The 576716-nt window shown below is 38.4% G+C and overlaps 1 protein-coding gene across 2 annotated transcripts; it reads left to right on the top strand.

Moving 5' to 3' along the window:
* The first annotated feature begins 174967 nt into the window (after positions 1–174967).
* On the top strand, positions 174968–574265 carry MGAT5 (alpha-1,6-mannosylglycoprotein 6-beta-N-acetylglucosaminyltransferase). 2 transcript variants are annotated; one of them, XM_043993187.1, is made up of 18 exons: positions 174968–175404; positions 235936–236090; positions 333860–334242; positions 355471–355641; positions 413528–413604; positions 414557–414646; positions 434586–434657; positions 435621–435782; positions 437667–437836; positions 439135–439269; positions 447103–447236; positions 469145–469278; positions 515811–515960; positions 531364–531510; positions 539457–539573; positions 543391–543465; positions 550781–550938; positions 567105–574265. In XM_043993187.1, exons 3-18 carry the CDS (start codon positions 334002–334004, stop codon positions 567301–567303), a joined length of 2232 nt encoding a protein of 743 aa, XP_043849122.1. In that variant the 5' UTR covers positions 174968–175404; positions 235936–236090; positions 333860–334001; the 3' UTR covers positions 567304–574265. The 2 variants fall into 2 exon arrangements, with proteins under 2 accessions (XP_043849122.1, XP_043849123.1); XM_043993188.1 differs by lacking the exon at positions 235936–236090.
* The last annotated feature ends 2451 nt before the right edge of the window (positions 574266–576716 follow it).

The following is a 576716-nucleotide window of genomic DNA, read 5'->3' as shown; positions in this document are numbered from 1 at the left end:
ATGAGAGAAATCCAAGTTTCATCTTTGTTACTCCAGACCAAAGTGGGCCATGATCAAAGCGAAGATGGGAAAAATCATCCCCATGTCACACAAAGATGCACAACCCCGAATAATTCCCCATGAAGAGTAGATGTGTCCTGTGGCCAAGGTAAGAGAGCTGGTGAACATTCTCCTAGTCTCCTTCCATCCCTTTTAAAAGTTTTGCCCTAGGAGGCGTCTAGGTGGCGGCTAGGTGGCACAGTGGATAAAGCACCGGCCCTGGATTCAGGAGTACCTGAGTTCAAATCCGGCCTCAGACACTTACTAGCTGTGTGACCCTCGGCAAGTCACTTAACCCCCATTGCCCCGCAAAAAAAAAAAAAGTTTTGCCCTACATACATGTAGTGTGTGCATAAGAGCTGAAAACAAACAACAAGGTGCCTGATTTTAGGGGACAACTTTCTTGAACAACATGGGAACAATCTAGAGAAATAGATATTACTGAACCTAAGCATAGGCAGAAAAGCTGGCCACCTCCCCAGTATAATAGTATAATCTGCCACCATGCTCAAGCTTTCTATCACTGGAGTAACTTCTTCTTTTTTTTTTTTTTTTTGTATTTTTGGTGAGGCGATTGGTGTCAAGTGACTTGCCCAGGGTCACACAGCTAGTAAGCCTTAGGTGTCTGAAGCTAGATTTGAACCTAGGTCCTCCTGACTCCAGGGCCAGTGCTCTATCCACTGCTCCACCTAGCTGCCTCTGGAGTAACTTCTTAAAGGACTCCTGAACACATTTTAACTGAGGTGAAATATCATATTATTTTATTTGTTTGAAATTTGTTTTTGTTTTGTTGTTGTTTTAAGAGAGGGAATTATAGTTGCTAACCCATGACCAGGATTGAATTTCTCTGATGAAACACAGTTCAGAGGTCAATACCAATTGGGAGAGGTGGTAAAGGAGAGAGGGAAATATACACCACACATAAATCTTCCTTACTTCCCAACTTTATCCAGGGTTCACCCTATGTGGAGGTGAAAGAATGAATTTTGCTCCGTAGGGATATTACATCCCTCTACATCAGGGAAGAACTCTTGTAGCCATAACCTTCTTTATTTTTTTTATTTTTTTGGCAGGGTGATGGGGGTTAAGTGACTTGCCCAGGGTCACACAGCTAGTAAGTGTCAAGTGTCTAAGGCCAGATTTGAACTCTGGTCCTCCTGAATCCAGGGCCAGTGCTTTATCCATTGTGCCACCTAGCTGCCCCCATAACCTTCTTTAAATGCAATTCTCTCATGTAGATATAGTATTGATGACTCAGAGTGAGTGTAAATAGCAACTCTTTCTGTTCTGGCCAGAAAATCTGAGGGTCTTCCCCTCCCAGACGGATTCTTTTATGAAGAACAGGAATTGCCTCAAACTGAGTCCTGGGAAATAGCTTAAAAAGGCTAAGGTCTCCCACTGCATTTGTAGCCATCACCAGTCACCTTGCCCTATGTCCTGCCATTGGACTCAGATGACCCTGGAGGAGAGAGTGAAGCTCATGACTTTACACAGCCCTACCTCATTTAAATCTAATTCACTTGAATGTCAAGATATTACCCTCCTGGGGCAGCTAGGTAGCACAGTGTATAGAACGCCGGCCCTGGATTCAGGAGGACCTGAGTTCAAATCCAACCTCAGACACTTAACACTTACTAGCTGTGTGACCCTGGGCAAGTTACTTAATCCCAATTGCCTCACCAAAAAAAAAAAAAAAAAGAGAGATATTATCTTCCTGATGTCATTAGTCCTCTTGGAGAATGAAGGACAAACAGCAATTGTGTATATGAACAATGTGGAGAATAGGTTTGGCAGGAGGAAGTAGCTTCCAAATTCCACAATGTTACTGGCCTTAAAGTTTTATTGACTTGGGGGGGGGGGGACTTGAACGATGATTTCATTAGCGATAGGAACTCCCAATAAGGATATTTGTTCTACTAATGTTGATTAGCATCTGCTTTGAAATTTATAGTTTTAGAGAATTGCTTGGGCCACCTAGAGGTTTAAGTGGCTCACTCAGTTGTGTGACACAGCTAGTATGCATCAGAGGTCCACCTCTTCCAGTCTCTGAGGCTAGTTCTTTATCCACTATCTGCTTCTCAGTCTGAAGGCTGTTAAGATGTAATATCTGAAAAATACACATTGCCTGAACTAGGTAGTTAGAAGGCAGCATACTCAGTCCATAAATATTTATACTTTGGACAGATGTAGCCCAAGAATAATGAGCTGGTCTCAGAAATGAATGAAAGATGCTGGGAATTAGGGGGAAGGGAGTCCAATCCCTTCATTTTATGGATTGAGAAACTTAAACCCAGCAAAGTTAAGTGACTTGTCTAAGGCCATATAAGGAGTGAGCATGAGAGGTAGGATTTGAACCAAAGATCTGACTCTCAAACCAATATTCTTTTCCCTGTGATATACTATATCATTAAAAAATGGTACATGCAACCATTCTTGCCTTCTTGGGTCAGGGAGAAGATAAGGAAGGAAGTTTTTTTATTCCCTCAATTGTAGTACTGTAGAAAGAGAACTGGGGGCAACTAGGTGGCTCAGTGGATAAAGCACTGGCCCTGGAGTCAGGAGTACCTGAGTTCCAAATCCGGCCTAAGACACTTAACACTTACTAGCTGTGTGGTCCTGGGCAAGTCACTTAACCACCGTTGCCTCACTAAAAAAAAAAAAGAAAAGAAAAGAAAGAAAGAGAACTGGACTTAAAATCAGGAGATCCTTGCATTAATATGCCAGATGGTGTCCAATCACTAAGAACATTAGTCTTCAAGCCTAATTCAAAGGTCTGAGGCCATATCAAAAATAAGGTTCTAGAATGAAATGTTACTCATGCCATTAACCATAAAATCCAGAAACAAGGAGGAACCCCCCCCTATAAAATGGGTGCAAATAATATCTATAGAAACTTCCTTTCAGGGTTGTTGTCAGGATCAAATGATATAATGCATTAAAGTACTTTGTAAATCGCAAAGAGTATGTATATGTGTATGTATAAAGTATACTTAAGTTTATATAATCTAGATTATACTTTAGATGTACATATAAAGTATTTATAATCTACATTATTATTATTATTAATTATTTTTCAAGAGTGAATTTCAATTAAATTATTTGTTTATTTTGGCTCTTATTATTACTTGTGAAGGTAATGCTCTCAGAAATCTGCCTTTTGCCCCTAAGTGTCTTCCTCCATTTTAAACCTGTGTAATCCCACTGGAACATTTTAGTGACATCTCCCAGAGCATGTCTCTTTCTCATAGGGAGAGCAGAATAATAAAGTGAAGGCAGTTTCTCAAACAACTCAGGTGACCTGGAAACAGGCAAAGAATGGGCAGGGGACAATGACAGAAACTCTCATAACCAGAAGTCACCTGGCTTTTGGTGACCCATCAGTTGTGAAGAAATTGCTCCAGAACTTCAATTATCTCTTTTTCTTCTAGCTCACAAAGAAGCTACCAAGAGACACGAATTCATAATACAATGTTTGGAGCTCTACAGCCCCCAAAGGAAAGAAAACTCTACAATTGCTATCTGACTGCTTTGCTGGGCTGGGGCCCAAGAACTTGTGCTAATTCTAGGCTCTTTCACCACACTCTGAGATTCTCTCAACACTGAAGAGCAGAACTCTTAGTTTCTGTGTTAGGAAAATCTCTTTTCTAAAGAATGGTGTGGGCTAGCTCAATCTGCTCGGTAACCCCTACTGATTTGCCAAAACCTTTCTGGTCACCATTGGTAAAAATGTGCTGAAAAGAGTTCACTGGATTCTTATTTTTAACTACTAAGGAAAATCTGAGACTCACAGTAGTATCATAGCTTTAAAGGAGAAAGGGTGTTATACAATCACATTAAATCATAAAACCATTATAATTTTTATGGACATTGGAAACCAATGACATGTTGTTTTTTGTGTTTGTTTTCTTACCACAGTATTCACTTCCCAATCAACATCCAAACAAACTTATAACGTGCATTTTCATTCAAATAATTGTTTGTCTTCATAATATTTTTTGTTGAATAGACTGTTAAAGGAAGGAGGGAAGGAAAAGATGGAGGGAGGAAGGAAGGGAGGGGGGGAGGAAGGAAGAAAGGAAAAAAGAAAGAAAAGGTGTTATAGGCTAGTCCAATTCCCTGATTTTACAGATGAGGAAAGTTAGGATAACTTATTTGCCCAAGGCCAAATAGCTAACAAGGTATTAGATTTGAACCCAGGTCTTGATGACTCCAAGTCCAGCACTGTATCCAATGTGGCACACAGAGACGTAATCATCAACAATCCATCAAAAGCATTTATTAAGTATTTGCTATGCAACAGACATTGCTAAATTCTGGGGTTACCAAAAAAAAAAAGAAAAAGAAAAAAATAGTGCCTGGCCTCAAGGTGCTGGTATAAATAGGATGTAACAACTGATGCTTTTCCCCAGATTGGGGGCTTCCAAACTTGGAATTCTGGCACCGCACGCAATCCTTTCTTATTCTAGGCTTAGCTTCTCCGCCTCCAGCTCCCAAGCAGCAACCTTGGGCTAGTTTCCCAGGGTCTCTGTCTCAGTAGGGTATTATACCCTACATGTCCCTCTGCCTTCAACTAAAGGCACTTTCCATGTTGCTTGCCTTTCCTGGGAAGAAGTGGTCCCAACAGGTTTATTGCGTTTACAGGCAAATATTTCTAGGTATAACTTTGCTTAATGATAAAGTATAGTCCAGTGTATGCTTTCAGGTGTTAGTTCCACAGTTCACTGGATTTGATTAAACCAATTTAAAGGTATACATGAATGATAACTTGCCTTAATACATTGAGCCACATTGTATTGTAAACGAGTGACCTTGCTAACATTGTAGACCACTAGCTCTCCAGCAGTCTGGGTCAATGACTATCTAATGCTAGAATTCCATCATGGATATTTTGGAGAGGAGAAGACTTTACTGCCCGCCTCGGTTTTGCCCTGCCTATAGTTCTGAGTGAAACATTCTTTCCCATCCTTTAGCTGACTCAGTTCCTGGGGAGAAAAAAACAACTCTGCCTCACCAAAGAGGAAATTGCCTCCGGATTCTGTGCTGTGTGCACACCAATGCACAAAGATTTAAGAGGCCTGGGCCATGGGTATTTCATGTTATTTTCCACTGAAAAAATAGCACTTTGCTCAGTCAAAACTTCATCAAAGTTTAAAAGAGGAAATGTTTCTGGTTTGAGCGAAGTTCCATGGAGATATTATAGGGAGGGATCAGTGTCAAGGAAGGAACCCTCCCTATTCCCCATTTACTCTTGCAATTTCCTTTAACAAAGTCACGGTTCATAATAATACATAATAATGGGGGCAGCTAGGTAGTGCAGTGGATAAAGCACCAGCCCTGGACTCAGAAGGACCTGAGTTCAAATCTGGCCTCAGACACTTGACACTTACTAGCTGTGTGACTCTGGGCAAGTCACTTAACCCTCATTGCCCTGCAAAAAAATATAATAATAATAAAATAATACCTAATAATAATAAAAAACAGATGAGGTGGCCGAGTGGTTAAGGCAATGGACTGCTAATCCATTGTGCTATGCATGCCTGGGTTTGAATTCCATCCTCCTTGCATTCTCTTGCTTACTAAAGCCATGCCTTTGGGGCAGCTAGGTGGCTCAGTGGATAAAGCACTGGCCCTGGATTCAGGAGGACCTGAATTCAAATCTGGCCTCAGACACTTGGCACTTATTAGCTTTGTGACCCTGGGCAAGTCACTTAACCCTCATTGCCCTGCAAAAAAAATAATAATAATAATAATAGCTAACATTTATATAGCACTTAAAACTATGTGCCAGTCACTGTGCTAAGCACTTTACAATTATTATCTTATTTAATTCTCAAAACAACCCTGGGAGGTAAAGTGGCTTGCCCAGAATCACACGGCTAATAATGTTTGAGGTCTTATTTGACCTCAGGTCTTTGCAGTTTCCAGTTCCTCTATCCAACTGCACCACCTAGCTATCCCTAAAGTCACATTTAAAGTTGGATGGAACCTTAAAAACTAATCTAACATTTACTACTATGAAAAGCACAAATAATGAGTGCTCACATTTCTGTTTCATTTGAAGGTTTGCAAAGTACTTTACATGCATTATTTCATTTGATTCTCATGACAACTGTATGAGGATTTAGCCACTCTTATTATCCCCATTTTCCAGCTAAGCAAGCTGAGGCTCAGAAATATTTCTTGCTTGGGTTTATATAGCTGAAGTATCTATACTTTAAATCAGTTTCTTAAACTGTGGGTTGTGACCCCATGAGGGGCTGTGTAGCTGAATGAGGGGATTGTGAAAAATTTGGCAATAAATGTTTGATTTGTATACCTATTTTTATACCTATAAACCTGGAGCCACATAAAAATTTCTTGGGCAAAAAGGGTTTGTGAGTGGAAAAAGTTTCAGAAGCTCTGCTTTGGGGAAGTATCTAAATTAGATTTGAACTCCAGTATTTCTATGAATCCAAGGGCAGAATTCTATCAGATAAGGAAGCTGAGACCCTAAGCCAGGAAGGAAAATGGCCTTGGTTGTGCTGATAAGAAATAGCCAAGCCAAGATTCAAACACACATTTGGTGTCATATCTATCACTCTGCTACCTCCCCCATTGCCCATGAGAACTTCAGTTTTGCTGCTAGGTTATGGGCACGATACATTGAGCAATGACAAGGCCTTTTTCTTTGAAAGGTAACATGATAATTGTTGGTGATCTGAAAATAAATCAATGAGCCATGGATATTCAGATAGAGTGGGCACTGTGGTACATGGGAAAAGAAGAAGAATCCAAGTTTGTGAAAATAAGATCCAGTCCAACTAATTCACTATGCAACTTTGAGCAAATCATTTACCCTCTCCAGGGCAGTCTTCATCTGGACAATAAGGATTCCTGCTCTCTACTTCACAATTTTTTGTTTGGTTAATTTTGGATTTGGGAAGAGGTTGGGGGACCCAGACCAGCACTGATATATGGAAAACTCTCTATCCATGCAAATTGGCCCCTATTCTGCAACTTAAGTCTTAGATTGTTGCCAGAAACTCAGATATTAAGTAGCCCCCTGTCCAGGAACACACAGCCAGTATGTGTCAGAGGCCAGTCTTGAACCACGGGGTTTTTTTTGTTTTTGTTTTTTACTCCCTTTCTATTAGGTAATACTGCCTCTCTGTTATAAATTTCAAATGAAGGAAAAAGAAAGAAAATAAAAAGAAATTTCAAATGAACTAATGGATGTAAAAAAATTAGAAAGTGTACCATCAATTCAAGAGATGATTGTCCTTCTTTATCTCTGGCCTGGCCTGCTCTGAGATGTTGTAGCCTGTAGATATTAGGCTATGGTTTAGTTCCAGGCCTGCCTAGAGACAAGAGAAGCATTGCCTCACTCTAGGATTCTTGCTCACCAGGAAAAAAAATAATTCCACATTTTCTGCAGAATTACTCTAAAAGAAACTTTCTGTGTGTCTTGTTTTTATTTTTTCTACCCATCCTATAGCACCATTAACCTGCATATCCATCTGTACCGCCTCCTTTCCCAGGAGCGTTCACAAATCACTGCCAGCAGTGATCAGGGAAGTCATTCTTCTGGGTGGCTGAGCACAGCACAGTGAAGACCAGGACTGGGAAGACATGCAGCTTGGTAAAAGAGCCCCAACCCAACCCGCTGCCCTTGGATGCCCCTATAGTGCTGACTCTCTGCCTGCTGACCAGGAACAGCCTGCATCCCTCACCTGTCATGTGAAAGGGGCTGGAAAATGCAATCCTGCCAGCAAAGCGGAGGGAGAAGCAGAAGAGATGACAGGTCATTCAATCAACTCATCAGTCAAACCTCCCAGGAATCTCAGAAAACAAATTGAGGCATTGAAGAATACGACTCAAATGCAATCTTCCCTTCCTCCACAATTCCTCCCCCACTGGCAAATGGAAGCCATTTAATGCTTTAATCTTTAATGAGCATGTAGCAGTTTTTGATTTTCAGAATTATTCGTCGATTTAAAATACCCAACAAGCATTTTTTCTCTGTCAGCCCTCAAGAGCAAATGCATTACTTTCCACAGAGTGATTATTTTAATACTGAAAGCAACCTGTACTCATCCATTTAACAAGAATCCATTGAACACCTACTGCAATACTGGCCCTAAGCAAAACTATGAATAAGTCAAAAGTTTCTCCTTGAGGCCTCCCACCTCCCTTCCTGTGCCCTTGTCCCCCATTTCAGGTGTCCCGTGTTGTCCTCATCTCTTTTCCTGCTTTATCAAAATCAGCTTCCAGAAAAAGATTTGAAAATATCCCCCATACAGTATAAATGGCTGAAAATAGCCCCTCATGAGTAATTGCATTTTAACAAGGATCAAAGTCTTAAGCTAAAGGAACAATGTCCTAAAGTTGGAATATGGGGCATCAGCCAGCAGGGTGAGATGGTTAAGGGCAGTGATCTTTCCTGGACCTCCTTGAAATCATACCAATAGTTGTAATGGGCAGACTCATCCTTCCAGCCTTAGCGCCGTACCCAGCTTTTATAATTTAACAAGAAAAATATACAGAGCAATCCTTGTCCCAGACATGCTTACAAGCCATGTGGGAGATAGAAGATAGACATTTAAAATACTTAAATAATCACATAAAACTAGAAGTGGGTAGAATGCTACCCTGCAATCAGTAAGATGTGGGTTCAAATCCCACCTCAGACACTGAATAGCTAGGTCACTCTAGGCAAGTCCCTTAAACTTCTCCAGGCTTGAATTCCCATATCTATGAAGTGAGGAATTTGTACTAATGCCAATAAATCTATTATCAAACAATCAATCAGAATGTATTTATTAAGTACCTACTATGTGCTAGGCACTGGAAATACAAATACAAAGAAGGAAACAATACCTAGATATGTATGTATGTATGTGTATATCAGGCAGCTAGAAGGCACATTCAATAGAGCACCAGGCCTGGAGTCAGGAAGACCTGAGTTCAAATTGAGCCTCAGATACCTAATAGCTGTGTGACCCTGGACAAGTCACTTAACCCTATTTGACTCAGTTTCCTCATCTGTAAAATGATCTCGAGAAGGAAATAACAAATGACTCCAGTGTCTTTGCCAAGAAAACTCCAAATGGAGTCCCAAAGAGTCAGACATGACTGAAAAACAACATGTACGTTAAAATACTATATAACTCATTTTTATTATGAGAAGCCAAGTGCTATGGTATATAGAGAATGGTGTTTAGAGAATGGGCCTCAGATAAATCAAGACCATGGGTTCAAGTATTATCTTTGCTCCTTATATTGCTATGTGACCCTGAAAAAGTCACTTACCCCTTGGTGCCCCAGGCAACTCTATAAGACTTCATTAAAAAAGGAACCACTTCACTGAGAGCTCCTTGGACAAATGAAATCCTAAGTACAGTCTATATATTTCATAATGAGTAAAAGGTGGTATGATACAATGGAAAGAGCACTGGCTTTATGTAAAAGGACATGGGTTCAAATCCTACCTCTGGCACTTAATATCTCTATGGTCTTGGGCAAAACATAACCTTCCTGGACCTCAGTAGCTTCATCTGTAAAATGAGGTGGTTTGATTAGATAGCTTCTGAATCCCTTATGATTCTAGGTCTATGACTTTCAAGGCTATGGGACATCAGTCTCCCACTGTTTAAGAATCCTAGTTGGAGTGTCACTTAATAGAAATAACAGGGGCTGCACCTCCTCCAAACCACCCACCACTACTCCCTTTTCCTATTGGAGGGAGACTCTATAACCTTTGCACAAGACAGTACTGAAATTAATAGTTGGTGACCTGAGAAATGAAATGTCACAAAAGCATCTCTGAGGCAGAGCTGCCCCCATTAAACACACACCAGTGAGTCTTCTTGAGAAACCAACCCTGCTTGAATTTACAGAAAGGAATTGACACGCAAGGAACAGTGCATCCTCTGTGGCTGAAACCCTGTAAAGATACCCCACCTTTCCTTTGTCCTGCCTGTGCAGCAGATTATATTGTTTGTGGTCCCAAGGAAAGCTTTTTAGTAGTTGCTTTTTGACTAGAGAATTCTGACAGATGTGCAGGGAGGTGCGCAACATACCTGGAAGCAGCAACCATCTTCCAAGCTCCAACACTCCCCCTGGCCCTGCCATTTGCCCTCCCCTCAGAAAAGGCTGCAGATTCTCCCTTTACATGGAAGAATTCTATGAGAAGAGCAGAAGCTATTCTAGAGGCTGTGACCACTGGGTCAGGGCTGCTGGGTGCCAGGGAAAAGATGCCCTTCCTATCTGAGCCTTCCTGAATCAAATGGACAATATCTGCCTATCCATTTGGGCCCACTGGGGGCCTGATATTTAACACTAACAAGCACATATATCCAGTGGTTCTGGCTCTTTTTTCAAGCTAAAAAAATATCATGCTCATCAACAAGTGCTGGGCTTCCCAGGAGAATATTACCTAGTCCTTAGCTAGAAAGAATGAAAGGGTATGGTTGTGAAATTGATTCCTTAGGGGGCAATCCAACCAGGACTCCTCAAGAGTAGGGCTGAGGCTGGCTTCCCATACCCCTTTATATCGGGTTTAAACTCTCTACCACATTGCCACAGTTTATCTCAATATCATGTCCCAAGCTATTCCCTTGGTTTCTTCCAATCACTCTCCACCCTCTTCATGTTTTCATCCCACTCTTGCTTTTCTTCCTCAAGATAGCATGTTAAAGGGGCAGCTAGGTGGCGCAGTGGATTGAGCACTGGCCCTAGAGTCAGGAGTACCTGAGTTCAAATCCGGCTTCAGGCACTTAACACTTACTAGCTGTGTGACCCTGAGCAAGTCACTGAACCCCAAATTGTCTCACTAAAAAAAAAAAAAAGAAAGAAAAAAAAAGATAGCATGTTAAGCTAGGATTACTGCTTTTATGCCACCCATCTACCAAGTCAGTTCTCTAATATCAATAAAACCGCTCCTGAAATCCCACCTTCTCCCAAAGCTTTTCTAGGTTGATTCAGAAAGGTTAAGAGATTTCCTCAATAGCTAGCCAAGGGGGCAGCTAGATGGCGCAGTGGATAAAGCAGTGGCCTTGGATTCAGGAGGACCTGGGTTCAAATCCAGCCTCAGACACTTGACATTTAACTAGCTGTGTGACCCTGGGCAAGTCACTTAACCCTCATTGCCCTACAAAAAAAAAAAAAAACAGATAGCCAAATAAATAATCCCAGACAGTGAGTGCAGCCAACACATCAATATCAGAGCCACATAAGTTTGAATAAATAAAACAAAGCAAGCCTCAGCTCCAATGGGTCCAAACAGTGAGTCAGTCAAGCGTAGTTATTTCTGTCTGGGTATTGTATTGCGCTAAGTGTGCATCCTTGAACAGAATTTGTGTCAAATTAAGGGTGTGTTTTAGGCCAGGGTTTATTAAACTTTTTCTAACCGTGACCCCTTTTCACCTGAGAAATTTGTATGTGACCCTGCATATATAGGTATATTAAATAGGTGCGCATAACCTTTTACTGTTGCCAAATTTTTTGTGACTACCACATGCAGTTCTCGACCCACAGGTTAAGAAGCTGGGTTTAAGTCATCTTCAGGACAGATACCTCCAAAAAGGAAGGATCCTAATGGTCTGGTTTCAATCACCATTGATTGACCCTTGTAAAGTTCCAGCTTCCAGTGAGATTTGTTCTCAAACTATATAGCTAAGTAAGCATTTCTGAAGTCTTTTAGCCTTAGTAGGAAACAGGAGAATGCTCAAGAAGCAACCAAGGAACCTAGAGTAGTGGGCAGTATTTATGGCCTGACATCAGGATGGCTAGATCCCTAAAAGATAATCTCCTTATCCTATCCCCCCCATCCCACCCCCACACACACACTCCATTAGAATGTAAATTCCTTGAGGGCAGGGACTATCCTGCTTGCTTGAATGTGTATCCTCAGTAAATGGCATGTTGCCCAACATATTATAAGAACTTAATAATGCTCCATCTTCTATCTGGGCACCTAGGTGATGAAGTAGATAGAGTGTTGGGCCTGGAATCAGAAAGACTCATCTTCATGAATTCGAATCTGGCCTCAGACACTTACTAGGTGTGTGACCCTGGGCAAGTCACTTAACCCTCTTTGCTTCAGTTCCTCATCTATAAAATGAGCTTGAGAAGGAAAAGGCAAACCACTTCAACATTTTTGCCAAGAAAACCCTAAAACTGGGGTCACAGAGAGTTGGACACAACTGAAATGACTGACCAACAAAAATCTTCAATCTACAGGGACTATGATCCTATATCAAAACTTTGTAGATGCCACAGCTGTCCTCAATGAATCACTTTCCTGCATTCATTCCATTCACTCAACACACTCTTTCTCACTACCCTTTATAAGCTGGTTTGATACAAGATACACCAGCCCCTTCTCATTGTCCATCTCTCCTGGCCTCCCTAGAAGAAGGTCCAATGCAGTCACCTGCTACTTGATTTCATTGCAGTTCCCAGCAACTCAGCTCTGGCACCAGAGGGTACCACATATGACCTATTCCCCCTTTGGGCCCTTCAGGACTCCATTGCCTTTACAATACTGCAGTGCAAAATGGTTTGTATTGCCCAGTGCGGGGGTGGGGGGAAGCCTACTGGGATTAACTCAGAGCCATATTACCAAGGCAGGGCTTTCTAGTCATTGGTTGCTGGAGTTGTAGATCTTACTCTTTGTCTCAGAAATATTACCCAGAAGTAGAGAGCCTCTGAAGAGTGAATAATCTGTTTGGAGCTTTGAAAATAATTCTGTAGGTTAGAGGAGTCAGCAAGCTCTTTATTTGATTTCTTCTTCAGTCGTGTGCCCTGGAAATTCCCATGTGCCTCATTGTAATGGTGAAAGCACCTGCTGGGCTGTGTATATGGAAGCATTATTCTTCCTAATGCCTTAAAAATTATTATCCTGGGGTATTTTCCTAGCAATTCGGCTATTTCTTTGGTGTGCAAGATTATAACATTTATTCCTCATCCTTATCAGGGGCCTCATCTGGCATTTGGCCCATAAATGTTTGACAAGTAGCTAGCCTCTGAGGTTTCTTAATCGTGTGGCTGTGTCTATATGTGCCTGCGTTCTGTTAGAGACGTCTTCCAAGGCTCCTCATTTATTATTATAGAACTAAACGGAATTTGAGCTAGAAGAGACCTTAGCTATCACGCAGGCCATCTCCCACATTACATAGAAGAGGAAATGAAGATTCAGAGATGAAGGAATCTGTGCAAGGTCATACACACAGACTGTTAGTAATATATATGCTTACTTATTATGGACAGACATAGGTAAACCATGTGTTTGATGCCAAGGAAATACTGTGTGTTGGGACTTCTTTGGGACTAAGTGTACAGAACCACAGACAAAGCCTCTTAGAGGACAAAATAGACAACAATAAAGCAATATCGATGTAGGTTTATACACACGAATTAATATCAGAAAACCTCGTCTCAGCAATGCTCTACAAATCTCAACTACATCTTAACTGTTTAGCTAAGCATTATAAAAACCCAGGAGGCACCCCCTTTTTTTTTTCAGAAACAGCAGCTGCTAATTCTTTTTCGGTGACTTTTGACACTATGATCAGTTATCTGAAGGTCACAGTAGATAAATATCAGAATTCTATTTTGCTAATGTATCCAATTGCTATAAGCACGAGGGGGTTGGCCAGTAAGCAGAAGTAGAGAGGACAAATCCCTTTGGACTATTTTAAGCTATTTGAGTTATAATGGGATTGAACTCACTGGTTCAGTCTCATCTGCTCCGGATTTTCTTTACTTTCAGGAGTGAAAAGACAATTCAATAAGCATTTATTAAGTGTTTATTATGTGCCAAAAAAAAAAAAAAGAAGATAGAACCAAACCTCAAGAATCTTACATCCCCATGGGTCAATACAACACATAAAAGGAAATTGAGGAGTAGGGAGAACAATGTGAGTGGGAGCATGGTGTAGAAACAAGTCTAAAGAACCAGAAGCAGAACACAGAGAAGAATCAAAGCAGGAAACATCACTGGCCTGGGTACGGTCTTTGCAATGGCGACTTTGGAAGGATCTGACCAATCAGAGGAAAGGGCTGAAGGAAAAGAAGGATATTGCAAGGAGAAAAAGTTGCTAGGGGTAGAGTGATCTTCCAGGTTAAGGAGGCTACTGGATCATGGTAAAGAAAGAAATATGGATAGTCAGGAACAGAGCCCAGAGAGGAATGAAGGCATGAAAAGAGCTGCCTCAACACTTGCCTGAATTTGGAGGTTCTGGGAGGAAATGATCAATCAGATAAAGGGCCTACTGAGGCAAAGCAATCTTCCAGGTGAGAAGGTTGCTAGTCATGGTGGAGAATGAAGTCTGAGGAGCTGGGAGCAGATTCCAGGGAGGAATAAGAGAGAATCCAAAAGAATATTTTGACAAGTCTCAGCCAAGGGATAAACCAACGCTTGAAGAAATTTCCCAAGATCTACTGTTATTGCTCTAGCAAGCAGCTGAGGGAAGGATTCTTTTTATGGAAGTTTCCTAATTATTTATCTTGCTATGCTATCAAATCAAATGCCTTCTAATAGAAGTGACTATGTCCTCTGGTTGATCTGGTGAAAGCAAACATTGGTTGGGACTCTTGAACTGTGATTTTGAATAAATACTTGGCCAAAGTACACCTAGGATCTTGGGTAGCTTTCAAATGAGAACGTTTCTCTAAATGAGTCCCATGCCATCCTTGCAACTATCTCTGTGGTATCTTCCAGCCAGAACTCAGAGGGTTCCTCATGTTGTGAATGGGGAATCCCCCACCTCGCACACAGAAAAAGGAGCAGATTTCCATGTTGATTCTCCTAGAACATGGTTGATAGCCTAGTATCCTGTCTCTTACTATCAAAACTGCATCTAGAATGGTCAAAGGATATGAACAGGCAGTTTTTTGATGAAGAAACCAAAGCTATCTATTCCCATATGAAAAAAATGCTCTAAATCTCTAATGATTAGAGAAATGCAAATTGAAACAACTCTGAGGTACCACCTGACACCTATCAGATTGGCTAAAATGACAAAAAAGGAAAATAATAAATGTTGGAGAAGCTGTGGGAAAATTGGAACACTAATTCATTGTTGGTGGAACTGTGAACTGATCTAACCATTCTGGAGAGCAATTTGGAATTATGCCCAAAGGGCGATAAAGCTGTGCATACCCTTTGACCCAGCAATACCACTTTTAGGTCTTTTTCCCAAAGAAATCATGGAAAGGGGAAAGGGACCCACATGTACAAAAATATTTATAGCTGCTTTTTACGTGGTAGCAAGGAATTGGAAGTTGAGGGGGTGCCCATCAATTGGGGAATGGCTGGACAAGTTGTGGTATATGAATACAATGGAATACTATTGTGCTGTAAGAAATGATGAGCAGGAAGAGTTCAGAGAAACCTGGAGGGTCTTGCATGAGCTGATGATGAATGAGATGAGCAGAACCAGAAGAACATTGTACAGAGTATCATCAACATTGAGTGTTGATCTACTGTGATGGACTATATTCTTCTCACCAATGCAATGGCACAGAAGAGTTCCAGGGAGCTCATGATAGAAGAGGATCTCCAAATCCAAGGAAAAAAAAAAGAACTGAGGAGTATAGATGCTGAATGATCCATACTATTTCTTTTGTTTTTGATGCTGTTGTTTTTTTCTATTTTGAGGTTTTTCATCATTGCTCTGATTTTTTCTTACAACATGACATGCAGAAATAGGATTAATGTTATTATGTGTGTATAGATAGATAGATAGATATAACCTATATCAGATTACCTGCTGTCTAGGGGAGGGGGGAGGGAGGGGAGGGAGGGAGAAAAATCTGAAATTGTAAAGCTTGTATAAATAAAAGTTGAGAACTATCTTTACATGTAACAGAAAAAATAAAATACCTTATGTGTAAAAAAAAAAACTGCATCTAGGGGGCAGCTAGGTGGCGCAGTGGATAAAGCACGGGCCCTGGATTCAGGAGTACTTGAGTTCAAATCCGGCCTCAGACACTTGACACTTACTAGCTATGTGACCCTAGGTAAATCACTTAACCCCCATTGCCCTGCAAAAAAGAAACAAACAAACAAAAAAACTGCATCTAGAGCTATTTGGGATCACTTTATTACTTCTCCATGATCTGCTGAAGAGATATAAACCATTCCAGGTGATGATCTGCCCATTGGCATGCTTCTTGTCACTCCTTTCACCAGGAAAACTTCAAAATGTCTCACTACTTCCTGGTCATCATCATTATAAGGGAAGAAGCATTTATTAAACACCAACTATGTTCTAGGCAGCGTGCTAAGTGCTTTACAAATATTATTTTATTGGATCCTCCCAATAATCCTGTAAGGCAGATTCTGTAATCATCCCATTTTTCAGAAACTGAGACAAACGGATTAAGTAATTTACCCAGGATCACAGGGTCACCCAACTAGGGCATATCTGAGGTCAGATTTGAATCGGGGTCTTTTCTGATTCCAGGCCCAGTGCTCTATCTACTATATAACCTACATGACTAAGTACCATTAATAGTCATCTCTGAAAATGTTAGATCATATCATTGTTTTAGGCAGTATATACAATAGTTAGAGTTCTTCCAGTCCTTTATTTCCTGAACAGTATTTTATATCCTTTAAATGTGTCTTAAACATGTTGTCAAGCCCATTCAATAAAATTATCAGCATAGGTAAGAGGCATTTCCACACCCAATAATTTTTAAGGTAGGTCAAGAAATTAAATGCCTGAGTACCAATCTTCAAAAAAGGGCTGCTAGGTGGCCCAGTGCATAGAGTGTCAGGCCTGGAATCAGGGAGACTCATCTTCCTGAGTTCAAATCTGGCCTCAGACACTTCTTAGCTATGTGACCCTGGGCAAGTCATTTAACACTGTTTGCCTCAGTTTCCTCATCTATAAAATGAGCTGGAGAAGGAAAGGGCAAACCACTCCAGTATCTTTGCCAGGAAAACCCCAAATGGAATCACAAATCATTAGACATAACTGAATGAACTAAACAACAACCACCAGCCTTCCAACTCCTGAATAGCTTCATTAAACCTGATGCACAATCAAAACACCCTATGATCATTCAACAATGTTAATAAATAACAAGAAATCACCATGTCCAATATTCCAACAATTACAGGAAAATCATTGGTATGATTTGTAAAAGTCATATCAGGAAAAAAAAGTTATGCAATTACAGCCTAGAAAAAAATTATAAAATTATAATAAACTTTTTAAAAAGGAAACTCTTCAGGAGATGCCTACAATTCTAGAACATTTTTTTTAAAAAAACTGAAATCCTGAATGAGCCTCTAAAATATAACTCGTGCCCTTCTTCCAATATGGGCCTCCTGAAAGCTACCTCAAGGTCAAGATACACTTTTGGTTAACATGAATTTAAAATAATAGGTCATGAGCACTACCTAATTGGTTTTACCAAACCAATAAGACAATACATTAATTCAAAATAAAATTTACTTAAATAATATAGTAAGACAAATAGCAAGAACAATCCCCACCCCCCTCTATAAACTCAGTCTTAGATTCTTACACCATCAGTGGGAGAAGAAATATATGAGCATAGCATATAGGAGGAAGAGGGAACAGATGGAGGGAATGCATGTGACCAGGGAACATGCATGGAAAGTATAGTGAAATAAAGTGGGGCAATAGCAGAAGCAGTTGTCAGGGCTACTGCCAGACCTATCTGAGGAGCTAGAGCAGACTGAGTGGCTGCAGACAGAACAATAGGTGCAAAATTGCTAAGGACACTGTGCTGGTGAGACTATCTGTGCCCTTGGGAGCTGCCACCGCGGGAATATGAGAACTAAGATGAGATAATTGTGGATACCCCACATGGATTGATTGCTACCAACTGGCTAAGACAACTTGGGGAGGTGCTTTGTTGCTACCAATCTATGCCAGTGCAAACATATGGGACGAGTGCTAGAATGTTTGGGATGCCCCACCGAGCTGGAGATGGCCTGCTCTACCATGGCCTACAAGGAGCTGCTGGTTTTAGCCCCCTTAGTGCTATGAAAATGCCCTGATCCAAAAAACAACCACTCTGGGAGGCACAGAGCAAGGCACTCCCCCCCAAATAACCTCAACTAGACTTGGTTAAGGAAACCACTAGAGCACAAAACTTCATCAAATGCTGGGCTTGTTATGACCCTCCCAGAGTTCAGAGGAACCAGGTTCTAAATCAGGCCAACCCCAGAATATGTCCACCAGGAAGTGCAGGACACTCATGTCACAATAACAAAGAAACTAGAAGAACAAATTGAAAATGTAGCACAAACACTGGGAAAGTTAATGGTAATGGACCATAGACTAGCCTTCAACTACCTATTAGCCAGTCTGGGACGACTTTGCAAGTATCTTTATGCTTCTTGTAGGTAAAGCTCTCTGGGGAACTATCCACCATCATCTCACGCATGAGGGAATGAGCCACCAAACTGGGCACTATCATTGAGAAGGGGAAGCCATAAAAGCAGGCCACATCACAGATTTATTCTTTTTCTTCCCAGATGCCCAGTCAGGAGTATTGAAAGCTATATTTGAAGTAGGTTTTATTGTAGTCATAGGAATCATAGTCATTAAGATAATGTTAAAGCATACTGAGACATAGTCATGATTGGTCATAGAACTAGGCTGTGGATTGTAGTGAAATTATGTAGTAGAGTAAAGGTCCCATGACCACACTGCAAATTGGAAAGTGGATTAGAATATAAGAATGTAGGCAGAGATGTGTTGAAGTGAAATGTAAAAAAATTAATAAATTAAAAAAATTTTTTAATTAAAAAAAGTGTAAGTGATTCTAATTTATTCAATTTATTCCCAACCTGTTCCCCTAGGTTGATTGCTCTACAGCTTGAACAGAAATAATAACAATAAATTGTTCTCTTAAAAAAAAAAAGAATGTATTATAATGATGTATGGGCACAGTGACAGGCAAGGTGAGCCAGCATTCCAGCACCAGTGCATGCCCCCCTAAAAGATATCCCACTAGATTAACATTGATTTAAATCCTCAGAAGAGACAGCCTTCCAGATTGGTTGAAGCCTTTAGGCCTGGCAGCTGGCTACCCTAAGGCTGTTGCATGTATGTCCTGGGGAATATGCAAATGAGACAGCCCTAAGTGGTTAACAATAACTGATGCACCAATCCTAGCACTGACCCCTAGCACTTACCCCAAGGCAAAATAATATGTGTAAAAGCTTATGCTGGTATTCTAGAGCACTGAGCACCATCCAGCTTTAAACCTCCGTACCCTGCCATTTATTACCCAGTGCTTCCACCAGCAACCAGAACAGAAATAATTTGTGATTTTGCTGTTGTCAAATCCAATAAAGCATAAGAGCAATACAACTCTGTCATATCTGTCTGTTGGGGGGCCTTCCCTACAAAGATATAAAAGAACTGGGGGAATCATGGGCCCTTCACCCCGACAAGGTCCTTTAAGGCCCTTCTTTTAATTTGTGAGCCAGATATCCTGGCTGGGACTAGAAAGCAGAAGCTGCATTGGAGTACAGAGCTAAGAACCCATTGGCAGAAAGAAAGGGACATGATCAACCCCTACCCTACCGCTTCCCCTCTGAACAGAGACACCATTGTAGTTGAGTGCATAGTAGAAAAGAGAAAACTTGTAGAAACCGCACATATCTAGAGCAACTCATGATCACACCTCATTAGTGGGGGCCCTGCCCTCTGTAAAGGATGGGACTCAGTTCTTTTAATCTTATTTTAGCTCTTTTGTGAATCAAACCCACAGTCACAACAGCCATCCAGCAAGTGCCATCAGGATGAAGTTAAGGATGCCTTTTGATAACTTTCATTTCCTTCTATTCTGCTGCTCTCTAAGTTCAGTTTGCAATTTGACTTAGGGTGAGTCCATTCCTTTTCATTTTCACCATATCCCTGTCTTCTGGTACCTGCAGAAATGTTATTGAATTTGATTGTCAACAACTGTGACTTTTACTAGAGGAATGTTCAATGGTGGTTTGGGCTGGGGCATGGGGGAGGTATAGCAATTCAGTCCTGCTAAAAGGATAAGAATATATCAACAACACCTAGGGAATACTGATTGAGTTGAGTTGAATTTTAAAGTCCTTCATAATCTAGGTCACCTCCACACATTCTACAGTCCAGAGACACTATCTTTCTTGTCCCTGGCACAGAAACCATCTACTGACTCCACATTTTGTTTTTTGGTTTTTTGGTTTTTTTGGTGAGGCAATTGGGGTTATGTGACTTGCCTAGGGTCACACAGCTAGTAAGTGTTAAGTGTCTGAGGCTGGATTTGAACTCAGGTCCTCCTGACTCCAGGGCCAGTGCTCTAACCACTATGGCACCTAGCTGCCCTGACTCCACATCTTTTTACTGGCTGTCTCCAATGCCCAGAATGCTTAGCTCCTCTTGTCTTCCCTGACTTTTTTCAAGACTCGGCTTAGATACCATCTTCTAGAAGAAGCCTTTTAGAGTGCCCCCATTGCTTCTGCCTTCCTTCTAAGATCACTTCCCATTTACCTGTATGTGCCCTCTTTGTACATAGTCATTTGGATAGTGTCTCCCTAGTTAGAATGTGATCTCTGGAGGGCTGACGCTGTGTTGTTGCCTCTCTTTATATCCCCAGTGCTTGACATGGTGCCTCCTATAAGTAAACTTTACTAACTAGTTGTTGATGGACTGACTGGATTGAATTAAATCTCAGCATACACCTGATCTCTCATACTAGATCAACTACAGACTCCAGTTTGACATTTACATCTCTCCTCAACCTGCCCCATTCCTACATTGCTAGGTTTCTTTTACTTTACTACCCGCCATTTTCTCTACATTCCAGCGGCACCAGCCCATTTGAGGTTCTCTCCCATCTCTCTGCCTTCACACTCTCTGGCCCCCATGACTATGATGCGTTCCCTCCTTCCTTGTAATTTTTAGAATCCATGGCTTCCTTCCATGTTTAGCTCAAGTCCCACCTTCTGTAAGAGGTATTTCCTGGTTGCCCAACTGTTAATGCCTTCCCCTCTTATATTTCCTCACTACCTTCCATCTACTTGGTTCATATCTTGGGTAGGCCTAGTTATTAGCAAGTTGTTTCACCCTTTACAATATAAGTTCTTTGGGAATGAGAACTCTATTTGCCTCCTTTGTATCCCTAAAACAACACAGGGCTGGCACATAGTAAGTCCTTGGTAATTGCTTGTTGACTGGCCAATGGATTAGTTAAGAGAAACTGTTTCTCCTCTCCTTTCTGCCAGTCCTTTGATTGAAAAACCAGTTACTGTCCTTTCAATGGTCAGTGAAAATCTTAAGAGTGCTCATGAATGAGAAAGAAAATAAGCTAGAGAGTATGTGCTCCCAAGCTCTTAGAAATCATTACAATTTGTTTCCATGGAGTGAATCTCTCTTCCTTTATCTATTAGCCATGTTGGGCCTAATTTATGCAGTCTTTGTTGGGATAATCATTCACTTCCAAAAGATACATGCTGCAATCAATCTAGCATTAAGTTTCTAGTATAAGCCAGGTACTCAGCTAGGCACTATGGATACCAAGAAAAAGTGATATAGCTCCTACCCTCAAGGAATTTACATTCTAAATGGGAAGACAACAGGTAAATTATACTATACAAAACACCCATATAAGTATATAGGGAATCATCCTGAACCTGCAATTTCTTTTTCTTTTTTTTTTATTTTTGCAGGGCAATGGGGGTTAAGTGACTTGCCCAGGGTCACACAGCTAGTAAGTGTCAAGTGTCTGAGGCCGGATTTGAATTCAGTTCCTCCTGAATCCAGGACCAGTGCTTTATCCATTGTGTCACCTAGCTGCCCCCTAAACCTGCCATTTCATTAGTATAGGGAATGTCCAAGTGAAAAACATTCTCTGTAATTTAGTCTTGGAAAGTTTCTTAAATTGCTGATTAGTTAGGTGACATGGACAGGGTTACCTAGAATGTCTGAATTAAAGGAAAGACTTAAACTGAGTTCGTTCTGGCTTCAAGGGCATCTCTCTGTCCACTATGCCTCATAGATATCCATATCTATAGCTATATCAGAAATATATAGGGGGGGCAGCTAGGTGGCGCAGTGGATAAAGCACTGGCCTTGGATTCAGGAGGACCTGAGTTCAAATCCAGCCTCAGACACTTGTCACTTACTAACTGTGTGACCCTGGGCAAGTCACTTAACCCTCATTGCCCTGAAAAAAATAGAAAGATATTAGACATGAGGTCATCTTAGCGGGAAATGTACTAGCATCTGGAGAGATGAGGAAAGGTCTCATGCAGAAGGAGAAACTAACACAAAATTAGTGTGATAATCAAAAATATGAGACATAGTTTCTGTGTAGCTTACTCATTTTATTAATAAGATCATTTTATTAATAAAAGTATGGTTATTGGAAGTCTCTCTGACCAGAGACCAAAAAGACTGTGGGCTCACAGCTTATATGCCCTTCCAAACAGTAAATGGTCCATTAAACAGCAAGCAAATCTAATTGATTAGCTTAATTTTGTTGGTAGGCTATATTAAAATAAAGGGCTATGCCAGACCACCCCCAGTCTTGGGCTATCAGTTCAAAGAATGCATATGTTTTCTATGGGAAGGCTTGAGTGATCCCTCCCTGAACAGAGAGGTCTTTCTATCTAGACAAAAAGATCTGTCTCCATCCAAGCTGGAGTAGAGCACAATGAGCTTCTCCACCCTAGATTAAATCCCTTATAAAGCTGGATGGTCAGGTGACCAAGATGAAGAGATTTAATGTAATCTTATTTTCAAGGAGAACTGGGCCTTGGAGTGGGGAGTGGGGTGAGAGAAAAGACCTTGAAAGAAGGGGAGAGTACTGAGTATCTTGGAGATATCAGTAATTAATAATTATTTCTCACATTAGTATACCTCCTCCATGAAGTCTTCCCTGATTCCTGCCCCCCCCAATCTATAACAACCTTCCCCCTCAGACCTCACATAATATTTTATTTTTTAGTACTCTGGTACACTTCCCATATAATAAGTTATATGTATATACATCAGCTTCCTACTAAACTGTAAGTTTCATGAAGGCAGGAATTGGTTGAATGCCAACTTTTTCTCTCTCCCAAGATCTGGTGTAGTTCTCTTCATGAACAGAGTAAGATCTTGATATATACAGAATGAATGGACAGACAGGTGGATATGTATAAAACATGAATGAATAAATGAATGAATGAATGAATGAGAAAGCATTCATTAAGCAATTAACAAATTGCTAAGTACTGGAAATACAAATTGCAAAAAGGAAAATAAAGGAAAGCCTGTGCCACTGAGGCAGAGGACAAGAGTCCTTACAAAGATGGAAACAGACACATAAAGGTCAAATAGAAAGAACAGGATAGAAGTGAATGAGAGTTTAAAAAAAAAGATAGAGAAGGAAAAGACTTTCTTGTCTCAATCGAGTGGTTTCTTCTCTTCTCTAAACTTACTTCATAGAGACTATTCAATAGCTAATCACGAACCCCAAAGTGCCCCCTTTGATCTGCTTCTGACTTTGAAAATAACTCTTGGCAGCAAACAGGAACTATACACGTGTATCTGAGGGAAGAAGGCCAGCTCCCCACCTCCACTGCAGGATGCAGCTCCTCTTGTTTCAATGGAAAGAGAATCCCATATGGAAACAGATGACCCCCTTCTCTTCCTGCTGAGACAACTACAGAGCAACCATACTATGACAGTAGAAAACAGCTGAAGCCATTTCAAATCTTAAATTAGGAGCATCTTTTGAAGGATCTGATGGTAAGTTAAAATTGAGTCTTGCCAGTCAAAAGGAATATAAGGGGTGAACAATGATGTTGTGAATTTGCATAATGTAAACAACTCAACCTGTCCCTTCATTTTCTTTTATAGAATTTGTGTCTTGATTAACCAGATGATTTTCCAATTCTCCACTTCACCACAGATGTAGCAGAGGGAGGAATAATTTAGATCCAGGTTTGTTTGTTTGTTTGTTTGTTTAAAAGAGGCTGATAATTTTGACTCAAGCAAAGACTAGAGTGATGACTAGGAATTTTGGCACCTGGAACAAATTCGGAGCTGGGAGGAGAGAGGAGGTGGGGGTGTAGTAGTATAAAAAAAAAATCTACAGCATTAAATATAATAATTTAATGCCTGGGAAGAGGCAAAGGGAATGGGGGAGCAGAGAGAAAAGAACACCCTTTTTCTGAAATTTTACAGGGTCATAGTGTCAGAGGCTATAGATATAGGCTAGATCATAGGCTATTGAGTTAGAAGGGATCTCAGAGGTCATCTAGCCCAATCATTTTGCAAGTAAGGAAAATGAGGTAAGTGATATTAAGTGACTTGCTCAGGGTCACCTAGGTATAAGTGACAGAGCCAGTATTCAAATCCATGCGCTCTGACGCCAATCCCAGCCCTCTTGCTGTGAAATCCCCAGGTGATGGTGGTGGATAGGGAAGAATATAGTGTGGCACAGTCAGGTGAAATTGAGCACTCGATGGGGCCACACAGAAGGTAATTTGTACTATCTAAATATAGACTGGCTGGACAACCCCCAAGAGGATGGGAGGTGGAGGAGGCAGGACCCTCATGATGCATTCAAACCAGGCAATGCCCAGGGAGAAGGTGAAAGGAAAAGAAGGGACTGAGAGCATGCAGAGGACAATACTCCCTGGTAAGGTGCAGTATGCTGCAGTGTATTACTTATTCTCAGGAGGAGGTTTCAAGGAGATGAGAGGGTAAGCACAGAGAGAGAGAGAGAGAGAAGCAGCAGTGGAGAGGGAGGGAGGAGGTCCTCATGAAAGAAAGGGACCTCTGGAGAAGAAAATATATATACACATATACATATATATATACACACATATATGCATACATACACATATACATGTGTGTGTGTGTGTGTGTGTGTGTGTATGCCAGGGAAAGACCAAGAGGCACTGGGATCAGGACTGGAGAGAAATCACATTCCCTGTGGCCAATCAGCACAATGACTTAAGAGTTCATTGTTTCTGAAGCCAATAGTAAAAACCAACCAAATAGTCAAACATGGGGTCAATTCACTCTGTGGTCCTTTCCAGACACAGGCTGTACTGCTAACCCTGAGCAACTATGAGACAGAAGAGAAACCACATGAAGGAGGAAGGAGTGTTAATAACCATCAACAATCCAACCCCACTATTGGAAAAATGACTCACAATGTGTGACTTTGAGGGATAGCATAACATAGTAGAGAGTACTAACCTTGTATTTATGAGGCCCCTGAACTCTCAATTCTATGATCTATGTGGCTTTAGGGAAGTTACCACCTCTCTGGGTATCCATTACCTCTTTTTGAATCAGCTAGCTGTTAAGACTTAGACTTTTTCTACTCATGACCCCTTTTCACCCAATAAAGTTTTATGCAACCCTGAGTTTATAGGTATATAAAATAGGTATACATAAACTTTTGCTGTTGCCAAATTTTTCATGACCCCCACATTCAGTTATGACCCACAGTTTAAGAATCTAGGGTCTAGATGAAAGCTTCTTAAACTGTAGATTGTGACCCCACATGGGGTTGCATAACTGAATATGGGAGTAGCAAACATTTTGGCAGTAAATGTTTGGTTTGTATGCCTATTGTCATGGAGGGGGTGGGGAATTGGCACGGGGGAGTGGGGGTGCTTAGGTATTCCTTTTTAAAGAATTACACCCTCTCACACACAAATCCAATTAGAATAAAATAATCTTTTATTTAGGTGCTATAGAAAGGAACCAAGAAAGATAGACTCTTGAGGGAAGAAAACAGTTTGCAGACATGATTCTCTGAAACACATTTCTCCTCAAACAGAAGAAAGGCAAAAGCTTTTATAGATGGTAGATGGGGTGACCAGATGGGGTGACCACCTGACAATGGAAAGTTCCCTTTGGGGTTGGGGAAAGCTTGAGTGAGAGGTGGTGGTCCGGACTTCTGGAGTAATCTCTGTCCCCTGTCATCCATCAGGCCAGCCACACCTAATAGGCTTATCTTCCTTGCTTCTCAAGGTGTCTGTCCTTTAGTTTAGCTGGCCAGTTTAAACTTTAATAGTCCCAAATTCCTTGATACGTCCCAACCCCATAACACTATTTTATATACCTTGTCAAATTTTGTTTCTGTACCTGTCATCCTATGGGGGGGAAAAACAGATCAGAGAACTGCTAGGGAAAAACATAGTACCAGTTTATTTGTTCCAAGAACAAGCAGGCATGAATCATGCAGAGACCCCTTCCAAAGAAGGAGCTCAAAGACTCCCTCTTTCTGAGGGTATATAAGGTTTCTTTGCTCACTGGTTACAAGGTGATACCAGTTTCATTAGCATGATACAAATCAACCTAAAAGGAAATACTATAACAAAGATGTATGCAAATCAGCTTAACAATTTCAGTTACAACAAGAATGTAGGAAATACAAATCACTTTGATAGTTTGACTTAAAGAAAACACTATGATAAGTTTATATGATTCTAAAAAGGGGGGTTTAGCAAGGACAAGGATGCCCAGATGTTTTTAGAAGATAGGGACTTACTATCCTGGGGAAAGAAGTCAGCAGATAGGCACTTATCTGCTAGTTATCTGGGTTCAGTTTGGAGTTCATTTGGAGGGCATTTTGCTCCTGTTAATCCATGGTTTCATAAAATCCTTTTGAATAATAAGGCAAGGCCATCAAATCCAGGTGGTCCATACATTCATCATAACAACCTATATACCCAGGGTCAAATAAAAATTTCTCAAGTGAAAAGGAGTTGCAAAGTGGAAAAAGTTTAAGAAGCCCTAGTCTAGATGAGGGGTTCTTAACCTTTTGGGGTCATGGGCCCCTTTGGCAGTGTAGTGCAGCCTACACTTCTCAGAATTATTTTAAATCTATAAAATAAAATATATGTAGGACTACAAAGGAAACTAATTATATTGAAATTGTTATATTTTAAAAACAAGTTCATGGAGGGAGGGAGGGGAGAGAGACGACAGAGACAGAGAGAAGTATTCATGAAGTTCTTACAATAAGCTAGGTGGCACACTAGATAAAGGGGTTGGGCCTGGAATCAGGAACACTCCTCTTCCTGGGTTCAAATGTGACCTCAGACACTTACTAGCTGTGTAACCCTGGGCAAGTCACTTAACCCTGTTTGCCTCGATTTCCTCATCTGTAAAATGAGCTGGAGAAGGAAATGGCAAACCACTGCAGTATCTTTGCCAAGAACACACACACACACACACACACACACACACACACATAACTGAACATATTCCAGCCATTGTATTATGTGACAGGTAAAACTAAATGTGTGTGGTTACCCTACCTGTCCCCTTTTGAGGAAAGTTAATTAGGACAACAATTTAGGTATTAAACATTTATTAAAAATATATTAGACGTTAACAAAGAGGGAACAAGTATGTCTGAAAGAATAGGAAAACCGTAACTATCTCAACCACTCCTGGTTCAGCTGCCAACCCCATGAGGTTCCCACCACCAACTCCCCAGACCAACTGCCTCCTACACTGCTTCAAGGTGATTGGTTGAGGGTGGTCTCATGTTGATGTGAGGTAACTTCGGGACACTGAACCTTAGAGAAATCAACCCATGTTCTCACATCAGGGGGCCTCTGGTAATAATAATGTTCTCACAATTAAGAATTCAAAAGCAATAAAGATAATCCCTGACCCTCAAGTAGTTTACATTCTAAAGGGAAGGACAATACATAAGGGAAAGCCAGAAAGTGGGAAGCTTGGCCTCAATGCTTGGGCCTGAGCAAAAAAAAAAAAAAAGACAAAAGGTGATCTATCAGAGTTGAGACCTCAGAGATTGGAATCAAGATTACCAGTGGTGAGGAAGTAGAGCAGACTGGGAAGTGTCCACTTCCCTAATCTCTCTGGGTCTTAGTTTTCTCATTTGTAAAAGTAAAATAATGATGCCTGAGGTTGATAATATTAAATAGTGTTATGGGGTTAGGACTATTAAAATTTAAACTGGCCAGTTGACGCAGGTCTTCTCCTTGAGAAGACAGGCATACCTGGAAGAAAGAGAGATAAGCCCATTAGGTGTAGCTGCTGCCTGAGTGATGCCAGTTGGGTGGAGATGGGAGCTGCTTCTCCACCCAGCTGGCATCACTCAGGCAGCAGCTTTCTATAAAAGTATTTGCCATTCTCCTGCTACACGAGATTGGTATCTTGGAGAACTTTCTCCCCATGAGAGAAACATGACTTCTCTCTTGGTTTCCTTTCTCTCATGCCTAAATATAATATTATTTTATTCTAATTGGATTTGTGTGCAAGAGGGTGTAATTCTTTAAAGAGGAATTCCTAAGGACCCCACACCAACAATTTCCACCATAACAACAGGATAATATCTGTGAGGGCACTTTGATAAAGCTTAAAGTTCCTTTTGGACCCTATAAATGAAGATGTTTTAGAATCAAGGAGATGAAATTATTTTCCCATGGTTACACAAACACTAAGTTTGAACTCATGTCTGTCTTACTCCAGAGTCAGTGTTTGGTCCACTATTGATTCCTTGTGCTTTGAAGAATTATCCTTTTAAAAAACAAAACAAAACAAAGATATAGATATAGTTTTCCCAGCTCCCTAGAAGTCTTCCTGTATCTGCCAGATGATCATTTCTAAAATTGGTCCTTCGACCTGCCTCAAATATCCTTTGGCATGAATTATACAGAATCACAAATAATAACAGAGCTGACTGTGTAAATTAGGTCCCAATTTTGAATGCTAAGTAAAAGTCACATTGAGAAAGCGAACTAAGCCTTGTGCATTTGTCAACACAGAAAATGCTATCAAATCCCAGTGAGATAGAAAGAAATCTCTGCAAGTAATTGATGTGCCATCAAAACAAAATTACTAGGAATGAGGGGGATATTCCTGTTTTCCTGAGTTGCCCACAGTTCCCTGGCATTCAGTGCAGCAGTGGGAGCAGCCTGGGGGCAAGCCCCATAAAGGACAGACACTCAACTAATTCCTGGCCAGGATTTCCCTAAAGCCTCTCCCTCCCATAAACTTCAACAATTCTCTACTTATTCTAGGATCAGATATAATCTTGTCTGTTTGGCATTTAAAGCTCTTCACCACCTGACCCCTTCCTATCTTTCCAGTCTTTTCATATTACTCCCCTTCACACACTCTTCACATGCTGACCTACTTAATGTTCCTCACACAGAAGTCTCCATCTTCCTTCTTTGTACTAGGGCTAGTGTCTTTCCTTCTAAAGTTATCTTCCACCTACTAAGTATTTATCTTGTATGTGCCAATTGGCACATACATACACCCCCAACCATTATATTGTAAATTCTTTGCCTGCTGGCATGATTTTGCTTTTTCTTTGTATTCTCAATGCTTGATATGTAAGCACTTTATTTTAAAATTTCTTTTATTTTTAATTTATGGAAGAAGTATTTCCATAGCAATACAATAAAAAAGATGATTGCACATAAAATTTCAAATCTACTATGTACAACTTGCTAATCCTTTCAAATCCACAAAAAAATTCCTTAATTTTCTTTTTCTTTCCTTTTATTCTTCTCTACCCCACCCCCTGCCCCAGAGATGGCTACCATTAGACATAAAAAAGTATGTGTGTGTATATGTGTATATGTATATACATATGTGTGTATATATGCATATATGTAAAATTATTCTATACATATTTCTATTCATCAGCTCTTTCTCTGGATACAGATAGTATCTTTCAACATATGTCCTTTATAGTTAATTTGAGTATTTATAATATTCAAAATATCTTATTCACTCAAAGCTGTTCTTAAAGCAATATTGTTGTTACTATATACAGTATACTCTTGGTTCTGCTCATTGTCACTTTTCATTATTTCATGCAAGTCTTTCCATGTTTTTCTAAGATCATTGAGCTCATCCTTTCTTATAGCACATTAGTATTCAATCACAATCATGTACAATAACTTGTTCAACCATTCCTCAATTAATGGGCATCCCTGCAATTTCCAATTCTTTGCAACCAAAAAAAAGAGCTGCTATAAATATTGTAGAAGATCTAAGCTCTTTTCCTTTTTTCCCTAATCATCTTTGGTAGGGCAGCTAAGTGGTGCAGCAGGATAGAGCACTGGCTCTGAAGCTGAGAGGACCTGAATTCATATCTGACCTCAAACACTTACTAGCTGTGTGACCCTGGGCAAGTCACTTAAACCCAATCACCTAAAACATCCAGGTCCATCTCCAGGCATCCTGATCTATATCTCGCCACTGGACCCAGATGACTCCAGATGGAGAGAGTGAAGTTAGTGACTTTGCAGAGCCCTGCCTAAGTTAAATCCAATTCAAGTCATGACATCACCCTGTCATGGTCCTCTTCAAGAAAGAAGGAAAAACAACAGCTACTATTTTTTGAAATAGACCTAGTAGTGGTATTGCTGGGTCGAAGAGTATAGAACTTTAAAAATGCTCTTTGAATTGATATGTTTGACGCGTAAAATTGGGTGAGGATCTAAGGTATTTTTCATATGAAAAAATACTGATAATTCAGAGCCCACCAGGCAAGTGTCCAATTACCCATATAATCAAAAATTTGGAACTAGAAAGGACCTTGGAGATCAACAATTTTACAGCTGAGAAAACTACAACCCAGAAAAGTTATGTGACTCATAAGTCACAAATCTCCTGCATAAGCCCCTTCTCTTTTCTGACACTGCCTGGTGCAGGCATCACTTCATTCCTGGACTACTGCAATGACCAGCTGGTTAGGCTCCTGCCCCCTTCGGTGCAGCCTTTACTCAGCTAAAAAACTGATCTTCCTAAAGAGGTCTGGCTGCTAACTAAGTATGGGACTCTGAGTAAATCCCTTTCTAAGTATGGCCATTAAAAAACTGCAGAGGGGGCAGCTAGGTGGCACAGTGGAAAGAGCACTGGCCCTGGATTCAAGAGGACCTGAGTTCAAATCCAGCCTCAGATACTTGACACTTAACTAGCTGTGTGACCCTGGGCAAGTCACTTAACTCCAATTGTCTCACCAAAAACCAACAACAACAACAACAACAAAAACTGCAGAGAGGGCCAGCTAGGTAGCACAGTGGATAAAGCACCAACCCTGGATTCTGGAGGACCTGAGTTCAAATGTGACCCCAAATACTGGACACTTACTAGCTGTGTAACCCTGGGCAAGTCACTTAACCCTCATTGCCTCACCAAAAAAAAACCCAAAACAAAACAAAACAAATAAACAAACAAACAAAAAAAAAAAAACCCCTGCAGAATCCCTGCCTGAAAAGGGAAAAGTTGAAGTTCCTTCTTTTCTCCTTTTCCCTTCCTATTCCACCTCCCTGACCAAAATGTAAATAAATAAAAATAAAATTTTTTTAAATCTTGAAGGGAAAATGAAAGTTAGCTGCTAAATAATCAGCGGTCAGCCCTGCTGTACATGGAACCAACTTTCATCCATTATATCAAATCCCTGAAGGATGCATTTTTCTGTTTGTTCCCAGTGATCCATGAACTCCAAGCCTTTCACCATGACACATTCAAGTCATGTAGAACTTCCCACACTCCAGCTCTCTTCCAAGAAAGAACCATGAGCTATTATTCTTAGTCCTTACTGCTATTCTTAGTCTCAAACCTTAACAATCTTCCCTACCTGAGCTATGCATGACCTCTCTCAGGAAAGGCAATAGCATTGTTTCAAACCTTTAATCATTTTGATTATTTCTAATGATTTCCCAGTCCCAATGCTATTTGTTCTGGTGAGATCCAAAAAAGGAGATGAAGAGATTAAATTTGTACTTCCTTAAGGGCTGTAGGTGGGAAAAAAAACAAAACTAAAACTGGGCACCCCATTAGCACTCCATATTTGCACCAGGTTGAATGATGACCAAAGTAGATTTTCAGTGAAGCTCCTCATTTATCATTTCTGCATCTCTGAATTTGCAGCTCTTCTCCTGTCATCAGAGAATAAAATCATGCTGTCCTTCATTTATAAAGATGACTCACTACCAGTAGGGCATTTGCATTGAGCTGCTTTCCAGAAGTGTGGTAAGGATTTGAACTGAATCATCCACACTATCACCTTATATGGCTAGTGGCAGAGATTTATGAGATAGCTAACCAGGGCTAAGAGCAGAGCAGGGGGCCAAGGAACACAGGGAAGCTAAATGGTTGCTATGGAGATTGAACTCATGACCTTGGCCTTATTAGGATGAGAGGTTGGACCAGGGCGTGGCTAGGCATGGGTTCCATGTTTTCTTTGGAACTATATTGCCTAGAAGTCTGTGCATAAATTTTCAGCAGGAAGAGCCTCAAGTTTTGAAAAAAAATAGGGGAAGGCTCATGAAGGGTGAGACTCAGTCACAGAGTGTGAACTCAGGGGAACAAAAGAGAGGGACTGGGTAGAAATTCCCCTTGTGCTTTTCATAAGACTATTTCCTTTTTTTAAAATCTCTAATATTTCAAAGCTCCTCATGCTACAGGCTCATAGATGGACTTCTGTAGGATGGAGATCTTGGGGCCATGACCAGATGCATTCCCTTCAAAATACAATCTGTTGGGGCAGCTAGGTGGCGCAGTGGATAAAGCACTGGCCCTGGATTCAGGAGGACCTGAATTCCAATCTGACCTCAGACACTTGACACTTGCTAGCTGTGTGACCCTGCTCAAGTCACTTAACCCTCTTTGCCCCACAAAACAAACAAACAAACAAACAAACAAAAAAACCCAATCTGTTAACCTACTAAGACTCGAACTTTAGAATTTTAAAATGAAAGCAAAATGAAGAGGAGTTGACATATGGTTCATCAGGGACATGGCTGGTCAGATCAATTCTACTATTTTAAAATGGTAGTTTTATAATAGGTGCTCAATTTTCTCTTCTTCATTAAAGTCTTGTCCAATTACAAGTAATCTTTCTGTGTTCTGCACTTAAAACATTCAGTGTCTCTTCTTGTCCAAAATATTCCTCCCTGGTCCCTATGTATGTTCTCTTTCCCCATTAGAGTATAAGTTCCTTGAGGCAGGAATTGTCTATCTTGCTTGTATTGAAAGCCATGAGCACTTATCATGGAACCTGGCGCTTAGCAAGTTGTTTTTCATTTATTTTCCTTTGTCAAAGTAAGGAGGGAACTCTGCCAAGGGAAATTATCAAACATTCCTGGTCAATTGATTCCCTTTCCTTAGACATAATTAAATATGTGTGTGTATATCCACATATAAGTATGTGGATATAATCAAAGAAAGTAAGTGGCAGGATAACAGAGACCAGGTGAGGTTGAGGTTTTAAACAAAGTATAAGGGGCAGCTAGGTAGCACAGTGGATAAAAGACAAAATAGGGGGCAGCTAAGTGGTGTAGTGGATAAAGCACCAGCCCTGGATTCAGGAGGACCTGAGTTCGAATCCAGCCTCAGACACTTGAAACTACCTGTGTGACCCTGGACAAGTCACTTAACCCTCATTGCCCTGAAAAAAAAAAAGTATAAAAAAGGGTTAATATTTTTGGTTAGCTCTTTGTGAAATGTGAAGTATTGGAACAAGCTTGACAAAAAACAACTTATCATTGGCTAACCAAGAATCTTTGGCACCCTGGGAGCCTTTAGAAATCTAATATGGGGGTGGCTCAGTGGATAAAGCACCAGCCCTGGATTCAGGAGTACGTGAGTTCAAATCCGGCCTCAAACACTTGACACTTACTAGCTATATGACCCTGGACAAGTCACTTAACCCTCATTGCCCTGAAAAAAAAAAGTATAAAGAAGGGTTAATATTTTTGGTTAGCTCTTTGTGAAATGTGGAGAAGTATTGGAACAAGCTTGACAAAAAAAAACAACTTATCATTGGCTAACCAAGAATCTTTGGCACCCTGGGAGCCTTTAGAAATCTAATATGGGGGCGGCTAGTTGGCTCAGTGGATAAAGCACCAGCCCTGGATTCAGGAGTATGTGAGTTCAAATCCAGCCTCAAACACTTGACACTTACTAGCTATATGACCCTGGGCAAGTCACTAACCCCTATTGCCCCGCAAAAAAAAAAAAAAAGAAAGAAAGAAAAGAAAAGAAAAGAAAAGAAAAGAAAAGAAAAGAAAAGAAAAGAAAAGAAAAGAAAAGAAAAGAAAAGAAAAGAAAAGAAAAGAAAAGAAAAGAAAAGAAAAGAAAAGAAAAGAAAAGAAAAAGAAATCTAATATGCTAGTTTGGGAGACATAGCAAAAATAGGAAATCTTTCTGGAGTATGACCCCTGGCAGCAGAGAAGAGAGCCTGCTATGTAGGAAAAACCTGGTTCTTTGCCTTTCTGCCTTGAGTCTTTACTGGATGGAAGCACATAGTCTTCTCCTACTATAATGTAAGCTCCTTGAGGACAGCAACTGTCTTACTTGCTAGTGTTTGGATCCCCAGCACTTAACTCAGTACTTGGTACATAGTTAGTACTTAGCAGGTTTTTTTCATTTATTTATTCCTTTTTATACTATCACAAGAGGGTTATTCTTTCCTCTTATCCCCTTCCAATAGCTAGGTAATTAAGTCATTTGAAAACTATTAAACTAGTAACAACAATTCACATTTATATAGCAATTACTATGTTCTAGGTACTGTACTAAGCACTTATAACATTATAACATCATTTTATATATAACAATTATTATATCGTTTGTGCTATTATATCACAACCACCCTGGAAGGTAGGTACTATCATGATCCCCACTTTCCTGAGGAGGAAACTGAGGCAAACAGAGATTTAATTGACTTGCCCAGGGTCACATAGCTAGAAAGTATGAAGCCTATATTTGAACTCAGGTCTTCCTGATTTTAGGCCTGGGGCTCTAGTAACTGTACCACCTAGCTGCCCACACTTGGTAGGGAGCAGAGAAAGTGGGTGAAACTCTAAAGAGTGTGACCCTTGGCAGCAGAAAGAATGCCAGCTACGGATTCAAAAGAGAATTATTCCTCCCAATCAGTAATTGAGCTGAAGAGAGGAGCATGGCCACAGAGCTCAGCTGAGCAACCTGCTGAGCAGATATACTTAGCCTAGAAGAACACAGCATGAGGACCATGAGAAGGAGGATATCAGCATCCTGAAGTACTGAAGGGATGAGTTGCCTGGTTCCACATGTTCCCTACCAGTGTGCTGATTCACTGCCAGCATCCTCCATGTATGTAACTGCTCTTCCTGTTGACACTGCTTGTATTTGTGAGAGAGTGTGCCCTAGGTTTTATGGGAATGGTGCTTTGTAGTTACTCTTCTTCCCATGCTATCTTAGTAAATACCTTTGCTTTGTGATAATTGTGTCTTCTGGCTGATAATTAAAGGTAAGAATGTTAGTGAAGGGATCATGAACTGTTTAGTTTTAGGAGTGTCAACTCACAGAGATAACAACCACTCTCTGGGAAATCCAACCAGTAGTGTGAATACGGTGCTGGGGAGTACTATATTGTTATTTGTAAACAGGTATTTTTCCATTGTATTGTTTTTTTTTCCTTAAAATTTTTTTTAATTCATTTTAAACTTAAATACAAAAGAAAAAAAGAACATTTCCATGTATACAGCAGAACATGAGGATTCAATAAAAAACAAATTTCCTTTCCAAGAAAACCTATATAATAAATAATACACATTGCTTTCAAAGCTACCCAACTTTTCTTTACTTCAATATAGGTTTTCTCTCCCCCCCACTTAAACATGGATATAAATATATAGAGATAGATAATGTATATATACATATACACATATGTAAGACTCTACTATGCATGTTTCCACTTGTCATCTCTTTCTCTAAAGATGGATAGCATCTTCTTTCATAGGTCCAAGTCTTTCCATCTTTTTCTAAATCAACCAGCTCATCATTTCCTACATCATAGCAGGATTTCAATAAAATTCCAACCTGAGAGATTGTCTATGATAAAGTTTTCCCCCAATTTTCTGCATTGCTTAACTACATTGGCTTTATTTACACGAGAAAATTTGATTTAAAAAATCAAAATTATCCATTTTACATTTCAACAATGCTCTCTCCTTATAAAATAAAATAGTTTAAAATCTGATACTGCCCCGCTATTGGATTAGAAACTCTGTCTTCCCTCCTTGCTTTAGATACAGCAGATATTAGTTTGTTAAACTGAGTTATCTCAACCACTTGTCTGATGATTAATCACATTACCCAGTCCTCTGATAATGTTTATATTATTGTTGTTTTTTTCTTAATTTAACTGTTGCCTTGTCTCTCTGACTCTTTAAAGACAGACCCTGTGTCTCATGCCTCTTGGCAGTCTCCTTTACATATAAAAGATACTCAGCAGATATAATTTGATTTGAAAAAAAACAATTGATTAAAGATGGCAGGAGGAAAATGAATTTCAAAAACTTTGTCTGCACTGTTGGTCCTCCAGATACCCAACTTACTCCAAATAATTAGTTGAGCCAAACTGCTTTCTCTTCACTGAAAATTTTTGTTGCCTTGATCTTTTTGGTTCTCAGGCCAGACTCAAAATCAATTCTTTGGCTGCTTCTACAGCTAGAACTTTGGTCTCTACAATGAGTCTTTCTCAAAGACTCATTCAATATTGTTGAAGGACACATGGTTCTTGGCACAGGTAGATTTGGGAGTTTCAAAAGCGATATAATTTAAAGACCACCAAAAGACCACTTCCTATGCTAGTTGCCAGTGACTTCCCCCTCCAAAATCACTTTGTATTGATTTTCATATATTTTGTTTTTAATTTTTCTTACCCCTCTCCCTCCCCATCCCTAATAGAATCTGGGCTCCTTAAAGACAATTTCTCTTTCTTTCTCCTTTCCTCCCTTTCATTCTTTCTTCTTTTTCTTTCTTCCTTTTTTTCCTTTCTCTCTTGTCTTTGTAACCTCAGCACTGATAGTAGTACCTGGCATATAGTATGCACTTAATAAATGTTTGTTGTATAAATTAATAAAATGCTCATTGAATGAAGGAAGGAAGGAACCAATTAGATATTGGGAATGCTCCCAAACATATGCCTTAATTACTTGTCACAGTGACTGAAATTGAATTTTAAAAAAATTTGATCCAAGATACTGAATGATTGCTAATACGCAACTCTTACCTGGAAGTGGGGGAGAATGGTAGTATATTGAGCCAACTATTGACTCCCAAATAGAAAAAAATTACCAGATTAACCACTGGAAAGGGAAAGTTTAATGGTGGTGAGAAGTTAAAAAAGTTCCTGAACTTGGAGTTTTGCCCAGGAAGGAAGGACAAAGTGGGCCACAGCAGAGGGGATGGAGATCCTTAGCAGTCAGAGAGCTGTAAAAGAGAATTAGGCCATAGCATTAAGGGAGGGGGGGGAGGTATGAAAGAAGAATAGATATAAGGCACAAGCCGAAGCAGGAAGAAGGATGCTGAAACCAAATTAACCTATTTCACAATATTGTCAATAATCAGCTGTTCTTGGGCCCCTGGGAAATAAGACTGCCTCCAAAGCATCACAATGACCAGAAAATTCAGTAGGAAAACCTACATTTTTTAAATATCAGAGAAGCAAAACCTCCAGATGAGTACCTGATTTGCTTTGCTTTGTTTTTTTGTTTTTCACTTTTCAGTTACTTGTTTCCAAGACGTTAAAACACAGCCCTTAAAGGTTACTGAAGACAGAGTCCTCTTTATATAACTAACTCTTCAGATTTCAATACCTTTTCCAACAAAGATTCACTACATTTTACACGTTTTTCAAAATAAATTCTCATAGTAACTTCCCATTGATGCGATAGGCATTCATGTTTTCTTTACTGTCTTTTTCCCATACTGATACAAGATTTTCTTACAGGAGAAATTTTCTCACAGATGTTCCCATAGTTGTTTCCCTGTGGAGGAAGTTAAGAAGCAACACTTGGAACTGATCCAGGCTGGAAACTAGCCCCATTATCCACTGGGGGCCACCAACAGTCCTGGAAGCAATTAAGGGTCACAAAACAATGCTACAGTTAATATTTAATACTCTGCTACCGATAACATATTATAAGCAGTCATTAATTAACTTTCTCCCTATTCATTTTTTTTTCTTATCTAATCCTTTAAGCATTCCTCAATTCCCCAGTTGGGGAAAAAAAAATTAAAAAGTGTTCTTTCCTTTGGCAAGATACCCTGTCTTTACTTAAATTCTTTTATGCTTCATGCTCTGGTAGAATGTGAATTCCCTGGGGTCAAAGTTGAGCTTGTTTTTGTCTTTGAATCCCAAGGCCTTACCTAATACCTTTCACATAGTGGGCTATTCATTTGAATTGATTATCCATGGATTGAGTGCTACTGTAGGTGTCTTACATCAGTAACCCTGCTCTTTTTCCTATGTTCATAAACCCAAGCCTTGGTTCACTCTTGCCCACTTCAGGTTACTAGGAGCTACCACTCTCCCTAAATTTTCAGGATTCCCAAAACCTTAGGTAAAATTAAATGGTATCCCATTCTATTTTCCTAATATTTCCATAAATTGCAAACTAACCTCATAAATGTCTTTTTTTTGTTTGTTTGGTTTTGGTTTTTGGTTTTTGTTGGTTTTTTGCAGGGCAATGAGAGTTAAGTGACTTGCCCAGGGTCACACAGCTAGTAAGTGTCATGTGTCTGAGGCTGGATTTGAACTCAGGTCCTCCTGAATCCAGAGCCAGTGCTTTATCCACTACACCACCTAACTGTCCCTCATAAATGTCTTAATACAGTTATCCCTTCCACATCCTGACCTTCCCCATTGTGGTTTTGATAAATTATAGGTCAGCATAAGAAATTTAATGGGAGTTTTGGGGGAGTTTTGAGGAAGCCGCAGACAACACAGAGCCTATGACCAAATACTTAACCCAAATTTTACAATAAGGTACCACAAACACCCCATAAAAGAAAAAGAAAATTCAGACTTCTTTTCTCTATGAAGAAAAGGCCAAAAAATTTTACATGGATTTTCCAGATCACTGAGCAAAGGGGGGAGGGTCACCATACCTCTAACCCACCCTGCACCCCTGAGATCTGAAAGGGATAACTATGCTTGTATAGCTTACTTTAAGGGCCAACTAAAATCCAATGACTCTGGAGGAAAGAATAAGACCAATGACTTTGCACAGTCCTGCCTTCCTCAGGCTTGTACACAATTGAGGGGGAAAAAAGTATTCCCCATTCATCCAGAACACATTCTTCCCATACTCAATTATTGTATACAGCTAAGGGCTTAGGTCCACCCCTACCATAGCCTGGTAAAGGGGCTCCTGTTACCTTTAAACCATCAGCAAGGAATGATTTTTTTTCTCTCTCTAGGCCTCAAAACTAGTTCTCCCCCAGATTTCAGGCCTCCCCTCCCGTCTGTGCTTCTGACTCTCTGGACTTCAGCATCAGGACTCAGCTAGTCTCCTACAGTCTCACCTGGATTCCTCATCCCAGTGAGTTTCTTCTGAGGCTGCTGTTTTGTGGAAGAGCCCAGACCAGACGACCTTGATACTCCTCAAGGCTATGCTTCTGACTTTCCAGACTTCAACCCTGTGGTCCCTACTGCCCCCTTTTCAGTTCTTTTTTGTACTGCCTTCCCGATTAGAATGTAAACTCCTCCAGGGAAAGAATTGTCTTTCTGTTTGTAGTTCTATCCTGTGCCTGGCACATTTGTTCCTTAGTTTCATTGGTGGGGTTTGCTTGACAAAGATACTGGGGTAGTTTGCCATTTCTTTCTCTAGCTCATTTTCATTTTACAACTGAGGAAACTGAGGCAAACAGGGTTAAGTGATTTGACCAGGGTCATCCAGCTAGTAAGTGTCTGAGGCCAAATTTGAACTCAGGAAGTGCTTCCTGAGCCAGGCCTGGCACTCTGTCCACTGTACCACCTAGCTGCCCCTGCGCATTTAATTAACACTTGTTGCCTCATGTATAACCTATATCAGACTGCTTTGCCCTCTTGGGGAGGGAGAAAGAGAAGAGGAATGAGGGAGAAAATTTTGGAACTCAAAATCTTGTTAAAAAATGAACGTTGAAAACTATCTTTACATGGAATTGGAAAAAATACTATTAAAATAAATAAATAAATAAAATACTTGTTGCCTACTTGCTTGCTTTCTGGGTACTTTCTTTATTCTTTCCCTGGAAGTGCCCATGCACTGATACCTGAAAACTCCTGCTCTCTCATCTTGCTCATTTTTCTTTTCATCCTGGTTCCCTGAAGCAAATGATTTTCTTGTAAATGCTACACATTTTTAATATCATTTTATGTCACAGTCATGCCACTTCTCATTGGAGACAGAAAACATTATGTTCATTTTTTTAAAAAAAAAGAGGCTAAAACAGAGAAACTGAACAACTTTTCAAATGATACATAGTGATTGAGTGGCAAAAATCAGGAAAAAAACCTAAATGTGCACCTCAGCACTTTATCCTTAGTCCTGTTTTTCCCTATTCATAAGAAGAGAAGAACCTAGGAGTGATACTGGGGCATAGCCAATGTTTTGTCATTTGCTGAAATATTAATGTTGCTGAACCAGCTAAAGCTACCATATATGGATCTAATTTAATATATAATGTCCTTGACTTAAAGCAGTGCTATGGCACATTCTAATCTTGGGCATTGTTCATGCACAGCTATGACCAAAAGTACTATCAGATTGGTAAATAATAGGAAGAGTAGTGGAAAGTGTAAGAACCCTTATTTTCTCAGCCACAGTTACTTTAACCCACGTGATTGTGAAATTGCAATGTCTTCAAGCCCTTTGGGGAATACCCGCTGCCAATAAAGCTGAATCAGAAGAACTATAAATAGTTGAGAACAACACACATACACTCACAAAAACATGTAAATCAGATTGTTTCAAAGGTCACGTCAAGGTTAATAAAGGAATGAGACACCGATACCACAAGCAAATAACTACTCACCTATTTATAGTTCACTTATTCTGCCTTTTTTGTTCCAAACTGTACTTTTTATAGTAAAATTAAAATACAAAGATCCAAATGTCACTAACATATATATAGACACACATATGGATGTATATGTATATATGTATATATACATAAATCAATAAAACATCAGAGAGAAAGAGATGTGTCCATGATCACTGATTCATTCCCCACTCATTTTAAGGAGCTGACAAATCTACCCCTTGGGAAGGGATAAGAGGAAGAAGAAATTCATTGATTCATTCATTCAAAGAGCATTTGTTAAGTGTTTACTCTGTCCCAGGCATGGCGGCTCTACAAAGACAACAGGTCCTGAATCAGCCTCAGTTGCAGTTTAGAACACCAGCTTTTCTAACAAAAAAGAGAATGGAGGTTACCCTGTGAATGCAGTTTCTAGTGGTCTTCCTCTCCTCTGTTCCACCTCTTTGCAAAGATGAGTCAACATCACAGAAACAACACAGGCCATATAGAGCTGAGTTTTCATCATCCTGAAAATAGTGGGAATCGTGATGGATTTGGAGTCAAAGACCTGTGTTTGAATTCTGACTCTGAGGCCCTGTCCTGTGTCATCCATTCCCAAGGGGCCTTGAATTCATTTAAGCAGTCCAATAATTCCCATAGTCAGGCAAGCTGATAAAAACTTATACTATATCCAGTGACCCTGATACTAAGCTCATACCACAAGAAGGTCAAAGACAAAAAGAAAGATCCCCATATATAACAAAATAAGTGTATCTTCACTTTTTATGATAGGGTGAAAAAACCTGGATGTTCATATGCGGCATGTGAATTAATTAAATATTATTATACTATGTCATAAAAATTATAAAGAATTCAGAGAAGCTTTAAAAGACTTGTATAAATTGATACAGAAGGAAGAAAGAATCAGGAGGACAATATACATGAACACAATTGTGAAACTGAAAACAATCCTAAAAAGCAGCCAAAATCTAATTATAGTGATCAGTCTTGTGCACTGAGAAATAATGAAACATACTTCTTGCTTCTTAGTACTGAAGTGTAGGAAAAGGGCACAGAATATGGGATATGTTATCAGGGATAAGTGATATGTCAGCTGGTTTTACAGAATTGTTTTTCCTTGTTTCAAAGGAGTGACCAATGAGTGTGGAAAAGGTATATATCAGGAAATGACTACTGTGGTAGAAAAATGAAAGACATTAATAAAACATTTTTTATTCCTTAAAATGCACTTTGGTCAATTCTTTTAATTTTATTTTTTAGGTGATGATGTTAGCCTTCCTAGGGTCATTCATATTTTAATTTGGGAACCTGAAAACAAAAAGCCTTCTTGATCAAGGTTTGATCTTGCAAAAATAACTTACTGACACTTTCTTATCTGTAAAATGAGGCAGTTGAATGAAATGTGTATTTGTTTTTTAAAGAACCTTAACAGATAAAACAGACTTTGAATCGGCCTGTAAGTAATACATTTTAGCAGTGTTAAGGGCTAAAATTCTAGCTAAACTGTCTAAAATATCTAATGAGTGGTTGCCAATAAATTATAAGCTTTAGCAAGTGTTAGACTTTTAAGCATTTATTAAGGAGAATAAGAATTTGGTAAAGAGAAAGGCCTAGATTCCTACTATTAAAGGGAGAACACATTTCTAGCGCTGCTCTCCACCAGAGTCCAAAGGCAAGCGTGTGAGACTGAGCTCCAGTCTCTTCCTTCCTCCTCTCACTAGCCGGCATCACTTCCTGATGCCAAAGAAAAGACTCCTGGTCTTGCCCTCAAAGACCTTCGCTTCATGGGCAGAACTCTTCTACAGTAAGTCTCCAGCAGGTGGCATCATTCCAATCATTACAGCAGCATCACAGGAAGGAGAGAGTAATACTTGGGGGCTAGTGATGGGCCTTGTGCCTCACCATGCCAGTGCACAGATGATAGTGCTAGTGTGCCCCAAAACAAGGCCTTTCCTGGGATTATGCAATCAAACCACTCCCCTCAAATGCATTTAAGGCCTGAAGATACTCCCACCAGGATTCTTTTCCATCCCCACAGATAATTGATAAGATTAGAGCTTGGAAAATTTATCTCCATGAGATGACTTTTTGGGCAATTTAACAGATTTGGGGGGAAACACAGACCTTTGACCCTGGCCTTAGGAAGTTCTAAATATTTCTTGGAAACCCAATCTAGAGACTAGTAAAGAACACACAGCCGACAATGCTGGAATAAACTAGATAGACAAAAAAAGAACTGAGAAGCTTAGAAAAACTAATAATCAAAGAAGGAATTCCCAAATTAAAGTACTTTAGCAGACTTTGCAACCAAAAGTGAAGGGGACAACAGACCAGTTGGTCAGTTTTCTGGACCCCAAAGCACTATTCATTTGAAAGCTCTCTATGGGGACTCAAGGCTGCAGAAAAGCTATGCCTGCCCTCGCCTTGTCTGAATCTCCTCACTATAAGATTTCATAATCACACACCATGGAAACCTTGATTTATTGCTCTGTCTGGTCTTCATGGCTTAAAGAATCAGTGTGCTATTGCAGCCCAAAATTCAGCTTCTTCCTTGCCCCCACCCCAAGAACTGTCTTCTAAGAGAGTTTTAGAGGAGTAGGGTACCCAAAATAGTACTCATATTCTGATGCACAAGGGTCTTTATGCATCCCCAAATCTGACTCCCAGGCTGGATCTACTCAGACTCTATTGGGAAAATAGGCATTTGATGGTCATAGGATCCTGCCCTTGGACCTGGAGGAGATCTTATATCACCAAAATGAGATTGTATTAGAGGGACAAAGAATGTGTTAGCAGCATGAGATTTCTATTGTCAATAGTTTTCCTTTGAATATCCATCACATTTTATACTTTGTTATACTTCATTCAATATTTACAAAATCTCTGTGCAGTAAATAAAGCAGTTATAATTCCATCACCTCCTATAAAATGGAAAGAACAATACTTTGCCTGAAAATAATGGATTGGACCAAATGACCTCTTAGACTCACCTTCAAATAAAGGATTCCTACTGCTTTGAGTTTATAACTTCTATTATCTACAAATAGAGAAACTGAGGGAAAGTCATGGAGCCAAGACTAGAACTCTTGCCTCCTTTCCATTATGACTGCTACCTATTGAGTGAAAGGAATTGCCCAATGGCTTCCTACACTGAATATTCCTAATCTTCATCCCCACTGGTTATATGACCCTGGGTAAGTCACTTAAACTCCATTTCCTCATCTATAAAATGGAAATAATAGCACCTACCTCCCAGGGTTTTTGTGAGGATGAGATATTTATAATGTGCTTTGAAAACCTTAAATCCTTATATAAATGCTAACTAGTATTATTGTTGTTGTGTCTCCTCCTATCTCTGATCCCACCACTGGCTCTTTTCTGCCTCATATTCACTTTTCATTTCCTGAGAATGGAATCATTTTGTAGCTGATCTCCACCATGGTTAGTCTTCAAATCAACACTACCACGTCAATATTTCCTATAGTAATTCCACTAAGGTCAGTCTAAGAGCAAAGCAGGTTATCATCAATTGAAACCAATTCGAGTACTCCATACAAGAGCTCAGACAAAAGAAAAAGTCATATCAGTTTTGCTATCCTAAATTTACAAGATATTAGAGTTGTAGGGGACTTTAAAAGCCATTTTACTCCAACCTCCTCATGTAGATGAGGAAACTGAGGCCCACAGAGGTCGTGATTCACCCAAAGTCACACAGGTAGGAAATGGCATAGGATTTAAACTAAAGTCCTATTATTACAAATTCAACAGTTTAGCTAATCTACAATTGGCTTTCTTTCTTTCCTTCTTTCTTTCTTTCCTTTTCTCTCTTTCTTTCTTTCTTTCTTTCTTTCTTTCATTCTTTGTTTTTTGGCATTTAGTATTTTTTCCCCCACAATTGCATGTAAAAACAGTTCTTATCATTTGTTCTTAAAACTTTAAGTTCCCAATTCTCTCCCATTCTCCTTCACCACCCCCCTCATTCAGAAGGTAAGCAATTTGATATAGGTTATACATGCCATAGGTTTTCAATGTAAGGTATAAGAGGTGGAAATCAAATCAGGAAATTTGGTCAAATCTTGCACTGTTCAATTAGATATCTTCAGAACTACCAAGCAAAAACCCATCTTGTTCACCCTCTAACTGGGTTTGGCCATAGGTAGACATAGCCTTCATCTTATCTACATTGGCTCACACAATATAAGCCATCTTGGAACAAGTCGTATGAAGTTTCAGACAATAATAAGTATTTAATAAATGTTAAAATTTCATCTTAATTAAAACTGCTTATTCTGTCCTTCAAAGGCTGAACATTTCATGATGCTAGTGGCAAGTCATCCATTAAAAATTCCTCCTTGCCACAATTGTTTATCTTTGCTCAGAGGCAGCAGGATATAGTAGAAAGAGGAATGGATCTGCTTTCATGTGTTGAATCTGTTGCTTTATTGTATAGCTATGGACAAGTCACATAACCTCTCTGAGCTTCAGGCTTCCTCATCTGTAAAGGAAGTAGTATTAGATGTACTGCTAAGCTCATAGATTTGTTGTGAGGAAGATACTGTATGAAAATATGAGATATTGCTATTGTGCTCCCACAATGGAAGGACCTGCGTCTCTAAATCAAAGCATGTGCATGTATTTTGTAGATTGTTCCCTGCCCACTTCTGCATGATGAAGAAGGACTTTTTGGATGGCTGCTGAACTACAACTGTTGGTATATTTAAAAGGATCCAATGGAAAAACTCTTTTTATTCTTTCCTGCTGGCTACAAAATATAAGGATGACTCCCTGAGCTCCAAAAACCAGTGGGACAGTGGGAAGGGATGCTCTGCCCTACTCACCCAATCCCATAAGACTGGCTAGTGAGTGAATGACCTCATAAGTAAGCCTGGGTCTAAAATGAGAACTGTCTCCTGTGTGTATCTTCTTTCTTTCCAAATAGCAGGCAATTAATAAAGGTTTTATTCACTCATATAGGACTTTGTGAGATCTCAAAAGTCAGCAACTGAAGTCCATAGAAAAAGCTGTCATCATCAAATTCACAGCCCTGAGGAGATACCTACAAAGACCCAGTGCTACAGCGGGTTAAGGGCAAGCAAGACTGTGTCCTTCAAGCAACAAGTGGCTTCATTCACTGGCTATGCCATATTCCTAAGTGACTTTGACAACCACTCAATTTGTTATTAAGGTGATAATCACTTGGTCAATTGATATAGGAGAGATACTAAGTATAACTGGTAAGTAATATTGGAGGAACACACCAGAATGAATACTCAAGCTGACAGCATTAGAAAGACATTCCATGGGTACAACCAATAACTCTAGAACCCTAAGAGAGAGAGAGATGCCCTCTGTGGACTCAACTTTCCAGTGAGACTAGGAGTTGGGATAAATATTTACAGAGTCTATGTGGTTAATTCCAGAGGTATCATGGCCTGCTGGATCAACACTCCTCCATACCCAAACCAGATTAAAATATAGTTGAAGCAACATTGTGTGATGAACAACGGTGATAGACTTGGCTCATCTCAGAAGTGCAATGATCCAAAACAGTTTCAAAGAACTCATGATAGAAAATGTTCTCAACATCCAGAAAAAAGAACTGTGAATTATGAATGCAGATTGAACCATACTGTTTCTACTTTTGGACTGGTTTTTTTTTTTCCTTCTTTTTTGAGATTTTCCCCTTGTGTTCTGATTCTTCTTTCACAAGATGACTAATGTAGAAATATATTTAATGTGATTGTACATTTACAATCTATATCAGACTGCTTTCTATCTTGGGGAGGAGGTAGGGAAGAGAGGGTGGGAAAAAAATTTGGAACTAAAAATACTGTGAAAACAAATGTTGAAAACTATCCTTATATGTAACTGGAAAATAATAAAATACTTTTTAAAAAATAAAATGTAATATAGTTGAGAAATGTTTAACAAAATAAATAAAACTACAATAAACATAAATAATGTTAGACTGTGGTTTTCTAAGTCAATATATGATTGACAGATCCATTTCTATTTGAGCTGAATGCCAATGGGCTACACTATTCACCTCTTCTCCCTTCTCAGCACTTTCCCCTGATACAAGCAGGACCTGAGCCTTACACAAATACATCTGACTTGGAAGGGAAGATTATTTTCTATTTTCTCTTCACTGGTTTCCAAGGTGCTCAGCATTTTCTCCTCATCATTTCTGATGCTGATTGAATCTAGTTGACCTCTGTGACTGAGGTCACTCAGTATGGATAGAAGTAAATTTGTTTCAGTTGTTCTTGGGACCATTGTGACTCTTTTCTGCACTATTGAATAAAAGTCCAGATCTTCTGTATTCTCATTTACCTAATGTTTGTTTTCTCACCATAAATTGTGGTGTAGGAGAGCAGTGTCAAACTTAATAGAAATGGGAGCCACTGACTGTACTATATAAGGATCACTGAGGGCAGCATATTGACTTAGAAAACCAGAAACTAATAATATCTATGCTGTGTTGCATTTTTATTTATTTTGTTAAATATTTCTCAATTACATTTTAATCTGGTTGGGGGGATGCTGCTCTCAGTTAGCATGTATAGTGCGCAGGACAATGTCATGAAAATTTGAGTTCCATTCTTTTCTCAGACAGTAGCTGTGTGACCCTGAGCAAGTTACTTAATTGATGAATTCCTCAGTTTCCTCATCTGTAGAATGGGCCTAATAATAACATCTACCTCCTAGGGGTGCTGTGGGAATCAAATGAGAAAAGATACGGAAATTATTTTGCCAATCTTAAAGCACTATATAAATGATAGCTTATTATGATGACCAAAGTATGGCCAGCCTATCAGAGCAATAAGGATGCATTGCATTTTACTAGACAGAACACAAATGATCATCTTGAAAAAATATTTAAAATCTGCTTCTTAGGGCTTTGTATTCAATTTTATGTTTTAACCATGTATTTTGTTATTTACACCATAGTAACTCCCCAGTAATGTCTCCCAGGTGGTACTCTCTCTTATAATGAGGGAAAGTTCAGCAAAATTGTTCTCTAAAATAAACACAGAGTATGAAACTGTAATGGGGGAAATGGGGTATGGGTTTGGTTAGGGGTTGGGGTTCTTAGGAATTCCTCTTTAAAGAATTACACCCTCTTGCACTCAAAAGTAGTTAGAATAACGTAGTAGTTTATTTAGGAGCAAGGGAAGGGAAGGGTGGGGGGAGGGAAACCATGACAGGAAACCTTGGACTTCTCATGGGGAGATAGGCACCAAGCACGTGGCTCAGAGGTACCAATCTCCTCGAACAGGAGACTGGAAGTTACTTTTATAGAGGACTGATGGGGGTGGACCATCTGCCTGTGGAAAGTTCCTTTAGTGAGGGTGGACCATCCCCCACTGGTGGTAGCTGGGGGAATTGGGTGAAGAGTGGAGGACCATCCCCCACTGGTAGTGACTAGAGGAATCAGGACACAAAGGCCGCAGCTACACCCAAGGGAGACCAGAATGAAGGGTGGGAATCTGAAGCTAGTTCAGTCCGATTTGGTTCCACTTATCTCTCTAGGCATTATCTGTCCTCTGGTTTAGTTTCTCAAGGAGAAGATTCCTTGATGTGCCCCAGAGAACTTCTGGGGTTCTCTGCACCCCATGACAAAACCTTTCACAACTGAGCCAACTCTTGGTCTACTAAAATGAAGGAAGGACTTTGTATTCTATTGTTTTTATTTTTTAATGTTTTTATTCATGTGCTTTATTTTTCTATCACTATCATTTCTGTTTATAACCCCTCTTCTTTCCCTCCTTCATCCCCATGAGGACAGACGGGAAGCCTTCCTTTACACTTAAGAAAAACTGGTAAGAAATACCATGTGACAAGGCCACCAGTTCTGTCAACATATGCAACATTCATAGGAGGTTGTATTTTTCTTTTTTGTTTGTTTTGTTTTTTGCGGGGCAATGGGGGTTAAGTGACTTGCCCAGGGTCACACAGCTAGTAAGTGTTAAGTGTCTGAGGCTGGATTTGAACTCAGATACTCCTGAATCCAGGGCCAGCGCTTTAACCACTGCGCCATCTAGCTGCCCCCCAAGGAGGTTGTATTTTTCAAGCAACAAAGGCAGGTTAGAAAGAGGAAAGGGTTACCTAGTCACCTTGTTTCTTTTATTCCTTCTAAGGAAAATGGCAATCACACTCTGGTTTCACAACTCAGCGGGACTGAAAGAAACTAGGATGTACTGTGGATTCCATACACAGTATGCTAATTGCCTGACTCCAACTAAAATAATAGTAATAATTGGTTATTCTCTGGTTTCCCCCAATTACCACCATTTTGAGTTTGATGAACTGGGCAAGGAGGTTTCAACTGCTTAGCAAGCTAACTCTTTCCCAGTAGGCAGAGTAACCACCATATTAGAGTCACCGACTAATCCTGATCCCCCACCCCAATCCTTACCCAGTACTATCCTCAGGCTTAAACATGACATTCAGATCCTAGGTCTAACTCCCTGGTTCTGGTCTACTGCTTAGATTTCTTATTCCTCATCCTATATGACTTGGGACAACTTTCACTAAGCTAGGCTAGCTATGACTTTGGTAACGCCATTACTAAATAAATGAACAGTGGCTCTCTGACTCATAAAATATTAGGATTATTGATTAAGAGTATGAGAAAATAATTATTAATGGATTTCTTGGAGGACCCAGGGATCAGTTTCTCAGACTTTCTCCCCACCACCACCACCACCTCTCCAGAAAGTCCAGTTCTTAAAAAACTTCAGATCTCATCTGTGACAAACCCAAGGGAACAAAAGAAATGGAGATGGACTCTTTTGTCTGACTCAGGGAAGGACTGATGGGATCAAACCACACTTAGATAATGGACTTTGCCTTAAGCAATTTGAGGGGGTCTTTTCCCAATGTCATCTGTAGAGTTCATTCTAATTTAGATCACCTTCAAATCATGTCAACCAATAGAACTGAAAGTTGCTAACCAACTAGCTTTGATCAATGTATCATTATACATGAATATGATTGATATATGATTATACCTGTGTTTACCTGGAAATTAAGTAAACAATCAACATAGGAGAAATACAGTCTTTAATTGGGGCAGAGGAACTATAGCTCATGGAATACCCAAAGATGGGAACTGAGGACAGGGTTTTTATTGGGTAACAGAACAAAAGGAAACCAAAAGACTGCTCCAGAGTCCAGTACAACTACTTAATGTAAATGAATCTTTGAAAAAAGACACTATAGAACAGCTCCTGAGTTAAGTATAGGTGCCACTTAACTCTAAATATTTAATGTAGGTGGACCCTTTTACATAATAACAAAGTCCAGGTGGGGAATCATTGGGAGGGGATAGTTTTCTTGGGGGAGATCCATAAGTCAATCAAGAGTCTGGAATTGACAAAAAATTGGTTAGCCCCAGGCAATTCTTTTGCCTGGGAAGGGGGAGTGGATGGGGATCAGTTCTCAGTAAATTTTGTAGTTATCACCCACCTCTATCAAAAGAGGATGAAAATCCTGGCAAGAGGCCAGGACCTCTCTTGGCTCTCTGACTTGTAGGTCTTCTGAACTCTCTTGGGTCATCTTGAGACCACATGCTATCTCTTTGGTAGACAGCATGGGTCTTCTGGGGCTTTTCTCCTGCTTGGGTTAACTACCATGTTGAAGGTCTTTCCCTGCTTTCTCTACCATGGCCTGAGATGATGAGAAGTTAGGGAGACACATGGTCAATCCTTTATTGATATTATATTAACAAATTAATATATGCTTACCCCAAACTGATATAGCAATAGTAATTATTTTTAAAAAACAGTTTTGGCCAACCATGTTAAGGATATTCAAAACCTGAAACTTCTGATTTTGATCTTCAATCAGTCTTCTGAGTAAGAATTTCTGTGTCTGTATGCCTGCCCCTATTTTGGGCATTTTGATTTTTGCCTGTTTCTGTCTAAGTTTATGCCTGTTTCTGTCTAAGTATTTGGGGAATTTCACTCTCAAACTATTGGATTTAGCCTCTTAAGTGAAGACATGGAGGCAAGGGAAAGGGTCTTCTAAGAGATTTAGTGCTTTTTGTTTTAACAAGTCAGGCCCAAATCCTTTTACAGAATGAGTTCATTAGAAGATTCTGTCAGGTTATCTGTGTAAAAAAGTAATTTCTAATTATATACATATAATGGTGGTCAAACACAGTAAGAAGTATGTACCTCAAGGAACTCCCTTAGAAAAAAATTCTTATAGAATGGAATAAAGGTTCTTTACCAGTTAAACCAAGAATGAAAAAGAAGCAGTTTATTAAACCTTATTACACCATGTATAAAACTTATTTTAACTTATCAAGGGAACTTTTGTGCCCTAAATATGGTTCTTTTGATTGTCAAATACTGAAGGATTTAAAATTAGTCATAGGGAATAGAGCTCCCAATGAATTGGTATATAAATGAAACTGAGGGTTACCAGATGGACAGCCAGTATGTCTATCCAATATCCATGAAATAATAAAAGAACTCAAGCCATATACTTAGCAGAGTGCCTGGAACATTTTATAGTTGTGTCATTTCAGGCATGTCCAAATCTTTCTGACCCTATTTGGGATTTTCTTGGCAAAGATCAGAAGTGGAAAGCCATTTCCTTTTCTAGCTATTTTTTTTTTAACAGAAGATTAACAGGGTTAATCAACTGTCCTAGGGTCAAGTAATTGTCTAAGGCTGGATTTGAACTCATGAAGATGAATCTTCCTGATTCCAAGCCCATTGCTCTATCCACTATGTCCTTTTGTAAATACATTGTAGATGATCATAGTAATAGAGGAGGATAAAAGGGTTAAAATAACCCATTAATAGTAGCTATCAATATTACCTAAAAGGGTTAACAGAGAAACTAAGGTTTGTATTCTTACTGTAACCAAGAGGGTTTGTACCTATCAACCCTCACCATCAACAGACAGTAACCAGGGACCATTAACAATTAATAGTCATTAATATTCCTAGATAACAGGACACCTAGAAACCAGATCTTAAGTAAAGAGATACCATCAATACAGAGACCCTCTGAGATTGACAAATTTAAGCATGTCCTTGGGAACATGCCCCAAAAAGGTCAAATTTGTCCTTAAGTTCATCTTACAATGTGCAAACCCCAAAAAACACATCTCCAAGGAAAAAGGTACCCATCTTGGGGGTTGGATTAAGCCCCCAGGATCTCCAAATTAGGATAGTCCCTCCCCTGGATCCCCCTAAAGTGGAGATTAGGATGAGGAGATAATCAATTTTTTTCTTACTATAAATATAACCATTTTCTTCTCCCAATTCAAGACACCTCTCTCCTTGGGTGATTCTCCCTGTGGTCAGCACAGTCTTTCAATAAAACTTGGGAAACTGAGTCACTGAGTCCTGTAATTCTTTGGGATGCCTCATGATCAATTTGATTAATTAAACCCACCCACATCAATAGAAGTTAAGAATAGCACTGCATGGGTTGCAAGCTGCACCTGAGGAAGAAATGCTTTTACCAGTAAATTTATATTTTATGTATTGAATTAAGTATGATTCATAACAATTGGGGCAGCTAGGTGGCACAGTGGATAGAGCACTGGCCCTGGAGTCAGGAGTATCTGAGTTCAAATCTGGCCTCAGACACTTAACACTTACTAGCTGTGTGACCCTGGGCAAGTCACTTAACGCCAATTGCCTCACACACACAAAAAAAGTATGTTCATAACAAAAAAAGTAGTGAAAGCTGAACTATGTTTATCTCATGAATGCAACTTAAGGGAACAGTTGTAATAAGCAATTAAAAGTATTTCTTTATAAATATGAATATGATGAATAAATGTCAGGATTAGAGAGGGCAAGTATTCATTCATTAAAATATATGCATTATTAAAAAAATAAATTGCGTTTTACAAATACCAAACATTGGGCCTCCTGGTTCTAGGAGTTTTATGATATCACCAAAGCCCCAGTTGCTTTTATTTCACAACTTTTGCTAAGTGAGGGGCAGTGCTGGCATATTTAAGATAGTTAAAGGTTGAAATATCTGTAGGGTGGAGGTAGATATTCAGAACTGGGATCTACATCAACTACACTATAGGCCAGATGACACAGCAGAGAGTCTATCACTTAAGAGATAGGTGTGTTCAGCTAGGTAACAGGAATTAAGGGAAAGGGAAAAAAAAAAAAGAAATGCTCACCTACCACCTGTCAAATGTGCTAACTAGTATTGTAATTCTTTGTGCACATGTCCTAGATTTCCTTATTGTTGTTCTTAATGTTATTGTTATTGTTGTTGAGTCATGTCCAATTCTTAGTGACCTCATTTGGGGTTTTCTTGGCAAAGATACTAGAGTGGTTCACCTCCTTCTCCAGCTCATTTTACAGATGACAAAACTAAGGCAAATAGGGTTAAATGACCTACCTAGCATCACACAGCTACTAAGTGTCTGAAGCCAGATTTGAACTCAGGAAAGTGAGTCTTCCTGATTTCAGGACCAGCACTCTATCCACTGTCTCATCTATCTGCCTAGCCTAGATTTCTTACTAGACGGGAAATACTCTTATGACAGGAACCATGTTATGTTTAAATTCTATCATCTGGAGTACTTCAAACATATAGCAATATTGTTGCTTAATAAACATTCATTAAAATAATTGAATGAAGTAGGAACACTGTGGCTACTAAATAGCTTTCCCTTTATCCACATTATTGCTTCTCGTTCCCTCTCTTCTTTATTTAAATTTCATAGATTTTTATAAGAACTAAAAGGTACCTAAGAGATGATCTAGTAAATCCTACATTCTACAGAAAAAGGAAATTGAAGTTCAAAGGATAAAGTGACTTAGATAAGTTGCTCCCAGAAAAAATGGAAATTGCTAGAAGCACTAATGGCTAGCCAATATTAGTGGAAGTGATAAACAACCAATACTACATCTGATTCACTTTGTCCTTGTCCCTTTACCCCATAGGCTTCATAGAACAAAGATTTGATCAAAAGGAGCCAAGTAAGTGGAGGCAGACCTTTGGCAGTTTTTTGTGTGGGAAAAGGGAAGAGTTGACTCTTCCCTTTCTGTGGACAAATCAAGGCAAGCCAAGGAGAGGCCCAGTTGTCAATACAGAACAAACTTTTTTTAAAGGTAGCATAGCCTTATAGATAGAATATTAGACCTGACTCAAGAAGACCTTGACATTTACAGTATTAGCTATGTAACCTTGGGGAAGTCAATTAAGACTTGCCCTTAAATAATGCCTTAAAGCAAATAAACCTCAATTTCCTCATCTGTAAAATGGAAATAATAGCACCTACACAAGTTTATTGTGACTAGATGACGTAAGTCATAGAAAGTGCTTTGCAAACATCAATATAACTTTATATAAATGTAACAGGGTGTGGCACATGCTCAGAGTATCTCTGAAGAGCATCCTCACATGATGAGGGTGGAGAATCTTCTTCTAGAAGAGTAGAAATTATGGGTAATGGAAGTGACCTGGAGAATATGGAATATGAGTAGAGAGTCTGTAACTGTTTCTGATCTGCTAACCATGTTGTGAGAAGGAGCTTCACTGATTAGCTGCAAAGATGGAAATGGGGATGCCCCCAAAAGGCCTTAGTCAAACTTGGCCATTCTCTTTAACTACTCTCTTCCTTTGATTCCTTCGTTGATGATGTCCAAAATATGAAATGGGCCTTGGTTTTTTTTTTTCTCCATGTTTTTTTTTCCTTTTTAGCAGATGAAACTGGAGACTCTGACCTTGTAAGTTTCAAAAAGTCAGGAGAATTAGCCTCCCCAGATTCAAATATCCTAGTGTCCAGATTTTGCAACCATCTTACCATCGATTGATACCCTGAGGAATAAGCAGTGCCTTTTGTGACCCAGTCCAGAAGTAGCTGAGACAAAGACTCAACCAGTAGCAATGCCAAATTTAGATCTGAACTTGGTAGTATCAGTGCTAAGAAGTAACTGAGCCAAATCTAATCCCACTTTCCCTAAAGACCAAGGCGAGATAAGAGACAACATACCCCTGAAAGGTTGATGAAAATGTCCTTTTATTATAACTATCTTTTTAAAGTAAATATCCCTTTGTAAAAATTAATTAAGGTTAAAGGAGTAAATAGAACTGGGAAGCAAGGATGTTAGAAAGCCCAGAAGCTAGTTACCCTGACCTTTCCACACTCACTTAAAATTGAAATGAACAAATAAAAAGGAAGAGGACCAGGCCCTATTTCATGGGATTCCATGCCAGCCTTAGAGGGGAGAAGGCCCTCAAACCCTACTTCTTACAGCACTGTCTCTCACCATACACCATCACTGGAGCTAAATCAAGAGAAAGTAGATGAAGACAGGGGCCAAGTCTGACGATGGCTACTCCCAGTGACATAGCCAATGAAATAAGCTCCTCCTCACCACGTACTTAGCAGACCAGAAGCAGTTACAAAATATGCACTCTTCTCCAGGCTCTCCAAGTCCCTCCCATTACACATCACCTCTACTGTCCTGGAAACAGAGTCCCAGCCTCTTTACTTAGGTAGATCCTGTAAGAGGGGCTCTGAGGATGTGGCAGTGCCTGTTACATAAATATGTGTTAATATTTAAGATGCATCCCCACCTGTATTTATGGTACCAAGAAGCTAAGTGGCATAATGAATACAAATTCTGCCTCAGACACTTCATTGGTAAGTCATTTAGCCTCAGTTTCTTTTTCTGAAAAATGGGAGTAATAATAGAACCTACCTAACATGGTTGTTATGGGATCAAATGAGGTCACATATATGCAAAGCTTGAAATAAAATATAAATGGTAGTGATTAGTACTATTTGATAAATACTGAATTCCTACTATTCTTATGGCATTAATTTCTGTATGATAAATAAGAAAGGTTGTAAAAAAAAAAGGCCTTTCTTTCTAGTAACATCAGATTGGGAGGCAGAATATACACACATGGAACAAGAAGATACCTCCAAAAACTATATGATTAAGATTAGCAGGGGGCAGCTAGATGGCGCAGTGGATAGAGCACTGGCCCTGGAGTCAGGAGGACCTGAGTTCAAATCCGGCCTCGGACACTTGACACTTACTAGCTGTGTGACCTTGGGTAAGTCACTTAACCCCAACTGCCTCACCAAAAAAAAAAAAAAAAAGATTAGCTCAAGTGAATAACATAGAAAACAAATGATCTAGAAAATTCCATAAAGGAGAGATCAGAGAAGACTAGAACAACTTTGGAAAACTTGATGGAGGAGATGGGACAAGCTGAGTCTTGAAGTTCCAGCTTCCCTCTCCATGGCTAAAGGGTCCACAGCTCAAGTAATAAGTCTCTCCTGCCCATGAAGTTCCATGAGGAATGATGTGGGAGTGAAGTGTTTTCTCCTTACCACACCCAGTACTAAGCCTCCAAGAAGGAGAAGACAGTCTGATTCTTTGCACGTTCAATTTTCCTTGGGTACCAATGTACCAATGCCCCTAAACTAACATTTCATATAGTTAATTTTTAAAAAAAATTTTTTGGGGGGTGAGGCAATTGGCATTAAGTGACTTGCCCAGGGTCACACAGCTAGTAAATGTTAAGTGTCTGAGGCCAGATCTGAACTCAGGTCCTCCTGAATCCAGGGCTGGTGCTCTACCTACTGCGCCACCTAGTTGCCCCATTTCATATAGTTATATTGATAGGATAGGGAGAATTTATCTTTAGGCTCCTCAATACCAAAGCAGACACAACAAGAAGACTGAATACAGTAGGAAAGAGGAGTCACTGAAGTATTTTGAACTGGAAAGTCGCAGCAGGAAAATGATGTTTAAACTCCCTTAAACACGTTGGGGTTTGGGGTTTTGTTTTCTAAATGTATTTGACTGTACCTTTAAAGGGAGAAAAAACACATAGAGGAGAGAGGCAGAAACTGAGATCTATGCCAGATAAGGATCTCATTTCCACAAAGGAGAGTTTCAGGCAGGACAGATGCCAACACAAGGCAAGAAGGATGCTTTCCAAAGCCCCACCCCTGCACTGGATCTTGTAAAAAAAAAAAAAAGTAATAATAATAAATTGGAGGATGGGGAAAACAGCTTTTCCTGATCATCTGTGTGGTTTAGGCATCATGATCTTCAGCTCCAGAGCTATTTTCCTATGAGCTTCCAAACTAGCCTATTTATCTTCTCCCAAGAAATGCCCCGTCTTCTTTTTGAGGGTAGTTTTTCTGCAAGAAAAGAGAGAAACAGCAAGCCCCGGATACACTGCTGAATTGCTATACTGCTGCACTGATCTGAAAGTAGGTCATTTGAGTTCTCATGTCAAATAACCGTGCAGGAGCGCCTGGTTGGCAGAGCAGACCACAGCCAGCAGGCTTCTACTTGGTTTGTCATAATTCACTCCTCTGGCAGTTCTTGCTGTCCTAGAGGCAAAAAGCATGGAGCCCCTCCAGTTAGAAACTGGTCTCTTGCCCTGAAGGTAATAACAAAAGACTTCCTCTTCTGCTTGCCTTACATTGTAAAATCCAACGTAATTTTTCTGAATGTAGTTCCTCTTTTTAGGGGATACTGACCTTCCAGATCACCAGATAGAACCTTTGGAATTTAGGGAACTAGAAAAGGATTAGAAATCAAAACATGATAAAAAAATTTTTTTTAAAGAAATTAAAACATGTCTAACAAAGCCTGGCACTATGAAACTCAGCAGAGGACCCAGCTTCTTTTCTTCCAATAGACCAGTCCAATCCTGCTCTCACCTGAGATTTCTCTACCTACTACATACATAAGCAGCATAGTTGGCCACCTATCTGGTATAATGTGAAAGGTTCACCAAAATCTCCACCTGTTTTAAGACATATCTCTCATTGACCTGCCCCTGAGGCTGCCTTTTTTTCATTAGTGTTAATCCTTAATGGTGTCGTGGAGACTGGATTTTAACTGAGTACTGAGAATAATAAAATAATGACCTTTTATCTGATTGACCCAAGGGTTCTTCAACTTTCTTATGTCATGAACCTTTTGACAGTGTGGTAAATGGTGCTGTGAATAAAGTGCTGAACCTGGAGTCAGGAAGACTCATCTTCCTAACTTTATATCTGACCTTACTAGCTATGTGACCCTGGGAAATTCATTTTACCTTGTTGGCCTCCATATTCTCATCTGGAAAATGAGCTGGATAAGGAAATGGCAAGCCACCTTAGTATCTTTGCCAAAAAAAAACCCAAATAGGGTCATGAAGAGTTGGACATAGCTAAAAAAACAACAACAACAAACAAACAACTGAATACCAATAGCAAAAGTTTGTAAACTCTTCAAAAAAACTTTTGAAATTCATAAAATATTTTGTGGTTGTTTTTGTTCAGTCATTTCAGTTTACTTCATTGCATAAACCTGGGCAAGTCACTTTACCTCTATCTGCCTCAGTTTCTTCAAACTGTAAAATGAGACAATAATAGCAGCTACTTGCAGGGTCCTGTGAGGATAAGTGAGATATTTGTTGAGTCACTTGTCCAAAGGAAAATAATAAATGTTGGAGAAGCTGTGGAAAAATTGGAACACTAATGCATTGTTGGTGGAGCTGTGAACTGATCCAACCATTCTGGAGAGCAATTTGGAATTTTGCCCAAAGGGCTATAAAGCTGTGCATACCCTTTGACCCAGCAATACCACTTTTGGGTTTTTTTTTCCCAAAGAGATCATAAAAAATGGAAAAGGACCCACATGTACAAAAATATTTATAGCTGCTCTTTTTGTGGTGGCAAGGAATTGGAAACTGAAGGAATGTCCATCAACTGGGGAATGGCTGAACAAGTTGTGTTATGTGAATGTAATGGAATTCTATTGTGCTGTAAGAAATGATGAGCAGGAGAAGTTCAGGGAAACCTGGAAGGACTTGCATGAACTGATGATGAGTGAGATGAGCAGAACCAGAAGAACATTATACACAGTATCATCAACATTATGTGTTGATCAACTGTGAAAGACTAGATTCTTCTCACCAATCCAATGGTACAAGAAAGTTCCAAAGGACTCATGATGGAAAAGGATCTCCAAATCCAGGGAAAAAAAAAAAGGAACTGTGGAATATGGATGCTGATTGGACCATACTATTTCTTTTGTTTTTGGTGCTGTTGGTTTTCTGTTTTGAGGTTTTTCCTTTTTGTTCTGATTCTTCTCTTATAACATGACTAATGCAGAAATATGTTTAATGTTATTATGTATATATACTATCTAGGGGAGGGGGGAGGGAGGGGAGGAAGGGAGAAAAATTGGAAATTGGAAATCTTATATAAACAAATGTTGAAAACTATTTCTATGTGTAACTGGAAAATAATAAATATAATTTTATTTTTTTAAAAAAGAGTCACTTTTCCAGTGCCTGCCACATGCTGGGCATGATATAAATGCTTATTTCCTTCCCTGCCCCCACTAGATATTTTAAAGAGTGCCCACAAAAATGTAGTAGGAGGAAAAAAGAACAAAAGGGTCCTGAAGATAAATTTTGTCATGTGGTATAATAGAATGAGCCCTGTAAGGTAATACTCCCAGTTCTGGCATTCATTGGCACTTAAACTTTACCAATTCACTTCACTCCTTTGGGCCTCAATTTCCTCATTGGGATAATCAAATGACTGGATGAGGTTATCTTTTCCAGTTCTTTGATGCTATACAAGTTTGCCAGTGTCTGACTCTTCCACAGCATTTGCATGGGACCCTCCAAATTGCATTGTAATTCTCTTAGCAATTCCTGCCTGGCTTCCTCAGTGCAGCAGATCTGCACAGGGCTTGGCAGGCTGCCTTCTCTTGACAACGCCAAATGGCCAATGCAGGTGGCAATTGCACATTTCACACACAATTAAGCTTTAAATGCAGTTCAACCACTTGCAAGAAAATGCAGACTAGCCTTTAGCCTTGGAACTTTGGGTTTTCTAACAGCTCAGATTGTACTAGATGGGAGGTGGGGTCCAATCCATGACCCTGACTCATAATGAAAATGATATGATCCTCGAATGTACTTTCAAAAGTAAGTTCTTGGCTCTCAAGAAGACCTTGGTTGCCTCTTCTGTTCTCCAGGCTTATAAAAATAGCTCAAGTATGGATTTTTCAAATCCTGCTTAGGCAACAGCTAAGGCTTTATAGACTTGGCCATTTTTAGAAGGATAGAGAGATTGGTACGTGGAAGGCCTTAAATATCAACTTATGCTTGGGCACAACCTGATCATTCAAATTCCTACTCAAGAGGCAGCTAGGTGGCGCAGTGGATAAAGCACTGGCCCTGGATTCAGGAGGACCTGAGTTCAAATATGACCTTGGACACTTGACATTTAACTAGCTGTGTGACACTGGGCAAGTCACTTAACCCTCATTGCCTCGCTCCCCCCCCCCAAAAAAAAATTCCTACTCAAGAAGGAAGATATTTAGGGGCAACTAGGTGGTGCAATAGATAGAACACCAGTCCTGTATTCAGGAGGACCTGAGTTCAAATCTGAGCTCAGACACGTGACACTAGCTGTGTGACCCTGGGCAAGTCACTTAACCCCAAATGCCTTACTAAAAAAAAAAAGAAGGAAGATATTTAATCCATCAACAAACATTTATTAAACCCCTGCTATGGATGTTGACTTAGACTCAGGTGATACAAAAGCAAAAGAAATAGTCCCTGCCTTCAAGAAGCTTAAATTAGAACATAAAAACATTATATATACTTCTAAATAAATATATGTTTACATATATATATATATACATATACACACAAATAAAAAGTAAGGAAAAGTTGGGGAGAAGAGGCAGCTGGGGAGAGTAGGAAAGGCTCCACGTTGAAGGTAGCGAGCTGAACTTCGAAGATAACAAGGGATGTAATTGGTAGAGATGAGGGCATACATTCCATTCACAGATATTGTTGTTTGTCCTTAGTTCTTGAAGAAGACCATGACATCAGGGTGATGTCATGACTTACAGTGAATTGGAGTTAAGTGAGGGAGGGCTGTGCAAGGTTGCCAGTCTCACTCTCTCCTCCAGAGCCATCTGGGTCCAGTGGCAAGATACACATCAGTTTGACTAGATGTAGCTCTAGATGTTTAAGGAAATTGGAGTTAAGTGACTTGCCCAGGGTCACACCACTAGTAAGTGTCTGAGATGAGATTTTAACTCAGGTCCTCCTAAATTCAGGGCCAGTGTTCTATCCACTGTGCCACCTAGCTGTCCCCATATGAAGATGGTAGTTTGTGTGAAGGTATAAAGATAGAAGATAGAATATTATATATGCCCACTACTCCAACCTTTACTAATCCAACTCTGTTCTGAAAGTCAGGTCACCATTTGGGGGATGTTTTAGAGGAGACTGATGCATCTGGCAAATTGAGAGTCATAAAAGCTTAGATATAAAGCTAGAAGGCACTTCAGAGGTCATCTAGTGATCCAAACCCATGAGTCAATTGAGGTCCTGAAAGATTATATCATGACACTTGCAGCTTTATAACCAGAAGTGACCTCGTGGGCTACCTGCTGAACTGGGGAGAAACTAAAGCTAATAGGGGTTAAGTGACTTCCTAAGACCACACAGGTAAGAAGTGGCATGGCTAAGGTTTTAAGCCAGATCCTCTGTCTCTAGATCCAACACTCTTGGCATTGTACCAAGTGTCAACAGTTATATTAGATGGCCTTGTGGGTCCTTTACAAGTCTTCTTTTCTATAATTCTAGGAATTACTTCATTACTTTTTCTTGTTAATATTGTTTCCCCCTATTAAACTGAATATTTCTGCCCCACCTAGTGCTAAAATAAATGACTAATTGATTAATACACCCATTAGATTGTGAGCTCCTCAGGGGCAAGGGCTGTCTTTCACCTTTCTTCATATCCATAATACTTAGCAGTTCTTGGCACATAGTAGGCACTTAATAAATACTTATTAACTAAGATGCTGCTGACTGATATATTCATATAGTACTTTTCTCAGGACATTTGCATTTTAATAGGAAATAATTCCTTTAAACTCTCTGTAGAGGGTAGAGCCAAGATGGGAGAATGACTAGCTTTTTTTTTTCCTTAGCTCTTCCATAAACTCCTCCACAACAACCTAGAAAGCATGTCATCACTGTAACGTGAGAATAAGGAGAATGGAGAATAAGATCTCCAGAGCTTAGCAAAGTTCCTGGCCCATAGCAGAGGGTCTTCAAAAATGCTTTTGAATAGTTAGCACCATTCTCTTTAAATAAGAGTGAATGACCATGAAAATACTCATAGCTCAAGCAGAAGATTGTTTAAAGTAGCCAAGGAATGAATTGCTTACAATGGGAAGAACTTAGGTAAGGATCTTTCCAGGTCCTTCAATGTATATAAAGCCATTGAGAATTAGGAGAAGGGAAGGTAGAGTGGGGAGATGCAAGGGAGAAGAATTTTTCCAAGTTGGTGTTGGATTATAAATGCCTGGAGGAATCCACGTATAACCTAAAATGAGGAAGTTAAGGGCTTACAAAGCAATGAGTAGAGAAGATAGGATGGAAGAGTACTCAGATGAATTGAAATAGAGTGATTACATTGGAAACAAGGACCATGATCTGCTATTGTGGAGAAAGTGGAATTTGACCCATCTTCCCACCATTTGATTTGTTGATCACATATACCTTTAAGTCAAGCCACTGTCCTTTAGGGTTATGCCATGCTACCCTAGTAGAACCCAGACTGTTTTGAAGACAACTCATTTAGAGTAGGAAAACAACACTTCTGTTTACTGTAAAACCAGTCTTTTCAGGCAAATAGTCAGTGTCACACACAGTAAGCTCCAAAACACACCTATAGGCCATACTTACAGATGGGCACCTGTACTGCATAGATGCCACAGTAACAGACATCAACCTACTTCCAGTTTCCTGACTATAACATGGATCTTCTTCTACAGTATGTAACCCCAAATTTATAGGGTCAGAAAGTGAGGATCATCAGCCATGATTAATAGTAGCATTCTTCATAATCTGATGTTTATAGAATCAGATGTTCATGTGGCCTTTCCATCATGGCATTCTTAAGATTTTAAAATTACTGGGATTGATTCTTCTCTTTTTACCCAGAGACACAAGCTAAGATACCCTTCTAGAGGCAGAGATGGGGTAAAGTATCCTCAGCCATCCTCTCAAATTTTCCATTTGTCTCCATCAGCAACACTGCTAACAGGACACACCGTACTCTGAGTCAATTGGCCAACAAATTGTTGTTGTTGAGTTTCAACTGGGTGGAGAGCTCTGAACTAAGAAGCCATTGTGAGAACAGAAGGACTCGGAATAAAGAGAACTAACATAACACAATTCTCTTGAAATGGTATCCTTTCCCAAATTTTCCAAGGATGATCTTAAATATCAGTCATTGTGGTCACTGTATAAGTAAACTACATGAGTAATTATGTAACTTACAGATAGGTCTTCCAGTCAGCCAAATGGGAGAATTCTGGTACAAGACTTCTGACTTCCTTTTCTGTCTGTGTGTCTATGTGCTATTCTCACATCTGTAATACCCAACCTTTTTCTCCCCATGTAAGTCCTGTACATGCTACAAGGTCCATTTCAAATCTAAGGAACTCCTAATGAAGATTGAGAATCACAGCATCCCGGAAAAAATCTTCAGGTTTCCCTAACCTGAAATGACCTTTCCCCCCTTTTAAATCCTCGTGCATATGTTGTTTATACTGTGCTCATTTGGCACTTACTATTTCTTGCCTGATATAGCCTTTTTTTTTTCATGTCTCTCCAGTTTGATCATAAGCTCCTCTAGGACAAACTGTCTCATATATATATACATGTGTGTGTGTGTGTGTCTGTGTGTGTGTGTATGTATATATTTATTAAATATATATGTATATGTGTGTGTACACACACACACACACACACACACACACACACACACACATAGGGTTATGCCACGGTACCCTAGTAGAACCCAGACTGTTTTGAAGACAACTGATTTAGAATAGGAAAACAGCTTTTTGCTATAAAAGCAGCCTTTTCAGGCAAATAGCCAGTGTTACACATAGTAAGCTCCAAAACACACCTATAGGCCACACTTACAGATGGGCACCTGTACTGCATAGATGCCACAGTAATAAACATCAACCTATTTCCATTTTCCTGACAATAACATGGATCTTCTTCTACAGTATATAACCTCAAATTTATAGGGGTTTTACACACACACACACACACACACACACACACACACACACACACACATATCTTTGCCTTCCCCATGTGCCTTGTACCCAAATGTTTCTCAATAAGTGTTGGTCAGTTGGTTGATTTTCAGAATTCACTGGTGTGATCATGAAATGTGATCACCAGGAAATGCTTTGTTAACCTTCTCCAGAAAGGCTTTCTTATTACCCCACCTCCTATCCACCTACATCCCAGATCTTGGGAACAGAGCTCCTAACTTTGCTTAGCTGTAGAAAAGCTTTGCTGTTAAAATTCCTCAATAAATTAAGATTTATTAAATACCTACTATATGCCAAGAACTGGAGATCCAAAAGCCAAAAATAAAACAATTCCTGCCCTCAAGGTGCTTACATTTTTCCAAGGGAAATGTATATGAATATAAATTGATATAAAATATATGCAATCTATGAAAAATAAGTACCCAAAGAAATTTGGGGAGGATGGAGGCATTATCACTTAGAAGGATAAGAAAAGGCCTCATGTGGAGGGAGATTCTTCAGCTGAGCTTTGAAGGAAATTAGGAATTAAAGTAGCTGAGAAGAAGAGGAAGCATATTCCAAACAAGGGCTACAAAGTCACAGAGATGGAAAATAGAATGCTTTGTGTGAGTGGCAAATGGCAAGTAGACCAGTTTGAGAGAACCATAGAGTACAAGGGGAGAAATATGTAGTAAGTCTAGAAAGTAAGGGGCAGATAGATTGTGAAAGACTTTTCATGTCAAAGGCAGGAGTTTGCATTTCATCCTAGAAGCAATAGGTTACCAGTGGAACCTCTTTAGCTGGGGAGTGGCATGGTTAAACTCCGATATCACGCTAATAGCTGTATGAAGTTTGAACTGGAGAACTACCTAAAAGAAATCATTCTAGTGCCAATGCAATCCCCCCTTTCAACTACATAGGAAAAAACAATCATTCATCCCATTAATAGAAGACTCACCCTGGGTTCTGTTAAGGCTATTTTCTAATCACTCATCATTGCCAAGGTTTTTAGGTGAATTTACGGTATATTCTGGAATCATGGAGCTGGGCTGACTCTTGTTAAATATAAGTAACTATTTTCCACCTGATATAGGTACTGAATATTTAGAAATAGCCATGATTTCTTTCCTTCCTTACAATCTGGTCTCTTTTCTAATGATAGTTGTACTTTTTCTCAATGACAGTGTATAAAAAGAATTAGAGGTAAGCTATGATTACAGTGGGTGTGCTTTAAAAATTTATTTGTGAGTCCATTGCTTAGAACTCAGAATACATTTTCTCATAAGAAAAAAATGGTCACATTTCTTATTTTCAGACCACAAGTCTGTTTAACATGGATTTACTTAATGTCATTAGTTAATTCAGTAAAAATACGACTTTAGGTAAAATAACCATATAAAGGGCATTCAGTTTTAACTCTAAGTTATAAATTGCTCAACCAAACTATTTTTTTTTAATTTATAATCTGCATCTTGACTAAAACAGCATTCTAATTAATTTTACAGAGGTTTTCCAATAATAGGTAGGTCAGTGGATACTTGTTGAATGAATATTGAATGGTTGTTTGAAGAAAAAAATAGATTTGCTGACAAATGCCATATGGTGACAAAAGTCTACTACCATGACACAGAAATCTTTGAGTTCTAATCTTGGTTCTGCCACTTATCCACTGATCTTGAGCAAGTCACTTAATTTCACTTACTTTCCAACTCTTCACCTGAAAAAATGTAGCGATTGAACTGAGTGATTTCTATAGTCCCTGGGGCTAAAGAGGATGAGATGAGAACAAGAAGATATTTATTTATTTATTGGGGGGGGGGGGGGACGAGGCAGTTGGAGTTAAATGACTTTCCCAGGGTCACTCAGCTAGTGTCATGACTTGAGGTGAGATTTGAACTCAGCTCCTTCTGACTCCAGGGTCAGTGTTCTATCCACCTTGCCACCTAGCTGCCCCAACATGAACACGTTTAAAGAAGGAGCTAAGGAGGCTGATGTTGGGGAGTGAGCAGATTTGGTAGAAGCCTAAGTAACTCCCCTGGAAGACAGGAAGGTTTCAGTATCCCAACTACATATGCAAAAGCTTTTACCTTCTTTTTGCCACAGATTCTTCTTAATCCACAAAAGTTTCTCCTAAAGGCCTTCTGTTTTATAGTTGCCATGTGTTTTCTCCCGATGTCAGCTGTGCTTTCAACTCCAAGGAACAAGATGCTTCTCCTAGGATAAGCTCATCACCTCTAAACTCACTACCATGCTGCTAACTCAAGCCTTGATTTACACCACCTCCTTCACTCTCCCCTCTCCTCCATTTTGAGGTCTGGATCCGGGAGTATCAAACTCCCCCCAAATTCCTTCCTTTATAGAGGGCAGGGACTAGACTTTTTGGCTCACTCAACTTTGCACTTGCTTCTCTGTCTGGTTTCAATTTTCCTCTGGCACTGTCCCCTTCCTGACTCATTTTGTGTGTAGTCTTTCCCTTTTAACTGTAATCTCCTGGAGGGCAGAAAATATATATATTTTTAAATTAGTTGTATCTCTAGCATCTAACACAGTGCCTGACACTAAATAAGTGTTTAATGGATTGTTTCTAGATTTCAGGTTTATCTTAAACTGTTTCTACATCTGCCGTTCTCCACTCAGCTCTTATCATCATCATCACTGTGGTTGTCTCTGGAATTATCTTTTAACCCATCCATATCTTTCACACCAACACTCTCAGTCTCGCACATATATAAACTCATAGGAAGTTAGATTTAGAGTTGTAAGGGACCTTAGAGATTATCTTGTTGTTGTTGATCTTCTGTTTTCAGAGGACCAAGTGATGTCATTGTTAAGGGCTAAAATTCTAGCTAGTCTGTCTAAAATATCCAATGAGTGGTCGCCAATAAATTATAAGCTTTAGCAAGAGTTAGACTTTTAAGCATTTATTAAGGAGAATAAGAATTTGGTAAAGAGAGAGAAAGGCCTAGATTCCTATCTATTAAAGGGAGAGCACATTTCTAGCTCCGCTCTCCACCAGAGTCCAAAGGAAAGAGTGTGAGACCGAGCCGCCAGTCTCTTCCTTCTTCCTCCCACTAGCCCGCGTCACTTCCTGATGCCAAAGAAAAGATTCCTGGTCTTGCCCTCAAAGACCTTCGCTTCATGGGCAGAACTCTTCTACAGTAAGTCTCCAGCAGGTGGCGTCATTCCAATCGTTACATCATGACTTGCATGTGAATTGGATTTAAGCAAGAAAGAGTTAAGCAAGGTCATCAGACTCATTCTCTCTTGCTGAGTCATCAGAGTTCAGTGGCAGGACAAAAGTCAGGGTGACTGGCAATAGTTCAGGATGTGATGCAGTGGATGAGCTTGGCACCTTTGATGCCTGACCAAGCTCTAAGCACTCCACAGTGCTAGAGTTCATCTACTCTAACCCCTATCATTTAGAGGTAAGGAAATACATTTCATCTTCTACAATTAATCTCTAGCCCTAAATTTTAAAATTAAGGGGCAACTAGGTGGCAGAGTGGATAAAGCACCGACCCTGGATTCAGGAGGACCTGAGTTCAAATCTGACCTCACACACTTGACACTTACTAGCTGTGTGACCTTGGGAAAGTCACTTAACCCTTAATGACCTGTAGTAGTAATAATAATAATAATAATAATAATAATAATAATAATAATAATTTCTAGTCCTAAATCTTTGTACCTGTGAAGTCAATAAAAAGGTATTTATTAAACATATACTATGTTGAAGGCACTATGTACATGATATGGTAATACAAAGACAAAATATTAAAAAAAAACACAGTTCCTACTTTTGAGGAGTTTATAATCTCAGGTTAACATGGAGCACACATAATCACCATAGCTAAACTGAATTCTAGGAAGCTGTGACTTGACTTTATTTGAATAATTTAAAGAAAAATGCCCCAGGTTATATTACTTTCCAGGAACATGCTGATCAAAGATAATGAAACAACCAATTTGTCTCACTCTCCCAGGTGCGATTTTTAGCTGTTGGGAGGCACTTAGGACATCGGCTTTCAAATTGCACACCCATTAGGGGACAAAACCTTAATTCCCATTTCAATGTATATATTACTCATAACTTTAAATTAAACAAACTATTTTAATTCATCTCACTTCAACATGTGTTTATTGAGGATATGCCCATCCCAGCATTAAGACATTTGAGGGAATACAAAGAAATAAAAGGCAGGCCCTGACCTCAAGAAGCTTAGTATCTAGTTGAGTAGCTTAGAATGAAACAAAATGCAGTAGGAAGACAAAGACAAACCGATTACAGAAGCAAATATTTGATTTGATGGTATACATTAGAAACTTTCTACATTCTATTGTTTCAGAGCAAGAGGAGAATAATATGGGGTGGAATAATTAGGGAAGGCTTAATACAGAAGGTAGAACTGGAGTTAGGCTTTGAAGGAAACTTATTTTGTTTTTTTGTTTGTTTTTTTTTTAGTGAGGCAATTGGGGTTAAGTGACTTGCCCAGGGTCACACAGCTAGTAAGTGTTAAGTGTCTGAGGCCAGATTTGAACTCAGGTACTCCTGACTCCAGGGCCGGTGCTTTATCCACTGTGCCACCTAGCTGCCCCAGGAAACGTATTTTAATGAGAAGGGCAGTTAAGTGACTGAGTGGATAGAACCCTGGCCCTGGAGTCAGGAGGATGAAAGTTCAAATCCAGCCTCAGACACTTGACACTTACTAGCTGTGTGACCCTGGGCAGGTCACTTAACCCAGATTACCTCAAACATCTGAGGCCATCTCCAGTTGTCCTGAGGTGTGCCTTGCCACTGGACCCCGATGGCTCTGGAGGAGAGAATGAGGCTTGTGACTTTGTACAGCCCTTCCTTACTTAAATTCAATTCACTGAAAGTCATGACATCTGTCATGTTTCTCTTTGAGAATGAAAAACAAGCATTTTAATAAGAAAGCTCTGTATTACCACTTAGGAAATCACAAGTCATCTAATTTAGAGTTTATTCAGAATTAACTGATGCAAACTTGGGAGTCAACAGTGGAAAGAGTATTTGCCCATCATTTAGGGAATGGTTGAACAATTTGTGGTATATGAATGTGAAAGAATATTATTACACTATAAGAAATGATCAAGATGAGGAATGCTTGACAAGACTAGTGTGAACTGATGCAGAACAGAACAAGCAGAATCAAGAGAGCAATGTACATAATGATTACAGTAATATAAATAAAAAGAAAAGTGAAAAGGAGTTGAACCTTTAATTGTAATAACCAATCTTGGTCCTGGAGAGGAACCAAGAGCAGAACCTCCATCCTTCCAGGAGAGAGAGGGGAGACTACTTGTGTAGAATGTTGTACATGTTGTCATATGTGATGACTGTGTCAGTTGGCTTTTCTTAACTGTTTTTCTTTGTCACAAGAGAGGAATCCATGAAGAATGTGAGTGGGATGTTTGGAAATGACTGATATAAAAGCAAAAAGCATCATTTAAAAATATTTAAGAGCTCTGGATTTGAAGTCACAAGACTTGATGTCCAAGTCTTTGCCATTTTCTATTTTGCACTTGGCCTTGAGCAAATCATTTTAGTTCTATGGGCCTTGGTTTCCTTATTTATAAAATGAGAAAAATGGATTAAATGACCTGTAAGGTCACTTGTAGGTACAACATTTAATGATTCTGGTTCTTTGATTTGTGGATCAGTTAAATTCTTTGGGCATCAGCTTTCTGATTTCTAAGGTACAGTTCTAGCACTATATTGTTTTATGAATGGAATTGAGTTTTAATCATGCATAGTTTCGCTTAAAAGACAGATGAACAAAAGGTTTCACTTGATAATAATGACAACACATGTTTACAGGACCTTAATATTTTTGAAACATTTTCATTCCATCAACCCCGAGAGGGAAGTCCCACAAAATAGTGTTATTCCCATTTTACCAATGAGGAAACTAAAACTTAGAGAAGTTAGCTAGTCTGCGTTGGAGCTAGAATTCTAACTCAGGACTTTGAATTCTAAGACTAAAGCTCCTCAATTTACACTATGCTACTTAAATTTATTAATTGAGGGGCAGCTAGGTGGTACAGTGGATAGAGCACCAGCCCTGGATTCAGGAGGACCTGAGTTCAAAGCCAGGCTCAGACCCTTGACACTTACTAGCTGTGTGACCCTGGGGCAAGTCACTTAACCCCAATTGCCTCACCCCCAAAAAAATAAATAAATAATTAAAAAATAATAATAAAATAATTTATTAATTGACAGAATTCCACAGGGTGAGAAATTTAGAAGTTGCTGACAATACCTTTCTATAGGAACACTTCCTCCCTGGTCCAATTCTCCCAGTAGCAATAGCGGTGTGAGTCTTCCTCTCTACTAACCCCACCATTAGCCTGATTCACCAGAACCCTTCTTCTGGCCAACTCTAGCCTTGGTAGCAGATATTTCCCCTAAGTAGCATTTTCATCCGAGTAGAAACCTCCAGATATTCCAGGGTAGACTTTCCCTGGCTTCTCACTCTTCCTTCCATACCCTTGCCATACGCCAGTGAGTACGCCCTTTGCCTTAATTGAGATTTTTACTAGTGATAGGTTTTGTTCTTTGAATGTCCAATCCACTATATTGAGCAGAGCCCCCTAATAGGTACAATGGGGAGACACTACAGAAATAGAAGACATAGTCCCTGCTCTTAAAGGATCTTAAAATCTAATAGGAAAGACTGAAAAAAAAATACAAGGAAGCAACATCAGAGTATCTATGTGGAGAACACAGGACAAGTGCAAAGGAATGGCGCATACTAAGGGCCTCACGTACAGCTGAAAAGATGTGGAAAACAAAAGTCACAAGAGTTGAGTTCTACTTGTTTGGAAGGGTCATTGCTTAATCAAGGTAAACTTCGGCTCAATGAGGAGCCTAAAATGACAAGCACGTGACCTGAAATCCAGAAAATTCATCAAATCCTCTGAGAATAACTCTCACCATGGATGAGAAGCTTTCAGAGATAAGTAGGGCTGGTGGGCCCAGAAGGCCTGGCGTTGGGTCTCTACCAGTTGGCTAACTCCTTCAAAGGCAGCACTGAATAAGTGGGTGTGGAATTCCATTCTACTGAGTTCTCCTTCCTGCTAAGTGAGTGATGGCTGAAACCAGCACCCTGAGGGGGAAATTCAGCCTTTTCAAACCTTTCCTCATCCCACTCTTTATGTACTTTTGACTTCAGCCAGCCAGTACTACTACACTGTTCTCTCTGTCCTATACTTTCTCACCTAGTGCCTTTGGCTATTTTGTTACCTATATCTGGAATGTCCTTTCTGTTGAATTGTTACCCAGTCTTTAAAGATTAGGGCAGTGCATAGAGAGAGCTGATCTTAGAAACACTGTGGGTTCAAACAGCACCTCAAGACCTGTCCCTGACACAGTTATGTGACTCTGGGGGAATGACAACTTCTTAGTGCTTTAAGCTACTGTCCAGGACTTTCAGAAAAGATGTTGACCTAAATTGGTAGAGGGCCTCACTTTGGAATTCCCTATACTTATGAAACCACAAGCGCAGTGCCCTATTTCTTCTTTTTAACTTCACTGGTGCACCCAAGGCATTCAGGGTCATAACCTCACCTAGGGTTTCCTGCCTCTATTGCTGAATTTCCTTTAAGTATATTCAATATTCATCTTACACTCAGGCTCTTCCTCCTTCCTTTTTAAAGGAACTATAGTATTGTGTAAAGATTGTTAGATGTAGATCAGGGGACCACAACTCAAATCCCAACTGCCAAGTGTTGGCCATGGACAAGTCACTTCATTTATCTGGGCCTCAATTTTCTCATCTGTAAAATGAGTGTTTGACGAGATGCCTTCTAAGGCCCCTTGCAGTTCTACACATATGATTTTAAGAACCTGTTATCCTAAAGATACTCATCAATTCCTAAGTTAATTTGTTTTAAAAAGCCCAACCCATTCAGAGTCAGAAGCCCTCCTTGTACCCTGGTTCTTGTACTGTAGGAGCCTAATTCCCATAACACAGTCACCTGGAAATGCCTCAAACAGTTTCATAAAGCAAGATCCTAGTAGAGGATACAGAAATGAGACCCTGTTTAAGGAAAGCCTTTAAGTTAGAATAGATAACTGCATCAAGGGTACAGTTAGAAAGAGGAGGAATTTCCTCACTGCAACCCACCCTTCACCCTTGGCCAAAAATTCAGAATCTCAAAACTTCATTCATAGAACCTTAGATCTAAAGAGACTTTAGATATCAGCCTGTCTGTCCTCTTCATTTTGTATATAAGGAAACTGAGGCTCCCAAGAGTTAAGTGGAAAAAAGAAGTAACACACACACACAAAACCACTACACTTAAGAGTCAGGGGACCCAGATTTAAATCTTAGCTTTGAAACTAGCAAAGTGACCATGAGTTAATCACTTAATCTCTCTGAGCCTCTCAGTTCCGTCATCCAACTTTATTGTCATCTCATGCTCTCAGGATCAAAATTCACTAGGCAGGCAGTACATGCAAAAGCAGGCCTTCCTTCACTCAGTATGAGTAGAATTTTATTCTTTCAATTGAGAGGGGAAGCACAGGCATATAAACTTTACTCACCCTCTTTGCCAAGTTAAATACTTAGAAGAAATCAAATAAGAAGACAACAGGTTGGGCAGGGCATAGTGAATATTGTTATTCAGTTGTTTCCATAGTATTGGACTCTTTGTGACTCCATTTCAGATTTTTTTTTTAATTTTTTTTTTAAGTGAGGCAATTTGGGTCAAGTAACTTGCCCAGGGTCACACAGCTAGTAAGTGTCAAGTGTCCAAGGCCGGACTTGAACTCAGATCCTCCTGACTCCAGGGCCAGTGCTCTATCCATTGTGCCACTTAGCTGCCCCATTTTGGATTTTCTTAAGCAAATACATTGCCGTGGCATCTCCAGCTCATTTTACAGATAAAGAACTAAGGCAAACAGGTTTAAGTGACTTGCCCAGGGTCAATTCCCTGGGCAACTAATTCCCTCTCTTGCCTATCTTGTTTAGTTTCTGTTGAAGACAGTGGGTTCTCCTCTTAAGTTTCCATCTTCTTTCACTTAAACTTATCAGTTTTCCAAATCTCAGCCACATCTGATTTGTCAGATATTTTTATAGATTAAGTAGTAATGGGCTTAGATAAGCCACTTGGTGGCTGCTTAAGACTGGTAGAACTAGATCAGACTGGGTGAGAGGGAAAAGGAAGAAGACAATAAGTATTTATTAATCACATACCACATGGCAGGTACTGTGCTAAGCATTTTACAGATATCATTTCATTTGATCCTCACAACAGCTTTGGGAAATAGGTAATATTATAATCATCCCCATTTTACAATTGAGAAAACTGAGGCATAGGTTAAGTGACTTTTCCAGAGTCACATAGCTAGTAAGTTTCTGAGGCCATATTTGAACTCAGGTCTTCCTGACTGCAGGCCCAGCTCTCAATTTACTTCTCCACCTAGCTTCTACAGGGGGTGTCAGTCTCCTGTGTCATTTTAAGCAAAACAATTTCCCTGAGTCTCAGTTTCTTTCTGGGTGTAATGGATATGAGAATGCTAGCAGTCTTGCTATTGTAAGGATCAAATGAGAAGATATATTTGCTTCAGGCACCCTAAATCCCTGTGCAAATGCAAGAGAAGAGTCTTAGAAACAGCCTGTTAGCAACTATCCATAAAGGGAACTAGAATGGCATGCGATATGAGGGAGCCAAATTCCCATAACACAATCACCTGTAAATGCCTCTAACAGTGTCATAAAGCATGACCAAAAACAGTGAAGCATTTGGCCATTGAAACTGAAATCCAAACAGAAAGACAATTCAATCTAGTATTCAAGGTGTTCTACTACTGATCACTAACTCCCTAAGTATCTCCCACAGATCCCCAATAATGTACTGCTTCTACTTTTAGTCTGCCGTTTGTGCCCTCAATAAAACACGCTAATTCCCCACTTCCAAATGTTTGTTCATTTTTGTGGCACTGACAGTGCCTTCTCCCTCTTTTCTCTCACCTGGAATAGGCTGCACCCCTTCAATACCTTTCCAAATCCAGTCCGTGCTTCAATGCCTAGCTCTTTCACTGCTACTGTGGTACCTCCAACTGGATTTCCAGAAGCCATACCCTGAAGGAGTTTTGCAACTCCTGCCCTGGGGCCAGACCGCAGATTTGTGAACCACATAACTTCCAGTCAGCCCCCAAATCCACCATCCCCAGAATCTATCATGCTATGCTCTAAGCGCTACTTCTCTAGCAGTTAACCCACACTTTCCTCCCCCATTTCAATCTCTCTATATATACAGACTTCTCACCTTCTGTCTACAAATATGCCCACATCTCCCCATTCATAAAAAAAGACTCACTTGATCCAAACCATCCTTGTTAGCTATTAACCTATATCTCTCCTTCCCCTTCTTAGCTAAACTCCTTGAGAAGCCATTTGCACTTAGGTACCTCCACCACAGCTCCTCCCATTCTCTTTGTAAACCCTCTGAAATCTGGTTTCCTACCTCATCATTTAACCAAAACTTCTCTCTCCAAAGTAACCAACAATCTGAATTGCCAAATCAAATGGCCTTTCAATCTTCATCCTTCTTGACCTCTTTATGGCCCCCTGAACTTGTCAAACACCCTTTTCTTTGAAATTCTCTTCTCTCTAGGTTTTCAGGAAACCTCCCTCTTATCTGATCATTTTTCTCAAACTTCTTTGCTAGGTCTTCACACAAGTTCTACCCTCTTACCATTGGATGTCCCCCAAGACTCTGTCTTGGATCCTTTGGTTTCTCCCATACTATTTCTTTCACTTGGTGATCTCATCAGCCCTCATGGGCTCAAATATTATTAGGCAGGAGGCCCTTCCTGGCCCCATCCTTTCTCACCCCCATTCTCTTGTTTGTTTGTTTGTTTGTTTTTGTGGGGCAATGAGGATTAAGTGACTTGCCCAGGGTCACACAGCTAGTAAGTGACAAGTATCTGAGGCCGGATTTGAACTCAAGTCCTTCTGAATCCAGGGCTGGTGCTTTACCCACTGCACCACCTAGCTGCCCCCATTCTCTTGTATGTACATAGTTACTTATGACTATTGCGTTCCCTGTTTGAATGGGAACTATTTGAGATCCAGGACAGTGTTTTTACCTTTCTTTATATTCGAAGATTTTACCCCTTGTTGATTACTATGTCAACTTGGCCATTTTTCAAGCTATGGGTATGTACATGTGTACCCTCCCCCCTCCCATACTCCCATACAAAGCCACATAAACAAAAGGCATGCCAACTTACTGTACTATTGTTTCACTCACCAACCGCAGACCGGAACTTTCCGGTTCACCACCCTGGGATACAGGGTTACCTTGCCTAGGGCAGGGATTGATTTAACTTTGTATTTGAATTCCAAGGGATTAGTATAATACCTGGCATAGAACAAAAGTTTAAATGTTGTTTTCATTCATTTGTTCAACACTCCTCTAAGTCTCCTCTCCAAGTAATTCCTGCCTATTTCATAGGACCATAGATCTTGAACTCAAAGGAACATTAATAACTAGCTAGTCCCAAAACCCCTTTTTTTTCAGATGAGGAAACAAAGACCTAGAGAGGTCAAATGACTTGCCTGAGTTCCATGCTTTTTAAAAATCAAATATTATCTTTTAATTAACAAATATTTTTCTTATCTTCTACCAATCTCTCCCCTTCAAAAGAAAAACAAAATCATATTAACAAATAGGCAAAGTCAGGCAAAACAAATTCCCACTTCCAAAAGTGTATGTTTTGCATTCCTTATAACTCAATCCTCCTTTCTGTCAGGAGGTGGATAAGATTTTCTAATGAGTCCTCTGATGTCTTGGTTGGTTATTGCATTGATCAGAATTCAAAAATCTTTCAAAGTCATTTGACTTTACATTCTTGTTCTTATATGTCAGGGAAAACAATCTTCTCAATAATTCTCAGGAACTCAGCAGCAATGTGACAAAGGCTCTTTTATTTCCTTCTCCTGAGAAGAAGGCACCCTAGTGTGCAGCCAGTGGATGCAAAGAAAGGGGGCTCACAGGCCCTGTTTTATACTCTAGTCCCTAATGTGAATGGACCCTCCCCTTTTTCATCATTGGCCCAATACTCAAAGGTTACAATCTACGCACAAAAACTAGCTAATTGGAACTCCATATTCCCATCCCTAATCAGTTCTTCCTTGTATGGGCATAACTCAGGAGTGGACCTTATTCTTCCTTACATGTACACAACTCGGGAGGGGACCTTATTGAGACCAGGGCTCCTTGAACCATGTGATTTTGTTAGCTAGAGGGGGAGGAGGGGATCTGAGACCTTTGTCCTAAAAACTGGTCAGAAGGAGTATAATTGACTGTTATATCCTCATTGAGAGGAGACAGCTACCCATTTTCTCACATTATATAAATTATTCTCCTGCTTTCACTCACTTCATTTTGCATTGGATCATACAAGTCTTTCCAACTTTCTCTGTAACTATCCCATTCATTGATTTTTACCCCATAATGGTGGAGCTGGTATGCCCAGGTCCATGTCTCTCTTCAAGTCCAGCCTCTGAGATATCACCCTCAAGGACCCAGAAGGACATATTGAGGGTTTGGCAGGGGTATTTCTTCTCTAATGACATTCGCTGGTCAGTACCTAGCCCCTAGTTCCACTTAATGATAACTACATCAATTACAAAGGGATATTGACTCCAAAGATATGGCAAGGACAAATGTATAAGTGATTCCTCAATGTCTCCATATTATTCTCCCCCAAACTACCTCAGTCTCTGGGGAAACAGGCTGAGAACAGCTCAGTTGCTACATAACATTCCTCTCCTGTTGGGCTGGGAGCCTGGTGGTCTTTTCTAAAGATTACTACTTGCTCCTTCAGGCCTCCATGATGTTATGGCTACAAAATCCAGCTCAGATTCTAGTTCTCTGATATCTGTGGCTCACTCTCCCAAGCAAGAGCAGAGACTACATTTCCTTTACCTAAAATAGGAAACAGAATAAAAAGGCCAAGTGCTGAGCCCATTAGGAAGTTGGGGGAGGGAGGGAAGTGCTACAAAACTTCAGAAGGGAGAAGACCCACACATCTTTCTTTTTATAACATTATTTCTCACTAGATGTTGTAAGTAAAGGATTCACCAAATGAAGGTTCATGGATTACCCAGGGTAAGACCATGCCTCTGAAACCTATCAAAGAGTCTCCAATTCACCATGTAGTTATTCAATCAGAACCAGTTAGAGAGTATCTACACATGCTCCATTAATCAATCCAAGGCTCTTTCCTTATACTTCACCATGATTCTATTAGAAGCATGCTCCCCATCTTCCTCTTTATAGAGGTTTCATCAGACCTGCAAGCAGATAGGAGTTATTTATCTGCCAGTCCCCAATTAAAATAATATGTATCCCTTTATATTTGTATAGTACAGGTCTATCCTTTTTGAGTCTCTCTCTCTCTCTTTCTCTCTCTCCCCAGAATTGGAAAATGCCTCAGAAACTGGCCCATGTACACAGAAGAACAGTTAGAAAATGAACCAGGCCTGATTTTTCACATGGGTAGTCAATGCAATCTCTTCCAAAAAAAAAAAAAGCAGAATTAGAGGTGTCAAAACTCAGAGCTACAGCTGCAGCTGCCCTGGCTATAGGATATGCTCCCCAGCAAGGTGATATCCCCTGGCTCCACAGAAGGGCCCTTACATGAGTGCTGCCTTGAGGTCCTGACATTGCTGTCCTGGACCTTCCTGGTGTTTTGGTTTTACCTCCCTTAAGTATGTTTGTTTTGCCTTAATTAGTGAAATTTTCTTGCTCTAAGAATGACATAAACCTAAGCCAGAGGAGGTTTTATTACTAGGCCAGGACCTCTTTACCAGTATAAGAGGGAGAAACTGCCAAGTTACTGTTAGCAGGTAGCCAGGAGTGTTGAGTCACTGGGGGAAGGCAAGGGTTGCTGTGGGCCAAATCACTCCTCTGCTTCATTGGACCAGGTGCTTACATATGGCCACTATAATCCACAAGAAGTTTTCATTAAGGACCTAATTGTGCATGGCAGGCTTTGCTAAGTCTTTACTTGTTGATTAAAAAACAAAAAACAACATTCCACGCAGATCCCAGGACCAAATCAGCATTTCATAATTATTTCAACCCCAGCTCTCCGACCTCTGTTCCAAGTAGGTCTACCTGGCAGGGTGGATAAGGAAACTGAGTTTTATATAGTGACACAACAGATGTTTCTGCAGCCCCAATATGTGGGGCACCATGCCAGGCCACCAATGGCCTCCACCCTAAGTGCTAAAGTAATCGTTCCTATTTCTCCCCACCCCAGCCATCTGTGGTAAGATATTTCAATATAGGAGGCGGGAAGAAGAAGAAATATGCACCAGTGTGTTTGCTTTAGGGGTGGAGATAGGAAGAGGTGATGGGATAGCAGTGGCTGCTGAATGCTTCCTTTTATCCATTCATCCCACTCTTGTTGACAAATCTTCCTTCAGCTGTTCCCTATGCAGGCAATGACCCCACAAACACCCCTTCTTTCACCTAAGTTGCCACTAACATCCCACCTCTCCCAAAAAAAGTTCCCTTATAATGATCAAGAATGGTGATTACTTGTAGCATTTTGTACCTAGGGATTCACCATGTTCCTTCCACAGGAGTCAGGAAGACCCAAGTTCAAATTCACCTCAGACATTTACTAATTGTATGACCCTGGCTAAGTCACTTAACCCCTATTTGTCTCAATTTCCTCATCTATAAAATGGGGATAGTAGTAGTACCTTCCACCCAAGGTTGTTGTGAGGATCAAATGAAATAATAATTGTTAAATGCTTAGCACAGTACCTGACACATAGAAAGCACTATATAAATGTTGTTGTTCAGTCATATCCCACTCTTCATGACCCTGAGGACCATACTGTTCATGGATTTTTCTTGACAAAGGTAATGAAATGGCTTGCCATTTCCTTCTCCAATAGATTAAGGCAAACAGAGGTTTGCCTCAATAATAAATTAATACTAAGCTAGCTGTTATTATTGTATTATTGTTATGGGGGGGGGACCCAATTTGTGTAGGACCCAGTTAGACTATAAACTATATGAGATGTCACGGCTTTTTATTTTTGTAATTCCCTCCCCACCCCACCCCCATCACAGTTTCTTCATCTAATCATTCAATTACTATTAATTGAGTTGTATAAATAAATGCTTTAAGAGTTCTGGGGAGTGAAAGATCTCCTTGGGTTAAACTGATTAGGGAAGGCTTTTTGGAAGAGGGAGTATTTGAGCTGAGTAGAACTTTAACAGACCAAGATGGGGCACATCTATCTCTCTTCTGATTACTGATTATAATGGTTACTACATAGTGCTTTAAAGTCTGGCAGGTACTTTATACACTATCTCATTTGAACTTGTAACAACTATATGAAGTAGTTACCAATAAATTCATTTTATAGGGGAGGAAAGTGAGTTTCAATAACTTTGCCTGTGGTCACATAGTTAAGTGTCAAAATCAGGATCCGAATAAGGTCTTCCTGAAGCCACATCCGATGCCATTCACTATCCTACACAGACTTTCAACATGGAAGTGGTGAAAGTTTATCTGTCTTGTTTCCATTCCCACCACACATTTGTAATTCCCTGAAGAGCAGAAACTCCATCCTTTTTAAATCTGTATAACCTCTCTTGTCATGCATTGAGCATATACTCAACAAGCCATACCTTTATGGTCCTGTGAAGTAAGCACAGTTATGGGCAGATGTGATGTAGTGAACAAAAACAGAAACAAGAAAATTCTGGACATGATAAATGGAAGGAGATAGTGCATTTTGAGTAGAAGGTAGGACACATAAAGATGAGTGGGATAAAACTGAAAAGTTAGGAAGACATAGAGTTGTAGAGAGCCTTAATTATCAGGCTAAGTTTAGACTTTGTCAAAATTTGATATGGAGGTTGAGATGGGAGGAATATCGCCTGGCATACAGTAGGTGCTAAATAAATGTTTGTTGACTTAACGTAGAATCAGAGAATAGGAGCTAGAAGGGACCTTGAAGATCATCTACTTCAGCCTATTTAATTTTTAATTTATCAAATATACATTAAGCACCAACTACATGCAAGACTATATACATATATATACATATATATATACATATATATATACATATATATATATATATATATACATATATATATATATATATACATATATATATAGTAACGATGGGAATGGCGCTACCTGCTGGAGACTTACTGTAGAAGAGTTCGGCCCATGAAGCAAAGGTCTTTGAGGGCAAGACCAGGAGTCTTTTCTTTGGTGTCAGGAAGTGACCGGGCTAGTGGGAGGAGGAAGGAAGAGACTGGTGCTGTGTCTCAGGCTCTTTCCTGAGGACGCTGGTGGAGAGGGAAGCGAGAAACGTGCTCTCCCTTTAATAGATAGATGAATGTAGGCCTTTCTCTCTCTCTTTACCAAATTCTTATTCTCCTTAATAAATACTTAAAAGTCTAACTCTTGCTAAAGCTTATAATTTATTGGCGACCACTCATTAGATATTTTAGATAGTTTAGCTAGAATTTTAGCACTTAACTATATATATATATATATATATATATATATATATATATATATATATATATATAAGGATATGAAGCAAAAACCAAATAGTCCCCACCCTTAAGGAACTTCCAGTCTACTGAGGGACTTCCCCAGATTTGGGCTTTGACCCAAACCATGGGATTCAAACCAGAGAAAATAAGTAGAAGCAAGGGGTCGGAAGGGAGAGTTCTGGGGCACAGTACAGATTCCAAAAGATATTAGGAGAAATGTTACATTCATGTAAGAAAATATTCATGTGAAATTGTTATATTTCTCTAAAGTGGGTCATATTCTCCCTAACCTCCTCTCATCTAACTCAAAGATTTGTGAGGATCAAAAGAGATAACATTTGTAAAGTACTTCATATGGTTCTTAGCCCAAAGTAGAAACTTAATAAATGTTTGTTGCTTTTTGAATTCCCTTCTTCTTGGCCATAGGAATGGACAGAGGCAATAGGAAGGAGAGTGCCCAAAAAAAGGAACAGAATTTCTCCTTCTTTGCCCTCCAAACTCTTAAAACAGATTTCCAGATTTATTTTTGAATGAAAATAATTGACCTCCTCCTAAGCAGAGGAAGAGGGCTTCTGTGCATAGTCACCAGGCTCTAAGTGGGAGTGACAAAGCTTTCCTTTTCCTAGGCTAAAATGCGCTAACTTTTCTTGCTTGTCTTTGCCATTACATTCTCCCCTGAGGCCTTATTTCTGCAGAGTGTGGTTTTCAAAGGGGAATTTTTTTCCCCGTAGTCTGGGTTGTTCTTTTTTACTTCCCAATAGTTCTTGATCAAAGGGGTACAGTTGCTTAGTTTCAGGGATTTTCTGGAGAACAAGTATTTGCAGATTTGTAATTTAGAAGTGAAGATTGGGACCAGTTTAACCAGAATTAACCTGTTACTTACCGTATCTTTCCAGCCCAAGGGCCTTTCTATTTAGGGCTCTTCATTCCAATCCCACCATTGCCTCTTTCATTTCACTCCTATCAATAATAATAATTTTAAATAATCATTTGTTAAGCACCCTTGGGAGAATTACTCTCCTCCACACAAAGGACCTACACAATTATTGTCAAGGTCATACCTTTATCAATCTGGTCCTACCTACTCTGTTTAAAATGCTCAGTTTTATATTGAAAAAGTTAAAAATCTAGGGGACAGCTAGGTGGTGCAGTGGATAAAGCACCGACCCTAGATTCAGGGGGACCTGAGTTCAAATCCGGCCTCAGACACTTGACACTTACTAGCTGTGTGACCCTGGGCAAGTCACTTAACCCCCATTGCCAGCAAAAAGCAAAAAATTAAAAAATATAAAGAACAAAAAGAGGATTGTATATAGATGATAGTTCTATTATATGCAGTTTGTTTAATATGTTGATATTAAATTTAATAAAGTAGTAACTAAATTGCCCTATTTATGTCCCCTTCTAAACTATTTTTGTGCCTTTATATTTTATTAATTCTCATTCTCTCTCTCTCTCTCTCTGTGTCCTTTGTGTGTGTGTGTGTGTGTGTGTGTGTGTGTGTGTGTGTGTGTCTTTGTCTTTGTTTCCCTCTCTCTCCCTTTCTCATCTATCATTGAAAAAGGCAGCACTAATTCAGGAAGACCTATATTCAAATCCTGCCCCAGACATTTACTAGCTGTGTGACCCTGAGCAAGTTTCTTAACCTTTCTGAGTCATGAAAATAATACTTTCCAATGCTACAAATTACAATTTATTCATCTTGTACAAGTTATTTATTACCCTTGTTCTACAGATTAGGAGTGCGAGTCTTGAGCCTGAACTTTCTACTACACCTACATTGCCTCCCTAAATATACACATATACTTGAATATATCAAGAATTTGTGATTTTATTGGCATGAATTCTTTATGCAGGTGTAGATTCTAGCCTTCACCCCAAGTAAGCAAAGTGTCTTCATGAGTTGATATGCTCAAAAAGTTCACCTATCCCCCATTACAGAAGCCTGAGCAGTATGCATCCTGTTCAGAGACACGACCACAGCACCTCAGGGGGATAAAATGCCACAACTCCCCCAGCACTGTTCTAGAGTGTAGCACAGCACATATAACAATAATGCATCATAAGAGGCAGCTCCATGGGCATTGTCCAACTGCAAGGTTCCAAGCACCTAGTCATGCCCTCAACCCTGCCTACTTTCTATGCCCATACTCTTTCTATATGCTCTGTCACTCTGCTCTCTTGGTCAATCTGATAAATGATTTAGAAGCACTGCTCCCTGACTCCCCAAAATACTACAGGCTAACTACAGCTTCTAGTGTAAGTGCTGATATATTTAAACTTTACTTTAACCCAGCTATTCACAATCAATCAAGACTTTATTCAATACCTATAACGAGCTGAGTTTGATGCTAGGAATAGAAAGATTCCATTTGGTATTCTCTTAAGGAACATAGTATGTCGTGGTTATATTAATTCCTTTGTGATACTGGCCTCTAAGATGGTCTCTGCCATTTTGTGGGTCTGTTCTTCATTCTAATCATAAATGTTTCCTTTTTTCTAAAAGGAAAAGAAAAGAAGAAAAGAGAAAAGAACTATCAGGCACACACATAAGTCTTTACAATATACATATATATTTACAAAAATTTATCTCTATTTCTATCTCTACCTCTATCTCTACCTTTACCTCTCATCTCTCATCTCTCATTTCTCTCCCCCCCAATTCACCCCTCCCCCTGGTACTCTCCTCCATCCTCCATCTTCACTAGTTTTCTTTAACAATATATAACCAATAAGTGACTGTCAATTATACGTCAACAGCATCAGCTAAGATCAATCAAATAAAAGGCCATCTTTCTCAGGTCAACTTTCTCAGTTGATCTAAGGAACAGGAACTACTCCCTTACCAATGGCTCAGATCTCAGATCATTTGGTTGTGTTGTTGGTGGTGGTGTTTTGTTTTTGTTTTTGTTGGGGGGGAGGGGTAAAGAACACACATAAAAAACATTCTTGCCCATGTAGTCAGTCACCCTTGTGGTCTCAGAACTCCTGAAATGTGAGATACACAGGCTTTTAACAGAGTTTTCATCAATAAGATGCCACCCACTCTAGACCCTTAGCCCTAGGCCAAGGTTAAGTAGGAAGTGATTACTGGTTTGAGTCTTTTATACAATAAGCTTCATAAAGCAGCACAGTCAGTCCTAGCACTGGGGAAGAATCCAATAAGGATTAAATTTGGGTGCACAGATGAAGGTCAGAGCTCAGGCAATTACAACAAAGGAATCTAGAACTATGACACCTGGGTTGTATAAGCACAGGCCATATAATGTAAGGCATACAATAATTCAAGCTTCAGAATGGTAGCAGTCTTTTATAATCTGCATAGACCTTTTTAGTGTGTGCTAGTGAGCTCCCCAAGGCTGACATAGTAACATATAAAATATAATAATAATAGTTAACATAACATCTAAGGTTTGCAAAATGCTTTACAGTTAAAATCTCATTTTATCTTCATAACAACCCTAGGAGTTAGGTGCTATTATTAACTTGTTTTACAGATGAGGAAACTAATACAAATAGAAGTTAAGTGATTTGCCCATGGTCATACAGCTTGTAAGTGTCTAAAGCCATATTTGAACATAGGTCTTCTAGACCATAAGTTGAGTGAGTGTCTCTATCCCCTGTGCCACAATCTGTAATACACATTTTAATTATTCTTCTCCACCTTCCATCTTGATTTCCACATCCACCTGCCAACTAAAATTTCACAAATGAGACTAAGGGGACTCCAGATGTCTCAACACAAAGAATGAAGCTTTGTAACACATGTGCAGTCTTTGAGAATGCTTCTGTGAGTTTTCCCTGGTTATACCCATGACAACTTGGTTTCTTCTTTATTCTGGATCTCCTGCTCCCCCAAAGATCTTATGAGAAGTATGCACTTATGAGAAGTCCCTATGGCTTACCCAAATAGGAAGAAAACTCTCTGAGGACAGGGACTACATATGCCTCATAGCTCTTAGCTTCTCTAAACAAAGTGGGTATGGAATAAATATCAGTGAGCTATCTCACTGACTAGCAAACTCATGAAGTGTGGGGCAGAAAAGCAACATGTTCTAGGGGAAAGATTCCTGGAGTTGAAGTCAAAGGTCCTGTGTTTGAACCCTGAGCCTGAGGGTTGTTTTAGCTCAGGAGTTCTAAGATGTAGTGGTCTATTTCTATTGGATGGTATTAATATCATGAGCCCTAGGAATTGGTAGCCACCAGGTTGCCTAAGGAGAAATGGAGCTGGTCGAAGTTACTGTACTGATCAGAATGGGACCCAGCCTGTGTGTGGTCTCTGAAATTTAAGCCTGAAAAAGATGAGACCTAGCCTATAGGACAGCTAGGTGGCATGGTGGATTGAGTGTCAGTACTGGAATCAGGAAGACTTGTCTTCCTGAATTCAAATCTGGCTTCAGACACTTCCTAGCTATGTGAATGTGGGTCCCTTAACCCTGTTGACCTCAGTTTCCTCATCTGTCAAATAAGCTGGCAAAGGAAATAGTAAATCATTCCAGTATTTTTGCCAAGAAAACTCCAAATGGAGTCACAAAATGTCAGAAATGACTGAAATCTAAACAAGTAATGGGTTAATTTTTTTTTAAGTTAGCTGTATTGAAATAGCTATCAAAAAAATTTTAAAGCTCATGGACAGGGGCAGCTAGGTGGCACAGTGGATAAAGCACTGGCCCTGGATTCAGGAGGACCTAAGTTCAAATCTGACCTCAGACACTTGACACTTACTAGCTGTGTGACCCTGGGCAAGTCACTTAATCCTCATTGCCCTGCAAAAATAAAAAGCTCATGGGCCCCAGATTGAGAACCCTTGGACTTCCCTCCCAGCTCTAAAATATGTAAACCTACAACCTCAATTGACTACATTTAGGATACGGCTTTGCAACCTTGGAGGACAGTTGGACTACTGCATAATCAGTGGATCAAGTCAGACTTGGATTTGAGTACCAAATGTGCAACTAAGCAGCAGTGTGACCTAGGGCAAGTTATGAGCAAAAGCTTGCTCATTTCTAAAATTAAAATAATCATACTCCCTTCTTCATAGGGGATCTGTGAGGAAAATATTTTACGAATTTTAGCACCTTATAGAAATGTGAGGTGTTACTGCCTTCCTCACAGGTACTTACCCACCTACTTTGTTGTGAGGAAAATGCTTTATAAACTTCAGTGGGAATATGCAGAGAATCCATGATTTCAGTAGTATAGGGTATACCCAATTGTGGAATACCTTCTATTATCACAAATTACCTTCTCATCTATTGCTAATAGATAAGTCCTAGGAATTTAGATGAAGTGAAGAGACTTGCCTAGGATCACACAGCTAGTAAGACACAGAGAGATTCAAACTCCGACCTTTCCTTATTCCAAGCCCTGAACTCTATCCACTAAAACATACTGCCACAACATGTAAACCTCAAAGAACTAAATAAAATGTAAGTTATAATTACTGTACACAGGAGAAAAGTGGCTGGCACACCTGTACATCTGGGCAACAAGAATGGAATTCTTTTATCTACTTCAAAGGAACTCTAACATGGTTGGCTTCTTATATTGAGGTCAAAGAATGGGTACACTGTCTCCTATTCTATTGCCATCCCATTCCATCCCCTACCCCTCAAAAAAGAAGCAGGTAAAACCTGAATGGTTATCTAGTAGGAAGGATCCTAGATTTCCCTCTTTTAGAACAATTTCCCTTCCTCCCTCTTCAAAAGTTGGATGGTCCTTAGTATTTAAGCTATTTCCTATAAAAAGAAACCTCTTTATTTCCACAGAACTACCTTTTCCATGCTCAAGCATTATTAAATTTTTAGATCCTGGAAAAAACTTTGCAACAATGCAGAGAGAAACCTGAAGCCTAGCAATTACTGTAATGTTATCTGATGAGCACTAAATTAATTTCCATATTATCACATTATGTTAAGATAAGGAGTGGGCAACATGAATAATAAAAGGCACTTAGGTCCCTTATTAAGTTTCAGGAGAATATGGCATATGCATTATTCTAATGGGAAATCCTAATGGAAGAGCTATCTGCAAAGCCTTGGTGATACAGAGATGGATGATATGGTAAAATAGGTTTGGCTTAAGAACTGATGTTTTCTTTTCCTCTGTGAATGGAACAAGATAAGACACATTTGTTACAAAATGTAACTGTTGCTGGCATGCTTTCACTCTGATTTGTTTACCCCCTAATGTACCCTAAATGATGCCAGACACGCGGGCCTGTTATCACAATGACACCTAGCAGTTCATTTTCCCTCTAACCCAATAGTGCTTTCCAGTGAGGACTCTGCACAACTCTTTCAGATGAATTCGTGAAAATCCTGGGGAAAATACCGCTTCCAAATGATCTCTGCTTTGGCTCTGAACTCGGCAGCCGGTGCCTAATCTGCTGAATTGATGAATTTACTACAAGGCAGAAAGAAAGCTTTGCATTGTTTGCCAGGAGCCCTAGTCCCAGTGCATTTTTTTAACTTCCTTGCTTTCTTTTTAACTGTGGGCCAAAGAAAAAAAAGGAGTGGGTTGAAGGGATTCTTCAGAGAGGCCCGAGCAAAACAAGGACAAGTGCTTCTTCACTTGAAAGACAAAAAACCACTAGACTAGCTTTATTATTATGGGCTTTCTTAGTGTTTTTTCTCTAGTGGGTATAGTGGATTGTGAATGTGAGAGCTAGAGTTGGGACTCTGGCCTGTGGAGCTGTAAGTGCAGCATCTCACCTCCATTGTCTTATCTGTAAAAATGGGGGGAAGGGGCAGCTAGGTGGCACAGTGGATCAAGCACTGGGCCTGGATTCAGGAGGACCTGAGTTCAAATCCGGCCTCAGACACTTAACACTTACTAGCTGTGTGACCCTGGGCAAGTCACTTAACCCCAAGTGCCTCACCAAAAAAAAAAAAAAAAATGGGGGGAACACAATTCAAGGATCTCTAAATTCCCTTGGAGCTCTAAATTCAGGGCTCCAAGTCCCAGTAGATGACCCTAACATGTTCCCAGTTCTTTCCATCCCCATGTAGAGAATGGGGGATGGCCAGGATATACAGCATGCTCATGTGGAAAGAGCAAAAGACTTCATGAGGTAGGAGACCATGATTATTTGATCAATATTTTATATTTTATAGTAGATGCACTTTTCTAGAGAGGCAGTATGGTTTCAGTGTCAGGAATACATGAGTTGGAGTCCTGATTCTCCCATATACTGACTGTGTAACCCTGGGAGGGGTTCCAAAGGTTTGTCATGCCAGGGTGGGAGTGGGGATAAGCTCCCACTCTCTATAAAATGCTCCAATGGAGTGCGTCTCAAATAGTCCCTGACAACCGAAGCCCAATTCCTGGCTTTCTCATGGTGGAACTGTTTCCACTAACAGGAGAAGGGGTGAAGGTGAGTCACTGGCACCTTAAAACCAGTTGCTTCGGGCAGGTGGGGCTCCTTAGCCTTGGCAGGCAACCCACCTAGGGGAAGGAAACCCTGATTTTAAACCTCTGCTGCCTTGCAGCTATACCCATATATGGGAAAGGCTTCGGGAGTTAACCCCGAGGAAAAATCAGGAGTCGGAGTCCCTTAGGCAGTTGGATGTTGGACATCACATCCCTCTGGCAACTCCTGCAGCGGCACTGGTGCCAAACTGTATTGTTTCTGCCTCTCCTTTGGACTCACCAATATCGAGGAGAGGGAAAACCTGCTGCATGGGCAACAGCTTGTTTTCCATATTGTTCTGCCCAGGCCAGCACCCTGGAGAGGACACTCCAGCTACTCCTCATGGGGTAGATACAACACGGGATGTGGCAGTTACTGGTTATAAGTCACTCAGGAGCTGCAGCTCCCGTATCGGACTGTACAGCCACACTGTGGCCCGTGGCTCTTCAAGGTGCTAATCTATGGTCGTATGTGACTGGTGGAGGCCTACTACTAACTCTGGGAGAGTTATTTAATTTTCTCAATGCTCCAGTGAGCTCTCAAGACTATAATTTATGGAGTTTGGTGGAGGAAGTTTCTACATCAGTATTTCCCTCCACCAGTAATGGAAGATCACAGTTCTGGACTCCCTCCCCATCTCAAAAAAAACCCCCTAAACCCAAGAAGTGCCCACAAAAAAATGTTTTTCAAAATAACTTAGGTCAGAGGTAGAAGAGACTTTAGAAATCATGGTATCTAATGCCCTTATTTTCAAATGAGGAAATTGAGGCCCAGAGAACTTACACGATTTGTGCATCTAGTAAGGGACAGAGCCAAAGCTAGAATCTGATGTCCTAACTCTCAGCCCTGGGGTCCTTTCCCATGTTGTTTTTACATGCATTTTGTCATATAAGATACACTTGGGAGGAAAATCTATAGATATATACATAAATACATATCCGCAATACGTATAATAATTTTAGTGAGTAATTGCAAATGTTTATATAGAACTTTGAGACACGAATCTATCCGATCCTCACCAAAACCTTGTGAAGTGGGAGCTATTATCCCCATTTTGAAAAGAAGGAAACTGAGGTTGAGAAAGGTTAAGTAACTGGTCCAGGGTCACACAGCTAGTCACATGTACACATATGTGTATGTGTATGTGTATGTAAACATATCTATATAGGTAATGTACACTATATAAGTAATACACACATATATATGTATATGTATATATGTATGTATGCCCTCCACACCTCCAATTTCTCACTTTGAAGCTAAGATCATCCTCCTTATTCAAAGGTAATACTAGTAGAGCATTATCTCTGGCAGGTCCTACCAAACTGAACAGGTTTTGACTGTGAACCTAGAGACAAGGTATGTTTACGGCCACAGGACTAGCCTAGCCAAGGTCAGAGAGACTCATCTTCAGATTAGCTAAAAGGGGATGATTTTGTTTATTTATTTATTGGCCATATCAATTCTTTGGGTTTTTGTGTGTGTGTGTGTGTGTGTTTTCTTTTGTTGAGGCAATTGGGGTTAAGTGACTTGCCCAGGGGCCCTGACTCCAGTGCCAGTGCTCTATCCACTGTGCCACCTAGCTGCCCCAGCCATACCAATTCTTAAAGCCCATTCTCTAAGTTATAGATGGGTTATGATCTAATAATATATAGAGTAGCCAAGCAAAATGAAAGATCTTGGAAATAATTAAATAAGTTCATCTGTATATGTAAGATAGATTTGTAAGATGGATGGATGGATAGATAGATAGATAGATAGATGGAGATGAATGACTAAACAGATCTCAACATGGGAGTAAACAATAAGAAAATCTGATCCTATGAATTTGTGTATCATCAAATTTCACTTTAAATTCAAAATTCAAAAGCTAATATTGACTTGTTCATATAATGGTAGCAGTAAAAGTTCTAGATTTGGAGTGTGGAGACCTGAATTTTAGTACTATTTTTTGCCACTTTGACCCTGATCATATCTTGTTGACTATATAAAGATTGAATTACCTTAGAAAGAAATGCAAGGGGCTGTATATCTATGTGCACATATGTTTATGCAAGTGTTTAGTCAATTCAAAAGCAGTAAAAAATAGCATATGTCAGGTGATTGAAAAAGAATAATAATTACATTTCATCTAAGAATCAATATACTTGGATGAGGGACAGGGAAGCAGTATGGACGGTCAGGTTAAAGGGAGGAAATTATTGGAGTACTTAATTATAAGGCTGCTTTAATATGAAAGGATCGCAAGTTGTTTAGTGATGTAGTCAGGAAAGAGATTCACAAGTGCCAAATATGTACATTTCTTAGAAACAGGGCTTGCTTGTGTAGCTGAAAGTATCTTTTCCTTAGGATCTGGCGGCTTTCATCCAAAGCCCCGGGGAATACATGCTGTGGCATCTGCTTCCCTGCTTTGGTTTCCCATTTCAAGAGCTGGCAGTCTTTCTGGAATATTGTACCACATGGGATCCTGTGGCCGCTGTCCTGCTGTCCATCTGGCCCTGTTCTCTGAAGAAAAGATGCTCCTTCCCTGATCTCCCCAATCACTATTCCTCCCCTTGGTGGTTAGGGGATGTATTGGGAATCAGGAGACTCAATTCTGTATTTAGTATCCTATCATATACTTGTCGAAATTGTGATATGTAACATACACTCATCAAAATTATTTTACATAACATATATGATATTCTAATCAAAGTTATTTTATACAACATATACTTACCATAATTGTTTTATATCATGTATGCTCATCAAACTTATTTTTACATAATATATACTTATCAAGGTACCTTAGAATCATAGAATGTTAGAGCAGGAAAAGCTCATAGATTTAGAGCCAAAAGTCACCTTAGAAATCATAAACTTAGGGGCAGCTAGGTGGCGCAGTTGATATAGCACCGGCCCTGGAGTCAGGAGTACCTGAGTTCAAATTCGGCCTCAGACACTTAACACACACTTACTAGCTGTGTGACCCTGGGCAAGTCACTTAACCCCAATTGCCTCACTAAAAAAAAATAAATAAATAAATAAATCATAAACTTAGATTAGGAAGGGACTTTGGAGGTTATCTAGTCCAAACCACTTATTTTACAGATGAGGAAACTGAGACCCAAAGAATTAAATTACTTGCCTGATGTCACATAGATACTAAATAACAGAACCAGGGTCTGAGCTTGGGTCCTCTGACTCAAAATTCCTCCTCTTTCCACTGTACAGTGATATTATGCTCTTGTCACTAAGCAAGCTCCATCTAACCAGATAGATAGATAGCAGAGATAACAACAGATAGATGATTTCTGAGCAGCTGCAGTTGCTGCTCCCTATACTTTCCTGTTTCTGTCACACGGCTTCATTTGTAGGCATTTAGGATTGCTATCTCCCCCTCATTGGTGGGACAGGCCTCTACATTCTCTGTGAATAGTCTCCCATTTCTGGATATCCTACAGACACAAGTCCACCACTCTAAACCTTGCTGACACTTAATACGTGTATCATAGAATGTCAGACATGGTCAGAATGTTAGTGATTATTGAATCCAACTTTCTTATTCTACAGAAGAAGAAATAAGACCCAGAGGGGTGAAGCTCAAAGCATTTTTGCAAACTTCAAAGTAGTATTTAAATGCCAATTACTACTAATATAGTTGTTATTATTAAATGCCTTGGCCAAGGTCACCCAGATAGTTGACAATTGACTGCCTGACTACATGTATCAAGGAAATTCTATCCCCAGCATACTGACCACAGTCCCCAACAGGACACCAGGGCCATAAACCTAGTGTCCTGTTGGGGATTATGGCCAGTTTGCAATTTGCAGTAGAGGAGAGGCAATATAGCCTGTTGTCCCTGAATATTTTTGTGATCTGATGTGATGGGAGTTTTATTAACTTGTTTTGTGAGGTTGTCTTCGTTTGATGCTCCTCAGAATTTTTTTTCCCCAAACCCTCTCCTCCTCCCCCATGCCTTTCTTTCCTAGTCCCCTTTCTTTCAGCAGATGTCCTTTCTTCCTATTTGTCTGAGAAAACCAAAGCCATCTGTCATGAGCTCCCTAATCTCCCCATCTCCACATCTCAAAACCCTGCTACCTCCTCCCCTGTGGTCTCCTTTGGTCCAGTCCCCAAGGAATAGGTGCCTTCTTTTATAATAATGACTATATAATAATAACCGCATAATAATTCAATATTTTGTTTTTTCTTGGTTTTGTTGTTGGTTTGTCTTTCTTTATATCCCTAAGGCTTAGGCATAGAGCAGACATTTAATAAATTAAGCATTTATGCATTAGCCTTTTCATCCCCCGCCCCCATCAACTTTGAGGTCATCAATGGTTCTTCTCTCTTCCCCATCCCTATATTTAATCAATTGTCAGATCATGTCTTATTTCCACAACATCTATCCCCTCCTCTTCTGATAAAGCCACTGGTACAGGCTTTTATCACTTTTTCCTTGGACTAGCCTAGTTACCTCCTAAGAGGCCTCTTTGCTTCCAGGTTCTTTCCTTTCTAATCCTTCCTCAACATACTTGTCAAAATAATATTCCTAAGGCATAAGGTTAACCATACCCTTCACCTGTTATCTTTAAGACAGCATCAAACTCCTCAGCTTGGCATCAAAGGCCCTCCCCAGTTGAGATTTAAACTCTTTTAAGCCTAATTCCGTACTGCTTATCTTCACATACTCTACATTCTTCCCAAACTTGTTTTCCCTTCTTAGACCCCTTATCTTTATTTATCTTTCATTATATTATAAGGTATTCATTAAATGGGAAGCTCCTTGAGGTCAGGGACTGTCTTTTGCCTCTTTTCATAACCCCAGAACTTCGCACAGGGTAAGCGCATATCAGGTGTCTAATAAATGTTTATTAATTATTGATTGATCCATCTTCCTCTAGGAATCAAACTCAGGTGTGATCTCCTCCATGAAGTCAGGTGGCACAGTAGATGAAAGTGCTGGGTCTGGAGTCACAAAGCCTTCATTTCAAATCTGGACTCAAGTTACAGGGTAAGTTACTTAACCTCTGTTTGCCTCAGTTTTCTCCACTGTAAAATGGAGACAATCAAAGCACCTACCTTCTGGGGTTGTTGTGAAGATCAAAGGAGAAAATATTTCTAAAGCACTTAGCACAATGACTGGTACTTAGTAGGTACTATATAAGTGCTTATCCCTCCCCCTTACTGATTTCTCCCAGGTATTAATGTCCTTGAAGACAGGGCTGTTTCATATTTGCTCCTCTCTCCCTAGTACTTAGCACAGTGCTTTGCCTACCTGTTTCCCTGTAGCTCACCTTTAGAAACATAGCAATCCCAGATTATATAACAATGGATATCTTAGAAAATAGTAATAATTGCTAGCATTTATATAGTTTTAAAGTTTGCAAAGTGTTTTATATATATTCTCTTACTTGATCCTCACACCAACCCTGGGAAGTAACTGCTATTATCATCCCCAATTTATGGATGAGGAAACTGAAGGTGGGAAAGTTTAAGTTACTTGCTCAGGGTCACATAGCTAGTAAGTGTTTAAGACTGTGTGTGGGTGGATGAGCCTGAGATCATTTCAGAAAGAATTCTGAGGGAGGCAGAGTCTAATGGTGGAGAAAATGCAGGGACTCGCCTGAGCGCTCTCCGTAACGCCTCTGAACACCTTTAAATAATGTCATAAAACAATTCCTGGAGTGGCAGAACCCACAAAAGGACAGTGTGAAATATTTTTCTAGCCAAATACAACTTGGGAGGTTGGCAGGAAAGGTCTGTTATACTGGGTGAGAGTGGAGCACAGTCCAGCACATATCAGGTGCAGTAAACCAGGAGCAAGCCTTGGGAGCCACTGACTCTACAGTGGCAGCAGCTGCTTCCAGAGCTCTTACCCCACAGATGGGAAGGGGGTTGAACAACTGCTCAGAAGAAGATTACAGGGGTCTCTTTGTTGGTGCTGGGAGAAGGACTCTGTTGCTTTGCCATTCTTGAGTCTGAGTCTCGGTGGCAGACCCAGGGTGAGAAGGAGCACTAGCACACCAGAGCTTGAGGCCAGAGTAGATCAGGGACCCTCCTCACAGTTCCAGGGCAGAAAAAAGTACTTGTGGTCTCTCACAGACTAGAGCAGGGCTTCTTAAACTTTTTCCACTCACGGCCCCTTTTCACCCAAGAATTGTTTACATGACCCTTGGTATATAGGTATATTAAATAGGTATACATAACCTTTTACTGTTGTCAAAATTTTTTTTGATCCCCCACATGGAGTTATGCAACTCCATATGGAGGTGTGACCCATAATTTAAGAAGCTTTGGACTAGCACATAGGCCAGGAGAGTAATAAACATACCTATTTAGATCCTACCACCTTGAAAGAACTGAAAATTTAAGGTTCCTAAAAGTATTTTTGAAAACAGCTACATAAAACTCCTGAATCTTGGGACAGAAATAGGCTGGGGGGTATAAGCAAACAACAGAAAAAAATTCTGACTATAAAAAGTTACTATGGTGACTAGGAAGATCAAAACATGCACTCCGCAGAAGATAGCAAAATCAAACTTTCTACATCCAAAGCCTCAAAGAAAAATATGAATTGGTCTCAGGCCATGGAAGGGATCAAAAAGAACCTTGAAAATCAATAAGAGAGGTAAAGGAAAAATTGGGAAGAGAAATGAGAGTGATAGAAGAAAATCACGAAAAAAGATCCAATAGTTTGGTAAAGGTCACACACAAAAAATGTTGAAGAAAATAACACCTTAAAAATAGACTAGGCTGGGCAGCTAGGTGGCACAGTGGATAGAGCACCGGCCCTGGATTCAGGAGGACCTTAGTTCAAATCCAGCCTCAGACACTTAACACTTACTAGCTGTGTGACCCTGGGCAAGTCACTTAACCCCAATTGCCTCACTAAAAAAAAAAAAAATAGACTAGGCCAAATGGTAAAAGAGGCACAAAAAGCCAACGAGGACAAGAATGCCTTACAAAGCAGAAGTGGCCAAATAGAAAAAGGGACACAAAAATTCACTGAGAAAAAAAAAAAAAACCTCCTTAAAAAGTAGAATTGGCTGAATGGAAAAGGAAGCACAAAAGCTCACTGAAGGAAATAAATTCTTAAAAATTAGAACTGAGCAAACAGAAACTAATGACTTTATGGGAAATCAAGAAACTATCAAATAAAATCAAAAGAATGGAAAAAATAGTAGATAATGTGAAATACCTCTTTGGAAAAACAACTGAACTGGAAAATAGATCCAGGAGAGGTGATTTTTAAATTATTGGACTATCTGAAAACCTATTAGATTAACTAATAGGCAGAAGAGGAAAATGACAAATGTTGGAGGGAATGTGGGAAAAATGAGACATTAATGCACTGTTGGTGAAATTGTGAATTGATTCACCCATTCTGTAGAGCAATTTGAAACTATACCCAAAGGGCTATAAAACTGTAACAATTGGAATGGCGCCACCTGCTGGAGACTTACTGTAGAAAAATTCTGCCATGAGGTGAAGGTCTCTGAGGGCCAGACCATGTGTCTTTTCTTTTTTTTTTTTTTTGGTGAGGCAATTGGGGTTAAGTGACTTGCCCAGGGTCACACAGCTAGTGAGTGTCAAGGGTCTGAGACTGGATTTGAACTCAGGTCCTCCTGAATCCAGGGTCAGTGCTCTATCCACTGCACCACCTAGCTGCTCCCCCATGTGTCTTTTCTTTGGCATCAAGAAGTGACGCTTGCTTGTGGGAGGAAGAAGGGGAGAGCCTGGTGCTCTGACTCACTCTCTTTCCTGTGGACTCTTGTGCTCTCCCTTTAATAGATAGATGAATGTAGGCCTTTCTCTCTCTCTTTACCAAATTCTTATTCTACTTAATAAATGCTTAAACGTCTAACTCTTGCTAAAGCTTATAATTTATTGGTGACCACTCATTAGATATTTTAGACAAACTAGCTAGAATTTTAGCCCTTAACAAAACCATGCATACCCTTTGATCTAGCAATACCACTACTAGGTCTATATCCAAAAAGAGAAAAAAAAGTAAAAGTAAAAGTACCTATATGTATGAAAATGTTTATGGCAGCTCTTTTCTGATTGCAAAGAATGGGAAACTGGCGGGGGGTGGGGGTTGGTCATTAATAGGGGAATGGCTGAATTGATTGTAGTATGTAATTGTGATGAAATATTTTGTGTTATAAGAAATGATGAGCCAGATGCTCCCAGAAAAACCTGGAAAGACTTACATAAGCTGATGCAAAATGAAATGTATTGTATACAGAGAAATAGTGATATTGTAAGATGATCAGCTGTGAATGGCTTAGCTATTCTCAGCAATACAGTGATCCAAGACAACTCTTAAGGACTTAGAATAAAAAATGCTATCCATCCTCAGATAAAGACCTGATGGTATCTGAATGCAGAATGAAGCTTACTTTTTTACTTTAAAAAAAAAAAAAGAAAGAAAGAATTCTGAGAAGATAAAAAAAAGCTTAGAATTCAAGAGAAGCAGATGTGTCCTCTATTTTGTCAGAGAGAGCATGTGGAGTGACTTAGTTCTTCCTCAGGGATTACATTCAGAAACACTGTGAGAATCAGTGACTACAGAGACCTTGCTGGTAGTGCAGAGGTAATATCATGCTCTCTTTCCAACTGAGTATGACAGTCATTTACATGAGCTATTCCATTTCTTATCTATTCTTGCCGTACCCACCTCCACACTAAGAAGAATGTACAGATGAATTGCTCCTGTCCAGTACCTCTATCGTAAATCTCTTCCTGTTCCCTGCAGTCAAGCATATCCGTTTCTGTTGTATTTTCATTGTGCTGATCAGCTCCTACCTCTTGTTAAGTGTTTTTACCCCCATCCTTGTCTGTTCTAATTTATCCTGCTTGATGCATAAAACTGTGTGATATTTCCAGTCAGTGAACACTTATTAAGCATCCATCAGGCACTGTGCTAAGTGTTGGGGAGATAAAGAAAGACAAAAGACAGTCTGTGCCCTCAAGGAGTTCATCTAATGGGAGACATGAAATGCAAACAACTATGAAAAAACAATGGAGGTTTGGAAAGGGGGAAGGAAACATTTTTGGACATGCTAAGTTTGTCACATTTTCAGGACATCCAATTCAAGGTATTTAATAGGCAGAGATGTAAAATTGATGGTAAGCAGAAAGGTTAGGTCTAGATAAGTAGATCTGAGAATCATCAACATAGAAATTGTAATTGAATCTAAGGGAGCTAATTATATTTCCAGATGATATAATATAGAAGGAGAAGAGAAGAAGGCATAGTACAAAGCCCTATGGGACCCCCACAGTTAGCAGGCAGGATTTGGATGAAGATTCAACAAAGACTGAGAAGAGTGGTCAGATAAGTAGGAGGAAAACCAGGAGAGAATAATGTCCTCAAAACCTAGCAGGGAAAAAAAAAAAGAGGAGAAAAGAATGACCAACAGGGTTAAAGGCTATGAAGAGGTCAAGAAGGATGAGGACTAAGGGGGAAAAACCATTGCTTTGACAATTAAAAAATCATTGATAGGGGTGGCTAGGTGGTACAGTGGATATTGCACCAGCCCTGGAGTCAGGAGGACCAGAGTTCAAATCCAGCTTCAGACACTTAATACTTACTAGCTGTGTGACCCTGGGCAAGTCACTTAACCCCAATTGCTCACTAAAAAAAAATCATTGATAACTTTGGAGAGAGCAATTTCAGTGGAATGGTGAGATCAGAAGCCAGACAATAAGGGTTAAAAAAAGTTGAGAGGATAGAATGTGTTCTTGTGGAGTTTAGCCATAAAGGGCCAAAGAGATATAAAATGATGGGTTTTTGAGGATGGGGTGGGAGAAGACAGAGTTATGTTCATAGGCAATAGAGAAAGACCCAATAGACAGAGAGATTAAAGATAAGTGATAGATTGGGAATGACAGAGAGGGTAATTTGTTGGAGGAGACAATGCAATGGGGTTTCTTGAAGGTAAAGGATTTGCTTTGTTAGAGAGTAAGGCCACATCTTCATATGAGACAGAGATGAAGAAAATAGTGGCAGAAGGTATCTGAGAGATGTGAGATGAGGAAGAGGAAAGGAGAGGAGAGGAGAGGAGAGGAGAGGAGAGGAGAGGAGAGGAGAGGAGAGGAGAGGAGAGGAGAGGAGAGGAGAGGAGAGGAGAGGAGAGGAGAGGAGAGGAGAGGAGAGGAGAGGAGAGGAGAGGAGAGGAGAGGAGAGGAGAGGAGAGGAGAGGAGAGGAGAGGAGAGGAGAGGAGAAGAGAGGAGAGGAGAGGAGAGGAGAGGGATAAAGAAAGACAAAAGACAGTCTGTGCCCTCAAGGATTTCATCTAATGGGAGACATGAAATGCAAACAACTATGAAAAAACAATGGAGGTTTGGAAAGGGGGAAGGAAACATTTTTGTTCATTTGTTCAGTCCTTCATGCTGAAGGACTCCAATTTTTTTTCAGTAAAATATGAGTCAACGTTCTCAGATGTGATGGTGGTGGGATGGGGAACCAGGGGAGGTTTGAGGAAGGATGAAAAGATTTCAAAAAGCCTGTTTTCATGAGAGAGATGGTAAATTAATTGGGGAACTAGAGAAAGACTGCCTAGCAGCAGCAAGGGCCCAGGGGAAGTTATGTAACACATTTGTAGTGGATCCAGTCAGAATGGTTACATGATTTTCATCTTCACTCAGCAGTACATGTGAAGAAGCAAAGACAGTTGATGGTGGGAGTGATCCAAGGCTGGGGCTTGGCAATGATGATAAAATTAGGAGATAAGGAACTCAAGAAGAGGACACTGTAAAGTTGAACTAATTCACCAATGATTCAAGGTGGGGAAAGGAATAAAGTGTAGGTGTGATGACCTGGGAGAGAACTGAGGTTATTAATAGGATTAGAGATCATAGTGTGGACAAAGTACAGGGTTTGGTAAAGGAAGGCAGAGAGAAAGGTAAAAAGCCAATAGGTTGTAATGAGATAAGATTGGAGAATAGATGGGATACATTTGTTCATATTACTAATCATTAATTTTCAAGTTCCCTTCCAAATTTGCCCAGAATCTGCCCTTCTTTCTATTTGCTAGTAAAGAGGTTCACCTTCATTTGAAATTGCTTTAGTTTTGATCCTTATTTTTGGCTTGTTCCTTTCATGCCCTTCTTTATCTCTGTAAAGTTCAGAATTCATGAACATGGAGGTGGTACACTTGTGAGTGATGGTAAGATCAAGGGTATGAGCATTTCTCTATGTTGTTGAGGTTGGGTGGAGGAGTAGGTTATAGAGGAACTGTGAGGTTAGAGTGTTTGAGAGAGTATCAATATATATATATAGTGAAGTCCCCTAGTTATTGTCAGCCAAGTATTGAATTCATTGAGTAAGGAAAGGGAGTGTCTACAAACAAGAATTAACAAGATTTGTATTGAGTGGTAGATATGGATTGCATGAAACTCAAAGAAGAGGGGAGTGATGATTGTAGAAGGAAAACCTGAAAGGCATTGTGTTCAAGGAACATTCCAATTCCTCCACCTCAACCAATTAGTTGAGGGAAATAAGTGAAAGAGCAGTTGGTATTGGGAAGGGTGGTCAGGAAGGCTATATTATTGGGAGAAAGCTAGGTCTTAGAGCCAGAAAATGGAAGGAATGGGAAAGGAAAAAAATTTAAGTTGAAAATGAGTTTGTTGCATATAGAAAAGACCTTCCAGAGGGCACAGTGGAAGAGGCATGTAACATTTGATTGAGGCTTTGGTGGGGGAAGGAGTTGAAGGGGATTGAAATAAGGAATTGGATAGAGAACAATAGTCAATAGTCAATAAACATTATTAAGTGGCTACTATATGTGAGGTACTATGCTATGCACTTAAGATACAGATAAAAAAAGAGAAAGACAAACCTTGCCCTCAAGAAGCTTACAATCCAATTGGGGAAGACAATATATTAAAAAAAAAAAAAGCTAAAAAGTGGGGATGGAAGGAGGAAAGTACTCACTCATGGAGACATGGTGAAGTCAAAGAAATCCAAAATGAGTACAGCCAGGTAGGAAATGAGGATGGGGGGTTGGGTGATGGCCTACAGGGACTCAGAATCACTAAGATGTGCAGGGTATGACCAGGGGAGAATCTGCTAATCATTAAGCAAAAATTTTAGAGAAATTTTTCAAGGTTAGTTGTATTATGACCTAATAATGGGGGAGTCTTTTCAGAGTCTTGGGCAATTCAAGTGAGGGACCAAGAACTTACTTGGAGCAGAAAGAATGGTGGATACTCTCCTTCCCCAAGGATTCATTCAATAGTCCATTCAAATGACAGTCCCTATGGACAATGCAGCCTGGAGGACAATGTTTTGCCACACATTGTTTTTTTTTGTTTTGTTTTGTTTTTGGTGAGGCAATTGGGGTTAAGTGACTTGCCTAGGGTCACACAGCTAATAAATGTTAAGTGTCTTAGGCTGGATTTGAACTCAGGTCCCCCTGACTCCAGGGCCAGGACTCTATCCACTGTGCCACCTAGCTGCCCCCACACATTGCATTTTAAACCAATCCAAGGTAATAAATGGGAAAGATAAACCAAGACCAGAGTAAAGGTAGTATTTAAACCTGAATTCGCCCTCCTAAATGCAATACAAACCCAATGTCATAAGCTCAGTGGAAAGAATGGACAATAGCCAGGAGAAGGATGGTGTGGACTGATATTTTCTTCAGTTTTTCTGCACTTGACCTCTATTCACTTGAAAGGAGTCTCTTAAGCCACATTACAGATAGAGTACACAGGCCCCATTATATATCTACAGTTATCCCTTCCACATTGCAGGATTAGGGGCAAGAAGACCCCCAAGATCTGGAAAATCCTTGTAAAAATCTTTGGCCCTCCCTTTGTACCAGGGAAGTCTGATTTTTTTCCTTTTTTCTTTTATGAAGTGTTTACAGTACCTTATTGCAAAATTTGGGTATTTAGTCATAGGCTCTGTGTCATCTGTTGGCCTTCACGTGTCATCTGCAGCTTCTGCAAAACTCCCCCCCAAATTCCCATTTAATTTCATATGCTGATCTGCCATATATCAAAATCATGATGCAGAAAGTCATAATGTGGAAGGGATAACCATTTCTCTTAACCTATTCCTTCATTGATTTGGGGATTCCAGTCATAAGAAAATTGTATCATGTCCTGCCTCCCCCATCCCTAATCAGAGCCCTACTTAACATAGAGGAAACATTCAAATTCCTTCCACCAATGCAGTTTAGTAACTAGTCTGTAACTTACATTTACAGAGTTGCCTGAGGCACCAAGAGGTTAAGTGACAGGCAGAGTAAAACACCTGCTATCAGAAGCAGGACTTGAACGCAAGTCTTTCTGACTTCAAGAGAGGTGATTTATTATATCATGATTTCTCTTCTCTACAGGTAGTACATACTTAATTTATGTTTGTTGAATTGCCTGGGCCTAGTCTTCAATATCTTGGGGAATGATAATGTCTACTAGATTTTCCACAAGTATCAGTGTCTAAACAGAGAGACCAGAGACTTTCTGTACCTGGAGTCCCCTACCCCTCTACCTAGTGCACGAGGTGGTATATTTATTTCCCTGTCTGATCACCTGAACCAAATTGGTTGTTGTAGTTACTTAGAGTTAAGTTTCCTTTCAGTGTTCTTTTCATGTGCTTTATTGTAGTTATCATGTAGATTTCTCCCTTGGTTCTTCTTTCTTCTTTCTGTATCAGTTCATGCAAGTCTTCCATGGAATTACTCCTGTTCATCATTTTTTATGACTCAATGATATCAAAAAGTCTTATTCAAACAAATAATTAGCCTTGAGATAAAAAAAATTGTGAAGAGAATCACAATTCACAAAATCACTAAATGTCTCTCTGCTGTGGGAATTTGTTAGAATTCATTTTAGATAGAACTTATATATGTTCTCAATTGAAGCAAGAGCATTTCCACAGGACTGTGCTTTTTTCACAGATAAAATGCTCATTAACCATTCTAGTGGTTTTCCCTTGAGTTTAACAGATAGTATTCAACCCAGAATATAAAAGCAATACAAAACCTAATGTAAGAAATTCAGCCTGCAGCAGAGTAGGAAATAGTCAGTCACACTATACTGAACTCCTAACCTTTGACCAAGCCTCCTCAAAGTAGGCCTAGCCCCTAGAGAACCTCCTTCTAGCAAAGAAAAGAGGTCTTAAAGGAAAAAAGGGGGGAAGGGAAGAGGTGAAGAAAATCACCAGTATTGGCAAAAGCAGCAAGGTGAACAATGAAGCAACATGCAGTTTGAATTATAAATCATATTTCTCATTAAAGGGGAATCATTTCTTATAAGCAGAGATATTTTACTTATAGACAATAGATGGAGCTATGCAGTGACTCTTTTGAAATTTGAAATCTTGTATTTGCAGAGAGCTATATTTTGGGTATTATTGGTTGCCACATCACATGGGAAGTATTGACTTTATTGCGTTTGCTTTATTGGTGATTAGAAATGGGAAATACATTTAACCTTTCTGAAATAAGGATTTAATAAAGAACTAAGCTGCTGTCAACCCTGACTTTAAGACTTTACTCCATTAAACTTTTGGATCATTTTAAGCACCTTTAATCTTAGAGCCTTCTGCCCAGATAATTCTCTAAGGTATAATCCCTTACTGTCTCAATAATAGAAATACTTTTCAGTCTCATGGCCAAAGCACAAATCTTTATCCAGTCATATGGTTGGAGTTTCTCTTAGTCTACACTCAAGTTTATTTCTATTATGTTAGTGGTTAATTAACCTGTGAACCCCAATTGAATTTTATCAGGAATATAGGTCTTATCCCACAACAAGCAGGCCAATATAGTTAAACCACTTAGAAATATATTAAGGTTCTTGATGTATAGATAAATTTTATATATATATATATATATATGAAGAGACCAACTGACCTACTAGCATTCCAGGGGAACTGCACCCATATGGATTGACTACAGTTTCAGGATTTGATCCTCAGTTTTGCAGATTCAGAAACTCAGTTTTATCAATTTTGTCATTTTATCTGTTTAAGCAACTCAAGCTGAAACAAACTGAGGAAACAAACTGAGGAGAGTGGGATGTTAAAATCATAATGTCAATTTATTCATTTGCAGTGGGAGCCAGACTTGTAACTAGCAATTTGGGGCCTAGGGCGAATGGCCCAAAATGTGCCTGAGGCAGACCATAGGAAACTTGCCCTCATCAAATTTTTAAGAAAAGTTCCATAGTAGGGTATGGGAGGTGGGGGTAGGGAGAGGTAGGAGAGAGGAGAACCATGGACAATGCTATATGAAAAGGAGACATAATCTGGGGCTCTGGTGCCTATTTACTGAGAACCCCAAATTCCACTAAATGAAGAACTATATGTATATAAGTATCTTCTACATTTTTGTGCCCTGTGGCAAATCCCTAATTGCTCCATCCTATTTATGAGCTATAGTTGGGGAAAATACCATTCCAGTAGCTAGAATCCATGTGTCTACATGGAATAGTGTTTCCTTTCCTTTGACAGTGTTGATAAGTGCTGGCAAACTACTTTTGTTTTTCTAAACTCCACATAGCCCACCAGATTTCTGTTTTAGTAATGTTGCCTTCGATATACTACAATTAATTAAATCACAGGCTACATTATGTTAGATAAACTCAATCTCTTTGACAAATTGATGAGCTCTCTAGGCTCATTAACAATCCAGTCACAAGCCATCCTTTTGGATACTGTGATTTCTTGATAGGGCCAACTTTAAGCATTCTGTATTGATATTTAGTAGTTTCCATTTCTTAAGGTGACACTTAAATTTTTCTATCCCTTTGTTTTGGTGGAAGAGACATATTTAGAGTCATTATTCTGTGAACTGGAATAATTTGGATAAAAAGTTCATAGATCTTCTAAAGACTCACAGATAACTATTTTGAGCCCATTTTGTTTACAGTTCATGGCTCTTCTAACTTCTCATTTGTGTCCTATTTTACTATTAAGGAAAAGTTGTTCTGTGTAAGAACAACTCTTTTTAAGGTCGCAATCACTGTTGTTTATATTGTAAAGAATTAATTGTTATTTGAGGTTGTTATGACCCCATCTTTTGACTAAAATTTAAATAAAAAACCTCAGCACATGCACTGGCCTCTGGGGCTCCACAAACAGCACGGTGCTCCACCCACTGGTTGTAGCCATCACCATGGTGCTGGCACCTCATATCATCACCACTTGCCGACGCCTACATGGGCCTGGCAAAATTATAATGATTGGAATCCTAGTGAGGGCAGTCATGTGACTGTCAGAGTGGCCAGCCAATTGGCTGGGGGCTGTGTGTGGTCAGCCTGATGGCTGCTGGGAAGAAGGGAGGAGATTCGCCATTCTAGCTGGAAGCTGGAAGGTGACAGGATGCTGCTGTGTGTTCTCAGCTGATTCCTGAGCGTTGGTGTTGTTCAGGTTGTATAATTTCCCTTTCCCCATTTTATTTCCTTTCCCTTGATTCTACTGATCCTGTCTGTGTTTTTTTTAAGTTTGTTCTTGTTAAATAAATCCTGCTCTGTTTTGAGGGAGGCTGTCTCCTTCCTTGCCCCAATATTGCTGCAAGCCACTTAGTTAATACTCCCTAATTAAAAATTGGTCCCCACAATATCAATTATGGTTTAGGTATGGTTAAAATCATTAACACTTGCTAGAATACTGTTTTTATGTCCTCAAACCAAACTAATCCTTCTGTCTAAGGTGCTTCAGAATGGGTCTAGTGAAATAAGCATTGGATTTTGAGTCAGAAGACCTCAGTGCAAGGTTTGGCCCTGGCACTTTTTAGATAGGCAATCTTAGGCAAGTCACCTGAATCTATCTGAACCTCAATCTCTTTCTTCATTGATTTATTTGTTTTGCTTTGATTTCTATTTATTTGTTTTTGAGATTCATTTAAACACTTTTTGAGTTCCAAATTATTTTCCTCTCTCCAGCCTCTCCTCTGCATATTGAGAAGGCAAGCAATATAATATCAATTATCCATGTTAATTGAAAACATATTTCCATGTTAACCATGTTGAAAAAATCATAAAAAGCAAGAAAAATAAAGTGAAAAAAATATGGTTTGATCTGTCCTCGGAGTTCATTGATTCTTTCTATAGAGCATCTTTCATCATGACTCCTTTGGAGGAATCTTGTACTATTGATTTGATCAGAGTAGTTAAGTTTTTCACAGTTGATCATGCTTTTATTATTACCATTACTGTGTATAATTGTGTTCTGGTTCTGCTCATTTCACTTTGTGTCAGTTCATTTCAGTCTTTCTCGGTTTTTCTGAAATGATCCTGTTCATCATTCTTATAGCACAATAGTATTGCATCACAATCATATATGACAACTTTTTCACCCATTCTTGAATTGAACATTCCCTCAATTTCCAATTCTTTATCACCACAAAAAGAGTTTCTGTAAATATTTTTGTGTAAATAGGTAATTTTCCCTTTTCTTTGACCTTTTTGAGATATATACTTAATATTGGTATTGTTGAGTCAAAGGGTCTCAGTATGATAGCCCTTGAGGCATAATTTTAAATTGTTATAAATTTGGCTCAGTTTCATATATATGTGACAAATTAAATCTTTAGCAAAGTATTTACTTTTTTTTTTACAAGCAAATTTGCTATAAAATTTCCCCACAAGTTTCCTGTTCTCCTAATTTTGGCTGCATTGGTTTTATTTGTGCAAAATATTTGAATACATGTAATCAGAAGTATCCCTTTTGCTTCCCATGATCCTCTCATTCTCTTATTTGGTAATAGGCCCTTCCTTTATCCATAGATCTGACAGATACATTTTTCTATGCTCTCCTAATTTACTTATTTTTTTAAAAAAATTTTTCCTAATTTACTTATGATAGTATTATTTTATGTCTAAATCATGTACCCATTTTGACCTTGGTACACAGTGAAAAGTTTTGGTCTATACATAATTTCTACCAAACTTTCTAGTTTTCTCAGTAATTTTTGTCAAATAGTGAGACCTTGCCCCCAAAGCTTGGGTCTATATGTTTATCAAATACTAAATTACTATAGTCATTAACTACTGTGTATTGTATATTTAATCTATCCCACTGATCTATTACTCTATTTCTTAGGCAGTACAAAGTTGTTTTCATTATGACTACTTTGTTCCCTCACATTTTTTTCATTGATTCTCTAATATTCTTGACCTTCTCTTTTTCCAGATGAATTTTATTATTTTTTCTAATTCTAGAAAATAATTCTTTGGTAGTTTTATCTGTATAGTACTGAATAAGTAAAATCATTTTGATTGAATGATAATTTTCATTATATCACCTCAACCTACCCATGAGCAATTAATATTTCTCCAATTGTTTAGAACTGTCTTTATTTGTGTGAAAAGTGTTTTGTAATTGTGTCCATATTGTCCCTGGATATAGACTCCCAAGTATTTTATATTGTCTGCAGTTATTTTATATGGAATTTACTTTTCCATTTCTTCCTGCAGAGTTTTGTTAATCCTAATAATGATTTGTGTGGTTCATTTTATATCCTACAACTTTAGTAAAGTGATTATTGTTTCATATAATTGGGTTTTTGTTTTTGTTTTTTTTAGTTTATTCTCTAAGGTTCTTTAAGTATATCATGATATCATCTTAAAAGAGCAACAGTTTTGTTTCCTCATTTCCCAGTCTTATTCCTTCAATTTCTTTTTCTTTTCTTATTGCTATAGTTATTATTTCTAGTACAATATTGAATAATGGTGATAATGGGGGCAGCTAGGTGGCGCAATGGACAGAGCACTGGTCCTGGAGTCAGGAGGACCTGAGTTCAAATCCAGCCTCAGACACTTGATACTTACTAGCTGTGTGACCCTGGGCAAGTCACTTAACCCCAATTGCCTCACCAAAATAAATAAATAAATAAAAATAATGGTGATAATGGACACCCTTGGGAAAGCTTTTAGCTTATTCCCATTATAGATAATGCTTGCTTTTGGTTTCAGATAAATACTATTTCTGATTTTAAGAAAGGCTCCGGGGCAGCTAGGTGGCGCAGTGGATAGAGCACCGGCCCTGGAGTCAGGAGTACCTGAGTTCAAATCTGACCTCAGACACTTAACACTTACTAGCTGTGTGACCCTGGGCAAGTCACTTAACCCCAATTGCCTCACTAAAAAAAAAAAAGGCTCCATTTATTCCTATGCTTTCTAGTGTAATTAAGAGGAATGGGTATTGTATTTTGTCAAAAGTTTTTTCTGCATCTATTGATATAGCCATATGATTTATGTTATGTTTGTTATTGATATGGTCAATTATGCTTACAGTTTTCCTAATATTAAACTAGCCTTACATTCCTGGTAAAAATCCTGCATGATCATAGCATATGATCTTTGTGATATATTTCTGTAATCTCCTTGCTATAATTTTATTACATTTTTTTTGCATTGCTATCATTAGGGAAAATAGTCTATAGTTTTCCTTTACTGTTTTTGTTCTCCCTGGTTTAGGGATCAAAACCGTATTTGTTTGAAAAAAGAAATTTAATAGGACTCCTTCTATACCTATTTTTTAAATAGTTTATATAATATTGGGATTAATTATTCCTTAAATGTTTTGTAGAATTCATTTGTAAATCCATCTGCTCCTGAGGATTTTTCTCAGGGAGGTCATTTATGGCTTCTTCAATGTCTCTCTCTAAGATAAGGTTATTTAAGCATTCTATTTCCTTTTGTGTTAACCTGAACAATTTATACATTTGTAATTATTCATCCATTTTCCTTAGATTGTCACTTTTAATGGAATTTAGTTCGGCAAAAGAATCCCTAATGATTGCTTTACTTTCATCTTCATTGGTGTTGTATTCACCTTTTTCATTTTAGATGCTGGTAATTTGGTTTTCTTCTTTCTTTTTCCTAGTCAAATTATCCAATGTTTTACCAATTTATTTTTCTACATAAACTTAGCTCCTAGTTTTATTTATTATTTAAATGGCTTTTTTACTTTCAATTTTATTAATCTCTCCTTTGATTTTCAGGATTTCCATACTGGTTTTTACTCAGAGATTTTTTAACTTGTTAATTTTTTTTTGTTTTTCTTTTTAGTTGTATGCCTAATTCACTGATCTGCTCTTTATCTGTATTGATGTACATATTTAAAGATATAAAATTTCCCCTAAGTATTGCTTTGGCTGCATCTCACAAATTTTGTTATGTTGTCTTATTGTTGACATTATTTTTAATGACATCATTATTGTTTCTGTAATTTGTTCTTTGGTCCACTCATTTTTTTAGAATTAGATTAATTAGTTTCCAATTAATTTTTTTAAGTGAGGCAATTGGGGTTAAGTGACTTGCCCAGGGTCACACAGCTAGTAAGTGTTAAGTGTCTGAGGCTGGATTTGAACTCAGGTACTCCTGATTCCAGGGCCGGTGCTCTATCCACTGCGCCACCTAGCTGCCCCTCCAATTAATTTTTGATTTATGCTTCCATGACCTTCACTGAATGTATTTTTTTTTTTTTTGCATTGTGGTCTAAAAAAAGATGCACTTAATATTTCTGTTTTTCTGGATTTGTTGGTGAGCTTTTATGTCTTAATCCATGGCCAATTTTTGTGAAGGTGCATGTACAGCTGAGAAAAATTTATACTCCTTTCTATTGTCATTGATTTTATTCTCTCCTTAAATTCTTTCTTATTTATTTTACTTTTAAATTTATCTAGATATGAGAGGGGTAAATTGAGGTACCCCATTAGTATAGTTTTACAGTTTATTTCCTATCAGAAATCATTTAACTTTTTCTTTAAGGATTTCAATGCTATGCATTTGGTATATATTTAGTATTGATATGACTTCATTATCAATTATCATATTATTAATGGTACTTTTTAGCAAGATGTTGTTACCCTGATTATCTCTTTTAATTAGATCTATCTTTATTTTTGCTTTGTCTGAGATCATGATTGCAACCCTAGTCTTTTTAAAATTTCAGTGAAAGTATAAAAGATTCTGCTCCAGCCTTTTAACTGGGTGTCTCTGTTTCAAGTGTGTTTCTTGCAAACAAAATATTGTAAGATTCTGGTTTCTGCTTTATTCTGATATTTACTTCCTTTTTATGAGTGAATTCTTCCCTTTTGCATTCAGAGTTATGATTATTTTATTCCCCTCCATGTGTATTTCCCTCCATAATATTTTCTTCTATTTATCCATCTTTCTCTTTTTATCCTGTCCCTCATGTAAAATCTGTTTTGCTTCTGACTGCATCCTCTCTTAACCTACTTTTCCTTTTATCATGCTACCTCTTTCTCTTATCCCATTCCTCTCCTACTTCCTTGTTGGGTAATTTAAATGTCTAGACCCAATTGAACGTGTATGTATATATACATATATGTGTGTGTGTATGTGTATATACACACACATATGTATTATATATAGTGTGTGTATAGAGAGATATATGGACATACACATATATATATGTATGTATGTATGTGTATTTTCCCTCTTTGAAGCAATTTATATGAGAATGAGTTTCATGAATTGCCCACTTCCCTCACCCACCATTTTTTTCTCTACTGTAAAATCTCTTCCTTTTATGCCTCTTTTCTGTGAGATAGTTTTCTTCATTCTTCCTTTCCCTTTCTCTTTCTTTCAGTACATTTCCCTTTCTCACTTATCTACTTTTTAGATCATCCCAACATAATCAACTCACTCATGTGCCCTGTGTCTATGTAGAATCCTTCTAACTGACCCAATAATGATAAAGATCTTATGAGTTACATGTATCATCTCCCTTATAGGAATGTTAACAGTTTAACCTTACTGATTTCCTTATGATTTCTCTTTTCATGTTTACCTTTTTATACTTCTCTTGAGTCTTGTATTTCAATGTCAAATTTTTATTCATTTCTGATTGTTTTATTATACTTCCCCCCTACAACTATTATTTGATATCTAAAATAATTTTAGTTCTTCTAGGCATACTTGTTGGCCTTGTTTCCAATTCACAATGGTTTTTTGCTGGGAGTTTTTTAGGCTTTCCTTATAACTTTTGATTTTATTGTGTTCTGAGTTTGTGTATTCTCTTCTGTGTCACCATAGTATCTTTTTATGGTCATGTTCTTTTTGTTGTTTGCTCATTTTTTCACCCTATTTTGTGATTTTGAACTTTATTTTAAAGATGATCTCTATTTCATATGTAGGGTGTAGGGAGAGAAGGGTACTGTTTCAAGCTTCAGAATTTTTCACACTGCTGTTTTCAGAGCTAGTTCTGGGAGTTTGGAAGTTTTCAGTGCTTCAGACATGGTGTGTTCTGGATACAGTTATGGTTACTACTCTCCTGATCTGCACTCTAATCCTAACTTGAAGAAGAGTCCCTGATTCCTTGTAGCTACCAACAATATTGCTCTTCAGAGTCCCTGCTCCCTTGGGACCCCATAGCTATTGTTCCTCAGGGCCCCTGATCCCTTGTGATTAAAGGTCTTCTCTCTACTCTGGAGCTGTGACTTAGAAATTAGTATTGTCAATGGAGTTGCCAAATAGTATGCAGTCTTGCACCCAGTACTAGTACAGGGGTTTCATGTAATCTCTTTCTGCCCAATCCCCTTTCTGTCTCTGACTGCTTGAGCAGCAGTTCCCAAAACTGCTGATGCTGGTATAACTGCCTCCAAGGCCCACTGCTGATGATGCTACCATGTGTACTCCACACCAGCCCTCCCCCCACCCCAAGTATTATATACCTCTTTTTCCAACCTCCTCATTTGTCTTTGGCTGGAAAAAAATGTCTCACCCCAATCTTTTGTTGGACCTATTACTTCAGAATTTGAATTGAGGCATGATTTTAAAGTTATTTGGAATGGAATATTGGGAAAACTTGGCTTTAGTGTTTCTTCTAGTCTACCGTCTTAGCTCCATCCCCCAGAAGTTGAACCTGTTTCTTTATCTGTAAAATGTGATAGTGGTTCTTTTAGTACCTGCTTTACATGGTTATTGTGAGGAAAGGATTTTACAAACCTTAAACCCCTGTAAAAATTTGAGGTCTTAACTATTTATTTCTGAACCATGAACCAAAATGTTGCCTGCTTTATGTTTCAGAATTTAAGTTAAATATATATATGTATACACACACACATAAATACATATATACACACACATATATAGTAAATAATGAAAAAAATGAAAATTTAACTTACTTGACTCCCTGTTCTATAGCATATTTTAGTTTACTTATTTCTCTTTATTTTCATTCAAACTGATGTCTCTATATAAAGTTTGCAGTGATGGGAGCATCCATTAGACTTAACCTAACCATGGAGTCCACTCCACTTAATCCAATCAAACTCTTAGATTTATTCCTAAATTCAGGAGATAATTGAAGAGACAGTGGTAGAATGATAAGTATTTACTCTGGGAACCCAGATGGTATTACTACATTTACATGATGATTTGCATTTATTTGCATGTCATTTCAATAAGTTCCTACCCTTTTTATATATTCAAATTATTTACAATTGTTTAGATATCTTTAAAGAATCAGGAAGTAGAAAGAGAAACACAGAAAATAGTATATTTTTCTGGGCAGTGTTGAACTTAAGAGTGAAGAATTACCTATTTTAGAAACCTTATATCAGCTTACAAGCAACAACCTTAGGTAAATCCAAGTCCCAGTTTCCTCATTTATAAGATGGGGATCCTTGACCTCAAAAGGTTGTTGTGAGGAAAGTACTTTGTAAATAATAAAATGCCATAAATGTGAGCCATTATTATTAAGCAAAGAATGCCTGAAGTGGCCAGAGACATTCCTGTCTTTGCTGGCACTACATCACATCCCCATAGTAGATTCCATAAAAGGACTGAAATATTTTCATTAAGCTGAAATATAGACTGATCTTTACAAGCCTGCACTTGTTTACATGCACTTTCACCTAAGGAGTGCTTAAATGGTGTCCTTTGCATTCCTGCCCTAGCCTTATTCCCACAGTCTACCATTATTAAAATGAGAATCAGATTGTCTGAGGACAGTTGCTCAGAGTATAGTGCTAATGAGCTGAAGTTTATGGGTTTGCATCCCATGGGGGTCAATTAGTTTTGCTCTCTTCCATGACCATAGACTGCTCCAGTAAACCTGGCTAGTCATCTTGTAAATGTGCATGGATGGTCACAAGGGACAAGAGAGAACAGATGCATCCATCCATGATCCTGGAAAAACAACTCAAGTGCAGGCCCTGGTGATGGCGTGTAGAGAGTGTCACTTTCATAGACAGAAAAAAATCACTTTATAATTCCTAAGTGCCTAAGTGAAAGTTGTTTTGGTAGAAAGGATGCATGCTAAAAATATTGTTATCTATAAGATATTATATAAATGTAGACTAGAGGGGGGAAGGAAGGAGGAGAGGAAGAGGGGAAAACAGAAGAAAGAGGAAGAGAGAGAGGGAAAGGAGAAAAGGAATAGGCTGAAGAAAGGGTTGATAGATAGCTAGATAGCTAGATAGCTAGATAGCTAGATAGCTAGCTAGATAGATAGATAGATAGATAGATAGATAGATAGATAGATAGATAGATAGGGAAAGTTACATAATTTTTGTTGCATATTTTAAAGGAATAGCAAGTTGTACTTAATAGATTTGAAGTTTCACATACAATCATCTTTTTTCTATTCTACTATGTTATGGAAATGCTTTTGTATTTCTTAAATTCAACATAAAATGAATAAATGGATACACAGACACAAAGACTAGCTTATTTTTTAAAAATTTTATGTATTTTATTCTTAACTTAAGAAATAAAACAAGTATTTCTGTGTGTGTGAGAGAGAGACAATTAAAAATATAAGAGACATCATTTCTGCATAATTTAATCATTTTATTACTAGGCTGGCAAGTTATAAATAAAAGAATGGTCAATAGGTGTCTCTCTCAGACGAAAGAGCTCATGGCGATGGGATTTTTATACACTTGAAACAGGAGGTTGACAATGAAGTCACAAATTGACCCTTGCACAGAGAGATCATCTTCAGTCTTGGACTATCAATTCAAAGAGTGTCATCCTCTTCAATAGGAGGCCCTGTGGTGACCTCCCTTATGGATGGAGTAGCCTTCAGATTATCTAGATAGATCTGTCTCCACCCTGTGATCTTGGGTTGGGCTTCACCAAGGTGAAAAGATTCAATGTAATTTTACTTTCAAGATGAACTGGACCTTGGAGAAGGGGGAAGAAAGAACTAAGAAAAAAATGAGAGAGAACTAGGCTCCTCCTTCCCCAGATAAGATAATTAATTCATGTGTTTGTGTGTTAGGGGAGGTTGGGGGGGGGGGCAGGGAGAGAAAGAGAGAGAGAGAGAGAGAGAGAGAGAGAGAGAGAGAGAGAGAGAGAGAGAGAGAGAGAGAGAGAGAAAGAGAGAGAGAAATAGGAAAAAGAAAAGGGAGGAAAGACCTGATATAAGAGATAACATGAGTTGTTATCTGAACAATGGGATCCTACAAGGCAGAAAAGAGGAAAGAACTCATTCCAGGCCTAGAAAACCATTTGTACAGAGGCAGAAGATAGAATATGTGAGAAAATAATTATTAATAATAGATTTCTAGGAGAAACCCAGAGATCAGTTTAGTTGCGGTCTCTCCCCTCACCCCAGAAAGCCCCTATGGTATTATACCACACCTAGACTTTGCCCTTTTCCCTTCAGCAAGTCTTTTGCATACTTCCCCACTTATGTCATTGGTAGAGTTCATTTTAATTTGGACCACCCTTGTCAACCAATGGAATTGAATGATGCTAACCAATTAGCTTTGATGGATGTATAATGACCCACCTCTATCAAAAGAGGATAAAAGCCTTGAGCACTCGAGGGTCACCATCTTGGCTCGATCTTGGCTCTCTCTTGGCTTCCTGGACCCCTTGTGTTGGCTCAGAATGCTGTTACTTGGTGATTGCTTTTTTGGGGATATGTAGGTATGTAGGTCTGTAGGCCTGAGACTAGTGGGGAAGTTAGGGAGACATGAGGTCCATTTTTTACTGGTATGTATGATATTATTTAATAACAAATGCTTACTGCCAAAACAAGTGCAAAATAATATATAAATAGCAATTAATTTAGAAAGTATAGTATTAGCAACAATAATTCAAAAAGCACAAAGATTATGAACAGAGAGCAGCTAGTAGACCAGTTTGACTAGGAAAGGAATGTGTGAAGGGAATGTGTGAAGGGAATTAGTATGGAATAAAATTAGAAAGGTAAGTGGAAGCCTGATTATGGAGGGATTTAAACGTCAGGTTGATGATTTTGTATTTTATCCTATAAGCAATGCGGAGCCATTGAAAAATTTTTGTGAAAGAGAGTGATATGCACAGATCTATGTTTTAAGAATACCAACCTGTATCCCTCATTCTTGTTTACTACATACAAAGAGTCACCAAGGTCTGACATATATACCTCATAAATCCCTCTTCTATTCATCCCTTTACATTCATCCTACCAAGAAATTGTACATTCTTCTTCTTGTTGTTTTTGTTTCCTGACAAATAAAATTTTACCCAGGCTGCAAACCTCTGAGTCAACTTGATTCTTTCTTTTCTCTTAAACATTCTGCCAATGAGTCCTTCAACATGTCTTATATCTATTCCTTCTCTTTCGTTCCCACTGTTCTCATTAACTCAGACCTTTATCAGATTATTCCTGAATTATTGCAACAGCCTCTTTCTCACCTATCCAATTCTGCATGCAAGAACCAGATTTTCCTAAAGATGATCTTTAGGGTCCTTTCTGGTGAGATGATGAATAGTCTTTGGGGAATGCTTTTGTTACTCTGTCATTTCAGTCATGTCCAACTCTTCATGATTTTATTTGGGGTTATCTTGGCAAAGATACTTGAGTGGTTTGTCATTTCTTTCACCAGTTCATTTTACAGATAAAGAACTGAGGCAAACAGTCTTACCCAGGGTCATACAGCTAGTTAAGTGTCTAAGGTCATATTTGAACTCAGAAAGATGAGTCTTCCTGACTCCAGGCCTGGCAGGCAGTCTATTCACTGCACCACCTAGCTGCCTTCTTGGGGAGTATTAGATACTGATACATTCAGGTTTCATTTGGGTAGAAACTGACAAAACAGTAAAAGAAAGAAAAGGCCCTTCCTCAGTGTGCCTGGGTCCTCCCAGAAGGGAGTCACTAATACAAGGTATATATTTATAATCTAAAAACAATAAATACAGCGAGATCATGTATCCTCCACATATTTTCAGGAAAGTAAACTCTTCGAAGACAGGAATTGTTTCATTTTTGTTTGTATCCTGAGGGCCTTTCGCTGTGCCTGTCATATGGGAGGAACAAAATAAATGCTTGTTGGATTAAATTCAAGATGCTATAGAAAAATTGGTTGTGAAAGCCTACTCATTTTTTCCTCATGGTTGCAGCAGCAGCAGCAACCTTGGTGTGTTTTTTTTTAAATCCCATAAAAATTTTATAAGCATGAATAAATAGGCCTAAGAGTTAGTTGTTAATTATATTCTTTTGAATATTTTTTTTGTAGTGATACCTTTCATGATCCTTACCAATTGCTGAGTATCTTCACTCTTTCAGACATTTGAGGAATTCATCTTTCAGTGTTTCCAATATTTTTGCCTTCAGTACAAATTTCTTCTCTGTACTGTTCTTAGTCTAGCCTCACTGCTTTTCTTTTCTTCATCTTCTTTAGTACCAATTTTGATTCCTCATATAATATAAACAGGAACAAAAAAGGCAATGTAAAAGTGGGGTTGTTACACTGTTATTGATAAAAAGTAATAGAAATGCTAACATAGATGTTCCATATTTTATCCTTTTTTTTTTCCTTCAAGTTTTCTCTTTAGTTAATCTTGGAATGATCTAGTTTAATTGGTTCTTATACCAAGTTTTCTACAGACTAGTTTTTGTTATCACTGCCCTTTTCTGTTTTATTATGTATTGCTGCTCATAATCTTCCTCTATCCTTCTCCATAATGGTTTTTTTGTTTGTTTTTTTGTTTTGTTTTGTTTTTTAAGTGAGGCAATTAGGGTTAAGTGACTTGCCCAGGGTCACACAGCTAGTAAGTGTTATGTGTCTGAGGCCAGATTTGAACTCAGGTACTCCTGACTCCAGGGCCAGTGCTCTATCCACTGCGTCACCTAGCTGCCCCTCTCCATAATGTTTTGCAAATGAATTTCTCTTCTAAATGGTTGTTGGTCTCTGCTGCCATGTCTCTCAACTTGACAAAATGACCAAGTATTTGTTGGTTGAGCTTTTTTTTCTGGATTTTTATGTACTTTCTGTAGTGACCATTACTTTCCTTCAGTAAGACTTCTATGGCCAATGTTTACAGTGTGTACCAATGTCTTTTACTTTGTCCATTTCTTCTTTTTCTGTGTCAACCCCATATCTACCTTAAATTAACCAGCATTCTCTAAAGTTGTATTAGTTTACCACATTTTCATTTTAATATTTGAGTTTTATTTATAACTTTTCTATGCTTTGTTTACAAATATCTGTGATTTTACCCACATTATGAAACTATTTTTAGTCTGTTAACAACATACATAACATACTATGAGTTGACCTGAAATAGAGAAATTTATTGCTATATCTATCCCTTCTGCATGTATTTGGAATCTAATTCTTAGATTAAGTTGACGGATAGTTGTTTCTCCATCAGAGTTAGGGTTTTAACATTTTTTGTTTTCTTGTCTCTTCAAACTTTTTTTATTTTACCCAGTTCTCTAGAATGACTGTTGTTACAAAAGTATTCAGTTTTTAAAAAATGAACAAGGAAAATCAAAACAAAAGGCAATCCTAAAAATAAAAATTAGACCAATTTAAAGGTGTAGAAGTATTGCACTATATACTTTATATACTTTCTCTTTACACAGACACACACATATATATACATGTATGTATATATACTTTTCTTTATATACTTTCTTTTTAAATTTTATTTATTTTGGGGGACAGCTAGGTGGCACAGTGGATAGGGCATTCGCCCTGGATTCAGGAGGACCTGAGTTCAGATCTGACCTCAGATACTTGACACTTACTAGCTGTGTGACCCTGGACAAGTCACTTAACCCTCATTGCCCCACAAAAAAACAAAAAACAAACAAAAATTTTATTTACTTTTACAAGAAATTATCATCTCTTCCTCCCAGTACTGTTTCCCCCACCCCTATTTCATAACTTAAAAAAATAAACCTTCTCATAACAAATATACAAAGTCCAACAAAACAAATTATCTCATTATCCATGTCCAAAGCCATTGGTCTGTTCTATATTTAAGTCCATCACCTCTCTGTCAGGAGGTAAGTATTATATTTCATCTTCAGTCTTCTGTAATGATGATTTCCCCTTGCATTGTTCAGAGTTGTAAAGTCTTTGAAAGCAGTTTTTCTTTTTGTTATTGCTATTGTAAAAATTGTTCTCCTGATTCTGCTTATGTCAGTCTGCTTTATTTAATGGAATTCTTCCCAATTTCCTCTGAAATTAACCATTTCATTATTTCTCATGGCATTATAACATTGTATTATATTCATATGCCATAATTTGTTTAGCCATTCCCCAACAGGTGAGCATCCTCTCACTTTCCAGTTTGGGGTGAAATGAGCTGCTATAAATATTTTTGTACATATGGATTCTTTTCCTCTTTATTTGATTTCTTTGTTATATAGGACTAGTAGTAGGGGTCAAAGGGCTTGAGATTAATAATTCACATCAACTCCTTTACATATATTCTATACTATCTCTCATTCCTTCCCTCCTCTAAATCTGGTTGGAGGCCCATCAAAAATTAAAACTGAGGTAGTTCTATGTCATTGAAATAGACCAATGAGAGATAATTTAAGAATTATTGGATTATCTGAAAGCCATGATTTTTTAAAAGAGCCTAAATATCATATTTCAAAAAATTAAGGAAATCTACCCTAATATCCTAGAACCAGAGGATAAAATAGAATTTGAAAAAATCGACCAATCACTTCTAGAAACATATCCCAAAATTAACCCCCAGGAATATTACAGTTAAATTCCAGAGCTATCAGGCTAAGTATAAAGTACTGTAAGCATCCAGAAAGAAACACTTCAAATATTATGGAGCCACAGTCAGGATAACACAAGATTTAGCAGCTTCTACATTAAAGGATCAGAGAGCTTGGAACATGATATTCCAGAGATTAAAGAATTAAGGATGACAACCAAGAATCATCTACCCAGTGAAATTGAGTATAATTATTTGGCTGGGGGTAGGAGGGATTCAATGAAATAGAAGACTTTCAAGCTTTCTTGATGAAAAGACCAAAGCTGAAGAAAAAATTTGATTTTTAAATACAAGACTCAAAAGAAATATAAAAAGGTAAACAGAAAGAGAAATTATAAGGAATTCAATAAAGTTAAACTGTTTACATTCCTACATGGGAAGAGGATACTTGTAACTCCCAATAATTTTACCACTGTTGCGGCATTAAACAGAGGGCATAGGTGTAAATTGGCTAGGATGGGATATCCAAAAACAAAACCAAAAAAAATTAGAGGGTGAAAAAGAGTGATGCTTTGGGAGAAACGACAGGGTAGAAGTAGAATGGGGTAAATTATTTCACATAAAAGAGGCACAAAAGAGCTTTTACAGTAAAGGGGAAGATGGAGGGATGGGCAGTGCATGAAACTGACAGAAACTGGCTCAAAGAGGGAATAACACTTACACTCATTTGGGTATAGAAATCTATATTACTGTGCAGTAAGAAATGACAAACAAGATGACTTCAAAAAAGTTTGGAAAGACATGTATGAAATGATGGATTGGGAAATGAGCAGAACCAAGAGAACATTGTACACAGAGACAGCAATATTGTTTGATAAAGAACTGTGAATGACTTGACTTTTCTCAACAAAACAATAATCCAAAACAATCTCCAAAGGATATTGATGAAACATACTATCCACCTTCAAAGAAAGAACTGATATTGATGGAACAGACCGAAATATGTATTTTTCACATTCTTTCATTATGTAACAAATAGGTGATGTTTTGCATGATCATACATGTATAACCCATATTGGATTGTTTGCTGCCTCAGGAAGGGGGGAAGGGAGAGAGAGAAGGAGGGATGCATATTAGAACAGAAAAATATAAAGTAAAATGTTTAACCTGAAAAAAAAATGAAGGAAGGGGAGGGGTGTGCTGGGAAGGGTACAGGATGTATAAATGTATCTATATACATACACATAAATATATATATGTTATGCATATATGAGTTACTTAGATCTTATCTATATAGTAATTATATTTAAACAAATTTGTCATATATATTATTTATATAAATTGATATGTATATGTTACTTGTAAAACAGTTATTTACCTGCATTAATAAAAGAAAGAAAACTGCCTGTTTATTAAAAACAAAGGAAGAAGAAGGATTTAAAATACTAAGTTATATGTACTAGAATATATCTAGGTATATCTAAATGTAATAACATAGAAAATATACATTATATATGTCATTAAAAACAAAGAAATATATCTTACCCTACAGGCAAGTGGTAAGGGAGAGGGATAAGAGAAGGGGAGTGCTGATAGAAGAGAAGACAGATTGGGGGAGATGGTAGTCAGAAGCCAAATACTTTTGAGTAGGAACAGGGTGAAGTGGTGGGGGGAGGAAGGAGGGAGGGAGGGAAGGATAAACAGAGGAAAAATAGGATAGAAAAACATAGGAATCATAAGTGTGAATGTGAATGGGATGAACTCACCAATAAAACAAAAGCAGATAGGGTGAATTAAAAAACAAACAGAATTCAACAACATTTTCATTACAAGATACATGTTTGAAACAGAGAAACACACAGAGAAAAGATGAGAGCTTGGAGGTAATCTATTATGCTTCAGCTGAAGTAAAAAAAAAAAGCAGGGGCAGCAATTATAATTTCAAACAAAGCAAAAGTAAAAATAGATATATAGATCTAATTAAAAAAGATAAGCAAAACTTATCTGATTGACTAACAGAACAGAAAATCAAATGACAAATGCTGGAGGGAAAGTAGTAAAAGTGGGACACTATCACACTGTTGGTAGAGTTGTGAACTAGTCCAGCCAATCTGGATAATTATTTGGAATTCCACCCAAAATTTGAATACCCTTTAACCCAGTAGTACCACCACTAGGTTTGTATCCCAAAGAGATTAAAGAAAAGGGGAAAGGACCTATTTGTGCAAAAATATTTATAGTATCTCTTTCTGTGGTGGCAAAAAATTGAAAATTCAGGGAATGCCCATCAGTTAGGGAAAGGCTGAATAAGTTATGAATTATGATTGTGATGGAATGCTATTGTGCTATAAGTAATGACAAGCAGGATCATTTCAGAAAAAAAAAAAACTGGAAAGACAACTGACTTGGAAAAATAGATCCAGGAGAGATAATTTAAGAATGATTTTACTACCAAAATCCATGATCAAAAAAAAGAGTCTAGATACCATATTCCAAGAAATTATCAGGGAGAACTGCCCTGATATGGTAGAATCAGAGGATAAAATAGTCATGGAAAGAACCCACCAATCACCTCCTGAAAGAGACCCCAAAAGGGAAACTCCAAAGAATATTGTAGCCAAAGTCCAGAATTATGAGGTAAAGGGGAAAATACTGCAAGCAGCCAGAAAGAAAGAATGTAAATTTCATGGAGCCATAGTCAGGATTAGACAGGACCTGGCAGCTTCAACATTAAAGGATGGTAGGGCTTGGAATATGATATTTCAGAAGGAAAATGAGCTTGTATTGCAACCAAGAATAAACTACCCAGCAAAACTGATCATTATCTTATAGGGGAAAAGATGGATATTCAATGAAATAAGGGACTTTTAGGCTTTCCAAATGAAAAGACCAGAACTGAACAGAAAATTTTATCTTCAAATACAAGACTCTAGAAAAGGATAAAAGATGAATAGGAAAAAAAAGTTATTCAATAAGGTTGAACAGTTTATATCCCTATATGGGAAGATAATACATGTAACTCTTATTCATTCATTCATTCATTCATTTATCTATTTATTTATTTAAAATTTTGAGTTCCAAATTCTATCCCTCTCTCATTCCCTACCTACCTACCTACCTTCCCCCTTCCCTGAGATAGTAAGCAATCAAATATAGGTTTTTTCCCCCTATTTATTTATCTATTCATTCATTCATTCATTCATTCATTCATTCATTCGTTTGTTTGTTTATTTATTTATTTATAGTGCTTGTAACTTGAGAACTGTATCTCTATTTGGTCAGGTAGAAGGAGTATAAATAGACTTTGATGTAATGGTATTAACATAATTAAGGGTTAAAAAAAAGGAATATACAGAAAGAAGAGGAAAGGGGAGGTGGAATGAGGTAAATTACATCACATGAAAAGACACAAAAAATCCTTTTACAATAGGTCTCCAGAAAGCTAGGGAGCTGTGTGCCATCTTGACCTGGGGAATTACTAAAAGTAGGGTTAGAACTAGTTTAGCCACCCTTATTGGCAAATTAGTAGTACTCTTGAATTGATCTACCAAGGACTCTGGGGCAGATCTGCTGTCAGATAATTTAGTCAGTCCTCCAGTTCTCTCTCTCTCTCTCTCTCTCTCTCTCTCTCTCTCTCTCTCTCTCTCTCTCTCTCTCTCTCTCTCTCTCTCTCTCTCTCTCTCTCTTTCTCTCTCTCATACTTCTCTCAAGCCTCCCACAAACATTAGAAAATAAGTTGGACACTTGGTCTCTGACTATATGTGACTATTATATGGATGTTATTTGCCCTGATATCCTAGTGAGCATGGCACTGTGATGTAGGACTCAAACACAAGGGCCATTAACCATGTGACTTGCCAGAAAGGAACCCTTTTATCAAAAATTTGTGTTGTGTGTTTTTTTGCTGATGTTTAATTGGTTGTGCAAGTGTGAGTAATGGTTCACATAATACCATTACTACACTCATTCACTTAGGATAACCCCAGGTAAATGAGGAAAGCTTAAATGTATATTAACCAAATAAACTATAGACCAGAATGAGGCATACATAGCCCAAACAATCACAATCCAAGAGTAGGGAATCCTATTTTTCTTCTTGCCTCCCTTCTGTATGAAATTCTTCAGGAAAATCTTTGTCTTTTGTCTTGTGTTGTGTCTTGACTTGTGACTTATCTTGTTTTACTCATAAATCCTTCTCTTTTATAATGTGCCAATCTAACTCTAAGGTCTCCCTGAGGACACTCACAAATGAGATAGTTGAGCTTTATGACCCACCCACTGTGAAATATCTTTCACAGTGGCATTTTTATACCAAGGACAATCCTACTTTATAGTTTCCTGAGAAAGGCTCCTTTGACTTTCAGAAATTAGTCTATTTGAGAAGAGCAACTAAGACCAAACATTTCCACTAGATGGATACTTATTTCCTTTGGTATGAGATGAAAACTAAAAAGAAAATTCAGTCTATTTTTTTTTTGCATCCATGAGGAAAATGAGAGGAGGCTAAAAGAGGAAACAACCATCTTAAAAACTCAGTTGAAGGCTTAGGAGGTTCTATGGTCAGTCACTGCTGAAGGCTATGAGGCACCTATTCCAAGCACCTTAGTTCCTTGTCCATTCTACCACACACTCTCTAAAGATCCTCCCTAAGGATCTCCTGGATCTGTGCTCAGAACCAGAAACAGTAACTCTCTCCATGAGGTTCTCTACCCTTTCAAAAATGGAGACCTTGGGCAGGTAGGTGGCACAATGGATAGATCACTGGCCCTGGATTCAGGAGGACCTGAGTTCAAATCCGGCCTCAGACACAACACTTACTAGCTGTGTGACTCTGGGCAAGTCACCTAATCCCAATTGCCTCACAAAACAAAAACAAAAACAAAATGGAGACCTGGGAAATCATGATATAAGGGAATACCAGGTGATCACCTAGACCCTTTCCTATACTACTATGCCTTTGAGAGATCCCACAAAGTGTTTTACATGACTTCACATGTATAATCTATATCAAATTGCTAGCCTTCTCAAGAGGGTGGAGGGAACAAATTTGGAATTCAAAATTTTTTAAAAAAATAAATGTTAAAAATGGTTGTTTACGGGGGCGGCTAAGTGGCACAGTGGATAGAGCACCGGCCCTGGAGTCAGGAGTACCTGAGTTCAAATCCGGCCTCAGACACTTAATACTTACTAGCTGTGTGACCCTGGGCAAGTCACTTAACCCCAATTGCCTCACTGAAAAAAAAAGAAAGAAAAAAAATGGTTGTTTACACATAATTGAGAAAATAAATATTAAAAGAAAAAGAAAAGGAACCTAGAAATAAAAGCAAAAAAAAAAGTTCCCACAATAAGGTGGCACACATGAATGAATTCATATGCCTTCATCACTCTGACTGCTTCTCTTTTCAATTTCCTCTTGCCACTGTTCCTGGGATACCTAGCCCTCCTCTACCTCACTGGGACCATTTAGTGACAGTGTGACATCCCAGTCAAGCTTCCCTGAGACTGAATAGACAATTTGGAGGAGGCCTACCCAGAATAATAAGGCTGCCCAGATATCTCTGGTTTTTCTCTATGTCTGGGTTCACACTATCCATGCTGTGGTACATGTGAACCAAAGGGGTACAATTGGAGGAAATTTTAAAGAATTGAAAAGTTCTAGAAGTTATATAAGCAGCTAAATTAGTCTGTCAACAATGCCCTATTTGCATGCAGTACAATTTAGGGATTAGAATTAAGACCACTCCAGGGGCTCATTCTTTACCCTGGGAGCCCTTTGTTAACATCCAGATGGATTTCATTGAAGTTCTCCCTAGGGAAGAGTATAAATATATCCTGATTATGGTAGATATGTTCTTGGGATAGATAGAAGTATTTCCTTGAAGAAAAAAAAAAAGGATGATGCCTTTACTCATTGTTGCAAAGAAATTGTCTATGAAACTCATCTCCAAATTTGGAGTTCCCCTGGTTATAAATTCAGACAGGGGGATACATTTTACATGTCAAATTATTTCCCAGGTGAAAAAGAGCCTAACCATAAAACAGAAGGTGTATTGTAGATACCACCTTGAGTCCTCAGGAAAATACAAAATGAAAAACCAGGATATTAACCAGGATTAGCTAAAATATGTAAACAGGGCTTAGTTGGGTGAAAGCCCTACCACTGGTCCTTATGCAAGTTCAGACTCTGACCAACAGAAAAATGGGAATATCTCCCCATGAAATTCTCTTTGGAAGTCCTTTGTGAGTGCTTGACACTAAACTCACCTGGAACAGTTTGGTATTGGATAATGACTCTTTGTTATCTTTCTACTGTGTTTTACAGACTGCTCTCAGGGATATCCAGAGTCTCACTCTAGCTACAGATTCAATCTACCACACATTCCCATGGAATTGTGCCTATCTCTGCAGCCAGGAGACCAAACCTGAATCAAGTGATTCCAGAGTAAATATGTTCTTAAGCCCTACTGGTCTCAACTGGCCCAGGTGATTTTCACCACTCATACTGCAATTACAAGGAAGACTCAAATGGGTGCATGCCTATTGCTGCAAACAAATCTACCCTGACCCCAAACATTACACCAGATTCTGAGCTTGCAGTCAGAAAACAAGGTCTACCACCCCTATAATATGTAGCAGAGGAAAGATCCCTTCCCTTGAAATTAGCCCTTCAGGGAACTAAGTAGAAGTTTAAGAGTAGGTGTGGGACCTATTCAGACTGGCAACTATATCATTGTGTTCCTCTTGGGGCTCATCCTTCTCACAACTGTGAGTAAGAAATCTGTTCTGAGGGGCAGTAAGTACTAAGACTATGGGTAGACTCTCTGTAAATGTTAACTCTGATTAATAGCCCAGTTTCTCATTATGGTTCCCATTAAGATTGTTATTATGATTGTGACATGCTTCATCCAAATAGGACAAGGGATTTACCATCACTCTGAATAATAGCCTTTCCTGAAAGGAAATATGTGGGTCACTCTGTGTAATAGCATTTGAATAGCAGTAACTTCTGTCTACAAGGAGGATTTTTGGCAAGCAATATTGTGACAACATGTTTATTAGGGGCTCCTACCCCCCATTGAACTGATTAGAAACCATACATTTCTCTGGGATTTTAATTATAACTGTTCCTTATAGAAATTTATATGATTTGGACTCCATTACTAAAATATTAAATAGAGCAATAATTAAATTTCTTCTGCCTAAAGTGAGCTATGCTAAATTGTGTATTGAATTTATGAATTGTCTAACACTACTTCTCAACCATACTAATAAGGACACGAGTTATAACCAAAATATTGGGGTCTCCTTCACCTGTACCCATGGTTGTCTTCCCATAGGATGGTTCCTCCTGTGCAGTAGCATCGCTTATATCGATGCTATGTCAAATAGTCCCTATATCATAGGGAGAGTTATTATATTCCTTCTCCCCTCTCCCAACAGAGGCCCTAATACCATTGTATAACCATTTAGGCAGAAAAGGAGCATCTTGTCACTATTTAAGAGTAGTGAGGATGAAGTCAATCTCCCTTCCAAAGCTAGGTATGTTTCATAAGCCTCCTCTCTTCTTGGCATAAAGGGCTTATTCAGAATTACACCCACTTGACCAATCTTGCCTGGCTAAGTCCATAAATCTTATATCCACCATGATCTCTACTCTGCATACAGAATTAGGACAGGGCAAATAGGCCATTTTAGAGAATAGGGCAGTCATTTATTATTCTTTACTCAGGCATAACCACAGTTGCCAAGACTTTCAGGCAATATATTGCTTTAACATTTCAGATAATAACCATCTTATTGAAACTCACCTAGGGTACCTATAGAAATTGGCTTTAGGTATTCAACAGTCCTGATGAGGACTGATGGACTTGGTTATGGTCATGGCTGCCTGGCATTGGATGACTCACACAGATTCTGATGGGGTTTTGTGATATTCATGACTATACGTGGTTTTGTCTGTGTTTTCATTTCTTTCAATGCTTTGGAAATCTCCATGTATTGTGCAGCATACTTTTTTCCCGATAGAAGTTAAAGCTCTCTGCCTTACAACCCCCTGATGCTAGCTCAATTTGATTTTCAATTTGATGACTCATTGGAAAAATATCCCTCCTTAAAGGAATTCTAACAAGCTCTTGATAATATGGGCAGTGAAGAGGATGCTTCTACTAGTATGAGTTATTTTGATGAACTTCCTTTTTTTTTTTTTTTTGCAGGGCAATGGGGGTTAAGTGACTTGCCCAGGGTCACACAGCTAGTAAGTGTCAAGTGTCTGAGGCTGGATTTGAACTCAGGTCCTCCTGAATCCAGGGCCTGTGCTTTATCCACTGCACCACCTAGCTGCCCCCGATGAACTTCCTTTTAAATTTTACCCTAACTCTCTGTTTCTGGAACTGTAAATCTGCTAGTATTGGGATGTTAGTCTTTAGAAGCCCTAAACTGCATGGGGTGGGGGGAATTGTGTTCTCAGCAACACTCGAAACATCTTCTAAGTCTGACTTCGCTTAGATGGGCTGTTTTCCACCCTTAGGTGACCAGAAAGCCATATAAATATGACTAGAAATTACTAAGAAGTTGCTTTAAGGGAGGCACAGTTTAAATCCTAAGAACATCTTTATCACCTTTGAAGGGTAAACACTACCACTTGGTTCAGTGACTAGGCAATTTTTAGTCTCCCCTCCCCCTTTCCAATTTGTGAATTGATTGTTGATTCTTCTACAGGTAATCAGGATTGGGCCTAGGGGCCTATAGGGTAACATGGGGGAAGAGAAAGAGAGCTGGGAACTGAGTCCTGAAACAACTGCTTAATGGATTTGTCCATCTTGCACTACAAGGGTTGTTCAACCCTACAGGTTGTGAGAATCAATTTGAACTTGAAATCTTCCTAAAGAGGAGAATTACCTCTTGTATCTCAGTTGTTGACAGCATCCCAGCCCATGACTGAATTAGGGAAGGCCTTTTTCAATATAGACCTTTATATAACCTAATCCAACCAATCTGTTCATCAAAAAAGGCTGGGTAAGTAACCCCTACCCTTAGTCATAAAGGAGACCCCTAGTATTTGAGGGGGAAAATATTACTAATCTTCCTAGTCATCTGGTTGGCCTTCTGTTCCCACAGGCCATCAATAAATTCACAAACTGATCTGTGATTCCAAATATATGATAAATTCCCAAGCATACCTACTATGAATGTTTACTATACAATAGAGTCCTGGATTGGGGCATTATACATAGATGCTTATTGATTAGAATGGGGTCATTAAGATTAGTAATTTTCTTTTTCTTTCTGCCAGTTCAACTTAAAAAATTAACTGATACTTGCCCAGGGTCACACAGCTAGTAAGTGTCAAGTGTCTGAGGCCAGATTTGAACTCAGGTCCTCATGAATCTAGGGCTGGTGCTTTATCCATTGAGCCACCTAGCTGCCCCCTTACATGGAATCTAAATGGTATGGTGGTTAGAGTGCTGGACTTGGAATTAGAAAGATTTGAGTTTGAATCCTGCCTCCGACACTAGTAGTGGTATCACCTTGGGAATGGGTTTGGAGTGGAGCAAAACATCCTGGAAAGGTTCATATTGTCTTTTGGTTCATTATGCCCCACTCCCCTTGAATTTACTCAAGTTATAATTCATGTCTTGGGTTTCCACAGCCGTTGGTGAAAAGGAGGGGCATGGTCTCTGATTCCTATATAAGCACTTGTGTTAACATATGCATATCAGGCATAGGACAGCCGCCACAGAAAATGCAGAATATGCAAAGGGACCCATATATAAATGGAATAAAAATATGAAGCATACAAAGTAAAAAAAAGATTAACTGGATGCTAAAGTTGCTTTTCCAATGGCTAGGCTAATGGACCAATTGCCTTGCTTTGGAGCAATATGTTTCAGAAAAAAAATTATTTTGTTGGAAGTTTTTAGGGTTCTTGAAAACTTCAAGCAACACTGTCAAGTAATATATTTATTCATGAGAAGATTTATCCCTTTGCTCTTTTTAATTCATAGAAAAAAATAAAATATTTATCCTACCAATTTGGTTGCTTCTAGCTGGCAAACACTGAGGTGCTTTAATGAAGTCGGAATTAGCATTGCTCTCTTCATTCAGCTATAAATGATTTTCCTTTTTGTGTTGGCCTTGAAACTGATTACCAAGTGGGAATCATGCTTGTTAGTTGACAGTCCACCACTAAACCCCAAATTCTCTAAGCTTTGGAAAAACAATGTCTATCTTTGGCACTTCTCAGCCATAGAGAAGGGATTTAAACACAAAGAAAATAGATATTTGAAATCTGGGCTTCTTTCCTACTCAGAATGTTGCTGTTATAAAGTAGGTCAAATGCTGTTGCTATGAATCTTAACATTTTCCTTAATACTTTTCTCTGGCTTCATTGGTGGGGGGCTGAGGTGGGGAGAAGAAACTCTGCTTCAATTAATTAATGAATGAAAAATTGCAATTTGAAAAAAAAAAACACTGAACCTGCTGATGACATCCATCCTTATATCAAATGAGTTTATCATCATTAGAAATTATTAAGAAAAAGCTTATGGGTGGTAAGACAATCATTTTCAAATGAATGCTATAGTAGCTTGCCATGGTTGACCTCAGGTTTCCATTCTCCCTTCTAGTGGGTAATCAAGAGGCTGACACAGCTCATGAGTAGAGTCAGGAAAACTGTGTCCAGTAAGAGCATCCTGGAATGAACTTCCTGCTTTTCCTTGGCACTGAGTCTCTCCCTAGCCAGCTCTTAGTGATTGCCAAATTGGAAATGGAAACAATTCTAACCAGCTTGCAGAGCCATTGTTCAATTTTCAGTGTGAGCCACCACACCTGAGAAATTGGCAATTGCTACAAACTGGGGCTTGGTTTACTATTTTGTTGGTTATTTAGACTTAATAGTGTGTTAATAAGACAGAGTGAACTTAAAGGAGGTATAAATACCCCACCTACCCAATTTGGCTTGTCAAACATATTATTCTATAACATTGTTCAAGCTCAACAGAAGTATAGCAGAAGGCTCAGAGAATAGTGTCATCACCAAATTGGAGGCCTGGTGAGAAGGAGGAGGAGGAAGGGTGAGGAAGAGGAAGAGGGGGAAAAGGAAGATGGGGGAGGAGGGGGGGAGAGGAAGAAGAGGAGGGGGAGGGAGGAGGAGAACTGGCATTTATGTAACATTCTAAGGTCTACAAAGCAGTTTACATTCATTATCTTATTTGAAACTCACAACACCCCCCAGAAAATGATTTCTTTTCTTTTCCTCTTCCCCAACCTCAGTTGCCTCAGATTCCATTTTTTCCTCCTTTCCAGGCATGGGAATGGAGACTAGCTCAATGCTTCGTATCTCTTCCTACAAAAAGTCAGCGTGGATTTTTGTTTGTTTGTTTATGTTGCCTCATGAGCTTCAGGGGAAGGTGGGGAGAGGGAGCACAGTAATTCTTGTGAAGAATGGGTAATGAGTTTCAGCTGAATTTTTTTAGAAATTGTACTTATAATCCCATAGTGGTCATTTCTGTGTCTTTGTAGATACCAGCGTATCACTGGCATAGAACAGAATTTGACTGTAGTTGGGGGCACTAGTTTGATTTTGTGTGTTGCTTAGAAATTCAGAATCCAAGAACAAAGCTATAACTACTTAGAAAACCACTGTGGCAAAGGGACCTTTTGATCTAGTTGGCAGAGAGCCAATTTTTCTCAGGCTATCCCATGTGTATTCAGTCTTTATTCACATCATCTCCTCTTCATGGTCTCCCCGTCCCCCTTTTGTTGGTTTTCTTTTTTGGTGGGGCAATGAGAGTTGTCACTTCCCCAGGGTCACACTGCTAGTAAGTGTCAAGTGTCTGAGGCTGGATTTGAACTCAGGTCCTCTAGAATCCAAGGCCAGTGTTTTATCCACTGTGCCACCTAGCTACCCCCCAGGTACATTGATTTCTAAGAGAAGTATCTGTATTCTGAGTTTGTGACTGATAATGAAAATCGTTGTGAAACAAAAAATTGAGCCCAAATGGAAATAGAACATTTATTTTTCTAATGCAAAGAATAAAAAGGTGATCTTTTTTAAAAGTATAGCCATTTAATTTATATTTGAAAAAAATCAGGTAGGGGTATGGACTGGAACTGTGACTTTGGTTAGGTAGAGAATGGGTGAGAAAACTCCCTCTACCAATATAGGTCAATACTTCTTCTCTAACTTAAAGTTGCTTAGAGCATTGAATCACTGTAAATTGCCACGAGTCACACAACTAACATGAGTTCATCAAGTCCCTAAATGGCCTAGTGTCTAAGCCCTTTACCCTTCTGGTCATCCTCCTGTTTGCTATTTTGTCAATGTTCTTCCTAAAATGTAACTCTCAGAACTGAACACAGTACTCTGGATGTGGTCTGGTTAGGGAAGCATCCCGAAAGACTATACCTTCCATGTTCTAGACTCTATGCATTTGGTAACTAAGACAAAGATTGAAATAACTTTCCTGGCTTCTTTGTCATACAATTTACTCACCTTGAGCTTATAGTCTACTAAAAAAACAAAAACAAACAAACAAACAAAGATATTTTTCAGATAAACTGTTGTCCAGCCATATCTTCCCTTTTTTGTACTCAACAAGTTGCGTTTTGAACCTACATTCAGAATTTTGTTTTTGTTTATTAAATTTTATCTTATCATACTCAGCCAATTGTTCTTATCTATCAAGATATTTTTGTATTCTGTCATTCCCTATATTCCTCTCAGTGTTGTGTCATCTGGAAATTTGATAAAAAATTCTATCTCTTTCCTTATCTAAATAATTGATTTTTTTAAAAAAAATTAAATAACACAGTCAATAAGCATTTATTAAGTACTATGTGCCAGGCACTGTGATAAGTTCTGGAGTTAGAAAGAGAGGCAAAAGACAGTCCCTCATGGAAGTCATAATCTAATGAAGGAGACAAGTGAACAAATATTACAAACAAGCTATAGAACAAATAGGTAATAATTAACAGAGGGAAGGCACTAGAATTAAGAGAAATTGAGAAGGGCTTTGATACAACACCAAATAGAGATACTTGGGCCACTCTACAAATCATCTTCCTATGGGAACTGATTCAAATTTATAAGAAAAAGAGTCATTTCCCAATTGACAATTGGTCTAAGGATATAAACAGGTAGTTCACAAGGCTATCTATAGCCACATTAAAAAAAAATGTTCCAAATCACTAATAATTAGAAAAATGAACATTGAAGCAATTCTGAGATTCTGCTTCACATCCATCAGAGTTGATTTCAAATATCCAATATTACAATGGATTATGAGCTCATTGATGTAGTATTTACTCCAAATATGAAAAGTGTGTCTAATCCATGCCTACCATACTATTTGACACTTATCCAAGAAACTGCATAAATTCAAAATAGGGAGTCCATCCAATATGGGGAAGGGGCTTTCCCCAAGTTCTCTACTGAATGGATACTAGTGCAGCATTCTTGCTGTCTCCGTGCTCCCACTCTGTAACCAATTCATCCTTTTTTTATTTGTTCCAGTTCTACACATCTTTGATGACATCCTTCTCCTGTAAAATTCCTCATTCACAATGTGTTGAAGTCTGTTCCTGTCAAATCTGTGCCTCTCTATTGCCCTTTGGTTGATCCCCAGCATTAATTTTTCAGAGACCATGCCTCAGAGCCAAACAACATCACAGGGAATACAATAATATTAAAAAGATAAATCTTTTGTTTCTAGGGAAAGCTTGTGTTCATTAAAAAAAATTGTGTGATTTCCCAAAGGCAATTGAGCCCAGTTTATTGTCCATTTGCAGAATCTCTCTAAGTTATATGTACTCAAGGATGAGCTCTATAAGTTGTTCATCCAACTGTACATTGTAATCTGGAAAATGGACATTCTTCATTTACTAACAACACAAAGAATGAAACAGATTACATTCAAATATACAGGGGAAAACTTATTATAGACATAGAAGTTATCCTTGAATCAGCTGTTTGTGAAAATCAGACCAGGGATTCTTTAGAACTAAAATCAGAATTTATAAACAAGAACAAAGAATAGCAATAAAAAAGATGCAACATGCAATTAAGAAGATTGAATGCAGAATCATTTAAATACACTATTATAAAGCAAAAATAAGAAATGGACAACAGGAATTGTATTCATACCAGCATAATTACTTCATCTAGAAGTTAAACTGTAAATTAATTGCTACAAGAAGACCAAAAGAACTACTTAAGTAAGAAAACATTTGACTTATTTACCAGAAAAAGGTGGTTGATAAAGATAATGCTGTGTTAAAATATAAACCGTCTGAAAAATTTTATAAAGAAGGATGATGTATTATTGTGAATAGTATCATTTTATAGAACAAAGAGGAGCAGTAGAGGGTAAAACAATTTTTAAAAGTTTAGCAAGATATCCGACAAATGAGTCATTTCAAGGAAATTCAAGAAAAAAATATGGGAAAAAGAATAGGAACAAAAGAAATTTTAAAAGATTTGCAAAAATTATTACAACCACCACTTTTTATCAAAGGTAGTGGGCCCACTACATTTGAACCCTAACATCACATTGTCTGAGTTGCTTACAGAACAAGTAAAAATGGCACTAAGAAGAACAAAGACTGGAATGGATCAAGTACACATAGACTAGATCCATTCTAGAGGTAACAAAATTGTGAGGGTACCGAGGGATCAGCTGACAAGGTATTTAACAAAAGAGAAGATGTCAAGGGTATGAAAAAATAGCAGAGTTTTGATGCCAAGAAAAAGTGATTCTGGCCCCGCCACCCCAAAAAAAGTGATTCAGAAAAGATCAATAACTACCAGCCTATATGCCTACTCTTTTATCTATACAAATTATCTTCATGATTCATCTATATACAAACTAAAGGCATCCTCAATAAGACTATTAGTAGAAAACAAGCAGGCTTGTATGAATGATAGTCAACAATATACCATAACTTTGCCATTTCATGGTTGACTGAAAGACATAGAGAATGTTAAAAATCCATTATCCTTACTGTTTCTTGATTTTGAAAAAGCATTCAACTTGATCAAATGAAGTAATGTCACACAGGCTCTTTTACAATGAGGTGTTTTCTGTCTATGTAACAAGATCATTCAAAATCCCTTAGAAGATATAACAACAAAAATAACCTTGTTCAATGACTGTTCATTAAGCAAGGCATAAAACAGAGATGTATGTTTACCAACATAATTGGCCACCATGATGGAAGGGATAGGGCACAGAGATCAAGGATGGATTCTCTGGGGATGGTGAGGTCCTCCAGATGCTCTTTCTCCAAAGGACACTGTGCTGATTGTTTAAATCCCTAGTATACTGAAGGGTCTAAAATCACTGAAAGTAATTTGGTCTGGGGCAACTAGGTGGCGCAGTGGTTAAAGTACCAACTCTGGATTCAGGAGGACCTGAATTCAAATCTAGTCTCAGACACTTGACACTTACTATCTGTGTGACCCTAGGCAAGTCACTTAAACCCCTTTGCCCTGCCAAAAAAAAAAAAAAAAAGTATTTTGGTCAATCTTCTACACTGAAAAGACTAAGATGAAGAACATTTGATCAAATTTCAACATGCATCTGAATGGACACCCTATGGAACCTTTCCATCTATCTATCTCTCTATCTATTTTTGTTTTGTTTTTTGGGGGGATTTTTGCGGGGCAATGGGGGTTAAGTGACTTGCCTAGGGTCACACAGCTAGTAAGTGTTAAGTGTCTGAGGTCAGATTTGAACTCAGGTACTCCTGAATCCAGGGCCAGTGCTTTAGCCACTGTGCCATCTATCTGCCCCCTTCTCTATCTATTTATCTGTCTATGTACATATACATACATTTATGCATATATGCATATGCACACATAAAAATATACATGTATGCATGTACATACACATATATGACCAATGGACAATGAATTAGATTGGCCTGGAGTTTAAAAGGAGGTAGACAGTAGGGTATATTGCTTTAGGAAAGTTACAAACACTTTTACCATGCCTAAGCTTTAGCAAGGCCAATCTTTTCATTATAAACATTTTATGCATTGTATGGCAACAGTTAGCCAGACATGAAACACCATTGCCTCCAAAGAACTAAAGATGAGCAACATGAAGAGGGAAATGGAAATGCATGTGGGGGAGGGAGAGTGAGCCAGTTGCAACATATAAACAACAAGGAAATATGTAGAATACAAAGAAGGTATGTCATTGAAGAACTGTGTGGCAGAAAAAGATGGGCTGACCACCCAGTGTGAGTCAAGGATGAGAGGTAGCCAGCAAGAGAGCTCCACTGATATCTTTTTGATGTTTTGTGAAAGCCAAGAGGAAGCAGTTTGATACCCACTGCAGCAAACTTTTGGGAGGACATGAAGAGGGATGGGCAGGCAAAGATGGGTTATAATCTATATCCTTACAGGGATTCCCAAACAAGTAGATCACAGATCTATTCAAGTATTTTAGTATGAATGTTATTTTAAGACATTTCTAATGTTCTGAGATTTGATGCATTTAGCAGATTATCTGTAAGCATGACTATATGGAACACTTCATTATCATAGAGAATCTTTCTTTGACTCAGATTCTGGGATAAATCTCCATGGCTATTATAAACAACTTTGTTATTAATAGCAAGAGAATCATCAAACAAAAGTATCTTTGTTGTTACATCTTTCAAGGGATCTTGTATTATTTTTACATACATGGGAGTCCTTTATATTGCATGGGAACCCCTTTATTGGAAGAAGGCTTTTAAGACAGGAGTTCTAACCTGGGGCCTATGAATATATATTTTAAAGTATTTTGATAACTGTATTTCAATACAATTGGTTTCTTTTTTAATGTTGTATATTTTGTTTTATGCATTTGAAAGCAATACACTGAAAAGGGGTCCATAGGCTTCACCAAAGGGGGCCATGGCCAAACAAACAAGCTTAAGAACTGCTTTTAGACAAAGTTTTATTCAGGTACATTCCATCAGTTTGTAGAGTCTTCCACCTTTTAGGAGACTTTAAACCCTCAGAAGAAAAAAAGGAGCTCAATAGAGGAACTTTTTTCCTCAATCATCTTTCTTCTCCTTTACTATTATAGTCACTCTAATCATACATATCTATGGTGCTGAGTCCCCACAACTTCCCACTAAAAAATATTTGGAGAATTACTCATTCCACAACTCCTTCAGTTTAATTAGCATAGATTCCAAGATAACCTGTTTAGTGGAGATCTCCATCATGAACAATTAAAAACAAATTCCTGAGTACCCACTCTTGATAGCATGCTGTTTTAGATTCTAGAGAAGACTCCTACCATCCGATGGCTTAAAAATCTAACAATCTGAGGGAAGATACAGTATTTACATACAAGGAAGGTTGGTGGGGGTGTCTAGTCTATCCCACTAGCTCCAGCCCCCAATGATTATGTTCCCAATTTTAGGGTCATCTGTACCCCAGTTCAATTTAACAAATTAACAGATTCCTTTTTATGAAGGAATATTTACTTTTAAATTATAATAACTATAAATGTAAAAACATCTACCCCCATATATGGGTCATAATCCACCCACAACATACTGCCTTAGTCTCTGATGAGGAGATGGGGATTAGGTTCATGGTTTAATTTAGTTTTTATATGCATATTCCCACCAAGTACAAACTCACTAATCTCATCCCTCTTGGACTAGGGTCATGGGTATGCTGGCTTCTTAAGGCTTCCCTGCTGGGATAACTACAATACCTAGCCTGGAATCCTGCTTGCAAAGTCACTATGGATTCACTGCATTCACCTAAAACAGAAAATTTACACTCTCGGGGTCACCACCCCTGGCTTCCCCCTCCACACCACATGCCTAGCTCAGTTCTTGTGCTATGAATAAATAGGACTTTCACATACACCCCACCCCAAGCCTATGACTGCTTCCAAAATAGAGACTGTCCCAGTCTAGTAGTTTTAGGTATATATATATATATATATATATATATATATATATATATTTAGTGAGGCAATTGGGGTTAAGTGACTTGCCCAGGGTCACACAGCTAGTAAGTGTTAAGTGTCTGAGGCCGGATTTGAACTCAGGTACTCCTGACTCCAGGGCCGGTGCTTTATCCACTGCGCCACCTAGCCGCCCCACCAGTCTAGTAGTTTTAAAAGATGCAGACCCAATCCATCACCCAGTGGGGAAAAAGCTGCTCTAACCCATGTGATAGGAAATGGAGGAAGGATATCTTCTCCCAGAAACAGACCCTGGCTGTCTTCCAAATGGGTTCCTCAATTTTTGGTGATCTGAGCATGCGCCAGTCAAATTATAAAAGACAATAATACAAGTTAATAATAAATGACAAATGAATGGTAGAAACAGTAAGTAGTAGAGAAGTTCAGAGGATATAGAAATTAGTAGGTGCAGAAGCAATGAGGAAAAGCATGATGTAGATACTACCTGAGCTGGGCCTTAAATGATCCAGAAAGCTTGGATAGATGGTAAGAGAGGAGGTTGAGGTAATTCTCACTTTTGTGGACAAAATTAGAGAAATGAGAGCTAGATAATATTGTAGTTATAAGGATACAGAATTATATTCCATATACTCCTGCATACAAATGGCATGCTAATTGCATCAAATCTCAGAACATTAGAAAACAGTGTACAGAGAACAGAAGAAGCTGAGACAAAGTTCACCTCTCCTCCATCTGCAAGTAACTAAATGGGAAGATCACTCAACCTCTTTCTACCTCAGTTTTCCACATGCATGAAATAGCAATGAGACCATCTGCCTCTGTATCTATAGTTAGTATTATCCTCATTTCTCTGTTTCTGTGGCACTATGCTACTGTATACTTTTTTTGTTTTTTGTTTTTGTTTTTTCAGGGCAATGGGGGTTAAGTGACTTGCCCAGGGTCACACAGCTAGTTAAGTGTCAAGTGTCTGAGGCTGGATTTGAACTCAGGTCCTCCTGAATCCAAGGCCAGTGCTTTATCCATGGCACCACCTAGCTTCCCCCTATTTTATACTTTTTAATGTCTGTCAATTGTCTTTCTCCTTAGGATAGGAGCTCTGTAGAAAACACAACTTTTATCTTGATTTTTTTTGTAGCAATATCCTCCAACCCCACTCCAGCCCAATATCCTGTGATTAGTATAGAACTCTACATGCTATGAACACTTAAATGGTATTGACTGATTAAGAGGGTTGTTGTGAGAATTACTCTGGTAGTCATACTATCAAAATGCTTTTAAATCCTTTTCAGGAAGAAGCTATACAAATGCAAAGTACTGTCTTGTAATACCTTCTATGACTCTCATACCGTAACATATGTTTTCACATCACCAATTAGATGGACTGTTGGCTAACCATGACAATGACATAGAAAGTATCCCTATTTATCATTTTCTTTTCTTTCCATTTCAGAAGCTCTAATAAATTCATTGATGAAGGGAAGGGAACACTGAATAGGAGAAAGAAAAGAAGGAATCTGCACAAATCATTCATGATCCCTGTGATAGAAGCAACATCCTAACTCCCTACATCCCCTCATGTAAGTTAGGCTAACTTTTCCTTAACAGGTACTGAGGGGACAGCTAGGTAGTGCAGTGGATAAAGCAACAGCACTGGATTCAGGAGGACCTGAGTTCAAATTCGACCCCAGACACTTACTAACTGTGTGACCCTGGGTAAGTCACTTAACCCTCATTGCCCTGAAAAAAAAAAAAAAGGTACTGAGACCATCTTTGAAATTTGATTGCCTCGGGGTGCTAAAGATTCAGGTAATAGTATCACATCCTAGTTGCCTGAGTACAAGGCAACCACAGAAAATTAACGTCCCTTAATGTGTCTTCAGTGCCAACCCTCGTTGACTATCCACCTGCTTTTGCTAAAGAAATATCATGTTAGTTATTGAATATTAGTGTTTCATTTTGTTCCAATATCTAATCTAAACCACCAGTACTGGCTTGAATCAGACCCATCCCAGAACAATCTCCCAGTGAAAGACCTACTTTATGCCATCACAACTCTATGCTAACAAATAAATGCCCTTTTTGTACCTGTACAACATTCTCCTAGATGGCTGGAATTGAGAAAATCAAGGAAGAACTGCTTGAAGAATTCCTAAACATAGCTTCTGTGTGGAATTGGAACCATTCATTGCTTTTTTTAAATCCTGAAACCACCAATGCAACCCCTTTTGGGGAGGTTCTCTTCTTAAGAAAGGAGAAATGCTTATATTAAATGTAATCTGTTACAACTCTTTCTGCTTATGTGGTGAGTCAAAAGGTTTGTTCAAAGTATATCATAACTGCCTCTAACCTCATAGTTTACCTATTAAAATTTAGTATTTCCCCCTTTCTTTGTTAATCTCCTAAGAAAACTTATTTAAAAGCTTTGCCCTACCATTTTAAGATATGGTAGCTTCTCCGTGGTCATTCCCAGGAAACTTATAATAATCTGCAATGGACAGACTACCCACCCTGAAATAATAGGAATCTTTCAAGGTTAGTGAATGTATGCTATTCAAGCTGCTCAAAAGATCAATCATGAGTTTAGAAAGACTGTCTATGAATTCCGTCACCTGTACCCTAGCCAATCAACATCCAACAAGCCTTCAAGACCATATCAAAGTTGAAACTTTTCTGATAAACTACAACAGAAGCAAAGCTTTGTGCTCTGTATATATGCCAGAGCACCAGAAGTTAGAGCTCAAAATCAGTATGGAGACATAAAGGCTCATCACAGACCTGGGAAGGATATCAGAAGTAGTTATCTTACAACACCATTCTTTATCATCTTGAGACCTGGGCAATTATGCTATACAATAGACTCACTTGGATCCTTAAGATGGGTACTGAACTCTGCTTTCACTTTTTTAGAGTAAGTGGTAACATTTACTAAATAACTGTCCATTTAGAGAGCACTTGCTGCTTAATGTTAGGGAATAAGCCAAAGTGATTCATCATCTCTCCAGACACTGAAACTAGTCCCTTTAATGAAAGAAAATCCCTATGTGAAGTTAGAATACTAGTCTCTGAGTGGTGGTGAGTTTTTAGGAGGGTTTTCCTCCATCATTCAACTGAAGCAGATTCTATTCTTTTCAATAATGGGCCATCCATCACAAAGCATCACATAGCTCAATGAACCAACTCAGACTAGTGTACCTCAGATAGTGGTATAATGCTAAGCTATTTGTAAGTAGATACATAATCCTGGCAAGAAGGTTGGAGGGCAGAGGTGAAGATAAGAGAAAGCCCGGTGCTTAAACATGTCTGCTTCTATTCTGGCTTCCAGTGTTAAAGGTCAAAGTCCTCTTATTTCCTACAACATTTTGTGCATGTAAAGGGTGTGTTTGTGTGTGTGTGTGTGTGTGTGTGTGTGTGAGAGAGAGAGAGAGAGAGAGAGAGAGAGAGAATATGAGGATGATTTCCATTTTAGGTAACAATCCATAATATAAGAAACTGACTCTTTGATAACACTTCGAAGCCATCTGTGCAGACAGAACAAAACAACTTACCATTTCCCAGATTCACCCTGCAGGCAAAAAAGAGGCTGCCAGGCATCTGAAGGTGATGGCAGTGATGTTACAGAATATGGAGCAACATTCAAGAGATATGGCTCCTTTTGGATTCTGAAGTGTCAAAAGGATGGTTCAAAGAAGGGAATAAAGGAAAAGCCTTTAACCTTAACTAAGTTGTTGTAGAGATAAAGATAATTTTCAGCACCCTCCCATTTTTAGTACCTCTAACATCTATCTTGCACTCTTCTTTCCTTATAAATCACCCCTGCAGATGCCTGTGCTGCCTTTGGTACTCTCTAGGACTCCCCAGTGAAGAGTTCTCTCCAAGTCTGATTTTACTAGACATTGGTAACCCATGGCATATGCATCAGAGAAGAAAGGCTGAGTTACAATGTCCTAGAGTCCAGCCTCTGCTACCACAAGGTCCTTCTCATCATTTGAACATCTGCTTCATTTTTGTTTTTGTTATTTTTTTTTTACATCTGCTTCTTTTTGCAGGAGTTGTTACTTGTCCTTGATCTTGCCTTGAGAGAGTGAACATCCTAATAGTTCTCACTCTGTGTGTGTGTGTCTGTGTGTTTGTGATCACTGGCTCCTAGCAAATCAGAAAAACATAAGATAGAACCTTGGCACAATAATTTATAAGTGTTGTCAATCCCCCACTCTGACTCTTTCCTTAACCAATCCAACAAGTTACCTGACTCCAATTCCTTGAAGATTTGCCCTTTGATAAGTTAACAATTAACGTGATACACTAAAGATAAAGTAAGGATTAATGTGTTACCCTTCTCTGGTAACATATTTTCATTTTGACAAAGATCTCCCAAGACCAAACTCTTTTTTTCCCCATCATAACACAACTCCATCTCTCTGTCTTCCTCCCCCACTGTCTTTGTCTTTTTTCCTCCTTCCCTCTCTCTCCCCCTTTCCTTTCCTCTCCTTTTCTCCTTCCTCTGACCTTCTTTCCCTTCCCCCTCTCCCTTTCATTCCACCACACCATATTTTACTGAATTCTTTATAGCCACGATTTATTTCCATGCAATAATTATAATGATGATGGCAATATATAACATCTAAATAGCACTATAAGTTTTGCAAAAATCTTTTCATGTTATCACATTTAACCTTTGTGACAACTCTGTGGAGTAGGTTACTATTATCACCATTTTACAGATGGAGAAATCAATCCTAAATGAAGTGGTGACTTGCTAGAAGTTGGGGTAGCAAATGATAGTGAGAACTCTAATTCAGGTATCCTGATTCCAAGATACTATGCTACAAAGGGTATTATCAACCAAGAATACATACTCATTATTTAAGAGCCTTTTGACAGGTCTGCCCAATAAGAAGGAAAAGAAAAAAAAAGTGAGGGAGAGTGTAATGGCTATCCAGAGTAAACCTCTGTATTGATGGGCCAGGGAACCAATATCTTAGGGAAAAGTGACTCTGCTCCGCATATTTATTAAGGTCAGTGATAGCTTTCTCCACCCAGCACTGTTATTAATAGTTAATAAAAAACCAAACCTTGGAAAACTAAAGACTGTAATCAATTAACAAACCTTATCCCTTAGAGATTAGCCTTTACCTTTAACATTATTTTTTCCACTTTCTATTTTGAGTATTGTTAGAGGATTTTCTTGCTATTCCTTAATGGTGTGAATAATTGTTTTATCTCAGAAAATGTCCAAATTAAGCAGTGGGATTTAGTGATCCTGTCTCTGTATCCTCTTCCAAGGCTGTGAGTAATGTACTTCAAATGAATTGGTTGGAAGGGAACTCTTTCTAGAGTTATGCTGAAAGCCAGAAAATCACTATCTTTTTATTCTCTTTCCTACCTCACCCTCTGCTGAGGTTGGAGTATAGTTTCAGGATATGGATCAAGTCCTGAGAAGGTGCTGAGAGCAGACATGCCTTGTCCACACCCAGAATGCATTCTTTTGGCATTCTTTAGGGTCTACAAAAGAACTTCCTGCCCTATAGCAGGCAATGAGCAGTTGATACTCTCCATGGGGTTGATTTGTAGCTTTTTGGACAGTGGCATTCAATACAGACTGGTGCTGGGCTTTGTTTTTTTAATCTAGAGTTCACTTTTTAAAGAGTTTACTTCCTGAAACCATCAGTTATATTTTGCATTCTGGCAATGTTCAGATAGCCACAGGCCTATTCGTAGTAATCTTATAATTACTTCATTAGAATAAAGCTTCCACAGGATTAAGAGCAAACTAACTCACTATGTGTCATTGGCCAGATCACTTAAGCTCTTTAAGCCTCTGTTGCTTCATTTATAAACTGAGGATGAAAATATTGACTTGAAGGCAAGTGCTGGGCCATTTTGATGATCCTCAAAATCCTTTCAGTTCCAAGAACTATGATTTTAGAAATTTAAAATATAATTTAATGGGTTTTTTGCTACAAAGGGAAAGTAAGGTGACGTGATGAATGGATAGAGTGCTGGATCTGGAATCAGAAAGACCTGAGTTCAAATCTGGCCTCAGATACTTATTAGTTGTGTGACCCTGGGCAAGTTATTTAACCACTCTCTTCATCAGTTTCCTTTTCAATTAAATAGTCATAATAATAGCACATCCTTCACAGGGTTTTTATGATGATCAAATGAGATAATATTTGTAAAGTACTTTGCAAATGATAAATTGCTAAATAAATGTTAACTATTATTAGCATTACCTAGAAATGATTTTAATGTCAAGCAAAAGGCATCAATAAAACTTTTTGAACTTTAAAAGATAAAATTTGGAAGATTTATACTTTCTAAGATACTAGGTTAGATCTATAAATGAGCATTGGGTTAATAGATCACTGAAGTAACATATATGCTAAATATACATATAATGTATGTATATATACATAGTATATGTATAAATATTGTACTTTAACTCTGTGTGTGCATGCGTGTGCGCGCGCACGCGCGCACGTGTGTGTGTGTGTGTGTGTGTAGTTGCGTCTTCTCATATATTTCCCCATACCTTCTGGTATGGGGACTTGGAACAGCAATGGCACTTAATACAGATTTGCTAAGTGGAAGTCTTGAAAAAGGAAGAGTGTGCACTTAGTTGGGGGATGAGCCAGAAGCAGGGACCCTGGGACATGAGCTCTAATGTGGAAACCTGCTATATTTAAGGCTTCCTAATGTTGTAACAGTGGTAGGATTAGGGAAGAATCTTTAGCCTCCTGAGTAATCTTTCTAAGAGTGTGTCTGCATTGCCATTGTTGTCTTAGCATTAAATATTACCATGTCCACATTACTATTGTTCACTTTTTGTTAAGTATTAGAAAAAAATTAACTGAAACCTGTTATCAATTTCATTGCCTGCATCTTGTCACCTTTGGTTTCTTGGTTTCTATGAATGTATTAGTTGGAAATTATTTTAAGCAGAACTTGATTGGTGGGAGGAAACTGTTGCTCAGTGTTTCTCCATGAAATTGTTTGCATCATAAATAAAATTGTCTCTGATAGACTTTAGATAAAATGAAAAGTGAAGCTTCCTTATTCCACTATATAGACAAATCATCTGGTAGATTCTAACCCAAACCAACAAATATAAGAATTTATTGAGTATCTACTATATGCCAGGGACTATGGTTAGTGTAGTGAAGTTAAAAAAAAAAAGAGAAAGAAAGAAAAAGAAAATTCTTGTACTTGAGGAGTTTGTATTCAGCAATTGTATATGCAATTTAAACATATAAATAAATACAATTAGATTTGAGGATAAAAGATGTTCTGGAGGTAATAGAATCAACAACTGTATGTGACAGATGAGAAAGAGAAAAGTTGAGAATGATGTCAAGGTTACAGACCTGAGTAAATGGAAGGATGGGGTTTCCACAGTTTATTGAAGCTTAAATGACAGGTGGGTATAGATAGGGGAAGATAAATGAGTTCTGTTTTGGACATGTTGAGTTTGAGATGTTTATGAGACATCCAGTTGGAGATGTACAACGCAGGAAGTTTTGATGCAGGTCAAGAGCTCAAAAAAGATATTAATTCTGGTTGTTTAAATCTGGGATGCATCTACAGAGGTAAAAATTAAATGTATGGAAGTTGATGTATTCACTGAAAGAAAAGATATAAGGAAATGAGACCTTCCCCCCAAGACTCTGTCTTGGGGGGCCTCTACAGTTAGGTAGGAAATGGATGGTTATCCAGCATAGGAGATTAAGAAAGAATGGTCAGTAAGAAAGGAGAAGAACCAAGAGACTACAAAGTCATAAAATCCAAAGGAGGAAAGACTACCTAGGAGGAGGTGCTGGTCGACAAAATAAAAAATTTCAGAGAGATCAAGAAGGATCAGGTCTCATAAAAGGTAATAAGAAATAGTCATTTATAGATCCTTGATAAATGTGAAGAGAGCAGTTTCAGTTGAATGATATGTCTAAAGCCAGACTTTGAGGAGGTGAGAAATAAATGGGAAGAAAGAGGAATTGGAACAAATGAGCACAGAAGGCTCTTTCAGGGTATGTATCTATGAAAGCAAGAAGATACATAAACCAATAGTTTCCTATGGAAATAATTCTGCTTATTAACTCTACTCTGTGTATGACCTATTCTGTGTGGGATGTCAGAAGAGGAAAGGGCAGATGTCTATTTTTTTTTTACACTTGACTCTCCCCTCTACCACCACCATCCCTGTCTTCATTCAGGTCTGACCTAGGCACCCATCTTTTCCCCTTTAAGATGATTATGGGTGAGGCCCAGCCCCAAGTGGTTAGAGCAAAAGCTTTCTGATGACTTAACACTGGCCAAGGAAATGGTTTCACCCTCATGAAACATGTGGGTGAGGTATAGGGAGAGGGAGAGGGTGCAACACTTTGGAAATCTTATGGACTATAGGTTTCCACATTCAGAACAATCTTTGTTTGGGAAGAGTATGTAGGCTCTGTAAAGTCCTCTTAGTATTCATTCCAGTCTAGGTACCTGTCTTCTCTTTTCTTTTTTTTTTTTACTTTTTTTTTCAGTTCTTAGGGAAGCACAACTAGAGAGAAAAAAAAAAGTCCTGTTTCAGTCAGGCCCTGGGGTGTTGTCTGTTTTGGGAAAAGACCAGTACTGCTTCTGTACCCCAGAAGAGTAGCCAGAAGAGAAGTAGCCCTTCCCAGTAGGAGAATGTAAAGACCTAGAAGAACAGCCTGAGAGTAGCAGCTAGCAGAGAAGTGGCCTCACTCACCAGTGAATAGATGTACAGCCTATTTCTAAATAGGATAAAGGACATTAAGGCCCTCAGTCCAGAGCTTTGTCCCTAATTCATGTGCCTTCTAGATAAAATTCTTTAAGTTGGTGCCCACTTTCATCTACAGACACTATGTGTATTGGTGGAAGAGTATATCCCCCATTTATCAATGGAATATTCAGTTATAATTATTCTCACTTTACCTACAGTTTAGTAAATGTTCCCGATTAAGAAGTAATACCAGGGGGGCAGCTAGGTGGCGCAGTGGATAAAGCACCAGCCCTGGATTCAGGAGTACCTGAGTTCAAATACCACCTCAGACACTTGACACTTACTAGCTGTGTGACCCTGGGCAAGTCACTTAACCCCCATTGCCCCGCAAAAAAATATAAATGAATAAATAAATAAAATTAAAAAAAAAAAAAAGAAGTAATACCGGGGGGCGGCTAGGTGGCGCAGTGGATAAAGCACTGGCCCTGGATTCAGGAGTACCTGAGTTCAAATCTGGCCTCAGACACTTGACACTTACTAGCTGTGGGACCCTGGGCAAGTCACTTAACCCTCATTACCCTGCAAAAAAAAAGAAAGAAAGAAAGAAAGAAAAAAGAAGTAATGCCATCATTTGGGTTGACTTGTTAAATAGGACACACAGTCAGGACTCAGGAGTTATAGTTGTTAGTGGTAGAATAGCTTCTTCTTTCATAGGATGACCCATAGGACCTTGAGTGAGATGTAGCAGCACATCTCCCCTTCCCCCTCACCTCACATGATAAAAGTGTAGGTTGGTGAGATTGAGCCAAAAAGGGGGGAGGGGAGGGGGGAGGGGGGCAGAGAGACAGAAAGAGACAGAGGAAGACAGAGATAGAAACAGATAATATTTCTTCCCATAGGTAACATTTTTGTGATGAGTATGAAACAAAGACCATTGGAGTGGCTTATATTGATAAGCATCTTCCTTATTGCCTTGGATTTAAGAAAATGTTATGTAGGGGGGAAAATGTCCAAGAGTGTGATAAAGAAGAAAACTAAATGAGCTCTCAAATTTCATAGACTCACGGCTTTTTTTTCCCTCCTCCTCCTCCTCCTCCTCCTCCTTCTTCTTCTTCTTCTTCTTCTTTCTTCTTCTTCTTCTTCTTTCTTCTTCTTTCTTCTTTCTTCTTCTTCTTCTTCTTCTTCTTCTTCTTCTTCTTCTTCTTCTTCTTCTTCTTCCCTGGATTTCCCTATATTACTCAGGCAGGAAGCATACTCACAGACCTGATCTCACTACTGATTGGCATTGGAGCTTTGACCTGCACTATAGCTGACCAGGGCCAATTTGTCTTCCTTGGGCAATTTCCAGCTCCTAGGGACTCTCCACATTGATACTGGATTGACTTGGTTCAGACATCTGATCAGCCTAACCCACTGCAGCTCAGAACTTTCAAGCATGAGAACTCTACGGGCCTTAGCTTCTCTCCTAGTGAAGATCATCATCATGAATCACCTTGCATAGCTAAGGATCACAGGATCATTAAATCATTAGAGTCCATTAGATTGTAAGTTCCTTAATGGCATTGATTGTCATTTGCCTCTTTTTGTATCCCCAATCCTTGGCATAGTGCCTGACACATAGTAGGGGATTATTGATTATAAAATGTTATAGGTAATGGGGAATTTTGTGGTCATCTAGTCCAGTTCTTTCATTCTTTTCATGAGTAAATTGAAGAATAGAAAGGGGAAATGACTTGCCTAAGATCAAAGAATGAATTCGTGATGGCTGTTAGCTGGTTTGGGAATCTAGGTCTCCTAATTCCTGGTTCAATGCCTTTCCATTAATTTTACACTTATTACCTTCTTTCATACTTTCTGTTTTTGATTCTCTAGAAGTTGATATAAAAGCAATCTCAGCTCTTTCTAGGGAAAATTAAAGAGGTCAGAATAACGTGCAGTGAATAAATCCCATTTTTACTTACATGCTGAAATGAAGTAGATGAAATTTGCCTGAACCAACATCCTTTGAGATTCTTCTATTTCCAGGCCATTTCTACTACAAAAGGTGCTGCTATAAATATTCTTGTTCACATGGGACCTTTCCCTCTATCCTTGATCCCCTTGGGATATATAAGCCTAATAGGAATTTTTCTGGGTCATAGTGTATATATGCTTTAGTGATTTTTTGGTTATAGTTCCAAAATGTTTTTGAGGTGTTTCGACCAGTTCACAGTTCCACCATCGTATATTAGTGTGCGTGTTCTCCCACACTCCCTCCAACAATGGTTATTTTGCCCTTTTGTCATCTTTGTAAATATGACGGATGCAAGCTAAAATCTCAGAACTGTTTTTAATTTGTATTCCTCCAATTATTAGTTATTTGGAGCATTTCTTCACATCTCTATTTACAATTTGTTATGCAAACCTCTTTCTTGTTCCTTTTTGAATATCAAAATTGTTCTGTTTGTTGATGATTGTTAAATACATTTTGAAAAAAAAAGAAAAAAAAGACTTCTTTTGGGTAAAAGACTGCTGTTGGGTAGGTCTCTTGTGGAAAGGCTGGCATTGACCAGACACGTGGGGGAGAAAGGAATGGTAACTTGTACTTCCTATACTGTTCCATGCAGTAGGAAGAAACAACATTAGCTTTACATGTTGGATTTTCCAAGCCTATGTTGTAGACAAGACCAGCTTTCAGTAATATTACAAATATTAAGAAGCTGATATTCTCAGCCTCTCCAAAAGTTATCTTTATACCTCTTTAATCTTTCTTGTCTCAAACTTCACAGAGTCACTGGGAGAGAAGACTTTTATAAACTTTAAAGTTTTATAAAATCCTCAATAAATAGGACCTATTATTATTATTACTTTTCCTTTCTGGTGCATGATAGGTTTTAATAAATGCTTATTTGACTTGACTATTAAATCTTGGTGTCAGGAAAAAATCTTCTTCCACTCTTTCACACATTACTTTGAGTAAAAGCCACAGTGTTCCTTCTCCCATAGGTGTTTTCATTTAAACTTCCCTCATTTTGTAGTAAAAGGTTTGGGTACATAGTATATAATCCATGGCTGATTGGTTAATTGGTTGTTATAGGTTTTCCAGAATTTGAAGCAGGAAAGGAAATAGTTATCCCTTCCATGGAGCAACTTTCCCCATTGAGGTTTCAGTATATTAAGGATTGGCATAAGGAATTAAATGGGAATTTGGGGGAGTTTTATGGAAGCTGTAAATGACATGCAAAGACCAACAGATAATACAGAGCCTATGACCAAATACACAACCTAAATTTTACAATAAGGTACTGTAAACACCCCATAGAAGAAAAAGAAAAAAAATGAACCTTCTCTGGTATGAAAGGAAGACCAAAAATTTTTACTTTGATTTTCCAGATCATAAGGGCACCTCACTCCTAACCAAACCCCCTCCCCCAATGTGGAAGAGATAACTGATACTTTGGGAAAGGTGGCCAGAAAGACCTAACTAATTCTTAAAGTGGGACAGCTGGGAGACATACTGGATAGAGTGTCAGGCCTAGAGACAGGAAATCTGATCTTATAAACTTACTAGCTGTGTGATCCTGGGCAAATCACTTAGCTCTGTTTGCCTCAGTTTCCTTGTCTGTAAAATAAGCTGGAGGAGGAAATGGCAAACCACTCCAATATCTTTGTCAAGAAAACCCCAAATGAAGTTATGAAGAGTTGGACATGACTGAAAAATAACTGAACAATAACAACAATTTTCAAAATGAAGTTCTGTTTACAAAGATCATTCATCCTTCTACCATGGAAATATTCCTCTTTTACCTTTACAAATACCTTTACAAAAAGCTGCTGCTTTTTCAAAAGTAAAATAAAACCAAAGGAGAAATCATATAATTCAATAAATTCAATTCAATAAGCATTTATTAAGTGCCTACTATGTGCCAGGCACTTTGCTAAGTGCTGGGGATAACAATAAGAGAAAGACAGTCCCATCCCTGAAGGGGCTTATTATGATCTAATAGGAAAGACAACACATTAAAGAAAGTTTGAAGGAGAGTGGGAAATCAGGGCATATGGGGCATAGAGCTTTCTTGTTCCATGGAGTTAAAACCAAGCTGAGCTGCAAATGGAGAGTACAGGGATAAAAGATCTAGGCATAGCTATTATTTCAAGTCAGAGTCAAACAGGGCCATTGTGTAGTCCTAGAGATGTTGACTTTGCTCTTTGGAGAAGCCAAAGAGGTCTCTTAAATCAAAGGGAATTTTAAGAGAAACATCAACTCTTTTAAATACTCTCTGGGCCTCTCCTTGGCCCTAACCCAGGGAATATTGTTATTGTAACTGAGATATTTGGACTTTTCTTTTTCAGTGTTGTATGTTCTTATGTGGCAGAGCTAAACTATTTATTAAAGATCTGGGGTTAGGGGCAGCTAGGTGGCACAGTGGATAGAGCACCAGCCCTGGAGTCAGGAGTACCTGAGTTCAAATCCGGCCTCAGACACTTAACACTTACTAGCTGTGTGACCCTGGGCAAGTCACTTAACCCCAATTGCCTCACTTAAAAAAAAAGATCTGGGGTTTCTTCAGGCAGTTACTGGATGTATTAATTCCCATGGTTTAATTTACTAGACATGAGAACAATTTGAATATCACCAACTTCAGCAGCGCATAGCTTATTATCTAGAAATTTAATTTTAAGTTTTGACTTTTTTCTTCTTTATTTCTCTTTTCATATTTATGAGTCGCTATCAGGTTCTATCTACCCTTGGTAAAACTGGGATGTAAAGTGGTCAATTCAGAGACATACTTTAGGTTTCTCCATTACTTTTTCCCACTTCCCAGGCTGGTAGAGTTTGAAGGGGCACCTATACTGCTCTAGACTAGCTATCACCTAATCTCACTTAAAGCAGTAAGCTGGAAAACAGCAAAAGTTACATGTTGAACTGCTAAGCATCTCAAACTCAACATCTCCAAAACTGAAATTGTTTTCTTTCCCCACAAACGCCTTTGTCTTCCAAACTTCCCCATTACTATTGAGGGTACCACCATCTTTTCAGTCACCCAGCTTAGATATCTATTGATTGCTTACTCCAATTCACATTACATATTGAGAGAAATGATGAGTCCTCACTTATATGAATAACCAATTACTATTAGGGAGATCCAGGGGGTTTTCCCCTACTATTTCCTCATTCTTTACTAGGTCAAATCAGCCCCTGAAGAATAGGTCTGCTAATGACATTAGATTTAACATTCTCTTCAATCTTGTTCAGACCCTACCCATATGGGAAAGCCCTTTATGTTCTACTCATAATTGGGTGAGGGGTAGATCCTTTGTCTAGATTGCCCAGGGTGTGGTGGTCTGGGAGTAAGAGTGACATAATCAAAGTCATTCTCCTCAGACCCTCATTATAAAAGGCATACCTTTCATTATAATAATATTTATTTTTCTCATTGACTGTTAACCAATCAGAGTTGATTGCCACCTGTCTGGAACACCCAAACTTCCAAGGGCATATAAGCATCAAGAGACCATGGACAAATGACCATCCTTTTGGGGGGGGGTGGGGCACAATGAGACTTGCCTAGGGTCACACAGTTAGTAAGTGTCAAGTGTCTGAGGCTGGATTTGAACTCTGGTCCTCCTGAATCCAGGGCTGGTTCTTTATCCACTATGCCACCTAGCTGCCCCCTCCATCCTTTTATTATTTACTAACCATAATTAATAAAACAATTAATTACCCAGAAATAACGTCTCTAGAACTTTTTATATGTCACAATATCCAATCTGATGTCAAGTGCTATTGTTTCTTCTTTGGTAATACACACACATACACACACATATGTATATATAATTGGTGTTGTTTGTCCTTCATTCTCAAAGAAGACCAATGATATCATGAGGGTGATGTCTTTGACTTGAGAATGAATTGATTATGAGTGGGTCAGCCTTACTTTCTCCTCTAGAGCTATCAAAGTCCAGTGGCAAGAAAAAGGTCAAGATGACTAGTGATGGCCTACTATTCAGTGGGTGACCTTGGCCTTTCTAAATTAAGGTCTTTCACAAGTCTCAGTTTGTCTGAGGAAACAGCCATTCAGCACATTATCTAGGCCAGTAGTGTCAATTTAAAATAAAAACATTTCTGCAGCAGATTATTTCCTAAGAAAACCACAAATTAACCATTACCTGTGTCATATTACATTTTTATTCATTTTACTAAACATTTTCCAAATATATTTTAATCTGGTTCTGTCTGATACTAATCTTTGATACCTCTGGTCTAGAGCCCTAATTCCTTCCCTTTATTCACATTCTCATTTATAAGGCAGGGACTGTGTACCTCTTAACCTTTCCATCTATCCCCAGTGCCTTGCACAAAGTAGCCACTAATGCTTTAAAAATTTTTTTCAACATATAATTGTTAAAAAAAAAAAGAAAGAAAGAAAATGTTACATAAATATATATGTCTCAATCTGCAATAAATAAATGAATGATATTTGCTGACTTGAATGTCACTGTTTGTTGTACCTGATGATATAATTAAAATTTATATGTTTTCTTTGAATTTTCCTATGGAGACAAAGCAAAATGTCCTAACAATATATGAAGACATTCAGTGGTTTATATTTATGTGTATATATATATATATATGTGTGTGTGTGTGTGTGTGTGTGTGTGTATCCATACCTATATACACATGTATGTATGTATGCATGCACGTGTATATGTATTATGTATATATCACCCCTTGGAATTGTCCTGGAGCATTGCACTGCTGAGAAGAACTGAGTCTATCACAGGTGATCATCACACAATGTTGCTGTTCCTGTGTACAATGTTCTCCTGGTTCTGCTCACTTCACTCAGCATCAGTCCACTGAAGTGTTTCCAGATTTCAGAAAAAGAATTTTATATAAAGAAGATTTATACTATACAAATTGAAATAATAAAGAGAAGGCATAAACATTAAAGATCAGGAAAGGTTTTCTATAGGACACAAGATTTTAGTGGGGACTTATTGAGTGTTCCTCTAAATGTCAGCTCCTTTTTGGATCTCCCTAGGGTAAGGTTCTGTTTCAGGTGGCTCTGGTGTTAAAGACAAATGACAACATAGGATATAACATCCCCCAGATAAGCCTCACCCATACCTCTTCTTGTTTCCTTGTTTTCTTTACTATAAATTTCACTGATCAATATTTACTGGGTTCCACCAATGCTTATGACATTGAACTGGGCTATTTCCCATTGATAGATTTTCCTCCAACTTAAAAAGAAAATTCAAGAGGACTTTTTCCATACTATTCTTGAAGTCTGAAGTCTGGGTTTGAATTCTGGCTTGACAAGTCAAGCTCTTAGAACCTCATTTTCTTTATATATAATGAAGTTGTGTGACCACCCATATTCTGAACTTTAAGGCTTTCACCTATCAGGATGTATAGTTAGTTATTATTATTACTGTTGTATATTATCGTGCCATTATTGATAGTACTGTACTTGGTTACTATTGGTACCTACATGTTTTATCATGAATCCTATTTGATGTAGGTACCTATAGATACCTTCACATTTCATCATAAATCCTCTAGCATCAGAGTTCCTAAGTCTTTCAAATTTGTTTGTCTTTACAATATTTTTATCATTGTATAAATTTTACAAATTATTACTTCATTCTGTATCAGTTCATACAATTCTCCCCTTTATTTTTATACCACAATAGAATTCTATCACATTTATATACCATAACTTGTTCAGGGGGTTGTTGTTAGTGCTTCATTCTCAAAAAGGACAATGACATGAGGAAGTAATGTCATGACTTGCAGTGAATTAGATTTAAGCAAAGGAGGGCTGTGCAAAGTGACCAGCCTCACTCTTTCCTCCAGAGCCATCTGGGTCCAATGGCAAGATATACAACAGGGAAGATGGCGGAGAGGAAGCAGCAAGCTGCCTGAGCTCTCCTTCTGTTCCCTCAAAAAGAACATTAAATCAAGCTTCTGGAGAGATTCTGAAACTACAGAGCCTGCAAAGAGACAGAGAGACACAGTCTTCCAACCAGAGATAATTTAGAAGACTTCAGGAAAAGGTCAGTCTGACTCGGGCAAAAGGGAGGCCCAGCGCAGATCAGCAGCCCAGCGCCAAGGGGGTCGGGGCAAGTCAGCAGGAGCTGCGGGCCACAGCCGAACAACTGAGGCCCCTGGAACCTGGCTCAAAAATCTGGTGGCCAAGAAAGACAGTGGAAAAACCTACCTGCACCGGCCGGGAGGGCGGGCTGTAGGGCCACAAAGAGGACAGGCAGGATCGGGAGCCTGGCCAAGCGCACCCAGACAGGAAGTGCAGGGGGTCGAACTGCACATACTATAAAGGCCTCAGAGTAAAAAGCCAGTCACACAGCACCTATACACCTGCACAAGAAGCCCAAAAAAGGGACCCTGGTGCCCCCAGAGCAGATCTCAACTTAAAAAATAAATAAACCCAATAATGAGTAAAAAGCAAAAAAAGAGCCCTCTCCATTGAGAGCTTCTGTATCAATAGGGAAGAAGCCAACACAAACTCAGATGAAGACAATAGCCTCAAATTGCCTACATGTGAAGCCTCATGAGGGAAGGTGAATTGGTCTCAAGAACAAAAAGCCTTCCTGGAAGAGCTCAAAAAGGATTTTAAAAATCAATTGAGAGAGGTAGAAGAAAAAGTGCAGAGAGAAATGAAAGCAAAACAAGAAAATTATGAAAAAAGAACCAGCAGATTGGAAAAGGAAGCACATAATTTCACTGAAGAAAACAATGCCTTAAAAATTAAAATGGGACAGTTGGAAGATAAGGAATCCATGAGACACCAGGAATTGGTCAAGCAGAATCAAAAGAATGAAAAAATAGAAGAAAATGTGAAATACCTCATTGGAAAGACAACTAATCTGGAAAAGAGTGAGGAGAGACAATTTGAGAATCATTGGATTGCCTGAAAGCCATGACCAGAAAAAGAATCTAGACACCATATTCCAGGAAATTATTAAGGAGAACTGCCCTGATATCATAGAATCAGAGGATAAAATCACCATTGAAAGAATCCTCAAACACCTCCTGAAAGAGACCCCAAAAGGAAAACTCCAAGGAATATTGTAGCCAAATTCCAGAATTATCAGGTGAAGGAGAAAATACTCCAAGCAGCCAGAAAGAAGCAATTTAAATATCATGGAGCCACAGTCAGGATTGCTCAGGACCTGGCAGCTTCAACATTAAAAGACAGCAAGACTTGGAATATGATATTCTGGAAAGCAAAGGAGCTTGGATTGCAGCCAAGAATCTATTACCCAGCAAAAATGTGCATTCTCTTTCAGGGGAAAAGATGGACATTTAATGGCATTGGGGACTTTCAATCTTTCCTGGTGAAAAGACCAGAAATGAATAGAAAATTCAATCTTAACATACAAGACTCAAGAGAAGTTTAAAAAGGTAAACAGAGGGGAAAAAAAAGGTTACCCAATTAGGTTAGACTGTTTATATCTCTACTCATAACTCTTAAGAATTGTAAATGTATTTGGGCAGAGAGAAGGATTTTACACAGAGGGTATAAATATAAATTGTCTTTGATGTGATGATACAAAAAAAATTAAGGGGTTAAAAAGGGAGTCTATGGGGAGGAGAGGAAAGGGGAGGTGGAATGGGATGAATTATATCATATGAAGACGTGAAAAAAAAACCTATTACAAAAGAGGGAAAGAAAGGAGGGATGAACATTGTTTCAACCCTACTCTCATTAGATTTGATTCAAAGAGGGAATAACATATACATTCATTGAGATAAAGAAACTTAGGTCATTCTTTAGGGAAGCAAAAGGGGAAGGTAAAGGGGGGGACTGATAGAAGGGAGGACAAAAGGAAGGGAGAAAAGGGTAAAGAAAAGAGAGGGAGGTGATAAAAGGGAGGGCAGATCGGGGGAGGCAGGGGTAAGAAGTAAAACTTTGGTGAGGAGGAATAGGGTGAAAGAAGGGGGGAAAAGTACAAAGAGGGTAAATAGAATGGAGGGGAATAGACAGTCAGTAATAATAACTGTGAATCTGAATGGGATGAACTCTGCTATAAAACGGAAGCAAATTGCAGAGTGGATTAAGAACCAGAATCCTACAATATGCTGTTTACAAGAAACACATTTGAAGCAGAGAGATACACACAGAGTAAAGGTGAAAGGCTGGAGCAGAATATATTACGCTTCAGCTAAAGTAAAAAAAGCAGGGGTAGCAATCCTTATCTCAGACAAAGCGCAGGCAAAAATAGATCTCATTAAAAGAGATAAGGAAGGAAATTATATCTTGCTTAAAGGTACTATAGATAATGAAGTAATATCAATATTAAATATGTATGTGCCAAGTGGTATAGCATCCAAGTTCTTAGAGGAGAAGTTAAATGAGTTACAAGAGGAATTAGGCAGTAATACTATACTAGTGGGGGACCTGAATCTCCCCCTCTCAGAATTAGATAAATCTAGCCAAAAAATAAATAAGAAAGAAGTGAAAGAGGTGAATAGAGTACTAGAAAAGTTAGACATGATAGATGTCTGGAGAAAATTGAATGGGGATAGAAAGGAATATACCTTTTTCTCAGCAGTACATGGCACATTTTCAAAAATTGACCATGTATTAGGGCACAAAAACATCATAGTCAAATGTAGAAAGGCAGAAATAGTAAATGTATCCTTCTCAGATCATGATGCAATAAAAATTACATGTAAGAAAGAGCCAGGGAAAAGTAGAATGAAAATCAATTGGAAACTAAATAATATCATTCTAAAGAATGAATGGGTCAACCAACAAATCATAGAAACAATCAATAACTATATCCAAGAGAATGACAATAATGAGACAACATACCAAAATCTATGGGATGCAGCCAAAGCAGTGCTTAGGGGAAAATTTATAGCTCTGAATACTTACATGAATAAAAAAGAGAAAGAGGAGATTAATGAATTGGGCATGCAACTTAAAAAGCTAGAAAAAGAACAAATTAGAAATCCCCAATTAGATACTAAACTAGAGATCCTGAAAATTAAAGGAGAAATTAATAAGATTGAAAGCAAAAAAAATAGAATTAATCAATAAAACTAAGAGCTGGTTTTATGAAAAAACCAATAAAATAGATAAAATATTGGTTAATTTGATTAAAAAAAAGAAAGAAGAAAAACAAATGACCAGTATCAAAAATGAGAAGGGTGATGTTACCACCAATGAAGTGGAAATTAAATCAATAATTAGGAATTATTTTGCCCAACTGTATGCCAATAAATTTGACAATCTAAATGAAATGGATGAATATTTACAAAAATACAAACTGCCCAGGTTAACTGAAGAGGAAATAAAATCCTTAGATAAACCCATATTAGAAAAAGAAATTGAACAAGCCATTAATGAACTCCCTAAGAAAAAATCCCCAGGGCCAGATGGGTTTATGGGTGAATTTACCAAACATTTAAAGAACAATTAATTCCAATATTATACAAATTATTTGGAAAAATAGGTGAAGAAGGAGTTCTACAAAATTCATTTTATGACACAAATATGGTGGAGATACCAAAACCAGGCAAAGCAAAAACAGAGAAAGAAAATTATAGACCAATTTCCCTAATGAATATTGATGCTAAAATCTTAAATAAGATATTAGCAAGGAGATTACAGCAAGTGATCACCAGGATAATACACTATGACCAGGTGGGATTTATACCAGGAATGCAGGGCTGGTTCAACATTAGGAAAACTATTAACATAATCAACCACATCAATAAGAAAACCAACCAAAATCATATGATTATCTCAATAGATGCAGAGAAAGCTTTTGACAAAATACAGCACCCATTCCTAATAAAAACACTAGGAAGTTTAGGAATAGGTGGAGCTTTCCTTAGAATAATAAACAGTATCTACCTAAAGCCATCAGCAAGTATTATATGCAATGGAGATAAATTAGAGGCTTTCCCAATAAGATCAGGAGTGAAACAGGGATGTCCATTATCACCCCTATTATTTAATATTGTACTAGAAATGTTAGCTTTAGCAATCAGAGAAGAAAAAGGAATTAAAACAGGCAAGGAGGAAACAAAACCATCACTCTTTGCAAATGATAAGATGGTATACTTAAAGAATCCTAGAGAATCAACTCAAAAATTACTTGAAACAATTAACAACTTTAGCAAAGTAGCAGGATATAAAATAAATCCACATAAATCATCAGCATTTCTATACATGACCAACAAAGTCCAGCAGCAAGAGATAGAAAGAGAAATTCCATTTAAAGTAACAGTAGATAATATAAAATACTTGGGAGTCTACTTGCCAAGACAAACCCAGGAACTCTATGAACACAATTACCAAACCCTCTTCACACAAATCAAATCAGATCTAAATAATTGTAAAGATATCAATTGCTCATGGAGAGGCAGAGCTAATATAGTAAAAATGACAATACTGCCTAAATTAATTTACTTATTCAGTGCCATACCAATCAGGCTACCTAAAAATTATTTTATAGAACTAGAAAAAATAATAAATTTCATCTGGAAAAACAAAAAAATCAAGAATATCCAGGGAAATAATGAAAAAAAAATTCACAAGAAGGTGGGTTAGTGGTACCAAACCTGGAGCTTTACTATAAAGTGGCAGTCATCAAAACTATCTGGTACTGGCTAAAAAATAGAGTGGTAGATCAATGGAATAGGCTAGGCACAGGAAATGCCATAGTAAATGACACTAGTAATGTAGTGTTTGATAAACCCAAAGACTCCAGCTTCTGGGATAGGAACTCAGTATTTGACAAAAACTGCTGGGAAAACTGGAAGATAGTATGGCAGAAATTAGGCATAGACCAACATCTTACACCTTATACTAAAATAAGGTCAAAATGGATACATGATTTAGACATAAGAGGTGATACCATAAGTAAATTAGGAGAGAAAGGAATAGTCTACCTATCAGATCTTTGGAAAGGAAAACAGTTTATGACCAAACAAGAGATAGAGTATATTATAAAATGCAAAATGGATGATTTTGATTACATTAAATTAAAAAAATTTTGTACAAACAGAAGCAATGCATCCAAAATTAGAAGGGAGGCAGAAAGCTGGGAAACAATTTTTGTGGCCAGTACTTCTGATAAAGGCCTCATCTCTAAAATATATAGGGAACTAAATCAAATTTAAAGAATCCAAGTCATTCCCCAATTGAGAAATGGTCAAAGGATATGAACAGGCAGTTTTCTGATGAAGAAACCAAAGCTATCTATTCCCATATGAAAAAATGCTCTAAATCTCTAATGATTAGAGAGATGCAAATTAAAACAATTTGAGGTACCACCTGACACCTATTAGATTGGCTAAAATGACAAAAAAGGAAAATAATAAATGTTGGAGAAGCTGTGGGAAAATTGGAACACCAATGCATTGTTGGTGGAGCTGTGAACTGACCCAACCATTCTGGAGAGCAATTTGGAATTATGCCCAAAGGGTGGTAAAGCTGTCCATACACTTTGACCCAGCAATACCACTTTGGGGTCTTTTTCCCAAAGAAATCATGGAAAGGGGAAAGGGACCCACATGTACAAAAATATTTATAACTGCTCTTTATGTGGTAGCAAGGAATTGGAAGTTGAGGGAATGCCCATCCATTGGGGAATGGCTGGACAAATTATGGTATATGAATACAATGGAATACTATTGTGCTGTAAGAAATGATGATCAGGAGGAGTTCAGAGAAACCTGGAGGGTCTTACGTGGGCTGATGATGAGTGAGATGAGCAGAACCAGAAGAACATTGTACACAGTATCATCAACATTGAGTGTTGATCTCCTGTGACGGACTATATTCTTCTCACTGATGCAATGGTACAGAAGAGTTCCAGGGAACTCATGATAGAAGAGGATCTCCAAATCCAAGAAAAAAAAAAAAAGAACTGTGGAGTATAGATGCTAAATGAACCATACTATTTCTTTTGTTTTTGGTGCTGTTGTTTTTTCTATTTTGAGGTTTTTCATCATTGCCCTGATTTTTCTCTTATAACATGACTAATGCAGAAATAGGATTAATGTTATTTTGTGTGTGTGTGTGTGTGTATATATATATATACATATATACATATATACATACATACATATATACACATACATACATACATACATACATATACATACATACATATATATATATATATATATATATATATATATATATATATAACCTATATCAGATTACCTGCTGTCTAGGGGAGGGGGGAGGGAGGGGAGGGAGGGAGAAAAATCTGAAATTGGAAAGCCTGTATAAACAAAAGTTGAGAACTATCTTTACATGTAACGGGGAAAAAATAAAATACTTTATTAATTTTAAAAAAAGAAATGTGGAAAAACAAAAATGTTAAATACATCTTTTATTGACCCAGATTATAATCAATAAACAGGCTTTGAAGAAAGTAAAAAAATGAAAAAAAAAAAGATATACATCAGGACAACTGGAGATGGCCCCAGATGTTCAAGGAAATTGGGGTAAGTGACTTGCTTAGGGTCACACAGCAAGTGTCAAGTGTCTGAGACTGGATTTGGACAGAGGTCTTTCTGACTCTAGGGGCATTGCTCTATCCACTGCACCACCTAGATGCCCCATTCAGGGGATTAACCAATTGATGGATACCCCTCTCAGTTTCTAATTCTTTGCCACCACAAAAAAGAGCTGTTACAAATATTTTTGCACAACCTTGGTTAGAATTTGTTTTTCTTAGAACTAATTATTCCCTAATTATCTCCCTCTCTCCTCCTTTCCACATTCCTGCTTCTCTCTTCTCTCATTTCCCTTATGTTTCTTTGTTGAGGGAAATTTATTTCTGTATTCAGCTCTATATGTGTATGTGTATGGTTTTTCCTCCTTTGACCAGTTCAGATGAGAATTAAATGCAAGTGTCACTTTCTCCTCTCACCCTTTTCTTTTTGTTTATATTGACTTCAACTTGTACATCTCAATCATGTAATATCTTTTCCCCTAATTTTCTCCCTCCCTTCCCCCCATTCCTCTTCACTTCTCTTTCCATTCCTTTAAATCATCAAAGCATTGCAGAACACTCCAAGACTAATTAGACTCCCTCTATGACTCCTCATGTTAATAAGTTTCAGAGAAGACACATATTATATTTCCACATTAGGACATAAACAATTCACCCTTTTTTATCTCTCACATATTCATATTTCCCTCTTTATGTTTCTTTTTGTCACCTGTGTTGGCACTTCAAAGTTTTTACATAGCTTTTTTCTTTTCATTAGGAATTATTGAAAGTCTTCTACCACATTAAAGATATAGTTCCTCCCTGTAGGATTATACTCAGTTTTGCTGGGTGAGTTATTCTTGGTTTTAAGCCTCTACTCTTTATCTTTTGGATATCATATTCCAAACTCTCTGTTCTTTTATAGTGGTGGCTGCTAAAACATATGTGATTCTGACAGTAGCACCTAGGTACTTGAATTCTTTCTTTCTGGCTGCTTGAAGTGTTTTTTTTTTCTTTGACCTAGAATCTAACTTTCTTTTAAAATACGATACTGGTAGATTATTTATATTTTCACTTTTCTCTCTAATTCTAAGAGATTTTTGCTGTTTTATAATTTCTTGAAGTAATTATATCTAAGCTTTTTTTTTTTTGGTCATGGCTTTTAGGCAGTCTAATGATTCCTAAATTATCTCTTTCTGATTTATTTTACAGCTTAGTTGTATTTTCTATGATAAACTTTACAATTTTTAGTTAGTATCTGGGCTAGGTCTTTAAATCTTTTGTGCTAAATTGTTAATTCCTTTTCCAATTCTTTCTTTCATGGCTCTCATTTCTTCTCCATTTTTTTCCTTTAGCACTTTCCTTTTATTTTTAAAAATATATTTAAAATTCAAAAACAAATAAGCTATTGCTTCTTTTCACCCAGGAATTCTAGTTGAATTTGTACACACAATATATGTATATATAAAAACTATAGACATACATCAGAGACATGATGGGTCTGGTTCCAGCACATCCTAATAAAAGCAAATATTACAATAAAGTCAGATGTCACATGAGTCACATGAATTTTTTCATTTCCTAGTGCTCTTAAAAGTTATGCTTGTACTATACTGTGTATTCTATCAATTGTGTGATAGTATTTTGTGCATACCTTAATTTTTAAAAAATTGTTCCTGTTCAGTCATTTTCAGTCATGTCTGACTCTTCATAACCCCATTTGAAGTTTTCTTGGCAGAGATACTGGAATGGTTTGCCATTTTCTTCTCCTTCTCATTTCACAAATGAGGAAATAACAACCATGGGAGGTTGAATAATTAGGCCAATGCCAACAAGATAAGTATTTCAACTCAGGTCCCCTAATTTCAGAACCAATGATCTTCATGCTAGTCTAAGTTGCTTCTTCAAGTCTTCTTTTGAAGTCATTAGCTAGTAATCCACTTCCTTTTTCACTATCTGCCCCCTTGAGTTGGTTTCTTGTTGTCTTTCACTCTTGAAGAGGACCAAAATGACATCCCTATGTTGGGGTTGTGAGAAAATAATGGGTTTTGGGACTCCCAGAAACCCCCAATTGAGAGCCTAACTCCAGAGCTTTGCCTGACTTTTTTAAGGCCAGCTCAGAGTCAGTCAAGTTGGACCTTGGATTGTGAATAGAGACAGGAAAATTAAAACCATACCTACCTGAAAGCCCTTCCCTCAAAGGGTCTATCCTCTGAACTCTGACCTCAACACGTACTGCTCATGGACCATCCTCAAGTCCAGTAAACCAACAGATTTGAATGATCCTGGCCAATTAGCTTGAAGCAGTATGTAAGGGCTGCCTGCCTCTCCTCTGGACCCACATGATGCTTATACTAACACACACTCTCTTGGCCTTGGGACTCAGAAGGAGCAGGCACTCGGCCCACTGTCTCTCCTTTGTTAACTTTCTGAGCCATGTACCCTCTCTTTACTAATATTTAATATGCTTTAATAAATGCTTAATGCCCAAAACTGCTGGTATATCCTCTAATTTCTAAGTAACAATATATTAGAAACCCCAGCTAAATTCCCTAAAACTTGGGATGGAGATAGGCACACCCATATTATTTCAAATGACACAGGGTCAAAGTAGAGGATGTCCAACTGTGGCTGATCAGACCAATATGAGCTTGGAAGGCTCTACCACAGGTCAAGCCCAAATAATCCATAGGAGCATTTAGAGTTGAGATGTTTCTATATTTATGCATCTCACATTTTTTTGAGCTCCTGTAATTCTTCTTTGTTCATAGAGTACAGCACCTTCTTTGATGTAGCCTGCCATGCTTGGTGATCCTGTGCCAGTGTCTCTCGTGTCTCACAATAGATTCCAAATTTCTCCAGAAAGACCTTGAGAGTTACCTCCATGTGAGCACTTGCCTTGTGTGAGTTCTTCATAAAATAGTCTTTTAAGTAAATGTACATTTGTCATTAAAACAATATAGCCAACCCACTGAAGATGCGCTCTCTGTAGTAGAGTTTGAATGCTTGGCAATTCAGCATTGTTTTGTTTGTTTTTTTGGGGGGAAAAAAGGACCTTAGTGTCTGTTACCTTATCTTGCCAGGTGATCTTCAGAATTTTTCTAAGACAATTCAAATGGAAGTGATTCAGTTTTCTGGCATGGAAATGGTATACTGTCCAAGTTTCACAAGGATACAAAAATGAGATCAGCACAATGGTTCTGTTGACCTTCAGTTTGGTAGGCAGTCCAATACCTCTTCTCTCCCACACCTTTCTTAAAAGCCTCCCAAACAGTGAACTAATTCTGGCAACACATGTATCAATCTCATCATCTATGTATACATTCCAGGAAAGTATACTGCCAAGGTAAGTAAATATTCACAGTCTTAACAAAATTCTCCATTGCTGTAACGAATGGTTCCACAATTGGATGCTGTGGTGCTAGTTGGTGGAGAACCTCTATTTTCTTGGTGTTAATCAACCAGTATCAACCAAAAACCAAAAGGCAGAAGAAGCATGGCAATGCCCTACTCGGACCCTCTAGATTTTGGACCAAGTGTAATTGCCTAAATTTAGCATATCTGAGAGATGTCACTGAATGGGAATGTAAAGAGAAGGTGTTAGCTGGGTACCTGAGGAAATTTAGGGGCAGTGGGGGAATAAAATTGAGAACAAACATGACAGTTGTGGCACCACCAAATCTTGGTATCCTTCCTAAAGCAAAGGGAAATACATTGAATGTATCTATACCCTTCATCAAATTCTGTGATTTAAAATTCAAATCAGGGAAAATTTCAGTATATAACCAAAGATTCTTTTTAAAAGGTATTTATATTCTGAAAGCATTTTTAACAACCCAGTATAATTCTCTGCATTTAATGCTTTACAAAAGTCCTTTCATATGCATTAGTTCATTGAATTCTAGACTTCCCCCCTCCCTCCCCTGCCAACCTAACCCCAGAGCCTGAGAGGTAGGTAAGGTAATACAAAAGCTCAATTTTTGGCACTTCATTCCATTTAAGCCCGTGAAATCTTCTGTAGTCCATGATCTTTCAAACTCTCACAGTGCCTGCTGGTGCCAGATAAGAGAAATCAGCAGATGAAACAGTCCAGTTAATGCCACTTTACATCTATGTAGAATTTTAGAGATGATAAAACACATTCATACGTACTAATTAATTTCCTTTGATCCCCAGAAGAACCCTTTGAGGCAGGAAGGTTTAATTCTCCCCATTTTACAGATGAAAAAACAGTATCAGTGGGGTTCAGTGACTTCCCTAAGTATATTCAACTTTTAAGTGTCAAAGTGGATACTCCAACCCAGGCCGTTTGACATTATATCCAGGGCTCTTTCCACTACACTGACCTGCCTTACTTTAGCAAGAAAATTCAAGGGTATTTGTTATTGAATGGATGAACTTACTAGAGGTTATTACCCTTTGATGGTCTACAAATAAAAAGAGTTGGCCTTTACTCATTATCAGTGGGATTCAATTCAACAAACTGATGAAGTGTCTAGTATGTGCTGCATGCTATTTTAGACACTAGAGATATATTAAAAAAAATTTTTTTAAAGGAGCTTACATCCAGCAAGACAGCATGTACACATTATGTAATAATATAAAGTATGAGAGAGAGAGAGAGAGAGAGAGAGAGAGAGAGAGAGAGAATGAGTTAATAACTGAGGGAATTGGGAAATGTCTCCCCATAAGAGGATTCTTGAGAAATGTATTCTAGGGTACAGATAGCAATTCATAGTCTTTAAAATGCCCATACCCTTTGCCCCGAAGATTCCATTGCTAGATATATACACCAAGGAAGTCACTGACAAAACCAAAGACCCAGTATATGCCAAAATAAAATACAGAGAGCCATAATTTGTGGTTGTGAAAACACAAAACAAAACCCTGGAAACAACATAGATGCCCATTGATATGTGAATGAGTAAAAACATTACTATTCTGTAAGAAATAATGAACAAAGAGAAGAATCAAAAATCTTAAAGTGATATAAAGTAACTTAAACCAAACCAGGAAAAAAATGCATGCAATGACCACAACAATGTAAATGGTGCAGCAGGTAAAGCCAAGATGGCAGAGTAGAGGGAAAACTCAGACCTATCTCCCCCAAAATTCTCCTCAAAATTTTTTTTAAATAATCCAACAAATTGAATCCTGGAGTGGCATAACCAACAAAAGATCAGAGTTAGCCATTGTTCTAGACCAAGATAACTTAGGAGGTCAGAAAGTGAGGTCTGTGATATTGGGGAGGGGGCAGGCATTGAGCACAGTGCAAAGGTAACACCAACTGTAGGCCACAGAGGTTCTGGTGTGAAAGCAGCAGTAGAGACAGCAGTAGTAGCAGCAGTTTCAGTTCTTATCAGGCAGGGACAGTAATAAGATTGGACAACTGATCAGAAGGAGGTTATAGGGGACTCGTGGTATGCAGAACTGGGTACAGGACTGGGTCAAAGTTGTAGGGTTGAGAAAGAGCAGGAATCCTAGTTCCAGGTCAGAAAAAAAGCACTAGCACTTGCAGTTGTAAGGAAACAGGGCCAAGTAACTATCAGAGTGTAGACCAAAAGAGAAGTGATCACACCTCTCCCTGGATCACACCACCCTGAAAGCATTGAAAACTTACAAATCCCCAGAACTAGCTATGAAAATAGCAACATGAAAAAACCTGAAGCTTGGGACAATCCCCCTCTTCCATCAGATGAGCAGAGCCCAACTACAGTATAAAGTTCAAAGTCAAGAAGCAGTCTAGGAAAGTGAGCAAACAACAAAAACAAAGAACTTGACTATAAAAAGCTACTTTGGTGACAGGGACTCAGAAGGAGGCAACAATGTGAAAATGTCCCAAATAAAATAAATAATTAAATAAATAATAAATAAATAATAAAAATAAATAAAATAAAAGCCCCAAATAAAAAATGCAGATTGAACACAGCACACACACATACACATGCACACACGTGCACACACAATTCCTGGAGAAGTGAAAGAAAAAGCTTTACAAAGAACCAAAAAAAGGGGGGGGGGGTTAAAAATCAAATAGGAGTGGTAGAGGAAAAAATGGGGAAAGAAATGAGAGCAATGCAAGAAAAATGTGAAAAGGGCATTAGCAGCTTGGTAAAAGAGGTACAAACAATACTAAAAAAAAAGACACCTTAAAAAACAGAATTGGTCAAATGGTAAAAGAGGTACAAAACATTAATAAAGAAAAGAATTCCTTTAAAAAGCAGAATTGGCAAAATGGGGGAAGAGATACAAAAACTCATTAAAGAAAATAATTCCCTTAAAATTAGAATTGAGCAAGTTGTAGTTAATAATTCAATGAGACATGAAGAAATAATAAAATAAAGTCAAAAGAATTTTAAAATAGAAGAAAATGGGAAATACCTCATAGGCAAAACACCTGACCTGCAAAATAGATTGAGGAGAGAGAATTAGAAAACTATTAAACTATCTGAAAGTCTTGATAAAAAAAAAAAGCCTAGAATTCATGTTTCAAAAAGCTATAAAGGAAAACTACTCTAATATCTTAGAAGTGGATCAAAAGTAGAAATCGAAAGAATCCATGAATCACTTTCTAAAAAAGATCTCAAAATGAAAATTTCCAGGAATATTATAGCCAAATTCCAGAGCTCCGAGGTCAAAAAGAAAAAATTACAAGCAGTCAGAAAGAAACTATTCAAATACAGTAGAGTCACAGTCCAAATGACATAATATTTAGGCACCATCACAATAAAGGAGCAGGGGGCTTGGAATATGATATTCTGGAAAGCAAAAGAATTAGGATGATAAGTAAGAATAACCAATCCAGCAAAACTTAGAATAATCCTTCAGAGGAAAAAATGGACATTTCAAAAAAGAGAAGACTTTCAAGCATTCCTGATGAAAGGAGCAGAGCTGAATAGAAAATATAATCTGCAAACATGACTAGAGAAATATAAAAAGGTAAATATTAAAGAGAAATCATAAGATACTTAATAAAGTTAAACTGTTTACATTCCCAAATTGGAAGATGATACATGAAACATTTAAGAACTTTATCATTATTAGGGCAGTTAGAAGGAGTCTACATAAACAGAGAACATGGGGATGAGAATATTACATGGGGATGACCTCAAAGGAGGGGTGAGAAGAAGGGATTCTCCAGAAGAAGAGAGAAAGGAAAGAAAAAATGGGGAACATTATCTCTTATAAAAGAGGTACAAAAGGAAGTTTTTATAATGGAGGGAAAAAATGGGGGGGACAACACTTAAATTTCATACTTATTTAAACTGGTTCAAAGAGGTAAGAATATACAAACACCCTCAGTTGGGTATAGAAATCTATCTTATCTAACAGAGAAGTGTGAAGGGAAAGGGCTAAGAGAAAAAAGTGTGTGTGTGTGTGTGTGTGTGTGTGTGTGTGTGTGTGTGATAAGAGGGAAGGTAGATTAAGAGAGGTAGTGGTCAGAAGCAAAACAGTTTTATTGAGGAGGGACAGGATAAAAAAGAGAAAGATAAACAAGAAAAGAATATAGAAGGAAATACACAGTTGGTAATCATAACTGTGATCATAAATGGGATCAATTCATCCACAGAATGGAAGCAGATAGCAGAATGACTTGGAAACCAGAATTAAACAATATGTTATTTACAAGGAATACATAGTATACCAAGATAATGTAAAATGGGTATATGATTTTAAACATAAAGGGTGATATAAACAAATTAGAGGAACATGAAATATTTTACCTGTCAGATCTACAGATAAAAGAGAAGTGTTTATAATAAAACAATAAATAGAGAAGATAACAGGAAATAAAATGGATAATTTTGATTATATTAAATTTAAAAGGTTCTACACAAACAAAACTAATGCAGCCAAAATTAGAAGGAAAGCAGGAAATCAGGGGAAAATTTTACAGAGTTTCTCTAATAAAGGTCTCATTTCTCAAATATATAGGGAATTCAGCCACATTTATGAAAATAAGACCCATTCTCCAATTGATAAATGGTCAGATGATATAAACAGGCAATTTTCAGGTAAAGAAATCTAAGCTATCATGGGGGAAAATGCACAAAATCACTATTGATTAGAGAAAAGCAAATTAAAACAACTCTGAGGTTGAAGTGAAATGAATCATATTGATTTTGCCATTATTTTGCTTTTTTTTTTTTTTTTGCAACATGGCTATATTTTCCATGACTTCAAGTGTCTAATAGTATCATAATGACTCCCTTCTCAATGGGTGGGGGAGGAGCTGGAGGGAGGGGAAGAATTTAGATCACAAAAGAAAAAAATGAATATTTAAAAATACATGTAACCCAGATGTTTGGTTAATAAAGATTTTAAAAAGAGGCTATCATGGGGGCAGCTAGGTGGCGCAGTGAATAGAGCACCACCCCTGGAGTCAGGAGGATCTGAGTTCAAATCCGACCTCAGACACTTAACACTTACTAGCTGTGTGACCCTGGGCAAGTCACTTAACCCCAATTGCCTCACTAAAAGAGAGAGAGAGAGAGAGAGAGAGAGAGAGAGACTATCACTATCTCTGTGACTTTACTGACTAAATATATAAATACAAATTCGCACTAGCCACCAGAACACTTATTACAATGTAACTTCCTTAAAGGCAAAGACTGTCTTCTCTTTGGTATTTTTATCCCCAGCATGCAGCAAAGTGCCTGGTATATATTAAACATTTAATAATTTTCATGCGATAAAACAGAAATGAATGCTTCAAAATTATGATGGCCAAACTTAACCCCAAAGAAGAGATATAAGAAAATGCCTCCTTCCTTTGCAGAGAGTACTGCATAAACATCAAAGGGGTTTTTTTTTTTTAATATGTTGGGTTTTTGCTGTGCTTTTCTTTTTCAGGAAAAAGGAGAAATGTAGGTGATAGAAAAACAAAAGATATCAGTAATTTTTTTTTTAAATCCATATCCCTGAGATGCTAAGGTGGTATTTTTTTTCCATAGCTGAACTGCAGTCTAGTGTAGACTTAAGGGAAACTAAAAACAAGAAAGCTAAAGGTGAGTGCTACAGAAACATGTTAAGAAAAACACTTGTGTGTCCAAGTTAATTTGGGCAACATGTCATCATTTACTATGCTTATTTTGTCAAACTTTAGTTCCAGGAGTAGAGTGGTTTTACACAGCCAATTTATTAGTCCTGTGGAGAGGTCCTTTTTTAAATATCTAGCATAGGAACTAATTTCAATAATTCATCTTATCATAAACCCAGAAAGCTAGATAGAAAGTTGACCTTATTGACAAAATTTGAACTCACCTTTCACTTAATTTAATGGAGCTACACTTTGTTTTAAAGATGTGAAGTATATAGAAATTCTTAATTTACAACATTTGTTTTTGTAAAATAAATTTTATTGATATGTTTTGTTTTTTTTACAGTGCCTAAATTTCCCAGGTCTCTCCTCCTTCCCTCTTCTAGAGCTATTCCACTGTTCTCATCTATAACATTAAGCAGCAAATTTATACTAAGACTCCTTTTCAAAGGCCCGGAAGGCTTGGCTCATGAAAATTTAAGGTCTGTTGTTCAGGTATTTCAGCATATGAGTTCATTGTTTATGTCATTTATTATTGTAAAAATGTGTTCCTCAATTTCTTCATATAATAACAATGATAATCAGAATAACTGTGAGGAAAAAATCCATCCTCTTCTCAATAATTCTCAGGAACTCAGCAGCAAAGTGACAAAGGCTCTTTATTTCCTTCTCAGGAGAAGGAGGCACCCTAGTGTGCCACTAGTGGGTGCCCAGAAAGGGGGCTCGAAGGCCTTTTTTATACCCTAGTCCCTAATGCAATTGCATCCTTCCCTTTTTCATCACTGGTCCGATTACTCATACATGCAAAAACTAGCTGCAGTATTCCCACCCCTCCTCCTTGTATGGGCATAACTCAGGAGTGGACCTTATACTTCCTTATATGGACACAACTCTGGACCAGGGGACCAGGGGACCAGGGCTCCTTGAACCATGTGATTTTGTTAACCCGAGGGGGAGGAAAGGATCTGAGACCTTTGTCCGACAAACAGGTCAAGAGGAGTATGACTGACTCTTATATCCACATTGAGAGGAGACAACTACCCATTTTCTCACAATAACTAACCTTTATATAGCATTTAATATGTGCTAGGCACTGTGCTAAGTCCTTTACAATTGTTATCTCATTTGATCCTTAGGACAACCCTTGGGGATGGATTCTGTTATTTTGCAGATGAGGAAACTGAGCTTCTGAGACAAAATTTGAACTCAGGTCTTCTTGATTCCAGATCTAGTACCATCATCTTCATAGCATCATCTTCACTTCTTTGTTTACTCCTTTGATTAGCCAGAGTTTAAACCAAGTAAAGAAATTCCCCTTTATTCCATTGTAAGCAAGGAGAAGGTGGGGCAGCTTGAACTAAGCTGAGTGACTCATCCATTTTGTCATGGTCAATTAAGGTGTTGCTGCTGTCATAATTCTAAAGACCTATAACCTCATTTGAAAAACAAGGTAATATTGTTAGAGACTTTGCAGTCACATGTTGTGATTTGGTTTTGATATAATTGCTATTTTTAAAAATTGTGAATTTGTTTTTTAAATATGTTTCCCTAGATAATTAAGTATATTCTCATTTGTGATTTGAGTCCTTGTTGGAACCAACAATTTCCCTTGAGGAACAAATCTCAAATTTCAGAATTAAAGTCCATAGGGTTACAAATACAGAACATTTTCAGGACTTCTTTTTTTTATTTTTAGAAAACCTTGAATATCATAGGGATGCTAGGAGGAGAGATGCTCCTTTGTGGTAAAGATTTTTTTGGTCTTTGTACCCCTGGAGCCTGGGATAGGGCTTTGTATACAGCAGGTCCTTAGTCAATGTTTGCTGAAATGAATGTTTTAATTCTATAAATTGGGAACAACTATACTGAAAAGATAACAATACATTTTGTAACATATAATCTTTAAGTACTTTTCATGATCCAAGATATGTGTGATACGTTGTATTTCATATACCATCAGTATTTCATATACTACTTAGAACACTTTTAATTCAATTAAAAATCCTAAATAAGTATCTATTATGTACAAAGTAATGTACAAGGAGATAATTTAATTAACTATTTTTCAAGTGTTTTGCGCCAAAAATGTCTTTTTATTCCCTCTCCCAAATCCCTTACCTCTTTCATGAAATTTTCTTAGGCTAATAATCTCCACTTAGTTACCATCACTTCAAATAATTATAGAAACCTTGTTAGCACTCATGAAATCATCTTCATACTGCTGTGGTTGGTTAGGTTTTAATTGTTTCTGTCATTTAAAAAAAGTTTCTTTACATGTGTTTATCTTGTTTCCCTGGTCATATTGTTAGATCTTTTAGGGTAGGAAAAGGAGATGTGTCTTCTTTTTGTTTTAATCACTCTTTGCACCTAATGAATATTGACTGACATATATAGTTAGACTTTGAATTAATTAAACAAACAAAATGTACCTTTAAAGTGGCAGTAAGGATTATCAAGGGCACAGGGCAACAAATGAAGGCTTATTCTTTTAAGTATCTTATACATAAAGAGAGCACCCTAAGTATAGAGAGGGTTATCCCCCTCAACCCTTCTCCAAAGGAGACTTTCATTCCTGCCAAGAGGGGAAAAGCAGGAAGTTGGGGCTAGAGGCCACTCTGTTCTCCTCAGAGAGAAGGGTTACCAGGCTAGAATTATAATTATCAGCATACTTAAATATTATTGGTCTAGGTCAATTTGAGTTCAATTTAACTTCTCATCACTTCATCATTTGTGGAGGGAAGGGGACCCCCAACCACTATATTGATTCCACAATGAATAACCACTGAAAATTGGGGAGGATATCCACATTAATAGCAAAACAGAAATTGGAGAGTAAGAAAATACAGAGCAGACAATAGAGAATGAAGGCGCTTTCTCACTGGTAGGAGTGAGAAAGTTCACCTCAATAAAGAGCAAGAGTCTAGATCTCAAGACAGGGACATGATGGAGACTGATTGCTGCCCTCATGTCATCCCACTGTCTTTTCCTTCAGCAACTTGAAATGGGACTGGTCTCTTCCATCTTCCCTCTTGAAGCTAAGAAATCAGAAGTGTCCATTGCGACTCAAAGCTCAAAGAAGAAGCTTGAGGAGTCCCCAAAAGGACTTAAAGCTTGAAAAGTCCCAAAGGGTACTGAAGAAGTGCTTTACTCTATCTGCCCCTCACATAGGACAGGGCCTTCATCTTCACCAATAAGGAGAAAGTCCCAGTGGACTTTGGGATAGAGGTTACATGTATAATGCCTAGAATTATTTATTGTACAAACTGAGCACTCAATAAATAGTTGATGAACTGAATTGAACCTTGTTTATTCAACAAGATTTATTAAGTGCCTACTATTTAGGTGCCATGTATGGGGGCAAGCACTATGGATATTCAAGAAAGGCAAAAATCAGTCCCAGCTTTCAAGAAATTCATAGTCCAATGGGGGAGACAACATGTCAATAACTATGTACAAAAAAGATATGTACAGGATACATTGGAGATAATATCAGAGGGAAAGTACAAATCAAGGATTTATCAAGCCCCAACTATGTTCTTATTATCACTGTGACAATTATTTTCTAAGTACAACAAATATACTCTCTTCTCCAGGATCATGTAATCTAATTGGGAAAATAATCTTTCATTTAAATAAAAACCCCTCTCATGTAAATCCAAAAACCATTGACAAAACAAAATGTTACATGATTTAGTGCCAAAGCAGGTCAGAAAAGGAAGTTATGAATATGACTTGGAGCTAACAGTGAAATAAGTCATGAAGTTGAACCATGAAGGATTTGGATAGGTGCAAATATTCCAAATGGATGAAGATCAGGAGCAGAAGAGCAGGGCTAGGAATGAAGTAGCTTATGTATTCACACATACAGTGAGCACTACAGCTTGGCTACAGCAGAGTTCATATTGGGGAGTTGTGGAAGAAAAGATTGGACTGATGCATTGGGATTAGATTATGTAGAATTTTGGAAGACAGACTAAAGATTTTGGAATATGGGTAGCAGCATGTTTTCTTGATGAGTAGTTTTCTATGGGAGGAATGTACTAAGGTAATTGGAGACAATCATTCAGACTTTCATAATCCTATCATATCGTATAATGTGCTCATCTTGTCATCTTTCCTGCCACCACCATGCTTCTTTCCCACCTGTTATAACATGTATGGATTTTATCAACAGAAAAAATGACACCACTCACTGGGGGAGTTAATTAACTCAGTTATAGAATTCCAACCCTGGGTCAGGCTGTTTTGATCAGTAAGCACAGTAAGTAAGCACAAACTCAACTAGTTCACTATATCTACCCAACCTCAGATGACATTCCATTTCCCATCTAGTCATACAAAATAGGCCATCTTACTATCCACCCACCACCCCTCACTGTATAGCTGAAAACCAGTGAGTATGCTATCACCCTCTTGGTGTCCTTGGTCCTTTTTGAGAATGAAGGATGAACAACAACAACAACAATAAAGATTCTGCATGAAGATCTCTACACAGAGAGAAGGTCCTCCAGAGCAGGTGTTGTGAGTTAGACCTTGTCACACATATTTCTTACATGTGTGCCTTGCTACTATTATGGTGTAAGTTTAAGCTTACTCTTCCCATGGATACTGTATTTGTGGAAAGGAGTAAACCAGGTTCTTAGGAGAAAGCATGTTTATGATTATGAGATTTCTCCTCTTCCTTCTTTTCCTCCTTCATTTATTTCTTTTTTTTAAATTTACTTCATTTTTTAGGTTTTGATGGCTTAGAATGATTGTAAATAGCAATTGTTTTCTGTTCTGGCTAGAAACTCCTAGACTGATATCTTTGTGAAGGTAAATTGAACCATTTTGTTGAGTGGCTAATGACCACCAGGTGTCACCATTCCACTTCCTCCCTAAATGTGCTTTGAGAAAATTGTGAGATAACTTGCCCATCTTCCTAGGGACTGAAGTAAATATACACTTCAGAACTCAACACATCTTTCACTCAAAACATCTTTGATTAAGAGGAATTGTCAGAAAGGTTTCCTTGATTTCTAATGAATTACTCTATGGAGACTTGAATAAAGTCAGAAACACCACCCTGGGCAGTTTCTGAATGTTCTGGCAAAAAAGACAGATTCTCAGACTTAACCTGTGCAGAATCGTCAATTTAGAGATGAAAGGAGTTTTAGGGGTCATCTCGTCCAAGCTCTTTTATTTATAAATGTGGAAACCGAAGCCTGGAGGGGTTAAATTGAATTAGTCAAGATGATGGTGATTACCTAGGTTTAATACTCTTCCTTGAATCTCTAAGTAGAATCACATGAGGGGCAGCTAGGTGGAGCAGTGGATAAAGCACTGGCCCTGGATTTAGGAGGACCTGAGTTCCAATTCAGCCTCAGACACCTGAAACTTACTAGTTGTGTGACCCTGGGCAAGTCACTTAACCCTCATTGACACTCCCCCCCCCAAAAAAAAAAATCACATGAAAGCTATGGTCACTGAATCCACAATCTGAGGCTAAGTGTAAAGGGTTTCATGGCTTTGGGGGTGAGTTGCAGAAAAAGGCACCAATTTTATGGTGTAGTGGACAGGGTGTTAGGTGATCTAGGTTCACCTTTGCCACTGGTAAGTTCTGTTTCACCCTAGACTCTGTCTGTGCCTCAGTGCCCTCATCTGTAAAATGGAAGGGTTAGATTCAGTGTTCTTTAAAGGGCTTTTACAACTGTACAATCTATGGTTCCTAGCCCTTAGTTTATTTGAAAGCATTTAAGAATGCCAGAAGAATCATGCTAGAAGCTGGGGGAGAGAGAATGATCAACAGAAGATCTTGGGCTTCTGTATTATTCTGGGAAGACAACTAATTATGATTGTATGGTGTAGATAGATCCCATCCAAACCTCTATTCTTAAATCCTTTATTACAAAGTGTTAGTAAGCTGGGTAGTTGGAAAGTAGCTTGGTGAAGTGTATAAAGTGTTAGATCTGGAATCAGAAAAATGAGTCTGCCTCAGACATTTCCTTACTGGGTGGCCCTGGGCGAGTTAAGTCACTTAACCTGTCTCAGTTTCTTCATCTGCAAAATGGGAATAATTAGCATCTACTTCAGAGTGGTGTTGTGAGAATCAAATGAGATTTTATGTGTGTGTATGTAAAGTGCTTTGTAAACCTTGTATAAAAAATGTTAGCTATTAATATCATCTTTGACAGATTTCTCTGGTACCTGACTGAGGTGATAAAATTTGCTATTTGTCATCTCCAGTTAATTCATTATGCTATTTTTTAATGTGAAATAATGTTTATCATTAGTATACTTGTCTGAGATGATTTCTCTGCAGGCTTAAATAGATGTAATTCCAGTCAAATGCTTGTCCCAGCTAGCTCCTTCCCCTCAGGGAAAGTAAGTCTTTCTCCTTTTGAATCTCCCCCAAGAACCTAGGAGATGCAGATAATATCTCTAGATTCTAGGAACACTCTCATTTCTGGAATTAGTGAACAGAGAATGAGAAAGGGAGAAAGGTTAGGTGACTTACCCAAGGTCAGTGTGTAAGTCAGTCAGAACCCAGGTCTCTTCATCCTTAAACCATTGGTTTTCCACTATGCTGCCTCCCTCCCTATTTAATACAAGGCTGAACCAATTCAAATTTTCGAAGTCTGTATTAGATTATTATGAAGTCAGTATTAGATTATTATGAGAGATTTTTGCTCAAGCGAGAATTTGAGAAATGCCTTTGACTTTAGTACCAGTTTAGTTAATTCTTCAATCAGAGGTGTCAAGTGATTCCCATTTAATTTCTGACTTTTGGGTGAAAAGGGGCGAAGGGTGGGGGAGGAGGCAGTGGAGCAGGAGAGAGGCAGGAGGTGGAGAATGCTTCTATAGTAAGTTTAGGAATTTGTAGACCGTCCCTGAAACTCCCCGGTTCAGAATTGGTTGTGCACAGTAACTGAAAGGGCGGGGAGTTTGCAGACAGTCCCTGGCCGGAATCCAGGTCTTCTTTTGCTATGGCCCAGGAGCCGGCAGAAGTTGGAGAGGTGGGGTAGGAAGGGGAGGGTTGAGGAATTTGCAGAGGAACCCTCGCCCCGAGCCCTTGCAAACCTGACAGCGTATCTCCCTTTCTGGAAAGTGTGTTCGCGCGTTGTGTGTACGGTCCCTGCCAAGTCTAGGAGTTTGCAGACTGTCCCTGACTCGGCCCGTTTCCACGACCCTGCAGCTTTAGCGGCGGCGGCTCGCGGGCTCTGGTTCCATTCCCAGGTAGCTCGCGAGGCAGGCTCAGCGGTCCTTGCTGCTGCTGCTGCTGCTGCTGCTGCTGCTGCTGCTGCTGCTGCAGCCTGCGGGCGGTGTGACCTCCTGCCTGCCCAACCCCGCATCCTTGCACACTGGCTCTTATAAGGGACGACGGGTGAACAGCTCCTCCAGGGGCTGCTTGCTGCTGCTTCTGAGAAGGGAGGCAGCCCGAGAGGTAAGAAGCGTCTGCGATGATTTTTGTTGCTCTCGGGCTAGAGAAGGATGCACGCCCCCATCTCCTCCCCATCTCCTCTGCTTTCAAACCCCAGCACGCAATCCCGTCGCCCCGCTGGAGAAGGGTTGCTCTGCCTCTAGAAAGAGAGGAACGGGGTGACTCGTACAAGCCGAGGGGCAGAACCGAGTGGCAGCTCCTGAGCCTCTCCGGCTTTGCCCTCCTTCTGCGGCTGTCCAGCGCTCGGGCCGCTCGGGTAGGACCTTGGGACTCGGAGACGGGGTGGGCTACTGCCCGGAGACCGGCGCCCTGGTGCCCCCTCCGCAGTCCCACCCGTGGGACGGGCAGCTGAGCTTGGGTCTGCTCCTCCCTAGAGAGAGGGGGACAGCTTTCAGGGTTGTTTGAGGCGTGTTTGGGATGTTGGAAGCCCACGGGCATCCCCTTCAGGAGAGAAGTCCAAGGGTGGGCAGGAGGATGAGTGACTATTAAAAATGGGAGACTCCAAGAGCCAGCCTTGCCCACCCACGGGAGTCCTCCTGAAGTCGAGGTGAGGGCGCAGGCTCTCCTGCCACTAGGATGCCGGGGGGCCAAGGGGTCTCTTCCTGGTTCAGGGTATGAGGGAACTGGAGAGGAGATCTCTATTAGACTCCCGGAGAAAGGAGAACGGGGTGGTCGTGGGGGGTTGTTGGGAGTGGGATGGTGGGGCAGAAAGCGAGTGCTTCCCACGGAGACTGGGGCTGTAGATGCGACGAGCTTGGGGCTATGGGCAATGTTGGCCCTTTGCGGCCTCCTCTCTCCCCTCCGCCCCAGGGCTACGCTGGCCAGTGTGCCCACTTAGGGGGTTAGCGAGACCTGTGAGCGCCGTTGCCAGATTGTGAGCCCGCCAGCTCGGGGTGGTTTATGAGTCTGGGAAAAGCGAGAGGCGAGAGAAGGGGGGGAAAGGGAAAGGGAGGAGGGGAAAAAAACGACGAGAGCATGCTCAGTGGAGCCCAGGGAACTTCCTGCCGAATAGTGAGCCTCGCGAGGCAGGCAGGCACCCTGCTCTCCCGCCTCCCTTACTCAACCCTTAGCAATTCTGAAAGTTGGGGGGGGGGGGTGCAGTCTAGGCTCCAGTCCCCTGCCCCCCCCTGCGCAGCTACCCATCCCTCCCTCCCCCAACTGGGGCTCCTCTATCCCCTGCTGGATCCTGCCTTCGAGCCACCTTCTGTAGACCTGGGGGAGGGTCAGGAGGGGATTTGACATCTCTCATCTGCCCTTCTGTAGCCCACTCTGGTGCCAAGGTCAGGGCGGCGGGAGGCCTGGGGAGTGGTGATGGTGATGGTGGTCTCCTCTTGTAACTATGGGGCTCGGAGCAGAAAGGATGAAGCAGAGTTTTCCAGTTGTCAATGAGCATTGAAGTCCAGTCCGTTTTAATCCAAACTCCCTCTACAACAAACCTCCTCCACGCAGGAATTGGGAGGCGTGTGTATAGAATATACATTTTACGCTGTAATACATCATATAATGTATACCAAGGATAATTAGTACTTTTAGCCAGGAAAGGGGCAGCCGGTGGTGTTGAAGTGGCGGGTGGAACTTGGTTATTTGGTCCAGCATCCCGTTTTGAGAGCCCACGAGCCGCTTGCTAAGCAGGGCAAGAACTGCTGGAGGCAGGTTTCTGGGTAAAAGGATGGAGGGAGTGAGCAAGCAGCCTGGACATGTTATACTTTATTAGGTCCTTCCACTGATTCCCTCCTTTCCCTTTCTACTACTTGTCCTGAAGACATCCATCCTTGGGAAGATTTACAAGCTCCCATAGCCGCAGGTGGAAGCCAGTTGGAGGCGGTATGGGGTTGGACGGAAAATTTCTCTGCCTGGGACTAGGAAGTTGGGGTGAAATTTGGGGAGTGTGTTATCCTTGTAAAGAGGCAATAAGCATCTTAGAGGGTGTATACACGTTCTTATCCCCCGTTTAAAGCACACGAACTTTAAGTTCCATGTATGGTAAGGAATAGCTTTTTAGGGGTGGGGGTGTGTGTGGAAATATGGTTGGAGCTGACCCTTATCCCCTTTCACTTTTATCCCTGAAACTGTCCCGTTTGAGTTGTTTTTTTCAAAAACCTGGGTGAGGTTGTGTGTGACGCACACCCTACGTCTCATTCAAGCCTTGGTGGTAGATTAGTACCCTCTTTGTTCCCCTGATTTGAAAGAACCAGGAGCTTTTTGAAAAAGACAAAGCTTCGATTCTGTTTTGACATTATAATAGACATTCCCTCATTCATTTCTTGACCATAATTTACAATTTGAAATGTTCAGATCTGAGATATAATCAAAATACTCTCTTCAAACAATCGACTAATAGTCATTGGGGGAAAAAACACCAAGAAATAAAAGGGTCCTGAAATAGGAAGTTGGGTCCCTTTGAGGAGGGAGTGTGGTTATGGTTCTTTCCCTTTATCTTTCCCTTTTTCTTTGTCTCCTTTTCCCCTTGTCCCCCCTTCTCCTTCTCTCCCTCTCCCTCTCTTCCTCTCTCCCTCCTCCTCCTCCTCCTCCTCCTCCTCCTCCTCCCCCCTCTTTCCCTCTTTACTGCTTCCTCCTTCCAACATTCCTCCCTCCTTCCCTCTAAATGAGGTAAGATGTGTAAAGAGCTTACCACAGTGCCTGGAACATAGTAGGTACTTAATAAATGCTTATTCCTTTCATCTCTATCCTTTATTTTTTTCAAGTCTTTTTTATTCTAAAGCAGTGATTTCTTAAGCTAAGATCTTGAATTTTTTAATACATTTTGATAACAATTGCAATATAAATTGAGTTTCTTTGTAAACATATGTATTTTATTTTATAATTAAAATCATTCTGAGAAGAGGCCCATAAACTTCACCAGACTATACAGAAGGGGCCCATGAAACACAAAAGGATTTAACCTCCTCAGAGACCACAGGAGATGTTGTTTCTGTTGGGCTGGGAAGCTTCAGGGAGTTCGGCAGTATTACCTATAAGGTGTATTCTATAAGAGGTATTCTATGTCAAGACCTTCTCAATTATTTGTTTGTTCATTTGTATGCCTAGCTTGTTTCCACCACAGTCAATTCCATGGATATATCATAGAAAAAAAATCTACCTGCTTGGTTTACATGTACCTAGAGCCCATATAAGAGGTAGTCATTCATTCATTCATTCATTCATTCATTTATTCATTTGATATAAATATATTCATATAATGTTTATTGTGAGAGATTTCTGAATAGTGCAAACACTATACAAATAACAAATATCCTCTACAATTACCCTGACAAGTACTCATCCAACTTTCACTTGATTGCTTCTATTAACCGAAACCCCACTACTTCCTGAGGAAGTCCATTCTGCTTTGAAATACTAATAGGTGTTCATTTATAACCAAGATGGAAATGACAAAGATTGCTAAAGGGGATGGGGTGAGGGGGCAGGGTAGTGAAATTAATGAATGACATCTGTCTATTTCTAGTCACTGATACAAACCAGAAGGTAATAAGATTTAATAAAAAAATTCTGATCAGCATTTAAATTTCTAGTATTTTGTGTCTTGAAAGTGTGGCCTCAGTATTTATTTATATATACATTCAGATATATATACGTATAATGCATACATATTTTTTGGTCTTTAATAGAAACATACATCTTGGAGCTGGGACCTTAAGATCTTTCAAAATAGACTTTTTTTGTCCCTACTTCCTTTCAGTTTAAAAATAACATATCAACCTTTTGCTCAGCTTTCCTTCAGAAGAGTTGAAATGCTAATGTCCCTACAGTGTCTGATGAAGAGTTTCAGTTGATGGAGGAGGGTGCCCCATATCCAGTTAAGGGTACATTAACCTTCCATTCAATGCTTGGTCTTTGCTCCATGCTAACTACTTGCTGATTTGGGCATAATTGAAATATTGAGCTTAGTTTCTATAAAGTCCTAAATGGTTTGGGTCTTAATTCTCTGAGAAATCACTTCCTTGGAAGAGTTTTGGCAAGGTAGCCACCAATAGTGGCTAGAGGACAGGACATTTTTGGATAATTCATGTCTGTTCTTATTTTTATGACCTTTAATGGATGCAGGTGATTTAGGTTTAGCCAGGAAGTATAAAAATCTAGTGCTATTTTCTTTTCTGTGTCCTGGCTTTTATCTCATATGGGCAAGTGTGTACTCTAGAGCCCCTTATGAGGTATTAGGTATAAGGTAGAGTGGCTTCTGGGACATAATGCTTTCTTTCTTGCTGACTGCTATAGTTGTCAGTTATTAACCAGTGTTTTACAGAAAGACAGGTGGGAGGATGAGAGGGAAAAGTGTTTTGAAGATCATGCTCTGTCTTGTGACTTTTGGTCTTTGTGGGTATGTCAGATTTTGGTGAAATAGGAATAGACATGTGGAGCTTGTCATTACCTGTTTTACCAAGCTTAGCGTTTAAAAAATTGCTTTGAAGACCATACTCTTAAGTAACTTTTCCCAGCCAGAAGATGGCTGCACTGTTACAAAATTGCTTGTTTGAGGTGAGGTAAAGCCCTTTTTTCATCCCCTTCTCTCTGTGGTTTCCATGCTGATACATTTCCAGAATACCTCTACTGGATATTTAGTATTCAATATCTATATGAATAAAAATAGAAGAGTAGATACAGTTTAGGAGTTGGAGTACGGAAGACTTGGGTTCAAATCTAGATTCAGAATTTTAATAGCTGTGTGATCCTGGACAAGTCACTTAGTTCAAGTAAGTCCCTAAGACTTATTTAGTAAGTAGTTATGGGTTAGCTGGAATCTGCCTGGTTGTTTAGGGTTTTTGTTTGTTTGTTTTGTTTTGTTTATTCATGACTGACTCTTTGTTTTGGGGTTTTCAAAGGAAGGATACTGGTGTGATTTGACATTTCCTCCTCCAATTCATTTTACAGGTGATGAACTGAGGTGAACAGGGTTAAGTGACTTGCCCAGGGTCACACAGTAAGTGTCTGAGGCCAGATTTGAGCCAGGCCTGGCACTCTATCCACTATACCCCCTAGCTGCCCAGAATCTGCCTGGTGGCAAAAGGAATTCCTGCACTGGAATTTCTCATACTGAGAATATCTCAATATATATTTGACGGGGAAATTAAATTAGATTAAGTTGGAACTAATCATGGTTGCCAGGGTTCCTTTTCACCATAATGTTTTTCCTTTTAATTTCTACTTTCATTTTTAATGTATCCAGTCTTCTTTCACTGTGGTAAAACTAACCATTTTACCCTAGAAATCTATGTCATAGAAATCGCAGAAGACCATAGCACTATAACCATTTTTTTAACAGGTAGAATTGGGGGATTTTTTCCTGTGTTTCTACATTTGAACTGATTTTCATTGACACCAGATTGTAGGCTCCTTGAAAGCAGGCACTTTCACTTTTGTCTGTTTGCCCAGTGTCTAGAAAATAGTAGGTACTTAATAAATGCACATTGTTTTATACAATTAAGTACATCTCTCCTTTGTCTAGACAGGCATGTATACGTGTGCCTTTCTGGGGTTTGAACCCATCAGTTTTGATAGTAGGGCCTTCTGCAAGGGAGAATTGGTTATCTGTGTGGCTATGATCCTTCCCCAGCATCTTTCCCATTTCCAGCTTGAAAAAACTCAGCAATCTGAAAGGGTAAGTGGGAAGGAAAAAGGGAGGAGAGCCTTGCAGTTGTGACTTTTTGTTTGAACCATTGTGGGTTTTTTTGGTTTTTTTTGGCAGGGCAATGGGGGTTAAGTGACTTGCCCAGGGTCACACAGCTAGTAAATGTCAAGTGTCTGAGGCCAGATTTGAACTCACCTCCTCCTGAATCCAGGGCCGTTGCTCTATCCACTGCACCACCTAGCTGCCCCCATCATAAGTTTTAAAAGGATAAAGTAAAGATTTTAGAGTCAATAGGGAGTCACTGGAGTTAAACAGGGTATGGTCCAGAGTGACTAGGGGACTAGCATAATTGTTGAAGACAAGGTCCTACATGACTCGGAGCAAGGAGGGAACAGGGGAGGCATCCTAACTTCTTATCCTCCTGTTCATCGATCACACATTACTGCTTCCATGCAGATATTCTGTTGCCCCTACTTTGGAGAAAACTAAAGTCATTTGTTCTTTGACCTTTTTTCTGAGACAATTTAGTTGATTAGAAATGGTGAAAAGGAGATCAGTGAAGCCCATGGGTCAGATCCCAGATCTAGCCAGTAAACTTTATAACTACCAAGGAAAAAGATTTTTTCCCATGGCTTGAGGATCTCTGCCTGTGCCTGGCAAGCTCACAATAAATATCTGCTTTGGTTACCAGAAGAACTTGTAGAGATTGTGGATAGCTTAATGTAAATTCTTCTCCACTACTCAAAAAACAATTTAAAGCACATTTGCCACTGACATTGGCTCAGGAACATTTTCTTTGAGTCAGAAAGACAATGTATTATGTTATAACTGCCTCTCCAATAATTCATTCCCATTTTTCCTGCTTTTGAATTTTGTTTTGTGGTTGTTGTTGTTTTTTTTTTTTAAATGTATCAATAGTTTGTATTCTTAATTTGTAAACTCATCTCCTTTCAAATCCTTATCCCTCTCTGGGTTATTTATCCTTTCTCTTAAGTGTTTCAGCTTTTTTTTTTTTGTCGGTAAGAACATTGGTCTTATTTTCTTCTAGTATAAATTTTTATTATGTTAAAATAATTTTTTTAAAGGAAAGTTGGAAAAGAGGAGTAAGGAATGGGCAGGAATGTCTGGGTTGGGGGTTCATTTTGTAGATTTGTCCAAGTAAAGATTACCCTAAGCCGCATCACCAAAGTTCCTGTGGAATCCTAGAAAGAGCAGAAGCCTAGGAAAACATTCCTGAATACCACAGCATCTGACCACTAGGCCCACTTGACTTCATGGGAGTTACCATGTTGGAATGCTAATGAACAGGTTTTTTTCTTCATTTATACTTATGGCATTGCTTCAAGCAAAAGAATTCCCTCTTTGACTTCTCCCTACTTTATAATTTGCCCTTTCTCCCTCATTTCTGCATGTGTAAACTGGTTAGGAAATAATCAGCAACACAGAGCACCCCCTTTCATGTGCATGTAGGTAGATGAGGAAAGAAGATGCTATTTTTTGTTTAAGGAATGTCTATTTTATCCAGAAAGGCATAGCACATGTGAAATATTTAAAGGCACTTTGAAAGCAATGTAAAAAATAAATGCAGCTTAATTAAATGCAAACTGACCTCTTGGTACCTCAGTTTCCCATTAAAAATAATGGAGTCATGGGGCAGCTAGGTGGCACAGTGGATAAAGCACCCGCCCTGGATTCAGGAGGACCTGAGTACAAATCCAGCCTCAGACACTTGACACTTATTAGCTATGTGACCCTGGGCAAGTCACTTAACCCTCATTGTCCCACAACAACAACAACAACAACAACAAAAACAAAAATAATGGAGTCAGACTAGGTAATCTCTAAAATTGCCTCCTAAATTCTCTAATTGTATAAGTGACTGGTTGATGTGGAGTAAAGGAACAAGAATGGTAGTGGAAGAACGATAATTGTTTTTTCCCCTTCAACAAACATTTAATTGAAATTGTTGAACTGAATTGGATTTTCCCTTGGTGGTGGAGTTGCTTTGGTACACAGTTGAAATACTTTCCCAAGAAGAACCAAATCTCTGTGCCTCATTACCTTTAGGCATATTTTCCTTTGGATATTTTGAAACTAAATTTCTTGTTGCTTGTTCTCTGGCTAGGAGATGACTTGGTTCTTCAAGAAATAAAGTAGAATGGTTTTCTTCCATTGAGAATGAGGTTGAAACAAAAGTCATTGAGTTTATGGGCTTCTTATGGCCATGTGGCATAGTACCTTATAGAAAGACATGAGATGTTTATCCTGTGAGCAGAATTTGGTTTCAGTGTTTTCAGTTTTTGTTTGTTTCTATTTCTCTATATAAGAACTGACATTCAATCTGAAAGATTTGGCCCTCTTTATTCTCTCCCTTGGTGATCTCATCTACTCCCCTGGCTTCAATTATCACCACTATACATACAGATGACTCAAATCTGTGTGTTTAGTACTGACTTCCAACTGCTTTTTAGCAATTTCTACTTGGATGTTCCCTTGGACATGCATACACACCAAGTTTAAAAGTAAACTAACTGTCACATCATGATCTTTCAAAAGATAGCCCCTTTTGTTAATTTCCTTATTTCTGCTTATGGTATTTTTCCTAGTTGCAAATCCCCCAACCCTTAGGTTCTTCTTAACTTTTTTCTTTCCTTCACAAACTTAGATCCAAACATTGGCCAAGTCTTGTCAATTCTACTTCTATGGTATCTCATTTATCTATCCCTTCCTTTCCCCCTTATGGCTACCACCTTGATTTAGGACCTTATTATCTCTTGTCTGGATTAGACTAAATGGATAGTACTAGTACCACCACCAATTTTGATGTTGATAATGAGGGCTAATGTATTGTACTTACTATGTGCTAGGCATTGTGCTAAGAACTTTATATAATACCCTGGAGGAAAATGGATGACAAAAATCAAAACAAGGATGAAGTGAATTTTAGATGAGAAGAAACGTTTGCCATAATCAATGGAGGTGGAGAGCAAAGAGTATGCCATTTCCCCCCCTTGGTCCTATGTATCTGGGAGGAGTTGTTTAGGAGAAGGGTCCTTAAAGAGAGTACCAAGAGATAAGGTGTCTTCAGGAGAAAGCTAGGTTTCTGGGAGGACTAGAAAGTGGGGCAAGATAAGAGGAAAAGACATTGGATGTACAGTGTGTGTTAACAATAGGAGAAGGTTTCAATGGGCACAAAGGAAAGATAGGAAGGATAAGGCTGGGGGGAGGCCTAAGGCTGAAATTATTAGGGGAAGGGTGCAGGGCAGCAATCAACTTATTTTATGAAACCATGGGGCAGGGTAAAGGAAGTACCGCCTACCTATAGCCATGTTGGCTTCTGGGTGGGTCAAAGCTGTAGATTCCCAGGGTTGATTCCAACTGATTCCTGGGTGACATTTGCCCCCCCCCTTTTTTTGGTTTGTGTACCATTTTGCACGCTGCCCTGCCTGTCAGCCTTCCTGTGTGCCCAACCTCCCCACCCCCCACCATCCTTCCCTTGACCTCAAGGCCAAGTTTAGGTGCTATCTCCTTGATAAAACCTTCCTTGATCCCAGTAGCTATCAATTTCTCCATTCTCAAATTTCTCCCAGTACTCTATTTAAACCTCTCCAATCCACTTATCAACATTATGGTTTTTGTATTTGTCTTATATCTCTTACTAAATTATAAGCTCCTTAAGGATAGGATTGTCTATTGTTCATCTTTATATTCCTGAGCTAGGCATATACAAAATGTTCATTGTTGAAATGAAATTCTGTGTATGTATTCATGTGATTAAGTATTTTCTTTTTTGTGTATTGTATAGTGGAGTCCTTTAGGAATGAGAAATCAAAAAAAATACTATTCCTTTTAGAATATTTTTGTGGGCAATTATTCTTTATCTCTTCACCCCTGAAATAGGTCAATATTGCCTTTGTGAACTCTGTATTTGAAGAATCATAGGGTTTTGGAGTTGGCAAGGACCTTGGAAAATAATTATTCTATGCTCAGCCCTGGTCTGACCCTTCAAAGCTTAGTTCTGCATTGAATCATACATTTAGAACTAGAAGGGATGTTAGAGGTAATCTAGCCTATCTTTTTAAAAATTAATTAATTAATTAGTTAATTAATTTTACAAATAAGGAAACTTAGACAACGACTGAAGCGATTTGTCCAAACTTATGTAAGTAATAAAGATAAGATTGAAAACTAGGTCCTCTCCCTTGACATATAAACCCATAGACAAATATAAAGTAATTTGAGGGTGGAAAGAGAGTACTAACAGCTAGTGGAATCAGGAAAGGTGGTGTATGAAAGTGGCATGTGAGCTAAGTCTTGAAAGAAAGTAGGAATTCTCAAGTGGGAGAGAGGAAAGGATTTATTCCAGGTATTTAGGGCAAACTTATTCAAAGCCACAGAGGAGAGAAATAGCATGAGATGGTCAGGCAATTCCTGATAGGACCACTTGGTGTTAGAAATTGTTAGACATTAGAGTGTGTTTCTGAGAGATTATTTGAAATCCACTCCAATCCTGGTAGATGGTCATCTCCCCAGTATGGCTGAGGTACTGTTCTGTACCTCCTAAATCAGCCTAATGACTCTATAGAGCAATCATTGAGCCCATAGATTTTCTGTGTTTCTGTACTTAGCATAGTACCTTGCATATAAATGTATATTTTATATGTAATATTATGTACATTAAATTATATATGTATGTATATGTGTTATGTGTGTGTATATACTAGGTGCTTAATAAGTAATTAGTAATTTTAACTGAATTCCAAGTATCTTCCGTTAGAAGGAAATGATTTGGTTTTATAGGATGATTCATTCAAATGAATGGCTTCATCCTAGTCACTGAGAAATGATGCTATTGTTGCTATATCTATTCTCCACCCCCCCCCCATTTCTAAAACTATATTTAGAGTATGAAAATGCTGAGCATTTCCTTTCATTATTTGGAAACTGAGTAAGTGTGGGGGGGGAATGGAAGCCTCAAACCTCATAAGCACTGGTATGTATGTGAAGAAATCACATTAATTATTTTCCACTCTTTTAGAAAGATTACATAATAATTTTTTGAATTGTATATTTGCTCTATTTTCTCCCTGACCACTTTGATATTCTTAGTTATTAATTCTACCAAAAAAATCAGTTAACAAGCATTAATCAGTAACCCGTGTTAGGTCCTGTTCAGATATAAATGTGAGATAGTCCCTGCTTTCAATCAGTTTACATTCTAATAGGGATAAAGCACACACTATAATATGTTTATACATATAATATCTGTTCCTATGCCCAGGTTTGGTCTAGGGAATCACAGGTACTGTGAGTAAAGCCGTAATGTAGAAGATTATCATTCCCTTTCCAGGAGTAATGACAATATCGATTCCATTACTGTTACCAGAATTAGAGGGGGAAAGGGAGGCAGGATAGCTGGCAATTTGCCAGAGCAGGGAAGGCTCTGGTGTCCTGGGTGATACCTGGAAGGGATATGAAGAATTGTCTGAGTCCAGCTACAGTATATTTACTGAGTTGGGGAGAATTTTCACTTACTAATCAGTATTGTTCAGCCCCGTGATGGAACCCCCAAGTTGAGGGGATTAATTAGATTTTTGCTAGGACATGGACCCTAAAGATTGGTTATATGGTAGGGTGGGAGGTAGGAGAAAGTTTCTTCATTGCTAAAATAAAGAAATTGGACCAAATGATCTCTCAGGGTCTTCCTGACTCTCTGATTTTATGTTTTGGTTTTTTTTTTTGGCAAGGCAATGGGGGTCACACAGCTAGTGAGTGTCCCATGTCCGAGGCTCCATTTGAACTCAGATCCTCCTGAATGCAGGGCTGGTGCTTTATCCATGGTGCCACCTAGCTGCCCCCAGATTTTATGATTTTGAAGGGAGTTAAATAACTGTTAGTTGGAAAGGTTTAAATATTATGGGGAAGTTAACCCGTTGGCTGTCAGTTCATTGACAGTATGTGATGAGTCTGCCTTTATCCAACACTATAAGCACATACAGAAATATAGGAAATACTATCTTTGCCTTCAGGATGGCAGTCTACTAATAGAGAAAGCATGGGTACACAATACTGCCCTCCCCCCACAAAACCAAGCCCCCCTCAGAAACTCTCAGAAAACTCAAGAAACACTTTTATATAGCAATATGCTAAAAAATTAAAATTAATCTGGTACAAACCAACCACTCTCTTTATACATCTTTGGCATATGTTTAGATAAAACTTTATACCAGATGTCAGCCCAATAGAATTTCATTTAAAAGTCAGTCTCAACAAGAGTTTTTAATTCTCCTTTCATGAAAAAAAATGTACAAAATATTATTTTTCCTGTCTGTTCAAAATGATTTTCAATGTGAAACAGTTACTAACCAAGTATGATGAAACTCTAGTTATCTAAGAACCATCCCTCCAGAATGGTTTGAACCCAGAACTAGAAACCACTCCCCAATTGCGCTCCATTCTCCTCCCTAAAAAAAAAAGTCTTTGGTAGCAACAAAAATTGTTGAGAGAATCTGACAGTTACCTCCAAGCATATAACTGATATGATTAGCTCCTGGATCAGAAGGAAAGGGAAACTCTGGCAGGTGATAGCTACACAAAGCCAACTTTTTTGGTTAGAAAGCCAAGAACTAGGCAAGTGGTAAAAAGAGACAAATGGAGAAAAGAGAATGATCGAGGTTAAGAGTGGCAATAGGGACAGCTGAGAAGTAGACATTGTGCTGCTTGGTAAGAGGCAGGCCTAAAACAGCTGTGGAACAAATTACTCCACTTCAGGAGCTTTTGAGGCACAAGTTTTAGACCCCCTCTATTATGTGTCACAGCAGGGACAAACACTGTTATCTCTATAGTCAGTTTTATATGACTTCACATGTATAATAGGCTTGCTTTCACATACATACATACTATGGTATTGTTTGCTTTCGTGTGTGTGTGTGTGTGTGTGTGTGTGTGTGTGTGTGTGTGTGTGTGTGTGTAAAATGGGTGGGGAGAGGCTGGAGGGAGGGAGAGAATTTGAAACTCAAAATTTAAATAAATTTTTTTAAATAGTCAAGGCCACGTTGCCCTGGAAATCTAAAGTGAAGTACTTTTATTCCATCTTCATGTGGAGAGCACACTGAACCAGGAGTAAGACGTAGGTTCTTAGACCTCTAATCCCCTTGTATTATACATGGGGAAATCCTTTCATGTTACATGTGGGGAAACTGAGGCCCAGAAAATTCAAGTGTCTTGCTAATGTTCACATAGGCTGTAATGAGTAGCAGATGTAGGATTTGAACCCAGGATCTCTGATGTCAAGTCGAATCATTTCATTTCACTTTGCTGCCTCTTTAACTTAATTTTCCTCTTTGTTTAAAATGAGGCAGATGGATTAAAAGTCTAAGGTTCCTTCTGGCTCTAGAAATCTGTTTTAGGTTGGCATAAAATAATCCATATTTTGAACGTGATTCTTCATTTAGCTGTGGATCCACTTAACTCACTCTGCCCACCTTTTTTGATCTTGTCCACTAGGATCTCAGGAGAAGCTTGTGTGATGCCTTTTTGAATGCAGGGTACACTTTGCATGTTAGATTGTAATTTACCTGTCTATTAACCAGATTTTAATATTTACACAGTTGACGTGTAATATTTAAACTTATAAAAAGTTGCACAGCTAGTAAGTGTCTGAGACAGAATTTGAACTCGGGTCTTCCTGAATCTGTCTTGTCCTTTTTCTGTGTCTCTTAACAGTTTTTATATAAGATATTACCATAGGTTCTATGCACACTATTTTTGTATCCCTGCTATATAAAGAGTTTGGATTTGCAAACCTAAGCCTTTTTAAAGTATCTGGATGTTACCTCACCATTTCCTCATTTATCTTGAATTTTAATTCCTTCATCATGTTTATTCTACCCTTTTTAGTAGAAAACCATTCATTCTCCTTGGAAGGAGCTGAATTAAGCTTCTTTGTTAGGCAGTTTCGAAAGTTGTTATTGTTTGTTAGCTTACATTAGGAAAAAAAACACAAAACAAACCCTGGATGGATCATTTTCCCCAGATTCTGGTGTGACATGCTACTTTGATTAAAAAAAAGAGGACATCTGTATCATCAACATTGTGTGTTGATCAACTCTGATGGACTGGATTCTTCTCACCAATACAGTGGTACAAGAGAATTCCAGGGGATTCATGGAAAAGGCTCCCCAAATCCAGAAAAAAACAAAAAGAACTACAGAATATGGATGCTGATTGAACCATACTATTTCTTTTCTTTTTTGGTGGTGTTGTTTTTCTATTTTGAGGTTTTTCCTTATTGCTCCGATTCTTCTCTTATAGCATGACTGATGCAGAAATATGTTTAATGTTGTTATGTATGTGTATATATATGTATATGTTGTGTATATATACATATATATGTATGTGTGTGTGTGTGTGTGTGTGTGTGTGTGTGTATCCTTTATCCGATTGCCTGCTGTCTGGGGGAGGGGGGAAAGGAGGGAGAAAAATTTGAAATTGGAAATCTTATGTAAACAAATGCTGAAAGCTATCTACATGTAACTGGAAAATAATAAAGTACTTTTATTAAAGAACAAAAAAAAAGAGGACATCTTAATAGTGATGCAGTATTTGGTTAATGTTGAAATGATTCATTGCTTATAAGATTTTTTTTTCCTGCTGCTTCTGAAATGTCATAATGAATAAGGGACTGATTTCAGAAAGAAAAAAATATATACCAAACTTTTAGGCATTCTAAAGTCAAAGGAAATGAGTTGCGATTATTTAGAAGGAAAATGTTTGAACAGGGTTAAATTCAAAAGGTCTCTTGAGTTGTGATTAAAGAACTGTAATCCTTCAAGTCTGAAGATGTTGATGTGAATGGTACTATTTACTGTGCAGCTGAGGAAGGAGGAAACCCCGCCCCCCCCCAACCCAGTCATAATATGAAGCAAGCAATATTTCTGTTAGTGGTTGTAACCATGCATGATTCTGTGGTTTGGGGTCTGTCACCTCCAAGGAATCACAATATTTTGGTTAAAGTCAGCCATATACAACCATAACTGGTCTCCCACTTTTATTGTGCATTTCTCTTGACTTAAAAAAAAAATTGAAGAAATAATCACTTATCTTTTGAAGAAAAATCAGTAGCAAGAGTCCTAGATTTGATTTCAGAATGACTGGGTTCAGATCTCAGCTCTGTTACCTACTGCTATATACAAATCCCTTAGTTTTTCTAGGATTCATTTTCTTCATCTCTAAAGAGAAGGATTTGAGTTAGATCAAGGTTTTGTGTGTGTGTATGTGTGTGTATGTGTGACTATGTTTATTGAATAGAATTTTATTTTCCAAAATATATGTAAAAACAAATTTTAACATCAATTTTTAAAAAATTTGTGTTCCAATTTCTCTTCCTCCTCCATTCCCACCCCATCCACTAGATCTCAAGCATTTCAAAATAAGTTATACATGAGTAGTCATGGAAAACAATCCCACATTAGCTAGGTTGTAAGAGAAAACAGTCAAAAAAACCCCAAAACTTCAGATTGAGGAATTGTCAAAGAGGAAAAAAAAAATTGTTTTTAAATGTGTTTCCAGGGGCAGCTAGGTGGCGTAGCGGACAGAGCACCAGCCCTGGATTCAGGAGCACCTGAGCTCAAATTTGGCCTCAGACACTCAATACCCACTAGCTGTGTGACCCTGGGCAAGCCACTCAACCCCAATTGCCTCACCAAAAAAAAAAAAAAAGAAAGAAAGAAAAAAGGAAAGAAAAAAAGTGTTTCCATCTATTTTCAGATACTATCACTTCTTTCTCTGTAGATGGGTTGCCATTTTCATAAGTCCTTCAGGGTTATATTGGATCATTGCCTTTCTGAAAATAACCACATGCTTCCCAGCAAATCGTCTTACACTATTGCTGTTATTTTGTATACAGTACATTTCACTCTGCTTCAGTTCATGTATGTCTTTCCAGGTTTTTCTAGTATCTTGTTCATCATAACCTAAATAAAGTACCTTAAACTTGACAAAGAATTTTCTTCATATTAGCCCAGCAAAATAGGTACCATACATTTTGCCATTATATTCATAGATCAAGGTTTCTTAACCTGAGATCTGTGACCTTTTAAAAAAAAATTGATAACTGTGTTTCAGTTTAATTGATTTCCATTGTAATTCTATATTTTATTTTATGCCTTTAGAAACATTCTGAGAATGGGGCTATGTAAACTTAACCAAAGTGTGCCTAGGGGGTTCATGGAACAAAAAAGGTTAAGAACCCCTGAATTCAATGATTTCTAAGGTCACTTCAAATTCTAAATCTTATGATTTCTTGACTTCATGATGAATGAGTATAATGGTTTTCCGCTTCCCCTCCAGTGGCAGTAATTTTGGGTTGGTTATAAAGAATCACTTGTTAACTTGAAACTAGTATTTCAACACTAATGTTTATGTACTTTGGGCTTTTATGTCGCTGATGACAGGACTTTAGATTTTGTATCAAATATTCTTCCGTAAAATTCTGATTTTTATTCTAATTCGTTGTGGGTTTTACATATGTATGTGTATGTTGTATACATTGCTGTGTTTAAAAAACAAAATCAGCAGACCTGGTCCAGCTTGGTAGTTTGCAGAGAGCATAATGTTATGGAATAAGGAGTGTATTGATTTAACCTCTTAAAAAGTTTCAAAGAGGCCCTTTTTTGATCCTAAGCTATTGGCATCTATGTGATGGATGTCTTCAAGGGGGAAAAACAGTGGAGTCTTTTTAGTGGAAGAAACAGTGTTTCTTTCATATGGAGCAGTACTTGAAAAATATTGCTAGTTTTGAGGAAATGATCATTTCTTGCATCTCAAAGGAATGTTACAAAGTTAGGGGGGGTGGGATGGGGTGGACCTACCTCTTTGGGCCAATAGTTTACTCACCCCAATCCCCCTCCCTCTTTGTGTCTCTGACTCTACACTCAGGCATCCAGTTTGATATAGGATCAGTTCTTGGTTCTTAGACTTCCCTTAGAGCCACAGTTTCTTGTTTTTAATATGCAAAATAAGTAAAATATTTGTGCTTCCTACCTCAGCTGGTGGTTGTGAGATTAGTGCTTTATAAAACTGAAATTGTTATAAAAATGTGTTAATGTTATTTCTATTATCCAATTATGGGAGAGGGTCAGGGGTTTCCTTGATGAGCATTTCCCCTATTCCACTTTGCTCATACATTAAAGTTAAGTATCTTTAGGTCTTTTCTGGGTAAGACTAGTAGATTATATGTCTCATAAAGGGGGTAGGCAGAACCTGATTTATAAGGCATAACAACCCTTGGCTTAAAAATGTAACTCTTAGAGTTATATTTAACATGTCTTAAATTTGTGACCTGTACGCTCAAATTTAGGGTAAACAGAGATAAAAATAAAGATTGCTTAGAGTTGTCTTTGTGGATTTTTGCCCCTCTTCAAACAAACTTTATCTTCTCTGTAGAAAAACCATAAAAACACTTGTACTCTGTCAGCAGAAGGGGTTCGGTCAGTCAAAAGTCCATATGTCCCTACTATAGATAATTCATAGTTTGAGAGTCCCAAATAAACGTAGGCAAATTACTTGTGCAACAGTTTAGAATATAAGGTATCTATATGGCCCATGAAACCAAAGTTAAATAAATTTGATGGTACTTGCTTATAAAAAAACTTATCTCCTGATAGCCATGTCATTAGACTGAGAAAAATAATTGAATTTAGGGTAAGAGTAGAGTTTCTTGATTCACTTCATCCTTACCTACTTCATAGAGGAGTAAGTTAAAATTCAACAATAATTCTATGAATATTTGTAGCATACGTACCTTGTGCAAGGCACTATACTGGGTGCTGGGAATACAAAGACAAATTTGTAACTAACTAGCCTTGCCCTCAGGTAGTTTACATTTAAATAGGGGAATGAGCACCCCTATTTAAGAAAGTGTGTGTGGAGGGGGAGGGGGAATAGTTTGAAAGGAGACAAACACAGAGAAACAAAGCATTTTGATCACTATCACCGAACCATTGTTGGGAAAATTCCTAAGTCCCAAGGAGGAAGAGAACCAACAAAGTCTCCAAGCCATAGAAAATTGGTTTATTGAGAAAAGGCCTCATCTAATAATAAAGCCGGCCTCTGGCGGGGGTGAGCCTACCAAAATACCTTGAGTTACAAAATCCATGGGTTTATATACCCTTCTAAAAGTTGCACTTATATAACATAGTATTAATCTTAATAAAGTTGAACTTATATAATATAATATTACTCTTAATTAGTAATTTCTAAAATTAAAGCATATTTTTAGGAAATATAGAAACTGCCTACGTGACCATAATGTCAGCATTTTCCAGTACTCTTATCAGTCTTATGATGAAAACAGTGTGGGTCATAGTTATGTACATGACCCCCTTCAATTAGTCAAGCATGCCACTGGTGAGCTGTGTGACCTTCTGGAGTCAAGAATAACACTTGTGGTTTCTAAAATATAGTATTGCTGACTGACTATTGTATCTTGTGATATTACTTAATGCTTGACATTGGAAACTATCATCTGACATTACTAAGTAGTAAGAAGAGAGACAATCTACCAATACAATTAAAATAAGATATCTAAATATAATAAATCACAATTTTTGGTTAATATGCTGATTATTATCATAATTAAATCACTTATAACTATATTAAATCTCTTATAACTAAGGAATGGGGAAAAATCTCACTCACACCATGAAGGAAGAACTGAAAATTGGAACCATCTTGCTAGATGTTCTAATGTAGCTACCATTTTATAATACCTTAAAGTTTTCAGAACACTTTACAGATATCTCATTTGATCCTCACCATAACTCTGGGAGGTAGATGCTATTTTATCTCCATTTAACAGATGAGGAAACTAAGGCTGACAGAGGTTAAGTGAATTACCCAAAGTCACATAGTCAGTAACTGTCTGAGTCTGGATTTGAATTCAGGTCTTCATGACTTAGGTCAAGCCTACATTCTTTTCTTGCTAAGCAGGGAGTATTTGAATAGTATTTCTCACATTTTCTTTTTGGTCAGAACTATTGTAGGAGACTCAGTCTAGTGGTTCCAGCTTAATAGACAAAACTTCTTAGAAACCAAATAAATTATACTAATGATGTAGGAGGCAAAAGGGGGTTAACAGGAAAACCTAAGACCCAAGCTTTAATTCAGATATTAGCTCTAAAAGGGATCCAGACCCCAGTTAATGGATAACTTACAAGTCAGGATGCTAAGGCCTCTTACCCACAGAAATCAGTACCCATAATGGAAACAGGGAGAGAGGTCATGAAGACCTTAGACTAAATGACAGGCCATAGAAACTCAAATTATGAATAAATGATAAATGAAGATGTTTTGAAACTAAGCATGGGAACCAGAAAGAGATATGTGCAGAAAAGGCCAAATTTGTCCCCATATTCACCTTATGATGTGTAAACCCCCAAAACATACCTCCACAGAAAAAGGTACCTGCCTCAGGGGTTGGCTTAGGACCCCAGGAACTTCAAATTAGGATAGGCCCTCCCCTGTACCTCCCTAAGGTGGAGATTATTATAATGAGACTGATAATCAATTTATCCATACTATAAATATAACTGTCTTTCTTTCCCTATTCAAGAGATACCTTTCCACTATTCTGGTTCTCTCCCTGTGGTCACTTACAGTATTGCAATAAGCTTGGGAAACCGAGTCACTGAGTCTTGTAATTCTTTTGGGACAACTCATGATCAATTTGACCCCAAATTCCATCCCACATCACTTTTTATCACCCCTTGCTTTAACCACATGTGTATATATGCTTTATTATAACCCTTTATTCTTTATAATGACATCAAGCAAAACAATGAACAAAGGATAGCCATAGAACACATCCTAAATGAATAATGCCTTTAGAAAGGGTTTATTCACTGTTCTGTATGGGTTTGTTTAGCATGTATTAATGATAGTGATTTGGGATAAAACCTAAATAAGGCTCTTTTTTTTCTCTTCATACCCAAACTTCCTTCCCTTCATTGATCTCTTGGTTAATGAGATCCTTCCAAGTTATGTCTGCTACCGAATTTGTAGTTCGTAGAGTGGAAACTCTGAAGACTTATGCTATAACCCATCAAGTATAGCTGAATCATAGATAATAATAAAAAAAATTTTGGAGGGCAGAACCAAGAGGAAATAGGTCACATAGCTAATAGTTTTTGGAATGAAGGCTTAAAGCCTTCTGGCAAGTAGTTAGACAGTTAGATGGCTCAGTAGATAGAGTTGAAATCTGGCCTCAAACACTAGCCATGTGAGCTTGGAGAAGTCACTTGATTGCTGCCTGCCTCAATTTCCTCATCTATAAAATGGGGATAATCATAGCACCCACCTCTTAAGGTTGTTAGAATTGGAATGGGACCACACAATATAAATGCTGCATATTATAAGTATTCAGAGGACCCACTTATCTACTTTGGGGTATGAATACACCTAAGAGAAAGCCGGCAGTGATTTATTGCTAGGGAGAAACTGTTTTCTCTAACCAGCCCAGCCCTTATCATTTACATATGAACTGGGAGTACTGTAGATGGAAGCTAAAAGCAGTTTGGCAGTTTCCCTAATACTTTCACTTGTTTCCTTTTTTGTTTAAGGAAATCAAGTCCTAGGAATGTTTGCCACCACCAGGGGCATATAATGAGAACTAAGAATAAATTTGGGAAAATATATCTTCTCTGTGTGTATAGTTCTCTATAAAGGAGCCTACACAGGTGCCCCAGGGTTATTCCTTACATGATCATGATTGTTTTTGCTCCATCAGTCTTCTTACTGAAGAGCTATGATTTGTGGATAAGTGAGCTTTAGGTTAACAAAGTAATGCTCTGGTGCTACTTTTATGACTCTTAGAATCTCTAGTTTCCTTCAAAGCTTAGTTCTAGTAGACTATTCTATGAGGGCAGAGACTTAAAATTTTTTTTTTCCTTTGTACCATCTACCACAGAGTGTTGATTATCATGCTATTTGAATCAATGTTTTTGCTTTGAACTGGGTATTTTCTTTGGATGATTAATAAAAACAGATTGTTGTGAACTATGGTTTAGAGAGGATTCTGATCCACAAATGTGGGCAACTTTCTTGGGGTCATTGAGAGAAAGAAGGGAACCTAGAATATTAAAATGGCTTTTCTTCCTTGGTTTCATAAAACTGACTTTCTGGTCACTTTTAAAAAATTTTATTTATTTATTAACTTCTCTATTGAAGTAAAGGAAAAATTCAAATCAGGTTTTCTTTTTATAAAACTTGTGGGACGCTGGTGAAAATGTTGGTTGTGCCTTAAAGGCTTGAAATTATTTTTAATAGCTGGCTTTTATATGGCACTTTAAGGTTTGCAAAATTCTATACATGTCCTTTCATTAGATTCTCACAACAACTATGTGAGATAGATACTTGTATTGTCTCCATTTTACAGGTGAAAAATTTGAGGTTAACAAAAGTTAAGTGACTTACCTAGGGTCACACATCTAGTAAACCATCTGAGGTAGAATTTGAATGCAGGTCTTCCTGATCCCAAGTTAAGTTTGAGAATTATATGCATGCTATTTTAAGGTATATGTGTGGCCCATATAGGTTATGTGTCCATACAAATTTGTCTAAATGTGTCTCTAAGGGACTCTCTGTAATCTCTGTAATCTTAACCACCCCTAATTATTGCCAGAAGGTGAAGCAGGAGATTAGGAGCCACAAAGCTGGCTTGCTTTTCTCTCTCTCTTCTTAGAGAGGGCATACTAGATTAAAATTATATCTGCCCCCCTTAAATATTACTAGCTCAGGATAAATGACTTTAAAATTCCTTATTGCTACTTTTTAATGGGAAAGGAACACCCCAAGCACTATCCAAAGGCTTGACTCCCTTCTCACCAAATGTTAGTTACAGAAAAACCATCACAAATAGTAAATAGCAAATATTGCATTTATTCAAACTGATAGAAAACAGAACTCAAAAAAAGTTATAAAGATTAGAGTATACCAGACAGTACTCAGAGTTAATAAGCTGAGGCAGACAGACCCACAGAGAAAGACAGAAGACATCGAGATAGAGAAAGAAGATAGATCAACAGACAGACAGACCGACAGACAGACAGACACACACACACACACACAGAGGCTAACAGATTTCTATCTTACTCAAGGGGGAATTTCCTGAAACCTGCATTGTGGCAAGTTGGAAATAGTCACAAGTCACATACTTGAGAAGTCCCTACATTTTGGTTTCTTCTCATAGTCTTCTCTTCCTCTTAGGACCCAAAGAGAGCCTGGAACTGTGTTCACTTCTTTGTTTGTTTGTTTGTTTGTTTCTTTTTCTCTCTCTTTCTTCTCTCTTTCTTTTCTAGGGCAGTGAGGGTTAAGTGACTTGCCCAGTGTCACACAGCTAGTAAGTGTCAAATGTCATGTCATATTTGGACTCAGGTCCTCCTGAATCCAGGGCCTGTGCTTTATCCACTGCGCCACCTAGCTGCCCATGTGTTCTTTCTCTGAGCAGGAAGCCCCAAGAAAAGTCTATTCTCCCAATCTCTTGCCATTTCAGTCCTGAATCTCCACCCTGCAACTCAAGCACAAGGTGTTGAATGATCACTTTGTTCATTAATGACAAGTTTCACATGTAAATATCCGAGCTTGAAACTTGATTTACAGTATAGTTGTTCCACTCATTCCTGATGACAAGATGGGTCATTCTGCCACTTATCAACAGTTTTACTATAAAAGTTGGGGGAAAAAATCCTTACTGTTTCACTAACTTTTCGCATATTTTTGATGCCTTCTCAATAAGTGGACATCAAGGGTATATTAATGGCTCAAATAAAGACATAAGTTCTCGGAGCAATTATTTTTTTTAAAACTATTTTAATTATTTTAGTTAAGTGTTTCTCAATTACATGTAAAAAAAATTTAACAATTGCTTTTATTTTTTATATTTTTTTTGTTTGGTAAGGCAATTGGGGTTAAGTGACTTGCCCAGGGTCACACAGCTAATAAGTGTTAAGTGTCTGAGGCCAGGTTTGAACTCAGGTACTCCTGAATTCAGGGCTGGTGCTTTATCCACTGCACCACCTAGCTGCCCCAAGCAATTTGATTTTGATTATACATGTGAGGGCATGCAATACATTTCCATATTAGCACGTTGCAAAAGAAAACAAATAAGATAAAGCAATAAAAATGAGAAAAGTTTTTAAAACTATGCTTTAATCTGTATTCAGAGTTCAGCAGTTCTCTCTCTGGAGGTGGATGGTATTTTTAATCCTGGGTCCTTTGGAATTGTGGGTCAACATCTTGATCAGAGTAGCTTACTCTTTCACAGTTGATCATTCTTTGGTTTTGTTTGTTTTCACAGTTGATCATTCTTACAGTATTGCTCTTACTGTGTACAATGTTCTCCTGGTTCTGCTCCCTTCACCTTGCTTCAGCTTATATGTCTTCCCAGTTGTTTTTTTTTTTTCTGAAACCATCCAGCTCATCATTTCTCATAATACAAAAGTATGTCATCAAAATCATTAACCAAAGCTAGTTTAGCCCTTCCTCAATTGACAGGTATCTCCTCAGTTCTTTGCTACCACAGAAGGAGCTATGATAAATATTTCATACAAAAAGGTCCTTTTTCCTTTTCTTTGATCTATTTGGGATACAGATCTGATAAAGGTATTGCCTGGTCAAAGGGTCACAGTTTGATAGCCCTTTTGGGCATAATTCCAGATTATTTTCCAGAATGGTTGAACTAGTTTACAACTCTACCAACAGCATATTAGTGTCCTGATTTTTCCACATCCCTTTCAGCATGTTATCATTCTTTTCTGTGATGTTAGCCAATCTAATAGGTGTGAGGTTGTATCTCAGATTTGTTTTAATGTGTATTTCTCTAAACAGTAGTGATTTAGAGCATTTTTGTGTGACTATTGATAATTTTGATTTCTTCTGAAAACTCCCTGTTCATATCCTTTGATCATGTATCATTTGGGGAATGGCCCTTATTTTTTGTAAATTTGACTTGGTCCTCCATATATTAGAGAAATGAAGCCTTTATCAGAGAAACGATGCAAACTCCAAGTTTCCTGCCTTCCCTATAATTCTGACTAAATGAGTTTTGTTTGAACAAAAGCTTTTATTTTCATGCAATCAAAATCGTCTTTTTTACTTTCCATAATCCCCTCCATTTCTCACTTCATCATGAACTCTTCCCTTATCCTTAGATCTGATGGGTACATTTTTACCATGCTCCCCTAATTTACTTGTGATATCACTCTTATATATTTGCTTTTTTTTTTTAATTTGGTAAGGCAATTGGGGTTAAGTGACTTGCCCAGGGTCATACAGCTAGTAAGTGTTAAGTGTCTGAGGCAGGATTTGAACTCAGGTACTCCTGAATCTAGGGCCAGTGCTCTATCCACTGCGCCACCTAGCTGCCCCTGTGATATCACTCTTTATGTCTAAATCATTTATCCATTTTGACCTTATCATGGTATGTCATGTGAGATTTCTATGCCTAATTTCTGCCAAACTGCTTTCCAGTTGTTTTAACAATTTTTCTCAAATGTTGAGCTCTTACCACAAAAGCTGGAACTTTGGTCTTACCAAAAACTAGATTATGCCAGTCTTTTATTACTGTGTTTTATGTACCTAATCTGTTCCACTGATCCACCACTCTATTTCTTAACCAGTATCAGATTGTTTTCATGATTGCCACTTTGTAATATAATTTGAAATCTCAAACTGCTAGGATTCCTTCTTTGACTTTTTTTTATTGATTCTCTTGACATTTTCGACCTTTTGTTCCTCCAGATGAATTTTGTTATTTTTTTTCCCTAGGTCTATAAAATAATTCTTTGACAGTTTGATTGGTATGGCACCGAATAAATAAGTAAATTAACTTGAGTAGAATTGTCATTTTTTTACTGACTTGTCCTACCTATGAGCAATTCATATTTCTCCAATTGATTAGATCCATCTTTATTTTTGTGAAAAGTATTTTATAATTGTGTTCATATAATCCCTGATTTTGTCTGGGCTGGTTGATTTCCAAGTGAAAGGGGCTAAAATTCTGGCTATACTATTTAAAAATCTAATGAGTGGTCGCCAATAAAACCTTAGCAAGAGTATTTAAGTGTTTAGATATTTATTAAAGAGCATTAGGGGGCAGCTAGGTGGTGCAGTGGATAGAGCACCGGCCCTGGAGTCAGGAGTACCTGAGTTCAAATCTGGCCTCAGACACTTAACACTTACTAGCTGTGTGACCCTGGGCAAGTCACTTAACCCCAACTGCCTCACTAAAAAAAAAAAAAATGAGCATTAGGATCAGAGCGAAAGGTAAAAGTCTAACTATTTTTTAAGCTTTTGTATACTTTTTTTGGGGGGTGGGGCAATGGGGTTCAAGTGACTTGCCCAGGGTCACACAGCTAGTACGTGTCAAGTGTCTGAGGTCGGATTTGAACTCAGGCCCTCCTGAATCCAGGGCTGGTGCTTTATCCACTGTGCCACCTAGCTTCCCCAAAAGTCCAACTATTTATAAGAGACCCCATCATCCAACCCTCCATGGCAACGTCAGGAACCAAATGAGAAAGAACCTCTCTGCCAGCATCCCCTTCCTACTTTGTGTCCTCCTCCCAGAAATGGGAGGCTCCTCAAATTGATTGGCTGGTAGCTTTGATAGACAGTACCCACCAGCAAACATCACTTCCTGACACCAAGGAACTGACCACATGACTTCAACGCCTTCTTCTCATGGCGTAGCTTTCCTACAGTAGCTCTCTAGCAGGTGGCATCATTCCAATCTTTACACAAGTATTATTTACTGTCTGCAGTGACTTTAGATGGAATTTCTCTTTCAATCTCTTCCTTATGTGTTTTGTTGGTAGTATTTAGAAATGCTAATGATTTTTGTGTATTTATTTTATATTCTGCAACTTTATTGAAGTTGCTCATTGTTTCAACTAGTTTTTTAGTTAATTCTCTAGGGTTCACTAAGTATATTTTACCATATTATTGGCAAAGAGTGATAGTTTTTATTTCTTCATTGCCTATATCTATTCATTCAATTTCTTTTTCTTCTCTTATTGATGATACATTGTTGAATAATAGTAGTGATAATGGAGAGTCTTGCTTCACCCGAAATCTTATTGGGAAGATTTTTAATTTATCCCCATTACAGATAATGCTTGTTCTTCGTTTTAGATAAATGGTACTTGTAATTTTAAGAAAAGCTCCACTTATTCATATGCTTTCTAATGTTTTTAATAGGAATGGGTATTGTATTTTACCAAAAGCTTTTTCTACATCTATTGGTATAATAATATGATTTGTTTTTATCAATATGGTGAATTATGTTTATAGTTTTCCTAATAATGAACCAGCCTTGCATTCCTGCTATAAATCCTACCTGGTCATAATATATGATCTTTGTATATTTTATTGTAGTATTCTTGTTAGTATTTCACTTAAAATTTTTGCTTCAATCTTAATTAGGGAAATTAGTCAATAATTTTCTTTCTCTGTTTTTATTCTCCCTGGTTTAGGTATCAAAATCATATATATATAGTAGAAGGAATTTGGTAAGAATTCATTACTTATTTTTAAAAAACATTTTGCACAGAATTGGAATGAATTGTTCTTTTAATATTTAGTAGAATGCACTTTTTTGGTTTTTTTTGGTAAGGCAACGGGGTTAAGTGACTTGCCCAGGGTCACACAACTAGTTAAGTGTTAAGTGTCTGAAGCTGGATTTGAACTCAGGTCCTCCTGAATCCAGGGCTGGTGCTCTATCCACTATGCCACCTAGCTACCCCCAGTAGAATGCACTTTTAAACCCACCTGGTCCTGGGGATTTTTTCTTTTTCTTTTTTTTCTTTCTTTCTTTCTTTTTTTTTTTTTGTGAGGCAATTGGGGTTAAGTGACTTGCCCAGGGTCACACAGCTAGTAAGTGTTAAGTATCTGAGGTCGGATTCAAACTCAAGTACTCCTGACTCCAGGGCCGGTGCTGTATCCACTGCACCACCTAGCTGCCTCCATGGGGATTTTTTCTTAGGAAGCTCATGGATGGGTTGTTCAATTTCTTTTTCTAAGATAGGGTTATTTAAGTATTCTATTTCCTCTTCTGTTAATTTGGGCAGTTTGTATTTTTGTAAATATTCTTCTATCTCACTTAGATTGTTAGTTTTACTGGCATATAATTGGGGGAAAAAACTCCTAATTGATTTAATTTCCTCTTTATTGGTAGTGAATTTGTCTTCATTTCTAATGTTGGTAATGTAGTTTTCCTTCTTTTAAAAAGAATAAAAATAATCAAAGGTTTATCTGTTTTATTGTGTGTGGTTTTTTTTCATAAAACCAGCTCCTATTTTTATTTATTAGTTCAATTTTGTTTTTTATTTTAACTTTTATTAATCTTTCCTTTGATTTTTAGGATCTCCATTTTGGTGTTTAATTGGTGATGTTAATTTTGTGTTTTTTTCTAGGTTTTTAAAAGATTGTATGCATTTTTCATTGATCTATTCTTTTATTGATTTAAGTGTTTAGAGATATAAATTTTCCTCCAAGTATTGCTTTGGTTGCATCCCACAAATTTTGGAATTTTATCTCATTGTTGTTATTCTCTTTGATGAAATTATTGATTCTGTGATTTGTTCTTTGACCCACTCATTTTTTTTTTTAGGATTAGATTATTTAATTTCCAGTTAGCTTTTGTACTGAAGATACTTTTTGTTGGTTTTTTGGGCAGGGTAGTGAGGGTTAAGTGACTTGCCCAAGGTCACACAGCTAGTAAGTGTCAAGTGTCTGAGCCTGGATTTGAACTCAGGTCCTCCTGAATCCAGGGCTACACCTACCTAGCTGCCTCCAATTAGCTTTTTTTTTTTATTTTAAATTTTTTTAATTTAAATTTTTTTTTTTACATAGAAGGTATTTTATTTTTTCTGTTACATGTAAAGATAGTTCTCAACTTTTGTTTATACAAGCTTTACAATTTCAGATTTTTCTCCCTCCCTCCCCTCCCTCCCCCCTCCCCTAGACAGCAGGTAATCTGATATAGGTTATATCTTTATATCTATATATCTATATACATATACATATAGATATATATCTATAAATCTATATACATACACATATATATCTATAAACACACATATATATATACACATAATAACATTAATCCTATTTCTGCATTAATCCTGTTATAAGAGAAAAAATCAGAGCAGTAATGCAAAACCTCAAAATAGAAAAAAAAAAACAGCACCCAAAACAAAAGAAATAGTATGGTTCAATCAGCATCTATACTCCACAGTTCTTTTTTTTTTTTTCTTGGATTTGGAGATCCTCTTCTATCATGAGTTCCCTGGAACTCTTCTGTACCATTGCATTGGTGAGAAGAATATAGTCCATCACAGTAGGTCAACACTCAATGTTGATGATACTGTGTACAATGTTCTTCTGGTTCTGCTCATCTCACTCATCATCAGCCCACGTAAGACCCTCCAGGTTTCTCTGAACTCCTCCTGATCATCATTTCTTACAGCACAATAGTATTCCATTGTATTCATATACCACAACTTGTCCAGCCATTCCCCAATTGATGGGCACCCCCTCAATTTCCAATTCCTTGCTACCACGTAAAGAGCAGCTATAAATATTTTTGTACATGTGGGTCCCTTTCCCCTCTCCATGATTTCTTTGGGAAAAAGACCTAAAAGTGGAATTGCTGGGTCAAAGTGTATGGACAGCTTTATCGCCCTTTGGGCATAATTCCAAATTGCTCTCCAGAATGGCTGGATCAGTTCACAGCTCCACCAACAATGAATTAGTGTTCCAATTTTCCCAAAGCTTCTCCAGCATTTATTATCTTCTTTTTTTGTCATTTTAGCCAATCTGATAGGTGTCAGGTGGTACCTCAAATTGTTTTAATTTGCATCTCTCTAATCATTAGAGCTTTAGAGCATTTTTTCATATGGGAATAGATAGCTTTGGTTTCTTCATCAGAAAACTGCCTGTTCATATCCTTTGACCATTTCTCAATTGGGGAATGACTTGGATTCTTATAAATTTGATTTAGTTCCCTATATATTTTAGAGATGAGGCCTTTATCAGAAGTATTGGCCTCAAAAATTGTTTCCCAGCTTTCTGCCTCCCTTCTAATTTTAGATGCATTGCTTCTGTTTGTACAGAAATTTTTTAATTTAATATAATCAAAATCTTCCATTTTGCATTTATTATATGCTCTATTTCTTGTTTGGTCAAAAACTGTTTTCCTTTCTCCAATTAGCTTTTAACTTATGCTTCCATAGCCCTTTTAAAAATACAATTTCTTTTTTTTTTTTTTTGGCAGGGCAATGGGTCTTAAGTGACTTGCCCAAGGTCACACAGCTAGTAAGTGTCAAGTGTCTGAGGCTGGATTTGAACTCAGGAACTCCCGAATCCAGGGCCGGTGCTTTATCCACTGTGCCACCTAGCCGTCCCCTAAAACTGCAATTTCTATTGCATTATGATCTGAAATAAGTACATTTAATATTTTTGCAATTTGGTTGTGAGGTTTTTTATGTCCTAACACATAGTTCTTGTGAAGGTGCCATGTACAGCTGATAAAAGGGTATATTTCTTTCTGTTTCCATTCATTTTTCTCCAGAGAATTATCATATCTCATTTTTCTAAAAATTTATTCATCTCCTTGACTTCTTTATTTACTTTATGGTTAAATTTATCTATCTCTGAGTAGGGAAAATTTAGATCCCCCACTAGTATAGTTTTACTGTCTTTTTCCTCCTAATTTATTTAACTTTTACTTTAAGAATTTGGATACTATGACATTTGGTGCATATATATTTAGTATTGATACTACTTCATTGTCTATGGTTCTTTTCAGCAAGATGTCATTTCCCTGCTCATCACTTTTAATTGGGTCTATTTTTGCTTTTGCTTTGTCTGATCCCTGATTTTTTTCTTACTTCAGTTATCCCTGATTTTTTTTTTTACTTCAACTGAAACATAATAGATTCTGCTATTTCTATCCCAGTTCCTTTTGTTTTATCCTCTTTTTTTATCCTATCCCTCCTCTAAAGTCTGTTTAGCTTCTGGTCACTGTCTTGTTTTATCTGTCATTTCTCTTATCACCCGCTTTTTCCTTTCTCTTATTGTCCTTCCCCTCCTGCTTCCCTGTTAGGTAAGATTTCTATTACCAATTGTGTGTGTGTGTGTGTATGTGTGTGTGTATGTGTGTATGTATGTATGCATACATATATGTGTGTATATTAATATATATACATGTATATAAATATATTTACTTTTTTGAACCAATTGAGATGTTATTGAGATTCAGGTTTTACCCCCTTCCCCATTTTCCCTTCAGTATAAAAGCTCTTCCTTGTGTGCCTTTTTTATGTGAGATAATTTTTCCATCCTTTTCCCTTCCAGCTTCTCCCAGGACATGCCTATTTTTAAGCTATCCATTTTTTTTGTATCATCCCAAAATAATTGACTCACTCCTGCACCCTCATTCTATGTAGAATCCTTCTAACTGCCCTAATAATGATAAAGTTCTTAGAAGATACATGTATCATCTTCCCATATAGAAAGATTGAGGTTAACTATATTGAGTCCCTTATGATTTTTTCATGTTTACCTTTTTATGTTTGTCTTGAGTCTTATATTTGACAGTTGAATTTTCTATTTGGCTCTCATCTTTTCTTCAGGTATGCCTGAAAGACCTCTATTTCATCAAATATCGATTTCTTCCTTTGAAGGATTATGCCCAGTTTGCTGGTTGTAATTCCAGCTCTTTTGCCTTCCAGAATATAATTTTCCAAGCCCTCCACTCCTTAAATGTTGTAGCTGTTGAATCTTTTGTGATTCTGACTGTGCTCCCATGGTATTTGAATGGTTTCTTTCTTGTTGTTGAAACATTTTCTCTTTGACCTGGGAACTTTGGGATTTGGCTATAATATTCATGGAAGTTATCATTTTGGGATCTCTTTCCAGAGGTGATCAATGGATTCTTTCAGTTTCTTCTCCTCTACTTCTAAAATACTGGGACAGTTTTCCTTTATAGTTTTTTTTCTTAATTTGATGCCTTGGCTCTTTGATTATGGCTTTCAGGTAATAGAGTAATTCTTAAATTATCTTTCCTCAGTCTATTTTCCAGTTCAGTTGTTTTTCCAATGAGATATTTAATATTTTCTTCTATTTTTTCATTCTTATGACTTTGTTTGATTTTATTCTTGATGTCTTGTGGAGTCATTGCCCAATTCTAATTTATAAGGAATTGTTTTCTTCAGTGAACTTTTGTTCTTTTTTTCAGTTTGACCAATTCTGCTTTTTAAGGCATTTTCATCAATGAATTTTTGTACTTCTTTTGCCATTTGGCCAATTCTGGTTTTATAAGGTACTATTTTCTTCAGTATTTTTTGTGCCTCTTTTATCAAACTGCTCATCTTCTTTTCATGATTTTCTTCCTTTATTTTCTTTTCTTTGTCTAATTTTTTCTCTATTACTTTTAGTTGATTTCGAGAATAATTTTTTAGTTTTTCCAGGAATTCTTGTTCAGGTTGTATCCAATTCACAGTTGTTTTTTCTTTGAGACTGTTTATAGTTGTTTTGACTACAGTATCTTCTGAGTTTATATCTTGATTTTGCCTGTCACCATAACAGTTTTTTATGGTCAGCTTCTTCTTTTGTTTGCTTCTTCATTTTTCTACCCTATTTCTTGATTTGGAACTTTATGTTGATGTTGGACTCTGTTCCTTGTGTGTGTGTGTGTGTGTGTGTGTGTGTGTGTGTGTGTGTGTGTGTGAGGGCTCTATTTAACTTTCAGGCTTTTTCATAATGTTATTTCCAGAACCAGTCCTAGAAGTTTTGAAGTTTTCAGTGTTGCCTGGGTGATTTGATCTGGGAAGGGTTGTGGTCACTGCTCTCTTAGTCTTCACTACTCCTTACCCAAGAAAGGCTCCTGATCTTTTGGGATTTGAGTGGTTGCTATTCCTCAGGGTCCCTGAACCCTTAGGACTGGAAGTGATAGTATCTCTCAGGACTTCCATTCCCTCTTGACTGAGAGTACTCCTCTCTGCCCTTGAACTATGACCCAAAAGTGGGTATAGGCAATTGAGTTGCCAAACAGAATCTGGCCCTTGATCTTATGCTACCATGGGGTGCCTTGTAATCTCTTTCTGACTAGCTTTCAGTTCCCCTTACTTTATCTCTGGCTTGAGAATTCCTGAAGCTTCTGCTGCTTCTATCACCACCACCTAGTCCTGTCACTGGTGTTTCATTCATATGAGCTCCAGGCTAGCTTCTATCCTAGGGTCAAGAGATCTTTATTTTCAAATTCCTAAGTTGATTTGGGTTAGAAGAATATCTCACTTTGACCTGTTATTGGCGTTGACACTCCAGAATTTTATTTGAGGCATTATTTTAAAGTTCCTTGGAGGGAAATGTTGGGAGAGCTCAGCTGAGTTCTTCTCTATTCTACTATTTTGGATCCTGCTAGAGTCTGTGCTTAAATACCTTTCCTCACATTTTGATTTGACCAGAATTATAATTATCCTCTAGGGCTTTCTTAGATATTTTTCTCCTTAGTTTCTTTGCTCTTGACCTCTGTGACCTCATTCAGCAGTTGGACTGAATCATCTAAAATCTCTAAAGCTTCCATCTCTAAATCTTATGATCCTACCTGTAGACACTTCCATATTGGCAAGGCTAATACACAGGAAATATTTCTTTTTGGAGAGGATGGAAGGAAGAAATAATAACTGACTCCTTCCCTAAAGATAAAGTCTTTACTGTTTCACTAAAATGTCTACGTGTTCTCCCTAAAGCCTTCTTAAGGTAATCCACTGGTGCCAGTGAGTTTGTGTCTCCAGTGCCATTGATTGTTATTATTCCTGATATACATGATAATGCCTTTCTCTTATGTTACCATCTCAGAAGAGTTTTATGTATTGCATATGAGACCCTTCTTGGGTGATTAAGCCACTCATTCAGTGTCTTACAGCAAGGCCACTGGGATACTACTTACTTTTAGTAAACTACTATACTTCTTAAGTGTAGTAGGAGAGCAGTGCTTTAGCTGGAGCTTATAGACCCCAGGGTTGGCAGAGGGGGAAAGTTGGGAGCAGATGTTTCAATAGAACCTCATGCCATTTTGGTGTGTGGAAAGGGGTATTTTGCTTTGTTGTGCTCTTGTTTCTAGATTTTCTCTCTCCTACCACTTCTGTATGCCTTTCAGGCTTTCACCTTTACAGTTACCAGTCACTTCTGAGTTTTCACCTTTGCCTTCTAAATTTTTGCCCTTCCATTTAGGAGAATCAGGAGGCTTCTGATCCCAAGGTGCTCAGACCTACTATACAAAACAAATCACTTGATGGCCACACAAGCAAACCAAAATTCAATTTACTTTTATTTTTAAAAGGACCTTTTACAGCAAAAGATATATAAAATATTCTAATCATTAACTTTAAAAATTAATACCAGGTAATACAAACTCTTCAATAAAACATATGATAAAAATGCTTTGATTCTATTTTATAACCAATTGAGAAAAATTAAAAGAGGGATGGTAGAATATGGGGGAAATAGAGTAAAAGAGATACAGATGGGCTATATTATATACACATTCTTCCAAAGAATATTTCCATTTCAGTTTCTTTTAAGGATTTTTTATGCCAAAGACTGAAAGCCATGCTTTGTTTTCACAAATATTGTAATAAGTTAGAATATCACCTCTTGGTACTTGGTCCAAGGGTTAGAGAAAATTAAGTGAAATGTTGGTAAGGGACTAGAGGTTTCCTGCCTTGTATGTAAGTAAATAGGGACCTCCCCCTCCCAAATCACCTAGTACTTTTTTTTTTCCTGTGCAGCAATGAGGGTTAAGTGACTTGCCCAGGGTCACATAGCTAGTAAGTATCAAGTGTCTGAGGCCAGATTTGAACTCAGGTCCTCCTGAATCCAGGGCTGGTGCATTATCCACTGTGCCACTTAGCTGCTCTACCTAGTACTTATTTTGAAAATGTTTATATATACACATATTCTTTCTCTCTCTCTCTCTTTTTTTTTTTTTTTTTGGTGAGGCAATGGGGGTTAAGTGACTTGCCCAGGGTCACAGAGCTAGTGAGTGTCAAGTGTCTGAAGCTGGATTTGAACTCAGGTACTCCTGAATCCAGGGCTGGTGCTTTATCCACTGTGTCACCTAGCCACCCCCCATATTTTCTCTCTTGATAGAATGGAAGCATCTTCAGAGCAGGGCCTGTTTAGTTTTCATCTTTGTATGCCTAACTTCTAACATAATACCTATCACAGATCAGACACTTAATCGATGGTTATTGATTGGTATTTCTCATTGTTGTAGTACTGGCAATCTAGTCACCTCAAGGGGCCAATTAATGTTGCTCTTGCTCAAGGGAACCTGGCTAATTCATCTCTTTGAATCTAGCTTTCATTCTTCTTTTTTCCTGGGAAAACATAGACACCTGAGGAGGTGCTGGCATACTAGAGATAAAGCAGCTAGGTGGGTCAGGAAAATAATAAATACTCAAACTTTCACATTATAATTGTCTGATTGCCTCTCTTCACTTTAGGCTGCCTCCTGCTACTAATTTTATTTTAGCTAGCTTGCTTCTAAGACCATAGAATTTCTATGATGTTAACTTTTCTGACTCAGATCCCACCATTTCACCCTCATTCTCTATAAGCTAGATGAATAGGAAATCCTATCTCTCTGCTTTAAAAAAAAAAATCTATAAAAAGAAAGGGTAAAGCACCATTTTGCCAAGACCTGCAAGTTTCATTTTAAGTCCAGAGTAAATGACTCAGAATTTTAACAGTACAACCATGCCGGTTTCTCCCCCACCCCTTTAAGTTGTCCTTGAAGAGATACCAGCAGAACCTTAAAAAAACCAAACCATCCTGACCGTGCGGTTTTTAGAGAACATGTTGCAATACCCTCTCTGGTGAATTATGGAGCAACTGAGATAATAAAGCAAGATTACACTTCTTCTTAAAATATGAGCTAGCCTTTTTTTTGGTTACAATTTGATTGGCTTATGTTTGTGGGGAAAGCTGTGGGATCATTTGGACATTTGTCACCAATTTCTAATGTAGCAATGTGAATAAAAACTAAATAAAAACAGATCATTTTCTCCAAGGGCTAAGGTGCGATGGAAGTCACTGTGAATGGAAGGATGGGTAAATGATTTCATGGAAATGCCTGTATGTTACTTTTCCAGGTCAAATCCTGTGTTTTGTGGTTTGTTGCCAAAGTCAGGTGGAGGGGATTGGGATTTATGTATATGATTCTTTTTGATTTTATTCTTTCCTTTTTTTTTTTTTTGTTCAAGGGTTTATGTTAAGTGTCTAAAGTTAAAATAGACACAGGGTTAGGAAATTTGAAGTTGAAGTCAAGTAGACTCTTAAATTGATTTTTTTTCAAATTCAACAAGTCACTCATCAGAAGGCTCAATTCTGCAGAAAAATGATTATGGGATGAGGAAGAAGGATAGCATAATGGAAATCTAGCATATACTCTAGCATATATGGACAGGTCCTGGTGTATCTCCTTAGGGTTTTATTAGACAGCCCTAAGTGTTTGGTGGTGTCTTTCTAATGCTTTATAACTTGTGAGCTTCACTGGAATTGCCACAAGTATGGAGTTAGACTGTTAGCTTTTAGGAAAGGGCATTTTACTATGTTAGTATAATTGTTATAACCGCCCCCCTCCAAAAAAAAAGTCTGTGAAACATTGTCCCACCATTAAAACAGAATCCAAGGAGAGCACATGTGGCAAAAAGGTAACACATACCTCCCAGAAAGCCTTTTCTTAGAATCTTCATGATGATCCCCAAGGTATGGTATAGCTTTTATAAAATTTAATTAAAAAAATTTTTTTTCTGGGTTCTTTGCAGAACTTACAAGGTCTTCATTTGGTGAAGGCATTTGGGAGACCACTGAGGCTAAGGCCTAGGCCTCTGCTACTCTCCTCCCACTGGTCATTTCCCTCTCACAGATTTAAATGGAAACTCATTCCTCTCTGCTTGCTCCAATTGCTTGGGTTCTGAATTCATTCTCTTGAATATCAGGACCACAAAGCATCATTACATTTTCTTAGCCAGTCTTCACACTTTCTCTGCAATGTCACTAGATGATTAAGAGCTTTTTCTGCAGGTAGTATAAAACCTTTGATTGCTTGAGGTGTGTCTTCATCCAGTTAGAATAACAGGGCAGAGCATTTTATCAGTTAGTAACTGGTGTAGGGTGACTTAATTGATTTACTCAGTCAACCCCTATCTCACAGGAAAAAGAATGAGTTCAAATCTTGATTCTCACACTTATTAGCCAGCTGACCTCTCTGAGCCCCATTGTGTCTTCATCACTTGTCTTGTGTCTCTTCTCATATGACTGTTGGGCAAACTCTCCATAAAGATTAGATTCTACATATCCCTGAACAGGTTTACAGTAAAAGACCACCATGGACATCAAGTGCAGCTTGGAAGTCATAAAAGGAAGTCACACAAATGTCGTCTGAGGAGTATGTGTGAAAGGGGTATCCTACAGGACCATACTACTGCATGGCTGTACCTATCCATTGTGTGTGTGTGTGTGTGCTCCTGAGTGTGCACATGTGCATGCTCTCCCTGATTAGCTCCTTTGTTCCTTGAATTTTAGGCAGGAGCAGGCATGTGTGTGACTGCAGCAAAATTGCATTCATAGGTATGGTTGCAGGGGCGGGTTTGAGGAAAAGATACCAAAGCTAGACAGGGCTGGAGTTGTGAGATGGATCACACACATTCTCACAACATGAGCAGGCAAGCTGAAGTATGGTTAGGAAACAGAAATCTGAGTAAGAGCCTCAGGCAGAACAAAATATAAGGCAAGACAGCACACCTGGATTATATGATCTCTTAATGGCACTCCACAGTATCCTATGGAATATCTTCTTGTGGGTCTTGTGGACCTGCTGTTGTCTTCTGTCTAGAAGAGGCCTCTGTCTTAGGTCTTAAAGGGTCCTGGCCCTCATCTTGCTTTTTTTTTTGCTAGGTCAAAGGTCAGGAAGACCCAAGTTCAAATGTGGCTTCAGATACTTATTACCAGTGTGATCCTGCACAAATCACTTGATTCTGTTTGCTTCAGCTGCAAAATGGAAATGAAAACAGCTCCTCCCTCATAGGGTTGTGAGGATCAAATGAGAAAATATCTGTAAAGTTCTTAGCACAGTACCTGGCACATAGTAGGGGCTATATAAATGATTATTCCTCTCCTCTTCATGTCTTTTATTTTTGTCCTTTGGACTTTTTCTTGGTCATATATTGAAGACTAGTATCACCTCCACAACTTATCTTTCCATTTCCATTAGTTTGATACGCATTTTTATCCTTTGAAGGTAGTGGTGTTCCATATATTACTCCCATATAGCATCATCAGTAAAATCTTATTTTCTTTCTTTCTTTCTTTTTTTTTTTTTGGTGAGGCAGTTGGGGTTAAATGACTTGACCAGGGTCATACAACTAGTAAGTGTCCAAAAAAATGTTAATTTTTCAAAAGATGGATTTTTGCTTTCATTAGAAGAATGAGGCCAGTAAAAGAGCTTTGTAATTTCCAGAAAACAATCTGACCCGATTTCTTCCTCCTTTTCAATTCTGGCCCTAACTCATTGACCATCTGTATTGTCTGCCCTATATATACATACTCTTGTACAAGCTTTATTTGGTGTCTATCCAAATGCTTATTGAAATATGGGCAATAGACATTTTTCACACACTTGATCTATCCTGTGTAGATTGACAGGCGAAATTCTTTTAAACAACTACAAACATCTTCCAAGAAGATCTGCAATGACTTGATACAATTGGCACAATAAATTCTGCAAACTGGATTGTGCGGAAGACACCTCATCATCCACAAAGAATTCATCCTTGGCTTGGACTTGGGAGTGTATCTTGTCCATCATGATACCCTTTGAGACCTGAATCTCTTTGTTTTATGTCAAGCCTGATTTTGTTTTCAAAGGGCCATTGGACAGTGTTATTTCTAGTGCTATACCTTTCAAGTGTAACGATTGGAATGATGCCACCTGTTGGAGACTTACTGTAGAAGAGTTCCACCCACGAAGCGAAGGTCTTTGAGGGCAAGACCAGGAGTCTTTACTTTGGCGTCAGGAAGTGACGCGGGCTAGTGGGAGGAGGAAGGAAGAGACTGGTGCTCGGTCTCACGCTCTTTCCTGGGGATTCTGGCAGAGAAGGGAGCTAAAAATGTGCTCTCCCTTTAATAGATAGGAATCTAGGCCTTTCTCTCTCTCTTTACCAAATTCTTATTCTCCTTAATAAATGCTTAAAAGTCTAACTCTTGCTAAGGCTTGTAATTTATTGGCGACCACTCATTAGATATTTTAGACAGACTAGCTAGAATTTTAGCCCTTAACACAAGGGATCCTAAATTAACTTGATGTATGGATGGGAGACATCTTACTGTAAAAGAGGCTACAAGGCTAAGTTTTCTTCTACCGAATCAAGTGCTTTTTCACAATAAGCCATAAGCATGATGGGAATCATTTAGCTTCCACTTCAAACGTGTCAGACATGTTTTTCAGACACATTTGTCCCACAGCACTCATGAGGGTAGCCAGTACAACATTAAATGTATTTGGGAAATATTTAATAAAATAAAAATACAATAAACCATGGATAATGTTATGTGGTTTTCAAAGTCAGTGTGACTGGTACAGCTTAGTGGCTCGTTTCCAACTGAGTTTGATGTTGCCTGTTCTACATCTTTCAGTTAATTTCTAGATTTGTTGTTGTTTGTCCTTCTTGAAGAGGACCATGACAGATGTCATGACTTGCAATAAATTGGATTTTAAGTGAGGAAGGGGCTGTGCAAAGTCACCAGCCTCACTTTCTCTTCTGAAGCCATCTGGGTCCAGTGGCAAAAGATACACACACACAACACACACACACACACACACACACACACACACACACACGACAACTGGAGATGGTCCTGGATGTTTAAGGCAATTGGGGTTAAGTAACTTCCCCAGGGTCAGACAGCTAGTAAGTGTCCTGAGGTCAAATTTGAACTCAAGTCCATCCAACTTCAGGGACAATGCTCTATCCAATGCACTACCTAGCTGCCCCATAAAAGATTTAGTGTATTGTGGAATATTCCTTGTGAAAGTCAGCTTGTTCCCTATTAATGCCCAAATCAAGTATGACCTCTATTGGTGTATATAGATAAGTCACATTGGTGTATATAGACAAATCACATTAAGATTTTGTATAGACCAAGTCTGACATTACATGCAGAATTTCACACTCATAATCCAATCCTCCCACCCTCAAAAAGGAATGACGAGTATATTTTTTCTCTTTTTTGGGGGGGTGAGGCTATTGGGGTTAAGTGACTTGCCTAAGGTCACACAGCTAGTAAGTGTCAAGTGTCTGAAGCCCAATTTGAACTCAGGTCCTCCTGAATCCAGGGCTGGTGCTTTATCCACTGCATCACCTAGCTGCCCCAGGAATATTATTTTATATCTGGCAATTAACTGAAAGATGCAGAACAGTGACATCAAACTCAATTGGAAAAAGGAGCCACTAAGCTGTACTAGTCGTACATTGACTTTAAAAGCCACATAATAACATTATTTGTGCTTTATTGTATTTTATTTCTTTTATTAAATATTTAAGAATAAATATATACATATATTTATAAGGCATATTTGTATACCATTTTGTATAAATATTTAAGAGTAGGCATATGAGTTGGTAGTTCTTGATATTCTTGCAACTTTTTTTGGCATTAATAGTTGGACTATTTTTCAATCTTATATTAAAAGTATATTTCCCTTCTTCAGTTTGGTCCCTTAGTGCCTTCAAAATTTTATTGACTCCAACACAGAATTCCTTTATATATTCTTTATCCAGTCTGGCTTCTTTTCCTGTTTTCTTTAGTGACATTTTTAGCTCCCCTTTGGGCACCTTTGGTACTATGAAGTTAGGGACTATGCATGATAGCTTTATATCTGCCATTAATAGTAATGTTCTCATTGTTTTTTAAAAGTTATTTTGTTAGGGGCAGCTAGATGGCACAGTGGTAAAGCACCGGCCCTGGATTCAGGAGTACCTGAGTTCAAATCCGGCCTCAGACACTTAACACTTACTGGCTGTGTGACCCTGGGCAAGTCACTTAACCCCAATTGCCTCACTAAAAAAAAAAAAAGTTATTTTGTTATTTTGTTTTCACATCATCTATATTTCCCAGAATCATCCCTTTTACCCTTTTAAGAAAGGATAAAAACAAGTTAAAAAAAAAGTTTCGAAAAACTGATCAACCTATCAACCAGGTCTGATGTTACATGCAGAATTCCATGGTCAGAATCCTATACTCCCATCCTGTGGAAGTAAGTGAGGTACACTTCTCATGTCTCTTCTTTGGGGCCTAGCTCGGTCAATTATATTTTCACAACATTCAGTTTTGATTGTTTCTTTGTTATTCTTTACATTTATATTATTGACAATCAATAAACATATTAAGCAATAAACATTTATGGAGTGCCTACTATGTAGCAGGCACCATATTAAGTGCTAAGAATAAAAATAAGAAAAAATAAAGTCACTGTCCTCAAGGAGTTTATAATCTAAAAGGGGAAATCAACCCACAAAGGGAAGCTAAAAAGCACAAGAGGTAACCTGTGCTGCCCCAGTGGAGTAAAGTCATTCACTTAGAGAAGTCCCAAAGTAGTGTAGCCAGATGAGGAATGAGGAGATGTTTGAGCTGGGCTCCCTTGTCAAATGGAGGTTACCCTACAAACAGTAGTCATTATATTGCATATATATTGATTTCCTGGTTTTGCTTACTTAACCTTGCATTCATTTATATGCTTGTTTCTGTGCTTTTTTATTCATTTCATAGTATTCATAACATTCCTTATTTATTATAATATATTAAGAATTCCATTACATTAATGTACCTAAACCTATTTATTCATTCCACAATTGATATGTATCCACAATAGATGAATATCTATTTTGTTTTCAGTTCTTTGTATAGCCAGTGCTAGTATAAATATTTTGGTATATAAGGTATATGAGACCTTTCTTTTGATCCTTGATTTCCTTGGGGCATATGCCTAGCAGTGGGATCTTTGGGTCCAAAGGAATGGATGTTTTAGTTAATTTATTTATATAATTCCAAATTTCTTTCCTGAGTGGTCAGAGCAATTCTCTTCTCCAACAATGCATGTAGTATATGTCTTTTCACAATACCTCCTACAATAATCTTACTTTTAAATGCTTATGAAATCTCATCTTTCCAATCAGATCAAATTTCCAAGATCTATAAGGTAGGTAGGATTTAAAACCTGAAGTCACCATGGAGGTCATCTAGATTTCTAGACCATTTTACAGATGAGGAAACTGAGGCTCAGAAATGTCAAGCAATTTATCCAAGGTCACCCAGGTGCTAGACCCAGGATTTAGATCTAGGTCTTCTTGGGATACATTGAGGTTGTAATCAAAATCTGGTAAAATCTAATTCTTCTGAGTCCTTGGATCTTATTTTTAGGTTTAAAATTCAAGTTACCCACCCCCTGGCACCTTGCCTGATCAGTCAGTCCAGCTATAGGACACTGCCCCCCCCCCCCCAACAGACAAAACAAAACAAGAAAAAAATTTCCCCAGGCCAAGTGTTTGATTGAGCAAATCCTAAGGATTACCCTGGTGTCTTTGGAAGGGCTTCTGTAGCTACAGCCTTTAGTTACCCAGGGCTTAACAGTGCCTGACACATAGTAAGTGCTTAGTAAATATTTCTTCTTTGATTGAAAGACCACATTATTTCACATAATACAGGGAAACTGGCTGCCTCGTTGTATTTTTGTAGAAACAGGCCTTTAAGTATAAATTTCTAGGTCAGAGGTCATACTAGTGGGGGGAAAAATATGGTAATACAATCATAGCCACAGTAGCTATTCCCTTATTTAAGTCTCCTGGGAAAGATTGTCAAATGCCAAAAATAGTCTGTAAACTGGGAAATAAACTTAGAATCCGTTTGTCTCTGGGACAATCCAGTGTTGAATACTTAGTTTAGAAATTGTTTACTGGGTTGTTACTATGGTATCAGTTTATTAAACATTACGAGAAGGACTTCTGGTATAGTTATCTTACCCCACTTCAGGTAGAAAACTTTGGAAGCTGGAATGTAAAAACCACACAGAATTACTGTTTCAGAGCTGGGAGAGACCAGAGAAATATGTAGTCCAACAACCCTCCTTTTATAGACGAGGAAAGTGAAGCCAAGAGAAGGCCTTGCTGAACGTCACACAGTCTGATATGGTAGAGCCTAGTGGTTAACTGTGTTCCCTGACAATAATCATAGTTCTTTTCTTTGTATGAGGCTACTCCTTACTGTTTGGAAGAAGGGATTGTTGTGTTTGGGGTTTGGGGTTTTAAAGGAGTTAATTTTTTGACTGGTGTATTAAATTCCCTGAACAAGAATTATTGGGATTGGACTAAAGCTATATTTGGGGCTAGTGACTGACGAGAATACCTTTGGGTTTGGGTTTTTTTTTTTTCTGTTTCATTTTCTTATACAATTGTCGATACTTGTCCCTCTTTTTCTGGTCAAGAGTTAAAAGAAAGTTATAAGCTCTCCTGTGGCTCCAAGGTAGGCTAGTAGGTAAGTGGCAGAATCTTTTATTTCTACTTTGGTGTTCCTGGTATCCCTTTACTTCCAAGACCTTTTTTATAAGTTTGGCGAAGATGAGGTTCCTTTAAGTAAGTCTGAGCTGTGACAATTAAGGTGTCTCTGTAACTCGAGCAAGTCTCTTTTCCCCCAACAATATCTAAAACTTTTTGACAACACATCGCCCTATCTTTTTTTTTTTTTTTTTGGTGAGGCATTTGGGGTTAAGTGACTTGCCTAGGGTCACACAGCTAGTAAGTGTTAAGTGTCTGGGGCCGGATTTGAACTCAGGACCTCCTGACTCCAGGGCCCGTGCTCTATCCACTGTGCCATCTAGCTGCCCCGACATAGCCCTATCTTAAATAACTTCTTTATTCCAACCTCCCCTAGTACCTGACACAGTGGGTCATTAGTAGACTGTAAATATTTGTTGGTTGACTTTTACTAACCAGGCAAAGAATTCCAATATGTTAAATTTCCCCTTCCCATTTGTTTCCTTTAGAATTGAATGGTATCTGATGTTGAGGTTCAATTCAACAAGCATTTTATTAAATACCTACTTTTGCATGGCATGGTGCTTGGTGCTGGAAGGAAAGAAGAAATGGAGAGAGGGAGGGACAAAGGATCCGAGGTGGGAAGGAGGAGGGCAGGATCCAAGGAAAGGAGGGAGGCAGGATAGAAATAACCATTTATTAGGTGCTTGCACTGTGCCAGGCTTTGTTCAAAGATATTTACAAATATACTCACAACTGTGTAGGTGCTATTATGATACTCATTTTACTTCTGGGGAAACTGAGACAAACAGATATTAAATGTCTTTCCCAAGGTCACACAGCTAGCAAGTGTATGAGGCTGGATTTGAACTCATGTCTTCCTGACTCCAGACCCAGCACTTTTTATTTTCTTTTTTCTTTTCTTTTCTTTTGAGGGGTGAGGCAATTGGGGTTAAGTGACTTGCCCAGGGTCACACAGCTAGTAAGTGTCAAATGTCTGAGTTCAAATTTGAACTCAGGCCCTTCTAAATCCAGGGCCACTGTTTTATCCACTGCACCACCTAGCTGCCCCCTAGCACTTTTTCCACTGGGCTACCTTGTTGTCTTTGAGCATGATCTCGTTACAAATTAAGGGCTGTGGTTGTATCTTTGTTTCTGTTTTCTTTTGTAACGATTAGAATGACACCACCTGCTGGAGACTTACTGTAGAAGAGTTCCGCCCATGAAGCGAAGGTCTTTGAGGGCAAGACCAGGAGTCTTTTCTTTGGCGTCAGGAAGTGACATGGGCTAGTGGGAGGAGGAAGGAAGAGACTGGCGCTCTGTCTCGGGCTCTCTTTCCTGAGGACGCTGGTGGAGAGTGGAGCTAGAAATGCTCTCTCCCTTTAATAGATAGAAATCTAGGCCTTTCTCTCTCTCTTTATCAAATTCTTATTCTCCTTAATAAATGCTTAAAAGTCTAACTCTTGCTAAAGCTTATAATTTATTGGCGACTACTCATTAGATATTTTAGACAGACTAGCTAGAATTTTAGCCCTTAACACTTTGGTGTTCTCTGAACTGAACATCAATAATGTTTGAGGCTCTGTTTACTGGTTTGGGATCTGATATTCATAGCTATTACTTTTGATGGCCCATTCTGGCATTGGTGTCAATGGGTAACTGCATGATGTTAATGAGGACACAGTTTGAGTTTTGATAGTGGTATGCCCTTAAACTCCAGTCAGCTGCTTCATATAATTTTAGAGTTGTTGGTCCTAGTCATGAGGAACATTTGGCAAGAGAATGTAAATGTCCCAATTCCTCAGACTGATATCCAAGGGCTTTAGTGCTCTGGCATTAACCTACCTTTGCAACCTAATCACTCACTCTTCCCCTATGGAAAACAAGTCTATTCACTGTCTCTTAAACATGCCTCACCCCATCCTTCCTCTGGGACTTATTAAAAAATCACATTCACCTGGTGCTTTAAGGTTTAGAAAGCATGTTACTCACAAAATCTCCGTGAGATAGGTTTGATACAAAATTTGTCCATGTGGATATACCGTCTGATGATGGAAATCACTGACAATCCATCCTTGCCTTCTTCTGTATAATTCATCCTGTTCATTTTCCTTCTATATATTCTCTACTCTGTGTGTGTGTGTGTGTGTGTGTGTGTGTGTGTGTGTAGGGACCACAGGGATGCTTCTTTTAGGTCTCTTAATATGAGATGCTCTCAGAGCCCTGTCCAATGAATACACCCTTCCCTTCCTCCTCCCCTGCCCCACCAATAACCAGTGTAATTCTACATTTGTAATGCATTAGGGCCTGCTCAAGCCTAGTGTTGGGGTGACCCTCAAGTATGATTCCAAGGTTAAGATACTTGTATAGTATCATATTCTTGGCATGTCCAAAAGCCTTTAGTTCCAAGTTCAGCACTTATTAATCTTTTTTCCTATCTTATGCAGTAACTAGTTGAGGGACTCTGCACAATTCCTACCCACCTCTCATGGAAAGTCTTGCTTGTAGCCTCAAAGTAAATTTTGTACTCTTTTTTTAATTTCTATAGAGTTTATCATCTGTCATTCACTTGGGGTTTGTGTACTACTTTGTGGGGTTTTGTTGCTGGATATCTTTGCTTCTTTTCTCCTCACCTTGATTGCTTTGAGGGCAAGAAACTTATCAAAATCTTTTGGATGCCATTGGTGTAATCTAAGAATGTCAGAGCTGAGAAAAGCCTGAGGATCATCTTGTTCAACCTCCTCTTTTTACAGGTGAGGAAACTGAGGTTAGACAGATGAGGTGACTTGACCAAGTTTACTCTGTGGCAGAGCCCAACCCTAGAACTCAGGGCTATGGATTCCCAGTTGATTTGAGTTTTATATTAATCAATTGCCAATAAAAATAGAGACCTCTTGGTATTGACATTTTTTTTTAAAAGAGGAGTTTCCTAATAACTATATACTACAAAGAATCCATTTAATACATGTCACTGAGTGGGAAGTGTTTGTGTAACCATAATAATAGCCAAATGAATGAGCTAAATAAATGTTTAATGTCAAAGTGCCATTCCCAAGTTGTTGATCCTCTGGTGTCAGCTCTGTATATGAAAGAGGGCACATTTCTGATATGAAAGCAGCTGCTTAAAGAACAGCTTAAGTTTAGAATCAAGAGACTAATTACTGAGTGACCATGGGCAAGTGACTTAACCTCTTTGTGTCATCTCCTTATGTGTAAAATGAACAATAATGCTTGTACTGCCTACTTAATAGGGTCGATGTGAAATATAGAAATCTTCAAATGCTTGACAAACATAAACTATTACTATTATTATAACAGCAAAAGATTTATTGGCTTCTGCCTGAAACTAGTCTATCTCTTTAAAGCCAGTGTTCTTCCAGTGATGCATGACTAGAACTCTTGGAACTCTGCTGTCTCTAAAGGATTGAAGTTGAGGATCACCCGAAGGGCATCAGGGCTTCGGCAGGATACAACCAGAGCATCATAGATTGAGAAATGGAAGGGACCTTCAGGGTCAACCAGTCAATAAACATTAAGCTCCTACTGTGTGTCAGGCACCGTTCTACATGTTGGAGATTTAAAGAAAGACAAAAGACAATCCAAGCTCTCAAGGAGCTCACTGTCTAATAGGGGAAGATGATGTACAAACAGCTTATCTACAAACAAGTTGTAGACAGGATGCATTGGAAATGATTGACTGAGGGAAGAAGCTAGAATTAAGTGGCATCGGGAAAGACTTCCAATAGAAGACTGGGATTTTATCTGAGACTTGAAGGAAGTCAGGTAATCCAGGAGGTGAAGATAAAAGAGGGAGAGAATTCCAGGTGTGGGGGACAGACCCCTTCATTTTATAGTTAATTGAAACCTAGAGAGGTTAAGTGACTCACCCAAGCTCATATGGTACTGAGTGTCAGAGGTAGGATCTGAACCCGGGTACTCTGTGATTCATTTGGGCATATTTTCTGCTGCATCCTACAAAAAAGAAATTATAAAAAAGGAATGGAACCATCTAAGGGGGTGATAGCAACTGATTATACACTCAATCTTCTAGTTTGATTTATTTTTTATTTTTATTTTTTGCAGGGCAATGAGGGTTGAGTCACTTGCCCAGGTTCACAAAGCTAGTAAGAGTCAAGATAATCTTCTAGTTTAGTAGTTGTCAGGTTTAGACTGATTTCACCCTGACCCAATCTAGTGTCAGTGAAGGTCTTTTTGAAGATGCCCAGGGAATGGGGTACTACTGACTGCGGGGTGAACTCCTGTGGAAGCCAGAGGTTTGGTGGAATTGAATTGCAGGAGAGACTAAAGAATGGAGGTCCTGGTCTGGTTCCACATTTCAACTTAACAGCTACATGGCCCAGGGCTCCAGAGCACCCCATCTGCTACACTAAGCTGGCCATGAATTCCAGCTGGGCAGAGATGCAGTGACTGCTGCTGGTTCTCTGGATAGCTGCAATAGAGACCAAACTCTGAGGAATTAGAAGAGGTGCAACCCCTGAGAACCCAGAGAACTTAATGCAAGATCACAAGAGTCTAAGGTTATAAAGGTCTCTACAGAAAGGTTACTTATTGGAGGGTGTCAGTATTTTCCATAATCTCTGATAAGAGTTCTCTTGTTTCATTGTAAAGCTTTTTTCTTTTTCTTTAAAAAAGAAAAAGAAAAAAGAGGAATGGGATGAAGGATGGCACCAAAGAAATGGGTACTCCAAAAAAGATGTGCTGTATAGGTATCAAGAAAGAGAGAGGGGGCAGCTAGTTGGCACAGTGGATAAAGGATTCAGGAGGACCTGAGTTCAAATCCAGCCTCAGACACTTGACACTTACTAGCTGTGTGACCCTGGGCAAGTCACTTAACCCTCATTGCCCTGCCCCCCCCCCAAAAAAAAGGAGAGAGAACAGTTGGATAGGCAACTGGCATTTATGATGTCAGTAGCAAAAAAAGACCTCCCCTTTGCCCCGATCTGACAAAATTAGGGGAGGACATGGATGACAGACATACAGAATGGACACAGTTTTATTGGTTGGGATTTGAAGTTTCATTGGAATATTGGAGTAACAAAGAAAAGAAAGAAGTAATGATAGGTGTTGCATGTTAAGCAGATATGGTCTTTATGTACTGGGCTCCCATAACCTAAAACAACTGATATTGATGTTGGACAACATACACAAATGATGTAAACTTATATACCACTTCTGAGCATATGCTTCTTCATTTAGTAATAGGTTACATTTTTTCTAGTGCTTAAGTGTTTAAAAACACTCTATTTATAGCCATCACATGAAGTGGTGAACTATAATTTTCTCCATTTTTGTAGATGAGGACCTGAGGCAAAGATAGATTAAATGACTTGCCTAGGGCCAAGAAACTAGTAAGTATCTAAACTGAGAGTTGAATGCAGGCCTCTCCCAAGAAGAGTGTTTTACTTTCTTCCCCAAAACTACCTCCCTCATGATCTCATATTGTTTCTCTACTTTGTAGTTATGTTCTAATTTCTGAGTTTTGCGTGTAAATGTCTAATGATTCATACCAATAATGGCTGACATTTATAGGGTGCCTATTGTGTTCCAGGCACTAGGCTAAATGCTTTACAAATTTTTTATTTGACCCTCTCTACAACTCTGCAAGGTAGGTGCTGTTATTATCCCCATTGGAAACTGAGACAGACAGATATTAAGTGACTTTTCCAAGGTCACACAGCTAGCAAGTGTCTGAGGCTTATTTTGAACTTAGGTCCTACTGACTCTAGACCCAGCTCTCTATGCACAATATCACCTAGCTGCCCTCATCTTTAGCATATTATAAGATTCTCGAGAGTAGGGACCATATCTTTATTTGCCTTTATGCCCTCCATAGACTCTTGTAGGGAACAGATGGTCTTTATTAGTGTGATCAGTAATTGTTTTGTGTTTGATCTTGAAGGAGGAAATGGAAGGGAACCAACATTTATTAAGTACCTGCTATGTGTCAGGCACTGGGCTAAGTAAGTGATTTACAAATGTCATCTCATCTGATACAATAATCCTGGGAGGCAAAAGCTATTGTTATCCCCTTTTTACAGTTGAGAAAGATGTTAAGTGACTTGCCTAGGATCACATAGCTAGACAGTACCTCCAAGTACTTTCTATCATTTTCTATCACATTTCTAGCATTCTATCCTCTGTGCCACCTACCCTTGATTGTTATATAGAGCACATAATAAGGGTATACTCTTGATAGTTTTTGCTTTTTATATACTGTTTTATTTATTTGCTCCCACTTTGGGTGGGAGCAGTGTTTTGTATAGACCAAGAAATGGACTCAGCTCTCTGTTTCATTCAGTGTGGAGCAGCCACTCCTCCCTTTGCTCTCTGCAAGTGTTGAGAAAATTTCTAAGTCCTGACGTTAGACAAAGAAAAAAAAATCTCCAAGCCAAAGAAAACAGGTTTATTGAGAGAGGAATCCTGTCTCACAACAAAGCTGGTCTCAGGTCTAGGATCCAAGGACCCCAATGCTCATAATCCCTAAGAATTTATACCCCAAGTTTTTTCTAGACATCTAAAGACAATGACATAAGAAGTACAATGTTTGTTATAATGGCATTTGTCCACATATATATTCTTACAACATCATACTTTCTTTTAAGACATAAGGGGTAAATATTTGCAATATGTGTGCCTCAGATATGCCTCAAATATGAAGAAATAGTATGTATTTCCTACCAAAATAGCATACATGGCACCATCATTTGTAATAACCACTTTTCAGATATTTTTGTATTACCTTTAACAATTCTTATTGGTTAATTCCATCCATTTTTAGTAAGTTCACCTTTAATTTGATTACACCTTTTTAACCAACAAGATGTAATTTGTATAAGTATGTTTCTAACATTATTAGTTATTATCCATCTGGTCCTTAGTTAAAGCAAACTAGACCTACACTTAATTCATCATCATCTAATGAAGCTTCTAAAGCATACTATGTAATATAATGAAGCTATAAAAATGGCTTTGTAAATTACATCCATAGAACAGAAGTAGACCAAAATCTACTTTTATATCTTTTCCCATAATCTATCACTCAAAGCATTATCAGCTACTAAAGTAAAGTCTAAATCACTGAGAAACTTAGGACTGGGGGAAGTTTTCATTCACGCAAGTGAAATCATTTAGGTGTATCACAGGGTTTGTGTGACCCCTTTGGAATGGGTAAAATGACATTTCTTTCTTTCATTTTTAAAAATGTCACTTCTTTTCCTCAGCCTAGGAAATGAGAGTATACCTTAAAATTAGAGAAAGAACCTTCAATTGCTGGTGTCCCCTTTTCCTAAAGGGTCAAGTAGTGGCCATAGTCTATCCAACAGTTTTCCCGAAAACTAGATTTTGTTTTGGCTTTGTAATCATATTTTATGCTTGGAAAGGAAAAGTAAAAGTCATTCTAGATTTTGAGTTTCTGTGAAAAGGTATGAGATTTCTATATAATGACTCAACTGAGAAAATAATAAAGAGCTGGGAATGTGTATCCATCAGAGAAGAAATTCATTTTCTGTAGGAATGAAGACCATAATAGTTATTGGTTGTTACTAGCGGCTGTTTTTACACAAAATACTGTAAATAGCATTCATATCTTAATGGACAGTTTAGTAGGAATATTTGAAGAATGCCACTTTTAGTTAGTCATTTACTTTTTTGTTTGTTCCTTGTTTGTTTGAGGCTTCTTTCTACACAATAACTCAACTGAGAGGTACCAAGCAAATGGGATTATTTGTCTTTTTGTAGGGACGATGTCTCTGAATGTAGTAGTAATCTTAGAACATCAAAACTGCTTCTTATTCCTGTCTGTAGCATATTTGGTAAGAACTAATAAAGCCACAGTCATGGGCTCAGGCTCCAGGGTGAGTTACAGAAGTTTTGTTTCAGGGCCACAGACTATTCTAGTCTCCTGACCCCAGCCAGCCGTTAAAAGTGGTGAGAGCATGACTGGATCAACGCAAAAACCTTTCTTACTGCTGTAAAAATAACTATAAAAGGGTGGGGGTAGTGTGAAACCTTAGGGTGGAAAAGACCCCAAAGGTGCAAAGGGGTTCTTACCAAGCTACTCAGAAAGTGTAGAAACACCTCTTAAAAGAGGAAGTACATCATGTGTTCTTTGGAAATAACCTCAAAGGATGACTATGCTTCTTTAAATACCCTTTTTCTTTAAGCTCCAGGGAGCAGAAAACTTGCTTACTTTTACTGTCCACACATGGAGTAGCTTTTGGTATGAAACATTGTGGTGGGGTTGGACAGTTGGATTGAGGTATTAGATGGGGAGAAGTTAGGCTGCAGAATTGTATGGATTTGCCTAATTCTATTTTTCCTGTTTCTAGCAGTGCTATAAATATCACAGATGCGACATATGTATATAGATGTGTAGTACAGCTTTATGATGACATGATGCATATGTGCATACACACAGATTTGTAGCACTTGATGGAATGTTGCATGACTATATAGGTATGGTGTAGAAGGAATTTCATGCTCAGGAGAGAATGAATGAATGAGTGAATGAATGAATGAAAAAAGCATTCACTAAAGCTTTATCATGTATTATTTAATATGCTAAACACTGTAGATTCCAAGAGAAAAAGAAAACCATCCTTTCAAGGATTTTGTGCTTTAATTTGGGGTGAAAACACATATGGAATTGTTCAGCTGTAGAGCTAATGGGAAAACTCTGGAGGTCGTGAGGACACAACAGCAGGGTAGGTTTCAAATCCCAGAAGTGCTTAGGGTGCATTGTAGTGTATTAACCTTCAGAGGGTGGATCGTGGAGAGGGGACCAGCACATCACTACTGGGAAGAAGAGTGAATAGAAGATTAAAAGAAGAGACTAAACAATGCAGATTTCTGTACAGTACACCTTGCAGTTTCATGGCAAAATGTTCTGTAACATGGACATTTTTTAGTAACTTAGACTAGGGTGAGATAGGAGGGCTTGGTATTACAAGTTTTGGCTAAAGAAACCACAAGGGAAGGTGAGAAAAATAAAATAAGAGGCAGGAAAACCTGTTTTGTGAGGAGGGGAAGGAGACCATTCTCTAGCCTCAGTTAAACAAATATTGTGACTATTATGTGCAAGGCACGGCTGGTGATACAGAGACAAAAGATGGGAAGGGCACAGCAGTCCTTGCCCTCAGAGAGATTCTTTGTGTCCTCTTTGGGTAGGAAAGGAAGGTTTGAGAGTAAAAAATGCCAGACCCTTGGATATTGACTCCCTTTCTCCCCACTGCTGGTTCAGGAGATGAGGTATTCATACCATGAATGTGTGGTATGAGTAAGGCATTATGCTGGTACCATGGACATCACAAGAGAAGCATAATATTGGATGGTATTTCTCTGGCTTCAAGGAACTTATGACCTATTTAAAAAACCAACAAGCAGCGGGGCAGCTAGGTGGCAAAGTGGATAAAGCGCCAGCCCTGGATTCAGGAGGACCTGAGTTCAAATCCAGCCTCAGACACTTGGCACTTACTAGCTGTGTGACCCTGGGCAAATCACTTAATCTTTGGTTTAGTTTCCTCAACTATAAAATGGAGAGAATAATAACACCTACTTCAAAGGGTTATTGTGAGGATCAAATGAGGTAATATTTGTAAAGCACTTACCACAGTGACTAGCACATCTTGAGTACTTAATAAATGCTTGTTTCTTCCTTCCATATTCTCATTCTTCCTCTTCAGCCCTAGTGTATAGCTGTGGTTTTCCTGGAAGAAAACACTCCATCCAGCTGTTGAAAAGTTTGTTGAGAGAGTTTTAGCAATTGAGGGAGCAGACAGACACATCAGACATGGGTATAAGTTAGAAAAGCAAGTCACTCTAGAGAAGAAATATATTTGAGGGACAGGAATTCTGGCAGCAGAGAAGAGAGCTGCTTATTAACTCAAGAGAGAACTAGTTCTGGTGGTTTTAGAGTTGAACTGAAGAGAGGAACATACCACAACACACCCAGCATAGACACTGTAGCTATGGTGGTGGTGCTGGGGGGTGCTTTGTTAGGATCTAGGAAGAGAGAAAATATCAGAAGTTGTGAGTTACCTTGGCTTCATCTAAGTCCTATATGGGTACCTTGTTACCATTACATTTTAAGTTTGAGGCCATTTTCCCCAGGGATGTTGTGTATATTTGTGGGAGAGTGTCCCCAGGTTTAGGGGGGGAATGTTTTGTAGTCATCTTAGTAAATGCCTTTGCCATAAGAACTTACTGTGTTTAGTGACTGTTAATGAAAAGTTTACTAGTTTGGGTTGGGAGGTGCTTTTGAGACCCCCCTACACACACACACACACACACACACACACACACACACACACACGGGGGGGGAGAGAGCAAGAGAAAGAGAGAGAGCGAGAGAGAGAGCGAGAGAGAGAGAGCGAGCAAGAGAGAGAGCAAGAGAGAGAGAGAGCGAGCAAGAAAGAGCGAGAGAGAGCGAGAGAGAGAGAGAGAGAGAGAGAGAGTGAGCACGAGAAAGAGAGAGAGAAAGAGAGAGAGCGAGCAAGAGAGAGAGCAAGAGAGAGAGAGAGCAAGAGAGAGAGAGCGAGCAAGAGCGAGAGAGAGCGAGAGAGAGAGAGAGAGAGTGAGCAAGAGAAAGAGAGAGAGAAAGAGAGAGAGAGAGAGAGAGAGAGCGAGCAAGAAAGAGCGAGAGAGAGCAAGAGAGAGAGAGAGAGAGAGAGAGAGTGAGCACGAGAAAGAGAGAGAAAGAGAGAGAGCGAGAGAGAGCGAGCAAGAGAGAGAGCAAGAGAGAGAGAGAGCAAGAAAGAGCGAGAGAGAGCAAGAGAGAGAGAGCGAGCAAGAAAGAGCGAGAGAGAGCGAGAGAGAGAGAGAGCGAGCAAGAAAGAGTGAGAGAGAGCAAGAGAGAGAGAGAGAGAGAGAGAGTGAGCACGAGAAAGAGAGAGAGAAAGAGAGAGAGCGAGAGAGAGCGAGCAAGAGAGAGAGCAAGAGAGAGAGAGAGCAAGAAAGAGCGAGAGAGAGCAAGAGAGAGAGAGCGAGCAAGAAAGAGCGAGAGAGAGCGAGAGAGAGAGAGAGAGAGAGTGAGCAAGAGAAAGAGAGAGAGAAAGAGAGAGAGAGAGAGAGAGAGCGAGCAAGAAAGAGCGAGAGAGAGCAAGAGAGAGAGAGAGAGCGAGAGAGAGCGAGCGAGAGCGCATGCGAGCGAGCGAGCATGCGTGCTAGGGAGAGAGGTGTCAAAGACGACTCCTAGGTTTTGAATCTGAGAGATTAGGAGGAAGACGTTGCCCTCTACAGTAATAGGGAAGGTATAATATGAGTACATTTTCCTCCCATAGAGGGTAAGGCACTTGAAAGCAGAGACCTTTTCATTTTGGATTATTTGTATGTTTGCTTTCTTGTTACCTAGCATAGTAATTTCCCCTTAATTAATTCTCACTCTGAGCACCTCACTTTTAAGCCATCATCACTCATTTAGAATGTGCCTGTCAGGGGGCAGCTAGATGGCGCAGTGGATAAAGCACTGGTCTTGGATTCAGGAGGACCTGAGTTCAAATCCAGCCTCAGACACTTGACACTTAACTAGCTGTGTGGCCCTGGGCAAGTCATTTAACCCTCATTGCCCTGCAAAACAAAACAAAACAAAAACAACAACAAAAAAAAGAATGTACCTGTCTGTCTGTCTTATCTGTCTCTCTCTTCCCCTCCCCCTAACTTCAGCCTCTCTCCCCCCTTCCCCTTAATTTAGTTGCCCTAGATAATCTTTCTAATATACCTTGTAATATTTCATATTCCTCTCCTATTTAAAAACTGTCAGTGGCTCCCCATTGCCTACTGAATAAAAGATGTATTCTCCTGACTTTGAAGACCTGTCTTCACATCTAGACTCTGATCTCTTTCTAGTACTGTCTCATAACTGATTTTTCTTTATGTGCTTTTTGTTCTACAAGCCAAAAGATCACTCTCTGTAGTTTTAATGCTTGGAATGAACCCTCTCACTACCCCAACCCACAAATATCCATTGGTTTGAAGTTTTTCCCTTTCAGGGCTCAGCTCCACTGTCTTCTCCATGGAGTCTTCCTGGAATCTACAACTTAAAGTGTTTTATCCTTTTTCATAATCATTCTAGTGTTTTCTCTAGACTTCATCATTCCACTTGCTCTATTGGTTATGTGTGTATATGTCTTATAACTTTCTCTCCCCTTCCCTCCCCTACATTGCATTAGGTTAGATAGTAAACTCCTTGAAAGAAGGTTCTGGGCAATCCTGGCTCCACTTTTGACTCACTGGACTTTTACATCTCTTCACCTGTAGCCTTATCTTTTTTCTTTTCTTTCTTTCTTTCTTTTTTTGTTTTTGTGGGGCAATGACGGTTAAGTGACTTCCCCAGGGTCACACAGCTGATAAGTGTCTGAGGCTGGATTTGAACTCAGGTCCTCCTGAATCCAGGGCCAGTGCTTTATCCACTGTACCACCTAGCTGCCCCAACCTGTGGCCTTTTTACTTTGGAAATGCTTCCACCTCAACTCCCCCCCCACCATTATCCTTGAGTTCTTGCTTAGGATTAACCATTCCATGAAGTCCTCTGGTCACCCATCCTCCCTTCTCTCCTAGCTCCACTCTTAGTTCCTAGCATATGCTACTGCCTGTCATAGGTTGTGGAATTAAATGTTGAATAACAAAATTTTCCCAAGAACAGTTTAAACACTAGTATCTTTTTGGTGCTGATCTCTGGCTGTGAGTTATGGAATGCCATAGTCCTCAAAGAAATGAAATTGAACATCACTTAATGGGGTGGAAAGGCACAGGCCTGTGGCCCAAGGTGTGAGCAGGCTGGGTAGCTTACAAATGAGTGATTATGCAGGAGGGGCTCTGTCACAACTGTCATTAGAGGAATGCCAAGAGTGGAGAAAAAGATGAACCTATAAGGTAACCAAATCCTCAAGAGCTCAAAGTCTTCACCATCTCTTTTCTTCTTTAACATGGTTACATTAGATAAGGAGAGAATCAAGGCTGTTTCTTTTTATAAACATAAACCTTTTAGTACAGAAACAATCAGCTCACCCCCAAATCACTTAAGTGATATAAGTCTTTCTAAACCATGGTTAGTGACATCTTTAGTTTGAATAATGGAGTAAGTCCAATGGCAACCCAAAGACAAAGGACCAGAAAAGAGATGATGAAAAGAGTGGGAAGACAATTTTATAATACGGCAGAGAAGTCGAAGGTTCCCCAAATTGTCTCAATATAGTGCCATAGGATAGTGTGATAGTTATCTCTTAGCAACTTGACCCAGTAAGTAGGATTCTAAGTTCTTGTATCAAGGAATCATTTTTTGCATGATTTGAGTGTCATCTATTCTATGTAGTGGTGCTCTATGTTATCAGGTGGTCAAGGCAGTGGCTTGTCTGATTAATTATCCATTTTATAGTTAAGTCATTGGGCAAGAGTAGGTAATGGGTTATGAAATGTAATGGTTAGAATGTTTATGATGCACTGCAATTTTCCTTTAATAATTAGAAGCAAGGGAACAATTTTTGAGGGAGCATCAAGACTGGTAAAAGTAGTAAAAAATTTTTTAATATTGGGGAGAATTATGGTGAATTTTAGATTAATATGTTTATGTGTAGAAGGTATTTTCTTTGAGTTTTATACTTGTACATATGATGCTGGTTGCTATTTTTGAAGAGGATGATCATTTTGTAATATCTACTTGCTCTTTGACCTTTTAGTTCTCTCATCTGTATCATGGGCATATTTCCATTCCCTACTTTTTAGGATTGTTCTGAGGGAAATGTTTTATAAATAGTATTTATTATGAGTTATATAATTATGATATATACCCTTTTATTTACATTTGATCTTCTTGCTGCCTTGGAAAATAGACAAATCTTCAGTTCCTGCTTTGAAAGAACTTAAACTTTAAATCAGATGTGAATTTATTTGCATAATAATCTTCAAGTCACTAGAAAGGCAAAAAGGAACAATATTTAACTTAGTGAGACCTCTATTGTTTCAGACCTCTCCTGTTTCAAATACTGCCCCTGATACTTAGCTATGTGATCATGGGTAAATGACTTAATTATATGGTATTGGATGCCCTAGTAGGCAAAATTCTTCATAGCACTTGTTTTTTAAATTTATGCCTTTTGCTTGTAATATCACATTACTTTCTAAATATGGCTTTTCCAGCTTCTAACCCCAGCAAGCTTCCTTTTGTATCAACAATTTAAAAAGGAAAACTGAAAAAAAAAAATCCAGTTCAAGAAAACCAACAAGGATTGAGTCTGACTGTATGTGGAATATTTCAAACTCAGTTTCCTATGAAGCACATTTTCTTAAATATTATCTGAAGTCATAATGCAGGGTGTTTTTGTTTCTCTGTTCATATTTTGTTAACTGTATATATTGTTTTCCTGGTTCTGTTTACTTAATTCTTTGTCACTTATGAACTATTAGTTACAGTATTTAGTTACTGGTCAGCATTGGTGGTAGGAATTTCCACACTACCAGCTCACTGTGTCAATGAAATCATTGATCCAGGCCTCCAAAAATGAAGTCATCAAAGTCTCCACCTGGGCACTCCATCCTTAGGTCCTCTTAGTAGTTAGTTTATTGTGCTGTAAAATGAGAGACTTATTCCTTCATTATTTTTGGGAACAAGTGTCATGGTGGCTATAGATGGTTATTTGGCTTGTTGAACAAGGGAAAGGCTTCGCCTTTGAGAGAAAGTGAAGAAAATGCAATGTAAATAGGGCATAAGAATCAGCTACCACCTTTACATCACACCCACTCTATTTATCCGTTCCTTCATCTTGTGAGGACTTTCCAGTAGCTTTTAGAATAGCTATGGAAGCATTGCTTTACTGAGGCTACTACTATTGTCTTGTTGAAAGAAGACTGATGTTTTAAGCCAGGTAAGCTGTATTGAATTGGGTAGAGTGAGGAGAGATGAGAGAAGAGATGCTTTTTAAAAATTCATACTCTTTCCAAGAAGTACACACAATCAGAAATAGCTTTATTTTTATATTATTTATTTATATTATTTATTTATTTATTTTTGGTGAGGCAATTGGGGTTAAGTGACTTGCCCAGGGTCACACAGCTAGTAAGTGTTAAGTGTCTGAGGTCAGATTTGAACTCAAGTACTCCTGATTCCAGGGCCGGTGCTCTATCCACTGCGCCACCTAGCAGCCCCTATTTTTATATTATTTAATGATGATGATGATGATAATATTAGTAATAGCAGCTCTCATTTATAATTCTTTGCATATTATCTGATCCTTACAACAACTCTGTGAGATTGGTGCTATTATTATTCTCATTTTGCCTTTAAGAAAATTCAGAGAATTTTCAGAGAAGTGATATGATCATAGTCACATTACTTTGTGTAGGTCAGGTTCTTAGAATATGTGTAATTAATTAGCAGATAGGCTGGAATCAATAAGATCTGAGTGCTAAAGCATCAGCTCTCCCCTATATCCACTGTATGACTTTGAGTAAGGAGTAGTTAGATGAGAGGACTGAACTAGGAATAATAATAGCTTATATTTAGAGTAGCGCCTTATCATTTACAAAGCCCTTTCTTCAAAAAATCCCTGAGAGCAATTGTGGGTTGAACAAATACAGTTATCTTAATTTTACAGTTGAGGAAATTGAGAGTCAGACAGATTATGTAATTTGCCAAAGGTTGCATAGATTAATAGATTTAGAACTAGAAGGTACCACTGAGTCCAATCCTCCTCATATTATAGATGAGAAAACTGAGGCTGAGAGTGGTTAAGTAACTTGTCCAGGATCTCATAGCTGGTAGGTGTTTAAGGCACAAACTTTTTGGTCTTAGGATTGATTTACACTGTTAAGTTATTAAGGACCCCCAAAACTTTTGCAAATGTGGATTAAGGTTACATTTATCTATACTTACCATATTAGAAATTAAAACTGAGAATGTTAAATATTCTCAATTTTTCAGTATTAAAATATTTACTACTCTATTCAAATAATAAACCTATCACATATTAACATAGATACAATTATTTTCATTAGAAATGTTATTTTTCAAAACAATAAAAAGTCGGAAGAGTGGCATTGTTATACATACAGACACATATATGTGTATATATATATGTGTGTGTGTGTGTGTTTATAATTTGTAAATTTCTTTAATGTCTGGCTTAATAGAAGACAGCCAGATTTTCATATCTGCTTTTGTGTTGTTTTTGTTAAAATGTACAAAGAAAATCTGTAGTTGGAAAGGGGAGTATTTTAATGAGTAAAAATATCTCAGGTTTTAGTTCTTTTTGACCTTCATGGCCCCCTAAAAGGGGCATCCCAGGACCACACTTTGAGAACTGATGGTCTCTAAGGCAAGAATCAAACTTAGATGGTCTGACTCCCACATCAGTGTTCCCCATAGTGTCACTGAGCTGCCTCATGGTTAGGAAGTTCTGGTACTTGGAATAGATAATTTCAAGGTTGTGCTTCTATCTAGCATCCTATGATTTAAATATTTTGGGAAAGCATAAGTCTGGGGAGGCAAGACCAACACTGTAACACAAGCAAGCAAACAGTAGGGGTGGTAAGACCTGAGATTTTACAGGTGCAGTGAACCCCTCCAGTGAGGAGCTTCCTCTACTAAATCTCTGTAGAGTACTAAGAGATTAATTGACCATCCAGGGTCACACAGCCAACATTTTGGCAGGCAGCCCTTGAACCTAGTAGGTCTTACTGGAGTTCTATCCCCCATGCACACTGCCTTTATTCACTATGGTGACAATATGACAGTCTGTAAGTAACTGCTGAACTTTGCATTATAAATGAGAAGTACTAAAGGAGTTCAAAGGAACATGTGTGGCGGTGGTGGATGGAGGATAATGTGAAACTTACCATAGATGGGGCATGATATGGGGAGAAAGCATGTGGGTCCTTAGGATTGCTCTGTAAAGAATTACACTCTCATGCAAATTGAGGTACAAGAGAAACTGGCCAGGAGGATAGTTTTGGAGAAAGTCCTTCCCGACTAGCTTGGGGAGCACTCTTTTATAGGGTTCAGATGGCATGGGTAAGAATGTCCCCTGTTGGGTGCTCTGGTGGTAGGCTGAGGTAGGTGATGATGGTTCGTGAGCAATCTGGTGCTGGGCGTTAACTCCATCCTGCTGGGTTCCAGCAGTTTGCTGGTGGGCAGTTCCAGGTGGTCTTCTCCTGGTGTAGTCACTCCCAACAGGATTACTTCATCCAGGTGCTCAAGAGAACTGGAATGCGGGATGGTGGTCCTGGAGCATGCTCAGTTCAATCTGGTGCTGCTTATCTCTTTTGGGTGTGTATGTCCTTGATTGAGCTCAAGGAGAGGCCTATTTGATTTCAAGGGAAAACTGAGGTTTCAAGGAAAAAGTTCCTTGACCTCCCCAGACAACTTTTGGTGTAACCGGGGCCCATAATCCTCCCATAACAGGGTAGAAGATGTATTTAAGACCTGTGGGCAAAGTGAGAAATATAAAATAGGGCCTTGCTTGGAATGCTCTCTCTTCTTTCTGTCTCCTGCCCTCCCTGGATTTCTTCAAGTCCCACATAAAATCCCACTTTTTACAAGAAGCCTTTCCCATCCTTCTTAACACTAATGCTTCCCTCTGTTGATTATCTTCAATTCATCCTGCCTAGATCTTGTTTGTACAGAATTGTCTGCGTGTTGTCTCCCCCATTAAAATGTGAGCCCCTGGAGAGTAGGGACTATCTTTTGTATTTCTTTTTATCCCCAGTGCATAACATAGTGCTGGACATAGAGTAGGCACTTAAAAAAATGTTTGTTGACAGGATACTAGTTAGCATGGATGACCATAATCCAGAGGTAAATCAGGGAACTTTTCATTGTGTGTTTTGTTTCCTTTATGTTGCTGAAGACCACACTAGCTCTTTCTGCCTGTCATATCATTTTGCTGAATCATTGAATTTTCAATCCATTAATATCCCCAGCTCTTTCCCATGTAAACTTCATTCTAGACTCCCACTGTGCCTGTGCAGTAGAAGTTTTTTGAATACAGGTGTAGTACTATACATTTATCCCTATGAAACTACAGTTTATTTCTACAAACAAACAAAAAACCTGTACCTCTCCCCAAAGTCTTTTGTTTGGTTGGTTTTTTGAGGGGCAATGGGGGTTAAGTGACTTGCCCAGGGTCACACAGCTAGTAAGTGTCAAGTGTCTGAGGTAGGATTTAAACTCAGGTCCTCCTGAATCTAGGGCCGGTGCTTTATCCACTGCACCGCCTAGCTGCCCATCCCCCAGTCTTTTAATGAGCTTACACTAAGTAGTCAAAATGATCGATGAACTCATCTTGTCTGCAGGTGCTAAAATGCAGTGAGTGATCAGAGAGGTAGAGGAGGAGGAGTAATTAACGCAGCTGGCCAATCAACAAACAGAGCATGTCTACAGCACCTGAAGGACTGAGAGTTTGTTGTATATTAAACAAGTCTTTGTTTAGTCACTACTAAGAGCTCAGGTATGTATGAATTAAGTAAATATGTTACAGAGTTTCCTGGTGTTTTTGCCTGGGGTGGGGGGGCAGTGAGGAAAAGTAAATTACAATATATCATTATAATCTTGAAATAAATTCATGAAGTTACATGTTCAGCCCTATTACTTGTCAGAAAGAACTGTGAATATTTCATTTTCTTTATATTGTGAGTCCTTGTTTCCTGTGCTCCTTGGGGTTAATTTAGCATCTTACTGGAATTAAAAATATTGTTCTTCAGATATAGTTATTTTTGACAGTTTCATCCAATGTAAGTAAAATTATTCAGAAAGGGAAAGGAAAATAATGTTTTGTGTTCACAGTTCATCTGGGCACCTCTGCAGCAGGTTTGAAATTGACTTCTTTTGATTGGATGGACATAGATTTCATTAATGTAAAAGTTATAGAAGACATTTCACATTTTTTTCTGTATAAGCAGCCCCTTAATTAAAAAAAAAAAGAGCAGTAGTTAATCCAGATGTTCAGTATCTGGTGATATGACCACTAGATACATCCTGAATTTAGGGGTAGTTCCTTGGAAGAGATCATATAATTGCAGCAATTGTCAAAATGTCTTTTAAAATGCCACCTAGATAAATAAGTGAGCCAGATGGTAGATGTGTATTTGTTTTTAGTCAGTTTAAATAGGTTTGCCCAAATACCTACAGTTTTGATCTCTGTTTACAATAAACCAAGTTGAAGTCTAGGCTCCGTGTTTCTTTGTTATGACATGTGATATGATTGGTTTCAAAGGAATACATTATGGTGAGCACATTATGAAAAAGAATAGAGTAATATAATTATAACCAACTGGTAAAAGCTCTTGCTGCATTTGACAAAGGATAGAGCTTTTGTTGCTGAAGTGTTTCTGTAATTACGTCAGAAATGACACTCAACATTAACCTTACTTGGGGGGGGGAACCCTCACTATTTCAATGAGTCTATAAAGTAGTGAATGAATCCTAGTCAGCCTCCTTATGAAGAAATGAAAATAGAAAAGAACAGTTGACATCATCTGCAGCAAGTTTTTAAGGAACTGAAAATGCACGTCTGTTTTAGGAACAAATAAAATCTAAAGTAATGAGACCTCACCTGCAAATTAATAACTTCAGCAAATGGAACCCTGAGAGAAAGGGGAAAAGAACTGGGCATAATCCAAGGCTAGTTTAAAAAGTGGGTTTATGAAGTGAATCCACAGGGATTAATGAATACCACAGTAATTTATTGGGAACACCAGATTCTCGTAGATATTTGTCGGAACCCTGTAAAAATTGATTGGGTAGAACTCATTGTGACTGGATGTATCCCTAGTTAAAGACGGTCATTCTTTAAGTTGCATGGTCCGCAGGTAAATTTCCCTACTGGTGCTTTTCCTTCCTTTCTGGAATGTGGAAACAGAAAATACTCCCTCCAGAAACTTTAAGTTGACAGATTTCTGTGGCAGTAACAGGTGGTGGTGGTTGTTTTTTATTATCTTGATTCTTTTAAAAAGTCATTTCCCAATAATCCTTTCCACAATAGAAGACTTACTTGAAACAATGAGCTACATAAGCAAAACAGAAGCATTAACCATATCTAACAGTGTATATTCCTCATTCCACATCTGTGGTCTTAACACTTCTGCACCAAAAGGGAGGAGGTATGTTTCAGTGCCAGTCCTCTGGAGTTAGAGTTGATAATTGCATTTATTTGAATTCAGTGAATTTCAGTGTTGTTTTTCTTTAAAAAATAATTTTCTTCTTTTGTTTGGTTATTTTCTACTTGACAAACAGTAATTAACATGAACAAAGTACAGCATTCAAAGAACAGAAAAAGAGGATTGAATATGAAACCATGAATCTATTACAAACAGCTTGATTTAAAAAAAGGATATAATAAATTTATCATGCTAGGTTTAAAGCTGGCCTACTTGTCCATATTTTTGACCAAACTTCCTTTTGTTCTAGACCTCATTCTAGCCATACTTAAAATGCCTCAAGGAACCTTTTTTTTTTTGACATCATTATCACTTGATCCCTTTTTGCCCCCCAAATCTCCCTCAAATTAAAAGAAAAATTATCCCCATGTGACAGACAAGCATAGTCAAGCAAAACAAATCTACACATTGGTCATGTCTAGAAATAAATGTCCCATTTTATATCTGTATTCTTTGCCCTTGAATTATTGTCATCATTGTAAATGTTGCTCTCTTGTTCCTGTTTTGTATTCAACCAGTTCATAGAACTCTTCCAGTTTCTTTAATTCCTCATATGTGTTGCTTCTTATGCCTCAGTAATATTCCATTACATTACATTCATGTACTACAGTTTGTTGAGCACCCACTTTGTTTTGTTTTTTGCTACCACAAACAGTTCTTTTGTAAATATTTTGCACTCTAATGGGACCTTTCTCTATGTCTTTAACCTCTTTGGGGGTATATGTCTAAGAGTAATATCAGTAGGTCAAAAAAAATTTTTTTGGTATTAAATCGGAACCAAATCATCTAGAGTTGTGTCTACATGAGTATGCATTTTAAACTGAGTACATTAACTAATGACAATTAGTTATATCCTCTTGGTAATGTTGCCATAAATACCTAACACAATAGCTCTCATCTGTACTATTACAACAGTCTCCAGGCTCACTCTCTCCTCCAGAGCTGTCTGGGTCCAGTGGCAAGACAACTGGAGATGGCTCTGCATGTTTTGAGGCAATCAGGGTTAAGTGATTTGCCCAGGGTCACACACCTAGTGGTGTCAAGTGTCTGAGGCCGCATTTGAACTCAGGTCTTCCTGACTCCAGGGCTAGTGCTCTATCAACTGTGCCACCTAGCTGCTTGCTGGCTGAATTGAACACCCCTATTTTCAGCTCCTTTCACACTAAGCCTATTAGTCACACTTCTTTGTCAGAGATCAGTTAACACCCATACAAAAAACCCTTTAGGTTACCAACCCACTAAACTTTCACCAACTTCCTGCATTTTTTATTTTTATTTTTTGGTATTAAACTTAGTCCCTTGTGCTTAGTGAGAAATGCAAGATCCCTAATCTCAGCATGCTTTTTTCATTTACATTAGGTGTCTTTCTTGCCCATAATCTGACCTCTCTTTAACTGATCTAATTTCTTTTTCACTTTTCAACTTTATACTTGGATAGTATTTCTAGCTTTGTGAAGCTCTTACAAATCTGTTCTCTCATTCTGTCCTCATTATGACTTTGTGAGGTAGTATGGATATCTGGTGTTGTTATCATCATTCTGAAAATATTGAGAAAATTGAATCCTAGAGGTTAAGTGATTTCTCAAAGGTCACATAGTTGACAAAGCAAGCAGCAGAATTCTGGTCTTCTGATTCCTACTCTAGTGCTCAGAGCTGTAATTGGCATTTTTCATACCATGGGAAAGTCTCACAAAGCATTCCTGGGGCAAGCAGAATGAAAAATGCCCTCAAACTTTTAAAGACAAATTCAGTTGTTACATCTATAACAATGCTTTTTAGAATTGAGAAATTATACCTATAACTCTGCCTATTGGAGTTCATCCTCAGTTACATGTTCCCTCAAATGATCTCCTGGGCTTCTCTTTGTTACCTGCCCTGTCAAGCTTTTTAACCTTCTCTAAATCCCTCTTTCAATAAGGAGTTGTGAAGAAGCCAGGTAAGAGTAAAGGTGAAGGGGTGGCTAGGTGGCACGGTGGATAAAGCACTGGCCCTGGATTCAGGAGTTCCTGGGTTTAAATCCGGCCTCAGACACTTAACACTTACTAGCTGTGTGACCCTGGGCAAGTCACTTAACCCCATTGCACCGTGTAAAAAAAAAAAAAAAGAGTAAAGGTGAAGGTGAAAGGCACAGGGCTTCGGGAATTTTCACCCAACACTTGGAGCTATTTCACAAGAAAGTGAAAAGGAGGAAACATTTCTCTAACAACAACAAAAAAGGGATTGTCCAGTACAGGAAGAGACAGAGGCTATTTCAGCCTCATGAAAGAGTTGACAATCTTCAAACTTAACATAAATTGTCTATATAATTACTGAGGGCAAAGGAAGTTTCTTGACCCTTGTACAAAAGAAAGAACTAGATTATAGTTGCTCCCAAAGCAAAAAGCCTAAGTAGAAACTGTGTTCTATACTTAATTCATAGTGATTTAAACCTTTTAGCTTAAACCAGAGGGGCCTTATTCCAACTGATAGAAAGAAAGATCAAATGACTTAAACTTAGTCTGTAAATCATAGAAGTTGTGAGTTGTTACTGAGGGCTGCTGGGTGTTTTCATGATCATTTTTAAATCTTTGCTTTAGGCATTTTGAGTAAGGATTAAAACGTCTTTCCTTTGGACCACACACTTTAAGGGAATACGTTTAGGAACCATTCTCTCTTTTCCTTGATCAGCTACAATTGTTTGGGATTGTGGGGATGGTGGAAAACCTGTATTAAGTTCCACAAGTCAGTGCTCTGGGACCAAGGGTTTGTAGATTTGGAGAGAGTTCAGAGGCACTGTTCCCAGTAAATAAGAAGAGGGAATAATTCCCTGATGTCAGAGGGGTTCCCAAGGAGGAGACATTGAGGTCCTTTTTCTTAGATGGCACTACTGCTTCTGGGTAATCATATCCCAAGTAGGCTACAATCAATCACCTTTCCATATGCATTAGTTTGTTATAGCTCATCTTTTAAAGATGTTTTGAATGCCACGATTTGGTTCAGAGGAGTGGGGGGAAATGGAGAGAAAAAAATCTCATATAGTCGATCTTAATTGTAAGCATTGCAGTCTCAGCTTTCTAAGTAGGTCACTTTTTTTTTTCCTGGTTAAAGTATTTCTGAGGGATGATTTTTTTTTTCTTTTCCCCCCGCTTAAAAAGAGAGAAAGGGTGAAACTTGGCTTAGAGAAAGACTGAGTAATTGCTAAATACATATTCTCACAGATCCTTGGTTTTCTTTTATGCCTTGGAAATAATGGGCATTCAAATCAACTGTCTATTTACTATTAGTATAGTTTGGGGCAAATTAATTCATCTCTTTTTTGCCTTGATTTCCTTGATCTATAAAATGAAGGGATTGGACTTGATCCTGTGAGTTTTCTAGATTACTTTGAGGCCATGTCTGCCCCAAAATGTTTTAAAGAAAGGAAAAGCAAGCTATGACAGAGATGATTGAAAAGATCTTTCCAGGAAGAAGGAAGTCTTAGCAGGAAGCTTTATTATGAGCTATAGTTGTACCTTGTTTTTTGGTGAGTCAATTGGGGTTAAGTGACTTGCCTAGGGTCACACAGCTACTAATTGTTAAGTGTCTGAGGCTGGATTTGAACTCAGGTCCTCCTGACTTCAGGGCTGGTGCTCTATCCACTGCACCACCTAGCTGCCCCAAAAAGTAGGTTCTGTTTTTTGTTTTTTGTTTTTTGCAGGGCAATGAGGGTTAAGTGACTTGCCCAGGGTCACACAGCTAGTAAGTGTCAAGTGTCTAAGGCCGGATTTGAACTCAGGTTCTTCTGAATCCAGGGTCGGTGCTTTATCCACTGTGCTACCTAGCTGCCATGTACCTTGTTTTAATCTAAAAGAAAATCTTTTTTAAAAAATCTGATGGACACATTAAATTTCAGGTGTGTGTAAGAGTGCTAAAGCAAGATGTTTGTGGGGAAAAAAACACTATGTGTGTATGTATGATATAAGGTTTAAAACTTTGAGATCAAGATAAAAATTAGGCTACTAAATTAGTATGATTATATATGTAATATATATATCAATTTGAAAGTGTTGGGGGAGCAATGAAGTACATTAAAGCAACCTTTCAATTAGTTCACAATGTTTTAGTTACCCCTGAATCTCACAAGATTTCATAAGTCTTCTATCATCCGTCCATCAAGTGATCTTAAGTATACCTGATTCCCAACACCCAAAGAACTCACCGAAAAGGATAGAATTCCAATAAATCAACACATTTCATGAAGATTAAATGAAAAAGTATTTGTGGAAGCACTTTGAAGAGTACAAAGTATTAAAAAGTTTGAAGTATTTTGTAGGCCCCAGGCACATGGGTGTGGACTAATGGGGATAATTTTCTTAAATATTAAATCATGCTTTGCTTTGTCCTGTGTTTAAGTACTTAGGGATGGTTGCCAGCATTTAACTTGGTGACTGGACTCATTCAGGTGATGCAGCTTTTCTACATATGCTCATTGTTTTCTATCTGATACTCCAGCATTTTCACCACAACTTTGGTCTTCAAAGCTACATAAGGTAAAAGATAGCTTCCTGATTTATGTGCAACAATGAAGCCCAATATTTGTAAAGTGTTTTACACAGTGCATGGAGCTTAATAAATTCTTATTGCCACACTCTTCTCCTTACCATGCTTTTTATGTCTTATTAGGAAGCATGGAGGATTCAAATCAGCTTTGATTCACTTTTGGATCTTTTTTCCAGTCTTCATACTGACTCTTGTAAATCTTGGCTTTAGAGCATTGGACTAGGAAGGATCTAGAGCTCTACTCTTTCTCTCTATCTCTGAGCAGATTAATTCCTAAATGATCACAGATGGTTTGCTTGTGTATTTTAATTTTAAAGATCTCAAGAGAAGCGTCTGTATCAGACAGTAGCCTTTGGAATTAAAGGAAGCTTGCATTTTCTGATATTTTGCCTCCTAACATTTTTGCTTATCATAGTTGGAAGATTGGTGGTGGTCATGTTTGGTTCTATAATGCACTAAAATGGAAAGTGGGGTGCTAAGCATATACTCCAAAGAGATAGAAGAAAGAGGGAAAGAACTCATGCAGAATATTTGTTTATTGCAGCAAGGAACTGGAAGCTAAAGGGGTTCCCCTTCATTTGGGGAATGGCTGAAAAAATTAAGACATATGAATGTAATGGAAAATTATTGTACCATAAGAAATAATGAAAAGCATAAATTCAGAGAAACCTAGGAAGACTTGGATGACCTAAATCAGAGTATAGTGACCAGAACTAGGAGAAAAATTCATATGAGACTGCAGCATTAGAAAAAAAAAAACAGCTTTAAAAGACTTCAAATCTCTGGTCAGTTCAAGGACCACCATAACTCCAGAGGACTGATAACAATCCTTGTTACACATCTCTGGTCAGAGGAATATAATCAGCCTTACAATGTTTAGATATGGCCATCGTGTGAATTTGCTTAACTTTGCCATGCTTGTTTGTCACAAGAGAAGTTAATTTTTTAGGACTAGTGTTAATGATGCCAGATAAAAGAGAGAGAGACAAAAAAGAAAAGGAAATTCACTGAAACATTTAAAATGCACAAAAGAGGGGCAGCTAGGTGGTGCCCTGGATTCAGGAGGACCTGAGTTCAAATCCGGCCTCAGACACTTGACACTTAGTAGCTGTGTGACCCTGGGCAAGTCACTTAACCCTCATTGCCCTGCAATAAAATAAAATAAAATGCACAGAAGAGAACAGAAGGAAGGTAAAGGGGAGATACACGTGAACAGGACAGTTTTGAACCTAAAATGGTTCATTTATTTGAGATATTTATTCATTTAAAATAAATAAAATAAAACCCACATGTAATGTACAGTTTCATATATAATCTTGCCACCCACCCCCATTCTTTTGATATGAATATGTTCATGTCTGGTTATTTGTGAGGTTGACTATAAAAATATAAAATGGGAGATGGGATCTTGAGATAGAAAATAAGAAAAATTAGAATTGACTGTTTACTTGCAAGGGGAATACTTGGCTCTTAATGCTACCACCAAGGAACTGGAAATCCATGATGCCACACTCGGAAGGGTAAAAAGAGTCTGGTGAATAGTGCCTCTCCAGCCCATCTTAAATGGTGACTTTGCAGTTTGTAGAGTTTCTAAACTCCTGAACTCTCCTCTCAGAAGCTATATGGACCGCAGATGGGTTCTCCTATTCTGATCCCAAGCAAGAATAAAATCTGATTGGGGCAAGAATGAGGGAAACTTGTTCCTCCTCCAGAGAAGTCCCAAGAGATTGGGTCAACAGTCTATTCCATGGACTGTGTGTAGGTAACTCTAAGGACCACAAGTTGAACAAAGACTCTGGGCTCACTATAGAGTAAAACTGACATTTCCCATTCTACCACATGACCCAGAACAAGAGGAAATCTCCTGACTGACTATGGACTTGAAATGATGGAGTAATGATAGCCAAACACTTGGTTTTCCAGGGATGTTTATGGGGACAGGTTATTCCTAGCAGCTTGGTTTTATATATATATATATATATATATATATATATATATATATACACACACACATACATACATATATTTATTTGGGGGGCTTAGTTGATAAAGAAAAAAAAAGTTTTCATGAACATGTCACTCTCCTGCTCAAATAGCTTCCATGGCTTGCTGTTACTATAAGAATAAAATTCAAATCCCTATTTGATATGTAAATCTTTGTTCCAGCCTCTCTTTCTAGAATGATTTCCTATTACTCTCATTGAAACATTCAGTACTTCAGTCATGTTGGCCTACTTGCTGTTTTCCATACAAGAAAGTACTATGTCACTCCTGTATTTTCTTTTTTCTTTTTTTTTTTTTAGTGAGGCAATTGGGGTTAAGTGACTTGCCCAGGATCACACAGCTAGTAAGTGCCAAGTGTCTGAGGCCGGATTTGAACTCAGGTACTCCTGACTCCAGGGCCAGTGCTCTATCCACTGTACCACCTAGCTGCCCCGCACTCCTGTATTTTCACACAGGCCATGACTTATGTCTGTCATGTTTTCCTCTCTGTCTCCTGGAATCCCTCAGCTCAGATGTCATCTCCTGCCTAAGATCTTTTAAAATTCTCCAAGTTGTTTTTTTTCCATCTTTTCACCCAAATTACTTTTTTACTTACTCTTTCTACACTTATCTATGTGCAAGTCCTTGCCCTATAGGATAATGCTCCCTGAGGGCAGGGACCATTTGTGTAATTTTGTTGTTTTATTTTAATCCCAGGAATTGAGGACACGTCTTGTAATGTAGTATTAGTACTGAATAACTTCTCCTTGAATTAAAAAGAATGTGCCTTGTCCTTAAGGATACAAACTATGCTCTCTCAGTACTCCCAGATTAAATGAGAGAAAATGAATTTAGGTTAAGATTAAAAAAAATTTTTTTTTCAGTGCAATGGGGGTTAAGTGACTTGCCCAGGGTCACACAGTCAAGTGTCTGAGACCACATTTGAACTCGGGTCCTCCTGAATCCAAAGCTGGTGCTTTATCCACTGCACCACCTAACTGCCCCCTTAGGTTAAGCTTAAAACAAAAAAAGTACTTAAAGAAAAGGCTATTCGACTCTGAGGCAGGTTTCAGATGAGGGTGGTTGATATATTTAAGAATGACAAAGATAGATGGTCATTGTGGCTTAGATGATTCAAGAGATGAATCATCCCTCCTTTCTCTCCCTCTTCCCTTCTGTTTCTCGCCCTCTGTCCCTCCTACTACTAAATTTTTCTGCCAGTAAATTCTGTAGAAATTAGAAACTGAAATGATTTACTTGCCTTTTTGGAAGGATATTCAGTAATACCACTTTAAAAAAAATACAGAAAGGCTTACCCTCTTCTCCCCCCTCCCTACCTCACACAACCCCACCCCCACCAGTCTCTTCCTTTGATAATGGGTTTCCTAAAGAGAGTCTTGAATTTGGAATTCCCTGAAATGGGCATAAATTGCAATTTGAAATGTTTTCTTTCTTATGACTATATGTCCAAGGGATTGGATTGTTCCTTTTGTTTTTCCAGGTGAAGTGATCAGAAATAATGTAGATGTTCTTGAGGTAAGCAATTTGTAATTGGACTGGGTGGACTTGCTATTGAAGGATATCATTTTAGGAAATTTTAGTTATTGAATAGAATAATAATTTCATATATACCAGAAAAATTGTCCAGTTGTTTTTCAGTCATGCATGACTTCATGACCCCATTTGGGGTTTTCTTGGCAAAGATATTAGAGGAGTTTGTCCTTTCTTTCTCCAGCTCATTTTACAGTTGAGGAACTGAGGCAAACAGTATTAAGTGACTTGCCCAGGGTCACACAGATAGTGCTGGAGACCAGATTTGAACTCAAGAAGATGAATCTTTTTTACTACAAGCCTGGCACTGTGTCACCTAGCTGTCCAAATGGAAAAGTAGAATTCATCTATTGAAGATATAGTGCTTTAAGGTTTGCAAGTAACCTTTCTCACACTATCCCTGGATAGATAGTCTGAGTATTATTTTCCCCATTTTCAGATGAGGAAACTAAGACTCTGACTTGTTCATTATCACACAGCATACTTTTTTAGTCCGTATGTCTGAAGGTAGGATTTGAACCCAAACTGACTCCAAGTCTGTCACTTTAACTTACATAAATTAATGTTTGTATGCATTTTGCTAGAGAGAGAAACATTAAGGGTAGTGAAAGCTTTAGTTAATGACTTCTGATTCTTGGAACAGGGAACTGTTTTATATAGACATTCTGTCCTTGCCAAATGTGACTTTAACTCCTGCTGAACTAATAATTGATGGATTTGGTTCCTAACAAACAAGATAATACTCTTTCAGATAAATGTCTCTGGGGTGTTCAAATGATAGGTCCTCCCTCCTAGTTATTTTAAGGCTGCGTTCTCTGGAGACTATCTTTAAAAGCATTTGGGTTTCCCCAAACAGAGAAACAAAATTCAGGCAAGCTTACAAAAGAGCTTTGTGTCTTAAAGAAATGTACCTTGTTTGGAGTAGATAAAGTTCTTAAGGAGGAGGTTATCCCCCTCCTTCCTTCTTGTTCCCTTGATTTTAGGACCGATAAACTATTCAGTAAGGGGACATCTAAGTAGGATCTACTAGGGCATACAAGTACTGTAATAAACAGATATTAACCCCAGCCAGGCATGGTGCCCAGAATGCCTGCCAAGCATACAAGAAAGCCTACCCCTTGGGATCCTTGAAAGGGATAAGGATTTATGAACTTCAGTTGAGAAGTGCTACTTACCTAGCTGTCAAATTGTGTACCCTTTGTATCTCCCTCTGAATAAATTTCTCCATTCCCACCAGGAATGGTGAGACACAACTGAAGAAAGAAAAGGTCTAGGTAAGGCTAAACTCAACAAAAAGGAAAAGAGTGGAGAGACTGCTAAGTTTTGTTCCTATTTGGAGACTATAGAGATGACTCGATTCAGACACTTGTAGGGAGAGGGCTGACTATTCAGAACAGTGCCCCTGCTTGATTTAACATGTTTGATAACTTGTGAATGCTTATAAGACAGTTCACCTGGCAAAGGTGGATCTCTTATTTCCTCACATGTAAAAATGAGATAGGATGGTATAATCTTTAAGGTTCCTTTTGGTTCTCAATCAATGATTCTGTGGTTGCATACAGTTGTACCTCTTTCAAGGAACAAATGCACCTTCATGATTTCACTTTATTCAGGCTAGTGAATTGTCACAAATGCATGATTTGAATCCTATTTTGGGTGTTTGCAATTTGCCAGGCACCCACTCATTTTCAGTCTTGCCACAAATATGTAGTAGAAAGTCTTGCCCATTTTCACAACTGAGAGTTACCTCTTTAGGCTTCAGTGAGATTTAGAGGTGGTAACAACATTAGAGCTTAAGTATTATCCCTCCCCATGATTTTACAGATAAGGAAACTGAGACCCAGAGGGGTTAAATCACTTCCCCAAGATCATACAGATACCAAAGATATCAAGGATTTGAACCCAAGTTTTAGAATCTAATAGGATTTAGAAGTAAAGGTATATTAGCCCCCAAAGAATAAAGCATCACAGTTACCATGCCTCTTCTGAATGTGGGTCTTTATTTTTTTTTTTTGTGGGGGAATGGGGGTTAAGTAACTTGTCCAGGGTCACACAGCTAGTAAGTGTCAAGTTTCGAGTTTCAAGTGTCTGAGGCTGGATTTGAACTCAGGTCCTCCTGAATCCAGGGCCAGTGCTCTATCCACTGTGCTACCTAGCTGCCCCCTGAATGTGGGTCTTTAAACAGACAGTGTTATCCTTATTTAAACACATACACACACAGTCCATCCAAATGGTCTGATGTGAATAAAAGCATTAATGTTAGAAAATAGTGCAACCATAATGTCTTTTATTTAAGCATCCTCTAAAGATTTCACCCTCAGAGTCACCCCAAAGGAAGAAATATTAGCAACAGGAGATGTCTCCTTTTGAACTTCAAAGGGATTTTGAATCTCTGCAGAGGTGGGATTTTGGTCAAGGTGCTGCAAAGGTATATCGTTAACCCCTATCCTCTGCACACATGCGCACACGCACAGACACACACACACACACACACACAAGTTTAATGGGAATAGAACTTCATTTCATGTCCTACTGAACAATGCTAACTAAAAACAGTATGATGCCCCTGAAATTGGCTTATTGCTGACTGAGAGAGAAATTGGCTCAGTCTTCTTAAATGGTAGCCAGGCATGGTAGCTGCAGGTAGTAGGCTGGTACAGGGAGCCTTAAAGTACTGTTTCTAGCCCCTACTAACACAAATGTAGTTACTTGTGTTCTGGAGTAGGTGAATATATGTCTGTCATCCTTGTGCTGTTATTTTAGTAAAATGTTTGCACCTCCCTCTACATATCAGCACTTCAATGTGTGGGTTTGACACACAGCCACCACCAAGCAGGCAGGCACTGCTATGTCTGTCTGCCATGAATGTGTGTCTTATGAACCTCTCCCCAACTCTTACTCTACCCCCAATTCAACAGAATACTCTGTTCTTTCAAAACTCTCTTTTGGGTGTAAATATTGTGCATTTCGGTCTTTCCTGCCAAACTTAATGAACCTTTGAGCTCCCTGAGATCAGGGGTTGTGTTTTCACCTTTCTTTGTATCCCTAGTACTTAGTACATTGGCTGGTACACAGTAAGTGGTTAATAAATGCTTGTTTCTTTTTTTTTTTAAGTGGGCAATGAGGGTTAAGTGATTTGCCCAGGGTCACACAGCTAGTAAGGGTCAAGTGTCTGAGGCTGGATTTGAACTCGGGTCCTCCTGAATCCAGGGCTAGTGTGCTTTATCCACTGTGCCACCTAGCTGCCCCTATGCTTGCAGCTTTTTAATTTCTTATGCATGGAGTCCTCAAAGTGAGATTCACTGTGGAAAGCTTTGATGATTTCACTTTCCATATTTTCCTCTAAATGTCAATTTCTATGAAAGGTGTAGAAGAAACCTTATCTTTATGCAGACTAGTAATAATAATAGACATTTATAGAGAACTTTAAATTTTGAAAAAAAGAGATGTAAATGTATACTCATTTGGTCCTCCTAATATCAATTTGAGCTAGATACTGTTATGCCAATTTTACAGATGAAGAAACTGAAGCCCAGAGAGTTTTAACTTACTGAAAACAAGCTATTCATGTCTCTCTCTCTCTCTCTCTCTCTCTCTCTCTCTCTCTCTCTCTCTCTCACACACACACACACACACACACACACACACACACACACACACACACACACACACACACACACACCCCTGCCACAAATAACAAACATTTAGTTATGAAGAATTGGCATCTGTTTTCTACCCATATTGCCAAGAGGCTACCTATGACTAATAGCATTATTTGTGAGAAGGCTCACTAGGGCTAAGGATATATTTTCTGTCACTAGGGATAAAGTGTTTTTTGTATAAAGCTAAATGATGAAATCCGCTCCCCCCAGCACCAAAAAATTATTAAAATTTTCCTTTTGACTTGCCTCCTCTAAGATGAGTATATATTGATTTTATGGTTTTAATATTTGACTCAATGAGTCACTTAGAGACAGAATTTTTCACTCTCTGAGACAAAATAACTATTCAGTCATATGGCTGCTAGGGAAATTGTGATAAGCAATGTATTGGAACACAAAGGGTAAGGGACAGAGCTGAAACTATATGTTCATGTACCTTAGGCAAAGTTTGAAAATTGCTCCCCCAGTGCAGTATTGTTTACAGGAAACTTTACACTTTCACTGTGAAGTACTACTTGATTTTTCATAAATAACTTTGTACCATGGAAAAGATAATTTTCTGGTATTAGAGCATACATTTATTAAAAATAATTTTAAAAAGATTAATTTGTTGCTTTTCCCTCCTTCCCACTGTGAGTTATACTGCAGGTTACTGGCTATTTTGTCTCCCCATTTCCCAGGTCTAAGTGCAGAGAATATAAATGTGAGGGGATGAGTTGGGAGTTGCGGGGAGAGACTTGAGATAGGATTTATATAGCTTTTCCAGATAACCCCACAGTAATGTTACCTGGTTTTGTTGTTCTTTCCTCAAAGTCCTAACTCATAAATAAACTTTGTGTGGGGCTATATGGATGTGGGAAGAGGGAAGAAGTTTAAAAATGGTTGTTAAAATGAAGAACTGAAGTTTCAGAAATAGATAAGATGAGCACTCTTCAAGAGAACTGAGGACTGTGTGAAAACCAAAGATCATAGAGATGGAAGCAATCTTAGAGGTTGGATATAACTCCCCCATTTTAGAGATGAGGAAACTGAGGTCCAGGTTTAATGAGTTGACAAGATCATGCAGTTACAAATGAAAGAAAGTTAGCCAGGATCTGATTCCAAGTAAACACTGCCAAAGGAACTGGTAGAGGAGAAAGATTAGGTAGGTGGTATTAAGGGACTGGGCATTAAATTATTTTCTGGGGATTTTCTAGATAGACAGCAGAGGTCCTTTAACTATTTTATGACATGCCCCCCTTTTTTGAGGTGAAAATTTTGGACCCCTTCTCAGTTTTTCAGATGCATAAAATAAATCAGCTTCTGAAGGAAACCATTCAGAGATCTATGAGACCATTTCAAAGAAAGCAAATTCATGAGTCCCCTAAACTATCTTAATCTCTGGTGAAGAACCTCCAATATATGGGATTACTAAAATTGTATCCAGTACAAAGGGTAAGCCAAGTAGGCAAGGTCAATGTTCTCTACCAGCCTAGCCCATGTTCATGTTTTTATAATGTAGAGTGTGTACAGAGGGGAGTTAATGGATAAGAAGAGTGGAAAGATGGGAAGGGACAAGGCTTTGGAGAGCTTCTATTTGATAGGGACAGGGACTGCATCTGTGATTTCACTGCTACAAAGAACTCCTGGGTGAGGAAAACTCCTGCTCTCTATCAGTGCAGATTGGAACCTTTTCTGTGCCTGTGTGTATTAGGATTTCCATACACTATAAGTGTCTTGAGAATTGAGACTGATTCATTTTTTCTTTGTATTCCCATTACCCAGCACAGTACCTGAATGACCCATTTTGATTGATGGATCATTGGTTCCCTCAACTCCAAAATTCTAAGAAAAAATGTGATGTGTCTAGGACCCTAGTAGTCTGTGAATATCTAGTTTGGCAGGAACTGGTCTTGTACCATCAAATCCTGCTTTCTCCTCAGCATTATTTTTCTTGTAGGTACCATATACCTGATGGGTTCATACATTTTGGGAGGGAGGAAGTCAAAGTGAGAGAGGGTTGGAATTTATGTTTTGATATGTATCTTCAATCCTCTTCTCTCCCCCCCTCCCTCCATTTAAGCTCTAAGCTTCTAAAGGAGAGAGACTTGGTCTACTTATATTCCACATTTTTGGACACCACATATAACAGGTATTCATTCAACAACTTTCCTGGCTATCAAGTTCATGTGTTTTCTGTATCCCACTCCCTTAGTGCAATCTTTGATCATATTTTGTGCCTAGAAAGAGTATCAATTTGTAAATAATGCCTAGCTTCTTTTTCTCCAGACCAGATAAAAGATTTCTTCTTGTATGTCATGCCTCCATTTTGAAGATATGGGATTGACATTTTACTTATGGTTTCTTAGCACAGAATGATAGAGAATAGCTGTGCTATGGTCTGAGCCTCTCTTAGGTTAATTCACTTAAGTAAAGATTCACAAATGACTTTCAGGTCATTGCAAATCCCTTTCTTTTACTATCTGGTCCATTTGCTACAGAAAGCCCAATAGTTATCCGTTCAATATAGAACTTATGTTGCTCATTGAATGTTTGTCCCCAGCTAAGGAATTAGAAACACACCACCTAAATGTCGCACAGCAGGTATTCAGCAAGAATTTAATACCATTCCATGATGTTAGGAGAGATGCAGGCAAGAGAGCAAAGTGAACATAATGGCAGGAGAGAGCAAAGGAGAGAAAAATGAGGCAGAGGGTGAGGATTTGAGAAACTGATCATCATAGCTGACATTTACACTGAATTCAGTCCTCCTTTGATTCTCAGAATCCCCTGGGAGCTGTGGGTTATACCAGTATTAGCCCATTTTGCAAGACGAAGAAGTGATTTCAGAGAAGTTTAGGAAAGTCACAGTACTTGAACTCAGGGCTGTTGACACCCAAAGTCAGCGATCTTAGCATTATACTTCAGCCATTGGTCACTCAGTTAAGTCCTTTATTTCCTTCATGTCTTGTTTCCTTGTGGTATAAAATGAGTGTTTGTAAGATTTATATTAAACCATTTTTTACTCTATCAGGCTGCTTATGTTACCATTGTGCTATTGTGGTGATAATAATAGCTGACATTTGGTATGGGGTGTTTTGGGGTTTTTTTTAAGTGTTTTTATATTTCTTTTTGAGCCTCAAAACTCTAGGAAAGAGATACTATAAATATTACAGAAGAGGAAATTTAGGGTTAGAGAGGTAAAGTATTTCCTGTGGTCACACAGATAGTAAGTATTGGAAATAGGATATGAAACCAGGTAATTATGACTTCATATCCAGCCCTCTTTTTATTATGCTAGAGGAACTTTCTGGGACTGAGGATAGACTCTAAGGTTGTTTATTTCATATAAACTAACAGGCTGAAGATAACATATCGGTCACCTTCGCCCTTTTATAATTATCCAACTCATTGTAAAGGCACTTTATCCAGTTTCCAAATCTTCTAGCCATGTTCCTAGAAATGGGTCCACTCTTGCCTTCTCTTCTCATCTTTGAACTAAGAACAGATGATGCACCTCTGGAAACTTTAATTAGGCTGGTCCTTGGACAACAGAAATGTAACCTGGCTTATATTAAAAGCCTTAACAGTGAGCTATGGGACCTGCTGGAAACAAGCCTCCTCTGACCTAGTGTTTGAGAACACAGTCATCTTCTTGTCCCAGTGAGACACTGGAATTGGTCTTTTAGTGGAGATGAAAAAAAATGATGTATTGAAGGAACATAACTTAACCTTGCTGACAATGACTCAAAGTAAATGTTAGTTATTGTGCCATGATAAGGTGCTGACCACAGAGACTACTAAGGAATATATAGGAGATTATCTTTAGATTGAATGGCCACAGTCTATACTTTTGAACTCGTTGAATCATAGAATTCTCGAAGATTTAGACCAACGTCTCTCCTTTTTTTTTTTTTTTTGGCGGGGCAATGGGGGTCAAGTGACTTGCCCAGGGTCACACAGCTAGTAAGTGTCAAGTGTCTGAGGTCAAATTTGAACTCAGGTCCTCCTGAATCCAGGGCCAGTGCTTTATCCACTGCGCCACCTAGCCACCCCCTCAAGGTCTGTCCTTTTTAATTCAAGATTTGTTAAATGCTCAATGCAAGAGATATTTTCTTTTTAAAACAATAAGGAAACTGGTCCTCATAGAAGTGAAATGTCTTGCTTAAGGCCATAAATAAGCATAGTAATAGTGAGCATTTATATCATTCTTTAAGGTTTGCAAAGTACTTTACAAATATTATCTCATTAGAACCTCACAACAACAAAGGAAGGGAGGTGCTATTGTTCCCATTTTACAGATGAGGAGACCAAGCAGATATCGGTTAAGTGGCTTGCCTAGAGTCACACAGCTAGTTAGTATGTGAGGCTGGATTTGAATTCATCTTCCTGAACACTATATCCATTCTAGAGCTCTTTTCAGCATTTTCTCCAGACCTAGTTGCCTCATGCATTTAGGGTCAGAGCTGGGATTTGAACCCAGATCATTTCAGTCAGAATTGAGTGCTCTTTAGGTTATACATACCGTTATCATATCTGCTTTGTATCTTTTTTCTTTTTTTCTTTTTGGCCACCTTTGTTGTTGTTACTTTCCTCTAGTAACTTTTCCCAACACTCCTTCAGTTTAATATCTCTCTTCTGCTCTGGACTATGACACCAAATAACTAAGCTGTTTAGAGTTTGTCCAAAACAAAAATAAATGAAATCCAAGGGGCGCAAGATCCTAGGATCTTTCCTATGAATTGCATGAATTGTAGTGAAGTCTGTGAGAACTATTTTGGGTGCTTCAGTCCACCTATTTTGTTGCTGTTGTTGTTGTTGTTGTGTGATTGTTTGGTTGTTTACTTGTTTCTAAAGTATGAGAGACAGTAATGCCTAGTGAGCTGGCATAGAAGCCAAAAAGACATGTTCAAGTCTTGCCTCTGATACATACTAGTTGTGCCATCCTTGGCATGTGGCTTCACTTTCAGTACTCAAGGCAACTGTTAACTTCAGACAAGGTATAAACCTACATTCATAGAGGTAATTTTTTACCACGGACTCCTATACTTTAATGAAATTACAAGTCCAATCTCTATACTTTATGATTTCTATATCTTTTATTAGATAAGCTGATGGATAAGTGAGTCATCACTGGAAGCAAATCAAATATAGATATCGCTGATTATAACATATCAAAGTCCTCTGAGAACAGATTCAGTAAATGGGCCCCTTATTTCTGTCAGTGTGTATTTAGTGGCCTGTAGAAGGAGAGAATACAGTAAATTACTTTCAAAGGGAGCAAATATACAATAGAGTTCTTGACCCATTGTGGATTTTATGCCAGTAAATCCATTATTCATCCCTTGTTCAGTCTAAATTTCAACTTGGGGAATTTGAACCCTTGTGGAATGTGACAAATTTTAACTACTATCATCATGGCCACTTTTCAGTGGTGGATTATGACAGGAGGCTGTATTTCTTAGGCAGGGCTCAAGGGAGAACAGGATTATTTATTAATATTTCCAAAAGAACTTTGAGTGTCTTTATAGCTATACAGTTTTATTTTTATTCATACTGTGGGGAGGAGATCTGTCTTACTCTCCAAAAGCTTGTCAGATCTCATCACATGAGACCTGCCTTAATGAAGAAAATAATTCCTGTCATGTAGGAATCCTGTGAAGTCTAGGCATGCTGTACTAATTAGTGGCAACTTTGGTCTTAGTGTTAGCTGATACGTGACATTTATTCCTCCTATAACTAAGAAAGTGGCCAATATATTTCTGATGTGACTTGGTTTTGTTTCAGAATTTATTTGAAATATAGATAATGCTACAGAAAAATAAATCAAGTTACTCCAAAGTTAGGGCAGCCACAGATATTGAAAACCTGAGTTAGATCTTCCAGTAAGCTATATAAAATGGTTTGCAGAGGAGTTTATAATAGCATTTGATTTCAAAGCCATAATATCACAGTAATTTATTTTCACATCAATGGGTTATCATCATAGCAGAATTATATAATTTAAAACTGGAAGATACATGAGAAATGATCTAATTTAGTTCCCTCATTTTTTTCAGATGAGGAAATGAAGACCTAGAGTGATTAAAGTAACTGGCTCAAGGTTGCATGGGAAATAACAGATCTCTACCTGGGACTCATACCTGGGCCCTCTGACTACAAATTATTTTTTGTTACACCTTGCTGCTTTTTTAATACTATTTTCTGAACTGTAAAGCAATCTTGTCTGCAGGGTGTAAGTGACTGAGTTGTTGAATGGCTAAAGTTTGGGTCATGGAGCTCTCTGAGACTTTATAGGGAAATCCAAATATTGAAGTATATAATTTCTGTCAATCTTTTTACTTGTCTCCTGCCTTCAGCCAGAAGCCTTTCCCAGTTCTTCTTGATGTAAATGTCTTTCCTCTGAGATTATCTCCAGTTTGTCTTTTTTCTTGTTTGTACATGGCTGTTTGCACAGTGTCTCTACCCCAACCCCCACCCATCCCCATTAGATTGTGAGCCCCTTGAAGGCAGGGACTGCTTTTGCAGTGATTGGCACATAGTAGGTACTTAATAATTGTTTGTTGACTTTTAAAAAGACAACTACTGCTTCCTTCTGTGATTTCTTGGTGACTGTTGTACAGTTAGCTGACTTCTGTTTATGTCACTTAGCTCATATTTCCTATTTATTGCTTGGGAGGGGGAGTCAGGGAGTTCATGGTACACCATTATATACAATTTCTTTTTGTCCTAGAACAGATAAGCCAAATGGGGTAGGCTCTCCACAAAATTGTGATGTGGCTAGAGATGGGAAAGTGGCTAGATCTCATCAGCCTATGCTTTCTGTTCCTTTTAACCTTTCATTGGAATCATCTTCCCTTACCCGCCCCTTTTCAGGGAATGGTTGGGGATGGCTTACTTCTATTTTTAACCTTTTCTTCTTGTGAAAAGAGAAGTGGATCTATCATTTTTTCCCCTGAAATTGAAAATCATTCATAGTAAGTTCTACCTCTGGATGAAGTCTTTATTGATCCCCTATACCCACCAGTCCCCATCTCCCTAAAGCATTTTGTGTTTTTTTGAGCTATGTTTGTTAATGTTGTTTCCCTTCCATAAAGTATATGTTCCCTGAGGGATGGACTAGTTTGTCTTTGCTACTGTATCCCCAGTAGCTAGCGCGTACCTAGTTGATCGAGAAAACAACACATCCTACACATCCTTACATACACACTGTTGACCACCTTCCCTCTGCTTTTAAGCATCCTTAACTTTCTTTGAGTATCACTTCTTCTGTACCTTTTCCTGTATTCCTTTTTTTTTTTTTTTTTTTTTGCGGGGCAATGGGGGTTAAGTGACTTGCCCAGGGTCACACAGCTGGTAAGTGTCAAGTGTCTGAGGCTGGATTTGAACTCAGGTACTCCTGAATCCAGGGCCAGTGCTCTATCCACTGCGCCACCTAGCTGCCCCCTCCTGTATTCCTTTTGCTTTTATTGTTTGCTCTTTCCTTGAAGTTGTTTTTATGTATATGGATCCCATTCCCTTTTAACATGTAAACTCCTTGAGGTCAGGGGCTTGTTTTGTTTTTCATTTGTATCTCTTATATCATGTAGAGTGTCTTGTTCATAGTAGACCCTATGTGCAGCAGATAGGAACCCCAATTATTACTTCTTGATGAACTAACAATGTAGAAGTTCTTCAACTAAGGATGTCCTAATATTGAAAAGTAAAGAGAAACAGAGATATACAGAGTTCTCTCTCTGGAGGTAGAGAGCATTTTATTCATCTTGGGTCCTTTGGAATTGTCTTGGAACATTGTCTAGACAGAGTAGTTGAGTCTTTTACAGTTGGTCATTGTTACAATATTACTATTACTATGTCTAATGAGACACATTATTTCCAGCTATGAAAGGGGGAAGTAGTTAAAGAAGGCTTCATGGAGGAAGGGATGCCTTACCAAGGACTTGAAGGGAGGGGAGGGATTTTAAATAGACAGGTGTGTTGGATGACAGCAGCAAAAGCACAGGGACCGTAGAGAACAGGAGGAAAAGAGAGTAGTCCAGTTTGACTGGCAGCCAGAGAATATGAGGAAGACTAATAACAATAACAATAATAATAATGCAATAACAATAATAACAATAGCATTTTTTGTTGCTCCAAGGTTTCCAAAACACTTAAATATTATCTAATTTTATCCTCACAACAACCTTTTGTACATGAAGAAACTGAGACTGACAGAGTAAGTGATTTACCCAGGATGACACTGCTGGTAAGTTTTTAAGGCAGGATCTGATTTGCCTGATTCTAAGGCAAGTGGGTATCTCAGTGGGTATAGCACAAGGCCCGGACTCAGATACTTACTAGCTATGTGACATTGGGCAAGTCCCTTGACCTTGTTTTCCTCATCTGCAAAATGGGCTGGAGAAGTAAATGGCAAGCCACTTTAGTATCTCTGCCAAGAAAACACCAAATCGTATCACAGAGAGGCAGATACATGGGAACAACAAAAACTCCAGATTCCAAGTCCTATACCTTTCCACTGTGCCACCTTGCTGCCTTGTCTTGAGTGGATAAAGGGACCTTAGAAACTATTTGGACCAACCCTCAGGGAAGGGGCCTCAGAGTGGCCCTTGTATTTAAGCGACTGGTTCAAGGTGATGCAGCTGGTAAGCATCAGGGGCAGATTTTAAACTTGAGTCCTCTGATTCCAGAGCTACTCCACTCCAGAGCTGAATCCAGTTGTGAAAGAGTCCTGGGATCAGAGGTTTGTACTTTGCTCAGTAGACAATGAGGAGCCACTGAAGATTTCTAAATAGAAGAGTAACATACTCAGAGAAGTCCATTAATTAAGAAGATGATTTTTGGCATCTACCAGAGCAACTATGTGAACAGAAACTCTACTGCTGGAGGGTGTGATTACAATCTCCTAAAAGCAGGGGGGAAGCCCTCTCTCCTCCTCTCTTTATCCTCTCATCCCTCTCCCTTCCTTAAAACACCCCATAGCAACTTAATTAGATACATATTCCCATCTAATGTGACATCATCCATATCTTACCATCAGTCTTCCATGAAGGATCCACCCCCACATCCTGGAGGCCTTCCTTGATTCTTTTAATAGTGAGAGCACCCACGGAGCCATATTAGTGTAATCTCAGAACAAGAAAGACAAAAAGATGATTATGGATTTGTGTATAACTTGTACTCACACTATCATTACTACCAGGACTAACTGGCCAAATGTTTAGTTACTGTGATGATAAACACCCCAAGAGCATATCAGTATATCAATTGAGTAAAGACAGAAATATTTAACAAGCTGGTGCTTAAATAATAGGAAAAGAGTGAAGTAGTAATTGATGTCAAACATATGGGAGGTTAGCATGCAGTGAGTGTTTTGAGTTGCAGACCCCAGTAACAGAGGAAAGAGGACTTCAAACCTACTCATTTATTTCATTGAGATTTGTCATTTTCATTTACATCCTGTAAAATCCAGCTGCTAATTTGTGTTTTTGTTGGAAAAGACTTTCAGGGGAATAGTTAACCTCCCATAACACTATCTGTATTTTCAAATTTAGTTTTCTTTGTCGCAGTTAAATGTAGTAATTCTATCACCAGGAATTCTGTGACTGATTCTTTACCTAGTCCATAGTGATGGGATCTCCTACCCCCACCTACCCCCACCATTTTTAAGGAGGTTAGAAAATGAGGGTAGGGAGAACTAAGAGAGAGAGGAAGAGGAGAGACATGATGCTGGTTAGAATGTTTAATTTGTCATCAGAAATAACTGGTTTTGAATCCTACCTCAGATGCTGTGTGGCTCAGGGCAAGTCACTTAACCTTGTATAAGACTCAGTTTCCTCATCTGTAAGGTGTGTAAGGTGTCTAGCATCTCAGGTTACCATATGAATTCAATCCAACAGGCACATTTTATTCACTACATATAAAACAGGACAGCTAGGTGGTACTGATAGAGCACCAGGTCTGGAATCAGGAAGACCAAAATTCTAATCTGGCCTCAGACACTTACTAGCCGTGTGACGCTGGGCAAATCACTTAATCCTTTTTGCCTCAGTTTCTTCATCTGTCAAATGAACTGGAGAAGCAAATGGCAAACCACTCCCCTATATTTGCTAAGAAAACCCCAAATGGGGTCACAAAACTTTATTAAGTGCCTACTATGGGCCAGACTGTGCAAAGAACAGGGGGTATGAAGAAAAGCACAAGACGATCTCTGGTTTCAAGGAGCACAGAGTCTAATCGGGAGACAACATGCAAACAATTATTTTTAAACAAGCTATAGGCAGGCTCAGTTGGAAATAACAAGAGGGAAGCTACTAATATTAAGAGGAATGGGAAAAGGCTTCCTGTCAAAGATAGGGTTTTAACTTCGACTTGAGGGAAGCCCCCTTCCTTTTACAGATGAGGGAAGAAACTGAGGCCCAGGAAGTTTCAGTGATTTTTCCCAAAGGTCCTTACAAGGAGTAAATAAGCACCATAGGCAAGATTTTAACTCATGTTCTCTACATTTTTTTCTACTATGTTTTCCACTGTATGCAATATCAGTGGAAGAGAATTGAATGAATTGGGGCAAGGGTAGGCACAATTGGTAGAAAAATGATTTTAGACTGGGGAGTAGGGTATACAATTTACCTTTTTTCTTAAAAAAAAAAAACTTAAAATCTGACAAAAACCTGAAAAACCTTTTCATTTTATAAAATTTTTATGTTCCTTTATTTCACCTTTGGTGACATTCCTTTCCCTTTTGCTCTTGGCATTTATCTTCCCAGCAGTGGTCTTTTACTTCCACTACACTCTTCCTCAGGACACCTTGCTTCTCTGGCTGTCTCATGGCCCTTTTAAGGACATGATTTCTGAATTCCATTAAATGTGCTCTCCAACATGCTTTCAGAAACCATTTCTTAATGTTCTGAGGAGTGTGAGTAGTTAATGGTTGCTCTTCCTAAAAATATCTAATCTTTCCTAGCCTCAGCATGTTTTTCCTTTTCAATGACAACCTTTAGGTTTACAGATTAAGGGATTTCTAGGGCATATGAAGGAGACAAATATGAGAGACTGCTACAAAGGTAGGTTAGGATTACAGCTGTGAAAGGAACTGTGGACACCATGGAGTCTAGTTCTTTCTTTTTATATCTGTGGAACCTGAGGCCAAGTAAGGTTAATTGCCTAACCCAAAGCCATACAGGTCATAGGCAGCAGAGGCTGAGTTCTTTTCCCTGATAGGTTAGTGTGTCTATTTTGTCACAATCACAAACATTAGTGTCCCTTCCATATGCAGACCATGATGCCTTAGGATGTCTTGCTTAGATTTTTTCTTTCTTTCTTGGACTCTTCAAGTTGCATTTTATTATAGTTCTAGTGGATGGTTACTTAATTTTCTCATATTTTTCAATTCTTAAATTCTTCCTTCTTTATTAAATATAATTGCACAGCTAGCTAGGTGGTGAATTGGATAGAGTGCTGGGCCTGGAGTCAGGAAGACTCATCTTCCTGAGTTCAAATGTGGCCACAGACACTTATTAGCTATGTGACCTTGGGCAAGTCACTTAACTTTGTTTACTTCAATTTTCTCATCTGTAAAATGAGCTGGAGAAGGAAATAGCAAACCACTCTAGTATCTTTGCCAAGACAACCCCACATGGGATCACAAAGAGTCAGACATGATTGAAACAACTGGACAAGAGCAACACCAGAACCTCCCAATTCCTCAGTCTACTTACTTGTATAGCATACTACTCCACTGTACCTCAGCTATACACAGGAATAATTAGTTATACCCTTGATTTTGCTATACATACCCTATAGTATATTCAAACAATAGTTTTTCCTGTTTTTCCTGATGGTACCCCAACTTCCATTTCCATGCTGTTATACTAACTTTCCCCATGTTTGGAATATACTCTTTCCTTACCTTGACCTTTTAAAATCCATAGTTTCCTTTATGACTCTTCTCAAATACCACTGTACTTGGAGCATAGTAGATGCTCAATAATTTGTTTATTAATTGAGTGACTGGTACATGTTTATGTAACTTAAATGCCTGAGGCAAGGCTTGAACACAGGTGTTCTTGATTCTAAGTTCAGTGCTTTAGCCACAATGTCATTATTTGGGGTTGAAAACTCCCTTGTACCCCATCATAGAACTTTGTTCATTCTGTAAGCATTTATTGTTTCTCATGTGCAAGATACTAGTACGTCCTGGGGACGTAAAGGTAAAAATGAAGGTAGACCCTGACCTCAAGGACTTTATATTTTACTCAAACTACCTGTACACAAATAAGAAAAAAGTGTATATATAGACCAAATAAATTGAAAAGTAATTTGGAAGGAAATACTAACAACTGGGGAGATTAAAAAAAGGCCCCATCTAAGAGGTAGGACTTTAGCTAAGCCTTGAAGGAAGTTTGGGATTTTAATAGGAGATGAATGTGAGGAGGGTGTAAACTTCAGGCTTGGGAGAAAGGCCACACAAAGACTCAGACAAGAGATGGACTATTTTGTACATCAGACAGCAGGTAGGACATCGTGTGCATGATGATGATCAGTCTGAAATCAGTCTGTAAGGATAGGTTGGAGCCAATCAATTGTGAAGATCTCTAAATGTCAGAGGGGTTTGTATTTTATCCTAGGAGTCAGTAGAGAGCCACCGAAGTTTCTTAAAGAGGTGAGTGACATGGTCTGGCCTTTTTCTTCAGGAATATTGATTTGGTAGCACTGTGGAGAATGAATTGGAAAGGGGAGAGACTGGAAGCAGGGAGACCAATTAGGTTGTTTCAGGAGTCCAAGGTGGTAAGGTCTTGAGCTAGGGTGGTGGCTCCCTCCTCAACTCCATCTCTATGGTGGTTGGAGGAGAAGGATATTAAAGATATTGTGAAATGACAAGATTGGTCAAGTGATTGACTAGAGCGTAAGTGATCAGTGACCCCTTGTTTGATAAATCTAATGGCTGTTTTCCAGTCATCATCCTTCTCCATCTCTCTGTCACACTGCTGATCACTTTCTCACAAATATTCTTTCCTCTTTGGGTCTTCATGGCACTGCTCATTCTTTATTCTCCAATCTCTCCTATCACTCCTCAAGCTCCTTTGCTGATTCCTCATTCAATTACACTTACTTACTGTGGATGTCCCTCAAGGCTCCATCCTGAACCCTATTCTCTCCTCTCTTCTTTTTTGGCTTTATATTCTCCCACTTGGTAATTAATCTCCTCCACTCCCATGGATCCAATTATCATCTCTGTTCTAAGAGATTGGATCCCACGGATCCAGTTACATTCTCTATGACCAGATCTGTGTATCCAGCCATCGCCTTTCTTCTGAGCTAGAGTTCTCATCACTAACTGCCTCTTGGACATTTTCAACTGGACGTCCTATGGGCATGTTAAATTGAGTACATCCAACGCAGAGTCATCTCTAATCTTTTTCTCATCTAAACTTCCCCATTATTTTCCAGGTCACCACCATCTTTCCTAGCCACCCAGGCTCCCATCTTAGTGTGATCTTTGGTTCTTCATTCTTAGCTCACATATCCAATCTGATGCTGAATCTTGTCACTTCTACCTATACAACATCTTTCATACATATCCTCTTCTCTCCACTCACACAGCCACAAGCCTAGTTCAGGTTGTCCTCATTTCTCACCAGGACTGTTCCAATAAATAGCCTTTTCAGTGGCCTCCCAACCTCAAGTCTCTTCCCACTCCAGTCCATCCTCCACTCTGCTGCTAGTGATTTTTCTAAAGCTTGGGTCTAACCATGTCACCTTCCTTCTTAGCAAACTCCAGTGGTTCTCTTTTACTTCTGGGATCAAATATAAAATCCTTTGTTAGGCACTGAAAGCTCTTCATAGCCTGGTTCCTTTGTACCTTTTCCAGTCTTCTTATATTTCACTCCCCTCTACGTATGAACTGCCTCCCTGTGAACTAGCTACAACAGCCTTCTTGAGGTTCATCTTACATGATAATTCACTTTCATTTCTCAGCCTTTGCACTGGCCGTACCTTGTGCCTGGAAAGCTCTTTCCTTACTTCTACCTCTTGGCTCCTCTGGCTTCTTTATAGACTCAGCACAGATCTCACCTTCAAGAAAAGACCTTCTCCAGACTGCCCAGCTGCTAATGCCTTCTCCTCTGAGGTTACCTCAGAGTCATATATTAATTATAATTAATATTAATGAATATGCTATTACTTTCATGGTAGTATTGTCTTCTAATATACTATCATCTCCCTCTTTAGGATGGGAGCTCCATGAAGACAAGGATAGGGGTTTTTTGCCTCTCTTCCCATTCCTAGCACTTAGTATAATGTTTGGAACATTAATTAAATGCAGATGCAACTGACTGATGGAGAGTAAAGAACAGGGAATCATGGCCCTGGAGTGGGGCTTCTTAAACTTTTTCTACATGACAACCCTTTTCTCCCAAGAAAGTTGTACTCAATACCCGGGGTACATAGGTATATAAAATAGGTATGCAAATAAAACATTTATTCCCAAATTTTTTGTGGAAACCCCCCCCCCACATTCACATTCAGTTACACAATCCCATTTGGGGCCCCTACCCACAGTTTAAGAAGCTTTGCCCTAGAGCACGAAGGAAATTCAAAGGTTATTTATTCCAGTCTCATTTTGCAGATTTTTTTTTAAAAAGCCCAAAGAAGGAAGTGACTTGCCCAAGGTGACCTAGGTAGTAAGTGTCAGAAGTGGGGTTTGAAGCTAAATCTTCTGACTTAAGAGCCAGTTTTCTTTCTACACTGCATGACCTTGTGTCTCCAGGGTTTTGATCTAGGTAACTAGAAGCAGCTAGGTGGCACTGTGGATAGAGTTCAAATCTGAGTGCAAATCTTTCTGAGTGCAAATCTGGTCTCAGACACTTACTAGCCATGTGACCCTGGGCAAGTCACTTAATCCTGTTTGCCTCAGTTTCCTCATCTGTACAATGAGCTGGAGAAGAAAATGGCAAACCATTCCAGTATCTCTGAAAACCCCCAAATAGGCTCACAAAGACTTAAATGACTGAAACAATAACAGCAAACTAAAGGAATGGTGGAATAGAAGTGTACCTTTAGGAGAATTAGGGTTTTTTGTTTTGTTTTGTTTTGTTTTGGTGGTGGTGGTGTGTGTGTGTTTGTGTGTTTGTGTGTGTGTGTGTGTGTGTGTGTGTGTGTGTGTGTGTGTGTGTGTGAGAGAGAGAGAGAGAGAGAGAGAGAGAGAGAGAGAGAGAGAGAGAAATATATAGTAATGCTCTAAAAGAAGTTACCCAAGAGGATGTGAGAAGAGTTCTACCACAGGAAGGAGTATTGTAATAAAAGATAAAAAGCATACCAACTCTTGCTTCCAAATCCCTCTGTAAATAGGCAAGCTAATAAAAATAAATGCCTTTTATTTGATGAGCTAGCCTAGACAAATAGTTAAATGCTATGGTAATAAAGCCATACAAACTTTTCCCTAGTGCTGCCTCTTGGAAATCTTTTATTTAATTTTTCTATTTGGGGAGATTGAAGGCTCATTTCAGAAACTACCATGTTGACCTCTGCCTGTTCATTATGAGTATGCCAGAATGAAGAGGCCTTGTCCATCCCTTGAGGATAATCCTGGGAAGGTTGTTGTTAAAGGGCTTCATCAAGATCAATAGGAGACTCTGAGCATTCTCATTCATAGGAGGCCTCTCTGGCATGAATTCAATTCAGTGAAATTTATAAACGACATGTGTGTGTGTGTGTGTGTGTGTGTGTGTGTGTGTGTGTGTTGGTGGTACAGTTGATAAGGAGATAACCCTGGAATGATTGAAGACCTGAGATCAAATCCAGCCTCTTGACACATACAAACGGTAATGCTAGACCAGTTATTTACCTTTTCAGCACCTAGGTTATTCTCTAGGACTCTTAAGTTGCAGAAAAGAGGGCTGACCTGTGTTAGCAGGATTTTCTTCATCTAGGAGTTCCCTGTCCTAGTGGAATCCCAAATCTAGTTCCTATCTCTGCTATGTACTAGGCATGGTAATAGGGCTAAGTCCTGGCGACAGTGCAAAGACAAAAAGAAAACAATCCTTTTCTTCTTGGAGCTTATTTTCTATTGCCCTAATTTTCAAGTTATTAAAGGATAATGGCAGCAGAGAGAGGGGATTCTCAGGATTGGGTAGCTGGTTTGGTAGTAGTGTTGTAAAAAGTGCTCAAGTGGGAGTGATGAGCTTTGTGTGACCTTGGACAAGTCCCTTAACCTCCTAGGTCTCCCTTTAATCATTTGTAAAATGGGGAGGTGGTATTATAAAGAGCTCTAGAAGCTCTTCCAACTCTAAATGTCTGAGATTCCTTGAATGAGTCTGCCTTTTTGGTATCTTTTTCATGAGTTGGATTTCGGATGGAGAATGATTCAGGATATTTACCTCTCCATAGGACTGACTGGAAGAGCTCTTGTCGAACTCATAGTTCTTCCCTGAATGTGACCTTTAAAAAGTCTGCTAGTTTTACTGCATTGGATGCAGGGGAAATGCCCCAAAGGAAGATCTGAAACCTCAGATCAGCTTCAACTGTAAAAGTCTCTGTAATCTCTCTGTAAGAGGGATGGCAGTGTACTAAGTGAGCCCCTATGGAGTTTTCTGGAGTTCCTAAATTCTCTTTATCTAGGCTCATTAACTTGGTTGTTGCCAGAGTTGGAACTGTTTAATCAGTCTCCATTAAAGCTGGGCTCCCACTTGATCTCATTTTGCGTAGTATAACAGACTTTTCTGTTACTTTTAAGGCCCTCCTTAGCATACCCCACACAGGCATGTATGTCCTTGTAGTGTTCTTTAAAAGGAGATGGGGGTGGGGCAGGGAGAAGGGCAAAAATAAGCTCTAGTGATACTTGGAGTTCAGTCTCAGCAATGTATCTTCAGTTGGACATGGCATGGGGTGCCAGATGGTATTGTAGCCTCCTGCTGTGTTAATGAATAGGCATTTGCTGGAAAACCTTGAGCTGATCTTGAATGTTCTATGCATAAAATGTACCTTAAACATAAAACTCTGCCAGTGGCAATTTGCAGGGTTTCCACCTCCCCTTCTGTCTGTCTCTCTGTCTCTCTGTCTCTCTCCCCCCTCCCCCTCCATCCCTCCCCCCTCCTCAAAAGCAAGGTGAAAAAAAGGTGAGAATGATTTTTCTATCCATTGAATTACCTTTATTGATGAGCAGTAATGTTACCTATTCTGTTTTTTTCTTTTTCATGTAGATGCCTAAGATTATATGTGTTCTATAAATTGCATGTCATAGACACTTTCACCCATCCCTGTGGCTCTGGTTTTGGCCAGGAAAGGAGGACAAAGGGGAAATACTCAGAAGAACTGGACTTAGCAGCATTGTGTACCAACTCCATTAATGTAAATTTCAACACAAGACACAAGGTTACTAGGCATTACTTTGAGATGCTCCAAGTAGATTTTCTGTCCTTTGTCCTGTCAGCAACATCCCTGAGAGCTGAAAAGGGAAGCAAAGAGTATAGTGTTACCTTATCTTATCAAAGCCTAAAGTGATAACATCATTTGCCCAAATGCAAAGAAGCAAGTAGGGTTAGAACTCAGGAGTGCATTGTTCTGTTCCTGCTAACTTAACCTTGCAGACAAACTTGACTTTGTACTTATGCAAAATTAAGTTTGAAATTTTTTTTGAAATTTCCTTTGAAATATATATTTAAATATATAAACAAAACCAAACGAAAATGAAGGTAACATAGTATATTGAAAAGAAGCTTCTGTATTGAGGCCCAGGACCTGGGATTAATTTCTAACTCTATAACCATGGGAAGTTTAATTTGTCTCAACTGGAAACTATGAAGGGTTGGGGCTAGTTGGCCTTTTATTCTTAATCTTTCACCTTGTTTTTGACTTTTTTTTCCCCCAGTGAGAAAAACAAAGCCTGTTTTCATCCTCATTGAGGATGCTCTCATTTTGTATATAAATGAGATCCTCATAAAATAAAGTATTTGTATAGAGGTAAGTGTAGGCATACAGGAAACAGTTGATGTTTCCTTGGTCACTTTTTTCCCCCAAGTCATTGAGATCCTAGACTTTCCCCCTGCCTTTGGTATCTTCCCTTCCAACATATGTGCTGTGTTTTGCAAATCTTAAAGTGCCATCTGTATTAATGCTAGAAATTATTTGGCAGCTAGGCCATGCAGCAGATTTTACAGTGGATCTGGAGTTAGGAAGACCAGAGATAATTAGTAGTTATGTGACTCAGGGCAAGTCACTTTACCTCTGTCTTTCTTAGTTTGCTCAACTATAAGAATGGGGATAATAATATTAGTATTGTGAAGATTGAGTGCTATAGTATTTCTAAAATGCCTTTACAAACCATAAAGTACCATATAAATATCAACTGCTATTGTTATCATCGTCGTTGTCATCATCACCACCACCACCCCCTCACAAATGCCCTTTCAGCTGTATTGTCTCAGTCATAGCTGTCCTTCATATTATATATGTGTGTGTATGTGTGTGTGTGTGTGTGTGTGTGTGTGTGTGTGTGTGTGTGTATGTGTAATCCATCCCAGTTTACTTTTCCATCTTAGTTCCCTTTAGTGCCATTTCTAATTCCTCTGTAAGCACCTTAGGGTTTATGATGTAAGGGTTCAAGTGTGTTTAGTTCCACTATTCTTGACAAAGAAAATAATTTGTTGTAATCCTTTTTGAAAAGGCTATTTTTCTTCTCTTTATAATTCTCCTTATCTTTTAGACCTATTATTTCTTAAGTGTCTGATGAAGAAATTCGGAAAATGTGCACACACACCCACTACAATAGGTTGTCAGGGGTTAAGGAGGAGCTTGGCTCTTTGCCTAAGAAAATAACAAAAACCCAGCCCTTCCCAGTCATTGAATTCCCAGGTAGCCCCAATTGGCTCCTTCTCCTTTTAACTAAAACTGTTTTAGAAATCCAACATATCAGCCCTTTTCTAAGTAGCAGTGCCTAGACATCAGGTGCCTCAGCACCATCTATATCAGGTGCCTCAGCACCATCTATTTCTTTTTTTTTTTGTGCCACCCAGCTGCCCCCTCTGTAATTATTATTTTTTTTGAATAGAATTTTATTTTCCAAAATATATGTAAAAACAAATTTTAACATCAATTTTTTTTAAAAATTGTTCCAACTTCTCTTCCTCCTCCATTCCCAACCCCCACCCACTAGAACTCAAGCATTTCAAAATAAGTTATACATGAGTAGTCATGGAAAACATTCCCACATTAGCTAGGTTGTGAGAGAAGACAGTCAAAAAACTCCCAAAACTTCAGACTGAGGAATTGTCAAAGAGAAAAAAAATTTTTTTTTAAAAAATGTGTTTCCAGGGGCAGCTAGGTGGTGCAGTGGACAGAGCACCGGCCCTGGAACCAGGAGCACCTGAGCCCAAATCCGGCCCCAGACACTCGCATGACCCTGGGCAAGCCACCGAATCCCAATTGCTTCACCAAAAAAGAAAAAAAAAAGAAAAGAAAAAAATGTGTTTCCATCTTTTTTCAGATACTATTACTTCTTTCTCTGTAGATGGGTTGCCATTTTCATAAGTCCTTCATGGTTATATTGGACCATCGCCTTGCTGAAAATAACCACATGCTTCCCAGCAGATCATTTTACACTATTGCTGTTATTTTGTATACAGTGCATTTCACTCTGTTTCAGTTCAGTGAACCTTAATATCATCAGAATTGACTCAAAGAAGGACTAACATACATACTCAAGTAGGTATAGTAATATATTTTTGCCCTGAGGGAGGGAAGGGAGATGGGGGGGGGGAAGGAGGGAAGGGCAGATTCTGGGAGAGAGTAGTAAAAAGCAAAATACTTTCGAGGAAGGTAAAGATGTTCTGCATAACGGCACAAGTATGAAATATTGAATTGCTTGATTTCATAGGGAGGGTTGAGGAGAGAGGGAGGAAGAAAATTTGGAACATAGAATTAGTTCAAAGACCTTAAACTCATCAGAGTTGGCTCATGGAGGAAATAACATTCAGTTGGGAGGAGTAATCTATTTAACCCTAAAGGAAAGTATGAGGGGAAGAGGATAAGGAAGGAAGGGTGAAAAAAAAGGGAGTGCAGAGTAGGGGAGGGGACAGTCAGAAGTAAAATACCTTTGAGGAGGAATAGTTTAAAAGAAGATAGAAAATAGAGTAAATATCATGGGAAGGGAATAGTATGGAGGGAAATAGTTATGATGACTTTGCTGGGCTAATATGAAGAAAATTCTTTGTCAAGTTTAAGGTACTTTATTTAGGTTATGATGAACAGGATACTATTAGAAAAACCTTTTTTTTTTTTTTTTTTTTTTTTTTTTGCGGAGCAATGGGGGTTGTGACTTGCCCAGGGTCACACAGCTAATAAGTGTCAAGTGTCTGAGGCTGGATTTGAATTCAGGAACTCCTGAAGCCAGGGCCGGTGCTTTATCCACTGCGCCACCTAGCTGCCCCAGCACCATCTATTTCTTTGTCATGGGTGGAGGCTTCAGGAATTGAGTCCTTCTGAGAGTCAAGTGCATGCACAAATATGCAGAGTGACTTTAGGGTATTTATCATTCTCTACCACCTTTGGGGAAACTAGCACTAAGTGCAATTTAGTCAAGCTCCTGCAGTTTTGATCAGCAGATATTTACTAGAGACCCATTCAGCTCTTGCCTCCTTAATGTGTGAGAGAGACTATAAACTGAAGAGGTTGTCTCTGCCTTCATAGGACTATGTAAGAAGGGAGTTTCTTTTAACTGGTAGCTGGGTGAAGCAGTGGATAGAGTACCTGCCCTGGAGTCAGGAAGATCTGAGTTCATATTGATGTGGGGAAAATGGGGTAGGGGGTTTGGGATAGGGGTAAGGTTTTGGGGTCCTTAGGAATTCCTCTTTAAAGAATTATACCCTCTTGCACACAAAAGCAATTAAAATAAGATAGTAGTTTATTTAGGGGCAAGGGAAGGGAAGGGAAGGGAAACCAAGAGAGAAATCATGGGGAGAAAGGCATGGCACAGAGCATGGCTCTGAGATACCAATCTCCTCGAGCAGGAGACAGGCAGGTACTTTTATAGAGGACTGATGGGGGTGACCATCTGACTGTGGAAAGTTCCCTTAGTAAGGGAGGACCATCTCCCACTGGTGGTGGCTGGAGGAGTTGGGGGAGGGGTAGCTGCAGATTTCTCAAGCCATCTCTCTACACAAAGGCAGTAATCATACCCAAACTTATCTCTCCAGGGGTAAGGGAGACTAGAATGAAGGGTAGAGGTCCCAGAGCTAGCTCAGTCCCATCTGCTTCTACTTATCTCTTTAGGTGTGTCTGTCCTTTGGATTACTTTCTCAAGAAGAAGGTTCTTTGATGTGCCCCAGAGAACTAGGGTGCTCTGGGCCCATAACAAGATCTCACTTCTGACACTTACTAGCTGTGTGACCCTGGGCAAGTCACTCAACCTCTGCCTGCTTCCAGTTTCCTCAACTGTAAAATGGGAATAGTAATAGCACCTACCTCCCAGGATTATTGTGAGGATCAAGTGAGATCATATTTGTTTCTTTTTTTTTTTTCTTTTTAAGAGGTAATTGGGTTAAATGACTTGCCCAGGATCACACAGCTAGTAAATGTTGGGTATGAATTCAGGCCCTCCTGACTCCAGGGATAATATTTGTTAAAACACTTAGCACAGTGCCTGGTGTGTAGTGGGTACTTACTAAACATTTAGAAACAAAACAACAAAAAAACCAAACCTGGTATGTCCCCCATCTCACTGCTATCAAAGTCTCCTCTCCTCCTCTAGCCCCAGTCTTTTTGCTAATTTCTCTTGGCTTTCTCTTTCTTGCCTTTGTTACCACTGCTTTTTCCTAGTTCCCACGCTGTCTTTCTGGATGTTCCTTTTCAGCTTGCTGCTGGATTATTCTGGTGGCTGAACCCATATGGATATGCCTCCATTAAGAAGGGTTCCTATGGCTCCCACTCAGAATCACTATGAATTTCACTTAGCAAATCCTATAGTGAAATTGGACTGGGAAACGGAAAGCTTCTGCAGACTTATTTAGTAGAGGGTTGAGTACACTGCACTTGAATTAAGGGAAGAACTGTTTGTCCCCTGATTGAAGTTTCATGGCTGATTGTATTTTAGAAGACAGGGTATCTACAGAGATCATTTCAAGGACAGGGCTTTATGAACTAAGTGTATACTCTTGGTTGGAGATGTCAAACAAAAGTCCCGAGGTCATATGTGACTTGCAATACTCCAACTAGATTAAAATATAATTAGGAAATAATTAACAAAATCAATCAAAATGAAATAAGACATAGATAATATTGCATTTTAAACCATTTTACATTTTAAAGTCAATATGTAACTTGCAGGGATCCTTATGTATGGACTAATGACACCCATTTTGATTTGAGATTCATACCACCAGTCTAATGGAAAGATTATTGTGATGGAAATCCAGAACTTAAGTAGTGTGAACAGAGGGTAAGTTATTTTATATTATGGGGCTTTGGTTTCCTCATTTATAAAAAAAGAGATTTAGACTGCCTATAAAATTACTTAACCTTTTTGACCTTCAATTTCCTCAACCATAAAATGGGAATAATAATATTTTGCATGTGTAGGGTTATTCTGAGAGAAGCATATGATAAACTTCAATGTGCTACATAAATTTGAGTTGTTGCTACTGCCCTTTCTGACTCTTAACATCTTGTGATTCTGTGTATAAATATGTGGAGCTTTTGAGTGTTGGAACTTATTAGCAAGAGAGCATCTATAGCATTATCAGCCAGCAGCTTCTTGGAGTACAAAAATCAGCCTATCACAGTTGATAATGTTCCCCAGAGGCTGCTATTTAGCAACATGTTGACAGATTAGATTTGGAAGAATAGTATTCTTCTCAGTAGATTTGTTGTTGCTATTGTTTCATATCCTTCTGCTTAACATTCATACGGTCACTTTCTTTGCCAAGCTCATGGTACAAGCAGAGATGGAAATTTCTGCTGACCTATAGTACTCTCTTAAGTTTCCTTTTCTTTTAGCAAGCAGTACTTATGACCTAGCCTTAATGAGTGACAGGGAAATCTTTAGGCTACTTAAAAAAAAAAAATACTAGGGATGCCTCGCAGTGGGGATTTTTTTTTCTACTCTTAAAGAAAATTGATTATAAGGTGGGGAAGTCTTTTCCCAAAGTGATATCTGGCTTTCTCTTTATTGCTTATGGTTGTCATTTTAAACAGAACTTAAAATATTATTGTTTTTTATCTTCTGATCTCTTTTGATGATAAGATATATATGGTCTCAGTACACAGCCATATCCTGTTCTTATTCTTTAGTATTTAATATTCTGCAGACTGTTCATGGGTGGATAAAATAATTGAATCAAAGTATTGGGATGGAAAGTTATCTTTTGCAGGCTTATTGAAAACTTTTTTCAGGACATTTGTTTAGTGGATAGTACAATAGGGATGGGATGTGCCGCCTATCAATATGCATGAGGTTTTTATATATTCTGTTATATCTGTTTTGTGAGGTTTTATTCTTCATGACTTAGAGATTATAAAAATTGGTTGGCAGTGTCTATTAAAACTTATACTATGTAGGGACAACTGTGGACAGCAGTTTGATCTGTGATAAGAGTCAAATTTCAGGGCATTTTATTTGTTGAATTTTCATCTCTATTTTTGTATGGATATTTATCCACTTATGAAAGTCAGTTTCTCTAGGAAAAAAAGAACACTAACTAGAGGAAAATTTACATCTCTTAATGCTTACAACAATAAAATAGAGAAAGAGCAGGTCATTATATTGCAAGTTAAAAAAAAAACTAGGAAAAAGAACAAATTAAAATTTTCCAATTAAATACCAATTTGGAAATCCTAAAAATTAAATAGGAGATTAATAAAATTGAATGCAAGAAAACCATTGAATTAATAAAGAAAACTAGAAGTTGGTTTTATGAGGGGAAAAACCAAATAGATAAACTGTTGGTTAATTATGATCAGAAAAGAGAGAAGAAAATCAAATTACTAGTATCAAAAATGAGGGGGCGGCTAGGTGGCGCAGTGGATAGAGCACCGGCCCTGGAGTCAGGAGTACCTGGGTTCAAATCTGGCCTCAGACACTTAACACTTACTAGCTGTGTGACCCTGGGCAAGTCACTTAACCCCAATTGCCTCACTAAAAATTAAAAAAAAACGAAAAGGGGGAATAGATCACTAATGAAGATGAACTCTAAGCTATTATTAGGCATTATTTTGCCCAATTGTATGCCAATAAATTTAATAATTTTAATGAAATAAAATAATATTTTCCGTATAAATATTTTATTATTTTCTGGTTACATTTAGAGATAGTTTTCAACATTTGTTTTTATAAGATTTCTAGTTTCAAATTTTTCTCCCTCCCCCCTCTCCAAGACAGCAAGTAACCTGATATAGGTAATATATGTACAATCACATTAAACATATTTTTGCATTAGTCATGTTATGAGAGAAGAATCAGAGCAAAAAGGCAAAACCTCAAGAAACAAAAACAACAACAACAAAAACAAGAGAAATAGTATGGTTTGATTTGCATCCACATTCAACAGTTTTTTTTTTTTTTTTTCTGGATTTGGAGACCATTTTCCATCATGAGTCCTTTGGAACTCTCTTGGACCATTGTATTGCTGAGAAGAATCAAGTCTATCACAGTGGATCAACACACAATGTTGTTGATACTGTGTACAATGTTCTCCGGGTTCTACTCATCTCACTCATCATCAGTTCATGCAAGTCCTTCAAAGTTTCTCTGAAATCTGCCCGCTCATCATTTCTTACAGCACAATAGTATTCCATTACATTCATATACCATAGCTTGTTCAGCCATTATCCAATTGATGGGCAACCCCTCAATTTCCAGTTCCTTGCCACCACAAAAAGAACAGCTATAAATATTTTTGTATATGTGGGTCCTTTTCCCTTTTTTATTATCTCTTTGGGAAAAAGACCTAATAGTGGTATTGCTGGGTGAAAGGGTATGCACAGCTTTATAGCCCTTTGGGCATAGTTCCAAATTGCTCTCCAGAATGGTTGGATCAGTTCACAGCTCCATCAACAGTACATTAGTTTTCCAATTTTTCCACAGCTTCTCAAACATTTATTATTTTTCTTTTTTGTCATATTAGCCAATCTGATAGGTGTCAGGTGGTACAGTAGAGTTGTTGTTGTTGGTTTTGTTTTTGTTTGTGTTTTTGTTTTTTAGCAAGGCAATTGGGGTTAAGTGACTTGCTGTTAAGGGCTAAAATTCTAGCTAAACTGTCTCCAGCAGGTGGCGTCATTCCAATCGTTACATTGCCCAGGGTCACACAGCTAGTAAGTGTTCAGTGTCTGAGGCCGGATTTGAACTCAGGTCCTCCTGACTCCAGGGCCAGTGGTCTATCCACTGTACCACCTAGCTGCCCCTGTAGAGGTGTTTTAATTTGCATCTCTCTAATCAATAGTGATTTAGAGCATTTTTTCATATGGCAATAGATAGCTTGAAATCAAAGAATATTTACAAAAAATACAAACTGCCTAGATTAACAGAAAAAATAGAATATCTAAATCAAACTATTTAGAAAAAAGAAATTGAACAGGCCACGTATGACTTCCTAAGGGGGAAAAAAAAGCATCAGGAACAGATGGATTTAGAAGTGAATACTACCAAACATTTAAAGATCAACTACTAATATTAAATACATTATTTGGAATAATAGGCAAAGAAAGAAACTCCTTTTATGAAACAAATGTGGTACTGATACTGAAACCAGGAAGAGCAAATAAGGAAAGAAAATTATAGACCAATTTAATTAATAAATAGGGATGCAAAGATTCTGAATAAAATACTAGCAAGGAGACTATAACAGCATATCATATTATGTGTGTTAACCAAATGGGATTTATATCAGGAATGCAGGGATGGTTTAACATACGGAAAACTATTAGCATAATTGATTATATCAGTAATAAAAGTAACAAAAAGCATATTATTATATCAATAGATGCAGAAAAAAGCTTTTGACAAAATACAATACTCATTCTACTAAAAAAAAAACTTTAAAGCATATGTATAAATGGATTTTTACTTAAAATGATAAGGAGCATCCACCTAAAACCATCAGCAAGCATTATTTGCAATGAGGATGAGCTAGAGACTTTCTTGATAAGATCAAGAGTGAAAAAAGGATGCCCATTATCATCAATATTATTTAATATTGTATTAGAGATGCTAGCAATAGCAGCATCTATATGTTAGACACTTAGAATATCTACATGTAACATATAGATACATCTATATGTTAGAACTTAGTAGTAAATGAGAACTTAGTAGAAAAAGAAATTGAAGGAATCAGAATGGGCTAGGAACCAATAAAACTATCACTTTTTGCAGATGATATGATGATATCCTAGAAAAATTCTAGAGATTCAACTAAAAAAGTTAATTGAAACAATCAGTTTAGCAAAGTAGCAGGATATAAAATAAACCCACATAAATCATCAGCATTTATATATGTGATAAACAAAACTTGTAAAAAAGAGTAAGAGATACCCTTTTAAAAATAAATGCAAGTGGATACAGCACCGGCCCTGGAGTCAGGAGTACCTGAGTTCAAATCCGGCCTCAGACACTTAACACTTACTAGCTGTGTGACCCTAGGCAAGTCACTTAACCCCAATTGCCTCACTAAAAATAAAAAATAAAAAAAATGCAGACTATGTAAAATATCTGAAAGTATACCTGCCAAGTCAATTGGCATGAGCATAATTATAAACATCTTATATACAAATAAAACCATATTTAAATAATTGGAGAAATATTAATTGTTCATGGATGGGCAGATCCAATATAATGAAAATTACAATTCTACCTAAACTAATCTATTTATTCAATGCCATCCCAATTAAATTTCAAAAAAATATTTTATTGAGCTAGAAAAAAATTTAGACATTCATTTGAAAGAATAAAAGGTGAAGAATATCAAAGGAATTAATAAAAAATACAAAGGGAAGAGATTTAAAAGTACCAGATCTTAAACCATATTATTAGGCAGTAATTCTCAAAACTTTCTAGTACTGGCTAAGAAATAGAAAAGTGGATTAGTGGAATAGAATATGTAATACTTAGTAGTGAATGATTACAGTAACCTTGTGTTTGATAAATCTAATGATTTAAACTTTTGGGATAAGAATACACTAGTTTTAAAATGTTGGGAAAACTAGAAAGTAGTCTGGCAGAAATTGGGTACAGACCAATATCTGACACTATTTACCAAGATGCAATCAAAATGGATACATGACCTAGATATAAAGAAAGACATCATAATAGAAGAACATTGAACACATTACTTATCAGCCTTGTGGATAGGAGAAGAATTGATGAATAAATGAGAGCATGCATTGTGAGATGTAAAATGGATAATTTTGATTACATTAATTTAAAAGTTTTGGACAAATAAAACAGGTATAGTCAAGAGTAGAAGAAAACAGAAAATTGGGGGAAATTTGTGGATAGTTTCTTGGACAAAGATTTCATATCTCAAATATGTGGAGAACTTTATCAAACTTATAAGAATATGAGTCATTTCCCAAAGGATAATGGTCAAAGGATATAAATAGACAGTTTTTCAATGAAGAAATGAAAACTTTATATATGTAGTCATATGAAAAAATGTTCTAAAACATTATTGATTAGAGAAATGCAAATTAAGATAACTTTGAGGTATCATCTCACACCTATCAGTTTGGCTTTGGGGACATACTGTTGTGTTCATGTTCATGTCACCGATGGAGGGCCTTTTGATTCCACTCTTAAATTTTAGCTACTTCATAGTCTCTTTCTGAAGGTAAACTACTTTTAATTACACTCAACAAATCCAGTGGCATTTGTTTGCTGAAATCTTGAGTGTCTGCTATAAAGCTATTTCTCTGAAAGGTATTAACCTTTATCATATGCTCTGAAAATATCTATTTATTCTTTCTTCCTTTGGATAGTGAGTGTTGATTTTTCCATAGCTGCCTTAGAGTTATGGGACGTGTGTTTTGTTAATGTTGTTTTTGCTAGTATACCTGCCAAATATGTTGTGTGTTTTTTCCCTTTGCAAGGATGTGTATTGAGATTGGTATGGGGGGCATCCAGGTGATTCAGTGAATAGAGCACTGGGCCCCTAGTGAGGAGGACTTGACTTCAAATGTGGTCTCAGACTCTAATGTGACCCTGGGCAAGTTACTTACCCCTGATTGCCTCCAAAAAATATTTTTAGGTATGACCTAATTCCTAATTACTCTAAACATTTTGATTGGATTTCTATTTTATGATTTTGTTTTGATTTCAAGATTGCACTGTCTCTTGAAGTATACACCCATAGCTTTCTCCTTTATAGTTTTAAAAGTTGATGAGCATAAAATATTTTTAAATGTCACCTTCAGTTGTCTTGATTTGACTTTTAGGGTCAGGTTTCAAAGTTCCCAGTCTCTTTCCTTGGTGTATATCAAGAAAGACATTTTTCACATCATTGTGTTTTATGGAGCCATATGATTTGATATCAAACATATACAACAAGTAATAAGTAAGATGTCTTCATATGATTCCCTCTTAAATGTGGAAGGTACATGCAATCCTGTTTAAGAGAGATGATAAATGGGTTTAAATCTAGGAAGAATATTTATTCTTTTAAATAGTATTTTATTTTTCCAATTACATATAAAAACAACTTTTAACATTCATTTTTTAATATAAAATTATGAGTTCCAAATAGTCTCTCTCTCTCTCTCTCTCCCTTATCTCCTCCCTAATATGGTAAGTAATTTGATATAGGTTTTGATTTGATATATGCAACCATGTAAAACATTTCCAAATTATTTTTGTGGTAAAATAAACAGAATAAAAGAGAAGAAACCATGAAAAAAAGAAAGTGAAAATAGTATGCTTTGACCTCCATTTAGACTCCATCAGTTCTTTCTCTGGACATGGATAGCATTTTCCATAATGAGTCTTTTGGACTTGTCTTAGATCACTGTATTGCTGAAAAGAGCTAAGTCAGTCATAAGCTGATCACTGCACAATGTTGCTGTTACGGTGTACAACATTTTCTTGGTTCTGTTTGTTCCACTTTGCATGTAAATTTTTCTAAGTTTTTCAGAAATCATCCTGATCATCATTTCTTTTTCTCTTTCTTTCTTTCTTTCTTTCTTTCTTTCTTTCTTTCTTTCTTTCTTTCTTTCTTTCTTTCTTTCTTTCTTTCTTTCTTTCTTTCTTTCTTTCTTTCTTTCTTTCTTTCTTTCTTTCTTTCTTTCTTTCTTTCTTTCTTTCTTTCTTTCTTTCTTTCTTTCTTTCTTTCTTTCGTGGGGCAATGAGGATTAAATGACTTGCCCAGGGTCACACAGCTAGTGAATGTCAAAGTGTCTGAGGACAGATTTGAACTCAGGTCCTCCTGAATCCAGGGCTGCTGCCTTATCCACTGCACCACCTAGGTGCCCCCACATGGACAGCATTTGATGCCCTTAACATCACAGCACAGAGCTTCTTAACCTGTGATCCATGAATTTGTTTTTTGAAAAAATATTTTGATAATCATATTTTAATATAATTGGTTTCCTTTATGATCATATGTATTATATCTTATGCATTTAAAAGCATTATTCTGAGAAGGGATCCATAGGCTTCATTAGACTGCTAAAGGGGTCTGTCACACAAAAAAAGATTAGGAACCTTCACAAATACATAAAATAAACCCAAATTTAGTAAGAACCTGCTTTAATGTTTTCACTATACTTGGGTTTATTTTAGGCATTTGCACTACATGAACTATTCATTAATGTAGACCTGAGTCAATGGTTTACAATTATCAAGAAAGGTCATATAAATGTTTAGTGATTTTGATTGGCTTATTCAGTAATTGTTGAATCAATAATTGGTTGTGCTCTGCACGCCTGGGACTTTTTGTTATATCCCTTTTGCTCCCTTATTATACATTATCCAGGGTGTACCAAAAATATTAGTGCAGTTTTAAACAATTAAAGCTTAAAACTTATAAGCTTTCCCTTATGATGGGTGAGAGGAATGTTTTATTGTTTACAGCATATGTAAGAAATTTCTCTTAACTTAAGCAATCAAAGCTTAAAATTGCACTAACACTTTTGGGACACCTTATATTGATCATGTACAAGTTTTCTATTTTGCTTTGATCCAACTTTGAGCCAGAAAGACAACCAGAAGTTATACAAATACTTTTCTTTCAGGGATTTTTTCTCCTTTGATTTCTATAAATTTTTTGATGCTGAATTTTTTTTAATTGCTCTTTATACTTTTTTGACTCTGTTCAGTTCAACCTTCTGAATTTTGCTTTCTAGCACTAATTAAGGGAATCTAGAATTTCTGCTACACATTTATTTTCCACATTACTCTCCCTGTTCCTTTTTTCTTGCTTTGAATTGGGTGATATATTTAAGTTTTGTATTGCACGTACCAGCTAGATACTGATATAATCTTGCTCTGAATTTTCTCATGTATTAAATAGCTTTTTCCCAATCACTTCTTCCATGATGATGTTTGATCTTGGCATTGGGAGCATTCCTTGATTACTCCACTTTTTCTCTTTTGTTCTTATTTGGGCAATAATGGCCACATGTGCTTCTGTTTTCAGGTCCTTAAATGTATGTTATCTCTTCTTCAAAATCATTGGAGATCCTGATGTTGTTTTATGCCATCTATTTCATTATTTGTCAGAATATCTGGAGTTTTGTTAAGTGAATATTTTCAGTGATCCCACATTTTCTCAGCTTTGTCTTCATCCATATTAGTAGCCCCTCCTTGCTTTTAGCTCCCATTTGATCTAATTTTGGTCTAGGAATTAAATTATTTCTTAACAGTTGCCCCCCCCCCCGCCCCAACATGTTGTTGTTTGACTTGTAGCTCATAGTTCCATTGGCAAAGAGAAGAATGAGACCCTGTCAATGGCAATGTCTCTTTCCAGTTTTGTTGTGTTCTAACACTGTCACAAAATGAAATAATTCTTACCTTGGTTGCATTTTTTGTGCCCTTGCGATATACCAATGTTAGTGATCAGCACCATCTTTGCAGAAGCATTTCCATCACGTAGAGCATTGGTATTTCCTGATTTTTTTTTTCCTGCTGCATCCTGCCCTGGATTGGTATTACAAATGAAGAAGCATCACTTACTTCTGTTTTCTAATCATCACAATAGTTTCAAGTAGGGACAGTCTGCATCCTAAGCCTCTTCCCATATATGTTTGTAACTCTTAGGAGCAGTTGCATCTCACTGACTGAAATGCTAACCTAATCAGTGGTATTGCCAAAGCCTAATTTTCAGGAGTTTCTGGGTTCATGCAAAGTCCTCACAACTACCATGTCAGTCTAAGGACATACAAGATCCCTACTGAAGATTTATCATGACTGGCATTTGTCCTTGTTATTCTTTGCTTTCTCTTCATTCCTGCCCCATTATGAAATGGAAGATTTGATGTGATTATTAGTGTTATCTTTTTTCAACTTCCCTTTGTTTTTTTAACTCTTCTGCTGTACATATTTTTTCTAATACATATATACATTATTGTCTTCTTGTTTACTTTCTTTTATTTTTAAAGCATTTATATATTTCTCTACTCATCTGGATTTTCACAACAGATAAAGGGTATGCTGTAAAAGGGCTGTTATTTTACAAAAAGATACCTTTAAATAGTAAGCCCTATCCAATATTTTCAGGCATTTGTCAATTAACACTTAAATCTCTGACATCTATTGATCAAAATGGGGGGGGGGGGTTATCCCTGAAGTTTTGGAAGGTGTTATACTATCAGCCTGCCCTGATTGGAGAGAGAAATCTTCTGTTGTTGGGTATAGAATGTTTAAGACCATGAAACTAGAGTCTAGTAAACAATTCTCCTGGGATTGTGAGGAACATGAAACATGGCTTAGCAAGTAAGTCCGTGGAAGTATTTAAAGCAAACATCTGGACTAGGGAAAAGATAGTGGCAGCATTATTGTTTGAAGCTAACATTTATATGGCACTGTAATATCTTCAAACTCTTTATATATGTTCTCCAATATGATACTCTCAATGACCCTGTGAAACAGGGACAATTATCATCCCCATTTTACAGATATAGAAAACTGAGGCTGGTTGAGGATAAGTGATCTGCCAAGACTCACACACTCTTGCCAAAGAGTCCAAGATTGGATTCCAACTTAGATGTTCCTGACTCTCAAGTCTATATTTCCAGCTGACTCTCAAGCCCAAATCCTGTATAGCATTCAGGTGTTCATTATCACTTCAGCTTTGACAAAGAGGGGTGTGTGTGTGTGTTTGTGTATGTATGGGGGGGAGGAATCTTTAAAGATAAAGTAGATTTATTCTTTTCCAGGAAGCCAGAGGAGAAAGGAGTAGGATTTCCTCCTATACTATAGACAGAGAATCAAGGGCAAAGAAGATGTTTATAAATTCTCTGTAGGCTGGAGGGTGGTGGTGAGGCTTAGTTGAAAGGGAACCTAGCTGGGGGCAGGGTGGGGTGGGGGGGTGGGGGCCGGCATGAGAGGAGTCCCTCTTCTTGAACTAAGAGTTGATAAAGCAATCTCTAGAAGACATCTGAAGCATCTCAAACTGAATAAAGTCATCTACATTAAATAAAATCAGAATCTGATCTACCTTGTACTAGAAACAGGATTGTTTTGACTGACTTGAGAACAAGATCTGTTCTGTATGACAGACACAGGCAAAATATGGGGAACTAAGGATTAAGAGCTAGATGCCAATACATTTCTACATAGGAGCAAGATTAAGAAGAGACTTTTGTAAGCTTATAAAACTTCTCCTAATGTTCTCCCTAGTGTTTCCTTATGTACATAGCAATAAGACTTTTAAATGCTTGAAAGGTTTGTATACTGTTTTTAATACCCAGAACAAGGGGGAAAGGAGGGGAGGGAAGGGGAGAACCTTAATTTCTTCTAGAGTGCCAAAGTTGAATGCTCAGGAAACTAGAGCCCCAATTGGTGAGGTTTATGATTGATGCTGAATTGTTTATTTTGTTCTGTGTACTGCTGTGACTCCTTGTGTTGCCTTAATCTTTCCTCTTTTAATTGTTAATTAAGGGAATCAAGAATTCCTGCTACAATTTTTAAAAACCTTTTGTTTTAGCAAGCCAAATCTTGCAGAACTCAGAAAGCTATAACTGGTAGGCACTTCACAGGTCACATAGAGCAACCTTCTCATTTTACAGATGAGGAAACTGAGGCCTAGAAAGGACATGTGTGTAACTTTGCTGAGTCACACTTCACAGAAACACAGAATCTGAATTGGAAGGGATTCCAGAGACGACTTGTCCAACCTGATTGTGATTAGGAATCTTTCTATGATACACTCAGAGATGGTCATCCAGATGTTGCTCAGAGTCTCAGATTGAAGGGGAAACAACTCCTTCCTGAAGTAATGTATTCCACTTCTGCATAGCTTTGATTGTAAGGAGGGCAGCCGGTTGGCACAATGGATAGAGAACATGGGTCTGAAGTCAGGAAGACTTATTTTCCTGACTTCAAATGATACCTCAGACACCTACTAGCTGTGTAACCCTGGACAAGTCACTTAACCCTGTTTGCTTCAGTTTCCTCATCTATAAAATGAACTGGAGAAAGAAATGGCAAACCACTCCATTATCTTTGCCAAAAAACAAAAAACCCATATGGGATCACAAAGAACTGGACACAAATGAAAAACAATTGAACAACAAATTGTTAGGAAGATTATGTATTGTTGTCATTGTTTCATTAAATTCAGCCTAAATCTCCACAATTTCTGTCCATTACTCCATTGGTCCTCATTCTGGTCTCTCAGGCCAAATAGTAAAAGTCTAATCTTGCAGGTTCTTTGTTGAATTAGCTGATCTTTAATGTCCCTTATAGGCTTAAAATTTATGATTAGATGAGCCTACCCCAACTTTCTATGCCCTACTCCCTTCCTGACCTCTCTAGTAGATGGAAGAAAAAACTGGGGTCACAGTCCTCAGGAGCACCACATAGGGTGCTGCATGAATATTAAGTAATCCCTTATTCAGTGCCTACACTGTGTAAGAATCTGCTAAGTGCTGAAGATAGAGACAAAAATGAAAAAAAGTCTATTCTTAAAGGGCAGGAGGGTTTTTAGCACAGGGTATCAATTCATGGCCCAGGACAAACTTTAAAACAAAAGTTTTCTAGAACCTTGTATTTACTAGGTACTTTAATAAACATTAGCCAAATTGTCAGTTGAACCCCTCTGAGCCCCCTGCAACTCCTTGGAACAGGCTCTGCATTGTTGTTCTGTGCATAATGACTATAGTGAAGCAAAGATTCAGAGGCAACAAAACTCTGGTCAGAGATGAGCCTCCCTATTAGTACCAGTCTATCAAAGATAAAGGACACATCTTTCCTTTATAAATTAACTGTTTTCAGGGACTGCATTTTGTATTTAGGGGGAGATTTGGGAGTATTGGGAAATGTCATGATAAAAATTGAATATATCACAAAATTAAAACCAAAAAACTAAACAGAAATACCAGATCTGTGCTTGTCTCACACTGATGCCTATTTCCCCATTGTACCAGAGCAGAACATCAAGTTGTGCCCTAGAATTTCTTCTGGAACACACTTGGCTGTAGAATACAGCCTTGTCTGTCTTGAATTGGATCCAAGTAGGCTGAGTTTAATGAGATTCAGTTGGCACAAATCACTCTAAGTTCTCATTACCTATCGGGTATTCCCATGGCATGGTGTATGAGGAGAACTCTAGAGTAAGGCCCCAGCCTTCTTTGTGTTGGTTTTCCTTGCTTTCATCTTCCCATCCTCCCACCCTATGTCAGGCAAGTGCTGTGAAGCACTCATGTCCTGTTTCCACTGGCTCAAAAGGACAGTCCAGTACCTTGTGAATTGTAAACAATGGGCATGAGATTGTTTCCTGCTCCGTGAGAGATGAAGGGGAAGGAGTTTATTTTAAGAATGGCATTTGTGTTTGGTTTCTCAGCTCCCTTAAAATGTAATAGCATGGGATGCTAAGTTGTCTTAACACATTTTGATTGAGACAAGGTAAAAATTAGCACGCTAGCTAGGTGTGGTAGAGCACATACCCCTGAGGAGGCTATGGGTGGTGGATCACTTGAGTTTGGGAGTTCTGAGCTAAGGTAGGTCCATCATATGGTTTTTTTTTTTTTATTTTAAATTTTTGTGGGGCAATGAGGGTTAAGTGACTTGCCCAAGGTCACACAGCTAGTGTCAAGTGTCTGAGGCTGGATTTGAACTCAGGTCCTCCTGAATCCAAGGCCGGTACTTTATCCACTGAGCCACCTAGCTGCCCAGTCCATCAGATGTTAATGGTAAGTCTAGCACTAACATGGTGAGCCCCAAGGACCTAAGGACCACCAAGCTTCCTGAGAAGGGGTGAAATGACCCAAGTCAGAGAAACAGATCAGATTATTGGTCTTGGGCCTCTGAGTGACTGCGGTACTTCCAGCCTGGATAAGATAGGGATACCCAGTCTCAAAACAAAAACAAAAACAAAAACAAAAACAAAAACCACTAACAAATTCTAGGAAATTATGAAAATTAAGTACTTCTCATCTTTTAAAGCAGTGACAGGACTACAAGAAAATCTGAGAAACAGCTAGATGGTCTAGTGGATAGAGCACTGAACCTAGAGTCAAAAAGACTTCAGTTCAAGTTAGACCTCAGAAGCTATTTGTAATGTCTTTTGCAAATCCTAAAGTGCTACATAAATGCCATCTGTTATCATAGCTTTCATATTAAATTTCATTTTGTTGTTTGCCACGTTACAACTATAATATATTTTTGACAAATTTGACCAAGTTTTTAGACTATGACAGTCTCTTCTTCCCTTGAATGAATTTCAGATTTAGTGTTGTTCTGTATTTTTATGTTCTCTAAGAGGGCAGCGAATTTCCCTTTAGCCCAACCTGGCACAGGACTAAAGATGTAACAAAGCATAGCTACATGGGATGGAGCTGAGACCTTAAAAGATGGTTGGCACAGAATGATACAAGTAGTAGAACCAGCTGTTAGAAGAAAACTCCATTCTTTGGTTGCTCTGCCCAATTGTCTCTAGTTCAAGTTCCCTGATTGCAGCTGGTATGTTAGAGCTGGGTGTTGGATGCAGCTGGATTATGCTTACATTTCTTTTTCTTTTTTCAAAAATGAAAAACTCTGCTGCTTTTTGCCTCTTGCTCTGTGGGGATGGAGCATTAAGGCACTGTTTGGAAAAACACACACACGCATAATGATTTTTGCCCTGTTCTGCATGTTGGTTAAATGATTACCAAATGTTAATGTTCTTCCATTTCTTCCAAATTACTTGATGAACACAAGGCTCATTTTATAGTTCTCTATTGTTTGAGTCATTCAATTTTTTTTTTTTTGTGAAGTAGGTATATCCTGATTCTCTTTTTTTCTTCGTCAAGGCTGAGTACAGGAAGAATAAAGAGGGAGGCTTAAAATCAATATTTTCTTATTAGCAGATCTGATGAAGATTTGATGGAGGGGGAGACAAATCAATCAATACATGTCTGGCTGTCTATTATATGCCCACATTGTCCTAAATGCTATATGAGATGGAGAAATATAAAACAGAAATCTGCCTAGAAAGGAACTTAAAATCTAATTGGGCAAGAGCTTTCTCTTCCTTGAGCCTCAGTTTCCTCGAATGTGAAATGCATATGACCTCATAGGTTGTTGTGAGAGAAATTACTTTGTGAATCTTAGCATATGGAATGTCATAGATTAGATTTATATCTGGAAGGTACTTTGTAAGTCATTTGATATAGACTTTTTTTTTAAACCAATAAAGAATTGGAAACCCAGAAAGGTTCAGTGAAATAGGGAGTGAGAGAATTGGCATCTGAACCCACTCTTCTGACTTCAAATCTGTTTCTTTTCCCACTTTTCTCCTCTGCAAGTTATTATGAATAATACATGTGAAACAATCAAGGGCTTGAAACCATTAGTTTAAAGGAGATTTTTAGATTATCTCTGAATTTCATTTCCCTATGACTCTGAACACCTTTTGTAATGGAGACTTTTGTAAATGATGGTCATTTATTTTTAGCAAGATGGCTCAAACAGCAGGATTGTGTTCATAAAAGAGTTATAACTTAAACTAGATTTCAGAACTATCAGTCCTATCCTAGTAAGAAGGCTGCTGATGACCCACTTTGATGGTGTTTCAGTGAATCTTCTGAGTAGTGTTATTTTGAGGGTTTACTTCAACTTTCTTTTGGTGGGGTCAACCATCAAATATCTGTGTTAGACAAAGGAAAACGCTTACTCCATGTACTGTCTCCTATAATGTTAGTGTAAGCTTCTTAAAAGTAGGGACTTCTTTTTCCTATTGGTATCACCAATGCGCTTAGCATATTGCTCAAGAAATGCCTTTTCATTTATTTCTTCCTACTAATATATATTTTTTTAAAGAAATGCTTTTTAATGTTGTTGGAGGTCAGGAGAGGGGTTTCTAAGCATCAGGTTATAGGTTTGATTTGACCCCTCCTCTATGACCATTCTCGACTTTGTATTTTAAGATGGATGGCTGGGTTTATGGTATCACTTTTGGGGCATAGCCCAGATCATTTTCACATTTCTCTATGCTAGAAAATAACTGTTATTCCCCCTTTCACTGGATCGGTCAGTCAACTAGCATTTATCACGCACCTCCTGTATGCCTGTTGGTGAATAGATAGGGCATTTGAATTATTCTATAAAACTGAAGGAGATTTCATTTTCTGATTAAGGGGGAAGGGTCTTTTTTTTTTTTAATGAGGCAATTGGGGTTGCCTTGCCCAGGGTCACACAGCTAGTAAGTGTTAAATGTCTGAGGTCGGATTTGAACTCAGGTACTCCTGACTCCAGGGCCGGTGCTTTATCCACTGTGCCACCTAGCTGCCCCGCAGGGGGAAGGTTCTTAATGTCCTTATTTCTTGCCAGAGAAAAACTAAAGGAAAGTCAGAGAAAGAACTGATAAATAGAAGTATGTATAGAATAATTTTACACATATATAAAATTATTATATACATGTATCCTGTTTATATATTCTACATATATGTGTGTATATATAAACACATACACATAAACACCTATTTGCGTTGAATGGTAGCCATCTTGGGGGGGGGAAAGAAATTTGCATGATAACTTTATTATATATTTAAAAGGAATAGCAAGTTGTATATAAGAGATTTGCAGTTTTGTATGCAATCATCTTTTTTATTAAACTATGTTATAGAAATGCTTATTTTATTTCATAAATTAAAAATAAATGCACAAAAGAGAAATTTGGGACAAATATTAGTGATCTTCTATCTCTGTTACTCATTACCTATATATCCTTGTGCAGTTCACTTAACTGCCTGGGTCTTATTTTCCTCCTTTCTAAATTAACAGTGCTGTCCACATTGACCCTTAAGGCCCCTTCTAGTCCTAGACTCTGATCATCTGTGATCACCTCCTTGTTATCTAGAGCCACTGTCACCATTCTGTTTCATATTATAGTAATTTGTGCATCTGTCATAGCCTTCTTCTCCAGATTCAGTCTTACTGATCTATGAATTTCTTTCTTCTCCAGTTTCTGGCATGGGTCTGTACTCAGTAGGTGAATAATAGATATTTGTGTGGATTGAATGTTTCATCTATCCTTTTTTTCTTTTTTTTTCTTTTTGCTTATTCCAGCAGTTATTTCCCATTCATATTATAATCTACTTTCCTTTCTAACCCCTGACCTCTGTATCTTTTAAGGTACCCAAATAGGTGAGAAAGGGGGATTGTAGAAAATACAAAAAGGGCCCTCTCTGTGGACCCAGGGATTCACCCTGAGAAGGAAAACAATGCTTTCTGCAGCCCTCGGTCAGCCTATTGCAGCATCCAGAAGGGTGAAACAATTTTTCAAATTTGTCTTCTGAGTTCTTTCTCCTACCTTCAAAGTGACCTGTACTTGTCAGATCCCTGAGGCTGGCAGTGCTGTCAAATACAGGGACAGCTGTACAATGCTAATGAGCCTTCTGAAAATGGTACTGTTGTCTGAGCGGCTGTGGGCCCCAGCAGCAGGAGCAGCCTTATCAGTCCTGATGCATTTGTTCACAAGGCCACCTCTCCCAGAGTCTGGCTGCTGGCTTTTATAGGAAAGTGGTGACTAATAGTTCCTTCAGAATGAAACTGATTAGTTCCCTTCCACCCTCCCCCACTCTGGATTAAAAAGCTTGGGATCTAATATGTAATTTGCTGCATGTATTACAAGTTGCTAGGATTTTATACAGTTGCTCAATTAATTCTTTAATGTTCTGAGTGCCTAATAAATGGTTGGTCCTCAAATGTTTAATAATAATGTTCTGGTTTTATCCAGAGCTTTGCTTTATTTCCAACAAGCTTGGAGCATCCCACATGACTTGATCCACTGAGCGTCTTTAGGAAGGTATAAAGTAGGAGTTCTTAATTGTGGAGTCCATAAACTTTTTTTTTAATTTTATTTTAAATATTTTGATAACTGTATATTTCAATATAACTGGTTTCCTTTGCAATCATCTGTATTTTCTTTCATGCATTTAAAATGCATTATTCTGAGAAGGCATCCAAAGGTTTATTTTTGATTTGGAAAAGCTGAAACTAGAGAGAAGCTTTCAATTTTTTATCTAGCCCAAACTAAAGAGCAACTTGAGGAATTAACACTATTCTTTTCACTTCTAAACAAATTTGTGAAAGCTACCCCATAAGTGCAGCAATGAACAGATTCATTATCAGTTGAAATGGAAATCTGGCTTCCAGCATTCCTCTCCTCTTTAGCTTTTCTAGGCTAAAACTACTCCCACAACAGGTTGTTATTTTGATGTTGCAAACTTGCTACTCTTTATCAGTGTGTACAAAACCACACACTGTTTTCTATAGTGGGGGATAAACAATTTTAGGATTGGCTTACTGAAGGGGCCCACTGAACTTGTTTTCTTGATGCCCTATTTTCCAGAGATGAAGTGCCACCCCACCCCCCCAACTAACATAAGAGTGATTTCTTTTGCGGTTTAACTCTATTAAAATCTCAGTGTGCCCTTGACATTGACTCAGCTACAAACCTGGCTCTAGTCGGTCTACCCAGACTGATAAACTGTGCATCTGGGACCCTTTAAGATAAGCAGAACATGAAGCAGCTAGGTGGCACAGGGAATAAAGCACTGGCCTTGGATTCAGGGGGACCTGAGTTAAAATCCAGCCTCAGACATTTGACACTAGCTGTGTGACCCTGGGCAAGTCACTTAATCCTCATTGCTCTGTCCCCTGTCTCCTCCAAAATAATCAGAACATCATACCTCCGTGGTTTGGCAATTGGGGCATGATTGTGTCCTCCTGCTGTTCCTTGTTCCTCCTCCTCCTGCTCCCTTTCCCCTCCTGTGCCACTCCCATTTGGGAGGGGATTGTCTTTCTCTCCTCCCATGAGACCTCCCCTTTCTGCTGTAACCTTAAATATGCAAGGCCTTGCCTGCATCATTGGCATCCTTTGTACTCTGTACAAGAGGGGGGACCCAGCATGCATGTTTCTCCTTTCTTTTGTAATAAAATAAATTTCTACTTAAGTTTTTTGGAGTTGTGACTGACTATTGGTTAACAGTTTTTAACATAAATATAATGTTAGCACCAGTCAGATGTTTCCAACTTGACCAAGAAAAGTCTCTTCCTCCATGAATCAGTCTCTATACACAATAACAAGGTCAAACTTGTCCTTTTTCTATTTAATCTCTACTGCTTAATGTATAGGGTTATCTTCTTTCCCCCATATTCACTCACCTTTTTACTTCTTACTCATTTCCCTAGCTCTCATAATTCCTAATGTCTACTGCATTTCATACTACCATTTCCTTCTTTTTAAACTTGCAATGGCAGATATTTATCATTTAAACAGAAGTGAATGAATAATTTCCCCTTTTGGGGAAAGAATTTCCTGAGATCTAGTGAGACATTTAGAAGTTCCCTCAGTTCACAGAAACAGTCAGAGAATCACTACAAGTCAAGTGAGGTAAAGCAGATCCAGGAATAGAAATCCCTTCAGGAAATAGATTTATTAATAAAGACAATAGCACGTTTATATAGTGCTTTAGCAATTTACATCCATTATCTCATCAGATCCTCTTAAAGCCCCTGTGAAATAGGCAGCAAAGATGTTTCCTTAAGGTAACTCTTGTTTGGGAGTTTGACACTGAAAATAAGGAGCAGATTCATCTTTAGAACCCGAAGTCTTTGTTAGGATCAGTCAACCAGTCAGTAAACATTTATTAAGAATCTTCTGCATGGTAGGCAATGTGCTAACACTGGGGATATGTTGTTTTTCAGTCATGTCCAATTCTTTGTGACCCCAAAGTTTTCTTAGCAAAGATACTAGTTGTTTGCCATTTCCTTCTCCAGTTCATTGAAAAGATGAGGAACTGAGGTAAACAGGGTTAAGTGACTTGCCCAGAATCACACAGCTTATAGGTGTCTGAGGCCAGATTTGCACTCAGGAAGATGAGTCTTCCTGACTTCAGGCCTGGCACTGTCCATTGTGCCATTTAGCTGGGGGAGAGGGGATATAAAGAAAGGCAAAAGACAATTCTGTCTCAAGGAGCCCACAGTCTAATGTGGAATACAACAGACAAACAACTGTGTACAAACAAGATAAATACAGAATAAATTGGAAAATATCAACAGAGGGAAGGTGCTAGAATTAAGGGGTTCATATGTGGCATATATCCTTTAATTATTGTACAGCCACCAGGGAATAGCAAGTATAATGATCACAGGGTGCTGGAAACCTGTCAGTAGTATATGAGAGGGCTACTGGAAAACAGGTATTAATGGCATTGGAAGACTGACATCCATAGGACATCTTAAAGTGAGTTTTCTCACTTCTGAGATGATTAGTGTCTCCTTCTCTGAAGGTCCTCAAACTGAATTGTCCAGTTGGCCTATTGGTGAGGATTCAAGGACAAGTGTCCAGTGATCCTTGACAACTTTAGCAGTCCACCTCTGAGCTTCATTCTCAACTTGTTGCTAATTCCCAACTTGTAGTTTCGAGCATTACATCTGATCTGTTGGTTGACACAATTCGTGCTTGGCCAGGCAGATAGACTTATCATAGAAACACAATCAGTCAGTTAAGTGAATTCCCTGTAGAAAGCCAATCTTGTGGGGAGGAGAAAATACCTGGAAACCATTCATTTTTTTGGCTAAATTAAATGTGATAAATGTTGACTAAAATGCAGATCTGTGGTTTTACTTACCCAATAAAATTGTTAATATACCCATTTTACAGGTGAGTAAACTCAGTTTTACAGAGATGAAATGAACTGTGCAAGGTTATAAGACTTGAACTTGGGCAAACATAGTGTTTCCCCTGTAGTAGAGCACACCTATAGAAAAGATCCTGATTAATACACAGCACTGGAGTCTCATGTGCTGGTAGTGAATTCTTGGGAAGTCCACTGGTGCAGTAGATCGAGTGTTAGACATGGGGTCAGGAAGGCCTAAGATCCAGCCTCAGACACTTACTAGCTGTGTGACCCTGGACAAGCTGATTAACCCAGTTTGCCTCAGTTTCCTCATCTGTCAAATGAGCTAGAGAAGGAAATGGCAAACCACAACGGTATCTTTGCCAAGAAAACTCCAAATTGGGTCACAAAGAGTTGGACACAACTGAACACCACCACCACCTTAATGTAGTCTGTTTGGTATTGGTTCAGATGTGGTATCCTCATCTAATTTACTTAAACCTGTCATGGAAATTATCAGCTCAGTAAAGTAAATTCCTTGCTTATTTATAGGATTATATGTATCACATTAGAGTTTTTCAGTGTAAAGGCACATGGGACCATGATGACTCTCCTTTATAAGGGAAACTTAGATTAATGGACAGCCAAGGTCCCTTCCAACTCTGAGTCTGACTCAATGACTTCGTTATTTCACTGGAAGAGCTTTGGTGACTACAATTTTTCTAATCTCACAAGTCCTAATAAAGTTGAAACAGGTATTATCTGTGAGTCCAAGGGAGGGTTTTTTTGTTTTGTTTTGTTTTTGTTTTTTTTTGCGGGTTTGGGTTTCATTTTTTTGTTGTTGTTGTTTTTTCCCCTGATAACATAGCATACATTCAGGGAAATTTAGAGTTAGTGCATTGCTCTCTTTCTACAGATGAGGAAGTTCCGGCTCAGAGAAGGGAGATCAAAGTCACACTAGAAAGCAAATAGTTGACCTCCTAGACAATTAACCTTTCTACTAAGGCCATGATTTCTTCTCTTAGGTCCATAACTTGAAGGTACTTCCCTAGGTAAGATGCCACTTACTCACTACCATTACTTTCCATTGCTGACAGGTTTGGCTGGTGAGAGAGTTGGATGGGATCTCAGATGGAAGGCCTGGAAAATAGGTTCGAGTATTATTCAATGTTCTTTCTTCAAGTCCAAGGATGTGTTTATTTACCATTTATTTTCCTATACAAACATATGAATAAGTATCCACATAAAAAATGGTATTTGGCAGTTGGCCCATTTTTTTTAAAAAGTAAAAGAACATGAGTTTGTGACCAGTTTGACTCATCTTCAGAACAGGCTAGAACAAAGTCTGAGAAAGCCCAGGAAAAATGTAAATTAAACAAAACAAAAACAAAACACCACCACCAAACCAAAATCCCTACTTCCAAGTGTGCACATTAACCCTTTTGGTGGGGCTCTGGGTCTGTATTTACTAGGAAGAGGAAGAAGAACCTTGTAGTAGTTGTATACTTTGCTTCCTCAAAAAAAAATACTGTTTTTATTTCTTGAATCTATTTGAGAAATTGCTATTAAATAATGAGGAGACTCAATAATGGAATTCCTTGTCCTTGTAATCAGTGGTGAGTTTTGCTAGATTTCTCAGGAATAGTATTGCCTGGAACATCCTGTCATATACACCATTAAGAACTAGAGTATAGGGGCGGCTAGGTGGCGAAGTGGATAAAGCACAAGCCCTGGATTCAGGAGTTCCTGAGTTCAAATCCAGCCTCAGACACTTAACACTTACTAGCTGTGTGACCCTGGGCAAGTCACTTAACCCCATTGCCCCGTTTAAAAAAAAAAAAAAAAGAACTATAGTATAGTAATGATGAGGTCCTTTTTTGAGAGTACTCCATCCAGAGATACTGAATGCTCTCATCTCATTATTTTTTAGCTTGCTGTTGGTGTTGGCAGCTCATTCGTTCTTTGGAACTTTTTCCCCCTCATTCTCTTTCTGCTCTGAATCAGTTCATAGTACCAAAGATCAAGAGCTAGAAAGGACTTAGGAGTACTATTTCTAACACATCCTTTTACAGATGAGGAAATCGAAGCACAATAGGGGCAAAATGCCTTGCCCAAGATCATACCAGGTAGTAAGTGGCAGACATAAGAATCAAACTGAGGGCCCCCAACTCCATAACCAGTGCTTTTCATATTAAGCTGTGGGGCTTCCTAAAAAAAAAAAAAAGTCTACAAAGTCATGTTATTTCAAACTCCATGTGAAAAAGCACCAAATTAATGGAGATTTAACACACATGTTCTGCCCAGTGCTGGGCTTCAGGCTAAATGCAAAACAAAGACTCAAACCCCCAGAAATCAATTCCTCTGTCTGGCATTCAGTTTCCACATCTTGAAAATAAAAGGGTTTGGACTAGATAGAGAGGCAGCATGACATGAGTGATGGAGAGATGGCCCTGGAGCTAAGAAAATCTGACTTGAAGTGCCCGCCTGTGGCACATCCTAGCTCTATGCCCTTGGACAAATCAGTTAGCCTCTCAGTGTTCTGGATGATTCTCTAAAGTTGCCTAAGAAGATACTGACCAACCAGTACGAGTGTAGGGGGCGTTTTCTTACTTGGGAATTCCCTATAACTGTGAAATCATAGGTATCACTCTTATCCTTATCCCCTGGAATAAATAATGTTTCAAGTTCCTTTCAACTCTAAAGTTAATTTTTTCTTTGAGAATTAATTAATTATATAATCTGGGTTTATGGAGCATCCTATTTCTTGTTCCCATTTTTCCCCCTTCCCTATCGCCTCTTTTCCTTTCCCCACCTAAAGAAGGAAGGTTTTTTTGTTTTTAACTTGTGACATATTGAACTATTCTTTCCAAAGGTGAGAGAGTGTCAGTAAGACCTTGAAATTTGTATTCCTCCCAAATAATGGGTGGGTGGTAAATGAGCTGGCTTGGCACTAGAGTTCACCTTGGTTTAGAAACCCCATTTACCCGAAGTAGATACATGTTCAGAAGTACTTGTTTCGTCCTCTATTTGACATCAAGTTGCCATGTGCTTTACAGAAAAGACCTGGCTAAACAAGGCATTTGATCACGTATACATTACATCAAGGTCCTGTCTTTTAGTCTTTGTTCCTGATACAACTTTGGATTCAGTCACCAATCTACTTATATCATCCATCTTTTTCTTTTCCCCTCATCTAAAATAAAAGCATTTGAGTGATTGACAACAAATTTGGCTATTAGATGCTAAGTCCTCAGGTCAGAGAATAAGTGATCTGGTCAGTTACATTCCATGTGACCTAATAAAATGCTGTGCCTGACTTGGAGGACATCTGATTACAGACAATATAGAAATGTTATGTGAGATTGAAATCTTCCTATTTTTCCAAATTTGTAGTCTAAAACAAATAAATGGTTTTTTTCCTTGGTACTAACCTAGGAGACATATAGGTCCTACGTCTAACCTAAACACAGCTTCAGGATAAAAGCAACACAATCAGTCATTCAGTAAGCATTTATTATTTTCTTATTTTTTATTTTTGGTGAGGCAATTGGGGTTAAGTGCCTTGCCCAGGGTCACACAGCTAGTAAGAGTTAAGTGTCTGAGGCCAGATTTGAACTCATGTCCACCTGAATCCAGGGCCGGTGCTCTATCCACTGCACCACCTAGCTGCCCCCTCAGTAAGCATTTATTAAAGAACTTACTACATGCCAGGCACTGTACTTCTGTATTTTGTGGCTACGAGAAAGGGTAAAAATAGCCATTGACCCTGGGGAACTTACATTAATGGAGAAGACAGCATGTAAATGAATAGGTATGTAAAGTTCCATATAAGGTAGCTGGAGGTAAGGAGTAGGGAGATCCAGATCCAGACACATAAAACGTTTAGAGATGGAAAAGCACCATAAGAACATACAGCCTGACTTCTTACAGGTGAGGGATCTGAGAGCAAGATGGGTGAAGGTGGAAGTGTCAAATACACAATCCTGGGAACCGGATTGAAATGTAATTGGTAAATACAAGGTAGGCCAAAAGTCATGATGTTTTAAAACCTTTTTGAAAATTATTTTTTCTTTATTTTTTGCCATTCACAAGATTTGATTTTTCACACGTAATGTAAATTCATTTCCTATATATACTGCACATGATGCTATGGTAGTGTAAATTAAAAAATAAAGGAATTATTAAATATTGAAACCCTTTTATGACTTTTGGCCCACCCTGTATATATGATAATATACAATAACTTAGATAACATTCTATTTTAAAACTAAGTCAATATGTGGCCCAAGGATCCTTATATGTAGATTAGTGGCCACCTTTCTATTTGAGTTTGTTACCACTGGATTAAGGGATTTCTCACACAGTCATGTATGTATTAAGTATCAGAGGTAAGAGATGAATCAAGCATGCCTGACTCCAAGCAGAAGTCTTTGTTCTGTACTGTGTCACCTCCCCATTTTTAAAGCTTTATATGTTTCCTTTTTCCTTGAAATCTCAGCTTAAAAACAAAGATAATTTAGAAGAAATCATCACATTTTTTGAGAGCTATTTGCAGAGTGGCACTGCCCTGTATTATTCAGTTCCCTTATGAGTGACAACTGCTAGATTTTCTACATTAACAGCATTTGGTGAATGACAAAGATGATGGTGACAATAATAAGTAGTAGCAGGGATACGTTGCTATTCTTGACTTTAATTATTTTCTTAAGAGAGTGAGGTATACCAAATAGGGATGAAAGATATTTTGCCCTCACCAGATGTTTTTGTAGTAGTGGTAGTGGGATTTGTGACCATAAAAATCAAAGTCCCAATTAGTCAGACTGTAGAAACTCAGTGCTGGTCTATATGTGTGTATTAGTATCAAATAGGAGCATCGATGCTTTTGGCTGGAATTATTGGGTGAGAGATGGTAAAGTCTAGACCTTGCTGAGACTTGTTATTTAAGAGATCCCACGCCACTAAACCAACAGTGCTGGTATTGAATGGTATTCTCCCATGCTGTAGCCCAAACAGGTTTCCAAAATGAAAGCCTCTGCATGGGCTAAAACCTGAGAGGGTGAAATAAAGTTCAGTGAACTTTACCCAAAAACCCTTTACTTGGCTTCCTTTACCCAAAAGGTGTTTAAGGAAAACAAAAGGTTATGTTAAGGGCTAAAATTCTAGCTAAACTGTCTAAAATATCTAATGAGTGGTCGCCAATAAATTATAAGCTTTAGCAAGAGTTAAACTTTTAAGCATTTATTAAGGAGAATAAGAATTTGGTAAAGAGAGAGAAAAAGGCCTAGATTCCTATCTATTAAAGGGAGAGCACATTTCTAGCTCCGCTCTCCACCAGAGTCCAAAGGAAAAAGCGCGAGACTGAGCGCCAGTCTCTTCCTTCCTCCTCCCACTAGTCCGCGTCACTTCCTGACTCCTGAAGAAAAGACTCCTGGTCTTGCCCTCAAAGACCTTCGCTTCATGGGCAGAACTCTTCTACAGTTAGTATCCAGCAGGTGGCGTTATTCCAATCGTTACAGTCCCCCCTGTTGTTCCTCAAGAAACAAAATGTTTCCTTGACGGAACAGTAAAAAGAATATAATAACTATTGCTAACTAATAATATGTGAACAACAATATAGAAAAGGAAGAGAGGAAAGTTTTGTCCAGAGGGGCGATTTTTTTTTTTTGTCCTCATGAACCGACGCTTTGACATTAGTCTTGCAAAGGGAGGGCCTCTGCAGAGAGTACATGTTACAGATGGTGTATATTATAACAGAAAGAGAAAAAAAAACAACAAAAACAACAAATCAAAACTGTTCATTTAAAGTCTCTGAAAGTCTTTTCTTAGATGTCCTCTAGGTGTAGTCGTGGAATGGAAGTCTTTTCAGGGGTTGATGTGTGGATGCTGGTAATCAGCCAGAAAAATTTCCTACAAAATTGAGCTTAACACAACTTTAAAATAGCTTTGTCAATAATCAAATCAAACAATGAAAGTTCTCAAAAACATGTCTAAGGGAATACAGAATCTTAGTTGTTACACATGAAACATATAATAAAACAAAAATTGAAACATTCTTTAAAATTATAATCTTACTATAGTCCCCCCTTATGGAGGGTAATTGAGAAGACAATTGCTGCGATATTAATTTTTAAAAATAATTTTTATCTTTGTTTCATCACTTTTTGCATCATCTGCCTAATTATCCTCATGCCATTATGAGAAATTAAAAAATCTAATATAATTGGTAACAGGTGTCAAGGCCAAATTCAACACTGTATTTATCATGACACCTGAGATAATTATGGGGGTTACCATAAAAGAACAGAGAAATGATGGGATATGAGCATTCCCACACTTGAGCAATATGTACTGCCCATACAGTATGCCAGGCTTAAAATAGGTGGATGGAATATATGTCCATGCCACCGAACATATTGGAAGAAACTGAGTCAGACTTAATCAGATGCATGGGATTGAGATGTCCATGGCATCAGGCATATAGGAGGGAGCATAGAAGCCAGGTGTAGAAGTGAGATGGGTGGGATGAATACTTCCAGCCATCTGTACAATATTGTGGGGAAAAAGAGAATAAAATATTAAACCAAGAGAATCCAACCTCAACATTTGTCAAAAGCCGTTCCCTCGGCCATACCTTGACTTCATGCATGTCTCCCCTCATGTGACAGTTCAGTGTCTGCTCTTGCATGTATTCCTCTTGTGATTGGATGGCATCTTGGCCAACTGGCATCTGATAACTCAGAATAAAGGCAATTAATGTCTTAAATGATAAGTTCCCATAATCCAAGTCTCATATGGATTTAAAATTGAGGATAATAAATGATTGCAAAAAATGTAAATACATCTTGACTCAAAATATAATACATAATTATGCAACAATTTCAAATAATACCCTTTTTTTTACTTAGTATACAATTACTTTTGTGAAAAATCAGAACATACTTAAATACAAGTTAAAGCACAACAGAATCTCAAAGAACTTTTTTTTTTTGAAAATAGAAAACTTTTACAAATGTTCCCCTCTTTTTTTTTTTTTTTTTGGGAATATGCTTATCAAAAATAATACTTCTAGAATCAATTTACACTTGCCATGGCAACCAATTTGCCAGGGAAATGCTTTAAAGAGTTTGATCAAATAATCAGTTGAGAAAAAATAACAAAAACAAACAACTCAGAATATGGGAGCACAATACTCCTAGAATTAACATTGTATAATAAAATCAAAACCATCTTGCAATGTTTCAAAATTAGATAGACAAATGAATAGAAGAAAATACACATTGAACAATAAAATACAGTGAAATTCAAACTAAGGAAATCTAAATGAATATGAACTTAATATCAATAAGAGTATTATAAAATATAAACTTGATCACATGTCTATAAAAAGCTTTTACAAATATTATCCTTGTTTTAGAAACTAAGTATAAGACACAATCTCAAAAGCATTAAAATCTCTATGAAAATAAGCCTATACCATTAATTCCAAAATGTATATGTAATAGCATAGAAATCCTATGTAACCTCTGAACTGACATTAATAATCTGAGTGAATTCAGAACACTCTTGATTCCGATATCTAAAATCCCCAATACTCATATCAGTACCTTGCTGCTTACTTCTACATTTCTGTACAATATATACCCTTCCATGGCAAAAGAAGCGGAGTCTTGAACTATGGTGATGATTGTCATTCTTATTCAGCTTAAGTTTTTCTTCTTTAACCCCTCTATATTGTCTGTCAGTCTTTTCACCATACAAATGCTTTATAAGATTACTAATTAAAGACAAAAGCAGGTTAGCAAAATTATGAACAAAACGAGCATATCTGGAATTTAAAGGGTTTTCTAAAATTGTCTCAGAAGCACAGCCAGGCTGGGGAAGGGGTGAGCCTGAAGCTGCAAATGCAGTTAGAGAAAGTTGAGCATGCGCATTAGATCTTTGGACTTCCCGGGCCAGGGAAGCAATGGGCTTGGCCATGGGAGGAGTAGAGGGTGGGGTTTGGAGAGGAGGGGAGGGACCAGAGCAATTAGAATCAGACTTGATTTTGAACTCAGGCCTGGATTCCTCTTCCCCCACTTTGCCTCCAGGTGCTAGGGGATTAAAAGCTTCTAGAGGGTGGGTCATTGCCTCCAGGCATGCAAAATTAGAGCAACAATTAGTGTTAGAACTGGGAAAAGCTGCGGGAATCTCTTCCGGTTTCTCTGAAAAAGCATGGTTGGGAGAGGGAGAGATATTTCCTTGTGTGAGTAAGTTGCTGGCTCTTTTAACAAAAATAAAAAGAAAAATAGAAAATCCACAAAAACAAAGCATTAACATGATCTTATCTCCCATTTGTCTGGTTAAACAGACTAAAATCAAAAATAGGGTAATTAGGGAGTTTAAAAGGTCCATTCGAAAAAATTTAAAGGAAAACACAGCCAGTGCGCCAGTACTTAGCAGTTAAAGGGAGAGGGAGGGGAAATTTCTTACCCAACCAGCAGATCAGAAGACTGAGGGTTAGCTTTCCTCTTCGTGGTCAGCCATCTGTTAAGGGCTAAAATTCTAGCTAAACTGTCTAAAATATCTAATGAGTGGTCGCCAATAAATTATAAGCTTTAGCAAGAGTTAAACTTTTAAGCATTTATTAAGGAGAATAAGAATTTGGTAAAGAGAGAGAAAAAGGCCTAGATTCCTATCTATTAAAGGGAGAGCACATTTCTAGCTCCGCTCTCCACCAGAGTCCAAAGGAAAAAGCGCGAGACTGAGCGCCAGTCTCTTCCTTCCTCCTCCCACTAGTCCGCGTCACTTCCTGACTCCTGAAGAAAAGACTCCTGGTCTTGCCCTCAAAGACCTTCGCTTCATGGGCAGAACTCTTCTACAGTTAGTATCCAGCAGGTGGCGTTATTCCAATCGTTACAGTTAAAAGGTATAGATAGGGACTGCTGGAAAAAGGGAACATGCTTAAGAGGGCTGGAATCTTTCCAGTATATAAGCAAGTAGGGATTTGTCCTCCTCCTGTTATTTCTAAGATGATTTCACAACAGACCCAGGAAAGTGATTAATGAAGCCAGATCTGGCACCATTTTCATGCTGCTGCTTTTGCCTTTTTCTTCCTTCCATCTTATACCTTCAAATCCATCTAGTCTGTCTGGCAAGTGCTACAACCCTATTAATAATGAGCAGAAAAGCATGGCTTGAGTATAGCTTTATTACCATTTAGCAGATAATGACAAGGATTGGTAATGACAGAATTTAACTCTGTGTTTTCTACCTGACAAAGACCCATTTGGTCATCTTGTGATCTTGGGGAGAGGGGCAAAAGCCAAGAGTAGGTTTGGCAGAATGCTATAGTGGAGTTGAGGGAGATGATTTGTTTTCCAACTCTTTTTTTTTTTTTTGGTGGGGCATTGGGGGTTAAGTGACTTGCCCAGTGTCACACAGCTAGTAAGTGTCAATTGTCTGAGGCTGAATTTGAACTTAGGTCCTCCTGAATCCAGCGCTAATGCTTTATCCATTGCACCACCTAGCTGCCCCCAATGATTTGTTTTCTAGGGGCCCTGTTGCCTTCTTGTCTCTGAAAATATTTCCAAGGGTTTCCTGAGACCAGAGACCTTTGGGTTTTTGTGGGGGTGGGGGGTGGGGGGTGGGTGTGTGGGTGTTTGTTGGTTGTTGTTGTTTTTTTTGTGAGGCAGTTGGGGTTAAGTGACTTGCCCAGGTTTACACAGCTAGTATGTTTCAAGTGTCTTGAGACTGGATTTGAACTTAGGTCCTCCTGAATCCAGGTCCAGGGCTTTATCCACTTTACTACCTAGCTGCCCCGAGGCCTTTATTTTTAAATGAAAGACTCATGAAGAGAATGACTCTGTTCTTCAGTGACTCTCAGGTGCACACTTTTGGCACAGTATTCTATGGTCTGTTTGTAGTTACTAAATGAATGAATTTTGCTTGTTGGATGAACATGTGGTAGGTAAGAAGCTCAGTCATATGGGAGAGGAGTAGCAAATAAGTTTTATAGAATGTTGAAGGTGGAGGTGATCTTAGAAATGATCTAATCCAATACCCCCACATTTAGAGATGAAAAGGTAGAAACCCAGAGAAAGGAAGTGATGGGCCCAAGAATTCATGGCTAGTTTGTGCCAGAGCATAGCTTCTCACCAGTCTCAAACTATGAAGCCCTTTCCACTACTATACTCTGTCTTCTTCATGTAGTGGCAAGTCTGAAAGAATAATGAGAAATGAATGTAGCTAAGTAAAGACTGAGCTGAAAAGCATACTGGCACTCTAAAGGAGAAGAAAAGGGAAAGAGAGCAATTGAACGTCAGAGAATGAGGCTGGATTAGCTGCTATTGCTTATCCCTACCATAAGGGGTTATTTCTCTGTAGACTCTTTGCAAGGACAGACAGAAAACTCATTTGGGAGATAACTTTCAATTCTATTTAACATTTTAAAAAATCCTTAGAAGCCATTATATTTAAAACATTATGATTTGGGGGCAGCTAGGTGGCGCAGTGGATAAAGCACTGGCCTTAGATTCAGGAGGACCTGAGTTCAAATTCGGCCTCAGACATTTGACACTTACTAGCTGTGTGACCCTGGGCAAGTCATTTAACCCCAATTGCCTCACCAAAAAAACCCAACAACAACAACAAAAAACCCGTTATGATTTTAACCAACAAATGAATATACTTTGAAAAATATTTATAACAACAAAAACATCAACATAGAAATAACTGTAACAGCTTTCATTTAATAATTATTTCTTTTTTTTTAGTGAAGCAATTGGGGTTAAGTGACTTGCCCAGGGTCACACAGCTAGTAAGTGTCAAGTGTCTGAGGTCGAATTTGAACTCAGGTCCTCCTGACTCTAGGACCGGTGCTCTATCCACTGCTGCTCTATCCACTGCGGCACCTAACTGCCCTGTAATAAGCATTTCTTAAACAGCTTTAATGTGCCCGGAACTGTTCAAGGTGCTAGAGATATAATTTACAAAAAGGAAGTCACAGGCCTCAAAGATCTTGCATTCTCTTGATTCTGTTATATTCTTTTGTATCAACATGTAATGTAAATAGGCAAATTCAAAATTTATTCAAAGTAAAAAACAAAGTAAATTTTTGGGTGGGACTCTTGGACCTGTCAAGATAAGAATAAACTTTGTAGAGGAGGTAGCCTTTAAAAGCTGAGTCTTGAAGGAAGCCTGGAGATGAGGTTAAGATGTAGTCACGGGGCAGCTAGATGGTGCAGTGGATAAAGCACTCTGCCCTGGATTCAGGAGTACCTGAGTTCAAATCCAGCCTCAGACACTTAACACTAGCTGTGTGACCCTGGGCAAGTCACTTAACCCCAATTGCCTCACCAAAAAAAAAAAAGGATGGAGTCTCCATGCCAAGTCTTTGTAAAAACCTGTCAGTTTGCTCTTAGTCAGCACTTAAATCTCTTTTTCATCTTTCTCCTAACACATTTACATATGTAGAAATGTATATATTTTTAGGTTTCTTTATGGTCTTCACATTTGTCATTTTATTTTTGTTTGTTTTGGGGGTTTTTTTTGGTGAGGCATTTGGGGTTAAGTGACTTGCCCAGGGTCGCACAGCTAGTAAGTGTTAAGTGTCTGAGGTCGGATTTGAACTCGAGTCTTCCTGAATCCAGGGCTGGTGCTCTATCCACTGTACCACCTAGCTGCCCCCACATTTGTCATTTTAAATGATGGCATGGAATTCTATGGATGAATGTTCACTTTTCTTAATTAATTTGACCTTTGGGGCATTTAGGTAGTTTCATTATTATGATAACCAAAGGAATCACAATGGCTAGTTAAAAAAAAAAGTTCACTTCTGATAAGAAATTAACTTGCAAATATTAGAAGTAATCATAGTAACAACAAAAATAGCTAGCATTTATAAAACACTTAGAGGTTCACAAAGCTCTTCATGTATATAACTTCTTTTGCTTCTCGCAAGAAACCTTTGAGGTAGTGGCTATTATCTCTATTTTACAGATGAAGAAACTGAGGCTGAACAAAAGTTAGTGGTGTCACACAACTAGAAGTATCTGAGCATAGATTTGAACTCAGGTTCTTCTCCCTCCAATACACGATCTATTACGCCACCTAGCTGCCTGAAAAAGCAATTAATGTTCACAACTCTCTCTCTCTCTCTCTTTATATATATATATATATATGTATATATGTGTGTGTGTATATATATATATATATTTGAAAAATGAATGTCAACATACAAAAGTAACTTAGATATTATTCTTCCTGTGTTTCCAATGCCTTTCACTTAGTCAGCACTTAAATGCTCAATTGAATTTGTAAAACAAAGGATCAGTCCATTCCAGCTCTAATGATGGAATGATGCCCTTCCATTTTCTTAGTCTATTTATGCTGATGCTTGTACATACATTCTTCCTTTTATATTATTGTCATTGTGTATGGTAAGTGCTTCCTTTATTCAAGGCACTATGCTAGGTTTCAGTGCTCTTGCCCTGAATCACAAAGAGTTTATAATCTTGTAGAAGAAGAAATAGGAACACGAATGAGTTTAATACTGATGTGGGTATGATTATAAATCAAGCACCATGGGAGATCTGAAAAGGAACATGGCTCTGACCCAGAGGATCAGATAAGACTTAGTAGAAGGCAAGGTAGTAGAGCTAGACCAGGAATGATGAGAAAGATTTAAAGAGTAATAAAGGAACAACAATCAATACACATTTCTTCAGCAGTTACCTGTGTGCCAGATCCTATGCTAAGTGCTGAGAATACAAATACAAGCAGAAAGGTAGTCCCTGACCTCAAGGAGCTTATGTTCTAAGGGGGAAAGACAACACATAAAGGTGAGCTGGTAGGGAGGGGGGGTTGGTAGAGAAAGTCCAGAATACATTATGGAAGGGATTATGGTGTAAGTAGCCTGAATAACTGCCTTAAAAAGACCCATCTAATCAGAGGGGGAGAGGTCCCTTAAGTGTATGTGTGTTTGGGGGGGGTGAAATTCCAGGGCTGGGGTGAGGCTGGAGATGAATGAAGAAGGAAGTGTAGTACAAATGAGGCTGGGGAAGAGGCACTTCAGAACCAGACAGATGATGGAGGTTCTGAAACACCAGCCTGAGGAGACTGAATGCCATACACTATCAAGATGCCATTCTTTGCAAGTTTTTGAATCATGGGAGAGAAAGGAAATGATCAGAACCTGAACTATCAATTAGGAAGATTATTTTGAATGAATGTAGGCTCTGACAAATAGGACTTGTGCATTTTGACCTTGTATCCATTAGGGGCAGCTAATTCTAGGATCTGGAATCAGAAAGACTCTTCTTCCTGAGTTCAAATCTGTCCTCAGACATTCACTAGCTGTGTAACCCTGGGCAAGTCACTTAACCCTGTTTGCCTCAGTTTCTCATGTGTAAAATGAGCTGGAGAAGGAAATGGCAGACCCCCTGAGTATCTTTGCCAAGAAAACCCCAAATGGAATCACGAAGAATTGAACACAACTGAAAAGTTACTGAACAACAATATCGATTGGGCATCAGCAGAGTGGTGCTTTGAGGTCACTTCACAGTCTCCTGTTGGTGAAGGATGTTGTTGGTACCATGGAGGGTGGGAGGAGAAAGATAGAATTAGTTATCATTACCAAAAAGTCATGTGTCTTGAGGAATAGTCTTCTACACACACACACACACACACACACACACACACACACACACACACACACACACACACACACAGTCATAGTTTTCAGTCTCTAGAAGCTTTATAGACCTAGACTACTGAAGTCCTGAGAACACAGCAAGCCAGCATTTGTCTCATCCTCCTCCTCTGTATGTCAGCCAACCCCCATGATAACTGCACTATCTCCTTCCTCATAAGGAGATGGAGGGAAATACAATTTAGCAATAGCCTCACTAACTGCATTTATTGGTAGGTCCCTGCAAGCGTCACTATGGTGTTGCAGCTGAGTGAGTGAAAGGAAAATAAATCACAGGAGACTTCAGAGGTCATCAGGTCTAGCACCCCCTGCTCCCAGTGTATAAATGAGAAAGTTGAGACACACAGACATTAATTAAGTGACTTGCCCAGGGAAGGGCAGCCAGTGAAGTCGTTGAGGCAGGGTTGAACTGCAGAATGTTTCCAGTTCCAAATGTAGCCCTGTGAGCACTGCACCACTTTGATTTTCTGTCTGAGAGCTGAAACCTCTCAGTGTGCTGATACGGTTTTGAAACAGGTGGACAGTAATAAGACATTATATTTATATTCTGCATGAAATTACAGGCTGTAATAGATAGTGCTATACATCTTTATGCTTCACAATACCATATATAATCCCTCCCCCAAATCTCATTTTGGAAGCTTACTTTTTTAAATGCAACTCTGGATTCAGTGATGATATTGTCAAATACACCCCCCCCATCTCTCTGTCTCTCTCTGTATGTGTCTCTCTGTCTCCCTTTCTCTTCTTCCCTCCCCCATTTCTTCCCCCCTCCCTCCTTCTCTCTTCCTCTGTCTCTCCCCTTTCACTTCTCCTTCTGTATCTGTTCCTTTCTGACTCTTTCTCTCCCTCCCTGCCCCCCAACAATAAATGGATTAGATAAAAGGAACATAAAGTGGTATTTCTGCCATGTCATTTCCTGCACTAATGCAAAAGGGGCAGGATTGGCCCTATAATGTAGTTGAGAGGGTTCTTGTGCCAGTAAATCCTTTCTATGATTCAGAATGCGTTTGTTTGTAATTGCCGACTGATTTGTGGTACCTTAGAAAGCTCATCTGTTACCCATCACCAGTTTGGTCTCCTGTTTTTCTTACGAGGCTGTGAGATCATGTACATGTCGAATTCTCTGATGTCTTTTGTGATTCCCCCCACCCCCAGCCCCATCAGGAGTGGTTGCTGTGCACTCAGCTGTCACCAGCCATCACTCTCTATCAGGCTGGTCTGTCAGCTCCTTCTCTTTTGTCAAGGGAACTTTTTTTCATCTGCTTAACAAATGTCGCCTTGACTGCATCTCTTTGTGACTTGTAGCCAGGAGTTGGTCGTGGGCTCATCTCCCATTCTGATCATGTTCTTCTCCATTTCTGCCACATCTCTTTGCATTTGTTTTCCACCTCCACACTTTATTCTGTTGGCACTTCATGGAGCTTTTTCCAAGCTAATATTCCCCAAACCCCGTTTCCTTTTTAATTGGTTTTTCTCCTTGGCTTCGTGGTCTCCACCCTGCCATTCTGTAAGGGTTTTTGTGTATTTGGCCACAGCAAGGATTGCAGTTTCTTTCATATTGCGAAAACATGGGCTGGGGGATGCCAGTCATGGTGATAGTTTTGAAATTTTGACTTGTTTTTTTACTATAATTTACACTACTTTTTACTCATTTGTCATCTCTTTCTACTACAAAGTATACTTCCTATTTTTTATCTTCTCATGATCCATCTGAGATTTTGTGAGGGGGGCAACTTGGCACCTCCTTGTTTGTTTTAGAATCATGTTTTATTCCTGATGGAAATGTTTTGCAATAAAAGCCCCTCTATAACTGTATTGATCTGTATGAGAGCTCCTGGGGACAAGGGACCATGTTTTCCTCTAAGGTTTTCTAGAGGGCTTAATAAATAACAAATAATAATGCTTTTTGTTATCATATAATACATAGTCCTCTCAAAACACAAACAACACCATTCTAATAAGCCCATAGAATTACTAAGAATGTTAGAATTAAGTTAGGCAACTAAGTGCTAAAAGCATTTGTCAGGGTGACCTCAGTTCAAATCCTGCCTCAAACACTTATTGGTCTTGTGACCCTGGGCAAGTTAGTTTCCTCATCTGTGAAATGGGAATAATAATAGCACCTACCTCCCCAGTTTGCTTTGAGAATCAAATGAAATAAAATATGTTAAGTATATTGCAAACCTTAACACTTTATATAAATACTAGCCTTATTCTCCTCTTTTCTTCTCCTCCCTTCTCACCCTTTTCCTCTTCTTCCTCATCTTCTTCCTTCTTCCTCTTCCATCATCTAGAAAGTCATCATATTAAATGGGATTGGTACTTATATATGCATATTCTAATATACATATATATAGGTTTGTGTGTGTGTGTTCTTTTGAAGGAAAACACCAGTGATTCTGTATTTGAGTGTCCATAAATTTCTAGCTCCCCTGTAAAAAATGCTTATACAGAAAAGTATCTACCAGCAGCTTTTACTCTTCCAAAGTCTTCCCATCCCAATTTCTCTAGCTCTTAACTAGTCATGTCAGTTGATTCAGTACATGCCGTTAAGGTACACAAAATCAGTCTCTTGTCTAGACCATTTGTAGTAGAATGATGGCCCTGGATGGAACCTTTAGAAAAGATCTGGTTGACTTTCATTCAGAGATTTTGTTTGTATGGACTAGTTTAAACCCTAGCAAAATAAGCTGTCTCACAAATATTTGCCCTAGGACTTCTGTACATATTCTCTCTGTTCTCCCCGCCACCCCCAGCAACAAGTAAGCTCCTTGAGGCCAGGGCCTTTCATTTTTTTGTTGTTATATGATAGAGCCCAGCACAGTACTCCCTACATAGTAGGGCCTTAATAACTCTTTGCAGAATTGAATTTAGAGTTGACTAGAGAGATGGTGAAAGAAAAGGACTAGATAGTTTAATACAAGCTCATCCTTTTTTTAGTGAACAAACATCTCTTAAGAGCATGTTGTTTTGATGGCAGGCCACTAACATAATTCTTTCTCTTCTACCTGCCCCCATCATTAGCAGTTTGCTTAAAAATTTAAAAAAATAGTATGGGGAGGGGGGTGCAGCTAGGTGGCACAGTAGATAAAGCAGTGGCCCTGCATTCAGGAGGACCCCAGTTCAAAGCACTGGCCTCAGACACTTGACACTTACTAGCTGTGTGACCCTGGCAAGTCACTTAACCCTCATTGCCCCGCTGGAAAAAGAAAAAAAAAACAGAAAAGAATGAAAAAAAAAAGTATGCAGCCCAAATGGTGTACTGGGACCCACAGAAATATAAAAAGACTCCCCTCTAGCAAGGGGTGTTTATCTACTATTTAGAATTTATGCCACAGGTCTAACATAGGATGAGAATGTGAGTGACCATACTGATGAGATAATGGGCTTCCTTGAAGTAATTATTTTATTTTTTAAAATAATAAAAAACAGTCCTTGAAGTGTTTTTAATTTGCATATTAACTTTAACAAGGTAGTACTAAGAAATCTTGGTTTTGTGTCTTCTTATGAATTTTTGAGTTTTCTTTTGTGTATTTTCCCAAATCTCTTGCTTAATGTCAGTTTTTTGTATGTGAACAAGTTACTATGTTGGTTGCAGTTTTCCCTACTCATGGTTGCTAACCTTATTATTCATAAAACTGCCATTGTGAATCAATGAGCCCATTTAAGTTACAAAAGGTGCTAAACATTCATTGAGCAACCTTTCTTGTATGTGGCAGGAGATGTGATTTTCTTCTGGCACTCTGGCTGGCCCTGCCTCCCATTAAATCTAATGACTTCTCCCTATGGCTTTTTTTGCCTTTATAGACTCAAAACGAGGGCAGGTATTATTGAAATTTAATTATTTCCCTTCTGAAAGGCCTGATTTAGGCATGTTTGCCATTTGCAGTGGCTTGAAGACCTATGGGACCAAGGAGGTGCAGCTTGGATTTCTCTATATGTATGTAGGACTCAGAAAATTTTTCAGAACAGAGATGCAATGCCAGTGTAATGTATGAATTTTAGTGTCACTCATCCAGAAAGAAAAGGCCTGGCAAACTAAAATATCATCCTTGGGTGTTTGCAATCAACACCTTGTGCCTTTTGGGCTTTTAAGTGTACTATCTCAGAGTCACCTTTTTCTTCCTTTTCTTTTATGAATGTGTAAATGCCTCCCTCTCTAAAACACACATTCCTGATTTAGCTCTTTCTTTTCAGTCCCCTTAGCAAGAAAGAACTCCTAGCTAAGATGGAGTCTGGTCCATTTCACGAAGCCATTCAAACCAGGATTTGCTTTGATTGCTGTGCTCGTGGATTGGATCTGTTTCCCTTTTTGCTGGAGTATCCCATGTAATGTAACATTAGGTGATTTTGCTTAGTGATCATTATATTCTTTGTACTTGTATCCTCACCACCCATCACAGTGCCTGCCTGGCAGGTAAGTGCTTAAAAAATACTTAATTGATCACTTGATAAACACTCTTGCTCTACAGACATCAGAGAGAGTGGCCAAAATAAGCCAGTTTCCTCGTGAGTTATTATGACCTTTTCATTCAACTCTTAAGATGCCCCAAATACTGTTGGTTCTCTACAGTACCTGCCAATCAATTTACCAGCATTTTTTTTTCTGGCAGGGCAATGAGGGTTAAGAGACTTGCCCAGGGTCACACAGCTAGTTAAGTGTTTGAACTCAGGTCCTCCTGAATCCAGGGCTGGTGCTTTATCCACTGTGCCACCTAGCTGCCCCTACCAGCATTTTTAAAAGCATGTCTTATGTGCCAAACAGTTCATTGAATGTCTTCATCTTACTTTTTTCAGGGGAGAGACAACATATCCACTTATATGAAATGAACACAATAAACATGGGATAATTTTGGAGGGATGAGGGAAGGAGGCATTATACTATTAATAGCTAGCATTTACATAGCACCTACCATGTACCAGGCACTGAGTTTAGCACTTTACAATTAATATCTTATTTGATCCTCACAACAAACTTTGGGAGGTAGGTGCTATTGTTTTCACTTCCTTACAGTTGAGGAAACTGAGGCAAACAAAGTAAGTGGCTTTCCCAAGGTCACACAGCTAGTACGTGTCTGAGACTGGATTTGAACTCAGATTTTCCTGACTCTGGGCTCCAGATTCTAAACACTGTGCCACCAAGCTGTACTCAGTTGATCAGGAAAGGCGTCCTGGAGGAGGTAGATAGAGCTTGAGGTGAGCTTTGAGGGAAACTAAAGGTTCTAAGACCTAGAAGGGAGGAAGGCATGACCTGTAGGCATGGGGGAACAACTTGCATAATGGCAAGAGGTGGGAAATGAAAGTGTGTGTGAGAATAGATTTTTTTAAAAGTCTGTTTAGCTTAACCATAGAGTGAGTGAAAGGGAATAATGAGATATAAGCCTTGGAACCAGATCGTTAAGTACTTTAAATGCCAAGCTTTAGATGCCAAGATGAGAACAGTCAAACAGAAGGGGAATTGAAGATTTAAACAATGGATAACTTAGCTTAGCAAGAGAAGTAGTAATCTCAGAACATTGGAAAGGTCATTTGGAGAGTTTATGTCTTCAGTAAGGAATTATCCTCAGCCATATCTTTTGTGACTAACTTAATATGTCTATTCTCATTTGGGAGGAGCATCACTAGGCACTGATGTAGATTATCGGTTCGGGGTGAGAATTCTGAGACTTTCTAGAATTAATTTTCCCTGAGCACGCAGATTTCTTGCTTTACAAGTACATGTCTATAAAGGCACAGTGGAAATAATATTGGAATAGAGTCAGAAGACCTAAGTGCAACTCAAGACTCTGATGATTCTTGCCTCTGTGACCTTGGGCAAGATGCAATTTTCCTGGTCCTCAGTTTCTTCTTGCATAAAATTGGAGGGTTAAACTAGATGGCCCCTGAGATTTTTTTCTAGCACTCGCTGTATGTTATGAGAACTGAGAGATTTGAGCAAAGATTCTCTCTTCACTTGTCTTCTCCTTTGTGTCTTTCATCTCTTTTGATCCTATCCCTCCCAAATAAAGTTCCCTGACTTAAACCAGCTACTCTTGGTAGTGCTCCCTTGCTTTCTCATCAACACTTATTGGTCCTGTGTCTTATCCATTCACAGCCTTCTAGATGGCTCCTTTATAATGACTGATAAAATAATTTGTACTAAGGTATTAGGTTCTGATAAAGTTGTGAAGAATTTTTTTTATCACCTTTTATATGCAGGGTACTAAACTAGGTGCTTGTTTATAATAGCTATAGCTGGCTATAAAAGTTGATTGGGTAGGAATAGCTATATACGCTGGAAATTGTGGACATAATACCAGCCCTCTATGAGTTTATGATCTCATGGGGAAGATGTGTACACTGTCTTAGAACACACCAGAAACAGAAAAGAAACAATTCTTGGAAACTTTTTAGTATATCTTTTATTTTTCTGCTGTCAGAAGGAAGCCATTTAAATAGTCACACTTCTTCTATTTTAAAATACCAAGTCTCTACACAGATTAATTATAATTATGAGAGCTATCATTTATACAGGTATCCCTTCCACATTGCGACTTTCCCTATTGGGTTTCAATATGTTGAGGGTTGACTTAAGAAATTAAATGGGAATTTTGGGGGAGTTTTGCAGAAGCCACAGAAAACACTTGAAGGCCAGAAGATGACACAGAAAAAGTTTAGAAATTCAGAAATGCATAAAATAAGTGCATAATATTATATAATATCATGCAAATCTTACAATAAGGTACTGTAAACACCCATGAATGAAAAAGAAAAAAATCAGACCTTCTCTGGTACAAAGGGAGGGACAAAATTTTTTAAGCAGAGTTTCCAGATTATGGGGGCCTCGCCTGACCTCCACTATGTGAAAGGGATAACTGTATTGTGCTTTAAGGTTTACAAAGCACTGAACATATCTTAAATCATTTGATGTTCGTACCCCAATTTTTATAGATGAGGAAACTGAGACACTGAGAGAAGTAACTTGTCCAGAGTCACACAACTTAGTCCTATCTTCCTTACTCCCAAGTTTTGCACTCTATTCACAGCATTACCTAGTTCCATGTAAAATGAAAATTTCAGAAAAATATGAACCATATCAGATTGATTTAAAAGGGCTATGCAACTTGTTTTAAGACCCTTTGATTCCTTAGTCATTTTGTCAAAAAGAATGGCGTATGGATTAGAACACTAAGCTTTTTTGGAGAGTGAAAACTCAAGCCTGATGGGAATAAACTACACAAGGGTCTGTGTGTGAGCAAAAAGTGGGCAGACAACTTTTTTGTTGTTTGTTTTTTGTTTTGGTGTGAGGCAGTTGGGGTTAAGTGACTTGCCCAGGGTCACACAGGTAGTAAGTGTTAAGTGTCTGAGGCCGGATTTGAACTCAGGTCCTCCTGAATCCAGGGCTGGTGCTCTGCACTGCACCACCTAGCTGCCCCTAGACAACTTTAGTGTGCATGGTATTAATTCATTCTTCAAAATTATGTTGAGATTCTGGTACATATAAGGTTCTCTGATGCCCTAGGTATCAATCTCGATGTAAATAATTAAAAGCTCTTGGGTTAAGGTTTCAAGCAAGAAAAGGGATCTAGGAGTCGTTATAGTTGTTTAAGAACAGAGTGGACCAGTGTGCTTCTGTGACCAGAAGGCCAACAGTAGATAGAACATCAACAAGAAGAGTGTTGGAAATTAAACAAATAACGCTATCCTACACTTAGATATAATAATGCTCCACAGAAGTCCTATTTTCTGGTATGATGGTGGAGTAGAAGTAAGGATTCTCCAGGGCCAGTACAGTACATGTCTTGGTGGCTCTTAAAAGGGAGAAAGTATAGGTTTCACAAGGAACATTTGTGTCATAGTCCAAGGATCAGCTGAGCTAAGTTAAAAGAGGCCCACCACCAGATATTTGGCCACCAAGTGAGGAATTCTTTTGGCCAGAGCAACTTGTATCTACAAAGATGTGAAGGAGTTAGGACCTGCATCAGTTGGAGAGGTACTTACACTGATGCAGAAATGCCAGGAGCAGAACTGAGGTCTAAATGCAACATTCATCATCTGACCAAGGCATTTTATATTACCAGTCATGAGGACTTGTGGAAGATCATGGCAAAGTATGGTTGTCTGAAGAAGTTTATCCGTATTGTATGTCACTTTCACAATGGCATACTTGCATGGGTTCTGGACAATAGATGGTACTCTTGTGCTCTTCCCATCACCAATGGAGTGAAGCAGGGATGTGTGCTTGCTCCCATGCTTTTTAGAATGATGTTTTCAGTGGTGGTGTCAGATGCCTTCAATGAGGACAAAAACAGCATTAAGTTCAGCTATCTCACTGATGGTAAATTATTTAACTTGAAAAGGCTACAAGCCAAGACCAAAGTGGAGGGAGAGTTGGTGTGTAACTTTCTGTTCACAGATGATTGTGCATTCATTGCAGCCTCTAAAGCTGAGATGCAACAAAGTATGGATTCATTCTCTGCTGCTTGTGCTAATTTTGGCCTGATGATAAACACCAAGAAAATAGAGGTTCTCCAAAGCCAATCCTGCCCCATCTATACATGGAATCATCAGTTATAGCAAATGGAGACTTTTTTTATACCATGGATAATGTCACTTACCTTAGCAGTATACTTTCCAGGAATCTCCACATAGATGATGAGGTTGATGCACACATTGCCAGAGCTAGCTCAGCCTTTGGCAGGCTCTAAAAAAAAGAGTGGGAGAAAGATGTATTAGGCCACATACCACACAGAAGGTTTACAGAGCTGTTGTGCTAACCTCATTGTTGTATGCCTGTAAAACCTGGGCAGTATACTAGTGCCATGCCAGGAAACTGAATCACTTCCATTTTAATTGTCTCGAGGAAGATTCTGAAGATCACCTGGCAAGATAAGGCATCAAACACTGAGGTCCTTTCTCAAGCTGAACTGCCAAACGTTCAACTCTACTGCAGAAAGCACAACTCCAATGGGTTGGACACATTGTTCAAATGTCAAAAGTATGTTTGCCTAAAAGACTATTTTACAGAAAACCCACACAAAGCAGTAACTCAGACATCAGAAAAAGCAATACAAGGACAGTCTCAAGGTCTCTTTGAAGAACTTTGGAATCGACTGTGAGACATGGGAGACACTGGCACAGGACCACCTAGCATGGTGTGCCCACATCAAAGAAGGTGCTGTGCTCTATGAGCAAAGCAGAATTGCAATAGCTCAAAAGAAACATGAGATGCACAAATTTAGAGACATCACCACTCAAATGTTCATATGGATTATTTGTGGCCCACCTATGGTAGAGCCTTCTGAGCTCATATTGATCTGATCAGCCACAGTCAGACACACTGTACCTTGACCACAACATAGTGATGCAATTTTGGTCCTCTTCCAGTACACAGGACAGCAACCAACCAACAACAATGCCGTTGTGGATATTATGAAGTATATCCCCATACGGAAATGCTGCATACAGTTCTATTGGCTGTACTTGAAGAATAATATACTTGAATTTAGAAACATTCAGAGAAGAACTAAAATGATTGCAAGGTCGTGGAGCTTTGGTGGGGGGGAGGAGAACATTGTTATATTCAGATGGAATAAAAAGACTGAGACAGTCTAGAAAGTTTAAGTCTAAGAGGGAATGCGATGGAAATCTAAAATTTCAAAATTGGATGTGGTGTGACTAACTTAAGGAAAATCCTGAAATGCAAAAGTCAGAGGACTTGGTTTGAAATTCAAGCAAAATAAGTTTATGGCAGATTAAAATAAAGGTTCTTGATGTGGTAAAAATTCCTCTGGAGTCAGAGTTCAAATCCTGTTCACTTCATATATATGAATTTTCAGGCAAGTCTCTGAACCTCTTGGGCCACAGTTTCTTTAACTGTAAAATGAAGGGTTTGAGCCAGATGACTTGTAAGGAGCTTGCCAATTTTAAATCTGTGATCCTAACAGTTTGAGATAGTGACTGTTGCATTTCCTTGTTAAATACTTGTAGTATTTATAGGGTAAACTTTATGCCTTTCACTTGTGGATGAATTTGCAGCTTCTATCTATTAATAACCAATTAATATTGCCTTAAAGGTAAAATCTTTTAAAGATTCCCTTCAGACTTGGCAGAAAGAAAAAGAAAACCCAAGTAACACTTTTCTCTTGATTGAGCTGTTGCCTTTTTTTTAAAAAAAATCATTTGGGTCATATTTAAATTCAGAAAGCAATGATCTAGACATTCTTGAGCTTTTAAATTTTGTACTTTTGTTTGCTAAGTAGCAGTTGTGGTGGTTGTTGTTAATAGCCACTTTTTCTAACTCTGTAGAGAGATTTTACTTAACTTTGCCAAAAACAAATTTGAGCATCTGAATTTTAGCAATTACCTTATATACTAAATACTATAGCAGGCTTTGCATTGGCAGAATGCTAGAGATTTATTCTCCCTGAAACCCAGAAAGATATAATCATCTTGAAAAGGTGTCAGTGTGAGTTTTTTTCTGGGTATGTTTAGAACTTGGTTTTTGTTGATATGTGATATAAACCATGAACCTAAGTCTTTGTTGTTGATTTTTTTATGATAGTTTGATATCAGAGGAGGCTTATTCTAGTAGGTTAAAAGCTATTTTGAGTCAGAAAGATGTAGATTCAAATCCCACTTCTAAGTTTCTAGCTCTGTGACTGCAAGCTACTAAATCCTACCAAGTGTCACTTTCCTCGTCTGTTAAAACAGGGTTACCATACTCTTTTGTCCTGAATTCATAGGATTATCATAATGCTAATATTTACCCAGAATCACACAGCTCGTCTGTGTCTGACGATGGATTTGAACTCAGGTTCAAATGTACTTTAAAGATCCATGTTTTCAGCAGTGTGTCCACTGAGACAGATTACTAGTCTTTCTCTGATTTAGAGATGGTCTTTTGAAAGTTGCTGTGTCAAAAAACCTTTGTCAGCCAGGTGACCCACAGGGTAATGAATCTTTCTGAATGTAGTTATGCCCAGCTCTGGATGACAGGCATATAATCCACCAGTGGTCGTCCTCATAAAGTCTCAAGTTTCCCTGGTATTTTCATGACAAAGCAGAGTATCCTCCATACCATATGGAGGTATTGAAGTGGGAGTCAAATAGAAAGTAGTTTTACCCATTGGATATTGAATTATTTAATAATGTTATTAATGATATTGTTTTGTTTAAATAACATTGTTACTTATACAGTATTAACATAATAAATATTATTTAAATATTATCTGTACTAAAAGACCTTGAAAGTGATTTAATAGTTTCTAGGCCTAACTTCTACTATTTACAAGATTTGTGACTTTAGGCAAATCACCTCACCTTCATAAGCCTTAGTTGTTGTTTTTCTTTAACTACCTGTATTCACTGGTTTTCTGAAGCCTGAATAAGATGATATATATAAAAGCATTCTGTAAATGTAAGTCTGCATTTCTTGTTAATATTATCACTCTTGCTTAAGACTGTGGGGAGGGCATACCTCATCATCAGAACTGTGGACAGAATGGGAAGATCTTTTATGACAGTTGTGCTGACATTTTGCTAACACACATCACTTGCTTCATAAGTAGGATGTTAGAATTTCTGCAATTAATGTTTAGCTTTATGCGAATTGTTTATAGCAACTGCTTCTTATCACCTTAACTACATAAGTCATCTCCACCTTATAAAATTGGATGGGCCATAGGTGTTCTCATCCATTGTGGTAATGTTGTCCTTGATGCTGGAGAGAGATATTTTATACAATCAGTTCATTTTAGAACAAGAAGGTCAATCAGGCCAACACCTCCCTCCCCCCCCCCCCGACCGCCCTTTTCTTTGGTCTGGCTTATAATTTCTTCATTATGTGTAGTTTGTCTTTAATTTACGATCCTAGAAATCTGTCTGAGGCATTAAAAGGTTAAATAATCTGCCCATGATCATCCGGCTAAGTAGGTGATGGAAGCAGGACTGATTACCAGGGTAGCCTTCTACCCACTGGGTCTTGCTTGTTGTTGTTCAGTCATTTCAGTCGTGTCCAATTCTTCATGAACCAATTTGGGATTTTCTTGACAAAGATGCTAAAATGGTTTGCCATTTCCTTCTCCAGCTTATTTTATAAGTGAAGCAAATGGAGGCAAACAGTTAAGTGACGCCCAGGATCACATAGCTATTAAGTGTCTGGGGCCAGATTTGAACACAGGAAGGTGAGTCTTCCAACTTCAGGGCCAGGCACTCTATCTGCTGTGCCATCTAGTTGCCCCATCTTGCCACTTCTCATTTTTCACATGATAAAAGTGAGTCTATAATTAGTTAAGCAACTTGCTTAAGGCCACGAAGCCCTTCAGTGAGAGAGCTAGGATTCAAAATCAGGGTTTCCTGCTCTAAGTGTAGTGTTTTTTACAATGGGGAAATCCTAAATCTACACCATAATGCTTCCCTACATTCCAAGATCTATTTACAATCTGACTACCAATAATTTAATTAACTGGGTATGACTTTGGGCAAGTCACAGACTTTCTGAGCCTATTTCCTCATATACAAAATTGGGATAATAGTACTGGTCATACTATCTCACAGATTTATTATGAGATTTAAATGAAATAATACAGGTTATGTGCTTTGTGAACATCAAACATTCACAATGGGGGGCAGCTAGGTGGCACAGTGGATAGAGCACTGGATCTGAGTTCAAATCCGGCCTCAGACACTTAACACTTAACTAGCTGTGTGACCCTGGGCAAGTCGCTTAACCCCCAATTACCTCACTAAAAACAACAACAACAACAACAAAAAACCACATTCACAATTTATCTTTTTTGTCTTTATCTTTTTGTTTTATTTTATTTTCACTTAATAGTATTTTATTTTTTACCAGTTACATGTAAAGATAGTTTTCAACATTTATTTTTGTAAGATTTTGAGTTCCAAATTTTTCTCCCTTCCCTGCCCCCCTCCCCAAGATAGCAAGCAACATGTACAATCATGTTTTAGTCATTCACCATGTTAAAAGCACTATACTTATTTTAGGTATTTGTTGTTACTAAATATTTAGTTCTCTTACTCTGTATAGAAATGTGCATAGCACAGGTAGCAAGTAAGAATGATCAGAGATTGTGATTGGTGGACTAAAGATTTGGCTGGATTAATGTGATACAATTCTACATTTTCTAAATATATAAATATATACACATACATATGCATAAATGTTAAAGAACATTTAAGTGCCTATATACACATATATGGAAAGTCTGCCTGGATTTAACTGATGAAACTACAGTCTTCTTATATAGGTTGTTAAAAATAAGTATTGGCCAAATTCACTATGATAAAGAGCAAAATATCAGTAAGCAGATATCAAAATGTATTTTTTCTTGTTAATAATTTCTCCCAGATCATACTGTACTACCATGAACATATTATAAAATATCATTATAAAAATGTGTATAATTTTTCATATAGTTATTATAAATGTATTTAAAAAGGGCTTAAAATTAGTAATAACAGACTAGGGGGTCACCAGAAAATGATGTGGATTTAGCATATATTTGCAGCTTGCTACTGATAAGAAGGAGGCAGCTGGGTGTCTTAGTGGACAGAATAACAAGCCTGGAATCAGGAAGACCTGAGTTCAAATGTGCCCTCAGACACTCACTAACTATGTGACCTTGGGCCCACCATTTAAGCTGTTTGTTTTAATACACTGAAGAAGGAACTAGCAAACCATTCTAGTAGCTTTGCCAAGAAAACCACAAACAGAGTCACAAAGAGTCTGACACAATTGAATGACTGATGAGAAGAGAGGGAGGGAGTAAGGCCATGAATTCCTCAGTAAAGTCTTTGAAGGTGAAATATTTCTTTCATCCTTTTGGTGAGATTAGTGGACTGATACCTAAATTAAAGATAAGTACTAAGATGAAGGAAGCTTCTGTTAGACTGTTTCATCCTTGTTTTAATTGGGAGGCAATGGTGGGAAGAAATATGAAGTATGATGTGATATCACAGAGAAGGCATTGGACTAGATGTCTGGAATTAGGAGTATTTAGTCCAATTCTGCCAATGACTTCTGGTATGATTGTGAACATGTTACCTAATCTAAGTGTTTCTTCATCTACAAAATTAGGATAATAATAATAATAGAATCACAGCTAATGGACACTCCTCCACCTTAATTTCCAAGGAAGACAACTTTCTTTATGCCAGAAGCCTGTCCAGTGACAAACCCAGGCAGAAAAGAAGTTCCTGTGCTCCTCCCACCATATCACCCAGTCTTTTTTATACCAGTCTGAACCATTAGAATTCAGTGAAATGAGTATGTTCCTCTCCCTTACTGGCTCATTTGGAAAATTTTGGATTAGAAAGACACTAAAGTTATATTTGGTTTTCAAGTATAAGCCAGAAACTATTGTCAAATCCTCTTATGTAAGAAAGAGATGAGAAACTCATGCTTGCCCTAGCTACCACACAAGGCCATGAGGATCCAATGAGAACGTATGTGAAAAGAAATACAAATATAAATAAAAATTTAAGGCATTATTATTACAGGAAAGACAGATGGGCTGGAGGAGATTCTAACTAGAAATACTGTTGCCTTTTTTGTTGTTTTAAAAGGAGGAACCGAGAGGGAGCCAGGGTACCAGTGAAGTAGTTTCTCCAAATGAAGCGTAAAGTTCTGGAATTAATGTAGGAGGTCATTTTTTAAAGACTTCATAGCTGACAGGCTTAGTTACCAAGCAGCCAGGAACATCTCTGCCAACTTGGAAACATACCATATGGATACCTTCACAGAAGCCCCCAAGTCCCAGGCATGAGTGCTTGACAGTACTGAAGATTTTGGAAAGCACACCCAAATTATGGCAGCAGGACACCTCAGGAATGGCATTGGAATTGCTGAATACCAGCCAGTGCTGTCATTATCACTTTAATGATATTGGCTCCTCCATAAAGGCAGGGGTGCAGGTACATTTACACCTTATATTTTAAGGGGAAAATTACCCATCATTTTGTGATGTTTAAAATCTAAATGTGGGTCTTAACCTGCCCTCTCAGTTTTGGGGAGAAAGCTGGCTAAAATCACTGATAAATTCAGCAAGCATTTAGACTTTTAAGGATTTATTAAAGTGTATTAGAAGTTAGTGAAGAGAGAGTCAGTATAGCCAGAGAGAAACCCTTGCTTTTCCTAGCAGTCCACGTGAAGTCCCTCACCATGCCTAAGTCCTGGACGGAAAGGGGGACCCTCCTGTTCTCCATCTCCACCACCAAGCCAGTTCCAGACCAAAAGAGAGGGACTTCACGTGGACTGCTAGGAAAAGCAAAGGTTTCTCTCTGGCTATGGGATATGCAAATGTCAAATATCTAGACAGAGTTTAGAGTCATATGAGTCAATCTAAGTCCTCAATTAGCTTGGGGCCAAGTACCTGAAATGTATCCTTGTCATTGATTTTCCCCCTTTTTATAGGTGATTATTTCTTAGAATTTTAGATTGCTCTGCCATCCAGCTTTTGTCATTGACCCCACTTTCTCTTTTCCAATTATCAAGATGGTTCTACAAAAGGAATTTCAACCTATAACACTGTGTTCATTTATTTAAACTCTTCACATTCAAGGTTATTCACTGCCGGCTGTTTCATATTATCAGAAATTGGGAAGACATGCTCAGTATTTGTTTTTTTCCTTTTTCAATGGTGGGGGTGCGGCTGAGAAGGAGAAAATAGATTTTTGTCAATTAAAAAAAGAATCTTAAAACAGGAATTGGACAGCAGACACGAATGCTCTGAATACTCACAACAAAATTAATTACCTTCTAACTGGTACCTAAGGGATCCAAAAATTACTTAATAAGCCAGTGAAACTACTTCTAATTCATAAGAAAGGGTTACAGAGGCCCTGAAAAGCCATGTTACTTGAAGCAGATCATAAAGAAATAACAGAAGTCATACATTTTCATTAAGTATACATTGCTGGCAGAGCCCCACCTTTCTGGAGTACTAAGGAAGTCATCATTCCTGATAGTTTTCCGCTGATTAGAGTAAAACCACATTTCCTTCCAAATTCTTTAGTGCTGCTCTTGCTTCTTGGCATTATGGATTCAGAATCCAGGTCCTAAGTTGGCTAGGCTACCATTTACTAATTAGACTCTGGCACTCGGGTTCTTTCTGCTTGTTGAAGATGCTAGTCTAGGAATCAACAGGCACAAAGGGCAATGAAGGCTATTAGTAGGAGACAAATTCTGGATGATACTTCAAACAGTCAAATAAAAATAGTAAGATAGAAAAAGTCCCACCTTCCCAAGGAGCAACGAAGCATTAAATTAAGGAAGAAAGTGAATCTGGTGTCCAAAAAACACAATAAATCTCCAATATCTGATCCGTTCTGAATTAAAACTCTAATGAAACAGAAGTGTAGAAGATAGGTGGAAAACCACCAGGGAATTTTTGGGATGGCCTAAAATGATGTTTCTAAGGAGACATTCTGGTGAGGTGGAAGGAGCACTGTATTTAAAGGAAGAGGATATGAATTGAAATTCTGGCTGTGCTACTTAAACTATCTCTGTCCCATTCATTCTCATCTCTCACCTCCATTCTCCCACCTGTAAAATGAGATGTTGGGCTAGATTAAGCTCCAGTGCCCCTTATAGCTGTGAATAAGTCAAAATTCTAAATACTTTAAGCTTCTAGAATCTAGATAGGTAAGAACTGAAGGCTAAAGATTAAAAAAAAAGTTACTGAGCAATAAAGAAAATAGCTGTCAGAAAGCTGGTGCACTTTATTCTATAAGAGGATGTAGAGCAGCCCTCAGGACAGAGATCATTGACTTAGGATTCTATGTAAAATTTTGGTTAGAAATTTAATAAGCTTGGTGATCTCCTATCCCCTGGCGACTTTCTGCTCTGCCCTAGTTTGCAGCAGACATCAGATTAGAAGAATGATGTGGGCTGCTGCTAGCAGACCGGGTGACAGCACTGAAAAGTGACAACTAAGGGGAAAAGAAAACACTCAGGAAAAAGGCACAGTGGCCTGAGGGCATCTGGTGTCAGAACAAACAGCCCCACACATCTGAACAGCCCCAGAGGGCATCACTGTATTGTAGCACACTGTAATAATGAGGACCTGAAATTTTCAAGAAATAGCTGAATTATTTTCTCTGTGTTCTGTTTACTAAGGTAGACATGGTTAAAAGAAAGAAGATTCCTGAGTCCTGGATAGAAAGCTGGGAAGACTTGAGTTCAAGTCCCATCGCTGATACATTCTGTAACTCCCAACAACTTAGTTAACTTCTCCTTGCTCTAGGCAACTCTCCTCTTAAGGCTACATAAAATTGCAGTGCAGGTAGTGAGAATCTACTCACCTAGGAGTTCCAGTTCCTAAAACCTATTCTGATTTAAAGATGTCAAACTCAGTTCTGTAGAAAACTCACTAATTCCCAAAGTAAATTTTTTGTTTTGTTATGTTATGTTTTGTTTTGTTTTGTTTTTTCTCAACTTGTGTTTTGACTGCCCATGAGAGCAAGAACTAGAGATTCAGGTAAACTAAGTTAGATTAAAGTTAACGAGGTCGAAGGTCAAGTTTGCAAAAGAAAATAAGCTGAAGACACAACTAAAATTTGGTGCATGATCGATATTAATCTGCTATTAAAGATGTGCGGGGAAATAGGTTGCCTGGAGATGAAAGTGCTATATATACTGTAGCATCCAGAGAATGGTCTCAGAAAATGTAAGCTTATTAAAGGTCATTGTCAGTCTGGAAAGAATGAGCAGTCTTACCATCTTCTCATCGGAAATCTGTTCAAAGTGATATTAGTGACATTTCAGACTACACTTCTGTTTAAAAAAGGGGGGGGGGGAAGAAGCTGTGTAAAAAGACAACTACAAGGCAGCTCAGGGATTTGATTTAATAGTCCACTCAAACTGCTTTTGATCCTTACCAGTGCTAAAGACACTTTAAAAGGGGGGGGGGAAGCCCCACAACACATTAGCTCTCCAATCAATCCAACAACTTTTATTGAGGGCTTACTTATATATTCAAGTCTATGAAAGATGTTGTGGAAAAACAAGAAATAAAGAGCATAGTCCTGGGCTATTTAAGGAGCTCATGATCCACCTGGGGAGACAAGACTAACATTTGTGAAGCAATATAAGGTCCTATGTAATTGATTACTAAACTGTGAGATAAAATAATGAGAATTATATAAATTCAGAGAAGGAAAAGATCACTGTAGGCTGGCCAAAGAAGTCTTTGGGGAATGGTAGAACTCCTAAGAGAACAAAGAAAGAGGAAAATCAAGTCAACCAGCATTTAATAAATGCTTATTATGTGCCAGGTGCTGTGGTGAATGCTGGGAAATGAAGACATATGTAGAAAAACAAAAGGGTGCCCATCTCCTAGGAAATGGCAAAACAAATTATAGTACATGAACATAATGCAATATTACTAGTCTTTAAGAAATGATGAAATAGATCATTTAGGAGAAAAAGATATCTCTGAACTGATGCAGACTGAAGCAGAGCTATGAAAATAATTCATACAGTAACATCATTATAAAGAAAACAACTTTGAAAGACTTTAGGACTCTCAACAATGCAATCACCAATCATTATTCAAAAAGATCAAAGATGAAGCATGCTACCTACTACTCTTGCCAGACAGGTGATGGATTTAAAATGAAGAATGAAACTTACATATTTGGACATAGTTAATATGGGAATTTTGTTTTGGTGTATTATGCCTATTCCAAGGTTGGCTTTGTTGTTGTTGTTTTTATTGTTATTGTTTAATTGGGAGGGGGTGAGAGGGGTTGGCAGGGAGAGATAAATGCTTGTTAAAATAAAAGAATCAATTTTAAAAGGTACCCAACAAAAAAGAATAGGTTGAACTTGAGTTGGATCTCAAAAGTGGAGTGAAATTTGGTAAGGCAATGGATAAAAGTGCCTTCTAGAGTCACTCAGTGTGAAGAACTCCATTACTTTTCATTCCCTTCCCTGACTTAGGAGGGCTCTCTCTGCCAGAAAAAGGTTCTATCAGCTAAGGGAACATGTGAATAACTTAGGGGAGGAGGCTAAAACTCAACCTTCAAGCAAGTTCCCTAAATTGTAGCACATATGCAATTCATTCAGGTGTACAATGATACTATTGTATTGGAGTATAAAAAGTATGGAGTAATGGTTACATATGCATGAGACATAGTTACACACAAGAAGGTATAAAGTGCTATGGAAATTCAGAGGAACAGAAAGATCACTTTCTGCAGAGGATAGTATTAAATTTCCTTTAGTAGGTAGTATCTCAGTTAGGTCTTGAAGCATGAATTAGATCTCAATAAGCTGAGAAAGGAAGGAAAGGCTTATGTCTGGTAGTTTTCATCTGTAGTGTTCTCCTGATTTTTTTTCTCCTTGTTTTTGCACAGATAACACATACACAATACACAAATGTATTGTGTATATGTGTGTGGACACAAGTATATGTGTGTGTATTTATATATATACATGCAATTATATATTGCATATACACATGCACATTGTATATGTATTGTGCATATGTACAATGCATATACAGATGTATGTGCAGTATGCATTTGTGTATGCATGTTTTTAGAATATATACACATGCATGTACATCCATATATGTATATATGTTTGTGCATATCTATATGTATATGTGTGTATGTCTCATACCTTTTAGTTCTTCTGACTGGAGACTAATATTTCTCATTCATCCCTGTTTCCCTTTAACGCTGGTTCTTCCCCATTTTTCAAACCCCAATTTTCATCCTAGTTCTACTCAGAGCTATCTACCTAATCTTTACTTCTCCCTAACAATGATATTTCTAGATTGGTGTGTCTTTTTAAATGTTAGTTTTTTAATACTTAATTATAGTTCATTTTCTCTGGCCGTATCCATAGTCGATTTATTTTCAGACACAAAAATGATAGGCAGTTACTTCCAGGAAGGGAGTGGAGTCAACTCAAAGGAGAGCAGTTACACACTTTGAAAATAGGCACATGCTACCAAACAGGAATTGGTTTATTGTTTTGTTAATTGTCTAGACTTAAGAAAATGATAGAGAAAAACTTGATGTGGATTCAGCTTAAAAATATGTTCTGGAAGATGGTTCAGGAAAGGCTGTGACTCCCCTGAGCTCCCAACAAACTCATCCACACACTCCAAAAATAATGCCATAAGACAATCCTTGAAGCAGCCCAACCCACCAAAGAACAGAGTGAGACTTTTCTAGGCAAAGATGGCTTAATTAGGTGACTGGAATCACCTGCTGTTCGGGCTGAGAGAGGAGCTTGGCTTGCAGTGTGGACTCAGCTGGGAAAGACCATACTTCCAAGGCCTTGGAGTCTTCAGCGCCAGCAACTTCTTATGAGGCTTGGCTCTCAGACTGGTGAGGGGGTTTGGCGGTTGGCTGGGGTGAAGTGGCTGAGGTATCTGCTGGGAGTTAGGGCAGAGCACCCATGTTCTAAACCAGTAGGCTGACTCAAGTGGTAGCGGGCCCCCCCCCCCAGTGGGGGAGGAGCACAGGCACGCCAAGCTTCCAACCATAGAGAATCAGATACCAATCAGACATCTGCTTCTAGGTTGAGATGATGAGGAAAAGAAAGCAGCAGACCATAGAATGCTTCTTTGAGGGAAAGGTATACCAGAATACACCCTCAGAAGAAGATAATAACAAAGTCAAAGCTCCAACATCCAAAGCTTCCAAGAAAAATATGAATTGGTCTCAGGCCATGGACGTGCTCAAAAGGGACTTTGAAGAGAAAGTAGGAGAGGTAGAAGGAAGATTTGGAGAGGTGGAGGAAAGAATGGAAAGAGAAATGAGAGTGATGCAGGAAAGTCATGAGAAAAAAGTCAGTAACTTAAAAGGCCAAATGGAAAAGGAGCTACAAAAGCTCTCTGAAGAAAATAATTACCTAATAATTAGGATTGAACAAATGGAAGCTAGTGACTTTATGAGAAACCAAAACACAATTAAGCAAATCAAAATGAATAAAAAAATAGAGGGTTATGTTAAAAATCTCCTTGGAAAAATAGCTGACCTGGAAAATACATCCAGGAGAGATAATTTGAAAATCACTGGACTACTTGAAAACCATGATCAAAATGAGTTTAGATATCATCTTCCAAGAAATTCTATGGGGAAATTGCCCTGATATTCTAGAAGCAGAAGGTAAAATAGAAATTGAAAGAATCCATTAATCACCTCCTGAAAGAGATCCCAAAAGGAAAACTTCCAGGAATATTATAACCAAATTCCAGAGATCCCAGGTAAAGGAGAAAATATTGCAAGTAGCTAGAAAAAAGGAATTCAAATACTGTGGAGCTACAGTAAGGATAACACAAGATCTAGCAGAATCTACATTAAAGGATTTGAGGGCATGAAATATGATATTTCAGAGGGCAAATGAACTGGGACTACAACCAAAAATCACCTACCCAGCAAAACTGAGTATAATCTTTCAGGGGGTAAAAATGGGACTTCAATGAAAAAAGAAGACTTTCAGGTATTCTTGATGAAAAAACCTGAACTGAATAGAAAATTTGACTTTCAAATACAAGACCGTAGAGAAGCATAAAAAGGTAAACAGGAAAAAGAAATCATGAGGGATAGTAAAAGGTTAAATTGTTTACATTCCTACATGGGAAGATAATAATTCTAACTCATAAGAACTTTCTCAGTATTAGAGCAGCTGAAAGGAATATGCTTAGAGTGCACAGGTGTGAATTGAATATGAAGGGGTGATATCTGTAAAACATTTATTTTTTGTTTATCCTTGTTTTTTGTGGGGCAGGAGGGTTGGGTGGCTTATGTCTGGGGCTGGATTTGGGCTTGAGGCCTCCTGGGTCCAGGACTGGTGCTTTTCCCACTGTGTCACCTAGCTGACTCATGATGACATCTTTAAAATAAAGTTAAGGGGTAAGAGGAATGCACTAGAAGAAAAGGAAAGGGAGAGGTAGATTGAGGAAAAGTAGCTCACATTAAAAAAAAAAAAACAAGAAAAAGCTTATGGAGTGGAGGGGAAGATGGGGAAGGATCGGGACAATGCGTGAACCTCACTCTCATCAGAATTGGCTCAAAGAAGGAATAACATACACACTCAAGTGCATACAGTAATATATTTTACCCTGAGGGAAAGTGGGAGGAGAAGGGGATAAGAAGGGGAAAGGCAGAGGAACAGAGGGCAGATTGGGGAAGGGGGCAGTAAAAAGCAAAACACTTTCAAGGAGGGATAAGGTAAAGGAAGATAAAAAATAGAGTAAATATCAAGGGGAGGAAACAAGATGGAGGGTAATACAGTTAGCAATACTAACTGTGAAAGATATGATGAGCAGGATGATATCAGAAGGACATATGAAAAATGCCAACCATCAACTGAGGAAGATGGTATCTGAATACAGATTGAAGTAGAATTTTATTTGTCAACTCATCTACCTTTGGTGTCCACCTTCACCCAACTCTTACCTGTGGCTCCAAGAAATTGTAACATGCACAGCAGCTACACCCCAGTAAAGCCTTCTCAGCAGATGGGCTAAACCAGGTTGAGAGTCACCCATAGGCCTCAAACCCAGAGGTTTGAGTTAGGAGGATGTCTACACCTAACGTATGAGGACTTTCTGCTTGTAGAATGGGCAGATGAGAATAATTTGTTCCAGTGGCCATGAAGGCAACTGAAGAAGGCTTTATGGAACTCTTTTTAGTATATTTACCTGGAAGGGATTCTTAAAATCATTTAGAAGTTAAGTGACTTGCCTCAGATTTTATCTTAGATTGTAGAGTTAGGATTGATAAAGTAGATTAAAGGTAGGCACTGAGACTTTTGCTTAGAGAGATGGTATGATTAACACAATTTTAAGGATGGTTATCGCATAGAGACACTGGATTAAACCAAGCTCAGAGTCTCATACAGGGGTCCATGTGGAGGCTTTGAAAAAGATAGTCCAAACTAGAGAAATATTACATGGAAAAAATTAGGAATATTTGGACAGACTGCTAATGGTGGGTGAAGAAGCAAGAGGAGGCAAACATTACTCTAAGGCTTTTAATCTGGAAAAAGGGAAAGAATGATGTAGTTGAGGATCATAGGGAAGTGGGAAAAAGTCACACAATAATTAAAATGGTATTCCTTTTTGTATATAGAATCATAGAGCTAGTACTGGGAAAGACTTTAGAGGCAGGTAAATAGCACAGTGCACAGAGTGTTAAGATATGAGTTCCAGTTGAGCATCAGATGCTTACTAGTTTTGTGATCCTAGGCACATTATTTAACCTCAATCTGCCTAAGTTTCCTCAACTGTAAAATGGAGATAATAATAACTAACACATGCATCTAAGGGTAGTTGTGAGGATCAAATGATTGCAAAATAACATAGTGCTTGTTATATAATAGGCACTTAATAAAAACTTGTTTCCTACCTTCCTTATGGGATAAGAATCAATAGGACTTGACCACTGATCGGAATAGAGGGTGAAAGAGAGGGAGGAGTCAAAGATGATGCCTAGGAATGCCAGCCTGGGAGACTGGGGAGGATGGTGGCATCTTTGACAGCAATAGGGGAGTACAGTCCCTTCCTTGAGAGCAAAAGGTGTTACTGGACATTTAGATAATCATGGCCAGACAATCTGGGTTAGCAGCTTCTAACAATGGTTGGGGAGAATCATACTCCGAGTCATTATTAGTCTGTCTGGCAGAAGGCCCCATGAGACTCTTAGTACTTAGTACAGCAGAAATGATAAGTTTTCTAGAAAACACTGGGGCTATAATACGTGAAGACAAGACAGCTCCTTAGCCTGCTCTGGTGCTTGTGAGGAATGTGTAGCTAGCCTGATGATCATTTTATTAAATCTTCTGTTGATCGGGGCTTTCTGTCAGTGTGCTCATCATTTGACTCCCTTCACTACTATTGTGAGATGAGAATTTCTCTCGCTTGAAGAGTTTTCTTTTTTCCTTTGGGGGTGGGGTTCTATAACTTTGTTATTTCTGATAGGAATTGAGATAGTTTCTGACCTGGCTGTATTTGGTTATATGGTGATGGTAATAGTAGTAAGAATTTATATAGCACTCTAAGGGTTGCAAACTGCTTTACAAATATTACATTTCATCCTCACTGCAACTTTGGGAGATAGGTGCAATTATTATTACCCCCATTTTACAGGTAAGGAAACTGAAACAGTCAGAGGTTAATGGCTTGCCCAGGAACACACAGAATTAAGTGTCTGAGGCCAGATTTGAACTTGTCTCTTCCTGACTCCAGTTCTACTGCTTTATTTGCTGCACACTCCACCACCTACTACCTTATGTTTATATAAGTTTCTATTGTTTTAAGATAGAACTCTCATCCTTCTGTTTCTACAGAAAGTCAGAATGCTCATTACTCAGGCCTATGCTTTGATCTCATGTTATATACCCCAGAGTTGTCAAACAAATGGGCCAGAACTAAATTTAAAATGTAATTTGGAATCTTTAGTAAAATAAATAAAAATATACTAGAACATTTTTTTGTGCTGTCATTGTTCAGTCATGATTGATTCTTCATGACCCCATTTGGAATTTTCTTGACAAAGATAGTGGAGTGGTTTGTCATTTCCTTCTCCAGCTTATTTGACAGATGAAGAAATTGAGGCAAACAGGGTTAAGCAACTTGCTCAAGACCACACAGCTAGTAAGTATTTGGGGCAAAATTTGAACTCGAGTCTTCCTGGCTCCAGGCCCGGTTTTCTATCCACTGCACCAGCTAGCTGCCCACAGTAGAATATAGATACTGTTAATATGTGGTTTTCCAAGTCAATATACAGCCAGGGATCCTTGTGTATGATTTAGCATACCTTTTATTTCTATTTTAGTTTGACATCACTACTCTATACCAACAAACAATTATGTGTATGCTAGAGTAATTTAACATGAGATAGGTCTTTTGACGATTTTTCCAACAAACTAACATAGGTACCAGCATAGAAATAATAGCATTCCCTTCCTGTCTTCTCTAGCAGTTTGTCCCCTCAATCATCCCCACCCTCTCTCAGATCTTCATGTTTTCCCCATATACTGGTTCCTTCCCCACTGCCTTCAAATATCCTCAGATCTACCATCTGGAGTCCAAAGGAAAAAGAACCAATTCTGGTCGATCTGACCATGACGTCAAGCTGTCATCCTAGATCTCTTTTTCCCTTCTCAGCCAGACTCCTCCAGAAATTGACTGCATGCTCACTGCATTCATCTTCTATTCTCTCATTTACTTCTAAACCCTTTGCTATCTGATTTCTGACTTCATTACTCAAATGAAACGGCCTCCTCTGAAGTTATCAACAGACCATCTGCTTCATTTGACAGTACTGACCACCATCTCCTGTATAATTTCTCTCCTCGGGGTTTTTGTGACACTGCTCTCTCCTGATTGTCTTTATTACTTACCTGACCACTCTTTTTCTATCTCCTTTGCTGAATTGTCATCCACATTATATCCCTTTAAGTCAGTATTACCCAGCATTTTGTCCTAGGTCTCCTTTTCTTCACACTCTGCATTCTTTCTTTTATTAACCTTGTTAGCTCCTCTGGTTTTAAAAATCATCTTTATGCAGATGACTACCAGATCTTTGTATCCCATCCCAGGCTTTCTTCTTAGGTTCAACCGAACATCACCAATTACCTATTGTACCTTTCAAACTGGATGTCCAGGAGTTAGCTGAAGCTCAACAGATCCAGAATGAGTTCATTATATTTTTTTCCCCCTCAGGGCAGTGGGGGTTAAGTGACTTGCCCAGGGTCACACAGCTAGTAAGTGTCAAGTGTCTGAGGCTGGATTTGAACTCAGGTCTTTATGAATCCAGGTCCAGTGCTTTATCCACTGAGCCAACTAGCTGCCCCATGAGTTAATTATCTTTTTCCCCCAAATCTACCCCTCTTCCACAATTCCTTATTTCCTTGGAAGGTACAATCATATTTCCAGTATCCCATGTTTTTAACCTTGGCATTATCCTAAACTACTGTCACACGTATCCAATTAGTTGCCAGCTTTTGCCATCTGCCTCCAGAATATCTCTTGCATTTTGCCCCTTCTTTCTCATCACACATCTACTATCTCAGTTCAGACCCTCATTATCTTTTGCTTAGCTTATCACAATGGCCTCCTAATTAATCTTCCTGCCTCAAGTGTTTCCCCATTCCAATCCATTTTCCATGATGCTACCAAAGTGAGCTTCCTTAAGTCCAGATTGACCCATGATACCACTATGCTACTCAGTCATTGCCTCGTTCCTTTTTGTCTCCAGGAACAAAAGTAAACTCCAATGTGTGAGTTTTAAGGCCATTGACAACCTGGCCACAGCCAACTTTTCCATCCTTATTAGGCAGTACATCCCAAGTGTCACTCACCATACAGCCAAATTGTCCTTCCTTTTCTCTATTCCTCCTCCATGATGCTGTATTTCCCATTCCCTTGTGCCTAGAATTGGCTTCTTTCCTCACTTTTGTTTGATGGAATTCCTCTTTCTTCAAGACCTTGGCAAGGAAAAAGGCTGTTTCATTCTCAGAGATTAGGGGATCATGTAAAGGGGTTTTAAGGTAAAGAAAATAGAAAAAAAAATGGAATGAAGATTTTCTGTGATAGAACAGTGGAAGATGAAATCTAAAAGGTAGGTGGGCACCAAATTATTGAGGGGAGCACATTATTGAAGGGGGATTGGTAAGTGTTCTGATACTAAGTGAAAGGAGATGTTAGATGCCTCAATGGCATTTGACTTGTGCTTTTTAGGAATGATCAGAACCAAACTTTTGGCATGTCTTTATCTGTGTTCTTTGTTGTAAACCTATAGTGCACTTTATTTGCAAATTGTTATCATCATAAGTAGTTCTTTGATTTAATCATAGCCGATCTGCACCATCTCTGCTGGTGCAGCACTATAAAGCAAAGCTGCTTAAACTGTGGGTCCTGACCCTATATGGGGTCCCATAACTAGATGTGGGGGTTGTGAAAAATTTGGAAACAATAACATTTTACGTATACCTATTTCATAAACCTATATACCTGTGGTTGCATCAAAATTTCTTGGACAAAAATGGGGTCATGAGTGGAAAAAGTTTAAGTAGCTCTGCGCTAAAGGAATGTCATGTCCTGAGAGACTCCTCAAATTCATAGTATGGAATCTTATCCTTAAGTCAATAGTACTTTTGGTTTTCCTCTGTGTGTGATCTTTGTCCACAGATGCAGATGGTGATCCATCTATAATTTATTATAGTCTTAGAGAGTTTCCATGGGTTCAGAACAGTCAAATGGCTTTCTCATGCTCTTTTAGCTAGTAAATATCAGCTTGGGGATTTAAACCCAGATATTCTTAACTACTGTAGCTAGGTTACACTGCTTCTACTTTATCCTTAGGAGATTTTAATCACCTCTCTAATTTTGCATGTTATAATAGTAAATGACTTATTATGGTAACCATTCATGCTTGGTCTATAGATCCTCAGGGATCTCTATCATCCTATCCTTTTAGAAAAGGCCCTCCTGGTTGTGAAATTTGGTATAGTTGGTTTGTATTGAAGTTTGTCATTTCTACACAGAATCAATCAAGAAGAATTTATTAAGCATCTACTCTGTACCTGACCTTTTTGTTGGGGGCCGGGGCAACAAAGATAAAAATTATAATGCAAAAAATAGATGCCACCTTAAGGCCAGACATAAGTCCCATATAAGGACCTCATAATTTGAATAATTTCAGGCAGTGAAAGACAATAAAGAGGAAAGGATGTGGTTTTGTTCGTAAATGTGTTGAAATGTAGAAGTGAAGAGTGAGGGATTGCTTTGATGTTTTTCATATATAGGTAGAAAATTAAAAGTAACTCAGTGTCCCTGGTTCATGCTTTGGAAAGAGACCATCCAAGAATCATTTTATCTTCTGAATATTCCTAGGAAAAGCCTGCATTTGCCTGGATTGAATGAAATGCCATTCTTCTACCTCTTTCACCACTATTCCCCATGGGAGGAACCCTAGTTTCATTATCACCTGTACAAATAACCCTTTACTCTATTGTCTTTTTTTTTGTTTTTTGGCCAGAAACTCAAGCAACAGCTGCAGAAAGTGCTATGGAAAGTAGCATGGCATATTATGGGATGTGGACTCCCTCCCCTCTAGGTATTTGCTGTCATCCAGTGACCTGTCTTCCCATTGGCACTTCACTCATTGTAAAAAAGAGCTTCCTGATTCAAATGTGGTCCAGACTTGTAAAGTTCCATTACACCTATTAACATACATACTCAAACATGCAGACACATCTTCCCCTTTTATATTTGTGCAGCTTATCACCTTGCCAAATCTTCCCTCCTAGCTTAGTCAAATTTTCAACCATAATGCAAAATATTGAAGTAAGCAATTTTTTTTTTGTCAGAGTTCACATTCTATAGACACCAAAGTGGAAACCTGGTACTGTTTCATGAGAATTGTCTAGTCTTTGTGGTTAGCTGTGCTATGCTTACTTTTTCCCCCCTTCTGACTGCAGGATGGAACTGAAGGAAGGAAACCGGCTGACACAGGAGCCCGAGTGAGACTGACTGTCCTTTTTGAGGCCAACACCATGGATTTGCATCTCCCTTTGGTGCTTTGAGATCCAACCCAAGGAAAGAAGCAGCTCCTTAGGAGCCATGGCTTTCTTTGCTCCATGGAAGTTATCCTCTCAGAAACTAGGGTTTTTCCTGGTGACTTTTGGCTTCATTTGGGGTATGATGCTTCTGCATTTTACCATCCAGCAACGAACTCAACATGAAAGCAGCTCAATGCTTCGTGAGCAAATATTGGACCTCAGCAAAAGGTACATCAAGGCTCTGGCAGAAGAAAATAGGAATGTGGTGGATGGGCCCTATGTTGGGGTGATGACAGCCTATGGTAAGTCTTAAATATGGTCTTTCTCTATTAAAATAACTACTACACTTACTAGCTGTGTGACCCTGGGCAAGTCACTTAACCCCCAATGCCCTGCAAAAAACCAAAAACTACTGGTGGTGTTTTAAAAATTATAATCACAAACCCACAGTGCTCTATTAATTGAATAATTAATTCAGTGTGTGTCTCAACATTTCCATCTTTAGTAGCATTCATTAAATCAGCTACTTGGTAATGATGCCATCACCAGATGTTCCCTGCATCACTAGAGCTGACCCCTTCTGAAAACAAGACTCCAGCCACCAACGTATTCTCAAAGATTCACTCACTGGTTCATTGCAGACATTTGTAGGCAACTCTTGAGTATGTGTGTGTAGAAGTTGCTTGGCACATTTTTAAGCCTAATATTTTTTCTTTTCCCACATAATACATTTCTGGACCACTTTCTTCCTCAGTTCCCCAGCCCATACAAACTAAGCCTAATTTTAATTATATTGGGGGAAAGTGAGCATAATGTATCCTGATGCCAAAAATAAATGACATGCGGGGCAGCTAGGTGGCGCAGTGGATAAAGCACAGGCCCTGGAGTCAGGAGGACCTGAGTTCAAATCCAGCCTCAGACACTTAACACTTACTAGCTATGTGACCCTGGGCAAGTCACTTAATCCCCATTGCCCCACAAAAAAATAAAAAATAAAAATAAAATAAATGACATGCTAATGTTCTAGGCTAAATCAAATAATAAGATGATAGATAGTATTTTGCTTTTTTTCATATTTGACAGTCATGGATACATTACAAACTCTAGAGCATGATGAATTCTTTGGCTAATAGTTATTTCCCTGTTACCTATGTATTTCTTGAGTATCCTTTTTTTTTTAATCATAAAAGTATTTTGTTATTTTCCAGTTACATGTAAAGATAGTTTTTGACATTTGTTTTTATAAGATTTCTAGTTCCAAATTTTTCTCCCTTCCCTCCCCAAGACAGAAAGCAATCTGATATAGGTTATATATGTACAATCACATTAAACATATTTCTACATTAGTCATGTTACCGAACACCCATTTTTTAAAGAGACTGTCAGAAACCTCCCATGTTGAATTATTTACACTCTTGTTCTTCTCAGGGTTGATGCTCTAGAGTTGATCATATATGTAGAAGGACAATGCTCTGGTCAAGAGAACAGGTATTTATGTTGTTTGTAAATTTTCATGCCCATAACTGTGCTAATTGTAGGGATTGGTAGGGATGGTAAGGAATAAAATGATCCTTCTATAATTTTTTTCTTCCTTAAGGATTTCTTACAAAATAATTTATTGTTGTTGTTTTGTTTTGTTTTGTGGGGCAATGAGGGTTAAGTGACTTTCCCAGGGTCACACAGCTGGTAAGTGTCAAGTGTCTGAGGCTGGATTTGAACTCAGGTCCTCCTGAATCCAGGGCCTGTGCTTTATCTACTGCACCACTTAGCTGCCCGCTCTTACAAAATAATTTAAATGACATTTGCTTCCCTATTTTATGCATTTTCCAACAAGAGAAACTACTTTTAGGAGAGGATGTCAGTACTTTTTGAAGACCAGCTATCTCATCAGCTTGTCTGCTTTTGATCTCTCACTTCAGAGCATGGTTGGTCAGTAAGACATTTGTTATTAATATGCCTTAAATAAAACTCCATCTTCCCATAACATCCCATCTAGCTCTTTGTCTTGTGATCCTATTCAGTATAGACATGAAATATCATTTTGGAAGAATTTTCTGAAATCCAGCTGACCCATTTTCAGAGAATAGCTTAGAAAGGGAAGAATTTACTATCTAATTTTCAATTAACTGAGAGCTTCAAGACATTTCTCGAATTGCCTGTTTAAGCCACATGAAACTAAAACAATGGTCCCATTCAGCTATCAAATAATTCCCAAACATTTTGAGGTTGCATCCTACTTTCAGTGTCTTAATCTACACATTTTAAATGCATTTTTTTCCCTTTGGAGAAAAAGGAAATAATATAAGGAGGAAGAGGAGAGAAATTTGTCTTTCCCTTTACTGTGAAAGCTAGAAGCAGTGAGATATGGTGGGTAAAGATGCTAGCCTCACAGCCAGAAGACCTAGCTTCAACCTCTGACACATATTGGCTGGGTGACCCTGGATAAATCACTTAACCTCTCAGTGCTCTAAACAACTTTGTAAGCCTATAAATTAAAGAGATGCCAACTTGCATTGTTCAAGGGTGTTTCTTCATCCAGCAGTTCCTGGGTCAATTAAATCATAAATCTAGTCCTTATTCCTATTACTAGAAAAGCTTTGTGAGAGGGGTCCTGCTTTGTCTCATGAATATTCGATATGTCAAACTCTACCTACTCTAATTAGTTCATTTCTTTCTTGCTTGCTTTTCATGAATACTTGTTCATAAAATAGGATGTTCTCTGACATTAAAGGGAATAAACAATCATGCCTCAGATTTAACGCTTTATAGGGATAATGCTAAGTAACAATATTTATTTCAGTTTTCTTTCTGAGTTGGGTGCCTCCCTTTTTTCCTCTCTTTTAAAAGATTCATCAGAAATGTTTTACATAATTGCACATATATAACCTATATCTGATTACTTACTGCCTCAAGGAGAGTGGGGGAGGGAAGTAGGGATAGAATTTGGAACTCAAAACTTTAAATAAAAATGTTTACTTTAAAAAAAAAAAGATTCACCAGAAATTCTTGACTATTCTGCTATAATTTCTTTCCCTTACAGCAATTTGGCACATCAGTCCAAGTTGTTCAGTTTTGTAGTTGTGTATGTGCTGATGAGACAGTTCAGCTGTTCTGAAGTATTTGAGATCATTGGGTGAATGTCACTGACCAAAAGAGAATGGGAGCCTAGGAAGCTGAAGTTATCAGACATTACAGTCTTATATCAATACTGCAACAGGTCCACATTTTAATTATTTAAAATTTACTAGCCTAGTTTTTTTCCCCCCTCTTTCTTTTCCTCTAGTTGCAAGCTGAGTACTTACAGAGATGCATAATAATACTCTACATGAAGAGGGTTTGAGTTCCGGGCACAGTACTTGGAACCTGTTTATTGTCCTGGTGACCTGCATTTCCCCTGAATCCATTACTGTCAGAGGCAAAAGCATTGGCAGTCTACTCCTGTGGGGTTTTGTTTTGTGTGTGTTTTTTTGAGATGAGGAAACAGGAGGTTGAGGGGTTTAGCCACATGGGCAGACCTGGGATTAAAATAGAAGGTCCTTCAATGTCTATCTTACTGCTCTGCCACATCTGCAGTAAACTTTTTAAGTATCTGTTCTGAAGGAAGGAAAGGCTACCTGGCTGCTGTCATTGTTTGTGGTTGGAAAGAAGACAGATAAAATATCACAGAATTCCTCTCACCCCTTCTCATATTGGATTAAAGATCTTATAAGTATACATTAAGCAAACATTTGGTAGACATGCCAAGTTCTTGCAAGTATCATGCTAGGTTGATTTAATAGTTCAATACTGAGCTGTAAAATTCCAAAGCTAGAAGGTACTATAGAGGAATCATTTAATCAATTTTGACTGCTGGGGGTAGATCCCTATTGTCCAGGCCCAAGGGGAGTAACGACAGCTTCATTACTTGTACTAGGGCTTGCATACGACAACATCCTTGAGTATATCCAGTCAGAGGCTCTTGAGGTCTCTCAAAATCTTGATACAAGTAGAAATTAATGAGCTCTCCAGCATGTCTTAGGAAATTGGAAAGAAACTTTTTGTCCTGTTTTGTGGTCCCCTTTGGTTTGTATTCTCTATCCAAATGGGAAATGAGAAGATAGTAATGTTTTCCATCTATTTTCTCTAGTACAAGTAGGAGGAGTATGTTTGTTACAGTTCAATGTACCAGACATCTAGTAAATTCCTACTATGTTCAAGGTACTGATGTAGGCACAGGGGATACAAAGGTCAAACAGATTCATGGTACTGCTACTTGAAAGAGAGTTGGGAGGTAATCTAGTCAAATGTTTCCATTTTACAGATAAGGAAACCAGGAGCTAAAGATGTGACTGGCTCAAGAAGGTAACACAGATAGTTAGTTTCAGAGGTAGAATTTGCATTTGGGGCCTTTCATCCCAAATCTGGCATTCTTACTACTGCAACCAGCCTTTGTTTCTCAAAGAGATTCATAATCTATTTGGGAAAACATTTCTATAAACAAACACAGAACAACTGGAAAATAGCCAAACCAGAGAAGAGGTCCAGACAAGGGGCATGAAATTCAAGAGAGGAGAATCAAGTACTAGGTCATGGTTTGAGGCCTCTATACTATTTTTCCCATATGGAAGCTCCGAGGCTCTGTTTTATCCATGATCTTTAAAGCTAGAAGTGGGAGAAGGCCATTGTTCCTAACGACATTGCAGGAATTGCTTGAGCTTAAGTGTTGTTCACTCCAGTCGGTGAATATTGTTCTCCTTTCCGATGTGGGAATAATTTCTTCTCCTTAACCAGAAAATCCTAGTCATCTCTTACTTTTTTCTTTATCAGAAACATTCTGTTTTTCTCTGATGAGCAGTAATGACAATGAGAGAGGAAGACAAAGGTGTTAAGGTCACAGGAGCTGCCCTCCTTTTATTTTTAAATTTATTTTTATTCATTCATTCATTTATTTATTTATTGCGGGGCAGTGAGGGTTAAGTGACTTGCCCAGGGTCACACAGCTAGTAAGTGTCAAGTGTCTGAGGCTGGACTTGAACTCAGGTCCTCCTAAATCCAGGGCCCGTACTTTATCCACTGCACCACCTAGCTGCCCTGCTGCCCTCCTTCTTAACCACATACCTTCTAGGAAGACAGGAAACTTAAGAGTCATAGAAAATGAGTTTGAATCCTGGCTCCATCACTTTGCTACCTTGGTCATGGCACTAAACTAGCCCTGGGCCTCAGGTTTCCTCATCTGCACAATGAAGGATCTGAACTAGTTGGCCTTTAGGGTCCTTTTTAATTCTTGAGCTATTATCCTATGGGATATTCCTGCCTGTTGCCTTCTCCCTGACAGTACTCACCTACTCCGGCCTACTATTATTCAGTATTTATTATGCTCCTACTCTGTGGGAAGCATTGTGTTGGTTCTTTGCTAGTCACAGGAGGTAAAAAGATGAAAAACAAAATAGTTACTGTACTTCTAGCTTATATTTTCCAACAGTAGCAGGGGAAATACATCCATATATAAAAAAAGAAGCAAATATAATTCAAAGAAGGAGAAAACATAAACAACATGGGGTGGGGGGGTCAATTGCAGGTAAGTAAGGAAGGTTTCACAGAGAAGGTGGAATCAGAGCCTGAGCCTTAAAGGAAGCTTATAGGATTTTTATTTTTATTAGTGGACTTTGTTTTTAGCTTACAGTCATTTACAGATTGCCCCCACTTCTTAAGAGGTCTCTTATTAAAACTAAGTAAAACTAATAATGCAGTGACAATATCTGAAAATGCATGCAGCATTTTGCATCTGTAGCAATTCTCCAACTTCTCTATTTTTTTAATCAATAGAAATCTATTTTCTTTCTTCTCCACCCTACTCCATTCATTAAAAGAAAAGTAAATTTCTTTTAATAGACATTCAGTGAAGCAAAACAAATTCCCACGATGAATCTATTTCTATTTCTGCCCCCTCCCACCCCATGTATATGTGTGTGTGTGTATGTGTATGTGTATGTGTGTGTCTCATTCTATATTGTAAATCTTTAACCTCTTTCTAACGGATAACATGTTTCATTGTCAGTTTTCTGGAGTCATGAATGGGTCATTGTATCGATCAGAGTTCTGACAACTTTCAAAATTGTTTACGCAAAAATTGTTTTCCTGATTCTGCTCATTTCATTCTCCAGTAGTTTGTAAAAGTCCTCAAAATTGTTCATTTTTATAATGTTGATCCTCCTGTTTCTGCTCACTTCACTTACCATTGGTTCATATAATTCTTTCCATGTCCCTCTGAAAACATCTATTTCCTCAGTTTTTATAGCAAAATAGTAGTACTCCATTACATTCAACCATTCTGGAAAGCAATTGGGAATTTTGCCCTTTGACCCACTTGTAACTGTAGGCTTATGGCCAAAAGAAGTCAAAGAAAGAGGGGAAAGATTCCTTACATAGAAAACTTTTTTCTTTTTTGCAGGGCAGTTACGTGACTTGCCCAGGATCACACAGCTAGTAAGTGTCAAGTGTCTGAGGCTGGATTTGAACTCAGGTACTCCTGAATTCAGGGCTGGTGCTTTATCCACTGCACCACCTAGCTAACCTTTTTTTTTTTTCCCCTATAGAAAACTATTGATAGTAGTTTGTGTCTGTACGTGTTATGGTGGCAAAAAAAAAAAAAAAAAAGGAAACTAAAGAAATGCCCTTCAAATGAAGAATGGCTGAATTAGTTGTGGTGTATGAAGGCTCATAGGATTTAGAGCTGCAAGGACATTCCTTAGTCTTATCTGCTCATTTTGCAGGGAAAGAAACAGGCTTAGAAATATTAAGTGACTTGCTCAAGCTTACATTTGGTAGTAGGTAGCATTTTATAAAGTGAATCATTTAGGCTTTCTGGAAGACCAAGAAAATCAAAAAACTTTCATCTCCCTGGAACAATAGTGGAAGGCCCTGGAAGACTACCAGAGTGGGGGTGTGCTGGGGCAGGAAAGGGCATATTCTAGAAACAACTACTAATCCAGTTTGGCTGAAATGTAGAGTGAACAGAGAGTACTCTCTGGAGAAATGTTGAGGATAAAGGAGAGTAGCAAAAAATAAAACTAGGAAGGTAGAGTGAACTCATACTGTTTCTTGTTTTTGAATTGTTTTTCATTCATGTCCCACTCTTCATGACCCTTTTTGGGGTTTTCTTGATAAAGGTACTGGAGTGGTTTGCTATTTGTGGCTCATTTTACAGATGGGGAAATTTATGTAAACAGGGTTAAGTGACTTGTTCAGGGTCACACAGCCAGTAAAGTGTCTGAGGTCAGATGTAAGCTCAGGTTTTCATGGCCCTGGCCCAAGCATTCTTTCCACTGCTCCACCTTCCTGCCCCTTCATATGATGTACTGGGCCTTAAATGCCAGGAAGAGTTAGTATTTTTTCCTAGTTGAGTAAGGAATCACTGATAGTTTATAAGCAGGGAAGAAGACAGTTGAACTTGTACTTTAGGAAGATTATCTTAGCAGAAATGTGACAGTTGGGTTAGAGAGAAGAAAGAGTAGTTTTAGGGAGATTGTTATATAGTTGAGGTCAGAGGTGATGAGGAGGACCACTACTTGAGTGTTGGCAATATGAGTGAAGAAAAAAAGATGAATATGAGAGATTTTGTAGTGTTAGAATCAAGAGGACTTGGCAATGGAAGACTTTGGGGCATAAGGGAGAGGAAAGAGTCTAGAATGATGGGAGGATGGTAGTATCCTCCAAATTAAATGTTTAAGTATCCATGTATGTAAGAGGAGAGGGTTTGGGGCAAAGATAATGAATTTATATAGCATGACTAGTCACACTTGGGAACCTCGATCACTCATGGACATTGCTGTGGTAAACCTCATCTTCTTCATGTTCTTTGATTCTACACTGTTTGTCTGGGTTTTGATTCACTCTTCTGCCTTGACCTTTAAACTTCTGTATATTTCTTGCTCTCAGACTGTAGGCCTGGTCTTTTGTCTGCTATTCAGTCCCAATCCTTGGCTTCCCTTTCTGCTCATCCCTTGCCAGACTCCAACCCTAGATTGCTGCTAACATTTGCCCCCTCTATTTATACTTAGGTTCTGTCCAGAGCCTGAAAAAGCCCTGAAACTGAATTGATTGAGTACATTATCAGTTCATGTGATTAAACTTCAGCTGGGCCCTCACTCAAAAACAAAGCAATCCCTTTCTCTTCCCTAATTGATTTTCTTTTTTTTTTTTTTTTTTTGCAAGGGGCAATGACTTGCCCAGGGTCACACAGCTAGTTAGTGTCAAGTGTCTGAGGCTGGATTTGAACTCAGGTCCTCCTGAATCCAGGGCTGGTGCTTTATCTACTTTATGCACCTAGCTGCTCCTCTAATTGATTTTCTATTCCAACTCCTTGAGAGTCTGTTCTAAACCTTCTTTTCTTTTCTTAAGCCTTCTACCTCCCAGACTCCCCACCACTTTTCCCTCTCTCACCCTCTCAGCTGAGTAACTCTCCTCTTCTTTACTGAGGAAATTGGGGCCAGTTGAGCTAGACAAGAGGTCCCTCTTCTCACTTTCTCTTCATCTTAAAACTCCCTGACTTCATCCCCCATACTCTCCTCCTTTCTTCCAGGCCCTGTTAATGATGTCCTTCTGGCCAAGATCAATACTTGAACATAGGTACTTTATCTGATCCCCTCGAGGAGATTGCTCCTTCCGTCATTACCCACCCACTCCCAATCTTGAGTGTTTCCCCATCTATTGGTCCTTTCCTTATTGCCTTCTAAATCACTCATGTCCCCCATCCTTTAAAAGCAAAAGATCTTACCATCTGGTCAAGGTATTATCATCCTCTTATCTCTCCTCTCCTCTCCTCCCTTTCTCAACCAAATTCTTTGTGGGGGATTTCTCATTGCCTTTACTTCCCCTCCTCTCACTTTGCAGTCTGGATTCTGACCACTCAACTGAAACAGCTTTCTCCAAAGTTAGCAAGGATTACTAAATTGTGACATCCTTTTTTTTTTTTTAGTTCTCATCTTTGATCTTTTCCAGCATTTAATAATGTTGACCACCATCTCTTGTTGGAAATTTTCTCCTTTCTAGGTTTTCATGACACTACTCTTTTTCTGGTTTTCTTCCTACCTGACAGATTGATTCTTTTCATTCTTTGCTAGCCCACCATCCATTTTATTTCTTTCATTTGTGGGTATTCCTCAAGGTTCTGTTCTGGACACACCCCCTCTCTCTATCACTCTGTCTCTGTCACTCTGTCTCTCTGTCTCTGTGTGTCTCTCTCCCCCTTCCTCATCTCCTTGACACTCCCTTCATTACTTCCCATGGGTTTAATTATCAGCTCTATGCAGATGAACTCCGAGTTCTATCTTTTCAGCTCAGGTCTTGCTCTTGAGTTCCAGTTCCACATGACTAAATAACTAGTCAGTCTATAGAACATACTGAATTTTCCTATTTCTGTCAAAGGCACCATGATTCTTCTTACCCTGGTTTGTAGTCTTAGAATATATTTTCTCCTTACATCTACCTCATAGAATCTCTCACTTCATTTGAGGCTCAGCTGAAGTATTACCTTCTTCCATGAAACTCTTCCAAGATCCCTTCCCTACCCAAACCTCTAGTTCTCTCTCATTTAGATTTAACTGCTTTGAATTTAGTTTGTATTCATTCTACATATACTTATATATGTACATACCATCTCTTCTGATAGAATATCAGCCCCTTTAAAGCAGACACTGTGTGATTTTGCTTGTTGTTGTTTTCTATTCTCAGTGCCTAGCAGTAGTATGCACTTGATAAATGTTTGTTCATTGATTGACTATGTACTTCTTGGAACCAAAAAGCCTGTGATCGTCTTCCTGACTTACCTTGGTCTCCTTGTCCATATTTCTGTTCCTGCCTCCCCATCACCACCACTCACAGTCAACAGATGATAGAGAAAGTACTTACTATGTAAGTACTGAGTAAATCACTATGGGTCAAGCACAGTGCTAGTGTCTGGGAATATGAGTACCCACAAGCAAGCAAGTCCCTGCCTGCAAGGAGTTTACATTCAAATGAAGAAAAAAGAGGTGGAAGAGAGAGATGGTGGGAAGAGGGCTGCGGTGACACTCACAGATCCATTTGAATATAGCCTTTTTCCTAGGGGGTTTGGGCTTTTGTTGACTAATCAGTGATTATAACTTCCTCTAGAGAGAGTCCAAACAGTGTTTAGAAAGATTTTCCATGAAGAGCAGCTGATGGCTTCTTTCGCCTTTGCTTCCGCCAACATGTTTGGAATTCATACAGGCATTTTATATAGCCTCCTGTTTAACTTTTAAAATTAGTTTTGTTTTTATTTTTAATTAGTGTAATAAAACTGTCTAGTATATTTTCCAGCCCCTACTCCTACAGACATCTTGAAGAACTTTATTTTATTTTTTTTGGAGGAACTAAGATGTTAGTACTTCCCTGGGAGTAACATTAAAAACACCACCATTGAAGAGGCAGAATCTCCTCTCCTGCAAGGGAAGGATACATTCCATTATTGGGTAGAGAATAAAACTAACTGAAGAAAACTTTCAAAGCTGTTTGATGTGGCCATAGGGTGTCTCACAGAGATCTCTGTCATTTTAAGATGATAAAGTGGTTAACTGAAAATCACCAACTCATAAGAAAAGACCTTGTAAGTACAATGAGGCTTTTTGGGGTCCCCCTCCCCAGCTACTGTATTGGAAACATAATTTGCCCCACTGTTGAAACCACAGCCAAACATGATATTCATAAAATTTTACATAGCACAAGCCCAGAAACTTAAAGAGCTGAGGATGGGCAAGGAGGAGGGGGGATGTTTTGGTCCTCTTATAAACCCTACCCTCAGAAGAATATGAGAGGGGCAGCTAGATGGCGCAGTGGATAGAGCACCGGCCCTGGATTCAGGAGTACCTGAGTTCAAATCCGGCCTCAGACACTTAACACTTAACTAGCTGTGTGACCCTGGGCAAGTCACCTTAACTCCAATTGCCTCACTAAAAAAAAAAAAAAAAAAAGAAGAATGTGAGAGAGAAAGAAAGAAAATGAATGTGTGTGTGTGTGTGTGTGTGTGTTGAAGAGTTTGGGAATATTACTTCATATTCTTTCTAATTATATCATTATCTCTCTTCTAATATCACTGTCACCACTAGATCAAACCATGACTGAGACAATTCAAGGTCAGCAATTTGGGAGGCAAATGCAAAAAAAAGAGATGAGACTTTGGAACATCAGCATCAGAAATACCCCAGCAGCCAAAAGTTGTTACCCTAGATAATATCACCTGTCATCTTCCAGCTGTCATTATGTGTGCAGACTGTTGGTATCCCTCTTCCCCTTTCTTTCATGGGCCAGCTCACATTATAAGGTGTACTTAGGCAGAATTTATACCACACTTTGATCATGAGAAATCATTCCTCCCACATCAAGACTATTATGATGGGAAAATCTTCTATGATAGATGATTTTTAGGTCACTATTAATATAGCAGCAAGCAGTCCCCGATTAACTCTGATGGCCCAAGTCTAGTGAGGGATATCATCACATTTGGGGTTTTAATTAGCGCTATGTAGATTGAATCCATCAGTGCCTGGACCCTTTGAGTAGAACAGTGTTCATGCATGATGCTTTTGGCATGATGGTGGAATCAAGGAATAAACCAACAAATATTTATTCAGAACCTACACTATGCAACCGGGGAGAACAAACACAAAGAATAAAACAGTTTCTATTTATTATGTCTATATTCTAACAGAGGGGAAAAGTAATATGCATATACAACTTATAGCGTAATAATATCTAGCATTTATATAGCATGGTAAGGTTTGTAAATTGCTTTACAAATATCTCATTTCATCCTCACAGCAACCCTGTAAGTTCATTTTACACACGAGGAAATGAGGCAGACAGAAGTTAAAAGACTTGTTCAGGATCACACACGAATTAAATTCAAATCTGAGCCCAGATTTGAACTCATCTTTCTGACTCCAGGTCTTGTGCCACATAATTGTTAGCACATACTTAGTATAAATATAAAATATGTATTATATATGTATGTGTGTATATGCTTAGTATAAATAGAAATATATGTATATCTATGTGTGTGTGGGTGTGTATACATACATACACACCCACACACACAGAGTTTACTGGGTGATTAGGAAAGGCTTCATGCATAAGACGGTACCTTAGAGAAAGAGAGGGAGAGGTATAAAGGGGTTGCTTCCTAGATATGGAAAAAGGCCAGTACAAAAGTTCAGAAATGAGAGATACAGTATCATATGTAAGGAACAAAGAAAAAGCCAATTTAGCTAGACTGAAGAGAGAAGTAGTGTTTGTTAAGGCTGGACACATTTGTTGGGGCCAGGTTGTGAAAGGTATGAGAGGCTAAACAGAGGAGTTTATATTTGATTGTAGAGGCAATAGGGAACCATTGGAGTTGGTTGAGTAGGAAAGTCACACATATAATCGGGTTTGCACTTAAGGAAAATTACTTTTGCAGCTGGGAGTAGGTTGGATTGTAGTGCAAACAGACTTAAGGCAAGGAGACCAATTAGGAAACTTCAGTAATCTAGGCAATGAGGGCTTGAATGAAGATAGTAGCATGTGAGTGGGTAGGAGGGGTCAGATGCCAGAGATGGTATGAAGGAAGCATGTTTGATCTTGAACAGCTCATCTGCTGTGCACTCTTTTTTTTTTTTTTTTTTTTTTTTGGTGAGGCAATTGGAATTAAGTGACTTGCCCAGGGTCACACAGCTAGTAAGTGTTAAGTGTCTGAGGCCAGATTTGAACTCAGGTCCTCCTGACTACAGGGCCAGTGCTCTATCCACTGTGCCACCTAGCTGCCCCTCCACTGTGCACTCTTTGACCCTTGGCTTCAGTATACAGAGTCTCTTGGTAGACAAAGCTTTTGGAGGGCAGGGGCTATTTTGTTTTCACATCTCCAGTACTCAGCAAAGTGCCTGGTATTTAATGGGCAGCTAATAAGCATGTTTTGTTCCTTAGTCTAGGACTATAATCACCAGAACACAGCTTTGCTTGCAGTCCTAGAATAGGACCAGGCAGCACTCCTGAGAGGGGAAAGGCAGTAGACATAATCAGTGTATTGGAGGTGGCAACATTTTGTGCTCTTCCAATACTTCTCTGCCATTGATATTTGTACCTGGTCAGAAGTAAGATAAAGTTGATATGGCTCCAAAATAAGTGAGTGTTCCAGTTGTAGCTAGAAGGAGTGAGTGGCAGGTCTGCTAAGAAACTATTAGAGATGAGATTTGAACCTTCCAAAAGTTCCAAAGAATGACTTCAGCATTTCAAAGATATAATGCATCAACATCTTCAAGAAGGCAAGTCACCCCACTTGAACTGCATAGTTATGTATTGCTGAGTTATCTTTCTTGTTAGACAATGAAGTTATTGATAATGAGATTTCTAAGTATAGCTAAGGCAGAGAAGACTAATTTGTTTTGCCTAACTCTACATATTTGTTACAAGGGATTAAAAAAAATCAATGAAATTGAGGTGGGAGGGAGAGAAAACAGACTTCTCTTCATTTAAAAGAAGCAGAGATTGGGGGATGCTATCAAAGTGAAATGTTGGATGCACTATCACATAAGGTTACTATATTAGTTTTGGTTAACTGTTGTACCTTTCATGAGGGGGAGTATTACATAAATGTATGTAATGTAAAATCAAAACCTGTCAATAAAACTGAAAGTAACAAAAACCAAAAGACTAATAAGTGATGAAAGCCCTTCTAAACTCTACACGTAAATGATCATAGACTTAGAGCTTGAAGGGACCTCAGCTGTCATCTAGTCCAACCCGCCCTTATTCTACAAATGAGAAAACTTGCCTAAAGTCACATGGGTATAATAAGTGGCAGAGCTAAACATAGTAGCATTTTTTGTTGCAATTGCCCCCATGGTTTGTTTAGCTATTGCTTTTTTTTTTTTTTTTTTTTTTTTTTTGGTGAGGCAATTGGGGTTAAGTGACTTGCCCAGGGTCACACAGCTAGTAAGTGTTATATGTCTGAGGCCGGTTTTGAAATCAGGTTCTCCTGACTCCAGGGCCATCCTCTATCCACTGTGCCACCTAGCTGCCTCTAGCTATTGCTTTTTTAAAAATAAATATTTTATTCTTGGATGTGGTTTTTCTTTTTTCCCTAAAGGAGTTGTTTTTTCTTAATCGTGGTGGTGTTTGTGCCATATTCCTTGGAAATGCCTAGTTAGAAGTGAGGTACTGTCTTTCTCAAATCCATATCTCTGACCTTTGGCCACCTACACCTATTACACTCAGCTGAGCAGATAAGGTAAAAATAACAGAGAATGCCTTCAAGATCTCTACACACAAACTCACCAAGGTCAGTAAAGTATTTTATATAATCAGTAGCCCAAACAGAACTTACATAAACATTGATGGTGCCTCTTCAGTACCTAAGAAATCAAGTGGTTTGGGATATAGGTCTGCTTCTAGTAAATACATAAAGAAGTAATAGAGAACTTAGGAATTGGGGCTAAATAACCTTATTGTTCTTCTTTATGTGGGTAATATTCCATCCACACTAGACTGGACATTGTCCCTTCTACCTGCCCAACACTTTTCAATTTTTGTGTTTTTGTTCACTTTCTTTCTTGTGTCTAGAATGTCTTCCTCTTTCCTCTCTTTTGTCTCTGCTTTTTGAAATCCCATCCCTCTTTCAAGGTCCATATCAAATGCTACCTCCTCTTTGAAGATTTCACTGATTGCTACCCCACTCTTCCAGTTAGAAATGATCTTTCTTTCTTCAACCTGGCACTTTATACCCTTAGACATCTGTAATCCTTCAAAGGATCAATCCTAAAGGAATATCACAAATATTGAACTTCTCCTGATGGAAGACTGGAACTTAATAATGACCTGGACAAAGTTCTTAGAATGGAAGCATTTGACATTATTGAATAATATGTCTATGGCCCAGCCATATTAGCTAACTCATCTATGTTCCTTTCAAATGGTCACTTCTGCCTCTCAGAATTCTTGGCTTCCTTCAGATATACTCTCAAGAACCACCTTCTGTGGGAGGCCTTCCCTTCCTTGTCTCTCCTTCTGCCCCTAGCTTCTAGTGTTTTCCCCTCTAAGGTTAACTTGTACCTACTTCTTATATGTAGTCTCTGTAATTGTCACCGCTATTGAAGTGTAAGCTCCTTGGAAACAGGAAATGTTTTGCTTTTCTCTTTCCTGTCACTTTTGTTTAGCATAATATCTTACATGTAAAGACTCAGTAAATGCTTGCTAATATTTATTGATAAATTACATTGTGATCCAAAGCTCCCTATGACTTAGTAGTTAATTTTTATAAGTTGTTGTGACCAAAAACCAAAACAAAACCCCAAACCAACAACCACCACCCATAAAATAAGTCCTTATAACTTGATGACTAACCTTCTTGACATTAGCCCTCTTGAACTTAGGCTGGTCCTGAACAATGCATACATCATTTATAATTGCAACCATACTTAAAATCTGTCCAGCTTTGCCAGAGTTTGTGGTCTCTTGGCAGAGCCTTTAAGAATCCTTGGTCACATCCATAAAACAATGAGACAGAGGTTCCAGCTGTGAACCAAGAGTCCTGGGTTTTATTCAGATCTTGGCTGCTGATTGTGTGATGTTTGAGGTTACATCACTTAACTGAAGCTCTTTTAGCTTCTCATTTTGTTCTACTCTGCCAGTCATTATTTAACTGCCTCTTTGTGTATATGCCTGATTTCCCCACTAGGTTGTAAATACCATGAGGGGCCAGGTCCATGCTTTAATGATTTTGTAGCTTACATTGTACTCTTCACACAATAGATACTTGAAAACTGGTGAGTGAATGAATGAATGAATGAAGGATTTTGAGAAATTCTTTAACCTTAGTTATGTTCTAACACTTCTTTATTATTTGGTGTTTATTGTATTTTACTTTTGAAAATTTTGACTGATTTTTTTTTGCATGGGAAAAAAAAAGAGGGAAAAAACTATAACAAATAGGTGTAGTAGAATAAGGATTCCTACATTGGTCACATACAAAAATCTATGTATCATTCTGCATCCTTGGTCCAATACCTCTCTCTCAGAAGGTGGGTAGGATGCTCCATCATTAGTCCTCTGGGATAGTGGTTGGTCATTGTATTAATCACAGTTCTAAAGTCTTTTATCATTGTTTATCTTTACACTGTTATTGCTGCTGTATACTTTATTCCCTTATGTTCACTTTACTAATTTTCAGTTCATATAAGTGTTTCCCAGGTTTCTCTGAAACCAATCTTTTGATATTTCTTATAGTACAGTAGTTACAATTATATACCATAATTTGTTTAGCCATTATTCAATTGATGATGATTCTCCAATTCTTTGTCATTCCAAAAAGATGTCCTATAAATATATTTGTACATATGGGTCCTTTTCCTCATTTCTTTTATCACTTTGGGTATAGGCTTAGTAGTAATTTTGCTGGACCAAAGAGTATGCACAGTTTAGTGACCTTTGGGACATAGTTTCAAATTACTTCCTAGAATGACAAAGCCAGTTCATAGCTCCATCATCAGTGCATTAATGTGCAAGTTTTCCTTCATCTCCTAACATCTGTCATTTTCCTTTTTGGCAGTTTTGTCAATCTTATGGATTATGGTAGAATCTTCTGGTAGTCACTGCCCAGCATCCTTTGGGCAGGTGTTAGTTTAGCTCCTGTTATGTAAATATCTTTCCTGTGGAAGAATATGTACCAAGATGAGGAAATTAGGACAACTTATAATAGTAGTTAAAGTGAAGAATATGAAGACGTTGTTGGACTGTCTTCAATATTGTTTTGTACCATCCTTCAGGTTATTCACAAATTATCTCTGAGTACTCTGGATGGAATATGCTATTTCTTTTTATAGTTGTTATTAACTGTGTTTTATCTTTCTAGTTAAGCTAGAGAAAAGTGGTTCCAAAAATGAATGATACAATTTAACATTTGCTTTAGTCTCTGTGAGAGTGTGGGCAAGGTTAAAGTTTTCAGCCATGTTATTTCTATTCTCACTAGCACTCCTCATTTGCCAGGATTCTCCAAGACAACAAAGAGTAAAGTTCATGAATTTGAAGTGAAAAAATATTCTTCTGTGAGGCAGTTGTAGTTTAAATGCTGCTTGGCCTGCCATTCCAAAGGGTGCTTTGCTGCTAAATCACTATGGAATCAAACCACCTTTATAGTTCAAGCCCAGGCCATACTTAGTTCTCTGCCATCAAGATCTATGCTTTCCAACATAGCTCAAGCATATCTCATGATTCAATGCTGACAGAGAGAAGGGAAGCAGAGAAAGACTCCCACAATAGGCACTTAGTAAATATTTGTTGAATGACTGAACCAATAAATTAGGACATCTTAATGAGTCTCCTCCAAACTGGTTGGAACTGCCCTATCCCCCTTTCTGCCATGCCGCTCTCTCTTTCTTTTGCTAGCACTCCCAGGGGGAGGGGAGTACAGCCAGCCGCAATGCCCCCTTGCCTGTTTTGCTCCAAAACTTTGCTCGTGGTACATAATTCCCTCCCTTTGCTCCATTTCCACAACCCTATTTTAGCCATGCATCAAACCTCTGTAGAAAGCACAAAATAGTTAGGGAATCCAGCTGTAGAAAATAAGACCATAGTAAAGGTTAGAAGATTAACCTAATGCTTAGAGATTCAGATCTTGTGCAAGTCTCATCTGTGCCTGTCTCACTAATGGCTCTTGAAGAGTATAAGAACAGACTTCCATCTTAATACAAACAGACTTATTAAATATACTCTACTGAGCATAGCACAAAACCAATTAAGATAATGCTTTTCTTTTGTTTTTCTTTCTTTCTTTTTTTTTTTTTTTTTGCAGGGCAGTTGGGGTTAAGTGATTAAGTGACTTTCCCAGGATCACACAGCTAGTAAGTGATAAGTGTCTGAGGCCGGATTTGAATTAAGGTCCTCCTGAATCCAGGGCCGGTGCTCTATCCACTGTGCCACCTAGCTGCCCCAAGATAATGCTTTTCTAACTCATATATCACCCCTCCACCAATATATTCTATTGTTGTCATAGTAGCCTTTGTGGGTTGAAAAAGTACTGTTGGGGGCAGCTAGGTGGATAAAGCACTGGTCCTGGATTAAGGAAGACCTGAGTTCAAATATGACCTTAGACACTTGACACTTACTAGCTGTGTGACCCTGGGCAAGTCACTTAACACTCATTACCCAGGGGGAAAAAAAAAAGAAAAGAAAAAGAACTGTCAAGTCGATCATCATCGCTAACATTTACATCATTTTTTAAAATTTTATTTTTTATTTATTTATTTTTTTTTAGTGAGGCAATTGGGGTTAAGTGACTTGCCCAGGGTCACACAGCTAGTAAATGTTAAGTGTCTGAGACCAGATTTGAACTCAGGTACTCCTGACTCCAGGGCCAGTGCTCTATCCACTGCGCCACCTAGCTGCCCCCATTTACATCATTTTTAAAGTTTGCAAGTCATTTTATATCTATTTGATCTTTACATCAACCCAGTAAGGGTAGGTGCTATTATTATTATTCTCATTTTACAGGTGGAGAAACTGAGATTGAGAGAAGTTAAGTGACTTGTCTAGGCTCACATAGCTAGTAAGTAAGTGTCTGAGGTAGCCTTCAGACTCAGATCTTCCCAACTCTAAGTCTAACACTGTATCCATTGCACCCTCCAGCTGCTTAGGTTAGCTCCAACAAGCAATAAGGAAGACTATTAGGGCTTGAACCTCCAAGATATCAAAAAGAAAGTACAATAATAATCAGCAAAAGAAACAACAAAAAATTTGCTGAACCCCCGTGATATTTAGGGTACCATATCAGATGCAGAGGGAGCTCTAAAAGTCCTTGCTCTCAAAGAGCTTAAAATTGAGAATTCATAGTCCTGAGGTGGTTAGATGTTTATGCTGAATGCTATTGACTCTCTCTTGCACATTTTCCCAGATGCAAATTGTTTGGCTGGCTACCCCCCAGAAATCCAAATGCTCACTCAGGCCCTTTGAAAGCTGGAAGACAGGTGTCTTCCTAATTCTAGGACAGGTTCATACCATCCTGGTCACATCAGAAAGACAAATAGGTATTAGATCACAGATGCCTTCTTCTATAAGAAACTGCATTATCAGGGAGCTGTTGTCTCAAAAAATATCAGACTAAGCTTGTTTTTCAAATGGGAGAATTTCAAGGATTAGGGTATGTTCAAAAAAGCTATAGAATGGGGGCAGCTAGGTGGGCGTAGTGGATAAACCACCAGCCCTGGATTCAGGAGGACCTGAGTTCAAATCTGGCTTCAGACACTTGACACTTACTAGCTGTGTGACCCTGGGCAAGTCACTTAACCCCCATGGTCTTTTACCTCTCTAATTCATTAGTTTCTGAACTTTTTCTTCATTTTTTGTGAACATACATCCTCAAATTTCTTTACCATTCTTTATATTCAATCGCAATTGTTCTTATTCTCCAGATGTTCAGGTCCAATCAATAAGTATTTATAAATTGCCTACTATGTTCTAGGCAGTAAAGCCAAATCAGCATTAGAGATAGTCACATTATTACCTACAAGGTTGTAATCACAGCCTAATGTTATTTTGTCTGCAGACTATGATAGACCATTAAATTGGGTAACACAGCCTTGTATGTTGCTGCTGGTTAGGGCCATTTGTCCTCACTGTTTCGGCAAAGCTATCCCTAAAAATACTATTAATTTAAGCTTCTACCCTAATTACATTTCTGTTTTTTTGTTCTGATGAATTCTCCATGTGGGACAGTCAGGCAGCCTTGACTTCAGCTCCAACAGCTGCTAGTGTGCCTATTGTGAACTAGAGAGCTATATATTTATATCCTAGCTGTGCCTTGGTATATCAGCTCGACCAGCAATGCACTTGTTCCAAGGCAAGCTGGCCTCTGTATTCTTGGAATAAAATGAAGGGTGATAATTTTTCATCTATCTAAATTCAAAATTCTCAGTCACCCTGGGCTATGTATTCACTACACCTTGTTCCTCCCTGAAATTAAGATCTGTCTTTTTAATACCAGTGTTCTCATATGATTGTGAGTCATGGGATACTGTAGTCTTCAGAGAATTTAAATTGAGTGTTACTAACAGGGCATTGGAGAGGCACTTGGTGGGTGTCAACAGGCTGAAACATAAATAATGAACTGTGAAAAACTGGAGTAAAGGATGTGTTTAAAGAAACATATAATAAAAGGAGATAATCTGGTTGTGTGGGAAGAGTGAAGAAGTGCCACTGGACAGTCCTTGTGATATCAAGGGAAAACAGTCAAGGCCTGAACAAAATATTCTTTGGGGTGGGTTTGTAGGTGAATAGAGATAAAAGGCTCCTAGGATGGGCAGGCATGGGTGACTGACTTGTGACCTGCACCTGTTAAAATATTCATGTGTTTACCTTTCTTTATATCTTTCGCACTCAACTGGGATATATAGTAGGTGCTTAATAAATGCTTACTGATCTATGCATATTTGTCTTTCTGTTGAGATGTCTCATATATATATATAAATATATATATATATATATGACATATATATACACACACATATAAATATATATACATACACATACATGCATACATGCATACATACACACACCCTGTATCTGGAAAAGTTTTGGGGGGAGGTCTTTTGTATTAACTATAATGATTATGTGATCTGGGGTGATTAACAGACTACATTTGTTCAGTAAATCAGCCAAATTCAAAGTTAGGTGCTTGAAGAAGTGTGCTAACTTTATTACGTTCCTAGTCTGCCATTTCATGTTAATATTTAGTTTAATTATGGTCAACTCCCCTTAAGAAAATGGGAACATTTCTAAGTAAGCATAATTTAATCTTTCTTGAATTTTTTTGGGGGGTGAGCCAATTGGGGTTAAGTAACTTCCCCAGGGTCACACAGCTAGTAAGTTGCCTAGTGTCTGAGGCCAGATTTGAACTCAGGTTCTCCTGACTCCAGGGCTGGTGCTCTATCCACTGCGCCACCTAGCTGCCCCCTTTCTTTCTTTTTTTTTTTTTTTAAGTGAGGCAATTGGGGTTAAGTGACTTGCCCAGGGTCACACAGCTAGTAAGTGTTAAGTGTCTAAGGCCGGATTTGAACCCAGGTACTCCTGACTCCAGGGCTGGTGCTCTATCCACTGAGCCACCTAGCTGCCCCCTATCTTGAATTTTTAATGCACATTACTATCTAGCATTGTCATGAACTTGAGTTGCCATTGTATTATAGGTGTGTAGGAGCTAATAGCATTCTAACTGATAGAAAACTATATTGTTTCCTTGTCCTTTTGTCTTGAAATAAACCATGGAATTCCATAAGCAACTTCCTTATAATTCATAGGTATTAGATTTTTTTTCCTAATAGGCTTTGGCTAAAAGCTTCCATCATATATGTCCCTAATATTCAGCTAGCTTTGGAAACATCTCAGGCTGGTATTTTCTGATTATCACTTTGGAAATGGTTGGGTTGAAGGCTACTTCACCCTTTTCAAAGAGAGAGAAAACCCTGTTAGGAGTCAACTAATTTCAAATAGCCCTTATTTTTATTTTATATGTTTAGATCTGAAGAAAACTCTTGCTGTCTTATTGGACAATATTTTGCAACGTATTGGCAAGTTGGAATCGAAGGTGGACAATCTTGTAATCAATGGCACCGGAGCAAATTCAACAAATACCACCACAACTGCTGTTCCCAGCAGCATAGCAGCATTTGAGAAAATTAGTGTAGCAGGTAAGTGTGGCCAAATGTTCTTTTTAACAGTATGAGAAAAGGAGAAATGTAGCATGTGAAGAGGCTGGGATGAGGAAATAGCACTTTGGACTATACCATAAGGTTCTTAAATATTGGGAAGCTAAAGTTCAAACTTATTTTGATGTTACAAATAGCAGAAGCTTTTTTTGTTTGTTTGTTTTCATCTTCATCTGCTTTGTTCCTTCTAGTCTATGTTTTCATTCTATTATGTTTGCTCTGTAATGAGTTCTTGAATGTCAGTTCTAATTGAGGAGGACAAAAGCAGAAATAAATTAGCACACAAATTGTCCAAAAATTTCATATTAGCTAGAGCTTTCTCCCACTCCTTTTATGCCCATCAGATAGCTTTTTAAAGTTCCTGACACGTAGAAAAACTGACTTTAAATTCTATCTGCCTGACTCCCTAAATGCTAGGTTAAAGTACAATCAAAATATAGGAAATAAAGCCAGCAAGAAATAGAATAGAAAAGAAAGAATAATACTAAATAGATTATGAACCTCTTAATCATCTAAACCTGATCATAGAGAATTATTGAATTACTATTGATCAACCTCTGCTTAAATACCCTATTTCATTTTTGGAAACTTCAAATCTTTAGAAAATTCTTCCTTTATTTTGAATTAAAATCTATCTGTAACTATGCCCATTAGTTCTAGATCTACTTCCTCTTAAAACACAGAATAAATGTAATTTTTCTTCTACTTAATGACCCATCAGTTATTTAAAGACAGTTGATATCACCTCTCTTAGGCCACCTGTTTAGGTTAAAGGTCCCCATCTTTTCTGATTATATCCCTTGCCTTCCTGGTCATTATCCTCTTTACATATTCCAAGTTTCCATGTTCCTTTCTTAATGTGTTGTCTACAATTGAGCTTAATATTCTAGATATGTTCTAACCATTACAGAATACAGTGAGACTGTAACTTCCCTTTGTTCTGGACAATCTGCTTCTATTAACAGCCTAAAATTGAATGAACTTCTATGTAGTCTAAAATCAAATAAGCTTTTTTTGGTGAAAGATGTAGTATACTTTTGACTCAATGAGGTTATTACCCATTTAAATCTTCTTAGTTTCTTTTTTAATGTAAACTGCTGTCTAAGTAAGTTTCCATTCTATATTTCAGCGGATATTTTAAAAAACCTTCAAATACAGGGCATTGCATTCACCTTGATTAAATTTCATCTTGCTATATTTGACCCATTGTTCTAGACTGTCAAATTATTTTTGAATCCTGATTCTGATATACTGCCCAACTCTCTGCCATCTGTGTCTAAATTCAAGTCACTCATAAAAATGTTGAATAGAACAGGGCTTAGGATAGAGGTCTGGGTGTTACCACTAGACACCTCCTTCCGGAATGGCATGGCCCCATCCCTGACACCAGCACCACAAACAAACAATCAACTAAATATATTTTCTTTTTCCCTTTCTTGAATTGTAGGATTTTGAGGTAAATGGAGAGTTAATTTTAGACAAAAAGGTACTGAGGGATTTTGTGTTGTTGTTTTTTAAAGAAAAGACACTTTACACAGATACAATTACAATTTTCTTATTGTAATTGTCCCTTCCAGCTCATTGCAATGTTCTTAGGGTTCACGTTTACTTTTGTGGTCATCATACTAGGCTGAGAGCGTGGGAGAGAAGCAACAAGTCAGATCCAAATCTATCCTTCTAACGTCAGAATTCAGTGCGTTGAGTAGTTATGAGTACTATGCATATAAGTCAGGTGGATGGTAACGAAGTCCTGAGTGAGGATAGTTTCCTTTAGTTACATATTTTTGTTGCCTTTTCAAAAGTATGTTTTTCACAGCCACTTTTTAAAAATGTCATGAATTCTGCATAGATTTTGGTCAAGCACTTACCCCATCTCTGTATTTTTCAGTTCCCTCTCCCAAAATGTCAAAACATTTGTCTTTTACTTTATGCAGCCCTGTTTGCTGGCCTTCTCATAATGTTCTTTGCCTTTTTGCAAATTGTAAATTTCAACATATATTTCCAATAGTCTAAGTATCCAACTACACAAAAGTATTAAAAATAACTTTTAATTACAGCACAGAGACAATGTCATCTAGGACATAAATCCTTTCTTCCCTGTGGTTTCTAACAACTTTTGTAATTAGACAAGGAAACCTCCCACTGTGTTGAGCTGCTTATTAAAATATATAACACTCCCTCATCTGCCTCTCCTACAATGGAAAATATTGTCAGGAAGGCCGTTGGCTTCGTTAGAGTTCTCTTCTTTGAGAACTACTGTTTTTAGCCTTCTCATGGTCCTCTGCATCAGTGCTTCAGAGTTACGGCTTTCTGATATTTATGCATAGTTATCTTTGATAGTGATGATTTCCAAAGATCCTCATGAGGTTGGTTTCTAGACTCATTGGGCAGAAGAAGTAGAACAGAGTACTCTGGGAATCTAATGGGAAGGAGTCTCACTTTTGGATGCTCCCATCACAATGACTCACTTATTTAATCCATCAGCAAATATTTGCTGAATGCCTTCTGGGTACACATGGACTAGCTAATGGCACTGGGAGAGAGATAAAAAGAAGCATATGATATACTTCATTACCTCAAAAAGTTTACAATCTATTTAGAGAAACAAAACATAAACCAAATAAAAGATAACTAATTATATGAGGCACTCCATAGTTTATGGTAAGCTCTAAATGAGTATCAGAGAAGATAAGGAATTAAGGGGAATGAAATCATTTTGGACTGGAGTAGTATGGAAATACTTCATAAAGGAGGTGAGGTGAGACTTAAGCTCCAACTTTGGAGGATAGGTAGGATTTAGTTAAGTGGAGAGGGAAAGAGAAGGGAACAGTGTTGTAGGTTGTATACATGAATACACATTAAGGTCAGTGAGTAGATCAGTCTGGCAGGAGCAGAAGATTAGCGTGGTATGAAAAAAGATTGATTGGAAATGGAAATTGAATTCAGATTATAGAGGTTCTTGATGTTCAGTTGTTGATGACATGCAGACTAAAGAAGGGAAGTGAGAGTGGAGAAGAGAAATATCAGTAATGAAAACACCTGCTCTTTCATTCTCCTTAATACTTCCATAGATTGCCTTCAAGAGTTAGATCTGGAAGGGACTGTAACATCAGTTCTTTCTGTGGGCTGCTATTTATATATTTGAAAAGTCTTAAAGTACTACCTTACTACTGAAGACACCAGAAAAATGGGATTCAATCATGTCCTTTGATATGCCAAAATCCTTGTGATAAGAATTTTCCTTGTCTTTCCCACTTCCATTTAAAAAGCCACTTCCTCTTATTCTTTCTTTTTGACAAACTGGCGAAAAGCAAGCCCTTCCCTTTGTATTAAAATAGTATCTAGGGGGCAGCTAGGTGGTGCAGTGGATAAAGCACTGGCCCTGGATTCAGGAGGACTTGAGTTCAAGTCCAGCCTCAGATGCCTGACACTAGCTGTAAGTCACTTAACCCTCATTGCCCTGGCGGCCCCCCCCCCCCCCCCCCCGCCAAATAGTATCTAATAAAATATGTAGTTATAGAATGTTCATTTTCAAGGTCTTGGCCAAAGTAGATTATAAACTAGGGACAGAAATGTTTAATTCAATTTTGCTTCATTGCATTAGAAAGAACTCTAATTAGCATGTCGACCATTAAAGGTATTTATTTATTAAATAAGTGCCTTGACTGTACTATGTGCTATTAGTGTACACAAAACCCATCCTAACAATAAAAATAACTAAACCACCCCCTGATGCCTTATTGCAGAATGGACCCTGGGTTCTCAGAAATGTATACCAATGGTGGCTCTGATAGGTTCAAACAAACAGGAACTGTTCAGACAAATTAGCCGAGTTCAGAAAGGTTCATTTCCAAGAAAGCCAGATAAAGATGACTGGGGAGGGGAGGGCTGCAGCAATTATGAAAGGTAAACCCTACCTAATCAGAGAGGAACTGTGACCTACAGCAAAGATGGGAACACCCACATTTCAGTGATCACTGATCTTTAGAAGAGAAGGTTGGATGTGTGTGTGTGTGTGTGTGTGTGTGTGTGTGTGTTTGCAGGGCAATGAGGGTTAAGTGACTTGCCCAGGGTCACACAGCTAGTTAAGTGTCAAGTGTCTGAGGCTGAATTTGAACTCAGGTCCTCCTAAATCCAAGCCAGTGCTTTATCCACTGCGCCACCTAGCTGCCCCTGGATTTTTTTTTATAGTGCTTTAGGGTTTACTGAGAACTTAACAACATCTCTCCCCTATTCCTCTGAGAAACATTTCGCAGATGAGAAAACTAAGACTCAGAAAGATAAATTGACCTTTCCCAGATGATACAGTAAGAGTTAGAGCTGGGATTTGCATCCAGGTCCTTCTGACTCCCAAGAGGAAACCTCTTTCTATTCTGGCACATTGCCTCCTGTTTCTCTCTCTGTCTCTGTCTCTCTGTCTCTCTCTCTCTCTCTCTCTGTGTATGTGTGTGTGTTGGGAGGAGTTCTCATAAGACATTTATGATTAGTTTAATCTCACTGATGTATGTCATTGATTCTTAAACTGTCGCCTGGATGTGACAAACATTGCTCTTGAGCTGAGAAAAATTCATTTTTTTTTTTACAGGATTACTATATTAGTTAGTGAAGTTTCTCCTCTTTTTCCTCCTCTGCATTAAGACATGCGGTAATTGTTCAGAAATGTACTTCCTGGTGTGTCTTATTGCTTACTCTGGTGTCTTATTGCTCACTGATGTTTCTTATTGCTTACTGTTGTGTCTTATTGCTTGCTGATGTATCTTCCTGTTGATTGCAAACTGTCTTTAAATTGTGTACTATGGCAGTGGAAGTCAGGTTTCTGAAATTTATTTTCTGTGTAGGGACTATTCCTTTTTCATTCATTTTAAAACCAGGAAGTTTTATTTCTAAATGGCATCTGTCCCAAGTTGCAGGTTTTTTTAATGTAGCAACAACAAATGGTTGAGCATATTCTATTTGTAAAGCACTTCACAGGGCACTATGGGAGATACTAAGAGTGTAAGACTCTTGTATTCAAGGAACATGTATCTTAGGAGAAGACACCCCATTTGTAGAATGAGTTGGTTGTACTATATGTCCCATAAACTCCCTGGAGGTTTTCTCTCTGATCCTCTGACATACAGCTCATGTTAGCTAATACTTATCTAATGCTTTATGGCTTGCAAAGTGATACATATCTTATTATCTTATCTATTATCATATATCATATATCATCTATTATAATAGCCTTGTGTAAGGCTATTATAAGTTTTATTATTCCCATTTGACAGATGTAGAAAATCAGGCCAATTGATCAGGGTCATATAACTAGTAAGAAGCAGGATTCAAACTCAGGCTTTCTGGACTTCAAGTGCCAGAATGTACTAGTATGAGGTAGAGTGTAAAAGTGATAGAGGAAAACACATAGTAGTCTTATTTTAGAAGAGGGATGCCGAACAGTCAATCAGAAATTATGGGTTTATTGTTGGTTTTTTTTGTTTGTTTGTTTGTTTTGAGCTGTGCCTTCAAATGCGGGAGAATTAGATGGGTGGAGCTGGTAGGGAATAAGAGAGTGGAAGAAAGGGTGACCTTGGAAGCAGAAGGAGCAAAGGGAAGAGGGATTATGAGAGCAACAGCAAGTTCAGCCAGTTTGGTTGGCACATAAGATGAGGAAAAGAGGAAAAGGAGAAAGTGGGTTTGAAAAAATAGATTGGAGCCCTTTTTTTGTCATCCTGGACTTTTTCATTCTGCAAAATTATATGTCCCTGAAATAAACATTGGTGAATATCAAACTCAATAAAACCAAATTAAAATTGGTCATAGTTCTTGATGTGAGTTCATTCTTTGTCCTCAGAATAAGGAGTAGAAGGGAAAGATAAAGGAGCAAGTTTTCTAGAATCGCCAAACTTTTGCCATTATTCACTCTCTCTTACTCTCCAGTTTGAGTTTCCAAAGTCGGCTAATATAAAATTTGAGGGTGTTGTTGCACGACTAGGTGATGGAGCAGATAGAATGTAATGTCAGACCTAGATCAGAAAGACTCATCTTCCTGAGTTCAAGTGTGGCCTCAGACACTTACTAGCTATGTGATACTAGGCAAGTCACTTAACCCTGTATGCCTCAGTTTGCTCATTTGTAAAATGGGCTGGAGAAGGAAATGGCAAACTACTCTAGTATTTTTACTAAGAAAACCCCAAATGGGATCACAAAGATTCAGACACAACTGAAAAAAATGACTGAACAACAAACAACCACAAAAGTATGCCGTTAGCTACTTTCAAAATGACACAAATTTTTGGAGAGACTGACCAAAGCCCCAACAGCCAGTTTCTTCCTGACAAACTAGCTTTTCTGTACTTAGAAGGGTTCATAGAAGGCAGGGCCCAGGTCAGGACAGAGATGAATCCAGAGCCATAGTTACAGTTTAGGTGTTTGATAGTAAAGAATTTAAGTTCTTTGATGACAAAGCCTGTCTTGTTTTTGTGAATTGAATTCTTAACTAGTATGTGCAGGGCACAAGAGGCTTAATATTTATTGAAGTACAGTGGAGATAATAATAATACTAGCATTTATCATAGCACTTTAGGTTTGCACAGCATGCTATAAATATTATCTAACTTAATTTTGATCCTCACAAAAATCCTAGGAAGTAAATGTTTTTATGATCCTCATTTTTACAGGTGAGGGAACTGAGGCAGAGGTTAAGTGACTTGTCCAGAGTCACACAATTAGTCAGTGTCTGAAATAGGATTTGAACTCAGGTCTACCTAACTCTAGTTCCAGAGCATTATCCACTGTCTCATCTAGGTGCTTCTAAAGATGACCTAGGCATTTAACCCTTTACTTGTGGGTCTTATTCACTAAGAATTGTACTTCTGGGGCCGCTAGGTGGCACAGTGGATAAAGCACCAGCCCTGGATTCATGAGGACCTGAGTTCAAATCCGGCCTCAGACACTTGACACTTACTAGCTGTGTGACCCTGGGCAAGTCACTTAACCCCAATTGCCTAACCAAAAAAAAAAAAGAAGAAGAAGAAGAAGAAAAGAGGAACTTTTTCTCCCTGACCTACCCCACCCCACCCCATACTTAAATGCACCTCCAAACACCACCCCGTTGGTCTTAGGCTTACTACCCATAAGTGATTTATTGGTCAGCTACTTAGAATGAAGCATGGTAGTACTGATACTAGACAGTAGCATTCTGGGTGTGTCAGCCTATTTAAATGTGAGTACATATAAGTTATAGTTAGCATTCAGTTACAGGCTCACATCCAACTGAGTCACTGGTTAATGCTGAATGTTCCGTGTTAGCCAAAGTCCAAATGAAAGTAGCCTCCTTGCATTGTGAATGATCTAATTTTATGAGGTTAATTGGGAAACAGCCACAAAATCACAAAATCGAAGGTGCATTTGCAGCTCAAGTGGTTGTTTTCTGGTGTTTGAGTTTAAGTTGAACATTAGGCAGCCCTCATTTCTTGAACATTTTCTCTATCATATACCATATTCCAGTATTATATCATCAAGCCAATGGATTTTAACTGGTGTCCTGAATCTTATCATTTATCTGTCCATTGTTTGATGAGAAATGTATTTGAAAAGAAAAGAAAAACCCTCTCATTATACTTATCATTTGGAAATTCAAAACGACAAATGGCTCTGCTGAGTTCCTGGGTCATGTTTGAAAACATAATTTTCCCCTCTTTGTACTGCTAATGGGCCTTGAAATTAAGTTGGATCTGTTTTTGTTTCCTTGGTTGTGTGTGTTTGTGGGCATTATCAGTTGTGCTGGAATAGTTCACAAAACATCATGACCTGTTCACCTCTGTAGCTTTCTGATCCAGATAATATCCCAGAGGGCTCACATAGTAAAAGTGGAAACCTGTTTCATAGGGATTTCCTTCCTGTTAATTTTAGAGAGGAAGTATTTTGGTTGCTTTAAGATTCATTTGTTTTAATTTCATTCTTTCAGAGGGCAGCATGAAATACCTTGACACTCATCAGAAATTATTCTCTTTGGGCCTCTAAAGGAAACACACCATTGTTAAGATTTTCATTTTGTCTTGTAATTTTTTCATTAAAAAAAATATATTAGGCCTACACAGTGCAAGAGAAGTGGTACTCAGCCCTGAGTATGGTCATTGGCAGGTTAGTTAGTGCTTCTTGAATGTTTCCAAACAGGAATAACTTGAGGTGCACTTAACTTATTGGCTGCCTGGTTGGCCAAAATATAGAAGGATTACAAGAATGAGAATTAATATCTCACAGCTGAAAGTGGACTTTGAGAAGTTCTAAAATTCCTAGGCTATGTTATCTCTGTCAGATAGCTGAATAGCCTAGTGTAAAAGACATCAAGGGAAGCAATCTTGTTCAGTTGTGTCCAAGTTTTTGTGACTCCATTTGGGTTTGTTTGGTTTTTGGTAAAGATATACTGCAATGGTTTGCTATTTTTTTCTCCAGCTCATTTCACAGATGAGGAAACTGAGGTGAACTGGGTTAAGAGACTTACCCAGGGTCACACAGCTAGTAAGTATTGAGGCTGAATCTGAACTCAGATCTTCCTGATTCCAGGCATGACGCTCTATTCACTGTACCACCTCACTGCCCAGGGGCAGCTAGGGAACCAGTCTACAGACATGCTAGGTCACCCAATATAGGGATTTTATCTATTCTGACCCAAAGAAATTATGTTTTAACATACAAATCCTATGATTTCTTCTACCATCCCACAATATGGTACATATACCCATGCTTGTACATATTATTATCATCATTAATTTTCAGGAATCCTTAAGAATGATGAAGGAGGATATAGTCTAATGAAGAAAAGCCTGAGTCAACAGAATATGTTAAAATGTCTTTTTTAAAATATTATTTCCAAGCAGAGTAAATAACCTATAAACATATAGTAATGAGTTATGTCTAAGGGAAGGTAAAGAAAATATTACAATGCACACTTGGTCTCTATTACTGGATAGCAAGATGAAGCATTCTATAACAGGCAAGAATTGTTAGACATCTCTGAAGGTGTGTTGAGATTATCCGTGATGTTTGTGTTCCCTTGTTTTGAAAAAATAGAGGAGTTGATTGGATATTGAAAAATCTCCTTCACAACTTAAAGCTTGAAAATAGTCAAAGGAGATTATTTGAAACTGTTACGTTCATAATACTACACATAACACATCCTAACAAGTGAGATCTAAATTAATTAGATTCTTTCAATTCACCAAGCATTTAAGTATTTCTATGGCAATGCTTCGTGCTAGTTGCTAGCACTACCTGTCCTGAGGAAGACTAAATTCTCCTCTGGGGACGGGAGAAGGAGAATGATAACAATATACAAATACATATAATAATACAGTTGGTAGCACCTGGGTGGCTGTGAGAGTCAAGGAATGCTTTGTGGAAAATTTGGCTCCTGAGCTTGAAGGAAAGTAAACATTATGAGAGAATGAGGATGGAGTTCATTATGAACATGGGGAATGGTTTAAGGTCGGGGGGAGTGCAGGGAGGAGAGAGAATACCCAGTTTGGGGCATAGCTGTTATTCCAGTTTGGCTTGAAAAAGTTCATTAAAAGGGAGTTCTAAGAGTAAGTTGTAGCCAAATTGGGGAAGGCTTCCTTACATGTCAAGCTGAGGGGTTTATAATTTTTCTAGAGGCAATGGGGAGCCATTGAAGGCTTATAAACAGAGTAGTGACAATTTAGTGTCTTAGATTATTTTTGCACCTATGTAAGAGGTGAATTGGACAAGAAGAAATTAGAAGACAGGAGACAGACCAATTAGCAGGTTAACACAATAGGTGAGAGTTGGTGATTATTTCCTTTATAACTGCATATTCAGAACTCATCCATCCCATGCAAAGCACCAAGCCTTGGTGATGAGAAGTGTAACTAGAGTGGTGGTGACTATGTGAGTGAAGAACAGGGGAATGGATAGGAGATATCATTCAATAAGGATCTGCTTGTCAAAGGAGGTGGTGTGGAGATAGGAACAATGAGACCTGGCAACTAATTGGATTTGGGAGTTGAGGATGATTGGGAACGTGGTGGTCCTGTTAACAAAAATAGAGAAACTTGAAGGAGGAGGGGCATCTCCAGGTAGAAAGGTGATGAGTTTTGTTTTGGACATGTTAATTTTGAGGTGCCAATAAAATAACAAGTTCTGTTTTGGACATGTTATAAATTGAGAATGCCAGTAAGATAGCCAGGAGAAAATGTTCAGCAGGTAGTTGAAATACATTGTTGGTCACCTTGGAGACAGCAATTTTAATTAAATGTTAGCATTGAAAGGCAGATGGCAATAGGTTGAGAGGTGAAATAGATGGTAAAGAAATGGAGGAAGCATATTAGAAAACTCTGGGAGTTTGGCAGCAAATGACAAAAGAGATTTTGTGGTAATTTGAGGGGATGTTGAGCAAAGTCAAGTTTTTTGTTTGTTACTTTTAAGGATGGGATTAATCTGAGCATGATCTGAGCAGGCAAGGAAGGTCAGTAGGAAAAGTGGGAATAATTGGTGAAACAAGCTCCTGGAGAAGACAAGAAGGCTTATACTTGGGCATCTCTTTGTCAGAGGTAGAAGTAAAAGAGAAGAAGATGGGTCAAAATATAGGTTAGGGTGCTTAACCTAGTGTCTGTGAACATAAAAAAAAGTTTGGATAACTATACTGTAATATAAATAATTTGATTTCCTTTATGCCCCAAATGTATTTTATTTTGTGCATTTTAGATGACTATTTTGAGAAAGTATTCATAGGCTTGACTAGACTATCAAAGGGATCAATGACACAAAAGTTAAGAATCCCTTATGTAGAGGGGTTTTTGGGGTGTGGAGTAAGGGACACAAGCGATCTTAGGTTGGGGAGCATTGTATTTCCTACTGAAGTCAGAGGCCAGGACACCTGCTAAGAGAGAATATGGTAGGAGTGGCTTTAGGGGGCTATGAGAGAAAAGAAAAAGTTTGGAACAGTCATTTAAGAAGTCAGTCATATAAGTGTATCAATATACACACAGATAAATATATATGTTGTACATATATGAGTTATTTAGGTCTTATTTATATGGTAATTATATTTAAACAAATTTGTTGCATATATTATTTATAAAAATTGATATGTATACATTATTTCTAAAACAGTTATTTACCTGTTTAAAAAAAAAGAAAACTGCCTGTTTAAAAATAAAAGAAGAAGGATTTAATATACTAAGTTATATGTATTAGAATATATATACCTCAGAACTTCCCAATAGGCCTTGACAAGTTAAAGCTGTGTCACTTTACTGTGTTGTGGATCCTTGTAGCAATCTGGTGAAACCTATGGACCCTTTTCAGGTTAGTTTTTTTTTTAAATAAATAAAATAAAGTAAAATAAAATGTACACTATTCAAAATGAAAATAATTATATTGAAAGACAGAATATTTTGCAAGTATACAGACATGATAATAATAACTAACATTTATGTAGTGCTCAGTATGTGCCACATACTGAGCTAAGAACTTTATAATTATCTCATTTGATCCTCACAACCACTTTGAAACGTAGGTGCTATTATTATCCCCATTTTATAGATGAGAAAGCTAAAGCAGAGGTTAAATGACTTGACCAAGATCACACAGCCACTAAGTGTTTGAAGTAGGATTTGAACTCAGGTCTTTCTGACTTCTTGTCTGGCATTCTATTCATAGTGCCACCTAGCAGACCAGGGCTTAAGAACTCCTGAGTTAAAGGTTCAAAAAATACATAAAAGATTGGGCTGATTCAATCCCAAAATGCTCAAGAAGAGTTGGTCCAAATTTAACTTTGTACTCCCAAATATTTATTTATTTTCTTTTTATTATTTAGTGATTCCTGAAAAGTCACATTCCTTTCCTTAATCTCAGTTTATAGGAGTTGACCAGAAAAGTCACCAATTGTATTTATGGACTTGTTGGAGCTGACCCAAACTCTTTGGGGTCATTTAGTAGTTGGAGTTCTTAATCAGGGATACATGAATTTGGTTTCTTTAAAAAGTATTTTGATAACTATCTCAATATAACAGATTTCCTCTTTCATCCTACCTCTTTTTAACTGATGCATTTAAAAACATGATTTTGAGAAGGGGTTCATACATTTTATTAGACTTCCAAGGAGATCCATGATCCCCAAAAAGTTAAGAACCCCTTTGCAGAGGTTCTACACTTTTGGGTGCTGCAAGCAAGATGATCCTCCCCCAAAGTTTAGTAGTGTTTCAGGGATGGCCAGTCTTTAATCTGTCATTTTTGCTGTTGGTGCGGGATTTTTTTTTTTAACTATGCATCAAGTAAATCCAAAAAAGCAAGAGCACAAACATTCAAAACAGAAAGGAATAAACAAGGAAATTACCTTTTGCTGAAAGGAACCATAAGCAACAAACCAAAATCAATATTAAATTTGTATACTACAAATGTCTTAGGTTCTAAATATAAATGCTGGTGGTTAGGTACCCCCATGGGATCACCTTTTTTTCTTCTTTTCTCTCCCTAGACCAGTTAACTATAAATATCCATGAGGAAAAAATAATTGTCTACATGTTCATCTAAGGCATTCATTTTATGACTTAAAAATTATTTTCAGCTTTCAATGGCATATATTTTTGAGACCAACCCCTGAATGAGCCAGAAACACATTCATATTCTTAAAATGGAAAATATTTTAATTTCCTGAGGCTTTCCATTACCCTAATGTATTCTTATTAGCATTCAAAAAATTAAGATTCAAGTTTGAATAGACTTTTTTTTAACAGTATATTGTTTGAAATATGCTTTAGTACTTAACTGTTTTCTTAATAAGCAATTATCAAAAAGTAAACAGAGGGGTTTTTTTTAAATTTTAACACCTTTGGTATACTAGTAGAAACTCTGAAAAAAGAATAGTCCTTGGAAACACATATAATAATATGCTAATAAATAAAAAATGACAGGAATGCAAACACCATAAACACCTTTGGACTAATTCTTGACACTTTATTTAAGAACTTTTAAAAAAGAAGTTGAAAAGTGAGACTAAGCCCCCAATTTGAAATGCTGATCCACCGAAGTCCTTTGATGAAAGACCATGGAAAGATTCTCTGGTTCCTTATTTAGTTATCAGTAATACTAGAGTGGACCCATTTTTTCTGTACTCTTTGGTATCTGGCTGCGTGAGCTAGTGCTCAATTTGCCATCACTGATGAAGACTTCCCTGCATGTTGTTGTGATTGGGATGAGAGACATCACACACTGAAATTTTTATTGTTTACTTTAATCAAAATGTGACAGATCCCATATGCTAATTTGGCTTAATGAGGTACGTGTGCAGTTGTGTTATCAACTTGCATATGGTATTGATTCAATAGACATTTTGCAGTTAAAACCGTAACATATGTTTTTTCCTTCCTCTGTTTTATTTGCTTTATCTTTCTTTACCTGTTTTCATTGACATGCAAGTGTCAGTTGATTTGTCCTTATGTTTCAAGAACAACAACAAGTCCTGGAACATTGTTAACAGTTCTACATTTAGATGCACCTAGGTGATGCAGCAGATAGCATTGGACTCAGAATCAAGACCTGCTTTTGAATCCCCATTTTATAGATAAGGAAACTGAGGGTGAGAGCTACTTACCAGCTGTGTGTCCCTGGACAAGAAATTTTACTTATTAGTCTCAGCTTCCTTATCTGTAAAATGGGGATAATAACAGCATCTATCTCACAGGGTTGTTATCGATAGATACTTCATAATAATGCTAAAGGTAATGATACCTTGCATTTATATAGCACCTATGAGTATGCCTGCCACTGTGCCAAGCACTTTATAAATATTATTTCATTTGATCCTTACAGCAATCCTGGAGGTAGGTCCTAATATTATCCCCATTTTATACTGGTGAGACAAAAAGAGGTCAAGTGGCTTTCTCAAGGCTGTATATCTAGTAAGTACCTGAAGCTGGATTTGAACTCAGGTCTTCCAGACTCCAGAGCTAGTGCTCCCTCTACTATGTCACCCAACTGCCTTTCTAACCTCTTCCCCCCTCCCACCTTTCTTTTTATATAGAGTAGGACTAATTAAACTATTTCCACTTGTGACTCCTTTTTGCCTAAGAAATGTTTACATGACCGTGGGTATATAGGTATATAAAATAGGCATTTATAACCTTTTACTGTTACCAAATTTTTCAAGATGCCCAAATACAGTTAGGTGACCCTATATGGGATTGCAACCCACAGTTGAAGAAGCGAGGGCATGGAGGCAGCTGGTGGCACCTTGGATAGAGTGCTGGGCCTGGAGTCAGGGAGTCATGAAGACCTGAGTTCATATCTAGCCTCTTGACACTTACTAGCTCTGTGACACTGGCCAAGTCAGAATCGGTTTGATGAAAATGATGCGAAATTCAGAAGCTGATAAACAAAAATGAGAACTCCACGGGGTTTAGCAGCAGGACAGTTCTTCTGTCTCCAAGAAGGCAGCGTTTAACTCCATCAGATGTAAAGTGCATAGGGGCAGCTAGGTGGCGCAGTGGATAGAGCACCAGCCCTGGAGTCAGAGTACCTGAGTTCAAATCCCGCCTCAGAAACTTAACACTTACTAGTGGGCAAATCACTTAACCCCAACTGCTAAAAAAAAAAAAAAAAAGTAAAGTGCAACCAAAGCTCGGTGAGATGCAGGTTTCTTGGCTTAATAAGGAAGCAGATGAAATACCAACAATCCAAATAGCTTCTATGAGGCCCTGAAGGCTATTTCTGGGCCTCTAGCACATCTCAGTTACTCAGCACTGATGTAACCATGCTGATCAGTGATAAGGACAGGATTCTGGAGAGTTGGGCTGGACACTTCCATAGTGTTCTCAACAGACCTTCCCTTCTAAAATGGAGATAAATAATAGCACCTACCTCAGAGAGTTGTGGAGAAGATCAGATGACATAATATTTGTAAAAAACCTTATAAATGACAGGTGCTTTATAAATGCTTATTTCCCTCCCTCAGTGTCCCCCCCGCCCCTTATACAGATCAATTTGTATAGATGGGTAGTGTGAGTGTAAGGATAAAATCACAGATGTGCTATTCATATATGTATAGACACAGGCACATATAATTATATATGTATGTATGTGTGTATGTATAAATTATCTTTAGATTGCTGTATAGTTAGCTGTCCCTACCGATACCTAGAGATATATAATCTTATAGTTACATACCTTGATATAACCATCTCTAGATTTCTATACATATCTAGCTCCAGATATATATAGAGAGAGATCATATATGTGTGTATATCTACATATTGCTATCTCTAGATTTCTATATGAAGATAGCTTGCTCTTTAGCTATTTGGAGATATATAGCTCATATATAGTTACATATATGTATCATATATAATTATCTCTAGATTTCTGTACAGAGATAGCTATCTATTTCTAAGGATGTCAAGAGAGAACTATTGCAATTGCTATCTAGAGAATTAACTGTCTACATTGTTTATGGGGTTTGGGGACTGGTTTTTGCATAATCATTGCTTGAATTTATGGACCTTTAAATGGAAATCAAGTTCAGCATGCCACCCGCTGCCCCCCCCCAGCTCATATTCCAGAAACAAAACCCTGAGCAAAATTGCATGTCATAAAAACTATTCGAGAAAAGCAATATGAAGATTGAACTTTACTCCCCAGTGAAAAAGCACTGTGTTTGGGACCAGGTATACAATCAGCAGATTGTGTGATTGAGAGGAGTTGAACCATCTCAAAGTATGGGTCAGTGAGATTAATCTTCTTTGTAAAATTCTCTGCCCCTGTGGTTCATCTTTCTTTTGTTCAAAGACAGTCGCTCCATCGAAAGCTTGTTGATTGCAGCACCCCAGTTCTCTTTATGTCAAGTTAAGGGCATGTAGCATTGACAGTTAGAGCAGAGAGACTACATGTGTCTGAGATTTACAGAGGGTTTGTAAACTACTTTTTTATTTGCCTTGTCAGAGTTGGACAGCTTCGCTATTAGCTAGTCTTAAGCTGTCTTTATGTTTCATGTTTGTGAGCTCTTTGAGTAAACATTTACAGTGGAAACTTACTCTTTACCATTGTGCAGCTGGAGATGAGATCTTGAAACTTAGAAATTGTGGACAGAAGCAAATTAACATCCTGCCAGTTATCTGCCTTCAGTATTCTAATACTTTATACCTTTGGGAAGATTTTACAGACTAGGAGTCATTTTGATACATATTGCTGCCCACCTAAGATCAGACAACTCCCGGGATGCTAATGAGATTGGCCAGGTGGCCTATGGAATAGTGACTTGAATTTTTTGTAGTTCTGTAGGCAATGAGCCTACTATCTCTGAAAACTCTGCTTAATGACTTTTGTCTCCCTTTGTAGGTGATTTCTAAGATCTCTTAGAGTTTTAACTCTTCTTTTCTCATTACTTTTTTTTTTTTTTTTGGTGAGGCAATTGGGGTTAAGTGACTTGCCCAGGGTCACACAGCTAGTAAGTGTGTGTTAAGTGTCTGAGGCCGGATTTGAACTCAGGTACTCCTGACTTCAGGGCCGGTGCTCTATCCACTGTGCCACCTAGCTGCCCCTTCTCATTACCTTTTGCCAAATAATTGTGAAATGGTAGAAATTTTCTTGGGAATTTTCCCCAATTGGAAATATGGAGGTAGCACAACATTCTAGTGTTTAGCACAGGAGAATAAAATTCATCAGCTCGTTTTGCATTTCAGTCTTATCTTAGGTTCATTCCCCCCAAAAGTGAAGGAAATTTCTCACATTGTAGTATTCCACCAACATTCAAAGACAATCACTGACTTGTTTCAACTTTATAACTAATGGAACGTTTTCTTTAATTTTTTTTTCTTAAAGTGTGGTGGAAGGGAGGAAGGAGGGATTATAAACATCTGCTATAGGCCAAGCACTATGCTATGTGCTTTGCAAATATTGCCTCATTTGATACTCACAACAACTCTTGGAAGCGGGCGCTATTATTCCTGTTTAACAGTTGAGAAAACTCAGGCAGATTGAAGTGACCTTCCCAGGTAACACAACTAGTAAGAGACTGAAACCAGGTTTGAGCTCAGGTCTTTTTCTGACTCCAGGCCTAGAGCTCAATCCACTTCCCATCTATCTCCCAAGTAGCATATATTAAATCCTGATGATAGGAGACCAAAGTAAATATTTGAGATTTTGTTTCAGGTTACAGTAGCTGGGGATGGAAAGAAGGGCTGGTTCAAGAATAAAGGAGACAACAGAAGGGAGGGGTAGTGGAAGAAGGGTTAGATTTAAAGGGTTAGGAGATAGAAGAGCCAATCCCAGATCTGATGTTATTTGTGTGATTGTGAGTAAAGTGCTTAATCTCTCCAAAGTTATTTTTCCATCTTTAAAGCGTTGATAGTAGTATTTGTGCTGTTTATTTTACAGGGCTATAAAGAAAAGGCCTTGTAAACCGTAAAGCACTTTTTGTTGCTGTTGTATTATACCTAGCATTCAGTTTAAGAATAATAAAACAGTTAACTCAATTCTTAATAAGTTTTCTTCAAGTATTCTTTCAATTCTCTCCTCTTTTGCTTGCCTTTTTCTTCATAAGGAAGCATCCATTTTAATAGCAGTGGTTGGAAACCAGCTTTCCAGTGATTTCGGCTGGCCTTTGCTATACTTTTGTAAAATGGTACTATAATCGTAAATGCCTCTCTCTCTCCTTCCCAAGAATGGTAGAAGGATTAAGAAAATGAATGTAGGCAAATGACTCTTTCTCAGAAAGAAGGATGCTTTCTAAATTTCTGGTTTTGAAGCTTCCTGGGCCATTGGCAAGCATTTGATTTTCCCAAGAGTTCCAATTATTAGTATGTGTTCTTCAGCAAACACTCTAGGCCTTATCTTCTCAGGCTAACAGTTTTGTAATCCCAAAGTTTTGGGGGGATTAAATTAACAACTGATTTTTATGGAATCAATGCTATATTGTCAGTATATTCTCTACTATTATGTGCCTAAGGGAATTCCAGGGGTAGATGCTTCTACCCCAGAAGTTTACCCCTCAAGCTAGAGCAGTTTTAAGTCATGCTTATGATCTACTCAAAACCAAACTCTTGGTATTATGTTCACAGAACAGAAGGAAGTTGATATTATTTTCATGATTGGTTCTCAGTAATAAAAATAGAGAAGTATGATTTAAGTAGGTGGTTTTGAAAGGTTTGTGGTGTCATAGACTTAAAGCTAGAATGAAAAATAGAGATCACTGAGTCTAACCCCTCTGTGAAGTGACTTGCCCCAGGGTCATAGTGATAGATAGCAATTCTGAAATTCAAACTCAGGTCATTCAACCCCAAATGTACTTTGGTTTCTACTACACTATTTCACCATTGGATTGTTGAAAGAAAAGCTAATGAGTTCTAAGTAATTAAGTTAGTTGCCAGAATGAGGCTACTTCCATTCATATTTGGAAGGATGACTATATCTTAAGTGTGGTCAATATTCTAACAGGACTAGATTGGATTTTCTTGTCCAGAAAGCAGATTCAAGGTTTGTGGAAATCAGTAGTTTTACTATGCCTGAATTTATATTTGTCTAAGAAGCTGTTATCCTTATAATTGTGTTTCAGTTTCATCATTTTGATTCCTAGAGATAGAAAGATACGCTCCTAAAGTCTCTAAAGTTAACCATTTCTTTGGTTTAGCTGAAACACATGATCAATCTAATGGTTCAGGTCGTTTGGAAATTTAAGTATTTCCCACCCTAGAATGCAGGTTTGCTCATCCTGTATGGATTTTCAATATCATATGGTACAAAGGAACATGAAGACGACAATTGAATTCTATTTCTTGGACTTCAGGCAAGAATGTGCTTTAATCATACTAGATAGTTAGAATCTTAGAGTCTTAGATTTGGCAGAGGCCTCATTTGTTCTACTCCCTCTACAATGCAAGACTTCTTTCTGTAGCAGGCTCAAGAATTTGTTGTTAAGTGTTTTTTCAGTCATGTCTGACTCTCTATGATCCCATTTGAAGTTTTCTTGACAGAGACACTGAAGTGATTTGCCATTTCCTTTTCTAGCTTATTTTACAAATGAGGGAACTGAGTCAAATAGGGTTAAGTGTCTTATCCAGGGTCACACAGCCAGGAAGTGTCTGAGCCCAGATTTGAGAAGTTGAGTCTTCCTGACTTCAGACCTGGCACACTACACCATTTAGTTCCCCCAGGCTGAAGAAAACCAAATGGTTTCATAGAGCAGAGGTGTCAAACACACAGGGTAACACTCTCATATGTGGCCTGAATCAAGTTAAAAAGTAATTGGTGGAGGGGTAGCTAGGTGGTGCAGCGGATAAAGTACTGGTCCTGGATTCAGGAGAACCCGAATTCAAATCTGATCTCAGACACTTGACACTTACTAGCTGTGTGACCTTGGGCAAGTCACTTAACCCTCATTGCCCCACAAAAAAAAATTTTAATGTAATTGGGAAATACTTAACAGAATAAACAAAAAATCAATAAAATGTAGATAATGTTAATATGTAGCTTTATATAATAATGCAATATATGGTTTCTAAGTTAATATGTACCAGCAGGGCACATATGTGTGGTTTACTGGCCATTTCTATTTGAGTTTGATACCACTGGTACAGTGGGTTAGGTCTTGGCCCAATTTGGGAGACTTGGGTTGCAGAACCAACCATGTTGTTAATTAGGTGTGTTGCCTTAGACATGTCGCAACCATTCTGTGCCCTGAGTTTGAGTTTTAGAGTTACACGGAACCAGAGAAGTCATATAGTCAAGCTTTCTACCCAGAATGGGAAACCCCACATATTATATCTCTGATCTTAAAGTAACCTTAGAAGACATAGAGATATTAAGTGCCTTTCCCAGTGTCATTCAACCAATATGTGTCAGAAATGGATCTCTATGACTTCAAGTTCAGTACTCTAGTATTACATGCTCCAGTTTTACTCTGGTACATCCATTAATCACCCTTGGGTTATAATTATTTAATACTTATCAATCTACTTTATATATGCATAAATAGGTTGACTTATATGGCTCCTCAGACTCCTTATCAAATTATATGACTGATCATTATCTAGTCTACCTTTCCCTATTTTGTGCTCTGGGGTATAAGTAGATTTCTCAGATGTCTTCTTTAATTCAAGATATGTCATTTCTATCACATTCTTCTTATATAGCAAACCTACCAACAAAAATGGAAAGGAAATAGTTTGTCATAAATGAAAAATCCTAGAATCTCAGTCATTTAACCCTATTTTATATCATTTGACAGATATTTGCATTATAAATATCCTCTGAGGCTCAGAAAGGTTAGTGACTTATTTAAATTAACTAGCACTTTTTTAAAAAAAGTCCCTATTAATAGTTAAATAGCTAGCTAATGGCAGTTCTTTGTGAACTCATTTTGGCCCTTAATGATCATTTTGCAAACCTCAAAATGCTACATAGATGAATTTTACTATTCATCTGTTTTATTTCCTCAGTGTTCAATAATCTCTTCTAGAATTTTGCTGAGACTTGTTATCAAGCTTAGCACTTTTTCCCCCTGGAATCCACATATTTTTTCCCCTTCTGAAGTCAGGATAGCATTTTGTTTTTCTTGCCATTTCTCCTAGTTCTTCATGATTCCTCGATGATTATTGTCAATTTTCTTATCCCCTAAGTAGAGATAATACCTGCATGTTAAAAACCCTACAGCTTGTTCTGTAGATGCAGTGGCATAATGAGGAAACAATTTGAAAGCAAAATTCATCATGCAGAGGTGAGGTGTTCTCCAACTGACCATATAACACTTACCTGCAAACACACTGGGATTTGAGATTGATTAGTCCTAACTGAATTAATGTTCCATTTCCTCCTAAATCACTATGGTTTTCTTTTAAGCATATTAGTTAATATTAGTCCATCTTGAGGCTCTCTTTTGGTTTTGTTTTATTTTATCTTGTTTGCAGAGATAATTGGTTATTTCCTTAATACTAGACCCACTTTCTTAGGGAATAAGAGCTGTAAAAACTTGTAGATACTTTGCGGTATTTACTGTGTTTCTAAGTCTTACTAAAGATAATTTCCTGAAGGCAGTTGCAATGAAGGACTCCTAATTTGTAGTTTAAAGAATCTATTGATTTATTGAGAGTATACTATCCTATTGAATATTAAAACAAAAGGAAAGTAATACATGGGGTTTTATTTTTCTTTAAAATGAGAAAAAGTTAATGACCTGAAAATAAGAAACATCATTTTAGACACGATCTCCTATAATGCTTTGACTAAATGCCAGCCATTTCATTTGGATATCAAAACCCCAAATTAGATTTAGTTTTTTCCCCCCCACCTTATATTGATACCCAGCAGATTATCTTCTAAATCTTTACTAAACACTGTTGAAAGGCCCAAATACCAACATGCTGAACAACTCATTTTCACTTCTAAAAGTTTTTGATGCCTTCCTTTGTCATATATTGAGTATAAAAAGGGAGATGGAGTGGACAATTTTCTTTTTATTCATTTACAACATTCTGTGTTAATTAGGTCAATGAGCAGCTATAAGAAGGTAGGTAGTGACTGACTGTGAGGTCTCATTTGTTCTCTGCTTGTCTTGTGTGATCCTATCTCCCCTGGCCTAGTTCTCTACCCCTAATACTGGCAGTAGTCCAGTAGAAGATAAAGACTCTCACTGATCTCACTTGTACTCTTTTACACCATTGTTCGTATAGAGATAAATGGTTTGTGGAAGGAAAAAAAAGAAAATTAAATAAGACATTGGACTGAGCAGTGGAAGAGCTGGGTTCTAGCCCTGGCTCTGCTTCCTACTAGCTCTGTAATCTTAAACAAGTTATTTAAATACTCTTGGCTTCATATTCTTCATATGCGAGATAACAGTGAAAACAACATTGGATTTGGAATATGAAGACGGTTTGAATTCTAGCTTTATTACTTGCTACATATGTAGCCCTTTTGGGGCTTTCTAGATTCTGATTCTGAGTCTGTAAGTATAAATATCATTCCATTTTCAAAAGCAAGTAAGATTCTCTTCAATCCATAACTCATTTTTGAAATAAATTTTATTGAGGCTTTTTGTTTTTACATCAACTATGTTTTCCACTATTCCCCTTTTCTTGTCCATCCTTCCTGTTGTCCCAAATAATTGTGAAATATGTAAGACCAAAAAAAAAAAGTAAGACCAAAAGCCATTCTTCATGAGATAGTATTCAAAGGTCATGAACAAACAGTTCTAAAAAGAATTGCAAATTATTAATCCATCTGTGAAAGAGTGCTCCAAATCAGTAATAGAAATGCACACTAAAAGAACCCTGAAGTTTCATCTGGATGATAAAAATGAAAATATCATTGTCAAAGTTGTGGAAAGGTGAACAAATTAATGCATTGTTGGTAGAGTCATGAACCACCATCACTGCTTTAGAAAACAATTTGAAATTATGCAAAGGAAGTGATGAAAATGTGCATACACTTTGACCCAGACATTGCATGGTTAGGGGTATACTCCAAGGAGGTCAGTGACAAAAAGAAAGGCCCCATATACACCAAAATCCCTAAAGCAACACTTTTTGTGATAACAAAGACCTGGAAAGCAAGTGAATGAATGTCTTACCAGTTGAGTAATGGCTAAATAAATTGTGATACATGAATTAGGGGAATAATAATGTGCTACAAGAAATTATGAATATGAGAGAAGTATGAAAAGAAACATATGAACCATGATAAAGAAGTAAGCAGAATTAAAATTAGACAAAATTTTTAAAAAGACAATCAAAATTGAATGTTTTGGAATTATAATGATCCACCTTGACCCCAAAGAAGATAGGGAAAGTCACTTCCCCCTACTTTGCAACTAAGATTTTTGTGGTAGAGTCATGGTAACTCTTTAACAAATGTTTATTGATTGATTAATTAATCTCATTTAGGAGGCTGATTTTGAAGGAAAGCATTTTTATATCAAATATATTGATTTACTCAAGTATGCTCACCATTTGTGGTTTCATGACTTATTTCTAGGTCTTTCTGTCCATAAGGCAGCTTGGGATCCTGTCCCACATTACATTGTATATGCTGGTAAATTACAATATCCATTCTTCTCTCTCTCTCTCTCTCTCTCTCTCTCTCTCTCTCTCTCTCTCTCTCTCTCTCTGTCTCTGTCTCTTGTCTCTTGTCTCTTGTCTCTTGTCTCTCTCTGCCTCTAGTCTCTGTTTCTCTTATTCACATCCATACATAGGGCAAGTTAGAGAGCTGTATGCAGCAAGGGGAGAAGAAGCAATCTCTACTGCTTGGCTTTGATAGTGATGTTAGCAAATTGTAGGTATGTTAATCTCAGGTCTTTTTAAAAACTAGCTTGTCTGAGCTATATGATCTCCTTTTCCTCTCTTTGGCTTATATTGTTGTTTCCTTCATTTACTATATAGCCTCCCCATACCCCGGCTTAGAAAAGTTATCAGAAAAAAAGTTCAGGACTGCTGATTTGTTTGTGTGGAATAGACTGATTTTATTGGCATGGGCAGATCACAATGTGAAAATAACAATAATAGGTAGCATACTTAAATGATATTGTAATGATTAAAATATGAAAGAGTTTCTAGGTAATTTAATAATTTTATTAATAAGGCCAGCAGGTTATTAATAAAAGGATGGTCATTGGCCATCTCTCTCAGACCAAAAGATCATCAAGGTGGTGGGGCTCACAGCTTATATACCCTGGAAACAGTAAGTTGTTCATCAAACAGCAATCAAATCTAATTGTTTGAGATAATTTGGAGGTAGGCTATATTAAAATTAAGGGCTATACCAGACCATCCCCAGTCTTGGGCTATCAATTCAAAGAATGTATACCCTTTTCAATGGGTGGGCTGACTGGCCCCTCCCTGGATGGAGAGGCCTTCTTATCTCAACAAAAAGACCTGACTCTACCCAAATTTGAATAGAACAAAATGAGCTTCCTTAGAAGCTTGGGATGGGTCTGATCAAGATAAAGAGATTCAGTCCAATCTTATTTCTTTTTTTGTGGGGAAATGAGGGTTAAGTGATTTGTCCAGGGTCACACAGCTAGTAAGTGTCAAGTATCTGAGGCTGGACTTGAACTCAGGTCCTCCTGAATCCAAGGCCACTGCTTTATGCGTTGCACCTCCTAGCTGCCCAGTCCAATCTTTTTTCAAGGAGAAACTGGACCTCTAAAAGTCAGGGCTTTGGAAGAAGGGGAGAAGCTCTGAATCTCTCCAAGATATTGGTTATTAATAATCATTTCTCACAATATATGTGTACATATATATATAATGCTTTAAAATTTGTACTGCACTTATAAATGTTATCTCATTTGATCATTATAAGGAACCTATGTTGTAGGTGCTATTAGCAGTTTTATGAATGAGGCAACTGAGGCAGACAGATTAAATGACTTGCCCAGTGACACCCAATTAGCAAGTTTCTGAAGCAAAATTCAAACTAGTGTCTTCCTTCTTCCAAGTCTTGCACTTTATCTACTGAGTCATCTAGTTGCTGAAACTCTGCAACTTAATGTCTTAGAGCATTTCCTGAAGATACTGAGAGATTATGAGTCTTGACAGGGTCACACAGCCAATATGTGTCATGGGTGAAGGACTTAAACCAAGTTCTTCCTGACTCTATGCATTCTATCTCATTTCTCTAGGTAAATTTGATCTATGGTTTCTCACTGTTAGTTTTCTTTTCCTTTCCACCATGTATAGTATCTCTATTTCTATTAATTAATATGTTTTTGTACTGCTCTTTGTTTCTTTGACCCAAGGGTTCTAAATCTTATTTTGTGTCAGACCCTTTTCGAATTCTGGTGAAGCCTATGGACCTCTCCTCATTATAAGATTGTTAAATGAATAAAATACATAGGATTAAAAAGGACACCAATTAGACTTAATTAAAAAAAAAAACAAGTTCATGGACTTCACTTGAAAAGCCCCTATTCTAAAACCTTTCTTGATTGTGTGCCTGCTTTTAACCTTTGTTTCCTACTTTGCCAGTGTTAGATTAAGAAAGGTTGACAAGTCACTTTCAGTTCCCCTCTTTCTCCCTTCTGTCCCCCCATTCTGAGCTCCACTGTCAGTTTGGGGAAGAAAACATTCAAGGATTTCAGAGTTGAGAGACAACTCCCTACCTTCAAGTTTTCCCTCTTATGGCCAAAAAAAAAAAAAGGTAGCAAAAGCTCCTTCAAAGACACAAACCAAAATGCACTCACACATACACACACCACACACACACACACACACACACACACACACACAGGGCACACTTCTAGACTGGGGATGGTGGTGATTGTTTATATTGGCAGCTTTTCTAAGAAGCTAATTTATGTGTAAGATTTGGGCTTCTCTAAACTGTTCATTGATTTCCCTTGGGAATTGTCAAGTAGCATCTTCAATGCTACTTCCTGGATAAGTTCATTAGGTTCTTTAATGTACTCTTTCCTTTGAGCTCACCTCATCTCATGAAGTCAGAATCATGTCTGCTCTTTCCATTACTAATTATCTTGCCAGGATTTGGTTGAAAGATTTCCCTTTCATGTTCTTTTGCTGAGCATGCCCTATCATACTTAGTTATGTCAGTATGTTGGGGTTTTTGTCTGATTTTTGTTGTAGTTTCTATCTGTAAGGCTATTGTATAGATTTTTCATAAGAAAGGATAAAAGAAAAGGGAACTATTTTTTGCCATAATTCCTAAGCACTCTGTGTGCTATAAAAAGCATTGGTTTTTTTTCCTCCCAGATGCACCCTGCCTTCCTCTAATTCAATTTCTTTTATTTAACCTTAACATCCAGGAAAACTAGATGGAGAATAGTAGTGGGAAAAGGATGCCATCCAAGGTACCACTTTTATAAATGCAGTAGTCAGTATAGAATATTTAGAAAGAAAATGAGTTTATAGCCTAGCTCTACTACTTATTTCTTGTGTGACTTTGGGAGATTTGATTGGACTCTTTGGGCCTCATTTCTTTATCTGTAAAAAGAAGGGTTTAGAAGTTAGATAAACTTCAAGGGGATACATGACTTAGATGTAAAAGATCACATCATAAACAAATTAGAGGAGCCCAGAAGAAATTACCTTTCAGATGTATAAATCAGGAAAGATTTTGTGTCTAAACAAGTGATAGGATCACACAAGATCAAATGGATGATTTTGATTATATAAAATTAAGAAGCTTTTACACAAAGAAATCTAAAGTAATTAGAAGGGGAACTGGTAATAGAGCAAAATCATTGCAACATTTCTCTGATAAATATTTTTATTTGTGTATACATACATGCATACACACACATATATAAAATAAATATATATAAATATATAAACACATACATACATACATACATACTCATATGGAACTTATTCAAATTTATAAGAATAAGTGCCAGTTCCCAACTAATAAATGATCAAAGGAAATGAACAGGCAGTTTTCAAAGAAGTAATTGAAGTTATCAATAATACTATGGAAAATATGCTTGAAATCACTAAAATCAAAGCAGTTTGATGTTTCAAAGCTCACAGGTGACTAACAAAGATGACAAGATGAAAATGACAAATGTTGGAGAAGCTATAGGAAAGCAAGTATGCTAGAACACTGATGGTAGAGTTGTGTGTCAATTGGTTTAGCCATTCTTGAAAGCAGTTTGGAATTATGCCCAGAAAGTTACCAAACTGTGCAAATACCTTTTGACCACTTTCTATTAGTACCAGTCCTATGTTCCAAAGGAATAAAAGAAAGGAAAAAAAGGATCAATATATACAAAAATATAGCAACTCTTTTTTTGTGCTAGCCAATATCCTAATAGCAGTATCCTAAACTGTGTGTACATGTGTTTATGTATACATACACATATATGCACATACACACAGCATAAACATGTACATACAATATGTCTAAATATATAGACATGCGTGTGTCAATCTTTTTTCTGAATTCATGTATTTCAGAGTCACAGAACTTATCTTTTGCTTCTGAACTTGTTCCTAACTCAGGACACAAACCAAAACTTGCAACTGCTCCTCACCCTATGGGCTCATGTTTATTCCTCAGTTGGCCTCCGATCATTTTCCTGGAACAGAGTTTCCAGTTGGCACCTGTTCCTGCATCCTGGAAAAGGTCAAGGGCCCCCTGTATGACTGTGGGATACCTTTTTTACCTGGTACACAGTCTTGGTTTCTCCTTTTATTTTTCCATTGCTTGTGATTGGTCAGACCTTATCCCCAACATCTGGCAAGCTCTCTCTCTCTCTCTCTCTCTCTCTCTCTCTCTCTCTCTCTCTCTGTCTCCCTATTCTGACCTGTGCTATAAATATGATTTTCCATTGTTGTTTTTCTTTGCCTCTAGGCTTCCTGGCAGGAGTCAGTCATGTGAATTCTCTAGATCTTTGTGGAGGAGTTGTCTTGGGGAGCTTGACCACACTTTTTCCTGGTGGGCTCCCTAATGTAGGTTTTAGCAAAGCCTTTGATAAGATATCTCACACTATTTTGGGGGTGCAATTTTTAAAATCTAAATGTATCGTTACCTTAAATTAGAAGCTTTAGCACCAGTCTTTGGGCAGTAAGCATTTATTAAAGCATACTAGGTGTTAGAAAAAGGAGAACAAGTGGAGTTCAGAAAGTTAAGAAAAGGCCTATCTAGCCTAGAGTTCCAGCCTGGTCTGGTTCTTTCTCCACTCCTCCACCATGAGCCTGCTTCAACTACGAGTTTGCCCCAGCAAACTGAGTGTAGAAGCTTTTTATATGTCTGGAGGAGAGGTCCTTTTGCACTACTTCAAGCTGATTGGTTAGTGTCATCCAAAACCATCTGTTCACTGAACTTGAAGGTGGTCTCTGGTTGAGTTCAAAGTCCTTAGCTTCTGAGAACAATACCTACTTAAGGGCCAGCCAGGTGTGGTTACAATCTAATTAACTTTAAGTAGGCTAATCAGTAAAGTCAATCATTCTCACTTGATTCAGTCAGTTTAGATTAATCTCCAGGTGGGGACTCTGAGTATCTGCCAAATACCATTATTTTCTCCCAGGAAATAGGTTGGAAAGATATGGATTTGATTTTAATATAGTTGGATGGATTCTGTACTGTATGAATGGCTAGATTCAAAGAGTAGTTGTCAATGTGAAAGGAGGTCTCCAGTGGAAAACCTATGCTTGGCAATGTTGTGTTGAAAAATTTTTTTATCAATAATTTGGGTAGTCATGGATAGTATGCACTTCAAATTTGCAGATGACTGCAAAGCTGAGAAGAATTGCTAACACTCTGAATGACAGAGTTAGGATCCAAAAGGCTCTCACGGAACTAGAACCCTGGAATCAATCTAAGGATATGAATAAGGCCTGGGCCTATGATGTCATTGATATGGTAACTCTCAGATAATGGACCATCTTCTATTAAAGTAGTATCTCAGTATCTTCAGGCTAAATTAAAGACTCAGAGTTGTCTAGAGCATTGGTTAAACATAAACATAAAACACAACACTACTGAGTGCAACCCAAACCAGACTAAAATGTAATTGGCTATTTAACACTAATTAAAAATACAATAAGAGGTAGATAACATTAATCTGTGGCTTTCTAAATCAGTAAGTGACTTGCAGGGATCCTTAATATGGTTTAGTGGTCCACATTTCTATCTGAAAAGACCACTGGTCTAGAGCACCAAGTGGTTAAATGACTTGACTTAGGTAGTACAGTTGGTATGTTTTAGAGGTAGAGACTTGAACCCAGGTCTTCCTGTCTCTAGGGCCAGCCCTTCATCCACCATATGAATCTAATAAGATGAAATTCAATAGAGGTAACTATTAAGGCTTGCATTTGAGCACAAAAAAATTAATTTGTAAGATACAAAATGAAAAAACATGGCTGGAAGTAAGTATTTCTGAAAAAGTTCTGGGGTTTTAGTGGACTGCAAACTCAAAATGATTCAGCAGTTTGATGTGGCAGCTAAAAACTCCAACCAACAACACAAAAAACAAATGAGGCTTCATCAAGAGAAGTAAAGCTCCCAGGAATAAGAAGAGACATAATACTTTCAGAGTGAACCATATTGTTTTCCCCAGATCTCTTCATTATGTTCTAGTCTAGCTACCACAATTTAAGAGGGATATTGATAAATTGGGTGTTTATTTAAGGTTAACTGAGAAGTGGGCAACCAGGATGGAAGTTCCTTGAGTCTGTTTCTTGTGAAGGCCAGCTGAAGGGATTGAACATGTTTTGCCTAGAGAGGAAAAGAATGAGGAGAGATTGTGATAACTGTCTTCCCTTACTTGGAGGGATTTCATGTGAAGGGTTAGTCTTGTTCTGTTGGCCCCAGAGGGCAGAACCAGGAGCAGTGGGTGGAAGTTGGAAAGTGGACAATTTCAGCTTAATGTCAGGAAAAACAATTAGAGCCATCCAAAAGTTAAATGGGCTTCCTCATGAAGTAGTGGGTTCCTCCTTAGAGGTCTTCGGGAAGAGACCAAACATCCACTTGTTAGGATAGGAAGTCCTTTCCTTTAGAGGTTAAATTAGATGGTCACTAAGGCTTCTTCCATCTTTCAAATTTTATGATTCTTGTGATTCTGTGAATAAATGAGAGAATGAGGATGGCTCTGGGCAGACCCATTTCCATTGTTGGTCCAGATAGAACAACTGAGAAGCTCAGAATCTTAGTGTTAATGACTCACTGACCTCATCTTTAAATATGCAAAAGAGTCCACTTTCATTTAATTACAATTTGTTTCAGACAGTACTCATTGTGCCATCCATTTCTTCCTGCATATTTTATTAATGTGTATATGATAATAAGTGTTACTACTCACTGAGTGGAAAATATGAAAATTGAAAATGGACGATGGACTCATTAAATTGCAGATGAGTACATTATCTATGCATGCTTGGTTCCAAGCACTGATGTGATTACTAGTCCTTTGATTTAGTATATTAAATAGAAATTAAAAACACATGTGACTCCAGACCTTTAGGAATAATGGGAAGTATTGGGAGAAAGAATAAATACTTTCTCCTTGTTCTCCACCCCCACCCCACCATGCCACTGAAGGTGAAAGAACCAGTCCACTAGACTTAAAAGAAAAAGGCATTTGGCATAGAGCACTGGTCCTAGAGTCAGGAGTACCTGAGTTCAAATCCTACCTCAGACACTTAACACTTACTAGCTGTGTGACCCTGGGCAAGTCACTTAACCCCAATTGCCTCACTAAAAAAAAAAATTAAAAAAAAAAAAAGGCATTTGTAGCCTTACATATTAATTCCATTAGTTGACCCCTCTGTATTCTCCATTCTTCTGGCCTTTCAAGCCTTTTGGAAAGAATTTGCATAGATCTTTTTGCATTTTATTTTTCCTAATTTGAAATTTTATTACTTATCAATTAATAAAAATACATTTTCTCCACTGTCCACATTTCTCCCCCTGAGAAAAAAAGGAAAAATAAAACCCTCATAACAATGCATAGTCAAGCAAAACAAGTTCCCATATTGCCCGTGTCCATACATATATATTATATACATATATATAATGTGTGTATTATATACTTGTTATATATAATGTGTATATATACATATTATATATAATGTGTGTGTGTGTGTATCTGTACTTTAAGTCTATTACATCTCTGCCAACAAGTGGATAGCATGCTTCATCATCCATCCTCTGGAATCATGGTTGGCCATTGTATTAATCAGAGTTCTTAAGTCTTTCAGAGTGGTTTTTTCTTTACAATGTTGTCATTACTGAATCCATTATTCCCCTGGATCCACTCATATCACTCTGCTTCAGTTCAAGATGTCTTTCCAGGTTTCTCTGAAACTAATCCTTTTGATATTTCTTATGACACAAGAATGTTCCATTACATCCCATTAATATATCATAATTTGTTCAATCTTCCCTCCAATTGATGTTCAATCCCTTAGTTACCTGTATTCTTTACCACTACAAAAAAAGCTGCTATATATATTTTTGTACTTTTGAGTCCTTTTCCTCTCTTATTCTCACTCTCACTTGTTCTCTCTTGCTTGTTCTCTCTTGCTTGCTCTCTCTTGCAGAATAGGCTTCATAGTATCACTGGGTCAAAGTACAGTTTAATAACATTTGGACATAGTTTGGAATTGCATTTCAAAATGGTTGGATCAATTCACTCCAATAGAACATTAATGCAACTTTTCATGTAGTCCTTCCAACATTTGCCCTTTTCCCTTTTGGTCATTTTCATCAATTTGATGAATGTCAGGTGAAACATTAGAGTTGCTTTAATTTTAATTTTTCTATTAGTTATTTATTTCTATTAGTTATTTAGTGTATATATATACTTTTTTTTTTCATATGGCTGTTGGTAGCTTGGATTAATTCTTTTGCAAATTGTCTGTTCTTGATTTCCTTTTTAACCATTCATCAGTTGGGGAATGGTTTTTATTCTTACAAATTTGAAGAAGTTCCATATATATTTTGGAGTTGAGACCTTTATCAAAGAAACTTGTTATAAGGATTTTCCCCCAGTTTTTTCTTCTAATTTTAGCTGCATTGATTTTGTTAGTGGAAATATTTAATTTTAAATGATTACAATTGTCCATTTTATCTTTTGTGTTCCTTTCTGTTCCTTCTTTGGTCAGGAACTCTTCCTCTATCCATGGATCTGAAGAATAATTTCTTTTTTGGGTCTCCAATTTGCTTATGATGTTCCCTTTTATGGCTAAGTCAAAAATCCACTTGAAGTTTATCTTGGTTTCAGATCCAAGATATTGGTCTTGTTTTGGCCACATTGCTTTCCAGTTTTTCCAGGACTTTTTTTTCTGGATAATGAATTCTTTTGATTATTCTTGGCAGCAGGACTAGAAGTATATCTATGAAATTGCTATAAAATGATAAAATTCCTGACAGTTTATCATATGTCTATTTATCTCTGTAACATTTGCTGTTACTTTCTATAAAATGGGTGATTTGGACTACAGGATCTCTATGGTCCTTCCCACTTTAAATTCTATGATCTAAATACCATATTCACATACTCAAAGTAGCCCTCAGGCCTGACAGCCATTAGTAAGGTAGTGGCGGCAGCAAAGGACTATTGTGAGTTAGTGTTGGAACCCATCTTCATCTTTGTTACTGTATAGACTAATGGGACTTGTTTCAGTCAGATTCAGTTACCAAAACCTTTAGTTGTGTATTTCATCTGGGCCTTTCAAAAGTCTAAGACAAATGTTTTCTTGTATCTCTTTAGGGGAAGACATAACCCTGCTCAGGGGCAGATAAAATGGATTTGGGATGACTCCAGAATATGCTATACACACTTCTAAAATTCTATGCTTTTAAAAAATTTTTAATTGGACCTGAGGATTTTCACAACTTTATTTCATGGGGAAGATATGCATTTAATAATTAATTGATGGTTGAATGAATGAATGAAATCCATTCAGGGAGAAGAAGTCATATTGGCAACTTTGAGGATAAATGTTCCTTTTCCTATTTTTCCCTTTTGGAAGGAAAAGGATTATGTGTCTTTGCCATTTGGATAGAGATAGGGGAGTCATAATCTGACTTTTGCACAGAATGATTAAGCCCAGCTGGGCAAGCTAAGTTAGATATCAGCCTATTGATATAAGCCTCAGAAGGACTCTGTTTTAGGGAACCTTGGTTGGGCAGTCATTCTTCCATGAAAACCTAGAAACTTTTTTTTTTTAATGTATAATTAGGCATTACCACTTGGATCTGGGAGTGAATTTCTAGAATTTGTGGGAACAAAATAAACTCAAAGTCATAAACTTAAATGGTAACTGAGGGAGTGACTGCCTTGGGTTATGGTGCATTTCTCTGAATTTCCTGTTCATAACCACATTGGTTTAATGGAAGGTTCCTTTTTTCATTTTCATCACGTCATGGGAACAACTCCATTGTCTCTTATTTCTCACCCATATTTTTCACTAAGTGGAATGATTTTTATACTTTAAAGGAATCATAGAAAATTTTAGATTTGAAACAAAACACTTTTTCTCTTTTAATGGTACATATGAGATCAAAAGGCTATTTATGGGATTGACTTTATTCTATAGATATTGCTATCTATCTTCTGCATTTGCCCCCTTTTCTATTACTGTTATTTATGTTACTTTATTAAAAATCCAGGAAAAGGATCCAAGATAGATGAAGCTTATTTTCTCACAAACTTGTTTAGTTATTAGGAAGAAAAAATGCTGTTATACTTGTAGTTACCTTGTCAAAATGTAAAGGAAGTATGAAAATATATACCCAAACCATCTTGGCCATGTTTCCATTTTTTCCATTGAGCCAAATTGATAGATTATAAAGATGTAATTAATCATTTGGATTTCATCCATGTGTGTCTTTTGGATAAATATCTGTCTTTGGGGGGGAGTAGTAGAAGTAGGAGTAGGAGTAGTAATATCATTCTTTAAGGTTTGCAAATCACATTACCGAGATTATCTCATTTAAGACAAATCCTTGCAAAGCAGATATTAAAGGTAGTATTGTGCTCATTTTATAGATATGGAAACTGATACTTGGAGAGGTTAAGTGACTTCTCCTTGGTCACACAGTTAGTTAGTTTCAAATGTGTTATTCAAACCCAGGTCTTCCCAAGTCTTCATTCAAGATACTATCTACTTTTCCATGTGGCAAGATTTAAAGCTCGTATTCTCATATATAAAAAGATAGAATTTTTATTAACTTGAAAAGATAGGAAAAGAGTAGAGAAGCATGCTGTTAAGGGTAGGAAAAATCATACAGGTCAAATCCTTTTTAATAATCTCATTACAGGGGCAGCTAGGTGGTGCAGTGGATAAAGCACTGGCCTTGGATTCAGGAGGACCTGAGTTCAAATTTGGCCTCAGACACTTGACACTTAACTAGCTATGTGACCTTGGGCAAGTCACTTAACCCCAATTGCCTCACCAAAAAAAAAAAAATTTCATTACAACATATTTTGACACTTCCCCCCCCCCCAAAATGGGGGCTCTAGTAGGTTGAAAAAGAACCAGTATATAAAAGAATGTAGCAAGAGACTTGGACTCCCTTGCAGTAGGACTTTACTTACAGGGTTTCAAGGAACCTAGCTTGTGAAGAGGAGGTGATAAAAAGAAAAGATGCAATGATTATAAAGAACCAAGTATATTTAGGAGTACAACAAAGTAGCCTTTATATGAACACGAAAGCATGGAAGTTGATTGGCCATTTAAATTTTTCTTATTCTTCCAGGAACATCTATCCAGGATGAATATTACTAGTTAGAATTTGGCGTTCTAAATTGCTCCCCTCTTCCTTTTTATTCAAATATTTGACAAGTCCTGATTCTTCCAGATCTCTGGCTGTTGTACTCTGGCGTATCTGTCTGAACCACTTGTATTCTTCCTTCCTCTCTCCCCCTCTTTGAACCACTGGAATTCTGTGCTGTCCTTCCTTTCCCACCAAATATAACCTGTGTTTTAGTCAACAAGTACCTTATTTAGTTCCTACTGTGTCCCTTGTTTTATTCTAAGTGATCTGAGGAGCTTGAGGAGCTTACGGTCTTTGCATAAGGTAGGCACTTAATAAAATGCCTATTGAGTTGTTTTATTGGGAAGCATAAAAGAAAAATTTTAAATCATTCAGATCAGTTTATAATGAAGTACCAAGTGGTGTGGTTGACCTGCAAGTGCTAAGGGAGTACAGTGAAAAAGATGGTCACAAAATCACACAGTGGCCTCAGTAAAATTTATTGAAGCATGAGACTTGAGCCTGGCTTTGAGTGATGATGAGATTTAGGTCCTTGGAATGGAAGGCATTGGATGGAGCCTGAGGAAAACCTTGAAATATTCTATACTTGCTTCTTTCCTAGTTTACTTTACACTTTTGTTTACACCTTTCCCTCCCAAGGAAACTGGCCTTATACTTAAGGAATACCACTCCCAAACTGGATGTGTATTGAGAAACTAGAGGTCTCCCTCAAAGAAGTGTCCCTATTTTCCATTTCTCTTTCTTTTTACTTAAGAACCATGGAACTGACCCCTCTATACTTCAACACGTTGCCTTCTCATTCAACACACATGCAATTCCCTTTTCTCACACACACATACACACACACGTTTAGAAATCTTAAAAGCTCTTTATGATTTTTCTATCTCTTTGGTTATAATGCATCAGGCAGCTCCAAGTGGTTGTAGAAATCAGCCAGACAGTTACTGTACTTCTTTGATCTTTTCCTTGCCTATCCTGCTACCAAATGAGTCCCTTGGCTCCCTTGTGCACTTGATAAGAGTGGGTGGTTGAGTGAAGATCTGTGGATATCATTAAGCTCTATATTTTCTTGACCTGTAATTTCAGTTTTACCTGCAGTTGCAGCCAGAAGCAGCTCTTCCTCTCCCATCTCCTACCTTTTGGTAAATGACTTGTCTAGACTTTCCAAGATAAAGGGGGAGTAATTTGTAATTATCCATCAGGTTTGTCTGATATGTATCATCTTGACAGGTTTTTGGTTTGATTGTTCAACACTCAGCCTAAGTCCCAAAGAGAAAGCTATCTGGGTGTAAACTGAGAGATCTGGCTTACATACTGTAGATTAAAATCTCTATAGTGATTTTTGTCAATTCTTGCAGACAAGGAGTAGGAGTGAAATCACAGTCTTTGTTCTGCAGGAGGGTTTTAGGGGTGAATTATTTCCTGATGCTGCTGATTCTCTTGTGCACCTGCAGTTTACCTTTTAAATTTAAGGCTGTTATTTAAACTCTTCTCCAGCTTTGGGCTAAAAACTGTAACTATACAATTAACTATTCGACTCCAAACACATCAGAAACAGACTGAAAATTCAAGCAGAAAAACAGCACCTTAACAAGCTGTACTTAGCCCCTAACTTGTGATCTATCAAAGATTAAACTTTAATTTTCAATACACTTGTGGACTAACCTAAGGTAGTAGTACTCACCAGCCATTGATAGAGAATGTAGATAGCTATAACTATTTTGAATATTTTTTGGAGGTTGGACTTCTCCCTTGTTCATGGATGGTCAAAGATTAATCATAGAAGGTTAGTACTGGAAGGGATTTTTGTTGTTTTTGTTGCTGTTCAGCTATTTCAGTCTTTGTCCAACTCTTCATGACCCCTTTCAGGGTTTTCTTGGCAATAATACTGGAGTGGTTTGCCATTTCCTTCTCCAGCTCATTTTACAGGTAAGGTACTAAGACAGAGTTAAGTGACTTGCCTTAGTTCATACAACTAGTAAGTGTCTGAGGTCTGGTTTGAACTCAAGTCTTCCTGACTTCAGGCTTGGCACTCTGTCCACTGTGCCACTTAGTTGACCAGGAAAGGATTTTATGGACCACTTAATCAAATCTCCTCATTTTTGGATAAGGAAACTGAGGCTAGGAATTTCAGAAATTAACTTCTCGGTTACATAGCTAGTTAGTAGAACTTGGGTCTCCTGAATCGAAGTCTTGTGCCACTGAGTCATGTGGGTCCTTTTCCCCTTTTTAATGATCTTTTTGGGATATAGAACTAGTAGTGGTATTGCTGGGTGAAAGACAATGTACAGTTTAATAGCCTTTTGGACATTGTTCCAAATCGCTCACATTGGATCAGTTCACAACACCAACAGTGCATTATTAGTGTTCCAATTTTCCCACAGCTTCTCCAACATTTATCATTTTCCTTTTTTTGTCATATTAGCCAATTGGATAGGTGTGAGGTGGTACCTCAGAGTAGTTTTACTTTGCATTTCTCTAATTAGTAATGATTGAGAGCATTTTTTCATATGGCTATAGATAGTGTTAATTTCTTCATCTGAAAACTATTCAAATCCTTTGACCATTTCTTAATTGGGGAATGACTTATATGCTTATATATCTTCATAAAGTTCTAAGCTGTGTTGCAAGTATTATATTATGTATATATTACATGTTGCATTTATATGCATTAGATATACAGAGGATAAAACATCATCTTATTTTTTTAGTTAATGACCAACTAAACAATCATACTGTCTTGCATTTGTGTAGCACTTTAAGGTTTGCAAAGTATTTTACAAATGTCTTTCTCTTCACAACAATCCTGGGAGGTGAGTGCTATTATTATCCTCATTTTATAGATGAAGCAACTGAAGCAAACAGGATTAACTTCCCCAACATCACTCAGCTAATAAGTGCCTGAGGCTGGATTTGATCTCAAATCCTCCTGACTTGAAGTGCAGTGCTCTATACACTATACCATCTACCTGCTTAGCTAAATAGATGAAAAGTTCTGTTCCAGTACTGATTTGCTTTAGTAGGCAGTAGATAGCCAGGAAAAACAAACCCCACTATCAGTTAACATAATTCTGTTTACCTACTGTCCTTAGTATCCAAATTTTCATGACAGCATGTTTGCCCAGGGTTTTGGACAATGGATGATGGATGTTCTTGTGCTTTCCCAGTCACTAGTGGAACAAAGCAAGGCTCTGTGCTTATTCCCATGCTTTTAAGCATGGTGTTTTCAGCAATGTTGTCAAATGCCTTCAGTGAGTATAAAAATGGCATAAAGATTAACTACTGGAGGGGCAGCTAGGTGGCACAGTGGATAAAGCTCCGGCCCTGGAGTCAGGAGGACCTGAGTTCAAATCCGGCCTCAGACACTTGACACTTACTAGCTGTGTGACCCTGGGCAAGTCACTTAACCCCCATTGCCCCGAAAAAAAAAAAAAAGATTAACTACTGGGCAGCTAGGTGGCACAGTGGATTGAGCACTGGCCCTGGATTCAGGAGTATCTGAGTTCAAATGTGGCCTCAGACACTTAACACTTACTAGCTGTGTGACCCTCGGCAAGTCACTTAGCCCCAATTGCCTCACTAAAAAAAAAAAAAGATTAACTACTTACTACACTAAGAATTATTTAACTTGAAAAGGCTAAAGTGGAGGAGTGGTGCATGCTTTTTTTGTTTGCAGATGATCGTATACTCAATGTAGACTCACAGGCTGAGATGCAACAAAGTATGGAGCAATTCTCTGCTGCTTGGGCTAATTTTAGCGTGACAATCAACACCAAGAAAACAGAGGTTCTCCACCAGCCAAGCACCACACCATCCACATGAGAAATATTGAATGCTGTGGATAAGTTAATTTACCTTGGCAGTATATTTTCCAGGGATGTCCACATAGATGGTGCAGTAGGTGCACACATTGCCAGAGCTAGCTCATTGTTTCGGAGGCTCTGAAGGAAAGTGTAGGAGAGAAGTGGTATTAGAATGCCTACCAAACTGAAGGCCTACAGAGCTGTTGTGCTGAACTCATTCTTACTTAGATGGGTTGGACACATTGTTGGAATGCCAAAAAGACTTATTCTACAGAAAATTCAGGGAAGGCAAGTGGTCACATGGAAGTCAGAGGAAGTGATACAAGGACACTTTCAAGGTCTCTCTAAGGAACTTTGGGATTGATCCCAAAACATGGGAGACACTGATAAAGGACCACTAGGCTTGGCATGTCCACATCAAAGAAAAGATGCTAAAGCAGAATTGCAGTAGCTCAAAAGAAACATGAGATGCACAAATTGAGAGAACTCTCTACTCCACATGTTCATATGGACTATGCATACCCAACCTGTAGTAGAGCCTTCTGAGCTTGTATTGGTCTGATTAGCCACTGATGGACACACTGTACCTTGACTCCAACAAAGTGATGCCATTTGGTCCTCTTTGAGAATGAAAGGACAACAACCAAGTAACCAAACCAGCTCTTTTTTCATTAGATAAGTTAGCCAACCTCCCTATCCTGACAAGAGTAATTTGCCTTTAATACTGAGAACTCCTGCCAGTTTGACACTAGGGCTAGGTATCTAGGGGACTTTGCATGTTTCATGTTAATTAGTTGTAGGTATAATTCTATATTAATTGTATGTATCGGGGGACTAGAAGAAATTCTATAAAGGATTATGCTGAGCCCCTCAAATGCAGAAACCTAATATCTCTCTGAGAACAACACAGTTCTTAGTTTCAGTTATTTTGGGGAAGTTGATAATATTTTTGCTAATTTTCAAAGAAGAAACTTATTCTTAATTGAAATTAAAAGCAGGAGCTTTTAACTCCTTTCTTTCTTTCCTTCTTTCTTCCTTTCCTTCTTTCTTTCTTCCCTTCTTTCTTTCTTCCCTTTCTTTCTTTCTTTCTTCCCTTCTTTCTTTCTTTCTTTCTTTCCTTCTTTCTTTCTTTCTTTCTTTCTTTCTTTCTTTCTTTCTTTCTTTCTTTCCTTCTTTCCTTCTTTCCTTCTTTCCTTCTTTCTTTCTTTCTTTCTTTCTTTCTTTCTTTCTTTCTTTCTTTCTTTCTTTCTTTCTTTCTTTCTTTCTTTCTTTCTTTCTTTCTTTCTTTCTTTCCTTCCTTCCTTCCTTCCTTCCTTCCTTCCTTCCTTCCTTCCTTCCTTCCTTCCTTCCTTCCTTCCTTCCTTCCTTCCTTCCTTCCTTCCTTCCTTCCTTCTTTCTTTCTTTCTTTCTCTCTTTCTTTCTTTCGTATTTTGGAAGTTTAGTGAAATGTCTGCTGGGAGAGGTAATCCCTACTACAGAGGCGGCTGAGGACAATGACTTGGTTGAGTTCAGGAGTTTTGAGCTAGAGTGAGTTAAAAGTAATCTGACTTCCTAGGTAAAGGAAATGGGGCACGTCTAATTTCAGCCTTTAGAGCAAAGGTGAGACAGGGATACCCAGACTACCATTAAGGAAGGATGGACAGATGGATGGAAAGACAGATAGAAAGAAGGAAGGAAGGAAGGATATAGGACCTACTTTTCCGATTATGCATAAAGTAAAATATGTAGCATTACAAAGGAAACTAATTACAGACAGTTTGAAACACTTTTTTAAAAATTTCACTAGTCCCCAGCACAAGAATTCATGAGTAATAGTATCATTAGGTAATGAGTTTACAATTAAAGATAGCAAGAAGCAGATTAAATGCCATAAGAAAAAAAAACAAAAAACAGAGCTGATGTGCAAAGTTCAGCAATCTAGTGATTTTCTCTTTCATAGTAGAAGACTCAGAGGGTTAGCTGTAGAGACTGGCTAGACTAGTACCCTTCTAGTGACTGAATGTCCTTGAGTAAAGGAGTTTCACTCACCAGATGTTTGGCTTTATCTTCCATAAAGGAGTACCCTGAGTTCTGTTCACTCTAGAGTGGTGCATTTGTAAAAGGCCCTACTTTCTTTGTCTACTGTATTATAAAACAGAACCCCTAGCTGTCTGAGACCCTCAGGAATCAGACCATGTCTGGATAAAATTGATTTCCTAGGAGCAGTTGTTTTTTGTGCAGTTTCATTTCCCTAAACCAATCAAATGAGGACCAGCAGGTAGCAATGAGATAGAATTCACATCTTCTTTTAACTCTTCTATATAAGTAAGAATGTCTGCTAGGCAGGTAGGTGGCACAGTAGATAGAGCACTGGACCTGTATTCAAATCCAGCATCAGATATGTCCTAGCTGTGTCACCCTGGGCAAGTCACTTAACTTCTTCTGCCTTAGTTTCCTAATCTGTAAAATGAGGATAACAATAACACCTCCCTCCCAAGGTTGTTTTAAGGATCAAATGAGATTTTTTTTAAGGTCCTTAGCACATAGTAGGTGCTAAAGGAATACTTATTCATTTCCTTTCCACTAGAGAATAAATGAATGAATGAGCAAAACATTTATTAAGTGAGTCCTATGTTTAGAGCACTCAGCTAAGCATGGGGAATACAAGTAGAAAAGTGAACACAATCTCTGCTGTCAAAGAACTCACATTCTAAAGAGGGAGGCAACATATAAAATTTCAGCTTTAAGCCAGATAGAAAGGTTCCATGGTCCTTGGGTGTAGTACCAAAGCAGAGAGGTGATGAATCATTTCTAATGCCCTCCTCACAGATAAAATCATATCAGTTTCTGATGTTGTACCATTTCAACCAGTCTTTGCCAAGAATGGTGGTGATGAGAAACATTGTTTTCTAGATCTTCAATAGCTGTGACTACAACCCCCACAGAAGCAGCTGCCAGAGCATGTCTCTGTGATGGCCATTTCCCAGAATGATAGTTGTATGTGCTGAGTTCAAAATAGGACTAGTTGCCTTCAGCTAAGGGTTGAGTTGCTGCCAGTCCCAAAGCTCTTGGTTTTAGCCATCTCATCTTTGGCACTTGGTCAGTAGTTGGTGTTAATTGTGATGAGGAAGGTGGGTCCCTTCTTCGCAGCGATTTCCTCCCTTTAATGATGGCTTCAGGGGTGAACTAGAGGTGGGACCAGTGGCAAAGCAGCCTCCTGTCTTTGCCTCAGGTTGTCCTATTCCAGCTCAGCTCAGCACAAGTAGAAAATAAATAACATAAATTAATTCATTTCAGTTCAATTCAACATTTATTAAATAAATATTGTATTCAGAGAATGGTGCAGGGGTGGTTTTGTAAAGGATATATAAAGATGAGATATAGACCCTTGTCCTCATGAAACTTAGCATCTGGTAGGATAGGTATATTTTCAAGAGGGAGATATAAGTCTGGTATAGACAGAAGACATTCCCTTCAGCCAGTAGTAGTCTTTCCTTTCTGTGAATGCTAATAATGCTTTGCACCACTCATGCATTTTTATACTCTGGTTTGTAGTTTATCAATCAACCAATCTATCAATAAACATTTGTTCAGCACCTACTATTTGCTAGAAACTGTGCTTGCTAAGTGCTGGGGGTGTAAAAAGAGGCAGCTAGATGGCGCAGTGGATAAAACACCGGCCCTGGAGTCAGGAGTACCTGAGTTCAAATCTGGCCTCAGACACTTGACACTTACTAGCTGTGTGACCCTGGGCAAGTCACTTAACCCCCATAGCCCCACAAAAAAAAAAAGTGGCAAAAGAAGTCCCCTTCCTTAAGGAACTTGAAATCTAATGGGGGAGACACCAATGACACGTACAAAGCAAGCTATATTAAAGATAAATAGGAAATCATTAAAAGAGAGAAAACACCCAAATTTAGATGGGTTAGGGCTTCCCAGAGAAGTGGAGTTTGAATTGAAACTTAAAGGAAGCCAGAGAGGTCAGTAGTTAGAATGTGGGATGGAGAGCATTCCCAGAGCTGAGAGGTGGAAGGTCTTGTTGGTGGAAGATCTAGGAGATTATTATCACTGCACCAAAGAGTATGTGATGGGAAGCAAGGTTTAAGAAGACTGGAGAGATAAGAGGGGGTTAGTTTACATGCATTTGTATGCCTGTTTTATTTTTACCCTGTAATTTTCAGATGGAGGCAGGGACTATATCTTGTTCATGTCTTCATTTGTTCCCTTCAGCACCTAGCACAATCAAGAAGTGTTGGTTGAATTGACTAGACTAAAGTTACTCCTTTGGGTGGGCAAGTACATTTTATAGAAGTTATGAGCAAATTAGAATAGGTCTTAAATTCGAACTGAGTCCTAACTCTTTTCTTCAAGCCTTTCCTCTTTAGTATTTTGTTGGAAACACTAAAGAGCTTTGGCTACCTTCTTCATTCTCAACTCCTTTTCTAGCATCAGAAATTTAACTTCAAGATCTCATGCCTAAATTTAAACTAGCTTGGTTCTCTGACATACTAGTGATACTTTTAAAGTGAGAAAACTGTGCCCAACATAATTTCATACTTTCTGGTAAAATACAAATTGCAGAGGTTTTTTTTATTTGGGAGGGGAGGTTGGCATATTTTTGTCTTTGCCAAATGGAAGCCTTGTAACCAGCAGAAAACTAGGATGTTTTATCCACAAAATGCCTCAGTTCCTATGATGAGTGGCTCAGACAAAGGGTATATAGTATGGCAAGAAGACATATTTTTTTTATGACTTTTTTTTTTTTTTTGCAGGGCAGTGAGGGTTAAGTGACTTGCCCAGGGTCGCACACCTAGTGTCAAGTGTGTGAGACCAGATTTGAACTCAGGTCCTCCTTATTCCAGGGCCAGTGCTTTATCCACCGTGCTACCTAGCTGCCCCGAAGAAGACATATTTATTACAAAAATTTGCTTGAATAATTTCCTGAATGCTACAAAGCATTTTAGACTTTAACCTTCTCCCTCTTCTGAGGAAGAAAGTTTTCACTGTAGTATCCCTTTTTATTTCTTCCTCTCATTTTTAATAATAATAATAATAAGTAGCTAGTATATATATATATATATATATATGTATGTATATATATATAAAACACAAAATGTTTTACACATAATTATCTTATTTGAGCCTCATAAAACCCTTTGAAGATAAGCATTATTATTATCCCCATTCCACAGATGAGGAAACTGAGACAGAGAAATCAATCGACTTAGGCAGGGTTGCATAGCTAGTTCATGTCTGATGTAGGAGGAAGACAAAATAGGAATCTTCATGGAACTTCTTGGTTTACAAAAATAGACAGGAACCCCTGTGACTGGATAAGAGCAGTTGGAGAGCTGTGGACTATGCATTACTAAAACCTGTTATTTGGCAGAAAGAAAATGAGCATATTCTTAACTAGGAATATGAGGGTGGATGGGAATTGGGAGAACTGTGCTTCTAACTACCAAGATCCATCACCGTTAAGGGAATCTCACACATTTATCTTTCTTGTCATCAAACAAAATAGCTGTGTGTAGGATGGGGATATTATGTAAATAAATAATCTATCTTGGAAAAGAATCATGGTGTCGAAGTTGTCTTAAGGCACCACCTTGAGTATTACAGGTAGTCCTTCAGTGATAACGCCTCAATTTTTAATGTTACCACTTTTCTTATGTACATTTCTGCATCTTAGTTGACAAAGTTAAATTAGTAATAAAATGCTTCGATACCAAAACCTGGATTTTTGAAAACATGATTCACAGAATCTCATGATTTTTATAGATTTTATAAGCCAATCCAGTTAAAATTTCATATTGCTTAATATGTAAAATCATTATTCTACAAAAGTATAGAATCTAATGTCTACTTAGCATAAAAAATATGAATATAATGTCCCCATAAACGTCCCTTTGGAATATTTATTATGCCTTATATTACTGTTTAAAATGCTAGTAAAGAACATTTTGTTGCAGCAGAAATGAGAGCAGGAATTAAGAATAAACTCGAGGAAAATGGCATTTACATAGAGATGAATAAATGCAGATTTATGCATAAAAGAGTGATTATCCAAATTATTCAGCAAACTCAGTTTCAACATCCATTCCAAAAGCAAATGGTGTAGATATGCTGCTATGAAAAGTATAAATTTTAAAAGAATTTCAACTGTTTTCAAATCTATTTTCTTCACTACTGAAGCTTCAGCTCTTGGGTCCTCATACTCCTTTAGGCTCCTGTGACCTTTGACCTTTCAAGGGCTCCCATTTCATCAATGGGGATCCATCTTCCATACTTTCAATTTCACAAACTCTTATTAAGCACCTACTATGTGCAGGGCACTGTGCTAGGAGTTAAAATGATAAAAGAACTATTTCTACCTCCCAGGAGGCATCTACTTTCTGCCTTCTAATTTTGTGTGCTTCTTGTCCATCTATATCTTTTCCTACATCCTTGTGTGGGTTCTCTCCAATGTCCTGAAGACTTTCTTTTTATAGTTTTAATTTTTGATGTGTACTGGTGTTGAACTACAGCTCTCCATCTCTCATTTTTTGCTCTCATACTTTGTCTTTTCCAGTCCTGCATGTCTGATTAGGGGTATCCAGGAGACAGGCGCTATACAGATTAAATTAAAATTTAGACTTTTAGCTACCCTTATGGAGTTGATAGTCATATATTACAATTGACAAATTTCTTGAAAAAAAAATAAATGAGCAGAATAAAAACTGTGTGTATTTCATTAGCATCTCCCCAACCCACCCCCTTCCCTGGCTTCTCTACTTTCCACTTTATATAAAATTTTAAGCATATCAATGCATTGGCTGCTTCTCACTACTTCATATTTCATGGCATTAATCATTCAATACTGTGTGGAATAGACCTATACTTTTTTAAAAAACTATATACCATATCCTAGAAGGTTTTTGACTATGACATTGAGCATATTTGAACTGTGGAATTTACCAGCATATGTATGTCTGTATGCTCAGTTTGATTTATATGCCTCATAACTGGGCTTCCAGGAATACATTGCCCTTTTTTTCATCTTAAACAGTATTTATTAACATGTGCACTGACTAGGCACTGTCAAAACCCTTAATAGTTAGAGGACTAAGAACTAAGTTACTATTTGTGCAAGGCCTGGGGATCAGGTAATTTGTTGCTTTTTTATTTTTTGGTGAGGAAATCAGGGTTAAGTGACTTGCCGAGGGTCTGAGGCTGGATTTGAACTCGGGTCCTCCTGACTCCAGAGCCAGTACTCTATCCACTGGGTTACCTAGCTGCCCCACATTGCTTTTTAAAATTGTTTCTACACATGCATTTTGGCATAGTTGATTGAATCACTTGTGTTTCCCCACATGTGCATATGTGCAAGAGAGACACAGAGACAGGAGGGGGAAGGGAGGAGGCAGTCGGGGGTGTTATCTTAACCATATTCTAGGATCAGGAATATATAGAAAACGCAATCCCTTTCAACCTAATTGTTTATGTGAGAGACCAATAAAGCTACAGTTTCCAAATGTGTTTGTAAATCAGCTGAATGGCTATAGCTGTGAATGTTTGATTTAGAATCTCAAAATCCATTCTACCTGAAAATATACAACTGATCTTACTTTAGGTATATATGGCCTAGCTACCATTGAGTTTCTGTATGTGATTTCCTCATAAAGTAGAAAAAGTTGCCCTGTTTTATTTTGTTTTCCTGTTCTTGGAGAATGGGTTATTGCTTTTACATCATGTCAATTCCCTGTTCAAAAACCATCAGCAGCTTTCCCTGCTGTCTGCAAGATTTAGTCCAGTTTCCTTAGCCTGGATTTCATATTTCTCTGTAATCTAATACTAACCTATTTTTCCAAAGTTCTTTTTCCTCCACTGTTCCCCCAATTCTAGGAAGACTTTAACCTCTCTCTCTCTCTCTCTCTCTCTCTCTCTCTCCCCCTCTTCCCCTCCCCCAATTTAGATGATATAATGTGGTATCTTTAGGTGGTCTTTATTTCATTTTTCTAATTATCAGGGAATTTGAACATTTTTCATGTGGTTTTAACAGTATTTATTTCTTCCCTCAAAGAATATCTATTTATATCCTTGGATTATTTCTCATTTGGGTATTGAGTATTAATCTTACAAATATTAGGTTTCCTTGTAAATGACCTAAACTAATATTAATATTTTCATTAAGAAAAAAACATAATAGGAATTTAAATCTTCTGGGACAATATTTATACATTGCATTCCATTACCAAATACAATTGATTGGGGATTATCTACTGTATTTTATTATTGATCCTACCATTCCTTTCCACACTGATAGTAGCAAGTTGGTTGTACATTATTTGCCATCATCTCTGTCAAATAGATGACATCTTTGCTCACTCTTTGTATAAAAAGTTGTGTATAAAAAAGTGAAAATGTTATGACAAATACCATTTTCTTTTATAGCAGTGTGCTATAGTAGATAGAGGGTTAACAGGGAAATGTCATTCACATGGGCAAGTCACTTAACCTCTTGAGGGTCCATGAAACTCTCTAAAGAATTTGTATATTGTGTTTTGGAGTTTGGTTGTGGTTTTTTTTGGGTTTTTGGGTTTTTTCATGGAGCAATGAGGGTTACATGACTTGCCCTGGATCACTGTTGTATTGTATTTTATGATAAGAAGAGTTATTGATCTTCTTTAGTGAATTGAGCTTCTTATTTCCTTCACAGATGATATCCCAAGTGCAGACTATTTTTTTTTTCTTATTGACTTGACAATATAACTTTAAAGATGCATTCCTTTAGGGAAAAAATGACTTTTGTTTTTTGTGGATCTCTTCAGAGTCTATGAACCCCTTCTTAAAATAATGTTGTGAATGCATAAAATAAAATACATAGGATGTCAAAGGAAAACAATTATATTGAAATAGTTACCCCCCCTCCCAATTTTTTTTAAATTCATGGGCTCCATGATTTTAAGAACTTTTGCTCTCCAGAGGAACAGCTGAGGTCTAATATAGAAACAGCAGCAATATTTGCCTATCACTCCCACCCATTGTTTCTACTTCTGTCTTCTTGGAACTGCATAGTTAGTACACGACATGTCTTATACCCTTTCTCTAAGTCAGGCCTTCAAATGCTTGAAGACCCAGGATCATATGTCCACTAAGTTCTCTTCTTGAAGGCAAAGCATCCCTTCTTCTTTACCTGGTGCTTATATGGGGTAGTTTCCAGTGCTCTCACCCTATTGATGATAATGAAATTGGTGTGAGTAATTTTGATGGATTTTTGGTCTTTTGTTTGTTTCTTTTTGTTTGATCTTTACTTGAAACAGAAAATGACTTCTGCTAGGCATTGGTACCAGAAATATAACCCTAGATTATTCCCTGAGATAGAGTAGTGGAGTCATTTTATAATTACGTAAAAGTTGAATTGCCCTAAAGCGCTGCTATATGTGTTTTAGCTTTTGTGTTTTTCATGTGAAACTGACTTTTGAAGGCTATGAAACTCATCAGCATACACAATCCAACAATAGTAATAACCATTCCCAATTATACAGTTACATTATCTAATTTTACTCCCCTCCTGTCCAGCTGCCCCATAATCTCCTAAATGAAGCCAGCTACTATAGAGTCTGGACAAACATCTTGTGAGAGAGGTAAAGTTGAATCAGATTACTTAGAAACAAACAAAAAAATAAAATTAAAATAAAGTTATAGGCACACAGATACTTTTCCCTCTTGTGGTTATTAGATAAGGATGACTACATCCTCACATAATTTATAAGGTATTTAGAAATAAAAGCTATCTTATCCTGTGGACAAGACAGTACCATTTGAGAGATTTGCCTTTGGAAAGAAAATATTTATAGACACCTGTATCAGCTCTGTGTGGACTGAATGGTGCCACTTCTTATGAGGATCAGTGTCTTAGAATCCATTGAATAACATGATAAGGAATTCTGCTAAGTTCTCCTAGACAGATGGTCATTTTTTGAGGTTTCTGGGTTGGGCTGGGCTGTTTTCTTCTTTAAAATAGCTGTGGTTCACTTAGACAACCAGACAGGAGCCCTCAACATATCAGATGCCTGACTATTCAGTTCTGGTTGAAATGTTAGGGTACTGTGTTGTGCATGTTCTCCCAAAGAGAAGTATTTCATATGCTGGACATTTTTACTAAACTGTATTTTAAAAATAAATGAACTTTTAAAAGAAATTGAATTCTGAAGGGTCAGGAATCACTCAAAGTTCTGTCTTTTTCTTTATGCTTCATTTCTTCCTCTTTTCAAAAGCACATCCATCTTCTTCCCAATACCCCACATCCACCATATTAAGTATTTCCTCCATGGTGGACAATATAAAAACATTATAAAGTCAGGACTTCCAATATCCTGCTGTAAGTACAAACTGGATCTTTTTAGTCACAGGTAGGGTATACTTTTTACTGTTCCAATGGCAATTGGAAATAGGTGATTTTTTTTTTTTTTATTATATGGTGTGCCCATTTTTTATGCACAGAGTGTGATTGTGGAACATTATAGAATTCCTGGTGCTAAATCTGTGAACTTTGATTCATTTGTACAATAAAATTCTGGTATGTGGTACCCCTTCTTCTTCCTCCCAATCCTTTAATGTTAGTATTGCCTAAACATCTATCCATGTCTGCCTTCTGTCTAGCTATTTAAACACTCTTTATTGAAGTAAATTTAATTTAGTCCCTCAACTTTGATGTCCATTTTTATCTACCTCTAACTGCGACCCCTCCCTTTTTTTTTTAAAGGTCAAGACCTGCATTTCCAACTGCCCATAGGGTATTTACATGTGGCTGTCCCACCTCACTTCAAATTCAAATGATCTGGATTGTAAACTCATTCTTCTTCACCTCATACCTTTTCTCATTGATTTCACTGTTTCCTTATGTGGTGTCTTTGTTGACCTAGTCTCCTGTCTTTGAATCATTACTATTGTCTTTGATTCATTTCTTCCCTCTCCTAACCAGTCAGTTGTTTCTCTCTTGGTGACATCTCTTGATTCCATTTCCCTCCTCTTTATTTGTACTGCAGCCACCCATGTCCCATTTTTCATTACCACCACTATGAATTTCAGTAGCCTCACAATGACTTTTCCTGCTTTCCCCACCTACATCCCAACTCTCTTTTCTAAACTGCCTCTTCTAGCACTATGAGAATAGTCTTTATTATATAGGTGTGGTCAAATCACTCTTCCTCTCAGAAATCTTCACCATCTTCCTATTGCCTCCTAGTAAAATTCATGGACTTACTCTGAACCCTCCACAGCCTGTTGCCCACTTACCTTTCTTAACAGACTTCCTGTACTCTCCTCCATGCATTCTGAGCTCAAGCCAACATGGTTGTCTTTCTGTTTCTCTAACCTGTTCTATACTCTCACACCTCTGTGCTTTTCCCCAGAATATTCATGTGCCTGGAGTCCAGTCTCCCTGTTCCACTTACTGATTTCCTACCCATCCTTTAAAGCCCCATTCAAATACCACCCCTCCAGGGGGTTTTACCCTTTCCCTTCCCCTCAGATGTCATATAGCATTTTGTTTTGTAACCCTCTGATAGTTTTACCAAGCTACAATATTGTATATTATAGTTACCTTTGTTGGTACCATCTTCCTCCAACTAGATTAGAATAGCACCTTAAGGACAGAGACTATATGTTATCTGAATTTTGCATCTCCCTCAACCCTCAGAATTTTACTTTGTGTACAATAAGCCCCTAATATATGCTCATCGGTACATAGATTCAGATAGGCCATGAGTTAAAACATATCACAAGAAACATAATGAGGTATTTTAAAACCTGATAAAATATGTTTAACCAGCTGCAACGGTGTTCATTCTATTCCCCTTTACCCACATCATAAAGAAATTACAGTGTAACATTAGCACTCATTTTCAGGTCTTCCTTTTGTCTTATTTAAATCTCTCCTGTTACACTTAAAATCCATTTCCTCTGGCTCAGATCCTCTGTACAAATGATCATTCTCTGCTATGTAGCAATCCCTTCTGAGACTCCATTCAGAGCCCAAAGTTCCAAGTCAAAGGCTTATAACTGAAGGGCCCCCACATAAATGATGATCCCCTATTACTACTTTTCTCTGAACTCCCAGAACCCTTACTTCCTCCAGCACTTGTTGGGCCCATAGACTGTGCTGGCCCCTCCTCTTTAGGTTTTAGGCATAGTTCTTGTCTTCCCGATGATGTTTTAAGCTCCTTAATGGCTAGGAGCATGCCTTATACCTCTCTTTATTCCCAGACCCCAAAGATAATAGTTATGATTCATCATAGTCGGGACAGAGGTCTATGGTAGAAGTCATGGGCTGAAGTACTATCTAGGGATATTGAGAATTCTTTTCCTGACCTATAAAAATGAGGGAGGGGTTAGGTAGGTGGCGCAGTGTACCCTGGAGTCAGGAGGACCTGAGTGCAAATCTCATCTCAAACACTTACTAGCTGTGTGTTCCTGGGCAAATCACTTAATCCCAATTGCCTTAAAAATATTCTGGAGCCATCTCCAGTCATCCTGATATATATTTTGCCAGTGAACCCAGGTTGCTCTGGAGGAGAGAGCGAGGTTGGTGACTCTGTACAGCTGTCCCTCACTTAAATCCAATTCACTACAAGTCATGACATCATCCCTATGTCATAGTCCTCTTCAAGAATGAAGGACAGGGGCAGCTAGGTGGCACAGTGGATAGAGCACTGGCCCTGGAGTCAGGAGTACCTGAGTTCAAATCTGGCCTCAGACATTTGACACTTACTAGCTGTGTGACCCTGGGCAAGTCACTTAACCCCAATTGCCTCACCAAAAAAAAAAAAAAAGAAAGAAAAAAAAGAAAAGAAAAGAATGAAGGAAAAACAACAACAAAAATGAATCACTATTGCCTCTCTTGATCCCAGTGATGTTGTAAATATGAAGTGTGGTAACTTTGAGAGGAAGGGAACATGTATCTATGAAGCATCTAGTCTGTACCAGGCACTATGCTAAGTGCTTTACAAATATTATCTTATTGCATCCTCACAACAGTCCTGGGATGTAGGTGCTGTCATTAGCACCATTTTACAGTTGAGAAAACTTGGACAGACAGCAGTGAAATGACTTGCCCAGGGTCAAATAGCTCTTAAGTACTTGAGCCTGAATTTCAACTTGGATTTTCCTGAGTCCAAGTCCAGAGTTCTATCTGCTGTGCCACCTAACTTCTACTAAAGGACTTTCCTAGCTCTAAATACGTTATCTTACATAAACAAAGAAATGTGCAAGGAAGACAGTAGTTATAGCTAGCATTCACATAGAACTTTAAGGTTTATTCAGCGCTTTAGAAATATCACCTCATTTGATTTCTATCCTCACAACCCTGGGAGGTAGGTGCTATTATTACCCCCATTTTATAGACGAGAAAACTGAGGCAGACAGGTTAAGTGACTTGCCCAGGGTCACACAACTATTAAGTGTCAAGAGGCAAAATTTGACTTTTGGTCTTCCTGACTCCAGGCCTGGTGTTTTATGCACTGCACCACCTAGGTTTCTCAATGGTGTAGCAGATAATGTATATAGGACATTATAGTCGCTAGACCTTTTCTTCTATTTCTATCATTAGCCATTTCCTATTCCTACTATCCCTTTTACCTTGTTAACTCTCTGTGTTCTAACTTATTTCTATTCCTTACCTTCATCTGCCAGTAAGAAAACCAAAGCTAAAAATCTGCCCAAAGCCAGGGTTGTTTCTTTCCTGAGTCATGGATTTTCCAGGTAGTCTGGTGAAGCCTATGGGCCCTCTTACACACTAATAACTTTTAAATGAATAAAATATATCATATTATGAAGGAAACAATTGTCTTGAAGATAACCAAAATATTAAAAGTTCCAAGTTCATGAGTCCCCAGAAATCTATCCACAGATCAAGTTTAGAATACCCGCTGTAGCAAAAGAGATACTCAGCGTGTCGGTGGTAACACATCCCTTGTTTGGGGCACTGAGTCTTTTGTTTCTGCTACACTTATTGATGGTTCCTTCGTTGCCCCTTAAAATATTTAGTGACAGGAAATGTACCTATTCCTTGCTCCAACCACCTCATTATAGCCATGACACTTGTAGAACAAGCCTTTGGAGGCTGATGGGAAGGCAACTTTTTCATACCTCACTAATATTTACCTGCTGGACACATTAGCTATTGACATCCCCATAAGAATCACCATGGAGCTGAGGTTTGCTAGGAAAAAGGGGAAGAGTGGAGAATTTGAGTTATTATAAAGAGAGGATAGGATGGAGAAGGGAATGTGAAACTAGGAAATAGGGCACAAGAAAGTGCTGCAAGACATGTCTGTTCTTCCTTTTGTCCTTAGGTCAGGACTGAATACCCCTTTTTCCACTTGAGAGAGTTATAATGGACTCCTTAGGCAGAGCAGGAAGGGACCTTCGAACCTCACATTTCATAGTATTATTTTCATTACATCACACTGCCTTCCCAAGGAAGGGAACTTAAATAATGGAGTCTAGTCTGCAGTGTGGTTGGCTCACCCCAACATGCGATTCTCTCGGCATCTAGCTGTCCTCATAAGTGTCTATCTGTTTGCATGATTCCTCTAAGCATTTGTTTCTGGAAGACCTCTTAACCACCTCTTGTCTGCCTATGTGAATGCTTTTTATGGAACGAGCATCATCTATGTATTTTCTATCCTAGGCTCACCTAGGTGTTTCTCAGACCTACTGATTTCTCCTGCCTGAAACAGAACTTGTAGAAGGGCGCTTTCCATTCAGACCCCACGAGTATGTAGCTAAACAGATGACAGAAAATCTATCAAGGACTAATGAATCTCTAGAGAAAGCCTCATTGAATTAGCCAAAAAACTGCCTGTTTAAGGAATAAAAAACTTTGAGCTAATTGATGTCACAACACAGACTTTGCATTTTCTCAGACTTGTTACTGCTGTAGTCATGTAGGAAGATTCAGACTGAAGATCAAAGAAGAGAGCATTTCTTTGGTTCAAAAAGTACTTCCCTGGAGCTCAATCTAGAAATCAGAGTACTTGGGTGCAAATCTTGCGGCTCTCCTGGTTTGTGTGACCTTGGGCAAATCACTTGACTATCCTAGGCCTGAATACTTGGTTTCTCTGGTCCTTTCTAGCCAGAAATGCATGACTTTACAAACTTAAATCAACTTTCTTCATGGAAATTCATTATTAGTCTTAGAATCTCTTAGCATATGATATTCAGGATTTGTGTAACTCCAGTTTCTTCTAGGCTTCATGATAGACTATTCAAACAGACCATGGACAGAAATGATCCAGCCCTACCATCCTCATGTGCCCTAGTACCTGATGAACTTAATTATTTCACAATCTTATGTAGTTATTCCTGCCCTTAGCCACGCCTCAGTTCTAATACTTTTTGACAGTAGTGAGTGCCAGGGACTGCAAAAAAAACCCCAAACCAAAACAAAACAGTATTAGGAATATGGGAAGGCTTTCTTTTAAAATAACAACCATGGGGCAGCTAGGTGGCGCGGTGGATAGAGCACCAGCCCTGGATTCAGGAGGACCTGAGTTCAAACCTAGCCTCAGACACTTAACACTAGCTGTGTGACCCTGGGCAAGTCACTTAATCCCAATTGCCTCACAAAAAATAAAATAAAATAAAATAAAATAACAACCATTACCAACAACTACAGCAATACTACCCAAAACCACCACTACCACCAACCAATACCCATAACCACCACCTCCTCGTCACAGTTTATACTCTTTATATTGGGTCTGATTTTTTCTGGGCCCAATGTCTTTGCTTAATTTGTAAAAGCACGCTATGTTTATTTGTTACCAGGGTTTTATTTTTCTTTTCTTTTTTCTAATGGGGGCAGTTGGGAGGGAAAGAAAATGAATTTCTGTTAATTTTTATTTATATATATATATATATATATATACATATATACATATATATATATACATATATATCATTTAAATCAAATTATATTCTTTTGCAAAATCAGAAGACAGACTGATAATTGTAGTAATGGTAGTGGTAGCAGTAATAATTATTTATGCTTTCTTGGTACTGATTTTTCTCTGATTTAGTTCTAAACACCTTTTATGGCTTCTGTATTATTGTGAAGTAAATTGATGTACCTTACCTGTGCTGAATAGTGAAAGAATGACCTTGGCAAAGTTGTTTTAACAAAACAGGGAAGAAGCTCCCTAGGGACTGACTGTCCCTCTGCAAACAATAGGGATATTTACAAAGTGTTTCTGAGAAACATAGAGGTTTTATCAAAAGTAGGAATTTACTGGCTTGATAAGAAAGGAGAAAAGATTAAAACTGTGAATTTGTAAGATAAAAATTGCACAGTATTTCCAAAAGAATTGGTGTCTCAAATTCCATTGTCTACATCATAATTTTAGTAGTACAATATCATTATGATCTGGGTTTCAAGTAAGATCATAGGTCTAAAACTGTCTGAGACTTTCAGATACCATCTCTTTCACAGACATACCTACTTCCTCATTTTACAGAGGAGAAAAACAGTTCCAGAAATGTTTAGAGATATAAATTAATCAGGGTTATTTTTTGGTCCAGAGCTATGATTTCATCATTTTAGGAAGGAAGCTCTTAAGTGAAAAAACTCCCTCTACTGATGAAGAAATTCTTTAATTTACAATCTCAGAGAAGTTACCTGAGAGACTGAGTTCCTCTAGCTTTTCTTTTCTTTTTTTTTTTTAAAGTGAGGCAGTTGGGGTTAAGTGACTTGCCCAAGGTCACACAGCTAGTAAGTGTTATGTGTCTAAGGCCGGATTTGAACTCAGGTACTCCTGACTCCAGGGCCAGTGCTCTATCCACTGCACCACCTAGCTGCCCCTTCCTATAGCTTTTGTATCTGCCTGTCTCCTAAAAACAAATCAGAGAAATAATCTTTAATCTCTCCTATAAAATTAATAAACAGATCAGAGAAATTATAATATCTCCTACTAACCAGACCAGAGAACATGATATCCATACCTATCCTCCTATGAAACAGATCAGAGACAGACAGAAAAAAAACATAATATCAATTTAATATTTTGTTGTCCCAAGAAGAAAGACATAACACCTGATCTTGTGGAGACTTCTCTCCTAAGAGAGAGAAGCTCAAAGCTCTTCTTTCTAAGAGTTTTTAAGATTGTTTTTCCCCCCATGTTTACAAATGTAAATCAGTTAAACTATACAAATCAGTTAAACCGCTCAACTTAAAGCAGATGCTATGGATAGATAGGTGGAAACAGGAGGGCGTTTATGAAAGAGGTCTCTTTTTTTTTTCTTTCCTTCCTGGGGAAAGAAGATAGTGCATGGGAATTTCAAAGGGGCATTTGAATTTGTTTATTCTCTTGGGGAAAGTAAATAGGGACTGGTTCATTTTGAAGTCTTTGAGCAAAGAGCATTTTGCTCCTATTAATTCAGGGTCCCATAAAAAATACTTTTGAATAATAAGATACCTCCATCAAATCCAGGTGATCCATATATTCATATTAACACTCTCTATAATACTAAATGCCTACATCTGTAAAATAAAGAACAGATGAATAAATTGGACGTGCAAATAAAATCGAGGGGAAAAAAAGGCAAATTAAAAATCTTCAATTAAATACCAAATAAGAAATTCTGAAAACCAAAGGAGAGATTAATAAAATTGAAAGGAAGAAAACTATCAAACTAACATAAAACTAAAAGCTGGTTTTGTGGGAAAAAACACAACAAAATAGACAAATCTTTGGTTAATTTGATTTTAACAAAAGAAAGAATATTTATAATACTAATAAAATTAATTGAAAATAGGCCATTAAAAGAATTATTCCAAATAGACATATATATTATATATATTATTTTTTATATATTATTATATATTATAGCTTCCTCTCAACTGATAAACTTGATATCCCAAAGAGGCTCTCAGTAAGACACTAATCTGATAAACAATAACTACAGAATCCTGACAGTCCTTTTTTGATATTTTTAATCAAAAATTTCTGTCATGTGTATGAAATCTCATGACTTTAGAGAAGAGAAAGAAGGTATGTGGATCAATAGTTCTTGGTATCCTTTTTTTAAAAATAGTAAAATCCATGATTATTTTTAGTTATTCATTATTTTCTTTTCTTTGAGATATCTTTAAACTTGTTTCCTTAATACTTTCAAAACTGTGATTCTTCCTGCACAGACCTTGTTCTGTGAATACTTGGTATAATCCAGCTATTCCTCCTATCTTGGTTTTCATAATGATACATCCTCATATAGCATGTTCAGAACTATGATATTATAATCTACCATCATTATAGAGTAGATAGTATATAATAGAAATCATGACAGATCTTTTTCATTTTTTGTCTGATCTTTTTCATTTGTTTTCATCTTACTTCTTGGTTTAAGCTAAAATTTGCAAATTATTTTTCCTTCTCCCCTAAACATCACCACTTCTCAGCTTTATGAGGAGATATTTGTGATGAGTAAAACCAAATGTGGTTACCCTATTTCTGTCCCAAGTTTAGGGAAAATTAGCTGGGGTTTCTAATATATTTGTTACTTAGAAATTAGAGGCTACTGCACCAGTTTGGGGCGTTAAGCATTTAAAGAAAAAATATGTGGTGTTCAGAAATTTCAGAAGCCCTACATACCTACAACCAGGTGCACACCCACCACTTCCCAGTCTCAGGCCAAAAAAAAAACCCAAACCAGTCCCTCTGCCTGGGAGGGCTGAAGCTACCTGTGGGTGGGAAGAGAGTGGGTCCTTACACACTGCTCCAAGCTAATTGGCCAGTATCAACCAAATCCATTGGTTCACTGGACTTGAGGACAGTCCATGAGCAGAGAGTGCTGAGGTTAGAGAATTCACCCCCTGAGGGTCAGGTGTGGTTTTCAGTGAGTTAACTTCCTGACTCTGGGCTGACCTTAAGAAAGGTCAGGCCTGGCTTTATTATTAATAATTTTCTCACATATTGCTTAACATCTTGATGTGTTTTTGTATGTGTTTAAAAGAACCAAGGCTTTCAGGCTAGCCATTATAAACTCAGAATAATTTCAAAATGATCTATGCTTTAAGTTTAAAAAAAAATGAGTTTTTATAACTGGTCTGTATGATTCCAGTTACCTATATTTCTGAGCTTTCTTTGAGGTGATATGTATTCTTTCTCATGAGATTGCAATATTTATGTTTCTTTTCAATTGTCTTTATCACCCTTCTTACACCTGGACAATTCTACTCCTTGTCCTTGGTCAGTCACTTCTTTGCTTCCAGGTAAGATTAAGAAGGTGACAGAGTTCTTGTTGAAATTGTTAAATTCAATACTTCATAAAGTTCAATACATTTTAATTGATCCTCAATACTAATACTTTTGACATATGTTCTCTTTTGACCCTTATAGTATTCCTATAAAATAAGTAGTGGCAGTTATCAGTTATCATTATGCCCACTTGACAAATAGGGAAACTAGGGCAAATAAGTTTCCTGAAACATTGAAATGCAGATAGCTGTTGGCTTTTTGCTGTTTCTCCACAGTGGGAAGACAGATTGTATAGTGAAAAGAATGCTGGTCTTGGAATTTGGAAGAAACTGGTTTGAAATCCTACCTTTGATATTCAATAGTTGTGTGACTATAGGCAAATTCCTTCACCTGTCTGTTTCATCTGTAAAATGGGGATAGTAATAGCTTCAACTCCCTAACTTACATGGCAGTTGTGAGAATCAAATGAGATAACGTATGCAGAGTGATTTGCAAGCCATAAAATTCTATATAAATGTCAATCGTTATTAATTATTTTTGTTGAAGATTTATAATGACTTGTCAACTTTGTAGTTTCTCTCAGAATGCAAAGCCAACCTGCGTGGATGTATACCTCCTATTTTACCCATAAAGCTTTTTTATCCCACTCTTTTATTACTCATGATAGTCTTGTCTTTTTTTTTTTCCTCATAGATATCATTAATGGAGCTCAAGAAAAATGTGAATTGCCTCCTATGGATGGCTTCCCACACTGCGAAGGGAAAATCAAGGTAAAACAATATAGCACCCATTTATTAGGCATCCATGCCTTAGATGGTTTAACTTTATATTTGTCCTTTCCTCTTTTCCAATAAAGGAAGGTTATGGTGTTCATTTCCATTAATGAAGGTAGAACTTGTGAACCTCAACATCTTAGGGAACTTGTACAGCCTTGATGTTAATATACTCTGTTGAGGATGCCAACTAGTCAAGCAGATAGACAGAGCTCCTCCTTCAGGCCTGACACTAAGTCTTGGAAACTTAGACAGAGAGATATTATTGTTACAGTCAATGCCCAGGGTCCTTTATAGAATGTCTCCGGATCTTGGGTTTAAATGTCACATTTGCATTTGCACCCTAATATTTAGAAGGCCCTAAGTCCATTTGAGTGTATCCTTAATAACTATTTTAAAAAATAATGCTTTTAATGTCCAAAATATGGAGAAATGATTCTCTGAGAAAAGCAGCGTTTGGGAGGTTTCAGAAAACTGAGTAGGCCATGGAATTAAGGATTATGATATTAAATCCCAAGGATGTCTACATTGTAGTCATCTATGTCATCTCTGAATATTCAGGTGAAAACCCTGGGTGGGGAGGCATGATTACTTGTGAGGTGTCTCTAGAAGACAGACACAATAAATTTGTTGATTGAGAAGGGTGTTATGGTGTTTTATTTTGTTTTAATCCATACCACTTTAGCTTCAGTTTTCTGGTTTCTTGCTATCTCACATATAAACAACTCTTCCAGGCCAGGTACAAACCAGTGTTGAATTCTTATTACTTAAACACTGTGTTTTCTGTCCTCTGAACTTGAAGCTCAGTTTACACCCTGTGTTCCTATCCTTACACTTGAGTGGGTCAGCTGGCCCTGATTCTTCTCTGATTTCCCCTTATCTGTTGGCAAATGTGCAGAAGTATTGTTAGAGCAACAACAATGTTTTCATTTGACTTTTGTCGTTGCAGTGGATGAAAGATATGTGGAGAACAGATCCCTGCTACGCAAATTATGGTGTGGATGGATCCACGTGCTCTTTTTTTATTTACCTCAGTGAGGTCAGTACTGTATCTGTTGGTTTGGGAGCTGGGTATGGTACCTGTTTTCTCAAGTTGGGTTCTGAACTAGAATTGCTTTGGAATTTGTATTCATTTTCAATTAAATAGGCATGTTTCCCCCTTTTATCACCCCTTTCCTGATGCTGTGCTATGAAGTTTGCACATATGAAGTGAAATGGATATGGTTTTTACTTCCCCGTGTTGCTGTTTGTACCTTGTAATTTAAACATCACCTTCGTAGAGGAACTCCAAGGACTTAGAATCAGAAAATTAGCAAATGTTACAAATAGGAAGGACCTTTAGAGATCATCTACTCCAGCCCCTTCCATCTTATTTAATTTTACACTTATTTCATTTTTGTCCTGGATTTATAATGTCTTTGGTGGAGGTAATTTCCTCCCAGGAAGGAAGGAGACTAGCAACTTTGTTGCAATTTATAGTCCAAAAGAAATGCCTGGGGCCATTCAGAGGCCAAATGACTTAACTTCACCAGGCCAGTACACAAAAGGGATATGAACCCAGATCTCCCTCACTTTGAGTTTGCTCTGTATCCACTCACTGATGCTAACTTCCCTTCTTCAATGATACATACAGAGACTAAGACTCAGAAGTAGGGCAGCTAGGTGGCACAGTGGATAGAGCACCGGCCCTGGATTCAGGACGACCTGAGTTCAAATCCAGCCTCAGACACTTAACACTTACTAGCTGTGTGACCCTGGGCAAGTCACTTAACCCTATTGCCTCACTAAAAAAAAAAAAAAGACTCAGAAGTATTTTAAACTAGTTTATAGAAGTAGTCAGCGGCTGAGCCAGGACTAATACACAAATAGCCTGGTTCCCAGTCCAGGATTCTTTCTATTATTACCATGATGCTTCTCTATCCAGACTATTATTTCTTTCTTTTTTTTTTTTTTTGCCAGTGTTGAGATTTATTGTATTTATGAAAGAGGGGAAAAAAGCAAGAAGTAACAAAATAAAATAAAGCACAAGGTTACATATGCTGAGCTTCTTATAACCAAGTATGACTTTGCTTGTCTTCTAACCCATGGAGAACTGTAGCATTTGGCAGGAAATATTTGCTATTTTTCCAAGTATTCTCACCTTTGAAACACTTTGATTTAACAGTTATGCAATGTGGATATGAATAGTGTTTGTGAGTGAGTTTTGGCATCCCTATCAATTTCTTTCTTTAAAAAAGTTTCACTTAGGGAAGTGCAGTAGTCTGAAAGTATCACAAGTTTTCTGGACCTAGGCATTTGTTTTTGAGGCAATTGGGGTTAAGTGACTTTCCCAGGGTCACATAGCTAGTAAGCGTGAAGTGTCTTGAGGCCGGATTTGAACTCAGGTCCTCCTGAATCCAGGGCCTGTGCTTTATCCAATGCATCACCTAGCTGCCCCTGGACCTATGCATTGTTGCAACAGACTGTATCTTGTCTAGTTTTGTACTCCCTTCCAACCTGGTGGTATGCCTTTATGAGGGTCCTTCAAAGGAACTAGGCATATTTAGTGTAGAAGAGAATATTGATTGTGGACATGATAGGTGTTTTCATGTATTTGAAGGCTTAGTATATAGAAGAGACATTGTCTTATTCTCTTTGTTTTATGGACTAAGAGCATTTAATATGACATAGAAGTTACAAAGAAGACTCTTTAGGCTTTAAATCAAGAGAGAGACTTCCTACCATTTAGAACTGCTTAAAAGTACAATGTTGTTCCTTAGGAGTCTCGGAATATATTCTGCTTAACTGGTGCTTTTAAGTGCAGACTATTATTTCTAATTAAGTCATTGGTTAAAAAAGGTCAGATTTATTTTCTTCTTTTCCTAGATAGAAGAACCAAGTCTTAAGGTAGAGTCCTAAGGTCCAAGTTAAAGACAGAGCCAGGAATCTAGCCTAGGTTTTATAATGTCCTCTTCAAGCTCATTGGGCAGCTAGGTGCCTTAGTGGATAGAGTGCAGGGCTTGGAGTCAAGGAAAATTTATCTTCCTGGGTTCAAATCTGACCTTAGACATTTACTAGCTGTGTGACCCTGGGAAAGTCACTGAACCTGTTTCAGTTACCTCATCTATAAAATGAGCTAGAGAAGGAAATGGCAAACCACTCCAGTCTCTTTGTCAAGAAAACCCCAAATTGGGTCATGAAGAGTCTGACACCTCTGAAAATGACTCAACAACAACATTCTGTCTCATTCCGGCTTCAAAGATTTTTTTCCCCTGAATAAAGTCAGCTGACTACCCTGACAAGCTTTCAATTAATGAGACCAAGTTACTTGAACTTGAATTCAGGGGATTAGTTAACTACCCTGTGGGGGTTTTGCCCTGCCCTTCCCTCCCTCTATTTGTATCTTCATTCACTCTTCAATTTGACTAATTGATATTAATTGCTCTCTAATCATTTGAGGCCAGAGGGAAATGCTTCTGGTTTTGATAATGAATAGAAAAGTCAGCTGAATAAAATACTTTTCACCCATTTCTTCCTTAAGGATTTCATATTTCCTCTCTTCTGTTACATGATGGAAATGATAGGAAGTGCCTACACTTCAGCCTGGGGGCCAACTTGGCAACTTGTATAGACTTCATAGCCTAGATTTCTGTCATTGTTGCCTGTGAGGGCTGTCCTCAGTTAGTGCCTCTTTTTTCTTGGCCCCTAATACAGTCAATCCTCAACTTTTACATGGTATAACATTCCCAGAAAATAGCATGAAGGTAAAACACAGGAATGCCCATGCATCGAACCTATAAGAAATATGGGGTTAGGGTCTTGAGACCTCCAAAAACTGTAATCTTTCACAAGAGATTGCTGAAAATACACTTTTCAGCATACAATTCTTTATAATGAAACATTAATTCTCATATAGTAACCAAGAGATAACCCATAAAATGCCAGGGAGAAGGGAGGCAAATGGAATTGGGAGGGGCAGGGGCACTGATATCAGAAGAACCCTGAGGTTAAAAAAGGAAAAGAGGCAATCTCTAATCTGCCCTTTCAATTCTGTGGTTGAACTGTTACCCATGAAAATCACATGACTCAGACTCAGTAACTGCTCCTCCTAGCTTTGAAGTCCCCTTTCCTCCCCCACACCAGAGGTGGTGGCATGGGGAAGAAGGGAAGGGAATGTGCTGCTCCAAACTGAGGTAGCCAGGGTGCTTGGATACTTTGTAGGGGTAACAGGAAAACCAGGGCAGTGATGAAGTGGGGAGAGGGTTCACTGTCATCTCGTTTACCCACAAACTTAGTCACTTTTCTGTTTGATCATTTCCCTCATGGCAAACTTGAAAGGTTATTTTAGCACTTTCTAGAGTGGATTCATGAACACTTTTACAAATACTTCTTTTGGGGGGGGGCGGCAATGAGGGTTAAGTGACTTGCCCAAGGTGTCTGAGGCCCTATTTGAACTCGGGTCTTCCTGAATCTAGGGCTGGTACTTTATCCACTGGGCCACCTAACTTCCCCCTATTCTTTTTGTGGATGTAAACTCCCACCATCAACACACCTCTCATTTTTTTTCTTTACCACTCATACCTTCAAGTGTGGGTGGTTCCCAACATGGAAGTGGAAATGAGGTTACCAATAAAATCTCACCAATGCTTGAAGTACATAAAGTTAAATGGGTGAATGTTGAGGTTTGATTGCATTGTCACTTATTTTTCCCCTTAACAAAGTTTCCTTTTAACATGGTAACTCATTAGCCAAGGACTCTAGTAGTTACCATTACACTAGAGCTAATGATCATTGAAATGTCTTTGCAAATTTCTAGCTCTGGCAGTCAAATTTTTCCTGATTAACAGATTTTTGTAAATTGATTTGTATAATATTTCTTTTTCAAATATGTTTCTGGCTTTGGTTTTCTAATGTGTATACCCTTCCATTTCCTTGGAGTGTGGGGGTAATGCTGTCACATACTTTAGATATGTCTCCAATCTCATGAGAAGTCGATTATAAGCATCCTTTTCACCCTCAGGGGAAAAGGTTCCTTATTCAATTTAATTTTCAAAAGTCTTCTTTTTACCTTGTAGTTCCAGAATTTAGCCAGAATCTACCTCCACTGATTGACAAGCCTAAGCTAATTTCATGCTCTTCTAAGGATTTATATATTGCAATGTGTGTCTCCTAAGGTGAGGGGATTGTCAGCATATCCACTCAGCATTCTTGTCCAACTCCTACAAGAAAGAGCTTCCTGATTTAACCCTACCCCCTGTTGGGGGGACTTTCGGCCTGGATCAGGGGGCTAGCTCATCCAAAGATTTGGAGGCTCATCACGAATCTTGTAGAATAAAAAGATTTATAAGGAAAGAGGAATATATAACTGGAAGACAGAATCACTGGAAAAACTGTCCCACCAGAGTGAGAAGACCTGGTCTTTTGTATGTTTACAAAACAAAGGGGAAGGAAGGGAAAGATAACTGGGAGGTAAATCTTTGAATAATAGGGTATCAGTAGGATATGCAGTATACATTCATATCCTGCATATCATCTTGCCCAAGTTGGTATTTCTTATTAGCTTACCAGCATAGTGATCTGCAACACCCATTCCTGAGGTGGGAGACAGTGCTGCCCTTCCCCTGAGAAAGTTCAAGGATTCTTTGGGGGTTGGGGTCCCTCATCCCCCCCCCCCCAAATTGATGCAAGGCACATATATTTCCCTTACTGTGCTGCAGGTCAGTTATATTTTTTGTACCTGTCCTTCCACAAAATAAAGACACCAGATCAGAAATGGATAGTTTGATCAATGGAAATAACCATACACACAGAAAAATGATGCATTTCTATTTCCCTTGTTTCTGCGCCCTAAGAATCAATCTCCAAGGTCCCTTTCTCCCTTCCCCCCTTAGTTTTTCATCTCACATCATTCAGAAATCTCCCCCAACAATGTCCTGCTTCACTTTTATATTGGATGAAGACATAGCCTTCCTTGTTATGGCCAATGTTTCTATATTCACGAAGCCTTTTCTTCAATAGCATTCCCCAACTCTCAGCCCCACATCTTCTTCTTAGTGTCTCCCTATATGCTGGCTCCTTCACGGATGCCTATAAGCATGTCCTTGTTCCAACCTGGATACTTTCCTCCCTAAGGTTTTTTGTTTGTTTGTTTGTTTGTTTTTTGTTTTTTTTTTAGTGAGGCAATTGGGGTTAAGTGACTTGCCCAGGGTCACACAGCTAGTAAGTGTCAAGTGTCTGAGGCCGGATTTGAACTCAGGTACTCCTGAATCCAGGGCCGGTGCTTTATCCACTGTGCCACCTAGCTGCCCCCCTCCCTAAGTTTTGATGACACCTGCTGGTTCTTCTCCTACCTCCCTGAGCACTTCTCAATCTGGTTCATCATGCTTGTCACACTAGCTAGCCATCTGTGGATATCCCCAAAGATTTACTCCTGGTCCCTTTTCTCTTTTCCTTCTATATTAGCTCATGTGGTAGTCTCATGAGCTCTGAGAGTTAGCATCTCCGTGTAAATCATTCACACATCTCTGTATCCAGCCCTAGTGTCCCTCCAGCAGTTCGATCCTGCATCGCCTTTTGGATGTCTCCAACTGAATATCCTATATGAATGGCAAACTGTACACATCTAAAACAGTACTCATTATTTTCTCCTTTCCCTCCCTCCATACTTTACCTTTTTCTGGACTCCTCTATTTCTGTTGAGGATACCACCATCCCCCTGGACACCCAAGATTTCAACCTAATTATCATCCTCAATTCCTTACTTTCACTCACCCCATAAATAGGCATTCTATTGTCAGATCTTATTATTGTGACCTTTATAACACATCTAATATACTTCCCCTTGTTTCTACTTAAAGAATCACCACTCTAGGTTTGCCTTAATTATATCACTCCTGTACTTCTGCTTTGTCTCTCTGCCTCATGTTTCTCCCAACTTCAATCCATCTTTCACTTGGCTGCCAAAGTAGTTTTCTTATTTATTTATTTGTTTGTTTGTTTGTTTATTTATTTATTTTTTTTTTTAGTGAGGCAATTGGGGCTAAGTGACTTCCCCAGGGTCACACAGCTAGTAAGTGTTAAGGCCGGATTTGAACTCAGGTACTCCTGACTCCAGGGCCGATGCTCTATCCACTGCACCACCTAGCTGCCCCCAAAGTAGTTTTCTTAATTCTCAGTTCTGACCATGTTAAATCCTCTCACTCCCCAATTAAAAAACTCCCCAGGCTCTTTATTATCTCTAAGAACAAATATAATGCCCTCTGATTGTCCTTTAAGGCTCTTCACAACCTGGTGCCTCCCTGCCTTTTTTATGTTCTTACCTTTTTTTTTCTTATTATAAAAATATTTTATTATTTTCCAGTTACACATAGAGATAGTTTTCAACAATTGTTTTTATACAATTTCTAGTTTCAAATTTTTCTCCCTCTCTCTCCTCCCTCCCCCCTCCCCAAGACAGTGAGTAATCTGGTATAGGTTATATGTGTACAATCACATTAAACATATTTCTGCATTAGTCATGCTGTGAAAGATGAACCAGAGAAAAAAGGAAAAACCTCAAAAAAGAAAAAAAAAACAGCACCAAAAACAAAAGAAATGGCATGGTTCAATCTGCATCCATATTCCACAGTTGTTTTTTTTCTGGATTTGGAGAGCCTTTTCCATCATGAGTCCTTTGGAACTATCTTGTACCATTGTATTGCTAAGAAGAATCAAGTCTATCACAGTTGATCAACACATGATGATACCGTGTGCAATGTTCTCGGTTCTGCTCATCTCACTCAGCATCAGTTCATGCAAGTCCTTCCAGGTTTCTCTGAAATCTGCCTGCTTATCATATCTACAGCACAATACATTCATATACCACAACTTGTTCAGCCATTCCCCAATTGATGGGCATCCCCTCAATTTCCAATTCCTTGCCACCACAAAAAGAGCAGCTATAAATATTTTTGTACATGTGGGTCCTTTTCCCTTTTTTATTATCTTTTTGGGAAAAAGACCTAATAGTGGTATTGCTGGGTCAAAGGGTATCATCCAAATACAATTGCCTGCTAGACATCCTTCACACATCACTCTCCTCTAGTTTCTTTGCCTTTGCAATGGCTGTCACCCAACCTGGAATGCACTTGCTCCTCATATCTGTCTTTTAGTTTCTCTGACTTCCTTGAAGATTGAGCTCAAATTCCACTTCATGCTGGACATTCCTGCCCGCCCCCCCCCCCCCAGCTGCTTTTCTTCAGACCCTCCATCTACTCTGTATTTTTTATGTAGCTAGTTATTTACATGTCTCCATCATTAGAATGTGAACTCCTGGAAGGCAGGGGCTTTTTATGCCTTTCTTTGTGTCTAGAACAGTGCTTGATACCTTGTATACTTTTGGGGGAGGGGCAATGAGGGTTAAATGACTTACTCAGGGTCATACAGCTAGTATGTGTCAAGTATCTGAGGTCAAATTTGGACTCAGGTCCTCCTGAATCCAGGGCCAGTGCTTTTTCCATTGTGCCACCTAGCTGCCCCCAATACTTTGTATATTCTTTATATGATTCTTTACTGCTTGATCTTTGGTAAAGGAAAATAACAGTTTTAAGAATTTTTAAAATATCTGACCACATATAAATTTTCCCTCAGCCTTATGGATTAAGTTCAGAAGTAGGGAAGTGGGGGCAGCTAGGTGGCACAGTGGATAGAGCACTGGCCCTGGAGTCAGGAGGACCTGAGTTCAAATCTGGCCTCAGACACTTGACACTTACTAGCTGTGTGACCCTGGGCAAGTCACTTAACCCCAATTGCCTCACCCAAACACAAAACAAAACAAAGAAGTAGGGAAGTGGTTGAGAGGAGATTTAGTTCTACTTCCCTATTTCTGATTTCATGTAATCCTTCAAGAATACTTCCCATCTCTTTTACTTTCTCCTCAAAACCAAAGGCTGGAGGGCAGCTGGGTGGCACAGTGGATAAAGCACTGGCCCTGGATTCAGGAGGACCTGAGTTCAAATCCGGCCTTAGACACTTGACACTTACTAGCTGTGTGACCCTGGGCAAGTCACTTAACCCCCATTGCCCTGAAAATAAACACCAAACAAACAAACAAACAAAAACCCAACAACAAAGGCTGGATAAAAGGGGAGAAAGGAATCACAAGTTAGTTAGTTAACTATTCAGGGTTCTTTGTTTTCATCAACTCAAATCCCATTGTGGTTATTATAGTATGGGTAGAATGGGAGTAAATGAGCCAAGTCAACAAACATCAAATTAAGCTTCTATAATGTGCAGGCATTGTGCTAATTTGGGGGATATAAGGGAAAGTAAAAATGGTCCCTGCCCTCAAAGAGCTTACAATCTAAGAGAGGAGACAATATGCAATTGAATATATACAAAGAAGATATGCAGTGGATTGATTGGAAAAAAGGCATTCTAACCCCGGAGAAAAGGCATGAGCATTAAGAGGGATTTTGAAAGCCTTCTTTCAGTAGGTGGGATTTTAGTTGAGCCTTGAAAAAGGCCAGGGATGAGAGGAGGTAGAGATGATGGAGAGAATTTCAGGAATGGGGTATAACCAGTGATCATGCATGGAGAAGACCAAAATAGAGAGAAATTAGCAGAAATACAAATAGGGTTTCTGAGGTTGAAAAAAATTCCCTTGTTTCTGGCCATCTTTAGTTAAACAGCCAGGGACCAGAGATAGGGTAATATAGTATATGATCTGGACAGACTTATTGTGTCAAGAAAATTTTTGCTGTCATTGATGAAGAGCTGAATGCTCCAACCATTAAAAAAATTAATGCAAAACCACTGAAGGAGTGAAATGTCAGTGACTTAGGGAAGGTTAGAATAGCATGTGAGCAGCAGCTTTCATAGCATGGCTGATTTATTTCCATGTGACAAACCTTAGAGTTTTAGGTAGTGATATGACTTGCAGGGAAGATGCCACTAGTTTACTATGACACCTGCCTTCAGAGTTATCCTTGATTCTTCCCTCTCTCCCATCCCCAGTTCAATTGACAAGGTTTTTAAATCGATCTCTGCATCTCTGGAATCTATCCTCTTTCCCCCATTCACAGGGCTATTACTCTAGTGCAGCCTCTCCTACCTCTTTCCTGGACTGTTGTAATAATCTCCCGATTGGTCTCCCTGCCTCCAGCCCAGGCAATCAGTAAACATTTATTAAGCACTTTTGTGCCAGGCACTGTGCTAAATGCTGGGGATACAAAAAGAAGCAAAAGAGTCCTTGCCGTCAAAGGAGCTCACAATCTAATCACAAACTTTCTAAACTAGTCTTCCTAAAGCATGGGTCAGACCTTTATCTCTCTCCATATTCCTTTTTTATTATACCCTTTTATACACACTGCACATGCTCTTACTATCTAAACTTCCCTGGATTCAACATTCTATCTTTGTGCCTTTGGAAGGTCTATCTTCCATTCCCAGAATTCCTGTTTCTCTACATTTTGTTTGAAGTTCTGTAACCCAAGTTAGCTGTTAGAGTCTAATAAAGATCTATCTAATGCACAAAGAATGACTTCCTGGCTTTTTTACAACTATCAAAAATATGCTCCACTAGAATGGTGAGGTGATTCATGATAATGAAAGGGGAAAAAACAAATTAGAACTTGAGCAACTTTTAAAACGAAAAGATAGTTTTTTACACTTTGCTGGTTGTTGCTTATGTTGTAAGTTGACCTTATATAAATACAGGCTGTCTCAGAAGTCTCAGTGCTGTTTTAAGCAATATAAGCTGTAATGGCTTTAAATTCCACTAAGGCTTTGGGGATACTGTATAAGGAAGCCCCTATTATTTTTATTTGAACTGTATTCTCAGTTTATAGAAAGATTCTAATTCAGATTAGCTTTTTCTGATCCTTCAGTATTCTGATTCCCTTCCATGTGTTACTGATTGGTATGTATTGAGTGACAGCTACCAATCTTGATTTTCACTCCAGAAAAAAACTGAAGGTAAGTCATTTGGGGAGATTGAGAGGAAGGGTTAAGAGAGACAGAAAAAGAAAGGAAGTACAATCCAAAGTCAAGTGGAAACTCTCTTGTGTTAGCAAATATTTTAACCATTGGTATTCTTGATTAACAATTTCATACAGTAGAATTTTAGTGCCTATTATGTGCAAAAAAAAAAAAAAAAGGTGCCAGGTGCTAGATCAAGGAATGAGAGTTTCTTATTTTTAAGACCTTTGAAGTACATGGGATAGAATTGCAACTAGAAAGAACAGTAAAAGGTATGTATGGCTGGGCAGGAACACCATGAGGATGTGGAATGGGAAGGTGTGTTATGCCAGGCACATCTCCCTGTATAGGTTAAAAGAGATCCATTTTCAAGAATTTAATTTGAATAGAATATGAAACTAAAACCTTCCAATCCAACCCTATAGAATGAGACTGTAAACCACTCCCCACCCCCAAATAAGAGGTAGAAGTAAATGTGCCAAACCCAGAGCTAGAAATGTGACATAAAATTCTTTTCACTTTGCAATTTAATACATGAACTTCAAACAATTATGCTTTAATTTCTGGGGAGATGAAAAATCCATCTATTTTCATTGATTTGTTTTTTTTTTTTCTAAATGTGAAAATGTTAATTAGGATTGCTGGCTTTTGTCATTTTTTTGTCTATTATCTTATTTGTCAGTTTTTTTAAAGGGGAAGGGCACAGACAGATATACAGAAGGCATTTTTACAGGTACACAAAACATTAAAACTTAAGTATAAACATTTGTTGACTGACTATATGAACATGCCTTTAAACACAGTTCCTTGGACCAGGTCCATTAACTATTATATTATGCCTTTGTTCTAAGAGACATTGTGATGTAATAGAGAGTTGTTGGATTGGCAATCAGGAGAGGCTGAGGTTCAGATTCCTTCCCCTATTTCTTACAAGTTTTGTTACTTTGGGTTAGTCATTTAACCTCTTTAAACCTTAATTACCTCATTTGTAAAATGAGGATAATGATAACAATTTTATTCAAGATTATTTTGAAGGTCAAATAAAATGTTTATAAAGTGTTTTGTAAACCTTAAAACTAAATAATTTTCAGCTACTGTTATTATTTGTTCCTTTTGAATCTTTGTACTTTCAAAATTTGTTAAAAAAAAATAAGGCATAAAGTCTCTAGTGTAAACACCAATTGAACGTGCACTTCTGCATTCCCTGAGTCGTATTACATCCTGTTATTCTTCCCATTGGGCTTCCCTGAATGAACTCTTCTTTTATTCCCTTGTAGCCTCAGTAACCCTGGTTATAATTTTGTCCTATGATATGCCAATTCTCACTGAATTATAGTTATGATCCCTTCATCCTTTACCCCTCAAGTAGGATAAGCCCTCCTCAAACTTTTTAATTCATTGGTTTTTTTTTCCTGTAGTTAAGACCACCACTATTTACTCTTAAAACATCTGTATAAACTAAAGAAGAGCCTTAGGTCTATTTTACAGATGAGAAGGTTGAAATTTTTGGTTCTAAAGAATTCATTTGTACCCTTTTGTAAATACACCTTGAAATGAATCATAAAATCATAGAATCTTAGGGTTAGAAAAGACTGCTGGGATTATTGAACTCATTTTTGGGTGGGTATGGAGAGTACTGGTTGACCCCAAGGTCCCTTCCAGCTCTTAAAATCTGTGATCCTTTGAACTCTTAGCCACAGCATAAACCCCTTCTACTCTGTCTTGTACAAATTATTGTCCAGTCTTCAAACAAAACATCTTTGTTGTAAATTTAGAGTCATATATTCAGATCACTAAATATTTGAAATCAGTCACAATATCTCACTTCATCCCTATAAGTTGAACTTTAATTGTCTTGATGGTTCAAATGTACCTCACCCCCCCACCCCCACCCCAAGGGGGGGGGGGGGAGAAGTTTGAAAACAATCTTCTCTAGACTGCTGGGTATTCAGCACTCCAAGTGGAAGGAATCAGTGACTGATTCATTAGGCAATTTTACATTTCTGGAACACCAGGAAAATAATTTTCTCTATCTGTCTTTGTGAATCATGTAACTACCCCCATTATGGAAATGGGGACCCATAAAATAATGATTATGAATGTCATTGTTTCAGGTATATTAACTAAGCTCTCTTCAGAGCTCTTAGAATCTGCTTTCATTGCTATGATCTTTCAGTGAATTCAAAATGAATTTCTTAATTCACTTCTCTTGCTATGTATATTGATATTATCAGTGTGCTTCCTAGCTGTTCACTCCTTCTTTCTTCCCTAGCACCCAACTTTACATGACACTTCTAGCAACCAGCCTTGAAGCAGACAACATGTATTTCTAAAACTCCTTAACCTTTTATGTCCCTTTGCAGCACTTAGTCGTCTTGAAATTACAGTAGTTGTGAAAGAATAAGTCTGCAGTGATGAGTGATTGCTAGAATTATAATAGGTAAAAGCTGTTGATTCATATAACAATTTGAAGTGTGTGTGTGTGTGTGTGTGTGTGTGTGTGTGCGCGCGCGTGTGTGTTAAGGGTGGGGGAATGACACTGCTTCATAAAGGAACAAAGAAGCAATTTCATGCCTTACTCATCAATCTGTTTCTTATATCTAGTGAACAACAGACATAAAGGTCTCTTCTTCTTTGAGTTCTCCCTTGACAGTATGTAAAACTAATATTGGCTGAACATGCTATTAACCTTGAGTTTAAATTCAGCGTACTTAATCCCATGATTAATGCCAAGATTAATGCCCAACAGCAAAGGTTGAAAGCTTAAATGTTTGTGAATGCGAGCATGAAATGAAATCCTAATAACCAGTACAATGATTTGGATTTATGGGCTGTGTTGGCTGCTAAAGATAACTTGGAAATGGTGTTGCATCGAGTAATTTGTCAAAGTGGGCAGTGATGAAGAATTGACTGTTTATGATGCAGGAAGAAACATCTGAATGAAGAATACAGCTCTCTGGTTTTTGGTATAATAGGAGCAGCACTTAACTGTGGGACTTCATTGCATGAGAAGAATAACATACTCTTTTAAAGTTTTTAACAGTTTAAAATTTAAATTCCCCTTTTAGTAAGATAGTATGGGGGGCAGCTAGATGGTGCAGTGGTTAAGCACCAGTCCTGGATTCAGGAGTACCTGAGTTCAAATCTGACCTCGGACACTTGACACTTACTAGCTGTGTGACCCTGGGCAAGTCACTTAACCCCCGTTGCCTGGAAAAAAAAAAAAAGATAGTATGGGCTCCTCAGAAGAAATGTAGCTGTATAGATTTAAAATAATATTCTTCTCACTCTCTGAGTCTTTTACTTATCTATGTATGTTTGTGGTTCTTATTATCTTAAATCCTAGGTACAGATACACACACCCACATACACATATGTGCATGCACATACTCACAGAGGACATTGTAATATTACTCAAGTAAAGATGTGGACTCGTCAAATTTTTTCTTGATCTTCTGTTCCTTGAATCCTTTGCTTACTTTTCTTAATAATATTATCAGTTTATCTTTAAGTTTTACTTATTGAGATATTCCTTAACCCCAACCAGACATATTCTTAGTTCTATTTCACCAAAATCAAAAAGGGAAAGGAGAAAGTCATCCTATACTGTACGAAAATTTTATCAAATGTTATTTATAATAAATAAAGCCTTTAGGGGTTCCATGGTGCAATTTCCAATTTATTTTTCTCTATATATTTAATATTTAATCTCTTAAAATTCTTGCTACCACCATAAACAATAAACCCTTAAGATTATCTACCCCCAGAGTTTTAGAAAGTTTGTTGCTTGTGTTTCTCTTTCAGTTATGTCCAATTTTATTTTCTCTTCATTATTTTTATTAGCAACAACTACAGTACAGTACCTTTTGAAGGTTTCATTAATACATATTGCATATTTCTTTGCCCTGTTACTGGTTAATGTTGCATTCTGTGTCCATTGCAATGGGAGAAGATAGGTAATCAGACTGTTTATAGTCAGTTGAATATAAGCTCCTTAAGGCCTGGGACAAATTTTCTTTTTGTCTTTTTATCTTCAGCCCCAAGTACAATAGCTTGCTCCTATTAGGTGCTTAAAGGATATTTATTAGAATGGATTGACTGGATCGCTTTTATCCTTTGGAGCTGTATTCCTTTTGGAGATTAACTTCAGACTCTTCCCTATTTAAACAGAATTTGAAGGGGAGTTTAGGCAGTGTATAAACAAACACAATATGTTAGTAAAATAAAATATAAAAAGAAACATTGGAAACACAGAAAAAAGATGGCTTCCCAGAGGCACCTTTGTTTTTCTTAGGCTTTATAACTCCTCTTGGCCATGAATTAGGCAATTAACATTTATTAAATACCTGCTAAGTGCCAGGGACTTTGTTGAGCACTGGGGCTACTAAGAAAAGCTATGACAAAACAAACCAAAAACTCTCCCTGCTCTTTAGGAATTTGAAGGCTAATGAGGGAGGCAACATGTAAACAATTAGCTACAAAGAAGCTATAGATAGGATAAATTGAACCTGATCTCAGAGGAAAAGTTCTAGGATGTAGGAATGGGATAGTCTTCTTGCAGAATGTGGGACTTAACCCTTCTGTTCTTAATACTATGGCAGTGCAAACTTAAGAAATAGTCAAATTTAATAAAGCATTCAAACTGGAGCATACTGCAAGGAAATTCTGAGTTTGTCTTGACCAAACATATTTTCCATTCCCCCCCCCCCCGCCCTTTTTTTTTTTCGGGGCAATGAGGGGTTAAGTGACTTGCCCAGGGTCACACAGCTAGTAAGTGCCAAGTGTCTGAGGTTGGATTTGAACTCAGGTCCTCCTGAATCCGACGCTGATGCTTTATCCACTGTGCCACCTAGCTGCCCCTCCATTCACTCTATATTTTGCTGGCTAAAATGATCTGCTTACAAAGATCATGAGAGAGTTAGAATGTTAGGTGGTAAAGTCAAGTATGCTCAAAGGTACTACTTTCCCCCATTTTTAATAGTTATTGTATTTTAACAATATTTGCCTGGGTCTCTGCTCTGGACAAAAATGCACATTAAAAACTTATCAGGCATTGGCCCTGGATTCAGGAGGACCTGAGTTCAAATTTGACTTCAGACACTTGACACTTACTAGCTGTGTGACCCTAGGCAAGTCACTTAATCCTCATTGCCCCCCCCCCCAAAAAAAAGACACCTGGGACACCCTGTATATGATCTTGGTCTCTGACAAAAGTTCCCCCCCCCCCACTACCAAATCAGTCTGTTTTGATTAAAGAAACAAGTTAGTTAAGAGACCTTGCCACTTCAGTCAAATTAGTGAAATCAATTGTGTGAATAGATACAATACTATCATCTTTTGAATTTATTTTCTGAAATATTGCAAACCAGAATACAAATTAAAAAAAAAAACACCTCACCCCAAAGAAAAACTCTGAATATTCATCAAATCTTTTTGGAAGTGATCTCTTACAGTCTTTGTAGATACAAGTAAATTGAACTGTGTCCTTCACCCAGACCAAGTTTCAAGTAAAAGATTGAACTTGACTTCATTTGATTTAGAATGTGCTTCTTAACTAAAAAATATAACACAAGGCCCTACAGAAATCTCAGATCTAAATTGTCAGTTATTTGTTTGAACAAAGAACTATACTAATCTTCAGAAAGAGAGAGGATTAGAACAGAGCTGAATAATGAACTCATTCAGAAAAATAAAGCCTAGAAAGCATTCACTTTTGAGAAATGACAGCAAGAAAATTCATCATATCATGCATCATCATACGCATGCATGCATTGAATCTCCTGGTTTTTGACATGATTTTATTCCTCCTTAATCATCCTACTCTGTATTTCAACTTGACTTATATATTTCTTTTGTCTCTTTCCTTTTTAGTTTAATGGAATGTGTCCTTCTTACAGTCCATACAAATTTGATCTAGTTTTGATCTTTTTCAAGACTTTGTGTCCACCTCCTCAAATGATGATCCCTTTGATACTGAATATCATTATGATGATTATGATTACAAGAACTACTCATAGAAATATAATTTTATTACCTTTGAAAATAGGATTTCAAACAGCAGATAGTTTTATTTTGTGTGTTCTCTCTGAGAAAACTTGATTTATGGGACATCTACATTATACATATATATTAGAGTTCCACTATTCCAGCTACTTTATTCTATAGCCTGAAGCCAGTGCACTAAAAAGATTGTTTCATGTTGAATGAATTTTGTCCTCATATTAGGGATCATTTTAGAAATGATCTGGCTTACTTTTTTTTTTATTTAATTTTTTTTTTTTTTTTTTGCGGGGCCATGGGGGTTAAGTGACTTGCCCAGGGTCACACAGCTGGTAAGTGTCAAGTGTCTGAGGCCGGATTTGAACTCAGGTACTCCTGAATCCAGGGCTGGTGCTTTATCCACTGCGCCACCTAGCTGTCCCCGGCTTACTTTTTAAAATGGCCGTGTTCTTTATGGTCTATTGTTGGTGCTGTGAATCTTAAGTTGATTTTTAAGGAGAAAGTTACAGATTAAGGACATTAAGTTACTAGACTTTGGCAATATTTCTCCAAAATGTCATTAATTGAAGCCATTATTTTGGAAAATGTTGCTCATTTAAGAGTTGTTTGTTTCAGCACTTGGAGTTATTGCCAGTGTTGGCTTTCTGCCAGCTTGAGTAATCCTTTGAGACTTGAAAAAGAGAAAGATGTTTTCCTTATGGAAAAATTGGGTTTTGTATAATTAATTAGTTTATTATCTAGGGAGTTTTTTTTCTTACCCCTTCCCCCCATACCCCCCAAAATCATCTCCTGTTCATTCAAATTCCTACGATCAAAGAAGGTGAACATTTACTTTTTCTCCTGTGATGGATGTGTTATATTGAAATTCCTAGCTAAAAGTTACACAAACCTATTTAATCTTCCCTATTTAAAAAGACTGCTTTCAGAAACTTTCAAAGTATTTTTTCAGTGTTTCAGGTTAAGAATAATTGATATACATAATCAGCTAAACAAAGGAACCAGAGTTTTCTGTCTTTTAACCTAAAGTCACCTTTCAGAACAAGGGATCATGCATCATTTCCACCAAAGTGAATCTAATTTGAAGTAAGGGCAAAGAAAGGGAGAGGCTATCTTTAATTATCAAGACGTGGTCTCATTAACATTGCTTTTTACTTGTCTATTTTCTTAATTCCTTCTTCCTCCATAGACAGTTTTATTTCTCTGGTCCTAAATTAAGTAGGATTTTTTGTTTTATTTTCTTAGTGCCTAGTTTATTTAGATTTTCTGTCTTTCTTCTCCTATACTTTTCAACAATTTGTTGTGTTGGAAGCCTAAAGTCTATTTGAAGCTTCCATTTTATAAACATACTTCTAAGCAATGTTTTTTTGGGGGCTCTTTCTTCCATTACTTTGATCTAAGTTCTTTAGTCCAGCCAAAGGATATGAAGCACAGATGTAGGCAGTGTTGCTGGGTCCAACAAGGCCTTCTCTATGTACCTTACTTATTTTTCTTTCTCTTCCTCACTTTTCTCATTTATAGTACTTCAGATATTGCCATTCATGGTAATGTTGTTGTTAGACCAGTCATCAGAGCTTGGACAGCTGAGGCAGGTTGCTTCTTTATGTATGGAGAGCTGTTCCAGCATTCCCTTTGTTAGCTCTGGAGTCTTTTTGACATTCAGAAGTCATTTGTAAGAATGATTAAATCTAAATTTTATCCAGAAAAGGGAAAAGATACATTTCACTTCTCCAATAAGAAACTCTTCTTCCATGTTGGTGTTATGTAGTTATTGTATCCAGGTCATTTACAGCTAAGTATTACTGATGGAATCCCTCATTTGTTTCTACTAACTTAATAATAGATTAAGAACTCTATCTCTGGCTTCTAAGTCAAAGTCGAATTTTAGTAAGAAGGGCCTAAACTACATTATAGTCAAAGTTAAGTGCTATAACTTTGGCTTTTCATTCATTTAAAAAATTGCATTAGGGGCAGCTAGATGGCGCAGTGGATAGAACACTGGCCCTGGATTCAGGAGTACCTGAGTTCAAATCCGGCCTCAGACACTTAACACTTACTAGCTATGTGACCCTGGGCAAGTCACTTAACCCCAATTGCCCCTCAAAAAAAAAATTTGCATTCAATTACCTGTTCTGTACAAGGCCCTATGCTAGGCACTTGGAATATAAAAAGCAAAAACAAATACCAAAAAGCAAAAAAAAAAAAAAATAGAACTTATATCCAGATAAGCAAATACAAGATTATTAATAATAATAATAAATTATTATTATTTATTATTTTGCAGGGCAATGAGGGTTAAGTGACTTGCCCAGGGTCACACAGCTAGGAAGTGTCATGTGTCGGAGGTTGGATTTGAACTCAGGTCCTCCTGAATCCGGGGCTGGTGCATTATCTACTGCGACACCTAGCTGCCCCCCAAATAGAAGATATTTTGAGGAAGAAAAGAGTAATAACACCTTGGGGTACTAGAAGAAGTTTCCAATAGGAGATAATACTTGAAAAAAGCCAAACATTCTAAGATGCAGAAGTGAGGAGGGAATGCATTCCAGGCATGGGGGACAGCCTGGACAAAGACTGAGAGATGAGAGATGTGATATCAAGCTATGAGACCAGCCAGTAAGCCAGTTAGGTTGGAATGTAGAGTGCGTGAAGGGGAATAATAAGAAATGTCTGGTAAGATAAACTGGAGCCATAATATGAAGGTCTGGGGAATTATATTTTATATGAAGGACAACAGGAAGTCTTTGAAGTTTTTTTCACAGAAGAGTGACATGGCAAAACCTGTATTTTAAAATTATTTTGGTAGCTATGTAACAGATTGGAAAGTGAGAGAGAACCAATTCAGAGGTCGTTGCAATAGTTTGGACAAGAATTGATGAAAACTTGAATCAGGATAAAGCCAATGGGAAGAAAGGGGTGTGTGTGTGTGTGTGTTTACACACACACACACACACACACACACACACACACATATATATATATATATATATACACATATATACATATATATATTATGCAAAGCATATTATGGAGGTCAAATCAACAATACTTGGGTAGTCAATAGGATATGTGGTATATAGGAGAGAGAAAAGTAAGCGATGACACCAAGGTTGTGATCCTGGGTCACTGGAAGGATCATGGTGCTCTCAAAATAGAAAAGTTGGGAGTACAGGCAGGTTTGAGAGAGGGAGATAATGATTTCAATATTGGACATCTTGATTTTGAGATGCCTATGGGGGAAAAAAAAAGAAAGAGATGCCTATGGCATGTTAGGTAGAATTGTAGCTTATTGTCAACAGGTAAAATTGTAGCTTAAGAGAGAGCCAACTTGAATGGATTTATGATTTTATCAATTAGAATGTTCCTTCTCATGACTCATTTGAAACCTGTGCATGTTTGCCCATCTTGTGTCATTCTTGTCCATGGCTCCCATACATTCATGACACTCAATATAATGAAGGGCTTCATTGCTTTCTTTCAACATCTCAGGAATACCAGTGGAACACTCTAACTATCTACAAGTCATTCTTGGACATATCACCAGCCCATTCATCCTCTCTTCCTATCATACATTTCCTTGATTATGTCCTTTAGTCCTTATTGTTCTTCAAAGTTCTTATGTTACATTCTCTTTGCACCTAGCATGCATCTCTCCACTTTTCTCTGTGCAATATTTATTTTCAGTGTTTAAAAATTGTCTTTAATAGCTAGCAACCATACAACAGCTCTGGTGAAATGTTTCCTTTTAGGAAAATGCAAAACTCCTTTAATGATCCCAAATTTCTCCTAGAAACAGAGGCTCATCTCTTTAATACCAACAGGAGAAAGATTAGCCCTGGATATATAGATTTGAGAATCATATACAAAGAGATAAGTGAGCCCAGGAGAGGAGTATAGAGAAGGGAAAGGAAGGGGGTCAGGAATGAGTCTTTAGAGACATTTAGTGTGTCTCTGTCAAAAGATATTCTTTCCCTTTGTCTGATTTGAGGAGAGAGGCATTAATATATGAACCAACTTATCTATGGCTTTTCATTTTTGTGTTCCAGGTTGAAAATTGGTGTCCTCATTTACCTTGGAGAGCAAAAAATCCCTATGAAGAACCAGATCAGAATTCAATGGTGAGAAAGTTTCAAAACTTATTTACAATTCTTATATCTTTAGAACAGATTCACTTTCACTGTAATTAACTCTTTCTAGAACATTGATAGCAAACTAAAATAGAAATGAGAGCCATTTAAACCACATATACTGTATATTAAGATTACCAGTGTCCTATTGTATTTGTGGTTGATTTTGTTAAGTATTTCCTGATTAATTTGAATCTGGTTCTGGCCTACTTAGAAATCCTCAGGACTACGTGCTTGGAACCTCTGTTCTAGGTGCTTCCTGCTATTAAAGGAAAAACTCTCTTTGCCAGTCCTATGAAAGTTTCGGGGAAAGGAAATATCTTGTACACATATAAGCAAAGACAAGACAGTTTGAGGAGGGAGAGAAAGCACAATAACTGGAGGGATTTAGAAGCTCTTTCCTATAGATGATTGTCTTATCCAATCCCTGAGCATAACCTTAAGAAAACCAAGGATTCCGGAAGGCAGAAGTGGGGCAGTGAGATGGATGGATTTATGGCTAATTGAGAGAACAGGGTTATCACAATGAAATGGTTTTAGTTAATAGCTTAAGCCTAGAAATAAAATTTCTCCATTCTTTACCTAATGAGTCTCTAAAATGGCCTCAAAAATGTTGCTCAATTTAGTTTCATCAACGTTGGAAGGAATAGTGACAAAGGATGGTTTGAAAGAAAATGAGGCATTTGGTTGTTTGTCGGGGTTTTTCACCCTTTACTCACATTGTCCCATCAAAACCTGGGGTTCTTGGCTTTTGTTAGGATTAAACCTTAACTTTTGGCTGTCTGGTGAAACCTATGGGCCCTTCACAGAAAATAATGTTTTTAAAAGCATTAAAAACACATAGAATTGCCAAGGAAAGCAACTATATTGAAATAACATTGTCAAAACATAAAAGTGTAAGTTCACATGCCCCAGGTTAAGAAGTCCTTTTTTCTATCAAACATCTATTCATAGGCTGAAATTCGTACGGATTTTAATATACTCTATGGAATGATGAAACGGCATGAAGAATTCCGATGGATGATACTAAGGATCCGACGAATGGCTGATGCATGGATTGAAGCGATTAAGTCATTGGCAGAAAAGCAGAACCTTGAAAAGAGAAAACGGAAAAAAGTGAGTTTTATTAATTTTGTTACAGTCACCAGTTTTCATTTTAAGTTTGATTCTGCTTTAAAGTAGGACCAAGAGAGAAATTTGTGGTTTTGAAGATGATCTTCCCTCAGGGTAAATTTGCTGTATCTTTTATAGAATTCATTTTTGTATTCATTTCCCTTAATATTGTTCTCTCAGACATCAAGAATAAACACTTTCTGGAAAGACATTTAGCAGGTCTGGCCATAGTGTCCTTTTAATCATCAGATTGACTTGATTCGCATCATCTTGCAACATTTGCACATTTCACTTCCTGAAATTGGCCTTTTTGTGAGGACATACTGCCCTGCTCTCTCCCATTCAATTATATTTTCCACGCCAGCCTTACTGTAATGTCAGCCGGGTTCCTATTTTCTACTGCTAGCAACAAGTAAGCATTCTCCCATATGCTTTGTTTAAGTGGTGCCTCTACTCAGTGCTCTGACGATTGATTCTATTGCTTTAACTTGGACCAATCTATTTCAAGTTTAAGAAGAGAAACTTTTGAGTGATCTAACTTAGATACTTGAAGCAAAAGATTATAGATTAAATGTGCATCAGGCTTTGGGGCTGAGTAGGGTTAACAGTATTTCTTCACACTTCCCCTTTGTTCTGAATATGTCAAAGAACTAGGCAGATGAGTGTTGTCTTTAATTCTGATTGATTTGATAGTTTAGAAACAGAATATAAAGATGAAAGCACTTTCTAAGGTTTCATTTACTCTCCGAGTTGCTTTTGAACAATTTTTATTTGCTTGTTTGTTTTTCTGATTTGGGCAATAATTCGTTTCAATAATTCAGTTGATATTTGTTCAACATCTACTTTTTGTAAAGCCTGGAACCAAATATTACAAATTGTCTCTAAAGAATATAAGGATAGTTCTCCTAGTGATTTCTTTTTGAAAATATGTATTGATTTTTTTTTCTTTTTATATTATCTGTTTCCCCATTCCACCAGAAGCCATCCCTATTAACAAAGAATAAAAAGAGTTGGAAGGGAGAGAAACAGTTAAGCAAATTAAAAACCCCATCAGTTAAACCTGACATCATATGCACTGCTGGACACCCTTGATCTCCTACTTCTGCAAAGGAAGGATTATTGATTGTAGGATCATAAATTTAGAGTTATAAGGGACCTTAGAGGTTCATTTTACAGATGAGGAGACACAGAGAAGTTAAGACTTCCTCAGGGTCATGGTGCTATTCAGGATCTGAGGCAAGATTTGAACCCAGTTCTTCCTGACTCCAAGTCCAGTATTCTGTCCACTATGTTATTGATTGCTGTTATTTCAAATCATTTAATTTTGATTGTTGATTGTTCTTTCTGTCTTCATTGTTTTAGTCATTGTTATATTATTTTACTGGTTGTATTTCACTTTGGATCTGTTCATAAGTCTTCCCAGGCTTTTCTGTGTTCAATATATTTATTGTTTCTTGCATCATAGCAATATTCTTTCATTTTCATATGCCACAGTTTATTTGGTTATTTCCCATATTGGGCATGTCCTTTATTTCCAATTCTTTTTTCTTTTTTTCTTTTTTTTTGGGGTGGGGCAATGAGGCTTAAGTGACTTGCTGAGGGTCACACAGCTAGTAAGTGTCAAGTGTCAGAGTCGTATTTGAACTCAGGTCCTCCTGAATGCAAGGCAGGTGCTTTATCCACTGTGCCACCTAGCTGCCCCTTGTTTCTAATTCTTTGATACTATGTGTATTATTTTCTTCCTCTCTTCTTTATCAATCTAGAAAATAAAGCCTCTAAACACTGTTTTGTTGCCACTTTATCAAGTATTGAGTTTCGTGGTGGAAGTGTCTTGACTAATTTGGATGTTAATTCAACAAGAGCCTATCTATGTATCTTATTTTTCAGATTCTCGTTCACCTGGGACTCCTGACCAAGGAATCTGGCTTCAAGATTGCAGAGAATGCGTTTAGTGGAGGCCCACTTGGTGAATTAGTTCAGTGGAGTGATTTAATTACATCTCTCTACTTACTGGGCCATGACATTAGGATTTCAGCTTCACTGGCTGAGCTCAAGGAGTAAGGAGATTACTTTTCAATTTTGAAGCTGGAATACAAAAAAAGAAATTGTAAACTCTTGAAGCCTCTATTAGTGTGTAATTTCTTGCAGAGAAAAATGAAAGTGATAATTCACTAAACAGGAGATAAGAAGATTATTTTCAGGAGCTAAATACATACACTGTGAAAAGGATGATATGTTTTCATTGTAGCTGCAGGCTCCAGAGGCTTCATAAATGAACGCAAGAAAATTCAAACTAAGGAGCTTATTCATTGCTATTACAGGTGCTTCATACATCTGCCACACAATGCATCCTTGACTTTACTAATTCCTTGTCTCTTGCTGAAATTCATACCCTTCCCCACTCAGCATCAAGGTTTTTAAATTTTCAGACAAGGCAAGTTCCTGTTTATAATTTGGGGAGAGCAAATTTTCTAAAAGCCTGGACTTTTAAAGTCAGGAGACTTTCAGCCCAAGTCTGTCAACTACCTGTGTTTCTATTTAACTGATACTTGCTTCTCCTTCCATGCCTCTCCTTTTTCCCTTCCCTTCCCTTCCCTATCCCTCTGTCTTTCCATCTTTAAATCCCTTTTAGATTGACACAGCTGGCTAAGCATTCTCACATACATATCCATCAGTTCTTTCTAGTCACACACTGGATGAACTGCCTATAGAGAGGCCGACCCAAGCTGCCAAGTTATTACTGTGTGGAATAAGGGGAAAAAATCCCAATGGATTTGAATTTAACTTATAGGTGAAATTGCAAGGAAAGGAATGAATGCAGTATAAAAAGTACCTTGTTACTTTTTATTAAGAGCAGATGAGGAAGAGAAAAATGGTATCTGCTAAAGTACCAGGTGATATAGGACCAAATGTGTATAAATAGCACCTAGCATCATGCCAACTGTAGCATTACTGTCAATGAATAGCTTTGGATATGATTTTAAGAAATTATTTTTATAGGACATTGGAGTTTATCAAACTCTTCTACCAACACTATGAGGGTAAGTTCTTTCTATTTTATAGAAAGAACAAAGTTCTGAGGTTAAACCAATGGTCTAAGAATACTGTTTTTAAGGCTAGAACCCAGATCTTCCGACTCCTACTTCTAGTGAACTTTCTACCACACAACTAGTAGCTGGCTTTCATGGTTGAGAGAGAGGCAAAGAGAAGCAGAGAGATGCGGGAGATATCAGGGAAGGCTTCATGGCAGGAGGGAGATGTTTGAGAATATTGCATTAGAAAAGCCATCAGAGTGCCCATGTATATATGACATAATGTAAATGGTCTGTTGCGTGTGTTTTTCCTCTCTCCCTAGGATAATGAAGAGGGTTGTAGGTAATAGATCCGGCTGCCCAACTGTAGGCGATAGGATTGTGGAACTCATTTATATTGATATCGTGGGACTTGCTCAATTTAAGAAAACTCTTGGCCCTTCCTGGGTTCATTACCAGTAAGTGTTTTGTTTTCACTTGGAACCTTAAGCCTATTTTTTTTAAACAATGACATTTAAGTGGCATTTGTTTTTGTATGGAGTGAGAAGATAAAAGAAGTTCCTTAGATTTGGGCTGATTATCCCTAATTGAAAGTCCTATTGTTCACAGCTACTTTCCACCTTCAACAACCATTCATTATTTTCATTGATTTCCAAGGAACAGGAAGCATGTTTCAGGCATTCTCTCTAACTTCCCAATTTCATATCCCTCTTTTCTCCCTGTACCTACTTCAGCTCTTCAATAAAATATGGATTTTTTAAGACAGACTGTGGTAAGGAGATTGCATGTCCTATTTCTTTAGTGTGTAAAATGATCTTAGATATATGTCCTCAAACTAATGGGAAATACTTATTACCCTTCTGGCCTGGGCTCTGGAACATCACCTGCCACAAAGCCCTCTTTTCTTTCCTAGAACTGTGATGAGGGTCCTCAGTCCACTGAGGCTGCAAGATCTTCTGTGCTAGTGTTCCTCCTGGCCCTAGGACTGCCACCCAGGACTGTAACCTGTATCTAAGTATGCCTGAGTGCCAGCAAAGAGGTCCCTGTAATCTGACCAGTTGTCTGACCCCCTTATTATCTATGGGCTCAGAGCTGCAGAAGCAGCGTGGTTCCCCAGGCCTGCTCCTGGTTTGCTGGAGCTGGGTCTGTGCTGGACTGTGTTCTACTCTCACCGTCGTAAAATAGACCTTTCCCTACCAGTCTTCTAAGTGGCCTTTGGCTGGAAAATTCTTTCACCCTGCCTTTTTGTGGGTTGTGCTGCTCCAGGAAATGTTTTATGGCAGTATTTAAAGGTATTTGGAGGGGTTTGGGGAAGAGCACAGGTGAGTCACTACTCTTCTTCCACCATCTTGGCTCCACCCTTGGAAGTGGAAATATTTATTATGAAGACTGTGTTTTACACTTAAAAAGCAAACAAATAGGCCTGGTATTTGGGAAAAGAAAGAAAGACCACTTATTAAGCCCTTCCTGTATGCCAAGCAGGCAGCTAGGTGGTACAATGGATAGAGTGCCAGGCCTGAAGTCAAGAACACTCATCTTCCTGAGTTCAAATATGGCCTCACTTGCTAGCTATGTGACTCTGAGGAAGTCACTTCACCCTGTTTGCCTCAGTTTCCTTATGTGTAAAATGAGCTGGAGAAGGAAATGGAAAAGTGTCAGAGATGACTGAAATGACTGAACGACAACATATGCCAGGCATTGTGCTGAGAGGTAGAGGTACACATATAAGCAAATAAGATGCATATTGGGTCCTCTTCCCCTCTCCCAGAGAGTGTGTGTATCAGGCATTGTGCTAAGTGCTTTATAAATATCTCCTTTGATAAGATAGCACTTGCCCTCATGGAGCTTACTTTTTTTTTTCTTTTTTGCAGGGCAGTGAGGGTTAAGTGACATGCCCAGGGTCACACAGCTAGGAAGTGTCAAGTGTCTAAGGCCAGATTTGAATTCAGGCCCTCCTGAATCCAGGGCTTTATCCACTGTCACCTAGCTGCCCCAGGAACTTACTTTCTAATGGAGAAAGGAAGGGGAGGGAGCAAGAGGAAGAAAAATAGTACCAAGTGCTGTGGCATGTTTTGCAAATAGCTGGGAAGTCATATGGAAGCCAATTGCTGAGATAAATAAGGCATTTGTTATGTACTTCCTATTGGCCAAACGTTATACTAAGTAGGATACAAAAATTTCAAGAAAGCTACATTCTAATAAAGAAAGACAGCACATGTACAGAAACTGGCCTCGTAAAAAGGGCCACGGCAGCATCTTGGAAATGACTGTGAAGTGACACAATGGGCCGCCCACCAGGCAAGATGGGGTGAAAGTTCACTAATCAAAACCATGGGGTCCAGGAGAGAGAGTTCTGATGAGAGGAAGAGAAGGCTGGACTGAAGGCAGCATGGTTTTGAGATTCCCAGGAAATAGCGGGTGATTGGAGGAGAGATTATGTTCTTTTCATTTCTTTTTAGTTATCATTTCAGCAAAGTGGCCTTTCTTCACTTCCCTCTTCCCATTTAGGTCCCCCCTATTTATTTCCCCTACCCTTTATGAATCATGAATTTCAGTCTGTCACAATTGCTTTTGACTGTGCAAACAGCAATAACACCTTTGTAGTTGTGTGTGTGTGTGTACACACATACACATGTGACATTTTGCTTGCAATATATTGCTACCTTAGACAATATATACTTATATTTCTTTATCTATATGTGCATATATCTCTATCTGTATATATAATGTGCATAATGTCCAGTGTAGCAATATATATATATATATATATTTCAGGCAAAATGTAATCAGACATGCAAAGACATGATTTTTTTTTTTTTTTTAGTGAGGCAATTGGAGTTAAGTGACTTGCCCAGGGTCACACAGCTAGTAAGTGTTAAGTGTCTGAGGCTGGATTTGAACTCAGGTACTCCTGACTCCAGAGCCGGTGCTCTATCCACTGCATCATCTAGCTGCCCCAAGACATGATTTTTTAAGTTAAAAGTTTGATTTTTGCTTATTGTTCATTAAATGCCTTGGGATTCTCCCCTCTTCCCTCCCTAACCTTTACCTGCCTACACCAGGCAAATTCCTGATAAATGTTAAAAAGAAATTCCCAACTGAATATTTGATGCTTATAACACAATCATTAACTGGTACCATTGTACGAAACAACAAGGAAACAAAACACAAACCTCAGTAGTGAAATTTGTGGGTCAATTAAAAAGGACAGTGTATGGTTGAAATGGTCACTCTTATTTGGTGTTTTATTCTACTTGGGTGAAAAAAAGGTTATTGCATAGGGGTCTTTTCAGAATAGCATGCAGGGCAGCTAGGTAGCGCAGTGGATAAAGTACTGGCCCTGGATTCAGGAGGACCTAAGTTCAAATCCGGCCTCAGACACTTGACAATTACTAGTTGTGTGACTCTGGGTAAGTCACTTAACCCCAGTTGCCTCACCAAAAATATATGTGTGTGTGTGTGTGTGTGTGTGTGTGTGTGTATGTGTATGTTTATGAATGTATATATATGTATGTGTGTATGTATACATGTATATGTGTGTATGTATATATGTATGTGTGTGTATGTATATGTATATATATGCCAATATACATCCTTGGCATTCATGATCTTACTTTATCTTACCATAATCCCTAGAGGTAGGTAGGACAGGAATTCTTATAGATGAGGAAACTGAGGTTCAGAGAGATCTATGGCTTGTCCAAAGTTATACAATAAGTGACAGAGATGAGACACATTTCTTCTTTTTCCAAATGCAGTGTTCTTTCCATTACATCACACTGTCAGCTGACAAGTGTATCACAGTCAGAGAAAGTATTTATGTTTATGGCATTATAAGATAGGCAAACAGAAAAGTCTAGTTCATTCTTACACTTTTGTCTTCCCCCTGCTTTGTCACTTATATCTTTAGAAATGATATCGGGGCAGCTAGGTGGCACAGTGGATAGAGCATTGGCCCTGGAGTCAGGAGTACCTGAGTTCAAATCTGGCCTCAGACACTTAACACTTACCTTACTAGCTGTGTGACCCCGGGCAAGTCATTTAACCCCAGTTGCCTCACAAAGAAAAAAAAAAAAAGAATCAAATAAAATCTTCTCTGTTTGGGGCAGCTAGATGGCGCAGTGGTTAAAGCACGGGCCCTGGATTCAGGAGTACCTGAGTTCAAATCCGGCCTCAGACACTTGACACTTACTAGCTGTGTGACCCTGGGCAAGTCACTTAATCCCCTATTGCCTGAAAAAAAAAAAAAAAAGAAATGATACCTAGAGGGAGCAGCTAGTAGATAAAGCACTGGCCCTGGATTCAGGAGGACCCGAGTTCAAATTTAGCCACAGACACTTGACACTTCCTAGCTGGGTGGCCCTGGGCTAGTTACTTAACCCTCATTGCCCCACTCCCTGCCCCCCCCCCAAAAAAAACTCAGCATGTAAAGTCATCCATTGATCCTTTCCTAAATACCATCTCTATTAGTAATATTAAATGGCAGTGTATCTCTCTTAGTGTCTCTGCCCTAGGAGCTCTGTTCCATGGCAAGACTAAGAATCTAGAAAGTTTGGCAATAAGTCTGAGAGCCTTGTGATGGTAGGTAGATAGGCCTAGGTGCAATGCAGTAAATCATATTGAATTTTAGCTTAGAATTGTTCATTTTGAGTTAGGAGTAAATATTTGAACTTTATTGAACTTGGACTTGAAATGAGGTTTATAAATAGCCTCTTTTCTAAGTTGTCTATGGTTTCTGGGATATTTCACTTCAGAATCTACCTAAAGAAGATTATTTGGGGAAAATGAGAGATTTGAGTTCCAATTGAAAATAGTTCACTGTTTTTTTTTTTTTTAAGTAGTAAATTAGAAATAAGAGTGAAGTGTCATGAATGATGACCCATTGGTGCTGGAAACAAGAAACAGAGAAAGATGCTCCAGAACTGTTTGGCTTTGATATATGACTCCCTCCTTGGTTGAAGGCCACTTGCTCCTGGCGCTCAGGCCAGAATATCTTGTTTAATCATCAGTCTGCCCTGAGATGCCCAGCACATGGATGAAGGCATAAATATTAATACCTTAAATATAGTTCTAAAACATAGGAAGTTGAGAAGCTTCCTGAGGAAGACACCCTTCCCTGTGAATTTCTTCTATTTCCTTTGCTGCCATCAGTCTGTCTGACAACTAATCAGAAACAAAAATTAAGCCTCAAACCTTAGAGCAAAATGACCCTCAGTGTTTTAAAGTTGCCAGTTTTTAGCCATTGTATGGAACATCTACATCATAGCTGCTCCTAGTGTGCTAGTCACTGCATATAATGGTGATTACAAAATCTCTGCCCTTGAGGAACTCTTATAAAGTGGGGCTCAGGAAAGACCTCAATGTGGAAGATGGCTTTTAAACTAAGCTTTCAAAGGAGATAGGGATTCAAAAAGGTGGAGATGAGGAAGGAGTGCATTGCAGGCATGGGGTAAGGAGTGGCAGGGAGATAGCCTGTACCAAGGCACAGAGATGAGAGATGATGGATTTGGGGAATAACTGGTGAGCTAATTTGCCTAGAATATAGTGTATGTGAGAAAGCAGTCATTTTACCATTCTAGATAGAGGCTGGCCAGATTATGAAGGGCTTCAAATGCCAAATAGAAGAATATACTTTACTCAGGTGCATTAAGTTGCTGCTGAAGCTTTTTGATTCCAAGAGTGACATGTTTTGAACTGAACTTTAGAAATATCGGTTTGGAAACTGGGGAAAATGAACTGGGAAGGGGAAAGAGACTGGAGACAGGGAGATCAATTAAGAGGCTTTTATAATATCCCAGGTGAAAAGTGATGAAGTCTTTCTTTTCTTTTTTTAGGTGAATAGTACATATTCAAAACATTTCTTCTAATATAAATTTGTATAAATGAATTGAGATTTTAAATAAGGTTTCTTAACCTGGAGTCCATGAACTAGGTGTTTTTTTTTTTTTAAATTCAATAACTATATTTCTTTCTTTCTTCCTTTCTTTCTTCCTTCCTTTCTTTCTTTCTTTCTTTCTTTCTTTCTTTCTTTCTTTCTTTCTTTCTTTCTTTCTTTCTTTCTTTCTTCCTTTCTTCCTTTCTTCCTTTCTTCCTTTCTTCCTTTCTTCCTTTCTTCCTTTCTTCCTTTCTTCCTTTCTTCCTTTCTTCCTTTCTTCCTTTCTTCCTTCCTTCCTTCCTTCCTTCCTTCCTTCCTTCCTTCCTTCCTTCCTTCCTTCCTTCCTTCCTTCCTTCCTTCCGGCAATTGGGGTTAAGTGACTTGCCCAGGGTCACACAGCTAGTAAGTGTCAAGTGTCTGAGGCCGGATTTGAACTCAGGTCCTCCTGACTCCAGGGCCCGTGCTCTATCCACTGCGTCACCTAGCTGCCCGCCAATAACTATATTTCAGTACAATTGGTTTCCTTTTTAATCTTATATATTTTATTTTACACATTTAAAAACATTATTCTGGGAAGGAGTCCCTAGGCTTCAGCAACCAGACTTCCCCAGAGGGTCCATGTCACAGAAAAGGTAAAGATTCCCTGCTTTTAATCATCAAGAGGAGAAACATGTCAGAAGGAGAACCTTTCAGGGGCCATGCCTTATTTATCTTCACTACATAGAACCTCCTTTGCTCCCTGTTCCAAAGGGGGAACTCCTTCACCGTTTGCATTGAACTGAGGAATGAGAATAACCATTGTCAGTGCTCCTTGAAGAGCCCCATCCCTGAAAACACCCACAGCAGCTTGCAGAATGCCACTGCAGAGCGACTGTTTTGCAGTCTTCAAAGTACATGGAAAATAGAAAATGTGTTGGAAACCTAATGCTACCTATTTCCCTATCTCTTAGACCTATGGTTCCCATTTACCTCTATAGCAGCCACTGGATTCCCACTGGAGTGTTCTGGGGAATGCTGAGAAAATTGATGCTTTGAAAATGTTTTCAGTGAAAGTCAGTGGTGACATACAGAGAATAACAACCATTGATTTGGAGTGGTCCCTGTGGTTGACTGGTGTTCCAGTGTGGTCCTGGGTTGTTGGTTTTTTTTTTTTCCTATCCTTCTATATTTATTGCTTTAGGAAGACTCCCAAGCAATAAATCCTCTACAAAATAATAAATGTATTTTCTGATAGGGAAGTCATAACATTAAAGTGAAACTATGCCTTTTTTCCTCTTCAAAAAATTCTCATTTAGGTGTTTTTTCCCCTTGATTTTGTTTCCTAAAGTACAAAACATTTAAAATTTGACCTCCTAAATGGCAGGCATCCACATTTCTAGAAAAGGAGGAAAGTAGCTGAGCCAGGCTCTTTAAAGTCATTTTCTTCATCAGGCCCTAAGATAGAGGGCTTGGTCTTGATTTATTTACTTTAAAGCATGCTGGCTCAAGTGGGTTTCAGAATTTTTGATTTATGCATGAATCTAGGAAAAGATATGATTTTCAAAGAGCAGCTATTGATGATGAAAATGAGGCTAAATTAACATCATCCGATTTGAAAAATAAACAATTATTATTTTGAAATCCTTTCAGGGTTTCTTTTGTGTCCAAAAGATGTTTATTGGATACTTTGCATGCATTTTCCCTCCTCCCTTGCTTTTTATGCTCTTGGGCTGCATGATATCACTTTATTTTAATAGAATATTTTAAAAGCAAAACCTTGTATTTCAAGCAAAATTCAAAGCCTTACCTAGAATTGCATCTATGGCTTTTAAATCCTCCAGAATAGATAAGGTACATTTGACCATTTTCATGTCTCTTTGCCTATACACACACGGGCGCGCGCGCGCACACACACACACACACACACACACACACACACCAACTTCCAAATGTATTATGATTTATTATGTATTTATTGAAGAACTCACCTAAAGTATGAGGCAAGCAAGCATTTGATAAGATAAGCTACAATTCATGTGAGAACGCAAAGGCAAATTGTGTTTATTATATGCCTACATGGTAGATTAATATTGACATATGAATTTGATATGCAAAGGAGGCACCGTGGTTCCAAGGAGAGAACAGAAGACTTGTGATCTCATCTCAGTTGGACAATTCATTATTAGACTTTGAACAAGTAAAAATTTTTCTGCACCTCAGTTTTTGCATCTGTAAAAAGAGGGGTTTGTCATTTCTAGCTCTAAATTAACCCCTGAAAGAAACTGCAGAGGTCAATAGCCCTTAGCATTTAGATTTTTTTTTAAAGTAAGAACACCTTCATTTGTAAGGTACAACTATAAGAATAAATTAGAGTCTTGCTTTTAAGGCTTTTCAGATAAAGATTTCAGTTCTGAGAAAACTTGGATTTTTCTTTCAGGTGCATGCTCCGAGTACTGGATTCATTTGGTACTGAACCAGAATTTAATCATGCTAATTATGCCCAGTCTAAAGGTCACAAGACCCCATGGGGAAAATGGAACCTTAATCCTCAACAATTTTATACAATGTTCCGTGAGTATTCTTTCTTGTGTTTTCAAAAATTCTTCCTAACGTGACTGTGTTTCCCTTGCACATCTCTTGGGAGCAAATCCAGTTGAGTAAAGGACTGCAGAAAGGTGGAGTGATTTGTACCTTGTCATGAAGATCTATAAAGAAATTTGGCACAGGTGTTGAACACACAACTCGCATGTCTCTCAGTAACCACAATAACATATCAGGGGAAACAGCATTTACAGTGGGAAGAACATTGCTTTGGAATTAGAAGATCCTAGCTCTGCTTTTTGTTTTCTGTTTGTCCTTGGACAAATGACTTTACTTCTCTGAACCTCATTTTCCTTATCTGTAAAATGAGAGAGGTGAAGTAAATTAGAGGTATCAAACACTCTGTCCACAGGCCATAGGCCCACAACATTCTCCACTGCAGTCCAAACTAGATCAAAGTGTAATTAAGAAATATTTAACAAAATAAACAAAAAGTCATAGATAATGTTAATATGTGTTTTTCTAATTTATATATATATATACACACACACCCACCACACACATACACATTCCACTGGGATCCTGCTTTATGTTTTAGTGACCGCCATTTCTATTTGAGTTTGACAACACTGGAATGACCTTTAAGTGTCCTATGAACCCAGCTTCTAACCTCCTAGGCATAAAAAAGTTCCAGAATTATTTTTTATTCTCTTTCTCCTCCTTTTCTTTTTCTTTTCCCTTTTTCTCCATTTTTAAAAACATTTTCTCCTCTCTTTTCACCTCTTTTCTGTTGTCATTTGACAGAAGACAAAGTGAGGAGATGTATTTCCTTAGCACAAGAAACATGAAATTGATTTTACTGCCTTCATTCTTGGAAAAAAGTCTGGTCTGCCCCATGTCAGAATTCTCCTTTGGATTCTCTGCAAAATTTTGTAGAATAGCAAAACAGGAACATTTTTTAAAGGAGAAGTTGACACCTTTCCTTCCTTTCTTCTCACCTGATTTAAAAATAAATCCTTTTTTGTAAAAAAAAAAAAATCCTCCCTTGAAATACTATTGGCAGACATTTAATGAACAAGCATTTCTAAGTACCTACTAGGCATTGGACACAAGTATAAAGAATGAAACAATCCATATATGACAACATGGACAGTATAAATATAAATTGAACAAATACTAATACATACAACATATATATGTTTATATTTATACATATATATTTAATACTTCATATAGATAGTATCTTAACTACATCTTAAAAAAAGAGATGGAGGTAAGGCAGGAGTGTATTTCAGGCATAAGAAATTGCTAGTACAAAGCCACAGAGACCAGAAATGGATTGCTATGAATGAGGAAAAGAGAAATGGTCAGTTTGGCTAGATTGCAGAATGAGAGAGCAATAGTAATGCCCAATGAGACAGGAATGATAGGCTGGATCCAAGTTGCAAAGGGGTTTAAAAGCTAAATTGAGTTTATATTGGATTTTAACAGCAATGGGGAGCCATTGGAGTTGATTGAGAAGGGGAATGACTTCAGACTAGTAAAAACCACTTTGGCAGCAATGCACAGGATTAACTACAGTGGGGAGAAATTTGAGGCAGGGAGACCAATTAGAAAGCCATTCGAATAGTTTAATTGCAAGGAGAGTCTGAATAGTGGCTATCTGTTGAGTAGAGGCAAAGTGGGAAAGCATTTGTATTATGGATACTATAGAAGCATTTTATTTCATGCCTGCAATGAGCCAAGCACTATGCTAAGTTCTTTCCAAATATAATCTCATTTACAAGGTAGGTACTGCTATTATCCCCATATTACAGCTGAGGAAACTGAGACAAACACAGATTAAGTTACTTGCCCAGGGTCAAACAACTAGTAGGTACTGAGAGCTAAATCTGAACTCAGGACTTCCTGACTCCTGAGCTCTATCTACTATGCCATCAGAGTAAAGATATATACAGGTACAGATGACAAGATTTGACAATAGATGTGATACATGAGGAGAGGGAGAATGAGGAATCGAGTCAGCCCCATTGCTGAGGTTATGAACTCATGAGGCTGGATGATTAATGGTGCCTTTGACAAAAAATAGGGCAGTTTGGAAGGGTTGTGGATTTGAGTGTGGAGGAGATGAGTTCTGTTTTAGAGAGGCTTAGTTTATGATTCCTCTGGGACATCTAGTTTGACATGTCCCATGGGCAATTGGTGATGAGGGGCTGAAGCAGGGGAGAAACCAAGACTAATAAATATTTACATCTATGAGTCATCTGCATACAGATGATAATTAAGTTCTTGATTACCAGTGAGTTCTCCAAGAGAAAGAGTGTGGAGAAAGAAGAATATAGAGCCCAGGATTGAGCCTTGGATAATAGTCACCATCAGGGAGTATGATATGGTTGATGAGGAAGCAAAGGGGACTGAGAAGGAATGGTTAAACAGGTAGGAAAATCAGGAAACAGTAGTATCACAGAATCCCAAAGAGGATAGAGTAGCCAGGGGGAGAAAGTGGTCACTGGTATAAAATGCATCTGATAATTGGGAAGGAAATAGTCTGAGAAAAGGCCATCAGATCTGGCTATTAATTTAGAAAGAGTCATTTCAGTTAAATCTTAGAGTCAGAATACAGAGTGCAAAGGTTGAGGAGTAAGAGGGAAGGAAGTTGAAGTGAGTGTAGACAGCTTTTTCTAGTTTAGCTGAAAAAGGGGAAAAAGATATAGGAAGACAACTAGAGAGAGAATGAAAATGTTTAAAGTTCCAATCTTTTGGAGAGGCTGGATTCCAGGGTACATGTAGAGGAGTTGGTTTTGGCAAGGCCAAGGTCACCTCATTGTTAGAGACTTTGAGAAAGGGGGGAAAGAGTGAGGGATGATATATTTTTAAAAACTGCTTATCTGCTCTTGACGCTTCTAATTTCACTACTAGTCATATGAAGTACTTGTGGATTTATTTTAAGAACCAAAACAAAAAAGTTTTTGAGCTTAGAAGTACTTGTCATAACTTTCTTCAGTAGTATTTATACCGCCTGGTGATATCATCCTCTTGAAGGCAAGAGGCTGACCTATATAACTTCTTATGGTTCTTGTGATTTATAAGTCTGTCAACATACAGCTCTTCCCTGGGTCCTGCAGCTCTGGATAGACTAATTTAGATAAAGGAGAAAGGTAGAAGGAATGAAAGAAGAGTATTTAAAAAGCCACCCAGGCATTTGGAGAGACAATCAGAGAGATGTCTTTTTGCAAATTATGCCTCTTTTGTTCCCTCAGACCTGGGGAAGAAAAGAGTTCTAGAGCAAGGCATCCTGTGCCCTGAGTCTTGAGAGTGGGGTCCACGAACGCTAGTTTTCTCATTATGAAGTCAGAGATTGGAGTCCTTAGTTACTTGTGTTGTCACACACTGTGTCAGGATTCAGGCTGATCACAGGTTGAATGTGAGATAGGAGTGTGATTGTTTAAAAACAAACAAAAAAAATTTAAACAATGTTTGATGTGCAGAGACTAAGAATGAATCTGCAATGCTCACCATTTGTCACACTGTTGTGGATTGTGCTCGATTTTACTTATGGGATTTGAAATATATGATAAGTTTATTTTGAAACTCATTTTCATGGTGGGATTAAAGGAGATTTTAAAATTATAAACTATCCTTATAATTCCCTGCCTTTTTATTTTCCTTTGGTTGATTGGTTTTTTTAATCGATGCATTTTATTTTGGTGCAGTAGACACAACCCAACACTGCTCAGTTTTAGCCACTGAACTTTTTATTTTTTAAATAGAAATGGTCTAGAACAGAGGGACAAAAATATCTGAAAGATAAAAAGTAGATCTTACTCAGAAATGCAAAAAAGTTGGAGTTGTTGATCTTTCAAAAAGAAAGCAAATGGAGGAAGATCTTAAGCTTCTGGGAGTATTTTGTGAAAGGCTTCAAAAGACTTTGGAAAATAATAATAATATAATAATAGTTAGCATTTATTAAACACTTACTATTGCTAGTCATTATGCAATGTACTTTACAAATATTTCATTTGAGTTCAACAATAAGCCTGGAAGACAGGTGATATTATTACCTCCATTTTACAGATGAAGAAATTGTGTCAAATTAAGGTTAAATTATTTGCCCAGGGTCACACAGCGAATAAGTAAGTGACCCTGGATTTGGTCACTAGGTGATACAGTGGATAAAACGCTAGGCCTGATGTAAGAAAGACCTGGGGGCAGCTAGGTGGCATAGTGGATGCAGCACCAGCCCTGGATTCAGGAGGACCTCAGTTCAGATCTGGTTTTAGACACTTGAAACTTAATAGCTGTGTGACCCTGAGCAAGTCACTTAACTCTCATTGTCCTGGGAAGGAAGGAAGGAATGAAGGAACGAACGAATGAATGAACGAACGAACAAATGAACGAACAAATGAATGAATGAACAAACGAAGGGGGAAAAAGGAAGAAAGGAGTTCAAATCCAGCCTCAAACACTTAACTAGCAATGTTACCCTGGGCAGGTCACTTAACCCTATTTGCCTCATTTTCTTCATTGATAAAATGAGCTGGAGAAGGAAATGGTAAACCACTTTAGTATCTTTGCCAAGAAAACCCCAGATGGAATCACAAAGAGTCAGACACAACTGAGCAACAACATTCCTGACTACAGAACTGATAATCTATTTACTGCACCACCTAGTGTGAAATATCCTCATTGGTGATGGTATATTCATCTGGATTGCATAAAGCATCTAACATATTCTACTTGCCATGGAGCTGTCACAGTAATTCTTTTTTTATCATGCATCTTCAGGTGTTCCACATAAGTAAATTTCCCACTATCTCTTACCTTCCAAATATAATTTTAATAGAATTCTCAATAGACTGTATGTTATAGTAGAGAAAACTTAGAAGGGAAGGTACCAGATGCAATTTGATAGCTCAAACTTATCATTGTGTAGATCAGTTATTGCCCTCCATTGGCATCTCAGTCTCATCAATGTGGGTTTTCCCTCTTGTGATGCAGATGGCAATCCACCCATTCTTGCCCATCTTATGGGACTTCAGTCCAGGTTCTTTCATAAATCTGTTCCAGCTAAAACCCAAATCACTGGTCTCTCTCCTTTTGCTCTCTTGACATTATATGAAATCTATTAAAATAGAGTCTCTAGCTCTGGCTTCTTTATTGGCCCATAGTATCTTCCCTGTCAAGCATTTCTCAGATAACACCCTTCACACTGTTCTTGCTACATGAATTTCCCCTTTGTAATGTATTGCTGTCTCATCACAACTATCCGATAGTTCTCCAATGCTGGTTCTTCAACTGTCCCTCAGTTGGAATTCTTTGGAGACTATGTTATAATGATATTTTCTGGGATTATTGCAAGATACAGAGCTGTGGCTCCTTGACTAAATGGCCCCAGATTTGCAGCTCAGGTATGGGATGTTATTGAGATAAGGCACTGGCCTTTAGCATGGCTAGAAGGCTGCCACAGTTGATGCTCTCTGGCCTAGAAGAGTAAAACAGGAACAGAGGAAACCAACTAAGTAGTGTATCAGTTGAGCAGCTGGAAGAAGATGTATTACTTTTGGGGTTAGAAAGAATTCAAGTTAATTCTGAAGTCATCTCCTAAGTCCTTCCTTTGTGTACAGGACACTATCCTAGACCCTAGTGAGATTTTATTTTTTTGGTCTAACAGTAGTCTCAGTTTACTAGGGGAGTTCCATGAACCCAAATAACTATACTATTGAGTAATACATTATAAATTCATGGAAAAGATTCAAAACAAAGTACTATGTGTGTACCTCACATAGTACTGAGAGGCAGCTGGAAAAATCAAAGACTGCTTCCTGGAAGAGGTGGCATTTACATTAGTTTATAATGAGTTTAAATCTCACCCCAGACACTTTTTTTACCTTGGGTGAGTTACTTGTCCTCTCTTAGTCTCAGTTTGCTTATCCTTAAAATGAGGATGTTAGCCCTTACCTTCTATGGATATTGTGAGGATACAAATTTTAAAGCATTATAGAAACGATAGCTATTGTTGTCATTACTACAGTTATCATCAGAGAGGCTGTGATCAACTTTGTGCCTTCTAAGAGCACTTAGTCACCTATGTAAATGAAAGAGGGACATTATATTTTCTGGTCTTATTCAAACTCTGCTAGATGGACTGGCATCCCACTTTCTACTCTTTAATTTACTGATGTTCTGGGTACGATTCCTTTTCAGGATTACTTTCCAAAGTCACAGACATTCTTTTTTTTTTGCAGGCAATGGGGGTTAAGTGACTTGCCCAAGGTCACACAGCTAGTAAGTGTCAAGTGTTTGAGGCTGGATTTGAACTCAGGTACTCCTGAATCCCAGGGCCGGTGCTTTAACCACTGCGCCATCTAACTGCCCCCACAGACATTCTTTTGAGGGAGAACTGTCTGCCACTTAAATATATAGTTTTTAAAAAATATATATTTTTGGACACATTAAACCATGTAGGGAAACAAGGCAGAGGGCCAGATAAGATCTGGGAGAGAAATGAGGACTTTGTGTGTTATGGTAAACAAGGAAGGAGAAGTAGTTTGAATGCATGTTGTTGGAAGTTAGAGAATTTCCTTCAGCACAGGATACATGGCCACTTCTGAGTTCCCATGAGCTGTTGGCAGGGTTAGTGTCTAGAATAATGAGCGTTGGGGAAGCTAGGTGGCATAGTGGATAAAGCACTGGCCCAGGATTTAGGAGAACCTGAGTTCAAATTCGACCTCAGACAACTTGACAATTACTAGCTGTGTGACCCTGGGCAAGTCACTTAACCCTCATTGCCCTGCCGCCCCCTCCCCCCCAAAAAAACCCCAAAAAAGTCTAATAGATTAATGAATGTGGAAGGGGTGTGTGTGTCTGTGTGTGTCTGTGTATGCATAAATTCTCTCTACCAGAACATCTTTCCCAACTGACATGGCTATTCATGCCTAAAGGATTAGACCACTTCCTCTCTGGGCCAGTAACAGACTTCCTTTGTGTTGGCAGAAGTTGTACATAATACCCAGGCTGTGGTTGGGTCTTTAAGTATGTGGTAGAGCTGGCCTTTTCTGTTGTTTTTGTGACTTACCCAAATTACTCGAAGATGTTTTACCTCTAGATAGACCAAATGGATACTAGTTGATATTTGTATAACCCTCTATGGTTTACAAAGTTCAAATTTATATAACCCTTTCTAGTTTACTAAGTGCCTTCTTCATAATGCCATGTAGTATGTAGTACTATTACTTTTCCCTTTTTACAGATGAGAAAAGTGAGGCTTAGTGGGAGGTTAAGTGACTTTTTCATATTAAAAGCAAGTATTGGAGCTGGAATTTGATGCCAATATCAATGCAGTTTCCATTATGGTGGGGCAAACTTGCAGTATTCTAGTAGTTTCTAGAAAGTAACTAATGACTAAAGAACTACTGCTCCTTGCTCATAAACACCAGACTGAGTCCTAGAGTCTTAACAATAATAAGATCATGGTTTTAGAGGGATCTTAGAACTTAGCTCATCTGACTTCCTCCCTTCACAAATGAAGAGACCAAGGGCCAGAGAGGTCATCTTAAAGAACTTCAGCAAAACTAACCAAACTATCAAACAGGTCTGAAAGCATAGGTAGTATTCTATGCCCATTGTTTCCTGCCTCAGTAAAAAATGGAATAGGAGTGGTCTAGGCTGTGTTTTTAGATTTCACCAACCCTTAACATACAATAAGATGAATCTTTGTTGTAAACACAAAACTCCTGATTGTTTTTTGCATCTCTGACAGGGCTATGGGTATTATTCAGAATAAGAATCCTTATAATTTACTTTTTAGGTGGTTGGATTTGATAGCAAAGCAGTATTAATCTTTACTCACATGGACTAATTAATAATAGGGAAGTCAAAAAGAGAGGTATTAATCTTAAATTTGGAGCTCCCTCCCCCTTTAGATGAATGGCTACATGGGGAAAATGGGGCATAGGAGTGAAATTGATTCCCTCTCCCCTACACCCTCAACCTACTCATGGTAGGATGATTTCAAAAAGAGTTTATGAAGGGATGAGGAATACTGGGATCTGAGAAATGGAACAGGAAGTTAGGCAGATCTAGGATGAGAGAGACAGAAAAGGTCGAGGAAAAACTTATTTCTTGAGCAAAAAGTAAGTGGGAAAACAAGGAAACAGGTACACGTGACCCCATAAGCCAAGTCATTCAAGGTAACTGTGGACCTGTATTTTTCTATCTCCAGATTAGATACTTGTTTCCTATTTATTTATTTACTTAGAACATTACACACTTCAAGTTTTGGGGCATGAAGTAAGGGGGAAGAGATTTGGTCCTTCCTTGCCAAGTTTTGGGAAATCAAGTCAGATGATCAAAATTGCGGTCAGAAACAACAAGAAGCAAACAGAAACATAGTTAGGAATGTAGATGAGCATCTGATTAAGAAACTGAAGTTAGAAGCACACGAGCCACAAGGTCAAACATTGACAGTAGCAAAGGGTCTTATTATAGTAGATTATCTGATGGATAAGGAAAGAGACACTCATAGAGTGTAAGTGGCTTGCCCAAAGTAGCAAGCTGCAGAGATGAAATTTGAACCCAGATCCCATTAACAACAATAAAAATAACAACAGTTAACATTTATATGGTAGTTACTGTGTGCCAGGCACTGTGCTAAGCACTTTACAATTACTACATTGTTTGATCCTCACAACAACTCTGGGTGATAGTTGCTATTATCATCCCCATTTTATAGATGAGAAAAATGAGGCAAACAGAGGTGAATTGATTTGCCCAGAGTCACACAGCTAGTCAGTATCTGAGGCCGGATTTGAACATAGGTCTTCCTGCCTCTAAGCCCAGTGCTCTATCCACCATATCACCTAGCTGCCTAATTACTTCAAATCCAGTTGGTTTTCCACTGGAACATGATGTCCCAGATTTTCTAAAGCAACATCAGGGACAAATGGAGAGTCTGGAAGAAGGAAGTAAAAAGGATCAAAGACCAGGTTCATGGGCTAGACTATGGTAGGAGATGGCAAGACAATTCGCCGGTAGAGTAGAGAGTACAAGAGGAGCTTACACACCCATATCTCTTCCATCTGAACCAGGCTTGAGGAATTCCAACTAAGGCCATGAACATGACCTGCTGTGAATCCCTAGTGCTAAGAGTAACAGATTTTTCATTTTTATTTTGGGATTTCCCAGTGGCTTTTTCATCACTGCTTCTAAGAAGCTCACAATCTAAGGTATGCATGGTTAAAACTACCCTGAAACGGTGAAAACAAGTTGAAACTTGTGTGAACAAATTTGAATAAACCTAGGCATTTTGCTTATAGCTTATTGGTGTTATGCGCATTATAACAGAAGGACTAGAATTTAAATATCATTGGAAGACAATGTGGCATAGTGTAGTTGAAGGTGGAATCAGGAAGACCTGGGTTCAAATTCCAAGTGAGACATTTACTATCTCTGTGATCCTGGGCAAGTCATAGATAGATGGTTAAAGCATTTATTAAGCATTGCTATGTGTCAGGCACCATGCTAAACACTGGGAATACAAATACAAGCATAAAGAAACATGTTCCCTACCCTCAAGGAGTTTACATTCCAATGAGGAAAGGCAGCATATAAAAGGGAGTTGAGAAGTGGGGGAAAGTGAAGAAGGTAGTCATGCAGAGGTGAAATTAGGAGCAGCACCAAGAGAGAAGTCAGCCATGGCTGGGCCAGACACTTCCTCCAATGGACATTCCTATGCAGTAGGAGGAAGAGGCACCTCCAAAGTGAAGAGCCTGCTGGAGGTGGAAAAGTCCCAGGGTCAAGAGTGGAGTTATAAGAGAAACAAATCACTGAGCCTCACTGAGCCTCACTTTGCTTGGATTGAGAGAGAAAGGCTTAGCTTGGGGAGGGGACCAGAAAAGGTGGCTTTTGACATGGGTCTTAAAGGAAACTAGAGGCTCCAAAAGACAGAGGAGAGAGGAGAGGAGAGAGAGAGAATGTTTTCCAGGCATAGGATCCAGCCAATGCAAAAGCTTAAAATGGGAGATGAATTGTCAAAGATGAGCAACAGCTAGAAAATCAATGTGGCTGAGCCAGAGAGTGCATGGTGAGGAATAATGCACAGACAGGAAAGGTAGGATGGCACTAGGTTGTAATGACCTTTAAATACTAGATCAAAATAGCTTATATTTTATCCTTGAGGTAAGAAAAAGCTACTGATTTATTGAAGAAAAGGCACTGAGGATATGAGGAGGGGATAACAGTCAGATCTGAGCTTTAGAATAGAGGATGAAATGGAGATGGGGGAGAGAGATCAGAGCAATACTAAAGGCAAGAGGCCATGGGGGTCTGAACTAGAGTGGAGAGAAGGGAACATATAGGTGAGATGAAGAGGTAGAAAAAAACCATTTTTGACAACTAATTGGATATGTGGGGTGAATGAGAGTGAGGATAAAGGATGACCCTGTGCTTGTGAACCTAAGTGACTAGAAGGATGACTGCGTCTTCAACAGTAATAAGAAAGACCAGAAGAGAGGTGAGTTTGAGGCTAAGGGAGCTCTGTTTTGGACATTTTGGTTTGGGGATCCCTGGGAAACATGAGTTTGAAATAGATGGTTGGTGATGTGGAACTGATCTCTAGAGAGTTTAGGGCTGGTTATACAGATCTGGGAGTCATCTCCATAGAGATGATAATTAGGTCCATGAGGGCTGATGAGCTTGTCAAGTGAGACTATAGAGAAAGGAGAAGAGAGGGCCCAGGATAAAGCCTTGGAGTGAACCCATGGTTAATTGATTGAAGATCTAGCAATGGAGGGGTATTCAGACATGGCAGGAGGAGAACAAAAAAAACTCACAGAGGAATTCAGGAGAGGGCAATCAATGGTATCAAATGCTACAGAGATTACAAGGATGAATATTGAGAAAGGCCATTCCATGTGGCAATTGAGAGATCACTGCTAAATGAGAGGTTAGGTTAGAAGCCAGATTGCTAAGGGTTAAAGTAGAACTTGAATGGAGAAGTGACTTGATTTTTCAAGGACTTTGACTGAAAAATGAAAGCCAGAGGATTATAGTTTGAGATGGTAAAGTCTGGTGAGCATTTTTTTTTTCGTTTGTTTTGTTTTGTTTTGTTTTCTGGGGCAATGAGGGTTAAGTTGACTTGCCCAGGGTCACACAGCTAGTAAGTGTCAAGTGTCTGAGGCCGGATTTGAACTCAGGTACTCCTGAATCCAGGGCCGGTGCTTTATCCACTGCTCCACCTAGCTGCCCCGAGCATTTTTTTTAAGGATGGAGGGGACAAGTGTGTGTTTGTAGGCAGCAGGGAAGTTCCCAGTGGATAATGGAAAATTGAAGATTAGAGGCGGAGGATGGTACTGGGGGCAATCTGCTGGAGAAGACATGAGGAGATGGACTAAAGGGGACATGTAGAGGGCTTAGGCTTGGTGAAGAGAAGGGCTGCTTCATCAGAGACTGGGGGAAATGAGGAAATGATGGGGAATGATAAGGACTGTAAACTTGCACCATGGGAAAGGGAAGGGAAAGGAACAAAAGGGAAGGGAATAACCGATTATATAATACCCACTTCTGTGCCAAGTACTATGCTAAGCACTTTTGCAAATCATTACTAAAATGGGGGATACTTCAGGATTCTCTCCTGAGTCTTTTTTATATTTATCTCTAGGACAACCTTTTTTGTTTGTTTGCCATGGACCCTTTTGGGTCTGGTGAAGCCCATGGGCCATTTCTCAGAATAATGCTTTTAAATGCATAAAATAAAATACAAAGGATTGCAAAGGAAACAATTATATTGAAATGAAGTTTAATTTTTTTTTTAAGTTCACAGATCCTACATTATGAACCCTGCTTTAGAGTCTCCCTTGGTTGTCTGACCTGTTCCCACTAGTTCAAGTACATAGATGCTGGCAAAACACTGAATTCAGTTCTAATCTCTTTTCTTGATTCTAGTTCTACATGGTCCAAATAAATTCAGTGATGGAATGTACTATTTTTCCTCTTATTTTTCTGTCTCTTAAGACCTAGTAAAGTGTCATTCACATTATAGGTGCTTAATATATCCTTATCAAATATGAGGATATTTATATATTGAATATAATAAATAATAGGTTGTCTGCCAGCCATCTGTTCCAGAATGCCATGCATAAATCGCAAAGCCAGTCTGTCCCCAAATCTATCCTTTTACCAAACGTTTCTCTTTCTGTTGCTGGCACATATTCTGCCAGTCATTAAGGTTCCTAACTTTGAGACTACCCTTTACTCTTAGCATTCCCTCATCCCTAACATTCAACCACTTTCCAAGTCTTGCTGATTCTTCCTCCCTGATATTTCACAAATCCCTTTTCTCTCCTTATACCACTACCATTGTAGGACAAGCTCTCATCATCTCTCAGCTAGACTTCTATAATTACTACCTGTCATGGTCTCCATGCTTGTAGTTTCTCCTTTCTCCAATATCTTCAGCCAAAGGACTTTCCCCAAAGCATAGGTCTGACCACACTGTCCCTTTGATTAAAATTTTTACAGGCTCTCCACTGCCATGAGGATAATATAACAAATTCCTCAACCTAGCATTTAAGACCCTACAACAATCTACACTTCTATGGGTATATATTCTATCTCCCTTCTCCTCTCCCCATGCCCCTATCCCTCCCCTTCCCTATCCCTGTCCCCATGTAATCTCCATGAAGGTAGTCACTGATTCATTTTGGGCTTTGTATCTATGCATCCTTAATGCCTTGCACATAGTAGGTATCTAATAAATGTTTATTTAATTGAATTGAACTCCAGGTTTTTAAAATTGTCCCTTGTTTCCCTCTAACAGACCTCTTTAATACTCTACTGTGGTCTGGGGAGAAGGATATGCTTGCTGCTATGCTGTTTTTCTCCCTACCCTGTTATTTAATCACACTAGTAAGTGTACTGCAATAAAACCTTTCCCCAGAGAAGCCAATACAGGGCTTAGAGGAATCTGATTTCTTGTTGAAATGATTGGGGGGAAAGCCTATTCTTGTGGCCTTTCCTGCCACAAAAGCCAGGAAATGTATTTTCTCTCTCTCTCTCTCTTTTTTTTTTAATTGAATTGGCCCCTTCAATATCACTTTAAGTTATTACAATGGGCTGTGTAATGTATTCTGTTGCCTTAGCTGATGTAGGTTTACTTCCATGTTCCACCCTGAAGGATTCAAGCTTAGGAAGATTCACATTAGCAGAGATATTAGGAGAAAGGGTAATGAGATCCAGTGGGGATGTAAAGTCATTTTTCTCCTGGTTTACCAAATCTACACATCTTTGAATTAGAGTCCTTTCAGGTTACCCTGCCCACCCTTTGACTCAAGGCAAGACTTCCCCATACGCCATCCCTGATAGATGGCTATTTCCTTTCTGGGCTCCTTTAGGGGATAATTACCCAATTCAGCAGGTTCCATTATTGGGCAAATCTCATTATTAATTAAAAAAATCATGTTCATGAATCTCTGAGCTTCCTTGTAATTTCTAACTCTAGAGTTCTTATAACCTTAGGGCTTCTGTTTTCTGTTTTTGTTTTTTTTAGTGAGGCAATTGGTGTTAAGTGACTTGCCCAAGGTCACACAGCTAGTAGGTGTTAAGTGTCTGAGGCCAGATTTGAACTCAGGTGTGTAATTTAAGATTCTAAATGTGGATTCTAATCTGTTCCCCCGGTTTTGGGGGAAACTGACTAAAATCACTGATAAAATGAGTTTAGGTTATTAAGGGTTTATTGAAAAATAGAAAGAAAAAGATTGAAAACAGAATTCCAACAGCCTGGCATTCCTATCTTTCCTCAAATTTCCTGTGAAGTCCTCTGCCGCCACCACCATCATCAAGTCAGGAACCAAAAGAGCAAGAGCTCTCCGCACAGGCTCTCTTTCCTCCTTCCTGTCTCCTCCCAAAAAATAGGAGGCTCCTCAAGTTGAATGGCTGGTAGCCTTGATAGGCAGCACCCATGAGCAAACATCATTTCCTGACGCCAAGGAAAAGCCACATGGCCTTGCCCTCTGAGGCATTTTCCTCATGGCGGAGCTTCCCCACAGCAAGTCTCCAGTAGGTGGCATCATTCCAATCATTACACAGGTACTCCTGACTCCAGGGGCGGTGCTCTATCCACTGCGCCACCTAGCTGCCCCAACCTTAGGGGTTCTGGAGCTAAAACAAGACAAAACACAAATCCACAATGATTTTGAGTCTTCAGCCTCTAGGTCACATGAGCCAACCATGTTCTCACTGTGTCCTTATTGACCTCTATTTTAAGGCAACAACCTCTTGTTGACATAAAGGGAGACCCTTTAATTTGACAAAAGGTCTGTGATCCAACCACAGTGTAGGGAAGGTTAGAATTAACCATCTCCATTATATGTTGATTTGTGAAGCTTTCTAGATTTAGGAGTTTATTTTTTATCATAAAGCCCTGTAATCCTGTGCCTGTTTACCAAATAATTCTCTATGTCCTAGTTTTTCATAATCTACAAAAACTGCTAATATACTTGCAGTATCTAACTCATTTGAATGTATTTGGCCAAGTAAAAAGCTTTATACTAGTTGTGTGATGCTAGGCAAGTCACTTAGCCTCTGTTTTCCTCAGTTTTCTCATCTGTAAAATTGAGATAATTATAGCATTTAACTCCTAGGCTTATGGTAAGGATCAAATTAGAAAATAGTTGTGATGAATGCACTTAGCACAGTGCCTGGCATTTAGTAAGCACTATGTAAATGTTAGCTATTTATTGTTATTATACAAATAAAAAGGTATATTTTCCTTAAGGTCATGTCTTATATTTCCTTTGTATTCCTTAAAAATTGAGCCGGGCATATTTAAATACTGATGATCAGTGAGCATATTGCTAATTTTAAGGAATCATTTTCTTAATATTAGTATTTTAATTTTCACCAGATACTTTCCAGGCCTTGATCTTTAGAACCACCCTTATTTTCATTATTGGATTAAAATGTTAGATTCTAGATATGAACTTGCTTTTTTCTTTTTTTAAAGAAATCTGCCAACATAGCTACCAAGAGGCCAGAAATCTTAGAAAGAATCCCATTCCATCCTCAAACAAATGATTAACTATTGGCATCTACTAAGACTTTGAGTCTCTAGACCAGTATGGTATAATGTATATCATGCAGGAATTAAAGTCAAGGAGACTTGAGTTTGTATCCCACCTCTCATACTTACACCTTAGGCTAATCATCACCTTCCTTGCCCTCAATTTCCACATCTACAAAATAAAGACAACAATACCTTTGAAACCTATCCAGCAGCATTGTTGTAGAGCTCAAACAAGATAAAGTGTGTAAAGTCCATTGAAACCCTCAAGAACTATATAAATGTCAGTTATTATTTATTTTTGTTCTTTTTACTAAAAAGCACAATAGGGTTCTAAAAATATTTTTTCCCCAAGGGAAGGCTTGCTGGGGGCAGGGGAAGGAGAGATCTATGTAGGAATGAATGTGACATAAAAACAAAAGACATCACTAAAAATTATTTCTAAAAGCACAAAGTGCAAAATCACAAGTTGCAGTTCACAGTACTTCCTATTTTGGTCCTCAATTAGGAAGATCTTTAACTTCGGCACTGGAGATGTATTTCTGTTTGTGTAGACCTGTTAACCTGTTAGTTATGACATTGGCTATTATTACTCCTTGGCTTCTTCTTTTTTTTTTTTTTTGGCAGATGATTAATTCATCCTAGTGTGCTTTGTGTCTAGCTATAAGCAATAATGTGCTCAGTTTGAATCACAGTCCTCCCTGTGATAGGGTAGTAAAAATAATAGCTCATATTACATAGTAATTCAGTTTACAAAGTAGCTTCCTCACAATCCTCTCTATGAGTTACATAGTACAAACATTAGCATATGTTTACAAATGAGGAAACTGAGAAATAGAAAGTACAAATGACTTGCCCGTGGAACTCTCTCAAATTTCCTTCTAGTTCCAATTTCTATGATAACTTTTCCTGATAGTTCCCATCTCTGCCCCCCTCCCCTACCTGTGGCCTACCATGTGTTTTAGCATTTTCCACTCCTATTCTGAGAGTCACTAGAAAGTCATGTTTTATTATTTGGCTTTTGTCTCTCCAAGACATACATAGGGCATTTAGGAATGACCCTAGGCTCTTGGCTAGCCTATTACAGACAGTACTGGTATAGACCAAAGCACAAAGGCAAGCCAGCATTGTTTATATCAGTAGGACAGTTTGGGATATGAGGCAGTACAAGGAATAACTATATAATTCATTGAATTCATTCAGTCAAGAAGTATTTATTAGCCACCTATTATATATTAGGCACTGACAGTTAATAAGGATACAGAGACTAAAACAGAATTATCCCTATCATCAAGGAGTTACATCCCATTAGGCGAAACAATATGTATACACATAAATTAATCCAAAATATCCGAAGTAAGTAAAAACTGTTTTTTTTTGGTTGAGGCAGGCCCTAACATCTGGAGGAATCAGGAAAGGCTTTGTGTAGGAATTGTATTGAGCTAAGATTTAGAGAAAGCTGGAGTTTCTAAGAATCAGAGGTAAGAAAGGGAGTACATTATAGGCCTGGGAGACAACCTGGAGGAAGGCAATAATAGCATGGACATGGGAGATAAGATGTATAGGGAACATTAAGTAGACTGGTTTGGCCAGAGAGTAGAGTATATGAAGAGGAGTAGTGTGTAATAAGACTGGAAAGGTTGGCCAGAGCCAGTTATGAAGAGCTCATATTTGCACGGTTGTTTTCTTGCTGTTGCCCACATTACAACGTAAATGCCTTGAGATCATGTTTTTGGCTTTCTTTTTCTTCCCTAGCACTTAGTATGGTGCCTGACACATAGTAAACATTTAATAAATGCTTGTTAATTGATTGATTGATTGCGATATTGTGGAAACAGAATCAATAAGATATGGAAGTGAGAAAGGGTAGAGTTGAATATGACTCCAAGGCTTCAAACCTGAGTGATTAAAAGGATGATGGTGCCCCTCAGTTGAGATTCCTTATTTGAGGAGAAGGGGTGGATTTAGGTGGGGAAAGAATGAATTCTGTTTTGAATACCTTTGAGATATTCAGTTGGAAACATTGAAAAGGCAGGTGGCAATCTGGGATTGGAGCTCAGGAGAGAAAGTACAGTTGGATATATAAATCTGAAAGTCATCTGCATATAAATAATTGAACTCGTAGGAGCTGATGAGACCAAGACAAGGTGTAGAAAGAGAGAAGAGGACCCAATGCTGGGTCATAGAACCAGGTATAGGGGGCAGAAGTTGGATAAAGAACTAGCCAAAGAGACTGAGAAATAATAGTTGATCCAACAGGTAGGAGGTGAACCTGGAGAAACCACAGTCACAAAAAAACCTATGAAAGATAGAGTTTCCATGGTTTTATACTCCATGCATGGTTTTATAGGTCAAGTGTCAGAAGCTTCAGAGAAGCTAAGAAGGATAAGTGTTGGCTCTTAAAAGTAAAATGTCTGCCATGTTTAAATCCTTATGGCTATTTGTAGAGGTAGCATAAGGGAAACTTTAAAAAATCAAATGTGACTTAAACTGGTTTGCAAGTGAACGAAATCTTGTTATTTCAAATAACCTCTCATTCAAATTTATCTGGGATTGAGGCTTATTGCAACCTGTCCACATCTTGCCCATTCTGTGTGAATCAAATCCATGACCTGAAGCTTTGCTAGCTTTCTATTTAAAAAAAAAAAATTAGGGGCAGCTAGGTGGTGCAGTGGATAGAGCATTGGCCTTGGGTTCAGGAGGACCTGAGTTCAAATCCAGCCTCAGATACTTGACACTTACTAGCTGTGTGACCCTGGGTAAGTCACTTAACCCCAATTGCCTCAACCAAAAAGAAAAAAGAAAAAAATTACTTTATTTTTAATTTATGGAATAAAACAAGCATTTCCATAACATAGTATAATTTAAAAAAAAATTATTACACATGAAACTGCAGACTTACTATGTATAACTTGCTATATTCCTTTTAAATATACATCAAAAATCATGTGAATTTCATTTTCCTTTTTTTCTCACCGACTCCTACCCTAGAGATGACCACCATTAGACACATGTACACAAATACATATATTCATACACATACACATGAAAAATTATTCTTTACTTCTATTTATCAGTATTTTCTCTGGATACAGATAGCATCTTTCTTCTTATGTCCTTGATAGTTAAGTTGGGTATTTATAATAGTCAAAATAACTTATTCACTCAAAGTCATTCTTAAAATAATATTGCTGTTACTGCATGCTCATTTTGCTCTTCATTATTTTGTCCAAGTCTTTCCATGTTTTTCATTATTTCTTATAGCACAGTAGTTAGTATTCCATCACAGTCACATATCATAACTTGTTCAGCCTTTCCCCAGTTGATGGACATTCCTGAAGTCTCCAGTTCTTTAGATTCAGAGTTAAAAGGGAACTTAAAAGTCATTGAGTCCTGCCAGCTCCATTGCAGATGAAGAAAGTGTGGTACAGAGATAATTACACATAACTTGCACTGAGTTATTCAGCTAAGTAATTGAGGTGGGATCTGAATCCACATCCTCCTAACTCTTAGTCCACTTTTCCATCCAATACTTCTTCCCTGACGTCTCATCTTATTACCAGCACACCAGGGCTATCCACCAATTAGCTTTCATTCCCTTCTCATGACTGGTCATCTTTTTTCAACCCTACATTTCCCTAATGAAATCCTTTTTTACGATCCTTTTAAGTTTTTTAGAACAAATAGAAAACTTTGAAGAAGCAGCATTGCATGTATCCATTATTAACAAGGATCTTAGGATCCCCAGGATCCCCAGGAAAGGGATGATGTTTTCCTCTTCTTTAAATCCTGAACACTTGAGAGCTCTAAGCATACTTAGTGCTCAATAAATATTTGTTGATTGAATGAATATGGTAATTCAGACTAGCCTAATAGTGTTACATAAAAGTTGTCCTCAGGGGATTGATCAGTTAACAGAAAAGTTTGTAATTAGGAAATTAATTGTTTGTATGTTAATGAGTACTTTTGAAATGCTTGAAAATAGTTTTCTTAACAGGCTAAACATTCTTCCCCCAAAGCCTTATTTACCCTACTAATTTGTTAAGGATCCTAAAAGATTAGCATATTCTTTTGCTTGGTGCTGACTATGAAAACAGTTTAACCCCATTCAAATGATCATAAATTCCTAATTAGAGGGTTCCAGATAAAGTTATGTTGTAATGAAGGCTTATATGTATATATACCCAAGAACTGCATTATTTCATTCTGTGTAACTTAATTAGCTGTTAAAATTTCTGAGAATGTTAGCATCCACAGCATTAGGATTTTAAGGCTGTTTAAATCCTTTCAAAGTCACAATAAGTACATTTGGCCCCTGGGGGCCTTGTAGTATTTATTCTGTAGAGGCTCAGGACTCTTGTTGAATACTTTTTTTAAAAAGAGATGAATTTTACTTAAATTTTAAATATTCATGTCTTAGAATATCACTGCACCTCTCCCCCATTTTTCCTTTCCAATGCTAGGACAGGTTGAAGTAGAAATGAGTTTACTGACAAAATTTTAAGTATCTTTGTCCAATCTAGTTTCTAAACCCAGTTAAGTAGCTCTTATATCTGTTATGAGAAATGGCTATGAATGATGTCTCTTGTTCTAGACTAGTCTCCATAGGTGGGTCTTCTGACATGATCTTTGTCTTCTTGATACTTGTTGGTATAGATTAAAATCACCTGCAGTGAAAAAACCGAGATGAAAAGTTCATTTACCTAAGGCTTAAGGTGCTATGGCAGATTTTAGCAGAATCCATCAAACAAAATGATTTTTTTAGCAGTGTCTAAACTTATGTTGATACAGTGCAGCAAAGATGCACATTAAAAATTACCCACCATGCACACATTTTTCTTCTTGATTTTGATCAGAGGTGTTTGAACCTTACCTGTGAGGCTGTTTATTCACAGGATATTATCCTAAGACCTGAGAGGAGTTAAGATGGATGATTCAAATGAAAACTTACATGTAGGAGAGAATGTATATGTAATTCTGCAATTCATCTTTTGTACCCTGTCAAAGTTGGTTTGATAGTAAATTACAGTAATAAGACAACAAATACCTGTCATCCATCAACTGTATTTTGAATCAAATACCTGCCGGTTTTTCTTTCTTTCTTTTTAAAGTACTCCTAGTAATGAAGACACTGGTGAAGTCTCTGATTCTTAAGCTGCCTTTTGGGAAAATGTAAAATGTATTTAGGAAGTTTTCCTCTCTGTCTTTCTCTCCCTGCTCTTCACATCCCCATTTCTCTCCACCTGCTACCCCAAGCATCTCCATCTCCATCTCTCTCTCTCTCTCTCTCTCTCTCTCTCTCTCTCTCTCTCTCTCTCTCTCTCTCTCTCTCTCTCTCTCTCTCTCTCTCCCCCCTCTCTCCCTCCCTCCCTTCCCTCTCTCTCCCTTTCTCTGTCTTTCCTCTCCATCCCTCCTCCCCTCCCCCTCACACAGAAAGAAAGAAAGAAAGAAAACCAGTAGCCCTATCTTTTCTTCTTGCTTAAGGAATTTGTTCTGCCCTGTACTGTTCCATAGGCTATAGGCATTGAAATCTCCTCTGGGCACTTGTTCAAAATCTCAGAAATGAAATAACAGATTGGCCAGACTGAATCGAACTCCCCTGTCAAAACCCTATTATCTCCTCATTCTGTCACCCCCATTAGGCAAAAGCCTGGGAGACCAGATGATGATAATACTTTTTATTTATGTATCTATTTCTTTCATCTGAGCTCTTCACTGTGTTTTGCCAGAGTTGTCATTCGTCTTTGGGTGATTAATTTGAGAATGAGGTTCAGGTCCTTAGACTTCTCTAGTCAGTGGGGCATACTCCTGATGTCTGGGTTTTTTTGTTTTTTTTTTTGCTTTGTTTTGTTTTTAAAAAGTACCAAGCCTGGATTTGTGGAGGCATCTTTGCGGAAAAAGTCTATGAAATGATTTCCCTTCTCTTCTTATCCATAGACCAAAATAGTGATCATTGTGGGAATGAATGTGATTAACCCCCAAGTGTGTTATGTTAAATGAATATGCTTCATTTACCAGGAAGAATTTGATCTAAATTATTCATAGCCCAGCAAGAAAGAGGCAGTTTAGTGAATAGTAGAAAGCACACTAGATTTGGAGCCCTGGCTCTGCCAAGTCCTAGCTCCACGTGGCTGTAAGCAAGATAGATTCCATTAGAATGTCAATAAGATGGGGCCTTTGAGGGATTCCTGGGATGGACAGGTGTACAAGGAAAAGAATTTTGAGGACCTTTGCTTAATCAACTGAAATTTCCCTTTATTCTTACTTCATTTGTTGATTGTCTGAAGATTACAGGCATAGGATATAAATAATGATCTTAGTGGATTATTCTTGGCCAATGTCAAGTACAAAAATATATCATGTTCAGAGCACAGAGAATGAGAAGGGATATTCTAAGGAAAATCTTTCCCCACAATTCTATAACGAACATTGGTGTTTTCAGTCCTTTTCCTCTTTGTAAGTGGTAAGCATTTTGGTGTGGTTTACCTATTGCCTTCTCCTCCTAATTTGTTGGCAGTTTAAACAGATTAAAAATCCTTGTTTTTGTCATTTCTGTCTTTAGACTTTGACCTTCTGCTAAGGAGGCAATAAGAAATGTATCTTAATGACTCTCTGACTAATGCATTTCTTCCATTTGCTTAGAGAATAAGGGGATTTGGTCTAGGTTAATACACAATAAAGGAAACCATTCCTGTTTGAAAAACTTGCAAGGGATAAATATGAGACAGAGGAAACGATTGGAGTAGGGCTGGAGGAATCCAAGTAAAAGAAACTTTTCATTCTTGTTATTGCATAAAATTAGGGTAAATATAAACATTTAGCTGTGTTTTCTGTCATCTTACTTATAAAAGTATAAACCTCTTTTTCTTTCTTTTTTAACTAGCCCACACACCAGACAACAGCTTTCTGGGATTTGTGGTAGAACAGCACCTGAATTCAAGTGATATCAAGCACATTAATGAAATCAAAAGACAAAATCAGTCCCTTGTGTATGGCAAAGTTGATAGCTTCTGGAAGGTAAGTGTGATTTTTAAAAAATATACTATCTTTAAAAATGTTGGTTCTGTAATATAATTAAACTTTGCCCTAGGGAACAGTTAAGCTAAATTTGTAGGGCTTAAGGTGATTTCCTTAGTAGTCAACACAAATATTAAGGAATTTTGAAAGTTGAGTATTAGGGTATCAAATAAAGGCAGTCCCTCTTCCCCCCCACATGGATCAAATGCTTCATTCCTTTTATATTTTGGAAGTGATACTATTTTAACTGCTTGAGGTGCTTTTGAAATGTCCCTGTTAAAAATAACAAGTGGGCCAGGCTTGGTGGTACATAGCCAGTTATCAGAAAGAGCTGAACTGCCAACTAGGTGTCTACATTTAGTTCAGCATTCCTGTGTTGGGTCTTCCAGAATGAGTTGGGAGGGGAGGGTCATAATAAGTTGAGGACGAAGGGCAAACCAGCACAGGTTGGAAGCTGAACAGGTCAAAGCTCCTGTACCAATCAATGCTGAGATGGTGCCCATGAGTGGTTCCTGAATTTCCACCTTGGGAGAAATAGGGAGACTCAGTCTTTAGAAAAATACAAAGTAGAATGTTAGGGACATCAAATACTATTTGTAGAATAATTACCTGACCTAGGAATTATGCTTTTCCCAAGAAGTCTGTTTCTGCCCTTTCTGAGCTTACATTCTAAAGCCCTGAAACTTCCTTAGATTGGGTAAAGAGCTGATCTCCCTGTCCTTTAGTTCAGTCATCACCCAGCTAAATAGTGAATGGAGAGGCCTGCCTGGGCTAAGTACCCTTCAGCTTACTTGCGTCAGTGATGGACAGGTTTCAAATTAGGACCTTCAATCACAGCAGAATTTGTGACTGCATGTATTTTTTTAGGACCCCAACACATTCTCTCTTTCCTCTCTCCTGGAATAGTATCTAATACTGAAACTCTAGATTATGTTAATGGTAAAGGAGGAGAAACACCAGATTGAATGTGATACACTGACAGTCAAAAAATATTTTATGTAGGAAACTTCTCCTCAATATACACAGGTAGGTGGAAGTTACAGTGAAACATTTTATAGGACAGAATTGTTTCCTGGGTTAAAAAAATGCCTGTCTACATACATATTTTGTTGTTGTTGAATCGTTTTTCAGTCTTGTCTGACACATTACAACCCCATTTGGGGTTTTCTTGGCAAAGATCCTGGAGTGGTTTGCCATTTCCTTCTCCAGCTCATTTTACAGATGAAAAAACTGAGGCAAACAGGATTAAGCAACTTGCCCTGGACCACGCAGCTAGTGTCTGAGGCAAAATTTGAACTCAGGAAGGTGAATTTTCCTGACTCTAGGCCCAGTGCTCTATCTACATATACTCCATATAATATATTCCAGAATGATTAATAAGATTCCTTGAACTAGGAAATGTTTTAGCTGAAACAGTGTAAATGCTTTTAGTAGAACTAAAAAGGATTTCATGTTAATGGTTTGGGTTTTTTTTTTCTTTTTAGACTAGTGGATAGAAAAAGGACACATTATTTTCTATCTTAATATTAATGTCTTTCTGAGATGTTGAAGTGTAATGAAGGGCGGGGAGTGGTTGAGTTGAACTGAGATGTGGAAGGAAAGTTAATTTAACAATGCCAGAGTAGCTGTCCTTGGCAGAAACAACCCATATTTTCTAAGTTTTCTAATACTTAAGACTCCTTATCATTTTGAATCAGTGTGGCCAAAAGATGCCTTTAAATTTAACCTGGGGCATATGAATAAATTTCAGGGGGTCCTTGACCTTTGGCAGAAAATTTGCATCTTTGTTTCAATAGAATTGGATTCCTGTGTAATCCTTTGCATTTTATTTTATCAAAAAAATTTTTTTTCTTCAAAAGGTTGCATTGGCTAATTTATTAGCTTGTCAAAAATTGGAGAGGGGCAGGAGATGGTCCAGGGTACACCTTTGATTTAAAGGAAAGACTTCCTTTCTGTTTGCAAGACTACCATCTTTTCTCTTTCTTAATTGAGCACCAAAGTGAGTGGGGGGGACCATTTGAGTTGCAAAGAGTTATTTTACAAGGTTTCCATGAAGTTATACTCCTTTATCTATTGACACTAAAATCTTCCTTGTTACTAAGACATTTTTTAGCGGGGACTCTGCTAAGAAAGGAAATGTTTTTTGTTCTCATTCTCAACCGTGGATGTGAAATGAAATCATTGGCAAGAAGATGATATTTTTGTGGTAGACTTAAGTTCAGCAGGTAAAACGAGAGAACTATGTATTAACCTTATCACTCTTCCTACTTTTCCATGTCCACTCTCAGGGATGGAGAAAAGCCTGCTTAAACTGGCTTGATTTTGAAGTTGTATTGCTCCTGTCTCTAGGCTTGAGTCCTACTGTCTGCCAGGAGACTTTGACAACCTCAGTTTCACAGATGGAATGCTTACTTCTAAAATCTTTTAGGGTCATTTAAAAAAATAGATAGATAGATAGATAGATAGATAGATAGATAGATAGATAGATAGATAGATAGATAAGAGGAAATGCCAACCAAGATTCCCTAAGGTATTATATACTTGGCATAAATGTTTGAAAACAATCTAAAAATCCCAAGGTGTTAAAATTTTCTGCATTGTTACAAGCAGTGTTTTTTTAATATTCCTCAAGCATGAGAAAAGGCAGACTAATACAATGTCTAAGTCAGTTTGATTTGCTACAGCACCAGAAGTTTGGGATGTGATTCTGAGTTCATTACATCATTCTAGTTTTGTATGCTGGGAAAGGCCCAAACAGATGTAGCACGTTTTGAAATTTAGCATAAATATAGGACATATTCTTGAAATTTTGAGCACAACACAGTGAGTAGGAGTTTGGTTTCTTTTCCCAAAATGTTCCCATCTCAAAGCATCCAGGGAACCAAGTATGAGGAACAGATGTTCCTTTTAAAATGAGTGTTACTCAGGCCACAAATGTGTGTTGTTGCCATTAACATTAGAATGAGCTACCCAGGGAGGTTGTGGAGTTTTCTCTCCTTCTCCACCTCTACTCCAACCCCTCCCTCACCCATCCCCCAAAAAGAGGACTTTAGGAAAATAAATGCCAACCACTTCCCCCCAGATTGTTTAGATAATTAGTTGCCTGAAGGTAGGGAGTTGGAGCAGATGAATTTTAGTGGTACCATTTTGATCTGAGATTCTAGGGTTTGTACTCACAGACTTCAGGAGAAGAACAGACCAAACAAGTTGGAGGTACATCCCTACTTGGAGCCAAGGAACCTATTAAGTGAGATTACTCCTAACCTAACCCACCAGCATCACTCACTGAGACTCCTTTCATCCTTATGCATTTCTGCCCAGCACCAAGAACTCTAACAATGCAATATATTCACTGGGCTCTAAGCTTCCAAAGGGTATAACTGTAAAAAGAATTCTCTCAAAGAGAGCAGAATTTGAAGTACAGTTTCACTCCAGTTTAATCTAAAATTTGGGCAGGAGTGTAATGCAGTTTTCCACATAAGTGGATTTTCTTCATAACACAAGCTTACCTCTAAGTTTCAAAACTTTATCATCCTACCATTTCTTACAAACAGTTTCTGCTTAGAAATGTTTTTCGGTAACTCTTGATTACTTTTTTCATGGAAATATTTCTGAAATAGAGTTGACTAGAACAATATTACTGAAAAGGACCTTAGAGATAATCTAATTTTACAAATGAGGTAACTTAGGCCCAGAGAAATGCTTGTCCAAAGCCACGCAGCTAATTAGTGACAATCCTGGCACTAGGACTCATTCAGTCTTGATTGTGTTAAGGGCTAAAATTCTAGCTAAACTGTCTAAAATATCTAATGAGTGGTCGCCAATAAATTATAAGCTTTAGCAAGAGTTAGACTTTTAAGCATTTATTAAGGAGAATAAGAATTTTGGTAAAGAGAGAGAAAAAGGCCTAGATTCCTATCTATTAAAGGGAGAGCACATTTCTAGCTCCCTTCTCCGCCAGCGTCCTCAGGAAAGAGCACGAGACTGAGAGCGAGCGCCAGTCTCTTCCTTCCTCCTCCCACTAGCCCGCGTCACTTCCTGATTCCTGGTCTTGCCCTCAAAGACCTTCGCTTCATGGGCAGAACTCTTCTACAGTAAGTATGCAGCAGGTGGCGTTATTCCAATCGTTACAGTCCCCCCTGTTGTTCCTCAAGAAACAAAATGTTTCCTTGACGGAACAGTAAAAAGAATATAATAACTATTGCTAACTAATAATATGTGAACAACAATATAGAAAAGGAAGAGAGGAAAGTTTTGTCCAGAGGGGCGATTTTTTTTTTGTCCTCATGAACCGACGCTTTGACATTAGTCTTGCAAAGGGAGGGCCTCTGCAGAGAATACATGTTACAGATGGTGTATATTATAACAGAAAGAGAAAAAAACAACAAAAACAACAAATCAAAACTGTTCATTTAAAGTCTCTGAAAGTCTTTTCTCAGATGTCCTCTAGGTGTAGTTGTGGAATGGAAGTCTTTTCAGGGGTTGATGTGTGGATACTGGTAATCAGCCAGAAAATTTCCTACAAAATTGAGCTTAACACAACTTTAAAATAGCTTTGTCAATAATCAAATCAAACAATGAAAGTTCTCAAAAACATGTCTAAGGGAATTCATAATCTTAGTTGTTACACATGAAACATATAATAAAACAAAAATTGAAACATTCTTTAAAATTATAATATTACTATAGTCCCCCCTTATGGAGGGTAATTGAGAAGACAATTGCTGCAATATTAATTATTAAAAATAATTTTTATCTTTGTTTCATCACTTTTTGCATCATCTGCCTAATTATCCTCATGCCATTATGAGAAATTTTAAAATCTAATATAATTGGTAACAGGTGTTAAGGCCAAATTCAACAGTGTATTTATCATGACACCTGAGATAATTATGGGGGTTACCATAAAAGAAAAGAGAAATGATGGGATATGAGCATTCCCACACTTGAGGAAAATGTACTGCCCATACAGTATGCCAGGCTTAAAATAGGTGGATGGAATATATGTCCATGCCACCGAACATATTGGAAGAAACTGAGTCAGACTTAATCAGATGCATGGGATTGAGATGTCCATGGTATCAGGCATATAGGAGGGAGCATAGAAGCCAGGTGTAGAAGTGAGATGGGTGGGATCAATACTTCTAGCCATCTGTACAATATTGTGGGGAAAAATAAAATAAAATATTAAACCAAGAGAATCCAACCTCAACATTTGTCAAAAGCCGTTCTCTCGGCCATACCTTGACTTCATGCATGTCTCCCCTGATGTGACAGTTCAGTGTCTGCTCTTGCATGTATTCCTCTTGTGATTGGATGGCATCTTGGCCAACTGGCATCTGATAACTCAGAATAAAGGCAATTAATGTCTTAAATGATAAATTCCCATAATCCAAGTCTCATATGGATTTAAAAATTGAGGATAATAAATGATTGCAAAAAATGTGAATACATCTTGACTCAGAACACAATATATAATTATGCAACAATTTCAAATAATACCCCTTTTTTGTACTTAGTATACAATTACTTTTGTGAAAAATCAGAACATATTTAAATACAAGTTAAAGCACAACAGAATCTCAAAGAAAACTTTTTAAAAAAAAAGAAAACTTTTACAAATGTTGCCCTCTTTTTTTTTTTTTGGAATATGCTTATTAAAAATAATACTTCTTTACACTTGCCATGGCAACCAATTTGCCAGGGAAATGCTTTGAAGAGTTTGATCAAATAATCAGTTGAGAAAAAATAACAAAAACAAACAACTCAGAACATGGGAGCACAATACTCCTAGAATTAACATTGTATTATGAAATCAAAACCATCTTGCAATTTTTTAAAATTAGATAAATGTATAGAAGAAAATACACATGGAACAATAAAAGACAGTGAAATTCAAACTAAGGAAATCTAAATGAGCATGAACTTAATATTAATGAGTATTATGAAATATAAACTTGATCACATGACTATAAAAAGCTTTTACAAATATTCTCCTTGTTTTAGAAACTAAGTATAAGACACAATCTCAAAAGCATGAAAATCTCTATGAAAATAAACCCATACCATTAATTTCAAAATGTATATATAATAGCATAGAAATCCTATGTAACCTCTGAACTGATACTATTACTCTGAGTGAATTCAGAACACTTTTGATTCCGGTATCTAAAATCCCCAATACTCACTTGCTGCTTACTTCTACATTTCTGTACAATATATATCCTTCCATGGCAAAAGAAGTGGAGTCTTGAACTATGGTGATGATTGTCATTCTTATTCAGCTTAAGTTTTTCTTCTTTAACCCCTCTATATTGTCTGTCAGTCTTTTCACCATACAAATGCTTTATAAGGTTACTAATTAAAGACAAAAGCAGGTTAGCAAAATTATGAACAAATCGAGCATTAGATATTTTAGACAGTTTAGCTAGAATTTTAGCCCTTAACAGATGGCTGACCACGAAGAGGAAAGCTAAACCTCAGTCTTCTTCTGATCGGGTAAGAAATTTCCCCTCCCTCTCCCTTTAACTGCTAAGTACTGGTGTACTGGCTGTGTTTTCCCTTTAAATTTTTTCGAATGGACCTTTTAAACTCCCTAATTACCCTATTTTTGATTTTAGTCTGTTTAACCATACAAATGGGAGATAATATCATGTTAATGCTTTGTTTTTGTGGATTTTCTATTTTTCTTTTTATTTTTGTTAAAAGAGCCAGCAACTTACTCACACAAGGAAATATCTCTCCCTCTCCCAACCATGCTTTTTCAGAGAAACCTGAAGAGATTCCCACAGCTTTTCCCAGTTCTAACAGTAATTGTTGCTTTAATTTTGCATGCCTGGAGGCAATGACCCACCCTCTAGAAGCTTTTAATCCCCTAGCACCTGGAGGCAAAGTGGGGGAAGAGGAATCCAGGCCTGAGTTCAAAATCAAGTCTGATTCAAATTGCTCTGGTCCCTCCCCTCCTCTCCAGACCCCACCCTCTACTCCTCCCATGGCCAAGCCCATTGCTTCCCAGGCCTGGGAAGTCCAGAGATCTAATGCCCATGCGCAACTTTCTCTAACTACATTTGCAGCTTCAGGCTCAGCCCTTCCCCAGCCTGGCTGTGCTTCTGAGACAACCTTAGAAAACCCTTTAAATCCCTTCGTGGTTGCCATCTGTTAAGGGCTAAAATTCTAGCTAAACTGTCTAAAATATCTAATGAGTGGTTGCCAATAAATTATAAGCTTTAGCAAGAGTTAGACTTTTAAGCATTTATTAAGGAGAATAAGAATTTTGGTAAAGAGAGAGAAAAAGGCCTAGATTCCTATCTATTAAAGGGAGAGCACATTTCTAGCTCCCTTCTCCGCCAGCGTCCTCAGGAAAGAGCGCGAGACTGAGAGCGAGCGCCAGTCTCTTCCTTCCTCCTCCCACTAGCCCGCGTCACTTCCTGATTCCTGGTCTTGCCCTCAAAGACCTTCGCTTCATGGGCAGAACTCTTCTACAGTAAGTATGCAGCAGGTGGCGTTATTCCAATCGTTACAATTGCCAATAAGGTTTTTCCCCCTTACCACACCTCCTAATGTATCACCTGCTTCACCTTTTTTTGAAGACCCATCCATCATTTTGAATATAATCAACTGTACTCTCTGACAATAAAGTGACATTATCATGGTCTTTTGAGGTATTACAACCATTTGTCCTTCCAATGTGCAGTCCCAGATTAAAGTACCTTTTTATTTCTTATATCTGATTTTGTTTTTGTAGTTTTTCTGTCTTTTCTCTTATTACAAAGTTGTTATTGGTCACTACTGCTTTTCCTGTGGCGGGACTTCCTTTTTCCCCTTTTTTAATTTGCTGTTTCTAACCTTGTTTGGTCTAAGAAAATGAGTAAACAAAATATAACTATGTAAAAGTAAGAATACATGGGCTTGGTGTAAAGGCTGAAGGAAATCCTTCTAAGCATAAAGTCCCAAAGTTTCAGGGCATGGACGTTTTTACTTCTATTTTGGCCTTATGCCTTCTTAGTTCTTACTGGTGTTCTAGATAGTTTAGGAAGAGTCCACTTTATTCTAACTCTAAGATTCTATCATTCTTCAGTTTAACTTTTGCTAGGAACAGCTTGTCTGCCCAAGGAGACCTAATGTTATCTCCATTGAAGCTTCCAAAGCAACTCCTAATGGCTTCTTTTTTTTTTTTTCTAATGGCTTCTTAAGAATAGAAACCTGCAGAAAAGACTTGTGCAAAATGATGAAAAGAACATCTTGTTTCATGCCTGCCAACCCATTGCTCTTTGTTTAGAGGTTTTGATATGGTATTAGGCCCTTGCCTACAGTGAAGACAAAAGAGGTGTGAGAGAGGTTAAATAGAAGAGTGACTCAGTTTCTTAGCTTCCCCGTTGAAAATGCTTATAATTAGCATGTGACTTCATTAGTGCCCTGCTGATACATAATTAAGGTTCTAATTTCTCAAAATCAACATTCAACTTCAGATCCCACCATCAGAGGCTAATCCTTGTCACCCCTGAAATTTATACAAGGAGCTGCCATTGATTGCAATGGCAAGTATGTGTCCTAGCATCTCTGTAACTGCTCCCAGCTTGTGATAGACCTGTTTCTTTTGGAAAGGATGAGATGTGCACAGTTTTAAACCTACATTTGGGGTTTGTGGTGGGCTAATTTTCTTTTTAGAATAATAGTGTTGCAACCTCTTCTTCTCTCCTCCAGTAAGAATTCATAGTGCTGCAGTAAAATTGTTGTTCAGTCTTTGTTTTCGATGAGGACCTATGATGTCATGGGAGTGATGTCTTGAATTGTGTATGAATTGGATTTAAGTTAGGCAGAGTTGGAAAAAGTCATCAGCCTAAAATCTAGTGGTCAGAGGCACTCTTTTGCTTAACTGTGAGTTAAGTTTAGTGTGGGGATTTTGTTCATGATCCCTGAAGGGAACAGGAGCAAACCATCTCTGGAAAATGATTCCAACAGATTCCAACAGAATTCCTAACCTAGTTTGCTGGCGAGGTAGGGAAGCACAGTCACAGGCATGCATGAATTATATCAGGTTTTATAATCCAGCTATGGGACAGCTCACCCAACTTGAGTAAGGAAAGCATTCTCATGCTTGGTTTGTGGCCATCTTCTATAGTTTTCAGTTCTTTGTTTGCCCACACAACAATTTGGGAAAGATCTCAAATGTTTTGACCTATACTTGTGGAAGTTCTATCAAAGAAACTAACACATAGAACTTTTACAGATAGAGGATCCTTGCTTGGTCAGTCAGTGAGCAAGCAGGCCTTATGCTGTGATAAGCACTGGAAATACAAACACAAGCAAAAAGATAGACATTCCCTGCCCTCAAAAAGTTGACGTTCTTCCGGGGGAGGACAATACATTAAAAAAATATGAAAGAAAGCAAGGGGAAAGTACCCAGCAAGGGTACATGATAGAGAATTCCTGAAGAGTGCAGCCTGGTGGCAAATGAAGAGATTACTGGTATGGGTGTCTGCCTTAAATGGACCTGGGCAGAGGAGCTAGCCAGTATGAGGGAAGGAACCCAGGGGCAGATGGTACTTCTGAGGTGTGAGTTCCTGGACTGAATTGATCTTCCAAAATGAAGTTCCTTGGGCATGATAGATAAATTTGAGGAGTACAGCCTAGTTTGGAAAGTCAAAGGTCCACATGTTGGCCCTGTTGATGGTAGACAAAGATGATCTCAAACAAAGTGAGAGTTTGAGTTCAGCTTTTATAAATTTTACCCCCTTTTCCCTTACGTTTTTGGGTTTTTTTGGGGGGGGTGGGGAAATGGGGGTTAAGTGACTTGCCCAGGGTCACACAGCTAGTAAATGTCAAGTGTCTGTGGCAGGATTTGAACTCAGGTCCTCCTGAATCCAGGGCTGGTGCTTTATCCACTATGCCACCTATCTGCCCCCTCCCCTATGGTTTTTTTTGTTTTTTTTAGTGAGGCAATTGGGGTTAAGTGACTTGCCCAAGGTCACACAGCTAGTAAGTGTTAAGTGTCTGAGGCCGGATTTGAACTCAGGTACTCCTTACTCCAGGGCCGGTTCTCTATCCACTGCACCACCTAGCTGCCCCTCCCCTATGGTTTTGATTCCTTTTAATGCTTATCCTTATCCCTACCTCAGGGATCTGGGGCCCACCCCTACTTCAACCTTTTCTCTTTAGGCAGTATAGCTCATTCTTGTTCTATCACTAATTTGCCTATCCCACATCCTTTCCTGCAGGAGTCTGTCCATTCTCTACTTTCTAAGATAATAGTGAGTAATCTAATCAACCGAATATGGACTCAGAGTGAGTTTTTATGACACCTTTTCCCAGGGATATTTGGATTTTTGGTTGGGGATTCATAGAAATGCAAAAGGAAAAAAATATGAAAGTAATCTTTACTGCTGGGAGCCTCAAGTGTGGTGTGCCATGCAGGTGGGGCAGACATTTTGGAACAGGGAGAACATTTGGCATCCCTCAAATCATTCCACAACTTCAAATTCATATAACGCCAACTTTAGTTATAAATTCAGAGACTCTAGACCCCTTTCCCTAAGCATATGAATCCCACAAGCCATCTAAAACAGCTGCTTACCTATCCTGGAATAAAATTGATCTTTGAATTAATTTTAGTTGATATCTACCTTTTAAAGTGTTAGACTCAGAGACTAGATATTATCCATGTCCTTTATTCTCTTACCAGATGCCCACATAGATATAAAATATATTGAACAGCACACACAAGAGAAAAAAAGCACCAATCTATACAAAAATATTTATAATTCTTCTTTTTATAGTCACAAAGAACTTGAAACTATAAGAGTTACACATCAACTGGGGAACTCATGAACAAATTATGGTACTTGAATGTAATGCAAAGGTTCTTAATTTTTTTGTTGTTATGGGTCCCTTTAAAACTCTGCTGAAGACTATGGACCCCCTAGAATAATGTTCTTTAAATGCATAAAATAAAAATACATAGGATTACAAAGGATACTGGTTATATAGAAATACCATTATCAGAATATTAAAAAAATAAACTTCACAAACTCCAAGTTTAAGCCCATGATATAATAGAATATTACATGTATGGAATGATAAAAGAGAAGATTTCAGAGAAATCTGAGAAGAGATATATGAACTGATACAGAGTGAAATGAGCAAAACCAGGAGAATAATTTCTACAATAACAACATTGTAAAGACAATTTTGAAAGCTTTAACTCTGATTGACATAATAGCCAACTGTGATTGAAGAGGACTAATGGTGAATCATGTTACTCACCTCTTGAGAAAGAGGTGATGGGCTTGTAATACCAAATAGAGTCATGGACTCATTTTGGATATACCCAATATGGGAATGTTATTTTGTTTGACTATGCATATTTACTACAAGGGTTTTATCTCTTTTTTTTTTCCTATGAAAGAGGAGAGATAGGAGCAAGAGAAAATAGGTTTTTGTTCATTGAAAAGTAAATTAAATTCTAAAAAAAGAATCTGGAAAGCAAGAAGACAAAGACCAGCCCTAAGCAAAATTATAGGTTTTTTTCTTTTTCCCCTTTCTCTCTATTATAATATCTTGTTTCATCTGTATACCTATTGCATTTCCTCTCATTCATAGACATTCTCTGGTACCCTACCCAGACATGCCTTTTTTCTTCAACATTATCTTCTCTTTTTCCTCACCTTCAGAGTTCAGGTGATGGCAGGGTGAACCAGACTGGAGATACCTAGTAGACTGAGTAATCATAGTCACAGCCCTCAGCCATAAATAATATGAAGAAGTTCAAGTAGATGACCATTCCATATCCAGTAGATACAACAGATGGGTGGTACATGGTATCAAAAAAACAAAAAACTTCACAGCAAACAATAGGGACCTAGGCATAGGAAGGAGTTATTCTTTTCACATCATGGGTGTTCAGGTTGCAGCACCCCCGCAATCTGGAAAGTCCATGTAAAAATTTTTGGCCTTTCATACCAGAGAAGTCTGAATTATTATGGCATTAAAAGATAAAATGTTGATATTATACAAAACTATACATATATTTTATGCATTTCTGAGTTTCTAACCTTTTTCTGTGACATCTTTTGGCCTTCACATGTGGTCTACTATTTCTGCAAAACTCTCAAAAAATTCCTATTTAATTTCTTAAGCTAACATGTGATATATCGAAACTGTGATGGGGAAAGTTGTGATGTGGAAGGGATAGCTGTAGAACTTAAAAGCAAGACATTACTTCCTGAAAAGTTTGGTGAGGACAAAAACAAAATCCCAGTCTTGGAAACTACTGAATATTACAGCAAAATAAAGCAGAAATTCAAGCACAGGGCAGGACGACAGGGAACCAAGTTACTGGAAAAGTGGTACAAAGTGGTTCCTAAGAACCTAGGCAAACTTCCAGTTAGTAAAACTTTAATATATGGTTTGAATGGGACTGGTGGTGAGGTTAACTTAATGCTAAGCATCTGAGCCTATGAATTCAAGCAATGGTCCCTTTTCTCTTGCCATGGTGGTTACGGATTGGTCCCAAAGCTTTGGGTGAGCCTGAGTTAACAAGTGTTAGTAAAGTTGCTCCCATTTGGGGAACTTCAGAGAAGGATTAGTTCACTGTCAATAAGCAGAGGACTGTTCTCTCAGAATGAGGATCTCAGTTTGCTTTGGGGAGGAAACTGATCTAATGCTACTAATTCACCCTGTGATGAGAATGACCCATCACTTTCTCAATGCATTACACCTCTCAAGAGTCTTTGCATTTTGCAGGAGCAAACTGATTAACCCAAGAATAAATCTCGAATATTGGAGTTTAATTATGTGGGATAGGCCAGTGGCTTACTGGGTCTTTTTAGGGGGAAGGGAGTTTTCCTGTTGCCATTCAAAAAACATCAACCCTACTACATGCAACACTCTCTCAGCCTGACCATACAAAAACCAGGTGGCAATTACTACAACTGTGAGAAGGAAGAATACCTAAGTGTTGAGGGAAAGTTCTTCTTCTGGTGTAAACACTGAGGGCCCAAAGAAGTCCCTGAGGTTCAGCAGGAAAAAAGGAATGTGTTCACAAAACAATCACTTGCTTGGAAGAGGGTAAGGCCCAGTCGGCCAATCTACATCCTGAGGGTGGAGCAATGCTAGTAGGTTCCAAATGGCTGCCTGCTCGTGCAATTCTAATAGCACTAGGATGAGTTCATTTGTAGCTCTTAGTAAACACAGCTGTTGTGGTTGTAATTTGTCTCCAGACTCTTTACTATGACTCCAAACCTAACAGTTTGGCAACAGAGATGGGAACGATGGTGGTTAGGGTGGGAAAAGAATTTGTTCTCTGAGAGGAAGAGAAGAACAGCAGCTGTCAGTGAATGAAGGACTTAGAGAACAATGAAGTGCTGGGTAGAAGTTAGAGGGAGGGAGAAAGAGAGAAGGAAGAAGGAAGGGAGAGAGAAAGGGAGGGAGGAAGGAAGGAAGAGATAGATAGATAGATAGATAGATAGATAGATAGATAGATAGATAGATCACAAGAGACACAGCCCTGGAGGAGGCAAAAACTGCCACATTTGTGTTGGGATGATTGATCAAAGATGTCCAATGTGCTGAAGTGCTTCATGGTACTGGAAGAAGCCAGAGAAGTGATATCTGATGGCAAAAGACACTAAGCAGTCACTCACTTTGGGGATGGGAGAAGAAATGTTAAGATTTTTTTTTTTTTAAGTTGAAGCTAGTCTTAAATTTCTCTGAATTTGGAGCTATAGAAGAGGCTTGGCTCCTAAATGCGATTAGACACTGAGTTAGAAGAACAGCTGAGATATCAGTTTGTTTATGAGATTTCTTTTTCCCCTAAAGCAAACTGAGTAGAAAATTATTGGAAGTGCAGCCTATGGGGAAAATTTGTTTTGGATGAGAGTGCTGGGCACAGTCTGAGTTATTCTGAAAGCACTGTCCACAGCATGAAAAGACTTAATGGCTCTCAATGACTCCAAGCAACAAATGGACACTTGAGGGGTGTTCTTAGTATCAAAATCTTGTGTTTGTGGTGGAAGCTGTGTGTGCCCTTTGAGTATTCCCACACTAATTCCTATAAATGACTACAGCATTGCTAGAAATGTCTTCTGCCTTATTCGCACAGAGACTGTGGAAGTCCTGAGGATGAAGGGCTGGCATTTTTCAAGAAGGAGAGAGAGGGCATCTATCTCCTTATTCCCTAAGTTCAAAGAAGGCTTGCTTCATGCAGGAGATATAGGACATGATTACGCTATGTCTTTAGTTTGGGAAAATGAAATCAAAACTATTCACAATTTGATAATGGGAAAACTATATTGTTCTTGTCCTAACAAGATTGCAAGGTGGAAGAGCTCACACATATATTCACATCTACCCTTCCTTAAGAGTTAAGCCCTCCTCTGTGTTGTTGTTCAGTTGTTTCAGTCGTTTCTGACTCTTCATGACCCCATTTTGGGGTATTTCTAGGCCAAGATGCTGGAGTGGTTTCCCATTTCCTTCTCCAGTTCATTTTTACAAATGAGGAACTGAGGCAAACAAGGTTAAGTGACTTGCCCAGGGTCACACAGTTACTAATTGTCTGAGGCCCGATTTGAATTCAGGAAGAGAAGTCTTCCTGATTCCAAGCCCATTGCATAATCCACTGTGCCAACTAACTGCCCTTGAGTTAAGCCACCACAGTGAAATAATAGTGGCAGAAGCAGTGGCAAAGGAGAACAAATGAAGATTTCTGGCCTCTCCTAAAGATAAGCCAAATTGGACAGGATCCTGGTTTAAAAAGGGAAAAAAAAAACCCCAACAGTGATGGGGTTGGAAACCATAAATCTGGAGGCATTGTTTGTTTTTGTAATTTCATTAATGCAAGGTGCTCCCTATGAGGAACTTTTTCTACCAAAACAGATAAAGTCTTAGGGAATTTCCTGGGGGTATTGAGAGGTGGGACTGGAATCTAAGACCTCCTAACCTGAAGACCAACTCTTTTTCCACTACATTGAGCTGCTTCTCATAAATCTCATAAATATTAATTTACTGAGCAGGTAGGTGGCACAATGCATAAAGCACTAGACCCAGAGTCAGGAAAACCTGAGTTCAAATCCAACTTCAGATACTTAAATAGTTATGTGACCCTGGGCAAGTCATTTTACCTCAATTTTCTCACCTATAAAATAGATAATAGCACCTACCTCACAGAGTTATTTGTGAGGATCAAATGAGAGAATATGTATAAAATACTTAGCACATTGCCTGGTACTTAGTAGGAATTATATAAATGCTTATTTCCTTCTCCCTCTCCCTTATTGATGGTAGTAAAATAAGCAAAAAAAAAAAAGGGGGGGGATGAACACTTAGTGTTTTCCCTACTAGATATATACTGTACACTAAACACACCTATGTATGTATAGATATAGATATATACATGTATAAATAGATATTTATATATAATAATTATGCAAATATCTACATATAATATAGTTCCAAGACATAAACCAAACATTCCTTGTCCTTAAGGTGCTGGGGATAGGGAGGGGGCACTGGGAGGGATATAAACCATGCATAAGTAAATATAAGTACATACAAAGCATTTCTTTTCAGTGCTAGCATAGTGCTTTGCACACTTGGCATCTTTCCATGACTAATGACTGCTAAAACATTTGAGGACTAAATGAATAATTTTTTCCAGAAGTCTGGAAAGCATAGCACTTGCTCTTGCTGGAACCTGATTTATCAGTGGGCAGAAATCTTGACATAGGAGTCACAAGACAAAACCAAGTGATAGTTTTAGGTAGAATACAGACTGAGAGCTTAGCCTACTTATGCTGAGTTTTGGGGGGAGCCAGAATGTACATTTTCCACATTTTTACTCTGAGAAGAGTAGTTATGACATCTGAAAACTGTCAAAAACAGAGTTAGAAAACATTAGATCTAACTTAGAATGTGCTTCTGAAATAGTGTTTAGCATTTATAGAACCTTTGATTCTTAAAAGTTTCTTTAAAAGCTATGTAAAAATATGCATCATCCTTTCATGATGACATTTCAAGCCCTCCAAAATCTGGCTCTCACCTACCTTTCCATTCCCTTTTCTTATTATTCCATACACTCTCCATTTTACTCAGACTTAGCCTTTTTGGTGGCTCTCTGTTTTGTGAATGTGCACTCTCATTTTTTGCTTTTAGACTCTCTAACATCCTTGAGAATACAGGACCTGTTGCACAAAGGGCTTTCTTGTCTTCCTACCCCTCCCACCCTTGAACTTACTTTGTATTTACTTATATATATGGTATATCCCACCCACCCCTAAATGTAAACACTTTGAGGGCAGGAACCATTTGGTTTGATCTTTGCATCTTCATTGTTTAATACAGTGCCTTGCACATTTTTTTAAACTAGAGCTGTGACTTTGAAGCAACTCAGTGACATAGTGGACAGAACACTGAACTCTGAATCAGGAAGATGCTTGTTAAATGCTTACTAGTTGTATGACCCTAGGCAAGTCACATAACTTCTCTTTCAACCTCAATTTCTTCATCTGTAAAATGGGGGCAATAATTGCAGCTGCCATCAAGATTTGTTGTGAGGCTCAAAGAACAACATATACATAAAGTGCTCTGCAAACTTTAAAGAACTTCACAAATACCAGTGGTTATTATGCCTGCCTTAATATGAGGAAATTCTAGTGAAGAAACTCCAGCTACCACATCAGATCCAGACCTTCACTGCAACTTCTAGGAGAGACCTCCCTAAGACGATTGGGAGTTGAATTGTCTTGCCTAGGATCACATGGCCAAAAGCTAGATTTGAACCCAGGTCTTCCCAACTGTTACATCAAGCTGACTATTGATTTGTACAAAGTGTATGCTTAACCTACATTTGTTTAATTTAATTTAATTTAATAAGCTGTGGAAGGTACCACTCTGAGAACAGAATTGATCTGTGTTTAGGGGAAATAAGAAGTTGATCTTTCTCTGTGACTATCCTGGTCTCACTTTGAGGGAGGCCATGGCTTGAGGAAAGTTCAGTGGTCCTACGGAGTTTGATCTTAAAGTTGGCTATCTCTCATATTTCTCTGGTTTCTGAGATTCTTTGCAGTCATGCAGCATTCTTTCCTGCCTGCAAAAGGAAAAGGACTTTCGTTATCCCTAGAAAAACTGTCTCCTCAGCCTCTTCCCCCAAAGTTACAAACCAGTGCATCCTTCTAATGCTGGGCAGAAATTGTGAATGTCTTATATCACCACAATGAAGCCTTTTATCACCTAAGAGAAACCTCAGTGGAAGGCAGCCCAATTCTATTGGCCCCAAACCTAAATGAAACAAAACTCTACCTAAAAGACTAAATAGTTTTTAGCCTGTCATTGGCCAAAGCCAGAAGAATTTATTAGAGTCCTAAAGTGCATGTGACTCTGTTATACAAAGAGAACCATAGAAACATAATCTGCATTCAGGCAGTTTATAATCAAAGACAGACACCACTAGTAAACCCAAACGACATATAAGCAAACTAAAACCGGACACTAACAACAGACAGGAGATTTTTTTTTTTTATTGCATATATAGCAGGCCTCTGTATTTTTGGTAGGTTGGAGAGATGGCAGAATACCAGCTGTGACTCTCAGGTAATGTGATGCATATCCATGTGTGGCTTGTCTCCTCGCTTTACTCTCTGTCACACCTCATAGATCCACAAATGAAGTGGAGAGATGGGAGGGCGACCATTGGAATGAGCATAGCAGGATAAAGGGAGTGGTGGGGGGGTGGGGGTGGAGAATGTCAGACCAGCCTGTTTCATCCTTGAGAGAAAGCTCACATTCTAGTTGTCTGTAGCAGATGGCTCAGTGAGGACCATTAGTCTTCACTCTCTGCTGAGATTCAACTAGGCCTCCCTTTAGTGCTACTTGAGCTGAAGTGATGGAGCAAGGCATGGAGACTTCTCTTCTTTCCGCCCTGAACTCTTTTACCTTCCTATTGCCTCTAGGCTTAATACAAAATGCTACTCTGTCATTCAATGCCCTTCATAACCTAGCCTCCTCCTACCTTTCCAGTCTTCTAACACCTTACTCCCCAACACATGCTCTTTGATCCAATGGCACCGACCTCCTGGTTGTTCCACAAACAAGACATTCCTCTCTCAGCTCTAGGCTTACTTTTTTATATATTTGTTTTTATGTTGTCTTCCCCATTAGATTTGTAAGCTCTTTGAGGGCAGGGATTGTCTTTTGCCTCTTTTTGTATCCCCAGCTCTTAGGACAGTTCCTGGTACACAGTAAGCACTTAATAAATGTTTATATTTTGATTACTTTATTGGCCCTTGGTAAGGAAAACAAGGTGTTGAGTTTTATTCATTTCAGTGACCAGGAGGGCTGAACCTGGTTCAAAATGGTTTGCAAACTAGTGCTTTCAACACTTTTGTTTTGAAAATGAAAAACCCAGATTCCCCAAAGAGCTTGTCCTCAGATAGAGATGTGTATTTTTTTCTTTGTTACTTGTTTTTAGTCATGATGTTAACATGAAACAAAGTGGAAATCGGATAAATGAAACCACTAGCATTTTGGATAACAGCTCAAAAATGTGACATAGCAACATGGTAGCTTCATTGGGGAATTTCTTTGCCATTTGAAGAAAATATTCTTTTTCTATGAACTGTATTGCCACATGTTTAATAGACTGGAAGGGCTTCGTTGGGAGAGGGAGAATGGCAAGGAAAAATACATTTTTAGGCTTTATGTGGATGTTGCTCAGCCAAATTGACATCACCTACATTTCCTCAATTCTTCAGCATCATTTCGGGACGAATAGGCCATTCTTGTTTGGTTTTTACATTATATTTGAAAATGATAACAAAAGTTGCTTCCTCTTAGAACTTTTCAGTTTACAATGTCCTTTCCCCCATTATAACCCTATGAGTAAGTAGTACAAGTGTTATCCCCATTGTATAAATGAGGAAACTGAGACTGAAAGAGTTTGTAATTATCCAAAGGTCACATGACTAGTAAGCAGCAGAGCAAGGACTCCAATAAAGGCCGATCAACAACTTCATTACTCTTTGTACAAGGCCATGTTTTTGCCGAGTATGAATTCTGAATAGTTAAATAAGGGAACAATGAAATCAAACTACCAGTCAACGCATGTCTTCCTACCAGTGCCTCCATGATGGATCTGCTTTCTCCCCTTCCCCCCTGCTCCTGATATAGTCAGAAATTATTTAATTCTGTTAGTCTCATGGTCATCATTGATGTGGGAGCTTAAGACAGTTGATTGACCCACTTTTCTTCCTGACTCAAAATTAAGCTTAAGAATATCCTTATAACCTGTATGGATGTTTTCAATGGAAAAATTAATATTAACATAAGGGGCAGTTAACTTTGTTAAGATGATGAGGAAATAAGGGGTCAGAGGAATATGACAATTAAAAAGGTTGCAGAGACATCATTTTTGGATAATTTAATCATTTTATTAATAAGGCCAGCAGGTTATTAATAAAAGGATGGTCATTTGGCCATCTCTCTTAGACCAAAGACCCCTAAGGGCAATGAGATTACAATTTATATGCCCTTCTAAGAGGAGGTATTCCTGAGGAGTGGCAATCAATTCGGATTTGTTAACATAAAGACAGGTTTGGACTATATTAAAATGAAGGTCTTGGGGTACATGACTTAGGTCACTGAAATCTTGGTCAAGCAGACATCAATTTCCATATCACCTGTCTTGATGACAGGTAGAATAAAAATTTTCCCAATACCTTATCTGAGCAAACACAATGAGCAGGAACATGCCCATTAGCCTAAACTTAGAATTTCTTTTACTATCTGATCAGACCTAGGTAAATCTTTTTTTGGGGGCGGGGAGGGGCAGGGCAATGAGGGTTAAGTGACTTACCCAGGATCACATAGCTAGTAAGTGTCAAATGTTTGAGGCCAGATTTGAACTCAGGTTCTCCTGAATCCAGGGCCAGTGCTTCATCCACTGTGCCACCTAGCTGCCCCCTAGGTAAATCTTTAAGAGAAATTTCTCACACTGGTTGGTTTTTGGATGAAGAAGTAGAAAAGGGGAAAAACCTTGGTCCTAATACAATAATTAGCTATTAAACATAAAAGAGAAATATTCATTTCTCACAGGAAAGATAGTAGCTATGGCTATGTTAGTCCATTTCTTCCTGTTGAGGTAACATAACTCCTGACATGTTCTAATCTTTTGATATTTTCCCATACACTCACAATCTTTCTTTTCTCTCACTCTTTTCTTCTTTCTCCTTATTTTTTCTCCTATTTTGTCCTATTTTCTTACTTCATTAGGATCTCATACTACCCTGTTGTTATGAGGCATAAGCAATGATGAATGAAACAGTTGGGTTTTTTTGGTAAAGGAATTAGTTTTGTTTTTAGAGCCATTCAGGTAAAAAAAAATGGGTAAATTCTTAAATATATCTGTCTGATTATTTTATATTGTTTTAATGGCTGCTCAAATCACTTGACTCCAGGGTCAAGTATTTTCTTCCAGTTTTGTTCCTTCAGACCTAAAGTAAAAAGAAAGGAGTTTTACCCAATAGATATGATGCTTGAGGAATACTCACAAAGGGATTAGTGTAAGTAATTTCTTATCCTCAGGAGGCGGAGGTAACTGCAATTTTCTAAGACTTCACTTTGCCAGTTGGATGAGAAATTCAGAGTGCTTCATTTTCCACTGGGTCCATCTTGAGATAAAAGCAGTCTTCTGGTACCTGAAGACACAGATAGAATAGTATTAGGGAAGCTATATTTGCTAATGTTAGTAAGGATTCTCCAACTGAACATCTGGATGGAGTTAGGCCGAGATAGGTATTTTAAACACCTCATGGTGAAAAAATAATCTGGTCATTTTCATGCCAGCAAATACCTAAATGAAAGTCCAGGAACTGATCTGTATTCCATATGACATGCTTCTCTTCATTGGTCTCATTTTAACCCCCTCTTGGAACCTACAGTTTCCTCATGAAAAGGGGAAGAGGAAAGCATACTTTAAATGATTAGAGTTGAGAGCTAGAAGGAACTTTAGATATAATCTAGTCCAGTTCTCCTCACATTACAGATGAGGTAACAATGCTCAAAAGATGGAAGAGTTGGTTGCCCAAGGTCATACTGATAGTTCATGGCAGTCTCCCAGGGGACCCAGGCCTTCTGACTCCCAGTAAAGTGCCTTAATGCTATTTAGAAAGGACATATTTGCCACATATCATAGTATTTCTATTATTCTCTAAGGTTTAAAAGAAATTCTGCCAAAGTAGGGTCTTCTTTTATTAGGTAGTTCACTGGGTTTGGAGTTAGAAGACTTGAATTTAAATCCTGCCTTTCATACTACCTCTATGACTCCAAGCAAGTTATTTAACCTTCCATTTTATGAGTGAAAATAACATGTACACATGTAGGTATATATAAAATATATACAAAATATAAAAAAATAAGCAAATGAGCAGTGAAGGTGCTATGACAGATGTTGGCAGCATTTAAGCATCTGTACTTTTGAGAATTGTGTTATTTATTGTCTTTAATGTCAGTGGGTGATAGAGCATGGGAGTGGCTGGCAACTTCTCTTTGCCTTCTGAAGCAACGCTTATTCTTTTCAATACTTTCGCTGTTATTCCCATAGATGTCGTGTCTACCGTTAGAATGTGAGTTCTTTGAGAACACACATGATCTTACTTTGCTCTTAGTTCAGTGTTCTGCACATAGTGAGCACTTAACAAATGTATTCATTCATTCATTCTTCGTTCAGTCAATCAATGAAATCAGACATTAGCAAGCACTGTGAACAGGGTTCAAAAACTTTTTTTCAAAGTTTATTTTCATGGATTTCTGAAGACTTTTGCACTATGCATATAAAACAAGAAGTTGGGGCTTTTAAGAATTTACTTGAACCTGGAGATTTCTTTTTAACATTATTAGATTGCAGGTCCTAATTAATATTTAAAAGCTATTGACTAGTTGCTGCTATAGGCTGATTGAATGTGGTTTATTCACTTTGACTGGGCCCTAATATGCATAATATAATAAGAAAACAACAGAGGAAAAAAATCAGGGGAAGGACTTTTCTATTACTAAAAGGAATATGTGGTTGCAAAATTGATCTTAACCTATACAGGCTTTTTTAGTTACTCCAAAGTACTATGCTTTGCCCACCAGGTGATTGGTGTTGCCCATTATATTAGCATCAGCCCAGTAATTTCATTTTCACTGAATAACTGTAATTCCATATACTTGTCAGTATTTTAAATACAACTTTATAAAGTTTATAATCCCATTTTAAATAGCAGTTTTATATGTATATGTATATGTGTGTATATATATGTGTGTATGTGTGTGTGTATATATATATTTCATAGTTTGAGAGGCAGTATGACATAGTAGAGAGCCTACCTTAAAACCAGGACTGTCTGGATTTACATACCTCTTCTTGACATATACTGACTGTGTGACCTAGGACAAGTCACTTAACCTTTCAGTTCTCTATTCATTTCTTTAAGACCATAAGTTTCAAAGGCAGCACCAAATTGCATTGGTAGAGGGAGTTTACTTACCCAGGAGTTCCCTGTAACAGTGAAATTTCAGGTCTAGTCCCTATCCTTATACTAAAGAATTTTCACTTATTTTTATATATATATATATATATATATATATATATATATATATATATTCTTATTTAACCCTCACAACAACCATGTATGAGGTATGCAGGACAGTATAATTATTAGTATTATTATTCCTATTTTTTATAGATTAAGAAACTGAGACTCAGATATAAATCAGTTAAATCTACTTGAATCAGAACTCTCTGGGCCTGAATTTGTTCATCTATAAAACATCCCCTCTGGGTCTAAATCTATGATCTTCATGATCTTCTGACCTTTGGATATTCCCAGTTCTGTTATCAGAGAGAGAGAGAGAGAGAGAGAGAGAGAGAGAGAGAGAAAGAGAATTTTTGTTAAAGTATACTTAAGTAACTGTTAAGCTGAGTTCCTTAAATTTATCTGTCTTCCTCCTACCTACAGATGACTTCAGGACATTTTCATAGCTTTTGATCCTGTGTAATTCAGCTTGCATTTGTCCCTTATTTAGAAAGTATTAATTAGCTCTTTATCACAACTCTGCTGCTCAGTGTGAACACTATCATGGATCAGAGTATAAGATTTGTTTTTATATGCATATGTATCTTTTCATAGGAATACTGTATATAAACTTGCATGTGTAAAAGGAAATATATATACACAGAGATAGATAATAGATATTGAGATAGACAATAGATAGATATAAACATACACACATATTAAAGGAAAACAGAAGTATGAGAGATTTTCATTGCCCAAATGAAGAAAGGCCCATATTTGGGGTGGAGCCAGGCAACAGGGACCTTTTCTAAGAATCTTGGAAACTGTAGAAAAGGCAAGTGCCTTCAAAAGAAAAAAGGAAAAGAAAATGAGACCTTGATAAATGCTTCAAAGAAGAACAAATCAAAGTATTCCTTTCCTCAGGGAATAGAAATACATAAGAAGGTATTGGATTTCAGAAATGTAGAAAAGATGAAAATAGCTAAGGTAGGAGCTGTGGCGGTCATTGTATAGTATAATAACTTGGAAGCTGAGAAAAGTTCATGCTAGTTTTCTATTGTCAGCCAGTAAACCACATCCTAAGAAGCCCACAGAACAGTATGCCACCACCACAAGAAAAGGAATCCTCAAATGTACATTGGGACAAAAGTATTTACTGGGTAGCTTAATAATGGAAGTTTCTTTTAAGCATGGAGCTGGAAGATGGACTATTAGAGAAATGCCCAGGAATGAGTAGCTGTCAAAAAGGGAAGATGATTAGTTGGCCAGAACCTTTGGTGAAGGTTCAAAGGAATGAAGGCCAACGAGGTGCGCATGTATATGTAGCATGGAGATCGTGCAGCCATAAATAAGTAAATATTGAAGGAAGAATGTGTACCAAGTGTGTTCTTGAGACCAAGAACACAGAAAAGAATGCGTATAGTCTACTTATTTTTTTTTAAAAAGGTGATGTAAGGACATCTAATGAATAATAACCTCCAGAGATGATTATTAGGATATACAGGAAATCTTTGGAAGTGATGGAGACTCTTTGGAATTCAAGTGAAAACTTGAAAAATACCAGGAAATATGAATCATACATACAAATCTATACTTCCGTTTGGCATTTAATCATATAATGCCCTATTTTTTTTTTTTTGCAGGGCAATGGGGGTTAAGTGACTTGCCCAGGGTCACACAGCTAGTAAGTGTCAAGTGTCTGAGGCCGCATTTGAACTCAGGTACTCCTGAATCCAGGGCCGGTGTTTTATCCACTGCGCCATCTAGCTGCCCCCATATAATGCCCTATTCAACAGCTCTTCTGTTGTTTTGAATCCTTGTTGACATCTTGTCTTGTTTAATTTCTCTTGTCTTCCCAATTATGGGTGAAAAATCACTCTTTTGGTTACTGTGGCCAAAGAATTGGCTATCTAGTGGCCACCTTCTGGATGATAAGCCTCTCCTTCAGGTAGTTTGGTCTTCAAACAGGAGACAATTTGAATCTAGGATTGTGGTGGAAGAACAGGAAAGGGATTGAATAACAGTTGTTAACTGGTGACTGTGAACCCACAGGACTCTGGATAGATTTCAGGGAGATCTATGAACTCAGATGGAAAAACATGCCTTTATTTCAGTATAACTAGTTTCCTTTGTAATGTTCCATAAATTTGCATTTTAAAATGTTATTCTGATGGGGAGATGAGAGGAGGGTGAAGAACCCATAGACTTTCAGATTACTAAAGGGATCCATGACACAAAAAAGGTTTGAGAACCCCTAGAACAGAGGGTGCTAAAAATGGACAGTTTCTGGATAATAGACAAACAACTTTTTTTTGGCGGGGGGAGGGGGGGGTTGAGGCAATTGGGGTTAAGTGGCTTGCCCAGGGTCACACAGCTAGTAAGTGTCAAGTTTCTTAGGTCAGATTTGTACTCAGGTCCTCCTGAATCCAAGGCCAGTGCTCTATCCACTGCACCACCTAGCTGCCCCAACAAACAACTTTTTGACACTCTAAAACTTTACCCAGTATTCAATGAATTTACTAGTATAGGTACCAAAACACATTAATTTTGACATTCTCTTTATAAATGAAATCACATGACATGAAAGTTACAGCTAAAAAAAAGTAAAAGCTCATTTGTAAAACTGCAGAATATGGTAATGGAAGATTATAAGTAGTATTAGCTCAAAAACAGCATTGGGGTAGGAAATTGGAATTATAGCTTTGTAGCTGAAATGCACTTTATCAGTCTTTTAAATACAATTTTATTGATTTAAAAAAAAGGAAGTTACAGCTAATTATAAGGATGACTAAGTTTTTCCTTGAAGAGGCAAATAAATGGGTTGTCAGAGTTCATCATGTAGCCAAAGAAATTATGAAGGAGTAGAAAAATTTTACAAAAATCTTGATGAGGTTCCCTGAAGCAAGCCACCGTGTGCCTTGATACTTAGTAACTGTTGAAAAGGCAGAAACAAAGAAGGAATATAATGGACTTTGGAATAGGGGAAGGATATATTTATTGGGCAATAGTTTAAGGATTAAGAAATGAAAGAATGGCAAGTCTGATTGATTATTCAGAAAACTTACATTTGTATACAATGAAGTCTTGTTTCAGAAAATACTCAGGTTTTGGACATTGTAAGCATCAAAAGACATCTTTTGAAAATGAAATTAGATGGATCTTAACTAGTTTGGGGCAGGTAGGTAGTGCCTGGAGTTAGGGAGGCTCATCTCCCCGAGTTCAAATCTGGCCTCAGAGACTTACTAAGCTACAGTTATTTTCCTTTGTGGGACAATGAGGGTTAAGTGACTTGCCCAGGATCACACAGCTAGTAAGTATCAAGTGTCTGAGGCCAGACTTGAACTTAGGTCCTCCTGAATCCAGGGCCAGTGCTTTATCCACTGTACCACCTACCTGCCCCCTCAGAGACTTACTAGCTATGTAACCCTGGGCAAGTCACTTAACCCTGTTTGCCTCAGTTTTCTCATCTATAAAATGAGCTGGAGAAGGAAATGGCAAACCACTCCCATTATCTTTGCCAAGAAAATTACAAAATGGGGTCACAAAGACGAAAAAAAAAAAAGACTAAAGAATAACATCTAAGAGCTAGTTACTGATCCAGAATAATTTAGAATTGGGGGATAATAAAGAATCAGAGAACAGTACATACAATTATAACCACTCTAACCAGACCTAGTTATACAAGTTATTGGTTCTGAAAATGAAGAAATGGACAAAAGTAAAAATATCAACTCTGATCACCGCCATTTCTTACAGTTTAGACAATGTTAGATTATTTCTGCAATGAAAAGAACAGAAGAGCCTAGAAATTGCTTCTGCCAGAAAACACTTTATCTCCTTGACAAATAGAGACATGACAGCAAGAGGATAACTTGGTTTAGAGTATAAGCTCATTTGCAAATTATTATGGCAGATTAAAGATTATAAACAACATTGCCATACTAAAAAAGATACAGCAGTAGAAATAGCTCTATTCAATAGTGATCTATAAAAAAAAATCTGGCAAAGCATAAAACAAGGAGATAAAGGTATAAGTTCACCAAAGGGGATCACCATTGTATTAGAGGAGATGCAGGATATGGGCCTAATTGATGGATTTCTTGTGGACAGGGAGGTCCTCCATACACTCCCATTGATAGATGACGTTGTGCGAATTTCCTCAAATGCTGAAACATTGCATGGCCTCCCAAAAGAGATATGTAACTACTGAAAAAATTTGACTTGACCATCCATATATATAAAAAAGAAATGGTTGAGGAATGTTTATTGCCCAGTTTATGATATGCATTTAGATGGGCATCCTATTAAGCTTGCTCATCAGAATGTTTATCTGGGACAGATAACACAGATGGATGCAGAGTTGGGCCCAGAGCTGAACAGGAGGAAGATAACGAGCTAGCTAGTAACAAAAAATTTCAAAGCTTCTTTTATGGCCCTAAGTTTCCCATAGAAACAAAGGCCCATCTTTTTAATACCATTAATCTCCAGTAGTTATATGACACCCAGGTATTGTAAACAACATTCTCTGAATACTTAAAAACGAACATCACACAGAGGGCAGTGGGTGCGTTGGATGTGAAAAGGAAGCAACAAATGATAAATGAGGAAATTTAAGGAAGAACAGTAGTAAAATATGTCACCAGGGAAATATGTTATAGGAAGAGAAGATAGACTGGTCATGGGGCAAAGGCAAGGGGTGACAGGTGGTCTGCCAAAATGCTGTCTTCTCACAAGAGTAAAAAATGGTGGAGAAAAGCCTATAGAAAGCTTAGCATGAGCCCCAACTAAGCTGTTAAGCCAGATCATCCCAAGAGCATTTATAAACAAAACTGGAAAGACAATAAATAAGCAAAAAAGGGGAAGAGACTTACCAGTATTTCTATAACAATCTATTCACATCACCAATACCAGTGGAAAAAAAACATTTGGACTTGATACTATATAAAGAAATATAGATGGCTTATAAAAAATGAAACTGAAGAGAGCTGCTGAGTGCAAACAGATGAAAAAATGTAAAAGGCAGTAGGTTACAGTGAGGATAGTACTAGATTTGGCATCAGAAGATCTGGATTCAAATCTTGTTTCTAGCACATACTTCCTAAGAATGATCTGTGTGTGTGTGTGTGTGTGTGTGTGTGTGTGTGTGTGTACTGAGTATATCCTTAATGAAAATATAAGGAGGGGATAGACAAGCTTTTGAGGATAATTTTCTGCACTAGACCATATGTTCTCAGGTATATAAATGATTGACATGTAGAGATTACAACATCTTTTGGGATTTGTTTAAGGACTTAAGAAAGCCCTGTTCCTTCTCTTCTGGACTTGTTGTTGTTGTTGTTGTTGTTGGGGCAATGAGGGTTAAGTGACTTGCCCAGGGTCACACAGCTAGTAAGTGTCAAGTGTCTGAGGCCAGATTTGAACCCTAGTCCTCCTGAATCCAGGGCCGGTGCTTTATCCACTGCGCCAACTAGCTGCCCCCTCTTCTGGACTTTTAAACCATGCCTCTATTGCTTTCTTTTCTTGGAACTTCCTACAGTGTCTGGGATTTCCTTGCCCTGGCATCCTACCACCCTTGGGGCCTGCTCATTATGAAATATCCCTCTGTAAGACCTATTCCCCTTCTTGCATTGGTTATTTCCTTCTAGAGGGTTCATTTCATGAAGAAGACCACGTCAGCCTTTCTTCATTCCTTCCCCAGTCCTGGTCCTGATTTTCTGAACTTCAAAATCAGACCCCTGGGTACTTTCATCTCCTCCCCAACCCACTTTCCCCTCTCCATGTACTTCCTAGCTCATTCATCTGCCTTGTCTTCCCCCATTTGAATTTAAGCTTCTTGACCATAGGCACTGTCTGTCTTTTTATATATTTAAATACCCAGAACTTAGCCTATTATTTCGCATATAGTCATATATACTTATATTAAATGCTTTATATATACTTGTTTTGTTTCCTTGGATTGTTTCCTAATATATTTTGGAATTTATTAAATAAGGAAGTGACATAATCAGACCTACATTTCAGGACAATCACTGGCAGCCTTATGGAAGATTGGTTTAGACAGGGGAAAGACTTCTTATAAGGGACAGAAATTAGGAAGCTGTTGTAGTAGTCCAGATAAGAGGTGATAAGGCCCCCATCAGTCAGTCAACAAGCATTTATTAAGTACCTATGTGCCAGGCAATGAACACAAGCTTGGACAGACTTATGGAGAGAGTGGAACACAGAAAGGCTTAGTGCACTTTATGGTCCATGGGTTCACAAAGAGTCAGACATGACAATTGAACAACAAAATTGTACTAACTGCTGGGGATACCAAGAAAGGCAAAAACATTGTCTCTGAGCTCCCAAAACTCACGTTCTAATGGGAGAGACAACATGTAAATTATTAAATACATAAAAGAGAAATACTGTGTAATTTCTGAGGGCAGCTAGGTGACAGTGGATTGAGCTCCAGTCTTGGAGGCAGGAATACCTGATTTCAAATCCTATCTTGGTACTTACTAGCTGTGTGACCCTGGGTAAGCTCCTTCACTCTATTCGCCTTAGTTTCCTCATCTATAAAATGAGCTGGAGAAGGAAATGGCAAACCAGTATCTCTGTCAAGAAAACCCCAAGTGGTGTCACAGAGAGTCACACATGACTGAAAAGGACTCAACAACCAATCTCTGAGGAAAGGCAATAGGGAATAGTGGGAGAACAGGGTGGGGAGTGTAGGACAGAGGGAAAGCCTCTTATAGAAGATGGAATTTGAACTGTCTTTTTTGTTGTTTTTGTTTTTTTGTGGGGCAATGAGGGTTAAGTGCCCAGTCACACAGCTAGTGTCAAGTGTCTGAGGCTGGATTTAAACTCAGGTCCTCCTGAATCCAGGGCCAGTGCTTTATCTACTGTGCCACTGAACTTAGTCTTGAAAGAGGCCAGGAAAGCATGGTAGTGACGCAAGAGATATTTTTTTGGCATGAAGGGCAGGCAGTGAAAAGCCATGTAGTTAGGAGATGCAGTGTTGTTTGTGAGGAACTGCAAGGTAACCAGTGTCCCTGAAATGTAGAATAGCAAAATAAAGGAGAGGAGTAAAGTGTAAATGGACAGGAAAGGTGGGAAGGGACATGGTTGTATAAGATTTTTTTTTTCTTTTTCTTTTTCTTTCTTTTTTTTTTTTTTTTTTTTGCAGGGCAATGAGGGTTAAGTGACTTGACCAGGGTCACACAGCCAGTAAGTGTCAAGTGTCTGAGGCTGGATTTGAACTCAGGTCCTCCTGAATCCAGGGCCAGTGCTTTATCCATTGCGCCACCTAGCTGCTCCCTGTATAAGATTTTAAAAGCCAAACAGAGGATTTTAAATTTGGTCTCAGCTAGGGTGGCAGCTGTAGGAGAAGAGAGAATGGGACAGATGGGAGACATCTTGTAGAGTTAGAACTGACACGGTTTGGCAATTGATTGGATATTTGCATTGACGGTAAGTGAAGTCAATGAAAAGGTTGCAAACCTGGGTGACCAAAAAGATAGTGGCAATCTTGACAAAAATTAAGGAAGTTGAGAAGAATCGTGTACTTGGGAGGAAAAAACTGCTACTTCAATAATCATTTTCTCAGTGATACTATACAGAAATAACAGGCGGCAATGTGCTGGAGCCAGCTCATTCTGGCCTGTAAAAACCAATTGTTAAATTTTCAGTATGACCATTTACACTTCAGAAAATGGTAAATGCTACAAATCAAGGCTTGATTTATTATTTTGTTGATTAGCTAGACTTAAAGTGATGGGGAAATGCTAGTAATGCAGATTAAACTTAAACTTTGTCATGCATTTTCAGAGAAAAGGGTTGTTAAACATATACTAGCATTTACTGATCACAAAGAATAAATGTAAAAAACCATAATGGATGGTTATAAGTAAGGTTTATTACTAATGATAACTCGCATTCAGGTAGTGGTCTAAAAGACATCATGAGGAACATATATAAGTGAAAAATGAAGAGGCTCAAGTTGTGTAGTTGTTATTATTCTTGTTTATTGATTAGTCATGTCCAAATTTCATAACCCTACATGGGATTATATTGGCAATGATACATGAAGAGTTTGCTTCTTTTCTTCTCCAGCTCATTTTACAGATTAGGAACTAAGCCAAATAGTTGAGGGACTTGCCCAAGGTCACACAGCTAGTGAGTGTCTGAGGTTGCATTTGAATTCAGGTCCTCCTGACTCCAGGGGCAACACTATCCCATGCACCCCTTATCTGCCCTCAGTTGTATAATGACAGATCACAAATCTAGGAAAGGACCAAAAAAAAGTTCAGTACTTATGTCTCTTGAGACACTTCTGGCTCCAGCTAAATTGAAATCAGACCTAAGCTTTATCGAGCTAAGTTCTCACACTTTTACTCCCTACCTACTCCTTGCTCCAATGATTACTCTTGCTCATGGCATAATTTTATAATAATTCTAAAATGCAATTATGTTCTTTTGCTCTTTTGAGTTATGGTGCTCATGTTTTCTCAAGGCAGCTTTGCTAGACCTGGGGTCCAAGATGGAGTCCTCTGTGATGGGAAGGATAGAGGGACTGTCATCCATCCTTGCTACCTTTCCCTCATCATTTAACTTGACCTGATTACCCTTTTCCATACTTGACATTTGGACTTATGGCATTAAATTAATTTTTTATCCTAAACTTCCAAATTATTTTTTAAACTAGATTCATTTTTACTTTCCAGTTTGAGGTCTGTTCCTGTTATTGGTTGTAATCCCAAAAGATACTGCTGCTAGTCTGGGAATTTCACCATTCAAATTTTAGGATTTGAGATATCCCTAAAGCTATCTCAATGAGTATCTGCCCATATCTACCAGCAACTTTTCTGAAAATGGCTGTGTTTATTATAAGGTTCTTAAAGACATTTACATTTTAATTTTATTAAAGAAAACTTAAACCCTGGCCTATGTGCTACCTTCCATATGCTTTACCAGCTGAACTACCCCCAATAACCAACTAGATAATGTCTCTAGTGATTAATTTCTTTCCTGGAAACAAACTGGCCCACAGTCATGCACATATGTTATCTAATGCTTTGTGGCTAACTGAATTAATGGTGTGTGAAGATGACCTGAATAAATTTTAAATCAGAAGCACTGCAGATTATCATAGGCTCTTCCTGTGATAAATTTGGATCACACATGGTTTTTGTCTAGGCAGATATGTTAATATTTTGGTGGGGAGAAACTAAGCTCGGGAACCAAGGTCCAGAAATTCAGTCAAGGACACAGGACTTAGTCACATTGTCTCTTGAAAGTGCCATGAGCTTTTTTTACTCCTGTCTCTGGTCCTCCTTTTCATCTCACTGTGCAGGAACATAGGGTGTGTCTTCACTTCCCTTTCATAGCAGTTTCTAAATGGAGAACTTTATGAGAACAGCACAGATGTGTTCTTAATATAATCTTTCCAGTAAGGACAGTAAATTTACCCCTCTGCTGCCTTGTTCATCCATGGAGACAAAAGGAATGAAATCACTATTCTGTTTGCCATGGACAGCATTGTCATTCATCAAGAGCAAATGCTCCATTTGCAATGCTCTATTAGTATTTTGGTATCAGGATGGAATTGTGTTTAAATCCTGCCTTCTACATGTAATGGCTTGACTCTCTTTTAACGGGTCTTCGCCTTAATTTCTTCATCTGTAAAATGAGGGTATTAATAATTACACCAACTACCTTACAAAGAAAGGTATTCCTTATTGCAAAGAAAGGGATTCCTTCATAAAACTGAAAGTATAGGGGCAGCTAGGTGGCGCAGTGGATAAAGCACTGGCCTTGGATTCAGAAGGACCTGAGTTCAAATCCAGCTTCAGACACTTGACACTTACTAGCTGTATGACCTTGGGCAAGTCACACTTAACCCTCATTGCCCTGCAAAAAAAAAAAAAAAAAAAAGGAAAGGCTTCATGGAGGAAGTGGAATTGGAAGATAAATCCAACTTGGAGCCTAGAGTAGGGACAGAATCATAGCCAAAAGCATAGACACAAGAGTGTAGAAACAGATAAATCATTTTTAATCAATAAGTAAATAAATATTAATCAATTAGATAAGTAAAAAAATAAATTTATATTCTTTTTATGTGCCAGGTACTGTGCTAAGTGTTTGATATTTAAATACAGACCAAAAAAAAAAATTCTTACTCTCTAAGAACTTACATTCTTAAGTGAGGGAGTTTAAATTACATTCTTAGCTGAGGGAAGTTTAAATTTTAATTAAGTGAGTGGGGGAAAATAACACATAAAAGGGAGCTTGGAAAGGAGAAAGGGTACTGCAAGTTAGGAGGAAAGACAGGAGAGAAGTGAGCTTGGATATTCAGGGAGAGAGAAAGTGAGAGAGACACACAGACAGAGACAGAGAGACAAAGACAGAGATACAGAGACACAGAGACAGACAGAAGGAGAACACGATATAGAGAAACTAGTCTGTTTTCTAAACGGTACATTTTGAAGTACTTAGAAATTAAGTTAGATGAAACTTTGAAAAGGCTAATAGAGGTATTTGTACTTTGTCCACTGGACAATTGGGAAACACTAAAGTGGATGAGCAAGGCTAAAATCATGGTCTTGCCTCCAAGGAGAGCTATTTAGCATATCTGGAAGGACTCTATTTAGAAACACTTTGATGGTATTTATTCCGGTAGTACAGTTCTTGAGATCTCAAAGTATAAGTTTCCAAATATCAACAGAAGGCCTGGGTTGGTTGGAAATTGCTATTTGAGGGAAGATATGAAGACTGGATTGCTGAAAAGAATGGAGAGCCCTGGGAATTTAGCTACATTATTTTTATAGGTTTAGTTTTTCTTGTTTTCAGATTGCCATTTCTAAATTGGGTTTTTTAGCTACTTTTATTTAGCAAATAAATTTGCTGAATATGCTCTAATTAAACTGAGTGCCCTAATTTTTACTGTCTGCATGTTTCCAAAAGGCAATAAGGTAGTGTGAAAAAATTTCAAGAGACCTGTGATTTCTAGGGGGATGGAGCTCTTTTAAAACCAGCTCTTCACTATATGACTAAGAGTTTTATTGTAACTCTCTTAAAATTTTCAGTCCAAAATCAGATTCCCAGTCAAAATACCTGAGCTTTCTTCTTCTCTGTATGATAAGATTGCAGAAAGATTGTGAATGGGACTTTCAGCATGCATGGTTCTTTTTGGCAGGGAATATAGGCAAAGATGAAGGGTCCTGGTTTTTTCTTGTAGTTGTCATTGTTGTTTTAATATCCTGGTTTATCCATTGTCCATTCCTCTGAGTGTGGTCCACAACATTACAACAATGAAATGTTGACATTTGTTATTCTGAGGGGAGATATTATGCACATTATTACAAACTGAACACATCCATCATCATCACATTGTATTTATTAGTGAGTATGGCACTGGGCTGTGTGCCTTGGAAAGCAAATGAAACAGATGTACTCTTTGCACTCGAGAGGCTTAAAATGTGAAATGGACAGTAACAACTTGAGGAAGCATGCACCAGGATGCACAGAACCACAAAAAACTCCAACTACCCATTGAGAAGTAAACCAAAACACCAATTAAAACATCCAATAATAAATTGTTTACATTAATATGCATGGGAGCAGTTTACTATTAGGGAAAAAGCACTTGACTTGAAGTCAGATAATGTGGGTCCTAGCACTACTTCTGCACCCATTAACTAGCCACATGACCTTGTGCAAGTCATGACATGTTGCTAGGCTTCAGTGTCCTCATGTATAAAAAGGAGTTGGTCTAGATGACCTCCGATATTGAGTCTTGTTGATTTGTCACTGTGCTCTATTCCGGCTATATTGGAGCAAATTCAGATCCATGTTAATTTCTCAGTGAATTTGAGTCTGGCAATCTTGGAAAGAGACTCAAGGTTAAGTGACTTGCCCTCTGACACCCTTAAATTACTGCTAGAGCAGAATTACAGATCCTTGAATTATTAAATTAAAATGAGACTAATTGCATCATTTGTAAATGAAGATTAGACAGTTTATAGAGCCCCAAATTATTATATGTAATTGCTAGCATTTGTAGAGCACTTTAAGACTTGCAACATGCTTTACAAAAATCTCATTTTATTGTCACAATAACCCATGGAGGAAGGTGCTATTGTTATTCCCATTTTAGAGATGAGGAAAGTGAGGTTGACAGAGGTTAAGTTATTTGCCCAGGGTCCCGTAAGTAGTATCTAAGACAAAGATTTGAACTCCAAGTCTAGTACTTTGTGCCGCCTAGTATATGAATCTCATTTTGGATGCTATTCTGTCAGTGATTAAACTTAATTTTATGATTTTAAAAGAACAGATAGAAAAATGTGAAGCATTGTGATGAAGGTAATTTTTTTCCTTTGTTCTTGGGTAATAAATACACATTCTTTGGCAAAACATTAGATATGCTCTTATAAGGCATAAATGAACATATTAGGAAGTTAATTAGGGCTTATAAAATATTTTTGAATTATTCTGCATGGTATTTAAAAGTAGTGGTTTAAAATTTTAAGGGGTGGTAAGCCTTTTGAAATAGAAATAAACCTAAAAACCAAATGATGACTTAGGAAAAAGATCTACCAATGAAAAAGAGTCAATTTTTCATAGAAAAAAATTGAGGGCTACATAGGCACAGGATTTTTTTCAGCAATCATTTTGATGATACCATTTTCTTTCCCATAGAATCTTATCTGCCATAGTCATTGCATTCAATTTTATAAAAAGTGACATTTTTCCATAGTCAAGAAAAGAAAGAATACAACATCAAAGAGAACTCTAGAAGTATCTTTAATTCAGCAACTAACACTCAGAGGTCTCTAAAACAATTGATATGAAAATTATAGGCAAATTTTTGTTCTATTAAATCCTAATGAAAAAACGTATCAGGCTTTTAAAAAGTAGAAATTAAATCCTTGGAAAAAGCATAATAAAAATATTCAGCCTTCCAAATGCATCCCTTAAATTTGAATTTTATATTGATATAAAAAATAAACAGAATTAAAATACTTATTTTTTTAAGTTGTCATCAGAGCCAATACTAAGGACCCAGATCTCTTTAACTCTCCCAATCTTTCCACAGTACCATTGCCTACCAATCTATATGCAAATAGGAAGGGGAAAGTATTCTTATAACTTCAGTGCTTCAGGGATCCCCAATTGTGATGTGGATGCTCCCTCCTTCCTCAGACATAGTCCACTATTCTTTCTATTGAGGGGCATGGTGGTGTAGAGATCTGCACATTGGGTTCGAAGTCAGGAAAACCTGGCTTCTAATCCTGCCTCGTTTATTTGCTACCTATGTGACCCTGGACAAGGTAATTTAGTTTGTACCTCAATGTCTTCTTCTGAAAAAATGAAGGTGTTAATATCTATGGTGCCTACCTCTTAGGTCGGTTGTAATGTTTATTTTTTTTTAATCTTAATAATATATTTTTTTCAGTTACATGTAAAGATAGTTTTCAACATTCATCTTTATAAGATTTTGAGATCCAAATTTTTCTCCCTCCTCCCTTCCCCTCTCCCCAAGGTGGCAAGCAATCTGATATGTTACACATGTATGTATAATGTTGTGATGTTTAAATGAGATTTTTATGTAAAGTTTTATTATGTAAAGTTAATACTTTAAAGGGCTATGTACATGTAAGGGATTATGATGTTTATCCAGTCCAAATCAGGGTTGAATTTTTTTAATGTTATTATCACAAATTTAGAACTGAAAGGGATTTTTAAGGTCATTGAGTCCAACTCTCTCATTTTATAGATGAAGAAACTGAAGGCCAGAAAAAATTAAGTGACCGTCATAGATGGGGGTCACATAGCTTTTAAGTGTCTGAGGCAAGAATTGAAACCAAGTGTTCTTGTTCTTGACTCCAAGTCCAGGTCTCTATTTACCACATAATATAGATTCTTGTTGATGCTTGTTTTTTCCATCACCTTTACTTCAGCCATCCCTTGTTGGAAAGGGATGCGGGGGTATCAATTCAGGAAAAGGAAGCAATAACATCCACTAAGTCTCACAGTGTATGCAATGTTCCATGCCCATAATCTTTCACTTTCTGTAAAGAGAAGCTCCCTTTTCTCATTTTTTATCTGAGGCCAAGCTTAGTCTCTAAAATTACATTATATTCAGACTTGTTTTGTTTTTTTTTTCTTTCCATTTATATTTTTGTTATCACTAAGTATATTATTTTCTTGACTCTACTTACTTAATTCTTCAGAAATCTAAGTGACTCAGTAGATAGAGTGCTTGACCTGAGAATCAGGAAGTCCTGAGTTCAAATCTAGCTCAAACACTTATTAACTGTATGGCCCTAGACAAGTCATTTAATATCTCTCTGCCTGAGTTTCAAGAACTGTAAAATGAGAATAATAATTACATCTATCTTCCAGGGTTTCTGTGAGGATCAAATGAGATAATATTTATAAAGCACTTTGAAACCATAAAGCACTTTGTAACTGTTATTATGCATTAGTTCATATAAATCTTCCTCTGGAATTCTGAATTCTTTCTACTCATTGGTTCTCATGGCACAATAACATTCTATTACATTGTTTAGTTTGTTTAGTCATTTCCCAAACTGAAGCATTTCATCTCATTTTATAGCTGAGAAAACTGAGACCCAGACAAGGTCATCCAGCCAGTTGTAGCTGCAGAACAGGGATTAGGACCAAGGATTTCTTTCTCCCAGTCAGCTCTTTCTTTTTCTGCCCTACCTCTATTCTCATCTTGAAGTCAGTGATGTATTTTAATTCGAAGCCTCCAAACATAGATTTCAGAAAAGACCTTCCTTTACCAGACCTTTTGCAGAACAGCCAATTAAAAAGCTCTCTGGAAGAAAGGATCCATTCTCTTTAGGTGATACTTAAAAGTCTCTTAGTACAACCCTGTGTTTAGGCAGCTATTTCTTGTACTAGTAGGAACCAGCTTTAATCGTGATAGATCTTATTTGTCACTTGGCTCTTGCCCCTTCTGGGCTAATCCCTTCCCTATCTCTGCAGATAAAATCAGGTGTTGGATGCATCCCTTTTTTCATTAAGTGTTAACATGGGAGGAGAGGGTGCTCTGAGACTTTGTCAGAGTTGCCTGAGGAGATTCACTTAGGTCAGGAAAACTGCAGCAGCAGCTGGGTTCTGTTTTTTTTTTGTTTATTTGTTGGGTTTTTTTTTTTACCTTTTGACTAGTGGACTGCTCTTTTAGTCTAGCCCCGTGTGCCAGACGCCAGGAGAAGGCTGTTTTCAGGCAGAGACAAATTTGCCTGTCCCCTATCTCCCTGCATAATAAAACATATGCTGGCAACATGTTTTCTGTCTCCTCCATCCATTCTGGGAGACAGAACAGTTATTGCTGAATGTTGGAAAGCAGCACCTAACCTACAGATCTTCAAAAACTCTTCAGTCATTTTGAGGCATTGCTGCTTACCACAGACATCATCATGATTGTAATGGAAGCTTCCTGGCATATTCAATTATGTATCATACTGCAAATCTGTAATCCTCTTGCAGGGAATTTTCAGTAATGGCCTGGGGCACCATTGGAAGCTGTTTCTTATGACCTTCCCATGTCTTGTTGATTGCCCTATGGTTCTTAAAGAGACAAAGAAAATAACCCCAAATGCTGTATTTCAAAAAACAAGTTTTATAAATTTTGTACAGTCATTTAAGCTGCAGAACTGGGATGCTCTTAATGTCAGGCGGGTGGTGGTTTTCTCAGTAGCAGTGTGGTATACTCAGTTATATTTTTTATAAATTAAAATTAGCCTCCCAGGTTTTCTTTTTTCTTTCTTGTGAGAGCTCCAAAATTAAGCAATCCAGATGTGAAAGTTCTTGCTTTTGAAATAGGTACAAAGAGATTTTGCTTGTTGGTAGTCAGATACTAACCATGGGGACATCCGGGACAGAGAATTTTTTTTTCTCTTTCTTTTTCTCTTTGAAATGAAAAGTCCAAATTCCTAGCTGTATCCTAACTCAGTTTGGTTTCTACCTTTTGGCCTATCAAAACCCTAGAGATCAACTCTCCCCAAACCTTGCAAACCATGATTATGCAGAATTAGTGCATTTTCTGGAAAAAGTCACCCCCCTGAACACTTTGCTTCCAGATATTATATAGTAGATGGGAATTTTTAGCAGTAATTTAGCTCTTCTTTCCTAGATAGATGCGACATTGAATAAGAAAAGTTTGCTGCTAGATCAGCTAAATGGTGGCACAAATAGAGGTACTTAAGATCATAGAACATTAGAGATGGAAGAGACTTTAGGAATCATGTGGTCCAGTCTTCTCAATGTGAGAGAACTGAGAGGTCTAGAAGAGGGATGTGAATTTTTCATTATATTCTGTAAGTGCATACATAGTAAGATACCAGTTTAGCCAAACATATGCTGGGCCTGGAATCAGGAAGACCTGAGTACAAATGTGACTTCAGAAGCTTTACTGGCTATGTGACCCCGGGCAAGTCACTTAACCCTATTTGCCTTGGTTTCCTCATCTATAAAAATGAGCTGGAGGGGCAGCTAGGTGGCGCAGTGGATAGAGCAACAGCCCTGGATTCAGGAGTACCTGAGTTCAAATCCGGCCTCAGACACTTAACACTTACTGGCTGTGTGACCCTGGGCAAGTCACTTAACCCCAATTGCCTCACCAAAAAAAAAAAAAAAAAAAAAGCTCGAGAAGGAAATGGCAAACCACTCCAGTATCTCTGCTGAGAAAACCCTAAAAGGGGTCATGAAGAGTCAGGCACAACTGAAAAATGACTAAACAACAACAAACACACCATGTTTGCCTCTATAGGGAAACCTGATTTCGATTGTACAGCAACAAATCACTTAACATCCTTAAATTTACTTATTTTTTAAAATATGGATAATGATATTTGTACTAACTCCCCTACTGCACTGTCCTTTGAATATTATCTAAATGTGAGTTATTGTTGTTTTAACTTGTCATACTCCGGGCTGGTTACCATGACATTGAAGGCAGGTGCATGGAACCAGTTTTTCTCTTGAATAATAATAGGTGGCATTTGTATAACCTCTAAACTTCTTTACATATCCAACAACAACAATAATATTTTGAGGCCCAGAGGGCTGGGGCTCTCACCACGTGCCCTTCTCCATTAAGGGAGCCCTCTCCTTTGGATCCATGTGTATGATCCAGTCTGAATATAATCATGAGAGAGCCTGGCTTCTACTGAGAGGAACTAGACATCTTTTTCCCATGCTCTGGTTCATTATATCTTCCACTCCTGGGGAAAACCTAGCTTAGGTTTAAAGCTTGGGCTTAAATTTAGGTTTAAAGGCTAGGTTTTTGCTTTTGTGGAGGTTCTCCAGAAAGATGTTCATAGAGTATAGATCAGATATGGGACAGATATTTATTTCTTATAACCAAGAAAAATAATAAACAAAGAACAAGTATGAATTTGACAGAAACAAACAATAATAATAACTTTTGTTATATTGTTCCAGGAAGTTGATACTTAAACCTCATTTTGCAGGACCTCTGGGTGGGCTTTTTATATTTCACCTCAACTGTCTACTCTCTTCTTGTATGGTATGTCTTCTGGCAAACCAAACCAGAGCTTGCTTACATTCTCTTGTTGTTTGACGATAGAACATTTAGTCAACAAGCATTCATCAAGCATTTACTGTGTGCCAGGTACTATACTAAGCAGTAGAGAGACAAAATAAAGCAAAAACACAGCCCTCACCCTCAAGAATCTCTCATTTGAATGAGGCAATTGTGTATGTACAAAATATATGTAGTATAAATTGGGAGCTCTACAGCGTAAATAGAAATGGTGGTCCCACAATCTGTGGATACAGAGGGCCACCAGGTTAAAAAGTGGGCATTTTTAGAACACAGAAAATTGAACCTTTTTTCATATTTTTAAAAATACTATCATTCATTTTCTCTGATGTGTTTAAAAAAATCTTCCAAATTACTTGCATGAGTTGATGATGAGTGAGATGAGCAGAACCTGAAGAACATTGTACACAGTATCATCAACATTATGTGTTGATCAACTGTGATAGACTAGATTCTTCTCACCAATCCAAAAGTACAAGAAAGTTCCAAAGGACACATGATGGAAAAGGCTCTCCAAATAAAGGAACTGTGGATATGGATGCTGATTGGAGCATATTATTTCTTTTGTTCTTGGTGCTGTTGTTTTTCTTTTTTGAGGTGTTATATATATATATATATATATATAAAACCTATATCAGATTACCCTCTGTCTAGGGGAGGTGGGGAGGGAGAAAAAATTGAAATTGAAAATCTTATATAAATGTTGAAAACTATCTCTACATGTAACTGGAAAATAATAAAACACTTTTATTTTTTTTAAAAAATGCTATCATTAATGTGTTTTTGAATGGCAGATGATGAAGCTGTAGATATAGTGCTGGGCCTAAAATCAGGAAAACTTGAGTTCACATCTGATCCCAGAGCTTTGCTAGCTATGCAACTCTGGGCAAGCCACTTAACCCTGTTTGTCTCAGTTTCCTTATCTGTAAAATAGCACCCACCTTACAGGATTATTATGAGAGTCAAGTGAAATAATCTTAGTAAAAAGTTCTTAGCACAGTGCCTGACACATAGTAGGCACTTCATAAATGCTTATTCCCTTCTCTTCCTTCCCCCTTTTTAAATATATAATCTCATTGAAACATTAGATTTTTAAAAATCTATAGTATTAAAGATTTCTCATTGGAGCACCTTTTCACATCATAAGGATCACCAACATCCAACAGGGCAGTTTGAGAAATAATTAGAGCATTCGATGAGGAATAAGAACATGGGAGTTCTGATTATGGCCCTGCTGCTAACTAACTCTGTCACCTTGGCAAGTGGCATTGCCTCTCGAAGTCTCAGTTTCCTTGTATATAAAATGAGAAGGCTGAACTACATGGATCCCCACCATCCTTTCCATCTTCAGAATGATATGTTCTTGGGCCATTCAGAATAACCCAGATCCCTTTTTCATCCAAACAGTCCATCAGATACTTGAAGGGGGTGTGTGTGTGTGTGTGTGTGTGTGTGTGTGTGTGTGTGTGTGTGTGTGTAGCTTTCATAACATTGGGTTATGCTGGAGTGTTGAGTGCTATGACATTTATACCCACAGAGATTTCTTATAATCATGGGGTAAACTAGATGGTTTCTCACAGACATGATTCCCCTTGTAGAGTGCTCCCTATGCACATAAAAATGTGTTTATACAAATAGAGATCATAGGCTCAAAGGATTTAGAGTTGGAAGAAATCTCAGGAGATTTTCTAATAGAAATTCCCAGTTTTAGGGGGGAGAAACTGAGGCCCAGAGAAATAACTTGTCCCAAATTCATTCCAAGTAATGATTAGCAGGACTAAGACTCAAACTCAGGTCCTCTGGCTCCAAATCTAGTGAAGTGTATAATAGAAGCAGATTTTTTTAAACTGTGAATGTTTTTAAAAGGTCACTAAATGCATATAAAAGTAGCATTCAGGAATGAAATTCTTAATATAAAAAGCCTCAGTGAATGAAGAAATGAGAATAGAACTATTCATTTTACATTCTTCCACTCCACCCCTCCCCCCACAACCCGTCCTCACACCAGTGATATTTCATATTACCTTGTTTTCCTAATGCTCTCAATTCCAGCACTAAATATCTTACTACCAGCATAGTAAATGTACTTGCCTCAAGCTATAATCATAAACAGCCAAAGAGAGAATGAAGCAGGAGAGACTGAGTGTTCCTGTACTAAGTTCTCACCTTTCCCTTAGCCTTATTTGTTTAAATCTGGAAATGTGCCTTTCTGGCTTCCATAGATTTAAATTTTAATAGGTTTGATTAGTTGTTTTTTTTAATGAGAATTTAAATTGAGCTGGGGAAAAAAAAGAATTCTTGGCATCCAAGAAAACCCTGCTTCTGCCCCCTCCTGTCTTGGATTTTATGTTTCCGCTCTTTTGTCAGTACATGTTTTTCTCTAATACTCAGTGAAAGAGCTCCACTTGGCTTCACTCTGGGATCAAGTTAGAGAGGGAGGATTGGGTAGCTAAAATAATAGTTTTGCAGATCTAGAAGGAGGTCTTAGAGGTCAGCTAGCATCATCCCCTCAAGGTCCCCACGTGGAAGCTGATGCCCATAGGGACAATAACCAATCAATCAATAAATATTTATTAAGCACCTACTATGTGCCAGGCACTGTGCTAAACTGGGGATTAAAAAAGAGGCAAGAAATGTCATTCCCATAACCCAGAGCAAGTTAATGGTAGTTTGATCTAGAACCCAAGTCTCCTAACTCCTAGAACAATGCTGATTTCACTTTACAGTACTAACACTCTGTCTCTTGAATTAGAGAATATTCTGGAATTTAACAGTAAAACCATACTCTTAAGAAGCAGTTAACAGAAGGCTTGACCCTGGAAGGTGGCTTTCAGGAATATGGACTTGACTCATTTATGGAGAGACCTACTGCCAAAGTCTCCCACCTCCAGACTCCCTCTACCTCCCCAACCCACAATTCCTCCCTCATCTCCCTTCCCACCTCGCCAAAGGAGAAGGGTATCATAATGTAAAATGTAAGTCATTACCCAGTATAAAACCTAAAGCTTTGACCCTCCTAATGGGAGTTAGGGTTGTAGGGGGAAGGTGCAGTGTAGTCTGGGAAATCAAATCAGCAGCACCATATTAATGTAAAGATTAACTATACACAGAAAGCTCTCGAGGAAGAACTGCCTCTTTAAACTACACTGACTATTGAAATACCAGGACAATCTGGGAGGCTTTTTTAAGCAATTAGTCCTCAGAGCTCTTAGTGGAAGCTTTGTTATTGAGGATTTCTGGGGACTAGGAAGGATTTATGTATGAATAAAACAAGGTTTTAAAAGTCACTTCTATTCCATATGAATTTGCCTTCAATTTATATAAATTAATAGAATTCTATATAGCTCTAATTTCTCAATGGTTCTCTGTAACTAAAGCCACTGTTGTATTTTTTAAATGTTGTATGGATGCCTTTTTAAAAATTACTGTCTTTTCCTAATACCACCCCACCAACAGAACCCTCCCTTGTAACAGTTAAGAAGTAGATTTAAGCAAAATGAATCAACATGTTCACTGGATCTGACAGCAAATGCTTTATTCCTCATTTGTAGCCTCTGCTGAGAAGAGAGGAGGGAGGTTTCATAATCAATCAGTCCTTTGGAGCCGAAATTGGTCACTTGCATTAATCTAAGTTCTGATGTCTTCTGGCGTCATTTTCCTTTACATCATTGTGGCCACTGTTTATAGAACATGACATGACTGAGAATTGAATAACATTTCTTTTTTTCTATCCTGTCGTACTTTTGAGACATATTTTTAAATGACCATTTTTTTCTATCAGAGCCTAATATTCATATATGATTTTCTCATTTTAACATGATGATAATAGCTAGGATTTATTTATATAACATGTTTAGGTATGCAAAGCATGTTATATTTATCTGTTCATCAGAACAACCCTGGGTGATAGGTGCTATTATTATAATCCACATTTTACAGACAAGGAAACTGAGGTTGAAAGGGGTTAAGTGATTTGGCCTGGGAACACACAGCTAAGAAATGTCTGAAGCAGGATTTGAACTCAGGGCTTCCCCACTCAAATCTGGTGCTTTGTCCACTGCTTGACTTGGCTGTCCAAAGATAGATTAATATAATTAGGTCATGGGACTGGAAGCAAAGGGATGTGACTAGAGTACTGATAGTATCATTAACTAGGTTTAAGACCATTGGTGAAGCTCCAAACTTCAGTTTCCTTAAGAGAGTGGAACTGAATTATGATTCTATAAAACACAGTGGAGTAGGTGGGGTTGTGGGAAGAACACTCAAGGGTGTGAAAGTGACTCTCTGCTGTCCAGTCACATGGATATTAATGGTCTCCTGGACTGCATTTGGTTATTTTGGGCCTGTGGGTGGTTAACATGGAGAATTTGGGACAAATATAATCTATGGACAGATCCACACTGCATCTGTTGACTTTGGACACCTGAGTGTGCAGGGATTTTTTTTTTTCTCACTTTCAGAAGAGTAACATACCATTTAGAAACAATGTCTGTTCTACAAGGATTCAGGATGATGTAGAATGAGAGGGACCTTGAGAGGTCATCTATCTATTCCTCTACCTTGAAAGTCAGCAGGTTATTCCTATCTAAGCAGTGAGCATCCAACCAACTTCACCTCTGATCTTAACTGTCACCTCAGGAGAAAGAATCCCATTTTCATCTTCCTGTTTGGGTTTTTTTAACCCTTTAACAACCAGTCATTAAACATTTATAAAACACCTACTATGTGACTGGCACTGTGCTAAGTGCTGTGTGTGCAAAAAGAGGCAAAAGGGGGGCAGCTAGGTGGCGCAGTGGATAGAACACTAGCCCTGGATTCAGGAGGACCTGAGTTCAAATCCGGCCTCAGACACTTAACACTTACTATCTGTGTGACCCTGGGCAAGTCACTTAACCCCAATTGCTTCACCAAAAAAAAAAAGAGGCAAAAGATGGTTCTTGCCCTCAGGGAGCTCACAGTCTAATAGAGGCATTCACAAGACTGATCTTGAAAGCTCCTACAGCCCTTGTGATTTCCCCTCAAAAAAAGTTTACTATTAATTATCTTTGACTTGAGGGCTTGGGGACCCAGCTCAGAAAGAAAATCTACCTTTCCTTTTTTTAAAAAAATAGAACAGCAAACCATTATAAAGCTTGTGCCTTTATAAAATGAAGAGATTGGGGAGAAAATCAAACAGCAGATTTGACAAGTACCAGGCAAACATGAAATACTCAAGGAGGACAAAAACTGTGAAAAGTTCCATCCACAGAAAATTTTGACTTATAAAGTTATTCTCAAAATATAGTGCCTATGAACTCATGATTTTATATACATATATGTGTGTGTGTGTATATACATACATATACACATGTATATATACATCTGTATGTGTAAATATACACATATTTCATGTAATTTTAGGGTTGAGGGGGTTGGTGAGGCAACTGGGGTTAAGTGACTTGCCCAGAGTCACACAGCTACTAAGTGTCAAATGTCTGAGGCCAGATTTGAACTCAGGTCCTCCTGAATCCAGGGCTGGCGCTTTATCCACTGGGCCACCTAGCTGTCCCTTCATGTATTTTTAGGCACGGTATTTTTATATTGTGTATGTACACACATACATATATCAGTTGCTTCAATAACTTTATATACCAGAGTTATACATTTAAGCATTAAATGAAATGGGCTTGCTTAATTTTTTTCCTTTTTTCTTTATTTGAGTGCTGTAATTCTCTCTACATTTCCTTGCCTAATAGATGAGTATTGGCTAAGACCTCTAGGTTTCCTTAAGCTCAGAAATAGACAGGCTCTCTTTTTGATGAGAGGAACCGAGCCATTCATCAAAGGATAGATTGGCAGGGACTGGGTGCTTGCTTTCCACAGGGACTCCTTGGCATCTCCAAATGTCTATTCCAGGCAGACTGAGTTTTCAGGGCTTTCCTTTCTCTTCCCCAAACTTCCTCCCCCACAATGAGGATGAGCCAAAACTGATGTGTTGAGTTCTTGGTAATCACAAAACCAGGATGTTACTTCAAAACAACTTGCCGTAAGCTATTCATTTGGTATTCTGTAGCAAGTTGCTACTGCTGCTGCATAACATTTTTTTTTTCCTTTGCAAAACTGTGTAACTAAGATACAACTTTTTTTTGCCACTCAATATCCAAACCAGAATTTTTAAAAGAAAACAATTAGGACTTGGATTTGTAAAGGTCTTTGCAAATTTTAAAATACTATATGAATCCTGGATTTTCTTATTATTACTGTTATTATTACTTCTAAATTGCCACAAAGTTAAGATCAGTGAGTTCCACAGTCTCTGGCTCTTGGAAAATGAGGTTGGTTGGTTGTTGTTTTTTTCCTTTATAGGAAATTATGACCCACATTAATAGGGTGCAAAACTAAAGTAACACATAATGTGTATTTGTGTTCTCTAGAATAAGAAGGAGTACTTGGACATGATTCACACATACATGGAAGTACATGCAACTGTCTATGGGTCTAGCACTAACCACATGCCCAGCTATGTGAAGAATCATGGAATCCTCAGTGGACGAGATTTACAGTTTCTTCTCAGAGAAACCAAGGTAAGTCAGCCTTTTGTTGAGTTCATGCAATGGTTGTATTTATGAATTTATTTCTAATTATTATTGAAATCGGGGTCAGGCCTTTCTTCTTCCTGCATGCTGCAGAAAGCCTCTAGAATGTTGTTTCTAGGGGATGACTTTCTGTTAGAGCTCAGGAGGATTATGGATGGCACTTAGATCCATCATGATGAAACCTTTAGTTGTAAGGAAGGACACTGAGCTGTCTATCCCCTTGCCACTCAAGGCTGTTTCTCCTGCCTCCCAACTCATTATAATTTAACAAGTGTTTATTGGATGCTACAAATCTTATAGATGTTCAGAAGAGGGAAAAGATCAATGTGGACTGGAACAGTGAGAAAGATCTTCCTGGGGAAGCCTTTTGCTGGGCCCTAAAGGGTATATAATATGTCAATATTTAGGAAAGGAGAGGAGAGGGCATTTTGGGTAGGGAGAATGATGTGAATAAATTACAGAATCACCAATTTTGAGAATTGAAAGGGACCTCAGCTGTCATTTAGTTCAACCTAAACCCTAAAGGATCACCCCTTATAGTTAATATGCCTGATCATTGGTTGTATAGTCATTTCTGAAAGACCTCCAAGGAGGGGGAATAGTTCTCCATATTAGGAAGTTCTTTCCTGACATCAAGACTACATTTGCCTCATGACAGCTTTCTCCCAGTTCTGCCCTCTGAGGCCAGATCTAATCCCTCCTCCATGACAGCCTTTCAGATCCTTGCATACAGCCATCATGCCCCCCTCAATCATTCTTTTCCCGAGGCTAAATATGCCCATTTCCTTCAACCAGTCTTCATCTCTTATGAAGTCAGTGCCCTTTGCCATCCTGGTTATCCTTCTATGGACATACTTCATTTTTTAATGTTCTTCTGAAACCATAGATCCCAGAACTAGACATGAGAATGGCTTTTTTGAGGGGGAAAGGGAAAAGTGACCACAGAAGAAGCATACCACCCACCTAAAGTGGAGACTTTGTGTTGGGGAGTAATAGGAGATGTAGAATGAAACCAGATTATAAAGGGCCTTGAATGCCAGGCAGAGGTGTTTGAATTTTATCCATTAGGCTCCAGGGAACAATTAGAAGTTTTTGAGCAGGGATGTAACAGCAGGAAGCAATATTTTTGGGGTAAATTTGTGAGGTTCTCACCACCAATTTAAGTGACAGCCAGTATTGCACATTCTTCATATCTCCTTGTTTATAGATAAACATGAAATGAGTTCAGGTGACTTCTAATAAGCCATTGATTTAGCATCAACTGACAAGTAGTTTGCTAGACTAGTTCTTGCTCGCCTGTTGCTAAATCCTCAGAATACTGATAAATGACCAAACCAATTGTCATTCATAACTAAAAGGTTCCTTTTGCACCCCAACCAACTTGTTGGATGTATTTTATAGGGTGTGAAAAATAAAGCATTTCATAAGTTTATTCTCAGCTCATCACATTTAGTTGCAAAGAGAATAAATATGTCACAGTCAGCAAATGAGAGAAAACTCAAGAGATTATGAAGGCATTATGGTCTGGGGAGGGGAAAGCATATGCCTTAGAGGCAGAGGAATAGTGCTCAAATCTGGCTCTGTTATTCATTGTTTGTGTGAATATTCTACAAATAGATGAATTATTTAATCTCCCTGAGCCTCAGTTTCTTCATCTTTAAAATGAATGGGATTTTACTTGTTGGACTCTGGGGCACCTTTTAGTTTTAGGTGGATCTTCCTATGATTCTGTGGCCCAGAGTGATCTGGGCATACTACTTCTTCTTTTTATTTATTTATTTATTTATTTTTGTGGGGGCAGTGAGGGTTAAGTGACTTGCCCAGGGTCACACATCTAGTAAGTGTCAGGTGTCTGAGGCCAACTTTGAACTCATGTCCTCCTAAATCCAGGGCCAGTGCTTTATCCACTGCACCACCTAGTTCTGGGCATTCTTTTTCTTCTTCTTTTTTTTTTTTCCTCAACAAACATTTATTTTATTTTCCATTTATATGTAAGGGTACTTTTCAACATTCATTTTCATAAGATTTAGAGTTCCAAATTTTTCTCCCTCCCTCCCTCCCTCCCTTCCTTTCCTCCCCCCTCCGCAAGATCACAATCAGGTTATATATGTACAATCCACAAGTGTTCTTTTTATCAGTTCTTTCTATAGCGGTGCATAGTATGCTTCCTCATTAGTTCCTTGGGATTGTCTTGGATCATTGTACTGCTGAGAGTAGCTAAGTCATTCACAATTACTCATTGAACAATACTGCTGTCACTAGGCACAGTGTCCTCTCAGCTCTGCTCACTTCACCATACATCAATGTTCATTAGTCTTTCAAGGTTTTTCTGGGATCATCCTGTTTGTCATTTTCTGTAGCACAAGACCATTCCACTACAATCATATAACACAGCTTTTTCCATCATTCCTCAATTGATGGACATTCCCTTGATTCTCAATTCTTAGCCTCCACCAAGAGTTATTATAAATATTTTTTGTACAATTTTTCCCCCTTTTCTCTTTTTCATGATTACTATTGTTAACTGTTTCCCTTCCATCCTATTCCCTTCCCCATGATATTTATTCTATTATCCATCTTCTTTCATCCTATCACTCTTCAAAAGGGATTTGCTTCTGTCTGTCACCTCCCCCACTCTGCCCTTCCTTCTTTTGCCCCTCTCTCTTTATGCCCTTCCCCTCCTATTTTCCTGCAGGTTTATAGAGATTACTCTACCCAATTGAGTGTGTACATTAGTCCATCCTTGAGCCAATTCAAATGAGATTGAAGTCTTTGAGCCAATTTTAATGAGTGTTAGGCTCATTTACTGCCCAGATTAAATAGATTACTCCACCCAGTTGGGTGTGTCTCTTAGTCCCTCCTTGAGGCAGCTCTAGGCAGTTTAAGATCTTTGAGCCTTTTCTGATGAGTGTAAAATTCATTTACTGCCCTGCTCCTCTCCCATCTCTTCCCCCACTCCATAAGCCTTTTCCTGTTACTTTCATGTAGGATTTCACTTCTGCCCTTCCCCCTCCCCCAGTGAATTCCCTTCACCCCTCAATTTAACCCTAAAGATGACTGTCTTGTGTCTGAGGCCAGGTTTTGGCTGGGATCCCCCTGGGTCCAGGGGTGATGATTTGTCCACTGTGTCACTTAACTAGATGGGCATTCTTCTTAACAAGGTGTCAGTGCACATGTCCATATTCTAGAGGGAGAGATGCTCAAATTGAGAAGAGGGGTTGAATTCCCCCTGAATTATTCCCCTTTTTGTATCCATATGAGGAAACTAAGGCTCATAGAGAAGTGATTTGCCCAAGTAATATGATAAGTGGGAAAGTCAGAACTTGGACCCAATTATTCTGGTTCCATGCCCTTTGTAGTGATGTTGTTGTTATTGTCTTTCTACTCATGCTTCAGTTTTTTCATCTGTGAAATGGAGATAATTTCCCCCTGTAGATAAAGGCTGATGAGTTCTTTAGGTCCTTGGATGAGGACACATTATATTCTGAAAGTTGTTCTCATTACCACTTCTTTGCCCTAGGAAATTATTCTTCAGTCAGGCAAATATTCAAATAGTCTGCAAACCCCAGAGAAATCCTGCAATGTCATTTTTGCCACTTACTTCCAGCAGGTACCCCAGTACTGAAAAGGGTACAATCTGTCCTGAGCTAAAATCTGTTGGATGAACAAAAAGTCCCTGCCCTTTTGTGGCAATGCTATTTTTGCCATTTGCTTTGCTTTACTATTTTTTCCCTACATGGCATGTTAGAAAAATCTCATCCCCCTTTAAAATAACATTTGGCAGTGTAGTTGTTCAGTGGTGTGTCATTACTGTCGTTCACACCTCTATTAACTTCATGAATGTCTTATTCAGCCTTGCACATTTAAAAAGAATATTCACCCACCACCTCTGCGATCTATTTTCTGTCACTTTATGGGGAATGGGCAGAAAGAGACCATCCAAAGCCCAAGAGAGGACAACAGAGATACCAGGAGAGATAGAAGTATTGGTGCCAGGTCAGCCTTGACACAGAGATGTGGCCATCGGAGCTGGACCATGAGAAGTAGGTAGTATTCGTTCTAGGAAGCCAAGAGCCTTTGGTTTATAGGACTATTCCAGTTATGTATTGCTTCTTAATCTTAGTAGACTATGTTCAAATACTCTGAGTGGAATTATGGCTGAGTCACTTAGTCTCTGTGAAGGTAATCAGCCAGTGTATGGTTGAGGTGATTTTTTGCACATGATGCCAGCAATAGCTGAAATGAATGAATCTTGAGTTTTGAAATAATGACACTAAAGACCAGTGGAGCTTTGCATCTACAACCCATTCTGCCCATAACTCCTTCCTCTGTGTCTCCAGGCAATTTAAAAGCAATTTATTCTGATCCACATTAGAGGTGGAGAACTGGAGATGCAGGGAAGCAAATGCTACTGCAATGAATGGAATTCCCCACTCTCTTCAGCTCCTCATTATTTCAAAAGGAAGTGAATCCACTGCTCCTCAAGAGGTTTAGAGCCATATAGAAATGATTGATGCTTAATCAGCTTCTGATTCATTATTTTTCATGATGAACCATCTTTCTGCATTTCTGAACCTTCCGTTCAGCAGAAATCTGTACTCTGAACTCCATTAGCCAAAGGGCGCATTGTTACCACTATCAGACTGTAGGAAGCAAGTGAGGACAAAAGGTCTTTAGTGATATATTAAATCTGAACCAGAAAGGTTGGGATGCTTGGTGATTCTGAAGGACACAGAGAAATGGATTTTGATGATTTAATTGCTTCTCAGAAGTCTGCCCCTAGTTCAGCAGTTTTTTGTGTGGTTTTTTTTTTGTATTGGGGGGGGGGTTTGCATAGTAATGAGGGTTAAGTGACTTGCCCAAGGTCACACAACTAGTAAGTGTCAGGTGTCTGAGGCCGGATTTGAATTCATGTCCTCCTGAATCCAGGACGGTGCTTTTTCCACTGTGCCACCTAGCTGCCCCTTAGTTCAGCAATTTTTAACCATTTTTTTTGTTTTTGTTTTTGTTTTTTTGTCATGGACCCTTTTGTCAATCTGGTGAAACCTACTGATCCCTTCTCAGAATAATGTCTTTAAAAGTATAAATTAAAATACATAGGCTTACAAAGGAAACGGATTACATGGAAATACATATGTGTTCATACACATGTGTATATGTATATATGTACATACATATAAGTGCACATACACATGTGTATGCACACACACCCCAGGATAAGAAATCCTGCTTTTAATGCCTTTAACAACTCTTCATCATCAAATTGGATCCATGAGAGAGCATGGTCATGGTGGCATCAATCCAAAAGCCATTTAATCAGTATCTACTTTGTGCAAGGCACTCTGATTTGGCCTGAAGGAAAAGCAAACATAATTAAGACTTGGTCCCTTACATTATGCAATTTATTCTATATTGGTCTATATTTATTCTGTATCTACTTATCTATGTACTTGTTGTCTTTTCCACTAAAATGGTGGTTCTCTGTGAAAAAGGATTGTTTCATTTATTGTATTTCTATCCCTAACACCTAGCACAGTGAATGGTACAAAGTAGGCATTTTGTGTTTATTCATTGAAGGATTAATCTGGCAACGGCGCTGCTATATCATACTCACAAATATGCAATATGGTGTAATACTCTGCATTTCTGTAGTATGTATACAATAGCAAGGCAGTGGTTCTACTGCAGAATAAAATATGGTAGGGATATGAGGAAGTGATAGGTAAGTACTAGGCCTGTGGAAGGAAAGATCATTTTACACCAAGAAATCAAGGAAACCTTTATGGAGGAAGCGCCATTTGAGCCAGGCTTTAGAGGATGAGTCCTAATTCAAAAAGTAGAGATACAGTAGGGGAAGGAAGGAACAAACTGGGTACAAGAAGAAGCATGAGCATGAAGGGAGGCAAACGTGTCATCCAGGAGCAGGTTCTTCACCCACTTGCCCAACATAAGATCTCACTGGACAAGTGCGTAGTGATTCAGTAATCTTCTATTTCTAACCAGAAATTTTGAATATGTGAGCATTCAATCTCAAGGACAATTTTATCTGGTTCCTTTCAGTTCCCTGTTTTCTTAGACTTGGCCCTTTCCTATTCAGATAGCTATAGTTAGCAGATTTCCTTTTAATGAATGATTAGTATTGCAATGATTGACACTTCTGTGTGAGGCTCTTAGTATATAGAAACTTTAGGAAGGACATTGGCTTTTTCAGGCCATGGGAGTTCCACTTGATGAGGAGTTCTCTGGATCCTCTTGGAACTCAAAAGGCAGACACCCAACTTTTTGCCTGTGCTCATTGAAAAGTTTTTTCACTCTATAGGATACGACCTATTAATGATTACCAGTACTTCCTGAGCACATGGAAAGAAATAGAGGAAAATAATGAGTGTTTTATTGTTTTTATTGTAGTTTTATTGTAGTCTCTGGATTTTGTTTTCCTGGATTTTAATTTGGCCACTTTGCTCTCCTCCTTGTCCCCACTTCTCAAATTAGTGACTCTACCGTGCAAGGCTTGCTGCTTTGTTTTCATCCTGGGGATTTCAAGTGACTGAAGTGTGGGGGTGATTTTTCAAAGAGAATCTAGACTGCTTAGTACAAGTTTGGCCTACCCCAGTGGACTGATCTCTGGTAAAGGATCTGTGGTTTGGCAGTGACTTTAGCAGGTTTTAAGCATTAATGATGCAAAATCAAGCCTTTTGTCTTTCTAGCTTATTTGGAACCTTCTTGCTCTTCACCAACATTACAATCTAAAGGAACGTTTTGGAGGTGAAATGTTCCAGCTGTCCAGCAGCACTTTTAATTATTGCCACCCCTCCTTTCAGTGTGGGGTACCTAAGGAAAAGAGAATCAGGAGTCAGGGAGGCTCTCATTGCCCACTTTGCAACCTTGGGGCCTCATATTCCTCCTTTGTCAAATGAGTCTAGTGGCTAATGTGGATGATCCCTGAAGTCTCCTGAATGCAATATTCTGTGACTCAGATCACGTGCACCCTAGACAGTGAATTAGTTTTATACACCCACTTCACATGGTTTGTTCCTGGTGCTAGCCCAGGAGGATGCCCTATTATCTATTTACACAAAAGTTTTTATAGATACCTCTTGTAGGTAAAAGTGAGTAACAACTCACATTTATATGGTGCTTTGCAGTTTGTTGAGTGCTTTCCTCACTCTGAAACGAGTGTCAGCATATTGAAGCAAAGGAAGTAAGACCTGCCAGGAACATGTGATTTCTTCGTAGCATTATGACTAAGAACCTGGACTTTAGACTTGATGTCAAGAGCCTCTCAGTTCACACATTCTCTGTACCACGTGCAGGCCATCTTTTAGTTATTCACCTTCCTCCTGGAACTTTGAAGTAGGAGGAAGTTCATGCTATAAGGTATGAAAGAAATCACAAACCCACATTGTAAGGAACATTTAAGAAGAATATTCTCCTTATCCCACACTCTCCCCACCTCCCTTGTATGTATAGCAGGAGAGAGATCTAGCATTTCATATAAAGAACTGAAAAATTGTACGTAATCACAAGAAGAGGGATCTGGCCCTAGACTGTGCCTTGATTGTCTATTCTTTGACCAGAGGGCAAACGTATAATCCCTCACCCATTTGAACTGTTATGGCTTTGAAAAAGCTTGTGTCCTTCCTAAAATGCAGTGTACTAAAAGCCTAACTCCTGGCACACTCAATCATTACAATGTCAATCATACATTGCAATGAAACCTTCTTAAAGATGTGTAACGATTGGAATGACGCCACCTGCTGGAGACTTACTGTAGAAGAGCTCCGCCCATGAAACAAAGGTCTTTGAGGGCAAGACCAGGAGTCTTTTCTTTAGCATCAGGAAGTGACGTTGTATAGTGGGAGGAAGAAGGAAGAGACTAGCGCTCTGTCTCGGGTCTTTCCTTTGGACTCTGGTGGAGAGCGGAGCTAGAAATGTGCTCTCCCTTTAATAGATAGGAATCTAGGCCTTTCTCTCTCTTTACCAAATTCTTATTCTCCTTAATAAATGCTTAAAAGTCTAACTCTTGCTAAAGCTTATAATTTATTGGCGACCACTCATTAGATATTTTAGACAGTTTAGCTAGAATTTTAGTCCTTAACAGATGTTAATTTGAGGGAGAGAGGCCCAATCTCAAAAAAACCAAAACAACAACAACAAAAAAACCCAGGAGCTTAAAGGAATTGACTAAAACTTATCTTGAAATCACAATACCCACATATTCTATATTTCCAGTTAGAAATAAACAATGAATGAGTCAGGATGCATTCATGGAATGAAGCCCTTACCTGTTTATCTTGGCAGCTTGTGCAAATGGTTGAAAACCCACTCCTCACTGAGTGAGTGCCAGTATGTTTGCCAGCCTCCCTACTCATGGTATTTCCTATACTTGGAATGTCCCTTCTTGCCAGAGCCACCTTCCTTCTTGACTTAGTTGTTGTGTGCTCAGAAAGATGAAGCTAATTATAATACTTGACTGAGCAGGTCAGAATGAGGAAAATAAACATTTTTTTTCTTCCAGACAATTCATACAGTATATACCAAAGCAAATGCCAGCTTTTTGCAGGGTTTTCTGCTGGTTTGACTTACCCAGGCCACTCCCTTCCATTTTCCTCTCCCACATCATGAATGATTTCTTTTTCTTTTTTTTTTTTTTTTTTTTTTTTTTAGTGAGGCAATTGGGGTTAAGTGACTTGCCCAGGGTCACACAGCTAGTTAAGTGTTAAGTGTCTGAGGCCGGATTTGAACTCAGGTACTCCTGATTCCAGGGCCGGTGCTCTATCCACTGTGCCATCTAGCTGCCCCTGCCATCTAGCTGCCCCATGAATGATTTCTTAACTAACTAACCCTGCAGGCTCTTTAAAAATCATCTTGACTTCTATTTAAGAGTCCAAACATTGTCTATGCCATTAAAAAAAAAAAACAGCCAAACCATAACTCTCATCAGTTCCATTTCTCTCATCACTTAGGAAGAGTCCAAACCTGAGTAATTTTTCTAAAATGTTTGTTCTCATGCAGCAGGGTCCCAATAACGTGCCATGAACACAGCGGATGGTACTTCATCTGTTTTTTACTGCTTAGGTTTGGTTGGAAAATTGAATTTTATAGCATGTAAGCCCTCTGTTTAGAAATGCATATTGACAGAGTTGGGGCGAGCAGCCATAGAGATGTTTCATCATCTGGAATATCCTCATTAGATTCCAGACCTCTGAAGGGTAGAGATAGCATAAATAAAATATGCTCAGTTTTTAGCTGAATAGTGAAGCTCAGCGGCCCCTGCACTTTAGTGCATACTTGCATTTTTGTAACTTGGCTGCATATTAAGGATGATGAGGAAATACACAAGTAGACAGGCAGTTAGGGGACTTTGGTTGTGCATGGTCAGATTATAAGCATGTGACAAAAGCCAAATGCATGTGAAGGCTTAAGAAATACTCTTTGGGGTTCACTAATTGCATAACCCAGGTGCCACTTAATATCCTGAAATTAACTCACTGTGTGAACTTTGGCAAGTCCTTGTGCTTCTCTGGGGTTTGCTTCCCCAAACTATAAAATTCAGGACTTGATTTAGAGAGAATCTCTAAAGAAAAAGTCCTTTCTGGTTTTTCTGATTTTCTGTGTTAACAACCTATCGTGACATAGTAAGAAAGATACTGGACTGAAAATTAGGAAACCTGGGGTCTTAGTCTATATTCTTTCATTAACTAGCTATATGACTTTAAATATAACCTCTCTGAGCTTCTCTTTCTTCATCTGTAAAATGGGAGCAGGGGTGGACTAAATAATCTTTGTCCCCCTTCTTCCTCTACCATTCTATGGTTCAGTGGTGCTTACACGTGTTCTTTGACATCAGTGGGCCTGACTACTCCATTATTAATGTCACAAATAATAGGGCATATTCAGGGAGACATACTGGGAGGAACAACTTAAAACTCTTGTTTTGATTTTTCCAAGTAGTTCATTTCCTGTAACCTTAATTAGCACCATGAGAAAAATTGTTGAGAAGTCGTGTGCTGTTGTTTAAGCTTTGCTTTAAATTGCCATGGTTTCTGTGAGTCACCGAAAATATGTATTTTGTAGGGACTTCACAACTGACACTCATCAAAGAAGATAGTACCAATTCAGATGTATTCAGATATAATTAAACCTAGGTCACATTCAAGTCCATTAAGCACAGCCCCAAATACTTTTAATTAATGGGTTCAAATTGGTTGGTCATGGGAGCTAATTTTAAAAAAACATTCTATTTAATAGTCAAGCATCGTATGTCTTATCTGTTTTTCTCCAGAATTCTTATTTGCAATTCAGTGCCATGTAATTTGCAATGAAGGTTTCAACACATGCCCTTATTTACAGAGGTTATGAAGCAGTGAAAACCCTATATCTCTGCTTCAAACCTTTGGGGACATGGTCTGAATCCTCTATCAATCTCTATTCCCAAGAATCTCACAGATCTAAACAACAATAACAGTAAACATTTTTAAAAGCACATACTTTGTGAGAGACAATGTACTAGATGCTTAGGATTCAAAAATGGGAGAGGGGGAAATCACGCATCCCTTGCTTTCAAGGAAGTGATGGGGCCTGGGGGAGGTTAAACATGCACACAAAAAGGTGTGATACAAGGTAGAAAGTGAATAGGGCAAAGGGGAAAGTCTTTTAAGGTGTTATCAGAGTACTCCCTAAAACGTTTAGGAAGGAGACATAATTTTCAAATGGGATTGAGGTTGGGACCATGATCAGGGCCCGATTTATAGAGGAAGTGACTTCTGAGCTAGACATTAAAGGAAGAGTAGAATTTTGACAGAAGGATTTTTTGGAGGTGATGAGAAGGTGCTTTCTAGTCATGGGGGATGGTCTACATAAAAAACATGGAAGAGGAATATTACACTTTCCACTGGGGAATTGGGGAAGAATAGATTGGATGAGATTAGGGAGCCAGAGGCAGAAAAGTAGAGAATGAGATCAGGATTCAAAGATATTATGCATGAAGGGAGTAATAAGGTTGGATGGGTAATGAGAAAGCATTGGGTAGGGCCCTGGATGCCAGGCTACAGATTTTATATTCAAAAATCCACTAAAAGTTTTTGAACAGGGGAGTGACATATGGCCATTAATTTAATTTTTGTAACTTTAACAGATGGGTTGGGGAGGGAAGAGACAAGAAGCAAGGAAATCAGTTAGAGGGCTACTACCATCATTCAGGTGGAGTATGACCTAGAGATAGGATCATAAATGTTTAATAACCATATCTCCAAAAAATAACCCCAAAGAGGAATGAACAGCAAACTTTTCATCTTCATTATTAACATTTTCTCCATCACTTAAGTCTAGACAATCAGAACATAAATCAAGATTTGATTTTTAGCACGGAGATTTCTGAAGTATTAATGCTTATACCGATACTTTAACAACTGGCTCTCAAGGGCCCATGTAAGCTGCATTCAGCACACCCCTAAATGTGACTTGTAGATGGTTGTTAGCAATATGATCAGAGAGGACACAATGGATATAAACAATAATGGAGGCAGAATTAACAGATGTTTGTTATCTATAGAGGAAGAGTCAAGAAGGACTCTGTGTTTTGGAGCCTAGTTAAATGTATATTGATAATACACACACACACACACACACACACACACACACACACACACACACATGCACAAGATGTTAGGGGGATAAAAAGGTTTTTGAGGTTAGTTGGGTAAATTTTTAGACATACTGAATTTGATGTGCTGGTGAGACAGAGGTAAAAGTACAATAGCCAGTGAGAAGTACAGAACTCAAGAGGTCAGGGAAAGGATTGGGTTACAGATATGATTGTTTTATAAAGATGATAATTCAATTCAGATCTTCAAGGCAGACAAAATACTGAGAGAGAGGAGTAAGGCTTAAAATAGATCCTTGGGTGGGAACCCACATGCAAGAGATGGAAGGAGTCGATAGAGAACATGTGGGAACAATAGGAGAAAAAACAAAAGGGGCAGTCGGATTTGATAGAAAGATCCAGAAAGTGGACTAGAAATAGGCCATTGGATTTAATATGTAAGGGCCTTTCTTACTCTATAATCCTGATTCCTCTGGCTTAACAAATCCGACTTTCTACTATCAAAATCTGTCCAAAAAGTGGAAATCCTTCCCCAGGATATAGAGGCAAGTAACAGACATCCAAAGCTATCAAGAATAAGAACCTTGGCTAGCTCCAGGGCTTTAAATTGGGCTAGGAACAAATCATTTTCCCTTCTCCTTACCAATATTTGGTATTTCATTGAATCCTTTTTTTTTTCTGCAGGTATAGCCTTTTCTTGTGAATATACTCCCACTCCTAATGGAAGACTGCTAAGTTGCTAAGATGTGGCTAACCCGTAGAGGGAGAATCCAATCTTAGATCTTAAAGCTGTATGTGTTATAACATTTACTAAGCACTTAAGATATGCAAAACTCTGTATTAGATGCCAGGGATACAAAGATACCACACTAGCCTTTCCCCAAAGGTAGGAGCAGCAAGTTTACAAGGAAGAATGAGATAAGTGCTATGAGAAATTTGAGGAGGCTAAAATCCTATTCACCAGAGGCAGTCAAGGTAGCCTTGTGAAGGACATGACCCTTGATTAGGACCTTGAAAGAAGAGAGGGGGAAGATTGGAAGTGATAGACAGGACATTATTCCAGGTGTGGGGCAATGCTTTAAGCAAAGAAACAATAGCCACCAGGGTTTAGGGCAAGGATCGGTTATGGAATAATGATGATATATCTGAGCCAGAAGGAACTTTGGAAGTCAGCAAGCAGAAATCCCTCATCCTTCAGGGAAGGGAACTAAGGCTCAAAATGGTTGTAAGTTTTCCAAGGTCATGTAGTAGGTGGCAAAAGTACATTTGAACTCAGGCCCTCTCACTCTAAATCAAGTTTTTCCTCCTTTCCTCTCCTTCCTTTCCTCTCCTTCCTTTCCTCTCCTCCCTTCCTTCCCTCCTTCCCTCCTTCCTTCCTTCCTTCCTTCCTTCCTTCCTTCCTTCCTTCCTTCCTTCCTTCCTTCCTTCCTTCCTTCCTTCCTTCCTTCCTTCCTTCCTTCCTTCCTTCCTTCCTTCCTTCCTTCCTTCCTTCCTTCCTTCCTTCCTTCCTTCCTTCCTTCCTTCCTTCCTTCCTGCCATATTTACTGAGAAGCTATATCAAGGACAGTCTCCCCTGCACCATCTTGGTCCCTTGGGACTTCTTTGTTCCACAACATATTGCCTCCCTAATCCAGCTGTACTGAAGCAGGGGGACATGTGAAGGGTTTGGATCAAAAGAGAAAGGTTGAGAGCAGATCAAAATGGAAATGTTGATAGGTGCAGGATATAATGAGGGGCCTTTACTGTCAAGATCAGGAGTTTATACTGTATTTGGTAGGCAATGAGGGGCCAGTAAAAATTTTGAGTAGAGGACTGACATGATCATTACAGAGCATTAGGAAGATCACTTACGGAGTATTACAGAGGATGACTTTGAGAACAGATAGAGAGAAAGTAGAAACTCCAGTTAGGAGGCTATTAATAGTCTAGGTAAGAAGAGATGAAGGCTCAAAGTAGGCTGAGTACAGTGGAAGTGAAGAGGAAGGACTGGATGAGAGATGCAAAGATAGAACTGACATAATTAGCTGGGTTGGACCCTAAAGGTGAGAATTTCACATATGATTAAATGACCTTCACCAGGGCCTGGGACCTGGATTCTGGAAAATTCATACATAGAGATCTAATGTGAAAAACATTAGTCCAGGTGGAGAGGTACAGATGAGTGAAAGCAGGCAGATGGCAACCCCCCCTGGGTATATAGCTGGATACGATGTGAAACTTACCCCTCCCTGCTCAGAGACTATTAAGTGTTTATTTTCTCATGCTCTCAGTATCCCCAGTAAGATAACCATCTACTTCTATCTCAGTGATTCCAGGATCTTTGGGAAAAGGAATAGTGTCTCCCCATAAAGCAATGTTAGGTATCCCCTTCCTTCAGGAAAAAAGCACATTACATTTATGGCTAGTTATAGACTAGCCATCATTTCTGAAAACTTAACTTGAAATTTTGTTTCTTTCCTCAACTAAATTCTACCCTTTATTCAGATGGGGCAAAATCACTTTAAAGTCCACCTCTGGAATTTGACTGAGGATTTAAGGCATTCCAGATCCCTAGGTACTGGGGTGGGGTGAGGGGGTAGGGAGAGAAGAGGGGAGAAAACAGTTATTGCTTAGAACCTTCTAATTAATCTATTCTAAGTTACTTCCCCATCAAACCAACTGTAGAAGCAGAGGTGAGTGGGGGGAGGAGAAGGAATTTAATTCATAAACATAGTTCTAATTCAGCTTCCTTAGCTCTGAGAGCCAGGAAAATGAGAGGTTAGGCTCTTGGCATTCTCCACAGTTACTACAAAAGTAAATGATCCTCAGTGGAATGTGATCTGTCTTAAGTTGATTTGCCTATGAAGACAACACAATGGATTTGCTGATAGCATACTTAATATTTATTGTTTGAACACACTTCACACTATACTTATTATACTACCAAACTCTCCAGAGGGTAAGCCCTCACCATCTGGGAACTTAAATTCCTAAGGAGACATGTTAGACAGTAGGATTGGTTTATGCCAATTAAATCCTATTTCATTTTGGACTGGGGAAAACAATGCCAAGTTGACCCCTCATTGTCCCTCTCTTAGCTCTGCTGAGGTCTACAGGCTGTCATTCTGCTGCCATCTACTGTCTTCAGAAGGAAAAACTCCGAACTTTGCTTCAGGGGTGGGTACTGGCAGCTTTACTGATTTTGCAAAGAATAATGCCTTCCTTTTCCTACCAGCCTTCCTTTAAGGGGAAAAAAAAGTAGAGATCTGTTGGTGTCCAGTGATGTAACCATTCTAAAAACCCGTGTCTTCCAGTCGGCCATCATGTGTTAGAATACTGTCATTCGAAATGTAATCAAGCTACCAAGTGACCTTCTGTGGCATCCCCCAACCCCCAGTAGCACTGAAAGGCTCTGTTGTTCCATCCATTCAATGAAGAAACCGCCTGCTTAATTTACCAAGCGTTTTCTTAGTCATGTTCTCTGGCCCATTACAGAAAGATTATTGTTGGACGTTAGGACCTCCTCTTCCCTCTTGCCAAGCTCACTCCTTCCATGATAGGAAGAAGAATATAGCACACCTTCCTTAGTTACATTTCTAGAAAGCTTCAAAGTTGTATTTTTGCAGAGTTTGTTGGGAGCAGACACCTTTCCCCTACCTCTCACATAAGATATATGTGGATGTCTTTCAGAACTGCAGCATCTTATATGTTGAGAAATTTAAGTAGTGATCATGAATTTAAAGTGAAGGAAAATAATCCTGAATTGTATGCTGTTTTGTTGTTGTTGTTGTTGTCATTGTTTTGCAGTTGTTTGTCGGACTGGGGTTCCCATACGAGGGTCCAGCTCCCCTTGAGGCTATCGCTAATGGATGTGCATTCCTGAATGTCAAATTTAACCCACCAAAAAGCAGCAAAAACACGGACTTTTTTATAGGCAAACCAACCCTGAGAGAGGTAAGCATCTATCAAAGTAGTAACCAAAAAAGTATGACTCTAGCCTAGTACATTAAGGAATGTTATCTTTAGCCTTCCTGATTATACTAGACTTCTCTGAGCAGGGAATGAGAAGTAAATGAAATTAAATAGCAAACATTTCTTGACCACATGCTATGTGCAAAGCATTAAGTTAGGCATGTTAAACTGTACAAAAAAAACTCAAAACAAACCAAAGTATATTTCTTGCCTTCAAGGAGGAAGTCTAACAGGATGGTGAGATCTATGAGAAATGACTATAAAGTAATGTGATTGATATGTTTTAACAAGTCAATTAGAAATGAATGTTCTCCCTTCAAAACAGTAACCTTGGGAGGCTATATTCCAATAAGTCTACCAGTGCTCAAAAGCATTTGAGAAGAGAGAGGTGCTGTTAGTGTGAGGGCTTCAGAACAGTACAGGTGGCAACTCAGCAAGGCCTTTCACAAGTAGAAGTAAAGCCTTTTCAATGCTTTTTTATTTGACACCACAGTCCTATATGCCTCCCCTCTGTGACCCTTCTCATGCTAATAAATTATTAAAAATCAGTTCAAAACAAAACTAACCAGTGAATTCATTGCATCTGAGAGTATGTAAAACATTCCACACCCATAATCCTCTACACCTCTACTGAAAAAAGTACACATATGGTCATTCAGTTACTGTTCAGTTTCTTGAGTTCATTTCTTGTCCTTTATATTGTTCTCATTGTGTGCATTTTTTCCTTTTTTCTGCTTACTTCTCTCTGCATTAGTTGATATGAGTCTTCTCTGTTTCTCTGATCCTATTATATTCATGATTTCTTAAAGCACAAACATAATTCCATTACATGCATATACCATGATTTGTTTAGCCATTCCTCCATATAACAAGTACCCATTTTGTTTCCAGCATTTTGCTGGACAAAACAAACAGAGAAACAAAACACACACACCAAACAAACAAACACAATGATATATAATTTTCAGGATCCTTAATGGTAAATCACAATCAAGGAAGATAGCTTTGAAAGTTCCATGTTGAATTTATTGTATACTTAAAAAGAAAGTCAATAGAGCCCTAACCTCTCTTCTAAGGTCTGGGTCTAGTCTTGCATCTTCAACTGCCTATTGAACATCTTGGGCTGGGTTGTGAAGGACTTTAAAAGTCAAAGAAGAGTTTATATTTAATCCTGGAGGTAATAGGGAATCATGTATGTTTTTCAAGTTACGGAGTAACATGGTCAGCATTAAGTGAAATACTATAGAGGGAGAAGAGAACCTAAGACATTTTGTTGGGGGAACTCCCATGAGTCCTCAAGGGCTGATCTGACCACATGACTCTTCTACTCAATAAACTCCAGTGGTTTCCTACTTCCTGTAGAACCAAATATAAACTTCTCTATTTAGTGCTTTTTTTTTTTAGGGCAGTGAGGGTTAGGTGACTTGCCCAGGGTCACACAGCTAGTAAGTGGCAAGTGTCTGCGGCTGGATTTGAACTCAGGACCTCCTGAATCCAGGGCCGGTGCTTTATCCACTGTGCCACTTAGCTTCCCCCTCTATTTAGCTTTTAAAGCCCTTCTTCACAACCTTGCCACAACCTCTTTTTCTAGCTTCATTTAGTATTAATTTCCCCCACCTCCATATTCCATGATCCAGTCAAAATGGCCTCTCTATGTTCCTCACACACGACATTCTACTTCATGTCTCTGTGGGTTTGCAATGTCTTTCCCCTATGCGAGAAATGTCTCTCCTCACCTCTGCCTCATAGAATTCCTCCTGTACTTCAAGATACAGGTCAAGCATCACCTTCTACAGAAGTCTTTCCTGACAATCTCACTCTCGAACCACCATTTATCTACTTTTTATTTACTTCTGTTTATGCTTTTTATATGTATTCTGTGTGTCTGTGTATACACACACACATATATGTACATACACACATACATACACACACACTACTTTCTTGCAACTGAGGATTTCAGGCCCTAAAAGGACCTAACTACTTTTATTAAAATAAATTTCATTTTATAAACTTTATTAAAATAAATTTTCAAAGATTTTAATGAAATTTTTTACTCAGTACAGTACTTATATTGTTTTGGGTTTTGTTTTTTAAAATCATGGTGGTAGTGTATTAAAAAAAATCATTTAGATGTCACAGTGGATAGAGTAATGGACCTAGAGTCAGGAAGACCTAAATTCTAATGCAGCTTCAGATACTTACCAGCTTTGTGACCCTGGGCAAGTCACTTAACTTTTGCTTTACTTTATGGCTTCATCTATAGTATGAGGATAATTAAGGCACCTACCAAACATTGTGGTTGTGAGGATTAAGTGAGAGAAATATCTATTACTGTGCTTTGCAAACCATAAAGTGCTATATAAATGCTTTATTTTTATTAAAGGAAAATTAAAAAGGTTAAAGGAAAATAGTATCTTCTGAGGTTAGACATGATACAATCTGCAAATACAGGCTAGGTACAATGTGTACTTCTCAAGAAAAATCTCTTCATTTTTTTGCAACAGTCATCAGAGGGCAGTAGTTTGATTTTCCTTGAGGTCATCTTGGTTTTCCATTCTTCATTGTAGCATTAGAATAAGCATTGAGCTGCTCTTAAAAGCATTCATTTCATTCTGTCCCTTCAGTGGACTCAAGAAGACCTAAAATGAAGCTCTGGCCTAAATGTAAGCTTGTTGTTCTTTCTACTCATTGTTCAGCAAATGACCTCACCACCCTGACTTCACTGACCTCATTCTCCCTAAGCAACTGAGACCCAGCAGAATATAGATTGAGAATATTAATGTTTGTCAGTCAACAAGTATTTATTGTGCCACCCCACCCTCCCCTTATTCCCCACCGAACACACACACACACACACACACACACACACACACACACACACACTTTTAAGGACACTTATTGAATAACAGTTGCTGGGAACATAAAGTGTGATAGAGGACAAAAGACAGATAAATTATTAACCAAAATATAAAAACAGGTGCTTTAGCTAAGTGTATTTAGAGGCATGTCATTGTATTGGAGAATGGACTATTCAACCACTATAGACTATTTAATCCTTTTAGAGTCAAATGATGGATCTCCTGCTTACTTCCTGTGTAACTTTAGGCCTATGCCTTAATTTCCTTATCTGTAAAATGAAGGGGTTAAATGATATCAGCACTAAGATTCTTTCCAATTCTAAATTCTATGAGGTTTGCAAGTTCCATGCTTACAAGATAATTATCCAAAGCCTGGATGGAAGGTGGGGACCATAATAAGGTCATAATGTTTAGAAAAGGAGACAGATTAGGATATAATACAAAAAATGCAGAAAGATTAAGTGAGGTCTAACAACTGCATGAAATACCATTAATTAAACATTTAGGTGGGCATAGATTATTGTATCAAGATTCTATAACCTGATTTAAGCCATACTAGCTGGAATTGATCCATCCTGGAAAGCCTGGTTCCCCACTTTTAGACTTGGGAATCTGTGTTATACCCATATTATATGAAGAATTTTATTGTAAAACAACCATTTCTGCAGATTTCTGAAGGTCACATATGCTTAAGAATATTTTTTCTCTATAAAATGGAAATTTTAAAACCAAATTACACATAATTACAAAGCTATCTTTCTATGCCCACACAAATCTTAAGTAGAGCCGAGACAGCAGTTTCTTTTTTATATAAATTGCATATATGTCCTTTCTTTGCTTTCATTTAAAGAGGGAAAAAAATGTCAGGATTTCTGAATATAAGTTTTAGTTATGCCTTGTTTTTGCTATAGAATTTTTTAAAAACAACCCTTCTTGTTAAAGGGAGAAAAAAGAATGTTTTAATCTCAAGTAAAACTGTTGATTTAAATTATATTCTTAACATTATATGTTAGAATTTTATCTTTATATTGGGTGACATATGAGCAAATCCTTGTTGATTATTTAGCTGCTTTATAAACCATGAGAAAGTCTCTGGCCTTACATGTCCTTGCCTTAGAGACATAATAGCATCCCAGAAGTAATGCCTCATATTTAATAAGATTTTCATTACTTTTATAAACTATACCCTACTAAATTTACTGATTGATATACTATCAAGTAGCTCAGATGAAACATTTCTAAATAAATTAACTTGGAAGAACATAACATAAAGGGAATAATGAATCACAAAATGTCTGCCTCATAAAATTAAATAACCCTCAATAAATATAAATGAATAAAAATTATTATGGTAGGACATCTTTTATTTTCAAAGTGCCTTGGAACAACTGTGTAAATAAGAAGACATCTTTAAAAACCTGATTAAGGGGCAGCTAGATGGCGCAGTGGATAGAATGCTGGCCCTGGAGTCAGGAGTACCTGAGTTCAAATCTGGCCTCAGACACTTAACACTTACTAGCTGTGTGACCCTGGGCAAGTCACTTAACCCCAATTGCCTCACTAAAACAAAAACAAAACAAAAAAAAAAAAAAACCTGATTAAGGGGAGAATTCTTAACCAAACAAAGGAAAGAAGGAATAACAAAAATAGGCAATTTCAAAAACACATAATTTTAAAAGTTTGTATAAACAAAATTGGTGCAGCTAGGACGAGAAGGAGAAGTGTCAATTCAGGGAAAATCTCTGCAAGAAATATCTCTGATAATGATTGGATATTCAAGATACATAGGGAATTGAAACAAATCTGTAAGACCAAGAGTCATTTCCCAATAGTTAAGTGGTTAAACTATATGGAAACTATTTCTCAAAAAATGAATTCCAAAAAAACAAACAAACATGAAAGATCACTCCAAATCACTAATAACAAGAGAAATGCAAATTAAAACACCTCTGAGATTTGACCTCACATTATAAAAGTTAGTAATAATGATTAAAGCAGGAAATCATCAATTTGGGGGGAATTGTGGGAAGACAAGAATGCTGATACAATGATGTTGAAGCTGTAAATTGATCCATTCAGGAAAAATATTTCAAATTATGTCCCAAAAAAGTGCCTCAAAATGTCCACTCTAGACATAGATATTCCCCAAGTATATCAAAGGCATAAAGTGTGTGTGTGTGTGTGTGTGTGTGTGTGTGTGTGTGTACACATTTATATATGTGTGTAGAAAATATTCATAAGTTTGCTTTTTATGATAACAAAGAATTAGATAGTCTATTAATTGAGAATGGCTAAGCAAATTGTGGTCCATAGTGGTGTTATTGTGCTGGAAGGAATAACAAATATGAGGAATTCAGAAAAACATTAGGAGAGTTTTATGAACTGGTACAGAGTGAAATAAACAGAGCTGGGGGTGGGGGGGAAGTATCCACAGTGGCTACAAAAAATGTACATTGAAATAATAATTTAAACTGAATGTTGTATAATTATGATGACCAAATTTGGTGCTAGAGAAAATTAGAAAATGCATCTCCTTTCTTTCACTGAAGAGATGAAATACTATGGGGATGGAATGTTGTATTTACTGTGACACAGTCCATCTGTTGATCAGTTTTGCTGAACTGTTTTTATTTTTTTTAATATTTTACAAGAAATGATTGTTAGATAGGGGAAAGAGAGGTGTTTATTTAGAAATACATGCGACATAAAAGAAGACATAAAAAAACTGAACAGGCTGATAAGTATTTAGCATGCCAAATAGGCACATTTATGGTAACTTTACCTAATTCCAAAAGGCAGGTGCTCTTGGAAATTGGAGCAGTTTGTTCCTTTAACTTCAAAACAAATAATTATCTTGTGCCATATGTAAATTGACTTTTGAGGATAGACATCAGAGAGTTAGCTCTGGTGATCATAAAATTTAAGGTATCCAATTTAAAGAAATTATTTAAAAGGCTAATTCAACTCAGTAAACATTTGCTTTGTGTAAGCCATTTAGGTACTGGGAATTCAAAGACAATAATCTCTGCCCACAAGCAGTATACCTTGCAGAAATCCAACATGTATATAGATAAGTAAATGCAAAGTAATTTCTGGAGGAACAGAGCCTTAACTAAGGGGGAATCAAGAAAAGCTAAGAGGGCACTTGAAAGAAGCTAGGAATTATAAGACAGAATAATGTAAGAAAGGAATGTATCACAGGCATGGGGGACAACCCCATGTAAAGGTACAGAGACTGATGCTGGCTTGTCAGATCTGGAGAACTGGTAGACCAGTTTTTCTAGAGCATAGATTAGTCGAAGGGACAAAATATGAAATAAGTTCCAAAAGGTGAATGGGAGCCTGATTATAGAGGGCATTGTTGTTCATCAAACAACAAAGAAAAGGTTAAGCCATTTTAAAAGGTACAAAGGGGGCAGCTAGGTGGCGCAGTGGATAAAGCACTGACCCTGGATTCAGGAGGAACAGAGTTCAAATCTGGCCTCAGATACTTGACACTTACTAGCTGTGTGACCCTGGGCAAGTCACTTAACCCCAATTGCCTCACCAAAATAAATAAATCAAAATAAATAGCGTTTTTAAAAAGTACAAAGAAAGTACCAAGGGATTCAGAGGAGGAAAAGATCACTCAGCCTTGAAAGATCAAAAGAAGTTTTTCCCTCTTCTTCATGATTTCAAATATTTAACTGCTTACTAGAGTAATGTAGAACATTGCACTGGGCACTGAAAGAGACAGAGAAATTAAATAATCCATGGGTTTGTTTTGTCTTCATGGAGCTTTCTTTCAGTCTGGTTGGAGGGCTTAGAAAGTGGACAGAAGTAGATCTTCTGCCTGTCCATAGGATAGGAACAAAATAATCATTACAGGAAGATGCAAGAGTGTTCTATGTTACTGGAGTGACTAGGAGCTAGATGGATTTAGTTAGGGAAGGCTTCTTGGAGGAGGTTAACCCTGAGCAGATTTTGGAAAGAGGAGAGGGACACATAGGTATAGACTGTGGCAGGAGGCTATGGAGACAATAGGCCTAGTATTAATAAAAAGTTAATGGTAGGGGCCAATGTCTTATGCTTGTTCCCTTGGCTCAAATAAGGGTGGTGCAAGTCCTTAGTATGGTAGGAAATGGAGAGTGGAAGACATGGCAGACATAAGGGAATGTAATTCTTTCAACCAATATTTATGTATGATTTTTAAAAGTATCATATAGACAAAACGGGTTCTGCCTAGAAGCATAGAAATCTTAAATGTAAAGACAAGTTGGCTAGGCAAATATACCTATTGTCAAGCATTTTTATAGGCTAAAAAGGGTTCCTAATGAGAAATCTTTCAACTTAGTCTCCTAAGTCACCAAATTAAGTTGTGAATACCTAAAGGTCACTACAACTGTATATTCCCTAGGTCCCTTACAGTACTTATCGTATTGTCAGTGTTTACTAACTAGAAAAGCTTCATTCTCCAGACCAGTCCATAAACCGGAGGGGAGGGGGGGTGTCTTCCTGATGTATTTTTTCTCTTTTCTCTACTTTTTACCATCACTAATCTTTTTATAACATTAAAACTTTGATTTTTATTGCAAGCCTCCCTTCTGTGGCTACTTGACTGTCTCAGCTGCTGTTTAGTAGACATTGGCTGATACAAGTGATGTTCAGTGATGGACGGTGTGTGGCAGGCTTTTATTTTCATCTTTTTTGTCGGGGAGGGGGGTACTGTTATATCTTCCATCTCACCCTGGAAGTGACATGCCTTTTCCTGTCTCCAAATAGGATTCATAATTTGTTCTTAACCTTGAAGTCATCCCTGTTTTATTGTTATCGACCTATGGGTGTTTAGAAAGCTGAAAACCAGTTAGGAGATGGGGAAGGAGGGGGGAAGGGGAGAAGAGGGTCGGATGTGAATGGAGGTTGGTTTGTTTGCCTGTTTTTGTTTTTGTTTTTGTTTTAATAGAAAGTGTTCTGTTACTTGTTTCAGTACAACTCAGTGCCATAAAAGTCAGAAGAAACAGTGTTTGGCACAGAAAAGAAATATCTGGTGCAGGGCGATAATGTGTTTTCTTTTGTCTTCTTTTTCAGCTAACTTCTCAGCATCCTTATGCTGAAGTTTTCATTGGGCGACCACATGTCTGGACCGTCAACCCAACTGATCATCGTGAAGTAGAGAATGCAGTGAAAGCAATTTTAAATCAAAAGGTTAAAAAAAAAAAACACATTCTTTTTCTCCATGTATAGCATGAACCAGAAAGTGTCCTGGGTGCTGATTTGGCAATCATCCTAAATGTTTTGTTCTCCTTTTTTTTTTTTGGTAAGGCAATTGGGGTTAAGTGACTTGCCCAGAGTCACACAGCTAGTAAGTGTTAAGTGTCTGAGGTTGGATTTGAACTCAGGTCCTCCTAAATCCAGGGCCGGTGCTCTATCCACTATGCCACCTAGCTGCCCCAATGTTTTGTTCTCCCAAGTCAAACTTTACCATTGTACCTTACCACTAAATATAGAAAAATGGGTGTAACTTATAGGATTTGATGTAGGGGTTTGCCACATTTTCTATGAAATTAAAAGAGTAGCCACAATTTCACTTGGTTTTTATTCCATCAGAAAGCTCTGAAAGCAACAGATAGAAGATGGGCCTAGAACCACAGCCTGTGCCTATGATAAAGAGATAAGAAAAAGTAATTAAGAAAATGCTTGAAAATGGTTTTTTATATAGTATCTAATTCTTACCTTAGTGTCATTCAAATTGTAAATTATATAGCTCTATATAAAGTAACTATTAGTTATTGTGCTAAATGAATATGCATAAGATAAGGTTGCCCTGTTAGGTCTAATTAGAAGATTGGAATTCCAATTAAGTGGCAATATTTTTTTTTTCTGCTTAGGAAATAAAACTGTGTACATCCTTTGGCTTTCTCCAAATTGTGTTATGTCAATTAAGAAAATCTCCATGAGGGAGTACCCGAAGTATTTCACTGGAGAGCATTTATTAACTTTCCTTTATCAGCCTTCTGATGCTCAGGGCATCAGATTAGTTAAGCATAGCATTCCCTAGCTAGGTGGTGCAGTGAATAGAGTGCAGGGCCTGAAGTCAGGATTCATCTTCCCTCCTCCAAATCTGGCCTCAGATACTTGCTAGCTGTGTGACCCTGGGCAAGTCACTTAACCTTGTTTGTTTCAGTTCCTCATCTGTAAAACGAGCCAGAGGAGGAAATGGCAAACAACTCCAGTATCTTTGCCAAGAAAACCCCAAATGGAGTCACAAAGAGTCAGACGTGACTGAAACAACTGAACAATAGTGGGGCAGCTAGGTTGCACAGTAAATAGAGCATTGGCCTTGGAGTCAGCAGTACATGAGTTCAAATGTGACCTCAGACACTTGACACATACTAGCTATGTGACCCTGGGCAAGTCACTTAATGCTGATTACCTCACCAAAAAACAAAACAAAGCAAAAAAAACCCAAAAAACTGAACCACCACCACAAAGTATTCCATAGGTAGAACTACATTGGTAGTTGAGCAAACGGTGTATTTGCCCTTGTCTACTACCGCCAGAGAATTCATAGTAGGTAGAATTGGAGCCAAAGTAGCATTTTAGTATCTCACTTTTCCCAAAATATTTTCCCTCTACTTCTCAGCCTATTTCCCCATTTAAGAATTGCTTCCAGTGGTTGTGGAAGGCCTTTTGGCCTTAAAGACCACCCTTTCCCCCTCCCCCCCCATATTAAATGTGATTATGCCTGCCAAGGACCTGATAATGTAGTGAAGTGTTACCAGACCTATGCTGATCCCTCATCATGGAATGCAGATAACCAAGGCTCTAGAAGGCCGTGGAATCAGAGTGTGAACTTGGGCAGGCATTACAGTTCTGGAAAGGATTCAAGTGAGTCCCAGAAATAGACTCTGTTTACTTCCCAAGGACTAGTCTCTCCAGTTCAGCTCAGCTCAACTCGGGCTCATCCCTAGGTTGGTCAGAGGATAAGAAAGTTTTTCAGTTACATCAACTCTCAGAGAAGAAGGACTAAGTCATAGAGGGATTGAAATCTACTTTGGTAGAAGAATTGCCCACACTGATGCAATCACACCACATTAACACATGGAAGAAGTTATTTACTAATGAAATAGTAGTCAGGATAGAGTGGGTAGAGAACTAGATTTGAAACCAGAAGAACCTGGGCTCAAGTATCATCTCAAGGCACTTAATCTCTCAGACTCACTTTCTGACCAGAAGTTGCCAAGAGCATGCTGACCTGCAGTCATGGAGGGGATTTCCTTACTTAGAGTCCCCTCTACATTGAAATCAGAGGGTCAGTCCATTTCTCTATCAAATGATGCTATTGGGGAGTAGCTGCCACTCACTGAAAAGTAAGACTTTGTTGATCCAAAGAGGTTTCTGTGGCTGAGAGCAGTGGATTCCATGAGATAGAGTGGGCCCCTAAAAAGGAGTATGTTAACTTAACAGAGAGAGATGACAAGAAAGAAAGAAAAAATGGTGTTGCTCAAACATGCCTCTGCTTCTACTAACCAGTGGTGGCCAGAAGCTTGGGAGGCTGGTTACTAGAAAATGACTTCGCCTCTTTAGGCCAAAAATTAAGCCTTCTGGTCTCTTGCAGGTGATTTAATTGTATTTCTGTTTCTCCAGGAAGGTGGATCTCTTTTAGAGTATCATCATTGTTCTACCAAGAGCCTTCTCCATAGGAATGTACTTCCTTTGTTCAACTATTTCAGAAACAAATGACATTTTTTTGTTTTGGCTTGATAGGAAAATTGCTACATTTAACAGCTTTTAGTACACTGTAATGGCCAGAAAGCAGTTCATGCCCTCTCATCATATGTGCTGTGCTAGAGCTTTGCCTGGCTAGAGAACAGGAAAGAGATTTCTCAGATTTAGTGTGTCAAAATAAGCCTTTTGAGTTAATAAATGTCCATTTCACTACTGTGTGCCTTTTGGGATACGTTGGAGAAAAAGCTTCTGATTTTTCAAGATTGTTTTAGGCCCTTGACCAAATTTGCTGGCCATACTGAAGGTAGCTTTGATCCATTTGTCTACCTGTAGAAAAAGATATTGCCTACAGCAGAGTGTGCCAAAACCTGTGAGTGAGTGAGTCCTCTCTTACAGAGACTTTTTTTCTTTTGGTTCTTTGTATGAACCTCTTGGTGGATATCTGTTGGGATGTGAAAAGTATAAGTGGCTGAAAGTGAAATGTAAATACAAATTCTTTAAGAGAAAATAAAATGTAATAGTTAATGTGAAGGGCTATCTCTGTGTAGAGGACATTTAAAAAGGTATGCAGAAATAATAGAATATCTCCAAAGTACTTTGAGCTCTTCAGAGATAAGTACTCTAGAAATGGGAGTTCTTCTATGAAAATCCCTGGTTTGAACCCACAGTACTGAGATACAATTCCCATATTCACACAACTTCCTCAAATCATTACACTGACACAAATACTAGTGTTACTGATAAACATTACAAGCTGAATATAGGAACAAATGGTGTATTTGGTTATTATTCATCCCTCCAGCAAACATCATGGTTATAACATAAGGACATTTCATGAACGATATAATATACCAATACAAGACCATGAAAAATAAAGAAAATTGAATTTGACCCAGTTATATTTCAGCATTGTTGATAGACCAAGGGTTACCAATATTGGGCTGGTCCAATTCTCTGCCCTACGAATTGGTCATCAGGGTATGATGTAAAAGCTACAAGGTCTTAGGTGGAGGCACAAGTATTTGTCCTTCTGTCCTGGAGATGTAAGTCTTGTTAGGGTATCTGGAGTAGGAGCAACAGAGTTGGATTCCCTTTTTGCTAGATTTGGAACTTAATTTTTATTAAGGTTCTGAAATGAACAAAATCCATGAATCTTCTTTAGAACATCATGACTGTTGTGTCAAAAGCAACAATTCATAGACATAAGCAAACCTGAGCTTACTGCCCATTCAATGGAAAAATCAGTGAGTAGTGTTCTCCCCTTACACAGAAATAATGTGTCCTATTTCAACAGATTGAACCTTACATGCCATACGAGTTTACATGTGAAGGCATGCTTCAGAGGATGAATGCATTTATTGAGAAACAGGTAAGTCTCTTTAAAACATTTCTTCCTTGTTAGTTTTGCTGTTTTATATAACCTCAATGACAGGATTTTCAAGAAGAGCAAAGAAAACATGCTGGTGAGTCTTTTGCTACTCTAATGGCTAGAGAAAGTGGATGGATGGTTTATTGAAGCTAAAAGTGAGTTTAATTATCCAAAGAGGTGATTTTTTTTCCATATCATGAGGTTAGGTTTTTTGTTTGTTTGGGGGTTTGGTTTTGTTTTGTTTTTATATCTGAAGAAGATCACTCCTAGGGATAGAACTAGAGACTGGGGCTGTGTCATTTCACTGGGAGAGGGAACTTCTGCATAAGCAAATTCTCTCTATCAATGGAGGCTAGCACTTTCTATGCTAAGGCTCCTAGCCTTAGAGCTGAAGTTCTTAACCATTTCTGTGGGGCATGGACAACTTTGGTGGTCTGGTAAAGTCTATAGACCCCTTTTCAGAATCCTATTTTTAATTGAATAAAGTAAACTGCATACGGTTGCAAAGGAAACCAATTATATTGAAATACAGTTATCAAAATATTTATTTTTTTAAATGAGTTAACAAATCCCATATCAAGAACACCTGTCTTGAAGTGTTGCCTGTCTTAAAGAAGTTAAATGAAAAGGGCAAAATTGAAATGGGGAGATTTAAGAAAATGACAAACTTTTTTTAGTTGTTTATGAAAGTAGGCAGTGGAAGTTTATAAAAGTAGCTACTTTATAAAAGATGCAGTGGATATAGTACTGGATTTGAAGGCAGGAAGATCTAAGTTCAAATCTTTTCTTAAATACTTACTAGCTGTGTTTGCCTTGGCAAGACATTTGAACTCCCTCTGCCTCTGTTTCCTTATCTGGAAAATGGAGAGGGTAGTAATAATACTGACTGCTCAGGGTTGTTGTGAGGATAAAATGAGATAATATTTGTAAAGTGCTTTTTAAACCTTTAAGTTTTTAGACATTTAACATCATCATCATAATCATATAGGACACTAGAACAAGCTACTGAAGGAGAGTGTGTAGTTTGAGGAAAGACTAGAGAACATGGGCCCTGTATAGTTGAGTAATAGGAATCTGATCTAAATAATATTTCAAGATTTAATGTTCTATAGGATTTTGTTAAAGACCAAGAAGGGTAGAACTCCTCAGTCAGCCAAGTGTTCATTAAGGACTTACAGAAAGATATGGGTTGAGTGGGGGCAGCTAGGTGGTGCATTGGATAAAGCACTGGCCCTGGATTCAAGAGGACCTGAGTTCAAATATGACCACAGACACTTGACACTTACTAGCTGTGTGACCCTGGGCAAGTCACTTAACCCTCATTGCCCCGCCCCCAAAAATATATGGGTTGAGGAAAGACAATCACATATCCTCTGGGTTCTGGCTCATATAAATGGGGTCATGTGAACATGTATTTGTTCATCAAATTCCAGAATTATGGCACTATTGTGCCATCCTTGAAACATGACTGAGAATTTTCTTAAAGACAAATAGAAAGAAGTGCCATTTTATGTGACAGATAGTAAACTTGAAGAATTATTACCTGAAAATATGGTGCAGGTTGAACATAGAATTTGCATTCAAAAAATTTAGATAATTTTCTGAATGGGTTCTAAAATGGATTTATATCTAGATCTAGAACACGTTACTAAAGAAAAGTGAGGGTGTCCTGGGACATATCCTTAATGTTGTGATGTTTATATAAAAGAGGACAACCACACCATCATATAAGCCATTGGCAGAGACTGAATAATCCTGTCATTTATTTAGAACTTTAAGACAATGCAGGCATGATTATACCTATTATTTTTGTGGGGCAAGGGGGGTTAAGTGACTTGCCCAGGGTCACACAGCTAGCAAGTATCAAGTGTCTGAGGCCAGATTTGAACTCAGGTCCTCCTGAATCCAGGGCCAGTGCTTTATCCACTGTGCCATCTAGCTGTCCTCCATACCCATTTTTAAAATGAGAAAATTGAGACTTTGAGAAATTAAGTGACTTGCCCATGATCACATAGCTAGTAAATATTTGAACCAAGGAATCCAACAATGTGTCCACCATCCCATGCTACCTTTCTCATACACTGTCCATTTGTAGTTGTATGGAGCATTGGACTAACTCGGGATGAAATTTCCAATATTCTTATTTTTTTTACATTAGTGATAGTGCTAAAAGCTTGGGATATCATTCAAGTAGTTATTGACTCCTGATTCCTGTAGCCTTGGGACTAGTAGTAAACCACCACCACCCCCCTTCCCTGCCATCCCCTACCCCCACCCAACCTTTCCCCAAATAACCTTCTGGCAGAGATGTTAATGAACCATAATGCCTCAAGTGAAGCAGCAGGAGGGGAAGGGAGAAGAGCAAAAACTCTAGTTTACAAATGGGATAATCAGTCCTTGAATAATCAATAGTAGGCCATGGTACTTAGAGCTTCAATTGGAAGTTATCCTGTAACTAGGGAAAAAAGACATAATTCCTTAAAACTGGGAAGAAGGATGAAGATGGAGACAGACAGAAACATATAGACTCATAGACCCCAAGGAAAGCTTTGTACCCTGAGGAGGTGACTGGAAGGTAAAGGACTTGTGTAACCTTGAGCTATAAAATCCCAGTGCAGTTTTAATTAAATTGAACTACAGTGTTAGAAGCTGTGTGCTACATGGCATACGTTTTACTATTAGTTCTACTTTGCTCCAAGACATATTTCAAAGTTGCCTATCATTGCCCACCCTGGTCCAGAGCAAATTGTAATTAACAACGCTGATCAGGCATGAGAATACAGCTGGGCAGGATAGACCAAATGCAGCCCAAATCTAAAAGACCCAGATGAATGATCAGTGGGGAAAAAGCTTTTTAACTAGGAACATCATGAAGCCTCTCCTTTTTCCTCCCTTACTGTACTTTATTTAAATTGAATCCTATTTTAAAATCAGTTCTCTGCTCTCTTTCTTGAGAACTAGGGGAATTTGTGCTATGGTAAAAATCCCACTAATGTAAGATCAAGGGTTCTGTTACTTTCTAACCTGGGTTATTATCTTTCTAATCAATGTTTTAATATTCCCTCTATTAAAAAACATAGGCATTTCCTTAAAGCCAAATAGTGTGGCAGGTTTTGTAATGGAATAATTAATAATACAGATTTACTTATTTAATATGTTTATGATTCTTTCTATTCTCAATTTATAGTGAATATCTTTAAAGTAAAATTTTGTGGTCACTACCAGCATTAATTAACAGTGAATTCTTGGGGGCAGCTAGGTAGTGCAGTGGATAGAGCATTGGCTTTGGATTCAGGAGGACCTGAGTTGAAATCTGGCCTCAGACACTTGACACACTGTCTGTGACCTTGGGCAAGTCACTTGACCCTCATTGCCCTACAAAAATAAATAAATTGGGTGAATGAATAAAGAAACAAACAAATAAAATGAAATTTAAAAAAACTGATTTCTTTTATTAAATATCCAAATGAAATAACATTTCAAGTGAAATGCTATTTAATAGCATCTTAGTGTCTCGAAAGAGTCAACATAGTAGTTAAAGTTGTCCATCTTACAATCAGCCTATAAATAGAAGACTCTCATTGAGAGCCATCTATGAGTGATGTATAGGCATAAGAATAAGCCCGTTAAATTAATCTGGTCCTTTTCTTGTTGTCTGGTGGGTGGGGAAGACAGAAAGGTTTGAGTAATGTTAAAGATTTAATAAACCATTGGAATTGATACCTAAGGGTTTCAGACTTGTAGGAATTACATTTATGATGATGATGATATAACACATTTATAGAGCTTTTTAACATTTAGAAAGCCCTATCCATAACCCTATGAGGTAGAGAATATGAATATTCTTACCCCCATTTTACTGAACTAAGGGTAATGAGGATAAAGTGATATGTTCTTTGTAGGTGACCTACATAGCAGATATCAAATAAAATGACTTTCAAGTGTATACCTTGGCTCAGTTGGGTACACCATGGTGCTGATACAAAGCTATAGGTTTAATTTCCACAGCTATCACTTACCAGCACTGATCCTCAAACACCGATGGTATTCAAGCCCTGACTTGTGATCTCAGTATATTATCAATGACAAGGCAGAACTAATGAGAGAGCATGGATGAAACAATACAAACCCATCCCACTGCTGGAAAATGATTGTGGGGGCTATGACTTATTGACAGTTGTCAATCGTGTTACATCACACTATGAACTGTGTATAAATTGCTAACGCAAATTTATCTTGTAATCCTTGTTACTGTGAAATTTGCATTATTGTTAGGTTTTACCAGCTGCTTACCGAGGTCATTTGCTCTGAATCTTGCTTCTCCTGTCACCTACAATTATGAAATAATTCATTGATTAATAATTACCTTTCCTCAAAATCACTAAATAGAACTCTAAGAAGAGACTAGAAAGGTTCATTCTTGGTATAAATTGAGTGACTATTTGAAATAGCACTAAGCACAAATTTAGCATCACATGTTCCAAATGGACTCTCTTTAACTGTAATGCATAGGTTCATAGATGATTATTAGTACTGATAGAGAGCTTAGAGGTGACCTACTCCAACCATCTCATTTTCTAGATAAGGAACCTGGAGGTCTAGAAAGTTGAGAGTCTGATACGAAAGCTGCTTTAAGAGAAGGACCTGGAATTGAAGTCAGAGAGAACATCTAACCTTTTTTTTTTTTTTTTTTTTTTTTTTTTTTTTAGTGAGGCAATTGGGGTTAAGTGACTTGCCCAGGGTCACACAGCTAGTAAGTGTTAAGTGTCTGAGGCCGGATTTGAGCTCAGGTACTCCTGACTCCAGGGCCGGTGCTCTATCCACTGCGCCACCTAGCTGCCCCCATCTAACCTTTTTTAAAAAATAGCTATTCATGAAGCCCTAGAATATCAAAAGACATTGATTCTATGCATGTATCACAAGAACATTTTGGTTTTACTCCTTTTATATATGGTGATAAGTGATATTTGGTAGCTGATTGGTCTACGTGGCAGTGAGAAAACCAGAACATAGCAAGAGGCACACGAGCAGTTAGAGCTACTCTTTGAACTCAGATCTGCTGACCCTTAACCTCTGTCTCTTGCCACTGCCTCGTCCCTGTAATGTGAAAAATGAAACCTTCACTTCTAATAGTATTTCTCCAAGGAAGCTTGTACTTTGCAAGTAAAGTAGGCTACCCTTTCTATGGTCTCTATTTACCAGCAGGCCTTCTGATTGTCAGGGAGAGCATGCAAAAAGACCCACACCCTTTTTTTTTTTCACCTTTTCTGATCAAACTTGAAGAAAAGTAGATGATCTCATGGGGATGATTAGCAAATCTCCCAGTGTGCCTTAAAAAGGGAAGAAGAGGGCAGAACTGGATTTAACTCTTCCATTTGTTGAGTGACTGATCCTTGATTCATTATCCTTAATTAGGTGGAAGGAGTGGTTGAACAAATTATGACACAAGACTGTAACAGTGTATTACTGTGCCATGAGACATGACAAAGAGGATAGTTACAGAAAAACTTGGGAAGATTAGTATGAACTGATGCAGAATGAAGTGGAAAAAAAACCTCAAGAATGGTCTCAGACATTTGACACTCACTAGCTGTGTGACCCTGGGCAAGTTACTTTACCCTTATAGCCCTGAAAAAACAAAAACCCCAACAACCAGGAGAACTATAATAACATTGTAAAAACACCACCAACAACAACCCTAACAGCTTTGAAAGACTCAAAAACTTGTTTCAGTACAGTAATCAGCCTGGACTCCAGAAAACTGATGATTAAACATACAACCAACCTCATGGGAATTTGTTTTGTTTGACCATTAATATTTATTACAAGGATTTTACTTTTAATTTTTGCAGCGTGGGAGAAGGTGGGAGTAAGATAAAATAAATTCTTGTTAATGGGTGTTTTTTTAATGTACTTAAAAAAACCCACCACTAACTAGGTGGACCATCTTGCAGTTTAAGCCGAGGGTCTTTTTCTTCTGTTCTAGAATTAGGAGATAATAACAGCCTCCTGTGCTTTAAGCAGATACAGGATTCCTAAGAATGCCACTTGTTATAGTTGCTCCATAAAGATTAATTACGAAGCTTGTGTTAGCATATCCCTAGCAAGGAGCACACTGAAATATTAGCTCTTCTCTCCATTCCCTTTCCTGAACGTGTGTGTGTGTGTGTGTGTGTGTGTGTGTGTGTGTATGAAATCAGGATCTTTCTCCCCACGCTCACTTATTTTCTTGTTTTTCCTCCTTCCACACCTATAGTGTAGGTTGTAGATAAGGGGCCAAAGGGCCTGAGATCTGTCTAGCCTCATCCCCCAAGAGGCATAGAGGTGCTATTCTTTCCTACATTTGCTCCTCATCTGTGACGTTTAAAGAGATAAACTCCATGATTTATCTGCAAGACTGAGTACTTACACTTATCAGTTTTCACTCAGGATGACCTGAAAGGTATGGTCCTAATCTCCTTCATGCAGAGTCAGAGGCTAACAAATAGAAAAGAAAGATGCTGTCTTGCCTTTGCTCTCAAAGTTAGATAACTTGAATCTGTGGGAGCTTTTGGTTAGTGACTGGGCTTTAAGTACCTTCATTGTAATAAATAAACCTGTTGAAGTTACCAAACCATCTACTTTTATAGGAGGGCAGGGCAGCTAAGTAGCACAGTTCATAGAGTCCTGGGCTGAAGTCAGGAGGATCTAAATCCAAATCTGTCCTTAGACACTGACTAGTCGTATGACATTGGACTAGTCACTTAACCCTGTTTGCTTCAATTTCCTCATCTGTAAAATGAGCTGAAGAAGGAAATGGCAAACTACTCCAGTATCTTTGCCAAGAAAACCCCAAATGGGATCACAAAGAGTTGTCTGAACAACATTCAGAGTGGTTTCGTTATCCAAATAACCTTTGGTTGAGCAGTTTGCCCTGTCTACATTGCAATCTTCTTGAAGGAAGGGATTATCTCATCTCTACCTTTTGTGTTTCCTTTAGTACAAATAGACATTTGATAAATGCTTATTGATTAATTGATTTCTTCATTCTTTCCCTCAGCCAATATTTCTTAAACTCTATGTGTAAATCACTCTCCTAGGTGCTGAGAGGGGTACAAAAGTAAATAAGATTCAGTCTCTGCCTTGAATTAGCTTTCATTCTAATAGGGGAGGTGCCATTCATGCATACAAAATAAAATAGAATATTGTTAAGTGCTGAAGACAGGTGCTGAGAGTTCCAAATAGAGGAAGATCATTTCTGACTAGACCATTAGCTCTGGATCCTAGAAAATGTGACATTTGAGTGGAGTCTTAACTCATTGCTTAATTGTTATAGGATTTCTGTCATGGACAAGTTATGTGGCCACCACTTAGTGCTCTGCAGGTGAAGCTCTCCGAACCTGGGAAATCATGCAAACAAGTCTGCCAAGAAAACCAACTCATCTGTGAGCCATCTTTCTTCCAACACCTCAACAAGGACAAGGATGTGCTAAAGTAAGTGCCAAGCAGAGAGACTAGGCTCTGGCTAGAGATGGCAATGATGTGCCTGTTAGGTGCTTGTGTGGCCAAGCCCACCAGTTTGCTTACTTATCCTTTGAACAAGTATCTCTTTTCATGTCCAGCTTTGGTTTAGAGTTGTAAGTACCTTCTGGTTCCTAGTTCTGTACCTGTTGAGCAAAGGAGAAAAGTGGGAGGAGGAAACACCTCCCAAATGGCTACATTTTTTTGTTATCTGAGATGAAGTTACACACCATTCTCATTCAGCTTAGTGACAGTTTCTGCTTTATGATTGCTTTTATTTACCTTGCTAGAGGTCGAGATCATGGGTGTTATTTTCAGCTTGTTAATATTTTTTCATCTTAACTGTGGGAGTCAATATAGATGATGATTCATGAGTTTCTTGTCAGAAATAAGCTCCAAATAACTGTCGGATCAGAGTAGAACAAATGACAAGAAAATGTTACCAACCAGAAAATTCAGGGAACTCAGTCTTTAAGGAAGGGAAAGAGGAGTCCAGAAAATATTTCATGTCCATCTGTGGACTTCTATGCACATGCCCAACTCCCTTGCACATATCTTTATTTCACTATTGTGGATTCTGCTGAATTAGTGTTTCTGGGTGTTAGCTAAGACTTCTGTTTCCCCTAGTTAAAGAGGATCTAGTACTCTGTACCCAGTAGACACAATAAATATAGGCTGAAGGAATGACTGTCACACTTGGAACCTCTAGTGGAATTGGTTCTACTATGTGATTCACATTCCTCTCCCCAGTATCAAAATTTTTTCAGGAAAAAGAGTCAGGAACTCTTTTTACCCTTATTGTCATTAATAAGACTCTGCTAGAAAAATTGCCTATAAATAATAAAAATTGTGATCACAATTGTGGATTTCTAATCTACATTGTCAAGCACTTAAGAGGAAATTTAAATAATCAAGTAAAGTTAAGACTCAGCTGCTTTTTCCTTCCTTGGCTTAAAACAGTTCTATATCTATCATTTTTCCTGCAAATTCCATGATACTCAAGTGTTTGAACACTTTTTTCTTGTTTTGTTTTTAAAGAAAGAACTTCACCTGTAGTATCTTCACCTCCAGGAAAATTCTGTTGAGCAGAGCTTTGGGTGATGTTGTGTTTTTTCCCTTCTTTGTGTAATAGAGTCAAGACTGAAAAGCTTTTTTCTCTTTTGACCAAAAGACAAAAAAAACCCCACCACAAATCAGAAGAAATCATTTCAATCCCACACCCCTGTTCTTTGGACAAAGATTGATGAATTATGCATGTTGAGAGTTTGTTTGATATTCCCTGGGACCTCTGCTTGGGGTTAGGTCACATTAAGCAAGGATAATGTAATAATGAGGATGTCAGGCACCAGTTCTGTCATTATAAAATCCCTGAAATGACCAACCTTTGACTCCTTTTCAGTGTGTCTCTTGAGTCAAGTTAGATCATACAAAGGATTTCTTCATCCAAGTATATTTATCGAATACTTGATTGTGTGAGACCCTCTGCAAGTCACCATACAAAGACTGATAGAAGCCAGGGACAGTCTCTTCCCTCTCAGAGCCTACAGCCTGAGTAAATGTTGACACAGGCAGGCAGGCACATACTGCACAAACAGCAAACTAAAGACATTCAACAAACATATGTATAAATCATGAATATTCTCCTTTACTTAAGAGTTAGTTAAATTCCCCAAACATTTGTTAAGCTCCTACTATGTATAGAACACTGCATCCAGGTGCTAAGAGGAATACAATGATAAATGAGAAGCCCCTGCACCCTAACAGGGAGCTCACATGTGTAAGTAACCATAATACAAAGTATAATGATGTGAGTGTTTATAAAGAGTAATCCAGAGAAGAGAGGGAAAGCTGTAGTGGGAGAAGAGAGAACTTTGTGGAAGAGCTGAAGCCTTGAGACACAAAATTTCAGTAGAGATGTATGAACAGTGACTCTTCCATTTTGGGTATAGTATATATGAAAGGGGAAAATGTGAAATCATTAGACTGTAAGTTCCTCCATTAGACTGAGAGCTTCTTTTTTTCCATATAAATATTTTATTATTTTCCAGTTATGATTGAGAGCTTCTTGAAGGCAGGGGCCATCTTTTGCCTTTTTTTTTTTTTTTTGGTATCCCCAGAGCTTAGCACAGGGCCTGCTACATTGTAGGCACTTGTTAAATGTTTATTGATTGATATCAAATTGGAGAGGTAGTTTGGGGCCAGGTGGGAGAGAGGCTTAAGAGTTTGGAATTTATCTAGCATGCAGAGGAAAGCAACTGAATGTTTTTAAGCAAAGTATCACAATCCCAAACTGTGTACCAGGAAGATTAGTCTGGTGCAAATCAGTCAACAAGTCTGTATTAAGCCCATCCTATATATAGGTCAGGCATTGTGCATGGTGGTGTATACAAACAGAAAGAATATAATGATCCCTCCTTGCAATGAGCTTACATTATCATAGAAGAGACAACTAGTATATGTTATAGGGGAAATGGTTGGGTGGGGGGTAGTGATGTTGGGGTTCTTAGGTAGGTATTCCTCTTTAAAGAATTATACCCTCTCATGCACAAATCCAATTAGAATAAAATAATATTTTATTTAGGCTCTAGAGAAAGGAAACCAAGAGAGAAGTCTAACTATCTCCTCAAGCAGGAGACAGGAAGATGCTTTTGTAGAGGACTGATGGTAGAAAAACCCGATGGGGTGATCATTTGACTGTGAAAAGTTCCCTTATTGGGGGTGGTCACCAGAGTGTGGGGGGTAAATTGGGTGAGAGTCTGCTCCCATCTCCATCCCCCTAGCTCCACAAAGGCAGCAGCCATACCTAATGGGCTTATCTCACTTGCTTCAAGGTATGTCTTCTCAAGAAGAATACCTTGTCAGCTGACCCCATCACATGTGTGTATACACACACACACACACACACACACACACACATATATATATATAAACATATACATGTATACAGATATATAAGCACAAATACATACAAAGTAGGTAAATACAAGATAGTTTAGGAGAGAACATATATACAGTGAATAGGAGAGGTAAGTGACTAGTCCCTCCCAGTTGGAAATACAGTGCATTAGTCCAGGTAAGAAGTAATGAAGATCTGAATTTAGTTGGTTGTTTGTAATGGAGGGCAAGAGCTACAAAAGAAGCAGCTGAGTTAAAAATCAACAGGACTTGACAGTTTATTGAAATGTCAGGGATGAAAAAGAAGTAGAAGTCCCAAATTGCTTCCATGTTACAGACCTAGGTTCAAGGTAGGACTTTAAATATAGGTTTCCTGGCTGCTAATATAGTGTGTTTTCACTATGCCACCTCTTTGCCTTGGTCTGCTCCTATGTAACACGGAGAAAGCATGTGTTAGAGAGGCTACCACCCATGCTATGAGTGGGCGGGAATTTTCAGTAGGTTCATATGCCAATAAAACTGGAAGAAAATCTCCCTCCCCACACCTCTCTCTCTTTCTCTCTATAAGAAATGATTCATTTGGACCCCTACTCTATTCCAATCAATATTAATCAGTTGGATAGGGGTAGTGATTATAAATTCTGCATGTTAGGTCCTAGAGCTATGAACAACAGATTTTAAATTCATTTGCTTAATCATAGGAAGCTAACTAGAGGCCCTCCACCCTTGTTTTTTCTTGTGGTGACCAAGCCCAACATGGCAGAGGTGATTCAATTACATGGAAAGTCCCCCAACTTATTTTTGTACTTCCAGACCACTCTCTATTGCTCAACTTGTGTTATGACCACTTAGTCAGTGAAAATGTCCCATGTTTCGCCCAACCTGGGACTCCCCTACTATTTTTTGGCTGATCCATCATTTTTGGCCCTCTAAGCAAGGTCTATCAACTATTGGGGTTCTGTATTTTGTATAGCCCTTCTGAAGTGTTCAGGTATCAAAGCTGGCATCAAACCTCATAAAAATTAGGCCCTGGAGGAAGGGGGCATCTTAGATTGTGAGGAAGATCTGAGGTCTACTTCATTAGAGGGGTCCAAGGAACCTTTAATAAGGTGCTATTGTCTCAGCTCTTCCTCAGTTTCTTTCATTGTAGGCTGAAAAATTTTAAAATCCACGTCTTTTACCCACCCCACCTTGCTCTCTAACTCCCTGTCCTGTCTCCCTCCCTCCCCATTCTACTCTGTTCCTTCTCAGTCAGGGCACAGACATGTAAGGACATCTGTCCTTCAGTGCCAGCAGCCCCATAAGGAGAAACACCTGAAAAGTCCTTATCTCACCAGTTGCCTGTACTCCTTTTTCTGGCTCTTCTTGCCTTTTTGCCTCATCAACAAGTGTGTCTACCTGAAGATAGCAGCCCCCTTTTACCCATTGCTGTAATTCTCCTAAGTCAGAAAACGGGAAAGCAAGAGAAAGGAGCAGAAAGATCCCAGCATAGTGCTATCTGTCTTATTCTCCCAGAGGGTCCATTATTGTTGAAATTCAGGGACCAGTATCCATCTTTGTATTGGAGGGATCTGATGACAGGCAAGCCAGCTGTGTTGGGACCACGTGGATGGGGCCACAAAACCTCAGCCCTGCTTCTGTGTGTGTTAGAAGACTGAAAGGAATGCTAATGTTTGTAATAAAGCTGTTTTAAATTAATTCTCTGTCCAAATGAGCCCTTTTTGAATAACTTATTCATGCATTGGTGAATGCCGATAGTGTTGTTGTACCAAGTTATCTACAGATTCTTTTGAGGACTCCCTCTGAATATAGGTAATCCTGGTCCGTGCGTATTCATAGGCGATTATTTCTTCCAAACTGGCTCCTTTCTTTTTTCTTCTGGATTGTTTTCTGGCACCTTTGGTACCCCCGGGCACTTCTCACATGTTTTCCTGCTCTAGATCGAAGCCGTTTTCAAATTCTTAGGGTCTCCTTTTCCTCAGGGGCCACCTAACCCTAACTAATTGTGGGCCATTGTGCAATATAAATATAATAACAAAATCATTGATTTAGAGCCGAAAGAGACCTAAGAGGTCATCTAGTCCAACTTCTTTCTTTTACAGATGAAGAAACTGAGGCCCAGGGAGGATATGTGACTGTGGAGGCAGGATTTGAACACATATCCTCAAACTCCAAGCCTATTAGCATTTTTTTCAGTGTGACTTGCTACCTCCAAATATCCAGTCATTAATGCATTCGGTAATCCCAATGCTACTGTCCATCCTCTAATGACAAACCCCTCACTGCATTGCATGGCTGCAGGCAGCATAACTATTTCATATCAGGCCTTGAGTACTTATTATTTCATGTACTATGTGTAAAACACTGTTCTAGGCACTTTAGGGGAGCAAAGAAGTATTTTTTTTTGTGGGGCAATGGGGGTTAAGTGACTTGCCCAGGGTCACACAGCTAGTAAGTGTCAAGTGTTAACCACTGCGCCATCTAGCTGCCCTGCAAAGAAGTATTAAGTCAGAGAGCACCTCTGGTCACAAGAAACTCGTGCTTATACTGGTGTTGCAGAACACATTTTATTATTTCTCAGTGGTACCTTGCCCATTCAAATGCTCATGTAGGCACTTAATCCTTTCTCCCAAAGAGAATCCTGAATGAGTCTTACTGCATACAGGTCAGTAAACAAGTCTTTCTCTTCTAGGGACATAAAAACTGATAAGATGTAGGGGCACAGAGAAATGTCAGTGGAATCAAGGCCTGTTTTGCCAAGAGCTGAGGCTTCCTGGTTTAAATGGTTAAGAGAAGTAGAAATGTCATTTAAGGTGTGAACAGATATTATGTTGACTACCTGTCAAATGGGTACCTTCAAAGACTTAACTTCTAAAGTCTTCTGAGTCTCATCTTGATTTTTTAAGTCTTTCTCTCTGTTAAAATGACAGAGGACAGTTCCTAGCTTAGTCACTGCTAGCCTAGCTTTATTTCAGTACCTTGGATTATCTCTCTTCTTCATGTTTCACTTAAACATGGAAGACCCTTAGACCTAGTCTTAGGCTGAATGACCCAGATTGGGTCATTTATAGTCCTATTGGTTGGACTATAAAGCATGTTTCAAAAACGTGAATTTGTTCCAATGCAATTGACATGTTAGGGAACACTTTGAGCATAACACAAATTTTGAGTTTGCTTCAATTTCTTTTGCAAGAAACAGCTAGACTACTGAAAACTGCCACTTCACAATAACTCAAAAGCTTTAACCATTCTGATATATACTTCCATAAGCAAACATCAGGTCTTTTTCAAGGTACAATGCCATACTTCTTGTGTATGTGCTGGTGTGGTGGGAACTGTGGACAGGGAAGGGCTGGTCCACACTTCTTCCTTAGCCTTAGCCTCAGGCCAGGAGTTAAAGGCTGCCCAACTTGCTTGTGCAGCCTGGGATGTTTGCTGAGCATAGTATTTTTTTTTTTTTTTTTGGTGAGGCAATTGGGGTTAAGTGACTTGCCTAGAGTCACACAGCTAGTAAGTGTTAAGTGTCTGAGGTCGGATTTGAACTCAGGTCCTCCTGACTCCAGGACAAGTGCTCTATCCACTGCGCCACCTAGCTGCCCCTATTCTTTTATTTCTTAACAATTCAACATGTATAAAAACTGTGCTTTCAGTTTTGTTTTTGTTTTTTGCAGGGCAATGAGGGTTAAGTGATTTGCCCGGGGTTACACAACTAGTAAGTGTCAAGTGTCTGAGGCTGGATTTGAACTCAGGTCCTTTTGAATCCAGGGCCGATGCTTTATCCCCTGCACCACCTAGCTTCCCCCGTGCTTTCAGTTTTATTAGATTTTTATCTTTTTTTTTGCATGTGTCACTGACAAAAAATTTTGAATGTTGTGCCCCTAACTCCATTTCCTTTATAAACTCTGTGGTTTTTATTGCCCATGATTTCGCATATTGCATAGGAACCTATATATCTCATTATAACAGAAATGTCTGTAGCTTGAGGAAAAGCCAATGAGCAGAGTTTGCCAAGGTGAGAAGTCCTTGCTATCTCCTCTCTTATCAGTTGCCTCATCTGTAAAATAAAGGGTGGGTCCAGATGATTAAGTCTATTGCGCCTCCTGGTTCTAAATCTTGCATTCCTATGACATTCCTTGGGAAAGGACAAAAAGATCTCAGGGACTCCACCAGGTCAAGCAAATGATAGACTTTCCTTGTGGGTTAGCCCAGCCCTAGCTTAGAGCAACCAATGTTCAAAAGTTATGGGAACACATGCCTCTTGAGAATATTATCATGTCAAAAAATTTTTCTGCATTGGCCACTTTCTATCCATGCTTCTTTCTACTGAATTATTTGCTTTCTCTCTCCCCCTTCAATTCACCTGCTTTTGGAAGCCTTCCCTGAAAATCCCAGGATCCCTCTAAACACATCTATAGTACAATCCGGCTGTCTTTTGTCTATACCAGGATATAATACATGTACACAAATGGATGTGTCTTCAAATTTTTGAAAGGCAGCTGAGAATAAGAGAGCTTAGACTTATTTCATTTAGTCCCAAAGGTCCACAAAGTAACTGTGAAAAGGCAGATTTTGACTCAGTGTGAGGGAAGAAAAAAAAAACAAAAACAACTCCAGCAATTAGTGTGACCTAAACATGGAATGAACTGCCTAAGAAAGTAGTGAGCTCTCTGTCACAGATAGATGACTGTATGTCAAGCATGTTATAGAGGACAATTTTGCTTCAGGTATGGATTGGATTATAGTTCCTTTTAATGCTTGGGATTTTTTGATGACATAAACATATGCAGGTGTGTGTCTATATAGACACACAAATGCATAAAAGCCTGGCTATCTGCAGATAGACACTCTATATGGGAATAGCTATTTGTGCAATGTCCAAGTTCAGAGACTACTTTGGGGACATTCAAAACCAACCAAAATACCAAGAGACTTAGAAAGTGGATTTATAAAAATGCAATCCCAAAGTTACTTCTAATTTGAGCAAAACAGAACTAACAAAGTCATGACCTCATCAGAAAATACTTAGGAAGACATTTAAGCTTTGAGAGTTTTGCTTTGATGAATTAAGCTACTGAACTAGTTTCGATTTAGTTCCTTAGTCAGAAATTGCTTTATTCTACTTAACTGAATGTAGAGTTAATGGTCATAATGACTATCAATAGCCCTAAATGATCTCCTCAAATTTGGCAGGACATGCTTGATTGTTTATAATTAGACCAGGTTTCCATATGATGGCTGCCCTGGGCTTCCATTACATTTCTGAGGTATATGCAAGTATTTGATGTATGCATTCTGGCAATCATTAGCTTTTAAGATAATGAATTTCATTTTGGACATGTGTGTTGAGGTACCTCTCTTGGTAGCAATGTCCAGGAAGTATGTTGGTGTTGTGGAGCTAGGGCTTAAGAAGGAAACGAAGGCCTGCCATGTCATCATATGCATAATGATGATAATTGAGCCCATGGGATTGATCACCCATGGGATAGATGAGACCGCTGAGGGATAGCATAGAGAAAGAAGAGCAGAAGTCCCATCATTGTGTCCTGGCGTATATCCTTGCTTAGGAAGTGGGACATAGATGATGACAACAGACAGAGAGCAATCAGACAGGTAGGAAGAGAACAAGGAAAAGGAAAAGCTGAAGGATGAGAAATTGTCTGGTAGAATGTAAACTCCTTGAGGAGTACATAATAGGTGTTTAACAAATACCTGTTGACTGATTATCTAGAAAGTGGCCAACAAAGTCAAAAGCTACAGAGAGGTCAAGAAGGATGAGAACTGAGAAAAGGCTGTTGAATTTAACAAGAGATCACTGGTCACTTTAGAGAGAGGTTTCAGTTGAGTTGGGAGTGAAGAAGCTCAACTGAACAGGACTTAAGAAGTGGGTGAGAAGTGAAGAATTAGAGGCAAGGTTTTCAAATTACTTTATCTACATTCTCTCATTTGAACTCCTTATTGTCAAAAGTTTAAAATTTAACACAGCAGTTTTTCACATATTATTCAGACTGGTCCCATTCAGAATCAATCCTTAATGAAAATTTGATGGCTATGGTAGAAAGAGAACATGGAAGTAAGGAGAGTTGAATTGTAGTCCTGGTTCTTCCACTAAATAGCAATGTAACTGATAAATCATTCACCCTTCCAGACTTGGTTTTCTTATGTATAAAATCAGCAGATTGGGTGGTCGCTAAGATTCCTTCTTCCAATGGCAGTATTCTGTGACATGGACAAATAAGGAACGTGTGAGAATAGGAGCATTTCTGCCATCGTGTTAAGATGATGTATTTAAGTTATTGTGAAGGAAGTGAGGCTTGAGCAGAATTTGGAAAGAAAGGAATATAATTTAGCAGAGATAAATAGGAAAGACACAGCAAGGAGGGAAATGTGGCCTGAGATTTCTTTAGAGACTAGAAAAAGCACAGCAGGAACCAGCAAGAGGGAGCCTGCTTGGAATGTATGGACTTCACAAAAAAGGAAGTGATGAAGGCATTAGGAGAAATGATTGGTGGAGGCCTTTGAAATCCATGATAAGTTTCTTTTTTACAGTGGAAAGTCATTTGAAGATGGTCCAAACTGGCCCATTGGTTTTTGTTTTGATTTGTTTTGGTTTGTTTTTTTGTTTTGTTTGGTTGTTTGGTTGGTTTTTTGTGGAGGAAGGCAATCATTTCTGTGCATTACAGAGTAGATTGGAGGGAATAGAGTCTGAAGGCTAAAAAGTAGGTAAATGCCAAAGTCTAGGTTCAAATGTGATCATAGGGACTCAGACTAAAGCTTAATCATAAGAATGGGGAAAGAAATAGATAGATAATAGAAATTATCTGGAGGAAGAAACAGCAAAGGGCTACCTCATTAGACATAGAGTTTCCCAGTACTGGAGGACTTCAAGGTCTGGGTATATACCTAGGATGTTTTTAATGGATTGACGTTGCAGCTGTGGATTGAAATAGATGTCCTCTGAGGTTCCTTCAAACTCCGATATGCTGTGATTTGTTTAAACCTTCCAGTGATATTGTAATGGCATACTGGTGACTCTCGGTCTTTGAAGGCTATGGCAGAAGAGAGGTAGTATGGCAAGGTAGAGAGCTGACTTCTGAGCCAGAAAGACCTAGATTAAAGTCTTGCCACTGACCCTTTCTGACTGTGTGATCCTCAGTAAATGACTGAGCCTCTCAGAGTTCTGGGACTGGGACCAGGAGGGGTCTGCAAACTAAGAGCCAAATCCATTCCTCCTCTGTTTTGATGTGGCCTACAAACTGAGACTACATTCTTGGGGAGGTACAAAAACAGATGGTGGGGCCCGATTTGACCCATTGGGGCCCTAGTTTGCCAATGCCTGCTCTAAGTCTATAAATATTCAGAGAAGGTCCCATCCTGTACTAATAGAGAAGGTTTCCTCCTTCAGGGAGTTGTCTATATCAACACCATCCCATTACCAATCCCAGTCCCTATCCTTGTATCAGCAAAATGTTACAGTGCAAGCCAGAAAGGTTTCAAGTATAGTTCTTTTTTTGTTTGTTTGTTTGTTTTGGGGGGAGGACAATGGGGGTTAAGTGACTTGCCCAAGGTCACACAGCTAGTAAGTGTCAAGTGTCTGAGGCCAGATTTGAACTCAGGTCCTCCTGAATTCAGGGCTGGTGCTTTATCCACTGCGCCACCTAGCTGCCCCTCAAGTATAGTTCTAATGATAGACCAAAGACCCCCTTGTCCTAGGAACAGCCTGGATAAATTCAGACAGGATCATCACTAGACTGGCCAAGGGATTTTCAGCCTTGGCAGCTCTCAGGGATATCCAGTGGAGAAGGGAGTCCCCACACTAAGGAGATCCCAAGCTATTGGAGTTTGGGAATTCCTATTAAATGACAAGGGGCTGAAACTCAGCTGAGTTTCAATCGTGACTAAGCACCTTAGAGTATACTCTGCACTGGTGGCTACAAGACATACATAAGAAGTGCAAGAAATGTACTGTGGCCCGTTGTGTAACTTGGACAGTAAGGTTTAGTGGAAAGAATCCCAGATTTGGAATCAAATTTGGGCTCGAACCCAGGTTTTGCTACCTACTACCAAGCCACTTAATCAACCATCCCTCTTCTCAATGAGCTTGCATTCTAATGGGGTGTGTGTGTGTGTGTGTGTGTGTGTGTGTGTGTGTGTGTGTCTAATGGTAGCCATCTCTGGAGAGAGGAAGAAAAAAAGAGAAATTTACGTGATAACTATTATATGTGGGTTTTTTTTGGTTTTTTGTTCGTTTTTGCAGGGAAATGACAGTTAAGTGACTTGCCCAGGGTCACACAGCTAGTTAAGTGTCAAGTGTCTGAGGCTGGATTTGAACTCAAGTTGTCCTGAATTCAAGGCCAGTGCTTTATCCACTGCGCCAACTAGCTGCCCCTTATATGTTTTTAATAGGGGGAAAAAAAAGAAAAGGAATAAATAAGATTTGTATAAGCGGAGGAAAGAAGGGGAAGCATATTCTTCACAAGGGAAACAATGTGAATGAAGGCATATTCATGGGAGAGTGCAACCAAAATGATCTCCAGCCACCAGACATCACTCTGCCGGGCACTGGTTCCCAGCAGCTGATAGGAGAGCCAGCCTCATCTCCTGCTTGGAAATCACTGAGAAGCACAGGAGATGAGCTCCTGTGATTTGGGTCACTTCCTGTATTGCAGGGTAGGAAGCAGGTGGTCTAAGCGGATGTTTGAGAGCTACTCTTTTGTTTTTCTAAGAGCAGTTAAAGGTAGCCTAAATGCCAATTGTCTCAAAAAGCCCCAGTTCCAGGAAAATAGCCTCTGGCCTACAGGAATTTCTGACCATGACTGCTAGAAGAAAAAAAAAGTGTATATTTGGAGGCTATAGGGAAGAGATTGTATATACCCAGGGGAAAGTGTATGTGTGTGAGCATGTGTATGTAACAGATAGTATAAAGGCAGGGATTCTAGTGGAAATTCAGTAGGCTTGGGCCTTAGATGTAGCTCTACCTAACTCCTTGGTTGTCTTGGGTAAAGTAATATAACCTCTCTGTGCCTCAGTTGTTTTATCTGTAAAGTCAGAGTGATGATTTAGGTGCTCTGTTAAATCACAGTCCTTAGGAAGACACATGAGATAATAAATGAAAAGACCTCCCAAACAATAGCTAATGTAGACAGGAGGGAAGTAGATTGGTGGTGAGTTATCTAGTGGAACATATAATCTTATCCCCCTGAGAGGCCTTTGCTAAAGTTGATCAAAGCATTTATTGCCTGTTATCCATTGTCCCTGTGAACTTCTCCATATCATATGTCTAACCCTATGGATAGAAACTATTTTGTAATCATCTTTATTATCTTATCACCAGTCTTGTTTGCATGATTATCATCCACTGTCATCATTGCTCTGAGGTGTGCTCTTAAAATCCAATGGCCTAATCCTGGGAAACAGCATGCCCTGATAGTGAGGCCTCCATCCCAGCACCTTTCTCTTAAGTCCCTGTTCAGATTCTAAGCCATGGAACCAGGTGGAAGATGACACCAGGAAACAGTGAGGTCATTCCAGTACTTCCAACAACTCAATTAGTTTGGCTAGTGTCCAAGACAAACCCATGTTATAAAGAATCCCGTACTAAGGCAGGATGTCATAGATAAAGAGACCCCAGTGTGGCAGACTGAATCAGGCTTGAGTAAAATAGCTATTTCTTAGGGCACCACCCATTAGATTTAAATTTCACCCCTATTATTATCTGGCCTTCTTGTCTAGTACTAAAAGGGTGGATCCAGCTTATCTAAGCCTTGAACTGATTCCAGTTGCTTGGTGGGTCCCAGGCCTAAAGGCTCCCCATTGAAGCCACTTCTTGCCAGCTACTCCCTCCCTCAGAGAAGGGGTCATTTATTCCTTTCTGAATAATTCATTGATGGAGTCTGAATCTATGCCAGCTGACTCCATACATTTTGGGCACATTAAGGGCAAAGACAGTAATATGGATATAATGGAAGGAATACTGTATTCATGGGCACTGAACCCAAGTCAGAAAACCTGAATTCCACCTTTCCTATTTATTCCTTTTTTTGGGGGGGGGGGAACAGGGCAGTGAGGGTTAAGTGATTTGCCCAGGGTCACACAGCTAGTAAGTGTCAAGTGTCTGGGACCAGATTTGAACTCGGATCCTCCTGAATCCAGGGCTGGTGCTTTATCTACTGTGCCACCTAACTGCCCCTCCTATTTATTCCTTGTGTAACCTTGGGCACTTTAACTTCCCCAGGGCTTGGTTTTGTTATCTATAAAATAAAGGTGTAATCTGTAAACAGCTCTAAAGACCTTTGTAGCTCTTGGGTAGATCCTTCTATAAAGTTCTTCCCTGGTTGTTAGGGAAAGGGCAGGGTTGGAGAGCCAGAATCAGGAAGTTTTTCAGAACTATCAAAAAAATAACCATCCTAGTGCATCCTTTCTCTGGGTAACCCTCAGAGTTGGGAGATGCTTCTAGGATTTCTTTTTCAATCATATCCAATTGCAAAGAGAAAGAAAAAATCCAAGCCCAGACGTCAACAGGGATGCACTGTGCTGCGTGGGCCACAAAGTCCCAGACATTCTTTTTTTCCTTTTAGGAAATCAGTAAAACCCCTTCTTCCTCTCTGATCCCCTCAGGAAGGATGACCTTTATGCCCCCTGGCCTTCTGAGGCTGAAAGTGTTGGGAGTTCAAAAGAAGTCACAAACCTCCTGTGGGCCCCTAGCTTGGAACTTTATGCAACTGCAACTGAGAGATAAGAGACTGGGCTGTCCTTCTGAGAAATGTCCCTAATTAACACATGCTAACTGAGCTGGGCTTCTTTGGCTTGGTAGAGGATTCCAGAGTGTACAAAGTCCTAAACTCCTATAAGCAGTTGGACTTTCCAGCATGATGGAGCAGGAGCTGCCTTTGTCAGTGTTGAAGAGTTGGTGGCCTAAGTTTTGGAAGGAGTTGACTTATCATTGGAACATAGTATCAGAACATCAGTTTGAAAGGAAAGGTGGGAAAACCCCAAACAACTGTTTTACCTAAGCAGGAATCAGGGATTATTCTCAGTTCTTACCAACACTTATCCCATAGAACATTGTGAGATAGGCATCTGGACAGGATAAGCAATGTACACATGAAAGGATCACTTTGCAATAATGGAGAGTTAGGAGTAGGGCCTGGGCTGGTAACTGCACTTATGTAGGGAAATCCCAGGTGAGGAAATACCTATTAGAGCAGGTCAGCGCCATCTCTATAATTTATAGTCTTCTAGTTGCCTGGAACATTGAGAGGTTAAGCGACTTGTGCCAGATCCAGGGGTGTGCTGGAGCAGCTCAAAACAATTGTTAAATTTTTACTGTGAGCATTTACACCCGGGAAATCACCAAATGCTACAAATCTAGGCTTGATTTATTGTTTTGTCGATTGTCTAGACTTAATAGAGTGTTAATAATGAAGATTAAACTAAAAAATGTGTCCTGCATATTTTTGGAGGAAGAATATGTTGTTATACATTTACCCACACACCTCTCGACCAGGGTCACATAGTTAGTTAGCAGGCGACATACCTGGGACTTCTGGCTTCCAAAGCAGCTCTCTATCTACTATACCGCGATGTTTCTGTATTATCATATATATATGTATGTGTTGTGCATCCATATAAACTCAATAAATATTTATTAGGGCAGCTAGATGGTGCAGTGGATAGAACACCAGGCCTGGAGTCAGGAAGACCTGACTTCAAATCCAGCCTCAGACACATACTAGCTGTGTGACCCTGGGCAAGTCACTTAACCCTGTTTGCCTATATTTCCTCATCTGTAAAATGATCTGGAGAAGGAAATAGCAAACCACTCCATTATCTTTGCCAAGAAAACCCTAAATAAGATCACCAAGAGTTGGACTCAACTGAAATAACTGAACGACAACAACAAATTATTAAGTGCCTGCTATATGCCAAACACTGCGCAATCTGGACAGTGTTCAGTACTGAAGGGAGGGATACAAAAGTTAGATTTTTAAAATGGTCCCTTCTCTTAAGGAGTTTATAACCTACAAGGAACATAAGACCCACACACATGAGGACACAGATGTGATTAATACACACTCATTCACAAATTCATTCACAAGCTGTAAAATAAATTACTACATGAAGTACAAGGGAGAAAGTAATTTCCAGCCTTGGGAATGTTAAGGGCTAAAATTCTAGCTAGTCTGTCTAAAATATCCAATGAGTGGTCACCAATAAATTATAAGCTTTAGCAAGAGTTAGACTTTTAAGCGTTTATTAAAGAGAATAAGAATTTGGTAAAGAGAGAAAGGCAGGCCTAGATTCCTATCTATTGGAGAGCACATTTCTAGCTCCGCTCTCCACCAGAGTCCCCAGGAAAGAGAGTGAGACCGAGCGCCAGTCTCTTCCTTCCTCCTCCCACTAGCCCACATCACTTCCTGATGCCAAAGAAAAGACTCCTGGTCTTGCCCTCAAAGACCTTCGCTTCATGGGTGGAGCTCTTCTACAGTAGGTCTCCAGCAGGTGGCGTCATTCCAATCGTTACAGTAATCAGGGAAGGATTCTTGGAGGAGGAAGCATTTTAGAATCGGGCTTTAGAGTAAAGGCATAAATTTGAGAGAAGGGACGACATTGGTAGTTTTAGGAACAGTTTGAGCAAAGACTTGGAAGGGTGATAGCAGAGTAAATTATTGATTGTGGGGTAGATGTCATTCTAAGTGAAATTTTACTATATTTAGTGTATTCAATAGAAGATTAGTATATTCTTTCTTGCTTTCTAGGATGTCACACTGTGCTCTCTGGTGGTTGGGAGAGCCAAAATGTATTTAATACAAAGTATTTCTTATTGTGTATTTCATAATGTTTAACATGAGGCTACCAAGTGGCAACTGATAATGAAGTAAAAAATGTTGAATTTTGTTTATAGTCAACATCTTAGTTAAGTTTTGTTGATTTTGACCTTTGGCAAGCTGTGACCAGGCCCCTTACCAGACCATAGAATTTAGGGTTTAAAAGTTCCTTAGAGATCACCAGATCCAGCCTCCTCCTTTTACAAATGAAAGAACCCAAGAGGTTAAGCCACACAGGTTGTAAGTGGCTGCACCTGGTATTTGAGACCAGTTTCTCTAGCTTAAGATTGAAGACTGACATCACCAATGATCCAACAGAGCAATCCAATTCCAGAGAACAGATTCATCTCCGGGACACTAGTGGCAAACAAGCTACACCCTTGATCTAAACTCCATGTTTCTCTGTCCTTTCCTTTATAGGTACGACGTGGTATGCCACACCACAGAACTGGCCAGTGACATCCTGGTGCCCTCATATGATGACAAGAGAAAACATTGTGTGTTTCAAGGTGATCTTTTGCTGTTCAGCTGCGCAGGAGCCCACCCCAAGCACAAGAGGATATGCCCTTGCAGGGACTATATCAAGGGCCAAGTAGCTCTCTGTCAAGACTGCCTATAGCAGCAGAAGTCCCAGGCCCCGACTGATTCAACTGGGAAGGAGCATAGCTGGGGTCAGGGAGGGACGACAGGATAGTCTAAGGACTGACCTGGCTACCAGAACTCTTTGGTCTTTTAGTTTAGATGTTGGTTTTGCTACAGGTGGAGTTAAAACAACAAAATGGAGTTCTAAATGACAACAAAACAGAGAGAAGACAGTGCATTGGACTGACTTCCTCGTGGTCAGGATTTTTAAAAAAATCTTCATGGAGCAACTGTGGTGAGACTCTTCTAAAACCATCCAGCTGCTCGTGGGTAAAAATAAATGAAGTTCCATGCTTCATTTAAAAAAAAAAGTTAAGATGATCATGAAGAATCTTGTGTGGGAAAAATTCCTAAATCCATTAACTTATTTATTTGTGGGAGGGTTAGGGAGGGTTAGGGAAGGAAGGGAATGAATAATGCATTTTTTCCCTTCTACCGTCCATCTTCTACTTTCACTAAATAGCCTTCCAGTATAGTCTAGGATGGCGGAGGAAGGGAAGGAAGTGCCCAGATTTGATGTACAGCTATAGTCAGGAAATTAGGTTGAGGGGAGCACTGAGGAGGTTCCCAAAGAGTAGCAAATCACAGAACAGACACAAATCTTCGCTGTTTAAAACCAAATGGCACACCCCAAGGCATCAGTCAGTTTACCTGGATGTCTCCTCAGCAAAGGTGAGAGAGATGGCTCAGGCAACTGAGAAAAGGATCAGTTTTATGATTAGGGACAGCAATGCTTGGGGAGTGCCCCAAGAACCTAGCGCCCAAACCCATCCATCCAGTGGTGCACTTTTGTAAGAGAAAAGAGCTCTCTTCCCCTTCTGCTCCAGTAATCTCTATAAAACAAGGAGTCAATGTTGTATCAATAATATTCATGTTAGCTTGCCAGTTTGCAGTACTTTCCCTTCCCCTAAAGGTTACAGCATAGAGTGGGAGGTGAGAAGGAAAATAGAAAAGATGAAACATCCACCCTAAGACTTAATGACCTACTAGCCTTTGGCTTTGAGGGAAGTAGTTGATGTGAAACCATATGCACAGGAGTGATGTTAAGACACTGGGAAAGAATCTGCTCCCTCCTCCCTAACCAGAACACATTCTAAAGGTTTCGGGTTGGGTGATGTTTTTTCCTTAGGGTATAGTATTACAGAGGGCAGGGAGGGAAAAGAGACAAAACAGGCTTCTTTGGCAGAATAAATGACTGTAAATTATTCCACCTGAATCTTCACATTTGGGGGTTCTCAAGTGGCAGCATTTTCTTTTAATTTTGTGAGTCAAGCAAAGGTCTTTGTGGATGCTTGTCGAAAAGCCAAGAGGAAAGGGTCAACAACTAGAATAGAGATAACTTTGCCTGTAAGGACCCAGGAGTGCTTTACCTCCTTTAGCCGTCGGGTTCCTCTCACTCAATAATTCAGTGGGCTCAGCCCCCACTGTTGGCTGTTTTGATTAGCTGATCAGTTTCCTAAAAAGTCACTACTATATTTGAATGGGGGTTGGGAAGGGATGGTGGTCCTTTGTTCTCTCCTTATGTGAATTAACTTCTGGTCCCACAAAGTTCTGTGGATTTCCATATGGCCAGCTGACAGGTTTGGGGGGACCAAAGTCAGGAAGGTTGCTGTTGACTTTGTGTCTCCTGATAGGAAAATGATAGAATTGAAATGTATTCTATCAAAGGAAAACGGACCCTGAGAATATCTCTCATAAGATGTTCCTTCCCTGTCTCTCATCCCCCACTGCGATTCTAAGAATTTGAAGCAAGCAAGTAGGAAGAAACAGATGGGACTATCCTTGCTGCTCAGATTTGAGAAATGCTCAGGTCACCCTGGGAGCACTTGGCTTCTATACAGTTGATGCCCGCAGCTGTGGTTTGTAGAATTGGTAGAGACAAGAAAGGGAAGGAGCCCTTGCTAATGAGCCTTTGTGTCTAGAAAGTTTGATTTCTCTCTGCCTTTGTGACCCTATTCCTTCTCCTCAGTTGTACCTAACGTATGGCCTCAGCTCTGCATGGGCTGCCAAAGACCCAGAGCTAGACTTTGAATTGATTTCTTCTCTGTCCCTGCTCCACAAACCCTAACCTCACCAGCCCTGGTCACTCATGGGCAGTAATGTTGCAGGTTTAGTCACAGGAGAGAGATCCCTGTCATAAGCCTTTAATGCAAGAGTGTCTCAACTTAATTTGTGACACTAGACTTTGCTTAGGATGCTGCTTCTCTGGACCTCATGCTGAGGGCTATACCAAGTCCAAGAGGGATCTTGTTTAAACCCCTGGCAGGTAGGGTATGTATGCAGGCACACCCCTGCTCCCTTTCCTAGTGACATTTCAGGCACCCATACCCTACATTGGGAACGTGGAGAAGGGCAGCATTGTACTAGCAACATGCTGCCTGCACTTTCTGGAGAGTCAAAAGGAAGCCAGCTGTTTTCCTATCCCCATTGACAAGCTGACACTGACATCTTGTGAGCGCTAAGTTCTAGAAGCCGGTGAGCCAGCACTGCTGCTCTGAGGCCAGCAGAGGGAGCCCCTGGCTTCTCAGCTCTTGCCAGCAAACAAAGGCTGGCTCTCTGTGCACTCTGCCAGTTCCCCCCATGTTGGAGGAGAGAGCTATTGGAAACCGACAAAGAGAGGCCTTCTCTCTGAAAGCAGAACCCAGCCTGCTTCCTTTGCCACTCCCCTTTCTGGGTTCAAGGATGAAGCTGGTCACTAGGACAGAATTGCATCTTCCTCCAATATAGCCTGCCTGTCAGACATCCAAGAGAAGCCACTGCTGCTTTGAAAATTCTGAGATTAAATAGTTTAAGTTCCCTTTCTCCTCCCCCCCCCCTTTTTCCATTATTCCCAATCACACACTGGATATAGGCCGAAGAGGAGATTTCTTGGCTTTTCTTTTGGTTACCCTGCAGTGTGTTATAATGAAGAATACTAGTCTTAGAATCAGAAGAGTTCCAGGTTGGAGTCCCGGCTCCGACATTTATTGCTTTATGACCTTGGGAAAATCACTTAAACCTCTCTGTACAATTGGCATCACAATACTTGAACTACCCACCTCACAGTGTTGTTGTGAGGACTAGCTTTGTGAACCTCACGGTATCACAGCCAATCCGGTGGTTGCCCAGGGCACATTTCCCCAACCCCAGGGATGAGAGTTGGACCTATGCCTTCATCAGGCCCAAGGTCAAAAGGCACAACTGGAATCAGCTGAGTTTCAAGAGCATTAATATCAAGTCAATTGGCTATTGAAACAGATGGATAACAACTTTCTATTATTTCCCTCCCCCTCCCATCCTCCCTTTATGGGAAGAGCAAAAGGACTAACATGTCATAAATTATAGGTCAAACCTTCAGGAGGGAGATTCAGGTGGGCCCTGGTCACATAGGCTCTCGTTGTTTTGGTCAGGGAGTTTTCATATCCCTGCCCCTAACTTTAGTGCCAATTACAGGCCTGGATGGAACCCTAAGCAAATTTGTAGTCATTGACAATGTGTGTCATTGGGGGAGGGGGGAGGGGGGGATGCAAACCCCTAAGCATAACCAATGTTATCCTAAGCTGTAAGCATAGCTCTCCTAGACTTTCCTTTCTGTTCTTGTACCTTTTTGTTCCAAGTGATTTCTGATTTTTTTTTATTGTGATCCTAAGATCTTAGAAAATTTAAGAAAAAAATTAACATAATTTATTAAAGATGGTTAACAGAAAAAGCTTACCTTTGAAAGGTAAAGTGGAGAAATAGACACTGTTTTTAAATGCCAATAAAAACCTCATTTATTTCATATATGCAACTTGATTTGCACATTTATGAAGAGGCTTTCTGCATTTTGACTTAGGTTTTTTGTTGCTGCTGCTGCCGCCCATACCTTGTTCCTTTCTTGAACATGGCCTCGTGCTTAGAAACGTCAGATTCTGTTTCCTAGGCTATATTTATTGTTTAAATCATGTGCCTTTTCAGTTTTCTTTGGGGTTATATGTTGGGAGCCAGGTGCTGTTTGAAGGAGTATAACAGAACGCCAGTTCTGCTCCATGAGTCTACCTTGTTCTCAGTGTAGATGTGTGTAGTGTGTGTTCTTCAAAATGCCCTTTCTGTCCCCACAAATGAACAAAACAGGCAAAAATAACATGGGGAAAATTGATTCTCATGATTCCTTGCAAAGGTATACTCTCTGTGGCCTCCCCTCAGTCAAACATCCTCATCAAGAGAGCACTGAGTGAGAAAGTAGAGTCTACATCCAATTCTCAGTCTCTTGGTGGGAGGGACACACATGGGGTCCTCACCCAGCCCTACAGGGAATCAAAGAAGGACCTTTATAAAATGGCTATCATGGCTGGATTAGCATTAAAAGAAGAGCCTCAACTCTACTAAGATTTTCCAAGTTTGGCTCTAGGATATTAGCTTGTTGCCCACATAAGAGGAAAGAGGAGAATTACTTTTTTGGGGGGGGGGGCATATTTTTAAAGTATTTGCAAAACCTAAGGAGAGACTGATTCTTTTTTTTTTTTTTTGAAACTGGAAGTGGAGATTTTGTCAACACTTCAATGAGTCCCAGATCAAGTTTAGGAGAGTAGTAAAGAGTTAAGGGTCTAACTGAAAATGTTTACAATTATATGCTCTTTAGAAAACACCAGTTCAAGTCATTCTCCTGAGAACAGCTATTTCCAAAGGCCTAGCTGGTTTTCCTCAACATTTTACCCTCTCTTACAATATGAGGTTGTGTCTAAACCTGGGAGAGAAACTCTTTTGCTTTCCCCATAAATAAAGGGGTTTGTTTAATGAAAAATTCTCAATTCTTAGAAAAGTGTTTATTTTATTAACGACAGGCTCCACTGTGTGTGTTTCTGTCCTAAGCCTGGATTATTTTATTTATTAATTAAAAGCTTATTTAAATTCATTTAACAACTTTCTTCAAGCCCCATCCTTACCTGGCTGTAAAGCATTTTCATTGGAAGAGACAGGCAAATGGGAATAGATTCACATGTAATTTAAGAAGATCTCAACTTCCCATGGCTGAAGTAAACTGTCTTTCATTCTTGTTGGCACCAAGGGAAATGGAAAACCAGGTTTTTAATGGCCAAAAAGCCATGGTCTCTGTGTGGTTCATTCCAAAAGGCTATATAGGACCAACTGATTCCTTAACAGTTCAGGCCCTTCCATAATATTAAATATAGTAAAGGTAAATGCACTCCATATATGTTGATCTCAAAGTGTCTAAATGAAAATACTATTTTTGACTGACCTAGTAGGGATTATCCATCTTGACTACCCTGAGTACTTCACCTTGTTAATCTAAATTCTAACTCATGGGTTTCTAATACTTTGTGACCTGAAACAGATTGGTACACTTGAAATATGTAGCATATTAGCCCTAAATGAAACAAGAATTTAGGGATGGGTCTCTCTTGCTAACAACTGGACCCTCGTTCATAAGTATCTTCAGAACCATTCATACAGATTTTCTATTTAATCTTTAAAGTGTCCTCTGCCTTGTAGAAGTTGTATGTTGAATGAAAAGCACCTTTCCAATCAATGTTGATTTAGTTTTCCCCTCTGAATTTCAAATAAATGAGACTTTATTATATTTCAGATACTCAATATAGAGATGATCTCTTTCTCTCTGCTTTCTAGGGTACCCCACTGCCCCCTGCTGGATGGGGGGATCCATAAATACCCAGTGTGAGCAGTCATATTATCACCATAATTGGGTTCTTAGTTGTTTGTCATCTTGTGGTCTTTGCACCAAACTTAAAGAAACAAAGTTTTGTTTGTAGTTGATCGAGTCCCAAGGAGATGGAATTCTGAAAGTTGCCCTCAAAGCTGATAGGAACATAATGTTGGATGTTACCTCTCCAAAGTATAATTCCCAAAGAGGTCAAGAACTGGACAAGGTTATTAACATTCTTTTTAAATAAAATCAGTTGTTACTGAAATGACAGTTAATGTGTATCCTTCCTGGTTTCTAGACTTTTCCTTACCTGATAAATCTGCCTGCTAATTCCCTTGAAGGACTGTCATAGATTTAAAAAGCTATTTCTGTTCTATGCCCCACCTCATATGATTATAATTAAAAGATATAGGAACACCAACTAATCCCTTGATAGGAAAACCTGGACTGCATCTTCAACTGAATGGACATTTTGGTACTTTTCTCCCATTTTGTGGATATAAAAAAGGAAGATGGAATGAAATGTATTTTATCGCCACCCACCTCCATCCCAATTACTTGAACTACTGCAGTCAGGGAAATGGACCTCAACCCACTGGATGGGGAGTTGTAGGCAAGTGAATAATCTATAGGGACCAAAGTGGGAGCCACATTTTTAGAAGGATTTCATTAAATTGATACTAATATTGCCAACTTTACCTTTGTAAATGGTGCTTTTAGAGGAATTGGGGGAGAGGAGAAAGATACAGAAGCCAAAAATGTTATGAGCAGGGGCTTGTGACTGAGGCACAATGTAGGGGCCTCAGGCTAAAGGGGGTCTAGCTAGGTGAAATTCTGCCATCCATCTCCATGTACCTCAGAATCAATTTATATCAGTCATAGGTAGCAAACTACAGGATGGCTGAAATCCATGAAATCTGGGGGTTTGTTTTTGTTTTTAACCAGTCTGCCCAGTTATTAAGAGCAATGGGTTTGTGAAAGGTAAATCTGATGCCAAAGGATGTAACATCCCTTCTGCTATCATTTGAATTCATGACCTTGATACTTTTAAGCTTAGTTTAAATATGCAGACTGGTGTGTTCCACTATACTCTTCAAGCAGCTCACAGCTCACCAAATACTGGTTACAACTATTTCCTATTGTTCAGTTCCTGAGGTTTCATAGTCCGGGATTCTAAAAATAAGGTGTAAATGTCTGAATGTACCTTACTGGCATAGAAAGCGATGCTTGTTTTTCACTGTTGTAGAGAAAACTAGGGAGAACTTTATTTTTCAATAAACTTTTTTCTTGTGTGACTGGTGGGACTCGTTTTTGATTTGGAGGGGAAATCCAGAATCCATGTACAGCACTCACTTGAATTCTATCTGCTTGCTTAACATACAGCCCATTGAATCTAATGGCAAGACCAGGTTGTGGTTCAAGAGGAAATAGGGACAACCAAAGCTTTAGTGATTTAAAATACTCATTGGGGCCCGCTTTACTCTTTTCCACATCAACTTCAGACCACATGTCCCTGTATGTTCTCTATCCACATGTATCTAAAATGGAACTAGGGAAACTAGCTCCATTTTATGATTTACATCCTATATAATACTACATTGATAAAAAAACAGCCTAGGAAGGAGCAAATTCTCACACACGCATACCTGTGTATTAATGTAGTTTTTCTTTGAGGCTAGGCACTGTGCCCGAAGTGAATAAAAGACCAAATAGTAGGCACTAGATAAATGTTTCTTTCCTTTCCTTTCCTTCCCCTCCCCTCTAAAAAGTAAATAATTATTTCTATTACCTACCTTTCTGGGTTGAGAAAAGTAGCTTTGAAAAGAACAGAAGCTCCCATTTGTACCCTGCTTTAATAATGATCAGAGCTAGAGAGAAGTTCCAAAGCCTTCTTCCCTCTGATTTGCTTTGGAGGTAATGAAGAGAAAGCTGGGGAAAGCCCAACTGGGCCACGGAGGCCAGTGTATCCTCCGAAGGTGTCCTTTTAGGGCATCAGATGCGTTCTTGGAGCAAATACCCCCAGGTAACCACAGACAGCTGATAGCACCAATGAAGCTTGATGCAAGAGGTTGAGATCAGGAGATGCTATGGCCTTAGGGGTCACCTCTGACTAGAAATGGTGTGATCCCATAAGGAGACAATAAAGTATATAGAGGACCAGCCATTAACCTATATCCCTCTGGCTCCAAATTCTACTTTTGACTTACACTGGCTATGTGACCACAGGCAAGTCATAATCTCTTAGGGTCTAAGTCTTCAGTTATGGACCAGTTGTCGATCTGCATCCCAGGGAAAATATTCCTACCACACCAAAAGGAGCATAATTCTTATACTTTCTCCTTCCCAGGGCTGTAGTGACATTCAAGGGCTTCATAAACCTTAAAGTTCAACATAAACTCCACATTCCAATTTTTGTTTGTTTGTTTGTTTTGGTGAGGCAATTGGGGTTAAGTGACTTGCCCAGGGTCACACAGCTAGTAAGTGTTAAGTGTCTGAGGTCGGATTTGAACTCAGGTACTCCTGAATCCAGGGCCACTGTGCCATCTAGCTGCCCCCTCCACATTCCATTTTTGAATAGCGATAATTGTTAGAAGGTTCTTCTTTGCATATTGACCCAAAATCTGCCTCCCTGGATAATTCCCCACTGGTTTTTCTGAGGCCAAGGAAAATGGGTCTAATCTCTCCTCAACATGACACTCTTTTAAGTATTTGCAGACATCTATCATTTCTCTCATCTAACCACACCAGCTAAGTGGTACAGTGGATAGAGCACTGGGTTTGGCATCAGGAAGACTCCTCTTTCTAAGTTCAAATCCAGCCTCAGACACATTAACTGTGTGACCCTGAGAAAGTCACTTAATCCCATTTGCTTCAGTTTCTCATCTGTCAAATGAGCTGGAGAAGGGAATGGCAAACCCCTTCAGTATCTTTGTCAAGAAAACCCTAAATGTGGTCACAAGGAATCAAATGGGACTGAATAACAACCCACACCATTCCTCACACATCTTTTTACTTGTAAACCAAATAGCTCAAAATCTTTCAATTCTTCCATATCCTTCTCTACCCTCATTCCCCTTTGTTCATACCCTAGTGTACCAACATTCCCCATATGATGTTATCCCCAGAACCAAACCTACTATTCCAGGCATAGGCTGACTAAGGCAGACTTTGGTGTGACAATACCCATGTGTCTCTTAGTGCAGCCTAAGGTTACATTTGCTGTTTTGATTGCTGCATCATGTTGGTTGAGTGAAACAAACCCCGAATTTGGAATCAGAGCACCTTGGTTTAAATGTCAGCTCTGGTAATGTTACCTTGGGCTTCTAATGCTAATGTTACAAACTCTAGACTTCCAATTTCTTCACCCCTAAAATGAAGATGTTGGTTTATTCATCTATCCAGTGGTCTAAAGATATACTCTCAGAATCACAGAATTTGAGAGTTGGGAGGGATCTCAGCACCCACCGAGTTAACCCTAAAAGGAACTGTCCTATTTATACTGTTGCACCTTTCCTGCTCCCTGCCAGAAAACTTAGTGCCAGAAACAGAGTGAATAGAGCACTAGACCGGGAGTCAGGAAGACCTGAGTTCACATACGGCCACTGATAATTACTAGCTATGTAACACTGTGAAAGTCACTGACCTCTGCCTCGGTTTCCTTAATTGTAAAATTGATGGTAATAATAGTATCTACCTCACACAGTTGTTTTGATGATCAAATGAGATAGTACCAGGTACATAGTAAG

This window comes from Dromiciops gliroides, chromosome 3 (genome assembly GCF_019393635.1).
Source record: "Dromiciops gliroides isolate mDroGli1 chromosome 3, mDroGli1.pri, whole genome shotgun sequence".
In the NCBI taxonomy this organism is placed as follows: Eukaryota; Metazoa; Chordata; class Mammalia; order Microbiotheria; family Microbiotheriidae; genus Dromiciops; species Dromiciops gliroides.
The sequence above is the reverse complement of the archived record's forward strand: the minus strand, read 5'-3'. Positions and strand labels throughout refer to the sequence as shown.

Excerpts from the sequence above, each read along its gene's own strand:
- MGAT5 (XM_043993188.1), top strand. The coding sequence starts at position 334,002 with ATGGCTTTCTTTGCTCCATGGAAGTTATCCTCTCAGAAACTAGGGTTT. Across the intron at positions 437,837-439,134 it reads TCACTGGCTGAGCTCAAGGA|GATAATGAAGAGGGTTGTAG; the intron begins GTAAGGAGATTA and ends CTCTCTCCCTAG. Across the intron at positions 515,961-531,363 it reads TTCTTCTCAGAGAAACCAAG|TTGTTTGTCGGACTGGGGTT; the intron begins GTAAGTCAGCCT and ends ATTGTTTTGCAG.